Source organism: Acipenser ruthenus, chromosome 5, assembly GCF_902713425.1.
Source record: "Acipenser ruthenus chromosome 5, fAciRut3.2 maternal haplotype, whole genome shotgun sequence".
Lineage (NCBI taxonomy): Eukaryota > Metazoa > Chordata > Actinopteri > Acipenseriformes > Acipenseridae > Acipenser > Acipenser ruthenus.
Genome location: NC_081193.1, coordinates 63,402,385 through 63,979,100, shown reverse-complemented (window position 1 = coordinate 63,979,100; position 576,716 = coordinate 63,402,385). Strand labels below are relative to the sequence as shown.

Below are 576,716 nucleotides of genomic sequence, written 5' to 3'. Positions count from 1 at the left end.
TCTGTGTGGGCCACTGCTCCTGCCTGGGACTGGGAACAAATCAGCCAGTCGTCCAGGTAATTCATCACCCTGATCCCTTGCAGTCGCAAGGGAGCTAGGATGGCATCCATGCACTTTGAAAACGTGCGGGGGGCTAAGAAGAAGCCGAATGGCAGCACAGAGAACTCGAAGACACTCTCCTCAACGGCAAAGCGGAGATATTTCCTGTGCACTGGACGGATAGGAATGTGAAAATACACATCCTTCAGGTCCACTGTTGTAAACCAGTCGCCAGACTGGAGGATGTGGCGATGTGTGACCATCTAGAACCTCCTCTACCTCAAGAACCTGTTGAGGTGTCTCAGGTCTAGGATGGGGCAAAGGCCGCCGTCCTTCTTTGGCACCAAGAAGTACCTCAAGTAGAACCCCTCTTTTTGAGAGGTGTGTTCTACGAGATGGATGGCTTGTTTTTGAAATAATGTTTCTACCTCTTGTTTGAGGGCCAAGACCTGGAGAGGGTCGTTCACGGTTGTGACCGCGATCCCTCGAAAGAGAGGAGGTCCCGAGTGGAATTGCAGTGTGTAGCCGTTGTGTATGGTGCTGAGCACCCAAGAGTCTGAGGTGCAATTGCGCCAGTAGTGCAGATGGTGTTGTGCGTACGGGTGGGTCTGAGGCTGCAAGCTTTCAGGGCCCCTGCTGGGGGCGGTGGATCTGTCTCTCTGTGCGCTGGCGCGCTAGGGTCCCACGTCCGGCGTTCCCCAGTGCTTTTTGCTGGCTCCTTGCCACAGAGGCCTGGAGGCAGTCCCTCAGGTCACCCCGTGGTGCTGTAGGGATCGGGATAGTCCGTGGTAACTGCCAGACGCCATCGCCTCCTCCTTCCCCGTGCCGAGGCATGGGAGGGGAGCATTGCTGCCACCTTTTGGGATGCCTCTTGCTCTCTGTGAGAGCGTTGCAGGATCTCCTCTACCGCTGGTCCAAAACTATGGCCAGGGGAGATAGGCGCATCCAATAAGGCGGACTTGTCTGCATCCAGGACCCTCACCTGAGAGAGCCACAGCTGCCTGTGCGCCACCACTAAGCCTGCCAGGCTTCTGCCCAGGACTTGCCTTTGGAACCCCGATATTTGCAATAAAGTGCCAGAGACTGCGTGTAGCTCTGAAGCTAGAAGCTCGGGAAGGGTAATAGAGTGCAGCATGCCATCCAGGTAGGCCGTCAAGAGGCCTCCTGTTTGCAAGGCGTGTCACCTGAGCTTCGGCCGCGTAAGCCTTTTTCAGGTGGGCTTCTGTGATCCTGCATTGGCCGTTAGGGCATATAGGGTCCTTGGATAGACCTCCTACTGGGGGGCTCGCACTAAGGCCGCTATGGTGGAGTCCACCGGGGGGAACTGTGCAAGCTTTATCGCCTCTGCCGAAGCACTGAGGCATCAAGGCTGTATAACACGAGACACCGAAAACAAAACCCAGGGGATTGAGTCTACTGGTGAAACGCCACAGGCGTCAAAGCGCCGAAACAGTGAGTCCTCTAGGCACCGAGGGTGTTGAAGCACCGAGGTACCGAGGCTATGGAGCACCAGGGGCCCGAGGGTCTCGAGGGTACTGAGACTACAAAGACCTCAAAGCGTCGAAGCGCTGAGGCGTACAGTCCTTGAGGCGCAGAGGGTGTTGACGCACCAAGGCTCCAAGTCTATGGAGCGCAGGGGCCCAAGGCCACCGAGGGCGCAATGTGCAGAGCTCAAAAAACCTTGAGGCGTCGAAGCACCAAGGGGTGGAGTCCTTGAGGAACCAAGGGCATCAAAGCGCTTTGTTACCGAGGCTCTGGGGCACCGTTTCACCAAAGGCAGCTCTGCACAGGCTTGAAAAACCTCGAGACAGCGAGGCGTGTAGCCCTCGAGGTGCCGAGGATGCCGAAGCACCGAGGTACCGAGGCTCTGGGGCAGCGTGGCACCAAGGGCGCTGCTGCACAGGGCTCGAAGACCTCGAGGCGTCGAAGCAGCGAGGCGTGTAGCCCTCGAGGTGCCGAGGATGCCGAAGCACCAAGGTACCGAGGCTCTTGGGCAGCGTGGCACCAAGGGCGCTGCTGCACGGGGCTTGAAGACCTCGAGGCGTCGAAGCGCCGAGGCGTCTAGCTCTCGAGTTGCCGAGGAAGCCGAAGCACCGAGGCGCCGAGGCTATCGAGGATCTGAGGCACCAAGGTCACAAGGGTACGAAGCACCGAGCACCAAATACCGAGGCCAAAGCATCAAGGTACTGGGCTGCGTGTCTGTCTGGGCTTGCAGTCACACAAACAGTGCGTAGCTTGCAACAGTGTGAAGCGTAGCCTGCAGACAGTTGCAGTGCAGTCACACAACCAGTGCTGCGCGAAGCTTTCAGTGGAGTGGAGCACCCAAAATGGCGTAAGGACTGCGTGGAGCCCTCAACCGGTGCAACACATAGCTTGCAGCGGGGTAGTGCAGTCACGAACCTGGAGAAAGGAGAAAGACAGAAGAAAGAAAAAGAAGACACACCTGTTCCCCTTTTTTTTACACACTGACACACCTTATGAGTGAGTGGTGATGCGTGTGGTCTGCTCAACAGTAAGTCCAAGGCCTAATGGAGGACGCGCACGGTTATTTATTTATTTATTTTTAAAACTGCAATGTAGTAGAAAGAGACACTCGACAGCAAGCTGGAGTGTTGTCCTTTTTTTTTTTTTACTGTAACAGTAAAAACAATAGTAATTGGTGGCCTGTAGAGGCACTAGGCTGCACACACCGAGTGGGCGTAAAGAGGTCGCCCAGAGCACTCGAGTCAACAGCAGCTGCACAGCGAGGCTGGACTCCCGTCTCTCCTTTTTTGTTTTCTTTTTTTTTCCAGTTGCAAAGAGCAGAGGAAAAAACACAAGGAACATGCAGCAAGCTGCAGAGGCTAGAAGCAGGCTACAATCGCCGAGCTATTTTTCCAGCAATTCATTGCAAGGGAAGTCACAAAAACTCGAAGAAGGAGCTCTAAAGAGTCAATCACAAAAAAAGGGTTAGAGTAATACTCACCACTCATGGAACGTAGGTTTATTGGAGTTCACACAAAAACGGTAACCTTTTCACTTGTTAATGCATGTCTATTTTTGTTTTTCGTTGGTCTACATTTTTTGAATGCAACTGTTCATTTTAACTATTTTTTACACAACAGTACTAACACACGTTTGGCCACCCATCATACTGTTGCATGAAACCGGACTGTAATAATCCAGCACCTCTGGACTTAAGCATTTGTAATTGTATATCAGCTGTTCCGCTGATATCCCATCACACCTTTCTTCTTAAAGGCATACAGCCTCTATACATGAACCCCCAATATCTCTCACAAGCACCTGGGTACATATTTTTACGATATCACAACAAAAGGAATACGCTTTTTTTTTGTTTGTGCCTGTCTATAGCTATTATGTACTATATATCACCGTACACTACAAAAATATGACAAAAAATTGACTGAATGATAATATCGGAAAAGTAGCCGGAGCAAATCTAGTATTAGGCGGTGGATTGCACCAATCGCCGGCTTATTTTGAAAACCTTAATTGGCTTAATTTGTCACGATTTTTTGCTTTGAAAATAATCAGTTATTTTTTTAGCAGTCTAACGTTTTAGCCTCTCGAAGTGCTTAACACAGAAAACTCGCCCCTTCAAGTCTCTGATTGGTTAAATGTTGTGTCAAGATGTAACACAGCTGTCATGTGGTTCCAATATATTTTTTTTTTCACCCAGCAATGTGCAAGTGATCTATTTTGCTAGAGGCGCAATCAATCCTTATTGTTAAAGGCACAGTAGCATCTGCAAGACGGGCGGATCAGGTTTTTTCAGCTGAGTAGCTGAAAAGGCCAATGGGCACAGACAAACAGCCAATTACAGGGCAGATACAGGATGCACACGCAGGCTACATTTACACAGATACAGACAGAGGTAACAAACAGCAGCAGGAAATATAGAACGGGGGATTACAATTACAAACAGCGGGAATGACACACACAGCACGTAAACACATACACAGCAGGAATTACAGTAGACGGATCACTACATTGCCCACGCCTTTTTGTCCCCAAAAAGTTTGCAGGGTGCAACGCCTGAGAGTCCAGCTTCTCAGTTGGAGTGACGCTGGTCCTGATGGGGTCACTGTGATCCGGTATATGTTTTCCCAATAGCCACTGTCGGTCAACAACAGCGGCGGTGGCACACAGTAGTCCTTGTATTCTGAAACAACCTCTTGCCACTTTAGCTCGGCTGGTCGCCCCGGGTCGCTGGAATATGTCGGTCCTGACGGTGGATCCCATATTGACCAGCATGGTACAGGGCACGCCTTCCACCCGAAAATAAATGTAAATGGCGGTGTGCCCCGATACTGGTTTTCCCCACGATGACTGGTGAGCTGGCAATCGGGTTGGGGTTGAAGACTTTGGCCAATGTTTCCCCTTTTACATTGGCCCATTCTCGTTTCCAACCAATGTTCGATGGGCTTCAGGTTGCAGCTCCTTTCGGGGACAGTAGAACCGGATGTGACCGGGCTGGCCACATTCCCAGCAGAGGCAGGTACCAGTGGTACCGCTTTCTTCGTGTTTGGACCCCCGGACTGTGGAATGCAGACAGGCGCTGCTCTCCTCTTGGGTCATGTCTTCCCATTCTTGGATGAGTTGATGGGCAGCCAGTAGTGATCGGGGTTTGGTGAGGTGCAGATACTTCTGGAGCTCACCCAGTCCCATGGCTTCGATGAACTGGGCTCAAGCCTTGCTTCTCTCTCAAGGTTGGTGGTCAATCGAGTCAGGCTTTCTCCGTCTGTAAGCACCATCTTCGGAATCAGGCTCTCAGTATCTCTAGTTCGCCTGTACTGCCAGACCAGCATTGCAGGGTGGCCACCAGGGTTGGGTAACTTGCCCTCTCTTCCTCAGCCAAGTTCAGCAGCAGCCATGTCCCACGCGCTCTGCTGCTGGTGGGCGCTGTCCTCCAATGCTGGCCAAGACTTATCTCTCCTTGCTCTGGGTATCCGGTGCGGCACTCAGAGGGACCCAGCCGGGCCCTGTGCACGCTGCCGGAGGTGACTGTTGTCTTTCAGCACTGGCCTAGACTCGTTTCTCCTCGTTGGTCCTGGCTTGTTCCTCCATCCAGACAAGCTCCCTCACAGTCCTCCTTGCCCTGGATCAGCTGCTCCAGCGCATCTCTCTTCTCTCCATCTCCTAACCACTGTTTGACACTCGGGGTTCCATCTCAAATCCTGCTCTGACACCAGTGTAGCGTTTCAGCAGGAGGCAGAAAACAGGAGAAGTCGCTTACTTTTCTTTCTCAGTGCTTTTATTTTTATTCACCAGAGTCCATAGCTCTGTCAGCTACTCAGGTTACACACACACACACCTTTTGCCGGGTCCAACCATACCTTTAGCTCTGCCCCTTATGCTGATGGGTACCGGAGCTTATACAAATCATATTGGTCCTCAACCGCACACTGGGACCAATGGGATCAGACAAACAACAGCCAATTATAGGGCAGATACAGGATGCACACGCAGGCTAGATTTACAGACACAGACAGAGGTAACAAACAGCGGCAGGAAATACAGAGAGGGGGATTACAATTACAAACAGCAGTAATGACAGACACACACACAGCACATAAACACACATACACAGCAGGAATTACAGTAGACGGATCGCTACATTATATATCTATCTATATATATATATATATATATATATATATATATATATATATATATATATATATATATATATATATATATATATATATATATATTGTAACGGCCCGGCACTCACACGGGTTCGTTGCCCCTTTAAAAGTACGACCCAGGACACAAGAAATTGAGTTTTTCAAGCGCTGACGCGCTAATTTTTAATAAACACACAAAAATTAAACAAAACGAAACAAAACACCTAGCTCCGTTTTGAGCACTAACTAAACGTTTCATGCAGGTCTCTGACTAGCTCGCAGGACGGCTAAGCCGTTTACCTGTCATAAAAACTAAAACCACACAGGTTTAACACAGCACTTACACTTTGACTGCTCGGAAGCAGAGCACCTCATCTGCCTCCTTCTACTCAGCAGCCCCGTACAGCCAAGCTGCACGTCTTATATACCCTGCACCTGACATTAATTTACAATACATATCAGGTGCGGTTGATAATTAAACAATAAACAAATTAACAAAATAATAAAACAATTAAACAAAATGTGCATACGCACATGTTTTCTTCAGGGAGGACACTAACCCCCTCCCTGATGTGTTACAATATATATATATATTATTTTATTTTATTTTTTTTGCCCCCTTCGGGGCATTGGGCCAGGGGAAATTTCCCCGTCCTCCCCGCCCTTTTGGCGGGCCTAACTATGGTAACAGTCATCAACCAGAAGCTGTAGTTTTACGACTCAAAATAGCATTGTAAGATTTCTACCAGGCAGGTTTACTAAAAGGTACAAGAAGTAATTCAATATTATATCAATATTTATTATATAATTCCGTGTTACTGTGTGCTTTTGGAGGATACTTTAAAGACATTGAAGGTTCTTGACAGCAAACAGTAAATTATTTAAAAAAAAACAGAAGGCCTAAATGGAGAGGAGGGTTTCTTAACAATGGGCTGCACACATTTGCTAAAATATGTGCATCTCTGAAACAATCGTGTCCATTAACATCTGGGTCACAAAACCTCTATCCTAAGAAATGATATTTCCAAGATAATATGAATTATAAACACTGATATGATTTGCCGAATTGTTCCGTTACTTCACTTCGCTGAAAACATCATGATTGAGTTTTTGATGTTATAAATGATCTTTTATGAACAGGTTATAAAAGGAATGCCTTCTTGAAACCAAATAAAATCATGTTGAGCTCTTCAGTGTCTTTTATGAATGTCAGTCTCTACATATAAAAATGTAATAGACTGAATTGTTTTTGGTGGGCAATTTTATAAATGCATTAAACTTTAAAATGAGAAGTGAAGTTAATGTATTCAGTATTCCTATAGCACTATAAAACAAAGTTTGTTTTTTCTAGTTTTATTAGAGTTACCACTATAAGGAAGAGGGAAGACAGATGCTAGTATAATCAAGTTTTTTTCACAGCCATATAGGTATGGCGTCCATATGGGCGCAGATTAGCCAGTTGATGAGAGTTTTGTTTGTATTCACTTTGTTAGTGATCCTCAGGGATATATCTCAAAATGAACACTTATGGTAATGCATGCAGATGTGGAAAAGATATACAGAATCACGTCTGGTTCCTGCTGTGGATCAATGTTTAAAAAATTGCTGAGGCATATCAATGCCTGTTTATATACTACATTTCTTGCAGGTAACCAGGTAGACACAACATCATGGGTTGCAGATTACATGCTGTATAGTTTGGAGTGAGTGAATCAATAATCTGCGTGACTGAACAAAAGGCACACCTGATTTCTCCATAGGAGGATCATCCAGACGATAGAAGCACAGGTTGATAAAGAGATAGTAGATGCAATGGGCTTTTAAGGTTATCATTCCCAGGTTGCATGGATCCAGTCCAGTAAAATGATTGAAAGAAAATTAATTTTTAATACAATGTAGCAGTGTCAGATCCCAGCCAGTCAATTTCATTTCAGAACTAGCTTACAAGTTTTACCTTATCATAAAAACTTTAAAACACAGGGAACATTATAGAAGATGGAAGACCCACGCAATGTTAAACTTCCTCCACATCCATATTATAGCACAGTAGGGTCAGTTAAACTTTCAGTTTGGTCATTTGAAAACAAAATACTAATAATGAATAATGTTTATTCAAACACATTTTCTTTATTGTTAATGGTAATTGCATTGTTGTGTTGTGAGCATTGTACTGTCATTGAATGTCTTGTATTTCAGGTAAGTCCTTTACATTACGATAACAATGTCACAATATCAGGCTTCAATGGGGGAGCTCACATTTAAATTGCTAACAGAATATTCATGTGCAGATCTTGTGTTAAATAATGTTCAATTATAATAAGGTGACATGTTTATTCTTGTGGTATAAGATCATCTTCCTTCTTAGAACAACATTGCCCACCCAAATTGTTTACAAGAACATGGGCTTAAACCATTAGACAGAGGGATAACTGTACATATTAACTTATAAACACAGTTTATATCATCCAATGCTACTACTTCATTGATAAATAAAAAACATACGTACTAGTAAAACAATAAATTAACAAATAAATACCTGTGAATTGCAAAACCAACTTTTTTAAACACGACCACCCACTCTTAATGTATTGCTTGTTCTCCAATTCCTTCTTGTGTTGCAGCAGGTCAGGAGAACAGCAGATAAGCAGCTCAAAGAGTGAACGTATATGTATCCAAGGGTAAGAACCCTATATGCTTGTTGAAAAGGTCATCACAGGAGGATACACCTGCTAATTCAAGCCTAACCCAGCTTGACAATGCCTCACCAGGTCTTGAACAGGCCCTTTAACAATGATTCCAAACCCAACAGCAGGCTGCACTTTAATTTTCAGAGCTTAAAGCCAATCGACTTTAGACAATATAAAAATAACACATTCTTTCTGTATTTCTTAATATTCCACAACTTGTTTGCCACCCAAGTACAATAACTTAAAAGAGGAGATGACATCCGTCACACATGTCTTTAGTTCATAGTCTAAAGATCTTTGGTATGCTTTCCATGATTATAAGTGATTAGTTTAATGCTAATTTAACAGTAATGTAGAATAAAGTAGCTTTCTACAGGACTCTTAAAAGCAAGTTTAAAAGCCATGTCCAGATAAAATGTTTCAATCCGGTTCTATTTTCCAAATGCATTAAATACTTTGGTTTATAAAAACACATACACCTTCAAACTAATGCTGTTTTTTGGTTTTGGATGAATTGTATACCTCTAAGCATTATGTGAAATATCAGATTTAAAATAGTTCAAATAAGCAAATAAAAACTACATTTAAATACTAGACTTAATTGTCCCCATTAGTGCAACTAGGCCCATGTAAATAACAGTTTTGGTTAGATAAGACTGAAGGCCAGCTGTTAAGCACTCTGCTTCTGGTCCTGGTGTGAAAACATTGGTTAGGATGTGGCAAAAGTCTCAAGTTATTTTTAAGTGCATGTAAGAATGTTTCTCAATAGATAGGGGTGGGGGCAGGGAGAGGGTGTTAGAACAAAAATACCCTTCACACTGTTGAAGGGATGTCTGGTGTGTATGGATGCTGGGAGGGCAGAGTCCCCATTGTGTGATTGTATACATGTAACCTGACCCCTTTACAAAAGCTGTTGTTCTCTGTGCTGGATAGCAAGTAGCTATGCTATAAGTGCTCCTATTAAGGAGTGGTTTGTGTACTAGGTAAAATATGTTCAACCCCAGAGCCACTTCAGGTGCACCAGTACAGTGTTTGTAAAGCACTTTATATTGTACATGCAAATTCCAATACGTTCCATTACCTTTTTGTGTCCGAAGACCTTGATAGTTTTGCATAATAGCCAACAGGTACAGATGGTCCACAGGAATACGTGGCAAAACAATGATAATGATGGAAAGGGGGTGTCGAATGTGTTTAAGGGGGTTTAAAAGGGCAATGGTTCCAATGAAAGGTGTTTGCATGTGTGTGTTTGTACACATTTTAACATAATATACTGTATATAGGATGGTGTGGAAAACATCTTGTGGGACTGTTTTTACGAGGAAATGTGTGCATCTTTTCAATGTAGACAAGCAGGAACACTATTTAACATAAATAACACCTTCGTGACTTTAAACTTAACAATCACATTCCTTTCCTAAGTATTTTGCAATGCCACAATTATATATACAAAAACTGTGCTCAAAATGGGAGGACCGTATGGGGGACCAAAATAACTTAGGGGTTCCAAATGGTGACAGATTACATTATACATATTTTACACTACATTATTTGGCCTTTGGCCTCACCTTTCGATAAATTAGCCCATAAATTAGCTCGTTAGATAAATGGAGAGGCTGACTGTAGGGAAGCTATTAGATGTGGGGTAGGATGGCTGCCCTCCCCCGTTCGATGAAGCTAAAAAAGTAGGTGGAGGCTGGATAGGAGGAGGTGCACAGTGGGGACTTAACGGATTGAGCTAAGATATAAATCCTTTTCGTGCCAATCACTGGACGTATTGTGTATACGTGAGTGAGACTTGTCTTCAGATTACAGTTGTGAAGTGCGCTTTTTTGTGTATGAATGTGTTGGAGAAGCAGGCCCTTGTGGGTGCTGTAATTTCTAGCTTTCGGGGACACAGACCATTTCTGAAGGATTTTAGTCACTGAATATGACATCCAGCCACAGAAATGCTGTGATTGCCTGTAGGGGTTCCTATTAAATCCTAGCCACAAGGAAAAGATAGTAAAATCTGGACAAGGTATTAAAATATTAAAAGTGCCTCTAAGTTACTACAAACTTGTGAAGAATGTAATCCAGGCCAGAAGGCAGTACAGAAAGTCCAGACATGTGTTTTGGGGGTTATGTTCGTAGTCCAAAACTTCTGACCATAAATAACCACATTCCACAGATGTTCTGTACCACATATGTGACAGTTAGGCATGTCTATTTAGCCTTCTAGTTAAACCCATGTTACACCAGATATCTTATAGGCACGTCTGCACACCTCTTCGCATTCTGCTTAACTCTATAACAGATGCTCAATCTAGTGTACAGCCCAGTAGGTGGTGCTAAAGAACTAATACTTAAAAGTAGAGTAGTCAATTAATCTGATATCATTAGAAGAGGCACTTTATTAATGCAGAAGTGCTGTACAATAGGAACTAAAGACATCAAAAAAATGAATGGTGGCAGAGAAATCGCTTTGGAAGAAAACTTGTTGTTGTGTCGCGCACATGCCACAGCAACGGTAATAAACACCTGCCACGAGTCCCTAGAAAAAGCAGTACAGCACGACAATAGTCATTTTCTCTTTATTAGTATTACTTCTTAAGGCATGAGCTGGTAATTCTTCACCTTGTATACTTTATAAAACTCTGAAGTCAGTGGTTCAGTTACATTTTTATCTCTCCTTATACTCAAAATACCAAAAATAACCACATTTGTAATCTGTTTTAGAGTGTGTTAAGAAAATACTGTTTTTTGATCAATAGGTTTGATTCATTCAAGTTTGACCTTTTTGCCATATATTGAATACCCCACAGACACAGCATCTCATTTTGGTATTACTTTTAATGCAATGGCCAAATCAATAACACTGTGCAACCTTATCAGGATTATTGTTCAGTACTTTCAAATCCATTGTGTTGCCTTTGCTGGTGGTGATGTGGTCTGTTTATGGTTCTGCAAAATTTTTCATGGTACTATACTGGTGTTTTAATGATATACCAAAATGAAAGAGAAGCACAACTGAATTAGAAAAAATTCAGAATAATGGTGCATCAAAAAAGGCGTACAGTCTTCAACATTACAAAAGTGCCAAGTGATCTGCCAGTTGTTCTTAACCCCTCTGTTCACTTAGGATCATGGAGGGAGTTTTAAGCTGTGAGATGTTGATATGGGAGCTGGCAAGGTTTTGATGTATGCTGTCAGAAGTTTTTTGCCTTTACAGCCTGCTGATCCTACTGACCGATTAACATCATTAATAGAAGCTTAAAAACAAACACCATTGAAGTCTGAAGAAAGGTTGCTTTATACAAGTTTAAAAGCATATCAAAGTGTAGTAAAAACATAGTAAAGTATGTGAAAGTGTGATTAATTACTGGTATGGTAATGTTTAGTGGCAGACTTTTATAAGGGCAAAAATAACATAAACTGGTGTTGAGTACAGTGTTGCATGTGTGAATGATTTTTCAATATAGAGAAAAAAAGTGCAGTTTTTGCTCTTCAATTCTTAATAAAGGTGTAAGAAAGGTAACAGCAAATATTTTTTTAATAAAGTGTCGTTATGAAGTTCAGATATGTGGAAGTAAACTGGGTGCAGATGTGCTGCTGTCTATCTTCCCCCAGTGGTGCAGGGAAGTGCTGTGAAGTGCTTTGAGACACAACTTTTGTCCTCTTCCTTTTGTGCATTATATTTTCTGACTGTCCTCTGCAAGGGATGAAGTCCCTGGGGATGGGGATATCGAGTATGTATGTGTCCACATTTACATTTTTCTGTAAAAGATCCACATATCATGATATTTGGTATTAACTCATATAGAAATACTAAAATAAACTTAAATTCAATGGCAATGTTTAGATAAGAAAAAGACTTCTAGTCGAAACATAGTCTTATATATATGGTAAGAAAGCAATTTTAAAAATGTAATTTACTGCCAAACATTCATCAGGTGTATAGAAAGAGTGTAGCAAGTCCAATGCTACATAATGTGGGTGGATAAACTCATCCACATGTCCTTTTTAGTAGGGTCAGTTGCCTGGCCAGGTTAAACTTCAATCCCCATAGTTCCTTGCAAACCTCCTCTGTTCATCTTCTTTCCCCATTGTCTCATTGAAATCTCCACTCCTCCAATCACACAGCTCCTAAGAAGGTAACACCTATTCAAAGGCTGGCTAGTTAGCACTGGAAAAAACACCCTTAGTCCGAGGAAAACCTTTACTAAACAGCAGTATTTTCAAACTTAATCTCAGTGTACTTCAGCTATTTAACTGGTGCCTCCTTTCTGATTTTTGCACTTTGTCTAAACTCTTTTGTTTGCTGTTGCTTGTTTAAGTTTAGTTGTAGATTCAAGGTCTGTTTAGTGTTTTGTTTTTCTGTGTGACAGTCTCCATTTTTCTAAGCCGCCTTCATTTTTTTTTTCTAACCATCTGTTACACCATTCAACCAATCACAACTGGACCAGCTCACCATTTTCAATGATCTCATTTTTTTTTCCTCAACCTTCTACATTCAACATCATTGCTTTGTTTACTGGACTCATTTTGGGACTTCATCATCCGGTCATTTGTCTTTGTCTTTCTTTTTGGGTGTATGTGTGTTGTGTTTGTGTTTGTGAGACCCTCCTGACACTAAAGTCATTTCTCTTTTGTGATGCTGTTTGGCCTTCTGTTTCTAACTGCATACTTAACTGTACCTTTATTTATTCACTTAACTGCTCTCTACGGTTATCTATTTTCTTTATAGTCATTATTGGAATTAATGTTTTCTACATTTCTTCTTTTTCTCTGTTCCTTTTCTGTTCTATACCCAGTTGTATTTTGTTTTGTTCATTTTTTCATTTGTTGATATTATTGTTCACAACAATAAACCAGTTTGTGAAATTGACACCTCGGACGTCCCTGCATTTGCTGTCTGTCACTCTTGCTGACTTGTTTGATAATATTAAATAGGCCAGTAATATCTCCTTAGAGAGGACAGTACAACAGCCTTTTGGTTGTGCAGAGTGACTGTAAGAGAGTCTGAAAGCATATGCAAAATAATTGGCGCAATAATATATCAAAGTTAATGATTTATTAGAACAAAATGCTGCTTGTAAAAAGATGAATATGCAGTATACTATACAACAAACGTTAATGTGTCCTGCATAATAGTGTCACATTTGTACATCTTATCTCATGAGAGGAAGTACTGTCTTCTCCCTCCTTGGTTTAAACTTGTACCCCACTGCTTAGGTTTGTTATCCCAGGGGAAAGGACATTCTGGATTCCATATGCCTACAGACATATGGGAGGGTGAGGAACAACACAAGTTGGGCGGGCAGACAGCCAATAGAAATTCTTTCAACTTTCAACTTGGACATAACATAAAACATTTTTTTTTTTTGTTTGTGTTTGGAATTGTCTTTATCAAGCCTTGATCAGGGGCTTGATAAAGGGGATATCTATATGAACTGGCATTGAATTGAATGGGTTAGATTCCCACGGCAGGTCCAATAAACTCTATCTTGCTCAAGCTTAACTTGTACTTGTCAATACAATGGTACCGTTAGCACAACTAACTATGACCTGCCATTGGTAGAACAGTAGTCCAATGGTACCAAAATGGTATGAGCCAATACTGCTTAGCCATTGTGGTCACACTAATCACTTTGTGTATGCTGCTGTTTTTGGCATTTTTTTAATACATTTAAATTACAAACAATTAAGATTTAAATGGTCTATATTGTCCAGGCTGCTCAAAATAATAAGTTAGACTTCAGGTAAAGACTGAGGTCTTCCTGCTCACCGGATGCTAGTTGAGGGATGTTGGGCAACAGTATTTAAATATTCAGCACTGCTACTGCTGAGGTGTGTTGGCTGTGCTCTGTGGAGTATATTTTATGGTTTTTTTTATTTATTTATTTATTTTATTTCAAATTACACTACACAAACCAAAACAGAGTGCCCCACAATTCTTCTGTGTGCCGGGATGCAATGTATATGAGCTGGGAACCACCCACACATAAAACTCCCACAATCCCCACTCACACTTCTTTTCACTGGCCTCTTATTACTTGCCAGCAATTAAAAAATGAAATATGTGCTGTCCTCTACAGTTTCTACTGCTGGGCTGAATGCAGCACCCTCTTTGTTTGTGCAATAACCACTAACCCAATAGACTAGTCGTTTTAGATCTCTCTGTCTTTATATAACATGATAGACAGTATGGGTAGCATTGCAGGAAAATTATTCTATCAAGGGGTTCTTTGAAAGAACCCTGAGAAGGTATTATTTTCTTGTATAGTGTTTTTGTTTTTTATAATACATTTTATACTATATAAAAAAGGAGAAAACTTTCATTGAGTTTTATAGACTGAACTGGAGGTAAAGTTAATTTTTGTGAATATTGTAAAAACATAATTCCAGTACATATTTAATTAATTTTATATGACAATAACCAATGTAACTATAAACCTTTTGACATTGTGGATACAGACAGGAAAAGTGATATTTCACTGTTCTGACATCAAAAGAGGAATTATTACAGTGGAGTATAACTTTGTGATGTTGAGGCAGTGAATTACTTTTTTACACTGGGTGGGTTGCATATAAGGCACTCTTTGCATGTATTATTGAAATAAACACTATTGTGCTAAATGTTTTTTGCAGTATTATGTTTTTGGATCGATCAATTTGCAATTGTTTTTCCCCCCTCAGAGCCTAAATGTTTCTGTTGACAAACAGATTTGGACTTTCAGCTGCAATATAGTCTATTTTAACGAGGTGGAAAAAACGCCACACCAATGTGTCTTGTTTATTGAGTCCAAAAAAACACAAAACAGAAGGTATAAAAAACAAAAAAGCTGATGAAAATGTTCCTCGTCTCTGGCTGTCATGACATGAAAGCTCTCATTCATTCCCTGCCTTACAGAAAATAAATGCTGGCTTCAATTGTTTTGAGCTCTGAGTTTAACAAGGGCATGACAACTGTTGGCCTCTTTACTTCAAGTGACCCCATGTCGGCTTTGGTTCTTCATCTTTGCATACCTTTTAACAAAACATTATTAGCAGTACTACACAGTGTTTATGCTTTTCATCACTGAATCAAGCATACATGTATTGCCTCATACTAGTGCACAGCTTGGCAAAGAATTCCCGCAAACGTATGTGTTGTAGCTATAGATTCAAACCCAAGCTGGTCTTAAACAGAACTCCAGCATCTTGAGCCCACTACCCCTCGGCACAGCCAAATGTTTCTGCAGCTGCCCTTTTGTCCCTCTTCTTAAATAAACAAAGGACAGATACAAATTAATGACCTAAATTTATAACAAACACACAGCCATCTGAAGGCAAATTGTCTCCTCAGAACAGATGTTAAATAACGTAGCTATGTGAACAATAACGGAGTGCATTAAAAGATGATAATTATATTGTTGCACTTCCAAACAGTGTGAACTCTGCACGGCTTTCTCTTGGCAGATTTATTTATAAATAACTCAAGACAGCAAAGGGGTTTAAAAAAATGCAGCTTCCCTTTCCTGTCTCTCTATAGACTTGTGTTCACTACAGGATGCTAGGTTCCTAAAATTAATAATGATCTGTTTTTTGTGAAGATTTAGTTTATGAATTTTTTTTTTTTAAATACAAGAAACTGATAACATTTAAACTTCTGTTTGTTTTTTTTGTTTTGTTTTTAAGTTATAAAGAGTTTAATTGTAAAAACAAAAAACAAAAAAAAAGTATTTGCAAATCTTTTATAAAGCAAATAATACATTAAAATGATTAAGTTAGTATTGTAATAAGCTTTTTTTCTTTCAGGAAATATGTTTTTGATATTTTTTTTACTGGTGTGAAAAGGTTTTAGCTATCAAGTTCATTGCATTGATTTATGTTATTTATTATTTTAATATTATAAACCTATATTGAATTTAAATTCCTGAAATGAGCATGCATTGGATTGTAACACGACGCGGGAAATTAAACTATAAGGTCTTTTTGTACCATTTTCTGTGTGGAAATACTTCCATGTTATAAAACTAGTAAGAAACAAGACTAGAACACATTTCAGTCGTTGAACTGAATGTCTGAGTTGCATTTTATAACAGTGCTAGTTGTATTTCACAAAAAAAAACAAACAAAAAAAAAACAGTTAACATAAAAAGGGGCTAACATAAAATTATTTTGATTTGTGTTTTATTATTTTTGTTTTATTAGTTTTCAAGGGTGTTTTGGTAATGTTTTGTTGTAAAATTCAAGCTGTTGGCCTCTGATGAAAATATAATGCGGGGTTCTGCTCTGGCAGTTGTAAGTACACCAAAACAAAGTTCGTCAACAGCTGAAAATGCTGAAAGGAATACAAATAGCAGACCTACATTTTTTTTGTAGAACGATTTCAATTTTTTTTTTTTAATTACAAAAAAACAATTATATATATATATATATATATATATATATATATATATATATATATATATAACGCTTGCTACAAGAATTACCATGCCACCATGATTAATGCACACTCACTTTAAAGTGGTCAGCTTTTAATGCATCTGTAAGGACAGGTTTGCAAACCAGTGATTCATTAGATAAAACTGATTTGTTTTCTGGAATACAATATGTATGCTGCGCGTTTGTTTTTTGTTTTGAAATCAACCCCCCCCTCCCGCATGTAATTTCTCTGGAAGAACATGAAGCGATTAAGCAGCATTTGTTCATCTATTACTGTATCTGATCATTCTGCATATTCACATTTAAAATAAAAAAATACAAGAAAATAACCAAATTATTTTCATCACAAGGACTTATCTTAAGACTCTAAAGATAACTGATCACTTAAAGGATCCAGTGACAGTTTTTAGGTAAAAGGTTTTTGTAATTCTGTGATCATTTGCCATATCATGTCTCATATTAAAAAGAAAGATTAAAACGCCTATTGATTTCTCCCCCTCATGAAGTGTCATTGCTCATGAAATCATTCAAGCCGCCCCCATAATAGCATGCTAAAATATTTAGAAGCTATTCAGAGCAGATATTATGGAATATGGCTAGGATGTAGATGTACTACAGTATATACAGTAGGATGCAACAGACTTTATTTAAATAAACATTTTAAAATGTTTCAAAATTATCTGCAATGTTTACCTCAATTGGGCTCCTTTCACAAGTTATGTTTTCATGAATAAAAAAAAAAAACAACTTAATATTCAATAAAGACAGTCTGAAGAGTTTTATTCATAGCAAATTATGTTTTATTCTAAAAACAGACGTTGGAAAAACATCAACTCTTCATGAGTTAAAACTTTGTGAATAGGGACCATTGTTTCAATAATAAGTTTGCTTATGAAAAGCAGGATGTGTTATGCATGCTACCAAGAAAAGTTAGCAGTTAAAATTAAACCAATTAAAACAGTAAGTGTTGGGAATACTACTTATAAAACTATAGTACCCCTCAACAGAAATAAAATAAAACCTGAAATAATGTTGGGAGACTTAACGACCGTCCTGATTACTTGTAATTCTGTTGTGTGTTCCAATGCACTTGACCAGAATGCTCTCTGCAGGAATGTTTCTTTTGTTTGTTATATATACTGTATTATATAAAAAATATTGTAATTGTAACATATAAATATAAAGAAATGCTACTTGTATGGGGTCAACTAAATGTGTTCCTCTCTTTGATTTTTTTTTTTTTTTTTTTTAATTAGTGTTTGGACAACGGTCTTGTATTTAGTAATAACTGAAGTCTGATTTACTTAATATAAACCCACAAGCTTGGCTATTAATCTACAAAGAAATACATATGGAACTGTAAAATGTGTAACTCACAATCAACAGCTTTGCAGCTGCCTTTATGGATCATAATAAGAACAACCTCTGGAACACACAACATGCCATCTGGCAATGCAAATAGTCAGAAGTTTGCACTGCTGTTGAAATATTTCAAATACAATACATGCAAAAAAAATAACTAATGACAAAAAAAAATTCTCTCAGGGTCATATAATTTATTGCAGTCAGCACATAATTTAAAAATTTCACCAACAGCACACCAAAAAAAGTACAAAACTAAACAGCATTATAATTTACTCCCCTCAAGAAAATAAAACATACTATGATTGTCAAAGCTAAACGTCAGTCTAATTCCAGAAAACAAATGAACAATGTCAAACACAAACTTACTCTTACAGGGAATACCAATTAAAAAAGAAAAAAAAAAATCTTAAAAAAAAAAAGTTTAAAAAATCTGTTTATTTCTTAGACACGATTGTCCTTATCTACAGATTTCTTCCTTCCTCCCCTAGCAGATTTGAACATGTTTATTTAAACTCTTCAAGTAACTAATGACTGGAGATGCTTAGAGGCCATTTTTCACAGTTCTGTTGTTTATATATATATATATATATATATATATATAAACAGTCCAGCAATACACAATTTTAGTTTTCCAATAATTACCTTCTGCACAAAAATAAGCTATGTTTACAGTAGTTTAAGGCGGTCATGTACATTTTAACATAAAAAAAAAGAACCACGGTCAAGATCTCCGTGATACTCCCATAGACCTTATTTGTGAGTGCAAGATAGCGAAAACAAACCAGTGCAAAACACTTTTGCAACACACATCAGGCTGCTGCAGCCTCTGCTGCTAGGATACATAGTGTATCAGCCCCCCACCTCAACCAGGGCTTACCAGTCCATTCAGCTTAAGCAAAGAGCTTTCTAACTTAGTCACGTTCTTTCAGGAAAAAACAGTCTTGTTTTGTCTATAGTTGTGCAGCACATTTTTAATTACACATCACTGGATACACTGTATAGCATGTTTATGCATGTTATGAAAGTATCCAGGGACATGGGCTGCAATCATGAACAAGTGATTCATAATTTAAATCAGTCAATGAAAGTACTTTCTTTTTTGCAATTTGGAGCACAACTAGAAGTTTAGCAGGGTACAACAACTAGATTGCCAGAAAAACTCTCCAAAACTAAGGTTAAAAACAACTTTACAAAGTCTGTTGCAAGTGCCAAACAAAAACATCAATAAAAAAAAAAACAGATGTGTCTGCTATCGATTCAATGGTCAAGCTGTCACTCTTGGTTGTTTCCGAGAAGGTTGAGAAACAAAAAAGCCAACTTTCCACCCATTCTTCTGACAGATACACAGACAGCACTTCTGATCCAACATAACAGTCCAGGATAGACATGCGTCTGTGTCAATCAGGAACCCCTGCGTATAAATTAGAGTTGAAAACACCTTCAGAAGGCTATTATGTTACGGTTAACATAATCTCTGCTTGTTTTTCATCTGACACAGGCCTAAAATTATATACTTTTACTGAAATGTAAAAAAAATAAAATAAAAAAAGAATCAGTGCATTCTTAACCCCAATGAACATTTCAATACAGCTTCTAATTTCATTACTAAGAAATAAAATAAAAACTAATAATATGTATTTAGGAATTAAATAAAGCAGATAATTAACAAAAAACCCACAAAAAGAAACAAAAAAAATATATATTAACTCATGCATTTTCTGCAGTTGTAATATTTACTTTTTTGAACAGGTTGAACAAAAAGTATTAGTGCAACCTGTCAAGTATTTGATCACTTACAGTAGACAAGAACAGCAATTCACATTTTAATATACAGTTTGTAGAACTATGGTATCCCGTCTCAAAAAGAAACATCTTAGCAACTGTAGAAATCTACACAGAGGACTGAAGTTTACTTTGATGATACTTGGATTGATGATATACTTTAAAAAATATGTGCCGAGCTACCCATTTGTGAGAAACCTACAGCTCATTTGAAAAGGGATACCATACATTAAATGAGTTACCTTTTGTCAACCATCAGTCAGGTTTCTCAGTAGCACAAGAAAAAAAAAATCACCCCCAACCCTCAATGCTTCCCTCCAGGGCTTAGCATGACAAATATTGTAGCATTCAATGCATTTTATTATTTAATTTTAAACTAAAGTAGTGCACGACCAAATATTGCTCACAGTACCCATTTAGTGTATTTTTTCTTGTTCGATATTTCATACCATGTAACTGTAGGGGGCTACATGTCTAACACAAAAAAGTGACAGCCAGGCATGCGATTACTATCATGCTGATGCCAAGTTCCTGACTTCCGTTACACCAAAAATGTCTACATTTCCTCACAAATTTATATATGGTGGGAGTTCAATTTTCACAAAAGAAATTTAAATACAAAAAGTAGTTGCAGTAAGAAAAAAATGAATATGCTTCCCTTCAAATCAGGAAAAAAATAAAAAATATATTCAGCTTAAGTAGTAACATTTTCATTTGCTACTAAAGTGCAGTTTAGCAGTAAAGGTTTGAAATGCAACTGAAGTACAAGAAACATGACTGATTCATGACCATGCTCCCTCCCACACCCCCTTCCAACATACCTCTGCCCAATTTATTTATAATTTATGTCTGTTTATGTTATTAAATCATTCATATTGTTTATTTCCAGAGTTCTTGAGAGCTATCCTCTATAGCCCAGTCCCTGACAGCAGGCAAGTTCAGTGCTTCACTTTTAACCGAAAATGAGTTCACCAGCTCGCAGTGAAACTTGCGGATATGTCGGTACAGGTCTCCCGACTGCGTGAACCTGCGTTCGCACCACTTGCAGGCATGTGGCTTTTCACGGGTGTGCACCACTGCGTGCCGGCTCAGGTTGTGAGAGTACTGGAAGCTTTTACCACACTGGGCACAGGTATAGGGCTTTTCACCCGAATGGGTCCGTTCGTGCCGCTTGAGGGTGTACATGCACGAGAAAGTCTTGCCACAGATGGAGCAGGTCGGCACGTTGACATCGCCGGCCGGCTTGGTGCGCACACCCTCCTGCTCACGGAAGTGCGTGCTGAGGTGGATCTGCAGGATGTGTGGGCTGGGGAAGACCTTGTTGCACAGGGGGCACATAAAAATCTGACTGTGGGGTGCGCTCAGCATGTTGGAGACATAGGGCAGCAGGCCGTTGTCTGTGCTGGTGGCCTCTGTTTGGGCCCGTTCACTTTCCGGGCTTAGCATCTCGTCGTCCTCACGGTCCAGCTCACTGGACAGGGAGGCCTCACGGATGGCAGAAAGGTGAGAGGCGGTGGTCTCGTAATGGAGTCGGCTGTGGTGGTGGTGATGGTGGCCCCTGCCATTGGTGCTTGGGAGTGCCTTCTTGGTGGCTGCCCCACCACTGTGTTCCATCTCGTAATTACCATTGCCAAAGTCCTCCTCGTCAGAAGCCCCTTCTTTCTCCACCTTTACCTGCACCAGGCTGTTCTGCAAACTGTCTGGGGCCACTGCAACTGTGCTACATAAGTAAGGGCTGTTTCCAGGGAGGCTCTCCCCACCACCCCCTGCCAGGCCTGACTTGACTGACAAGTCCAGCACACAGTCTGCATCTGCCGACACCCTCCTGGAGGTGACAGACCTTTGAGACAAAGACCCAGTTGAGCTGCAGGGACTGGTGGCGGTTTCTGTTTTTCCAGCTGCCGTCGTGTGTGTCTCTGCCTCCCTGCTGCTGCTGCTGCCACCAGTCTGAAGGGCACCCACAGAGTCAGAAGGCAACCTCATCCACATGTTCCCAGGCTCTGGGAGAAAGTCTCTCTTGTTGCTTTCGGAGTCATCATCCTCTGCATCGCTGGGTAGGAGCTCGCCCACTGGGTTCACGCTGCTGCCCTCCGAGTAGCTCTCCACTTTGTCAGAGCAGCTGGAGGCATCTTCTTCCCGCTTGGTACTGTCTGCCTCGGCTGTGGCTTTCTCTTTCAGTTTCTTTTTGCAGACCTTGACTATATCATACATGTGGAGGTAGCTGGCAGCAGCCAGCACGTCCTCAATGGGCAGGGCTTTGAACTGGAGTTTCCCCTTGTACATGAATTCAAGCAGGAGAGAGAAAGCTGGGGCTGTAACAATGTCACTGTTGAGATGAACAATGTCCTTTTTGTCCAGCTGGTCCTTGTAAAAGAGGTGGAAGTACACGCTGCACGAAGCCAGCACAGCACGGTGGGCTCGGAACTGGGCATCGCCGACCAGCACAGTGGAATCACAAAGAAAACCCTGATGTCTCTGCTCACTCAGACACTGTAGCAAATGTCTGCTGTGGTCTGGAAACTCCATGCTGTCTTCATAACCTGGACAAAAACAAAACAGCAGATGTTAGTGCCCTTTCAGCCCTTTATAACCCCCCCCCCCCCCATCAGAACAGTCTACATTTCCCAGGGGGAAAATATAAATAGGGGGTGTGTATGTATGTGTGTAGCCTCTGTCTAACATACGCTTTTGTGGCAACTGTTAAAGGGAACCGTTTATGACAAAATGTTTTCAATTTGAATCCTAATAAAAGTTATTTTTTGAATAAAAGTTTTTAAACAAAATGCTTATATTTCAGTTTGCTAACATTGATTTGGCATGGTTAAATAAACAAGCATACTTCAAGCATATTTATCAAAGATTGTTGGAAAATCAACACAATCCTCCACCTGTTAACTGTACAAACAAAACTATTGTTCCCATCGAAAAACCAAGGTAAACTGATTGTAAAACCTGTTGATGGTCATTATTTTGCATTTGTAATCTGTTCACGGTTTTGCTGAAGAACCACTCACAATTGCAATGCATTTCTTTCTGTACAGAAATATAGTAAAGGGTTTTTTTTTTTTTTTTTTTTTTTTTTTTTTAAAAGACTACTCATTCAGGCAACCCAGAAGATTTACAACACAATCACTTTAAGTGCCCATGTAGTCCACATCAATCCTAATCCTTAAGATGGCTAAAAATAAAGATTGCAGGACAGCTCACAAGGTAGCAGCGATCAAATTAGGAGGCTGAAAGGACAGAGAGGGACGAAGAAGGAAGCTTATAAACATCTGATCCAGCTGACCGTGGCCATATGGCAGCTGCTGCCCAGATAAAGAGATTAAGAATAGTGCGATTACAGCTGTCTGGCCAATTCAGGCAGCTCAAATCTGCAAGTCCTAAATTAGTCACTACCACACAAAAAATGCTTTCAAATAATTATTGTGCAAGTTTAGAATCTTTTATATAATACAATTGCAAGCACAGTGCTAGAAACGTTTATGTAAAAGTACTGTATTTTTTTTTTTTTTTAAAGATCTAATTTTCCGACTGTTTTAAGGTGGGTTTATTGCTAAATGAATAACAAAAATAAATGCAAACTAGTTATGCACTACTGAAGCTCAATTTTAAAAAGTAAAAAAGTATATAACTATCACAAGTATTTCTTTTTTCACAAGTATTTCTTTTTATCCCAAAAAATAATAATACTGTCAAAAAAGCAAAGAAAAAAGCAACACATTGTACCAGAGCAAAAGCGCATTTATTTGTCTTGCGCTGCACTAACTCATGTCGAATTTGTTAAAAACAAAAAATGTCACATTCAAAGCAAAAACTGGCTACTTTCAGCCTCCAGATTTCATCAGTCCGGAGACTTTGCTGTCTCATTACCAAATTCTTAATCTCCTTTTCAAAGAACCAGACTTAAAAGACAGATAGTAAAACGGACACACACCAAGCCACATTTTACACACACACACACAAGCATCCATCAAAGAACAAGCTCCATACCTGCTGTATGCATAAACTTGATTAAGTCCTGTGCTGTAAATCTTGCTGGCTCCAGCTATGTTGCTGAATTGGTGAGAAAACCAGACCAAGAGAGACAGTTGCAAAGTGGCGATGATGTTGGAAGGGAATGAGATACCTTCTCCTCACACAGACCTGCACACACTAACTCCCTGTCTGTGTGTTAGAATAAAAGGCTGGGGGGTGGCAGGCTGTCAGCTGCTCTGACATCATGTTCAGATGGAAATGCTACCTCCAGCTGTGCTCCTTTTAATGCCATATGCTACTCCTCTACACTTGCCACCAGACTAGTCTTTGGAAAAGTTTTTTTTTTTCTGTGTGCAATTATGTATTTCTAACATCTATTAAAAAACTATTTTCTTACTTGACACATTGGTTTGTAGAAAAGTAAATATGCAAGTGAAAACTGAGACTCTTGTCCTGCTGCTACTGCAGCAACCACCCTCTCAAGTTTTCCTTGCAGTAACCAAAAACAGTACACATTTGCAACTGACAGATCCACACAGCAGATATTGTTTTAATTATGGTTCAGCGCTCCTGTAACCCTTTTCTTTATCTTAATACTTTTTTTGTAACTATTTTAATACCCAACCAAAAAGCTACAATACAGAATATAAGAATCATAGTTATTTGTTTCAGGTTACATTTTTGTATTTTCCTTGTGAGTTTTCTTTTGTTTTTTAAAGTGTAAGCAATTCTAAATTAATAAAAACATTGTCCTCATATAGGGGTTCAATTGAACAGAAAAAGTGAATACAGTTTGTGTTAAACAGTGAAACAGCTGCAGCATACAGTTAATAACTTGCCACGAATTGCAGTAAAGGGGTTTTAAAGCACCCAAAATAATGTATAGCACCTAATCCTGAACGGTTTTAAGCAAACATATTTCACACATTCTTTCAACTATCTTTAAAACATAAAAATAGGCAATATTTATAAATGGCTCAATATACGTGGCTCAACACACATGTATCTTAAGTTCTGCTACTTAAACATATTTTTGATGGATTTCTCTTTGAACTTAATTCATTTATTTTCCATTTCATAAAAGTTGTACCGTTTAATTATTTGGCAACCTACTACAGCTTAAGCTCGTCTTGGGTCTACGCAGTTGCCAAAAAATGAAAGCATACTGCATCTACCCTGGAGGGGGAGAATACATAACACATGTAAAATAAAACTACTAATAAGCATCAACAAATTCCTAAAGGCTTTTCTATTTGAAATGAGTTGTACTTGCGTGTGCTAGAAACTAGCTTACCGAATACATGTAAATCGAGTACTACTAGTTAAAATAGTTTAAATACAACGTACTTCTACCATTTATAGTTTACATTGCACGTTCTACTAATACTGCAATAAAGCCTGTCGTCTTAGATAACAGTAACTAAATACTGATCATAAATAAACGCATAAGTAGCTAGGACATTGTGTTCAGTCTTTAAAAAAAAACAGTAAACAGAAGTTTGTCCACACCACCTTACTGTTTCCCAGAAAAACAACTAAGACGCAACAGTTAACTTCTCCAATCCAAACTTTGAAAGTCTACACGACTAGTGACTTCCCTTCTTCAGTAACCCCCCCCCCCCCCCCCCCATTCAAAAGAAGAAATACACCAGCAGCATTGTTAACTGGTTCTGCTGCTGCTAGTGCTAGACAGACAGTCTACAGTGCAACAAAAACCACAACAGAGACGCACTCACCTAGTCACAGTCACACTCGAACACAGAAGTAACCAACCGACCTGCCTGCAAGACTGCTGATGTTGCTGCCTCACGAGGGCCTGCTGTTGCTCCATAACCCAGTAACATACACCCTTGTAATAGTATTAAACTATTAAATAATAAAAAGGAACCACCAGTTTGGAAAGCAGCCTTTTACTTTTTTTCCCCCTCGTACAACCTGCTCCCCCTTTCCCCAAGACGACCCCGTTGACAAATTTACTTACAGATAAGGTCCAGTTTTTTCCTTCCTTCCCAGCTCCTTCAAATGCTCGTCAGCGGTGAAAAAATACAGAAAGACTTTCAGCAGCTCTCCATAACAGCCTGCAGAAGCAGAAAGAGAGCCAGCTAGCTCAACGACGGTAGCTGCGGCAGCCAGATGTTTCCGAGCTGTTGCTGTTCATCAACTCTCCAGCTTAACCCACTGCGAAGGGAAGCGCATGATTGGCAGCCCAGAAGCCAATCAAAGTCGCCGATAGAAAGACAATGGCAAATTGAAAGCGGTAGCTCAGGGGGAGAGGGTGGGATGTCTGTTCTTGGCATAGGTTGACACCAGGCAACAGTGAGAAGGCAGAAAAAAGGCCGAGCAAGCTGGTTCCTCCAACAGCCTGGGCGCAGAGAGAGCGAGCGCGCAGTGTTAGGTGGGTACTGTAGTCTACATTTTATATTCACCCAGGGCTGATGAGAACAGGTGCATTTCCTCCTCGCTGGTTTAAATAAAAAAAAAAAAAAACGCTTGGCAGTTTGCTGAGAATTGATTGTTGACTCACCTGGTTTGAGGAACAGTGGGGGCAGGGCAGGGCAGGGCATGGACATGGACGGAAAGGTTATATTTGTCGGCTTTCTTTTGTCAGTCGCTGCTGCTTCAGTCAGGTCTGGTGATGTGTCTTGCGAAACCTGTTTAACGAACCACAGACAAGAAGCAAGTGAATCATGTCTCAGCATTACTCAGATCATGTATGGAATTTACCATGTTTCTAGGCGCTTGCTACATTTGCTAATTTTCGATAGTGGTGCAGTTTATAATTTATGCTTTCATAAGGTGCAAGTCATTACCGTACGCTATTGTTATTTATTTATTTTTTTTTATTTTTTTTAGCTGTCCGGATATTTATTTGTATTAAAAAAAAAAGGTTTCCAATTTAATTAGCCTAGTTTCTGTATCTAAATAACATTATTTTATATAGCTTATTTGAAGTATTTTTACAGAAGCTACACCGGTACATTCTTTTCTTTTTTCACGTTTGTAGCCTAACTTTATATTTTAAACTTAATAAACTACATCGTTTAATTTCCATAGTATAATGTTCGCTTTCTTGTCATGTATCATTACAGTCATACTTCTGACATATCTTTGATATGCTAGAAACACTTGACAGCTGCTTTGCAATTCATGGGATATTGATGATGGACATGACAGTGCTTGTTTCAGCTTCCGTCTGTCGATGTTAGAGAAAGTGGTTCATGCTTTAACAAACATTTAATAGTTTTTACATTGACACCTGCATTCGTTAACTTTGTATTATCTACATTTTTGGGAATGGCAGTTTGCCCCCAACTCGTATTACCCCAGTTTAACAGTGTTTATAACAGCTTCAATGCTGGAGCTGAATCTGTTACTCAATCAGTTCGTTTAAATAGTGATACATAAAGTAGGCTACACACAAACTAGATCACAACAAGAAAGCATTAAAATGTATAATGAACAACAACAACTTTGGCTGACATCATAGCCTGACCTAGATTTATTTGTTTCAAAATGTTCCTGATTACCGCTCACATGTAAGAAGTGTTTATTTGTGTTGTCTGTTTATTAATTTTTTTTGTAACAGTACGTGTTTCCATTCACTACCATATTCTACAGCATAAATGCGCATAATTATTCCACCAACTACATCAATTAACAGTATGTCTTTATTTTCTAATGTTATTTTTGCTTGTAAAATGTGTGTTACCTGAACCCAGCTAATAGTTCATTTTGAATCTTAATGATCTGTTAAGGATTAATCAATTCACCTAAAAAATGCAGGGGGTTATAAAAGGCTGCAGCCAGCCTAGCAATTCAGGAGGGACTCTGGAGTTCAGTGGATGGATGCCAGACTTTGCAATAAAGGTACATTTTGTTAAAAACTTGCTGTTAGGTGACTTTTTTGTTTGGAATTTTTGTTTAATATTTTATTTTGTCATAAATAAAAGTGTGTGCCCTGTGCTTAAAACAAAAAATATTTTTGTTTGTGTATGTGTGTGTATATATATATATATATATATATATATATATATATATATATATATATATATTTAGATGTTTCAAATTTAATAAAATAGATCAACAGGTTAATAACAGTATATGAAAACATCTGTAAAAGAAAATGCCACTAAAAATAAATTAGTTTAACGTTTTGAATGAGATTTATGTTTTGACATTGATGCTTATTGATATTTATTCAATAAATAGTTTTGATAAAAATTATTAAGTTGCATTTCTTTTTTTTTCACAATAGCAATTTTAACAGGAGTGGCTGCCTGAGATTAGAGACTGCCACAGATCCAGATGCGTCACCCTAAATAATGGGGTTTAATAATCAGTTTCTTACCCTGTATTAGCAGAAGCAATATTGTCACTGGTTCCCTTCGTAATATATTCGTATTTGTAATATACTATTTCATAGACTCTAATCTATTAAATGAAAAGTTGCTGCTACTTCCTGGAAAAAAAACTACTAAAGAAAGTGCTGCTATTAAGCAGGGTCTCGCTACCTCTGCTAATCTGCAATGCAAGAGTAATTTGATGTTCTCCTATTCCCTCACTACTTTCATGGGGTTGACCAGATCCCCCTCAGCTAAAACAAACTATCATCCAGTGTGTTGCCGAATCAGAAGCAGGCTGCATCTTTTCTTTCTCAAACTCTAGGTGTGAGTTAGCTGGGGTATTCCACTGTTCCGGCTAGAGCTTCTGCAGTGTCATAACCTGCAAGGGCTAACAGAGGCATAGGAGATCGTCATTTTTATGGGATGGACCGTCCCCCAAAGACCCGCCCCCAGCCAATCACAGAGGTCCCAGCGACACACACCACAGTCAACCTCTGCGTCACTGCTATGGCAGGCGGGTCAAGATGGGGCTTCCAACTCCCCCTGCAGGATCATGAATGCACCTGATAGCCAGGACAGATCTCCCCTGTTACATGTCCTCCCCCAAAGAATGGCACCACTGGTCTGTTCGAAAATCCTACACCTCCATGCCTTCCCAAGAGAAAAAAAATTTGCATTTTGATAAGGCACAGGGCTGCAGTGCCAAGTACCACTGTGTGATCCTGGCATTGTTGTCCTTCTTACAGTGAAGCAATGCTAAAGTGGCATGATCTGTGATCAGGGTGAAGCGTGGCCCCAGGAGGAAGTACCGGAGTGCCTCGACTGCCCACTTTACTGCCAGGCACTCCTCCTTGATGGTACCATATTTTTTTCTTGCGGGGAAGAAGCTTCCTGCAGACATACAGGACCAGGTGTTCGCTTCCCCGCACCTCCTGACAGCATTGCCCTGAAACCTGTCTCTGATGCATCCATCTTCAGGGTGAACCTGCTACTGAAATCAGGACTGCACAGCACTGGCTTGCTACACGGTCTACACTTCAAATCGAGAAAGGCCCTCTGACAGGCTTTGTCCACCGGACCGTATTTGGGGCAGCCTTTCGGGTGTCCGTCACGGGAGCAGCGAGCGTGGAAAAATTCGGGATGAACTTCCGATAGTAGCCCGCTAATCCCAAGAAGGAGTGCACCTGGGTTTTAGTCGTAGGAATCGGCCAGTCAGCCAAGACTTTCACCATTGCAATCAGCGGTCTGATCTGGCCGTTCCCTACTCGATACCCTAAATACGTCGACTTACTCTTCCCAATTGCACACTTCTTTGGGTTAGCAGTGAGTCCAGCCTACCGCAAGGATTGCAGTACTGCTGCCACCTTACACTGATGACTAGCTCAATCCACACTGTGGAATCCTAAGGGCATGGTATTAAACTGGTATAACCTGAAAGGAGTCGAAACGCTGTCCTCTTTGTTAAATCCAGTATCGTGTTAAATAAAGTGAGCCGAGCCTAGACGCTCCAGCAACTCATCTACCCAGGGCATGGAATAAACATCAAACTTCGATTTTTCATTGACCCTGCTGAAGTCAATGAAAAACCGAGTCGACCCATCTGGCTTATCCACTAACACAATTGGACTGTTCCAGTCACTTTGGGACTCCTCTATTACCCCCAGCTTGAGCATTTTGTCAATCTCTACTTTTACTACCTGTCATTTGTGTTCAGGTATACGGTACGGCCTCTGGTGAACTTCCACCCCCGGTTCAGCTTCAATGTGATGGTGGGCTGGCTACTCGAGTTTGGCCCAGGACAGGAGAAAACACATCAGGAAACTCACCAGTGCTAGAGCCTAACATTTCTGTTTTGGTGTCAGATTTTCCTCAATCTGTACCGACCCTTTTTTCGCTAAAACAGAAAGATCAGGTCCCAGGTCTATGACGTCATCTTCTTGCGCCACTGACAATGCCTCCTGGTGCAACCAGGGCTTCAGGAAGTTTACATGATAAATGTGCTTTTCTCTGTGCCGCCCCAGGTGGCAGATCTCATTGTACATCATCCCTACCCGGCGTGTAACCTCGACTTTGACAGAAGTTTAGACTCAGAGCTGGGCCCCCCTATTGTATTGTGTCTCCTGTCTGTGTTGAGCCTGATGCAAATTGTCATGTGCCCACCGACCCACAGACTCAAGACATTTGTGCAGGTCCAACACATACCGGACCGTATTGGTCGAATTATCCTGCTGTTCCTCCCACATATCTCTGACCAGATCAAGCAGGGCTCGGGGTCTTCGCCTATACTGCAGCTCAAATGGAGAAAACCCCAATGGAAGCCTGGGGGAACTCCTTGATAGCAAAGAGAAAGGGAGGAATCAACTGGTCGCAGTGGCACATGTCACTTTCAATGAAAGCTTTTTAGTGTTTTATTAACAAATCCATCAGTCTGGGGATGGTAAACCGATGTCCTGATGGTCTTAATCCCCCAAAATTTACATCTTTCATGTACCAGCCGTGACATAAAATTGGTGCCTTGGTCGGTTAGCATTTCCCTGGGAATACCTACCCGGGAGAAAACCTTCACAAGCTCATTGGCGACAGACTTAGCAAAAACAGAGCGCAGTGGAATGACCTCTGGATAATACGTAGCATAATCCAGAATGACCAATAGGTGCGTGTATTCCACCGCACTCTTCTTTAGCGGTCCAACTATGTCTATCCTAATACACTCAAACAAAGCTCCCACCAGTGGCAACGGCACCAGTGGGGCCCATGAGACGATTCTAGGGCTGGCAAGTTGGCATTCCTGCAGCGTTAGCAAAAACACTGAATGTTCCCATCAAGCCCTAGCCAAAAGAACCGTGTCACGAGCCTCGCTCTAGTTTTGTCCCGGCCGAAATGACCAGACAGGTTAATAGCATGAGCCAGATGCAATAAATCATCCCTAAAGGGCTTCGGAATGAGCAACTGATAACGTACCCCAGTTTGGTGTCATTTATCAACCCAATACAGTAGATCTCGATCAATTTCAAAGTGCGGGTACATGGCGGCACATCTGGGCTCGACCACCCAACCATTAACCACAGCTGCTTGGTCAAAGAGCCTGGCCAGCGCAACTTCACATCCATGCTCGAGTTGAAAGTCACGGGAGCTCCCATGGCTTCCAACCCGGTTGGTCCTGAGCAGAGGCAGAAGTGCCAGGCTCTGCTGGCTCCTCCGCCTCCACCCCAGAACCTTCACCAACCGCCCCCACCTGAAACCGATCGGATTCCCTCCATTGCCAGCCCTCATTAGCGACCCAGCATTCCTATTTCATTTTTCGGGGCTTGAATCTATGGCAAAACCAAGCTGGGTCGCGGAAGGGGAAGATATTTTGAATTATTTCCTCCTTCTTAGCCAGTGGGGGAAGTGGGGCAGTTATAGTAGCTAACCAATATTTGAACTGGTCGCAGTCCTGCCCCAGAATGACAGGCACTGGCAAGCAAAGACACAACCCCACTTGTACTTGTGTCACCTGCTGGCCAATTTTTATTTATTTATTTTTTATTATTATTTTTTTTTTTATAAATTTAGTCGTTGCCAATTAGTTTTTTTTTTATTATTATTATTTTCTCCCCAATTTGAAATGCCCAATTATTTTTTAGGCTCAGCTCACCGCTACCACCCCTGCGCTGACTCGAGAGGGGCGAAGATGAACACATGCTGTCCTCCGAAGCGTGTGCCGTCAGCCGCCCGCTTCTTTACACACTGCGAACTCACCGTGCAGCCGCCTCAGAGCTACAGCGTCGGAGGACAACGCAGCTCTGGGCAGCTTACAGGCAAGCCCGGCCATACTACAGGGGTCGCTGGTGCACAGTGAGCCGAGGACACCCTGGCCGACCTAACCCTCCCTCCCCCGGGCGACGCTCGGCCAAATGAGTGCCGCCCCCTGGAAGCTCCCGTCCACGGTCGGCTGTGGAATAGCCTGGACTCAAACTCGCGACATCCAGGCTATAGAGCGCATCCTGCACTCTAGCGAGTGCTTTTACTGGATGCGCCACTCGGGAGCCCCCCTACTGGCCAATTTTTAAATGAACTGAGACCTTCAGATTGGTATGCATGTCCCCATGAATACATTTAATATTAACCCATCCCGTTACTTGCTTATGCCCTGGTGAGATTAAACCCTTCTTGTATTAGGGACTGACAACACCCTGAATCGAAGAGAGCCTAGGTTTGTGTACCATCCACTGTCACAGGAAGGAGAAAACCAGTCTGCTGGTGTGACTGAGGTAATTGAACATTCTTACCTAGACGGATGAGGTCACATTCCATGGCCTGGCAATACCAAGCGATGTGGCCCACCTCCTGGTATGTCCAACACTTCAACGGACCTGGTTCTCGCAGTGAAGCTTCCAGCGGAGCCATCAATGGGGCTGGACGGTAGGGTATCGCCATGGCTTCGAACACATCCAGGTAGGCATCTGGACGTCCTCCGTCATCATTTTGGTTGGCCTCTGCAACCGCCGACATCAAAGTTTGGTGCAGGAGTTCCATCATTGAGGCAAATTGGGTGGCATCCATGCTGCTCTTGATGTATCGCAATGCCATGTTTTGGCAAAGCCAGTGAATCCCACTTTGACACCATGTGTGAGAGGGTGTGTCGGTTATTCACTGAGGATACAGAAGTCAGACAGTGAGACGCTGCCTAGGTGCACAAAATTTATTTATTTACATCAATGGTATGTCTGAGTACCCTCAGGATTGTTACCACCAATGGTATCCTCCTGAGGTACTGAAGGTGATGAAATTATAATCCATAAATCAAAAGGAGAAAGCAAAACAGAAAACTAAACACTTAAAAAAAACTACAAAAGTAACTTCTGTTAAGCAGGGTCTCGCTACCTCTGCAAATCTGCGAGGCAAGAGAGTAATTTGATGTTCTCCTATTCCCTTACACTACTCACTACTTTCATACGGTTGCCCAGATCTCCCTGAGCTAAAACAAACTAACGTCCCAGTATGAGGACGTAATAAACTACATACAGCGTCTCTTGTTTTCAGCCGTCTCCGCTTGCTTGGTATGGTTCTTCTCCACCGCCTGTTGCCGAGTCAGAATCAGGCAGCATCTTTTCTTTCTCAAACTCTTGGCGTGAGTTAACTGGGGTAGTCCACTGTTCCAGCTAGAGCTTCGGCAGGGTCATAACCTGCAAGGGCTAACAGAGGCATAGGAGATTGTCATTTTTATGGGATGGACCGTCCTCCCAAGACCCGCCCCCAGCCAATCACAGAGGACCCACGTCCCGTCCTGAGTCAGCTGGGCATCGGAGATGCCTCATTTGTGATAAGATAAACATCTCCTCATATCTCTCTCTTACTAGTGAGGGTGTGAAAGAGTGTCTCCCTCTTTATGGAATGTGTAAAAATGTCTGTTCAGTTTGAAAATCTGTCTCCGACCAGAATGTTAGCCTTTTGTCTGTTACAAAGAGGAAATGCAGGCCTGTGGAATAAACACTTCTGGGGTGTCTTTGTGAAAAAATGTTTTTTTTTATGAGAAAGTCCTGTTTTTTTTTTTAGGATTTTTTTTAAATATATAAATAGTTTATCTATAAAATGTCCTGTTGGATTATATAATCATTGCTCAACGAGTACCGCCTTTTGGGAAGTTGGACGTGGAAAGCCCATAAAGTCATTACATTTGAGACTGTTCCACTGGGAATATCAGGTTGTCTTGGATTCAGAGCCCTCTATCAAAGCCATATCATCACCAAAACTGACTTTGAAACAAGGAGACTTACAATTGTTACAAGATATCACATTATTTTTACATACAATTACCCATTTATACAGTTGGGTTTTTACTGGAGCAATCTAGATAAAGTAACTTGCTTAAGGATACAGCAGCAGTGTCCCCACCGGGGATTGAACCCACGAACCTCCGTCAAGAGTTCAGAGCCCTAACCACTACTCCACAAAAAAGTAGATATCATAGATCACTGGCATACATATTCATACCCGAGAGCATATCTCAGAGGAAGCAGTTTAGAGAAAACCCCAAAGTGTACAGCTATTGCCAAAAGTTTTGCATCACCCTATAGAATTAACTAATTTAGCTTCACGAAGTCGAATGAAACCTGCTGAATAATGTTGCGCTAACATATTGTATTACATACCACTTTGTAGTTTTCCATATACTGAACGGAAAACTGACTATTTAAAAAATGACATTTCGAAATCTATCATGAAATACTGTACTATTATTATGGCTTCCGGTAGATTTTTGCGATATCATTTTGTAGTTTCTTTAATTACATGATCATATAGTTATTTTTGTTAAATTATGTCCCAATCCTAAAATTTTAGGTGATGCAAAACTTTTGGCCATAGTATATATGTTTGTATTATTTGCAAGACGTTTTGATGACTTGATTTTAGTTTGACACAATAGTGTTGTGGTGTATTAAGACTTTTTTAATCGAGTCATATATTCCAGCACATACACAGCAGCATTCATGTCAGCTGAAGCAGTTAACTGTCTGTCAGCGGCAATAACTGAGCTGACACAGAAGGTGGACTGGGGTGCAAATGCACCCCACACAAAAACGTGCTTTACTTATAATTTAAAGCAAAAGAATGACTAAAAACTGGTTTGTATTCAAACAGTTCTGTATTGAATAAACATGGTCCTGCTAAGCATTTAAAAAGTGTATTTGTTTATTTAAAAAAACATGCTTACACAAATATAAACTACAAAAATAAATATTATATTGTAGTTGCAAACTTAACATTTAAACTTAAATCTCTTCGGTATCCGTTGGCAGGGGCAGTTTTACTTCGCAACTCAACTAACTTTTGTATGCCGCAGTAGCCCTAAGATCTTCAATTCCCTCTCCAAAGCCCTCTGCTGGATTCTACTAAACATTCACTGTGTCCCTTTCCTGCGGCACTTACTGGAAGACTTTACTCTTATCTCTTCTCCCTCAGACCCCCCAGCAGAAGAACTCATGAAACTTAGGTCCCTCTTCTCCACAGCCACTGTACCCCTTTCAAAGGAGAAAAACATTGGTCCAGTCCACTCCCTTAAATTCCTCAGAATAACCTTGGGCTCCGTTGTGAAGCCCGCTCGTCTAGATTGCCGGCTCGTCTAGATTGCTGTTACCAATAATTTCATCTTTCAAGCCGCGAGGGCAGCTCTCAGCGAGTCAAGGGAAACCTTGTACTCTTTGCTAACTATGTACTTTCATCTGTGGCAGGATCCCTCTCTGGAGACCCCTTCTTTGCATCTCTTATTCTTTCTTTTTAGCATTCCTGTATTCTCGTGAGGCTCTGCCTCAGTCTAGCTGCGCTGACCTCCCTAAGCGTAGACGACCCTTGTAAGCCAGGGAGACTTCTCTTTGATCTATCCACTATCCATCTCTTCATTTCCACTTGAGGGAAGTAAAGCTTGCTTCCCAGCTTTGGAGGCCAGTCGGCTCGATCCCACCTCCAAGGGCGGCTCTCCGCAAGCCAAGGGGAAATCCTGTCCTCTTTCTAAAGTCACAAGCACATAATTCCTATTTCAAGTCCCAGGGGTTTACCTCATACAGCCTTTGCTCCTATTCCGTGAACCTTAAGTACAATCTGAGCATTCAGGTCCCTTCTCAGTCTGCTATGGGTTGGGGTTATCCTACCAGTCATAACTTCTACAGAAAAGTTCCATTGGTATTCCATTTCATAATACCATAGTAATACCCTGAATACCACAAGCAGACCAGAGCATTTCCTGCAATGGCAACTCAATGGATTGCAACAACATTGCACAATACCACACTGGTGCTAATATGGTAAAACAGTAATGGAGTTTATTGGCAATGTATATAGGCTCATAAGTGTCCTGTGTACAGTGCCATTACATATCATTTGGTATGAGTAATCTAACCACAGTCAGTAGGTTATAACTGCTTCATTATGAAAATGAAAGACATACTATCGGATACAACTGAAAAGTTTTATTCATGAACATCATATCCAACATTTGCATCGCAGAAACACTGTATTTAAATGGAAAATTAAACATAAAAGGCTTTATTTTTAAAATGAGCTAGTATACAGCACGACTACAAACAGTGAAAAAATATAATAAAATACACATTTCAAAAGAAACGGGTATGTACATATACCTGTGTACAGGTGTAAATGGGTATATGTGCACACATTACTATAAAGCCTAAATCATTGTTTCTAATACTACTTAAAAAGAAAAATATAACACTACTTCCGGTGTGACGGCTGCATTGTACTCTATGGAGAAGCGAACGCATCTGCCAGCTGAATGTGCCTGCATCCAGGAGCTGTGTTATAAACACAGACGCAGTTCCATTGAACACTATTGCGTAAACTGATGCATTCAAACCTGTAAAACCGATTTTTTTTCCTAAAAGTAATATAAAAAAGAATATATAACATATGTTTCATATTAGCCACATAAGTGTTATCCTACCTGTAATTTCAGTTTTCTGTATGCGTCTGAGTGCAGCTTGCCGTATTCCAATCAAAATGACTACTTTCAAGATTAAATATTTCCTTCTGATATATTTCCAATTGCATTTGTGGAACAAAATGAAGGATTGTTGTCTCCCAGGTACAGTTCACTGAAAAATAAGCAACTAGGCTTTCAGTGAGTTGGCATCTTGACAAATCCACAATCATAGAAAGACTTGAAAAAAAACAACAACACGTGTGCTAGGAGGAGGAGAAGGTGTGTCTTGTTTTGCTGCATTTACAAAATAATAGAATATCTTATGTTATATTAAAAAAAAGACATGCATTGTAGTGTGTGGGTCACATTGACCCGCGTGGCGGTTCTAGGTAGAACTGTTTATAACTTTATCATTTTTGCAATTCTGGTTAGCAAATGCCGTCAGGATATTTAGAAACAGTCAAAAACGGACACACACATATGATTTACAACAGAAGAGTAATTAACATTTTAAATGCAAAATGAGTCAAACTGACCCGCATGACAGTTTAGTTTACCAGATCTAAAAAAGAGCACTGGATTTATCCGACCCCTACCTCTATTGACAGATCCTTATAAGAACATCTGGCAAAGGGCACATTTTCTAAAGAGGTACATATGTAATTTTAGAGGTGACAAAAAGCTACTGCAGAATCTAGCAGCACCTTCCTTTATGGATGGGTATTACAGATCAGAAGAGAAGCTAATATTTAATAAAGACCATCTTGCTGCTATAAAACCACTGCCATGAAAAATACCTTCCCTAATGGGAAGGTATTTCAAAACCAGCACTGGCAAAATATATTTTATTTTGTTTACATTTTCCTAATATTTTTTAAATATGATATTATCTATTATCTTTTTTTATTATTCTCTATTGTTTTTTTCTGCTTATTTTTTTGCCTTAACATTACATTTTTCAACCACTTCTAAAAACCAGAATTTCTGAAATGAGGTGGCTGATTGTGAGAAAGTGAGGTGGGAAAGCATACTAGAGTAGCTGTGCACTAAAGTATATAAACAATAATACAGAGGTATATAATCTAGACTGCAGTAGATATGGATTAAGGTTACATTTTAAACTCTATATTAATATTGTACTGCTTGCGATGTATCGCCCCTCTTGTTAACATCACTAAATAAATAAATCATGAGAAAGAAGTTCAAGTTAGAGTGGGTTTACAAGTCTAAGGTGTTGCGCTAATTTCATCCAGGCTTTGTAGAAACATAACTTCAGAACGTCAACTCTTCAGGTCTGCATCATGCTTTTAATTACAGTATGAATTTAGTGGAAAAACATAAATAAAAAAATAATTAATTACGGTACAAAATAATCATTAAATTACAAATTAGATTAAATTTAACTGAATTTATTTTAAAATATAAATATGGTACTTTATTTGAAGATTATTTTATAAAAGCCTTAACAGATGATCCAAGATACTTCATGTCATTTGCACTGCTAAAAATTCTCTTGTGTTTAGATCATTAAAAAAAGATCACAGGGCTAAGAAACAACTTTTAGTGTGGACTAATAGCTGGAAAAGACTGTATTTTCACTTTGCTTGGTCTTCCTCTCAATTGTTAAATACAAAGGTTTAACAGTATGCAACCTAGAAAAACTGAAATATGGTCTCTTTAAAATAGAACCCTTTGGTTTCTTACTGAAAGAGCCTTCTTTCTTACATAAAGAGCCCTCTGTTGTTTGTCATATAAGATCGCCCAGTAGGCACAAACATTTGGTAATGCATGGTGCTTGGCTACTGGCTAAGGGGAGTCACTGAACAAACAATCCAATATTTGTGAAGATAACTAACAAGAATTCAATTTTTAAACAAAAAACGGATACAAATTGCAATGAAGTTGCAGTTTTTTTAGTACTCTTACAGATCCTACAATGTGCTTTCAGCATATGGAAGACATTGGATTATGAGAAGAAACCCAAGCAGAATGGCAACACAATAGATTTGAAACTAATATTTAAAAGCGGCCATTATTAATAAAGTACCTATTGCAATGGATTACCAGTATGTTTAGGTTCAAACTTTTGCTCACAAAGATAAACTTCTTGGAATTTACTGATTAGCTCATGTTAAGGGTTTCCTGAGTGACAGCAGGCAATCAAACTTATAATAAATACATTCATTTTGTTTAAACACAATGAAAAACATAATTACTGCAGTACCATTCTATCTACCAATAACCTCTTCTTCTAGCACTGGGTCCTGTTTTCCACTAGACTAAGGATAAAGCATGACTTATCATAGCTATGCCTGGTTAAAGTTCATGTTTTACCTTTGAGTGTGACGATGCTGAGCTGTTTTCAACAGTCCAATAAGCAACACATGTACAATGAAACCTGACAGAAACTTATGAAAATATGGAACATGTAAGTTTTCTGTGTTTTAATTTGCAACCGCATCACTGTCTTATAATGTTTTGCACACATCTCCACACAAAGGCATTTCATAGTTAGATTTGTGAATTGTGGAACATAGGGGTAGATGTACTAAAGAGTTGCGTCTGTCGCAATCATTGCAAACCACATGCAAACCAGTCGGAAGTGTAGCGTGAAATGTACTAAAGAAATGCAACGCTGTTTGCATCACTTTAAAGAATGCTTTGCAGCCGCAGTTCTTATTTGCGCTTTAGCCTTAAATGGATATGTAATTCTGGGCGTTCCTGCTGAAATTCACAAAAACAGGGTGGAGATCGTGAAAATGAGGGATAAAAAATATTGTAATGAGATGTACTAAAGCTGCGGGCAATTGCGACACTTACAATTACATCAATGTGTTAAGAACTTTTGAAAGCATGTTTTAAACAGTAGCAATTGTTGCTGGCATTTCCCAGTCCGCTTTTCCTCATGTGTTGCCAGTTATGCTCAGTGTATTTGAGACAAATACCCAAGTACATAATTTTCACTAAAGTCAGGGTGTACTTACAAGCCTTGAAAACAAATTTCTATGACATTTCTGGTTTTCCCAGCATGTTGAGAGCAATAGACTGCACATATGTGCCATCTGTATAGGACCATGATCTATTGTGTGTGTTAATTGTCTAGGCTGCTAAATAGACCAAGTTAAAAATAATAATAATTAAAATAAAATAAAAACCCTAAAATCATTTTGTTTCAATTTAAAATGATCTTTTATTCACATTGTACACCAATGTGTACAATGCAGCAGGATGATTTATTTTGTGTTACCAGTAGGCTAAAGTACAAAACAAGTGCGCTAGGTATGCATTTGATTGTAGTAATGTAATGTGTAACGTACCCAAAACACATTAGTGTTAATTCAGCGCAATGATTTATATTTAAAATACATCGAGAACTGTAAATGTATGTGTGTGCGATTTTATTGTATTGATTTTAAACTCGACCTTCTTATGTCAGACAAACATGTCCGGTTAGCGAGGGGCTACTGTATGAAAAGCTTTTTGGGGGTGAAGGTTGGGGCCCCACTTTAGAATCTGATGGGATTAAACTGCCTTTCATTTTTTTAGATATATATAACAGTATTAAAATAGGTAAAATGAATACGGAACAGAATGCATTGTACAGATGACGTTTACATTTAACAAAAACAACGTTATTTTAATTCTTGCACCCTTGCATGTGTAGACGTTATCCTTCGGGCACTCTCTGCTGCAGCAAACCACAACTCAACTGCCTCTATTTTATTTGAAAAAATGTCACACAACTCTCGCTAGAGATCTCGCTAAGATGACGCAAATAATATTTAAATTAGTATATTGCATCTCTCTTCATTAACATATTTTTTCTTAGTGCATGCGAATTGTCTTAACAAAAATGTAAATTGCGGTATGTTTTCGCTGTGACTGGCCCATCTTAGTACATCTGCCCCTCCTATTGTAATTGAAGTTCATATGGTAAGTCGTTTTGGTGCAAACACTTCAAGTACTGAGCTACTTGCATTCTTCAAAAACTTTTTTCTCTGCTCATTTTGTACCCTACTGAAATATATTGTTGGTTTACGTTCATTCTCATACCCTAATCTCTTTCCATTCTGTTCCCTTATACTTATCCAGCTGTCTCCAGATCTTATGATGGTAAGGTTCTTCTCTTCCCTATGTGCTGGTCTTCTCCAGCTGTGATGTGTTTCCTGCTGTCCATGTTATCTCAACCACAGCTGTGACAATCTTGGGTTCAGCTTCCATCTCCTTCAGCTGTTATCAAGTAACTATAATATTCTGTGACTTTCCTTTGAAACTGTTTCTATATCTCCCAGGGATGTAGGTTTCCTTCTGTGTGTGTCACCAGTTCTCTAAATGTTCTCCCCCAGCTGTCAGCAGGGGACAGTTTCACAAATCACTTCTAGCACTAGCTGGCTGTTAGCTAGCAAACCTTAGTTGAAAAAAGAATCAATAATGACTCCACAATGGATCTTTATCAATATGCTATGTCATGGCTTTAACTATATTATATACTAGCTGAAGTACCAGGCATTGCCCGGGGAAATTCAATATTTCAATATTTCATGCGTCACAAATTGGGGAACGCGGGTAGCCTTATGGTTTCCTATAAGTTGGCCGATCTTGGGTGTTGCACAATGCCCTCGACCTTCCCCTGGATGAAAGAGGAGGCCAAAGTTTGGTTGCACTGGCTCCTATGGGTCCGAATGCAGAAAGGAACACACAGACAGACAAACTTTCTTCTTTATATATTAAGATATTATGAAGTTTAAACATAATTTACTTTAACTTGATACTGACAATGTAATATACTGTAAACTACCCCTGAACAACAGTAGAACCTCCATCTAGCACAGGCTTCAGGCTTCAGGCTGGTCTAAATAGTGCTGTTGTTTAAATCATTAAAACAGGACCTTACTGGAATCTTACACAATTTCACAAGAGCTAACAAAATAATTCCAGTAAATCTTACCTAATGTGTATTAAAATCAATTAATAGGTCTCACTTGCTCTTAACACATAAACAAACACATTATGTTAAACATGTTTTAGATTTTATTGGAATTTTTTCAAAGCTACTCATTAAATAAATGTACCTTCTGACTTAAAGAGGTGGGAACACACAGAGATTCAAAACCTTACAACAAGCTTAAAAAAATAAAATACACGTTTACCTCCAACAGTACTGGTATGTAATTATTTAATTATACCTACAGCTATGGCCACAAGTTTAGCATCTCCCTATAGAATTAACTCATTTTGAGTCGTAGTTTAATGAAACCTGCTGAATAATATTATGCTAACATATTGAATTACATACTGCTTTGTTATATATATATATAGTAGATGCCGTGTGGAGTAGCGGTTAGGGCTCTGGACTCTTGACCGGTGGGTCGTGGGTTCAATCCCAGGTGGGGGACATTGCTGCTGTACCCTTGAGTAAGGTACTTTTCCTAGATTGCTCCAGTAAAAACTCAACTGTATAAATGGGTAATTGTATGTAAAAATAATGTGTACAAAAAAAAAAATGTCATTGTATGTAAAAATAATGTGATATCTTGTAACAATTGTAAGTCACCCTGGATAAGAGCGTCTGCTAAGAAATAAATAATAATAATAATAATAACAACCTCTCGGTTCCCAGCAAAAAGATGTTCTTAACCGAAAGTTGCCAATAAGTGAAAAGCCCCTGTTTTCAAGTGTATTTACATGGAATGATATATACTGTAGTTGTAGCACTTTTCTGTGTTTATATGACTTTGACACTAATACTAATAGCAATATTCTAACATGTTTTCTGGAAACTGTGTACACATGACTTTTTAAATTTGAAATTTTATGAAAACCAAATTTCTTGTGTGCATTTAATCGGATGATTATTTCCAAGGACTCCTTCAAATCTGCTCAACAAAGAACATGAAGAAGATCTCAGTCAGATGTGAAAAAATGCAATTTCAAAATGACTTCCTTTAAGTCCAATATCTGATCAAAATACAACGCACTTCCCATGTTATTTGATACTATTATGATGTACGAGTCTCTTTTAGGTGTAGCTGTATTACTGCTGGATTAACTATTTTACTGTAAGATGCCATGATTTAATAATCAAGTAACATGTTTTTATTTTTGGAAGAGAATTATTTATATAGCATCTGCTTCAATGGCAAACATTTCAAAAGTATGCATCAGTCAGATTTTTAAAGAATAATAGGCCTGTAGTGTGAGATCATGTAAGAAATGTTTAATCATATGATTCATACCAAAGAACACACAGCAATTGCTTGTTGCTTGCAAAGACTGCTGGGAGATATAGTTAATATGTCCTAGACGCATCAAATGCTGTTTCGCATAATTACTGTATAATCACATAAATAGATAGGCATATTAATTCATACTTGAGTATAAAGTTTCACTCTAGTTACTCCCTTGCTTTCAAAAATAAACCCATGCTCCTGTGTACCGGTATAATGGCCCCTATGGCTGAAAATAAATGCAAATGCAATGCTAAAATGTTGGTAAATTTGAATTTCTATACAACAACATGGTAAATTGTGATATGAACATTGAAAAAAGACATATTGAAGCCTTGTTGGTGGATTTCTAATACGTTTGTATTCCACTAAATAAATAAGTGTCTTTTAAAAGAGTGTTAATAAAGCAATTTACCTTAAATACACTGAATACAAATGTACCTTATGTATCATCTTTAAATAAACATGTCGCTGTATTCCTAGCTTGGACAAGGAGCCCAGCATCAGTTTGTTGGAGGTTTCCCACAGGGTATCTTTATGCCCCCTGGAACGCCTTTCATGTTGCAGAGCAGCTGCTGCTGAAAAACAAAAAGTAATTTCCATTGAAATATCTTAAACAGTTAATGTTATAGCCCTTTCTGATAATGTGTCGTACTTAACTGAATAAGCAATTATATAGTTAAAGCTAGCAGACTGTATACTTACTATAAATGCATTTATTTGTTTTGTGAATAAAGCTGTTTGATAACCTTGTGAGAGCCTTCGGTTACAGTGATTATCATTTGATATTACAGTTAATTTACCATTGGCTATGGACTGTGACTGTGCTTAGGTACAGTATTTGTATTTCAGCCCAATTTGTAAAAAAAAGAACAACATCATATTGCTAAATAAATAAATAAATGATTGGATATCTGGTGTATTTATGGAATTTGGATGACACATTTCTTGAATATCTTCTGCTGGGGGTATGCAATGTCCAGATCTTTGTTCCAACCATGTCCTTAATTATTAAATTGAACCAAGTCATTTCCTGACTAGACTGGTAATCCAAGACCGTAGCTGCTGCTCTCTGGTCTAAACCAATTCAGCATGTTTGCAACTGGGAGCTTTTCTTAGAATACAGCTGAAAGGATCACTGTTAACCAAAGCTACAGCAAATAATGCTTATGGAATTTGTTGAGCACATTTGCTTAATTTTAGAACTCATTTTCATTTTCTTACTACTGATTTATGAACTAGTTTCATGGGTGGCGTCTGCCATTAGCAGGGATTAGGCAGATGTTGATGCACCATTCCCTTTGATGGGATTAATCACACTCACAAGGTCTGATAATGCTGCCATGGCTTTCATTGCCAATTCAATTGCCCACTTTCTACTGAAATAGATCACTGGGAGAAAAAATGCCTATAAAGCCTTTTCATTTTAAAAATATAATGATGCTGATGTTTAACTTGATATTTCAATACTGATGTTTGAAAGTGAAATGTATATATTTGTAGTAAAATTTGATTAAATAGCCCTTCCACTGCTTACCGTAACATATTTTTCCTGTTATTACTTTTTATTTCTAATACATTTCTTTACTTGAAACAGTTTGAAACAATCCTGTTACAGTATTACAGAATGCCTTGCAGTGTTTATAAGAAACACATTATTTTATTTTTGTTGTATCCCATGTTATCCATATCCATATTAATTTCTTTTTCAGCATATTCCTGATGGTTTGGATGTTTTTTTAAAACACACGTCATAGGCAAATAACAAGTAATTACTTTTTAAAATCTTTATACCAGCAGAAACAGATTTTTTCTTCTAAATATTGCAGTGTATCCAGCTCACTCTCCCTCTTGCAGTAATGCTGGTGACATATTGTGGGAACAGAAAACCCACATTATTGCAGGAGGGAGCGGGATCTGGAAACAGAGCGATCCTTAGAAGATCATTTTTTCTCATGATGAACACTCCTGAGTAAATGTTAAGACAAGTTTTGCCTAGTTGATGTGTCATATCAGAGTTGACAATATGTTTAAAAAAATAACTGTGATACAGACAACACAGGACACAGCAAAGGTAAATTACAGTAATGTGTTTCTTTTACAGTTTGCAGGCTGTCCTGTAACACTATAAACCACTTAAACCCAGCTCTTAGAAAATACGACAGCCAAACCCTGTGGTCTAATAATGTGAGCTTAAACTCATCTGACCATCTTCAATGGTCAAATGGCTTTATTTTAGGATTACTACAATCCCCTATTCATATTAATCAAAAACAAGTGGATAACATCAATTTATAACTGTTAAAAAAAAAAGAAAACGCATAGTACAGCAAAAGCACTAACAGTAAATTGTGAGACGGTTATAAAAGTCAAGAGGTATAAGAATAATCTTCCTGAAAGAATTATTACCATTAAGAAATTCCAGAAGTTACATTTTAATGACACTAGTCAAAAGGATGAACAAACTCACTGAAGGGAACAAGTGCAGTATATTTGTTTACTAGGAAGTTGAGTCTGTCTCATTACCAAGAGTCTCGTGGGAGACAGGTGCAGCAGTATTTACAATCTGAGACAGTCAGACAATTAATACGGCACATAATAATTAACATTTAATTGAATATTGAATATGTAGCCATATGGAAGGCCCTTGATCTTAAATCATGTACAATTCAAAATATGTAACTAAAAGATATCACAAAATTCAGTCTTAAAATTATTTCTAGGTTGTGCAGCCCTCAGTACAGCTCATTAGTACATATATGTATATAGGTTCATTGCAAATGTTAATGCAGCAGTTAGGGTTGAACTCATCACCACAAAAGCAAGGAAATGTGGCTTTAGGGTTTTTAAACCTAACTCGCCATTCCCACCCCCACACAAGCAGCCAAAGGAATCAGACAACACCGTCATCAGATAAGACATAGAACATGCAATTCTTTCCAGATGACTCAAGAGACATCCATCATCATGATTCACCAGTGCTGTAGCAATGGATATACATATACAGTGCCTATAGAAAGTCTACAACCCCTTGAACTTTTTTCACATTTTGTTGTGTCAGTACCTCAGCGTTTCATGCATTTAAATGAGTATTTTTTCCCACTTATCTACACACCACACTCCATACTGTTAAGGGGAAAAAAGTCTTCACCACCCTAAGTTAATACTTGGTGGAAGCACCTTTGGCAGCAATTACAGCTGTAAGTCTGTTGGGATAGGTCACTACCAACTTTGCACACCTAGATTTGGCAATATTTGACCATCTTTACAAAACTGTTCAAGCTCTGTCAAGTTCCTTGGGGAGCGTTGATGAACAGCAATCTTCAAGTCATGCCACAAATTTTCGATTGGATTTAGGTCGGGGCTCTGACTTGGCCACTCAAGGACATTTACCTTTTTGTTCCTTAGCCACTCCAGTGTAGCTTTGGCTGTGTGCTTTGGGTCGTTGTCATGCTGAAAGGTGAACTTCCGTCCCAGTTTCAGTTTTCTTGCAGAGGGCAGCAGGTTTTCCTCAAGGACTTCACTGTACTTTACTCCATTCATTTTCCCTTCTATCCTGACAAGTGCCCCAGTCCCTGCCGATGAGAAACATCCCCATAACATGATGCTGCCACCACCATGCTTCACAGTAGGTTTTCTTTGGGTGATGCGCTGTGTTGGGTTTGCCCCAAACATAACACTTTGCATTTAGGCCAAAAAGTTCTATTTTAGTTTCGTCAGGCCACAAAACTTTTTGCCACATGGCTACAGAATCTCCTGAATGTTTTTTGCATACTTCAAACGGGATTCAAGGTGGGCTTTCTTGAGTAATGGCTTCCTTCTTGCCACCCTACCATACAGGCCAGGTTAGTGGAGTGCTTGGGATATTGTTGTCACGTGCACACTTTGACCAGTCTTGGCCATAAAAGCCTGTAGCTCTTGCAAAGTTGCCATTGGCCTCTTGGTAGCCTCTCTGATCAGTCTTCTTCTTGCTCGGTCATCCAGTTTGGAGGGACGGTCTGATCTAGGCAGGGTCTTGGTGGTGCCATACACCTTCCACTTCTTAATAATCGCCTTGACCGTGCTCCAAGGGATATTCTAGGCCTTTGATATTTTTTTATACCCATCCACTGATCTGTGCCTTTCAACAACTTTGTCCCGGAGTTCTTTTGAAAGCGCCTTGGTGCGCATGGTTGAGTCTTTGCTTTGAAATGCACTACCCAGCAGAGGGAACCTACAGGAACTGCTGAATTTATCCTGAAATCATGTGAATCACTACAATTTAACACAGGTGGAGGCCACTTAACTTGGTGTGTGATTTTGAAGGTGATTGGTTACACCTGAGCTAATTTAGGATTGCTATTACAAGGGGGGTGGACACTTATCCAACCAAGCTATTTCAGTTTTTATTTTTAATTAATTTTCTACAATGTTCTAGAATATTTTTTCACTTGGAAGTTGTGGGTTAGGATGTGTAGATAAATGAAAAAAACAAAACTATTTTAATGCATTTTAATTCCAGGTATAAGGCAACAAAAGGTGAGCATTTTGAAAGGGGGTGTAGACTTTCTATAGGCACTGTTCATGTACACTTCAACACATACACATCCACTTCAGACTTTCTATGCTTTTGTGGCAATGAGTTCAACCCTAACCGCTGCATTAATGTATTTTTTTGCAATTAATTCTTTTGCTTTTTGAGGAGACCGTTTTTATTTTCATTATAAACTACACCACTTATGTGGAGGTGTTCCATACCTGACTGCTGCATTTTACCAAATTTTAACATTAACGTGCAGAATAAAGGTGATGGCATAAAACAAATTGCTCTGCATTTTAAGTAGTGCTCTTATAATACAAACACATAATTAATCATCACAATTACTATTAATTTTATTTATAGGGCTATGGTTTGCAAGGAGCTTCACAGCTAGTCAATCACATTAAAGGGTACATAAGGCCCTTTATATTTTATTGTGTTACATGTTCCCATGTAATGCTAAGGTGTTTACGTAAGGTGTGTGTATTGGTTTTTTTGGGTTTTTTTTTTTACATTTTGACCACTTTTTAAAATTTTTAAATTGCATTCCCTGCCTCAAGATGGCTTCACATGTATCCGCATGGACCTCTCAGAACTACATTTCCCATCATGCTCCTGCTCACTGGTAAATCCATCTCAGTTATTTATGTGAGCAGGAGGATGATGGGAAATGTAGTTCTGAGAGGTCCATCCGGGTACATGTGAAGCCATCTTGAGGCAGGGAATGCAGTTTAAAAAAAGTGGTCAAAATGTAAAAAAAAATTAAAACAATACACACACCTTATGTACCCTTTAATAAAAGTGCCTCTGTGATTTTTCATGGCTGGTTATGGCCCTGATATATACTATATACATGGCCGTAACTAGCTATGAGGACATCAAGATCGTGTCCTTGGTTGTTTTTTTGCATCATCAATGCTGATGCTCATGTAAAAATTCTGGTAAAGTGCAAAAGACTCCTTAATTTTTTTCTGTTGGTTTGCCGTGTAACATAGATTTGGAGGTTGAATAGTAAATACCAAGCTATAGCTTGAAACTAGTAAGCTAAGTAAGTTTCACCTTGGTAGAATGTCAGCTCTCTCTCTCTCACTCTCTTTCTCTCTCTATATATATATATACTTTTAAAAAGGAAAACTGCTGTGTACCATAAGCAAAATCAAAAAGAAAAAGGGAATGTAAAAAAAATCCTTCTTCAGCTTGATTTTTTTTATCAGTATTCACATTTTTGTGTACCTACATTAACCTTTTCTTTTTAATTATGGCCTCCTCTTGTTTGTAACTTTTCTTATGCTCTTAATCTACGCCAGTGAGAGGCATGCGTAAAATAACAGGCACAAACTGAAGTTGTAAATCAGGAAAAAATGATAATACATCAAGAGTAAATGTGAAACTTTGATATTATAATGAGATTCGTATATTTGCATACAAAAGTAGTTTGAAACAGTCATAACTAAACTACTGCAGCAGGGATGAAACTAAGTTACAGGAGTGAAAATAACTTTAATACATCGCGGGTCTACAAAGTTACAAAAACCTATGTACAGTCAAGATATGAAAGAAAAATCAATGATACATAGAGCCCTAATTGTTTAAATGCACATTCACCTTGTATTACTGACTGACACGTTTGTTATGCATTCTGGGAGCTGCAGTTCAAACGGGAGTGTGTGTCTATGTGATTGCATTGTATACAGGCTCCACCAGAACTACAGATCCCAGTGGCCTGATGTCTCTTACACACAGTATTGCTGACCCAATCAGCAAACGGTTTGTGTAACAAGCACACTCCTTCAGGGGCGGGAGTTCTTGCTGAGAGGTTTTCAAAAAGTCCTGGATGCTAGCATGTTATCTTTTCATTATTAAAAACTCAGAAACTGTTTCATATTTTTTCACCAAACCTTCGAAAGACCCTACCTCAGCACAGACCACATGTACCTTACTCGGTTTGGTGCAGACATTCAGTACCGTGTAGCCGGTACATGAGAGCAAAAAACCCATGTAAGTATAAGGGAAAAAAAGGGAACTTTTACTAAAAAATATTCCGAGCTCAGAAACCACACAAGTTGGCGTCATGAAACTCTCCACGCTTTCACAACATTGCAAGTCAATAGAACATGCAAATCTGTGGGAAATTCCAACAAACCACTCCAAAGTTATTAAAGTGCAAAGTTAGGGGTTTAACACTGAGCACTCAACTCAACCGCGCCACTATAAAATATATATACCACCACTGATTGTCAATCATGCTATTCTGTGATTCAGAACTAATTTCAATTCTAGGACCTCAAGATTCACCTTGATTTTGTTGGTCAATTCTGGTACCTCAGAACAGTGCTTTGTTCTTATTACCTGTCTGTTCAACACTGGCACATCCCCAAGGCCCTCACTGTCAGCCCCTCCTCCCCTCCCATAAACTATGTGCTTGTTGAGTTGCATGGATTGAATTGGTTCTGTTATTCCAGAGTATGCAAGGTGTTTAAATTGTTGTGGAACAGCATCTGACCATTCCTAAATGAATACTGCCTCTAAATTAATCAGAGCATGTAGGGGGTGGACTCTGTTTTCCAGAACATCAGTAATTTGTGTAGTCTTGGATATAGTAGCACATGATATGGAAGCAAAATGGCACTGGTGTTGTACTGCAGTTCATTATAGTTTTATGCCATTGTGCTACTATCGGTACGTCAAAATAACAATGTTTTCATTGAGGTACAATGTATGGCTCATACCACTGTCATCGAACTTGTGCTACCATGGTATTATTGCATTGCAGGCTTGTGGAGTGAGGTCATTATCTGAGAAATTGAATTGTTAAAAAAATTGAATGGGTTTAATGGGTTAATTAATAAATAAATCCTGTATCATTTTTAGATGTAATTTATTTAAGAGATGGGTGCATCTAGTGTACGAGCAGAGTAATTCAAAAAGTGGTCTCCATGTACACTAGATATATACTCTAGTTATAGCTATTCAATGACAAGTGCTTTGTTTTTCCCTTGTTTAAAGTCGTGGATTTTAATAAAAAGTCAGTTGTTTTCAATCAATCATTCGGAGACTTGATGCTGTGCTGACTTTTATGCTGTCAGTGGGATCTATTGTGAAAATTCTTAATCAAACGTGTACAGTACAGTTCTGTGATCACATGATAACAAAATGCTGTATCCTAATGAAAGTAAATATTCCACTTTTCATATAATCTATTATATTCATTTATGTCTAGAGCATTGGATTATGAAAAAATCTCTTGGGAAGCAGCATCTGGTTCACAAGAGACTCAGGAGAGAAGAGAGCAGTTCATGGGAGTAGCTTATCATCCACACAAGAGCTAAGATTCACAACAAACAATCTACTTTTGGAATATACTGTAGGGATTCAAATTTCTATAACTTGTTATTCAGAATCAAGTTCTAACCTTTTACTAAACAAAGTAGTTGCAAGTAGCAAGAAATTAAATATCTGAAAGTATCAGAAAAAAAACATGTACATTTCTAAAGCAAATAATAAAACACAGTAGACTAATCACAAGCCTGCAAATTATAGTCTGAGTTCTTTTATTCTGTTCCTGTGCGTATTTTGTGTTTTATGTTGCATGTGATGTGTTATTGCTCGTGTGTATATATTGGTGCACGGGGTATACATTGGGCTATGTAGCACGAGTGATTTAAAATGTATATTTGTATTTAGGCACAGGGATTGCACAATCACTTCACGTGCAGATAAAATGTGTATTAGTATGTGGGCACGGGCATTGCACAATTTAGTTCACATGCAGACTGTGCCATGATTCAGCCGCACCAGTTCCCCGTGACCGAGGGAGAGCCGCACCAGTCCCCAGTGATAGAGGGAAGCTACCTGCTGCTCTCTCCTCCACCACCAAGGGAAGACTACCCGCTGCTCCCGCCTTCGCCACCAGAGGGAGACTACATGTTGCTCCCGCCTCCACCACCAGAGGAGCTGAAGCTACCTCCCAAGGGTCAACTCCTGCCCTGTCCTGCCAAGCCTGCATTGCCTAGGTCTGCCAAGCCTGCAACGCCTAAGGTGGCCGAGCTTGCAACACCCAGGGAGACCTGTTCGCAATCGCCCAGGGAGGTCAACTTGTAATCACCCAGGGCTTTGTTGTATCCAGCAGCAGCAGTTGCGCTGCCGGGAGTTCTGGGGCCGAAGCCCAGGGGAGGGGAGCCTTCAGCTGCAGAGAAGGGGGAGAGGAGACCACCTTCACCAGCAGCAGTTGCGCTGCCAGAAATTCTGGGGTCGGAGCCTGAGAAGGGAGCCGCCTGCTACAGAGAAGGGCGGAGAGGTGAGGAGACCACCTCCACCTGCAGGAGTACGCAGCACAGCTGCCACGGCTGGAGTGTGCTACCCCGCTGTCAGCCTTACAGCTGCCAGCATTGCCACTGGCAACAGGTTCACTGCCAGAACTGCCTTGGCTGGAGGAGCCAGCCTTGGCGCTGTCAGCATTGCCACTAGCAGCCTTTCCACTGACAGCGGTGCCACTGGAGGAGGACCTTGCCCCCCTGTCAGCATTTCCGCTGATGGGATTGCCCCGGCTGGAGGAGCCAGTCTCACCAAAGTCAGCATTGCCGCTGTCAGCCTTGACACTGACAGCATTGCCACTGGCAATATTGCTACCCATGGCCCCTTAATACCTCCGTTCCTGGCCCAGGAAGATACCCAAGACTTTGGGGATTTTAAGGGGGGAGGTGGCCTTTGAGGCAGGGTGCCCCGCACCTGTAATTATTTTGTGTTTTATGTTGTATGTGGTGTGTTATTGTTGGTGTGTATCTATTGGTGCACGGGGTATACACTGGGCTATGTAGCACGAGTGATTTAAAATGTATATTTGTATTTAGGCACAGGGATTGCGACTTCACGTGGAGATAAAATGTGTATTAGTATGTGAGCACGGGGAGTGCACAAATTAGTTCACGTGCTGGGATTCAAGTGAATGATTAATTAGTAATTGAGTCCCGGCCCAGCTGTATATATAGAGGCATGAATCACTCTCTCGGTTTTGGGTGTTGAAAGGTGGAACGAGACAGTAAGAACTAAAGAAACAAATAAAAACAATTGCTACTCATGCTGGATTTAAACCAGCATGATACTTGTTTGATTTATTATTATTATTATTTGTTTATTTAGCAGACACCTTTATCCAAAGCGAATTACAGAGGCTAGTGTGTGTGAACTATGCATCGGCTGCAGAGTCACTTACAACTACATCTCACCTGAAAGACGGAGCACAAGGAGGTTAAGTGACTTGCTCAGGGTCACACAATGATTTAGTGTTTGCTTTGTTTTGTGTTTTGTCTGCTTGTTCTGGCCCACGTGCCATTTTGTTTTGTAAAGTGTTTCTGTTCTGTTAAATCTTTTTATTTATTAATAAATCTTGCACATCATAGCCTTCATTACCACAGTCCTGAGTTACTTCTTCCTGATCTAACATCATCCCAAAGCTGTTCACCTGTTCACAGTGCGCTTTTATTTACTATCTGAAAAAATCGTGCTAGTAATGATTTGGAGTAAATAGCCTTGAGAATCTAATCCATAGTGACAAGCAGTTTTCAAGGACGAAGTTTGCATCATGGATAAAACTACCAATAGTTTATACTCTGCATAACCATGTGCATAATCCCTCTTAACCTCTTTGAACCACAATACAACTTGTATGTATCACATGGAAGAGAAATATGAAAAAAATAAACATATCCTAAAAAAAAAAGTATATATATATATATATATATATATATATATATATATATATATATTGCAATATTTAAAAATGCAAATATATTTAAAAAATTTATATTTTTTATATACATATAATGCAGATATATATTAACCGATATTTTACAATATGCTGAATATGTTAAAATAAATATATTTTGAGATACATTTTGAGATATATTGTGATGTGTTCCACGATATATTCCTGATTACATTTAGAAATGTTTTGATACATTTTTTTTAAATGTATATTCAACTGTGTTCTAGAATATATTCCAAAATACAATTACATGTTTTATATATTCTGATTTATATTGAATTATCTTGCATTATATTCCAGAATACATGTAAATGTATTCTGAGTTTTAGCACAAGGTTGTACACTTTTATTAAAAAAGAAACAAATAAAACAAAACAGCAAATCAAAATGTCCTGCCCTGTCAGGAGCCACACACACACACACACACACACACACACACACACACACACACACACACACACACACACACACACACATTTTTTATAGTCTCTAGACAAAAAAGTGTGCGGTAGAACAGATAAAACTTAAATTCCCAGAATGCCCCTTTACCTCAAGTTTCAAAGACAGCACAGAACTATAATCTGATTTGCTTGTCCGTGAGCAACAATGAATAAAGCGAATCAGCTGCTGCATAGATCTGCTGAGACTATCCATATAAAACACATCCATTTTTCCAAGTGCCTCTGAATTTTCAAATATAGCACTTTTGGTTTGCAACCAATATTATGACAACATGTTATGAATATTTGCACTAATATGAATGTTAGGTGAACGTTTTGTATTGCTACAATGATATACCTTTATTTGCACCCAGTGTAATATTACTACCAAGAAGCATATTTGAATTCTGCATATGTACATTATATGACAGCTGACATCTACTGTAGATTGATTTGAATTATACAACTGAAATATCGATATAGGAAACAGCATATTACATATTACAACAAAGTTTCCTTAGGTGATTGCGGATTTGCAATGAGTCCTTAGCTTTTAACACCTGTGTCTTATCCACACAAGAACGAAGAACAGGCGTACAAGGACACACAGATCCACTAGGAATGTGATTGAGATCATTGACATGGACTTTGCCTAAACGTATTTTGTAATGTTGTCAGACACCCCCTAAACTTTATGTACAATGTACACTTTAACCTTCACACTTTTGTATGCATATAAAATTTTCTTATAATACTGAGTTTATTACAAGAGTTTAGAGTACCAGTAAAATGCATGATTAGAGGAATTCACTAAACAAATTGTGTATTGGGTTAGGTAGTTCTATCGTAATTTTAAAAGCTTCATAAATATATAATGAAGTGTTACATACGTGGTATTGTGACAGAAATATAATGAAATCTGGTTGTAAATCTCCCTCCCGACCTTTGTTGTTCATGTCTGTTTAGTAACTGTCTGTGTTTTTGTTATATAGCACTAGATGGCTAAACACGAATCCGGAGCTGTTGCCAAGTGCCGCACAAAACCGGATCAACACTGCACTACAGTCACGATTAACATTGTTATCAGCACTTGTTCACAACTATAGCACGTAATATATTGTACATCACCACAAGCACTGAGAGCACTCACTTTGGACTTGTGATCGTGTGTGTGTCTAATTGTGTGTGTTAGTACTGTGCTTATTGTTTACATGACTGCAACCCTTTTAATTACTGTGCAATACACATTGTTGTGTATTGCCAGCTCATTATTATTTGCTGGCTGGTCATCAGACCATTGGATTAATAATCATTAAACAAACCATTTCACCCGTACTTTGTTTTCTGTTTGTTCTTGGGATTACTGCATCAGCACCACACCTGCTATACACCTGCTACTAATTACCACTTTGCCACAGGTATGTAACAGGGCGAGGAGCCCTGTATTGTTATTGTTTATTTATTTTGAGAACGGGGTCTCCCCCTCCGCCCCTGTGCAGATTGTTATTTTGTATTTGTTTTGTATTATGATTTATTAGTGTATTTATATGACGGCGAGGCGCGGTGTGTTTATTTGTATTTATTATTATCGTTATGTAAATGACGGTGAGAGCCGTGCGCCGTGTTTTGTTATTTTGTTTATTTTTAAACGTGTTCTGGCAGAGGTGAGATTGGTGCTCGTCCTCTGCCAGGAATAAATTAAAAACCTTGTGCAGAAGGTGGCCATCTCCCGAATTAATTAAGTGATTTAATTTGTTGCTAATCGGGAGATGGTCATCTGTATAAAAGCCTGCAGCTCGATGCACTCAGGGTGGGTGTATGAGGAGCGAGAGTGGAGAGAGCGAGGAGAGAGAAAACTAAACTTAAATTTTAAAATATACAGGAACAGTGACAGCGACTGCCCAGCCTGACCTGTATTTATCATTTTGTGTTCGAGATTTGTTTTGTTTGAACTTTTATTTTGCTCTGTGAGCACTGTCTTTTTTTTTTTTTTTTTTTTTTTTTTTTAATAATTTAGTCGTTGCCAATTAGTTTTTATTATTTTCTCCCCAATTTGAAATGCCCAATTATTTTTAGGCTCAGCTCACCGCTACCGCCCCTGCGCTGACTCGGGAGGGGCGAAGATGAACACACGCTGTCCTCCGAAGCGTGTGCGGTCAGCCGCCCTCTTCTTTACACTCTGCAGACTCACCGTGCAGCCGCCTCAGAGCTACAGCATCGGAGGACAACGCAGCTCTGGGCAGCTTACAGGCAAGCCCGCAGGCGCCCGGCCAGACTACAGGGGTCGCTGGTGCGCGGTGAGCTGAGGACACCCTGGCCGACCTAACCCTCCCTCCCCCCGGGCGATGCTCGGCCAATTGAGCGCCGCCCCCTGGGAGCTCCCGTCCACGGTTGGCTGTGGAATAGCCTGGACTCGAACTCGTGATGTCCAGGCTATAGAGCGCATCCTGCACTCTAGCGAGTGCTTTTACTGGATGCACCACTCGTGAGCACTGTGTTTTTGTGTTTAAACTTTTTATTTTATTTTTATTATTTAAATAAAATGGCACCACCGTGTCTTTTGTTTTCAACTGCAGTAGCTTGATGTCAGTTTGTTTTGGTTCCTGCTTCTGACCTGACGTCACCGCCCAGCCACCCTGTCACAATGTATAATAACTAACTACAAACGGATGTAACCCTGGTTCCCTGAAAGAGAAGACGACCAACAACAACACTTTTGGGATATGCCTGCCACAGGTCAAGTATTTACTGAGCATTTTATGTCAGAGCTGCCGATAGGCCCCTCCAGGGAGTGACGTCCTCGGTCCCACCTACCAAGGGATTAAGTAGTCACTCCGCGGAGATTACGTTCTCTTTTGCATTGAACCCGCGAATGAGAGTGATGCGACCTCGCAAGGTTTGTTGGTCGTCTTCTCTTTCAGGGAACCTTTCAATTCGAAGATAACCAACAACAATACTTTTGGGAAAGTATATCAAAGCCGTCGCAAGGGAGCATGAGCGGACAGCAGATGTGGGACGCCTCGCTGCCACTGAACTAATTTCTGTGGTGTGAGCGGGCAACCTCAAGGACCCTTGTGCCTAATGAAGGCATTGATGGATCTACCACATTGAGTCGGTAGAACCTGGTGAATGTATGCCCAGCTAGCAGCAGTATAGATGTCAGTCAATAAGGCACTTCTAAAGAGAGCCCATGATGTAGCCACTCCTCTAGTCGAATGCGTGGCCACTCTCCCAGGTGGGGGTAGGCCGGCAGTAGTATATACAGTCAAAACTGTGTCCACAATCCAGTGGGACAGCCACTGTTTCGAGAGGGCTTGACCCAGGGTCCTTTCACCATGACAGACGAAGAGCTGGTCAGACTGACGCAGCGCTCTCATCCTGTCCACATATCTTTTCAATGCCCGTACCGGGCAGAGGAAATTCAATCTCTGATTCTCCTCCGAAGCAAAAGGAGGGGGATGGAAAGCCTCTAGTTCCACTGATTGGTTCAAGTGGAAAGCCGTAACCACCTTACTGAGGAAAGCGGGGTTCATGCACAATGATACCCTGTTTCCATCATCCAAAACACGCATACAGGAGCTGTGCACTTTGCGGTGAGGTGATGGCTAGCAAAAAGGCTGTCTTCATTGAGAGATATTTCAACTTTATGGAATGTATAGGCGCAGACGGGGCCTTAGTGAGAGCCTCCAATACCACATCCAGACTCCACTCGGGGAGGACATCCTTTCTAGGAGGACATAGGCACCGAGCACCCTTTAGAAAATGGGTCACCAGAATATGAGCGCCAGGGGAAACTGTCAATTGAGACATGGCATGCAGATATAGCTGCCAGGTACACTTTCAGCATAGAGGGGGACCTGCCCTTTTCTAACAGATCTTGCAGAAACTGTAGGATAGTTGTATACGGCAGTAAATGGGGTCATGACCTCTGGTCATACAACAATTTTGAAAAGTTGTTGCTTGTTTTAAATCAACTCTCAAGACCCACCTGTTCTCTCTTGCTTTCCATGCTCTTTAAGCCTGATATCTGCTATTAGCTGCTGTGTTGTTGCTAATATTTCATGTATTATGCTACTATCATGTATTATGCATTTTTCACTGTATTTCATGTATTATGCTTTTTTTTTTAGCTGTATCATGTATTATGTATTGTTTTTTTTTACTGTATATCATGTATTATGCATTTCTCTGTATTTAAAGTATTATGGATTTTCTTGTTACTACATTTTGTAAAGCGCTTTGTGAAGGTGGTCCACTATGAAAGGTGCTATATAAAATAAAGATTGGTTCATTGATTGATTGATCATAAGAAAATAGGAAAGGGAGATTGTTTCTAACTAACCTGCTTGACTTTTTTGAGGATGCAACATTGACAATGGATAATTGCATAGCATACGACATGGTTTATTTAGATTTCCAGAAAGCTTTTGACAAAGTCCCACATAAAAGATTAATTCTCAAACTGAACGCAGTAGGGATTCAAGGAAATGCATGCACATGGATTAGGGAGTGGTTAACATGTAGAAAACAGAAAGTACTAATTAGAGGAGAAACCTCAAAATGGAGCGAGGTAACCCTTGGAGTACCACAGGGATCAGTATTAGGTCCTCTGCTATTCCTGATCTACATCGTTACAAAAAGGATATTGCTGCTCTAGAAAGAGTGCAAAGAAGAGCAACCAGAATTATCCCGGGTTTAAAAGGCATGTCGTATGCAGACAGGCTAAAAGAATTGAATCTATTCAGTCTTGAACAAAGAAGACTATGCGGCGATCTGATTCAAACACTTTTTTACACAGAGAATTGTGAGGGTCTGGGACCAACTCTCCAGTAATATTGTTGAAGCTGACACCCTGGGATCCTTCAAGAAGCTGCTTGATGAGATTCTGGGATCAATAAGCTACTAACAACCAAACGAGCAAGATGGGCTGAATGGCCTCCTCTCGTTTGTAAACTTTCTTATGTTCTTAAATTCCAACCAATATACATAGATGGCTTATGGTATTTTTTTTCTTTTTAACCAAAAAAGATTTCAAAATGCACATTAAAAGAGTTGTATATAGTAAACTGTGGCAAAATATCCCCCCGAATGAGTGTAAATTACTAATGGGGTTGAATTATTATTATTTTTTTAATTCGTGCTGTTCGATTTTTCTCCACACGTCAGATAATTGTAAATCAGCATTTTATATGTGAAGTGTTCTAAATAAATGTACATTCTGCTTGACAAAATGCACAATTTTAAATAAAGTTTACATATTATACACAACATAGATATTCCCAATATTTTTTATTTCCATTTGGCTGCTCCTCGCTGGAGGGAGAGCTGTCTCCCTCTACGCTAGTAGTTTCCATAACAGTGAATTATTCTTCCATTCATTTTTCTTAAACTCGTTAACATGCATTTTAATTAACGAGTTCCCCTTATCTAGTTGAGACAGGAAGTGATGTAGGTGACCTGTGACTATTAAGCTTTTTAACACGCAATGTGTTCATTAACGACCTCATCGACTCAATTTCAAAGCATTAACAGATTGATTTAATTAACACATTTCATTTGAAAATCACTTGCTGCTAAAGCTCTCGTTACTATAACACAAGTTCAATACAATAACACTGTTTTTTTTAATACTGCCCTATAAATCTTATATAGTTAATTAAGTATTATCAAAACGTAAATATAGCATAGTACAAGATAAGGTATATGTAAATATTGTAGACATTTGTGGTGAAAATTATTAAGTTTGTATCCTCATAACCATCAGGGTTTTAAATTCCATTGATTATTTGCCATCCTAATTCTCTCCCTACAATGGAGGTATGACTAATATTAGCCTCTGAGTTAGAGTGGTAATTGACTAACACAGCTGTTACCTAATTTAGACATCTGGACACAGTGCAGTGACCTATGCCAGAAATATCCCCTGTAGGCTTTTGAAATTTACCAGTGGCATAAATACCCTTTAACACGTACTGACAATATATGGCTTCCAGCTGTTTCTGATTTAAAATACACTGTTAACTTTTATATGCCTGAGACTCAAAATAGTGTACATCACACACTTCTGAAATCTAGAAAAATATAGTACAATGATGACATAACAATTCTAAAACAATAACTTTCCATTCTAGGTCACACAAGTCTTTTGCAGATGGTCTCCTTTCCCCACCCATGCAAATCAGCTCATTAATATTAAAGATTTCAAGGTAGAGAGAGACATTCATGAAAACAGAACCGGTGTAAGATCATTTTTACTACCAGTAGCAAAATTATACGTATAAGCGTCACAGTTTGCTACCGTATCAAAATCTGATACCTAGTCAAAATCTGCTACCTGTACCAACATTTCATCTGTAGCTATAAACGTTGTTGTTTTTTTTTGTTTTGTTTGGTCTAGTTAAAACAATCCAACAATTCATCTTTGTGGTTATACAGAGTAGTATTCACAAAAATGATATAGCTGAACTAAAGTTATGTAATATAATTAACATTACTTATTTTCAAACTAATATCAACAACATGCCAAATAATATCAGAACTCACACCTGGCAAATATCTGGTTTATTAATAATAATAATAATAATAATAATAATAATAATAATAATAATAATAATAATAATAATAATAATAATGCAACCTTTGCAAAACCATTTTACAAATTGTACCTGAGATTACTTATATTTTCTTATAGTTAGCGTAGGGGTGCATTTTTTTTTTTTTTTTTTAACTTTTTTCATTTAAAAAATATAAGCTCCCTCTGTAGTACACTTTACTGTTTGTTAACAACAGCTGTCTGTATTTAATATAAAATGAATTAGTTACATGAGTCTTGACTGCCTGTCTATATTCATATTAGCGCACATTTTTACTGGCAAAGTAGACATCCACGCTTTCCAAAGCCCCCCCCCCCCCCTCTATTAACTTTATCAATATCTTAAAATATTATGTTACTTAAAAGCCAATCCAAATAACTGCCCAAGTAAAGACAAGACTGAGATTAAGCATTTTGATCAAATATGGTATATAAAAAACTACTCTGTCTTTGATGAATAGAGCCTAATATACCAGTAAAATTTACCCTGGTTTGTCAAGGTTTGTTTACTGATCCAAAGGTAGGTGGTTGCCAATGAAATTGAACACAGGTTTCTGAAATAGAAAATGGCGCCTTGCTTCAAGGCACCATTAACCAATCTATCTTCCAGATACCCATCTGCTGAAGGCAAGAATGCTGTGGATCTCCAGACCAGTATTGAACAGCTTTCAGCTGTTAAATCATCAAGGTGTTAAATTTGTCCATGCATTGTGCTCTCAAAACTGGAATGCTTTGGGACAGGGGTTCACATAACTTTTGCCATTGGTTCGCACCAAAATTAGGGAAAAAACTGTGTAGAAAAAAAGAACCCTGTGCATTGTTCATTACGCTCTTATAAATTGGGGAAACAACGCTTCCATTGACTCTTAACACGAGAAAACCTTTTAATTAAAAGATCTTACATGTTTACTTTATATTTGCCATTTGCTCTTCAAATTGTTTTGTAATAATAAGACATTAATTTCCTAATTCTGAAATGCAAGTTGCATTTTTTTTTTTTTTTTTTTACTAAACTCCTGTGTGGCAAAAACTGGGTCACTTCTCAAGGTCCTTTTAAAAAAACTTTCACCAATTATTTGTATGTAAAGGATCCAGTATCAGTGAGCAACCATACATGATTGTACTGTACCATTTTAGTACTATTTTTTAACATAAGACATTGAGTAGGTTGAAAAACATATCGTAAATAAATTAACTGATGAGAAGGGACCACTACCTGAAAATGCTGATCTTGTTAATCTTGCGTCTTGATCTTGTTGATCAGCATGAGGGAGTCGTGCTGGCATAAAAATGCTTTTATGTTTCTTTGAACCCAGATCAATGTTATGCCTTTGCACCTAAAACCCAAAGCAGCTGTCTGCATTTTGTATTAATCAGTTTATGTGTATTGCGTTTCGGTGTATTAGTCAATCCTTGCTTATGGAGATTCCTGTATAAATGAACTCTCGCCTTCAAAAAAGTACCATACTTATAAGAAGAACACTTAGAAATGCAACCTGCTATGAATGGTTAACAAAGCAGACAAATGGAAAGGCAACTATCTTGCTATATTCTGATACTATTGGGAAAACACAATTCAAGTGACAATTTACTGTGACAGAACCATAGCTAGTAACAAATAGCATTTCAACAGTACAATCTTTAAAAGTGTCTTTAAATAAATGTAAACATATTTATATTAAATAAACACTTTGTCTTTAAAAAGGCTGCCAACCTTTAAACATGTAAACGTTGCTTTTGCGGTTTGAAAATCCATCAAATATAAAGTTATATAAAGTGACATTGGGCATCTGATAACTCTTCCCCAGTTTATTGCATTAGTTGAGTTGCATACTGATTGAAATTCTGGTCCATTATTAAATAACATAGCGTTGCTTCACTGCAATGATTCTCTGTATTTGTATTTTTATATGCTGTTTATTATATCCATAATAAATCTCTTAAGGAGCTATAGCCTCCCTACATAATTCAATCAGCTCCAGGAACGTGCCAAATACGCTGAGACTCGTGTGTGGAATATGGAGAGTTATCTTTTTGTAAACCTAAAGCATTTTTTCTTAATAAAATAGTTTTTGATGGTCATTTATGGTTGTTAGTTCGCTTTTGTAAGTTACCTGCATGTTCTCAGAAAGACAATATTAAACTGTTTGCATAAAAACTGTACTGGTTTATTTAAATCAAATATTATATATGGAGCATTGAGAATTACCTACAGTCAAGTGATACTAATTGTGAGTGTGGTCGAGTCCTGAATAGCAGGTTGATTCTCTGTACACCAGCAGCAGCAAATTAAAAAAAAATAAAAAGTCAGATTGTGTCCCGCCCCTGTGTGCATTTGTGTGTTATATGTTGCATGTAGTGTGTTAATGTTGGTGTATTGTAGTTGGTACACAGGATATAATGCGGGTAATGAGCACGAGTGCTTAAAATGTATAATTGTATTTAGGCACGGGGATTGCACTTCACTGCACGTGCATTTAAAGTATTTAATATGTGAGCACTGGGTTGCACAGAATTAGTTCACGTGCTGGGATTCAAGTGAATAATTAATTAGTAATTGAATCCCGGCACAACAGTATATATAGATGCACAAAGCACTCACTCGGGGTTGTGTGTTCGGTGAGTAGCGAACGGGAGAGAGAGGAGGAGAAAAATAAAGTGAAACAATAATAATAACAATTGCTATTGCGTGCTGGTAGGACCAGCATGATACTTGTTTGTTTATTCTTACTCATCGTGTTTGTTTGTATGTTAGTCCACTGTTTGTTAAAGTGTTAGTCCGTTTTGTTTATCTATTTATTTTGGCGTAAAGTGCCGTGTCCTGTGTTTTGTTCAAGCTTTATATTTTCTGTGTGTAATAAAACTCAGCGCCGCAGCATCTTGGTTTCATTCACCTTCCACTACTGTGTGTACTACTTTCTGGTCTGACGTCACTACTAAAGCCTGCTTGTCACACAGATGCACAGATTAAAGGTTATCTAAGCTAGATCTCTCAATACGCCAGGTCATGGCACACAAATGAGTTCTTTCTGGACAAAGATATGAGCCTGCTGGCAATTTTGAATACACAAAATGGGCATTAGGAGATCCAGTTCACTTGTAACATTTCTGTTTGACCAGATGTTGCTGCTGCCATGTTCTTTTACCCTTCAAAGCAAAGCAGCTGTTCCCTCATTCAGGGCCTGGCGACTGATGATTGGCTGATCCCTGACCTGTCCCAACAGTGGCCTGACAGAACCCAGGGAGATAGAAGTGAATGGCCATCAGCAGCTGGACTAATATGGACTGTAGGGGTGGGTTGGGGTTATTTTGGGTCTAAAATCAATGAATTATGTGTGGCCGTGAAATAAAGAACCACATGGGTTTTCAGGAGATGGAGCTGCATATATAGAAACTGTGAAAAGAAGGCCAGCAGTCATTAACATGAAAGTGTATGTATGTGTAGCGGGCTGCAGAAATGCTGAATAGAGTATGAGTATTTTTGTATTTTTGCTTATTGGTTTTGTTTGTTTCTAGGACAATTCCCCTCCCCGTCTGTGAATCTAGAAAGTAGCTGTATTAATTGGTTAAAAGCTGGCTTCTTGTTGAGCGGGTGATGGAAACAAATAGGTAGAATGAGAGGCAGCAGCAATAAATGTTAAGAACACCTAAGGCTGATTTGTTCTTGCAACATGTCAAGGTATTGTGAACAAAGATCTGGAAGTAGCTGACCAAAGAATCTAGTGAAGTACAGAAGGTTGTTAATAACTCAGTTCTGCTACTCAATTTGTTATTTAGCTGTAGTGTTAGTTTGCTCAGTGAATAAAACCCTAAGAAAAGTGATGTATGAAACAAACTGTTTCAAACTTTGAACAGAATTTTGGTTACTTTGTAATCCCTGTGAAGCTGGTGATAATTGCTTGCAATAATTCACTGTTAGAGAATATTGAAGTGCTATGCTTTCTAAACCTCCCTACCATATTGCGAGCTATTTCCTCTTCTTTGGCCTGAAACCCACCCAGTTGTAAAACAGGCACGACATTTGAATGCAGTGAAACCTCTTTGATTAAAAAAAAGAATCATCAAACACTTAAACTAAAATACCTAAAAGTGACCTAATGGTACATTTCCATCCACCACAGGAACAGAGTTCAAAACAATTTTAAGTTGGTCCTATTTGTTTCTATAGGCATCAGCCCGCTCTCCAATTCACTCTGATGAGAATCCAATTTGAAAGATTTATAAACAACCAAAAAAACAAACATGTTGACAGAACGGAAGCTATTCTTTTTTTCTCTCAGGCAAAAAACATATACATGGCAATTATAAAAACATACACACACACACATATACATATACATATATATATACACACACATATATACAGGGGTGAAATTCTCAACAAAAAAGTGCAGGTACTTATATGCACAGCCGGGTGTAAACATTTTAAAAATTGAGACAATTTGAGTGCCAAAAAAAGTAATTATTACTTCATAAGAATGATAATTACTCCATACCGCTGTTTTCACGTTGCACTGCTAAAGTCTTTTTTCGTTGATCAACGAATGAAAACTGACACAAAGCAAAATGGGTGGAGATTTGTGACTCATGCCAAAATGAAATCTAATCAGAATGAAAGCTCGGCCACTCAACATGCAGCGATTACTGATGTTAATAGTGGCCAATAGCAGCTAACAGAAACAGGAGCAGTATGAGGAAACAGAATGTAAGCAGCATGAACTGTGCTGAATGAAAGCACATTTGAGAAACGTTACACTAGTAGACTGTATGAGTGGATGGAATGCATCTGCATTGGATGAAAAGCATCCCAGTACCCAGTACTGGCGTCAAAATACAGAGAGATAGACAGACCTCTAAAAAACCTTTATTCAACAAATTAAATGTACATTACATATTTATGTATATTCCTTTATATAAATACAGTGAAACTTTTTTTAATAAAATGAAACAAAAATTATAATTTGAATCACAAAATTTAAAATTAATTAAACAACATTTAAATCTTTCTTTCCTACTGTAAGGGTAATTAAAAATAAATAGTTTTTTTTGTAAAAGTCACATTAAAAGAGTCCAGTAATTGTGCAATGAAAGCAAACAATAAATCAAGCCAACTGCATTCGGCAAATAAGTGGAATACAGTCTCCTGTCCACAGAATGCACAGGCTGTGCTAGCTGTGGGGTCGACATGATGGACATAACACCCTGCATAGGTGCCTGTCACAAAGACGGCCGGAGTGGGTGGTGTCAGACCAGATGCAGGAAATACACAGACAGAGATTTGGGGTTTTGGTTAAGCATTTAATAACAGAACAGAAAATAAAAGGTTGGAACAGACAAAAACACAGGACACGGCACTTGCGCCAAAATAAAATAGACAAACAAAACGGACTATACAGTGCACGGACAGACACACAAACAAACACGGTGAGTTTTAAATAAACAAGTATTGTGCTGGTCCTACCAGCACGTAATAGCAATTGATATTTTAAAGTTATTTCTCCTTCTCTCTCTCACCCGTTCTCCACTCACCGAACACCTAACCCCGATTGCAAGAAATGTGCGTCTATATATACTATTGTGCTGGGATTCAATTACTAATTAATTATTCACTTGAATCCCAGCACGTGAATTAATTCTGTGCAACCCCGTGCTCACATATTACATTTAACCAGCACGTGAAGTGATTTGTGCCCTCCTCGTGCCTACATACAAATCTACACTTTTTAAATATACGTGAAACACAGACCCGTTTATATCCCGTGTACCAATCTATACACCAACATTAACACACGCACGCAACATACATACACAGAACACACAAATGCACACAGGGGCGGGGCACTTTGCCACAGTGCCACATGAGTCTTTCGTTTGGGGAGGCTATTCCACACTTTTCCCCCTGCATTTATTGAACCCAACGATATACAGTAAGATATACACACCTTTATATATATATATATATATATATATATATTGTAACAAACTGGTGGGGTACCCTGCGGGTTACTCCTTTGCTGCTTCCACCGACTGGCACAGACACGTAGAACTTTCAGGCAAGTAACTTTTATTTACAATATTCAGACACCAACACTTTCATTTTATAACTTATTGCCCTGTACGGGTCACTAACTGACTTCACTTCTATTCTATTTCAGAATACCGTGTCCTGCAGGCCGAGGCCTGTACGAGTCCTCCCAAGAGGGCTGAGTCTACGGAAAGGGGTCACCGTAGGCTCTCCCAGCGGTAGTAGCTTTATATTCCAAGTAGTCAGACGGGCTCCCTCGACTGGCGTGTTTCTGCAACACGGGTAAGTATCCACAGACTCCCCCTTGCTGGAGTCTCTCTGCAACACAGGTAAGGACGGCGCCGACTCCCTCTGCTGGAGTCTCGCTGCAACACAGGTAAGAATAAAGAAGACACCCTCTGCTGGAGTGTGGAACGAGCCCCTCTGAAGAAGGGCTCCTGGAAGGCCACTCCTGTGACCCACCGCCAAAAGACATACCCAACAGTGTTAATGAATAATATCCAGACTGTGGGGAAAGGACCCCGGCAGCCAATGTTCTAGTAGATTCCAGAACACACACGAGTGTCCCAGAGTCCACGCCCAATGTCCACACACCTGTATATAATGTGGTTCCTGTACGTCTCACAATAAACTACGTCCTGCAAACCAAACTGTTGCCTCAGTCCACTTTTTTTTCAACCCGCTGCTTCTGCAGCGCGTGCATGCACAATTTCCCTTCGGGTCCCGGGTATTTTACACAGAAACAGACGGCAGCTGTGACGGTGCCCAACCGTCACGGAAACTGCGGAACTACTTCAAACTCAATACTGTGGAGCGGCGTTTATCTAAAAACGTTTCATAAAAATAAATTAAACTTGTCGAAACAAAAGACTACCTCACCAAGAGGAAAACGCTTACAGTTTACCAAAACAAAACTCTTATTCAAACCAAACAAAACGTTCACTTTACCTTACGATACTTTGTAACACACTCTTTACTTTCTGGGTACTTTTCAGCAGGACGATCCGGCGGTGCTCCCCACAATCACCTCCTGCTGTCCTGCCCTACTTCCTTATATACCCCAGGAACCCCACCCTATCCATTAGTGCTCAGGTTCCTGGGTTTGTTTTTTTTGTTTTGTTTTGTTTTTTGTTTTTTTTTTGAATGGCGTCGCCATTTCTTAAAGGCGACGCTACTCTTTCTTACAATATATATATATATATATATATATATATATATATATATATATATATATATATATATATATATATAGTACTGTGCAAAAGTTTTAGGCAGATGTGAAAAAATGCTGTAAAGTAAGAATGCTTTCAAAAATAGACATGTTAATAGTTTATATTTATCAATTAACAAAATGCAAAGTGAGTGAACAGAAGAAAAATCTACATCAAATCAATATTTGGTGTGACCACCCTTTGCCTTCAAAACAGCATCAATTCTTCTAGGTACACTTGCACACAGTTTTTGAAGGAACTCGGCAGGTAGGTTGGCCCAAACATCTTGGAGAACTAACCACAGTTCTTCTGTGGATTTAGGCAGCCTCAGTTGCTTCTCTCTCTTCATGTAATCCCAGACAGACTCGATGATGTTGAGATCAGGGCTCTGTGGGGGCCATACCATCACTTCCAGGACTCCTTGTTCTTCTTTACGCTGAAGATAGTTCTTAATGACTTTCGCTGTATGTTTGGGGTCGTTGTCATGCTGCAGAATAAATTTGGGGCCAATCAGATGCCTCCCTGATGGTATTGCATGATGGATAAGTATCTGCCTGTACTTCTCAGCATTGAGGAGACCATTAATTCTGACCAAATCCCCAACTCCATTTGCAGAAATGCAGCCCCAAACTTGCAAGGAACCTCCACCATGCTTCACTGTTGCCTGCAGACACTCATTCGTGTAGCACTCTCCAGCCCTTCGGCGAACAAACTGCCTTCTGCTACAGCCAAATATTTCAAATTTTGACTCATCAGTCCAGAGCACCTGCTGCCATTTTTCTGCACCCCAGTTCCTGTGTTTTCGTGCACAGTTGAGTCGCTTGGCCTTGTTTCTACGTCAGAGGTATGGCTTTTTGGCCGCAAGTCTTCCATGAAGGCCACTTCTGACCAGACTTCTCTGGACAGTAGATGGGTGTACCAGGGTCCCAGTGTTTTCTGCCAATTGTGAGCTGATGGCACTGCTGGACATCTTCCGATTGCGAAGGGAACTAAGCATGATGTGTCTTTCATCTGCTGCAGTAAGTTTCCTTGGCCGACCACTGCGTCTACGGTCCTCAACGTTGCCCGTTTCTTTGTGCTTCTTCAAAAGAGCTTGGACAGCACATCTGGAAACCCCTGTCTGCCTTGAAATTTCTGCCTGGGAGAGACCTTGCTGATGCAGTATAACTACCTTGTGTCTTGTTGCTGTGCTCAGTCTTGCCATGGTGTATGACTTTTGACAGTAAACTTTTGACAGTCTTCAGCAACCTCACCTTGTTAGCTGAGTTTGGCTGTTCCTCACCCAGTTTTATTCCTCCTACACAGCTGTTTCTGTTTCAGTTAATGATTGTGTTTCAACCTACATATTGAATTGATGATCATTAGCACCTGTTTGGTATAATTGTTTAATCATACACCTGACTACATGCCTACAAAATCCCTGACTTTGTGCAAGTGTACCTAGAAGAATTGATGCTGTTTTGAAGGCAAAGGGTGGTCACACCAAATATGGATTTGATGTAGATTTTTCTTCTGTTCACTCACTTTGCATTTAGTTAATTGATAAATATAATCTATTAACATGTCTATTTTTGAAAGCATTCTTACTTTACAGTTTTTTTTCAAACCTGCCTAAAACTTTTGCACAGTACTGTATATATATATATATATATATATATATATATATATATATATATATATATATATATATGCATTTATATATACTTGCATTATTTTTTTATTACTCTGTTACTAGTGAGTTTGAATATTAAGTTTCATTCATTGTGTTGAGTTTGAAAAATAGTCGGACTGACGGACACAAATAAAAGCTGTAAACCGGATTCATTCTCCTGCGTCTTTTTGATAACTTGTACTGTATAATAATGTATAGCACAAAACAGACCTCGAAACCACTCAGGGATGCTACATACTGTATATATTTGACATTGTTTTTTTTCCCAACATAAGGCGGCCAAATAAATGAAGTTTAACGTAGCACTAGCTTGTACTTTAAAACATGTTATCCCTATTTAAGAAAATTTGAAAAAACAGTAAGGATAACAAGCTGCACTGTTTTTTAAAACCTTTAAATCTGTTAACCTGTTATGCAGTCCTATACCTACACCAATTTCGAACACCATTTCCATCACTTCACTTCCAATTTAAATCAATTATTAATATTTATCAACTATTATCAACTATTAAGCTTCTAAACACGCACTTACTATCGTACTTATAATCAAGGGACATTCAACGTATTTCATAAGGTATATTTGCAAAAATAAAATAACTGCACTCTTACCGTAAATTTTCGAATATCTAAAAATGGACGTTAAACCTGCCAAGCATTGTCTCCTCGAATGGCATTGAAATGCAACTAAATCCTGCATTTTTGGACCTTGGTGATACTGTAACAGGACCGTCACAGCCTTGTTTACCTGTGAACCCGAAATCTGTCTTTGGTAAGCAAAACCATTCACATAGAGTACAGTAAGCAGGCAGATGCTGGTTTCTGCTTTCCTTGCAGACACTTTATCAGAAGTTCAAAAGACCCCACATTCACTGAAAATGGAGTGAAGGACTGGACAAAATCTAAAGAAGAAACTTCAGAAACATTCATAATCTGGCACCACAAACAGTGTTCTGAAAGGTGGCATTTGTTCAAACAGTCGAAGGAAGTATGTTCTGACTGTAGCGTCACAGTTATCAAATTCTCACAAAACGGTGGCATGTTAAAACACACAGTATGCTACAAAAATATTTTGCCACAAGTTCTGTAAAATCCGACTATAATAAATATAGAAATTGTGAAGAGGATGTTCCAGGCAAGGGAATGAGTGAAAAGAGGATTTTTGTCAGCTGCCTCCTGCAGCGGTATGGGGGCTCAGATCAGTGGGAAGAATGGACATTAAACAAGCCAAACATTGTCTCCTCGAATGACATTGAAATGCTAATTAAATCCTGTATCTGTACTACAGTAGGAAAATGAGAAATATGTTTGTTAGACCTGCTTTGTGCGCTTGTGGGGGGAAAAAATCTATCTTCTTCTCTCACAAATATTTTTTGTGTTGGTCAGAACAATTTCTTGTGAGGGTTTGGGCAGTTTATTCTGGGGAGGCTTTGTGGGGGGGGGGGGGGGGGGGGGGGGGTGCGGAATCTAGTCACACCAGTATATGCCACAACATGGAAGCCACCAAATTATTTATTACCAGGACCCAGCCTTCACATTATTCACCAAGCCATCCCAGTCATGCCTTCTGTGCTGTTGTCCCCCCAGATACACTCCCAGCACTTTAATTCCTGTCCTCTCCCATCGTAATGGCTGTGGAAGCGAGGGGACTGGTTCCATTCCAGTCACCAGACAGGAAAGTGCTGTACTGGTTCACCTTCGCAGAGGAAGCCCTCTGAAAAATGTTCAAGCTGTCAGAGATGAACTTTGGCTCAAAACCAAAAGATTCCAATGTTTTAAAAAGATACATGTGGTCCACCCAATCGAAAGCTTTTTCTTGATCTAAAGAAATAACCCCCAGATCAGGATTAAAAAGGTCACTGGTTGATAAAATGTCTCGGATCAAAAAAGTATTGTCAAAAATTGTCCTTCCTGGGATGCAATAAGACTGATCTCTGTGCATCACCATTCCAATGCATTCTCTCATTCTGTTAGGTAATATTTTTGATAAGATTTTATAATCAGAATAGAGAAGGGCAACAGGGCACCAATTCTTCAGTTCTTTTAAGTCTTTTTTCTTTGGTAACAGAGTCGCCACAGCTCTGCAGCAACTCAGGGGCAACTCCTCCTCTCTTAAACTTTCCTTAAAAACCTGTAACAGATCCCTTCCAATCACTGGCAACATTTCTTTATAAAACTCCCCTTGCAGCCCATCAATCCCAGGAGCCTTCCCTGTTGACAGCTGGCTCAGTCTCTGTCAGCTCTTGCAGTGTCAGAGGAGCTTCCATGGAGCATCTTTCTCCTAGGGACAGATCTTCAAGTAGGAGGGCAGTCTGCTCTTCATCACAAGGCTCTGCCATAAAAAGTTGACTATAGAAGGAGACAGCTTCTTTATTGATTTCCTCTGGCTGTATACTTCTTCCCCACTGGGCAGACATACACAGTACAACTATTTACTGGCCACTGCTCTGTGCTCCAAGTTAAAAAATAACTTTGTAGGGGCGTCCATGTCTCTAAGTTGAAGGAATCTTGATTGAATTAAAGTGCCCTGCACTCTCTCTTCCAGCAGACAGATCAGCGCCTCCTTCTTCTCCCTCAGACTCCAGCTCTCCAACTGTCTGATTTAATAATCTGGTTAAAATAATTGTATACTGCTAGCAAAATATTTATATTTGTACTTTGCCAATGTCCCACCACTGTTTCAAACTGTCAAACCTCCCCCTGCTGCTTCCAAGAAATCCATAAGACTTTAAATACATTTTATAAAAACAAGTCTTCCAATAATTTAATATTAAAATGCCAAAAGCACGATGAACAGGCAGCAGCGGGTAGACAGACAGTAAACAACACACAGTGGTGATCTGAGATCATGGTGGGAACAATGTCACTTTTTACAACCTGATGAAGATGTTTCTTTGAGCAGTATAACCTGTCTAGTCTTGCTTTTGATATCTGATAAACATTCGTTTTTATCCATGTATATTGTGTGAGGCTGGGGTTAAGATTCCTCCAGACATCAACCAGATCATTAAACTTTAAAATATTTAACAGTTCTTTGGAGGACTGGGGATGTGGCTCTCCATGATTCCTATCTATTGTGAAATCATCATTGCAGTTAAAATCACCCCCCACTAAAATCATATGGTTTTGACTACATTGAGCTACTACTTGATTTAGTTTATTAAAAACAACAACTTTTCTCTAGCTTCGTTTGGTGCATATACATTAATAAAGACATTATCTGAGCCCATAAAACGTGTTTCAATTTTTAAAAGCCGCCCTTTAACTTCTTCTTTGAACGATAAAATTGTTATGTCCAATCCTGGTGCAAATAATACTGCAACCCCAGCACTGACATTTGAGCCGTGACTAAAAACCCTGCCCCCTTTCCATTCACGCAACCACTCGCTCTCATTCACAGAGTCAGTGTGCGTCTCTTGCAAAAACAAAACATTCGCGCACTTTAAAAAAATACAATCAAAAAGCTGAGCTCTCTTATTAAAACTCCTACCACCATTTATATTAATTTTATATTTTTTTTTCTCCGATACAATTATTTTCTTCCTCATCGCTATTTTTGCAGAATGAATAAATAACTGATTATTTGAAAAGTATTCTGTCAATTCAATACCCCTAGCCCCTTTTGTTTCATTAAGAAAAGACACTGTTTATCAACACTGTATATTTTGTTCCTACCTTGTGGGCCTGTTAAAGCATCATCCATCATTACTGAGGATGTATGCAACAGCCCTCCTTCATCTTCTTCTGCTGATGTCAACAATTCCTCTTCAGAATCTTCTTTTCGTACCCGGCAGAGGATCTGCTAGGCTGAGGGCTATCTCATCGCCGGGGGCAACCCCATCATTGAGACCAACCCTCTCCTCCGACCGGCAGACACTTACAGGCCCAAGGAGAGGTCTGGTCCCACAGTGCTCCTCCGTCTCCAGAGTGGGCTGCCACGGCAATGCTGTGATCCCCAGCTCTGGAGCATGATCCCTTCGCTGCACTGGGTTGAGACCTAGAGCTGTTCTCCCCAGAGACCATCTCAGAGTCCCAGACCGACTCCTCTCCTTCAACCACTGCACCTGGATTCTTTACTTTTGACTTTTTTTTTCTAGAAACAGTTTTAAATTCTGAATTTTCACTATCAGCAGTAGATATGCTTGGCTCATTATTCATTACTCTTTTCAGGCGGGGGCGGCTCAGGTCTCACTCTCTACGACTGTACTGGCAACTCTGCTCCCAGTGCCATTTCCGAGGTTTCTGAGGCTCAAGTAGCCTCCTCATTCTCACCCCTTTCCTTGTTTTCTTTTTCTCTGGGCAATGTCTTCTACGATGCCCCTGCTTTCCGCATTGGAAACATATCATTGATTCAGTACTTGCAAATACGATATAGTTAGTGCCATCAATACTGAAATTCTAGGCCACTTCAATAGAAGTGCCGGGATCATCAAGAAGAATATAAACCTGCCACGTAAAAGACAAAACATGTTTCACATCAGAGTTTTTACACCAGAGTAAAATTGGTTTAATCAGAGGCATTAACTTCCCATACCTAATGAGTTCTGTAATTAACATCTTGCCTTTGAAAGAATAACTTTTGTAACAGGTGAAGCCAGCGGAAAAACACTTACAAATTTTTCTTTTATCGTCAGCCCTTCTTCAACAACTCGGTTCACTAATCGCTCACTATTTAAGAACACCACAATAGCTTTATTCATTTGTGAAGCCAATTTAATATTATTATAACCAACTTTTCCTCCAACTGTCAATAAACATTCCTCTACTGTTACTAAATTGTTGGGGACACTTTTAAAACCATGCCTGCGGGTCAACGACCTGCTCCCCCCAGAACTAGAGCTCATAGCAGCTCTATTCAATAAGCAATAAATACATAACTAAATAAATAAAAAGGACAATAAATAAGTAAATAGATAAATAAGATAGAACCCTAAAAGTTCTACTCGTACAACACTCTCTCCTTATTCCGTCCAAACCCTCTCACAAACCTACAGTCCTCCATGAGAGAGAGAGAGAGAGAGAGAGAGAGAGAGAGAGAGAGAGAGAGAGAGACACTCCTCTATTTATGTTTAAAAGTCACCATGATAGTGCAAGATTTTTTGTTCATTATTTGTGGATGGCAATTGTTTAGTTTAACCTTTTAATTTTGGCTCTGTGAGCTGTCTTTCTGTTTGTCCACCTTAGACACCCGGCTATCCTGTCACAGTGATCAATACGTATAAGATGAATTACACATGTGTAAAGGTATATTCCTTATAGTCAACAAATACATTATAATATAGTTATGAAACTAAAAAGTTTGAATATTGGCAAATCTCAAGATTAACTGGTAAATGTTGACATGATAAAACTGTACTTCAGATATTTACCGGTAAATCTCAAGAATAACCAAGTGCCTTTACCAATAAGCTTAGGTAAATCATAAGATTAGCCAGTAAATATATATATATATATATATATATATATATATATATATATATATATATATATATATATATATGCCTTGTAAATCACTTCATTGTCAGAATTCTAGATACAGTAATGTTACAAATGAATGAGAATTCTCTTTTGTACTATAATACAACATTCTGAGACTCACTCTCCTTCAGGCTATGATCCTTTCTTCTTCCTTTCTCCTTTGAAAATGGCGCCCTTTTCTGCTAGCAAGGAGTGCCTGCATGTTGAAAAAAATAAATTCTGGCAGCTTTTTATAAGAAGGATCTCATCTCATAACACCTGCTTTCCAGCAGTGCTACTAAGCACGAGATTTAGTGAATGCCATGTGCATACCATTCCCCTCATTTGTGCTATCTTTCCACAACATTTTAATACATCACAATGCATTAGGCATATTCAGCAGATGCTAATTAACCCAACACCTGATTTTTAAAGCGTGTGTTAATGCGTGCCTTATGCTTTAAGGTGCACCTTATCTAGATTGATGAATAAGGCATTCAGTAGTGTGCACCTTATCCTAGGAGAAGGAGCATAAGAGCCTTCAGTGAATGAGGTCCTATGGCGCACACATCTTTTAAGAGCTGGTCTGGATGCAAGAGAATGAATTCAAAGTGCCACTTCAATTAAAAAAGCTAGAAAAATGTAGACTAGTGTTTCTGCTGCTAAATAAAGCCTACCGAGACAACTTTTGCAGTTCCCAGGTATACCATTATTACTGATTTATGATACCTGGATTGGTTATTGAGTCTATTTGCTTTACTGAAGCCTGAGCCAGTGTGAACATTTGCCTTGTGGAAAGAAATCCCAGGAATGCCTAACCTATGCCAGCTGTTGGGGACAAGACACCTATGCCAATAGTGCCAGCTCTGCCCACTGTATCATCTGTTCCAGCTCTTCCATCTGTACTGTTTGTACCAATTCTCCCATTTCTGCATCTGTAGCATCTATAGAAAGCCTTCCAACAATGCCAGCTGTGTCAGTCATGCCAAGTATGCCAGATGTTCTATCTGTAAGCCCCAGGCTAAATCACTGTAGTTCTATGCTCATTATTTTTAGGCTGGTGAATTACATGCAAGCAATTTTCAGCCTGTCCTTCCACAATCGATGCATCAATATGAGATTACACTGATATAAGTGACACCGAGCAGGATGACTTAAGTAAGCAGGGAAGTCACTCAGCTTGTTCTATTTTTTATGTATGACTGCCAATGAAACCTCATGAACACAAACTGCCTGATAGTCAAAGGTAGTTTTTTTTTTTTCGTTATTACCAAACTGAAGAAGCGGTTAGACAAACTTTTATTTATTAACGCTGTTTTTTGGAGAGTGTGGTTTTGGAGTTATTGAAGTTGCTGCTGGCCCCTCCCCAGGTAACCTAATGTTAATTTTCTTTAATTCATCCCAATAGGACCAATTAAGGAAAATTGGTCCCATTGAGTCCCATTGGACCAGTTTCTTTTAGGGAAGAAGAACTATTGTGGCTCTATATACTGGACCAAAACCTGATGGAAACTCTAAGGAATGTGCTTCTTATATTTCTGTACAAACCCAAATATTCTATCTGTTATAGATTAGCAGAAGTCGGCAATCATTTTTCATGTAAGTTCTCTCATACACGTTTGCAAGATCTTTAAAAATAATGTTGTATAATAATTATGTTTTTTTTTACTTTTAATTCAGGTCTATAAGAAGCCCTTTTTGTAAATCACAGTGGATTATGTAAATAGAACAATGTTGTTGAATTGTAACAAAGCCTTCTATATTCCTCTGTATTGTTTTAGCAACAGGAAATAAGTAAGAGATCATTATTAAAACCTTCAATTATAGAACATCTGGAAAACAGATATTGATGGTAAACATTATTCAGAAACTCACTACCTGCAGAAAAACTGTGTGGTTGGACAAGTAATATAAACAAGAATTTGGCCTACTTTTCCAAAGTATCAAAGGGTTTGTTAACAAGACCAGTTTTTAGTTACATTTTTGCCATTTTTTTCATATTAAGTCATTTAAGCAATAAAACCCAATACTTTTTTTCTGGAATTACAAGAGATTATGGTCATGCTTTATAACCAGGCAACAATAAAGTGATAGCCGTGTGTTAGTTGAACGCTATGGGAGTTTATGCATCCAGAGCCAAGGGCCCTAACGAAAGTCAAGATCAACTACCATATGGTAGAGCCTTCATGGAGATGTAGATTAGAGGAGAAACCTCAAAATGGAGCGAGGTAACCAATGGTGTACCACAGGGATCAGTATTAGTTCCTCTGCTAGTCTTATTTCTACATTAATGATTTAGATTCTGGTATAGTAAGCAAACTTGTTAAATTTGCAGATGACACAAAAATAGTGGCAAACACTGTTGCAGCAGCAAAGGTCATTCAAAATGATCTAGACAGCATTCAGAACTGGGCAGACACATGGCAAATGACATTTAATAGAGAAAAGTGTAAAGTATTGCATGCAGGCAATAAAAATGTGCATTATAAATATCATATGGGAGATACTGAAATTGAAGAAGGAATCTATGAAAAAGAGTTTATGTTGACTCAGAAATGTCTTCATCTAGACAATGTGGGGAAGCTATAAAAAAGGCCAACAAGATGCTCGGATATATTGTGAAAAGTGTTGAATTTAAATCAAGGGAAGTAATGTTTACAATGCATTAGTAAGACCTCACCTAGAATATTGTGTTCAGTTCTGGTCACCTTGTTACAAAAAGGATATTGCTGCTCTAGAAAGAGTGCAAAGAAGAGCAACCAGAATTATCCCGGGTTTAAAAGGCATATGCAGACAGGCTAAAAGAATTGAATCTATTCAGTCTTGAACAAAGAAGACTACGCGGTGATCTGATTCAAGCATTCAAAATCCTAAAAGGTATAGACAATGTCAACCCAGGGGACTTTTTTGACCTGAAAAAAGAAACAAGGACACAAATGGAGATTAGATAAAGGGGCATTCAGAACAGAAAATAGGAGGCACTTTTTTACACAGATAATTGTGAGGGTCTGGAACCAACTCCCCAGTAATATTGTTGAAGCTGACACCCTTGGATCATTCAAGAAGCTGCTTGATGAGATTCTGGGATCAATAAGCTACTAACAGCCAAACAAGCAAGATGGGCTGAATGGCCTCCTCTCGTTTGTAAACTTTCTTATGTTCTCATGTTCTTCTTATGTTGTTATAAAACGATTTTTCTCATTGTTTTCTTTAAAACAACACTTTATTTTTTATTATTTTTTTTTTTTATTTAGTCGTTGACAATTATTTTGTATTATTTTCTCCCCGATTTGGAATGGCCAATTATTTTTAGGCTCAGCTCACCGCTACCACCCCTGTGCTGACTCGGGAGGGTGAAGACGAACACACTGTCCTCCGAAGCGTGTGCCGTCAGCCGACCGCTTTATTTCACACTGCGGACTCACCATGCAGCCACCCAAGAGCTACAGCATCGGAGGACATCACAGCTCTCAGGCAGCTTACAGGCAAGCCCGCTGGCGCCCGGTCAGACTACAGGGGTCGCTGGTGCACGGTGAGCCGAGGACACCCTGGCCGACCTAACCCTCCCTCCCCCTGGGCGGCGCTCTGCCAGTTGAGCACTGCCCCCTGGAAGCTCCCATCCTCGGTCGGCAAAGGAATAGCCTGGACTCGAACTCGCGACGTCCAGACTATAGGGCACATCCTGCACCCCACGTGGAGCGCCTTTACTGGATACGCCACTTGGGAGCCCTAAAACAACACTTTAAAAGCTAGATTTACAGTGCCTTGAACTTGTAATTATTCATCAGGTACCCTTCTGCTGAGAAACAAATTGGAAAATATTCCTGAAAACATTAATAAACAGTCAAATACATAATTAAAAAAATACAGGTAGCTTTTTACTGGTCAGAGTTGCTTATATGTGTAGTTTATCTGGACAGTGCCAGATATCTGAATGGAGCAATATTACTGAACTTTCCATGTCTCGGTTTGTTGTTGTTGAAAGATGCTGAACTCCAGTAGATTGGCTGATGCGACAGTGGCGGGTACATGACTGGTTGCTTTCGTACTTGCAAAGTATTGATTGGCTGGTTTTGATTGATAATAAAATACAATTGGACCAATTGTGGCTTTGTTTAGTATTTGTTGTCCTATAGATTTATTGGCAGTCGGAGGAAAAGTTGGTGAACTGAGTTTTCATTATGGCAAGTCAAAATGAAAACACCAGTACTACTGTCTGATAGAAGCCTGCATGAGCTAGAAAAGAAGCTGATTATCTGATGGTAATTAATAATTTTCTATATATTATCAATAAATACTAATGAGGTACAGTCATTTTCTTTTCTCTGTTACACAGTCATTTTTATGATAAGGTTGGGTAGAGGTTTAGGGTGGGGAACACAATTGTTTAATATGAAATATTAATTATGGTACTGGTACTCTTCAATATAAAGTGGTCAAACCCGCATGAAAGGTCTGTCATTTCTGGAAATTCCCAAAATGGGGGTATTATTGTGATTATTGGTTTTGATATTGATTTACAAAGCTTTAATTCATTGAGCTGAGTTATTTAAGAAATATTTGTGTAATTAAAATACAGTTTGATATCCATGAAAGTGTTCTGTTATTGTCTTCTTTCAAACAATCCAGAATATCAAAGTTTACTTTATTTTATGCGTATAAAGCATGAGTAAACATGACTAAACATACCCACGACTTCTTAGTAAACCTCTTTGTGAGTAATGCACTGGAGAATTCAGAAGAAACCTGAACACAGGTTCAAGATTCAAGCATGAAGGAATGTGTGTGTGTGTGTGTGTGTGTGTGTGTGTGTGTGTGTGTGTGTGTGTGTGTGTGTGTATGTACTGTAACGGGTCTTGGTTGGGGGAAATGAGTATTTGCCTAACACAGGCGATGTGTGAAATTACATTCTGGTATGTGGATTGGGCTGTGTAGATCATATGGTCTTTCATTACAGGAAACAGTAAGTAAATAGTAGACACTCAGCAAGGCAATTTGGTAGTATCATAAACGTTTACTAGTCTTAATATAGGTTTAGCTACAGAACACAGCTGCTGGTTAAGAGTCTGTAGTAAACATTCAGAGTCAGCCCTTAGCTTACTCAGGTGTGAGTGTGTACTGCAGTACAGGGAATGTGCTAGTCTAAGGCTGTGTCCTCATTCAAACACATCCCCTCTTTTTTCCATTCCCTCTACTTCCAGAAAAACTAAACATTGTTAAAGAGCAGTTTTATTGTTTTTCCTTGGTATGACCTGGAAAAGTGTGTTGACCTATTTGGAAAGTGTATTGACCAATTTGAAAAGCCGAGTTGCTGGAAGTTTCTCTTGCACTTTCACATTCTGGTTTGTAAGTTTGTTAACTTGTTAACTTTAGTTTGATCTCCCACTGAAGCATCTTTGTTTTATGAAAGTGGAGCCTCTGCAGTTTTACTGGTGGGGTTATTAATTAGTGTTATCATAAAAATCTAATTTACTCTCCAGTCTGTGTTATAGATCAGAGACAGGAATAACTGACAGAATCTGACAGAGGAATCAAGCAACACTATTGGTAACCATGGATATAGTAACTTAATCACAGACTGTAAGTGCAAGATAAATTAGAAATTAGGTTCCAGCAACTTTGACAAGGAGCTGGGCTTTTCAAAGCAGTGTCAACAAAATAATACAATAATAAAACACAGTAAAAACACAGCTAAGATGGTGGTTGAGCGCTACCTCCACTAGAAGGAGGGTCCCACTACCAGAGTATGTGCGCTACACACCCCTCGCTATACTGAGTGGGGATTGTTCCCTGATCCCCATAAACTAACCCTAATCTACAGCAATTACCAGTCCCAGTTCCACACACGGTGATTCTCTGGATACACAGATTAACAGGTTAGTCGACTTTTCAGTGGTCGGGAGCTCCTCAGGGCCCGCCCCCCAGCCAGTCAGGGATTCTTGATCAGCCAAACCCTGTTCAATCAGTTCACTGACGGCACATCTCCCTTGGCATCCAAGCTGTTCCTGCAGTGGATGCCTGTGACAAAGCTGCCCCTGCCACAGGCCTTAATTTCAACCGTGTCCTTAATTGTTAAATTAAACCCATTGACCAGGTCCCAAAGTACCTAATCACTTAATTAAACCTGTTAAACCTGTAGTGAAATGACACTTCCAGGAACGGAGTTTAGACCTCTCTTTTAGACGGTCCTTTGGAGTTGTACTGTACATAATTACAGCAATACCAAGCAAAAATACAATAAATAATAATAATAATAAGAGAAAAAATTAAATAAAAATCTTATTCCAGTGGTAGCTGAAGCCAAACCCAATCTAGGTCTCCAGATGTGAAATCAGCAACTTTCATCCTCCTGTGGGACCATGGTCCCCATAGAGAGTATACTGTACATATTTATAGAAATAATAAAAAGAGGCTGACATGTCTGTAAGTGAAAGTAGTCTATTCTTTCTTCCTGTTGTGCATTTGCATTTCTTCAGATTTAAATGGCTAGTGGTATTGCCAGTATTTCATTTCTCAAAGGCTTTAACTGTTTAAGGGTCAGGGCTAACTATGTAAAACTTCAACATGTTACATTTGCACATGCCATAATAAACCATTTGTGTACACAACAATTTTCAGCACCAGTCAGCTTACTGTCTGTTTTTGTGCACATACATTGTACGGCTGACCTGTTTTTTCAACCGTCTGGGTTCCACCTTTGTGCTGGTTGCAAGAGAAACATTCCAGCAGAGGATAAGTACGACAGGAGTAAGCAGAGGGAGCAGTTAAAGACCATAGCTCTTGTGCGTCTTGTGCTCATTTTGCTAAGAGGACATGGGAAAGCAGGCTGGCCCGCTGTTCCAGGAACCACTCTGCATCTCTGACACCGGTGCAGCATGACTCGCCCCATTCGTCCCTGTGACAGAAACAGAATGAATCTTGGTGGTAAATCTCCCTCCCGACATATGAGGGCGCAAAATAACGGGAACAGAGTACCCTGGACTGGTTGGCCTGTCAATTCATTCCCAGGGTTAAAATAGAGCTTCGGTGCATTAACTCATTGACCCGGAATGGAAATGATGTGACAGCCGCGGATTGGATGAGCGGCTGCAATCGTTTACCAAGGGGTCATGAGTGACGGTACAAATAGTGGTCGAAGCGACGTAATCTGTTCCTTCTGTTATGGTTAAGGAACGACCCGGAAGGACCAGTATTGTGAAAAGTACCCATGAGTGTTTTGTTTGTTTTGTCTTGTCTAAAAATACTGTTTGTTACTGTTTAGACGGCTAACACGATCCGGAGCCGCGTTGGTACCGGCGATCAAAGTCCGGTATATCCTGGTGTAAGCTCTCGCCTTGCTCCTCCGAGTACGCTCCCATGTTCTCCTTGAATTTATCAAGATGAGCATCAAGGAGCATCAAGGAGCATCATTGAGGGACATCCTATAGCCCATTGTGCCGTAGTTCTTCACCAGAGTCTCAACCAGCTCCACATAGTTTTTGGCCTTGTGATTGCCCAGGAAGCCCCGAACCACTGCGACAAAGCTGTTCCAAGCCGCTTTCTCCTTACTAGTGAGCTTCTTGGGGAATTCATTGCACTCCAGGATCTTCTTTATCTGTGGTCCGACGAAGACACCGGCTTTGACCTAGACGTCAAAAGCTCGGCATTGGACTTGGTGAGACCAAGATCTCTAATCAAGTCGTTGAGGTCTTTTTGGTTGGGGTAGTATGGGTTTCTCTCCTCAGCTCCACCTCTGAAATTGTCATCTGGATCTACAACGTCTTCCTCGCTCTCTGACTTGCTGCTCTCTTCTAAAGACGGCTGCTCTCTCTCCGGAGGAGTGGGTACGGGGAGCTCATGGCAGTGTGGCACCGGGGCGATGGATGAAGGAAGGTCCAGATACGTGATAGCAGCTGCATTCTTGCCAGTCCGACGTTTGGAAGGGTCCACCATGCAGAAGTAGCAGTTGCTTGAGTGGTCAGTGGGTTCCCGCCAAATTCTTGGGATAGCGAACTTCATGGCTCTCTTTTCCCCTCTGTACCATCCTACAAAAATACATTTATTTCACCCATGACTAATGTGTAAGAGATTCTCACAACATTTTTCATATATGATATATTTTTTCAATAACACTGAAAATTGTAAAACATTTTAAAATGAAAAACTTTTACAATTTTAAAAATTTTAACAAATTTTATAACATAAAATTCCGAGCAACAATTGTCCATCTTACCTTCCAGAGTTTTTTTGCAGTGCTCGCAGGTGAAATGAGGTGCCCAGGGTTTGTCTTGATCCCCGACAGGCATGCCGAAATATGCCTTGTAGGCCTCACACATCTTAGCAGATGCTTCCACGGAGTACTTTTTCGCTCTTGTCTTGATAAATTGGCCGCAGACATAGCAAAATGCGTCTGCCGGATGCTTGCAGCCTCTTGATACCATCTCAGAAAAATGCAGATATGTATCCACTTAGGCAGCTGGAACTAAACTGAACTGGTGGGCTTAAGGCCCCTGTATTTATACTACTATTTATATTACTGGAAAGTTCTAGAAAGTTCTAGAAGTTACTCCAAGTTTACTCAGCACTGAATCTATCTGGAATGTTCTGGAAAATAGGTAGATTTCAAAATATCACTGTCCTGGTCACAAAAGCAAAGTTTGTGGGGAATAATAGCCATTTTCTATACTTTTGAGGCATAAGCAATTAGGAAATAACACTTACTACCCAGGAACAAAAACAAAAAAAAAAATTGTTACATGGTGTTATTATTATTATTATTATTATTATTATTATTATTATTATTATTATTATTATTAATAATAATAATAATAATAATAATAATAATAATAATAATGTTTTGAGCATGTGCTAGACCTCTCAGATGTGCAAAACATCCACCAACTGCTGGTGTAGCCTCGAGGCACTGTGTCTGTAAAATATTCAGGATAGTGTTTGCAGTGCAATAACAAATGGGATGACTCAGAACAATAAGCCGAAAACAAGACTTTTTTTTATATATATTTGCATTTCTGTTAAAAAAGAAAGACCCTATAAAAACACACTCTGGATTTGGGTCAATTACTTTCATTGAAAGCCAATTAACCACTTGACTACAGCACTCAGTTATTCGATGATAGATTTATTTCATAATAGATATTTGCATTAAAGTGATGCACAGCTATGAAAATGCAAACACACTTAGTGTGATAATGTCTAATGTGATATCATAACATAATGCCTTCATTTGTAACCAATAGAATTGTGTAAACACATACAAATTACAACCCTCCCTGCCTGCATATGATTACAAATGCCAAGACCACATTGCTGTTGTCTCTGGGCCATGTTGGGGCTATCCAACGACAGGGCGTTGGCTTTAACTGTAGGGGGACACAAAATTCCTCCCTAATCTCATTCCCACAGATACCCACCAACAGTGCTTTGCTGTTAAATATAGTACAGTATACAGGGTGATTCATAGCATGCAAAATATTGTTATTTTTTGCATTATTCTACTTAAACATTGACATTGGCAACGATGTGCCATTTTGGTGAGATTAAAATCGTTTTAATGTTGCACAAATTATTGGTACAGTTAAGGTACAATTGGCATTTGTGCTCTTGCAGGGTTGTCATTTGGGGCTAGCGCTCCTCATTGTGCATCAGCGTACGACTAGTCCAGGCAGAGACCTCCAGGTTGGGCCCTTGCCTTGGAAATCATCTTGACCTTCAGGTCTTCTGGTTGCAGTGGTGAGGTGAGATGCGTATTTGTTGCTTGGAGTCACGCCAGGGTTCTGAAAACTGACAGACCTCAATTTCTTCAATTTGTGTTGAATCAGGAAAGGTATGCATTCCCTTTACTGCGTATACATTGATTTAAAACAAAACATTTCCTCAAAATATTAGTTTAATATTATTAGTTTGATAATTTTATTCATTGAACCATAGAAAAGACTTCATTTTTTAAATACCTGTAATTTTATCAAAACCTTTCACACACATTCATCAGGAAACTGCAGTTTTATAAGAGTATATCCCCCTTAGGTCCCCAAATCTGGTCATAAAATTGGCCATTAAATATTATTATTTTATTGTTATTATTTGTTTATTTAGCTGATGCCTTTATCCAAGGCGACTTACAGAGACTAGGGTGTGTTAACTATGCATCAGCTGCAGAGACAACGTCTCATCTGAAAGACGGAGCACAAGGAGGTTAAGTAACTTGCTCAGGGTCACACAATGAGTCAGTGGCTGTCAGGATTTGAACTGGGGACCTCCTGATTACAAGCCCCTTTTCTTTAACCAATGGACCACACAACCTATATAAAGTGAAAAGTAGTTTAAAATAAGGAAAACGGTATGGGGTATTGATGTTTTTTTTTTAAATAATTAATTGTCATGCTTACTAATTATTCCAGCTAAACATGCTTCTGAAAAGACTCCTCAGGGATGATAAAGCATGACAAAGCATGATGTGATTAGCATTGCTCTGTGCACTGAAGTCCATAGGTGAAGGATTGTGCACTGAAACCAGATTTAATTTTAATGTATGGGTTATAGATTATATATAAAACACACGTTTTCTATTTTTAAATATACAAATATATTAATGCTGCCTCATTATAAGGCAACCCTTAATACTGCAATCGGGGATGGAAGGCAGTATGGTCATGGCTCCCATTTGTCCCATAAAGCATTCCTCTGGTGTTTGCATTCTTGCTATAAGGAGAAACACAAATAGCCCAGTCTAACTTCTATCTACATTGTTTATTCTGTCTAAAATTGTTTATATTTCTAAAATAACTGTCTTGTTGTGCTGTCAATGCATATCTCTCTGAAGAAGGCCCCCCAGAACACACTTTTTGGGGATTTTACATTGCATACTGTACAGGTAGGTATCCAGACAGTTTTTCATAGGCTAGCTGTACAGGATCCAAGCCCACAACTTACCAAACTTATGTCTGTCCTGACAGTCATATTAGTCATAATATTTTACATTAATATTTTTTATTTAAATTGATGGAATAATAGTGAAAATAAAAATAGAACTGTTATTATATATTATAAAAAATGTCCAGGGCAAACATCTATCATATGAATTGTAAACACAGTGCCTTCCATATATAAAACCCCTTCACCTGGAGAAATATTATTAAGGCGCATATAGTTTGGGTTTTCTGAAATGAGGACATTTTCAGGGGTGCTAGAAAACAGCTGGAAGTTATGCATGACACGCACATATTAAAGTAACTGCTGCTTTATGAGTTTATGCCACTGGGGCGTTATATAAAAGATACTTAGGGGCATCCCTATCTTCAGTCGAGCTGCTGTGCCCAGATGTCTCTTGCAGGTAACAGCTGCATCAGCCAAAGGAGCAAGAAAATATATTTGTGTCCTAAGGACTTGCCAGTCCCAAATAGGACTTTCAGTGAAATCACTGGGTTTGCAGTCATACACTATGGGCATACTGCAATCAACGCTGTCATCAGATTGTGATCATGTGACACCCCGATACCATTGCTGATAGAGGGGAGGTTTATGAATATTTCTTGGCTTGTTTTGTAAATAATACACAGACGTTTTGAGACCATTACTGTTTGGACATTCACTTGTTTCATTACACCACTCACATCCTGTCACAGATCATTAATTATTTGAAACGATTTTCTAACTGAGCATGCCAGTAGTTTGTGATGCTAAGCAGCATTAGTGAACCTTTCTTGGATCAAGCAATGTCTTTTAAAATTATGTTTATAACCTTAGGAAAGTATTCTTATCAGAATACAATCCCCAGAATTATTTTTTACACCAAAACAGCACTTAAATACTTGTCTACATCTTCACACAAAGAGTCTTTTTCTAAAGGGCTTTTCACACTACACCACAAAAACCCGGGGTGAGTCGACATGGAGTGGCCCTGGGGTGACTCCCCCTGAGTTCAGCCCTGCATGCATTCACATTTGCCATGCTCTACAATTCTCTGGTTAAGATTCGCCCCGGGGTTGGACATGACCATTTCACACTGCATAATTTCAACCCGTGTCAAACACAGTGGCAGAAGTAAATATCCAACATGGCTCCCCACATGGCTTTCATTTTGTTTAAATTATTTTGCGAAGGAAGGCTCGTGTACAACAAGCAAGATGTAACCTTTTCAGGTTACTACTACAACAATCACAATCCCGGATGCTACTTTTAAGTTTATTTTTGTTCCAATCAGCTGCTGCTGGATATTTTCATTTGCCCAGACCGAGCAGCTCCCGGACCTCATCATCGCTCCATAACACTTTTGCCATTTTTTTTTTTTTATCTTCACGCGGATCTGTGAACCTTGCCCCTTGACATTAATTTTTGGCTACTGTCATGCGCATTTTCAACCTGATGTGAGCGTAACCCTGTTGCATTCACATTTAATTTTTCAACCCGAGGTGAGCACTTCGTCCTGGGTTGAAATTCTCAACCCTACTTTCTGTCAGGGGTGAGTTCACCCCTGTAAAACAGTTTTGTCTTAGGTTGAAACTGGCAATGCAGCGCTTCCACAAAAATCCACCACAATTCAGGTCTCTGTTAAACTTACTTCAAGTTGACAAATGATTATTTGCTCCAGCACATTGTATTGGTTATCAGTAGTAACAATTAAATTCACATTAAAGGTTTTCTGTAGTCTGCTAAAGTGATTAGGGCTGGCTAAGTATTATCCAATGCCTGGTGGCCTTGCTTAAAAATATTGTCCCAGAGTGTGCTGTTCATAATAATGAATTAGAAGATCTCTATATAAAAGACAAGCAGGGAATGTTTACCAATATTTTTGCGATAGACATACAGCAATCCTATGAACAACAAAGACTGACAAAATATAAACAAGCAAAGTTATGGTATCAGGCTCTTTAACAAAAGAAAGACAGTTTTCTGTGACACAAATCGCCTCTGTAACATTATAACTTCTACTTTAACACAACATTTATATGTCTGGGGCAGTCCTTAATTTGTGAATGAACTAATGCCTCCCCAATTTATGCATGTAAAAGGCATTATTTCTGTCATCCTTGTGCATATAGACTGCTCTCGTTATATTCACGAGACTGGGGACTTTCTAAACAGTTATTAAGCACAACAGTTCAGGAGCTAGCTTTTATTTTACCTGTAGGAATGGGCAGCTCAACACATTCAGGGGAGTGGGAGCTGTCACCCCACCGCTTATAAAATACTTGCCTTTTCCACTCATCTCCCGTGCCACAATATAACTTTTTTTACTGCCCTACACTTTGAATATAGTACAATTGTCCTCAGTCTTTCATACACAAGATAACACTTATGTAGTAATGTTTCTGATATTAGAGATTTGAGTCATAATAATTTCTAGCTGTGTTTTCATCAGCCAACCTTTTTTTTATTCCTCTGTTCGGCTAAAAAGCTAATTCTGGGTCAAGGTATTAGAAGCAGCTACAAACACAACCTGTGCTCCCTTGTCTGTGAACTAACCGCAGGGAGACTGCAGAAAGGCCAGAATGAATAGTCTGGAATGGCTTTTTAAGGAAGCCACTGCAGTTGAGACCGGAGCCTAAAAACATTCTTCTGCTTGAACACATCTCACCAGAAGTGTCCACTTGAAAACACAACCTGGATATTCCAGACCTGGCTCACTGAATTAAGAAAAATACTGTTTGTGGTAAAAACTTGGTCAGCCAGGGTGTCCTTGGCTCACCGCACACCAGTGACCCCTGTAGACTGGCCGGGCGCCTGCGGGCTTGCCTGTAAGCCGCCCAAAGCTGCGTTGTCCTCCAACGCTGTAGCTCTGGGTTGGCTGCATAATGGGCCTGCAGAGTGAAAAGAAGCAGTCGGCTGACAGCACACATTTGGGAGGACAGCGTGTGTTTGTCTTCGCCGCTCCCGAGTCAGCGCAGGGATGGTAGTGGTGAGCTGAGCCTAAAATACAATTGGCTATTTCAAATTGGGAGAAAAACGGGGTAAAATCAATTGGCGACTACTAAGGTTTTTTTAATTAAATACGCGCTCCAGCTCTTCGCAGTACCTGTGTTTGTGTGTCAACTTCCTGGTCTGGTGGCAGCAGTGGGATTACAGCGCCTCCACGTACCCAGGCCAGAACAGGTACTGTGGGTACACATTTTTTTGTGTTTTTTTTTTGAGTGAAGAACATGGAGAGGTATGAAGGCTGGCTGGCTGAGGGACCCCAGCACCACCCTGTGGCTGAGAATGGAGGGGAGACACCTACTGGGGGACAGCCACCTGGATATCCTCTTGGACTTCATCAGGCTGAAGCCAGAAGTTCATTTGAAGGGGATCAGCCGAGGATTTCAAGGGCTAATGGAAGCGATGGAACGGATGTCCCAGGTAGTAGACTTGGTCTATGAAGAGCGAAATGTGGAGCAGTGCCACTCGGCCCAGGCCGGTGTCCCAAAATGCTCCTTCTGCCTGTGCTATGGCCATGTGGAGAAAAGCTACCTGGAGGCCGATTGGGATCCAGATACGGACCTGGAGTGGGAGAAGCCAGAGCATCCAATGCCCAAGTGGGAGGAGCCCGAGTGTCCAATGGCCGAGAGGGGGGAGCTCACGTCTCCACAGCCCAAGAGGGGGAAGACCGAGCGTCCAGAACCCAAGAAAGGGAAACCCAAGCCTCCACTGCAGAGGGAGAGTACCTGCTGCTCCCGCCTCCACCGCCAGAGGAATACTACCCGCTGCTTCCGCCTTCACAACCAGAGGGCAACCGGTGATGCCGATCTCAGCAGCCTCTGTATGAGCTGCTGAGGGTAGCGTGGCAAAAGCCAGGGGCTCAACCATTGCCATCACGTCCTGAGGGTCCGTACCTGCTGTCACCTCCCGAGGGTCAGAATTTTCTGTTGCCGGAGCCCAAGAAGAGGGAGTCACTGGCTACAGAGAAGGGACGGAGGTGAGGAGATCACCTCCACCAGCAGCAGATTCACTGCAGGATTTTCTGTTGCCAGAGACCTAGAAGAAGGAGCTGTGGGCTACAGAGAAGAGGAGAGGGGGTGAGGAGGCCACATCCACCACAGCCCCGACCACCACACCTGTACCACAGCCCGGCGCCTGGGGGTTGGAGCCTTTGACCTGGGCTCCTAGACATCCGACCTACGTGTCTGGACCTTTGGTCGCTAATGCCTGATGACTGACTCGAGGAGGACTGATGCCTGACGACTGACTCGAGGAGGACTGATGCCTGATATCTGATATCTTACGACTGACTCGAGGAGGACTGGTGTCTGATATCTGATACCTTACAACTGACTCGAGGAGGACTGGTGCCTGATACCTGACGCCTGATGCCTGATGACTGACTCGAGGAGGACTGATGCCTGATATCTGATATCTTATGACTGACTTGAGGAGGACTGATGCCTGACGACTGACTCGAGGAGGACTGATGCCTGATATCTGATATCTTACGACTGACTCAAGGAGGACTGATGCCTGATATCTGATACCTTACAACTGACTCGAGGAGGACTGGCGCCTGATACCTGATGCCTGATACCTGAAGACTGACTTGAGAAGGACTGGTGCCTGATGCCTGACGCCTGATACCAGACGACTGACTCGAGGAGGACTGATGCCTGATATCTGATACCTGATGACTGATACTTGACGACTGACTCAAGGAGGACTGATGCTTGACGACACTCCAGGAGGACTGATGCCTGACACAGGAAGGAGTGATACCTGAGGATGTCCTAAAATGGACAACACAGGGGTGTGTTAACTCCAACCTCTCAATCTCATGTCTATCAAGCAGCGAATACGCACACACACTCTCTCCACTGTTACATATGGTGGCAGCGGATTCGCTACTTTTCACCAAGTTATGGTGGCACACACAGAGGAGATCGATATTCCTGGGGTTTTGACTGAAGATTCATCATTCATATACATTATAAAGTGTTTCTGATTTCAAGGTAACATTTTCTCCTCGGAATAAAACTGGCAAGAAACTAGTCAGAATAAAACTGTTCTTTCCTCCAAATGAATTGTTTTATACCATTACAACGTGCCTTTGTATGCTTCAAAATAGGGCTTTATAAAAACAAACATAAAAACCTGAACAAAAATAACCCTCTTCTTCCCATACACACGCACACACATTCTATTCCCACACATGGAATGGGCCTCAACAGCATTCTGCTTACAGAGTCTCAATTGGATTGTACTGCTGGCAGTGCCAATGTCATCTGCAGCAGAAGCTGTGGTGCTGTGTGCCTAACTGAGGTCCACTCAGCCACTTTGTTCTAACCAAGTAGGATTTACCTTGCCAGTCGGCCTGGAAAATTCCAGAACATTCAGCTAGGTAATGTCTGCTCCAGCCTGGGACTAAAGAGGCTTTAATAATGCTGTTCCCATTTCAATTGCATCTCGTTTCCAAGGGGGACAAGATAACAGCTGCACAAAAACACATTGGTTTCTGTTTATCAAAGCTTTTTACTCCAGTGAGAGATTTAAAGATGTAATGGCCCACAGATTTTTTATTTTCTTTACCTTATAAGCACATGCTGAAAGTATAAGCTCTGTGGGCCCTAATTGCAAAGACAACTGCATTTTTTTCCAGATAGAAATAAAATGATTTGAAAGCTGTAAAGTATGACAATTTAGAAACTATTCAGGACAACAGTTTAACTGCTCTTACTAGTTTTATACTATAATTATTGTTTTATTGTTCTCAGAAAATGTGCCTGTGCCATATACAAATATGACCTTTTAAATATTTCCTGCACAATATTATTACTTCTGAGCTATTGTACTGTTGAGCTTGCAGTATGACATTCATAACCTACTGCTGCTGTTGGTCCATAGTACTTGGAACTACCGGTACGTAGTTCACACAGTGTTAGAGTTGCAAAAAGGATGCAAGGAGGGAGGAAGGAACCTTTGGATTGGTTTATCTTGTCTGTTATCTGGGTGAAGTAAAGATGTTGAGTTATGGAAAGAAAACGTGGCTGGCAGAGTCTGGGGAAGGACCAGGTACTATACGTGGCATAAAATAAACCAGAAGACATCTTTCCAATGCTAACTGAAGTTTAGACAAGATGATGACGATCAGAAGAGCAGAAAACCCGAGACACAATAACTTGGTTTATATGCAAAACTATAAATAAGTCTCACCTTTTTGTCACGCTATTTTGGTAGTACCTATTGGGCAATTTGGGTTTCCATGTAGTTTTCTTTTAGAGAGAAATTCTCCTTAAAATTCAGATTATCTAATTAATATAAAATATGGGAGGATTTATTTAAATATTTCTCTCAGTGTTCCAATTTGGCCTTGCGTGACTACTGATATTGTGGAGCTTTCTTAAGCTGGGTTTACAAGAAGTTTTTAGGTTGTTTTAGACCTTTAGACAAACTTGTCTGGAGAATCCAAAGTGTCTAGACTGAATAGACTTCCTTATTCCATTGAAATCATGTGACATGATCAATATAGAGAAAGAGGAAGTAGGTTAGGTGAGTCTGGCAGCATTAGTATTGGAGCAACACATCCAAGAACCACTGAGAATGATTATAAACTTCATACAAGAGCAAGGGGAATGTAAACAAGCATTTAAAATTATATTTGAAGTTTAAGTAAAAAATATATTTGAAGTTTAAGTAAAAGTAAAAGCTTTAAAAACATATACTTGGATGAAATCCCCAAGAAGGCATTCTAAAAAATGGTATTGATATATTCATGTAATTGTTTTAAAAATAGCTTAAACACAAACTGAACAACCCAAGCACACATAGCATGAAAATGGGTTCTATTTGATCATTCATTAAAAAATAAAACAACACTGAAGGCTTAAAATGACGCTTCCATCAAACAATACTACAAAATACCTTTACATATTTTTAAGTCTAGGGCTAAATTCTTAAAGCTTTTTACTCAAATTTGACGACAGCAGGGTTTTTTTTTTTTCCGGAAAAGAAAAAGTTACTAAGCCAGAAATAAATTAATTTAGAGGCTTGTATAAAACTCCAATTATAATAACAGCATAGCCATATATTTGGGGTAAATTATAATCCCTAATTACATTTGCCTTTTTTGCTACTGCGGATTGTAATAATATATAGAAATAGTTAAGAAACATGTCCAACCTTCATTGGCACTACTGGCAAGCCAAAAAAATATTAAAATCAGAAAGCCTGTGCTATCCCACAGGGAATGTATTTGAGGTAAACAACAGTGAGGGCAGCCTGAGTGTGCTGCCATGTGTCTCATCAGTGGCCAAGCAGTGCATCCTGTGGACCCACGCAATGGGACTGGTGAAGATCCCCAATGGCTCAGGCGCAATATGTTTTCTTTAGCTAACCATGAGGTCTCCTGAGGTCTCCTTCATATACGTGGGACATCACTTGTGTCAATTGCAAAAGTTATAGCAACTTACCTTGTGGGTTTTTTAATTATTTATTTATTTTTTTTACTGTATTTCCACCATCTGTGTTGGGAACATGCATGGCCCCAGCCAGAGTGAGATTTCAATTTACTGTGAGTCTATCTTCACAGTAATGGAGACTACGAAGGAATTATATGAGGTCAAGTTTTTTCATGACATTTAATTTAACAAGCATTTAGTGGCTCTAGTTAATCATTTAAAATGAAATGTTTGTTATGCCCCAGTAGTTTAAAAACAAAGCAGTTCCATGTTGGCATTTCAGCTGCAACCACTGCTGAGGAAGTTACTTTTAAAAAGTAATCCTTTACCATTACAAGTTATTTGAACAAAACTGTAACTAGTTACAACAACTTATTACTTTGGCAGTTTTACAGAGATTTTTTTCTTTTACAGTTGGGTCAGGCTGCAGAAATATTCTCTGAACATCCAGCTATCGAACTCACTTGTTCCCTCCTATTGACACCATTTCTAGCAAGATGATTTCAACGTTATGCATTAAAGGTCATGAAAAGTAACCATGTAATCAGTTTACAGTAGTGCATTACATGTACTGTGTTACTCCCCAATATTGATTGCGACAAGTTGTCAATCTTGGCTAGGGACTCCACAGGGCACCCTAGCACTCTCATGAGCTGGGGAGAGAAAATCAGCTTGGGATGGTTTGTCTCGCAATGCCACAGTGATCCCTATTGGTCAGGCATTGATCTTGAGCTGATCGTCTGTCCTCCTGGGCCAGTATGTGGGTTGCAGCGGTAGGGTGACACTCAAAATGGTTATTCCAAATTGGCAAAGGAGGTAAAAAAAATAATGATTTCATTTTTAATAAAATATTACATTGTTTTTTCTGTTTATAGTTTTTTGTTACAAAAACAAATAGTATAACAATAACATTATGTTACTACATACAATAAAAATACAGTGAAATAAGGTTCTCGGAAAATCAGGTTTATAAATTTAAGGATGGTGGAATCAAGATTTCTGTTTAGATGATCAAAATAGACCCCAGAAAGAAAGAGAGTAAGACAGACAGAAAGACAGGCAGACAGAATGAGATAGAACTGAGCTGGTTGAGGTTAAAATGGACTATAAGGCTGTATAAAATGTTACAATGCATTTTTTTTTTTTCTAATAAAAGTTGCATGAGGTCCCTGGTCCACTGAATGTGTGACGGTGGGGCAGCCTGGTTCCCACAAAACAGTATCCGGAATCTAGCTAACAATGGGTCAGTTTCCATGGCAAAAGAAAAATAAGTCTCACATTTTTCTCACTCTATTTTGGTAGTACCTTTCGGCTAGTGCGTGTTTCCATGTAGTTTTCTTTTAACCAGAGAAATTCTCCTTCCAAATGTAAATAACCTAATTAATATTAAAATACAGAAGGGTATATTTAAATGTTTGAGTTCCAATTTGGTCTTGCGTGACGACTGATATCGTACAGCTTTCTTAAACTGGGTTTCGACTAAGATTTTAGTTTGTGTTGAAGCACAGCAAGTGCAGCCCGCTCATTTGTGTTGAAGCACAGCAAGTGCAGCCCGCTCATTTGGCCACCAACATTTTTTTATAACAATCTATGGGAAACAAAACAAAAACGAGATAGAAAAAAACAAACAAAAAAAAACATTCCATAACAAAGCGTTGTGTACTATCCTTCTATTATTTGCTGAATATTTTTTGACTACATATATATTTATTATAAACCATGTTAATAAACAATGTTAACAGGCAATACAGCAGCGTGTATTGCTCTGTTTAAATCCACGGTTGGTTCCCAAATAATAAACAGTCCCGTTCTTATTCATCCACACGTAACACAAAACACTCACAATATATTTCATAACACTGGTCCTTCCAGGTTATTCTGTAACCATAACTGAAGGAACAGATTACGTCGCTTCGTCCCCTATTTGTACCGTTACTCATGACCCACTGATAAATGATTGCAGCCACTCCTCCAATCCACGGCTGCCACGTCATTTACCTTCCGGGTTGATGAGTTAGTGCACCGAAGCCCCTCCCCCTTTGATGACCGACTCACTTTTAACCCTGGGAACGAAGTGTCAGGCCAAACAGTCTAGGGTACTCTGTTCCCGTTACTTAGCACCCTCAGGAGGGAGATTTACCACCAAAGATCATTCTATTTCTGTCACATGGTCGTATTGACAAACCAATCCTGAAGGCAGGTCGAGTCTACCACAAATACAAGGTCAAGAGAAACTGCTGGCCACTTGTCCGTGGCGTGGCTATGAATCCTGTTGAACATCCCTTCGGTGGTGGTAACCATCAGCACATTGGTAAACCCTCAACCATCAGGAGGGACGCACCAGCTGGTCATAAAGTCGGTCTCATTGCTGCACATTGTACCAGTAGACTGCGACTAGGTTCAAGAGATTTTATTTCAGCTCTAGTGCTGTCGGTAGCCCGCAGCAATAATAAAGGTATTGGCAACGAATTCCCAGCTATGCTAATTTAATACATTCTATGGTACAAACGTGACTTTTTTTGTCCTTGGCAGATACCCATGATAGATGCTACTTAAGGCTAGTGTACAATGTATTGCATCTTATAGCTAATGGACAGAAAAGTCTAAACTTCAAGCAATCAGCTATCTGATCACCAAACACAGAGATAACAAAAGTGTAAAAGGATTAAACAAATATCCGTGCTTTGCAAAGTGTTGCATTTTTTCTTTCTAGTAGCTGTATTTGTTTTATAACGTTGCTTATAAAACAACCAAACTATAAAGCACTATAATTTTATGAGTCAAATGGCAATAATTTGAAACGTTGAATAAATGGTGTCACATAAAAATAAAAATAAATACCCCTAGTACTGTATGTTTATTTTATCCTATTTGGTCAAAGATCCTTGCCATGGCTACCTCCAGCAGATCTCAGATAATAAAGGATTGCTTGGTGGTACGGCCTTTACTAGAGTAGAAAGTTGTGCAAGGTTACGTCACAAATGGGATTTTCACTGCTGAAATCTCGTAAGCATAAGTTAAAGGCAGCTTCTGGATATGTTTCTATGTAAAAAAAAGAGTTTTTAGTCAATTGTACAGCTTTTTTGTGTGAGAAGGCGATTTACCCACCCTTTAAAGTTGTACAATGTTTTAGACGCGTACCATAGAGCGTGGTATGTGCGTGGAATGTGCATGGTATGTGCGTGGTATGTGCTGCTACGTCACATAAATCGAAACCCGGCCAGTGTCACAAAGATTAAGGCAATAGCTTCTTAAATTATACATTATATATATATATATATATATATATATATATATATATATATATATATATATATATATATATATATACAGACATGCTCAAATTTGTTGGTACCCCTCCACAAAAAACGAAGAATGCACAATTTTCTCTGAAATAACTTGAAACTGACAAAAGTAATTGGCATCCACCATTGTTTATTCCATATTTAATAGAAATCAGACTTTGCTTTTGATTTTTTATTCAACATAATATTGTAAATAAGAAAACAAATGAAAATGGCATGGACAAAAATGATGGGACCGCTAACCTAATATTTTGTTGCACAACCTTTAGAGGCAATCACTGCAATCAAACGTTTTCTGTAGCTCTCAATGAGACTTCTGCACCTGTTAACAGGTAGTTTGGCCCACTCTTCCTGAGCAAACTGCTCCATCTGTCTCAGGTTTGATGGGTGCCTTCTCCAGACTGCAAGTTTCAGCTCTTTCCATAGATGTTTGATAGGATTCAGATCAGGACTCATAGAAGGCCACTTCAGAATAGTCCAATGTTTTGTTCTTATCCATTCTTGGGTGCTTTTAGCTGTGTGTTTTTGGTCATTATCCTGATGGAGGACCCATGACCTGCGACTGAGACAGAGCTTTCTGACACTGGGCAGTACGTTTTGCTCCAGAATGCCTTGATAGTCTTGAGATTTCATTGTGCCCTGCACAGATTCAAGGCAATCTGTGCCAGGCGCAGCAAAGCAGCCCCAAAACATAACCGAGCCTCCTCCATGTTTCACTGTAGGTATGGTGTTCTTTTCTTTGAAAGCTTCATTTTTTCGTCTGTGAACATAGAGCTGATGTGACTTGCCAAAAAGCTCCAGTTTTGACTCACCTGTCCAAAGGACATTCTCCCAGAAGGATTGTGGCTTGTCAATATGCATTTTAGCCCACTTTCGCTCAAAAAGCGACGGATGGTGCGATCAGAAACTGACGTACCTTCACCTTGGAGTTCAGCTTGTATCTCTTTGGCAGTTATCCTTGGTTCTTTTTCGACCATTCGCACTATCCTTCTGTTCAATCTGGGGTCGATTTTCCTCTTGCGGACGTGCCCAGGGAGGTTGGCTACAGTTCCATGGACCTTAAACTTCTTAATAATATTTGCAACTGTTGTCACAGGAACATCAAGCTGCTTGGAGATGGTCTTGTAGCCTTTACCTTTACCATGCTTGTCTATTATTTTCTTTCTGATCTCTTCAGACAACTCTCTCCTTTGCTTTCTCTGGTCCATGTTCAGTGTGGTGCACACAATGATACCAAACAGCACAGTGACTACTTTTCTCCATTTAAATAGGCTGAATGACTGATTACAAGATTGGAGACATGTGTGATACTAATTAAAGAAACTAATTAGTTTGAAATATCACTATAATCCAATTATTTATTATCTTTTCTAAGGGGTACCAACAAATGTGTCCAGGCCATTTTAGAATATCTTTGTAGAATAAGCAATAATTCATCTCTTTTCACAGCTTCTTTGCTTTATTCTATGACATACCAAAGGCATGCAAGTATACATGATAAAATAGCTTTTAATTTCATCACTTTTCAGGAGGAATGAAGCATTATTTCAATGAGCTGTAAGGGTACCAACAAATTTGAGCACGTCTGTATATATACACATACCCATAATGACTCTCAATGCCATCAGTGAAAAAAGTCACATTCATAAAAAATAAATGTGCTCTTTCTCTTATTGAAACTGTACAAACATTTTAGGTCATACATTAATTTTATTATCAGGGCTACATTAACAATATGTAAATCAAAATCATACACTATCTGTTTTATAAAGTAATAATAATATTTAATATTCCCATAAGGATTCAAACAAGATTTTTGGGTAATGCTAGAGCAGCTAACGATAGCAGTGTTTGGTGTTGCTAATTTACTGGTTTGAATGAGGTAAAAGTCTTTTTGCTGAGACTATTGGCCAATTCCTATCACACAATATATAATTACTGATATCAAGAACTTCCTTTAACATTCATGTAATTGCAATTAGTGTGCCTGATGAATGCATTGCTGCATGTGAAGTATGTTTAAATGTTGTTTTTTTTTTAACTACGTGGTAGAAGTCTGATTTACAATGTATGCAAACTAGATATAGCACAGTAGTCATATATTGGCAACAGAAAACATTTTAACAGTTCACATACGTCCAGTATATATTCCATTCTAGTTAGGGAAGCCTTTGGAAGACAAATATTTCTTAATATTAAGTACACAACATTTTTTTTTTATTTATTTGAGATACCTCTTTAAAGAACAATTGCATATTTCTATAAAAGAAACAACAACACAAAAACTAGCCTTTGAGACTACAAAGGACTCAAGAAAGTTCCTCTTACTGCTGGAAAAGTTTTTCCAATTTCACCAGAACCTGCCTTTATGGTCTCAAAATGAATTTGACCATATTCAGCTAATAGTGTGGGCAGCAGTGTGGAGTAGTGGTTAGGGCTCTGGACTCTTGACCGGAGGGTCGTGGGTTCGATCCCCAGTGGAGGACGCTGCTACTGTATCCTTGAGCGAGGTACTTTACCTAGATTCCTCCAGTAAAAACCCAACTGTATAAATGGGTAATTATATGTAAAAATAATGTGATATCTTGTAACAATTGTAAGTTGCCCTGGATAAGTGCGTCTGCTAAGAAATAAATAATAATCCTAAAATGTGTCACATTAAACAACCTTTGTTATATATCTTGTCTGTGGGACAGCACAGCCCATACAGGTTTATTGAAAATGAGTGCTCTGTAAGTACCAAAATGAATTACATAAATTCTATATTTTTCACTGCTGCATACATGTTGGAGAAATTTGTGGCAGCCACTTTCCATCCCTGGGACCTTTGCACTGAACCTGAGGTTGATTATATGAAATCTGCTTCAAGGGATTATAGCTAATGAAATAATTCTGTCAATATTAGTGGTTGTGCCCTTCTTGTGTGCAGTTTTGAAATAAACATCTCTATAGCAAAAATGAAATATGATGCCATATAAGGTAAAAAAACCCTTAAGATTTATGGAATGAGTATGTTAGCTATAAGGAAACAGGCGGCATTTAATTAAATCTGCGTTCACAAACTTATGAAACACACTGTATCATTTTAATATTGTATTTACTGTTGTTAGCTATGAATTGCTTCTTTTTTTTTTTTTTTTACTTTAAGCTCCAAAGCACCCATTTCTCATTTATAGCTCACATACAATTTTACAACTGATGGGGTTGAAGCACAAGGAAGTGATTCACCCAAGCAGGGGGTGTGTGGGTATTTGGATATCATTTTACGTTTTACGTTAATGAATACTAGATCAGGGTATGGATACCACATTTATATTCAAAAAAATAGCAAACTCCAGTATTTTGTATAAACTGTATAAACTACAGGAGTTTACAGCCTTATTATTAACAGTTTTTGCACAAACCCTGTAAGACAATAAAGATATTAAGCATCTTCACCAAGTTTGACTCTTAACAGCTGTTAAAATCAGCAGATCAAAATTACATTGAGATTTCTAATTATTTTGATTTATGAGGAGGAAGAGAAAATGTTTTCATATTCAAGAAAATGTTTTAACAATGAGCGGTATACAATTTCAATATGAATATGAAAAACCAGAGACACTAGAGAAATTCATCAACTCTAAAAAAAATAAAAATAATAATAATTATAACAAACCAAGTACATCCTGCTGTAGATATTGCTGTAATTCCATTTTTTTTTTGGCACTGATACATTTATAAGTCACCAAAAACCTTTATAGCCTGGGTGTACAGTGTACATTATTCTATCTGGTAGACTGTAATATTTGTACTTCCTAAATTATTTTCACCTTAGCAATGTACCTGGGGTCAAAGTCATTAGAAAAAGCAGCTGTGGTTCATTAATAACAGGAAATACTTTGATTTGTGAGGTGAAATGGCCAAGGAAGTACAAGTACTGTATAACAGACCTGAAAGCAATAAACTAAGAATCTTCTTAAAACTGTATACTGAAAAAAATGATAAATAATAATAAAAAACACATCACAGATCGTAATTTCAACATGGCCTTAAAATGTATGTTTTTTTAATGAATAGGGCACAAGCATTTATGAATATTATATTATTATCATCCTCAGATATGATCTGAAATAACTTAAGATGAAGTTGGTATCTATCACAGGCTTTATATAACCCACAACAGCCCGTCACCAAAATTGAGGTTTTAGCTCAGTGTCCAGTGTCTCTGTAATTAAATACACCTGTAAGAAAAAAATTGGCAAATGGGCACAGCTGCAGTATAGTTTCATTGATGAAACGAATGTACAGGGATGGGTACATTAACCTTGGCAGTTTATTATATCTCCTGTAAGGGCTTGGCTACCAAGTCTAATAAAACCAACCTGTCCCACTACAGCCCACCCGTCTGCCAGACTCTCGCGAGGGTTGTCTCAACAGAGGGGGGAGAGAAGAGATACACTGAGAAAAACCGACCGAGCTGAGCGAGCACGCAAGCGATAGACAGCAGAGGAGAGAGAGGGAGAGGAAAGCCGTCCGAGAAGTGGCTGGGTGTGACGTCACGAGTTTTCCTGAAAGTCAACAACAAGCTGCAGCAGCACAGCGGCGGTGCCAGGGGCTAGGAGGAGCTGCAGCCGCTTCCCTTTATTATTATTAGAAGCAGCAGCAGCAGCAGCATCACCACCGCCACCATTCGAGTTTTTTTTTTGTGTGTGGCTGGGGTTTGCGATATTATTATTCTCGCTTAGGAAAGACGCGAGCGTTACGGAGGCTGCCGAGGGGGGAACCCACTCGTCTCCCCATCACTGCCTGTGCAGGTAATAATACATACAAAACAATAGCACAATAATGATGCAGTACAAGATCATTTGTTATCAATTAATAAGCGTACTGTCTGTCCCGGTTATGCACCTTCTTCATGCAGCTGTCGTAGTTCCCTTGTTTGTGGCGCTGGCTGGGTTGCACAGTGTTGACAGCGGATGGGAGACTGGGTTGTCTGTGTAGATGCTGCGGAGAAGAGGTTGTGATAGACTGGGAGACGGGAGGAGGAGGTGGAGTTTTACGGCTCTGGCCTAGTGCTTCTCTGCATAGTCCTGCCTGGCTCTATTCCATAGTTTTTGCAATACCCTTTCTGCAGGTGAAAAAAAAAACAAAAAAAAAACGGGGTGTTGCCATAATGCCACATTGCGGGGAATAATTTATTTTTGTTGGGTAGCTCCCGTGGAGGTGGCTGGCGGTCTGCGTTTGTAGCCATAGTCTTTTGGGGGGGTTGTTCATGGCAGAGATGATGCAGTAATATTTTTGTTTTAGTACTGCTTGTGATGTTTGTATCTGTTCCAGCCATACAGCAAGGCAGCCTCATCCTTGGATTGCTGATCAGGATTAGGTATAATTATAACAGAGGCGCGTTTTCGTTCAGACCCAACCCCCCACCCCAGATATTTTTTATAATCAATATTAATTTATTATTGTAAGCTATTGACGTTAATTGGTAAATGTGTTAGAAAACAACCATTCTCACAATGTGTGCTTGGTCTGTGTTACACTGTATGACATTACTTTTTTGTATGACCTTTCCTTTTTCCTATTAAGTTAAACAGGTGTTCTCATAAATCATTTTGTGATAAAGCTGAAGTTTGTTTGACATTTTAACACACACAACATGCAGCAACATCCAAGGCAGGCCGTGTTTGAAGCAGTAAAACATTTTATTGCGACATTGTTTGCCATGTATTTTTTATTTCTGTGGTGCTGTGGTCATTACATATTTCTGCCCCTTGACACTTTTTTATGCCCAAGGTGTACTGGTATTAATCTTTATTTTTTTCTGAATATGTAACAAATGGCTAACTGCTAGCCAGACAGACCTGCATGTTTTGTTTATTTATGGTATTTCACCAGACACCTAGCCTATATACTATACAGTATGTTATTATGAACTTGCATCAGGCTAGATTTAGCAGTATATTGTATCTAGAAAATGGCTAGAAAAGTTTTCATTTTAGATTTCAATTTTAACAGTTCTTAATGAATGGTTCCATGCAGTTAGACACAGGCCAATAAATGCTAACAGAAATGCCCCTATCGACACATCCCTGAAGCCCTCCTGAGTAAATATAAGTGGTGCAATCAGCAACCTAATTTCTTAATCGATTATCTCAAAGCATTTATTAACAATAATCGATGCATCAACATTTTATTTATAGAAATCAAGAACAAAAACGCAATGTGCATAATAGTTAAAAGGCAAGGCATAACTTACATTCAAATGAGAATATGTTTGATAATAATAATAATCATCATCATCATAATAATAATGATAATAATAATAATAATTATAATAATAATAATAATTACTATTGTTATTATTAACATCTGAAGGACACCATGGGTCAATTGGAGCATACCAGTGATTTAGTCCACATCAAGTGGACTAAAATGCTGACTAGAAAATCCTGCAAATCTATACTAACTTATTTCTGATTCCAGCATACCAAACAGATGGTCCTGGAATTGGTTTAACTGATCGGAACAAGCGGAATAAGTTAGACCGATAATGAGGACTAACTTACAGCTTTGGCCAAAGGGTCATTCCATATGAAATCAATCAAAAACTGCCATTTTTCACTTGATCTTCTCTGATTTTGATAAACTTTTGCACGCATTGTCTTTGGAATAAATGGTTACACTGTAAATTTTAGGCCTGAGTGACATCCTGTTCATGAGATACAGCTCATCAAAGTTGACCCATTTTGGACCCCCACCCTCTCCTCTCCTCCTCCCCTGCCCTCCTCCCTTTCCATGGTCATAACTTCCTCCATAATTGACACAGAAAGGTAGTTTTGGTGTTGTTTTAAAGCTGTTGAATAGCGCTATCTTCTCATTCTGTGGAAGGTTCTGTGAGGTGTAAGATAAGCAAGTTGTGTGAATCTGAGACCTTTGACCTCACCCAGGTCAAATCGCGTAACCTTGGATTTTTGTCAGGAGGGCGAAGACGAACACATGCTGTCCTCCGAAGCGTGTGCCATCAGCCGACCGCTTTTTTTCACACTGTGGACTCACCATGCAGCCACCCAACAGCTACAGCGTCGGAGGACAACGCAGCTCTCGGGCAGCTTACAGGCAAGCCCGCAGGCGCCCGGCCATACTACAGGGGTTGCTGGTGCGCGGTGAGCCGAGGACATCCTGGCTGACCTAACCCTCCCCCCCCCCGGGCGACGCTCGGGCAATTGTGCGCCACCCTCTGGGGGCTCCCGTCAACGGTCGGCTGTGGAATAGCCTGGACCCGAACTCGCGACGTCCAGACTATAGTGCGCATCCTGCACTCCATGTGGAGTGCCTTTACTGGATGTGCCACTCAGGAACCCCCTTGTCAGTTTTTGATAGATTGTAGCCTAGACCCTTATCTGCATTTCCTGCAAGTTTTATTTTGTCCCTGCCATTGGTTAAGGCACAGCACAGAGTTGAATGCAGCGTGTCAGGTGACTCTTCTAAGTGAAGTGATTACACACCTATTACAATTAAACAAAAATATGTATTTGCAATCGAGTATACTCTCCTCTTGTGTTAAATTGAAGCTGCAGTGAACTGGTGCAGCTATAACAGCTATTAATATATTAATGAATTAACTAAGGTACCATATTTACACAATTGGCTAAAACAAACAAATACAGGTGAATTAAATATAAATGAATTCTGAATTGTGCACGTTTAACTTCTGTCAGCGCATGTTTGGTATTTTAAGCGATGCTTCTCCAGGAGCTGTAATTACCACTGTTCAAATCCAATGAATCACTGAGCCTGGAAAAGAAATGTATTGCTAGAAGTGGTGGAAATGTAGGTATTTCATTTTCAGGTCTCTGTCCTTATATTTCTGCATGCAACACAATTTACCACTCACCTATGCTTAAGTTGCCCTTTTCCTTTGTAGCCACTCTGTCAAGGCTTTTGATGCTTTGGCCATCTCCTTGTCTCTCAGGGTGTATATCCTTCCTGTTGCAGTTGTTGGCTCCACTGATGTCAGCACACCCCTCATGTCTGCAATAAATTGATTTGACGGCGTGGGAAACAAATGATCGTGCTGGTCCATTCGGGTGCAGGAAGTTAATTTCAACCCCCCATTTCTTCTGATCAGCAGACACCATCAGCCCGGGCCACCAGTGACTGTCATACTGAACAGTAACATATCCTTCCACATGGTCAAATGGTAGGGCATCCTCTTCGACTGTGATTGTTTCTTCTCTTTGTTTTGTTGACTGGGAAAACTATGGTACAAGGACTTTTGCTTTGGAAACTGGTTGAAAGAAGTGGATATGCCGTGTGCCAGGCACAGTTCTTACCTTGAGGAATTGTTGTTCCAGAAAACCTTGCTCAGCTTGCCATTGTGCTATCGTGAAGTATTCTACTTCTAGAGCACCAATGTTGTCTTTTGCAAACCTGTACAATTGGTGTGGAGTCTGGATCTGGTCATGGTGTGGACACTGCAAACTGGCTTTTGTTGCCATTCGTTTAATGGTTTCTCAGGGTCCTTTTCCATGAGTTGTTGCAAAGAAGTTCCACTGTGCTTCCATGCCAAAATCTTCCAAGTGCTGGCAAATGTTGAGAACATTTTTGCAGTTCTTGTACTGCACACCCGTCAGAAAAGTAATAGATTTTTCCCTGGCGCCTCCCAAATTTGTTCTCCAAGAACCTTAAAAGATGCTCTTGAATGAGATAAACAGCGACTGTGTCATGAGTCATGCATTCTGATATTGCAACATATGAGATGTGCTGAGAATTCCCATCTTTGTCTCTCCAATAGAAAACAAAAGAATGTGTGGTTTCCTGAGAGTTGTTCCAATGATGTGATTGTGCTTCATCTTGCATGATGAAAGTGAAGTTTTCTACAAAATCACCAACAACTAGGAATTCATTTTCTTGAAGGAGTTCATCCCTCAGCTGTTGATAATATGCAGTCTGCATCTTTGCGATGAAATCATGTCGACAAAGATGTTGGAGAAGACTTGTGAAAGTCTGTATGAACTGATCAACAGGTTCATTGATTGTCTGAAGGGTGGATCTGTCAGTTGTAGTCCACTTCTGATACTCCACTGCGTCCACCAGGCTATCTTGAAAGAGCATTTGTAGATGATTCTTGAAATCTTCAAGTGATGGACAATTTTCACATTTTCCTAAGTGGAAATCGACGTTAGGTGGGGAACACATGACATAAGATAAGCAATGGTGATAGTGATTCAAAGGCACTTTTGTACTGACACTCAGTAGTGGAAGCTTAGAACAAATGAACACCAGCTTTACATTCTGGTGTGTTGTGCAGACACACACAGCATGTGTACCGCTACTGCCTGCCAACACACACTCCTTTGGTTTCAGCTCTGCAAATTTGGAGAAGCCAATCTTATGTCAGGATGCTGTAATTTCAAGAAACAGTAGCCTGTTTTTGTTGGTGCTCCCTCCTTCCCGACTCTTTATTGTAAACAGAAACAAAATCTTTCTTTCCAGCCATGAGTCCAGTAACATCTTCCATCTTGTAGAACAATTTTACCATTTGAGCAATGTTGGTGTGCCCCCCCCCAATTTTTGGATTTGGATCCGATAGGCATCCCTTCTCTTCCTGTGAAGCCTGCAAAACTGCAAGAATTTTAGCTACAAACATTTAATGTCAAGAATGTTAAACATTTTAATGTCAAGAAAGTGTAATATATAAATGTTTTTTGGAAGAGGACCAGGTTTAAGGACACCTTAGATTAATTAATTTAATTCACCTGTGCTACACTTTAGTCAAATGTTAATAGGCCAAATTGCTTAATTAATTAACATGAATCTGTTACAGATGCACCAGTTCACTGCAGCTTCAATTTAACAGGTGAGTATATTTGATTACAACTAAATATTTTCGTTTAATTGTATTAGGTGTGTAATCACTTCACTTAGAAGATTCACCTGACACTGCATTCAACTCTGTGCTGTGCCTCAACCAACGGCAGGCACAAAATGAAACTTGCAGGAAATGTAGGTAAGGGTATAGGCTACAATCTATCAAACACTGACAAAAATCCAAGGTTACGCGATTTGACCTGGGTGAGGTCAAAGGTCACAGAATCACACAACTTTTTTTATCTTACACTTCACAGAACCTTCCATAGAATGCAAGGATAGCGCTAGTCGAGAGCTTTAAAACGACACCAAAACTACCTTTCTGTATTAATTATGGAGGAAGTTATGACCATGGAAAGGGAGAAGAGAGGAGAGGAGGAGTTGGGGGTCCAAAATGGGTCAACTTTGATGAGCTGTATCTCATGAACGGGATGTCACTCAGGCCTAAAATTTACACTGTAACCACTTCCCCCAAAGGCGGAAAAAAAGCGGACTGGGAAATGCCAACAACAATTGCGATTGTTTAAAACGTGCTTTCAAAAGTTCTGAACAAATTGATGCAGTTGTAAGTGTCGCAGTTGTCGGCAGTTTAGTACATCTCATTATAATAGAGAACCCTCATCTGCACTATCTCCACCCCCTTTTTGCGAATTTATGCAGGAACCCCCATAATTACATATTCATCTAAGGTTGAACCACAAAGAAAAACTACTGTCGCAAAGCATTCCCTAAAAAGTCGCTAACAGCATTGCACATGTTCAGTACATTTCACCTTTGACTTCGGGCTCGTTTGCGACAGGTGCAACACTTTAGTACATCTACCTCCAAGTGTCTAAGGCCCTGTCCACACAATGCCTTTAAACCGTATTAGTTGCATTTAAGCCGGCTTAATAGTGCTAAATATGGTTTGCGTCCACACTACGCAGCATTTAATACCGTACTCGAGAACCGGACTCGAGACCACCTCAGGAGGTAGTCTCGAGTCCGGTTCTAATTAGATCGCATCAGGTAGTGCGGCTTATCAGAAGTGTGGATGCTGTAATACCAAACTACATGTTTTTATGTATCCTCCAATATCCCAAAATGCTTTGTGGTATGTTTGGCGAAATACTAAGAGCAGGCGCCTGAAGGACTTGCTATCAGTGTACACTCCGCACTAGGTATTCATTTTTATGCTTCAAAAAATCTGCCAGGACATCTCTGTTAAACTAGTGGGGAAAATAACAAAAACACAATGTTAAATTAGGCGATTGCAAAAATGAAATGCAAGTTAAAAGTAGGATCGGAGATGAACAAATTACGTAATGTGTCAGCTCTGTTTGAAATAAAATTAAGAGGACCAGAATTAGGCTCAGGCAAGATATGAAGGTAAAAACAAGGATTGTTTTGTAATTAACAGCATTTTCTGAGTTTAATTATAAAACAGAATAAGCTCAATTTGTTTAAAGGGACTTCACCTGATTAAAAATAAAACCTGAAAACTTCAAGCCCTACTTGTGTGTGTGTGTGTGTGTTCGGATTTACTTTTTCCGCAATACTTGTTGCATTTCATTTATGCAATATGGACCTCTGTTAATATGGGGCATAACACATTATTTTAAAATAAAATACAGTGCATGGTGGGATACTATCGTATTAATTTCCACGGTTCGTGGCGATGCTGGGAATTGTAACTGAACTATTCTAATGGTGTGTGGACGCATTAAGCCTGACTAAACATGAAAGGTACTTCGGTGTGGACGCTTTGAGCTGGATTAATTGGAGCGGTTTCGAGTACGGTTCTCGAGATCGGTTATGTAGTGTGGACAGGGCCTAATACTGTCAGGTGCTGAAAATGCGATTTAGTAAACTCTTTTTATGACTTCTGTCCAGACAATTATTTTCTCGCACCAGTGTGTCTTGATATCTGGCTGTGACCACTCGCAACGCAGCAGCCAACTGTTCATCTTTAAGCCCTGATCTATGTTTTGATTTGTTTGAAGAGTTGCTTGCAAATCTAAGTGCTTCCAATTAAACTCAGGATTTGGCGAAAAAGTTCTGACAATTTGGGGAACTCGTTGACTGGAACATACTGGTAGAAATCTTGCTGTGGCACTTTGTTGAATTCATCCTTGAGATGCTGTTTACACTGAAAACCAGTCAGCTCCATTTGAAGATCTGGCGGGGCTATTGTCACATTAAAGATAAATAGGTTTGCAAATAACTGAAACATGTTTCGATGAGACTGGAAGTTGACAATCAAATTATTTTAAAAAGTGTGCTTGTTTTTCACTGCAGTGCTTGTAGTTGTCATCATCAAATTAATCTATGTAACTCTTGAATCTCTCGGCACAAATTGAAGTCAACAAAATTTCGAGGTTATAGATGAGCGTCTGAAGGACTTGTGGTGAAATAATTGACTTGGTTATCAGTCTCCTTCACAGTTTAATAATTCTCTGTCCAGGTGGGGCACCACCACTATATAAAGACTTTAATCAGTTGACAGCAAGTCACAATCCATCACAAGACTCATTCAAAAACATGTCATAAAACAGATATCTGTTGTGCCTATATTATTTTAAGTCGGATTTCAAGAACATTGTGTCACACACAGTTGTGCTTGTAATTTAGATATCTGAAAATTGCATGATTTCACCAGTCCTTAAAACGCTCATCTATAACCCATGAATGCTTGTTTCAGAACTTTGCAAGAATCCATTTTTAAAGATGGCAACAAAGATGAAATAAGAGGTCAACAGTACCTCTGTAGGCCTATGATAAACCACTTGCATATAAAGATTATACATATTTTAAGGTTTTAGTTTTATGGAAGTATTTGTTTATATATGTTTTATGGTTTCTCTTGGTTTAAACTCAAACTATTTGCTAATATTGTACAATATAACCCAAAACAACATTAATGTGTGTTGTTCATGTTTGTATATTTATTAAACTGTGAAGGAGACAGATTACCAAGTCAATTATTTAACGACAAGTCCTTCAAGTCCTCATCTGTAAGGCCACCAAAGGTCAGTTTCTTAATTCGTATCCCACAAGGGGTTTTAGCCCTTCAAAGATAGGGGCATTTTTGATACTTTTATCCTGAAGCATTTTTGTGGGGTCATTAAGTGAGACAGTAAAGTACATAGGTAGACAGTAGCAGAGCTGCACACAGAAAGTCGGCTAAATTATGAGCACACCTAAGAAATTTGAAAGTGATATCTCTCTTCTACCTTAGAAGGAACATGCACTTAAAAAAATCACCCAGGAATTTGACAATAGGACAATTTATCAATTTTAAGGCCCCCAGCAACCCAGAAATACTAAAGCAGGTACTTAATTTACAGAAGACCTACCTGGCTATCTGTACAGAAGCAGTCATAGGGCTACTGACATTCTAAAAATAATTTTTATTGGCCTGGTTTCATACCTGAGCTGTATCTTCCACTACACAAAATATAAGCAAAATCTAAATCTTTGGGTGGGAAGCTTTGGTTGAGTTGACACAGAATGACCCATTGGCTGTTTTAAGCATGCACCTTTTAACAAATTCGCCATCTGAAAACAGTTTGGCAGCACATGCAGTCTCTTTGCTAGCAATAAAACTGGCCTCCACAGTACTTCTCATTTTCAGAAAAAATGTTTTGTTGAGACTCCATAGCTTCTTTCATCTTTGTCATTGTCAGCAAATAATACTTTGCTTTGTGCAGTCTGTCATAATGCTGTTGTATGTTCTTGTCCTTCATAACTGCAACCGTTGTACTGCAAATCAGACATCTTGCCGTCAAATTCTATCCAACGATTTTGGAAACTTCTGTGCTCCGTCTACACCATTTCGCTTCCGTGACATCTCAAACTACTTTATGGCAACTGATTTTATACAAAGTAAAAGAAATACAGTTTAAACAAGCCTTTGCTTTGCTATCCTAATCAAAATGGTGTGCCGTTACATGTAGCAAACGCACCCTGTGCGCCATTTGGTTGGCTATTTTTACTACCTCTGTGAGCTGTAATTGGCTTAATGGGAATGTCACTCACACAGTGCAGACTGCACACGTTGAATATGCATGTTATATTAAAGAGGCGGTTGCTTTAAAGAAGAATTCCAAAACGGTACAGTACATCAAAGCAATTTTAGAAACTAATGGGCGGGCCTCCAAAAATTGGCCTGCGGGCCGTATTTTCGACACCCCTAGGCTAAAGATTAATCACACGGTAGACTGGGGCAGGGGTGGGACAGGCCTAAGGTGCAGAGGAAGTAAACATAACTGATTGGAACCATTTCAATGTTCCTTTATTGCAGAGGGGAGAAGGGGCATATCGATCATATATTCATTCTAATCCATGCCAGTTTTACACTTTGGGATTCATTTGATCACCCTAGATTTCATCCATTTTTAGGGTTAGTTGCAGGATGACCATGGATAGGTGGTTAATGAAATCCAGGGCTGTTCCTAAGTGCTGTAAAATGCTCCAATGCAATTCCAGCTGTGGCTTATCCCAGCAAGGTAAAGGATGATAAATCGACCCCTTTTATTATTAATATTATTATTATTATTATTATTATTATTTATTTCTTAACAGACGCCCTTATCCAGGTCGACTTACAATTGTTACAAGATATCACATTATTTTTACATACAATTACCCATTTATACAGTTGGGTTTTTACTGGAGCAATCTAGGTAAAGTACCTTGCTCAAGGGTACAGCAGCAGTGTCCCCCACCTGGGATTGAACCCACGACCCTCCGGTCAAGAGTCCAGAGCCCTAACCACTACTCCACACTGCTGCCCCAGCAACATTTCGTACGCCTGCATTAACTCTCCATATAATTTTTTTTTCTAACTATATACCACAATGTTTTGCGCGCAGTGAGACTGAAGTCTCCATTGAAAATCAGTGGAGGCGAGTATCTTGTTAAATAGAATATCTTCTGAAACGCCCTTCTAAATATTATTGGCTGAAGCAGTTTTGAGTGAGGCTGGATTTTCTTTGATTAAAATATTAGTGTGTGCTCCCATTGGCTTTACTGAGGTTGCAGTGTTTTTTTGCAGGTCCGTACAGCCTTTCGTATTAATGAATTAACAAATTAATTAATGAATTATTAGATCAATTAACAAATACGTTTATGAATTACTGTATGAATTGACACATTTATGGACGAATTGCTGGACAAATTGACCAATTCACGAATTGACAAACAAATTGACAAACAAATTGACAAATAAATTGACAAATTCACGAATTGTCAAACAAATTGACAAACTAACTGCCATATGACAGAGACCCATTTATTTTTTCTAATGCTAAAGAAAATTAACCAGACTGATTTCTGATCACTTTCAGTTGAGGTGGTAGATTGAAATGTGGCTTTAATAGCACACATATCATAGTAGAGTATGCAACTACTGTGTTTCCAATCTGAAAATGTGTGTTATACAGTGCCGTGAAAAAGTATTTGCCCCCTGCCTGATTTTCTGCATTTTTGCATATTTTTGATGCTGAATGTTATCAGATCTTCAACCAAAACCTAATATTAGATAAAAGGGACCCTGAGCGAACAAATAACACAAAAATGTAATACATATTTCATTTATTTATTAAAGAAAGTTATGCAACACCCAATGCCCCTGTGTGAAAAAGTAATCGCCCCTTTAAATAACTTGTTACGCCACCTTTAGCAGCAATAACTGCAACCAAACGCTTCCTGTAGTTATTGATTAGTCTCAATTTTGGCCCACTCCTCCATGCAAAACTGCTTCAACTCTGTGACATTTGTGGGTTTTCGAGCATGAACTGCTTGTTTCAGGTCCTGCCACAACATCTCAATGGGGTTTAGGTCTGGACTTTGATTAGGCCATTCCAAAACTTTACATTTCTTGGTTCTTCAACCATTCTGATGTAGACTTGCTTGTGTGTTTCGGATCATTGTCTTGCTGCATGACCCAGCTGTGCTTCAGCTTCAGCTCACAGACGGATGGCCTGACATTCTCCTGTAGAATTCTCTGATACAGAACAGAATTCATGGTTCCTTCAATGATGGCAAGGCGTCCAGGTCCTGATGCAGCAAAGCATCCCCAAACCATGACACTACCACCACCATGCTTGACCGTTGGTATGAGGTTCTTACTGTGGAATGCAGTGTTTGGTTTTCGCCAGACATAACAGGGCCCATGTCGGCCAAAAAGTTCCACTTTTGACTCATCTGTCCATAGAACATTGTTGTACTGAGGATCATCCAGGTGCTTTTTGGCAAACTTGAGACGAGCATTCAGGTTCTTCTTAGTGAGCAATGGTTTCCGCCTTGCTATTCTGCCATGAATCCCATTTTTGCTCAGTGTCTTTCTGATGGTGGAGTCATGAACACTGACCTTAGCCGAGGCGAGAGAGGCCTGCAGATCCCTGGATGTTGTTCTAGGGTTCTTTGTGACTTCCTGGACGATTTTACGCCTTGCTCTTGGAGAGATTTTGGCAGGATGGCCACCCCTGGGAAGATTCACTACTGTCCCAAACTTTCTCCATTTGGACAATATGGCTCTGACTGTGGTTTGGTGGAGCCCCAGAGCCTTAGAAATGGCTTTGTAACCCTTTCCAGACTGATAGGCATCAACAACTTTTTTCTGGAGGAATTTCTTTTGTTCGTGGCATGATGTGCCTCTATAACCTGTGTGCTGACAACTTCACCCTGATGGTAAGGGCCAAAGTTAGTCAGATTTATATTGGGCAGGCCCAAATCAGGCCTGGTTGTTAACCAAAGTACTCAAACAGCTGACCCTAATTATCCCTTTAATTGGGTTGAGTTAACTAGGGGGGGGAAATAACTTTTTCAAACCTGAAGATGGCATGTTTGATTACCTTGCACACCAAACAAATGAAAGAAGCACCAAACTTTGGTGTCATTTTTTCTCTCAGACTCACTCTATATACTACTACAACCCACAAAAAAAATCTGACCAAATACAATGTGAAAAATGTGCAAAAATGCAGAAAATCAGATGGGTCAAATACTTTATCATGGCACTGTATATGTCTTCCAAGTTCAAGGCTGCCCTAATTAACAAGATTTTATGTACAGCACATTCACTGCCCTTATAATCATAATATTGATGAATTGTGGCCAACTGTTCAAATTTAAGGGGTGCTACTCAAGGTTTTTATATTAATTTGATTTCTTCTTCTTCTTCTTCTTCTTCTTCTTCTTCTTCTTCTTCGTGTTTACCCTTCTTCAGTTGAAGTTTAATTTGGAATATGAAGATATTTATTTCATAGACACCTCAAAAGATGAAAAGTTGCTGCTGCTTCCTGGTACCTAATCACAATGTGTTCTTCAAAAATACTACAATCGTCTAGCTTCAATCAGACCATGTGAACTACTGTATAAGATACAGTAGTTTTAAGTATAACATTGTATTTGAAACTAAAACTAAAGTAATGTAAATAAAAAAAAATAAAAGTATTCCACTACCCCTCCCATATATACACTGTACAGTTACCATTTGAAATAGGAAAATAAAGGACAGTTTGATTTTTACAGACTACTGATTACTGCTAGCTTATTTTATGATATTTGTATCTTTATTTGTTCTTCAGGCACCCAAACTCATTCATATTACACTAGGTGTGTTGGAAATATGTTTGCAGACTCTTGCAGCCTATTTATCGTGCAGTCAGTCTCTCTTTGTATGTATGTCTGTGGATGGATATAGGGAAAGTGTTCCTAATGTGTCTGGTGCTTAGTGACAGTACATACAGAATATGTGCAAGTGGTTAGTTGACAGGATAACAGAACTGGTTTTCCTTCCTTAGAAGGGATATATTTAGCTTTACAACAGAATGTGCCCTCTTAGGGGTGCGGATGAGAAAGGGAGCTAGTGAAAGTGTCTATTTTAAAAAACCTTGAATGTGTCCTCTCATCCTACTGAGCTGGTGCTTGGACCTGGGACGAAAAATGTCAGGCTGATTACTGTGCTTGAATCAAGAAATAAGAAATAAGGCAGAACCGATCAGTCTTTTTTACTGAGCAAGTTCAGTTTTAATTTCTAACCTTGGGCCGGACCAAATCAAAGTTAGCATAGCAAACGAGGATACGAAAGCATTCGCGGTAACAAAACACAAGAAAAATTCAAAGAGAAATCTTGTGGAACCAAAACAAGCCCTTTTACGCCCTTCAAAAAGCAGCTATCACTTGTTGACTACAAGTGGGTTGAGAAGGGGGAGTGGTTTGCAATCGCCCAACCAAATTTACTCAATTCCACCTATAAATCACATCGCAAGACTTTCGCAGGACCGGATTTTATAGTCAACTTCGAACTTGTCGAAAGCTATCGCGTATTAAGCAAATAGTACTAAAAATAACACTAAACATCCTGATATTTGCAAAAAAAAAAAAAAAACAGGACATGCCTCAAGACGCTCCACTGACCTCATATATCGAACACTTGCACACAACACACACGGAATAATTTAAAATTAATAATTTATAGTATCAAATATTAGTATATGTATTATTCCTATTATTATCATAATATATGTTGTGTTTGTTGCAGCCTTAAACAAAACACGCACAAGACTTATTTAGCCTACTGTGACAGGGCGAGGAGCCCTGTACATAAAAGGGGGCAGGGCAAAGCCCTGCTGTTAAAGTATTGTTTTTATTTTATGGTATTTAAAAGAAATGTATTGTTTATTTATTTTAGAATGGGGTACCCCTCCGCCTCTGTGCAGTTTATTATTTTGTGTTTGTATTATGATTTATTTATTTGTATATAATGACGGCGAAAGCCATGTGCTTTGTTATTGTTTTGTTTCTGGCAGAGGTGAGATTAGGCAGCTCATCCTCTGCCAGTGTATAATTAAGATGGTGGCCATCTCCCGAATTAATTAATTTGTTGCTAATCGGGAGATGGTCACCTGCATAAAAGCCTTCAGCTCTCTGCACTCGGGGTGTGGGTGTCGGAGGAGCGAGCGAGAGAGGAGGGTAAAAATCAAAGATAAAAATAAGTAGGACCAATGAAGGCTACTGCCCAGCCTGATTGTATTATTTTGTGACTTGTTTTTGTTTATCTTTTTTTATTTTGCTCTGTGAGCAGTTTTTTTTTTTGTTAAAACCTTTTATTTTATTTTTGTATTTGAAAATAAAACAGTGCCGCAGCGCCTTTACACCTGCAGTACCTGTCTGTGTGTCTCTCTGGACTGATGTCACCACTCAGCTATCCCTGTCACATCTACTTTTTTTTTTTGTTTGTTTGCCACAGTTCGAGTTAAATGTATAATAAAACAATACATATTATTTTTTTAATACATACAAACAATAAACTTTTCTACTCGCAGAGAGGTTTGCTTGAAGCGGTGTCTCTTTCAGTGATGGTGAAGCTTTTCCATTACATTGAACTTCGATCAAACGCAAGGCTAACAAATGTAAACAAACTAGAATACTAATAAAGAATGTATGAATGTTTTAACCGCTTTAAAGATATTAACTTTTAGTTTTAAACATTTTGGTTACTCATAAAGTATTTCAACATGTTGGCCTACACAGAAAAATTATGAAGCCCAAATTCTTGGCATGCAAGAACAAGCCCACCGTTCCAGTACAAGGGAGCACATTTTGGCTATACCGTGTCAGCATGCCAAGCGGTCCCCTTGAAACATATAAATCCGTGTAGATAACAAAATTACGTAATACCTATAAAGGTAGCCTAGTCATCTCAGAAGCATCAAGATGAAGTTTTTAAATTTGCTTTGGGTTTTCGACAGAAGAAATAATAATAATAATAATAATAATAATAATAATAATAATAATAATAATAAAATACAACTACCCGTCTCTGCCTGTTTAAAAAAAAAAAAAATTCTAAAAAATTTGCAATCAACTTTTTCACCGCACTGGATAGCATTTAATTCGACTTCTTATTGTATATAATATGTACCGGTACTGATCCTGGCGACAGTGTTACGTTGGTTTTTGGATGTTCTATTCACCTCCAAGTTTTTTTTTTTTTTTTATAGAATTTAAAAAGCATTTTAATTTTATAATACTCGCACAGAGTTTCTTTGTTAGCCATGATTTGTTTATTTATTTATTAATCTTCATTCTTGTGCAGTTACTATACAGCCTTGTGCACAACAGGGCTCTGGCCAGCACCGTGCCAGTCGGGTATGAGGATGCTGGCATTGCAAAGTGCTGACACAAGCCAGGGCACGGTATGGATTTTTACAAAAATCATGAAAAGAATGTGGCACGCTTTCATAACGGTGACTGAACAATGCAGCACGATGCTGCAGACGTCGTGGAAACGAGGTAATTGCCAAGTGTGTGAGTGTGCGTGTGTGTGTGTGTGTGTGTGTGTGTGTGTGCGTGTGTTTTTTCTTTCAAACTCACGTCCGGATTTTTTAATAATTTACACACTAAAAATAAAAGCAGATCATTGTTGTTATTATTATTATTATTATTATTAAACTTATTTTTGTATTATTTTTAGTAGTAGTTGTATGTAATGGCATTCATTCACTGATATTCAAACTAAACAGTAGTACAACACAGATTTTTATTTAATTTTTTTTATGCCTTGACTGTCTTCGCCTGCCTTTTCGCATGTTACCGCCTTGTTTCCGCCCCTTCAAAATGTCACAAATACCAGCTGGGGATTGGTCAACAGCCGTTTTCATGTTGCTTTTGGCAGTCCCTCCTACTCCTGCGAAACTTCTCTCTGCCCATTTTGCGGATTGGAAATGGCTAGTTTTGGTTTCATGATGAAGAAAATGCGATATGTTAACTAGCGATATTATGGCATAAACACTCTATTGCAAGAGCGATCGGGGTTTGATTTGGTCCGGCCCCTTGTAAGATTTACACTGTCTTCCCTCCTAGTTGCCTTTCTTACACTATGGATCCACTGTTGGCAAGTTGGTCATGTAACACGTTTACCATGGTGGGGGCAATTTGCCTGTGATTTGCCCATAGGGAAAAATACATGTCTTAATGTTTTTGAAATTATAGTTCTCGTGAAAGATGAGGGGCAATGTCATTGAATAGGATGTTCTAGAAATGTACCTTGGTTCTGATCTGAACATATATTTCTGCTTTTTAGTCTTGTGTTTATCAGAGACTGCCTGTTCTGTGAATGTTGTTGTCCACTGGGTTAGGTTCAGACTTGTGCTCTTATCTAGATTCAAACCTGAGCATTCACATTTAAGTCTTGTGCCCCCAAGCCCTCTTAACTGCATCGAAGACAGTCCAATGAGTATACTTGTCTGGCCGTATTTAGTCTGCTACATACTGTATTTAACCCACAACCCATGTTAGCCAAAATCAATTTAGCTGTTATACAGGATTATTCTAAAAAAAAACAAAAAAACAACATAGTCTATAGTTATGATCCGTACTATCCAGTTAATAGTAATCTGTGCTGTGATTTTGCCTTGGAACCCCTTTAGAAATTAGATGAAGATCTCAAGGGTTCTCTCATGGTTACATAAATAAATTGAGATCAAATCATTTTTCTTCGCAGTGCTACCATAAGTTTGCTGTGTCAGTGTTACACAACAGAAATGAAATATGTCAAGCTGGAATTCAATTTTCAGTTGCTTTTCACAGCGTTGGAGCTTCATCACTATTTACACACAAGGAGGTATAGTGTAGTTTGCCATTCATTGGCACTGTTGGTTTGGTTTAGAATTTTACACAGCGCTCTCATTAAATAATTGCATTTACTTTAGCAATAGCTCAACACTTTGAAATGCATTTTAAACATAGAAGCCCTATACTGAAGGTGGTCTAATAATCTTTTCCTGTTTGTATTTAGCTTTAAAATGTTTGTTGTTTTTTTTATCATGAGATTATTTTAGTTGCAAATATTTCTAAGTGAACTAGACTATACATGAGCTTAGGGAAGTCACTATCACTGACAGTAAGTTAGGGGTAGGAGGTGTTTTTATTGCATCTGTAAGCAATAACAATATTGTTTTTAGTTTCAGTGTTATGATAATAAATACTGTAGTAGTTTAAATACTGTAGTAGTTTAAAACAATTTATATTTTAAGTGCACAGTTCGAAACCTATGTAACTACTATGTAACAAACTGAGTTACTAAGATATAAAACAGCAAAGATGTACATTTTTGTCCATGTGAAAAGATAATAAAAAATAGTAATTGCACAAACCTCAAAGTAATTTTTTTTTTTTTTATTGTATTTCAAGGTTGTTACCTTACTGATGTTGAAGAAAGCTCTGTATGTTTTAATCAATAAAAGTTCAATCTAGAAAGAAAATGATTTGCATCCTGAGGATACCAAAAACCTGACAGCATTGTTAATAAGAAGTGCGGTAGCAGAAGACTCGCAGTCACACAGTGTCAGGAAGATTTCAAGTGGGTTGGAAGCTTGTGTTCTGACACTAAAACTACCTAAACAAACTGGTCAGTCAGCAAGACCTTCTTTTTCATGGTCAGTATTTGGCCAGACTATGAAACTGCGACTATTTTAGGTTTTTGTTAAACATTATGGAAGCAGGCATGGGTTTCAATTAGTTTTAAAGTATGCGGCACTTCCACAGTAGTAGGGGGTACCCATCTTATTGAGACGGGTAGTGCTGAGGGGGAGTGTGCGGGAGGGAGGTTTCCCAGTTGGAAGTTTTTGAAAAAAGGGATAAAATTTTTTGCATGGTTTAAGCATGTGCTAGACTAGTAGTGGTCTGTGTGTACTGTCTGACAAAGTACTCCATTAGTGCAATGAAGGAACTTTATTTCAGCACTGCTAACAACAAGGCAAGATTAACAAGAAGAAAAATTGACTTTGAGCATCAAGGCTCCTGCAGTACAACAAGACTGGCTGAAAATGTGTATAGAATTGGTGACCGCACCTTAATTGTGTATGGGGGAAATAGCATGCTGCAGCTCCCGTGCTCAGTGTTAGTGAAGTTCTGATCCGACAGCATGTAACACGGACAGCTCTTATGATTACATGTTACCATTTATTTTTCAGTAAAAACCAGATGAAATTGCACCAAGTTCCTTTTACTGTTTATGATGTTAAATACACCACAGCAAGCACATTTCAATACATTTTAGATATTCAATGGCACAATCTGAGAGCTAGATTGAGTGAATATGCAGTGCATTTGATTTTTAATTCCCTAAATGTTTAGTTTTTTTTCCCAGCAATACACTTCCAAATTACAGTCCCAATTATTTCTATGCGTTCTGCTTTCATCTTAAAATGGTCAGTCTGAGAAATAAACTTAGTTTTCCCTGCAACAGCTGACCCTGCTTTAGTCCAAAACTCAGCTACATACTGTTTTTCATTATGGTAGCATCTTAAATTACCGACATGCATGCTTCTTTGGCTGAATAGATATTATCAGCTCATTATCTAATAGTTGTGGCTGCTAAGAAGATGCAACAGACGAAATAAATCTGTTCGTGTTGACTCAAAACTTTATTTAGGCACTCTACGACTTGACTGTCAAAAGATAACTTTGGCTTATTGGAGTTCACAAAGAAATCTCTTTTCAGCTTGATACGGTAACCTTTTCACTTCATTTTTTGTTTAATTATTTAGTTTTTTGCTGCATTACAGCCCTTCATTAAAATTATTGTCTTTGTTTTCACGGCATTTTGTTAATGGCACGTGTCCAACACACAAATCTTAAGTGTATATTTATTTTTGTTTTTTGCTGTTGTCCCACTGCTGGACATCTTCCGATTGCGAAGGGAAGTAAGCATGTTGTGTCTTTCATCTGCTGCAGTAAGTTTCCTTGGCCGACCACTGCGTCTACGGTCCTCAATGTTGCCCGTTTCTTTGTGTTTCTTCAAAAGAGCTTGGACAGCACATCTGGAAACCCCTGTCTGCCTTGAAATTTCTGCCTGGGAGAGACCTTGCTGATGCAGTATAACTACCTTGTGTCTTGTTGCTGTGCTCAGTCTTGCCATGGTGTATGACTTTTGACAGTAAACTGTCTTCAGCAACCTCACCTTGTTAACTGAGTTTGGCTGTTCCTCACCCAGTTTTATTCCTCCTACACAGCTGTTTCTGTTTCAGTTAATGATTGTGTTTCAACCTACATATTGAATTGATGATCATTAGCACCTGTTTGGTATAATTGTTTAATCATACACCTGACTATATGCCTACAAAATCCCTGACTTTTTGCAAGTGTACCTAGAAGAATTGATGCTGTTTTGAAGGCAAAGGGTGGTCACACCAAATATGGATTTGATTTAGATTTTTCTTCTGTTCACTCACTTTGCATTTAGTTAATTGATAAATATAATCTATTAACATGTCTATTTTTGAAAACATTCTTACTTTACAGCATTTTTTTAAACCTGCCTAAAACTTTTGCACAGTACTGTGTGTATATATATATATATATATAAAATAAACCATATTTTGTTTTATTTTATTGTTTTACTGTTTTATTGTTTTCAGCTGAGCCAGGCGGGACACTGAGGATGCCAGAAGCAGCACCGACACGCACGTGTGTGGCGCTGTGTGTGTAGCTTCCACTACATTGCCTTACTCTAAGCAGACAGCTTTGCATACACACGCAGCCTAATTTATTATTAACATAAGTATAGCTAATGTAATGTATTGTATTTTCTTAATATAGCCTAATCATCTATTTTTATGCACAAAATTCTGGTGAAAATCAGTAAAAAAAAATAAGTTTTTGTAAAACTCTGGGAATTTTTCTGTAAAGATCAGTATAAAGTGAAAACAAAGGTCTCTATTTATACTGTACCATACAAATGATTTGTGACCACATGAAAATAAATATTGTATAGTGCAGATCCTTACATAGAGACAATGATGTCCCTGCCTCATGATCTGTGTGAATATTTTCTTAACTACCCTAGGCAGTTATTAGCAGTTGTTTGGATAGCATATTAGTGGTACTGTAGATTGTTTTTGGTTTTCATGCAGATTTATACAATGATAAATTCAATCTGTTTTGTTTTGGTTTAGGTCTGACTCTTTGCTGTACCTATTCAACAGTAAAAAAATGTGAAATTTAGTGTAGTTATATAGGTAAACATATAGGGCAATTATTATGGCTGTTCAGTTGGACACTGTACTAATGCTATGGAAAGACATTTTAAAATTAGATATCATTTGGATATGTTGCTTTCTACTTTTTCAAAGGTCTTCATGATGGGACCTCTCTAGTTGGTAAAACATATATGTGTTGAAACAGCCAGAAATAAAAGGTGACATTCTGTACTTTTGCCTCATATTCATCTTTTAATCGTATTTTCATATTGCTTGAGTGTACAGCAATAATAGCAATTTTGACTTCACTGTCCCAATTCTTATGGAGGGCACTGTATTTGAAGCAGATAAAGTTGATCTAAATGCAGCTCAAGCTGATAATAATTTAAACTTCCCTCAGCACATACAGTACGCTGACGTGACAGCCCCTCACGTGGTTAGCATGCGAGGATTTTGAACAGTGGTGTAGTCCTAAATCTTAAAGTACTGGAACACCAATTAAAATATAGATTATACAAATTCACATTTTATTTGTACATTGAACTCGAGGTAACATTTAATAGGTAATGCATGCGACTTTAGGCTACTCCCTCAGATTGGCTTATTTTGAAGTCATCTAGCGGGTAAGTCTTGTCTTTCGTGGTTTGGTTATATTTTGGCTATTTTAATTTTATCATGCATGTTTGTTTTTTTGTTTGTTTGTTTTTTTTATCCTTGCGATTCATGAGGTCTTCACCAGTGCAGAGTTACAATCACCACGATGGATGCCCTGTATAGTATATCATGTCCCCCCCCCCCCCCCCCGTCTTCTCTGGAGTTCTACATTAATTAAAATTATGAATCGCACAAACGCTCAGTTATTTTTTTATTCGTCACTAATTTAAGAACTGTATCGGTACAATTAGAATTGTTTTTTAATTTATTTAAAGACTATCTGCCGACAGTTCTGGACAATTTAATTTTACACTACATTCATTTTTTTTTTCTGCCTATAGAAAAAAGTAGCGGAACTACGTCTCGGCGCGTTCAGGCTCAACTACACCACTGGTTGTAAAATCTTTACAGCCAAGATGCTCTATTACTTATCCTCATTTGAAAGTGCATTGCATAGTAACTCTGGTGCAATTTACTTAAGTTAAACGACCCTTTCAAGAAAGCATGCAGGTTAAAAATGCGAGTATAAACTATAGGGCAGGGTTCTTCAATTGACGGCCTGCGGGCCAAATCTGGCGCGTGGGAACCTTCCATCTGGCCCGTCATGCTAGTTGCAGATACTTACGGCTGAAAGGTTGCTGCTCTCTACAGGCATTTGTGTCCCCTAACAAGCGATATCTATTGGCAACATGCCATAATACAGGAACAAGTGATCACTGCACTTTATCTGGTAATAACCATTCTCCTTCCTTGTTTACAACACTCTGTATGTAAGCTGCCCTCAATCAATAAAATTTAGTTTAGTCACACAATCGGTATGCACATTCATTCCCATTCGCATCAGTACACTCCATAACCTAACAGTGAATTTTTTTTTTACAGTTTACTATAATTATTTAATTCTCCAAATAATTACTCCTGTCCTGTAACTTATATGTTTCCTTAAGGTTCCTCTATTGACTTACTGGGCTAAACACCGTTGGTTTTGTTACCTGGAGAACCACAATTAAGCCTTTTATTTTAAGATGCAAGTTGCCCTTGGGTGGTATGGAGAAAGGATCAGAGACAGTTTTCACTTGTTATTGGTGGAATTTTCAAAGTATTTTGTCATCGAAGTTATACCGGCTTTTAAACCAATATGGCAGTAGCGGCTCCTGACTTTAATAAGTGGGGAGGCTAAATATATATTGATGCACAACAGAAACGCAACACTAGGGTCTAATGGATTTAATCAAATATTTTAAACATAGATATCAAACAAAATCACAGAAAATGTAAACAAAAATACAGATCAAAGAATCATGCTAAGATTTCAGTATGAAACGTGCCACGCTGTCAAAATGAAAACATTACCAAGTTAGTATCGGGTGTGACCTCCCTCAGTATTAACACAACCCTGGCAGTGTTAACGCATAGACCTGATAAGCCTCTGGATAGACTGCTGTTCTGCCACTCTTCCGGTGCAGCTGCAGCCAGCTGGCGAAGGTTGGCTGGTCGCGGTTGTCTCCTGTGGATGGCACTGGTGTTTTGGTCCCACAGATGTTCTATTGGACTCGGGTCAGGACAAAAAGCTGTCCACGGCAAGACCTCGACATTGTTTTCCTTAAGTCGAGCAATTGTAATCCTAGCATTGTGCGGTCTTGCATTGTCCAGCTGGAAAAACGACACTTCCAGATTGGCTTGCAGGAACGGAAAAACTGTTGCCTCAAGGACTTCGTCAATGTATCGCTGAGCAGTAAGGTTGCCCTCAGCCTGCACCAAAAGCGTTCTTTTGTTAAAGGAGATTCCACCCCACTGGTTGGCTTGAACAACGTAACAGTCAGCCTAATGGTCCTGGGCCAGTGTGGTGACCCTCTGCCTTCCAGGACATGGCCTGTCCCTCACAGAGCCGGTTTCCTGTTTTCTCTGGACTAGTCTGCTGATTGTTGAAGCAGAACATCCATTCTCCTTGCAACTTCTCTCACAGACAGGCCGCCTTCAATCAGGCCGATTAGCAACCAGGCGATCTTCATTACACAAGCAACAAACTAATTTTTACAACTAGTTTATAATAACTATATAATATATTTTTTTTTTCTTAAACTTGGCACAGGCCTTGCTCATCGCCATTACAAAACTGCACAATAAGTGTGTAAATGAGTTAATTGTTTCATTCATTTTGTTCATTTAAATTGGCATTTACTGTTTTTTTTTTTTTTTTTTTTAAAAAGAGGGTTGCTTATAACTTTGCTGTTTGTCATCTTGGTGTGTAAGAATTACAAAAAAAAAAAATTCACATTCTTTCTCTGATACTTCCTTCCAGGCTGAGTCACTTCTGGAGAGTGGGAAGGGCCGCAGAGATCAAGAAAAAAAAAGAGAGGGAGGAGAGAGCCTGAGAAGCAGAGCTGGTTGTCCGCAGAGGAGCATTTCTCTGAGCTCGGGGCTCAGAGGGGAGCCAAAATGAGCGATGTTACCATTGTTAAGGAAGGCTGGGTGCAGAAAAGGGGTAAGTCCTGAAACAGATGTTACCTGGCTGCTGTCTATTACTGTATATGTGTGTGTGTGTCTAGCTCTCTACCCTTTTGTTGCAGTGTAAGTAAACTTAGTGGATGTATTTTATAGTATACAAAGATCATTCTTCTTTTACAATGTAAGACGTACAAGGAGGAGTGCTGTAGGATTGTGTGGTGCAGTTTAACCCTGAACCCTTGTTTACTTATACCATTATAACAATATGTGAATCAATCTTAAACATTAATAGTATTATTTGTATATGTGTAGCAGAAAGTTTGTATTCTATTTTTTTTCTTTTTTTTTTTATAGATGTAGTGGCAGTTCCAGAAAATTCATATCCATAGCCATATAATGATGTCCTATGACATTCCTTCTTTTAAGCTAATTTCCCTCCTTTTTATTAGTAGCTGGGTGTGTTGGCTATCTTTGCAGAAACTTGGCAAAACAAAGCAGGATATGCATTTTGCAGTAATGCACTCAAGGTTTCTGAGATTTACACTTTAAAACAATTGGGGCTGAGCCATGCAGACCTTGAAGGCACCGAGATTTATTAAGCTTCGTACTGTAGCGTCTGTGTGTGTTGGTGTTGTGTGTGATGACTGGTGTCCTTTTAAAACCAGAGCATGTGAGCTAGAGTAAGCAGCGATGATGGTAAAATGAATAGCCTGGATTGGAACTGGGATATCCTGACGAATGCTGCAATCTCATTACTTTCTCAGTAAATTGTGAAAGTGTTCGTCTGTTTTAGTTGTGAAGAACATTTATAGTTTTTGAGATGAATATATCTGAAGGTTTGAAGGTAGGTTAGCAGGCTACATTGATAGCCCAAAATGTTTAATAGTAAATATTCACAACTCAACATCAATGTGGATTCATTTGGGAACAGCAAGGTAGGGCTTTATTATAGACTACATACCTAGATCTATATACCTGTTTTTGATGAATGCATCAACATGTACCTGCTGGTATTGGCTCTGTTTGGAAATTGGATTTGTTTTAGATTAGATTTCACAGGCCCAAGCATCCGTTCCTAGTCATCTACCTTTGCACATTGGAACTACAGTATTATACAGAACGTAACAATATTGGGAATGAGCAGAGGCTTTTTAGCCCATCCAGCCCCTTACTAGCACATCATTTGCCCCAGCAAAGTTTATATTTTTTTGATGTCCCATTGATTTAGCTCTTACCTGTTAGGTTACATGTACTGGACACCAGTATTGTAATTGTACTGGTGATTCCCATGCCTGGAATGAAATACCTCGGTGATGCTTTCAGAGTGGGGAAGTAGTACTGCAAGCCTGTTTGAAAATGGAAAGATTGAATGGCAAGCCCACTCTGACCTACCCTACAATACAGCTGTTTGAGATGTTCCTTATATTCCATTTCTACACCAAGATATGGTTTGATAGTCAGTCTCTCTCTCTCTCTCTCTCTCTCTCTCTCTCTCTCTCTCTCTCTCTCTCTCTCTCTCTCACATTCTTTCCCTGTAACATGACATGCTCTTTGTAGTTATTAGGGTGAATAAGGTGACAATACATGATACTGTGATTTGTTTAAAATGTAGTCCCTGTCTCTTATAATAAAGCTGACTAGTAACTGCTGATAATTAAATTCCAAATGATGAGGGTTCCCTTGTCTAATGATATATCTGGTGAAACGGATATTCTATCTTTCCTCAAAGGATGGTAAACCTGATACCAACCCCCTACCTACAGTACATTTAGGGTTGGGTTGATCAAATAACTGTTTTGTTTTGTAACCCAAAGCATGTAGTCTGTGGAACCACCAATGGTTTGGGACAAGGTCTTTGACATTAAATGTAAGATATTCAAAATGTATATCTCCTTCCCCCGCCCCTGCCATTTTCTATTTTCTGCAGGTTCTTGTAGAGCTGTTTGAGTTTCTTGGCGTGGTTTGCAACAAACTGTATCCAGTGTGTGGTTTTAAAAATAGAGATCCATGATTTAGGATGGAGAATAAGGATGATAATATAGTTTCCTGTTTACTTCAGCCTGAAATGTGCTCCTCTAAATGAGAACCATTCTGTTGGAAGTACAGAGTGGTTTTGCTAATAAAGCAAAAAGTAGGGCGGGCGGGCGGGGCTGCATATATTTCCTTAGATAAATTGTTTGTTCGCATCCTCTCCAAAAGAGCTTCTATCCATTTTTAGTCAAGGAAAAAAACAAGGAAGGCATTGGAGGAAACAAGGTTAACACTTTGCCTTTTAAAAAATAAATGAATCTGCGTTTGGTTTACACACCATGTACAGTACATGTTTACCAACCATACACTTAGATCATGCCCCTGGGAATGTTTTTTTTGTTCACAGAGACTCATTACCTGTTACCAGTAAGGGGTTTCTTTAACAGGATTGAGGCTCATTGAGGTCAGCACTAAAAAGACTTACTTAGTGTTTTCAGAGGTCATTCTCTTGCGATGTGCTACTGTACTACACTTCTAGTTCTTAGACTATTTTCTGTTGTAATAGAGCACAAGTTTCTAAAAAAATGTGTACTTTTGATACTTAGGATTGATTGGATACATTGTACAACTAAGTGGCTTCTCTCTACCATGTGTGTCTCTGCTCCAGTTGGTGAAGTCGACTTCAGTCAAAGATGCTTCCAGTCTGTCTGCTCCATATAGCACTCCTAAATTGGTGACTTTGTATGCTTTAAAATAGCTATTTTGCTTGTTAATCAAGCAAATTGACGTTTCTATGCCCATCAACTCAAACATTCAGGTGATCATTATAAACCTTTATTTGAGCAAGCAGTTTAAAGGCAGGCTGGGAGTATCTAGCTTATGTAGTTTTCTCCCAGACAGAACACTTGCAAAATATAATTCTCCCAAAGTAAGCTTTGGAATGTACTTGTCCCCTTTTTTGTTTTTGTTGATGTGCATGCAGAGGTGAAAGTAACTTTAATTTCTTATAGGTGTAGTATTAGAAAGTGGTACAGTGTCACAATGTGGTACGCATACCAAAAATTGACCAGTGTAATGTCAGAAAGTGGTACACTGTCAGATTTTGGTACAGATGCAGTAAATTGCGGTCCGATAGGTGTTTTCCTACTGTCAACAGAGGTACATTTACCATTAACATTATATTTTTTGCAAACTTAAACTGACACATTTTTAAAAAGAAAAAAACAATTCACAATGAATAAGACAAAATGAGAATGTACAAGACCCAATGTATTGCATATGATAAATATTTGCATACTATTTTCTTAATGGTGGAAAAATATGATAAATTAAATTAAACAAGATGTAAAACAGCATAACGTACCAGATTTGAATGGGCGATTCCCTGCTTTCTAGCAGAAGTTGTTTAGGCATGCGCAAGCAAGCGCATTGCGCTGCGTGCCACTTTTTACAGCGTACCTGAAAATAACACTACACCTGTAGTGTTATTGTTGAGTCGTCATTGTCTGGACCAAGTTTGTTTGTGTTCACAATGCAGTTTGCAAGTGCATTCGGTTCGTTTATATGTAGGGCCACGGAAAATTCACTGTACTTTTTCAAGAAATTCACGAATGACAATAAAAAAAATATATACATTTCACATATTTAAAAAAAAAAAAAAGTTTCTATTGTAAGTTGCCAACTATTTAATAGCGCATCAAAGAAAATGTGATTAAAATTTGATTAAATGTTAAAATGAAACATTTTAATATTTAATCTTAGTTACTGAGTCAGCATTTACATTGTAAATTTTAAAACAATCTTTTAAAATGTAACAAACAAGGGTCATTTAAATGTGTTGGCTGAAAAAAGTAACAAGCAGACAAAACTGATTAATAATGACAAATTCGGCAATATTGTCGAGTTTTGTGAACGTTTAAAATTAGGCTATGTTCATACAGTAATTAAACGGACTGTGTTGTACAGCGTTATGCTGACTTTGAAAAACAAAATGTTAAAAACAGGGTTAAGTGATTATAATGTCCTGCAAGGTATCTTGAAAGATGGCGGCTATGGAAATACTCGTACAGTCAGAAGTAGATGGCTGAGATGCAGATGGGTGATCTTCTTCTGACTTGCTATCAGTGTACATTCTGCACCTGGTATTCATTTTTATGCTTAAAAAAAATCTGTCAGGACATCCCTGTTAAACTAGTGGGGAAAATGACAAAAGCACAACGTTAAATTAGGTGACTGCAAAAATGAAATGAAGTTAAAAATAGGATTGGGATGAAAAATTCACTTAATTTGTCAGCTCTGTTCGAAATAAAATTAAAGGGACGAGAATTAGGCTCAGGCAAGATCTGAAGGTAAAAGCAAAGATTGTTTTGTAATTAACAGTTTTTCCAAGTTTAATTCTGAATCAGCTAAATTTGTTTAAAGGGACGTTACCCGAATAAAAATAAAACCCGAAAACTTCAAGCCCTACTTGTGTGTGTGTGTGTGTTCGCATTTACTTTTTCCAAAATACTCTTTATTTCTTAGCAATATGGACCTCTGTTAATGGTGCATTACACATTATTTTAAAATAAAATACAGTGCATGATGGGATACTATCGTATTAATATCCACTGTTCATTGCACTGCTAGGAACTGTAACCAAACTGTTTTAATAGTAATAGTGTGTGGACGCATTACGCCCAACTAAACATGAAATGGTACTTCAGTGTGGATGGTTTGAGCTGGGTTAATTAAAACGTTTTTTGAGTACGGTTCTCGAGATCGGTTATGTAGTGTGGCCAGGGCCTAAAAGTAAATCTCCTTAATGTTGCTGCGTAAACCAAATATGAGGCTTATTGTTGCCACCTACAGGACTGGAGTGTACCTTAATCAATGTTATATTGCAGACCAGTTTTTTTTTTTTTTTTTTAAAGAAGCAAGTATTGTATGGTCATTTTGCAGCAGTGTAATAGATTACAGTGAAATATTCATGTCAGCGTCCCTTTCCCATTCTGTGTGTCCCGTGAACGCAAGACAAAATATTTTTCAGACTAATGGATTTATTTGCCGTCTAGGATGCAAAATGTATCGATATGTTTGCGTGTTTTTTTTTTTTTTTAACCCAACCAATTCTTTCTTTTTAAGCATATTGTATTGCATATTGTATTCATATTCTGTCATACAGTACTTTGGGAATCCCAATCTGAACACTTTTAATACCTGCATTATCTCAATGTACTTTGAGGTAATGCAGGCATTAAAGGAAAGGCTTTTACTTATACAGTCGGCACCGCTTTATCGAAAAATATCCCGGATAGGCGGCTGTCCCAATCAAACGAGAGGCATTTGAGATCACCTTAGTCACACTTTTTTGTTTCTAAATGAAAATAAAAATAATGAAATCATATCACATTATGATGAAATGTTAAATACATACTTTAAAATACAAGTACTTTTTTTTTTTTTTATTTCTAAACAAAATGAATCGCTGTTTTTTATTTCTACATGAAATGAAATCACATCTTATCACAAGGCATAGCACCTGCGATGTTGACACACCAACTTTCTTTGCAACAGCAGCCTAAGAAACCACAGGAGACTTCTGGTTTCCACAATTTACGCAAGTGGCAGCGTAATCACATACTCCCTGCACTGCGCTACGCGAACCTGTGTTGCTCTGAAAAGCGATCTCCGTTCATCATTTGCAAATACTGTATCCCAATTAAACATCATAAGTAGCATTGGGAAGAACTGTCTCCCAGAGTTGTATCCCATTTAAGCAGAAATCCCAATTATCAGTGTCCCAATTAGGCAGCGCTGACTGTAGCATTACTCTCAGCTGTCAAACTATTTATTAAATTATTTCAAAACCCAATATGAGTTACAGGGTCTTCTATTCCATTCGGACTGTTCTTCTAATCAGCGTGATTGTGAAACAGAAAGAGGTACAAACAGATCAAGTTACTTGCCCCGGAACTCTCATTTATGTGTTCTTTGCTGCAGTGCAAGTCATATTTCTGTGGGACACTATTGTGTATTCATCTAGATGAAATGGGATATAGAGGAAGTACTGTTGGAGATAACATGTAGTACTGATTGCACTGGCTGATAAATAAGTATGTTTGTTTTTCTTGCCTGGTATACTGATCATTTCCATGTGGAAAATTGGAAATGCTGTTCTGAGAAAAAAATCAAAAAAACTTAAACTGAGTCCCCTGGGCCATGTGTTGTTTTCTCCTTTCTGACAAGTAGTGCATTATTAGTCATACTGCAGTATGATCTCTGCATTCTGATGGTCAAAACATCAGGGGTTGTTTACTACTAAGCCTACACACTCACTCTCTCTCTCTCACACACACTTCTCTCTCTCTCTCTCTCTCTCTCTCTCTCTCTCTCTCTCATGCACAGACAGAACACCAGTGCGTGGTGTTTTCAGTTATTGTATTTGACTCGTTCCCCTTTTGAAACCAGTGCAAAATAACAAGACATTCATATGAAAATAGTACTGCTTTTTTGCATTAGCAGCAGAGCCACCAGGAGTCTTTTTAATTGTGATATTGCTGATATGTATCCTATCCACTGGGTAGTCTGTTCTGGTGAAGTGGAACCACTGAGGGTTGATATTGTCAAAGGCAGGCAAAGGGAAAACTGCTAGCCTGGGCTAAAGGGTCAAATTGAGACTCTTGTGAATCTTGCAAGCTTTCCAGAATAAGGTATTGAAATAATTAGACCAAATCAGTACATTATTATAAGAAAGAGAAACTTGAACTTTAAACAGGTGCTTCTCAGACATCTCCGGTAAAACTGAAAGGACAGTTTTGATACTGTAGCTTCATAATGCAGGAAACATACAGTAGTACTTTACTGTTAAGAAATGGAACAATGTATGTAGAATTAATAATTCTTACCATCCCATGAAAAGTCTATTTCATGTAACTCTTGAATGGAACAACTTTTTAAACAGTTTTGTGTCACAAATACTATTACAGGAAAGGTCCTTCTGAGAACTTGTCTTTTTCATATAATGTTTTTTGTATAGCAAGAAGAAATTAAAAACCAAAATATTATCTTACCAGGAGATCTAAGGGTTATTATGAATAAACGAAATAATCCTGTACTCGGATTTCTTTTTCTAGACACAATTGATGTGATCTTACATGTATGAATGGCTCCATTGATTACCCTGAGAAGACTACTCATTTGAATAGTTTCCTCTGTGTTTTTTCAAAGGAACGGCCTGGGGTTATTGAGAGCAAACAAGGAACTGATGAGCGAACATCCTCTTAACCCTCGATTTAAACCCTCCTCTTGGACACATTAAATATAGAGAAAGAAACAAGTGAATAATTAAATAGGGTAGTCACGTTGGTTAGAATTTAAAAGAAAAAAAGTGTGACATGAGTCCTGACAATTTTAGACATTGGGCTAGTTTTACAGGGCCTGATTATCGCTAATTGTGAATTACCATACCCAGTGTAACATCTGGTTGTCCAAGATAATACTAACTGGGTCTGTGAAACCAACCATTAGTATCTAACAAAGCTTGAAAATATTTTAACTTGTAGCATAAAGCCTTTCATTCTACAAGGCCGAGACAATGCGTCTGGCACATGTTACTTGCTTCAAATACAGATCTGTCAACTCTCCCTTAATTTGCTGGGACTATTCTTTTTTTTTGGTCACTTCTCCCAGGAAAGATTTTCTCCCATATTTTGCTAAAAACTCAAATGTTAAACAAAACCTTCTGCAAAAGTCATTTTCTCGCTAACATTTCAGGTACTGAAATAGATACTAGGTCTGTGGTTACTGCAATCCCTGTTTGTCAGGGAAGGTTTAGGACCCAGAGGAGCCCTGTGGCAGGCATGCATTCAGTGCGCGAGGAAAGCTTGCGTACTTGACCATCTACGGTGGCTTTGCGTGTGATGTCTTCCTCGTCTGGCTAATAAACTAAAATATTGATGCAAGCATATTCTCACATAATCTTTAGCAACGATGGAAAAAAGCATACTTTCTCTGAACTATCCAAGACTGATTTTACCGTGGGACATGGGGGCAAGAATAATGTAGTACAGCACAAATAGATCACAAAAATACCATAAAGGCAGTGATGCTCAGAAAACAGTGCTTTCGTTATCAAAGGAAAAACAGAGGTCAGCAAAGTTAATCAACTGTTACTGCCAGTGCTATTATTGATCCGCCACATATGTCCTGTGCAGTGAATAATGTTGCTATAACATGTTGTTGAGTATTTTGACTTTTTTATTATATATATATATATATATATATATATATATATATATATATATATATATATAGTCCCAATATATATGTATATTTTTTTTCTCGTTAAGTAGGCACAATAGCTTATCCTTTGATGACAAGATCAATGTACAGTGCCAAACTCAGCCTTTAGGTTTCTTGTGTAAGTAAATCAAGCTGTGTAAGTAAGCAGATAGAAGTCTTGCAGGTTCGCAAAGGGCTTGACTGTCTCTATATGAAGTTTGGTGCAGTTTAATGATGTAATGCCGTAGTTGCAAAGCTAAGAAGGGACGCATAGCACAAAATCGAACGTGGCTCATGGCAGCTACACAAAGATCACCGATGGAGGCTGCAAAGAGGTTAATATTACTACCGGTTCCCTATTTATTGTGCTGTGCATCTATTGATTTTTACATTTATTTAGTATATGGAAATATTTGTATCCTGATATCTTACTGCTGTGCCCTGGAATCATTGCTGTAGACCACATGTTCTGTGTAGAGTAAACTGCAACACAGTGGTTAGATAGTAGGAAGGAACCTGATTTTGCCTGACAGTATTTGCAAAATGAAAGCCAGATTAAACTAAAGATTACCCCTATTTTAAAATATTTTAATGAGTCTTTGCAGAGAGTTTGTTTATTTATGTCTAACTTTAGAAGTGCAAAATTATGTGATGGCCAGCCTATTAGTTTGAGGTTTATACACTTAAGAGGCACTTTGTAGATATAAGTGAATACTGTTAATTTCTGTTGTGAATGAGTGCTACCACTTCTTGTGCCTTCGGTCTATCTGCTTTCAGCACTGCTTCAGCATCACTAGCAGTGTGACTCCTACCAGCTACTGTAAATCTTTAATTGATGGATATTAGTCCATCTCGAAATTAGACAAACACATTTGTGAACCACCAACACAATTTGGAAGCCTCTGAGGGATTATTTTACCTGGAAATGACTGTAAACCTTGCCCACACACAAGAAATATTGCATTACTGATTGTAATTGATGCTTAGTAAGAAGATTGGTGTTAGAGGCCCTCTTCTAAACTTACAATTTTTGGATCCTTTCTGGTGCCTTAAGCTTTTTAAATAATTTATATCAAGGTTGAGTTTATCTTTTTCTGTTTAGAACCAAAAAGAAAAATTGGAAATACTTCAAAAGAAAAGGGATGTGCTTAAATTTAAGATGTAGATATATATTTTCCTTGCTGGACAATCCTTGGAGAACCAATTAAAATATAACCTGTACTTTAGAAAAATGGGGAATTAATGGATCAAAATATACTAAATATTTTTAACATTGCATTCCCAAAGTTGTAATATATGGTAAGGCCCTGTGAAAGTCACAGAATTTTTCTTTAAAATTCACGGCATTGTCACATTTTTTTTTTTTTTAAACAGCAAATATACAGATAAAGGCACTGACATCAAAGTTAACATTAAAGTTACTCAAGCACTTTACAATAGCTTGTGAAATGGTGTTGTAAATAACAGCCTGTAGGTAAAGTGTATCTGCAAGGACAGCTTTCAGTTCTAGTACGCCAGGTTTACCATTTAGGTCGTGCAAAACAAATAAAATGTGTAACCCATACTGATCTTGTGCATCAGTCGACTTGTCAGTGTGACCACTGACAAGCAACCAGACTTTTACCAATACCATAATCTCCTACTTGTGATACTCGACAACTTTAGGTAAGTTTTCACGTCTCAGCTGGGCTGATGAAGGAATCGCTCCACCATTTGCCACACTCTGTGTGAAGAATTTCCGTAACTTTTGGTTGTCCTATTTTTCGAAAGGGATATTTGCGCAAACAAACACCTCTAGGTCAAAATTTAATAAGTGGACTTTTGGAACATGGAAGTCACCATTTTTTGTATCTTTGCAAGTAAAGCAGTTGCAGTACTACTCTGGATTTCTGCCTTTTTCTTTTTGGTGAATCTAAATGTCTGTCAACATACGAGTTTCGGTAGTGATCTACAGTAACGTTGCAGGACATACAGAAGAGTTTACCTCCATCGCTGTGTAAAACTCCTGCTGGATACTGCTTTACGTGATCTGCTGCAGACACATTTTTAGCCTTTTTAGAGACATCCGTTTTCTTGTTTACAGTGTGTAGTATTATAATTTCCCGCTTAGTTTGCATATAGTGACATTACAATCATTGCACAGCACTGTGTGCATGGCAAATATTACACACAGGCACATAGCAGAGCTGTACAGTTTCATTAATGTGATTTTTTTTTTATATGAAATACAAATAATTATGAAATTATTTTTATTTCTTAAGAATATTGTTAAAAAAAAAATGTATTCGGTATTCGGCTAATTTCACGATTTCCACGCAGCCCGTGAAATCGCAATTTTCACAGGGCCTTATATATGGTCAACAGACCAGAAAGTAGTATTAATTTCATTAAATAACAGCCTCATATTTACATTTAGAAGTGGTACAGTAAACAGATGGTAGTTTGCATTTAACAGTGCTAAATAGTTCATCTTCTGAAGTCAATCTACAAGTTAATAACAAATGAAAAAAGCAGTGGCTCCTGTGACGCATTCAGTTGTGTCTCTAGTTTCCTTGTCAAGTCCAAGTAGTATAGCTAGCAAGCAGCTAAAGTAGCACATAATTAATGAGTATAAAAGGGCTTCCTTGCGTAAGATCACAGGGGTTTGGTTACAGTGATTGATGCGCTTTCAATATACCTCAGTGTTGCCTGAACTAATAAGTCTTAAAAATACGGGTCTGTGATCACACCAGGCGGTTTGCTTGTGATAGTAATTTGTGCAACTATTGCATGCATTAAATTGCAAAATGATTAAAACCCAATTTCAATCCTACTGTAGCATCTTGATTTTTGTCAATCTGGGCACCGTTTATTATTGACTTCTTAATATCATCTGTGTTTCTTTAGTGGTAGCAGGCACCTCCACACTGCAGTATATGTTTTGGTACTTTCCCCCAGCCCAAAATAGTATTAATATCATTAAAAGATAACAACCTCCTATTTGCATGAGGTCGACCAAGTCAACCATTAACATAAGTGAGCCAGCAAGGTGCTTCTTGCAATGTTTGGTCTAAAATTGAGTTTGGCTGAAACAACCTATTTGGAACCTTGCAAAGTTGCTGCTCAGGAGGAGAGAGATGATTAAAGCTATATTTTATTTCAGAAATGTGTAGAAAAGTACTGCAGAATATTTCAAGTATTTTTTTTTTTTTTCATTACTACAAACCTCCAGGAAAAATGGTTTTAAATTGCTGCTCTGTGGAAATCAACTTGCACTGTGCTTCGTATACTGTAGGTGGTAGCACAAGGCCTGTAAGGTATTCAGGTGTGATTTTTTATTATGTTTTTAGAATATAAATAAGTGAACAAATAACAGAAATAAAATATGAAAGCATTCATTTTTTGATTGTGTCCGACTAGGCTGTCTGCTTTGTCTCTTGTATAAATTGTCTCTTTGGCATTATACATTTACTACTGTACTTTTATTTTATATTGTGGCTGTGACACATGGCAAATATTCTAATTAAAAATGAATTGCTTGATCAACTTCTAATGTTTCCAAGGAGTTGCCAGCAAAGTTATTTATTTATTTGCAAAGTGACTTCCTGGTCTACATTCACAGGGCCACTACTGTAACCCACAGTGTTAAATCTGAAAGTATCTGTTAAAAACAACAGTGAGAAGTTCTGTATAACATGCCCAGGGAAGTGAAAGCACGGTTTTGTAGCAAAACCCTTGGTGTGTTTTCTGTCTGTTTATTTTCACAAAAAAGGAAGACAATACAGTACTGTACAGTAGTTATTAGGTATTAAACATCTGTGGTCCTCTGAACTTGAGAAGTGAATAGCTGAGCTTTTCAGTTTCCAGTGTTGCATGAGTTTTGTTCTGAATCCTGAGTTGATCTGTATCACTGCACTGTTTAGCTGGACTCACTCATTCAGCATTTAGTTCAAGACTGATGGCTGTGATAAGGATCATCTGGTACATGAATAATTAATAAAACATATCAATTTGATCAATAGTGGAACAAAGTTATATTAAATTAAATGATAAACCAGATTACATTGCTATCTATGCATATGCAGTGGCTTTGCTGACAAACGCATTGCAGGCTGATCTTGAAAAGTAGTGGCTTTGGAAAGCTACATGTATATCAAGCTTTTTTGTTTTCAGTAAATAATAAGTGTTAACAGAAACTCTCTGGACTGTGGACATAGGTCTGCCCCACAGAGCCAGTAAGTTTGGATTCCTTTTAAGAGCAGTAGAGACCTTGTCCGTGAGTTTAATGAGATTACTAGCTCAAGACTGTTCAAGCAGCTGAAACATTTGTAATTTTCCTACTACTTGCTGTTTGTAACAGTGGAGCTTACAGGCTACCAGAGTGTGTGTGAAGAGAAAGACACACAAGAACATTGCTTCACTGGAGCAGGGTGCACATTTGTCTTTAAAATAAATAATGTCTTCTGTCCACCAGCAGCAACAATTATTGAAGAGTGTCTGCTTATTCAGAAGGTAGATTGGTGCCATGTAACAACTGCCAAGAGAATGGATGAAGATAGTGGTCCTTTTGATACCTTTAGAGCAGTGGTTCCCAAACCGGTCCTGAGGACCCCCTGTGTCTGCTGGTTTTCATTCCAACTGAGCTCTCAATTACTTAACTATGATCATTTGCTTAATTAGATCTTTTTAATTGTTTTCAGCTTTTAAACAGTTGCAGCGTTCAAGTTACTTATAAAATGTTATAAGTAACTTGAACTCTGCAACTGTTTAAGAGCTGAAAACAATTAAAAAGGTCTAATTAAACAAATGATCAGTTAAAGGGTCTAGTTAAGTAATTGAGAGCTCAGTTGGAATGAAAACCAACACACACAGGACCGGGGTTGGGAACCACTGCTTTAGACAAAAGGTGACAAACTTTTAGGATTACTCAGGTCTGCTATTAACTAAGTTAATTCTTGTGAATTTAAACGCCAACATATAAGTCCACATACACAAACACACTGGAAGTGTATTGATCCTCTACCGCAGGGGTATCCAGCCCTGGTCCTGGAGGGCGGTGTCCCTCCTGGTTTTTGTTCCAACTGTACCCTAAATTACTTAATTGGACCAATGAAGTGCTTATTAGAAGCTTACTTGCTCCAATTAATGAATTTAGTGTACAGAGAACAAAAACCAGGAGGGACACCGGCCCTCCAGGACCAGGGTTGGAGACCCCTGCTCTACCAGGATCATACAGTTGAGATGGATTTCATCACAGTAAGTGCTGGAACCTATCTTCTGTGGGGGCAATGTTGGTCCACACTGATGTCATAACAGGGGTTTCACAGGTTATGTTTATCGTGAACAGAAAGACGAGGCAGGTTCAAAATAATTAATTTACCCTTAACAAAGACAGAAGTCTTTGGAGGGGACTGAGTTAGAGTATTAAATTCACAAGGTCAGTGCTGTAGCTGCTGTTTTGTAAATGGACACCAAGGTTTTCAACAGCTGCTAAACCTGTGGGCATGTTCTTACATTTCTTGCAATGAGTCTTCAGACTGCTGGACTGCTGTCTACATTAGAGGATACCCATCACAATGAGCTACTGTATAATGAGCACCTTTGTTTGTGGCTGCTCAGTAAAAGTTGATTGGCAAACAGTAGCTTACCATGAAGTGCAATAAGCAAAACTGAAGCAAATTGGTGGATTAGCTTGTCTGTAGACTTCAGTATTTGGAGACCTACTGTAGTCCTAAACAACAATTACAGTATAGCCTACAGTGGATTACGCTATTCTTTTTTCTGCAACAATAAACCATTGCATTACCAACATATTCCCCTTGTTGGACACGCCAAAGTAGTAAGGACCAGATATTAAAATATTTTGAGAATTCTTGCAACTTTTATGCAACTCTGCTTGTATTGCGAATGTCTTGCATATATTCGCTAGTCTGTGAAAGGAGAAAAAGCTAATATAGCAAGGCTGCGGAAATTAATACATATATAAATCTAAATGGGAAATGAATCACAAGTCAAACTACATGCAACTGACGTATTTGCGTACAAGGTGAGACAGTGGCTCAAAGTGATCAGAAGCATAGAGAGGGCAACTTTACTGAAAATGAGATTAAAATAATAGATGACAACGTCTTAGAAAATGAAGACAAATTGTTTGGAAAGGAAAAACACAAGGGTGAGAAGTAAGATTTGGCACTAAACAATGCAAACGTATTACAAACTATACCAGTGGTTCTCAAACAACACTTGCTGGTGGCCTGTGACAGAGATTGAATGATTCTTGATGTTAGATCTCCCTCCTGAACAGAGTTACCCTTGACTAAATGGCATGACAATTTATTCCTTGGGTTATGTGGAAGTCGGCCATCTAGAAAAGGGGTGGAGCTACAGTACCCAAACTCAATGACCCGGACGGGAAACGGCGTGGCATCTGCGGAATGAAGGAGCGGACGCGCTTGTTAACCTAGGGGTCATAGGGGAGGGTATATAACGGGTCGTAGTGTAAGTGATCTGTTCCTTGGTAAATGGTTAGATACAACCTACAAGGAGCTTGTGTTACATTGCTGAAAAACGTGAGTTTTGTCTTGTGTCTGTTAGTATTTATTGAAACTGTCTGTCTGTCTTAAACTAACTACCAGTAACACGATCCGGAGCTGTAGCGCAAGCCAGCATCAACCCGGGCATCAACCCGGGCATCACTTTCACCCCTGCGTTCACGGAGAACTGTATTACACCACTAACAATTATTCAATGTCACTGAAAACTGTGTTTGTATTTTGTGTTTAGCGTTAGTGTAGGTAAACTGGACTTTTTGGTTACGGGTCAAACCCGGGGATTATAAATACCGGGTGATACACAACGCTGTATCACTCCAACATTATTATTTACAGGTGTTTGCCATAAGGCCCTGGACATTGTAAAACCATTCAATAAACACCCTTGCACCTGGAAATCATTGTCTGTCTGTTTTTGTATTCGCGCTGCACTGCACTCACCTGTATTCACTCACCACTCTGTCACATGGCCGCCACTCACCACTCTGTCACATGGCCGCACTGCATGTTTTTTTCTAAAAATACTAAGTATATTGCATGAAAAATAAAGAAAATATAGACATTGCACTTATACATTTTTTAATTTAATAAAACTAAAGTGTTTCTCATTTAAAAAATACATCTCACACATCTCTGAACTACAGTTTTTTTTTAAACATTGCATATTTCATAATTCCAGCGCAGTATTTTCTTTCTTTTTTCTTGTTCAGTCAGCATTCAAAAATCAAAATTTCAGAAAGCCATCTTGACTAATTACAAACATTCAGACACTCAGTCGCCCTTTAAATTAGTACTTTAGCTTGTTTGTGAATTAGTTAAGTGAAGTCAAATATATGCAATATATTTCTCCCCAACATTGTGATTGGCAGAAAACATATTTTTTGAACTTCGCGCTTGTAGGTGGACTTGCATAACTCACAACTCCTCCTCCAGAATTTTCACTCACAGGCACAATTGTTTTCTCAAGGCAGAATTGAAGAGAAAAAATCCCTGCAACTGCCATTGCGAAACTTGCATCTCTTTTGAATATCTGGCCCTACGTGCTTGTTGAAATTAACACTGGTCATGTGACTGCAATGCCCCTCAAAATGTATGCCTATTCACGACCATTATGATCGAACACAGATGCCTGGAAGTCCAGAAGTGCTGTATTAACAGCAGCAGAATACGGTAACCACAGGTTCATGCAACAGTTGTGATGGCGACCAAATGTGTGTGAGTAAGCTACGTTAGCTTAAAATGAAACGTTGCTATCAGCATGTGGCGAGTGGTTGCACAAGAATGACGTCAACAACAGGAGATGCAGAATAATACCCCGCGTGGGTGCCTTTTATTATTACAGGCAAACAAAAATACAGAAAAGAACCAGTGATGGTTAAGCTCAGGCTTAAAATAAAAATAATAAACAAACAAGTCCCAAACACTTTCACACGATCCAAAATAAATAATCTTTCACACAGCTGGTGCAACAGGGTCAGGCAGCACGGCACAGGGGTCCTCAGTCGGCAGCTTCTCTACAGAGCATGTATCTCTGCGCTGCTCCTTCAAGTCACCCCTTGTAGTCTGCAACGATGTAAGCACAAAGCTGGTCGCAAAAACACAGGCAACACTCGAGCGCCAGCTCGCCAAAACTGCTCCCCTATATACTGCCATGCTCCTCCTCACAATCAGAACTGCACCCAAATCTAGCCAATCATTGTACACTGTACCAAAATCTAGCTAATCAGTACACACTGCAGTACTGACCACGAGGAGTACATCTGACAGTACAACAGCTTCAAGTCCTACCTGCCCTCGTGCGCAGCGTCCTCACAGGTCGGGAGGGAGATTTACAGCTCAGATTTATTCTCTCCCTGTCACAGTTGCATTAAAAGAATGAAAAACAAAAACACACACGCCATTAAGAAAATAATTATAATGAAGGGGTGAAACCGAACAAAAGATCAATTAAGCAAAAACAAAGAAAGTGAAAAGGTTACCATATCAAGCTGAAAAAAGTTCTCTTTGTGAACTCCAATAAACCAGTGTTGTCTTTCGCACTCAAATTGTAGGGTGCTTAATTAAACTTTTGAGTTAACACGAACAGATTTTATCATTTGTTGCCTCTTTAGCAGCGCATCTATCCTAAGAAGCAGGCACTGTAATTTATTAGGTTACTATAATAAAAAACAGTAAATGTCTTTCTCATACTGACCATTAAGAACGTTTGACAGCAGAACGCAAATACTTGGGACTGTAATTAAGAAGTGTATTCCCAAAAACAACAAATAACATTTAGCGAATTAAAAATGAAATGTACTGCAGCTTACTTGATTGCAGTAGAAAACTTGGCTTTCATATTGTGATAATGAAAAAGAATAGTTTGGTAATATCTAAAATATATGAATATATGGGATATGTGAGCAAGAACATTAATAAAAGAACAGATAAAAAATAATGAATCATCTTACCATCTTTCCTGTTTGTTTGTTTGTTTATTTATTTATTTATTACTATTCTTAGAATTTTGTAGTGAGTCTGTCACTGGAAGAGACTCTGTGGAGCTGTTTGCCTTACTGTTCAACTCTGTCAATTTGGACATACTTAATGTGTACTACTTTATAAAAAGAGTGTTCATTTTACAGTATACTCCAGGGTTCACGTAATTGACATGTCAAAAACCTCGTTCAGAAGCAGCACTGCTTAACGGCAGTGTAAGAGACAACAACAATAGTTGATGAATGTTTAAGTAGGAATCTGGATTGCTGGTTATCGCAATATTTATCAAATCATACACTGAAGAAGCTGCCAGACATTTTCCTGCTTGCTTTAAACGCAACCATTCCCTCAAAACAGAGTCTGTATCAACTGACACAGTGGCTTCATATTTCTGAATCATGTCACTGAGCACCTGGTTGCCAAAAGTGTGGATGTCTTGCTTGTCCTTTAGCCAGGTTGAAGGATCAACATATACTTTGTCCCTGTCAGCATCTGCATGTGCAGCTGTTTCTTTCCTATACTTGCCATCACTTTCAAGTAAAACTGTAAATTGTAAATTGTCCAACAGCTCCCATTAGCTCATATGATCAGTGTTTCATGTTGTAATGTGAGAGGTGTATATTGTAAAATGCTGCTAATGTCAAGCATGTGTGCCAAAAAAACACTGAAAATACACTGAACTAATTTCTTGCAAATCCCTGTCATCAGTTTTGGAAACTTGGACCTGAATGGCTGGTAAAAGCCTCCAAATTTTCAGCAGTGTTTCATGCCTCCATGCAGACCATCTGATATTGTGAAACTTTCCCAGCTTTACAAAAGAAGCACCTTTTTCTTCACATAGGTTTTTTGATGTTGCAATTTTTTTGTTTTGCCTGGCCTTTTTGCAGCTCAGCACCCTAACAACACAGTGATTGAATATCTAGCAGTACGGAAATGAATGAACAGCTGATTTTGAGCAGTTTTCTAGTGTATGTGCAGTGCACATAATATGAACAAGGGAATCCCCTATGACAACCATGCTGCGTAGTTTCGGTACAACTCCGTTGTAAATGCCAACATTTACTTGGGCCCCATCGGTGCACACCGAGACCATTTTTTTCCTTCATACAGCCCCTAATCCTGAAACATGCAAAAAAAATGCTCTGTTTTAGTTATGTCTTCTGAACCATCAATAAGTAGACCCCAATCGATGGATTTCAGTTTTTCTTGCAATGCAGAATTAATCACGTCTGCAATGGTATTAATAATCCGTGCACCCCCTGTACACTGTGATAAGCACTTCCAACGTTTACACCCAGCCGCTTTAAAAGTACAATATCTTCTTCATAGTTGTGAATAGGACGTACATGTTTGGCTTCATGAAATGCAAGTAAAAAAATATTCTTAAGAGATATGTACTGTTCTTCATTTGCTTTTTGTTGCCATCGGTGGACGACTTGATTTTTCCTCAGGACTGAGATTTGCAGCAACATAGCTTCAACAACTTTTACATGTTCAGCACTCTTTTCATGTTTTTCAAACACTGGATGACTGAAGTTGTTTGCACCTGTGTAGTAAACGCTTGTTTTATTTGGGTAATAATTCACAACATTTACTATTATTGGCAACGATTCTGTACATTAAGATGTTGGCATCGAAGTCAGACTGTTATTATAAAGGATACATACCTACAGTAAGTGAAGACGACCCTGCTACCAAAAAATTGACAATTTGTGGTGGTACGCTTTCGCGCATCTCATAAGCAACATGGAAGTACGCATATTTTTTTTCAGCACGCATGCATACCAGTTATGTGAAACCCTGAGTATGCGCTTTAGTGTGTCGTCACATCCGCTGCTAGGTGGTTCTAAACAAGCAGGCGAGTCAATGGCAAAAGGCATTAGTGCATTTTAAAACCTCTGTAAATTAAATTGTAAGAGGTCATTTTTAATAGAAGTCAAAAAAGAGTAAACAGCACGGTCTAGTGCTGTGCTGCAGACTGCAACCACCATTCAGAAACGTTCTGAGAAAGAGAAAACTGCAATTTCGTTGGTCGATTTTATGTATTGCTGGTCCCTAAATGGCAAGACCTACCGGTTTGTAGGAAACTGTCCAAATAATAGGCTACTAATAAAAAATAAACACCACAATTTGTGTGTAGACATGTAATTTTATCATGTTAATTGTTATTATTATTTTACTGTATACTGCAGAAAACAACGAAACACAACTGTTAAAATGTCAACTAGTCCACGTATTTTTCATTAATATTATCAACTACTAGTATTTTTGTTTAAAATACATTTTAAATCATTTATATACACTTTACAAATAAATTAATAAAATCCAAGCGTGAATGTAGCGAGAAACTTGCCTCGACATCGTAGGTTTGAAACTTTTTTGGTTTTCAAGACACCAAGTGTACCATAGTACATGAATGATTGTTAATCCCCTGATTTGAAAGCATTTTCTCCACTTTTAATTCATATTTTAAAAGTCTATGCAGAAAACAATGAGAGCGCCATATTGTTTAGAACCGCATAGCAACAATATCCAAGGAAGTAAGCGTGTGTGACGAAAGCACTAGAGCCGTACACTGTATAATTTTGCCATTGCAATCCAATTCTGAATAAAGATTTTGCACATAATCGTTAGTCTGTTTAATTGTTATCACTGTATCAAACAATTTTGATTTAAAACAGAAACACTGTATTACATTTTTTAAAACGGGGGGCGGGGTGATTTGAATAAAAAAAATCTGATTTCATTGGGCCCTACTGTCGGTGTTCTTATCTGCGTACTGTACTGATTTATTAAAGAGTAAAAAAACACAGCAATTATTATCGGTAAAAAAAAAAAAAAAAAAAAAAAATTACAGGTACTGGTAAAAATTGGAATCTCTGTAAAAGGTTAAGAATATTGTCCAAATCCCTAAATGGTTGATTTATTAAATCAGGAAGTGTTGTACAGTACGCCAGAGAGCTTTGATTCCATCAGAAGATAGAAGTTGGAGTGTTAACTGCTTTTAATTTTAGAATCTGACACATTGGCTTTAGGTTCTCATTTGTCAGCTTCTGCTTAGTTAGTGCTTTTAGCATTCTGACAGAATTTTGAATTGTACTGTGCCACTCAAATTGACCCCTTCTTTCTTGTACTTGAGACCTCCGAGATTACTGAGTACATCAGAACATTGTGAATGTGAAATATGTTTTTCTAGATATAGAGCAGTAACTTGGCAATAACAATGGTTCAGGAATTGCTTTTACAAAGGTGTGTTCATAACACAGAAAACAATCGGAGGATAATTACTGCAAATATTGGGTTATTGTTTCATGTGGGTGGAGGGCGCAAGAGTTCAGTGTGAACAATCAAGCTTAAAAATTACAGTGGGGTTTAATGATTCTTAACAGTTTATTTTTTTAATTTTGTGTATTTTTAAAGTGGAAATTAAACAATGCGTCTTTGGTATTATACTTTAAATAAAAACTGCTGAAAGAGGATGTTTACACTTGCTCCAACTCTTGGTGGGAAGTGATCAAGCACCATCCTGGGCTTTGTGGGCAGCACATGTATTTCTGTTGTGTACCATTCTACTAAGTTGTCAAAACGGTGTCTCCTGGATCAAACTAGCTGGGAAGAGTGGCCGCAAAACAAAAGTGTCCAATAAAATAATGCTTCTTTGTTTAAACAAAACAGCAGTTTGTTCATGTAAAAAAACGATTCGGTAGGAGGTTTGGGAGTGACTATCCTATCAGGCTAGATATCATTTGTGATTTTTTTTTTTTAATTAATTTAAATAAGATACTGAAATTTGTTTTCTGTAGGGCCTAAGAATGAAAAGAGTAGTGTAATTCGGAGGGAATGTCTGTGGATTAGAATGTGTAGAATTAGTTAGTATACACTATTTCTTATTTTCAATAAGATACTGGAATACTTATGTAGGGCCTATGAATGTGAACAGTATATAATCACTGTTTATTAATTCAAACTCCCTCCAATGAGCTAGCTGCAATGAAATCATATGTCTACAGCAAATGTGCAAAGATGCAGCAGTTAATCGAATGTACAGTATAGCGTATTTTGAAATATCATCCTAAATTATTGACTGCTTAGGATATTTCATCCAATCAGAGAAGTTTTACCTTCTGTATTCCATGATACATCATGGAAGAACCAGTGTTCATGACATTAACCATGCCACTTTCAGTTTTTATCACACTATCTCCCAAACAGCATGGTTGACGTCACCTGTTTAAAAAAAAAAAAAAAAAAAAATACCCAAGGCACTTCTTGGAATTCTATTTAACAACAAAGTCAATTCAAAATGGTGGCAATCTGCCACCTACAGGACCTCAGTCATGGAACAGTATTCTCTTCATCAACCTCTTACCTAAAAGGACTACATAAAGATTGGTAATGATTACAAAAACAAACATAGCTGGATTTTTTACTTTAATAATACAGGAGTATGTAATAGAGTTATATAATGCTAATTAAACCCTAAATCTGTTAAAATTGGTAAATCCATCTCAGTTACATATGTGAGCAGGAGGATGATGGGAAATGTAGTTCTGAGAGGTCCATGCGGGTACATGGGAAGCCATCTTGAGGCAGGGAATGCAATTTAAAAGTTTAAAGTGGTCAAAATGTAAAGAGAAATAATTAAAACAATACACACACCTTACGTAAACCGTTGTAGCAACACGTGGGAACACCTAATACAATAAAATAAAAAGGTCCTTATGTACCCTTTAAGACATAGAGATATTAGCTTCATATTTGGTACTTGTCTGAGAAACTTTATCTGAGAAACGATTTGAAGCTGCGCTTTCATATTTGCCAGGTTATAATAAACCTCATGCTAAATGTGTCGGTGACCTTGACATTGACCTCTAGCCAAATATGTCTGCCATGTTGAGGTCGTGTCACTTTCTATGTTTCTGCAAAAAGGCATCACACTTTGAGTTGTTAAACTCCTTGCCATACTAATGATACAGAAACACTGCTGTTTATGTGCCATTAACCAGTTGCCACTTTGTTTTAATATCTTGCAACTGTATGTGGTTATTGTGTCGTTTGATAAATAAAATATGGCTTCACAGCAAAATCATTTGAATGGCTTTATGCTGTACACTCTTAATGTAATATTTACTATATCCACATTCAGTCTTGCTCTTTACCAGAGTAGATACTGAAACAGTAAAATTCACACTTTGTAATAAAGGACTGGGCTATGTGAACAGCACCTACCTGCAGAGAGAGGCCCAGCCACAGAGTATGCCTTAGCAGAAGTACCGGTAAATCACATGAACCATTACAGCTTACTCCACCAAATGCACTCAGAAAAGGAGCGAATAATGAACCTAATGGTTCCTGTTAATAAAAAGAGTTACTTATTGAAGCATTGTCAAATAGTACATATGTCAATTTGTTTGGTATTATGTAAGCATTATTAGTAGCCAGTGGCACATTGATGTAAAGTATAATAGTGTAATCATTTAGTAAATTACATGTATTCAATTGTTAAAATGTACGGAAATGCCCATTCCAAGTATGTACCTAGATCATGACATTATATTTGTGTTCAGTAGGCCAGACTAGATCCTACTATATTGCCTAGGACAGTGGGATTTCCCAAAACTTTTTTTGTCAAGCTGCCAAAAAGCATAGTTAAAGTTCCCCTTCACCTGTTTCATTAAAAGAATAAAAAAAAATGTAGGAAGTGTATTTTGCCACTAACCCACAATAAGGTAACAACATTTTTGACACAATCACAGATCACTGGGTTTCACTTCTGCAAGGGGTTAGTGCTTTGTTTGTACAGCACGGGTCCACTAACGGTATGTTTTACAATGTTGGTTAATTTAGATTTTAAAAAGGGGGTAAACATGTTGACGAATTAGCCCTTGTGTTTTTACTACACCATGACAAGGCACTTGTACTTACAGAAACATTAAGGCAATCATAAAACAGCAACAGGGATTGTAAACACTACGTGGTGACAGTGTACCCAGCTCCTCCAGCGCTACTGACTTCATTGTTAACCAGGCTCCTCAACCCAACAAAACAGGGACATAGTACAGCAGGTAAACCTGGATAAATGAGTTTGTCTGTTTTGCTTTGAGAAGTGATAAACATTGTAAAATCTGTGTTGTGCAGGTGTAAAAGCTGCAACTGCAACGAGGCTTGGTGTGCGAGCAACTGGCCGCCGCAGCTACTGATAATATCACTATGTGGACGAAATCTTTAATATGTGTTCCTCAAATAAGTTGACGAAATTGATAATTGGGCAGATAATAATGCGAGCATTCCAAAAAACATACAGCAGAAAGGGTACAGCAATTCGATCGAGGGTTATATTCATGAAGGTAAATTAGCAAGCGTATTTGTGATCGGAAAGTGAATAAGCTACTAGCCTATACTAGATTCGTAAAATATGTTTAGATCTTGCAGTTTTAGTTAGAGAACGTTTACTTTAATTAATATTGATGTTGATATTAAGCCTCTGTATTGTTTCACGTTTATTGGTTTTGTATAAGCATGTGTTAATTGTTTTCTAAATACAGTTAAGAGGCAGGAGAATGATTGTAGCGTTAGGGCTAAGGCGTTCCGGTCAATGAAAAATAATTAGTCACCTTACCGGGTTCAGGTAACACCATATCTGAAAACCTAGGCTTGGTTTGTTTCTCCAAGCTTAGTTCTGTTCAGTTATTAATCTTCAGACAGCACCTGTAGAACTCCTTTTCCCTCTGGACACGTATCACTCTTCCTTAAATGCGCTTTACTTACTCTTATCTGCTCCCTATTTTACTGCATTTAATCTCTCACAAGTGTAATTTAATCTGTAGTATTTTGTATTTAATTATATCCTGATGTAACTATCACTGACACTGTTATCTGCTCCGTTATTGAATCGTATTTTGTCATATACTTGTACTTGCTAGAACCGAAGTGATTGTATTTTATCTTGCTCTTAATTGTATTAATACTTGTACTGCGATTCTTAAAATGTTTTGTTTACAACTGTAAGTCGCCCTGGATAAGGGTGTCTGCTAAGAAATAAATAATAATATTATTATTAATAATAATAATAATAATAATAATAATCCCATTATTAAGATTCTGTTCAGTTGTATACTAATCTGCTGTTCCATTAGCACATTCAATGTTTTGTGTGTAGAACAAGTGTAAGTATAATAATAAGTATTATACTTACACTTGTAAGTAAAGACATTTTAAAAACAAGAATCAAACGTCCCTCTTTCTGTTATTCCTGTACAGTTTATTTGGAGTTAATATAACGTTAAGGATCTCCTTTCTGACCAAGTATTGTGTAACTCGAGCATATTTTTTGTTAACTCGCGTTAATAAACGTTTTTGTAATTTTGTTCAGTTTTGCTTAATAAAGACTCTTTTAGTACACTCGGTGTGTCATACACGTTTTTTTAATACAAACTGGGCATTGCATCCCACAAGACACATTCCCTTTAGTATCCATGCATAATCTCAAGCTTCTGCATCTTACTTATCTATTGATAAGGATTGATTGGAAATGCTCAGTTGGCTCCCAGACAGTAAACTGAAATGTAATCAAATTTGTGACTATAATGAAGAATATGTACATTGACACAGAAATGAAAGTTGAGATTTCTCTTCAGAAAAAAAAAAAAAAAAAAAAAAAATATAGAGATTCGTAATCCGGTATGGAAAATAGATGTTTTATTTTTGTTATAATCCAGGTCTGATCACCAAATAATAAACTCTGGTTATACACAGCGATGCGTAAAACACGGAGAACAGTAACAGGGATTGCAGCCCTAAACAATAAACACGGTATCTCTACCACAATATAGAAACACAGTCACCAGTCCTGGGTGCGTGCTGTAGCGCTCGTGGTGGGTGATACAGTTTAAAGAGTGACAAATAGTGCAGTGCTGTTCCGGGTTCAGTGCTGGCTCGTAGTGACAGCTCTGGAACATGTTAGCTGTCTATAAACACACAAGTAACAATTATAGACAAGACAAACAAACAAACACTCATGATATGCTTAATACAGAGTGCAGGGGTCCTTCCGGGTCTATTTCGAAACCAAAAATGAAGGACAAGATTTACAATTCTCCAGCCCCTTTTGTGCGGTTATGCATGACCCCTTGGTAAACGATTGCAGCTGATTCTATTGCCTGCAGCTGCTACCTCGTTTACCTTCCAAGCCAATACATTCCCGCACTGGAGTCTCGTCTTTTTCCAGGCTGATTGACTTCCCGACCCAGGGAATGAACTGTCAGGACAACCTGTCCAAAGCCTTTCCCTTTCGCTACTTCGTACCCTCACAGGTCGAGAGGGAGATTTACAACCAGAACTCATTATATTTCCGTCACATACATGTACAGAATTTGGAGTTTTAACATCTAAAAAGGGCAATGTGCACTGGGTTATTTCTTAAATCAGAACCACCAAACGTAATGCAACAGTGCAACACCATAACTTCTCTCCACTGCAGTTGGAGACATCAGCGACCGGAAGCTAGCAGCTGCACTCCAAGCCTCGTTTTGAGTCTGGCGTGAATAAGGTGTATAGAGCAAGACCTTCCTTCCTTCCTCCTTGTGTGTGTGTTTTTATCTTGCATATATCTTACCTAAGCTCAGTCATTACCACTGTACAATACAGCACAGTGCTGTACATCCAGCTAAACAGAACTACTACTCCTATTATTATTATTATTATTATTATTATTATTATTATTATTATTATTATTATTATTATTATTATTATTTTTATGTTGTGGCAGAGTAGAGGGAGGAGGAAAATGTAGTCCAGGGGTTAGTACAAGACTACATCCCCCAGAATGCCATAGGGTTGGAGTTGAGCTAGAAGTGGAATCACCTGGTTCTAATTTAATAAGGGACACAAGCCTGTGGTTAAGCAAGCAGGTATAAAAACAGGTCACAAATGTTTGTTAGGCTGTCTGTGGAGGCCAAAGACTTGTGTGGAGACCTGTGTGGTCAAACATAAAGAGGTACTGTGTGTAACAAGTGGGATGTGTTACCGGTAAATTTGGACTACAGTTGGTTCAGAATGCGACTGCACATGTTCTTAGAACTTAAGAAGTTTGATCACATCACCCCAGTCTTTTCAGACTTCACTGGCTTCTTGTCAGTAAACACATTGATTTGTTGTTTTTGAATCTCAGGCAAAGTTAGCTGGATAAATTACCTTAGAAGTAATTAGGGCTGGGTATCAGCAGTGTCTTAACGATACGAGGCTCACTATACGGTACATATCACAATACGAGGCTCACGGTATGATGCGTATCGCGATACGAGGCGCATAATACGATTTGTATCACGATACAGTAAATTCAGCATGAAACATAAAAATCACAATTGTTTCATTTACTTGTGCAAGTGTTTGCAATAACACTGGTAAAGCGCTTTTGGTCAAATTAGCTTCACGGCCTGTTTTCTTTTGTTTCCTGTTTATTCTTTAAAATAAATTTATTTTAAAACAAAATTAAAAATTGGGCATCTCCTGTAGTCATTGTCAAAAAGAAAGATGGTAGTGAACGCTTCTGTGTAGACTACAGGAGACTTAATGAGGCAACCCAAACTGATGCCTTTCCTATAATGAACATGTGGGAGGTCCTCGACAGTCTACATGGGGCACACTACTTCAGCACTCTAGACTTAAGCTGTGGATATTGGCAGATAACTACGTCACCAGAAAGTCTGGAAGTGACAGCTTTCTAAACACAAGGACCTGTACCTGTTGAGAGTCATGCCGTTCGGGCTAAAGAACGCTCCAGCCACGTTCCAGACTTATGAACAAGGTACTTCGGGGACTGGTCCATTGCAATTGCTTTGCTTATCTTGATGACATTGTCATCTTCTCGTCAAGCTGGGAACAGCAACTGCAAGATCTAACGGAAGTCTTGCAGTGACTCAGGAATCGTGGACTAAGCTTCAAGCTGCACATTATCTCTGACAAAGGTGTAGGCCCTGACTCAAAAATGTTGGAGGCAATGAACCAGTATCCCAGACCAAACAAACCAGAACATGTTTGACAGTACTTGGGCATGTGTAACTGGTACAGAGGATTTATCGAGAGGCTAGCTCCGACATTGCTGAGCCACTGACAAGGCTGTAAAGAAGAATACCTCTTGGAAGTGGAGTACAGAAGCAGAAGCAGCCTTCCAGCATCTTAAAGAAGAGCTACAAAGTGCTGTGCATTTGAGCTATCTAAACTTCCATAAGCCTTTTGTCCTTCAAACTGATGTCAGTAGTCAGATGGAAGGGGAGAGAAAGTGCATCATTACGTATGCAAGCAAGACTGTCAATGCTACAGAGAGGTGTTACCATGCCACTGAAAGGGAGTGCCTAGCGGTGGTATGGGCTGTAAGGAAGTTTCCTCCTTTCCTTGATGGACTTCGTTTTACACTAGTCACTGATAACAGTGCACTGAAGTGGCTAGCAAGTATGAAAGATACTAGCAGCAAATTGGCACGATGGTCTTTACAGCTTCAGGAATTTGATTTTCAAGTGCAGCACTGTGCAGGAACTTCAAATCAAGCAGCAGATGCCTTGTCTCAGAACACTGTATTGGATGACAGCTCTGATTATAGTTCTCTGGATGACAAGATGCTGCCTGAATTGCAGCTCCCACCTGAAGAAGCCATAACAGCCCTTGTCTCTACCCTAGTGGAGGGGAACCCTCCACTCCTTTTAAGCCGAGATATTGTTCGAGAGGAGCAAAAGAAGGATGGGTATCTGTTGCCTATTATTGAGTACGTCAGTCATGGAACTCTTCTACCCTGCACAGTGCAAGCAGCAAGAATCAGAAGTAATTACTAAAATTATGCACCTGTAGACGATGTCCCCTATCAAATGGATGGGGATCATCACAGCACGGAATCAGATGAGGATTGGAAGATGGAAATTCCTTCTTCTCTCAAGCAGGAAGTGTTTAAGGTATTCCCTGACTGAGACAGCTGCACATTTGGGGTTCCACAAGACTTTAAATCATCTTCAGCAGTGGTACTTTTGGAGAGGCATGAGCCGAGAGGTTTCAAACTATGTCAGAAGCTGTGACATTTGCCAAAAGGTCAAGCCAGATAACCAGAAACCAGTAGGTGTAATGGTATCTCAGAAGCCTGTCGAACCCTGGTATAAGATAGCTCTTGACCTCGTGGGACCACTGCCACGGAGTACCTCCTTGTTGCTGTGGATCTAAGTGGGTGGAATTATTTCCCCTGCGTCGTGCCACATTCAAGGAATGGAAGGAAGTTTGCCTAAGATGGGAATAAAACCTCAGTATACTTTTCCTTACCATCCTCAGGCCATTTGGACAGAGTGAATGAACTGCACAATCAAGATTATTCTTCAGTCATATGTCCACCAAGAGCAGTCCAAATGGGATGAGGACTTCGCAAGGGTGAACCGACGATGCACAGCCCCAAAAGGAGAGGGGAGACCCTACAACCTGTGGAACCGGGCCAAACTGGACTATAGGGCCCTCACCACGGGTTTGTGAAGAATTGCAGCCTGAAATATCCTGTGCATTGGCGTGGCAGTACCACAAAGAGAAAAACATAAATAATAATCTGTCTGCAAGTGACACTACAAACTGTTCAGTTATTTGTGGATCACATATTTAGATTTTATGTTATCGATATTTAGTTTTCAAAATGTTATGTAATGTTTTGTGGACAGCCAAGGACACTATATGTAACTATTGTTAGAGTAACCGTACACAGCCACCTTAGCGGAGAGTTGTAACATAGTTTATTTACTATTATTGGGGTTAGGTCACGTCAGTATTAGGCACACCCTATTGTCCAGTCTTTGTTGAGGCTTGCTAGCAAGCCCCGCTATGAGATAACGTCTTGGAAGGATTTAGCAACATGAGAGAAGGAAGTCGCGCTTCTTTTGGACTGACGCACAACAGACAGCAGATTGCTGACACTGCCCATCTATTAAATACTTGCTGGTTGTCGCTGATTCGGGACTGAACACCATTCCACTGAGCCTAGGTAGGACGCACTGTCATTGAATACAATATTGCAGAGACTACTATAATAGGTAGGAGCCCGATTACCCCATTCTGTAATTCATTTCGCATACATAGAAGGAAGACCTGGCTTTCGGTTTTGTATGCGATGTAAAATCAGTAACCATAACTGATCCTGAAGATCTTTTGTGTTGAGCTAGTGAGCCCTTAACAAAAAGTGTGGTTACAATTCTTTGGTGTGTACATGTTTTTTTAAATTAATTAATTAATTAAATAATTAAATAATTAAATAATTAAATAATTAATGATTATTATTATTATTATTATTTTTTTTTTTTTTTTTACTGTAGTTCAGTCTTTGCAATTGTAAAACGTTATTTGCTTAATTATGGGTTATGGGTTCTTTGCGTGTAAAATACTGGTTAGTCTGTCAGCATACATCAGAATGTAATATAAAGAGTGTGTGTGTAGATGTGGTTTAAAAGTTTAAACGCTGACACCTGCATAGCATTTAAACACATCCCTAGTCCCGGGTACGTTATTTAGTTTAGCTCAGGGGGATCTGGGCACCCCAATAAACTACTGAGGAATAGGAGAACGTCATTAGAGCTCGTGCCTCACGGGTTAGCAGTGGTAGCGAGACCAGCAGCACTTTTCTTTTGTAGTTTTATTTCCAGCGTCTGTCACTGTGCTTAAGTGTGCTGCATCTTGTTTCAAAGACATACAGTACTATTCATCTGAAACATATTCCTTCTTTGTGTCACTGCAAACAGTATCTTTCCTATGACCAAATACGTTTCTTGGAAATACTGCATTGACAGACTCTGAAGTAACCTTTTCAAACATTTTCACAATCCCCAGGGTTTTTTTCTTTTTTTTTTTTTTGTGGATTGGTGAAGGCAAAAAAAAAAAAATCACCCATTATTTTTTTTGTGCACCATGTTCTAAAGGTACTCCATATAGTGGCAATTAAAATGCTTTTCATGTGCTGTTTGAGCTCATGTACAGTATTCATCATGAGCTAGGGAAAGTTCCACACATTTTTCAAAATGCCTTGGATTTCCTGGGTTGTTACTGGATGTTCTGATAGTTTTATGGACCTAGTTGAAATTTGCTTTTAGCATCCCTATCTGTAAAATATTTTCCTAAATGTTGTTATTTGTAGGCATTCGAAAAAACATTTGACATCCTTGGGGGTCATTATCACATCTTGATTTGGATTTTGAGTAGCCTAAATTTAAAACAATTGTATTATTTTCAAAAGCATTCATCTACATTGTTTTTGTCTTTTAAGTAAACATGTGCAAATCATGGAATCGTGAAAACATGAAACATCATGAAATCATGAAACATGTGCAAATCATGATTTTAAAAGCAGAGATTTACTCAACATAGTTATCAAGCTTTGAAAAGAACCCCAGTAGATTTACAGTATTAACTTTGTTAAAGATCACCTAGGTAAATAATCCTATAGTAAATAAACTGAATACCATTGTTAGAAAGGCGTTAATACGATGGTGTGATTATAGATCTTTTTTTTCCCTGTTAAAGTATATATTTTGTTAACTGAATGGCACCTCCGTCAGTATTTAATTTTTTTTAATATTGCTCAATTCGGAAAGTTTATTCAGATCATGTTATGTTGCAGATTCTCTGTGGCTTCTTTGTGTGAGGTTGGTTGGGGGAGGGGGTCATCTGTTTGATGATGGCACAAAGCAGATCCGCTACTGCCTCCACGGCTCCCAGTGGGGCGGCTGCTTGTGTGTTCAGGCAGTGGTCCTCACAATGGGGATTATTCCCTGGAAGTGAATAGAACACCATACTGATGCATTAAGCATGTTGTCACGAAGGATAGCAAAAGGAAGGTACTGCAGACAGTTTTGTTTTGTAAAAGCACTGTGGGTTTTGACCCCCACCCCCTTTAGACTGGAAAACAGTTTGATCTACAGGTTGGAGAAAGAAATAAGAGCTACTGTAGGAGGTCCTAGATTTGAAGGTCATCTCAGCCATTAACTTGTCCCTGAGAAATCTTAGAGCAAATCACAATTTTTATAACAAGGATAGGAGTAACATACACCTCCTGTAAGATGAAAAAGTATGTAAACTATTTTGGACTAGCTGAAAAAACAGCCCTCTTTGTTTATGTTATTGTTGTTGTGACTTGTATTCAGAAGGTTTGGTTCTACCTCGGCCTTCTGTGGGTGCCGTGGTTGTTATGATCTGCATTGGCAGAGGAGGGGGGAATCCTGCACCGCTACAAAAAACAAGCTAAATGTAAACTAGATAAAGGCATCAGAGCGGCCTGGGAATCTACCAGCTGTGGACTTCTTGTGCTGAGGCAGGATTCCTCAGGGAGCAGGGGTAACCCTTTATTAATGATGCTGAGCACTTCAGTCGCAGACTGCTATTCTAAAAGGCCTTCATTTTTACAAAGCACATGCGTCTGAGTGGGGGGTGGGGGGGGCACGGGGCACACAATGTGTACAGATGGCAGAGAGTGATTGAAAAATATAAATGATAAATGGCCGACAACACACAGCCAAAATAACTAGCTCACCTTTTTATTTTGTGGTTTACTTTTGTTTCTGTGAATGTACAGTTCTAGTAACATAAAAATATGAAAGTATCAAAGCCAACTTCAAATTGAAGGAAAGAAATAAAATAAAAGAATGGTTAATTTGATAAATACTATTTGAAAGGACTGTACAGTTGCAAACATTTTGTGTTTTATTTTTTGGCACACAACAAAGGCATTTACTTTTAATATTGTTTTAATCAAATGGCATGAACACTTAAAACCAGGCTAGTAACCAGTCAATAATTTTAACAGACGTCATATCACTAGAAGCTAAAAGAAATATGAAACATGAAAAGTTATGTGTTTCCCCCAATGAAATACAATTGCAAATTCAGCTGTTATCTAAAAGCAGTCACAACACTGGGAATTACTGCTTACAATTTTTATTTGTAAACCAAAAGCTGATAATTGCTCTTGTCAGGTCTTCTATCTTAATTTTTTTGAAAAGTATGTTGTTTTATGTCAAATTAGTAGTTCATCTGAGGTCACCACACTGTAAACCAGACACTTTCAGAGGGTGCAGTGAGCTTAAATGCAAAGTTGCTGTCTGATAGGCAGTTACTTATTTTCCTATTCCCAGCAACTACTGGGTTGATGCCAGGTACCTTGACGGAGTGATACAGCCAAACTTCATTTTCAGGCATGCAGGAAGAAAAACATATGTAATGGTTTCTATTTTAATACCTATTTTTATTGGGCCAGCTTGGGCCTTGTTTCTGTATGCCACAGGGACCGAGTTGAAAGCAAAATGAAACCAGTCCTGGTTGTTTCTATTGACACCTATCCAGGTCTGCATGTTAGTGACGCTCTAATTCCATTGTTATTTTAGTAAATATAATTTATAGGGAAACGTACTAGAGACAGGAGTCTGTTTTTAAATAGTGTTTATCTTATATATTGTAGTACTGAGGTTATAAATTATGTAACAAATTATCACATTTCAGAATATCACTTTCCAAATAAGAGCAGTTGTACAGTACAATAAAATCAATAGCAAAAGATCACGTTCAAATAACAGCAAAAAATAGAGAATACAGTAAATAATTATATGCAAGAGTGGGTTTGATTAAGAGCAGTTATGAGCACATAGTAAGTATGATGAATGGATGAGAATGATTTCAATAAGAGCAATTACAAAAAATGTGAATACAGATACCTATAATGGTAAAGTCAAATACAAGATACAGAAAGTAGTTATAATTAAGAGCAGTAGTAGAATACGGCAAGGCATATAGCAGTTCAATGCAAGTGCAAGCTAATGCAAATACTGGTACAGTTGGGTGCCATTTGTCCAGTATGGTCAAGAGTTGTGAGGTTTACAGATGCTGTTTGAACAGGTGTGTCTTGAGGAGGTGCTAGAAGGTGGTCAGGGACTGAGCAGTCCTGATATCCGTAGGTCATTCCCGTAGATCATTCCACCACTGAGGGGCAAGGGTGGAGAAGGAGCGGGCAGCTAATCTGCCGGTGGTGGTGGAGCAGAGAGTGTGAGAGGGGGTGTAGGGAGAAATGATAGTCTGGAGATAGGAGGGAGTAGAAACGTCAAGACAGTGATAGACGAGTACAAGAATTTTGAATTGGATGCGAGCAGCGATAGGGAGCCAGTGCAGAGAACGGGGCAGCGGTGTAGTGTGGGAGAAACGAGGAAGGGAAAAGACAAGGCGAGCAGCAGAGTTTTGGATGAGCTGGAGCGGACGGATGGCAGATGCAGGGAGGCCGGCCAGGATGGAGTTGCGGTAGTCAAGGCAGGACAGTACCAGAGTCTGAACTAGGAGCTGTGTGGAGTAGTCGGTGAGGAAGGGGCGAATTCTGTGTATGTTGCTGAGCAAAAAGCGACAGGAGTGTGCCAGAGTAGAGATGTGCTGAGAGTAAGAGAGGGAGGGGTTGAGGGTGACACCAAGGTTCTTGGTGGATAAGGAGGGAGACAGGATGGTGGATTCAAGAGGAGTAGAGATAGAGAGATCAGTGGGGGGGAGGAAGAGGGGAAAAAAAGGAAGTTTGACTTGGAGATGTTGAGTTTGATGATGCGATAAGCCATGGGAGGAGATGAGGGGACCCAGGGACTGGGTATAGAGAGAAAACAGGAGGGGTCCCAGGACTGAGCCTTGGGGACACCTGTCAAAAGAGAGCAAGAGGCAGAGAGTGCGCCAACGTGAGGACACTCGTTACGTGCGATCAGCGAGGTAGGAGGAGAACCAGGTAGAGAACTGGAGAGTCCAAGGCTGCAGTGAGGTCGAGGAGAATTAGGACAGAGGAGAGGGAGGCGGCACAGGCAGAGAGTAGAGTTAGTGACAGAGAGAAGAGCAGTTTCACTGGAATGTGCCGGGTGAAAACCAGATTGGAGGGGGTCGAGCAGAGAATGTGTTGACAGGAAAGCAGAGAGCTGGCGATGTACCACTCGTTCAAGGGTTTTAGAGAGGAACGGGAGAAGGGAGACAGGACAGTAGTTCTGGAGGGATGAGGGATCAAGGGAGGGTTTTTTTAAGATGGTGGTGATGCAGGCCTGTTTGAAGGCAGAGGGGAAACAGCCATAGAGCAAGAGGTGTTGAGAAGTGAGGAGATGAAAGGGAGTAGAGCAGGGGCAGCAGCCTGGAAGAGGTAAGTGAGGAGGGGGTCCATAGTACACATGGTGGGTTTATGGCTGTGGAGCAGGGAGCAGAGATTGGAGTCCGAGAGGGGCAAGAAGGAGGGTAGAATTGTAGGGGTTGCAGAGGGTGATGGGGAGTGAGTGAGCAGAGGACAGGGTGTGGGTGGGGAAGGAGGCGAGGTAGTGAATAATTTGCAGATGTCTGTGATTTTGGAGGAGAAGAAGGAGGCAAAGTCATCAGCCGAGATGGAGGAAGATGGAGGGGGGGGGGGGACTACAGAGAGAGGAGAAGGTAGAGAAAAGTTTACAGGGATTGTTAGTGGAAGACTGAATGAAGTCGAAGTAGGAGCATTTGGCAGAGGTGAGTGTAGAAGAAAAGGAAGCGAGGAGCGAGTGATAGAGATCCAAGGCAGCAGGGAGATTGGTTTTCTTCCATTTCTTTTCAGCAGTTCGGTATGAGCCGAGTGGAGCACAGAGGAGAGCCAGAGCAGGGGCGAGGCGAGGTGGGCAGGTAGAGGGGTGAGAGGGACGGAGGCAGGAGGTGAGGGACGAGAAAAGGGTGGAGGTAGCTGAGTCAACAGAGAGTTGGGAGAAGGAGTCGATTAGAGGGGAGGTGCGAGAGAGCAGCAGAGGAGAAGACAGAGGGGGAGAGGAAACTGAGGTTTAAATGGAAGATGACAGAGGGGGTCGGCAAGAAGTTGTCATAGGTTTTGAGACCTTAGTTATTGCTATTGTTATTATTATAACTAGTTCATAATGGTGAGGGGTCCTTGTGCACACACAAAAACAGAAGATGTTACATCTGCAAGTGCTACTAAGCAAGAAACAGAAGACCACAATTCAAAAGGTTTGAAGCGGTGCACTTGACTCTGAAAGAGCCTGCTTTCCTAGACAGGTGGGAGCCAACTACTCGAGATGCAGAAGGTTAAGATGCTCATATAAAGGCTGAGCATCTTTTATCCTGCAGACGCGTTTCTATCCTGCTTTTGTGTCTTAAGGATGTGCTTTTTTTATTACCAAAGGCAGCAAACTCCTCATTGTCTGTGAGAAGCATTTTGAACTATGTAAAGAAAGCACTTTTGACTGCCAGATTTAGGTTTCTTAATGAGCTTCAAAAATTGTACCTAAGGAAATCCCATATGGGATATTCTTTCAAAATACTGTTGGTTACTTGAGCCTCTGTCTATCTAGATTGCATTTGTGGACTAACTATAGAGAATATGCCTAGTTTCTGTACAGTGTCTTCTAGATAGGGATAATTTAATATGCTGTAAAGTTTATATTTTATAAATATCTGTTAGTTAGCAATCTGCTTATGGAGACATAATGTTTTTATAAAACACTACAGGTAACTCATTGCTAGTTCAGTTATTGTTGTTAAAAGACCATTTGAAGATACAAAACCCAATATGTACTGTAGGATTTATAAACACTTAATAAAATATGAAATAGTCAATAACTATGAAGTACTACAGTAGGTCATATTTCCACCTGGACCCATCGGCTAGTTTTTGGTAAGTTACTGACACTCTTGCAGTACTGAAGCAAATAGCTGTTTTATGGTGTACTGTACTGAAGGGCAAAACACTAGTGCCAGGAAGTCACAAAGAACCCTAGAACAACATCCAGGGAACTGAAGGCCTCTATCGCCTCGGCTAAGGTCAGTGTTCATTACTCCACCATTAGAAAGACACTGGGCAAAAATGGGATTCCTGGCAGAGTAGCAAGGCGGAAACCACTAAAAAGAACATGAATGCTCGTCTCAAGTTTGCCAAAAAGCGCCTAGATGATCCTCAAGAGTTCTGGAACAATGTTCTATGGACAGATGAGTCAAAAGTGGAACTTTTTGGCCGACATGGGCCCCGTTATGTCTGGTGAAAACCAAACATTGCATTCCACAGTAAGAACCTCATACCAACGGTCAAGCATGGTGGTGGTAGAGTCATGGTTTGGGGATGCTTTGCTGCAGGACCAGGACCTGGACGCCTTTTCATCATTGAAGGAACCATGAATTCTGCTCTGTATCAGAGAATTCTACAGGAGAATGTCAGGCCATCCGTCCGTGAGCTGAAGCTGAAGCGCAGCTGGGTCATGCAGCAAGACAATGATCTGAAACACACAAGCAAGTCTACATCAGAATGGTTGAAGAACAAGAAATTTAAAGTTTTGGAATGGCCTAGTCAAAGTCCAGACCTAAACCCCATTGAGATGTTGTGGCAGGACCTGAAACGAGCAGTTCATGCTCAAAAACCCACAAATGTCACTGAGTTGAAGCAGTTCTGCATGGAGGAGTGGGCCAGAATTCCTCCACGGCGCTGTGAGAGACTAATCAATAACAACAGGAAGTGTTTGGTTGCAGTTATTGCTGCTAAAGGTGGCATAACCAGTTATTGAGTCTAAGGGGGCGATTACTTTTTCACACGGGGGCATTGGGTGTTGCATAACTTTCTTTAATAAATAAATGAAATATGTATCAAATTTTTGTGTTATTTGTTCACTCAGGGTCCCTTTTGTCTTATATTAGGTTTTGGTTGAAGATCTGATAACATTCAGTGTCAAAAATATGCAAAAATGCAGAAAATCAGACATCTGTGTTTAAAGATGCATGATTTTGTTTTTGTAGTTACCCAAGAATGAGGAGATATTGGGGTTCCGGCTGACAGTTATTAAAAACTGCAGGAAAATCAAGTGCTTTGAAAGTCCTGGGACTACTGTATGATAAGGCAAGGCCATTGCTGATTTTGTGCAGAATTTTAATCACACTAGTGTCTGCACCAGACTGTATTTGGGTGATGTAAGACCATTGGTTTGTCCCATGTCCCATTAAATAAATATGTGATTAAACTGTGTTTTGGTTTTGGGGGGCAAGGAAGCTTGTGACTGCAGAGAGAACAGAATTGATTGCCTTTCGATGAAGTTGACAGCATAGAAAGCAAACTATGGAAGGCAGTTTTTAAATTATTATGCAGTTTTAACATACAGTAGTTTGAAAAGACCCCGCACCCCCCTCAGATAGCATTCACCATCAAAAATGACATTAATGCCTTTTCACTGCTTGTCTTGATAAATAAAATGTGTTATAAATGTGGCCTACATGTGTGGCTTTCCTTTGAGATGTGTCTTTAACCCTTTGCGGTCCATTTATTCAGTGCCTGTCAAACGCGTCAGGTCTAATTTATTTTCACACGAGCTGTTTATTTTACACTCGCTGTTTAAAAGTAATTTTATTCACAGTAAAACAGGTTTAAAAGGCACTGCATATCAAAAGGACACTCAGTACTGCATCTCCAGCCCTGCCCCACCCCTTGTTCGCTGTATTTATCATATTTCTTCATAGTCACGCATACTGATAAATCATCTCCTGATCACTTGGTTTATCACAAAACTCCTCAATAATGACATCCAAGTCATTATTTTATTACTGTAATATCTCAAAAAGCTTAGAAAATGTCCGATATTCTTTGAGTGCTGAATGCGGAAGCAGCTAACTTGTTTGTTTATGTCCATGTTATGTCTGTGGTGAAGGGACTATGCGTATTGCTCAGATCCTCCTCCATTTTTTTTTCCGGGTTCTCTTGGCCTCTCTTGGCCATTGAAAGCTTTTCTCGGCTTTTTCCGGAGAAAAAACGACTAGTGACCTGTGATTGATGCCTTTTTGATGATGTTGGACAGGGTCCGACATAGGACCACAAAGGGTTAATGATTTAAGGTTTAACAAATTGTGCGTTGGCATTTTTTTATTTTATTTTTTTGGCATGCTAACAGGAAGTAACAAAAACTCCTAAAACAGAACTAAATGTTGAATGAGGCTTATTAAACTAAGTGCCCTTTTTCTCAGTGACATCCCTGCATCTGAAGGAAGGATGTACTGTTGGCGGCAGTCTCCGGTTCCTAATGCATCTGAAAGTAGCCCAGACAGTTTGCTGACCCCAAGAGGACCTTTTAGTCTCTGGCTTGAATGACAACAGAGCCAGTTTGTTAATTGGCATTCAGATCGCAGACTGCAACCATGCACATCGCAAAGCCAAGCATTTCTTTACACAATGCCAGGGTCCGTTTGGCCAAAGCATGTCTTCGTAGTGTTGGTGATTTTTTTTTTTTTTTTTTTCTTTTCACATAAAAGACCACTAGCATTGTGTTGAGAGTAGAGTACCACTATTGGGATGCAAATGTGGAAATCAATGGTGCCACTAACCAGTTAAAACAAACATGTTCTTTTATAGAGCTTGTTCATTGTTTCATGTTTTCTGTTTAACTACTCTGTGTAAAGGAGGTAGTTTGTATAAAAAAATGAAGAGAAAATGAATGTCACTTTTAATTTTTTTCTGCAAATATGATTTTAAGATGTTTTGTATATTTGGTTAGTTTTCTTTCTTTCTATTTAGGCTGTGTTCACACTGGGTCCATTTAGAGGGTTTGGTGTGCCCTTTTGGTGTGAAGTGTGAACAACAAAGTCCGCCTGGGAATTTAATAGTTTGGAAAACAAACAGAGTATGGTTCGCTTGCTAAAGCTTAATGTGAACAACTGTTGGACTCAGTCCTTTTGCTCATAGGAAACCAACGATACAAGGTAACCTGACTCAAAGTAAACATTTTGCGAGTAGTTTAGCTTACTTCATGTTCTGAGGAAACAAGTAGAGGAAAAACAAATTGTCTCTCAGGACTAGATTAGGGTTACCAGACATCCCAGGAAAACCGTGATTGTCCCAGTTTTCATCTATCATTTTTTGTCTCAGTCGGTAACAGTAGAATTGTTAAATTATCCTTGTTTCGCGTTGTGAACACAAACAAACTCAGTCCTGAGTAAAAATGGAAAAGGACCAAAAATAAACCTGACTTCAGCTCGTATCCAAACGAACTCTGTCCCTTTTCCATTTTTTTTTCAGGACCGAGTCTGTTTGTGTTCACAATGCAATTTTCAGGTGAACTCGGTTTGTTTATATGGCGTGTGAACCGGATGTTTACAATATCCTGCAAGACACATTGAAAGATGGCAGATATTGATGTATTGCTCCGGTTTTTAATATATCATGTTTTAGATTATGACATATTGCCGTGGAAGAAAGCACTGGGGGAGCACTTTGCTAATTTAATTAATACATGTATTGAATGCCTACAGCAGGAGAATAATGCAGTTTATACAATTCTGCACAGTTCAGCTACTGTCAGCATTAAACCAAGTAATTTAAGAAAAGACTGAATACCGGTATATTTTACTGTTTATGTGAGTTTTCTGTAGTTCGGCTTGGATTTTGGTGTCTGACCAAATGTCTGTCAGCGCTTCAGTTTCTCTCACTGTCCAGATTTCTACAGTGAAAAACTGGGATTTTTTTTTTTTTCTTCAATTCACTGACGCCATAGCAACTCCTGAAGCCATTAAAATAACAGTATGTAATAACACAAAATAGTTTAAAAATTGAACATTGGGTGAATTTATTGCCGATTATAACAACTCATTGTTTTTTCTTTATGTTGTCATCTAGTCAACACATGTTAAATGTACAAAAAGTCAGATTTAAAAAATAGATCAGCTATTACCTTTTTAAACATATAGTATACACAATTAGAATGATTAACAAATAATCCATATAATTGTTTATTTTATTTTTGAATGGCGTTACCTGCTATTAACTTGTAGAGCATGCTGATGCAGTTTTATACTAATAAAATAAATACAATAGCAAAACAAACCCTATCGCCTTATCAAGGCTAAGTTTATATAATCAGATAGGCTTTATGCTTCCAAATGAAAGTGTCATGAATGGATGTTGTAATACAGTACTTGTTGACCCTATTATTTATTGACCTTAAGCTACTGTATACCCCCCCCCCCCCCTCCCCAATCACCAGCTGTTCTGATAAATTGCAACCTTGCAGGAGGTTCTGCAATATCAAGATCTGTTTCTAACCTAGATGTCAAAAACAAGGGCTATCTCTCAGTCAGGACATTTATAATCACATTTAGACATCTGTTTGTATTATGATACTGCAATATACTGTAGATTTAGAAGTCACAGTTTCTGATACTGTACTGTCTCTGCATTTGACTCGTGCCCAGCTACACTATAATGCTGAACCTGAATTTTGACAAACTACTAGTTTGCATTTCACATTTTTGCTGATAATTTATTTATTTTAACACTTTTCCTAAGTTACTAAAATTTGACTTGGCTGTCATGTAGGTCACACATTTGTAAGCTGGTTTAAGTGGACGCTACAGTACTGCTTGCCTGGGCTCTTTGCCTGGTATTATGTGGACCACAACCTACAGTATTTGCTGATTGTTGAAACAGATGAAAAAGGACTCCCAAACCATGATGGACCAGACCAGAATGAGGATTGTGACATCCCCCCTATATTTAATTTACAAAATGCTGTATACAATAGACACAATTTTTCAGTAACACAATATAATAAAATACATTTCTATTCAATATTTCAGTTGGCTATTTTCTTGTTAACATATATATATATATATATAACTAAAACTCTGGTGCTGTCAGTTTGGTCTACTGCCGAGGTTGCTGTGGCCATTGACTGTGTACAAGGTTTCTTTGACAACAGTAGAGAAGCTGGAAGCTTTAATCAGTTCATATATCAGGAAATGGGAGTTCCACGCTGCCTCAGCAGAGTGGGACTTTATGGTAAAGGAATACTGCAGCTACCAGTCTCCGCTCTAACCAAGGAGTTTAAGTGCGCCAAGGTCAGACTGGAAATGACATTAGTAGAGTCACGTGACAAATGCGTAAGGGAGACAGCACCTGTGTTGAAAACTGGAAGAAAGTGGGCAGCAAAGAAAGCTGTGGAGGATGCACAGGCTGCCCTTCGAATTGGTGATATCATGGGGCAAGTTCAGCATGGAAGAGGGGGTCTTGGTCTCAGTTCAGCTCCTCCTACATGGCACAAGGCAGCCCCAGCTCAAAGGAGGAAGCTGGTAGTCAACGAGGTGCAAAAGCAGGAGGAGAGGATGAGGTGTATAAAGGCCATTTCCCAGGCCAAGCAGGGAGAATGGATGAGATGGGAGAGTGTGGAACAACACAAGATTGGCTGGCAATACCTATGGTCAATGGAACAGAGCAGGATCAGTTTCCTCATCAGGTCAACATATGTTCTCCCATCACCACAGAACCTAAACCTCTGGGTAGGAGAGGATCCCTCATGTCCTTTGTGTTCATCACCTGCAACATTAAGGCACATTTTGACAGGATGTAAGGTGGCTTTTAGCCAAGGACGGTTTACTTGGCGCCATGACCAGGTGCTGCGATGTTTGGCCTTAGCATTGGAAGACAAGCGTAACATGACCAATAAGTTGCCACCTGTTCCATCAAAACATTACACACAAAAGACAACATTCCTCTGCCCAGGAGAGCAACCACCAAGAAAAGGTGTAAAAACCAATCCTCGCCCAGGACAACTGGAAGCTGCTAGAGACTGGAAAATGCTGGCAGATATTGGTCAACGGCTTATTTTTCCACCTGAGATTGCCACCACTAACCTTCGACCAGATATTGTCTTGTGGTCTGGATCAGCACGCCTTGTTCACCTGGTAGAGTTAACAGTGCCATGGGAGGATGCTGTAGATGAGGCGTATGAGACGAAGAAACTGCGGTATGCTCAACTAGCCACTGAAGCGGAACAGCGAGGATGGAGAGTCTGGGTTTACCCAGTGGAGGTGGGTTTTCGAGGATTTGTGGCACACTCTACAACCCGGTTTCTCAGAGACGTCTGATTCAGTGGACAAGAGTTGCGTCGCACAGTGAAGAACTTATCTGAAGCAACACAGAGGAGCAGCAACTGGCTGTGTTTGAGATGGAAAGATTCTGGTTGGGGATCTCAAGCACAATAGAAAGAAAGAAATGCTGATGTACGGGTAAGTAAGCTGGGCTGAGTTGAGTGGGGGACGGAGGGGGGTGATGCTGGGACGCCAAAATCACCGTCGAGCCCTCTTGAGGTGTCGTGGGCTAGTCGACGAAACACCCGAGGATGGAAGGTGCCCACTTGAAGACCCCACAGATTTACCCTACTTAGCTCAATCCAGACGGTTGTCATGCTGATGCGCTGGGGAGACCGCACTATGGTTGATCCCCGGAGCCAGCATCGCAGCCGTTGTGTGTGCTGATGCGCTTGGGAGGCAATAAGTTGATCCCTGGAGCCAGCATTACACTTCAGCCATCAACACCAGACAGAAGGATATCTACATCATCATATGGAAGGAAGCGCAAATAGATGGAGACACATAGGGATCACATTAGTTTACTGTAAAGCTACGTCTTAGTTGGTGCTTATCTTGGCGAGAGCCGAGTTCAAATCAGCATGGAGTTTTCTCGTGTAATGGAAATCTTTATTTCAGAAAAAGTTGAACTGCAGTGTACAAAAATGAAGGTTGATAAGAAGAAAAAATATAAAAAATTAAATAAAATAAAAATAAAATTGATGTACACAAAGGACCGGGAGTTCACTTTGTGTGTGGAAACCATGTTAGTTAGTCTTCGTCTTTCTCTTTTTTTTTTTTTTTTTTTTGTCATGTTAAGCCATGAAACAAACACAATATTTATTTCCTTAAGAGGACACAAGTCATCTTTCTGTGCCATTCAATTAGATGAATTTGTTAATGAGTCTCTTTACATCAGGTTCATCCATTCGGACTGCGTGTGTGTGTAGCAGAGCAAGGTTATTTAGGCGCTGTTGAGACATTAGAGATCTTAAATAGGTTTTGGGGTGTCGCAAGCCATTGAAAGATTGCTGTGCTGTATATGTTGTCATGGGCAGTGTATACAAAAACTTGATGAAGTTTACAGTTTCACAACTCCTTGGAGGTTGGGTTCTGTTATCAACAGGTTTCTTATGTCATCCGTTAACCTCACAGAGATTTTCCGATCACTGAAAATTTCAACCAGCATCGTTTAAATACGAAGCCAGTATGTCTGAATCAGCATACTCTCTAGCAGTTGTGTTGGCAAGCGTTTCATTGCACTATACAAAATTAACAATATTTTCCATCTTTTTCCCTTGCTGAAACCCCTCAGATGAAAATCTTTTTCTTACACATGTGAGGCAGCTCTAAATATAAGTATCAAAATAAATCATTGGGCGTTAAAAATGAATGGGGTTCAGACCTTTCCTTTAATCTCCGTGGGGGACGTCAATTTTTTGGCAAGTTTGGATCACCAATATCATGAATTGATTTTGAACATCGCACTACCTCTCAAAGAATTTCTCAAAGTCATCATTGCTGCTTTTCCGGGAAAGGATATTGGTCAGGAAGTTTATCCTCTTTCCCACATTAGCTAGAGATAATTGTGGACTTTGTACAGATGCATTAGTTTCCTCCTTTGGGCCCACTTTACTTCAGCCAGTAATTGCAATGTGAAAAAACAGGAAAATGTCTGCAAGTATTTAAAAAATCCACTGCTCTTCACTCTGTTGTTTTGAGTATAATTTTTTGAAGTGTCAGTCAAATTCAGTCAGTCTTTTGTAGTTTGTCAAAATGGATTTCACATCCACATTGTCCATCTTGTTGGGCACAATGGACGCAATCCCTCGAGAAGCCTTGTACTATCCATCTGTTTGCTTATGAAATGATTCAATCCATGACAATCTCTTGGGTGATTTGTTTTATCAGGTTCAAAACATCTCGACAAGCAGGTACACATTTTAAGCGCATCTTTAAATGATTCAGAGAGTGTGCCTGACCCTGGGATTCTTTAACGTGGGTCTGCAAACCAGATACACACCCTGACATGTTGGCAGCCCCATCATAGCATTGTCCATGGTAAGAAATATGTAACTTCAGTAACGCGTTGTTAAGTACTTAGAGAAACATCTCTGAATTTGTGCATTCGACTCCATAAAACCCTGCAAAATCTTCACAGCTCTCCAGTGCATTGTTCACATATCGTAGGCATAAGCTGAGTTGCTCATTTTGCAAAATATCTGCAGTTTCATCAACCACAATAGAAAAAAAATGTCACCTCCGTTACATCAGCAACAGTTGCTCTCAAGACATTGTGGGCCGTGATGCGCAGAATTTCATTTTGAACGTCATGCGCCAACCATTTGAATTTCTTTTCACTTTGAAGCCACTGCTTCAATGTAATTTTATCCTGAGTCCCAAGATTTAGTAGCTGAATTAAATTTGAATTCAAGTCACTATGGCCACGACATGGTAAACATTGTCAAGCTAGATAGGCAGTGCTTGTAAAAATAGCAAAAAGAGCATCACAGGCTTGTGTCATCTGTTTCATGTTGTGGTCGCAAATTTGAAAATTGACATTAACACCACTTTCCAATGGCTTAATTTTCTATGTAGCTTCCCTGTGGAACATTTCGAAATCGCTTAGTTGTCTGCCTTCAGTTATCAAAACCTACCGAGATGAAGCTTGTTCTTTCTTCATTGAAAATGTAAACATATTCTCCTTCTCTCAGAAAGAACAGAATTTACAGAGAGTTTTATTTTTCACTTCATCAAGGATGAGCCAGTTGTATGTTTTAATCCATTCCTCTCAAAAATGTATTTTTCCCACAGTAGCATCTTTTTTTTTTTTTTTTTTTTGAATGGGCAGGGCTTGAATTTCAGCGTGGGATTGCGGGAATCGCGCATTTTCCAAGTTGCTCCCGCATATCTGCATCTTTCAGTGCGGGAAAATCCCACGGAGGTATTTTAAGACACCAATTTAGAATGCCTGAAACGCTACAACAATCTCTGTGGAAGTGGGTGTCAGTGACGAAAGCACTATGAGCCGCATTCTGAGTAGTTCTGGTTAAAATAAATAAATAAATAAAAGTAGTTCTGGATATTTAAAGTGCTGCAAGACTTTATTCTCTCATACGCGATTCTTGGCCGCTATCTTTAAGGATTATAGAAACTCAGTACACTGCAGTAAGTAAACAGTTTTGAAAAAAAAAAGACTATATTAAAGCCCTGTTCACACTTGTATCGGTACAATACTAGTACAGTTTGTTTCGGTATAGAATATACCAGTACGAAACCACTTTCTGTCCTAACTCACTTTTCAATACCGGTACAGTACCGATACAGTTGCGATATACCTGTCCACATTCATATATGTTTAAATCGACAGTGTTGGGGTTCTGAACTCATTTCCATGACGACCGCTGTCACATGTGTTAGAAATGGATCAGCTGTTATGTAATACAGCATGTTTTGCCATCCTGTCCATGTACAGTATTTTGTTTTGGTGTTAAATCATTTTGAAGAGATGGGCAGAATATGAAAGACAAACAAAAAGGCTAAAACAATTAGCCATCTTTAAAAGCATGAGATTGCAAAGACAGTGGGCTTGCATCACTGCTTTGGGAATGCTTTTTTTTTTTTTTTTTTTTTTTTTTGCTTTTTGATATTCCCTCACAAGGGATTTTATTTTAGAGCGGCACTGCTCTGCAGTATGCTTTACCTCATAGTCATCATTAGGGTGACCACCTTTTCAAAATGCAAAAACGGGACACCTGCCATTTCTTATGCTAGGGTATATTTACATATGTTTTTTTTTTTTTACTTTCCCCCACCCCCCGAGGGCGGGCGGGGGTTTGGGGGGAGTAATGATTAGTTGTAGTGATTGTGATAGTAAAATTATTAGATATGGAACCAGCATAACAGATTTGTGAGCTAGTTTTTTCTTTAAGTCTGTATTTCAGATCTGTGTTTATTTGTAGCTTTTATTGTTGTCGTGGACTATTTCGCTGTCACTGCAGTTGCTGTTCTGTTTCCATGGCAGCATGCTGTATTTATTCATTTTTAAAAAGGGAAACTGGAAAGAACAGAAATGAAGTACTCTGACTGAAACACTTTACATCATGTTGATGCAGAGTCGTTACCGGCATGAGATGAGATGTTGGTGTGGTTCAGTTGTGCGTACCATGTGAAAGATTTCTGGGGGCGCGCCTGGATGTATACATACATTTCTTTTATTGTTTTAACTGGCGAGCGAGGGAGTGTAAGACATTGCAAAATAACGCGGCAGGGGCGGTGCTTTGATGCGCTATAAACAGATATGCTATGGTTTGACTGTGGCGCTAAGCTGTAAGACTGCATCGTGTCTACGAATTCGGGACAAATTCCGTCCCGGAGATATTAAGCCGCGGACCGGGACTTGATCCTTACATTTCGGGACTGTCCCACCCAATTAGGGACGGGTGGTCACCCTAGTCATCATCACTAATTTTTTGGAGATTATTTTTTCACTTTTTTGGCATTTTTGATGTAGCCATGATAAAGGTACTGCTCACCATAACATGTAAAGTATTTAAACTGCGCGCTTCAGAATATTGACTTAACTGTGTCGATACCGTGTCGGTTTGCCTGTCCACACTTAAGCTGTACAGTACAGGTCACATAAAAGCAGTAAAAACGCACTGATAGGCTGATTAAAACTTTGTAATTTGAATAGTAAACAAGAACGTTAACTGCTTTGGAGAATTTATTTTTTTGTTTATTTTCCTGCTTAAGTGCAAAGCACACAGGACAGTGAAGGAATAAAAAAGGACTATCTACAGAAGGAAGACGTGTAGTTTGCGTCGCTTGCATTGTGCAGTAGCTCATTTAAACAAACTTTTTTTCCACTCCGTACTTGTTTGTATGTATTGGTCCCTAAGAGGTGAATTTCGTGGTGACCCCCTCAATTTCACGATTTCCGTGAAATTGCGATTTAGGTAGACCCCTATCTATGAGGTTCTCCAAAAAGAAAAGTGTCACAATGTCATTAAATTTGTTATTGATTTTATACTTCATCCGTTATGCCTTTAAAGTCAACTGAAAAGTATCACTAACAAAAAACACTATTTCCTTATTAGTATGTATTCAAGACTTATTGTCTGTCATTTATTATATATTAAAGACTTGTCTGTTGTTTCAGCCGATCTGATTGAAATCAGTTGATTTAAATGGCACGTTATCAATCAAAATCCCATATTAATAGGCCAGTAGGTACCTACTAGTCTACTAACCCCTAAATCTACCCCCTACCCCTAAACCTAATGTCTACAACTAACCTAATCTCAACCCCTAAACCTAATGTCTACCCCTAAATCTTACTATTAAAGTAGTATTAATATTATTTCAACACCGCTTTTTAGCTCCCTCTAGCGGCTACTACATCTGACATCCATTAAAGCTCTTCATCCCAACCTCCTGTACCTTGGGAGGCTACTAGGTACCTACTGTCCCGTTCCTATGGGATGATTTTCCTTGATAACGTCCCATTCAATCAACTTCCAGACTTACTGGAAAGAATTTATATTTTGAAATTAAACAGTTGTTTCTATAATTACAGGCTCCGTGTCCATCCTGTTACGTGAACAATAAAATGGCATCATTACTTTCACTTTAATTTATTTTTTAATCTCTATAATATCAATGTTGTATTAACTGGAAATCACATATTCATGTGCCTGCAAGCAGTCAAGTAAGTTTCAAGTGTAGGACATAGACTAAGTTGAAGGATTAAAGTTTTAATCAACAGTGAATTTACTGCAAATTCATACCAGGCAAGGACTAATTTATGTGGTAAGTCAAATAATTAATCATTAGCTTTTATGTGTATTTAATGTCCATGTTCTAGCATCTTGTAACACAATGATCACTTTTAAACAAAATTAGGTGAGAAATAAATAGTACACATGTATATGAATGCATTTGAACATGTCCGTCCTGTTACGCGAGTATGAGGTTGTGTTATGAAAGAACCAGTATGTAGGAAGGCTGCTTTAAAGTTATCTTTTTAGTTACACAGTTTGAAACAGTGCATGTCAGAGTAAAAGAAAAAACACATTTTCAAATCATTAACACTACCTTGGTTTTCTTGCTACAATGTCCCCACAAAGGGGCTCTAGAGCAAATACAGAGCCATAAACTTGTGTTCTCTTTGTTTCCTTGTACACCCCTGAAGGGCTTTTGTAAACCTTTTGTGTGCATCCAAAAAAAGCTTTTCATTTTATATATATATATATATGTCAGAAATTAGGATACTATGTCAGAAATTAGCAGACTGAAGATTGAGTAATTTATAAACTGTCACAGAAACCCAAAATGGAATTGTTTTCCTGTAACTCACTGAAGAGGCCCATCTATTCTTTTTTATAATACATGGATACCCTTGTGATGCTAATGTATTGAAAGTGATGGTCTCGAGGAGTCAAATGGGTCAGAATTCAAGTATATTTTCCTCTAGAGGAGTTATCACTTTTTGACGTCACTATTGTGGTATTATGCCTTTTTCGTTCATTTTCAAAACGTAATAAGTCATTATATTGCTCAAACACAGGCAGAGACAGCATAGCAGCAGGGGCAGGGGAGCATGGCCCCTGTGTGTGTGCCTTTAAAAAAAAACACAGCAAGACGTTACAATATGTAACAGTTAAAATAAAAAAGAAATATCCCAGCAGTAAAGAATACGTTGTGTAGGCCTTACTTTACCCCAGTGAATTAACTACAAAACACAGAATGCCAAATATCAGTTCACGTTAAACGGTTTGTTTACTTTTTGCTATCTAAAACTTTTAAATAGAGGCTCAAGAGCTGCTGTGTTGATCCTGCGTTTTTATTTTAATTTTATATATACTATATTAATTTCACATATCACACGGAGCTCTTTTTCATTTGCCATTTTTTAAACTGTCGCGCAACTTCAGCTGAGGCGGTAAATAAGTGCAAGGTATTGTCATTTCTAGCGAATGCTAACATTTTATTTTTGTATCTGAATACATGTCAAAAAATATTTGTTAGAATATTCGGACATTTGTCCAAGCAGTAATTAAAACACTAATAAATGATCAAAGACAATTTGATAGTTGTTAACTAACAATTAAACAGGTCGCTGTGGGCCATGACCTATGCTGCTAAACTAATACATTTTTCGAAAAGGGTGGAATTGTTCTGTCTCTTATCTATTCGCCTCGGTCTGCTTCACTCAACAACAACAGCCACTCCCCTGTCACTGGTATTTAGTCCCAGTTAGTCCCGCACCACGACCAATCACCAGCAGCTCCTGTGGACCGTGCCCGTAGGCTGTTCAACCCGTCTGATTGTGTGATGTCCCATCTTGACTGATGTGAAACACAGCCCCTCCTAGTCTAAGTGTTCCTGCGCTTCACAGACCTCACATACGTTACCATATAATGTAAATAAATCGATGACGATTATAAACAACATGTCAAGAAAATTAAATTGAGTAGCGGTGGGATAGAGACCTGGGCTACAGAGGCAGCAGTTGTTGCTGCTGTGGACGTAATAAATAGACCAGTACATGTTTACATAAACTTTGTAGGTGAGGAAAGTTTTAAATATGAAGGAACAGAAACGCCAGTTCCACGTAACAGTGAACCTATTAATCTTTATATAAAAATAATCATTTTGAATTAATTACACGTAAAAGTAATGATGATGGATACATATCAAATATGTCGGCTGCGAATGATCAGACTCAATGTTAATAAACAAGTACATACACACAAAAAGAAAACAAATGCAGGACAGGGATGTAGGAGTAGCATCAAATAATATTATTAATGATGAGGTACCTAAAAATCAAGTATACAAAAACAAGAATCGCAAAAATAGGGTAAAAAAAGATCATTTGAAGTGGAGACAATATTTTATTTATCTGATAAAATATTAACAGCCTCACAGAAAACATTACTAGGGAAGGGACTGAGGTTTGTTCCAGCAAAAATATACATAAATAAGGATAAGTTAATAATAGAATTAAAAGAATAGGAATGTCAAATGAGGCTAGCGGAATACTTTTATGAGGAAACACACACAGATTCAGAACAGGTAAATGAATTTGGAATAAAAATCAAAAGCAAGTGGTATTGGACTCCTCCAGATGGACGAGATAAATGGTTAGATATGTACATAGAAGTAGCCTAGTTAGAAATGAAATAGTAACAGGCTTACAGTAGAGGTAAACTTAATTGAACTAAAAATGAAATGAAACTCTAAAAGAACTAATAGAGGATGATGATATCATTGTAAGACCAGCAGATAAAGGTGCTGGGGTGGTAGTAATGAACAAAGTTGATTATATGAAAGCAATAGGGACTGAATTGCAAAATATAAATACATACGAAAAAGTACAAACATAATAAAAGAAGTGAGAATTTTAGCAGATAGATTGTATAAAAATTGGTTTATATTAAAATCCCAGAGCAGGTTTGGTTAGCGGTAACCCAAAAATGCACAAAGCTAAACACCCAATGTGATTGTAAGCACAATTGATAACCCAACATACGTTATTGCAGAAATAGCTACCAGGCAGTTGCAGCCACATGTTGAAAGTTTACCTAGCTATGTTAAAGATACAACACATTTTCTGAATAGGATTAACAGATTAAAAAATAAACTTCCAGAGAATACTATTTTATTTTGCATGGATGTAAAATCTCTGTACCCCAGTGTTCCCAGGAATGAAACTTTAGAGGCATGTAAAGAGGCACAGGATAACATTAAAGATAAGAACATAATGCCTACAGAAGAGATATTAAATATAATCAAGATTTTAGAAAGATTTTAGGAAATAGTTATTTTACATTTGGAAATACATGTTTTCAAGCATGATGGCACAGCAATAGGCTCAAAGATAGGCATGCATTTTTCAAGCACTTTTATGGGTAAATGGGAGGATATGTTGTTGGGTGAAGTATACAAGGAACCTTTACAATACATAAGATACGTGGATGACATTTTCAGAATATGGACACATGGAGAGGAATCTGTTTTCCAGTTTCATGAATTAGCAAATAATATACATCCTAATATAAAATAATTCTTGGATACCTTGGTTAAACTTGATCAAGGATTTATTAAAACTGATCTTTACTCGAAACCTACTGATATGCATCAGTACCTACATATGTCAACTGCACATCCTATCCATACAAAAAAGAGCCATTTCTAAAGGACTGGGTATAAGGATAAAAAAAATATGTTCTGGTGAAAATGACTACAAAAAACAGACAGGAATTACAAATAAATCTTAAAAAAGTGGATATAAAGAACAGATTATTGAGAAAGAGAATTGAGAAAAGTTGACAAACTCAATAGAAATGAACTACTTGAGTATAATAAATGGAAAAAGAAGGTTAAAAGAGAACCATTAATAATTACATATTCTAAATTATTACCCAACATTTCAAAAATAGTTTGGAAGCATTTACGTATACTTCATAATTCAGAGAAAATTGAAAAAATATTTCTGAAAGCGCAGATTGTGGCTTTTAGAAGGGATGCAAATTTAGCTGACATTTTGGTACATAGTAGACTTAAACAGATTGTAGACATATTACAGGACATTAAACCCTGTAAGAGCACATGTAAGGTATGCAAATATATTTGTAAAGATAAAACTGAAATCACATATAGAGAAAAAAAAAGTACTCAATCTTAAAAAAAATCCCACTGGCAACCTTGTTTATGGTATATTTTGCCAAAAATGTAATAAAATTAAATATGTAGGAGAGAGAGGTACAACATTATACAAACGTATACAGAATCACCTGTCAAACATAAGAAATACAAAAGTAAATGAACCAGTGGTCCAGCACTTTACAAAGAACAAGCATAGCGTGAATGACCTAACATTCGTAGTTTTTGAAAAAATGTAATTAGACAATGTACAATATAGAAGACTAAAATAAAATAAATGGAGAAATAAACTCAGTACCATGATGCTTGAAGGTTTAAATAGAAAGTAACAGTAGATCGTTACAACTACAGTATGTGGTGAATGACATCACAATCACATTAGTAGATTTAAATAGAAATAAATGAGTGTAGTTGCCATGATGTCCAAAGCCTATAAGTATCTCCACTGTTTGTTTTCAAACACACTTTCCCTTGACAAAGGTATGTAAACATACCGAAACATTGGGAAGTTGGCTCTATATATACACATACATACAGTAGATGCTTGTTATTAGCAACCCTGATAAAGACAACTTTATTATTAACAACATTTTCCCAGGAACCAATCCCGTCCCATAGACTTTAATGTTAATGGAATTCTGATATTAGCAACTGCACGCCGCTTATTGACAACTTTATTACTAGTTGCCAGAGCACACTTGCATGATTTATGCATATACTTCATGTAGCTTTTATAACACATTGACTTCGCAACTGCGTATTTCTGGCGGACTGAGGCAGAATCGTGGCTTTGAAACGAAGCTGCACGCAAAATCGAGATGGATTTATAGTGGAAGGTGGTCCATTGTAAAAAAGGTGACAACGTTGGACAATTTCTTATTTTAAAAGTGTGTTCTTTAGAATTGATTGTAAGTACAGCACATATTTTTTATGTTTGCTTTACTCATTGTAAGGACAATTGTAGTACATTGTTATGTAGTACTATTATTTTATTTTATCTATTTTTTTACACACGCATGAAGTAAACAGTTCTGTGTTTGGGTAGTTCTTGTTTCTCGTAATTTTTTTTAACGCTGTAACATTTAAAACATGTATTTCAGTGCCATATTTGTATAACTACAGGATATATCGTTGTTCCATATAAATACACTTGAAAACATGGGGCTTTTCACTTATTGGCAACTTTCGCTTAATGACAACTTTTTGCTGGGAACCGAGGGGTTGTTAATAAGCGGCATATATATATATATATATATATATATATATATATATATATATATATATATATACACACACAGTATGTATGTATGTGTGTGTATATATATATATATATATATATATATATATATATATATATATATATACATACATATATATATATATATATATATATATATATATATATATATATATATATATATATATATATATAAAACATCGGAAAACTGCTGTGATTAGAACAGTGAGATTACTGATAGCGTATTTGTTTAAATAATTTCAAAAAATTAAATAAATTGGAGGAGGGCAACTAAACTATTTGATTTTGACACGATGAAGTGTTATAGTTTTGAACATGTGCAATACACACAAGCGTGAAGGTTGTTGCTTGTTTTAATTTATTTCACTGCATCAAATCAGATAAACTCACTGGATCCATGCGATGGTGGATATATCTTATTTATTTTAGCTGGCCCAAGCTGGACTGTGCTGTATATAAAAATCGCCATAATGAAACAAATTTCAGTTCTGCAGAAAAACAAAACAATGACTTGTGTGTCTCTAACTGCAGTTTTTTTAAACGTATTGCAGCGCAATTGTATGACCCATATGTTATTATGTTCGGTTTGGTATTTTTGCTGATTTATTTGTTATTGCAGGCTATTGTAATGTGCTGAGCAATTTTTCTAACCGAGGCAGCATAGGTTTTAATGTATAATCGTAAATTCTGAAGTAACGCATCTAACAACACTGAAGGCAGTAGCCGAAACGTTTGTTTACTTGAATTGCTTTCTTAGAAAGTTTGAAATCCAGATCTTAGGTTTACATGTAATTCACGTCACAACAGAACTTTTTTTTGGTATTGATGATACTGTACAATATGTGACTGGAACTGGGATATGGGTTATCAACAGAACACATTTAAAGATACCATTTTGTAAGGAAACCGAAAACAGATTTTTGATGTTAAAAACAGTGGATCCTTAAGTCAATGCATAATGGTTTGGGAAGGTACAGTACAGTATAGTATGCTTCACTGTTGAACCATCTTCTCAAGAGTATCTTGTTTTTTATATTTTTTTATTCACAGTTAAGTTTTAATAGCTTGGGCCATAACAAAACTACCCTGAATATTCCTAGGGTAAAGATGTACTTTATTTTATTATTTATACAATTTTATTATTAAATGTATTTATAGTAGCAGTTACTTGAGGAGACTTCTTACTAAGCAGGGTCACATCCTGTAAGGTGAAACTTGATAAGGACTGCCTGTCAGCTGAAACACTCAATTTCAGGTTTAACGTAGCAGATTAAAATTAGGCTTGTGTCCATTGCTTTGTTTTATTTTTCCACTAGCTGATCCTGAGCCCTGACGTGTTAAGTGGATTTTGAATCTCCCGTATGCAGTTAAATAAGTTAATCTTGTAATTGCCAGTGTCCCCAGGTGACCCTGGTTCCTGCAGTATAGAATGTCTTACTAATTAGTGAGAGTTAAAGAAATTTCCAATTATAACACTGAGAAGGATGTGTGTACTACAGCAGATGATGGTAGAAATAGCTTTCTTTGCAGCCTAGGTTTTTCTTCGATTTGACTGCTTGAATGATGACAGACAAATAACAGTGGTTTGTTTTTGGCCATTTTCATGCGTGAAATGAACACCATACTATATGTATTTTGTTTCTATAACCAGATTGTTAACTGCATTTCTTGTGGTTGTAAGAGATGATTATAATGAGAGATTATAAATCGGGTTCACATAACTTATATCATTAGGTTCTCACGTGAGTACCAGCGGAAATGTTTAGTACACACCAAAATTAGGGGTCATCATCCAAGTCGCTGTCTAGCTCCACCACCTCCTCCAGTTCCAACAATTGGGATATCAAGGGTCTGTGGTGCAAATTTGGAGCTAGATTATAGTGGCAGGGTCCCTCATATAGCGTGCAACATTAAATTCTGGCGCCAGTAGACATGTTTACTTTATTATTATTATTATTATTATTATTATTATTATTATTAATATTATTATTATTATTATTCTTCGTTAGCAACCATAGTTGATGATAGTTTCTCATTGGGTCTGGATTACTCAAATGACCCCCCCCCCACACTCATCCACATACACAGTTTGTGTCGTTGTGCGGGGGGCTTGATTAGGGTGGTATTTAATAATTTAGCACCAGTTGGCTCTCTGGTGCTAAACTTCCAAAACAGTTTAGCACCAATTTTCAAAACGATTTGCACCCCTGTCAAGGATACTGGGTTGTCCTATATCTTACACATATGAATATGCATCAGGGCAGAAAGCTGTGAGGCCGATATTAGTTTTAATGTTGACATGTGAAAACCCATGCTCACAATCAGCACTGCTTAATGGCCGTGTCAGAGACAACAACAATAGTTTATGAATGTTTAAGTAGGAGTCTGGATTGCTGGTTATTACAGTGTTTAACAAATCATGACACATTATCTGTTTATTTCAATAGCCTACCACCAAATTCCAGCCCTGGGGATTCAAAAGCAAAAAACAAAACTCTTCTTCATTTTATTAGTGCTGTTGAACACGTTATATTGACGGCACAACAGTGTTTATAGAAGGTTATAACTGAGGGAAACAAAATATAATTTTAAGTAAAATGCTTAAGTAAATGTTTTTTTTTTTTTTATTTAACGTTTTAACGTAATGGCTCTCAAACATCGACACCTCCTCTCATCCGCGCTCAGTTAGGGAAGAGAAGCATCAGCGAGCTTTCACAATGCCACTCCCCATAACTATTCTTCTCTGATTGTACAGCTAAATCGAGATCCCTGCTATCATTGGTTTTTCAAGTGTCCATTAAAATAAAACAATTGATTGTTATGAACTGGACTGATAGCGCTAGCAGGGTTCCAATTTTTTGTGAATAGCAACCCTCTGTCCTTAAGGTTTTTAAGTCTGTATAGTGAAAAAGTTCCATTCTGTCTAAATAATATTTTTCTGCAGTTCAGCGTTTGACACCCACCTCTAGTGTCATTTGCAGTGGATGGTAAATTAGGTTAATTTCTCCATCGTCATGATTTGACAACCGTCTGCAATCGTAAGTGGACCTAGGACCGAGTTCACCTTAGATTGATCTTGTTAAGTTAAAATCTATGCCACCTGGATAACCACGTTTGATAACGACATGGGGGTACTCTATCTTTGAATGGGATATTCTAAAAAAGGAACTCAAACAATACCCAGACATGTCAGATGGCACTACACTACAGGAGTACAGTCCTTCAGATGAGACATTAAACCAAGGCCCTGTCTTTTCTGTGGATATTACTGATGCCAGAAACTGCCATTTTAGGACCAATCCTAATTATCCTTTTAAAAGTAAAACGTTTTTGAATTGTGGATTTGTGCTTTTATTTTAGGACTTGACATTTGTCAATTTACTTTTCTTTATGCGGTAAAAGAAGGAGCCACATATTTGAAACAGAAAAGTTAAAAATGTAGCAAATAGCAGTTGCTCAGCCATTGTTTGTACCACATTCCCCTGTAGCGGTCTCCTGCTTATATTACTTCTTCCTTATATTACTTCTTCTATACTACTTCATACAACAGAATACAAACATAAGCAAAGCAGCAGTACGGCTAATTATAGCAATTGCAGCTGGTTTCAAAGAACTCTAATGGTTTCTGCCAAGCCGGCATGCTTGAGAGCAACAAATGAGGGCTATGCAAATGATTGCTGTTGTCAAACCACCTTGATGTTAAGGAGACCTGTTTACATTTCCTTTTCCCCCCTAAGGGATAAGCAGCCTAGTCGAAACAGATCTGCAGAGCTATTTGCTCTTGAAGAGGCTGCTGCTTTATTATTCATATTTTTATTTATTTATTTATTTATTTATTTATTTATTTATTAAGCTGTTGTGCATGAGGCAGCAAGTGCTTGCTAATCGCTCACAAATGCATAATTAGTGATAGTCTGGTGCACTAGAGAGGCTGTTCAGAACCCAAAGAATGTTGTGTTAACCGGCAGCTCAGAGGCAAAAGTGGAAAACAGTAGCAGCTAAAGCTGCTGATCAGGGGAAGAATTAACTAAGTTTTAACACCGGGGTCAGTGCCCCCTCTCTTTTGCTAACAATGTCATACTGGTTTGCTACTGTTAGTGTAAAGGCAGGAGGAACCAGACCTTTTTCAATTTCTAGGAATGGAAGATTCTTTAGATATTATATTTGACAGGGGTCCTGTGAAAATAAAAACGTACAGTAAATACTAAATTATCTTAGATGTGTTCCTGTTTTTAGTTTGTTTTTGTATTGGACTATAAAGCATTTTTGTTTTAATGCAGGATTTGCTAAAGTGTTAATTTTTTAGAACCTCAGTCTATTATAAAAGTTAGACCCTGGGAATTCTGCAAGTTAAATGCAGCTGTCCTGTCTTATTTTTAGTTTTCTTCATGACATTTATTCTGAATTGGTTTAAAATGCAGATGAGAAGGGTAACTGCAGTGACTCATCTGAGGATTATTTCACTGTAATCTATAGTATTTAAGAAAATACTTACTAACATATAATTCAGACTCATGAAACACACATTTTGAAATCATCTTTCTTAAAATGTAATATGTAAACATATGTGTAAGTGACAGAGATGGAGTCATAAACTCCCTAATTGCTTGCTACACATTTCTGATTTCCTGTCCTAATCTATGTTATCACAGCACGAGTATTTTTTCTTAGATTATACTAACAATGTTTGTTTATGGTATAACATATTATAATAGACAATGTAAAAGTGCCAATTTTTAGAGTGCACAACAGGAACACAAAGGTCCCATATGGCAGACAAAAGGTTAATTGTCAATTGTTAATACTAACAAAAAGCACATTTGCAACTTTATGGAATACTATTTTTGTCACATCCATTGTTGTTCGGTAATTGAAGTTTAATAGTGCATCTAAAAGATTAGTAAGTATATTAAAGTTTTATTAATTTCAACTCATTTACTGTAAATGCACATCCTAAGTTTTTATTTTATTTTAGATGTGTTGTGAAGTATGAAAATGCCAGGGCATGTCATGTGCATACAGTAGAGAAATGAGTGCTGCTGGCGGGAGAGGACCGAGTCTGAATGTAAAGTCTCACACATTATACCAATCCACCTCAACTATCGATTTGGCTCAGCTTTCCATTTTTTCAACATAGATTTGGGAGATGAAATGATTAATGTCTCCGCACAAGTCTTTAAAACATGTAATATATAATCAGGAATTTTTTAATGTGTTTCAATAAGAAAAGTTACAGATCTTATTTAAAAACCAAAAAAAAAAAAAAACTTACCTAATCACCCTAGTTTGTTCTCTAAATCTGTAATTGCTGAGAGTATCACTAAGGCTAGAAATCTATGTTTAATAGATGTTTCATTTTAAAACTTTTGTGGAAACAGCCGTTTATGATAAAGAGCTTTTTAGATATTTACTCAGATAATCAGTACGCAACTATATTGTACGATCTTGGGCTAGTACAGTATTTTTTACAAAGTTGCTGCCACCACAGTGTAATAGCCTCCTATCTCTGGGACAATTTCAGGTACTCCCTAGGATAGAGAGAAAGAACACTAAGTTATTGTTTGAATATTTTGTCTTAACACAGATGCATATATATTTTTATATTAATTTCAATTATCAATGTTGTCCATTTAGAAATTAACCATTTCACCGCTACCTCATGGACGTATCAATACTACAAATCCTTTACTTATCTATTTTAGTTAAAGTTTAAAAGCCATTCGATCTGATACGACAGTCGCCTTTGATTATGCCCCCAGGGATGCTTTGGTTTTTTTCCACAAAAGTCAAAACCTCCCATATCTAGGTTATTTATACAAGTTAGGCTGCAAAATGAGCATCACAAATTCATGTCCATACTGCTCTCCAAATGTGTTAAAGCCCTCTCTCATTACTGACCTACTGTAGCTGAGATTTGACAATGTTAATCTCACTGTAGTGATGTCTTAAAAACAATGCTAAATTGGCATCAATGAAGTGAAAATCTCAGATACTAGGATCCCTAGTGTAATATACAATGGTGCAGTTCAAGTAATTCAGTGGATAATTTATCACTTAACTGAATTAAGAGAGACAGGCAAATGCAAGAGGAAAGTACTTCCCTTAAGGCACACTTTTGGGTCTATTCAATTGATCTAAACACCGTCCGATCTACATAAAATAGGGCCCTTTGTGTACTAAGGTTATTAAAACCAAACATCTAACAGTATGTGTGAGAATTTGATTGTAAAAACATGTTAACCCAATTGAGAATCTGATTTTATAGTGATAAAGATCAGGGATGGGTCATTTTGGGCCATTCTACTACAGTTGTAATAGATACTGTAGGAACAATTCAGTAATTGATAATTTAATGTTTATCTGGGTTGATTAGTTCTCTTATTAATAATATTTAATTGACGTGTTACAAAGATCGAGGATTTACTATGAACACACATACACACGCTAGACACAAGGAATGTTTAATCAATAGTAGTATTTTATTAAGTACACAAATAATAAACAGAAATCACAAAAGTCAGAAAGTAAATCTCTTAGTCTGTAAGCACAAAACACAAGTCCAAAGCTCTCACTGCACTCATGCTGGCTAGCAGGCAATTGAAATATGACACCGCCTGTCTCCTCACACACAAAGCAGCCACTGCAGCAGCTCAAGCAAGCTGTGACGTAGCAAGTAAATTGCTCACACACACACACGCCCACATACAAGCACAGCCTCAACTGAAATGATGTAGGCAATCTTAGAATATATCACATTTAGCTTATTAATGGTATATAGATTAAGGATATGGCAAGGTTACTATTAAATACATTTTTCATACAACAATATGAGGTAGATTACTTATATTTACTTCATCAAGTTTCACTAAAAGTTATTTCACACGCAAAGTGTGCAAACTAAATAATTAACAGTTCAATTCTATGTGAATGTGTTACAATTAATTAATTTAGTTCCATGAAAGGAAAATGCAACTGAAATTATACTCAGTGGTTCCTTGAAGCTTAGACTTTTGATCTGCTGGCTTGGAAACTCAATATGTTGAAGTGTCCAGTACAAAAACTCTCCTCTCAGCAACAAAGTCTTCAATCCTACATTGGATCAAAGTCGGCAACAAAGCTTTCAATTCTGGATAAAATCAACAACAGCTGCAAAAAGTCTTCAGTCCTCGGTATAGGATCCACAACAGCGCCTGTCCGCTCTGTCCTCTTCGGTTAATCTTTTAGCTACGCAGGTAGCGGGGCACAGTTTCTTTTTGGATACTGTGGTTTTAGGTGTACAGCAGACCCAGCTTACAGCTTGCTTTCTCTCCTTTGGTCCATTTTAGGCAGAGTCCCAGAGTTGCAGCTTTGCTTAGCGGAGTGACAGCACCTTGTTTAGCATTCGATGTGGAGCACAAAATGTTTAGTTTTGCTTGGATACTTATAGTCTTTTCACTCTGCTGAGTAGCTACTTTCACTTGTATACTTCACCTTTTTAACTCACAGATCTTTGAGATTTGTCTTTTGTCTGCTTCCTTTCGTCCAACGGCTTGTTGCAGTTAGGACTTGGTGACATCTAGATTTTAAGTCTTCCTTGCACCAAACCGCGTGTGTTTGCAGTTTTTACGGTCTTTTCACTGTCCTTTCAGCCTCACCCATTACAAGTGCCCCCCTCCTAGCCCTGGTCATCTTCAATTCAGTATTCCTGCCAGGAACGAAGGGACCCTTTTCCTAAGACACAGCAGTTTGCTCTTTTCTTAAGACACAGCAGTTTCATTAATTAGTCCAGTTATACAATTAATACACGTTCAGGTATTAATATCATATTCATGGAATATGTCCCACAATACAGTGGAATAATAAACACTTTTAAGACATGCATGGAAGCTTAATGCATTTGAGTATGATGATGATGATGATGATGATGATGATGATGATGATGATGATGAAAAAATAAATAAATAGAGTATAGCTGAAACAAAGCCCTGGACTGTATAAGCCAACTTTTCCCACCTCTGGTTAAGCATCTGAGGATTCGTCTGTAGGTGTCTGGGCAGCTGTCACTTAATTAATCCAACTTATCAATGCGTGATCGTGGTGTCTGGGGACTTAAGATACATGAATGCACGTGTTGTCCAGTATACACTACACTGCCCATGACGCTCAAAAAAGTGAGATTAGATAAGAATTTTTTTTATTTCTAACATACTTTGGATGGAAAAATTACATAGTATTGTTAGTTAAAAATAGGGCCCTTTGTGTACCAAGGATATGAAAATGTACTTTTCATTTTTATTTTACTTTTACATTTTTGAAATGTAATTCTCCTATGCAAATAAGATAGAAATTGAATTTAGCATTATGGTCCTTCTGTACAGGCTGTCTTTAATGCAGGTTTGATAGTATTTTATGCTTTTGATAAACGTGTAAGCTACAGATACTAGAAACTATATCAAGTAGCTATACACCACTTTTGGAGACTAATGCCTTCATCAGAGTAACACTGAGTAAGGAATAGTGAAAATGCCAGTTACTGAGTTTCTTGTCTCAAAATGATTTTTTAAAGTTATGGATATGGTATATGGTGTCACTGCAGTTACTTTGCTTTATACCCCCAAGCTTGAATCCCCTTTGCCTTCCCAACTTCTCCTTAACATTTTGATTTTAAATCATTTGCTTTATGTTGGCTGGTGGCTGTGATTTTGACTACTCTAATTCTTTCATAGTAACCTGGATCCTGCAATGCGAGGTATGCTATTACTGACACTTGTGTATGGTGTCACAGTGACATTTATTTTCTATTGACCTGCCTTGAGTCTTTGAATCAGGGCAGTCAGGGGTTTTCAACCAGGGATACTTCTAAGAGTCAGAAATGCAAACATGAAAATAAAAGTAAAAGAAAATAATGATCTTGAATTGATTTTTTTTCATGGTATTATATATTCTCCAGAGTTGGGGTCCATTCCGTTTTTCAATTCCAATTCCAATTCAACCCAATTAAATCTGATCAATTCCAATTCCACCCATAAACACTCAGGTTATTGTATACGTTACAATGTACATGTGTACATCCAAGTAATATGAGGAAAAAAGACAATGTTCTCTACAGATGTATAATACTGTCCATGTGAAAAAGTCAGATCATCTCATTACCATACAAAATACAGCATCAACATAACAGTTTATCTTATGAATCTTATTTTTCATTCAGCATTTGTATTCAAACATGAACATTATCGTGGTTACACTGGATAATCATAAATTCTTCAGATTTCAGATCGCTTAGATTACACTGTTCTGGCCTGAATACTTGGCCTGGCACACTAAAAGGTCTCTCTACAGGTGCTGAAGAGGCAGGTATAATGAGGTATTTGCAGGCAAGTTGGGCTAAGATAGGAAAATTGTTCTGGTTTTCCTTCCAGTATGCTAGAGGATTGAATCAGTTGTGCTTGGTGGGGTTGGTGTGGAGTGGGTGGTCATGTATGAAAAAAGTTTTAAACGTTTCTTTGGTGGGGGTGATGTTCAGTCCCTTGCCATGGCATCTACTTTTGGAGACAGAGAGATTACCTTGTTGGTCAAAAGTTCCCTGATACTGTTCACCTCTTCACCCATGCACCAGTCCAGTTTGAAACGTGGGTCCAGAGTGGCAGCCATCTGGAAACACTCCATATCCTCAAACTTGGCAAGGCATTTCTCAAGGGAAGACTGCATTTTTACCACAAACTTGCTGTTGTAGGTTTCCCTGATATGTGCCACAGCGCATGACGTAAACCCCGAACACATGCAATGACATAACTGGCAGTGACTACCTGATATCCCTGGCACTTGTCAGTGACTGCCTCAAAGGGCTCCAGTATTTCACATAGTTCCCCTATGAGTTTCAGTTCATAAGGCGTTAACTTACACGTGGCATGAAGCTCAGACAGAACTTTTGCAGGGACTTACAGGATGGACCTCATCATCTTCAATTGGCTATTCCACCTAGTGGCATTTGCAATCTGCAGTTTGAAATGTCCTTCTAGAACCTTGGTGGCTTTGGTGGATTTGTGGCAAAATGATACGAGTTTGCTTGTATCAGGTGGCAAATAATCCAGCTCCTTACTTACATCGACCAAATCAACAACGTCAGTTGACACTTCCTGATCTGTGTCACTGTCCTGGACATCCGATGGTGGGAACATCGTGAATGCCTTCACCATGTTGGCAGCATTATCAGTTACTATGCCAGATATCTTGTTTAATATGTTATAGCATGTCATTGTCTCCTCATACATTCTGAAGATGTTTTCTGCAGTGCGTTTGCCCTTAAAACGCCGACAGGCCAACATGACACTTTGTAGTGCATAATCCTGAATGAAGTGGCCTGTGATCCCGAAAAATGACCTCATATCCCTGATCGACCACAGATCTATGGTTAGGCAGATGTCTTGGGCTTGCTGCATTTGACTCCTCAGGTGATCTTGGACTGTGGCAGTGCGCTGAGGAATAATTGTCTGGCTGATGTGTTTCCTACTGGGCATGGTGAAGCAAGATTCAGCCAAGCTGAGGATGTTGCGAAAGTCTTTCCTGTCTACAATAGACAGGGGCAGGAGATCATTAGCTATGAAATTAACAATGCTGTCAGTCAGCTTCACTTGGCGAGTGTTGGTGGCCTTCCACTTCATGGTTTGAGGGTCAGGCCTGAGGCTACCCACTGAGGTCTCCTCTGATTGGACAGCACTGATGGTGACCTCAAGCTCCTTCAGGACCTCAGGGTGCTTTCTCTGAAAATGCAAAATAGAAGACTTTTTTATTATATACTGAACATTCTTTATTAATGTAGTTAATTTGTCACAAACATGACTTATGAATTATGACATAATGTACTTACTTCAAGGTTTATTTTGAAGTTGGAGGTTGCTCTTCTTGAACTAGAGACAGATATACTGCAATGCTTACATGTAGCATGATGGTTTCCCACTGTACCATTTGCACTTGGCTTATCAAAGGGATCAAGGACTGAAGTCTTCCTAGACATTGTACCTATATCTTTATTTTGATGTAGTATTTTTCTAAGGGGCTGTCCAATCAGTGGTTATGTCAGTCCAAAGTTCATACACAGCGAACATGGTTCTCAAAACAGTCAAAGGTCATACACAATAAAACAATCAAAATAATCAAAAGCACAAAACAAACCCGTCTCCCAACAGCACCAAACTCATTCTACTCCCTTTCACTGAGAGGCTGTCAGCTGTTCTTTTATATTGGGCTGGTCATTACCCTTGATTTCATGCAGGTGTGCTGACACACACCTTGATTACCTGTACAGGATTCTGAGTGAAGAACCATGACCATGACCCAAGTTTTACCACATGATTTAACTCACATGTACTTGCAAGCAGTCATCACATTGGCAGATAATAAAGATATGGGCCAAAATGCCATGACTAAGGTTTATACTTATACAGTGTCATACTAATTGACTCACATGTCATGAAATGGCTATAAGTGATCCATTAATCTGAAGCTCATTTTCTTAGTGGCAACTCAAGCTGAAATCTGCATATGTCTTGACTGTCAATTCCAATTCCAATTCCAATTCAAGAATTGAATTGGAATTGACCGAAAAATTCCAGTTCCATTCGGAATTGACCCCAAACCTCATATTCTCTCTAAACCACTGTGCAAAAATATTTCATTTTTGTTTAGCAGCTCTAAGGTTTACGGAAGCCCTGAACCACTGCTTGAAAAAAAAAAAAAATGACTCCACGAAGTCCGTACTTTCCACCTGTACGCCTGCCTGATTTCGATTGAGTGGATTTCAGCATGCCTTATAATTGAATACTAATCAGTGAAATACACTCTCTCTGCATTTTTTAGACGTATAAATGCTCCGGTAAACATAAATAATAATCACAGTACTACATTTTAGTAACAGCAATAGCGGCTGGTTGAATTTGTTTTCGATGTTTGAAATGGTTACACTTCTTATTTGCAAAAGAAAAACAAAGGAAGAAAACATAAGTCTACAGAAAGTGCAAAGCAACAGAATGTTATACCGAATCCCTTTGGATAATTTTTATGTTGGCTTAACCCTTAGCGGTCCATTTATTCAGCGCGTCCAATTTATTTTCACACGCGCAGTTTATTTTAGACGCGCTGTTTAAAAGTATTTTTTTCACAGTAAAACAGGTTTAAAAGGCACTGCATATCAACAGGACACTCAGTACTGTATCTCCAGCCCCACCCCACCCCTCATTCGCTGTATTTTTCACATACCTTTACACAGTAGCCTACTGCATACCGATAAATCATCTCCTGATCACTCGTTTTATCACCAAACTCCTCAATGATGTGATCCAAGTCATTATTTTATTACTTATAACATCTAAAAAAAAGCTCTGCAAATGTCTGTGATACTCTTTGAGCGCTGGATGCAGAATCAGCTATCTTGTTTGTTTATGTCCGTGTTATCTCTGTGGTGCCGGGTCTATCTGTATTCATGAGATACACCCCTTTTTTATTTTATGTTTTTTTGGCTTCTCTCAGCTCCTATCGGTCTCACTCGGCCATTGAATGGTTTTCTCGGCTTTTTCTAGAGAAAAAATGACTAGAGACTTGTTTTTTACGTCTTTTTGATGATGTCGGACCAGGTCCGACATAGGACCGCAAAGGGTTAAATAAAAAAGTGTATCATTATTAGTTCTTCTAGTTTTATCTTGAGGTTAATGTTTTTGATATAGTAAAAATTTATTTGGCACACATAATTATGCCGAGATTGGCAGTAAATGGTAACATGATAAACATTTACAGTGTAGACTATTTTGGATTATTTATAAATTTGTTGAATATAAAGTGAATACAAGTGTTTCCAAAGAGATTCACAAATGCTGTCTTTTAATTCTATGCTTCCAAAGACTTGTAATTAAAAGTTAAGAATTAGGCCTACTGTTTGGTATTCTGCCCAAAACCAGCAGTTTTTTAGTCCCAAACTATTGCATCATAAATTATATATTTAATAAACGGGGGGGGGGGGGGGGGGAGAAATGTGTTAATCAGATTATTCTGTCTTTTTATTGCAACTGTGGTGCCATTCAGACAGAAGGGGTATAGTTTAAAAAAAAAAAAAGGTTGAAAACCTCTTTTCTATATGGAAGCCCATTTCCGCCTCCGACTTATAGTAGGTCGAAATAATGAGATAGTATGTCAACCTTATAATGGAAATTTAAAATGTATTTCATTTTTATTTTTTAATTTTTTTCGGGGCGGAAATGGGCTTCCATAGTTCTAAGTAATAGCCCAGCAAGTCTTTGTTATTGCTTGTATGGTCTACTTTTCAAGAGGAGGAAGCATTTCAAGTATTGAATGATGGTTGCTGACCTGCAGAGTACATAGTTCTTTTACTACTAGTTGAAATTAGGGCAGACTGGGCCACATAGCAAAATTGTTCTAAAGAAACTTTCATAGCCTTACTCTTTATGAAAATGTTAAACCTTGGTTAACGTGCCTGGCTGGGAAGTGGCAGTATACAGTACAACAGGCAAACTGGGAGGCAAGTTGTTTTAAAGTATTAGGACAGTATTAATCTGAATGTTTTATGGTACATTTTGTATGATGTTAGGATTCTAGGTGCAGTAAATGTTACAAATGTACATTTTGCTTTGGTACATTAACTAGGACAAACAAAGTCATTTTCAATGCCACATGCAGTAGTTGATTTTAAAGGATCTCTGAGCTTAAAATTGTGGCTCCTGAATCAGAGGTTAATGCGTGGTTACTAATTTCTGTACTCCCTCAACTTGCTTTACTATTACCATTGGTGGCTAGGGTTGTAATAATTCTGCTTTTAAACATGACATTTACAAGACTTTTGATTTCTATCATTTATGTATTTATGCATCCAATTTTAATTAGACATACCTGTAGAAATGTAATTTCTGCAGGAATAGTTTGGAGAACTCTTAGAAAACTTCACAATCTTTTTGTTTTGTTGATTATAAATCTATATCAGATTTGATTGTTTGGCTGAAGCTGTACCTGATGAACCTATACCATTATTATTCTTCACTAACACTGCTATTAATTATATGATTTAAATGTCTTGCAACAGTATTCAAGGCAATGTTTCTAAACTGGTTGTCAGCCAATCTGACACACTTTGGTAGATCTGAGAGTAAATGTTTGGTTGAATTCATATTCCAAGGATGATGTTTAACTAGGAACAGTTTCTAAAGTGACTATTCTATTGACTCCACTGCCGATTTATATCCCTAACTTTTAATGAAGACATAAGTGAACTCATTGAACAGTTTGCTGATGTGACTAATTTGTTTTCAATCATTTTGTAAAATAATCTTAACATAGGTTTTAATGCAGCTGAATGTGTTTTTTCCCTTTTGTAGCAGTACAGAAACAAATCTGACTTCTGACTTGGAATAATTAAAACACAGTATTTTCAAAAGCAGAGGAATGTATAATACTTTCAAAGACAATTTGGAGTTTTGATGGAAATATGTTCTGTTTCATTACTAGCATATTCACTAGTGGGCAGGCATGCAACAGAGAATCGGTGGATGCAGCTAGATGTTTCTTAAATCAGATTTTATCAGGAAATACTGTATATGTAAATTCATGTTATTAATTTGTTAAAGAAAAACAACAGTTGTAAAATCATGTACTAAACATGTAAGTGACAGTTAGCCCGGATTTTAGAAAGGATAAATGTTCACCTTATGGTGCGCTTGCTGAGCCCAAGTTTTTAAATTGGCTGCTCTCATCCACTTCATTACTGCAGTTCTTAATAGAGGGGCAGTTTGTAGAAGTGTGAAGTAGTAAATGGGATTGTGTGGAAGGAATGATTTGGTTACTAATTGTTGTACACATACAATAACTACTTAGAAAAAAACAAACAAAAAAGCACAGACCTGCTGTTTTAGTTTAAACTTAGTCTGCTGTTCCACCTTAAAATAATCAGAAACAGATTTAAAAAACAAACAAACAAAAAAAAAACATTGAGCATGCCTTTCAAATATAGTACAACCTTTTGTGTTAAGTGGTATGTATGTTGCATGCCATAAAAATGAGACATTGTTTTATGTTTGTTTATACATATATATTTGAATTATATATATATAAAAAAGGGAAATGTTATCTATTTTTGGTGGAGTGCAGAACAGAACCACTGAAACATACAGTACAGTAGTTTCATACTGAAATCTACTACAGCAGAATGGAGTCAACTGTGGACGGAAATGTTTAGAATAATAAAAGAAAATCTTTATCGCTTCTTGCAAATTGTTTAACATTTTCCAAAAACTAAAAAAAAGCACTATCTGGACAATGCAGGGTCATACAGTAGAACTGTGTCCTCCTTGGTGTTAATCAGATACCCACGGCATCTATCAACACCTCAGCATGGTACGTCAGCGCTCTCTGCTTCTGCTGTTGGGGGTGCTGTTTTTCAGATGACAAGTGAAACTGGGCTCCCGTCTGCTCTGCAGAAGTTAATGATCCCTGGCCACTTGTCAGAGAGTAGCTAGGGTATTGACCTTAATGTTCTGGTCCCATTTATTCTGTTCTCTATTACCAAAAGGGTATGCCCATTTTATCCTAAATAGTCAATCAAGATTTTATGAACCCGTAGAGCAGTTGTTAATTTATAAATCAAGCTTGAATGATTAAAAAGGGAATGTATGTATAGTTAGGACTGTAATAATATTAATTAGCCTTTGGATATGGGAGGGTTAAGCTTGCCCTGAAAAGGGATTTTAAAACAGATAAACAGCTTTAACCATAGTGTATTATACTGTATCCAATTTGATTTACATTACTGGCATATGTTAAAAATTAAATAAATAAATAAAAAGGGGGGAGAATGCTGATGTTCTAAGGAAGGTTTTTCTCCTTTAGAGGTAAAACTACACTGCCTGCTCCCAAACAAGTAATGCTTCCAATTAATGCATTTATGTCCTCTTGTGACCACAAGTACGTATGCATTTTGTATTGTACAGTACTGTACAGGGGAGTGCACTAGTACTTTATACTGTGTGGTTAAAATAGTTACAATATTATGTGAGATGGCACATCTTGTTTTGATGACTTTCTGAATGTATAGTATAAATTGATAGTGCATTGCCTCCAAGGTCATACTACCAGACTGAGCTGTTGCATTGAAGGCTGTATATTTTAAGATTTTAAAAAGAGCTGTCTATAATACTGTAGTCACAGACTTATTTTAAATCTGGTAACATATCTAGTACTGTAGTTCATTCCACAATGAGGTATAGTAATTCAAATGTTTTTGAATATTTACCATCTAGCTTGTTAAATAAGGGGTTAAATAAATTAAAAAATAAATTAAAAAAATGTGTGAAAGCAGCCAGTGCTAGTAGTAAAATGAGGGGGGTCTACAATTCCCACCCACAGCCAGCTCCTCAAGAGCCGGCCCCCTGCATGTTGCGGGCGCCTGTGGTGCTGCGAGCAGCGAGTGCCCTGTGCCAGACAGCGGTCTGTGTCTGGCCAGTTGTTTTAGTGACACAATAGAAGCTATCATACCCTTATAATTACCCCATAAGCCTCTAGACAAACCCCTTATTTTTAAATGCTGTGGCTTTGTTTAGGAAGGAGCTTTTTCAATGCATCTGCCACCATGTGCAGCTGTGCTGTTGCTTTAGCCTGTTTAATACTGCAGCGTTTCTTAATCAGATTCGACAGAAGGGAGTTGTGTTGTTTTTTTTTTGTTTTTTTTTAAACAAAATGGTTTAAGCAGCTGTATTGTGGGAGACAAACAAAGAGGTTATTATTGTGTCTGTGAGGAAAGGGGGCTGTAAGGGGAGGGGGGGAGGTGCAGGCAATTGGGCAGTGAGGCATTGCTGCTGTTGATGCCGATTGTTGACTTGCCATCTGCCAGCTATGGAAGAATAAAAAATTGACAGCTCCAGCAGGGTCTTCAAGAGGTTGTTTGGAGAAAAAGAGACGCATAAACATGTGCAGATGTCGAACAGCATAATGACTAGAACTTGAGACACTTCATGAAGCTGCTGCTGCTGCTGCTGCTTGGATTGTGGGTGGGGTAAGCAAGCAAGTAAGGAGGGAGGGAAGATTATACAGTCTACATGCTTCTCTTTTTTTAGTTCTGCATTTTATCCCACCCCCCACCCTCTATTATTTAGAGACCTGTTCCTCTCATCTGCCAGCCAAATCCAGATAAGACAACCTAAGCGTGTTGCAAGCTGTTTCATATGTAAACGCCTCTGCTGCTGGTCTGGGAAGCGACGGCAGCTGTAGTCTCCTCTCTCCAGGCTCAGCCTTCATAACCTCCCATTACCAATGCAGGAGTTGCCCAGGCCTTTTGTCCAACTCGTTACCTAAATCAGAGGTCCTTCTTTTGTTCACTGCTTGTGTCAGTAAAATCCAGGGCAAAACAAGGACAGTAGTTTTGTGTTTTTTTTTTTTTTTTTTCAGGATATGAATAAAAAAACACAACAGCAAAAAAGAAAAAAAAAAAAATTATTATTATTATTATTATTATTATTATTATTATTATTATTATTATTATTATTATTATTATTATTAATGTAATTATAGTTCAGACACAGCAGTACAATATGTGTGATATTTTAATGATAATGTTACTCTGTACAAATAATTTCTAAAAGTGTAAATCAAAATACCAGGTAGTTTAACTTAACATTTTGAACAATTTACGTGTATTAGATAATTAAAATGTATCCCTAAAAGTTATTTGCAGGAGTTACTGGCCAATCTTCCAAACCGCACTCTGAGATCACAGGATGCGGGGCTGCTGGTTATTCCTAGGGTCTCTTGTAGAGCTCCTAAATTATGGAATGCCCTGCCTTCGTCTGTCACAGAAGCTGGGACCGTTTCAGTTTGAGTCAAGACTAAAAACGCACTATTATAAAACCCATTATCTTAGTGGGTTTTATTGTAACTTGCTACTGCTATTTAAATCTGTTATTTAATGGTCTGATTGTGGCAGTTGTATATGTGACATGCTATACAAATGTGCTGTGGTTTATTTTTTTTCTGCTATGTACTGTACAGTGCTTTGCAATACTTTTGTATAAACAGTGCTATATAAATAGTGCTGGGACGAACACAGGATTTTCATGTTTGGATATTTGCTCATAATTTAAATATTTGTTTGGGTATTCGCTCGATTTTTAAAAAGTAACAAAAGCCATTATATTGCTCTGTTCGCAGGCAGAGACAGCATAGGAGCAGGGGCAGGGGGCATGGCCGTGGCCCCTGTGTGTGTGCCTTTATTTTACAGCAAGACCTTACAATATGTAACAGGTTAAAAAAATATGCCAGGACTAAAAGAATAAGTTGTGTAGAACTTACTTTTACCACAGTGAATTAACTACAAAACAAAACAAAGGATGCCAAATAACAGTTAAAGTTCAATGTTGTTTTGTTTATTGCCGAAATAAATAGTACATAATGTTGACGTCACATTTTTATTTTTTTTTCATTCCTTGCCATTGCCGTTTCTTCACAGTATACAATGGCCATAGACACATGAGGTTTACTTGTGCCTTTTTGTAGCTGAACAAGCAAACGAAACTCAAATTTAACTGAAATAAACACTTCAAATACAACAAACGTGGAAATGGTGTTGTAAAGTGAAGGGGAAAAAAACTCACCGTTTTGGTTTTTCTTTATTATATGTGTGTGTGTGTGTATGTATCAATAAAAACTTTTTTCCCCTTGTGGCAATGTGCCCCGCCCCTGTGTGCATATTATGTGTTGTATGTTGCGTGCGTGTGTTAATGTTGGTGTATAGATTGGTACACGGGATATAAACGGGTCTGTGTTTCACGTGTGATTTAAAAAGTGTTGATTTGTATTTAGGCACGAGGAGGGCACAAATCACTTCACGTGCTGGTTAAATGTAATATGTAAGCACGGGGTTGCACAGAATTAATTCACGTGCTGGGATTCAAGTGAATAATTAATTAGTAATTGAATCCCAGCACAACAGTATATATAGAGACACGTAGCATTCACTCGGGGTTGGGTGTTCGGTGAGTGGAGAACGGGATTGGAGACGGAGGTAAAAGTGAAAGAAAGAGTAAATAATAAGTGTTTTCACTCACCGTGTTTGTTCGTCTGTCTGTTTAAGTGTTTAGTACGTTTTGTTTGTCTATTTATTTTGGCGCAAGTGCCGTGTCCTGTGTTTTTGTGTTCCAACCTTTTATTTTCTGTTCTGTTTATTAAATGCTGAGCGAAAGCATTCGCTCAGCTTCACCAAACCCCACATCTCTGTCTGTTTATTTCCTGCTTCTGGTCTGACGCCACCCACTCCGGCCGTCTTTGTGACACCCCTTCACAGTGTGGAGTATGGTGTATAGATAAGTGGATTTTAATGCATGAAACTCTAAGGCACTGACACAGCAAAATGTGAAAAAAGTTCAAGGGGGTGTAGACTTTCTATAGGCACTGTAAGTTTACCAACTAAATCATCACGATTTTCTGTCAAATATTTACGATTTAAGATTGTCGGCTTAAGCAGAGTTTAACTGATGGACAGACAGTACTGTCGCACAAAGTCACCAATACATACCACTGCAATAAACAGTGGCTGTCCAGCAAAGCTCAGCGTTCTGACAAACATTAACACAGTCGTTCTGCACTTTCTTTTCATTAAAGCATGTGTAAAAGCCACATAAATGGATTGCTTGTCTCAGTTCACTTTCTTGTTTTAGTTTAATGTGCTGCTTATTTTTCATTATGTTCTTTTATTGTCAGTGTGAACATGTACCTCAATGCAGCAGTATTTGCAGCGCTATGCATCCTCTGCCTCATCTGACCCACTTCTGCTATTTTTGCTTTTTGTATACTCCGAAGCATTAGTTTTATTTTGAATATTCATGAACTGATTTACGTTTTCTCCCCATTCCTCATCCACAAAAAATATTATATTTTCATGTATGTCAATTTAGTTTTTGATCAAGCTAGTAGTTGCTATGCCCAGCAATTGCCACAATAATCAGACTTTGATTGACCAACATAATCAGGTGACAATGTGTTTGTGACGTGACAGAGAACCACGATCCTCTAAACGTCTTCTGTATACTGTATACTAGGATATAGTGTAGGGCTGCTTATTACAATGTCAGAGTCAAAATAAAACACTTTGATCAAAATAGTGTGTATTTCCTAGAAAATAGTACTGGGAAAATGTTGAATAATAGACAAAAATCAGGTATAAATTAGTAAAAACCGGCATCCAGTTTAAAAAAGAATTCTGTAATTTTTTGGTAAAATTTGGAATAAACTGGAAATGCGGAACACTAGTTATATGATATGATTAACTGATCAGAGTGAGAATTTTTTTTCTAAAATAAAAATGTTTGAGTGCGTAGATGATCTATAAATCATTAGAGTCTTGTAGCTGTTGAGGGTACCTTCAAAGCAGGTCTCTGTAGTCTGATGTTGTAGCCTACTTCTTATGGTAATGGGTTCACAGCACAATTAGCACTAATTACTACCAGTCCACATTTTTTTTGCTGGAAAAGTTTTTTAGAACGTGAGTAAGGGTGCAGGATACAGTACAAAGGGTGGGGATGAGCAGCACTGGCTAGACAATAGGTTGGGAGTCTTTCATTGTTTGGACCAAGAGTGCTTCATTATCAGCCCTCCAGCTTTAGTTGCAGTGAGAGGGGGACAAATGTGACGACAAAATTAAGTTAACCCTTTCCAATTCCCCCCTGCAACTAAAAGAAATCCTGACACCTCCAGAATTTAATACCCATTTCCAGCTAAGTAACTACGAAGTGCCATCATTCAGATTGAACATTGCACCTGTTCACTCTTGTACAATACGTGGGATGTTGATGAGCACACTTGTCCACTGCAGTCGCTGTTCCATGTTCGGTAATTAATTAGCGTATAGCTCTTGGGGATGCTTTAGCTCATTAAAAAAAACAATAATGTAAGATTTAATTGGTGTATATATATAATGAAAGATCTTGAACTGTTCCTGCACTTGTTAAGTCGGCGCAAAATAGACAGCAAGCAGGCTTTGGAGGACAATAGTTCCAAGCTGCAAACACACTACAATGTCACCCCTGCAGTAGCAGAGTTTCTGTTCAGCAGCAGTCTTTAAGACCTCCATCTGCTTCACTGTTGTCTCTTCCCAAAGGGTTGATCACTAGCACCCACTGTATCACAGAAATTTAAATAAGAAAATGTAAATCCCATCAACCATTTAGGAGTCCTTTAGAGACCAACTAAGACTTCTTGGGTGGGCCAGTAAAACTGTACTGGTCTGATTTGACACTTAGGGCTTGTGTTGGAAGATTACAGATTATAAATATTATCTAGGAGTACTTTTTAATTTGGAATAAAAGTGTAAAGTGTCATTAGTACTTTTCCAATGGGAAGAGAGATCACACATGGAAAATGAATCATACATTGAAAGCTTAAAACTTAAATTAAACAACAAGTTTCAAGTGCAGGTGCTATGCAAACACTGTAAACAATGGCTACAGTATTCCACGCTTAGAGCCACAGCTGACCTAAGTACATGAGAGCTGCCCACCCCCCCATCATTCTTAATTTTCTTTATCCTCTTCTGGCTTCCTTCTTTTGGTTACAAGTACGACATACAAGTCGGTCTGTAGTGTGATTTTGCTGCAGGGTATGCAGCAAAATACCAGCTCACCATTTTGCAATGATAGTCACATAGGATAAAAAACTTGGAAATATTCAATCTCCGCGACACCCTAGCGTGGTGTGAAGGGAACACTGTCCTACAGGGAGCAGAGGTGCCATCTTTTGAATGGGAAGTAAAACAGATGTTCGCTTTGCTTTGATCCTGCAGAGGAATATAGACCTTGGTGCTCCAGACAGATTTGAAATGTAACTATTTCAAATTTGAAAATAATAATAATAAAAGCCTTAGCAGCAATAAGAGAAGTCCTTTCCCAGCTTACAGCAGCAATAAGACTTTCACAAGTTTTATTGCTGCTGTAAGCTGGGAAAGGACTACTGCTTTTGCATACTCTATACCAGGGGTCTCCCAACCCTGGTCCTGGAGAGCTACTGGGTCTTCTGGTTTTCGTTTCAACCAAGCTCTCAGTTACTTAATTGCACCAATTATTGGCTTAATTAGTCAAGATTAACAGGTGCTCCAGATCTTTAGACATCTAGACAACCTGCAGCATTGGCGCTGTCCAGGACCAGGGTTCGAGATCCCTGCTCTATAGAGTAGTAGGTAGTACCATCATTTTTCTTTTTACTTAATGCCATTTTCACTATACCTTTCTTTTATTTTGTACTTAAAGATTACATTTCAAATGCATTTTCTTCAAGTCGCAGGAGCAGCCCTTTCCACTATGCTGGTGGCACAGAATGAATTATTTCCTTTGAAAGGCACAAGCACATCAGAAAGAGTAAAAAAGTTAATAAAGGCTGTCATGCTATACTTCTCCCAGTTGTTGTTGTTTTTTTTTAAATAGTTCAGCAGGATATCTTTACAGTTTGAATTCAAACTTCATGCTCCATGGCCATACCGAGAAGATTTCACTTTAGATACTGTACTGTATCCAAGTTTGTTGACAACTCCGCTGGCCTTAAATTCAAACATGTGACCTCCATCCAGATGTGCTAAGCCGTTTGGATGGTAGTGCGGTTTTGCTACTCATTGCCAAAATAGTGTTGAATCAGAGTTTATAGCTGCACACAGGGTTCTCCACTGGAGACTGAGCTTCTAATCCACACTGGAATGTTTAGGACGGATCAGTCTCCGACTTCTGTCGGCTTGTCCGTGTTTGTTTGGCTTTCCAGTCGCTGACAAAGCCCTGCACACTGGACAGAGATACTGGGCAGATTGATTGATTGATTGATTGATTGATTGATTGATTAAGTGATCTATTAGGATCATACCCCTTTTAAAGGTGGGGTGCAATGATTATTATTTTTTTTCAGAATTCACTTGTATAGTACTGTTGGTAGGTCAATAAAAGTATCTGTAGTTTTAATGTAGGTTTTAACGCTAAGTGTATAAAAAACAACTGTGAAGTTGACACCTCTATGAAAAGTCCAGCTCACTCGAAGCTGCGGCTAATTTATGCGTGAAGTCACACCAGGACAAGCTCGCCACGCCCCTTCCCCCCCCACCCCACCCCCACTGCTTTCCTGCATTACCGCTCGCCAAAACACAACGCACCCAAGGTAGAGATACCATGGTAAACAGGTGTGTAATGTAGGGTTGCTCCAACACAGCAGGGCCATTGGTATCTCTCCACGAGTTTCCTAAAGAGCCGGTATGATACCGGCAATGGTTGAAGTTCGTGAGGACCCACTTTACCGAAGACAGCTTTATTAATTTAATGATGTTCAAGATGGGATAAAAAAAATTACATTAAATAAGGATGCAGTACCATCCATTTATCCAAATGGTACCTGCAAGACAGCAGCATCATCATCTTGTAAAAAAAGGAAAATCACCAGGGCTCGAGCGGCTGCCAGGAAAAGAGAGGTGCAGAGGGTACGGGCATGATCCTATCATTTCATTATAATTATCTCTTACTGTTTGATGAAAATATGTATAAAGTGACTCAATTATATAGCCAACAACCTCCCAGGTACATTACTAATAAATAATGTGATAAAATGATCACGTTATGTCACATTCTCGTATGCATTCCTGAAGTCTCTCGATTTCGTTGGATGCGTAAGATCTTCTGCCTCCGGATTATTTAGATCGCCAATCTTAACATAAACTTCAGCTTTATTTATTTATTATTATTTTCCCCATCCGACCTGCGTAAATGTCTTAGGCTACTTTATGATGTTGATATAGGCTGTATCAGATTATAAGTTAAGAATAAAGTATTATTTACTGTTTATGTAAGAATTATTATATTGATTTGTTTGTTTTTACTGAAAACCTGAACAATAAACGCTTTTCTTTTTGCAATCTGCCTTCTTGTTGTTTTGTATACTTCCTATCAGTCACTGATGTTCTGCCCTGTTACAGTGCCTATAGTATTCACCACCCTTGGAAGTTTGTTGTGTTACAACCTGAAATCTTGATGCATTTTAATGGGATTTTTTCCCCTTTGATTTACACAACCTACTCAACACTTTGAAGAGGCAAGAGAATTTTTATTGTGAAACAACAGTTAATGAAAAAAAAAAAAAAAAAAACTGAAATGTCTTGGTTAGATAAGTATTCACCCCCCTGAGTCAATACTTGGTAGAACCACCTTTGGCAGCAATTATAGCTGTGAGTCTTTTGGGGTAAGTCTCTACCAGGTTTGCACATCTGGATCGTGCAGTATTCGCCCATTCTTCTTGGCAAAATTGTTCAAGCTCTATCAAGTTGGATGGGGATCGTTGGTGACAGCAGTCTTCAAGTCTTGCCACAGATTCTCAATCGGATTCAAGTCTGGGCTTTGACTGGGCCACTCTAGGACATTCACTTTCTTGTTTTTAAGCCACTCCAGTGTCGCTTTGGCTGTGTGCTTGGGGTCATTGTCCTGCTGAAAGGTGAATTTCTGTCCCAGTCTTAGGTCTTTTACAGATTGAAGCAGGTTTTCCTCAAGGATTTGCCTGTATTTAGCTCCATCCATTTTACCCTGACAAGCTTCCCAGTCCCTGCCGATGAAAAGCATCTCCATTGCATGATGCTGCCACCACCATGCTTCACAGTAGGGATGGTGTTACCTGGGTGATGTGCTGTGTTGGGTTTGCACCAGACATAACGCTTTGCATTTAGGCCAAATAGTTCAATTTTTGTTTCATCGGACCACAGAATCTTTTGCCACATCTTTTCAGAGTCTCCCACGTGCCTTTTTGCAAATTCCAAGCAGGATTTTACATGGGCTTTTTTCAGAAATGGCTTCCTTCTTGCCACTCTTCCATATAAGCCAGATTTGTGGAGTACCTGAGCTATTGTTGACACATGGATAGTTTCTTCCATCTCAGCCATGGAACGCTGTAGGTCTTTCAGAGTTGTCATTGGTCTTTTGCTGGCTTCTCTGACCAATGCCCTTCTTACCCGGCTGCTCATTTTGGGAGGACGGACTGCTCTAAGCAGATTCTGGGTGGTGCCGTATACCTTCCACCTTCCAATGGTCGACTTGACTGTGCTCCAAGGGATATTCAATGCCTTTGAAATATTTTTATACCCCTCCCCTGATCTGTGCCTTTCCACAACTTTATCCCGGAGTTGTTTTGAAAGCTCCTTGGTCTTCATGGTAGTATTTTTGCTTTGAATGCACTATCCAACTGTGGGACCTTACAGAGACTGGTGTATTTAATCTGAAATCATGTGAACCACTTTTATTGCACACAGATGGACTCCATTTAACTTATTGTTTGAATTCTGAAGGCAATTGGTTGCACCTAAGCTTATTTAGGAGTGTCATAGCAAAGGGGGTGAATACTTATCTAATGAAGACTTTTCAGGTTTTTATTTTTAATTGATTTGTTTTTTCACCCCCCATATTTTCACACATTGAAAGTGTTGAGTAGGTTGTGTAAAATAAAAGGAAAAAAAAAACCCATTTAAATGCATCAAGATTTCAGGTTGTAACACAACAAACTGTGAAAATGTCCCAGGGGGGTGAATACCTACTGTAGGCACTGTAAATACCTATGCGGGAGATAATTAGGTCCCTCACCTTTATTGAGTGTGGCGTAGTCGAAACATACAACTGATAATTTAACCTCTTGTTTGATTAATAACTCAATTCCAGTAATGCGCTACAGCAGGAATGCATAGATGCAACAATCAAGCAATATTCTTCAAAATAAATTCACCGTCTGAATAAGGAGGCTTGGCACAAGCTTTTCACTCAAAGCAGGCGTGAAAATACTAAAATTAAAAAGCCTGAAACTCTGACACAAAAAAACCTGTCAAAATAACATTACATATAATGGCTTTTATTACCTTTTGCAAATGAACGAATATCCGAACATGAATAAATATCCAAAAAGTCCACGTTCGTCCCAGCACAAGTGTTTTGATTGGCATCTTGCATCACAGTGTGTCTGCCATACTATCCTTTTTATTATGGTCTGTTGTTGATACATGGTAAGTTTCATTGCTCTGTGGCCCTGTGAACTTTTGAACCACCAATCCAGATATATTTCAAAATAAAGGTATATAATCTGCACTGTAGTTGCATTGTCCTTACACTTTTGTTATTATTTATTTCAGTGCATGTACTTAAAATAAAATGATCTGATTTTTAAGTACATATTGTTAATGTATGGAGTCCCATCCTCACAATCACACAGTTGTGTGCTTCAGTATATTAACAGTGTAACTATACTTCATGTACTATTACAAATGTACTATTGTGCATTCAAGCCATGATAGTTTTATAAAATTATGTAACTAATATCTCGCTAATTAGCCTTTTAATTTCAGACTTTTTGGGGGTCAACTCCGAAAACAGAATGTTCCAAAATGTATGCATGAATAAAAATTTTTTTTAAAAATTTGTGTTACAGTAGATATTTTGCCATCTAGATAAAAAACACAGAGTTTATATACACAGAGTTTATACCAGCACCAAGCAGCCTTTTTTGCTTCATTTAGTTTCCTTGTCAATCACTCATTTCTTAAGATCTTTGTAGGTTTCAATTTGAAACTGCATGGTAGAAGTTGTCCAGGGATCTGGTATAAGATCTTACGGTTGCCTATTGCTGTAATGTGGGCGTGTGTGTTTGGGAGGTGTTAGTCACCTATCACATAGTAGGAGAAAAAGATCATGTTAATACGTAATACAAACATGTCAATCCAGCGTACTACTTAATTTTAATGACAGGCGATTTACCAATCGATTCTGTAAACACTTACTGATGCATATCCAATAGGTGAATCATCAGGAGGCTACTTTCTTATGAAGTAACTATAATATATATATATATATATATATATATATATATATATATATATATATATATATATATATATATATATATACACACTACCGGTCAAAAGTTTTAGAACACCCCCATTTTTCCAGTTTTTATTGAAATTTAAGCAGTTCAAGTCCAGTGAATAACCTGAAATGGTACAAAGGTAAGCGGTAAACTGCCAGAGGTTAAAAAAAAAAGTTACCAAAAACTGAAAAATAATGTACATTTCAGAGTTATACAAAAAGGCCTTTTTCAGGGAACAAGTAATGGGTTAACAACTTACAGCTGTTCTGCAGCAATGGAAGTAAATTAAGCCTTGAAAGTTGATACTAACAATTCCTACAGGTGTCCCAACTTTTGTTGATTACTTACAAACCCGCTGTCTGTATAAAAGCAGTGTTGGAACAGACTGTCTTACTACACCCTCTTAAGCATTATTTGGACAGTATTGTACTGCAGGAAGTAGTATATTGCTCTCATAATGGCGAGAAAAAGGCAATTAACAAAGGAAGACAGACAGACCATTATAACCCTTAAAAGTGTAGGTCTTTCCTTTAGAGAAATTGCAAAGAAAGCCAAGGTGTCAGTGAGTACAGTTTCCTACACCATCAAAAGGCACTTGGAAACTGGAGGAAACTCTGACAGGAAGAGGTCTGGCAGACCCAAAGCCACAACAGAATCAGAAGACAAGTTTCTGAGAGTCAACAGCTTGCGTGATAGGCGGCTCACAGGACAACAGCTTCACGCACAGCTTAACACTGGTCGAAGTAAGCAAGTCTCAGTTTCAACTGTGAAGAGAAGACTTCGAGCTGCAGGTTTGACAGGTCGAGTGGCAGTAAGAAAGCCATTGCTAAGATGGCAAAATAAGAAAAAGAAGCTTGCCTGGGCCATGAAGCACCGCCAGTGGACTACTGAAGACTGGAAGAAGGTCTGATGGACCGATGAATCAAAATTTGAAATCTTCGGTTCATCACGCAGGGTTTTTGTACACCGTCGAGTAGGCGAAAGTATGGTTCCTCGGTGTGTGACACCAACTGTCAAACATGGAGGAGGAAGCGTGATGGTCTGGGGCTCTTTTGCTGGATCCAGAGTCGGCGACTTGCACAGAGTGAGTGGCATCCTGAACCAAAACTGCTACCACAGCATTTTGCAGCGCCATGCAATACCCTCTGGTATACGCCTAGTTGGTCAGGGGTTCATCCTACAGCAAGATAATGACCCAAAACATACCTCCAGGCTATGTCAGAACTACCTTAGAAGAAAAGAACACGACGGTAGGCTTCAAATCATGGAATGGCCAGCACAGTCTCCAGACTTAAACCCCATCGAGCTGGTTTGGGATGAACTGGACAGAAGGGTGAAAGCAAAGCAACCTACAAGTGCAACACATTTGTGGGAACTTCTGCAACAGTGTTGGGAAGAACTTTCCGAACAATATTTGATTTCCATTGTAGAAAGAATGCCACGAGTGTGTTCGGCTGTTATATCTGCAAAAGGTGGCTACTTTGAGTCAAAAATTTAGATTAAATTTTGTTAAACAAAACGATTCCATGATTTCTTTTTTATCTCCAATTGTTTATTTGTTCTATGCTTTAATTTCAGAGTACATTGAGACATTAAACTGCATAAAGCTTTACTTTCTTTTCCCTGCAGGTTCCCATTTAGGTTTAAAAACAGAAAATAAAGATAATGATTAAAAAAAATGACCACCTAATTTCTGGGTTGCATAAGGAATATTTTTATGGTAAGGGTCAAAATGTGTCATTGTGTTTGTAGTTTTAAGTATTTATTATAGTGCTTCGCATCTGTTATGCTAACGGTAATCACTAAGAGTTGAGAGCAGTGGGACAGGTTATGTGTATGTAATACCCTGATGTCCCCCTTGACCTGACATTATATTTTTTGTAACCCTGGTTCATAAGGATGTATGTGGAAGTCTTCCACTTCCAAATTCCTATTAGGATTAAGGTTGATAATCTACAATATAACTTTGCCTACATTCTCTTGCATCAGTTCTAAGATATTTGCAGTGAATGCAAACCATTTATTCTTTGATTAGTTTAAAACCAGCATGCTAGGTTTGTCCTGATGCTGGTGGATTGGGCTGTATATCTGGGAAACTGCAGATTTGAATTGGAATCAGTAGAACAGCTCCACCTAGTGAGCAATGGCAAGAAACATTTTTGTAGCATGCAATAGCAGTTCCAGCATTACTCATGCATTTTTTAAAGGGTTGATGCTCTTACTGTAGAATGTTCTGCTACAGGCAGTAAAATAACCAAACAGTACTGCTTGCAGGGATTTGTTCTTATGAGTGATGACTTGATTTAAATACAGTAAAAAAAGAGTGGATGAGTTTGAATTCCAGTAATACCGGAGACTCCTGTGGGCTTGCACTGATTTATATCAGATGTAAATAGATCCCATGGTGTAAAGCTGCAACATGCTTGTTTTTTTAAATATTTCTTTACATTACAACATTCAGTAATGTGCCAGTAGTTATCATTTAGATGTTGCAGTAGCATAAGAAATGCTTCTTTCCTTGTCCTGTCCTAGCGTGTTTTTTTTTTTTTTAACCCCTTTGTAACTATTGTGACCAAAAAGATGTTTCCCCTTTGTTCTTGACAAAGACAGTGCCTGTTTTGGCTTCTTTGAAGAGTTATCACAAATAATGAACCTTATCTGCCAGAAAAGGGTCAGTTTCAGCTTCAGCAAAGTACTGAATTTTCTTCTAAACAGAGTAGCAATGGCAACAGACTAACTATTTGCACTTTCTGTCTAAAATGTGTCTCTTAAAAAGTTTTTTTTTCTCAGAATAATAAAGATCACTGATGTATATTTAAATATCTTGCAGTATGTATGAGGGTTGATTTTAGAAAATGATCTCAAACAAGTTTTGGGATTTAATACACAAGTTCTATGCCTCAGACAATTTTTTTTTGTAATAGCCAACATTGTGGGCTGTGTATAGTAGCCTAAAACACATCTCAATTAATTATGTACCTGAAGATAAACAGGTCTGCCTTTCTTCCTCTGCTGTAGAGCACTGTGTTCATAGGCGGCTCAGCTGTTCAGACTGCTCTCTGCAGCGTTGATCACAGTGCCAATCAGAAAGGAAAGGGTTTCTTAATAATGCAATTATTTGATGATTTATTTATAGTATTACCAGTGTATAATACTAATAATCCCTTCAAAAGGGATCAATTCCAGATTGTTCATGACCTTTTTATCTAATGTTGGAGCCAGTGAAAAAACTGTCATTATTAACTGCCAGAAATTGATTTTTCTCATTGATTATTACTTCAATCATTTGACCTTTGTATGAGTTGTTATCTGGCTTTGTTAGCGGTCCTCTAGTTGCTGGGTGATACTGTTATGTTATGACATTTATATTAGATTCCTGGGGCCGTATTACAGAACAATTTCCTCTCTCGCTTTTATTTATCTTATCTTTCATGGCTAGGATAGGATTTTTCCTAACTTGGTATTATAAAAGCCTTTCCTAAGTCAGCAGTGTCTACAATTTCCTAAGTGTCTCATCCTATCCTAACATAGTTAGGAAATCCTATCTAACGCCAATCTTATCCGTAAACAACCGATCGAGTCTGAATAGAGCAGGTTACAGCTCGAGCTTCAGGTAAATTTCACCAGAATATACATGTTTTTAAGTTCCGGCGTCTAAACTCATTTCAGTTGTGGAAAAGAAACGCAGAGCTCTAAATTTTACTCGGGGAAGAATATAAGGCTTAATTGCAGAAAAATATACAATAAAATCTAGTTAACAACAATAAATAAATACCGGTATTTAAAAACTAATAATTAACCCTTTGCAGTCCATTTATTAAGTGCGCGTCAGGTCCAATTAATTTTCACACGCACAGTTAATTTTAGACGCGCTGTTTAAAAGTATTTTTTTTCACAGTCAAACGAGTTTAAAGGGCCCTGCATATCAACAAAGCACTCACTAGGCATCTCCAGCCCCGCTCCACCCTTTCGTTCGCTATAACTTTCACATATGCTAAGAAATAAATAATAATAATAATAATAATAGTCGTACATACCGATCAATCATCTCCTGATCACTCGTTTTATCACCAAACTCCTCAATAATGCAATCCAAGTCATTATTTTATTACTATAACATCTCAAAAAAGCTCTGCAAATGTCCGTGATAGTCTCTGTGCGCTGATGCAGTATCAGACAGCTTGTTTCCTTATGACCGCCCATATGGGATGCCAGGGGCAGGTATGACTAATAATGAGATACGCCTTTTTTGTTGTTTTTTTCTGCTTGTCTCGGCCCCTGTCGCTCCCACTCGGCCATTGAATGGTTTTCTCAGCTTTTTCCGGAGAAAAAACGACTAGAAACCCGTTTTATGCGTTTTTTTGATGATGTCGGACAGGGTCCGACAATGGACCGAATAGGAATAATTGCAATGTCGGACCAGGTCCGACAATGGACTGCAATGGGTTAAGCAATACTTTTTCAATTTCAGTCATAAACAGCATTGTATTTTAATTAGGAATGCCAACAGACAACAGTACCTCGCAGGCTAAAATAAAGATAAAAATAATAACAGTACTGTGATGTTTGTGCCTCCGGTGTGAAAGAAAGTGTGTAATATAACTGTGCACATTAAAGAGTCCAAACTTGTATTTACAAGTTACATTAGATATTTGAGCCGCTGGTTATAGTTCAATGGAACGTCTTGCTGTGTAATACAGTAGCACAACAGAATCAACACAGACTACTTCATATCTTACCAGTATACCTCAGTAAAGATTAAAATCTAAAGTAGCTTGTGAGCGTGTCTAACTCCATGCTGTCCTGTACATAATGAACCACCTTCTCTCACGGGATGTGGGGCTACATCTAGACGTTACACGTAGCTTGCTGTTAAAGGTACACATCCCAAAATATACTAATGGATCATTATGGTTCATTATAGAATATGCTGTATATAATAAGACCATAATAAGACCTAAATGCCCAGAAATATCTGTGGAATACAGAACTTAAAATCTAAAGCATAACAATGATAACTGTACATCATGTTATTTTTTTGTTCTTGCAAACTAACAATTTTCTTTTTGTAACCGACAGATAGGAAAGGTTCCACCAAGTCCTAAATGTTAGGAAAGAAAATTAGGAAATGACCAAGTTGACCTAATATATGCTATTTCATATCTTAAGTGAATGCTGATTCTGTAAAATTAGTTCTCCTGAGGCAGTTATAATACCTTGTGATATTTCTAGCTACTAGACACACAACTTGGTTAATAGGACAATTGTGAGCTCTGATGGGCTCAATAGCTTATTCCCATCATAAAATGTCTTGTAGCTTTGTAGTATTTTTGTATTTTTTTTTTTTTTTTTTATTATTTTTTAAAACAGAAAAAGCTGGGGAAACAGTGTTGGAGTTGTACTGCATATTGATTTTGCTAGGAGTAACGCTGTCAAAGTAAACTAATTTAAAAACATTCTTCTGTCTTTGTAATATTTACCAGTTTCTGTATTTCATTAATGCATTCTAGTCACACGCAATGACTCCTTATTTATCCGAGGATTTCACACATCCGTGGATCTATGTCGCCCCTATCACGCGGAAAAACGGAGTTCCACTAAGATCTGCCCCAAGGGTCACACTATTTCATCTCCTTGGCTATTCTTGGTAAACACAAAAATTTAAGAATCTTTACCTACATTCCTCCCACACCCATAAAGAGCTATCTATAGTTTATTTACTGTATTATATAGACAAGGGATTTTCCTCGATAAAAGTTGATCTTTGTTCTAAATGATGCTAGTTTTCCATATTAAATATTACATTTGTGTGTGTAAATCCAGGATTATTATTTAACAATTATTATTATTGTTGTTTTAAATACCACAGTTTTCTTCACCTTGCTTTCTTGTTCATTACATCTTGAAATTCCTCTGAGGGGATCCATGCGTGTTCTCATGAGAACAATCACGACAAGCATGTCACAGGAACCCACTTCCCCCGACAGAACATCTTCCTGATAATGAAACTAATACATATTAAGTGGATTGGACTAAACTGCCACTTGGTTTAAGAACATAAGTTGTCTGTGAACTTTAACCCTTTCTTTTGTGCAGCAGCACAAATAATCTCAAACAATATGTAACAAAATAAAAGCTCAGGTTTCCACTGACTATTTCAGATCACTTTTGCAACTGCATAATCTTATACTTGTACCTCTGCAAAAGTTTCAGTAAAAGTTGACGTTTTGCAGACTCAGGTGCAGAAACAGAATTTAAGGCTCTGTGTACGGACAGTGGAGTAGATGAAAGTCTGTTAAGTAGTTTTTTTTACACAGTACGGTTGACTTGATTCCACAAATTATGTTTGTGTTATAATATCATATTATAATATAATATATATAATATTTTAGTAAATGGTTTATCCATTTAATTTATTTGGTGATAGCGGTGCAGTGATTTGCATCCCTTACACCACAAACAACACTATGCCATGTGTTAGTAGATGATCCATATAATTTCCTTATCATTTTTTGAGCCTGTCCTAGTCTGGCAAGGTTGTGACGATGCCAATCCACTCAACTTGACAGATTTAGGGCCTAATAATGAACTCTCCATTGGCCCACAAAATTCGAGAATCTGCATTTATATTAAAGAGAGGACTCAGATGTTCAAAAGCCTTCACTGGCCAGCAAAGCCAGTCAGATTAACAAACTATATCCAGCCTTGAGTTCTAGCAAGCACCAAATACTTTCATACAGTGTATGGTTAAAAGATCTGTCATGACTAGTGGCATCCCGTTACATTGTTCTATGGTACACATTGGAAACAGTCGAGTGGCTTGTTGTGCACTGTTTCTTTACCACATCCAGGCATCCAGCACCTCTCATTTGAGCATGGAAATGAGCGCATGAGCAGTGTCTTGTCACGTCCGGAAGGGCTGGTGGTTTTGGAATGGGTATTGGAACACTGGTGCCATGTCTTCCCTGTGTGTCAGTCAGAAGCACCGCTTCCCATCTTTAAGCCATCTGTAAATCATAAAGGTCTCAGCCAAAGCATTAAATGAAATCCTTGTCGGGGCTAATTAACAAATGCTGTGTTTTATTCCAAACTTGATCATGCAAATGAATTGACTGATCAAAACAAATACAGCATTTAATCTGAAGTCTACTATATAGTGTAAATTTACACATACGTTTTAGGTTTTAAATTGCATGTAAATGAAAACAAAAGAGACATTCCTGTTCTGCTTGTTTTAATACAGTAGACATGACAATTTTTTCACCAGCTTTGTAATTGTCTGGTAAACAGTATGTTGCTGTAATTGAGAAACTAGGGCATCTATTTTAGACCACTATAGAGTTCAATAAGAGCAGATTAAAAGAGAACAGAACTGCGTAGTGAAGCTGTGCAGTTAACCAGAATACAATAGTTAAGCACCTGGCTGGTTTATTTGTGATTTTTCCCACTTCTGCCTCAGCATAAGAAAGTCAAGGTGAGCGAGCCGTAGAGCAAGTGCAAATACTCTTAACCCTTTACGGTCCTATGTCGGACCACGTTTCACATTACAATTTTCCTTTTCCAGTCCCATCATCAAAAAGACATCAAGCACAGGTCTCTTGTCGTTTTTCTCTGGAAAAAGCAGAGAAAACCTTTCAATGGCTGAGTGAGACCGATAGGAGCCGAGAGAAGTCGAAAAAAAAGGGGGCAGATCTGAGCAATACAGATAGCCCCGGCACCACAGAGATAAGACGGCCATAAACAAACAAGATTGCTACTTCCGCATCCAGCGCTCAAGGAATATCACAGACATTTGCAGAGCTTTTTGAGATGTTATACTAATAAATAATCACTTGGATCGCATTATTGAGGAGTTTGGTGATAAAACAAGTGATCAGGAGATGACTTATCAGTATGCACGACTATGAAGATGTATGTGAAAAATACAGTGAACAAGGGGTGGGGCGGGGCTGGAGATGCAGTACTGAGTGTCCTGTTGATATGCAGTGCCTTTTCAACATGTTTAGCTGTGGGAAAAAAAATACTTTTAAACAGCGTGTGTAAAAATAAATTGGACCTGACGCGCCTGAGGGGCGCTGAATAAATGGACTGCTAAGGGTCAAAGCAGCATAAATTCTTGAAATTGACAACGTCATCGTCAACTAGGCAGAACCAGACATGGACCTGTTCAACAGGATCTTCGGTGGATTAAGAGCTAACACCTGCAGAGTCTGTTGCTCTACTGCACACTCAACAACCCTGTGCCCAAAAGCTGCTTCTTATTCTTCAAGGCATTATCAAGCACATTCATCTTCACCTAGACGCAGAGTCGTTTTAATAAACCAGATTCACGCTTCCCCCATCATCATCAACCACTCAGGATAAATATGGAAGAGCTATAAAGTTTTCAGGAGCCAGACAGGTATGCAACAATTTCAATCAATCAATTACCCTAACTGACACCATCAAGGCAGGACGCGGGGCATGGTTAGCAAAAGCAGACATTCAGATGCTTTTAAAATCATGCCCATTCACCCATCCCTCCGTCACCTGTATGGCGTGCAAAAGAACGGACTGTACTATTTTGCCACGCAATTGACATTTGGCTGCCGTAGCAGCCCCAAAATATTTGACAGCCTGTCAGAAGCATTGTGCTGGATACTGCTCAATACCAACAGAGTACCGTTTCTGCTTCACTTGTTGGACGACTTCCTCCTCATCTCCCCTCCCTCTAACCCCCCAGAGCAAGCAATATCAGCCCTCTGCTCTCTCTTCAAAACAGTAGGAGTTCCTCTATCAGAAGAAAAATCTATCGGGCCAGTCACTACTATCGAATTCTTAGGAATAACTCTGGATTCAGTGAAGTTCGAGGCCTGTCTCCCACAAATCAAGTTAGAAAGAATACGACTCCTCATAAGCAACTTTCAAATGTTGCAGTTCATAACAAAAAGAAAACTCCTATTTCTTCTGGGTCATTTCAATTACGCCTTAAGAATCAACCCCCAGGGCAGGACATTCATTTCACGTCTGCTGGCCCTGGCATCCACCACCAGTAGCCTCAATGCGAACATATCTATTTCTATGGAAACACGGAAGGACATAAAAATGTGGACAACTCTACTGCAGCACTGGAATGGGCTATCTATGTTCTACAAGGATTGCATAGAGGCTGCAAATCTCGCTCTATTCACGGACACTTCTTATCTAAGCTATGGGGCAATCCTAGCCAATTAATGGTTTTTTGGCCAATGGCCCTCTGAAATAGCAATTCTACCACTGTAACAGAAATCCACTGCATTATTGGAATTGTACCCAATAGTTGCCGCTGCTTTCATCTGGGGCAGATCATGGTCTAGAAAATCAATTCTGTTCTATAGCGACAATACAGCCACAGTCCAAATAACCAATAAAGGCTGATCTTCAGTACCAGTCATTATGAAATTACTGCAAAGGCTAATTTGGCTATCTGTGTCAAACAATTTCTTAATTCAAGCCAGGCATGTGCCCGGTTCCTCTAATAACGCTGCTGATGCTCTCTCCTGTTTGCAGATCTCCAAATTCCACCAGATCATGCCAGCAGCATCGCCTCTCCCTCTGCAACCTCCTCCCTTACATCACCTCATCATTGAATAAATTAATCTCTTTCCAGTTGACTTATCTCTGCTCAGGGCTACATGACAGCAGCTCTGGCTCCAGCAACCAGCATGGAATTCATACAGCACCCAGCACTGAATCACCCCGGCACAGTTCAGCCACAACGGGATCCTGGCATTTGTCGTGCACTTGCCTCCAACTGTCACCCACTACCATTAGATCCTATCTGTCTGGGATTCAACACCATTACCAACTCCAGTGCATCCCAGCACCCACCCTCCTCTCACTGCCTGCAGTCAGTCTGACTCTCTGCGGAATCGCGCCAACTTCTCCTATCAGGATGCCGATCACGACGGACATCCTCCTTAAGATGGTTTCCGTCCACCGTCACGGATGCTTCAGTCCAGCAGACGACATCGTAATGGAAGCAATCTGTATAACTGCCGCCTTCGGGTTTCTAAGATGCGCGGAATTCACGGTCACATCCTCTTCTAGCTTCCCAGCTTCAGGAATCAAAGCGAGCGACCTCTCCTGCAATCAAGACCCGCACTTTCTGCTGTTTTTGAGGACATCAAAAACTAATCAACTTCGTTCTGGACAATGTATTCAGATTAACTCTCCCCTTTGCCCCAACAGTTGTCTGGCAAAACTCATCGCTCTCAAGAAACCCAGTCTCTCAGATCCGCTGTTCACTGACTGCTCAAGGAACATTGTCACTAGGAACTGTTTTTCATCTCATCTGTCCTCTCTCATAACTAAAGCAGGTCTGCCACAGCAATTCTTCACTCCTCACTCCTTCAGAATTGGAGCTGCAACTTCAGCTACGAGAGCAGGACTAAATCAACATATTATTAAAACTCTAGGTCGCTGGACTTCATCAGCAGTTGAGACGTACATTCAAATGTCAGCATCAGACATTGTCTCCGCCCAGCAATCCCTAGCTAGCTTGCCCGGAGTAGGGGTGCCCACTCCGCCGGGACTACCAGAGGTTTCCACTTTAAAAAAGTAAAAGAAAAAAGAAAGGTGTTTTTTCCTCTCCATTTCCATCTATACTGGACCTTTAGTTCCTCTACTCTCTCAGACTTTGTAATTATACTAACATCTGTTTCCTTAGAGCCCCCTCTAAGTGCCATTGCTGCGTAATCATATGGGCCTCTCTTTATCTTATTTTCTTCCTTCAAGGACTTGATCATAAGTATGTTCGGCCCCGTCGAGTCGGGGCTATTCTCCTCCCACCTGTGGGTTTGCATCCGCATCCACACCGCCGCCGCGGCTCTCCTGTGAGTAGGGGACTAACACTTTATGTTTTCCAGGTCTCAGAGGTTATCCGACCAGCCTTCAGTCACCAAGGCTCCCGATCACCAGACTGATACTTGCTTTCCTATCCTCTTTTCCCCCTTCAAGAAAATAGCACTCATCGAGCCTGCTATAAATCACTCTATAAAAATCACTCTCTATACATGTTTCACCGATACTCTGTTAATGTTGTTACGCAATACATAGTTAAAAAAAACAAAACATGATATTACACAACATAGTTGTCATAGCATCAGAAACCATATGACCAATGTTTAATTTTTCAAACACATCCTCCTGTAATTATATATATATATATATATATATATATATATATATATATATATATATATATATATATATATATATATATATATATATTTACATATATATATATAGTGATATTGCGGAATAAAAAAAAAATCCTGTACGCTCACAGACATACTTTTTATTGTTAATACTGCAAAAAGTACAAACGCAGTATAATCAAGTTTATGTTATATTAAGACACAACAAACCCTATACATACCAATCATTGTTAGTCTCCTAGGCAAACATCACACATAAAGTATTATTTAACCATTTTATTGCATTGATTGGCCTTTTTATTTTTCTAAGAACCCGATTAACAAATGTATTTCAAACATTCAATAGCTATAAATCAAGAAAAACAACAAATCCACAATCTGAGTCCCCTCTCTCGTATGCTCTACTCCCCTTTCTTCACCTGTTTCCTCTCACCAACCAATCCCTTACCGGAAACTATATCCTGTTTTCAAAAAGTGCATGCATCAGCCAATTATTATTATTATTATTATTATTATTATTATTATTTGTTTATTTAGCAGACGCCTTTATCCAAGGCGACTTACAGAAACTAGGGTGTGTGAACTATGCATCAGCTGCAGAGTCACTTACAATTACGTCTCACCCGAAAGACGGAGCACAAGGAGGTTAAGTGACTTGCTTAGGGTCACACAATGAGTCAGTGGCTGAGGTGGGATTTGAACCGGGCACCTCCTGGTTACAAGCCCTTTTCTTTAACCACTGGACCACACAGCCTCCTATTAAGAATTGAGAAACAGGACCGTCTTTTTTAAAGGGATACACACCTAAAACAAACTTAACCCTTAGCGGTTCATTTATTCAGCGCATCTCAGGCGCGTCAGGTCCAATTTATTTTCACACGCGCAGTTTATTTTAGACGCGCTGTTTAAAAGTATTTTTTCACAGTAAAACAGGTTTAAAAGGCACTGCATATCAACAGGACACTCAGTACTGCTTCTCCAGCCCCGCCCCACCCCTTGTTCGCTGTATTTTTCACATACCTCTTCATAGTAGTGCATACCGATAAATCATCTCCTGATCACTCGTTTTATCACCAAACTCCTCAATTATGCGATCCAAGTCATTATTTTATTACTATAACATCTAAAAAAAGCTCTGTAAATGTCTGTGATATTCTTTGAGTGCTAGATGCAGAAGCAGCTATCTTGTTTGTTTATGTCCGTGTTATCTATGTGGCTCTGGGGCTATCTGTATTCATGAGATACGCCCCTTTTTTTTCTTCTTTTTTTTTGTTTGTTTTTTTCCGGCTTCTCTCAGCTCCTATCGGTCTCACTTGGCCATTGAATGGTTTTCTCGGCTTTTTCCAGAGAAAAAACAACCAGAGACCTGTTTTTTTACATCTTTTTGATGATGTCGGACAGGGTCTGACATTGGACCGGAAAGGGAAAATTGTAATGTCGGACCAGGTCCGACATAGGCCCGCAAAGGGTTGACACATATACAGTACTGTGCAAAAGTTTTAGGCAGGTGTGAAAAAATGCTGTAAAGTAAGAATGCTTTCAAAAATAGACATGTTAATAGTTTATATTTATCAATTAACAAAATGCAAAGTGAGTGAACAGAAGAAAAATCTACATCAAATCAATATTTGGTGTGACCACCCTTTGCCTTCAAAACAGCATCAATTCTTCTAGGTACACTTGCACGCAGTTTTTGAAGGAACTCGGCAGGTAGGTTGGCCCAAACATCTTGGAGAACTAACCACAGTTCTTCTGTGGATTTAGGCAGCCTCAGTTGCTTCTCTCTCTTTATGTAATCCCAGACAGACTCGATGATGTTGAGATCAGGGCTCTGTGGGGGCCATATCATCACTTCCAGGACTCCTTGTTCTTCTTTACGCTGAAGATAGTTCTTAATGACTTTCGCTGTATGTTTGGGGTCGTTGTCATGCTGCAGAATAAATTTGGGGCCAATCAGATGCCTCCCTGATGGTATTGCATGATGGATAAGTATCTGCCTGTACTTTTCAGCATTGAGGAGACCATTAATTCTGACCAAATCCCCAACTCCATTTGCAGAAATGCAGCCCCAAACTTGCAAGGAACCTCCACCATGCTTCACTGTTGCCTGCAGACACTCATTCGTGTACCGCTCTCCAGCCCTTCGGCGAACAAACTGTCTTCTGCTACAGCCAAATATTTCAAATTTTGACTCATCAGTCCAGAGCACCTGCTGCCATTTTTCTGCACCCCAGTTCCTGTGTTTTCGTGCATAGTTGAGTCGCTTGGCCTTGTTTCCACATCGGAGGTATGGCTTTTTGGCCGCAAGTCTTCCATGAAGGCCACTTCTGACCAGACTTCTCCGGACAGTAGATGGGTGTACCAGGGTCCCACTGTTTTCTGCCAATTCTGAGCTGATGGCACTGCTGGACATCTTCCGATTGCGAAGGGAACTAAGCATGATGTGTCTTTCATCTGCTGCAGTAAGTTTCCTTGGCCCACCACTGCGTCTACGGTCCTCAACGTTGCCCGTTTCTTTGTGCTTCTTCAAAAGAGCTTGGACAGCACATCTGGAAACCCCTGTCTGCCTTGAAATTTCTGCCTGGGAGAGACCTTGCTGATGCAGTATAACTACCTTGTGTCTTGTTGCTGTGCTCAGTCTTGCCATGGTGTATGACTTTTGACAGTAAACTTTTGACAGTCTTCAGCAACCTCACCTTGTTAGCTGAGTTTGGCTGTTCCTCACCCAGTTTTATTCCTCCTACACAGCTGTTTCTGTTTCAGTTAATGATTGTGTTTCAACCTACATATTGAATTGATGATCATTAGCACCTGTTTGGTATAATTGTTTAATCATACACCTGACTATATGCCTACAAAATCCCTGACTTTGTGCAAGTGTACCTAGAAGAATTGATGCTGTTTTGAAGGCAAAGGGTGGTCACACCAAATATGGATTTGATTTAGATTTTTCTTCTGTTCACTCACTTTGCATTTAGTTAACTGATAAATATAATCTATTAACATGTCTATTTTTGAAAGCATTCTTACTTTACAGCATTTTTTCACACCTGCCTAAAACTTTTGCACAGTACTGTATATGTATATATATATATTTTTTCTTCTATTCAACGTGCTCACAAGGTACCAAATGCTATTTGCATGCTGCATTAAGCACTATTGGGATTATTTTGAGATATGTGCATGCGTCAGTGTGGTTAATTGCATTTTTTCCATGCGATTACTTATGCTGTTATTAATGTATATTTAAAATGTGAACTTTCGGTGTTATAAATGAGATGTACTTTTAAAACATTAAAACACATCACTGTACTTAACCACTTCAACAACAGATGTCAAAATGAAACCCCTTCCTAGGTACCAGATTTTGAAAATAATAATGTTTTCAAACCTGTAATTGCTATAAAATGTTAACATATGATGAATAAAACACAAATGACTTAAACTGTGTTTTTCATTAACTCTTTATGCTGCTGTGTACTACATACCCATATTCAATATAGAGATAAAAAACTTTTTTTTTTTTAACAATGAAAACAAAAACGCTGCTAACGATAATAATAATCAGTAAACTGTAATTATCAAATAAAAACAACATCAAAACGTGTGCCAGTATCGACTTGCTCTGTGCCATTTATTGAAATGTTCAATACAGCAGAACCCGAGATTGCCTTCGCAACCACTGCACATTTTTCTTTTGTCTTTTGTTTTAATTTTCATAGCAGACCCTGTACCTTTTTTACGGTGTCTGCTTCGCTTGTGTTGGAGGGATAGGATTCCTGCAATATATCTCAGCCTTCTAAACACCCACAGTTAGATTGGAATCGCTACATGACACGCAATTGGATAAAAATGTCACCTGACCCTCCCCCAACTTTCATTGCAGATTCCACAGTACTAGCACTGCTTTAGAGAATGAAACCTGAATCGCTAGACTGAGAAACCGATCATAGAATAGAATACGCAGGTACGGCATGGTACTGTAAGTGGGTTTTCATTTGACGTACGTGCATACGTCATGCTGTTGAAGTGGTTAATACTTGTAGCTGTGTCGTGCATTTATACGCAGAGAAGATTAAATTACTTCTGGATTGGCTAGTCTGCGCAATGAAGTATACTGAAATATTTCAGTTTTGAGGTGGCTGATGATGGCATGGAATAGTAAAACAATATAACAAGACCCTGTTTTTCTCCGTGGATATTGTGAAGCAAAGCACCACTAAGTTCATGATATTCTTTGATATTCATGATATTCTTTAAGCACTGGATGCGGAAGCAGCTATCTTGTTTGTTTATGTCCGTGTTATCTCTGTGGTGCCGGGGGCTATGTGTATTGCTCAGATCCGCCCAATTAAAGTTATTGCTTTTCTTATGTAAATATCTGTTAATGTCTATATGTATATATGTTTCACATATTGCATTTGTGTTATTATATTTTTCTGTGTTTTGGAAGACTTCGATATTTTCGATATCGAAATACATGCATGATATCGCTATACAATTTTCATATCGATACCCAGCCCTAATAATATATATATATATATCCAGAACTCTTCATCCAGAACTCTGCTACTCGCCTGGTGTTCTCTCTACCTCGCTTCGCCCACGCTACTCCACTACTCCGCTCGCTCCACTGGCTCCCGATCACCGCTCGCATCCAGTTCAAGACTCTTGTACTAGCCTACAGATGCCTTGATCAGACTGCACCCAGCTACCTCCAGACCCTCATCTCTCCCTACACCCCCACTCGACCTCTCCGCTCCGCCTGCACTAGAAGACTGGCTCTACCTCCGCTACGCTCCCCTGCCTGCCGAGCCCGCTCCTTCTCCACCCTTGCTCCGCAGTGGTGGAACGACCTTCCTACAGATGTCAGGACTGCCCAGTCCCTAACCACATTCCGGCGCCTCCTTAAGACTCACCTCTTCAAACAGCACCTGTAGAACTCCTCTGTTGTATCCTGGGACACTATCACCCTTCATTTAAATATGCTTTATTTTGCTCTTATCTGCCCCCTATTTTACTGCATTTAATCCTGTACCTCAGAATATTGTAATCTGCCAAGTGTTTAATCTGTAGTATTTTGTACTTAATCATATCCTGATGTAACTATCACTATTTAATCATATCCTGATGTAACTTTCACTATTATCTGCTGTATTATTGAATTGTGATTTGTCACACTTGAGAATTATTGTATTTCTTGTTCTTATTGTATGACTTATATTGTAACACTTGAATGTATTTGTATTTGCTTGCGATTGTAAGTCGCCCTGGATAAGGGCGTCTGCTAAGAAATAAATAATAATAATAATAATAATATATATATATATATATATATGTGTGTGTTTTACAATAGCGAGACTTTGTATTTGCCGGTTGTATTTTTTAACTACTGTACAGGACCCAAGTACCCTAGACACCCCTCACCCCCCCCCCCCCCCACACCCAATATAAAGTGCCATCTTACTTGTACTGCATCTTAACAAATGTGTATACATGGCAGATCAGTCAACAACATTTTTTTGGCAAATGGCAGCATACAGACATGGGCAACAATTGGAACCAAGCCTTCCCCAAAGCCAGCTCCTTCTGTCAATATGGCTAAGCCAGTAGCACTGGGATAGGTCTTCAGCTAACTGAAGGCGTTAGGCTTTTTTTTTTTTTGACCTGACCAGAGCAGTTGGTGCTAGAACACCTTTGTAAGACGGATGCAGAGCAGCATGTTCAATAGACACTGAATGAACCATGGTATAAGTAGAATATAATAGCTAAAATGTTTCCCAGTATATAACTGCTATACAGCAGTTCATATTGGTGCATTATGTATTGAATGTATAATCGTTAAACACTATATGCCACTTTTTCCATAAGACTTGTATTTGTAAAAAGTGTTCTGTAATAACAGCAGATAGTTTTGAGTCTGTGGTACCAGTTGTGTTTTGACACAGACAGCAACACCTCCAGCAGGGCTCGCCCTTAATACAAGCATGCAGCAGGACCAATGCTGTTATTTTTGTATTATTATTATTATTATTATTATTATTATTATTATTATTATTATTATTATTGTCGTCATTAAAGGGAGCTCTGTAAATTCCACTTCTGTTTAAAAATGTATTTTTAGCATTTGTATTTCAGCAGTGAGAGAATCAAGGGGTTAAGTGAGTTCTTGCCAAAAAAAAAAAAAAAAAGTTTTAATCCTCTTAGTACTGTACGAGTGCCTAAAGTGAGTTCTGGTACCTTCTGACATTTTTGAGGCAGACTCCCAACTACCATTGAAGACCTTGGCCTCCTCAAATTAACATGAGCAGGTGTTTTTCTCTGATGTGTTAATTAAGAAAAGCTGGTGTCATTATGCTTTAAGTGGCTGTTACAAATAGAACATGTCGGTTTATTTTCTGTTCCAAAAAGCGAGAAAGAAAGAAAGTAATGGAGGCATTGCCTTAGAATAATTTATTATTTAGCTTGTTTGGCCGTGGTTAGAATTTTTTCTTTTTTGCCTGTGGCTACATACATATATATATATATATATATATATATATATATATATATATATATATATATATATATATATATTTCTTTCTGTGGTTCTTAATTGACTGTAAATATGCTCTGCAGTTATTGACTCCAAAAATCCATGATGTACAGAGCTTTGTGAAGCCTTGACGTAAAATCTAAATATATTGAGTTTACCGGTATTTATTTATTTTAGACACACAGAGTATAATAGTTAGCCTAACTGGTGTCCAGTTATGGCATATAATTTCATTTTTAATATGTGGCATTTATCCTTATAGCAGCTATTTTATAAAGTACCAAATAACAAACTTTCCAATTATTGAATGGCAAGTTACCATTATCTGTAAGGATAGCAGAACCATAATTACAATTTACTCCTAGGGTTGATATGAACTTTCATTTACACTTGAGATTATTAGAATCTAGTTCATCATAACCTGCTCATTCATGAGTTTTTGAGTTTACTGCTAATAGTTGAGCTTCTAAGAATTCAGAGTGACATAATTATACTGCACATGATTCATGTGTACAGTATAGAGAATAAAGTACAAGCTACTGTACATAATCAGATAGTAAAAAACCACCAAGGAGCTCCGTGACATCACAAAGGATGAGGCCGCAGGCCGTGTCTTCTTGAGATGTCATGGAATTCCAAGGTGGCTTTTTACTATCTGATTTATGTACAGTAGCTTGTGTTTTATGTTGTCTAATACCAGCACACAAAGAAAAAAAGAAACACACTAATAAAATTAAACAAATCTTTTCTTTACTGAAAATCACAAACTACTTTTTATTTATTTATTTTTTTTTAATAATAATTAGGCACTGTCAGTTAGTTCTTTTGACTAACATCAGATTCATAAAATTTCACGCTGACTTTTGAGTTGTTAAAAATGCAGTTATGCCCAAAAATGCTCTGGAGGCTGTAACGTAGAGTTTTGTGAGAGTGGCCTTTGGGTGGCACTGCAACAGAGACTACCGGTCGCAGTTCACTGATTTCTGCCAAGTATGATGGGAGGATGGCGAGATAGTGTTGGTATTTTGCTGCTGTGCTACAAAGTTCTGCCTTTCAGACTGACACAACGGTAAATCGAGAGGACTTTTTTTTTTAACAAATAAGCTTTCTATTTGAAAATTGTCTATTTGAACTTTCAAAGCACTTTGAAACGGTCAGATAATTTTTAAAAGTTTAAAAATGTTCATTCCATTTACGTCAGATCGCGCCTGTCATCAGAAATATCAGCGCGATCTGTCGTCATAATAGGGATACAGGATAGTACTGTCGTCACAATAGGGATTACAGTATAGTACTCATCAGTAGTAGCCTTTAATTATAGAATTAAGAATAGGGTTTTATAGGGAAATATCAAATATACATTCATTTTGTGGACATTACTTACAATAAACTGTAGAACTTTATCCATGAAGATCACACTAAGGATTTTAATTTTAATGTTTGCTTGTACTGCTAATTCATGGAATACCATTTGGAAGAGTGTTTAAATTGTCAGCATTGAATAATGGCAAGGTCAAAGAAAAGAAATTTAGTACTGTACTGCTGAGTAGTTACCATAGTATTTTTTTGCATTCACTCTATCAAGAAAAACCTCGTGAATTTCAGCATACGTTGTTGTGTCGGCACCTATTGAAGTGGTATAATTTGAGAGGTAAATAATAAAAGTATGATTTGCCTGATGTTATGCTGGTGAGTTTTGTTTATTTAGCCATAAAGCTTCAGGTTTGATCGCTTTACCTCACTTTACATATTAGTTATTTAGCATGATGAACTGCTTTTTCAATAAAATGTACCAGTAATTAATCTTACTCCAGTGTTGACTCTGATGTCACCCTTGCCTTGAAGGATACACTATCCTATATAATATATATTTAGTGCATCTACAGATGTTTCGCTTAAAAGATCACTTAATAGGCAGCAACAGTTACACATTACGTTTTCATTGAATGGGATTTGCAGTTGTTTAGACCTCTATAATACATGGTTTCTATGTAAACCTCTGCAATAAAAATAAAATCCTAGAGACTGCAGAACTGTGGGCAGAATATTTGATATGTAATTTAAACAGGTTACAGTGATTAGGCACGACACACTGTTTCCGAAACATGAAATGAACAACGTGTTCAAAACAGTTAACCCATTCCTAGCATATACACCTTTCACCCTTATCAATAAGCCAGGTAGCAACCTTTAATGATTTGTTTTGACAACCTAATAATCCTCCTGCTGTAGATTTCTCCAGAAGGCAGGCTGTAAAGCCAGGTGTTTCTGTTTCCTGCAACTGCAATTGAGCAGCTGTTTAACAGCTGCTATTTCAAAAGGACTGCCTATTTTTGTTTTGTTTGTTATGGTCTGAAATGGTTAAATTCGACTGTTTAAATCTGTAGCCTCATGACTGAGCACTGTTGAGGGGGCCTTATTTGTAGATGATGTTTGTGCCTTTTAATATTGGGCTGCCAGAACAATGGCTTACAGTGTCTTAATATGCCACAGGCTCCATCCACCTCAATACTTCCTTACTTGGTTGATTTTTTACAGCAAGCTCTGCGTCCTCCAATAATTAGCGTTGTTGCTTCTTCAACATATTGGGCCAGTTTTTGAGCAAATGCGGTAAACACAAACGTAAGGGCAAAGTGTTTTACCTTTGCGCTGGATTGCACCATCCCCATCGTGTTTTTTTGCAATATAGAGCTTATTTAAGATTTGTGATGGGAACTGATTTAGAACGTGGCTTCACTAACGAGCTGCTGTGAAAAATAAAGATTTGTATGGAACTTTTTTTTTTTTTTTTTTTTAAAGTAATGTATTTTAAATTTGAAGATACAGATGTAGATGCACTTAAAAATATAAAATGATCTGGAATAAATGACTAAACATGGGTATAATATGGGCGAGTGTGAAATCGCGTAGCCGACCCGCATGACATGGAGCATGCCAGTGTGAAAGGGGCTTTAGTTGCAAAACAACGGTAAATGTATTATTATAATTCAAATAACTGTGCAACCTGATTTAGTATAGGTTTTTTTTTTAATACATCAAGTGTTAATAAATATTATTTTGTGCATTTTGACTCAGTTGGAATCTAATGTAATTAAATATAAAGTTTAAATGGTATAATGTAACATTAATGATTCTTAGGACAAACTCTCATTTGGCCATTACACCCCTCTTCATAAACTTTAGTGCTGATCTAAAGTAGTAAAGGTTTCTAAAAAAAACAAAAAAAAAGTTTTCTTAAATAATATAAAAGCCCATATTATACTCATGTTTTAGTAATTTATTCCAAATATTGTACTGTATCTGTGTCAGGTTTAAAACATATTCAGAAGAACAACAACAAAAGTGGTCACACTTTATTTTAAGGGCGTTTTTTTTTTTTTAGTTTATTAACTGTTAACAAACATTGTTAATTTTTACGTTAGGGTTAATAAAAACATGATTTAATTTGCTAAATATTACTACAGTAACAATTTGAACCGATTTCAAACGTATGATCGACTCGGTATTGATCATCCATAGGGCTCTGGTGTTTGATTGATCATCCATAGGGCTCTGGTGTTTGATTGATCATCAATAGGCCTCTGGTGTTAGCAGTTTTAGTTGGCCTATTATATATTATTAACTAACAGATAACAGAATATAAATAATATACGTTAACGTGTTTATTAGGTGTTTGTTAACAGTTAATAAACAAAACAAATGTCCCTTAAAATAGTGTTAGACTTTAAAAAAAAAAGTCTCCTACAAATCTTTATTTTTCACAGTAGCTGTAAAGTTAATGAAGCCATGTTCTGAATAAATCTTAAATAAGCTCTATATTGCAAAGGCTGGAAGTATAAAAATTATGTTTATGAATATAATGAAACCCTGCAGTCACATATGCCAACATTTTTCAATGAATGTAAATATTTTTAAATACTAGATTAACAAATGGTGCTATGGCAATAAAGCAGCTTTTTGTTCATCAAAATCACAGCAAAGGCAAACACTAGGGCTATTGTTTTCTTAAAGGAAATGTCAGTTGCTCTTGATTTGCTAGCAGCTTCTGTGCCAACGGATTTCTGCCAGCGCTCAGCTTGAAAATCAATCAATCTGTAAGGACAGCTTTCAGTACTGCTCTGGATTTCCGCTTTTCTCTTTTAGGTGAATCTAAATGCCTGTCAACATACGAGTTTTGGTTGTGATCTACAGTAACGTTGCAGGATGTACAGAAGAGCTTACCTCCATCACTGTGTAAAACTCCTGCTGGATACTGCTTTACGTGATCTGCTGCAGACACATTTTTAGCCTTTTTAGAGACATCCATTTTCTTGTTTACGGTGTGTAGTATTTTAATTATGAAATTATTTTTATTTCTTAAGAATATTGTAAAAATCGCGGTATTGGGCTAATTTCACGATTTCCGTGCAGCCCGTGAAATCGCAATTTTCACAGGGCCTTAGTAATGGTGGAATTGAATTGGAAAGTTCTCAAAATGTATACTGTCCTACTGTGTCTGAATGCAAAGAAAGCTATGTGACTGAACTTTAAGGAGTAACAGGCACTTGTCTTCAATAAAGCTAACAGCCTTAATTTGTTTGTTTTCTTTAGAAATCTGTTTCTTTATGCTTTGTATCTTCTCATGCATAAACAATTCCACTCTTTGGTCTGGCCAAAATGTATCTGTTTATTTTACTAATGTTGAAATTGCTAATTCCAATTCTGCTCCATCTTGTAAAAAGTGACTGTCCTTGTATAATGCTGAATGCAAACTTGTCCTTGTTTTTGTGGGCTGTGAATATTGTAGACAAGGGGCCAACACCACCAAGCATTTATTCCAGGAAAAAACAAAATGGTAATGTACAGAATGAGATAAAGTGGTGCAAATTTTGTGAATGTTTAGTGAATTTGGCCCATTGTTGTCTCTGTCGTTATAGAATTGCCTCCCGGCAATAAAACAACCTTCGTTTCAAATGACTGCTCGCCTTTGATTTATAGAAATACATATAAAGTGATTAAGCTTCAACAGCAGACAGAACATTCTGACCATTCTATTGCTACCTGTCATCAATTATGGAGATGTAATCTGCCATGGAGTAAAGGAATTGTCCTTACACAGACTCAGTATTTTACATAGTAAACTCAGTCAGGTTAACTCGAACAGTTAGAAGGTTAACACATTGTACATTTTATGTTATACAGGCATAAATTGGTTGTGAAATGTTGGCGTTTGCAAGTGACCATTCTTAACATTTTTTTTTTTTTTCTTCTGACAGCTGCAGATGTTTTTAAATTTAAATTAGTGTGAAGTAGAGACTTTTGGATAATGTGTCCTTTTCAGATAGTACCTAGTGTGCGAATGATGTGCTTTCAGCCAAATTGTTAACGGCAGGAAATTCTTTAAAAACAAGCTGCTGAACCGCAATGACTTATTACTGGTGAAAACATAGTGAAATAAAAAAAGAGAAATCTTACGCAATGTTGGAACAGTGCAAATCTTCTAAATGTTAATAGATACTCATAAGAATTAAGTGGTTTCCTTTGCATTACTTTTTTTTTTTCACAGATGAGTTTTCAATACCGTAACTTCACAGTTGCTGTTTTAAACTAACAAACATGTCCTCTACCTTTCACAGGAGAGTATATAAAAAACTGGAGACCAAGATACTTCCTTCTGAAAACTGACGGCTCTTTCATAGGCTACAAGGAAAAGCCCCAAGATGCAGACCTACCTTACCCGTTGAACAACTTTTCAGTGGCAAGTAAGTAGGCCTCTTATTAGAAATAATGTGTTTGACATTATTTTATTTTTCTTTGCAATGTAGATTTGAATAGATGAACAGTACAAACTGTGGATTTCTTTGCATATGCAACATAAGAACATAAGAACATAAGAAAGTTTACAAACGAGAGGGGGACATTCAGCCCATCTTGCTTGTTTGGTTGTTAGTAGCTAATTGATCCCAGAATCTCATCAAGCTTGAAGGATCCCAGGGTGTCAGCTTCAACAACAATACTGGGGAGTTGGTTCCAGACCCTCACAATTCTCTACGTACCATCATGCATATGGGTCACTTCATGACAAGGAGTTACGAATGTATGGTTTGTAAACTTGTGTACTAAAATAAAAAAAATAAATAAAAAAAAACACAAAAGGACTGCAGTTATACTGTAACTGCAAATCAATAAGTGGTACTTGTAGACCAAACAGTAGTGGTGCACTGTTTTTTTTAAGAAACATTCAACTTCCAAGTTAATTCTCCTTTATGTTTTAGGACAGTGTTTCTCAACGGGGTCGGTACTGCCCCCCAAGGGGCATTCTGAAGCCAAAGGGGGGCGTTTACATCCAAGAGGGCAGGAGGGGGGTGTTTTAGCTAAAAAAAAAACGGGGGCATTGTGTTTTCTTATTTAAAATTAAGGAAACTTTTATTTCAAAATGTTGATTAACTACTTACACACAATGTGCCAGTGATGTACTCACTGACTTGTGCACTAAAAGATTGTGTAGACATCAAGTCAGAAATGTTTGTTGCTACGCAGCAACATCACTGCCATTTGTGCTCTCCGGTTTGTCATGCAAATGTAATATGGTCCAATCAGAACGAAGCAGCCGTTCCATTTATGCCTGATGCCATGTTACGTTACACGGCTGAATTTCACAGTTTATTCTTATTGTTATCTAGTGATGTGCATTTGAGAAGATTTTTGGAATCGGTTTGAACCGGGTATTTCGATTCTGGTTCCAAAACTATTTAGAAAAAACATGTCCGTATGCCAATGTGTGAGCAGAAGTTCAGACAATAATCAATAATCTCCAATTTGCAGAGTAAAAGTTTTAGTACAACAGCGAAGGCCATTGTGTGCTTGTATATGAACGCTGTTGATTGCAAATTTCACAAAGCTTACAATTAAAAAAATCTTTAACCACATGGTACTTGCAAACAGGTCAGTATATGTTATGATCCCAAGCCGAAATACGACCCCATCCGCTTGGGGTTAAATTCCTTTTTTAGATAGCTAAAATCATGTCGTGTTCGGCTTGGGGTTGTTTTGCGAATGATCCAATCAAGGTACAGAAGATTCACTTTACCCAAAGCTTTTTCATCACTTCATGTAAAAGTAAATAAATATAATTAAAAAAAAAAATTTTAACCCCCCGTTTTTGCTGAAATAAATATTTTAAGCAGACCTTTTTTGTGAACATGTCAATTATAGTTACCAAATGTATTTGACAGAAATTAATGTTTTAATAATCAGTTTTACTAAAAACATAATAGTACACACTGCAGCCGGATCCCTGATATTTGTATCCAGTTCGTCGGTTCCAAAGCAGGAACCGGGTACCCAATTTCAAAGGAACCGGTTTGCATATCTCTATTGCTATCCACTGCATGGCGCAAGCAAAGAACATATGTTGGCAATATTTCATAATAGTAAGCATTTTATGTATGTATCTACATGTTGATTATACCAGTGACTGGGGTTTAATTATTTGTGTTTTATGAATTATTTCTCTGTAGTTCTTGGAACTAGTAGAATTAAATGTAATTATTAATTGATGTTAATTAAACAGCATTGTTAATCGTTAATAATTAACAATGCCACAGACTTCATTGGGTTCAACTACTGGGGTGCAGTCCTAACTGAATTTGATGCACCTCTATTAACATAGTAACCTGACTGTGTGTGTTGTGTTATTTTTTTCTTGAGAAGTACATTCAATTTATCAAAAAACACACTTCATTCTCCTGTTCATGCATTTCTGCTTTGAAATAGGATAGAACTAAAAAAACTAGCAATGCCTAAGTTGAGCAAAACTAGTCCTGGCAAGACAAATTATTCATATCCATATCCAGTACAAAGAAGGGTTATGTTTCCTGTTTTGTAATTTGCAAACCAAGGAAGGAGGAAGAACTTTCTTTTTGAGCAAAACTAATTTTTGTAATACAGAGGATGTGACCTATTGTTTACCAGACAGGTGCAGTGGAAATGATAGAGGTCAAATTTGCTTATGCATATAAGTATTCTGTATATGGAAATTTTGCTGTTTTTTGTGGATTCCTTAGCGTTTTTGGCCTTTGGTGTTTAAATAGGTGACATTCAAGACCCCAGCTCATTTGTTTGTATTTTATGTTAATAATAATGCTTAGCAATTAGCTCATTTAACTCACTTGCCTGTTTGTAAATGTAGATTGATCTTGGGCTGTGTACACACTGAGTTCGTTACAGGGGTTGGTTCCACACTCAGTACAGTTTGGCTCGTTTGGAGTGTAGTGTGAACTACATTGTTCTCTTGGCAACTGAACTGACTCCACCTGAAGTGGTGGTCTCAGTTCGTTTGGCAAATGAACTGAGTTTGGGTTGCTTGCTAAACATCAGTGTGAATAACAGGGGAGCTTGGTTTGTTTGGACACAGGAAACAAACCAAACACTTTGACCTTTGTAGCTTGATGAGGAAAAAGAGTGAAGTTGCACAGTTGTTTGTTTAGTTGGTAGCATTGCGTGTCTTGACTGGTATTCTGCAAAATTTAAAATGATGAAATTCAGTCAAATGATGTCAAGGGGATATGAACAGTAAAAGAAACAAGGACACTTAAAAATGTGGTCAGATACCACAATCCAGGCAGGACGTGACAAAGAGAATGCTCTCCCTCCTGTTTCTGTGCTTTCCTCCAGTGCTTGCTATAATAGCAATAAAAAGCAATATAAAAATGGACACAGGCTGACAAAGAACAGATACCAAGATGCATTGCAGACACTCTAAACACTCAGTCAACTAATCATTAAAAAAAGCTATTTAGACATCAGAGAAACCGTGATTATAATACACGCCAATGCAGTGAAACTTAATTCTTTGTTTAAATTATCCTCTATATGGTATTCATTGAATAAAACTTCCATTCAAAGGTAGATGTTTGCCAGTATGTGACATAAAGGGGTTTTAAAGTACGGTACACATTTTGAAGTAGATGGTCAGTAGTAATCTTGTGATTTTAAAATAAAACAAAACCTCATATATCAGTCACACCACAAGCTTTTGAAAATTGGATTTCTGTCAGCAAATATATTGGCAAGTGTTTTTTTGTTTAGTTTCTTCGTGCTGAGACAGCTAGAAGTACCATGAATCTAGTCGCCCACTTCTTTCTTGATAATCAAAGTCTGAGAGTCACTTACATTTCATCACACCTCCTTCACTCATTCCTTAAACTTAAAACTTTTGTGCTTGATAAATAATAATTAAAAAAAAAAAAAAAAAACATTTAACAGCTGATCCTTATTTTAGGGGAAGTAACAGATTCTGAGCTCATTAATTTCCCTTTGTAATTACTGCTTCAAGCTAAACTTGTCATCTGTGATCAGGAGTGGTGTAAACACAAAGCTGTAACAGCAACCTTTTCAGAGAAGTTTTTAGACATTGAAGTGTCATTGAAAAGCAGATTTAGGATACACAGTATGTGATTTAAAGTTTTGATTTTCAAGGTATATGAGCTCAATCGTGTTTTAATTAACCTTTCCAGCAATAACTGGCATTGTCCTGTGGTTTTTGTTTCAGTTGAATTGTCTGGCAATGGAACCATATTATTAGAAGTTGGCATTTGAAACTAGACCTTATACTACACTTTGTTTTAAAAAATGCAAGCACAAATAAGCAAGTCAGTTTTTATTTTTGTATTTATTTATTTATTTTTATTTATTCAGAAACTAATTAGACACGTGCAGGTTTCTTGAACCTTTTGCAAATAGCAAATAGCCACCTCCCTATAACGTGTTAAAATTGTAAGGGCTCACGTTGCGTTTTTCTGCAGAATGCCAGTTAATGAAAACAGAACGACCAAAGCCGAACACATTCATCATCAGGTGTCTACAGTGGACCACTGTCATAGAAAGGACTTTTCATGTCGACACTCCAGAGGAAAGGTAGGTCCTTAACTTAATAAAAAAGCAAACAGAAAATATACAGGTGTATACCCAGAACCTGAATCGGTAGTGCATTAGCTGCTGAATGTTCATTAGCTGCTGAATGTGCTGAGCTCTGGAAGTCACCTTTTCCAAACAACACATTTCTGTAAAAATAGAAAATAACATATGCTTCCTGACCATGGCTGTTGCTGTTCAAACTTTTAATTGCTTAAACTTACAGATAGATGTCGCAGGTAAGACAGCTGGATGTTAAGTGTATTGTTATATTTATGGTTACTATACCTACAAAGTGTTCTTCACAATTCTGACTTGTGTAGTTGTTTTACATTTTCATATGTACACACTATATATATATATATATATATATATATATATATATATATATATATATATATATATATATATATATATATATATGTAAAATTATTGTTATTATTTTCCCTGTTATAATAAAGGATACCAATTTAAACTGAATAAAACATCAATTTACAAGCCATCACAGATGTATTTTTAATTTCCAACTACTAAAACTATACAGTAGTTAGGGGGTGTAACCATAAACACTGGGCTGCCTGGGAAGCAGGGAGAGAGATAAGGGAAGGTGGAAAGACTCTTGGGAACTGAGAGTGATGGAGACCAGAGCCCGAGCTTAGCAGAAAGTGAAAAGTGCCTTGACTTAATATTGCCCCTACTATTTATTTGCTTACTGATTAGAAGTAAAAAATAGAAAGTCCTGTTTTCCTCAAGCAGTAAAACTTGGCCATCATTTTTGTTTTTGGCATGTCATGACAATGGGATGCCCCTTGAGGAAAATATATAAATACAAACTATTACAAGAATTTTAAAAGTTGTAATATATCTTAGTCATATTCTTAAGGGCTATGTATATAATGGCAAGCATGTAGAGAAGTTAAGTGCTAGAAGTTTTTATTACTAGTGAGCTTAAGAAATGCGTCCTTGTTCACTGTAGCCATGCATTTCAGGGAGGAGTGGACGGAGGCTATCCAGACAGTAGCAGACAGACTCCAAAGACAGGAAGAGGAGCGGATGAACTGCAGTCCCACCTCCCAGATAGACAACATAGGAGAGGAGGAGATGGACACTTCCACTAGCCACCAGAAACGGAAGGTAATACATATTGACTCTTACAGGGAGATTTCTGGAGTTTGGGTGGAGATGTAGGGAACTGAAGGCTTCTTAACAGACCAAAATTCAGATATTGTTTAAAGCTGAATGGTGGCATCTTCAAAAGCACAACCTGCTAAGGGATTGGTTGAATTGCCCCTGAAGTTTCCACTACTAATCTATCCTCACAACTTCCTGTAGCACCTTGACCATCTATCCTCACAACTTCCTGTAGCACCTTGACCATCTATCCTCACAACTTCCTGTAGCACCTTGACCATCTATCCTCACAACTTCCTGTAGCACCTTGACCATCTATCCTCACAACTTCCTGTAGCACCTTGACCATCTATCCTCACAACTTCCTGTAGCACCTTGACCATCTATCCTCACAACTTCCAGTAGCACCTTGACCACCTATCCTCACAACTTCCTGTAGCACCTTGACCACTCCAACTCGAGCTTCAGGAGTCAAAGATTGTATCCAGAATACTAAATCACGCAACTGTTTTATTCATACAATTTTGTTGGCCTAAAAAAAAAAGTTGTATTCATATATTTACTAGCTTTTGAGATCACAGTGTTCTCGGGTGTTTCAAAGTGACCTCTTACCTCTGCACTGCTTAAAAGAAAAAAAAAAAAAAAGTCATATGGAAATGACACACACAAAAAACACCACCTGTGCTTCTGTGTACTGTTTTTCCATATTGTTACTGTATTTGCAATGGCATTTGTAAATAGCAACGGTTTAAACTAACATTTGACTTAAGTTTTTAGATTTTCCTATTTTATGAAAAGTTCTTTGTAGTTTTGAAAGCTGCTTTATTAAAAGGGGGGGAAATAAATAAAATAAATAGAAAACATTATTGATTTACAGTATATATGTACAAGCTACATTTTCAAAGCTATTTTCAGAAAGGAAACACACACCCAGTAAAGTTACCAAGCCAGAAATAAACAACGTAGACTTTACATTTAGTGGTTTGTATGTAGTCACAGGTTGTTTATTTGTTTTATAATTGTAATTGGTGTTTTTTTCCTTTCAGAAAAAAATATTGCGCTAATGACGAAATTAAGTAAATAGCTAGCTCTGTGTGTTCAGAAATCCAAACTTAAAGCCATATCATCTTGGGGATAATGAGTAGCAAGGTTATACATAGATGTGGAGCAATTCTAGTATTTGAATAGTGTTTATTTATTTGTTTATTTTTTATACCACAACTCACATATTTCAAATTATTTTTCATAAAAATGAAAGTCCGTGCAACATACATATGCGTTGAGGCTGAATGCTGCTTCATGGCTTGTCAAAAAAAGTATTTAGTTGCTGAACATTTTTCTCATTGTCAGAAAGAAAAAGAATGTGATGAATGTGGTAGGTTATTTTTGGGTATCATGGTTAAGCTTGGTTACATTGTTAAACCAGGTGTGAGACTCCTTGGGCAGATGCTAAGCTGCGCAAAATACACCTCCTCTTTTTGCTAGTGTTGCTAGTTAAGTAGTCTTACTGTACAATGACAACGCAGAATACATTTCTCCTAAAAAAAATCTCTTGGGGTCAGAGGGAGTGTCAAGCCTCCTCCACCCTTGTTCATGAGAGTGGTTGCTGCTTTTTCTCTGAAACACTTTTTCTCTGAATAAATTCCTTTGTCTCCCCTTCTTTATTGATCATTACTGCAATTAACGAGGGTCTGTTGGATATAATTAGCAGACTGGTCTGCAGGTAGCTTGAGGCAGCTGCTTTGCTTTGCTTTGTACTGTTTAGGGAACAGAACAACAAACATTTAGACCTCTCGTGGTTTGAAAGAATATACACTGAAAATTAGTTCTGGCATTACAACAGCTGCAGTCCTGTAAAGTCAGGATGTGAAAAGCATTTCTGCAGGCAAAATAGTCCAGAATGAAATGTCAACACTTGAGAGCTTGTAATACTGCTGTATATTTTAGTGGTACACTGCAAAGGCCCATTTAAATATTAAACATTATTATACACAACATTTCCTGGGACACGTGCACATGAAGAATGTTATATAAGTGTAATTAATATAGTATAAAAAAATTAAGCTTATTATAGCAGATTTGTGTCTTGTCTACAGTGCATGTGCATTTTAGTGCTTTGAGGGTAATGTAGGCCTAGATGTAGAAAAGGCAATGGTTGTCCTTTGCATATGTTTAAAAAATATATTAGTGATTCAGTAAATAATCAATAGATTATTACTGTGCACTTCCATTTTTTTATTTATGTCAGTTTTGAAAGAAGCATGTGTTATAGTAAACATTAATTTTTATTTTAAAATGCCATATCTTGATTAAAGAAATTTGTTTCCAAGCCGTGGTTTCAGATAACCATCTCATAAGTCAACCTAAGAGTTTAGTTGCTAGGCACAGCTGTTGCTAAGGTAGTTTTTTTTATTATTATTTATTGCATTCTCATTTCTGATCTCTGAGTACACCATTACTGTATGTCAAACATTTTTACCTTTATCTTGAATTGCTCTTCTTGTTGTAATAAAATTTGGTACAAACATTCCATACATAGCATGTGTTTTGAGGGTGTCAGAGTAATGGTTTCCAGCTTTTGCAAGTCATTCATAGGTCATAAATTCAAAGAATTAAAATTTGCATGGGAAATCTCAAATAGTTTTTCTACAAACTGAATGTAGGTCATGGATTGTAATAAACTTTTTCCTAGTATTGACACTAGTTTATTTTTTGCTTTCATCAGACAATGAATGACTTTGACTACTTAAAACTACTGGGCAAAGGCACTTTCGGTAAAGTCATTCTTGTAAGGGAGAAGGCAAGTGGTAAATATTATGCAATGAAGATTCTGAAGAAAGAAGTAATTATTGCAAAGGTAGGTATTGATGGTTAAAACCCTCAATTTACCACATATTAAATGGTTTTAATATATTGTAAATCTCTAAGTAGGACAGCTAGAAACTGTAACGAGGAAGATTCTTTATAAAACAAAAAAAATGCAAACAATAACTACACTACCCTTTACAAGTATTGGCACAGATGAATAAATGTAGAACTGAATCATTTGTAGACCGTTTTACTCCACTCACAGTACACCTGCTTACTAAATATCTTGGTACCCCTGAATGTAACCCATTTTTTAGGAATGACGAACGACAAGGGATGGAGCGTTTGGTATCCCCTCTTTAATAATGTATTTTATGAAGCATCAAAATAGTATTTCTACAGGGTGACGGCCAAGATTCAGTGTGATTTATATGGTTTGCTTATTAAAATGTTCTAACTATTTTTGAAGAGGGGGTGTATCCTTTAAAGAGATTTTAGTATTGCCCATTTTAGTATCTAAAATGGGCAATACATTTAAATGTAATTGTCCGACACCCAATTCTAGATTTATTCATATGTCCCAATTCTTGTGGATGGTAGTGTACAAGTTTATTTTTATTTTTGCATTTGCTGCCATGACATTTTTACTTTTGCTGAAAGCAGCAACTAGTGTATCCGTTGATAGAAAACGGAACGAAATAATAGCATGATTCTGATTTGTTAACTTGATTATTTCCGAAAAAAAAGCAGTTTATCTTCAGCATTAAAAACTTAACTTGTGTTTTCAATGAATATGGTATGGTAACGATTAAGCAGTACAAACTAATGAATTGTGTCCTATTTCTCCATTAGGATGAAGTGGCTCATACACTTACAGAGAGCAGAGTACTAAAAAATACTAGGCACCCATTTTTAACTGTAAGTACCTTCCTACGAGAATTCTTTGAAATGTGTTAAGAAACCCCAAACAGTGCTGTTATAGATTGTATGTATATGGTAACCCAATATACTAATTAATTAGAATTTAGTGAATGGAAACTGCTATAAATTCACAGCCCAAACACTACTCTACATCTGTTTAAAAGTCACCACTGCTAAAATAATGACACTTCAACACATACCTGTTTTAGTAAAACAATTGTGAAGCATAGTTAAAGGTGCTGAAACACTTCTTTAGTTCTGGAAAGTAAACAAACAATTTCTATTAAATGAGTGCTAAAAAGAAAAGCCTTTTTTTTCAGAACCAGCTGCAATTAAAGTTGCTTTCCGGTGCATAATCACTTCCTGTCCTAAAATAACATTTTAAACTCCAGTTGTCTTTCTGCAGCAGTAACTTAAGACTTACTGTAAATTAAGTAATTAGGTACCAGGAACCAACATAGTTATACTATATATAGTAAAAATGTGTGTGTCGAGAGTGCCACCCATACTGGAAAAAGAGTCAGTTCTATAATATGGTGCATATTAAACACAGTACTAATATAATGTGTTTAATATTAATAATTCAATGCAGTCCTTTGTAGACTGAAATCTGTGCTAGAAAAAATGCATGGTAGGTTAAGAAGTGAACACTTTATATGCAATATGCAGACTACAGTTAGACTGAAGTAAATGGATTTAACTGCAAAAAGTAAGATGCACGTCCAAGCTACTGTACATGTCAAGAGAAAAAAAAAAGTGCAAATCCTTAGGATGTGCATTATTAATACAAAATAAATCTTTGTTTCCAGAAGAATACAAGTATAGTCATGTTCACACCCAGCAGTAAGTTGTACCAGTTTTGAAAACACAAAGTTCAGGACTTACGTCTTTCCCTGAGGCAGCCAGCTGGTCCCACTGTTTCATATTGCATGCAGATTGCGTTCTTGACCTATAAGTTAATGTGCTTTTTAACTCAAGGTTTACTGTTTGCATTTTCCTGTTGGATTTATGTTACCAGTTAGGAGTTATATTTGTTAAGATATGACAGAGATTTTCTTTGGCCAAAGAAGAAACAAAGGCGTGGCATACTTACACTTATTATCGTACATGTGTACATTTGGCTATATATTGTAGGTAAGTGTGCCGCACTTATATTTTTGTAGACCAGAGAACAACTTATTCAATTGTGACAGAGACAGGTACATTTTAGTTCGAGTAATTGAGAGTATCAGATTGTCACACTGTCAATTTACTTTTGGTAATTACAGCCATGGCAATGTAAATTTTATCTAGAGATTTTGTATTACTGTATAATTATGTAATCTAATATATATATTTGTTTTTCTTATTTCCTTTTTTAGTCTTTGAAGTATTCTTTCCAAACTAAGGATCGGTTGTGCTTCGTGATGGAGTATGTCAATGGAGGCGAGGTAAGTCATACCAGTGCTGTTACTTTGGTTAATTATCATTATATTTCAAGTGACAGAGGGGTTAAAAGTGAAGCCTTATATATTAAGCCTAATAAGAGAGAGATTTAAACAGTGAGATATTTGGGGAATGAATGTCAAGTGTCTGAAGTTTTCTAATGAAGGGTTCCAGATTTATTTTATGTAGCATCTAGCATTGGTACACTGGGCATTGAAGACATGCAAGAGAAAAGCATTTTATATATATATTAACATACACATATACATTATGGAACCAATATCGTTCTCTCTTATATGTAACAAAGTGTATTTTGAAAGTTTAAAAGCTAAACAGAATATATTTTTAAAAAATAACATGATAGGAAGGGCCTCATTCACTAAACAGCGGTAACGTGTTTTGCACACAGTAATCCCCTTTACTGCGTGCTTTGCACACCCGCTGTATTGACTAACCAGTGGCAGGTAACCTAGCGGGTAGAAAAAAGCGTGTGGAAAAAGTAGCGCGTTCGAGTCATTTAAATATAATGTTAATGTGTGGAAATGTATGCAAATTACCTCACAAAATACCGCAAAGAAGGTATTTGATATGCAAACCATGGAAGATGCGGAACAGCCTGGAACTTTCGCGGTCACGTGCTTCCCATACAGTCAGTATAGAAAGTGTTCTCATGCAGCCAAAAAAATGGCCAAGTCTTGTTGTATTTGTGCACTGCCACAACAACGGCATCAAAAAGCTTTTACATGATCACTTCAGAGGCAACAGAACCAGGGAGAAGGCAGCTTTGGCTGCAAACAATAAGACGAAGTCGGACGTCGGCTACCGGACCACTATGGCAGCTGGCCTCAGACTACACATACGTTTGCAACACCCACTTCATCTCTGGTATATAGTTGTATAATTCTTTTAAAATTATAAAGGGAGCATTTCCTTGAAATTTAAGGTTGGTTTCTCGGTATAGCAGAAGACAAAATTGTTTTGGTAAACGAATGTTTAGCCTACGTGTGAAGCAGAACTGCTCATTTGACATTACCTACTTGTACATTGTAACACGGCAGGGAGGGGGTTAAAGCCTCCCTGAGTAGAAAACATGTGCAGAATGCACATTTGTTTAGTTTAATTGTTTTGGTTTATCGTTGAATTTGATTTGTTAATTGTTTTATTATTAATTATCCCCTGCACCTGGTAGCTATTGTTAAATTAAAACCAGGTGCAGGGTATTTAAGAGAGGCAGCTAGTCTGCTCGAGGCTGCTGAGGAGAAGGAGGCAGAAAGGTGTGCTCTGCTTCCTGGCAGTCATGAGTTAAAGTAAGTGCTGTATAAAACCAGTGTGTTTTGTAAGGACGGGGAAACAGCGTAGCTGTCCCGTGTTAGGAAGGGTGTTCCTGTGTGTTAGTTAGTGCTCGTACAGAGCTAGGTGTTTATTTTGTGTGTTTTGTTTGATTTTTGTGTTTATTAAAAATAGCGCCCCAGCGCTTAAAATCCATTTCTGTCGTGTTGGGTCTATTTTTAAAGGGGCAACGAACCCGAGTGAGTTGCGCTTTATCACAACATGTACAACTCTGTAACAACCAACATCATTGCAGATCTAAATTATAGCATTGTAACAAGCTGGATTAATACATCGTTTTGATATTATATTTCATTACAGATTTTAGCCACGTGTTAATATGTGATAGTAATAATTTACTTACTAATAATTTACTAAATAATTTTATTGAATTTTATTGAAGTGTAAAATAAAATGTGTTTTTATTATAAAAAATATATTAAACTAATGGTAACTGTTTGTTTACTGTTTTGTGTGAGAACAAATTGTTTCTTTGTTGTATTTCACAGAAATACTAACGCGGTGGCTGGGATCAGCTGTCCAGCGTTTGACCGAGACGTGCGCGCTGGGTCAAGCTGCTTGCAGCTTTTCCCACAGTGTCTCTGTACCACATTAAGATCTGCTTGCAGAGTTAGTGTGAAGACTGTTAGGGCTCTAGCAGTAGGCTTTCCTTGGGTTTCGATCTGTGGTTAGCCAAAAAGCGTTATAGGTGGACATCCCTATCTCGCTCCCGTGGTAACTGTAGGTCCCAGACCTGCTCCCGTTCCCGCCGGTACTTTGTACATCGAACGAGGTTACCCTTCTGATTCGCTAGCAGTCGCTGGGCTCAGCTCTGCTTCGGGTCTGATTGCTTGCAGTCCTTCCCGCAGTGTTTCGCTGCCGCTCTGGACTCTGCTTGCAGTATCATTGCGAAGGCTATCATGGCTGACAGCACGCTTCCTCCAGTCTTAGGGCTGTGTTTTCTGTTAAGCCAGAAGCTATACGGGTGGGCATCCCCGCATATTGCTTCTTCGGTAACTGTAGGTCACTGATCTACTACTGTTCTTATTGAACGAGGTTACTGTAACGGTAGTGGACCGTGCTCTGCACCGTACCATACCGTATGCACCATTCTTATACCGCGCATCGTACCGTACACTGTACCGTGTGTACCGTACACCTTACCCATGGGTACTGTGCGCTATATACTGACATTGGACATTATAATATATCATTCACACTATACCATATCGTTTATTCCGTACTGTGTATACTGTGCATTGCCCACCATACTGTCCTGTACTGTGCATAATGTGCACAGCTGTGCACTGTACCATACTGTCGCACTGTACTGTGTGTACTGTATAATATATCATTAGCACTATACTGTACCATTTATACCGTGCCATGTATAGTGTGCATTGCCCACCACACTGTACTGCACTGTGCTTATTGTGCATAGTCTGTGCATTGTACCATACTGTTGCACTGTACTGTATGTACTGTGCTTGTGCACTATAGACATGTTCTGTGTGTACCGTACATTGTACTATAGTAAGCAGTGCAGGTGTTAAGCATTCGATACAAGACAGTACCAATTTTGATCTAATCAGCACTGGTTAGATCATTTACCACTGTTGTGGCACTGCTAGCTGCATAGCAGCATTGCTCCATACGTGTTCAACAGTCTCCTTGAGTACTAATAATATATGCTATACTATTAAAGCGATTACTGTTAAAGATCGTTTGCATTACGTGCTACTGTGGCTACATTATGCCGGGTTTTCATTCTTGTGACATATGCAAGAAGGGTCTCCATACAGAGGACAGGCATGGCAGATGCGCTGCCTGTCTGGTTCCGGAGCATGCTAAAGAGGCACTCGCCGACCGCAATTATTGTGCATCCTTCTCTGTGCGTACATTGGAAAAACGAGTGACACGCAGTTCTAAAGAGCTCTCTCTGTCCGTTCCACCTGGACAAGGCTCCCCTCCTCAGCTCAGAAGGAGAGAGCTGTATCCTCTCATGAGAGCTCTGTGCCTAGGGAAGACAGGAGACCATCACATAGAAGACCGGCTTCATGGTCTTCCTCATCTTCTCCTTCCCCTTCCCCTCCTCCGGGTTCTCCTCCTAAGAAAAGGAAAAGAAAGAGCCACCAGTCTCATAGATCGGAGAGCTCTGAACAGCTGGATAAGCTCTGGGAGGCGGTCTCCCAACAGGGAAACATGTTAGTGGAGCTGTTGCGTGACCGCACTGCTACACTTGCTCCCTCTGCACCATTACAGTCACAGGAGTACATGCAGAATGGCAGCAAGAGGATCTGCTGTCTATCGCTGCTTCTGAGGAGGCAGTTGATCAAGAGTTACCCTCTGATGAGGGTGACTCAGATGGCGCAACACCAGTAGCGCATGTGTCATTATCAGCTGAGCTTTTGCCACTGATAAAAAAAGGGCCTCGGATGTTTTAAATGTTCCATGGCCTGTAGGTGACAAACGGAAACACTCAGTTTTTGAGGATGATCCCGTCACCTCTCAGGTGTTTCCTGCTACCAAAGAGGCCACCTCTAGTATGTAGACCGGCGCCAAACTGGAGACCAAGGTTCCAGCAGACTCCGAGACCGACACAGCCAGCTCCTGCTAAAGCCAGAGGGGGTTTCTACAACCAACCCGTGGCTGTGCAAAGGGGGAACTTTAATAAATTCCGTCGTCAAGCGCAAAGGCAAAAGCCTCAGGCTAAGCTTCAGGCAAAGCAGCAGCCCTAGCAATTTTCTGCCACAGGCCCAGGGCCCCTTTTCAGGGAGTCACTTGGAGTACTGGCATCAATGCACTTCGGACACCTGGGTGTTCAATATTGTACAGACCGGTTATTCTCTGCAATTCAAAAATGGTCCTCCTCCATTTTGGGGCGTGACTACAACTTTAGTCATGGATCAGCGAGACGCATTGGTATTGTCTCTAGGAGGAGATAGCCCTGCTGCAGAAGCGGGCTATTTGCGCAGTTCATCCTCTTCACTTGGAAGGGTTTTTTTTACTCCAGGTACTTCCTGGTGCCCAAATGGGATGGTGGACTCAGACCAATCCTCAATCTCAGACAGGTCAACCCTTATCTGAGTTGACAGAGGTTCAAAATGTTAACCATGCAGCAGTTGTTGCAGTCAATAAGGCCAGGCGACTGGTTCACTCCAGTGGATTTAAAAGACGCTTACTTTCACATCCCAATACAATCAGGGCACAGGAAGTACCTCAGGTTCACTTTCCAAAGGGACAGCGTACGAGTTTCGGGTTTTACAATTCGGCCTCTCTTTCGCCCTCTGTGCATTTTCAAAGTGCATGGAAGCTATTCTGGCCCCATTGAGACTCCGGGGCATCAGAGTGCTAAATTTGTGCTCAATCTCCAGTGCAGACAAGGACTATGCAGAAAGCCAGGTCACACTTTCACAGACCACCTCCTATTTAGGAGTGTGTCTGGATTCCAGGACCATGTTGTCCACTCTGTCGGAAGGCAGAGTGCAGAGAGTAGCCGCTTGTCTGAAGCTTTTTGAGCTCAGCAAAAAGCTCACAATAGTGACGTTTCAGCGGCTCCTGGGCTTGATGGCAGCAGCTTCCCAGACCCTCCCCTTGGGTCTTCTGCACATGTGCCCTCTCCAAGGCTGGTTCAACAGCAGGGTTTTTCAGCCCACATTGAACCGTGGCCGTCTGCTGACAGTGTCTCAGCACTGCCTGTAGGCTCTATCCTGGTGGACACAGCCTGCTCACCTACGCTTAGGCATAGCGCTGGGCAATGTTACCACGAAAGAGGTTGACACCACAGTTGTTTCCAGCCTCGGCTGGTGTGCTGTGTGGAACGGCAGAGGAGCGCAATATTTATATTGAGACCCACGTGGCAGGGTCTCCATATAAATATTCTGGAACTGCAGGCAGTGTTTCTAGCCTTGCAGAATTTTTTACAGGAGGTGTCCAGATGGACAACGCTACTGTGGTTGCATACATGATCCACCAGGGCGGCCTCATGTTCCCCAGTGTCCACTGAGTTGCCCACAAGCTGTTGCTTTGGGCGCATCTCCCCCTCCTTTCACGGTGGGCAGAACATCTTCCCAGGGTGACGAATATGGCAGCGGACCTCCTTCCAAGGACAGTCCCCAATGCCTCAGAATGGAGGCTTCACCCAGAAGTGGCCTCATTTGGAAACGGTTCGGGAGAGCACAGGTGGACCTGTTTGCCTCTCAAGAATCGACCCATTGCCCCCTTTGGTTCTCAATAACGGGAGCCGAGGGCCCACTGGCAATAGATGCCTTGGCATACCAGTGGCCAAGGCAGCTTCTGTATGCTTTTCCTCCACTCGCCATGCTGCTGCTGTGCTTAGAAAAGATCAGGCAAGTCCAGGCCAAGGTGTTATTAATAGCCCCTTATTGGCCCAGGAGACACTGGTTTTCAAACCTGATACAGCTCCTGAGAGGCTAGCCGTGGAGTCTACTGAAACGCAGAGACCTGCTCAGTCTGGGATGGGGGACGTTGTGGCATCCCGACCCATCGATCCTGCATCTCTGGGTCTGGCCCCTGAGCTGCACCATTTGAGCCGTCTGGGGCTTTCTAATAGAGTCACTGACACTCTACAGAATGCCACAGCGCAATCCACACATTCCCAGTATGGGTACAAGTGGGTTGTTTTTCAAATGTGGTTATACTGCAATTTTTTACAGGACCTATTTGATGAGGGAAATCCCCCTCTACATTAAAGGTCTACTTGGCAGCCATTTCAGCTTGTCATGTTAAAATTAATTCAGTCTCCCCAGGAGCTCATTTCCTGGTGTGGCAATTTTTAAAGGGTGCGGCTGCGGCCACCTATGAAGGACATTGTCCCTCATTGGAGGCTTAATGTGGTGCTGGAAGCGCTTATGAAGCCTCCTTTGAGCCCTTGCATTCAGCGGAGCTGAAATATTAATCAATGAAAGCGGCTTTCTTGCTCGCTGTTACATCTGCTAAGTGGGTGAGTGAGATGCAAGCTTTTTCAGTTGCAAAAGCTTGCTTAATTTTTGCAAGAGCCAGGGCGAATATCACACTTCGCACTAATCCTGCTTTTTTGCCAAAAAACCCTCAGCATTCCACATGAACCAGACAGTGGAGCTTGAGGCTTTTCATCCGCCTCCTTTCCAGTCTGACAGAGAGCGGCAGCTCCATACGCTTTGCCCAGTGCAGACACTAGTGTATTATGTGGACCAAAAGTTGGAGGCAATCTGAACATTTTTTTTATCTGTTATGGGGCTAAGTCCCATGGGAAAGCTCTGTCTTAACAGAGGCTATCAAGATGGATCACAGATACGGTTCAGACTGCATATGATCGAGCCAACTTGCCCCCTCCAGAGAAGCTCATCACCCATTCTACCAGGGGCATGGCAACTTCGTGGGCTTTATTTCAGGGGGCAAGTGTCAGAGACATTTGCGATGCAGCGGTGTGGGCTATGCCTCACACTTTCACGCGGTTCTATCGGCTGAATGTCATGGATCCACAAAACCCTGGTTTTGGAACAAGAGTGTTAAGGACGGCCTCGAGCTCGACCCTTACAGCATAAAATTAGAGGTAATGATTACATTTCTATTTCAGGGAACCACGGTTATAACCTAACATTTTCTTACCTGTGCCCTTGACCAGGTGATCCATGATGTCGCCCCACTGATGGTCTGGCCAACCCCCAGGATCGTCACTCCACACAGTTGCTGGTAGCTTGTATGGGCATTTTTCAAGCCCAGCCAAGCACAATTTGGCCTCATACCTCTTTTTAGCCGTAACATGAAGGGTTTCACTATAATCATAGGCCATTTTTGTACAGGAAAATTGGGTTTCACCGAGTACAGAAACACGTGACGGTATGCTGCCTGCTTTTGTTTTTCCCCTCCAAGAATGGCGTCTACACATTGCTAGGCATTACGTCACCCCGTGACATGGACTCCGCATCTAGGATATTCACTTAAGGGCGTTAACTTTACTAAGTGCCTCGGCATGTGTAGAAGAGCTGCACAGGAGAGTGAGAAGAAGAGTCAGGGAGAGAGTATTTCGGACCAGGCAGATGTTACTAGGACTGTGTGAGGAGGAGGTCATAACTAGATGCAAATTGAGCACAGATCATACTTGCCTTATATGTAGGGCCCCAGAAAATCCACAGTATCACGGATTTCACAGAAATGAACTCTTCACCACCCCAGTTAATTTCATACTTTTATCAAGTCGAAGCAGTACTACATTAGCTGTACACGGTCCAGCGTCAATGCTGTGCATTTGGTTACTACTGAAGATTTGGGACAAGACCCCCGCCCTCCTCCTACAGAGAGCAAATATTTTGTCCTTGCTGTTTCTTTGAATTTAATGTTCTCGCTGATTCAGCACCAAAAAGCCTTTCATAATTCCCCACCACTTCTTCTGCTAATACATTTAGCTCCTGGTCTGTAAACTTTAGATTCCTCACTCTGTCCTTGGTCGCTGTCATTGTGACAAACTCAGAACTGTACTTATATTTTCTTTCGAGCGCCCTATATACTATAATATAATATTATATATATATACTATAACACAGTGTGTGTAAACCTAATCAATAATTCTGTGTTGTGACAACTTGCAAATTAATCATTTAGCTCGCTTTATTTGTGCATATAACTAGCTTCGTGAATAGAGCTACTGCTGGTTCATTTTTGCACGCGGGGTGGCTTTCCCCTTGTCATTTATCGCTGTTTTGTGAATGAGACCCAACGTGTTTAAAGCAGTAAAACACGTTGCTCTTGTTTTTTCTCCATCAAATTGCCTCAATGATACTACAGCTCCCTGCTTATTCTCTCTCAAAAATACATGAAAATCCAATCAAACACCGTTCAGACGTTTTACAAACAGATTTCCTTTTTAATGGACAATAAAGCCTTGTTTTTTCATCTTTTTTTCTTTTTCTTTGATCTGTTTTTAAAAATAGAAAACTGTTGATACAGAAGCAGTGTGGGATTGGGTCTTATCTGTGCACAGTCTCCTGGAGCTGTATCTTCTAGCTGTGTATTTTTCGTTAAAACACACATAGTTAAAATGTAAGGTGATGCTATATTTGTTTTAAAAATCAAACTATGCTTGTAAAAAGATTATTTAGTCTTAAACATTTTAGCTGATGAACTTTGTCTGAGGAGAAAACAGAAAAGTAAAGTAGCATGCAGAAAACAGTAGTTCTTCTTTGGTGTGAGTCGGTTTGTTATTTAACTGCATGCATTGGAAAACAGGCAAAAACAAGGTTTCATGCCATGGTCTCTGTATGTACCTCTTTTTAAAACAGGAAAATGTAAGGGTTGCAAAGGGCGAATGTTTTGGAGATTTGTACTAGATACAGTAATCCTTTGTCAAGGACCCGTTTGAAAAGATAATCAATCAATTATTCAGATTTACTAATCAGTAGAATGAATAATTCATAATTATAAACTAATTGAAACACCCCCTAATGATGTGCATGTGATATTGTAATGCTTACAATTAAGCTTTGACACAACTCTGGCTGAGTGCATTAGTGGTTTGAAATATGATATATTTTGATGCACTTAGTAGGTAGCAGAATAGGTCTAATCAGAAGCAACCTCTTTCCCATATAGCAGGCCCTGTATGCTGCTTATACAAAATGCTGTTCTCAAATTAGGCCATTGCATCAAGGACTGCACAGGCAGCAGGGTTTTATAAAGAAAGGTATTTTTAGTGCATCTGGTTGACTTTTGTCAAGTTAACTCTGTTCTTCTTCTGCTTGTCTGCTAGTGGGAACCCCGGAATTCGATTTAGTAATTTAATCAAACATCTGCTGGCAGAAGATAACTCGTTAAAGGGAGGGGTGTTGGGTTGCCATCCTCAAAGCAGCTCCAATCAGTAGTTTTACAGCAGTGCAGTCCCAGATTGGGCTGCTGTTGTTGTTGTGAATAAATATCCTTGCGGAAATGAAACACGGCTTTAAGGTTGTGGAAAGATAACTATACCAAAACGTATTATTTATCGAAGAAACCTCACATCTGGCTTAATATAGATCAAATGTTTATTGTCTAAGTATTAAAGTGTTTCCCACAAGAGGAAAATATCTAGTATGAATAGCAGTCTACAACTGTAAAGATTTTAATAAAAGCTGTTGATTTATTTTATTGCTCTTTTGAAGTAAAAACATAAAATCAAAATTGAATCAAGTTCTCTTTTAATCCAGGATAATATTTGTTCTTTGCTTGCTTCCTAGATAGCTGGTCTTGAATTTGGGATTTTGGACAGATGCCAAAACTGCTTGATTAAATTAAACGCTGTGATTGGCTGAGCATGATCACATGACTGTGTAGTACGAATTGTCTTACTGCATGGCTGGAACATCACAGACCAACTCACTTAACTGATCTATTAATATCACTACGCCTTAATAATAATAATAATAATAATAATAATAATAATAATAATAATAATAATAAACATTAGCCTAGACTTTAAATCTGTGCCGAGTGTTCAACTGAATAAAGTCCTAAGGCATTTTCATGCAACAGTTAGAAACGCTGAAGGAAATTAATACAACATCACAAGTTTTTTGGGTCAAAGAGTTTGCATAAATCGCTAGTGCTTCTGTGGATAGAAATGTCAACATAATATCTGAAACTGAATTTAAATTGTCCAACAGAAAATCTGACAAAGATACAGCCGACCGCTCCCTGATATCAGAAACAGATTGAAACAGAATTACAATCTCCACTGCTGTCTCTGATGATACAGCTGTTGGGCTTTTAAACAAGGTCTGGTTTGTTATATAATTCTATTTTGGTTACTGCGAATGGGTAGGACTGTGCAACCTGACACGGAAGTCATTTGTCATCAATGCAGATGAAAATGGCCTGGAGTTTGTGACCTTGTCGTTTTAATGAGCAAACGAAAAACCATAAAGATATCAATGAGGTCCACCTTGAAAGCACCCATGGTTACATGTTTATCCACAGTTTTAAAAAATAGTTACAAAATTGTCCTCCTTCACCCCCTTAAAAAAATTCCACAGTATAGATGAATTTGGTATAAGGCTGGGGTGATACCTAATTTTTCACCACCGATATATCGTTTTCCAAAAAAGCGTATGCATTGATTCATCGACCTTATGAAAGGGTAAAAGACATTGTTAGTAAAGGTTTAAAAACAAGTATACTGAGTACATTACAACAGTTTGTGCATTGTAACAAAAAAAAGGTTTAATCTTTTTCTTGGCCTATCTGTGTTGATTTGTGCCAGTTGAGGGTTAAAGCAAAACCCATTGATTTTAAAAAAGAAAAAATAAATTGTTTAAATCCAGTTGGTTTAACAACCAATCCAGAGAACAACATAAATAGTTTACAAAAAATAAACACTGTCCACAGCAGTTCAGTAAATTGTCCATGGCTTACATTTAGGGCTACTGATTTTCAGTTTTAAGTGATAAAACCCGATAAAACACCCCTGATACAAAAAAAAATGAAATTGATGGATAGCCCATAAACACCGGAAAACACCGGTAAAACTGTGGAAATGGTTAATCAGTGTTGACTTTACCTTTTTCCATTAAAAAATAAAACCTACTACAAAAATAATAATAAATACGTTTCCCAGTGCTGCTGGGCAATGTCCCGCCTTCCTGACTTGCATCTATCATTGATTTGTTCTGAATACTTTAAACCCACCCCAACTACTGAGTGACAGCACATTACTACATTTCTATTGGAGACTCTGCTTGCGAAATTTAAAACGAGATTACAATCAGGAATGGAGGCTTGTTAGCGGGATTTAAAGCTGTATTACAGTTAAGATACAGAGGATTTAAAACAGAATTGTGGCAAAATGTACAAAAATGCCTACACACAAAAACCCCAGAAGAATGTGTCCGTGACCATAGGGATTTCGTTGTGGAAAGAAGGTACAACTTAAGTGTGCAAGTACTGTTGAGTTACTACTATACATATTTTGACAGAAGTAACCGAAAACACTAATTTCATACAGCATATCAAAAATGACAACTTGCAAATGAATCATTTAGCTCGCTTTATTTGTGCATATAATTAGCTTAGTGAATACAGCTACTGCTGGTTCATTTTTGCACGCAGTGTGGCTTCCCTCTGCCACGCGATAATTCTGGTCATTTACCGCCATTTAGTGAATGAGGCCCAACGTGTTTAAAGCAGTAAAACACTTTGCACTTGTTTTTTCTCCATCAAATTGCCTCAAAGAAACTACAGCTCTCTGCCTATTCTCTCTCAAAAATACATTAAAATCCAATTAAACACTGTTCAGAAGTTTTACAAACAGATTTACTTTTTAATGGACAATAAAGCTTTGTTTTTTCATCTTTTTTCTTTTTCTTTGATCTGTTTCTAAAAATAGAAAACTGTTGATACAGAAGCAGTGTTGGATTGGGTCTTATCTGTGCACAGTCTCCTGGAGCTGTATCTTCTTGCTGTGTATTTTATGTTAAAACACACATAGTTAAAATGTAAGGTGATGCTGTATTTTTTTTTAAACTCAAACTATGCTTGTAACCGCAGATACACACTGCAAAGGGAAATGTAAATGTAAAAAAAATATTTAGTCTTAAACATTTTAGCTGATGAACTTTGTCTGAGGATAAAACAGAAAAGTAAAGTATGCAGAAAACAGTAGTTCTTCTTCGGTGTCAGTCGGTTTCATACATTATATCAAAAATGAAAGCCCCCCAAAAAACGATTTACATAAAACTCGAAAATAGCTAAAAATAAGCACCAAAAAATACAATTAATAAAAATCGAAAAACAGAAGCCCTGCTTATATTTTACTTGGACAAGGCATTTGGTAGCTTGGTGCAAGATTTGTAACCAGTTTTTGAAACGCCGCTCCCTCAACAATATCCACAGGCCTTACAATACAATAGAATCTGCTTTGCTCTGACACTATTGTTTTTTTTTTTGGTGGTACATGTTTATTTTGTATCAGTCAGATTTGTTTGGAGTTTTGTAGGGTCACATCTCATTAAATGGTCACGCAGATGAGTTGTGTTACCGGAGTATCCCAGACACTTTACTTTCTTGCCGTCTTCTATTTTAGAAAATAATTGCCAAACGTTGGAAGGCATTGTATCACGGTCGATATTTATTAACTTGCTCCGTTGCATGCCCTGAAGGACTCTCATGCAGATGCGATACCATCAGTAAAAACTCACAGGGGGGTGAGAAGGTGAGCTCAATCGCACGCAGATTCAGTGAGGCAGACCTGAAGCGAGCAGAGGCAAACTCAGCGCTGAAATCCAATAAATGATTGCCGATTCCAAAAAAAAACAAAAAAAAAAAAACGTGCCTTTGCTGAAAACCTTTCCACAGAAACGATGCACAGGCTTGACTATCAATAGTGTTCAAACGATACGATGGATCGATGCATCACCTCAGCCTTCATTTCTACACTGTTTAATGATGTAAGTGACGTGCATTTATGCTGGGTTCTGACACACAGTTTTAGAAAGACACAAAATAAAACATCAAGGCACATGACCGTGAGCCTGTTGAAAAGTTTTTTTGTTTTGTTATTTATTGTTTATTTATTTTCTAAGTTACCATTTGCAATACATTTTTTGTTTGTTGTATATAATAGCACTTACTGCAAAATATGCAGAATAAAAAGTGTTTATTAACAAAATGTTAATATAAAAAACATTTCAGAAGTTCAAAACTGTTTGGTCAATAAAAAGTATTTGTAAAAACATGTTTCGAAGTTAACTGTGCTTGTGTATGGGGTACGTTTGCATCCCATTCTGCATTCCGTGTGAACTCCATTTTTGCTGCCGACGAGGGGTTAGAGGAGCAAAGTGTATCTGACATTTTCTCAAGGAAGATGTCTAACTTGATGCATTTCTTGTGGGAAGGATGGTCATCGACAGAACAACTACTAAAAAATGTAATTTAAATGAAAATATGATATCAAAAAACCTAACTATACCACAATAATATAATTAGCAGCTCCCTTAAAGTATACATGTGTGTGCAAACAAAAACCTTTGCTAGTCCTTGAACAGCTAGGAATTAGTGAAATCTTTGTCCCTTTGCAAAATAAATGCATTCACAGCTGCTGATGGTGTTACAAAGCTCCACCAGTCTGCACCTCCAGCCCATGAAATCCAACAGCTCTTCTGCCACAGATTAGGTTGTATGCTACTGGTCCCTGCATGGCCATATTTAAATCCAAAATCCAACGGCAAGTCAATTAATTGGAAGCACCAGCAGTAATTTGTATGAAATGCTGGACCTGAACAAATGCCCAGGTATTTTACAGTGTGGCTCAGCATCTGACAAAAGGGGTGAAAAGAATGATAATTGCGAGAGTGCTGCTGAAACACTCTCTGCTGTAACTTGAGGTTAAACGGGTACCACACACAACGCCTTTAACAAGATTGGTATATTAATTAAAATGCTGATTTAACAGCTCGCTTTCGTTCCCCCTTGGAAACCTGGGTAAGAGAAGCCAGCTGCTGTCTAGGTTTGTAGCGTGTCCTTCGAGGGTTGACTATCTATCATCTCAATATAGCAATGGGAAGCGGTTTGTGTTTGTGTTAATTTCCCCCCCTAAATCAGTAATTATTGCAATCCTGTCCCTGCTGTTTACCCTGCAGCTGTTTTTCCATTTGTCGAGAGAGAGGGTGTTCTCCGAGGACCGCACACGCTTTTATGGGGCTGAGATCGTCTCTGCTCTCGACTATCTACACTCCGCCAAGATTGTGTACCGGGATCTCAAGGTAAAAATACCAGCAACAAAAAAAAGTAATCGGCTATCTGAAAGTTTTTTGGCTGTGTGTATGTCTGTTTGTTTTTAAAATGGTGATTATTCTTGTTTCACCACATGGGATAAGATGAATGTAATTAAAAGTTACACTGTTCAGAGGGAGGCAGATTTTGGAAAAAATCTAATTCTTGCAGCAGAAACAGAACCCCAGTGCTTTCACATTTGGCCTAATAACATCTTCTGTACTCTGCCAAAAAATGACTAATTGCAATTAAAAACTATAGCAATAGGTGCCTTTTTAAGCAAAGTGCTTAAGGTTCTTCACTGTTTTTAAAACATGTCCTAGTAGTTATTTTAAAGCAAGGTTTTTGTATCCTAATTGTTCTAAAAACAACACATTAGGGATGATTCACTGCTATGTGTGAAGTCACTGAACTCCTTTTGCTTTGGATCACTTGATCACATATATTTGCATACATTGCAGAGGAGAGGATTTTCTGATTTTTACTTACATTATCTAATTGTCAATGTATAAATTATTAAAATAGTGCTACCACTACTGTGCACAGGATTTCTTCAAAACAACTTCTGTGTACCAGCATTTTCTGAGACCCAAGAACAGAGAAGATGAAAATGCAGCCACAGCCTCTATAGTTTGCACTAACTGGTGCCATTACTTGTTAGCAGTTTAGGTCCTCAATGCCAACTAGCTCTTGTTCAGAATTACTTATTCCTGATTCATCATTTTATAAAAATAAAACAAGTGCTCTTTTTCCTTTGAATTCCAAGCAATGTACGGATACATGGATAACAGGCTTTTAGAGAATTATTTTTCAGATTGATGGTGAATAATACATTTCTAAAAGTGCTGGGGTAATTCTTGGGTTGGTTTAAACCCTGGCAGTGTCCCATAAATCTTAGAATACACCACAAAGTCTCAGGGAGATAATAGTTCCCTTTCAAGTACGAAATATAACTATTAGCAAATGGGTATGAACCTCTTTAAGACCTGAAACCTGAACAAATATATCAAAGCTGCTCACAGAGTCTCTGTGACACAGTCATACCCACCCCCGAGTGTATAAAAAGACTGCACGCACAGAACTCACAGAACATTTTTCTTTTCAAGAACTGACCTGACAAGAGGAGCCTATGCAGATAAGTACTTGTTACTTTTTCTGTAACAAATGTTCACATTTATTATGTTTTATACAAATGATATGTGATATTACAAATCATTTTTGTATTCGTTTTACTAGTTACACATATTAGTGCACTACAGCCTGTTTGTTAGCTCCCGCTGCGGCCTTGTGCCTCACGTGAAGCCGGCGGCTTGAGTCGCTCCTTCCCAGGGATCAAGCAACGTAAGTCAACTGACTTTGTGCTCTTCCCCCAGGCTGCAAAAGCTCCGGCTGGAGTTATTTAATTCTCTCTTTGGCTTCGGCCAATATTACAAGACGGTTTGTATAATTTAAGAAATTGTATTACTGTATTATGTATATTGTATGAGAGAATATTTTCTTTTCTCATTATATTTTTCTGTTTTCACAGAGACTACGCGCAGGCTTGTCTGCATTGCGTGCTGCGGCACACGTGTAGTTGTTATTTGTTTATTTAGCAGACGCCTTTATCCAAGACGACTTACAGAGTAGGGTGTGTGAACGATGCATCAACTCACCCGAAAGACAGAGCACAAGGAGGTTAAGTGACTTGCTCAGGGTAACACAATTAGTCAGTGGCTGAGCCGGGATTTGAACTGGGGACCTCCTGATTACAAGCCCTTTTCTTTAACCACTAGACCACACAGCTGCTGGGCTCAGCATTGCTGCGCAGGACCGCTGCTTCGGGAATCCCTTCCACAGCATCTTGATGCTGTTTTGGTGACAGCTTTGGCATCACCATTACGAGGGCTGTTAGTTTACTAACAAGCACACTTCCCTCAGTCTCGTGTGGGTACTAACTGAGTGGTTTTGCCAGTAGCTTGCACAGGTGGACATCCCTGTACATTGCTACCTGCAATAACTGCGAACCGAGTCGACCCGTACTGTACTCTACTGGGACAGAGGTTACCGCACCGGTACTGTGTCGCTATAAAACGTACCAGTATTGTATCGTACCGACCCGGTGCTACAGGCACCGAACTGGTACTGTACCATCCCGGTTCAGTACCGTACTGTACCTACCCAGTGCTACAGGCACCAAACTGGTACTGTACCATCCCGGTTCAGTACCGTACTGTACCTACCCGGTGCTACAGGCACCAAACTGGTACTGTACCATCCTGGTTCAGTACCGTACTGTACCTACCCAGGGCTACAGGCACCAAACCGGTACCGAACTGGCCCCATACCTTCCCGGTTCCGAACCGCTACCGACCGTTGTTTACATCCCCAGTCTGGTACCAGGCAGGTCTTGTTGACAGCCCGGTTGCTGTCTTTAGCAGCTGAGGCAGCAACTATAAAATCTTACTGTACATTGCTTGCTATTTGCATAATGCCTGGTTTTACCCCTGTGACACATGCAAGGACAAGCACGGCAGATGCTCTTCCTGCCTGGGGCCAGAGCATGCAAAGGAGGCACTGGTGAACCGCAGCTGGATGAGCTGCACCTGGTTAATATAAACCTGCTCTGTCTGTCTAAACTGAACGGGCAGGCGGTGGGTAGAAACCTGGCTGGGCTGGTAGCCGCACTCAGGCACCTTTGGCTTTCCCAGGCACACGTGCCTGATGGAGACAAAGCTCTGCTGTCAGATGCCCCTAGTACACCGGGGCATAATTTGTTCCACGGTGGACAAGACGCTGCAGCGCTTTCACCATGTGAGGGAATCCACAAAGGAGCTGGTGTGCTTGCTTCCAAAAAAGTGACCACCACCAGTGTGCAAACCAGCAGCAAACTGGCACCCTAGCAGCTTCAGGGATCGGCGCTGTCAGAGGTGGTATTCAGAACCGGCCCCTTTTTAGGGAGACATCTGGACTATTGGTGTCAGTGCACCACGGACATCTGGGTGCTTACTACCATTCAAACAGGCTACTCTCTGCAGTTCAAGCACGGTCCCCCGCCCTTTCGGGGCGTGACTGCAACATCAGTCATGGACCTGCAAGACGCCGCAGTGGTGTCTCAGGAGGTAGCTGCTGTACTTCAAAAGCGGGCTATTCGTATGGTACACCCCCTCCAGTTGGAAGAAAGGTTCTACTCCAGGTACTTCCTGGTGCCTCCATGGTGGCCTCAGACCAATCTTTGACCTCAGACAGGTCAACCTGTATCTGAGCCAAAGGAGGTTTAAACCTTTGCTGCCTAAGCGGAATGACCATATTTAGTCATAAATATGAACACTTTATATGTTTAAGCGCTTGTAGTTTTGGAACCTTTAAATCAGAGATTAAACCTCAATACACCTACAGAAAGGCATTAAGTAGATCTCTCCAGTGATGTAATTTATTTTGTTGTGAGATCTATTATATTTTTTTCATATGAGCTACACCTCCCAAAAAATTATCGAAAAATGTAAAATAGTAAAAAAAATATTTTTAAAAACTGCCAATTTTTAACCTCTTTCCAAGTTTAATATAAAAAAAACTTAGAGAATATGGTAGCTGTACAATTGTCCTAGGATTTCAAATCTGAAATCAGAATTCAAATGTCTTGTACAGTTACAGAGCTACACAAGGTTTTATGATGCATGGTATTTTACAAAAAATCAACCTCCAAAATGGCAAATGTAAAATAATAATAAATCATTTTAAAAACTGTGAATTTCAACCTCTTTCCAAGTTTTATATAAGAAAAAGGAATTAAAATATCTTGTACAGTTGCAGAGCTGCATAAGGTTCTACAATGCATAGCATTTTAGAAAAATCAACCTCCGAAATGGCAAATGCAGACCAGGCATAAGAGATTGGAAACATTACCCTGTTTGAGATACAATTATATTTATTTAAGTATAAAAATAAATTAACATCACACAAGATATTAAGTAAAAAATTGTTTGTTTTTTTTGTTTTTTTGTTTTTTTCATTTAAAAAACAAGCAAATTACAAATATTGGAAAAATAAACAGTCTTAGACAAATACTTTGATCTGAAGATTTTTATTTTCAAAACTAGAATAAATAAAATCAGACTGAAAACCTTTTATTGCAAAACATTTATATTTTATAACACAACAAATAACATTTTATAAATTGTATAACATGTTATACAAGATAGTGATCAGTAAACTATTTACAGTAAATCGTCTTTACAGAAAGATGAAACAGAGAAAACATGCAATAAGAAAACAGTGAGGCAATAAGAAAACAGCAAGGCAACGCGCAATAAGAAAACTAAGGCATTAAGAGCATGCAGTAACAGGAAACATAAGGAGAAGCTAACCACCAAAAAATAAGTAATTGATAAGAAGTGTGTCCAGAGGTCAGGTACATGCAATAAGTAGGAGGGAACAGGAACAGCTGTAAAGGGAAACTGGGGGAAAGTAAAACACTTGCGGAACAGGATACCAATGTGTACTGTTGTGTCATATACTTACCCTGCAGTTGAAGTGCTAGGCTGGGGCTACTCCAGATCATCCTCCTGCAGCAGCAGCTCTTCATCAAGGAGGTCCTCCATGGCATCCATGCCCTCGTGGTCCTCCACGAGGAGGATCTACATCTCCTCCTCAGTCAGGGCTCTCCTCCTCTTCAGTGACTGAATCAGATGCTGGAACTGATTCTTGTCTCCATCCAAATCCTGGTATACACACAAAAAACGTTCAAATAAATACCAATTAATAATAATTGTTATTATTATTATTTATTTTCTTAGCAGATGCCCTTATCCAGGACGACTTACAATTGTTACAAGATATCACATTATTTTTACATACAATTACCCATTTATACAGTTGGGTTTTTACTGGAGCAATCTAGGTAAAGTACCTTGCTCAAGGGTACAGCAGCAGTGTCCCCCACCTGGGATTGAACCCACGACCCTCCAGTCAAGAGTCCAGAGCCCTAACCACTACTCCACACTGCTGCCTATTATTATAATAATAATAATGACTACAGCTAAATAATGAATCTTAGTCATAAAACGTAGGAAAAGTAAACACATAATAAAATACATAGTTAGCTAATAAATATTTGATATCTAGTTAGGCATCACATGCGGTATTTGCCCCAGTCAATCTCCTGAGGAAAAACAAGTTTAAAAAAAAGAGGGGAAAAAATGAAAAATGTATGCTGTTACAGTAGTTACTCATCTCTACAGTCTTATAAAAGTTAGCCCTGCTCAGCAAGCACACACGACACAGCGAAAAAAAAAAACTTAAAAAGAAAAAAACGGCTAATTATTGAATGTACTTAACTACTGTTTATATGATGTGTTAATTAGCACTCTTGCAATTGTAGAACCGGTGCCCAGTCTCCAGCTCAGACAGACGCCACATGGAACTGGTCATCGGCCACCTTCAACGGTTGGGTATTGTGGTGAATCATGCAAACAGCCAGCTCACGCTTTCTCAGACAGCCTCCTATCTAGGAGTGTGCTTGGACTCCGAGTCCATGCTGTCCACTCTGTCGGACGGCAGAGTGCAGAGAATGGCCGCCTGTTTAGAGCTATTTCAGCTCAACAGAGCGCTCACGGTAGTGACGTTCCACAAACTTCTTCGCTTGATGGCAGCAGCTTCTCAGACCCTGTTTCAACAGCACTATTTTTCAGCCCTCAATGAACTGCGACCGCCTATTGACAGTGTCTCATCACTGTCTAAAGGTTCTTGGTGGAAACAGCCTGCCCACGTACGCCTCGGTGTAGTGCTGGGCAGTGTCACCAGAGGGGAGTTCGTTACCATGGACGCATCCAACCTGGCAGGGTCTCCACATCAATATTGTGGAGCTACAGGCAGTTTACCTGACCTTGCACCATTTTTTGCAGGAGGTTTGAAGGAGACATGTGCTTGTCCATATGAACAACACAACAGCAGTGGCCTATATAAACCACCAGGATGGCCTCAGGTCTCCCAGTCTCCGTCGCGTAGCCCGCAAGCTTTTGCTCTGGGTACACGAGAACCTCCTCTCACTGCGGGCAGTACACCTGCCTGTGGTGATAAACTGGGCAATGGACCTCCTCTCAAGGGGAGTTCCCAGCGCCTCAGAGTGGAGGCTTCACCCCAAAGGCTTTTTTGCAGGGCCTGTTTGATGAGGGGCAATCCCCCTCCACATTAAAGGTCTATCTGGCAGCCATTTCAGCTTGCCATGTCAAATTTGTCTCGGTCTCCCCAGGAGCTCACTTCCTGGCGGGGCAATTTTTAAAATGGAGCTCGCCGGCTTTGGCCACCTATGAAGGATGTTGTTCCTCATTGGAGGCTTAACGTGGTGCTTGAAGCACTCATGAAGCCTCCATTTGAGCCCATGTATTCAGCTGAGCTGAAATATGTATCACTTTCAATCACCTCTGCAAAGCGGGTGAGTGAGATGCAGGCATTCTCAATTGCGAAAGCCTGCTTAATTTCTGCAGAAGCCAGGACAAAGTTTAAGCTCCGTACCAATCCTGCTTTTTTGCCGAAAGCTATCTCGGCATTCTATGTCAACCAGTCTGTGGAATTGGAGGCTTTCCATCCCCCTCCTTTCCAGTCTGACAGAAAGCGGCAGCTCCATACGCTCTGTCCTGTGCAGGCACTAGCGTATTATGTTGACAGGCAGTTTGAACAGTTTTTTGTCGACTATAGGATGAAGTCCCATGGTCAAGCCCTGTCTGAACAAAGGCTGTCCAAGTGGATAGCAGACATGGTCAACTGGCCAACTTGCCCCCTCCAGAAAAGCTTACTGCCCATTCCACCAGGGGCATGGCAACTTCGTGAGCTTTATTCCAGGGTGCATCTGTAGCGGTGGGGCTACTTCCCATACCTTTACTAAGTTCCACAGACTAAATGTTGTGGATCCTCAAAACCCTGGCTTTGTAACACAGGCATAGGAGGGGAATTTCTCCCTCAATTTTTTAGCCCTAGCTACTTGTTACTGGGGTTTCGAATGGTAACGCACAAGTCAGCCCCGGCTTAGCCTTGTAGCATTCCGGGCATGTAGCAATCTTGCCCTTGCGACAGCTTGGGTATGCTGACACATTTAGGTAATGGTTCCATTTTTTTTATATATATATATATATATATATAAATTTAGTCATTGCCAATTATTTTTATTATTTTCTCCCAATTTAGAATGGCCAATTATTTTTTAAGCTCAGCTCACCGCTACCACCCCTGTGCTGACTCGGGAGGGTGAAGACGAACACACACTGTCCTCCAAAGCATGTGCCGTCAGTCGAATACTTTTTTCCACACTGCGGACTCACCATGCAGCCACCCAAGAGCTACAGCATCGGAGGACATCGCAGCTCTCAGGCAGCTAACAGGCACCACAGGTGTCCGGCCAGACTACAGGGGTCGCTGGTGCGCGGTGAGCCGAGGACACCCTGGCCGACCTAACCCTCCCTCCCCCCGGTGCGACGCTTGGCCAATTGTGCGCCGCCCCCTGGGAGCTCACGTCCACTGTCGGCTGTGGAATAGCCTGGACTCGAACTCGCGATGTCCAGACTATAGAGCGCATCCTGCCTCCATGTGGAGCGCCTTTACTGGATGCGCCACTCGGGAGCGTAATGGTTACATTTTGTACTTGAAAGGGAACGTTAGGGTATTATCATAATCCTGGTTCCCTGAAATAGAAATGTAACCATTAACTTTCAAGGTTGCTGCGTTCATGATTGCAGCAGGTTTGAAGGAAGAATGGCACGGAGATCTGTGCGTGCAGTCCTTTTATGCCCTCGGGGGCGGGCATGACTGCGTCACAGAACCTCTGTGAGCACCTTTGATATATTTGTTTAGGTTTCGGATCGTAAAGAGGTTAATACCCATTCGGTAATGGTTACATTTCTATTTCACTGAAAAATAAAAAATGGGGGCTGAATCCGAGAAGAAATTTAGCAAAAGTCTGCGTCATATCACTGTTTCCTTGTCAAGTGCTGGAATTAATTTAGTATTTTAAAATTCTATTGTTTTGAAAACAGAGTTCTACAGGAAGGGATAACAAAAGTCAAGTTTATTATAATACTTGTTTGTTTTTTCTTATTGCAGCTGGAAAATTTAATGCTAGATAAAGACGGCCACATCAAAATCACAGACTTTGGACTTTGCAAAGAAGGAATCACTGATACTGCTACCATGAAGACATTCTGTGGCACACCGGAATATCTGGCTCCAGAGGTATGGGCTTGGCGTTCATTAGACTGCACTTATTGAAACATTTAATATTCTCCACATGAAAAGAAGAATGGAAACACAGGAAAGAGAAATACATGTGTCAAATGTTAAAGGGAGGCAGTTTGGTTTTAGTGGTTAGAGCCATGGATTAAGAGCTATGGGCCCAATTCCCATCTTGGAGAAAAGTTTTTAAGTTTCTCAACCAATTCTTGATTGGCAGTCGCATCTGTGTGTAATTGCTATTAATCAAACATGTACAGCTTAGGTTTAAATAACACATGACCTAGCTTTTTTTTTAATTAAAACAACATCTTTTGAGTCTCGTTGCACTTACTCCTTATCTGAAAATAATGGTGCTGATTGAAAAACTATTTCTATCGCCATCCTGTTAAATAAAACTTCTCTATTTTCTATCTCATCAGTAGAGATTTTCTAAATCCAATTCGACATGTCCAATTCGATTTCTACCTTAACGCAGTAACCCACTTACCAATCAGGCGGTCTGAAGTCAACTTGTGACAATTGTCCAATGCAGAAGTAGAAAGTCCATTGCAGCACTCCCTATGGGTCCCCACCAAGTTCGGTTCACACAGGATTTAATCTCGCTGTCATTTTGGTTTAGTATTAGTATTATTCATGCACATTTGTACTTTGTTTAGTTTTTTTTTTTGGTTGCATTGGTTTCAGATGGGACTAACTGGCTACAGCCCCTGCCTATCTGTACCCACTCCTGGTTAACAGAGTTCATGTGGCGTGAAGGCAGACCTGCTTACATAAGTTGCCAAACTGGTCTTCAGTCTATCCAGAGTATAGCGAAGTTGGCTGACTCTGTATGTTATAGAGCCCCAATAAGCCATAAATGATAGAGAACTGTTTACAGTACACAGTTCTAGCTTGTGATTGGTTAGGCTAATAAAGGCTATATCCTAGGAACCAGTCAGCTTTTTTTAATGAAATGTTGCATATACTTTTGTTACAAGAGATTATTAATGTACTCTGTATGTAGGTCATTGCACATCTGTAGATACATTTTAGATGTATCTTGAACTGCTTGAGAAAACACAGACTCTTCCTTAAGGTGAGTGACCATATCTTACATTTGTACTTTTTGACTTCAATCACCAATTCATTTTTTTTTTTTTTTTTTTTTTTTTTTACTAAATTCTATATATTCTTTAATTCAAAACTGATTTTGATCTTAGATTCATCTTTAAATTTGGATGCCCTCTGGTAGTGTAAAAAGTTTATATAAAGGACGTGCAAGTATACATATTTTCATGGTCATAACAGCATATGAACCACGCCTTTTAAAGAAAGAAATTTAGAATTGCTACAGTATGTGCTCCTCTTGTCAAAAGAGTTCCTAGTGTTGCTCTGGAATGAACAGAGTTTGAAAGCATTCTATTTTTTTTATTTAATTTTTTTCAGCTCTGTCTTCTCTACCAAAATCATCTGATGGAACTATTAGGCAGTGTTTCAGTTTTGAAATGCAGAGTAAGAGCAGAAGGGGAAAAAAAAATGATTCCACTTGAAAAAGTACTGAACACAATTTGGCGAGCCTTTTTATTTTGCTCAGTCCTCAAATGTGCCAGGAGATAATTTGAGTGTTGGTTATTTTTCACAAGAGTATGTGATTGCGCAAAAAAGTACATGCTAAATAGAGACAGATGGTGACAGATGGGGGAGGTTGGAAAAAGGTGGCTGGGAAACCAGGAAAACTACACCACCGTACTGGTGTATAAATAACAGAACTCCCTCCTTGCCAAATTAGAAAAATGTAAAGCAGTCAGGATTATGAAAGTAAAATTCAGAAAGATTTTAATCTTTCCTGTTTCTTAACCAGAGGGTTTAAACAATGCAGATGAGAGTACGGCGGTATTGTTCTGTGTTCCCCAGCTGTGAGCAGCATGGCAGGCCAACTACAGTCACAAGATGTTTTTGTTTTTGCAACCCGGTCACTTTTGGCAGGATATTATTTTTTTTTACTTATATTGCCCCCCACCCCCTACCCCCCCTAATTTTTTTTTTGCTTTTCTCTGCAAGAGGGGAATAACTGTTCCAGCCAGAGTCGGGGCTGGTGTAGCCACAGGCTTTTTCACAGCAAAGTCTTGCCAATGCCCACTCTTCTGATCAGCAGGCCTGCTACATGGTTGGCAGTGAGAGAACTGTTCATCCCCTGAAGGGCATCTACCCTTTTCTTTTGTTGTAAATAAATAATTCAGAACTGGGAAATGTCTGTACTGGTAGTAGTAATTTGCATTTTTTTCAACCCTTTTGTCCAAAAGCATTATTTTAAAATTAAGATGAATGCAGCTGATTCCTGTGTTGGCAGGGTAATTAGTCTTGACTTAATAGGTCTTGTATTGAAGTGTAATGTTCACTGCACACAAATACACACACACACCGACATACACCTACATACATTCCCTATTTATGGTTACCTACCTGGCTCAATGGTTGCAGTGGATGCTATGTCCAGGATATGACTATTCATAGATGTATCTTTTATTAAATTGAGACTAATGGAATCGGTCATAATGTAATACCAACTGCTCCTGTAGGTTTATACAGGATAAAAAAGGGTTAATATGTATTCTCTGTCAGGATATGTTAAAATCCTTACACAAATGATTAATAAAGCACATGTATCCCCATAAGTCTCCTTCCTTGTTGACAAGGACACAGCAGTTGCATATGCTTGCCTATGCCAGGGACAGCAGCTCAATGGAAAGACTAATATCACCTTTAGCATCTTCTTACTAGTAACTGGAGGTGTGTCAACATCTAGTGTCCTGTAGGTCCAGCTTTTATCCAGGTTTAATACTGGGTGGTAAGATATAAACAAAACAACAAGAGGTGGTAGCAGGTGTAGAATTGTTCATTGATAGAGGGAAATATGTATAGTAAGGGTTTACCCTTTCGGTGGAAAACATCACACTTTCATGCTGTAGAGAAATGTTGAGAGGTTTGTACATTTTCTTTTTTAGCAGTTTTTGCCCCAGTTGTTTGATTCTGTTGTATGAGAATTCTGAATATTGTATCTTCTTTTTTGCTTCAGTAAAGATATCTTTAAAAAAGAGTTGTGTTTGTTTAACATACGGTTGTGGACTTTATCATCTTCTGTGTAAGAGCACATTACTATTTTTTTTTTTTTTGTTTTTTTTTTTTTGTTTTTTTTTTATAAATTTAGTCGTCGCCAATTATTTTACCCCGGTTTTCACCCCAGTTTAGCATGCCCAATTAGTATCTGTATCCCCGGCTCACCGCTCGCAACCCCCCCGCCGACTCGGGAAACGGAGGCTGGAACACGCGTCCTCCGAAACGTGCTCCTTCCAAGCCGTCATTTTTCGCACTGCAGATCCACAGCAAAGCCACCAGACCTATAGTGCCGGAGGACAACACAGATCTGGCGGCTCCGCTGCAGAGCCACAGGCGCCCTATCGGCCACAGGGGTCGCTGATGCGCGGTGAGCCGTGGATTCCCCTGCCGACCTAAGCCCTCCCTACCCGGGCAGCGCTCAGCCAATTGTGCGCCGCCCCCTAGGAACTCTCGGTCACGGTCAGCTGTGACATAGCCTGGACTCGAACCTGCGATCTCCAGGCTATAGGGCACATCCTGCGAGGAGCGCCTTTACTGGATGCGCCACTCGGGAGCCCCTGAGCACATTACTATGTTAACAGTTTATACTGGGGTATAGTACTCTCCCATCTGTAATTTTAGTTATTTAAAGAAAAAATATTAAGCTGTTTTTATTGTAGAGTAATTTGTATCATGTTTCAACTTGAAGTATACATCAGAAATGAAGCATGATTATTTGCAAAACTTTGAACATATGTTTGACTGGCATGTAGCCAATGAATGTTGTTATAAGGCAGACGGATGAAAAAGAAGATCCCTTTTATAAACCATGCAGTCACATCTAAACAATCAGTTCATAATGAGAGGCCTGCTTTTGCTTTCTCTGTCATGCAATAACAAGCAATCCTAATTGTACAAATGCTGCATTATTAATATACAAAAATCTTGCTGTTGAATAAAATAAAAAAAAAAACAGTGAAAATATACAGTAACTGTCATCAGTTTGGGAACTTTGCTGCCATTCATTCATTTGGGTATGTTTTGTGACACAATCTAGCACATTAAAAAGGATGTGCAGTTTTGACATATTGTACACTGCTTACTCAAACACCCCTTTGTTATGTAGTCTGTAGTCTTCAGCCTGCAGTAACAACGGAGATTGGGAATGAAATTGCTGTAAACTTCCCTCTAAAAGAAGACTGGCGTTCCCAGCAGTGTAAAGTTCCTTTACTCCAATCATGAGCAATGATGCATTGTTTTTACCAGGATCAATTTGTTGAGCATGGGTGAGTTGCAACAAATCAGTATAGGGATCAGAGTGAATTAATAGGCTTGAAAGGGACTTTTGTGACTTTTAGATCTCTGCCAGTTGCAGTTCTGAAGATTTTTATTTTTAGATTTCTTATTATATCACGGAGCCTATCTTGTCATGTTGTTTTTTACACCATGTAGAGCCGAGAGTAGGCACTGAGAATGGATTTACTATACGAATGCAATAGATACAATATAAGTTGTCTAATTCTTTTCAAGGTTTACCTCACTGTTGATGTAAGGTGGAATTAAATGTTAGTCCACTGAAACATTATGGCTAGTTGTCTGGGTTAAAGCTTGAACATTACTGATTTAATTTTATTAGGAATATAATTATTCAATTATTCAATTTTATTGGAATGGCTTCTCCCTTGTTGCAGGTGCTGGAAGATAATGACTATGGACGTGCGGTAGACTGGTGGGGCTTGGGCGTTGTCATGTATGAAATGATGTGTGGTCGACTGCCTTTCTACAACCAGGACCACGAGAAGCTCTTCGAACTTATTCTTATGGAGGACATCAAATTCCCCAGAACCCTTTCTTCTGATGCAAAATCCCTACTTTCAGGGCTCCTCATAAAAGATCCAAATAAAAGGTAAGTAAACTAGTGTTTCTGTGGTGTGCTCATAAAGAGGAGGGAGGCAAAACTTCTATTGGGTCACATTTTCAAAACCTGTGAAATGGATTTTGAGTACATTTAACTCATTTTTTTTTTCAATGCTTTTCTTTGATTTCATTTTAGTTTTAGAAATTGAGATTTATTCAGCGTAAGTGACCATGCTTTGAATAAAATATGTATTATTAAATAGTTAACTTATAATGTACTGAATAACTGTTAATAGCTGTACACTATTAAGTAGTTTGTGTGCCCTCTGCAAACTGTTCTAGTGATCTCAGTCCAGTTCTTGGTTGTCAAGACCAAGCAATGGACCCAAAATATTTTATTTGATAATTAGACACAAAAATAAACTTTCTTGCATACTAATTACAGTGGATAACGATATAAACGTTTTTTTTTTCCTTCTTAAAGACTTGGCGGTGGTCCAGACGATGCAAAAGAGATCATGCGGCACAGTTTTTTTGTTGGGCTAAACTGGCAAGATGTGTATGATAAAAAGGTAAGGTCACCAATTCACCTTACAGTATTTTTAAGGTTAAAAAGCAGGTTTTAGAAGGATTATGATCCATGGTAAGCATATCAGAAGACAAGTGAAGATCCAGTAAGTTGCAGTGATAACACAGTGAAGCCCTGGGTTCTAGTAGTAAGCTCTTCTGTCTTTTTATCTTTTGTAGCTTATACCTCCATTTAAGCCTCAGGTGTCCTCCGAGACAGACACAAGGTATTTTGATGAAGAATTTACAGCACAGACGATTACAATAACTCCTCCGGAAAAATGTAAGTCAACATTTTAATAGGTGATTTTATTGCATGTAAAGTTAAACATTGTAATTAGTTGTGTAGCTTTGAACTATTTCCTTTTAAAATCAATCACATATACTGTTATGAGATGATGTCACTAAGAACAAACACTGTGTTGGAGTTCTAGAAATCTGGAAATATTGAAATAAGAAATCCTGCTAAATTCAGAACAGGTACCTTAAACACTATTACACAGCATCATGGATTCCCTCTAACCTAGCATGCTGGTTTCCCTCCTCAGTCGATGAAGACGGAATGGACTGCATGGATAATGAGCGTCGGCCGCACTTCCCCCAGTTTTCCTACTCTGCCAGTGGAAGGGAATAGGAGTCCACTGCAACAGTGCTGCTTCACCTTCGTTCAAGGTTATCACTGGAAACTGGTCCTCCGCATTACCACCGGATCCTGTCACTACTTCAGTACTTGAGTTTTGAGTTTTTCAATTTGGTTTTCTTTTTGACAGGAAAAATCATCAGGCGTGCTTTTTGTTTGTTTTTTTTTTTTTTCTGGGTGGATACACGAGGAGCAGTGTCACTCTGAGGCCTCAAATGATGATACCTCCTACTGTCTGGACATTATTGGCAACTGCAAAGAGCATTTTTGTATGTTTTGTTTGGTTCTTTTTCTTTTCTGAAAGCCGTTGAAATTCCTGTTAGGGAATGAAAACACTGTCTTGCACATATACTGTCATTTATTTGCATTTCAGATTGTAAAAAAAAAAAAAAAGCAACAGCTAATTTGAAAAAAAGCCCTGAATTGGAAATAGTAAGAGGGGTACTTATCCTTTTGAAGGCTAAGAGAACCCATTCTGAGTTTTAAATTACATACACTGCCAATGGGAGTTTTTTTTTTTATTTGTACTATTGTATTCTTTTGGGCTGACTGTAGCAGGCACAGTATTTTTTCCTTTGGTGATGAATTTATCCTGCGCTTTTTGTTAGACATATCATTGCTAGATGAAGCAATAGTGTGTTATTGTTTTAATAGCTGACTGACAAAAAATGGCAACATACAAAAACAATTATAATTATGTCAGTTTAAAGTATATGGATTCTAACTACTGGTGATACTCCATTCTGTTAGCAAGAGTAGCTGGCAGCTCCACTTCAATCTAAGTGCAATCACACGATGTATAAAAACTTACAACCATAGTAAGCTGTGGGAAGAATCGGGAAAGGCACTGTTAAAAACTAAAAAAGATTTTCGAAAGATAAAAAGGGTCTTGAAATAGGATTTATTGTGTTTGCTTTTAGTTTATTTTGTTTTTTAAATGTATAATTACTATTATTTTTATTATTAACGTCCAGTTGTTTGTTCTGGGTCAAAAGGCACCTCTGGTGGCTGAAGAATGTAGAATGTTTTTTTTTTTTTGATTACCAAAATGTAGGGGGAACCCTACGGCCGATTACTTCAAAGTCTTCTCTTTACCGTTGTAGTATTTATTTTTAATATTGAGAAATATTGTATATGTTGTTTTGGCAGGCTTCTGCTATTTTTAGTTTTTTTACTGCAGGTTTTTCAAAATTGAGACTTGGCAGAAATGTTAAAACACTTGATTTGTTAAAACAGTAAAAGGGCTGTACAAGCTGGCAATCCTTCAAAAAAAGAAAAAAGCACTTTTGGTTGGCCTGGTTACGTTTATAAAACTGGGCTGGCCAATCTGAAGTTTATATGTAAATACTGTAGCATGACACTGATAAGGCTGGTTATTAAGACTGTTTAGTACCCACCATTCCTAATTTAAAGCTCTCAACTGCAGCGCTTTCTCTGCTGCAGGATTAGTCGGATTTGGCTTTTCTATTTTATGTGGGGCAGAGGTAGATGTATAGGTCCTTTTGAAGGCTTAGCATCCCAATGAAAATGTTTTATCAGGTGCAGTACCAGCTAGGCATTGGGGTTGTTGGAAGTAGAAGAAATGTCAAGCATAGTTACTGTTTATCCAATTATGGTTATTCCATAGGGGCTTGCATTTCAGGCCCTTCAAACCCTGCAGAATAACCACTTGCTTTCAGAGCTGAGACACTCGCTACTAAAATGACCAAAAAAAAAAAAAAAGTTGTCTATATATTATATTTGGGTAAGACAGCTGGGGTGATCTAGAAGTCACCAAGGCTACTACCTATAGCCAGTAGAGGCATAGGCAGGTGGTTTTAGCACAAGCAAAGGACATTTTAGTTCAAACCCCAGCTCAAAGTCATTGCCTCCTCCTGCCTCAGACCGCCAGAAGAAGGCAAGATGTCAAAGTGCGAGCAAGACCATTACCTCCAAGATACTGTACAGCATTTCAGGTGTTTTTTTTCGCCATTGCATTAGTTATAACAAAAGGGCAAATATATACTGAAACATGGTGAATTCATTGAAAAATAGAAGGGGTAGAAATGGGTGGAAAGAAATTTAGGTTCAGCAGTAATTTCAAAGTCTTTAGTTTACATACTGTACATTACAGGTTTCTTATATCTATTACATATGTCCTGTATTTCCCTTAAAACACATTAGTAAGTTATGTTGTAGCGTCTTTCTTTGAATTGTTTTTTGAAATGACACGTAGAAAACCTTTATAACCTGTTTGATTTTTCATATACACACCTATGAACAAGTTCATTAAACAATTAGGGTAAGAGAAAAAAAGAGCTAGACTTTATTTGCCCCACTTTTTTTCTAAGTTCATTTCCCCAAACTAGTAAACCACTCATTTAGCCTCTAAAAAACATTGTCTTTTGCATTTCTATTTTTGAAACAATCCCTTTTTTATTCGACTTTGAAAAAAGGATTGAACTTTGCACTGGAAACAAAGCTTACTAAATGTAGCCCAATATCATCATTGGCAAGTTGAAGATTTCGGAGGGTTGGGAGTCAATGCTAGGGAAAGTAAATCTTCATTTCCATGCTGTACATTGTCAAAGATTTAACCATGTACTTGCAGGAGAGCATTTTACAGTTTACCATTATTCATCCCAAATGTGGCACTTTCATTGATTTAGTTTTTTTGGGATTGGCAGGCCCAAGTCCTTGTTAATCACATTGTATGGCATCAGCAGCTGGGCAGGCAAGGGACATCTCATGAGGTTAAGGGGAAATCATTTTAACATGATGCTAGTACTATTTATTTAAATATATCTGTATGAACTTGCAATACACGGTACTGTTTTAGTTTTAGAGGCATCATGTGAAGACATTGATTGTTTTCTCTCTGTGTTAACTGCTGATTTGTTGTACAGCAAATTGTTCTGAAAACCCTAAAAATGTAAATTCACTAATTGGATCGAAACCGGTTTTCAGAAGCAAGAAAAACAAACATTTAAAAAAACTAAACAAAACTAGGAACTTGTATTAAAGCTTCTGTTTGCCACAATGATGTTCTATTTTAATTAATTGTGCACCATTCCATATTTTGGCCTTCTGTGAATTCTGATGTATCAGAATGCAAGTTTTGACAAGCCAGTTTGTTTACTACCCAATGGTAGTTTTAACTGTAAGACCACAAGCTTCAGTCTGGGAGTCAAATAGTCATGGTCTTGCTGCTAAATACATCAGTACGGTCCCATAAATGCTGTCTTCATCTTCAGAAAATACACATTTTATAGGGAAAACATACAGAGCTGGTATTTTCAACATGGGCTGATAAAGCTTCAACCTACCTAAATTTAAAAGTGGTGTACACACTTTGATAGCAAAAGAATTGAAGCCAAGTATATATTTTGCTTTTAGCTTAATATGTAGTACGCGGGATACCATTTTAAACAGGTAAACAGGGATATCCCACTTTAATTGATTAACCTAGATTTACATGATGGGATACTAAAAGCTAAGCAGTTTCTGAAAGAAACAGGGCTACGGCTGTGTTACCAGTTTTAAACAGTCATTGATAGATTTTTAATTGGCACCTCCAAAGTAAATAGCTGATATGGAGAAGCAGATAATTCCTGCAGTCTTAACCTGCTTTGAGAATATTTTAGATATCAGTGAACATGGACTGAAGTTTTATTGTATGGGAAAAGTATGGTTGATGAGTGAAGAAAATATTTTCATAAATGATAGGTCCCTGCTTCTAGGGTGTTTTTTGATACTCCTATTGAAGCAATGACATGGTGATCCACCGTTGTAGCATTTAGTTTTGGCAACATAAACACCAGGATTTTGTGATCGGCGTCAACATATTGTGTCACTTTGGAAGAACAGCGTGGGAAACAAAATTCTTTCCTTTAGGTGTGCCAAGAATTTTGGTGTTTTTTGGCAACAGAAGTAGCTCATTTTCCAAGGTTAAGATTTATTTTAAATTTACTTGTAGATTATTATTTGTTTATTTAGCAGACGCCTTTATCCAAGGCGACTTACAGAGACTAGGGTGTGTGAACTATGCATCAGCTGCAGAGTCACTTGCAACTACATCTCACCCAAAAGACAGAGCACAAGGAGGTTAAGTGACTTGCTCAGGGTCACACAATGAGTCAGTGGCTGAGGTGGGATTTGAACCGGGGACCTCCTGGTTACAAGCCCTTTTCTTTAACCACTGGACCACACAGCCTCCAGATGCAGCCTACTGTTATGTACTATGTAGCTTATGGAGGGAACAAATTAGCCAATAATAGTGCATATTTCTGTTAATTTGGGTTGCAGCTTTTGCTAGTTCAAAGAGGGTATGATTTATGCATGTTGCAGCATTCTTTCAGGTAAAAGTTTAAGAAACTACTGTAAGTCAAATAGAACAACGTATTACCTGATGGTTGAGAACAAACCTTTATTGTGGAAACATTTTTGAATACTGCTTTTTGTATAACCGGTTTGTAGTTTAAAATTACTTCCCATGTTCTGTTGGACACCAAGATTCATTATTTTAATTAAAGCTTAGTTTATGGATTTAGATGCTCAGTTTATGTTGGGCTTACACTAGGATTGCTTTTTTTTATTATTTATGGCACTGCTATCCCCATAGCAGCTTTTAAAAAACAACACAGTGGTACTTTTTAAAAAATGCAATAAGGATAGGTTGTTGTTTACAAAAGAGGCTACCCTTGTAGTAATGCTGACTTTTTGGAGTTAGGCAATATAACAGATAAGTCAAAATCAGTCTTTCCAAGTAGGTGTTGTGGGATCATATAGATTGTTATAACCTGTCACCATGGGTTGCCATATAACAATATAACAATATTGGAAGTAAGCTGACAAAGGGAAGATGGTTGAGTAAGTTGATAAAAATAATAATTTTGGCAAGGCTATGCAGACAGAGCTACAGCATATCACATTTAACCACTGGACCAAGGTGATTTTAAACTTTCCATATAAGCCACACAATGCTGACTGTGTGTGTGGTTACTGTATATGTTCTGAACTAACTTCTCTGCTATCCTGATCACAGAGGTTATTGTTCCCTGTAGTTAGTATGACCTATTTATCCACCCCTGTTGTGGGCATTTAACTAGTCCTTGATTTCAACAGGCCTGCTGAGATTTGAACTTTCAGGCTTGTTCAGTTGAAGGTGCTACAGAGAAGCCGGAGCATGCAGATCCATGGGGATAAGGGATATAAAGGGATAACCAATGCTTCTTTCAATGCAAAATGTTAGGTTGAGAGAATGCACCAAGGGGAAAAGAAAGCACAAGCCAATAGTGGCTCCATATTTTATTTATTTTTTGTAAATTATAATCCCTTTCCCCATACACCTGCCTAATGTTTTGGGACTCTGAAATCAAAGTTGTCTGAACAATCTCCAGCCTACTAAAACAAATGGTGGGTAATGGATTATAAGAGACCGTTTTAGATCTGTCTCTAGTAGGAGCACAACAGTATAAAATGTCTAGGAAGGTTGATAAATTACAGTTCCTGTGTGCAGCTGGCTGTGACAGGACACAAAGCCTGGGATAAGTAAAGACAGGAAAGAGTGCCAGCTCGTATGATGGTGTTTGTTGACCCACAATAGATTGCAAGGACTATTTAAAAAAAACAAAAACAAAAAAAAACTATATTGTGTGTGTTTTTATTTATTTATTAGGACTGTGAATAAGGCCCTTTAATAAGTTGAAAGTATTACTATAAATCAGTATTATTTATAGGGCTGGTTTAATTGACTTTTTTTTCAGCTGTGTTCTGGAAATTTGGAACAGAACAATAATAATTGTGTTTTTTGTGGTCCATTGTAGTGGTATTGTTAAGATTCTGTATTGCACAGTAGCATTATATGCCAGTGCAAACCTGATAACATACATTATGATAGCACTTAGGCTGAGGTTACCCAACTTGTGATCTTTTCCAGTGTGTATTTATGGAAAAAGAAAACGTGGAGAGTTTCTGATCTCAGCCAGTATATGATGTTATCAAGGTTTAGCTGTAATGTATAAATAACCTGGTGCTTATAAATGGCATAACTAGGCTTCCTTGCTGACTGAGGCTAAAATGCACATTTCCATTTTGAATACAGAAAAATCTGGCAGGCTTTCCACTTGTATCAACAGATTCCTTTTTTAACCCAACATTGCACCTACTGTATAAGTTTGAGATAAGCGTTTGTTAGCTGGCAGCTTAGGTTTTACTGAATTTAGCCCATTGTCTTCCAGAACACATTTCACAAGTGCATTGATTTGCCAGTGCTCTCACAAGTCGAACGATTAATATAGAGATTAAACTACCTGAAAACACTGTACACAGTAAACTGTCTTTGAAATGGCACATAATGCTGAACACTTCAAAAAGAAAACCTAATTCTAGGACATTGGGGCTGATGATAATATCAGCTTTTTAAAAGTGGATCCAGCTTGTAGCAGCCTTGCATGATTGACTGTGCTCTCTTGTACTGAAGCCATCTTTGGGAAGTAGTGGGTGGGGCGATGGAGTGGTAGGACATTCCTATTGTTTTGTTTAATATTGTGTAAAAAAAAAAAAAAAAAAAAAAAAATTATTACCGTACAGCATTTGCTTTTTTTTTCCACAAAATGAATTTTGGAGAACGATAAAATAAAACACAAAAATGATTCCTTTCTGCTAAAAGAATCCATTCTTCTTCTGTCTGACTATTTCCCACCTTGTTTGCCACTTACCATTCCAGATGGGGGGAGAAGGGAAAGGGGCCATGCACTTTTCATAACTTGGTCAAGTGACAATGTGGGGGTCTTTCCTTACTAACTGCAGGGTCTATATATAATATATATTTTACACCTCAATGTACACACTTTGCTGCTACTGTTTGTACTGTCTACAACAGATTTGTTCTTGTTATCGTGCTCCTGGTAGTGTATTATGAACGAGCATGAATTGTAAAGTATTTATTTAAAGAAAAAAGACAAACTTTTTCATTAATTTTACATCCATGTAGCTTTAGAGTTTGTGAATTTTTTTTGACCTTGCTAGCTCTGTCATTAGATCCATGTCATAGGGTTAAGGATTTTAAGCAGGAGGGACTAAAAACTGAAGGAAAACTGTATTACTGTCAGATATATATATATATATATATATATATATATATATATATATATATATATATAACTTTATTTCCTAAAGTATATGTCCCACAAGGATATGAAAATAATCTGCAAGAAACTGTTTTTGTACACTGTACATCCTTAGTATTTTTACACGTAAATGTATATGATGGGGATGCACATTATTTTCCTTCTTACAGACTGCTTAAATAAAGCACTATGTCAATCTGCTAATGCGCTGTGTGGTGTGATTACTTCTTACTCCCCTCTACTCCAATGGCATAGTAAAGCCCTTTTTAATGCATTTCTGTAATAACTTCTTCATTTAGGTAACACTTTAGTGTAGGATTCCATTATATAGTAAGTAGTTAACATTTTTAAGAAATGTCAAAGCAAAAAAAGGCAAACGTTTATTGTTATTGTCTCCGATGATCTCTAATCATAATCGTTAATGGTTAACATAATTAATAACAGTGTATTACCTACTTATAACAGGGAGCACAATTTAAGGGTAACCCCCTTTGTTTTTAAAAAATGCATCTTGTTTTTATTGTGCAGTACTTGAAAAGAGTATGATTGCTGCATGACAATTTTATTACAGATAACATGATATATTTGTCACTGCATTTTGTTTAAAGGAAGATGTATTTGTATCTAAGTAAAAAATCATGATTTGGATTTGTCTTTTTAAACTATGATAAAGACTATGGGGCAAATATTCAAAGATCTTGCGAATTTTCTCATCTTTCTCACAACTCGAATGTTTTGCGTAAAATCACAAGTGAGTGAAATCTAAATGAGTTGCAGAGAAACTGCAATTATCACAGCGCTGCGGAAATTAATAAATTAACATGAATTAACACAGGAAATCAACCGCAACTCTCTCAAGGTATGTAACCATCGCAACTTTTTGCAAAATTAAGACCCATTATTTGGGCTTGACGAGGCGTAGCCCCAGCGCCTCTTCAGCTATGATACTTAAAAATGTCATTAAAGGTTTTGCTCTCAAATGCATTTTCTTACAATTCTCAATTCAGATTTATCCATTCTGCAAGTTCTTGCGTGCGCTAAACAGAGACAGTCCACTGCCAGGGACATTTAATTACTTTACCATTTACGTGCCATAAAGATGACACTGGCTGCGAAAGAAGGACTGCAACTCTATTGTCGTTTTTTAAAATAAGCTTACTTGATTTGAAAAACGTCTTGAACGATACAAGCAAATTCCTACACTACTTGGTTTGACTGAATGAGTAGTACACAACAAGCTTCAATATGAAAGCTGAACATTAATTTCAATAAACAAGTTTTTAATGAAAACAAATATTGTCACTGAAGTGAAAACTGTCTTCTGTTATTTTTAAATATCACTGCTTCCGATTACACTACTGCTTAATAACAGGAACAACATTTTAGTTAGGGTTAGTGTTGAACTTAAACGCATTCATGCCTACCTGTACCCCTACCCCCCACGCAGGAACATTGCCTGCTAACTTCCCCTATTCAAAAAAATATAAAAACAATAATAACGGTCTGGTTCTCTCTTTCCTTTTTTAATGAATAGAATGTAATTAATAGAGAATAAAAACAAACCAAGCGAACAACTATCTAGCCTAAACAGAAATGTATTTATTTACAGTGCCTATAGAAAGTCTACACCCCCTTGAACTGTTTTCACATTTTGTTGTGTCAGTGCCTCAGAGTTTCATGTATTTAAATGAGGATTTTTTTCCACTTGAGTAAAGGCTTCCATCTTGCCACCCTACCATACAGGCCAGATTTGTGGAGTGCTTGGGATATTGTTGTCACATGCACACTTTGACCAGTCTTGGCCATAAAAGCCTGGAGCTCTTGCAAAGTTGCCATTGGCCTCTTGGTAGCCTCTCTGATCAGTCTCCTTCTTGCTCGGTCATCCAGTTTGAAGGGATGACCTGATCTAGGCAGGGTCTTGGTGGTGCCATACACCTTCCACTTCTTAATAATCATCTTGACCGTGCTCCAAGGGATATTCAAGGCCTTTGATATTTTTTTATACCCATCCCCTGATCTGTGCCTTTCAACAGCTTTGTCCCAGAGTTCTTTTGAAAGTGCCTTGGTGCTCATGGTTGAGTCTTTGCTTTGAAATGCACTACCCAGCAGAGGGAACCTACAGGAACTGCTGAATTTATCCTGAAATCATGTGAATCACTACAATTTAACACAGGTGGAGGCCACTTAACTTGGTGTGTGATTTTGAAGGCGATAGGTTACACCTGCGCTAATTTTGGATTGCTATTACAAGGGGTGGTGGACACTTATCCAACTAAGCTATTTCAGTTTTTATTTTTAATTTAATTTTCTACAGATTTCTAGAATATTTTTTTCACTTGGAAGTTGTGGGGTAGGATATGTAGGTAAATGAAAAATAAAACTATTTTAATGCATTTTAATTCCAGGCTGTAACAAAAGGTGACAATTTGGAAAGGGGTGTAGACTTTCTATAGGCACTGTATGTGTTTATTTATTTATGTATGCACGTATGTATTTACTTATTTATTTATTGCAATCTCCACAAACTGCAGGTTCTGTTGCATTCACAGCGTTGATAATGTTATAGCTAGATATTACTGCAGCGCGGACCATGGATCAAACCAATGTTTGTGTAGGGTACGTGTATCTTTTTTTTAAATTTTTTTTTTAAATCAATGTCGGCCTTCTGGAGTCATCTGAATGCCTTTCCACTTTTTATTTCATTTTAAACAGTTTAAATGCCAAACCATATCAAAACATGGAATAATGGTGCATATACACAGAGCAAAAAAAGTGGACAGGCAAAATATATAGGTGCCCACCCCTGACCAAAGAGGGGGCGGCACTGCCCGCTTTGGCCTACGGGTTATGTGCCTATATATATCTCATATATATATATATATATATATATATATATATATATATATATATATATATATATATATATATATATATATACACACACACACACAGCTCACACTTCTACAAGTCAGCTTTCTCTTCTCTTCAGCTCTTTCTCCCTTCGCTCTGTTCTCCTTCTCTCAGTCTGACCCCAGGATCCAGCTCTCAGCGGTGCCCGTTCCAGCCAATCCAGAACGGACACCTCACCCTGCTGGAAGGTTCCAGAATGACAGCTGTATGGAAATCCCCCAGCCTAGGTGCCTCAGCCTGGGGATCAGAACACTCTAGATGAAAGGGAGCGGGGCCCCAGCCTGACCGTGGGTAACCTCGCTGGATGAAAAAGTACAGGTTGAGTTCTCCTGATCACTCCCCCGACCCGCAGGGGGCGCTTTTCCAGGTTGTTAACAAGCAGTCAGTGTGCCGGCCCCACCCATCTCACCAGCCCGCCTTAGGACCCGCCTTTACAATATATATATATGTCCCGCATTTGCCTTTAATTTATTTTTCTGCACATACTACTGCTTTGCATTATGTAGAATATGTGATTATAAAATCTAACACTAGTACATACAATACACTTTCAAATAAACTTTTTTTTCCCCAACGCAGAATCTATTTTGAATCTCACTCAAAAGAGCAACTTTTTTTGCAAAAAGGACTTGTGGAAAAAAATCTCTACAACTTCTCTTGTGACACACGCAAGGTGTTTGAATATCTGGCCCCATGTCCTTTCATGCAATTAAACCACCATTTCCTACAAGATACTTTTGCAAATATTGTTGAGGTACATGGTATTGTCATGCCTTTTTATCATTTTAAATCTCATTCACATGTAGCTTGACAAGATATCTATGCTGCCAAATCAAATGTACAATTAAACATAGGACTGCTTAAACTTCAAATTAGATGCAAATACATTTGTTAAAAAGTTATTTAAAGTTATACTCTACACATTTCAGTGAGTTGACTCTTGAGCTGTCCAGAATTTGTGCTGAATCACTATATAAAAAGTGGTGCATGTGTGTCCTGTGCATATCACACTATTAAGGTAAGACATACTAGGTAATTTGAGATAAAAATTGCTGCTTTGAAGAATTCTTTCACAACATCTGGATGTGTGACATTGAACTAGTAAGTGAAAAATAAAGAACACTGGTATATACATGAGAGAGTTCAATTCAGGTTTAAAATCGTACTATAGTGGTAATCAGGCCAGTCAAAGTTAGAGATGTCAAAAGCAGTCAGTTTTGGATCGCACCCAAATTAGAGAGACACAGTTGGTGTTAGTAGCACCTCCCTCTTTGGGCTTCTCATTTCAGAAAAAAATCTCCTTTTTGTACCCATTTACAATTCATCCTTTTAATTCAACTAAATAATTTAGTTGAATTAATTCAATGCAATCTTGTTGTTAATAAACCTTTTTGTAAGCGATATCTGCTGATCTAATCAAGTCACAGTTCTTGACACAATGTTCAACTTTGAAAATGGTATTTTGAGCTTGGATGCTGGAAATAAACTATTCTGTATTGTATAAAATGGGTCATTTTGGTACACGGCTTGCATGGTCACGTCTGTATATAAATAACACTATAATCAAGCCAAACACATTTTTCCAAAGATCTCAGAAAGCAGACTTGTACATCATGTTTAGTGGTATGCAATTTCGAAGTCTTCACTTTGAATTCTGATCAGTAAGTTTACCCCATTTGTTTTGACGCTGCTGTGTGTGTAATAGGCTTCATTTACAGTTGTCAATTTCTAAAGCAATACATTATTATTATGTGCTGCAATAGGCACTCCTGTCTGTCCACCTGTGAACATACAGTATACATTTTACAAGTATATCAAGAGAACAGTTTATCCAATTGAAATGACATTCTTTAGCACAAGTTATTGATACTATCAGACTCTGGGGTAACAACTTTGTTTGTGATACTGATAGCTTTAATGTTGTGTTGACAGCTATCAAATGCCCAATTTGATGTCGTCACCACTGCAACTTACTGATCAGGAGGCATGAAAATAAAACAGGCAACCTCAGTTCTTCCTGTAAAAACACCTCTGAGCATCCACCAAACACTAAGCAATGTAGCCAATGTACTCAATACTGGAGGCAAGGGCTCAGCCTGGCTCCTATACTCCATGGAGGAGTGATTTCACTAGGTGAACCCAATGCATACCCATGTTCTATTGTCAATCCATTCCAATGCCACTAGAATTTGGACTGAACTGAATCAGTTAAATTCCTGAGCTACTGCTCATGAAAACGTTATCAAATTGTATACAAACAAAAATGGAAAAATGAAAGTTTTAAAAAGATCAATTTATTTATTTGTAAACATTTATTAGTACATGGCTAAATACAAAACCTTAGGCATGAATACATAGGTAGCTTTTGATAATTAAAAGGCTTAATAAATACAGTGCACTCACCCACCTTTTGATTAGAAATCTGGGATCATTATCTTACCTAAATGATCTTAAATACATTCCATTATGAAGGTGATATTTTCATTTTTTTCTGATGACAGTTTGATTCTATTAATTGGATTACACTAAGTTTACATCTCTCTTTATATTTAAATGTAATAAATTAATCAGCACACAAAAACAACTATTTATTTTCCCACCATATTCTTCCCAATTTGGCACTTTGAATGTTACCTCACTGCTCATGTATACTCAAGTGGACTGAAGCTGAATGTGTGACCTCCACTCCCACTGCTTAGCTTTTCACCTGTTTTCACAAGACGACCGTAACAGTACGTTGCCAAGATGAACTTTGGAGGCAAGGCGCCTGACCAGTCGGGACGTTCAGACCAACCCCACTCTGTCCCTAACCAACATAAGTGCAAACGCCTCAGCCACGTTGATCATTTTGGTAGTACTTGGAATTGAACATACAAGTTAAAAAAATCAAAAAGTATTCAACAAGTAGATTGCAATTCAAATTGTCTTCATGCTGAGAAGTGACAGATGTTTACCAATTAACTTGGTTCTACTTTATCTTAATTTATTAAACACAATTAAAAAAGCATTTTATACCATTATCTAAGTGGTTTTGTTTTTGGTTGTCATTTTGCACATGTTTACAAAAGAAATATGCATTTGCATAATTTAATAATTAAAACAAAATAAGTGTTGGAGTATACATAGAAGAATATAAATGTAACTTGAACAGAAATAATAAAAAAAACTTACAGACCATCTCAATTTCAGGAAACTGGTTGAATACCGAGTCATAGTACACATTTTTTATAAGCATTCCGGTATGGCAAATCTGCAAAAGTAATTATCATTTTTCTTCATCCAAATTACAAAAGGAAAAATGTGTTGTACTTTTTTGAAGCAAATAGGAAACTATGCATTTGAATCTGTGTAGATTATCACATGCATGCAGGTTAACCATATCAATAAAACACAGCAAGTAGAAATAGCATGGAAAATAATAAATGGGAGTGTGTCACAATGACAAATACATCATTTTCTCAAGTTCAGACTTCTGTTTTGAGAAAATAAGTTTGTTTCAATACACATTACAACCTCTGAGATGTTCATATAAACAGTCATTAAATATAGTTCATTAATTTGTATTAAAAAAAGGACACGTGCAAATTGTTGCATCAAAAATAAGTATATTGCCTCCCGAGTGGCGCATCCAGTAAAGGTGCTCCGTGTAGAGTGCAGGATGCCCCTAGTCTGGACGTCGCCGATTCGATAAACATAAAAGAAATAAGTATCTTTGTCCATTATTTGGTGCTATAATGATCAAAACATCTCTTGATACAGCTCTCATGTTTCATGATGGTCAGCTTCCAATTCTTGATAAACTAGGCAACTGAAAAACAACAAAAAACAACAGCTTGAGTAGAAATTCTTTTTTATTAGATGTACTTGTGGTTATCACCTAGTTCTTGTACCACTTCCCACTACGGTTGAGTTCTCAGAAGTCTATCAGTGGTGAAGGATGTATGCATGTTAACAACTGCTATTTTAAAAAAGTAGAACTTCCTTCACCCCTTTGTCTTATTTTCTTTCTAAGAAAAGACACTTTTCAGGTGAAAGTTAATGCCTTACTCAAGTGTCTGGCTTTATCTAAAATCAGGTTTATGTGACGCACACAGAGCAGTTAATAGCAGGAGCCTTGTTTTGGAACACACTCACAGTTATGCACCTCTCTCCCCCTTTCCATTTTCCAGGAACAAAGAAGCAGCTCTAAACCAAAGTCTTTTTACTGTAAGTTGTGATCGGCACAGGGGCAGGCAGTTGTTGACAAAACAGGATGCCTGGATGAGAGTTGATGTGAAATCTCTAATAGGCTGACAGACAGACAGGCTGTCTGCATCAAAACCCCTTTCACTTTGCTGAGCGGCCTAGTCTTTCATATTTTTGCACTTCTACAAATGTCTTTCTGTTCACTATCAGGCCAATCAACATGAAAATGAATACTATTCTACTCACTTCTGCAATGTAATGTATAACACATATATACACTACCGGTCAAAAGTTTTAGAACACCCCCATTTTTCCAGTTTTTATTGAAATTTAAGCAGTTCAAGTCCAGTGAATAACCTGAAATAGTACAAAGGTAAGCGGTAAATTACCAGAGGTTAAATAAAAAAGTTGAGACTCTGGTGAAGAACTACGGCACAGTGGGCTGTAGGATGTCCCTCAAAGTCCATATCCTTGATGCTCATCTTGATAAATTCAAGGAGAACATGGGAGCGTACTCGGAGGAGCAAGGCGAGCGCTTCCACCAGGATATACTGGACTTTGAACGCCGCTACCAAGGACAGTATAACGAGAACATGATGGGAGACTACATTTGGGGGCTGATTCGTGAAAGTGATTTACAGTATAATCGTAAATCTCGAAAAACTACTCACTTCTAAATCTTTTGTAGTCATTTTTGTATTACTTTAGTATAAATACATGTTAATTTGGATTCATATGTTGTTTTTTTCTGACTTTATGTGAACGAAAAGACACAAATTCGCCCGTTTTCTCATTGGAAATAGGTAAATTTCAAAATATCACTGTCCTGGTCACAAAAGCAAAGTTTGTGGGGAATAATAGCCATTTTCTATACTTTTGAGGCATAAGCAATTAGGAAATAACACTTACTACCCAGGAACAAAAATTGTGTTACATAGTATTACCATTATTAATAGTTACAAAAATGATACCTTCATTTAAGTCTGTGAAAATGGTACTGCACACTTTATTCCTCCTTATGGTTTATTTACACATTTTATTTATTTAAAAGTACTTAGAAACAGTACATAATTACAAAATATGAAGCATCTGTATTTCTTTCAATACATTTAAAGTACTTGCTTTACACACTGCTATCTATTCTCAATTATTTTTCAAATAATCTCCAAACAAATTATTTTGTACTATACAACCTGGGAATATGGAATTGAGCAGTATGGGTATGATGTTAAATGCATATTCCTTTTTTTGTCATTATTTAATTTATAATTTAAGAAAACACATTTCAATACCGTTATCAACTTTACCTGAGGTAGCCTGTTTTTCTGGTGGCATAATAGCCCATAAAGTGTACATTTTAATGATCGTATTGAAGTTATACTAATAATTGAGGGTGGAACAGAGAACAGTATACGGAGGGCACCGCACAATATATATATATATATATATATATATATATATATATATATATATATATATATATATACACACACACACACACACACTACCGGTCAAAAGTTTTAGAACACCCCCATTTTTCCAGTTATTGAAATTTAAGCAGTTCAAGTCCAGTGAATAACCTGCAATGGTACAAAGGTAAGCAGTAAACTGCCAGAGGTTAAAAGAACTGAAAAGTAATGTACATTTCAGAGTTATACAAAGAGGCCTTTTTCAGGGAACAAGTAATGGGTTAACAACTTACAGCTGTTCTGCAGCAATGGAAGTAAATTAAGCCTTGAAAGTTGATGCTAACAATTCCTACAGGTGTCCCAACTTTTGTTGATTACTTACAAACCCTCTGTCTGTATAAAAGCAGTGTTGGAACAGACTGTGTTACTACACCCTCTTAAGCATTATTTGGACAGTATTGTACTGCAGGAAGTAGTATATTGCTCTCATAATGGCGAGAAAAAGGCAATTAACAAAGGAAGACAGACAGACCATTATAACCCTTAAAAGTGTAGGTCTTTCCTTTAGAGAAATTGCAAAGAAACCCAAGGTGTCAGTGAGTACAGTTTCCTACACCATCAAAAGGCACATGGAAACTGGAGGAAACTCTGACAGGAAGAGGTCTGGCAGACCCAAAGCCACAACAGAATCAGAAGACAAGTTTCTGAGAGTCAACAGCTTGCGTGATAGGCGGCTCACAGGACAACAGCTTCAAGCACAGCTTAACACTGGTCGAAGTAAGCAAGTCTCAGTTTCAACTGTGAAGAGAAGACTTCGAGCTGCAGGTCTGACAGGTCGAGTGGCAGTAAGAAAGCCATTGCTAAGATGGCAAAATAAGAAAAAGAGGCTTGCCTGGGCCATGAAGCACCGCCAGTGGACTACTGAAGACTGGAAGAAGGTCTTATGGACCGATGAATCAAAATTTGAAATCTTCGGTTCATCACGCAGGGTTTTTGTACGCCGTCGAGTAGGCGAAAGGATGGTTCCTCGGTGTGTGACACTAACTGTCAAACATGGAGGAGGAAGCGTGATGGTCTGGGGCTCTTTTGCTGGATCCAGAGTCGGCGACTTGCACAGAGTGAGTGGCACCCTGAACCAAAACTGCTACCACAGCATTTGCAGCGTCATGCAATACCCTCTGGTATACGCCTAGTTGGTCAGGGGTTCATCCTACAGCAAGATAATGACCCAAAACATACCTCCAGGCTATGTCAGAACTACCTAAGAAGAAAAGAACAAGACGGTAGGCTTCAAATCATGGAATGGCCAGCACAGTCTCCAGACTTAAACCCCATCGAGCTGGTTTGGGATGAACTGGACAGAAGGGTGAAAGCAAAGCAACCTACAAGTGCAACACATTTGTGGGAACTTCTGCAACAGTGTTGGGAAGAACTTTCCGAACAATATTTGATTTCCATTTGATTTGTAGAAAGAATGCCACGAGTGTGTTCGGCTGTTATATCTGCAAAAGGTGGCTACTTTGATGAGTCAAAAATGTAGATTAAATTTTGTTAAACAAAACGATTCCATGATTCCTTTTTTATCTCCAATTGTTTATTTGTTCTATGCTTTCATTTCAGAGTACATTGAGACATTAAACTGCGTAAATTTCAATAAAAACTGGAAAAATGGTGTTCTAAAACTTTTGACCGGTAGTGTGTATGTGTGTGTATATAGATATATATTATATATATATATATATATATATATATAGTAAGAAAGCAGGGAGAGGGTCTGATTCCTCCCTGCATGTTTAATTATTTTGTTAATTGTTTTATTAGTGATTATCCCCTGCACCTTGTGATCACTGTAAATTGGAGCCAGGTGTAGGGTATTTAAAGGAAGCAGCCAGTCTGTCTGTTTGCTGTGTGGAAAGCCCGCTTGACAGTGTGCACAAGCGTATGAAAAGAAAAGGAAAGGTAGTGTAAACCTTTTTGGGAGCTGTATTAAACCTGTGTGGTTTGTTTTGTTTGAATGTTTTGTTTTGTGTTACTGGTAAACAGCTTAGCTGTCCTGTTTGATAGTTAGGTTCCTGTTCTGTGTTTTAGTTAAGTGCTCAAGAAAAGAGCTAGGTGTTTATTTTGTTTTGTTATTATTAAAATAGCGCAAAAGCGCTTAAAAAAAACCTCAATTTCTGTGTCCTGGGTCTATTTTTAAATATATATAGTGCCTTGCAAAAGTATTCAGACCCCTGACCAATTCTCTCATATTACTGAATTACAAATGGTACATTGAAATTTCGTTCTGTTTGATATTTTATTTTAAAACACTTAAAACTCAAAATCAATTATTGTAAGGTGACATTGGTTTTATGTTGGGAAATATTTTTAAGAAAAAAAAAAAACTGAAATATCTTGCTTGCATAAGTATTCAACCCCCACACATTAATATTTGGTAGAGCCACCTTTCGCTGCAATAACAGCTTTTAGTCTTTTGGGGTAAGTATGTACCAGCTTTGCACACAGTGTCGGTGTGATTTTGGCCCATTCTTTTTGGCAGATTTGCTCCAGGTTGTTCAGGTTGGTTGGACGACGCTTGTGGACCGTAATTTTCAAATAGTGCCACAGATTCTCAATGGTACTGAGATGAGGACTTTGATTAGGCCACTGTAAGACATTCACCTTTTTGTTCTTGAGCCACTCCAATGTTGCTTTGGCCTTGTGCTTGGGATCATTGTCCTGCTGAAAGGTGAATTTCCTCCCAAGCTTCAGTTTTTTAGCCGACTGAAGCAGGTTCTCTAGCAGTATTTCCCTGTATTTTGCTCCATCCATTCTTCCTTCAATTTTAACAAGATGCCCCTGCTGATGAGAAGCACCCCCACAGCATGATGCTGCCACCACCATACTTCACTGTAGGGATGGTGTGTCTTGAGGCATGGGCAGTGTTAGGTTTGCGCCACACATAGCGCTTTGAGTTTTGGCCAAAAAGCTCTATCTTGGTTTTATCTGACCACAAAACCTTTTCCCACATCGCAGCTGGGTCACTCTCATGCTTTCTGGCAAACTTCAGACGTGCTTTCAGATGGTACTTTTTGAGTAACGGCTTCTTTCTTGCCACCCTCCCATACAGGCCAGTGTTATGCAGAGCTCTTGATATGGTTGACTGGTGCACCATTACTCCACTCCCAGCCACTGAACTCTGTAGCGCCTTCAAAGTGATTGTTGGCCTCTCTGTGGCTTCTCTCACAAGTCTCCTTGTTTGAGCGCTGAGTTTTGAGGGAAGGCCTTTTCTTGGCAGTGCCTAGGTGGTGTGATGCAGCTTCCACTTCCTGATTATTGATCCAACTGTGCTCACTGGGATATCCAAACACTTGGGTATTATTTTGTACCCTTTCTCTAATCTATGCATTTGTATTACTTTATCTCTAACTTCTGTAGAATGCTCTTTGGTCTTCATTTTCCTTCAGATTCACAGCCTGACCAATGATCCTTCAACAGTGGGGTTTTTATCCAGAAAATGTGACAGCAACTTTAATGGTTCACAGGTGCAGGCCAATGGTAAGGTACTTGTGTCCTCGTTAGGGCAATTTCTTTCATCGGTATAAACTGGGAGCTTCCACAGCACAGGGGTTGAATACTTATGCAAGCAAGATATTTCAGTTTTTTATTTTTCTTAAAAATATTTCCCAACATAAAACCAATGTCACCTTACAATAATTGATTTTGAGTTTCAGTGTTTTAAAAGAAAATATCAAACAGAACGAAATTTCAATGTACCACTTGTAATTCAGTAATATGAGAGAATTGGTCAGGGTTCTGAATACTTTTGCAAGGCACTATATATATATATATATATATATATATATATATATATATATATATATATATATTAGAGCTGCCACTTGATTAAAATATTTGATTGGTTAATTTATGGGTATTAGTTGATTTAATTGGTATATTAATCGGTGCACATTTTAAAATAAAGGTAAGAGTCTTAAAGCGAGTCCTGCACAGAAAAACAAAACAAAAACACAACAGTACTAGACATTAATAGAAAAGTAGAACACAGACGTTATATTACATTATGTATACACTTACATTAATGTGTTGCAGCGTTTCGTTGTTTAGATCCTAAGAAACTGTCAGCATCCAACGCAAACTTTGTTTATATACAGTATATAAATGTATACGGTACTCACTGTATACTATCTCTGACGCAGACTTTTTTTTTTTTTTTTTTATGTGTCACAGCGGCGCATTGCAATTCTGAAATCCTGTGCTATTTTATTCCTAGTAACTCCCGTTTCAGCATTGAAAATATCTCTGTTTAAATATAAACAAATTGTTTAGAAAGATACTCAGTAGGCCTATTAGTGCACTACAGGTTTGCATTAGTGTCGGGTAATTTACAAGTGCATTGCGGGTTTACAATAAAACAAACGAAAAAAACAAAAATCTACAGGTTGTTTTCATTTGCTCAAAATAAAAGACTAAAACTGAAATGTATAACACATAAGTTAAATTGCACACAACTGTACTGGTAATTACATAATGCGTTGGAGCGTTTCATTGTTTACTTCCAAAGAATGTCGGCACCCATGTGGTGCAAGATTTTTTATATCCGTCACAGCAGCACTCTTACCAATTCTGAAATCGTGTGCTATTTTATTCCTATTAACACCCTTTCCAGCAGTGAAAAGAGTCATCTCTCTTTTTAAAAATATATTGTAAACACACTTGCTGTAGCCTTTTGCATTGGCGCTGTCCACATGAGTGACGTTGATGAAGCAGTCAGGGCGGATGTGTGACATTTTATAACGTGAAAAAAATATTTAAAAATTCTGCTCGATTAAATTGTGGAAAAATGTATCTCCGATCAATTCATTAGTTGATTAAAAGACCCGATTTTATATATATATATATATATATATATATATATATATATATATATATATATATATATATATGAGAATCATAAAACCATTCGTTTTACACGTTGTAGCTGTGTGCATTCTATGGCAGTTAAATACATATAAACCATCAACATTACAACAACAGTACTTGAAACGTAAAACAAGTTTCATATTTATTTTAACATACTGTGTAGAACTTTCAATACCAGGTGGTAGAATATGTTCTTTAAACACCATATGGTAAAATGTATTGTAAGTTTACATAATAGTTAATCAATAGTTAATCAATACCAAACAAAAATGATTTTTAGAGCACCTTTCATGCAAGCTCATAACAAAAGATTCTGGGCTTCCGGATTTTCTGCATTTAAAAAATAAATAAATAAATTCAGGACCATGAAACAGGTAAACATCGGTTAAACAACTCTCCTACCCATGTTCCACAATATAAACTAGTAAAAATGGGTATACATAAACAACTTGAACAGTAATGGAATATTAACTTTACTAACATCAATAAAACAAAACTTTATAGTGGCAGCTTGTGACACTAGTAAAAGACATTTACTCCCCTCAAACCATGCCAGGCCAAATGAAGGAATCATGAAAAATAAATACTGCACAGCACAGTCAACTCCGTTGAAATTAACTTTGTACATCCAACTTAAACATAAAAACTCCCCTTTCACCAACACAGTTTTAAAATGAATAAGGTCTGCTTTGATTGTAGTAAATGCAGACATATTTTTCCAAGCTTGCAGCAGACACTGAGGATCGTTGTGGACGTTGTAGAAAATGTAAGGGGTGTGTGTGTGTGTGTGTGTGTGTAGCAACAACAAACCAGATACGAAATGACGCGGGAAGCCTTTTCGCGCACATTCTTTCTCAGCAGGGGATGTTGGGAAATGGAGTTCAAAATGCCCAGCCAATTGAGAATTATATTGTGAAAACAAAAATGACATAAGACAACTGAGACATTGTTGTCGATTTGGTTACAAATCAATTTTCAAGAAGAACTTTCTCAGAAAAAATGGAGGTACACACCACAAATACTCAAACTGACACGGGAAGGGAAGGGATATACTCGCCACTTCCAAAATTCAAATTATGAAAGGTATCCGTGGCTTACTGGTAGCAGTCAATTAAAAAAAAAAAAAAGTATACTGCTATAACTGTATTTTGTTCAGTACAGAAAAGGCGATATGGAACTGCACTGGCTACAGCTATCTAGGATGTCTATCAAAGCCAGCACAAAAACTTGAGCATTCCCAAAGTCACTTGCGAGCCCTGTTATACTTTTGGACAAACCCAGACTGATGTTCAACTGGATGAGCAGAAGCGTAGGGATACAATACATCACAATGAGCAAGTAAGAAAAAATCGTGAGGTTCTTAAACGCTTGATTGATTCTGCTGTTTACCTTGGCAAGCAAGAACTGGCATTCAGAGGGCACGATGAAAGCACCAATTCCTCAAATAGAGGTAATTAGTGGAATTACTTTCTCTGATTTATGACTATGGCAGCATGTTAAGCAATCACTTGTCAATAGCCACAGTATTCTCGGCTGCCTCTGACAAGATTCCGAACGGTTTAATCACTTCGGTGCCTCAGGTTCTGCTAGATGCAGAAGTACAAGCAGGAAGCCAAGTATGTAGCTATAATGGTAGATTAAACAACCGGTGTTGGAAATGCAGCTCAGCTGTCTTGTGTTTTCAGGTATGTGACTAACAGTGGCCCGAAAGAACAGTTGTTCTGTGAAAATGTGTTACATTTACTAAAATAATAATAATAATAATAATAATAATAATAATAATAATAATAATAATAATAATAATAATAATAATAATAATACTTTTAAGAAGACCACATTCCCATTGGGATTATTTTTTTATTTTTTATTTTTTTTTATTCTATAGATTTTTTATTATTACATGTAGGACAGCCACTATAAGATCATTACCTTTATAAAAAAAATGTGCAGGGGTGATTCTACCGATAAATCAACTAATGCCCACAAATTAACCGATCAAAAATGTTAATTTCGGAATATTCTTTTAAAAACTATAAACAGAAGCATGTATGTCTTGTTGTCAACCAACACTTTGTTATTGTTAAACTTCACTAAATGTGGATCTCAGTACCTACCTCTGAAAAAAAACTGTAACAGTGTTGTTGCTTGAAATTCCTGTACTAGCTACATGTATCATTGAACTACCGACCGTAACATAACAATAGAAGTAGAGGGGGTGTGGAAGGGTGGTGGGCAATTCACTGAATTCACTGAAACCTGGCTGTCCCCTGATAACACTGTAACCCCTGCCGCCCTGTCCTCTCTCTACATCCTGTCCCATACCCCGCGTCTCACTGGACGGGGAGGTGGGACTGGTCTTCTCCTCTCTCCCTCCTTATTCTGTTCTGCCCCCTCCAACCTCTCCTCACTCTCTGTCAATACCTTTGAATTTCATGCTGTCCAACTAACCTCTTCCTGTCAACTCCTGCAAATTGTACTGTACCATCCACCTGGACCTCTCGCTCACTTTCTCGATGAAATCGACTATCTACTCTCCTCCCTCAACTCTCTGTCTACCCCAACTGTCCTGTTAGGTGATTTCAATATCCATCTCTCCAACCCCAGCCACTCTGCCAGCTTCCTCCCTCTCCTTCACTCCTTCAACTTCTGTCTCTCTCCATCCCCCCCTACCCACAAAGCTGGCCATCAACTGGACCTCACCTTCTCCAGGGCCTGCTGCCCCTCCACCCTCTCTGTCACCCCCCTGGACCTCTCTGATCACTATTTCATCTCTTTTTAATCTGTCTCTCCCCTCTCTCCCTGCTCCTCCTAACCCCACTGTCACCTCTCGCCATAACCTCCGCTGTCTCTCTCTCTCTCTCTGTCCTTGCCTCCACTGCTCTCTCTCACCTCCCTCCTTTCGACTCCTTTTCCCAACTTTCTGTAGAGTCTGCTATCTCCACCCTCTTCTCCTCCCTCACCTCCTCCCTCGACTCCCTCTGTCCCCTCACCTCCCAACCTGCTTGCCCCTCCCCTCCCCAACCGAACCCTGGCTCTGCTCTGTGCTCCACTCAGCAAGAACCACACTGCGATCTGCTGAAAAGAAATGGAAGAGAACCAAACACCCTGCTGCCCTAGACCTCTACCGCACTCTCTCCTCTGCTAAATGTTCTTATTTCCAATCTATAATCCAAGCCTCCACTAACAACCCACGTAAACTATTCTCTACCTTCTCCTCCCTCCTAAACCCCCCTCCTCCTCCCTACTCTGATGACTTTGCCTCTTTCAGATATCCGCAAACTTCCTCCCCCCCCACCCCCTCCCGCTCCAACCCCTACACCCACTGCATCCCCTACTAACTCACCCTCCTTCTCCACCTTCTCTCCCCTCTCATACTCTGACCTCTCCTCCCTGCTCCAGGGTCACAAACCCACCACGTGTGCCCTGGACCCCCTCCCCACTAACCTCTTTCAAACTGCTGCTCCTGCTCTACTTCCCTTCATCTCCTCCCTTCTCCTCACCTCTCTCCTTTCTGGTCTCTTTCCCTCTGCCTTCAAACAAGCCTTTATCACTCCCCTCCTCAAAAAAACCTACCCTCGACCCCACCTCCGTCCAGAGCTACCGTCCTGTCTCCCTCCTACCCTTCCTCTCCAAAACCCTTGAGCGGGCTGTATAACGCCAGCTCTCTGCTCGACCCTCTCCAATCTGGCTTCCGCCCTCCTGTCTGTCACCAACTCACTAAACTCTGCCCGAGCTGCTTCTCTCTCCTCTGTCCTAATTCTCCTCGACCTCTCTGCTGCCTTTGACACTGTCGATCACTCTATTCTACTATCCTCTCGCTGACCTGGGAATCTCTGGCACTGCTCTGGCCTGGTTCTCCTCCTACCTCTCCAACCGCACTTACCAGGTAACTTGGCGTGGAGCAACCTCCACACCTCACCCTCTCTCAACAGAAGTCCCCCAAGGGTCAGTCTTGGGTCATCTCCTGTTCTCTCTCTACACCCGCTCCCTGGGCCTCCTCATCGCATCCTATGGTTTCTCATACCATTTCTATGCTGATGATGCTCAGATTTTCCTCTCCTTCCCCACCTCTGACTCCACCATCTCCTCCCGTATCTCTACCTGCCTGTCTGCTATTTCCTCCTGGATGCACTCGCATCACCTCAAACTCAACCTCTCAAACTCAACCTCTCTAAATCTGACCTCCTTTTCTTTCCCTCCTCCTCCTCCTCCTCCCCCTCCTCTGATCTCTCTATCTCCATTCATCTGGAATCTACCACACTCTCTCCCTCCTCTTCAGCTAAGAACCTCGGAGTCACCCTGGACCCCTGCCTCTCTTATTCCCAGCACATCTCCACTCTGGCACGCACTTGCCAATTCTTCCTGAGCAACATACGAAGATTCCCACCATTCCTCACCAACTACGCCACTCAGTTCCTGGTCCAGGCCCTGGTACTCTCCCGCCTAGACTACTGCAACTTCCTCCTGGCTGGCCTCCCTGCGTCCGCCACCCGTCCGCTCCAGCTCATCCAGAACTCCGCTGCTCGCCTGGTGTTCTCTCTGCCTCGCTTCTCCTATGCAACTCCACTGCTCCGCTCACTCCACTGGCTCCCAATCACCGCTCGCATCCAGTTCAAAACTCTTGTACTCGCCTACAGATGCCTTTACCAGACTGCACCCAGCTACCACCAGACCCTCATCTCTCCCTACACTCCCACTCGACCTCTCCGCTCCCCCCTGTATTATGCTACCCAGCTCCTGGTCCAGGCCCTGGTACTCTCCCGCCTAGACTACTGCAACTCCCTCCTGGCTGGCCTCCCTGCGTCCGCCACCCGTCCGCTCCAGCTCATCCAGAACTCTGCTGCCCGCCTAGTGTTCTCTCTGCCTCGCTTCGCCCACGCTACTCCACTACTCCGCTCGCTCCACTGGCTCCCGATCACCGCTCGCATCCAGTTCAAGACTCTTGTGCTAGCCTACAGATGCCTTGACCAGTCTGCACCCAGCTACCTCCAGACCCTCATCTCTCCCTACACCCCCACTCGACCTCTCCGCTCCGCCTGCACTAGAAGACTAGCTCTACCACCGCTACGCTCCCCTGCCTCCAAAGCCCGCTCCTTCTCCACCCTTGCTCCGCAGTGGTGGAATGACCTTCCTACAGATGTCAGGACTGCCCAGTCCCTGACCACATTCCGGCACCTCCTTAAGACTCACCTCTTCAAAGAGCACCTGTAGAACTCCTCTGTTTGTATCCTGGGACACTATCACCCTTCATGTAAATGTGCTTTATTTTGCTCTTATCAGCCCCTATTTTACTGCATTTAATCCTGTACTTCAGAATACTGTAATCTGCCAAGTTTTTAACCTGTAGTACTTTGTATTTAATCACATCCTGATGTAACTATCACTATTACCTGCTGTATTATTGAATTGTGGTTTGTCAAACTTGTACTTTACTTTAACAAAAGTTATTGTATTTCTTGCTCTTATTGTATTACTTGTATTGTAACGCTTGAAATGGTTTTGCTTATGATTGTAAGTCGCCCTGGATAAGGGCGTCTGCTAAGAAATAAATAATAATAATAATAATAATAATTATTACTTGTACTGTGATTCTTGAAATGTATTTTTGTTTATGACTGTAAGTCGCCCTGGATAAGGGCGTCTGCTAAGAAAGAAATAATAATAATAATAATAATAATAATTCACTGATACAGAGACAAAACTTTAGTTGAAATGCCACTCCGTGTCTGCAGAGGGTGCTGTTGTCCATAAGCCGTGCTTGCCTGATTTTATTCTTCTTGCTTCTACCACTGGCATTCCTGCCTGGTGTTGGTCTCTGGGCTTCCCCTGTAATGGACACCCGACCACCGGCAGCGCTGTGTAGGGTTGGCCGTGATTGGGTCAGGAGGCTGAACTCTGACCATACAGGAAGTTCCGGGTCAGGCGGCCAACTTGGCCCAAGGTGGAACCATGTGGCCGTCGGGTCCCATCATTGCAATCAGCTGTGCCGTTCTCGTCGATTGGCTCACGAGAGGCAGCATGCTGATTGCAGGGGTGGGACTTGGCAGTATTTAAGCAGTATGGTTTTGCCATTCGGTCTCCCTCTCCTGAACTGAAAACACGCGTTGTGCTTTGTTGTTTTGTTTTTATCAAACTGCTGTAATTCACAGAAACTTGAAACTGGGAAACTTTGGTGGATTACCACAGTGAGGAAAACCCAGGACAAGCCATTGATCCGTGGAAGGGAGCCAAGAGGCGGTGAGAGGAAACCCACTGCAGTAGCACGGAGAAACACAGTGCTTCCTTTGTTGTTGTTTTTGTAACTGAGATGTTTTTGTTTACTCTTTTTATTTGAAACCTGAGTTTACCATTGCTGGTATTCCAGGTGGTTTTCTTGTTTATTTTCTGCAATACCGGACTGTTCTATTTTTTGTTTGTTAAAATAAAATCCTGCCCCGTTACCATTGATGGTACAGGGCTCCAAGGACTAAACGTCACTTCCGGCTCCTGTGTGCTGTCATTTCTGGTCCTTCCCTAAAGCTCCACCCACTACCCTCCCACACCCCCCTAGTTAACTCAACCAATTAAAGGGATAATTAGGGTCAGCTGTTTGAGTACTTTGGTTAACAACCAGGCCTGATTTGGGCCAGCCCTGCCCAGTATAAAGCTGACTAACTTTGGCCCTTACCATCAGAGTGAAGTTCTGGTTCTAGAGGCACATCATGCCACAAACAAAACAAATTCCTGAAGACCTCTGGGAAAAAAAGTTGTTGATGCCCATCAGTCTTGAAAGGGTTACCAAGCCATTTCTAAGGCTCTGGGGCTCCACCGAACCACAGTCAGAGCCATATTGTCCAAATGGAGAAAGTTTGGGACAGTAGTGAATCTTCCCAGGGGTGGCCGTCCTGCCAAAATCTCTCCAAGAGCAAGGCATAAAATCATCCAGGAAGTCACAAAGAACCCTACAACATCCAGGGATCTGCAGGCCTCTCTCGGCTAAGGTCAGTGGTCATGACTCCACCATCGGAAAGACACTGGGCAAAAATGGGATTCATGGCAGAGTAGCAAGGCGGAAACCATTGCTCACTAAGAAGAATATGAATGCTTGTCTCAAGTTTGCCAAAAAGCACCTGGATGATCCTCAAGAGTTCTGGAACAATGTTCTATGGACAGATGAATCAAAAGTGGAACTTTTTGGCCAACATGGGCCCCGTTATGTCTGGCAAAAACCAAACACTGCATTCCACAGTAAGAACCTCATACCAACGGTCCAGCATGGTGGTGGTAGTGTCATGGTTTGGGGATGCTTTGCTGCATCAGGACCTGGACGCCTTGCCATCATTGAAGGAACCATGAATTCTGCTCTGTATCAGAGAATTCTACAGGAGAATGTCAGGCCATCCGTCCGTGAGCTGAAGCTGAAGCGCAGCTGGGTCATGCAGCAAGACAATGATCCGAAACACACAAGCAAGTCTACATCAGAATGGCTGAAGAACCAAGAAATGTAAAGTTTTGGAATGGCCTAATCAAAGTCCAGACCTAAACCCCATTGAGATGTTGTGGCAGGACCTGAAATGAGCAGTTCATGCTCGAAAACCCACAAATGTCACTGAGTTGAAGCAGTTCTGCATAGAGGAGTGGGCCAAAATTCATCCACAGCGCTGTGAGAGACTAATCAATAAACTACAGGAAGCGTTTGGTTGCAGTTATTGCTGCTATAGGTGGCGTAACCAATTATTGAGTCTAAGGGGGCAAATTACTTTTTCACATGGGGGCATTGGGTGTTGAATAACTTTCTTTAATTAATACATGAAATATGTATCAAATTTTTGTGTTATTTGTTCACTCAGGGTCCCTTGGTTCACTCAGGGTCTTGGTTGAACATCTGATAACATTCAGTGTCAAAAATATGCAAAAATGCAGAAAATCAGACAGGGGGCAAATACTTTTTCACGGCACTGTACTGTATATATATATATATATATATATATATATATATATATATATATATGGCACTGTATATATATATATATATATATATATACATACATACATACATACGTACACACACACAGTTCCTATAGAAAGTCTACACCCCCTTGACCTTTTTTTCACATTTTGTTGTGTCAGTGCCTCAGAGTTTCATGCATTTAATGAGGATTTTTTTTCCACTGATTTACACAACCATATTCCACACTGTTAAGGGGAAAAAAGTTTTTATTGAGAAAAAATTATATATTAAAAATACAAAACTGAAAGATCATAATTGGATAAGTCTCCACTCCCCCTGAGTTAATACTTGGTGGAAGCACCTTTGGCAGCAATTACAGCTGTGAGTCTGTTGGGATAGGTCTCTACCAACTTCGCACACCTAGATTTGGCAACATTTGACCATTCTTATTTATAAAACTGTTCAAGTTCTGTCAAGTTCCTTGGGGAGCGTTGATGGACAGCAATCTTCAAGTCATGCCACAAATTTTCGATTGAATTTAGGTCGGGGCTCTGACTGGGCCACTCAAGGACATTTACCATTTTGTTCCTTAGCCACTCCAGTGTAGCTTTGGCTGTGTACTTTCGGTCGTTGTCATGCTGAAAGGTGAACTTCCATCCCAGTTTCAGCTTTCCTGCAGAGGGCAGCAGGTTTTCTTCAAGGACTTCTCTGTACTTTGCTCCATTCATTTTCCCTTCTATCCTGACAAGTGCCCCAGTCCCTGCCGATGAGAACCATCCCCATAACATGATGCTGCCACCACCATGCTTCACAGTAGGGATGGTGTTCTTTGGATGATGTGCTGTGTTGGGTTTGTGCCAAACATAACACTTTGCATTTAGGCCAAAAAGTTCCATTTTAGTTTCGTCAGACCACAAAACTTTTTGCCACATGGCTACAGAATCTCCATTTTGCATACTTCAAATGGGATTCAAGGTGGGCTTTCTTGAGTAATGGCTTCCTTCTTGCCACACTACCTTACAGGCCAGATTTGTGGAGTGCTTGGGATATTGTTGTCACATGCACTCTTTGACTAGTCTTGGCCGTAAAAGCCTGTAGCTCTTGCAAGTTGCCATTGGCCTCTTGGTAGCCTCTCTGATCAATCTCCTTCTTGCTTGGTCATCCAGATTGGAGGGACGGCCTGATCTTGGCAGGGTCTTGGTGGTGCCATACACCTTCCACTTCTTAATAATCGTCTTGACCGTGCTCCAAGGGATATTCAAGGCCTCTGATTTTTTTATACCGATCCCCTGATCTGTGCCTTTCAACAACTTTGTACCGGAGTACTTTTGAGTCTTTGCTTTGAAATGCACTACCCAGCAGAGGGAACTTACAGGAACTGCTGAATTTATCCTGAAAACATGTGAATCACTACCATTTAATACAGGTGGAGGCCACTTAACTTTGTGTGTGATTTTGAAGGAGATTGGTTACACCTGAAATAATTTAGGATTGCTATTACAAGGGGGGTGGACACTTATCCAACCAAGCTATTTCAGTTTTTATTTTTAAGTAATTGTCTACACATTTCTAGAATATTTTTTCACTTGGAAGTTGTGGGGTAGGATGTGTAGATAAATGAAAAAAAAAACTATTTTAATGCATTTTAATTCCAGGCTATAAGGCAACAAAAGGTGAACATTTTGAAAGGGGGTGTAGACTTTCTATAGGCACATATACACACACTGCATTAAAAAAATAGTAAAACAGTTAATGGCTAAGTTTGTATTATATTAAGTAGGCTTGCTACTATTCAATTTCTTTTTTTTTTTGACAATTCAACGATTAAAATCGACGTTTATTTTAGAAAGAATTTACTGTTTTTTTCAATCTTTATTTTTCAATTCAAGCACAGAATGATTGAAATCGACCTTTATGCTTTTTTTTTAAAAAACACGCAGACTTTTCATGCCATTGAGAAACGTCTCATTTAGTGAAACCCCTTTATCATATTCAACATACAACAAAACCATGGTTATCAGCATTGTAACTGAAATAACGTTTGGTCACAGTGGAGCAATACCTTGTAAAGATAAAGATCCTACACACATTAACAAAATGTCTCGTAGTACCGTAGAAAATTCAGCATATAAAAGTGTAAAAGTGTTTTACACAGACTTTTATAGCATAAATTTACGAGTAAAAATAATATGCACAGAACAAAACATTAGATAGCTGAACAGAACTAACTTGCAGTTATTATTCAGAGTCTGATCGCCCCCTCTCCTGCTTCAGCACAGCTGGAGTCACTCGAAGGCAAGGCAGACGGGCCCGCTTCGTCCTGCCGCGGAGATTTCAGCCGTCGGTCAGGGTATTGTGCACAATATTCATTAAATGTTTTTCTCTTGCACCCCATTTTCAAATCAAACTAGTAACTGTATACCTAAAGCAAAAGCTTACGTACACCTTAACCTGCTAATTTCAAACTAGGCACTTTGAATGACAGGGGCTGAGGCTGGCAAATGAAAGTGCACAGTTGGTGCAGGTCTTGATAGTTCACAGTCAGTTAAACAAATGAGAGCATTCTAGCACTGCTTTAGTTAATGAGATCTCTCAGAACAGGAGGAAATGAAGTTCAGCAGGGATGTAGTGTGTAGGGCTTCTTTTTTATATAAGAGATGTAATCTTTGGATGCGAGGACCACAAAATAAAACTGTTCAAACTGTAGGAAAGACATTTTTAAATCTTTGATGTTCATTGTGCATATCTGACAATTTTTTTAATCAAACGGAACAAAAAACTAAAAGCCAAGGCTCCATTACAGCACGATATCAGTGAGTTGTGTATCCTCAAGTAAGAAAATGCTAAATCTTATAGAAACAAAATTGGATTTTAATTGATATTCAGTGCATCTATTTTTAGGAATATGATAAGACTAGCTGAGGGCCACTTTCAATTAAATTCTTGGGAAATACTAAGAAACATTAAACAAGAGTCTGATTTATTAGGCACATCTGCTGTTATAACAGTTTTCCTATAACAGAGTGCCCTGAATGACAAAATAAGTCAACGCTCAATTAAGCCCTGGACATACTGTCCGATGCGATCAATGATTTTTCAGTCACATCGGGCAGTGTGTTATGCTTTGCTATGCGATTTTACAGGATCGTCCAATCAAATCGCAAAGATTGAACATGTTTAATATTTTGCGATGCGATTCCTTCTCGTCGGTTAGTGTGATATACCGAATCGCCAAGTCTCAAAGTCAGCAACCCATGAGTTCACCGCGTTTAATCATATGACTAGAGACAGACATGCATGTATTCTCTCTATTAAAAAATATATATATATATATATATATATATATATATACACACACTACTGGTCAAATGTTTTAGAACACCTCAATTTTTCCAGTTTTTATTGAAATTTACGCAGTTTAATGTCTCAATGTACTCTGAAATTAAAGCATAGAACAAATAAAACAATTGGAGATAAAAAAGAAATCATGGAATCGTTTTGTTTAACAAAATTTAATCTAAATTTTTGACTCATCAAAGTAGCCACCTTTTGCAGATATAACAGCCGAACACACTCGTGGCATTCTTTCTACAATGAAAATCAAATATTGTTCGGAAAGTTCTTCCCAACACTGTTGCAGAAGTTCCCACAAATGTGTTGCACTTGTAGGTTGCTTTGCTTTCACCCTTCTGTCCAGTTCATCCCAAACCAGCTCGATGGGGTTTAAGTCTGGAGACTGTGCTGGCCATGCCATGATTTGAAGCCTACCATCTTGTTCTTTTCTTCTAAGGTAGTTCTGACATAGCCTGGAGGTATGTTTTGGGTCATTATCTTGCTGTAGGATGAACCCCTGACCAACTAGGCGTATACCAGAGGGTATTGCATGGCGCTGCAAAATGCTGTGGTAGCAGTTTTGGTTCAGGGTGCCACTCACTCTGTGCAAGTCGCCGACTCTGGATCCAGCAAAAGAGCCCCAGACCATCACATTTCCTCCTCCATGTTTGACAGTTGGTGTCACACACCGAGGAACCATCCTTTCGCCTACTCGACGGCATACAAAAACCCTGCGTGATGAACCGAAGATTTCAAATTTTGATTCATCGGTCCATAAGACCTTCTTCCAGTCTTCAGTAGTCCACTGGCGGTGCTTCATGGCCCAGGCAAGCCTCTTTCTTATTTTGCCATCTTAGCAATGGCTTTCTTACTGCCACTCGACCTGTCAAACCTGCAGCTCGAAGTCTTCTCTTCACAGTTGAAACTGAGACTTGCTTACTTCGACCAGTGTTAAGCTGTGCGTGAAGCTGTTGTCCTGTGAGCCGCCTATCACGCAAGCTGTTGGCTCTCAGAAACTTGTCTTCTGATTCTGTTGTGGCTTTGGGTCTGCCAGACCTCTTCCTGTCAGAGTTTCCTCCAGTTTCCATGTGCCTTTTGATGGTGTAGGAAACTGTACTCACTGACACCTTGGCTTTATTTGCAATTTCTCTAAAGGAAAGACCTACACTTTTAAGGGTTATAATGGTCTGTCTGTCTTCCTTTGTTAATTGCCTTTTTCTCGCCATTATGAGAGCAATATACTACTTCCTGCAGTACAATACTGTCCAAATAATGCTTAAGAGGGTGTAGTAACACAGTCTGTTCCAACACTGCTTTTATACAGACACAGGGTTTGTAAGTAATCAACAAAAGTTGGGACACCTGTAGGAATTGTTAGCATCAACTTTCAAGGCTTAATTTACTTCCATTGCTGCAGAACAGCTGTAAGTTGTTTACCTATTACTTGTTCCCTGAAAAAGGCCTTTTTGTATAACTCTGAAATGTACATTACTTTTCAGTTCTTGGTAACCTAAACTTTTTTTTTTAACCTCTGGCAGTTTACCGCTTACCTTTGTACCATTTCAGGTTATTCACTGGACTTGAACTGCTTAAATTTCAATAAAAACTGGAAAAATGGGGGTGTTCTAAAACTTTTGACCAGTAGTGTATATATATATACACACACACACACACACACACACACACACACACAAGGTATTCCATTGGTTGGTATACAATGTCTGTGCCGATATCTTTTGAAAACAAGCCCTCAGCCCTGTAAGCATTGTACTTTTTAACTATTAGACCAGTGCTGCCCAAAAACGGTCCTGGCGAGCCCCTATCCAGTAAGTTTTGTAGGTCACCCTAAATCGATAATTTCTAAAGACTGGGAACACATGGAAGTTATTGATCAATTAAGCAAATAACTTGTTCAATTGAAGGAACTCTGGTCATTGGGCCAGTTTACACGCTGGGAAAATGTCATGACTTACTTGTTTACTGTCATGACTTATTTAAGGTGGTACGGTCTGGATTACAATTTTAGTTAGTTTTGGTTTATGTTTGAATACAAATGTAATACATTATACAAAAACCAAATACAACATGAAGTTTCAAAGCAGGAATTATTAAATTAAACAAACCAAAACTATCTAACATTATAATTCAGCCGGACCACCTTAAATAAGTCATAACAGTAGACAGATAAGTCATGACATTTTCCCAGCATGTAATCCAGGCCATTTAGGGCTGAAAAGGGTAGTTCATTTTTTTGTACCACATGATCTCTAAATGACTTCATTTAATAAATCACCTGCTTAATTGATCACAATGAAATTGTTCCAGGTGTTAAGAAATTGATGATCAAAGGTTACCTATAAAACCTGCTGGATAGGGGCTCTCCAGGACCGGGTTTGGACAGTGCTGTACTAGACAAAATATTTACAGAATACTTAAACTGCTGGTAACCATGATTCATTTATTAATAACGTTTTAATTAAATTACACCAAATCACGTTTTTTATTTACAATGAAGGGAAAACATAATACATGTTTTCATTACAAGCACTTGGGCAACACAGTATGTTCCCTAAATAAAACGTGATTTGGTATAATTTAATTAAAATGCTGTTAATAAATTAATCATGGCTGTAGCAGCAGTTTTCTGTAAATATTGTGTCTAATATTTAAAAAGTGCAATGCTTATGGGGTTGAGGGCTTGTTTTCAAAAGATGTCAACATGGACATTGTATACAAACCAATGGAATACCTTGTATATAAATTGTATCTAAGTACTGTCAGCCTTATGTTAGCCTATTGTCATTTATTTGCCCCATTGCCGCTGTACTTTATGCATCCAGCGCAGATCAAACATCAGAAAAAAATCACAAATTGCAATTTCAATCAGGCAGTGTGTTATGCCCTCTCGCAACGATTTTTTTGTGACGCGACCTCCTCCATTGAGATGCGATGCTCGCATCGGGCAGTGTGTTCGGGGCTTTACAGCTCCTCAAATAGTGTCCTGCATCGGGTCAGGTACGGGTCGGGTGGAATGTGAACTTCTACGCGTTTTGCTGTTCGGGTGTAGGTCAAAAAATGTTTTGAATTTGAATTTGGCGATTAGGGAGTCAGCTGACTAAACAGTGTTCTCGGTTTGTATTGCCGCTTGTTTGATACGTCGCAAGATCCTTTTATCACGTCTGCTTGGTGATATTAAAAATGCCTCTGGACGAGGTGAAACAAAATATAGCACAGGGTTTATATCATGCAGTGGATAATAGTTCAAGAGGTAAATCACAAGTGTGGAATTCTTTTGGAATCACAGTAGCGAATGAAAATAATGATATGTGATTGGATTCGTTGCTTGTAAAACCTGTCATGTTTTTTGTGTATGACAGCCACTGTACATCATCTCTGCAAAAGCACAGGTGTAGCTCCCTTTCAACTGGTGGAATGAAAGGAAGAGGCAGGTATTTTATAGTAAAGTAAGTAGAGATGGTTAATATGTTACAATGTTAAAATATATCTAGACCACTAGAGAAAGCTACCACGCTGTATAGCCTATTGTATAAACTCAATCTGTGGAGAATGGTAGAGATATCTATGTGTGAATGTCGGGTTGCAGGTCTTATTAAAGCGGGTCGGGTCCCGGGTAAAGAAGACGGTGCTGCAATGGGTTGCAAGTTCGGGTCGGGTCCTGTAGTAGCAGGTTATATACAAAACCACATTTATTACAGGGTTATTCGACATACTGTAAATGTAGGTCATTTACTCTCCAACAGTTTGTATGTATGTCGTAACAGCATGTTTTACCTCAGAACAATATACTGCATGATTGGATATTCTCTATGCTTTAATAAGCAGTGGTTCATTGCCATTGCCAAGTTAAAAAAAAAAATATTTCTGTAAAATGAATATGAAACTCCCAATCCAAAAACCTCCTGAAACAATTACAGTGCAGACCCTGTAGCTTGAATATAATGTACAGTACTGTAAATAGCAGATATACAGGGTTGGTTTGCACATTTCTTAATGAAAGGAGCTCAGAAGAACGTCACTGTACACAGCATGACAATTACCAGTTGGCTGTTCAGATAACTATGTTCTATCAGATAAGCAGGCAAACGGCCCGCTGTCACAGGAGGTATACCTGTATCCTGAGGTGCTGCATCTCCTCAGTCAGAGCGTGCTTCTCCTTCAGCAGCTGGTTCTGCTTGTTCAGCAATTCCACCACATGCTGAGCGCTCGACTGGCAATGCTGATCTAGCTGCCCTAGCCTGTAATGGAAGAAACAATTCCAGCAATTCATTTTACAGGTAGCAACTCCCCACTTTTTTGGTGGCATTCCCAAATCTCGCTTTTTTATTTTTTTTATAAATTGGATGTTCTGTCCTTAGCATCTCTGCATTACTCTCCCACACACATACACACACTTTTATACCTGGCCCTTCAATTTTATTTCTGAAGTGCTTCAAGAAATCTGGGCTCAGTGGAAAATGGGAGGTTTCTGGTTATATATGTAGGTTAGTATCTAAAGAATGCATGTGCTGTGTAATGATTAAAGCAGGATTAGTCTTCTCGCTACGTAAGCCAACACCTATAAACCCTGCTCTGATTCTGTAAAAGCTCATATCGACTCATCTGTTCAAATCTAATCAATTGTCTCTTTGCCAGTGGTGCTAGTTTTAAAGAGAAGAAAAGAGACCCATCTCACTATAACTATGATTGAGATATATATATATATATATATATATATATATATATATATTGAGCGAAATATAAATATTTAGTCTTAAGAAACCTATCATGCAAAACTAACAACCTTGTTTATGGTATATTTTGTCAAAATTGTAACAAAATATGTAGGAGAGACAGGTACAGCATTATATAACATAATACAGAATCATCTCTCAAGCATAAGAAATAAAAAAGTATATAAACCAATAATTACAAAAAAAAAACACGACAAAACATAAATATACTTTTGTAGTTGTAGAAGAAACAAAATTAGATAATGTACAATATAAAATGAAGGAAAAACAAATACCATGAAGCCTATGTAATAAATTACATCACAGGTACATTAATAGATTTAAATAGAAATAATGAGTGTAGTTACCATGGCATCCTACATACATTATTGTGGAAATAGCTGAAAAAGCAGCTGCAGCCACATGTTGAAAATGTATCTAGCTATGTTAAATATACAACACAATTTCTGAAAAGGATTCGATATAAAATCCCTGTACCCCAGTTTCCTAGGAACGAAACTTTAGAAGCATGTAAAGAAGCACTGTATAACAGAACAGATAAGATACCCACAGAAGAAATATTAAATATGGTCAAGATAGTTTTAGAAAATAGTTACAAGCAGCATGATGACACAGCGACAGATGACAAAAGGCCGAATTTGAGGATCACACCACAATATCTTCCAATGTTTCGAAAATATTCTTTTACTATCATTAGAGATAGGCTTATACTCAGAAACAAAGGTCATTCTTTCTTGTGTAGACAAATAATTCGTCTTTTTAGTTTCTACAAACTCACTCAGTTTTATTGTTCCAGGCCTATCAAAAGTGGTATCAACTGTATTTTTGTTGTAACACCAAGAAAACAATCTTGCATGTCTTTAGCGTTGGTTTTATAGCCAGACGTTTCACTACATATTCTTTTTAGACTTAAAAGTGGCCTTATGGTATATTTTCGATCAAATGTTTTGGGTGATAACTGTATGCAAGCAAAAATTGTATTCCTATCTGTTGGAAACCCTCCTCATTTATTGAAATTAACACATCTAGGAAATGTATCTTAGTCTGACTAAATTCCACAGTGAATTTAAAATTCTGGTTAGTCCCATTTATGTAATCTACAAATCAAATATTTGCATCATTTGGGGCAAATACTGCTCCCATGGCAAGGATTTGTAAATAATATTTGTCTTTAAATTAGAAGTAATTTGATCCTAGCATACATTTAGTTAGGAACTCCTTGGACATATCATTTTGCTTTGTTCAAAATAAAATGACAGTGCTTCTAAACCATCCTCGTGTGGTATGTTAGTGTACAGACTCCACAGCAAAAGAAAACAGAAATGCTTTAGATGGAAATGTATATTGGGAAACAAGCTTGATCACATCATGAGTATCTGATAAATAAGACTGCAAGTCTTTTGCAATATATTTAAAAGAAAACAAGTCAATAAATTCCCTGATTCTATAGGCCTTCCTGCAGGCCATACAGTATTATTATGTATGTTTGGTAACATATAAAAAACAGGTGTTATAGGAAATTCAACTTTAAAAAAATCATATTGATTCTGTGTGATCAAGTTACTTTTCCTAGCCTTATCCAAAATAACATCTCTCTTATTTAAATCTTAATATTGGATCTTTAGCCAGAGGCTAGTAAAAGTCTTTGCTATTTAATTGTCTTAAAGCTTGAGCTACATAATTGTCACTATTCTGGATAATTATGAAGCCTCCTTTGTCTGCAGATTTAATTATTGTTGTTATTATCATGAAGTTCCTTAATAGCTGTTCTCTCTAGTTGAGTATTCAGGGACAGAATGTTTTGTAACATTTTTTTCAATATCATGTTCCACTAGTTTACTAAAAATATTTAATGTTGGATTCAATACACCCACTGGGAAAAAAGGTAGATTTTTTTTCTTTATAAAAATTTCTACAGCAGTACATTTTTTAGTCAAAGTAATGTTTCAAATGTAGCTGTCTAAAAAAATGTAACAGTCCACTTTTAACTTGAATGGATTTATCTTATTAGTTGGAACAAAAGACAAACCTTAATTTAGTACTGACAATTGTGCTTTAGTAAGTTCTATCTTGAAAGATCAATTACCGCCTCCTCTGGCACCTGTGACCATTCTCGCTGTATGGCTGTATCTTACATCTCTTGAGGTGCCTTGTCTTCTTTGGTCCCCTCCGTGGCAATATAAATCTACCTAAAAAACGACTCCCTCTTGGTGCTGATGAGGATTCACTCAGAATTTATAGGACTTGAAAAGGTGTCAGTCTCTGAGAGAGGTGGCACTATAATTAACCAGCTGATGAGGAGAGGGTCATGGTGAATATATACTTTAAAGACAACGGAACCACGTGGCATTAATGAAACGCTGGATCTCAGTCTAGATTGCTACAAGATTCAATGATTAGCTATTACATGCCAACTTGAAGCTTTCATCTTTTTTTCTGGTTAAGAATGAGAGTGGATAATTTTGCTTACAAAACTTTCAGTATATATTTAAATATATTAACATGATTGAACAATTAAATAGATGTATACATTGTTTATATAATAGCCTATTCCAAAGCCGCTCTTTAGTTGAATAGCAATGGTTGCATAGTCACAGATTTATTTTTCCAGAAATGATATGCGATTTTGTATATTGTGATTATTAACGTGTTCATGTATATTGTTTAATAATTGCTCGTGGATTAGATTAATTGATACCTATTATATATACTCTAAAGCTGCTCTCCAAATAGCAATTGTACAGCTACACACGATGAAGACATGCTGAAACGCATTGTGTGTTTTTGATTTAGTTCTGGTTAAATTAAAATGTTTTTAAGCAAATAAAATGGAAGAAGATTTTGCTGCACAACAACAGTGGTCATGTCTGAGAATATAGAAGAGTTTTTTTTTTTTCTTTTTCTTCAGTGTCTGACCAGTACACACACACACACACACACACATATAAAATACATGGATGAAGGCTATATTTGCATCCTGAGCTATTCGAAAAGATATATACCCTGAATGATATATACTGTACATGATACTTTTTTTGGTATTAATACACGTTCCTTCATGTGTTATTAAAGAGTTAACTTGTAACAACCGTCTTTCCATAATGATTTTTTAATCATATTAACATCATACATTATAGTCCAACAAGAAAACATGTTTTCAGACTTTGCTAGGGCAGTAACGATAGACTTGACCAGTTTCTACAGGATGAGCCATTTAAAGTCACATACTAACAGCCCTTTAAACAGTTGTAATATTGTTAACTGACTTCATAATGATTCCCTAGCAGAAATAAATCATAATAAAAAAAAAAAACGAATTTCAGGGGAGTGGTAGTTTGCAAGTTTAAATGTTAACCAGGCTGATTGTCAAGCTGTAGTACATGGTACTAACATGGGCTGATGTATGTAAGTCTTGTAGTTTTCTACTTGACTCACGCTCAGAGCATGCAGGCTTTTAAGTTCAGTCACTGTGATGGCAGAGACTTTTACAACAGGGTTTAGGGAGAGAGAAGACAAGGGAAAAATCTGTATAAAAATGAAACACAGTAGGGAAAGAGGAAGGGAAGCCTCCCAGCTTAGGCTGCAGGGGTTGACAGATGCCTTGTACATACTGGCTCTACTACCAGGGCAGAGGCTGTGCCGTCTGTGAGCTGGGAATGTTTACACTGCTCCCCACAATTGCGAGATGGGCCATGCTGGACACAGGCTCTGGGAAGCACGGCAGGCTGGCAACATTTCTCGTGCCAGCCTGCGGGATCAGCTGGCTCGACTGCAGGCTCCTGCTGGCTGCACACTGTCATGTAAACACAGCTTGGTGCTGCCAGCTCGCTGCACTGGCCTGGGTCAGTCAGCAGCCTCGCCACAGGGAGGGTCCGAGAGCGAGGGCAGAGTGCACGATGAGACACAAGAATTTACAGTAAATAAAAAATGAATAGTAATATTTTAAAAAAAGCTTAAGCGCTAACTTTATGGTTTAATTACCCTTAAAAAAAAAAAATAGGAAAATATTGTTTCAAAGTTGTATGCTGTTTTAAACATTTCCCTGATGATAATGGACAGTTCATCTGTTTCTATAAAATTCTCTTTTTCAGATGACTCATTGAGCCCTTTTGACAAAGCTTTAAGGCTGGTTACATAAGCCAGTCTGGAACAGTTTCATGAATTTCAAACTGTATTTAAATTACTCACAAGTTAAAATGTATGCACAGAGCACATAATCATATTCATTGAAAGTGTGGTCTGAGGCACACTAATGCATCACTTAAGCTGTTGTGCACCATACAGTTTTACAAATAGTCACATATTTAAGAAGGCCCTTATAAGCCTTTAGTGAAAATATCAGCAATGTAAGTTTCCTGTATGGCTATTACTATAACAAAAACACAATTTAAAAAAAAATCCTATTTTTATTTAGCTGTAACTCTCATAACCTCATACTGCTGCAAGTTATAAATAGCACCATATTAAATACTATATTAAATAGCACCATATTAAATGCTAGTTAGCTCTCAGACTCATGTAGCGATAAGCAGGTTCCAAGAAGAGGAAGCTTATATCTTTACACCTCAAACTACCATTGGGCAATGTACACCAACTTCACTATCGTCCACTGTACAGTACCAGTATGTCTTCTGTTACAATGCAAGATGGCCAGACAAAAAAAATTACAACAATTGAGCATACATGTTAGACATTACAGATTCAAATAAAACATGATAAAGGACATTTTTTAAATGAATAAATATATCTAAATCAATACTTAATTTGTCCCTGTTACACTATGTCACACTGTACTTTCATAACATGAATTAGAATACATCAAAAGCCCATACGCAGGGTCATCAAATACAGAGAAGCGGTCCCATTAACGGCTCACTCAACAGCATACCCTAAATATACATTACATGGAATAACTTATATACTAAACACTTTGGAAAATCTCTTGAGGCTTTCATGTAACTACATTAAAAAATAAATAAATAAAACAAAGACAGCTGCCAATGTGTTGTTATTTTTCACCATGTCATCAACACAAACCTAAATCAGCAAGCCTTTATATGTAGGTAATTAGTCAAATAAGTTTGTAAGAAATACATGTCTTATTATGGAATTCAAGCTGGCTGCCAGGCAACCATGGTAAAAGGTTCCTAAATAATTCCCTAAATACCGTAAAACTTCAAATAATTGCCTGTCTCCAATATGCGCCGGGTCTGCTGGCAAATACTATAAATAAACACCAGGTCTCTGTCATTGTCTTTGAAGATGAGAAGGAGCTTGAGCGTAATGAACTGCTAATAAGTGACAGCGATGAAAATGACTCAGGATTATTATTAATAATAATAATAATAATAATAATAATAATAATAATAATAATAGAAGTAATTTAAGGCATGCCTACATGTAATGCATATTTGTTTAATGCCGTTATTACGTTATTAAAAGTTTTGATAATTTTAAGCGTGCTGAAAGTAGGCCAGATACAAACCTCTTGGTGTATTTTAACGTTTGAGATTAAACAATACATTATTTTTGATAATGATACTTATTGCTTTTATTGTTCATTTTTAAAAACATTTTAGAAGTTTGTATTATTATTATTATTTTGTAAGCGTAGCCTACACGCCTGTGTTCTGATATCTACAGGGCTGTGTTTTAGTGGATTTAACTGTTATTATTATTATTATTATTATTATTATTATTATTATTATTATTATTATTATTATTAATGGTAGACCTAATTCTGTTTTTAAATACAAATTCATACTTCTGCTTGTTTGTTTTGCATACCGTATCCTTGTTAACCAGTGCATATAAAAAGACTGTAATAATACTTTCACGTTATACTTGAAGGTGTACAATACAATGCAATTGTGTTATAAAAACAAAACTGTTACTTGGTTCCCACTGACACACAACCCTTTAACAAAGTTGCTGGAATGTTTAAATTGAGTTACGATGTTGCTACAAGGTTGTGTGTTAGCAGCTTTTCAATGACCGCATGAAGCATGTGAAGCTAGTGATCTAATATAAACGCTGGTCTCAAATAATCGCCAGTCTCCAATACGCGCCGGGTCTGCTGGCAAATATTGTAAATAAAACGCTGGAGGCGTTTAATTTAAGTTTAACGGTATATACTGTATGTTAAACCAAAAACAATGTTAATCCATAGAAGATTTGTATTCCTAGGACCTTCTCCTTTTTTTTCTCTACACATACTTGCCATTTTGGTAGTGGGTGGGTGTTCACGAAGCTTTCCATTTGTACAAGAACACTCTGTGATTATTATGTATTTTTTGAGAAGTACAAAACCTGCAGTAGATATCTCATCAAGAAAAGTAAATACCATAAACCATTAAATGTGCACTCTCTTACAGTCCGAGTCCGTCTGAATCCCGAGTCCCTGAAACAAACTCCAATCAGTTTTCATTAAACTAGTGGTAGTAGTGGGGGAACAGTTTACCTAACGGATGTTATCTGATATCCTTCAGAAAAAATGCACAAATTAAAAAAAAATAAAATAAATTGTTTTATTTTTTCTAGCTAGATTATTCTGTTTGCATGCCTTTTTCAACATGTCTGTCACTATCTTCTTTTCTTTTGGAATTGGAATACTGTTTGAATGTACCTGAAGTTTATAGAGAAGCTTCAAGTTCAAGTTTGTGGACGTTGTTCTTCACTTTGATAGAAGCCGTGATCTGGACTAGAGCCGGTGCGTCACTTCACAAAAGGCTCGGGGTGGGGGGGGGGGCAAAGTAGGTTTCTTGCAATTTAGTTTTTCAACTTCAGAATTCAGCACTACATGGCAATGCCTAGAAGTTGGAATAATGGCAGGATGCACCATTTCTCCACTGGCTTTTACCATGGCAATGGAAGTAATCATTAGGGCATCAAAATGGGTAGTAGGAGGAGAGTGCTTGGCTTCTGGAATGCGACTACCACCAATTCGAGCATACATGGATGACATGACAACCATGACTACAACAGTAGCCTGCACTAATCAGTTATTGGGCAAATTAACCAATAACATTGAATGAGTACGAATGCAATTCAAGCCCACTAAATCAAGAAGCATCTCTATAATTAAAGCTAAAGTAGTAGATAAAACGTTCTTCATTGATGGTGAGGCAATACCAACAGTGTCTAAGAAGCCAGTGAAGAGTCTTGGGAGATGGTACGACGGGGATCTAAAGGACACAGTTCGTGTGGGAGAAGTTAGACAACAAGCAGTGGAAGGATTGAAGAGCATAGACAGCAGCACTTTACCAGGCAAACTAAAACTCTGGTGCTTTCAGTCTGGTCTACTGCCGAGCTTGCTGTGGCCACTGACTGTGTACGAGGTTTCTTTGACAACAGTAGAGAAGCTGGAAGCTTTAATCAGTTCATACATCAGGAAATGGTTGGGAGTTCCACGCTGCCTCAGCAGAGTGGGACTTTATGGTAAAGGAATACTGCAGCTGCCAGTCTCCGCTCTAACCGAGGAGTTTAAGTGCGCCATGGTCAGACTGGAAATGACATTAGTAGAGTCACGTGACAAATGCGTAAGGGAGGCAGCACCTGTGTTGAAAACTGGAAGAAAGTGGGCGGCAAAGAAAGCTGTGGAGGATGCAAAGGCTGCCCTTCGAATTGGTGATATCATGGGGCAAGTTCAGCATGGAAGAGGGGGTCTTGGTCTCAGTTCAGCTCCTCCTACATGGCACAAGGCAGCCCCAGCTCAAAGGAGGAAGCTGGTAGTCAACAAGGTGCAAAATCAGGAGGAGAGGATGAGGTGTATAAAGGCCATTTCCCAGGCCAAGCAGGGGGAATGGGTGAGATGGGAAAGTGTGGAACAACGCAAGATTGGCTGGCAAGACCTATGGTCAATGGAACAGAGCAGGATCAGTTTCCTCATCAGGTCAACATATGATGTTCTCCCATCACCACAGAACCTAAACCTCTGGGTAGGAGAGGATCCCTCATGTCCTTTGTGTTCATCACCTGCAACATTAAGGCACATTTTGACAGGATGTAAGGTGGCTCTTAGCCAAGGACGGTTTACTTGGCGCCATGACCAAGTGCTGCGATGTTTGGCCTTAGCATTGGAAGACAAGCGTAACATGACCAATAAGTTGCCACCTGTTCCATCAAAACATTACACACAAAAGACAACATTCCTCCGCCCAGGAGAGCAACCACCAAGAAAAGGTGTTAAAACCAATCCTCGCCCAGGACAACTGGAAGCTGCTAGAGACTGGAAAATGCTGGCAGATGTTGGTCAACGGCTTATTTTTCCACCTGAGATTGCCACCACTAACCTTCAACCAGATATTGTCTTGTGGTCTGGATCAGCACGCCTTGTCCACCTGGTAGAGTTAACAGTGCCATGAGAGGATATGAGAGGAAGAAACTGCGGTAAGCTCAACTAGCCACTGAAGCGGAACAGCGAGGATGGAGAGTCCGGGTTTACCCAGTGGAGGAGGGTTGTCGAGGATTTGTGGCACACTCTACAACCCGGTTTCTTAGAGACGTTGGATTCAGTGGCCAAGAGTTGCGTCGCACAGTGAAGAACTTATATGAAGCAGCAGAGAGGAGCAGCAACTGGCTGTGGTTGAGACAGAAAGATTCTAGCTGGGGATCTCAAGCACAATAGAAAGAAACGTAAGTAAGCTGGGCCGAGTTGAGTGGGGGACGGAGGGGGGTGATGCTGGGATGCCAGAAATCACCGTCGAGCCCTCTTGAGGTGTCGTGGGCTAGACGACGAAACACAGAGGATGGAAGGTGCCCACTTAAAGACCCCAGAGATGTACCCTACTTAGCTCAATCCAGACGGTTGTCATGCTGATGCGCTGGGGAGACCGCACTGTGGTTGATCCTTGGAGCCAGCATCGCAGCCGTTGTGTGTGCTGATGTACTAGGGAGGCAATAAGTTGATCCCTGGAGCAAGCATTACACTTCAGCCATTAACACCAGACAGAAGGATATCTACACCATCATATGGAAGGAAACGCAAATGGAGACACATATGGATCACATTAGTTTACTGTAAAGCTACGTCTTAGTTGGTGCTTTTCTTGGCGAGAGCCGAGTTCAAATCAGCATGAAGTTTTAACATCTACTCTCGTGTAATGGAAATCGTGTGCTAACAAAACCTGAAGAATAACTACCAGTATAAATTAGTGGCAGTTACCAGTGCTATGTTTTTTATGCAGTTTATTCATATTGTTGCTTTACAGTGCTGGCAGGATGCAGCCTGCTTGTTTCTCTCCCGGTCGACTGTATAATTATTAAACGCGAACTCCACCACCGCAGGTACTTTTAGTGTACTCTCCATGTTGTTGCTGTTTTTTTTTTTTTTGTGCCTGTGACAAAACTCAAAAATCACTATTTTGCTCAGGATTATCTGTGATCAGTGATGAGAAATCTGTCTTTGCTTCCCGTCTACACATTTTGATTCCCTGGCTCCCTGCTGCTTGTGACGTTGTAATCACAGAATGGTGCTATACGCTAGAAAGGTGTTTTCTATTTCCTTAGCAACAGTCTTAACAACCATGGCAGGAACCTGTTTATGTGCAAAATGACAAGATGACTGCGTGTGTTAGAGAGGGGCTGCATGTATTGAATATGAAATAAGTTTGTTGTTGATTTTAACATAAAGACAATGACTCGAGTCAGATGGAAACTTTTTTGTTTGACTCGAGTCGAGTCACGTCTTTTGAGCAGGGAGTCAAGTCGATGCTTGCAGGGACTCGAGTCGAGTAATTTGATGGCAATGCCTTGACTTGAGTTACGAAAAATTGCGACTTCATTCCGAGTCCAGTCCAGTCATTGACTCGAGTCATCACACCTCATTCCTCATTACTTAAGAGCATCTGATTTATGGGGATCAGTCTAGACTGCCTAACATCCCATGGAGGGCATGTGGCTAAGGTCATTTCTTACTAAATTTGCCACTTATTTGCTCTTTCACAAATTTCTACCTGTCTTTTTTTCTGCAGGCCATTGCTGTTTGTTTTGGGATTGACAGTGCTTTGTTGTGTTCAGGAACTGGTGGTAGAGTTTGTTTTTAAAAAAGTGAGGTTACAGTTTTATCATCAACCTTACAATACACAGGCAATCTTATTATACACAGGTCTTGCGCCATCACTATGTATAATACAACTGTAAAACACTTAACTTTATAGGAACATTATTGTTCATTATGTATAATAATAATAATAATAATAATAATAATAATAATAATAATAATAATAATAATAATAATAATTCCAATTATGTTTTAGTTCTTATGATCAAGACTTTTCTATAATAAAAATAATGCACTGTCATTGAAAGTTACATTCAGACAGCAAAACAGAGAACCAGCTGAAATTAGTCCAATGCTATTTTTAACCGTGTGTAATGGAAGTCAACAGTAAATGACTTCCTGATAATACTGTATGTGCACCTACGTTGGCTTGGAACTCACTCATCCAGTCATTAGCTTGAGGCCTTGCACACACTTTGTGCCAGGCCCGGGGAAATTATTAAACAATCAATTTGACCTTAACATGCATTTACTGTGATGTGTGCTTTGACCCTAAAGCTGTCAAACTAGGGGAAGGGTTGTAAGACATAAAAATGAAGACATGGAAAGAGACACTGAGGCATATGAAAGTTTTACAAAGCTGGATTCCCAGTAAGGTTCTAATTAAATTATAGCAACGTCCAGCAGCTAAATCACCAAATCCAATATCTGCTCTACATTTACTGGCACACATCTTAATTAGGTTTTAATACAGCTTAGCTGATAGCTACCCCGGGCTAAGCCAATACAGCCCTATGCTTGCTTTCTTGCTTTCTTTCTGCAACTGTTGTTGTATTTGAGTGCTTGGCAAGGCCACTCCCCCTCTATTCTGCAGCAGCCTCCCTGCTGACCCTTGTCAAAGGACCCCATCTGCTGGCTCCCAAGTTAACTGGAGGAGACACACAAAACAAGGACAGGCCGACTAGTGTATAGAAAGTTGCTTTCAGTAGTGAGCCTCTAACTAAAAGGGCGGCTTAGTCCTGGTCAACCTGTTTTTGAGTTACGTAGATACCTTTAATCACAGTATTAACTTTACAGACACTTATAAAGAGACAACTGAAGAGCAATAGTAGGTGATTTATATGAACTGATTTTTTTTAGGTAAAGGTGAAATAAAAAGGAAGTACTAAAAGGAAGTTTTCACAGCATTTTGTTTTTAATTACCTGTAGCAGATATTAGTTTAATCTTCATTGAAAAGCTGGTGGTTTAGTAAACAAAAACTGTCAAACACATTCCGATATCAAAAGTAGGCTATATTTGTAAAGGTTATACAAGTTATACCTGTAAGAAATCAAGTCCACAAGCATTTTGGTCTATGTCTTGATAAGGTTATAACTTAACCTCAGAATGTATTACCAACTTCAAAGTTATGGATCTTATAATGTATCTAACAGTCTGTTTGTGCTTGACTGGCTCCATATACTTTAATTAACTTCGGAAGAAAAATAGGTTGGCAGTCAGCATTAAACACTTCCTGTGTCAAATAATCCTCATATAGGCAACAAAATATAAATTATTCCAATAAGCCTCCCTTTACCTGACATACATTCAATGGCTACCTCCATTTACCAATATTGTTTTTGTTTTAAATGCAGTACAATTTAATTATATATAATTAGGGGTTTTAATCAATTAATGATTAATCCCACCTGTGGGCTTTGATTGATTAAAAAATAATTGACCGATGCATCTCGTCTACCTGAGTGCTGTATCAGCATGCGGAAAAGAAATCTTGAAAAAGGTACTTACTGGAAGGTATACCTAATATTTCACAATATCTCACAATGAGGAGGAAAAGACATTTTCCTACATTTGCTCATCGGCGCTTTCCTTTCACGGCAGTACTACATTTATCGTATCATCTTAGTCACAAGTAAGTTGATTTTTCTTTTTATTCAATGTATTTCTTTCAAACGGTATCAGAAAATGTATATTGAAAAACTGTCAGGCTTAGTGATTTAACTACAGTATATATAGTTAGTGTTTGCTGAAGCTGGGCATTTTTTATATTATTTTTTTTACTTTTAAATGTTAATTTATTATAACAAGTCAAAAACGCAATTAATCAGTCGTTAAACATGCAAACAAGAGTGAATCAAATAAACAAATACATTGCAACATTCCAGACAATCAGATACACACCTCCCCCACTTTCTCTTTTAAAAGCACTACACGTTTAACCCATCCTCAGCACCATTGATTAAAAAGAAAAAGAAAACCCTCCATTTGTAGTTATCCCTCTCTCTCCTTCCAATGAAACCTTCAAATTAAAGAGAGCCATAAAACACCACAAACAGCAATTGAAATCTAAAGCCCCTTTATGGCACTCCTACCCGGGTCCCGACCTGGGTTCTGGCTACCTGGGTCACGATCCCGTGGTCATGTGAAACCACGTACCCAGGATGTGGAGCGACACGCTTTTACACAAGTGCTTGTAGTGGAGGAAGTAACAAACAGCCACATCTGCGTGAAGGTATCACTTCCGCAAGGAACTTGTGAGTCATTTATGTCTATTCACGGTTTGTTGTTAGAGACACGCTATGAGCCAGATTACTGCGGTGACGGTGTGGAGTGATATAGAAATTTGATCTAATCAACATTCGGGCCTACGATTCAATCCAGAGAAGCTTGGATGGAAGTGTCCGTTACAAGCATGTCGTCCAAACAATTTGCGAGCGCTTGGCTGCAGCTGGATTTCACAGGATGCCAGTCCAGTGCAGAGACAGATTAAAAACAGATGAAAGCGTGGTCATGTGAGCGTTTCCAGGGTATTGCGTACGAGCATACCTGCTTCTGTCACCCAGGTCGACCCTGCTTTAAACAGTGTGAAATCGCATAGCAGACATGCATGACACCGGGTCGCGACCCGGGCACAACATGCCAGTGTGAAAGGAGTTTAAAGTTAATGTTTTAAATGACTCACTTTGGCTAACTTCCAATTACATAATATATGTATATTAAGACATTAACTGGCATTAGAGTTGCCACCTTTTCCACAGACCAAACCCAGACATATTTCTCAGTCAGCCTTGGGTTAGCAAAACTGCAGTATACAGTACTGTAATATAGTTTAACACAGTACCACCAGATCTCGGTACAAATAACCATGCAGTATACAGTACTGTGCTCTTGTTATTTCTAACAATCGAACTTACAATCAAACTTGATAACAACTTCTGTTCAGTTTTCAAGTAGCCTAAAATTGTAGATGAATGCAGTTTTCATTATTGTGCATTTAAATGTCATAAACTGATGATTCTGTGATTTCATATAAATATTTCTGAATTTATTTGTGAAGAAATATTTATACAATTAAATGTAGATTAAATTTAAGCGGGTTGGTGATTCTCAGTCCTTACATAAAATATGCCTTTACCGTTAACAGAATACATTATGCTACATTATTTTACTGAACTTCAATATGAAATCACGGAACCATCAGAGAGATTCCTTCAACCCGGGTGGGTCAGTCCACAGGTAAGTACAGGACAAGCTCCCTCTGCTGGAGTAGTCCTGTAATGCTGGTAGGCTCAGTGCAGGCCCCCTCTGCTGGAGTAGCCTGGTATTCCAAGTAATCACAGAGGTGGCTCCCCCCCTGCTGGAGTATCTCTGCAACACAGGTAAGTATAGAACAGTCTCCTTCTGCTGGAGTGATTCTGCAACTCAGACAACCACCGGACAGGCTCCCTCTGCTGGAGTGATCCTGACGCACAGGTAAGTATAAACAGGCCCCCTCTTCTGAAGTGTTTCTGCAACACAGGTACGCACAGGACAAACACCCTCTGCTGGAGTATTTCTGTAACACAGGTAAGCATAGGCAAGTGTGGAACGGGCCCCCTCTGAAGAAGGGCTCCAGGAACACAACTCACGTGACCCCGAAAGCCAAGAGAAGTACACAACGGTGATAAAGTTGTATCCGGGCTGTGCGGAAGGGACCCCTGCAGCCAACGTCCCAGTTGTCACGGAAACAAAGGAGTGTCCCAGAGTTAAAGCACAGTATCCACACTTTCCACACAACCTGTATGTAATGTTATTCGTGTCTGTCCCACAATAAACAATGTCCTGGAAATAAAGTCTGTTGCTTCAGTTCCTTCTGTTACAGCTCGCTGCCCCTGCAGCACGTGAATGACCAATTCACCTCCGGGTCCCGTGTCAAACACAACACTCAAACAAACGGCAGTTGTGACAGCGCACAACCAACCACCACGGAAACTGCGGGACCGTGTTCAAACTAACTACCGAGAACACACGTTTTATCTACATACATTTCATAAAATAAATTTAACTTTACAAAAACAAAAGACTACCTCACCAAGAGGAAAAACGCACTCGGTATAAACTCAATAAAGAACTCTTGTTCAAATGAAAACGTTCACTTTATCTTACAATACTTTACGATACACACTTGACTTTGCAGGCTCTTTTCAGCAGGACAATCCGACGGTATTCCCCACAATCACCCCCCTACTGTCCTGAAAAGGTTTAAGCAACTAATGTATGTCATTAGTTGTTAGGGCTCTGGATTATTGACCAGAGGGTCGTGGGTTCAATCCCAGGTGGGGGACACTGCTGCTGTACCCTTGAGCAAGGTACTTTACTTAGATTGCTCCAGTAAAAACTCAACTGTATGAATGGGTAATTTTATGTAAAAAATAATGTAATTTTATGTAAAAAAGTATGTGATATCTTGTAACAATTGTGAGTCACCCTGGATATAAATAATAATAAATAATAAAGGAAGGTTGGTGTTTCTTATGCGTTTCACTTAAAACCAGATATTAGGGCATCCAGGCTTGTTAATTCCTGCCACTTGGACACAGATGCCAATTCCTGGACTGTACGGGTCAAACCAGACAGGTGGCAACCCTAGCTGGCATTATGAAACATTTGCAGTAGATCGTGTAAGTTACATACAATCTAAAAGCTAAATTCAAAATGTAATCATTAAAACACAGTTTGTGTTATAGTTGTATTACTGATTTATAATTGAGCTGCTGTATAGTGGCTTTAAGAGAGTGATGTGTTGTGCCTCTATTAATCCAGGTGCTTATTTTAATAATGTTGGTAGTAATACTGTCTTCCTCAAATTACTGTCAATTTGTTTTTAGATGCAGCTGCTTGTAACCAGCGGAAGTGGCAAATCCCCATCACATGGATGTGTCTTTACCAGGTGAGCCACTCAGGGACCTAACAATTATTTTTGAATTAAGAAAAACTTGTGACTTTGCCAAAATGTATAAGATAACAAGGTACAGCACACAAAACTTCCCAAGAAAAGCTGCATTTATATATACACTAAGGCAGCACACCTGAGGATGATATTCAGACAACAGAATTCAAACAAAATCAGTTTTGTCTAATCCACAGCACCACAACAATACACACAGAGTATTGTATTGTATACCTAACTGGCCAACATATTTCTGGTGGTGTCATTTGTAATATAATTTGGGCTTCTGTTTTTCTGTTTTTATTAAATTTCATTTTTCGGTGCTTATTTTGAGCTATTTACAAGTTTTATGTAAATCCGTTTTTTTTTTTTTTGGGCTTTCACTTTTTATAAACTGATAAACTGTATGTAATTATTGTTTTCAGTTACTTCGGTTGTCTTCGGTTACTAAATTCTTGGGCGTTTTTTTCTGTCACAATATGTATGAACTCGACAGTCCTTGCACACCTCAATTGTACCTTCTTTCCATTGCTGTCTTCCATAGTGAAATCCTTATGATCACAGTAATATTATTCTGGGGTTTCTGTGTGTTTAGGCATTTTTTTAAAAATATTTTGACATAATTTTGAATTCAGTTTTAAATTCCATGAGCTTGTAAATACTCCCTATGATGGAACTGTAATCTATCTTTAAATCTCGCGAGCAAGAACAATCCTCCGCTTCTAGTAACTGTAATCTCATTTTAAATCTTGTATGCATGTTACAATCCTTCAATAGAAATGTATGAATGTACTGCCACTCAGTAGTTGGGGTGGGTTTAAAGTATTCAGAAGTCAGGAAGGAGGGACATTGCCCAACTGCACTGATAACGTTTATTTAGTTTTTTTCGTGGGGAAAGGGGTAAAGTGAACAAATTGAGTAACTATTTACATTTTTTTTTGTATCGGGGGTGTTTTATCGGTTAAAACTGAAAATCAGAAGCCCTAAATATAATACACACAGCTGCAGGAGAAATCTGTAGTAGCCCAAAGTGTGTGTACTAGTAACCAGATGATGCCACCTGTTTATGCAAGACTACAGTACACAGTTTTACTTTAGGAGAAGCAGAGCATTTTATTGTGTTTGGCCTAAAGCAGTCTTCTGGGGATCGTGTCTACTAGTAGAAGCAATAACTAGTAAGCAGTTCATGTCTTTAGCTTGAAAAGTCATTAATTTAGTCAGTGTAACACTGTCAAGGGATTTACAGAAAAAAAGTGGCTAAAATGTTCTCAACAATGTGACGTGTTTACATATGTGACTGAAAAGCAGGCCTAAAATGTGATGAATTGCTATTTTAGTATTTATTTTTTTTAAATGGAACGATCGCCTGCACTCAGAATGGAAGAGCTACCGGAATATACAGGAATCTTTGATTTGTTGCAGATGTTTCTTCATATATATATATATATATATATATATATATACACATTATTGACTATTTTGACTTAATGTTATGGTGTGTAACGGGGTGACGGTCCGGCCTTACCCTCATCCACAATCACGTTATTCTCTCAAGAACACTGAGAATTTAGAATGCAGGAAACAGCAACTTGCTAGTGTTCACAGGTATAAATATTTATTTACGTAACGGATACTTCACTCAGATTGCAAATGACTAACAGGTTGTACATACAATGACTGACATTCGCAAGACAAGCTCACGACTGGCCACCTAATACTACTGCTCCCTCCAAAGGAAAGTCATGGCATTAAATAATAATTAATTAATTATTCAATAACCGGTTACACCTGGAATCATTTTATGCAAAAATAAACTATTATTTAACATTCATTCCATGTACAATAAACATTCATATATTTACAGTACACATGTTTCTTCTCAGTTATACGTATTTGTTTAACCAGCATGAATACCGTCTTTGTTTACAAACACTATTGTATTGTTTACACGTTATTATTATCATTGTCGTTCTTATTCTCTAGTCCTGAACTATCACCAGTAAAGGCTCAACATTAGCAATACGCCTTCTCTTGGAAGATTACCGAACATATGGCTATAACAAAACCATTGTCCCACATGTACAGCTACAGCAACGTCATTAAGGGAAGCACCTTAATCTAAATACAGCAATACACCATCATATATCAAATACACTTTGCTCAACAACATGCACGAGACATAATGAAATGACTGTAGAATAACATTAACAATAATAACCACAACAGGCACTGAAATATTACAGTGAAAATACAAATTGTTACACTTTCAAATTCTAAGCAAGTTACAAGATTACCAGTGTGTGATAGAGAGAAAGAGTCGATGTTGTAAATCACCCTCCCGATCGGAAAGGACGCTGTGTAAGGATGGTGGTATGCTGCCTCCTAGATGGACTGCCTTGACGGTAGGCGGAAACCGGAAGGTGACCATATTAGGGGGAGCGCGTAGTTGCACGTACCTGGAAGGACTCCATTGCAATCATCTGCGGAACGACCCTCTATTGGAGAAACCATGGCGATGGGTTGATTGCAGGGAGGGCTTTGTGGGTACAAAAGGGAAGCAACTACGTCAGTACGCCACCTTGCGCTGACGAACATAACAGACGGCCGGTAGTATTTGTTTTGATTTTGTGTTACGGTTTTGTGTTCTGTGTTTTGCAGAGGAGGATTGAGCACGATCACCAGAGCACTTCCCTGCACTTTCACCACGTCCAGTTCTCACCTTTGCGGCACGGAGAACGGCGGATCATCGAAATCCACTGGATTATTGTTTTGTTTTAAAAAGTATTATTTTTGGGTTTGCAAAGCCCGCCATATACCCCCCGATACCATCGTTGGTAGAGGGGCGCATCTTTTGTTTACTTTTCAATAAACACAGACTAATTTTGGGATATATATTGTTTGGACAGTCTTTTGTTTATACGACATCACTGCACTTGACGACATTTGGTGTCCAGAAGCGGGACAGGGATGGATCCAGCGGCATTGGCAGCGCTACTGGAGGTGCAGGAGCGGAGACACCAGGAATCACTGATGGCCATGATGGAGAGGATGCACAGCCTGTTCCTGGAGGCCAATCGGGGGAGGGAACCGGCGGCTGAACCAGCAGTACCCCTACCAATGGTGAGGGTAGTGAAGATGTCACTGGAGGATGATCCCGAGGCTTACTTGGTTGCATTTGAAAGGCAGGCAACAGCAGCACAGTGGCCTCGGGAGTGGTGGGCTACCCAGCTGGGCCCCAATTTGATCGGGGAGGCCCAGGCAACCTACCAAGCCTTAACTCAAGAGCAAGCCCTGGTTTATGACCAGGTGAAGCAGGCCATACTCCAGCGTCTCGATATCACGGAAGAGACGCACCGCCAGCGATTCTAGGAATACAAGCGACCCCCAGGACTGCGACCCTGCATGGTGGCACAACAGCTGGTAGACCATGTGACCCAGTGGCTCTTCCCTGGCACCAATGATGCTGAGAAAATCTCCAAATTAATTGCGATCGAACAATTCATGAATGTGCTGGGGCCGGACACCCAGAACTGAGTCACTCGACATCGCCCCACCACGCTGGAGGCGGCTGTCCGATTGGCTGAAGGATACGAGGACGCATCAGCATCCGCTCCTGTGGTCGTCACCCCCGCTCCTCCCTCCAATCAACCCTGAGCAACGGGCCAGGGGACCGGACTCCCCCAGCACTTCACCCCTTCCCCCCACAGAGCTACTCCTCACTGGCACCCCATGGGCGGCCTTCCTCCACAACAATGGATGGTAAGGTCAACCCCCAGCGGGGTGAGAACAGAGAACCCCTCCCCCCTGCCAAACCAGCAGCTGGACACACCAGCTCCGTGAGCGCCCTTTCACCCCACTTGTTACCGGTCCCATTATCGACCAACAGCACCAGGTAAGTCCAGGGGTAATGACTGGGAGGGTCCTTGCATTGTTGATGTACGGGTTGGTGATGTGAGCACCCACGCATTAGTGGACTCAGGATGTGGGCAGACTTTAATTGAAGAAGCTCTGTTGACAGGGGTACCTTGGTGTTGACGGGGGTACCTTGGTGGTCACGAGGGGTAGTGGTCATTTCCTGTATTCATGGGGATAACAAGGACTACCCCCTCACTAAATTAGATGTGACGATTGGATGTCATACCCGCCGCGTAATCGTGGCAGTGGCTGCAAAGTTGCCATATCCAGTTATTTTAGGTCGAGACTGGCCGTATTTTGAAACAATGATTAATAAAACGGTAAAGCCAGTCTCCGGTAAGACCATGGGAGCAGCAAGGGAAACTATTGGGAAAGTATTCCCGCTGCAAGCTGATTTGTTCCATTCCCGATTTTACCTGAAAAAAACAAAAAAAGAGCGAAGCGTCGAAAAATGGGAAGGAATGTCAATGAGACAAGGCTGGGGTTTGGTGGGGGAAACTTCAGAGTCTGTTAAATGTAAGGAAAAGGGGATTGGGACTCAGTGTGACCTGCGGGGGCGGATTACTGAGGCCCCCAGTGCTGAAGCTACTGAAGCTCCGCTCGATATCCCGAAGTTCTGGAACCGAGATGTGGACCTAGCCTAGGAACAAAAAACATCTGGGGGCAGGTTCTGTCTATCGAAGGGGTGTAGAGGATAACCGGCCGCTTACATATCCTCACCACATTATTGTCGTGCATTTGCTGTATAGGGTATCCCAAGCCACGAGCACAAGTCAGATTGTAACACAATTACTCATTCCTCAGTCTTTTCGACGTGAGATCATGCGGTTGGCTCACGATGTCCCATGTTCGGGCCATTTAGGTAGCGATAAGACTCGGGAAAGAATATTGGCTCGATTTTATTGGATGGGAGTCTATAGTGAGGTGGCGCGATATGTAGCGGAGTGTCCGGAATGCCAGCAAGCAGCGCCAGGATGGCTTCGCCCAGCCCTGCTGGTCCCACTGCCCCTGATTTCAGTTCCCTTTGAACGCATTGCTATGGACAGAGTGGGTCCATTGAGACAGTCTGACTCTGGGTATACGCACATTTTGGTAGTGGTGAACTACGCGACTAGATATTCAGAGGCAGTACCATTGAGATCCATTAGTGCTACAGCAGTTGCTCGAGAGTTAGTACAGATTATAGCGAGAGTAGGGATTCCAAAAGAAATCCTCACTGATCACGGAACGAACTGTCACAGTGTTTGAAAGAATTGTATAAATTGTTGCAAATTAAGTCCATTCAAACCTGTTTATCACCCGCAGACGGACGGTTTGGTGGAACATTTTAATCAGACTTTAAAACAGATGCTGAAGCGGTTTGTCAACCAAGAGCAGAAACATTGGGCTAAACTCCTCCCCTACCTGATGTTTGCAGTGAGAGAGGTGCCTCTGAGCTCGACCGGGTTCTATCCCTTTGAGCTGCTGTATGGGAGGCAACCACGGGGTATCCTTGATCTTGAGAAAGAAGATGGGAGGAGCAAACGAAAACTTCCAAAAACATGGTCAAATACATAATCCTGTTAAGAGACCGTCTGGCATTGGTTGGTCGTTTGGCACAAGCAAACCTAAAACTAGCTCAGCATCGCCAAGAGCAGCAGTACAACAAACAAGCACAAATTCAGACTTTTCGGCCAGGTGATAAAGTACTGTTGCTACTTCCTTCATCCGAGTCTAAGTTGTATGCTAAATGGCAGGGGCCATATGAGGTGATACGGGGAATTGGTACTGTGAATTATGAAATTAGACAACCCGATCGCCGATATAAGACAAAAATTTATCACATTAACTTGCTAAAACCCTGGAGTGAAAGGGAGACCCTGTTTATAGCTGGTGACAGTTTAGAAGAGGATTTTGGTCCCACTGTCAAACCATTAGCTACAACTAACATTCCGATGGGAAAACAGTTACTTCCGGATCAGAAACGTGAGCTCTACCAGTTGGTGGAAAGGTTTAGTGATGTTTTTTCTGATTTGCCCGGCAGAACTAATGTTATTTCTCATGCTATTATTACTCCGCCAGCTGTCAGAGTCCGAGAGAGACCGTACCGGATCCCGGAGAGTCGCAGGGGTCCCATTCGCAAGGAGGTGGAGAATATGCTCGGGCTTGGAGTCATTGAACCCTCCCAGAATGAGTGGTCCAGTCCTATCGTGATGGTGGGCAAGAAGGACGGCTCCACTCAGTTCTGTGTGGATTTCCAAAAGGTTAATGCCATCTCCAAGTTCGATGCATATCCAATGCCCCGAGTGGATGAGCTCCTCGACTGACTGGGTAAGGCGCAGTTAATTTCGACTTTGGATCTGACGAAGGGATACTGGCAGATTCCACTCACTCAGAGCTCGAAAGAGAAAACTGCTTTCTCTACCCCAGATGGCTTGTTCCATTTCTGGACCATGCCCTTCGGGTTGCATGGAGCTCCCGCCACCTTTCAGAGACTGATGGACCAGGTCTTAGCTCCTCATCATCAGTACGCAGCTGCATACATTGATGATGTAGTGATTTTTAACTCCACCTTGAAGGAGCATATTATTAGGCTTTCAGCAGTCCTACAGTCTCTAAGGGAAGCCGGGCTAACCGGCAAGGAGACCCAGTATCTTGGCTACATTATGGGTAATGGCCGGGTAAAGCCGATCGCCTCCAAAGTCCAGGCGCTGGTGGAGACGGCAATCCCCAAGAACCAAGTCACAGGTGAGATCACTACTGGGATTAGCCGGCTATTATCGCCGTCTTATCCCCGAGTATGCCACCATAGTCAACCCCCTGGTCGATCTCACCTGAAAGGCTGCTCCAAAATTAGTTAAATGGACAGGGCAGTGTCAGGAAGCATTTGATATGATTAAGAAGTGACTCTGTCAAGCTCCCGCTCTGATTTCACCAGATTTTAGCAGAGTTCATCCTTCAGACCGATGCCTCCCACATTGGTCTGGGGGTGGTCCTGTCCCAACATATTGATGGAGTCGAACACCCTATCATTTATTTGAGCAAAAAAATGGCTCCTAGGGAAATTAACTACTCCGTCATTGAGAAGGAGTGTTTAGCCATCAAATGGGCTACTCACGCTCTTCGCTATTACTTGTTGGGGCGTTCTTTCTCTCTTGTCATTATGCTCCTTTAACCCTTTGCGGTCCATTGTCGGACTGGGTCCGACATTGCAATTATTCCTCTCAGGTCCTTTGTCGGACTGGGTCCGACATCATTATAGCAACGCAAAAAACGGGTTTCTAGTCGTTTTTTCTCCGGAAAAAGCAGAGAAAACCATTCAATTGCCGAGTGGGAGCGACAGGAGCCGAAACAAGTCGGAAAAAAAAAAAAAAAAAAAGGCGCATCTCATGAATAGGCATACATGGTATCAGGTATCAGATAACGGGGCGGTCATAGTAAACAAGCTGGCTGAGTGCGTCAGCGCACAGAGACTATCATGGACATTTGCAGAGCTTTTTTCAGATGTTATAGTAATAAAATAATGAATTTGATCGCATTAATGAGGAGTTTGGTGATAAAACGAGTGATCCGGAGATGATTGATCGGTATGTATGACTATTATTTTTATTATTATTTATTTCTTACATAGATGAAAGCGATAGCGAACAAAAAGGTGTGGTGGGGCTGGAGAAGCCTAGTGAGTGCTTTGTTGATTTGCAGGGCCATTTAAACCCGTTTGACTGTGGAAAAAAATACATTTTAAACAGCGCGTCTAAAATTAACTGCGCGTGTGAAAATAAATTGGACCTGACGCGCCTGACGCGCACTTAATAAATGGACTGCAAAGGGTTAAGGTGGTTACACTCGATGAAGGACAATAACGCTTGGATAACTCGGTGGTATCTGGCGCTGCAACCCTTCCACTATACTGTGAAACATCATGCGGGTAAGAAGCATCAAAATGCAGATTTTTTTTCCAGGGAGGGGGGACCATTGGGGAATGTAGAGTTGGCCGAGTGTTCCTTCGGCATCACTCTGAGGGGTGAGACATGTGATAAAGAGAGAAAGAGTTTATGTTGTAAATCTCCCTCCCGATCGGAAAGGACGCTGTATAAGGATGGTAGTATGCTGCCTCCTAGATGGACTGCCTTGACGGTAGGCGGAAACCGAAAGGTGAGCATATTAGGGGGAGCGCGTAGTTGCACGTACACGGAAAGACTCTATTGCAATCAGCTGCGGAACGACCCTCTATTGGAGAAACCATGGCGATGGGTTGATTGCAGGGAGGGCTTTGTGGGTACAAAGAGGAAGCAGCTACGTCAGTACACCGCCTTGCGCTGACGAACGTAACAGACGGCCGGAGCCGGAAGTATTTGTTCTGATTTTGTGTTCTGTGTTTTGCAGAGGAGGATTGAGCACGATCACCAGAGCACTTCCCTGCTCTTTCACCACGTCCAGTTCTCACCCTTGCGGCACGGAGAACGGCGGATTATCGAAATCCATTGGATTATTGTTTTGTTTTAAAAAGTAATATTTTTGGGTTTGCAAAGCCTGCCGTGTACCCCCTGATACCATCGTTGGTAGAGGGGCGCATCTTTTGTTTACTTTTCAATAAACACTGACTTTTGTTTACACCACATCACTGCACCTGACGACACAGCGCCATTAATCAATAAAACAAACAAACTTTTTTTTTTTTTATACTTCAAATATTACAAATAGTTCCCTGTTGTAATATAAAATAATTAAATCGACTCTATACTTTTCATATGATTCTGACAATATCACTTGCCAAAAGTGACGACTGGACACGTGAAAAGTACATACTTTTAAATCCGGTACATACTGTAGCAGTATGTAAAATTCCCCGTTAACGACCCAACAGCAAAATGAAATCAAAATGTTATCCATGCACAGAACTGCTTAAAACATAAAAGGCAATGCTAGCAAAAGATTTAAAAATAACAACAGTTTCCAGAATTAAAACAGTATCCAAAGTCAGTCTTCAAAATTGCAGAATATAGTGCTCGATAAGGCCCTAATGTCACAGTTCACTTACAAATGAAAATGCCCAAAAGCAACAAAATGTTGCATCACAGTATCTAAAACTGTATAATGATTAACTTTTACATTACCGTGCCTTGTCTTGTTCCCTTTATTTTTGGAGGAAGCACTGTGTAACTACAATGCACAATAAAGACATAACAAAAAAACATGTGAGCTGTGACGGTTAAACAAGTCAATTGTAACATTGAAGAGATGGACTTTGTGTCAGAAAACTGGTGACGGAAATCGCGTGTGACGGGTAAGTGCATTAATTTGTTACATATATACATAAAATGGGGATTGATTTTATTCTTAATACAAGGATGGTAAAATGTGACTGACGTGTATCTGAGTGTCATACATCCCAGTGCTGACTACTGTAATATGCATGAAGGGATTTCCATTGAAGAAAAAATCTGACCTCGGAGCCCTCACTGTTCAGTGTGCCTCTACATGTGAATTTAAGTTTTAATGAAAGCATATTTCATTTTATTATTAGGTATACAAGGAAGCAGCAAGTTTTTTGTGTACTTGAAATAGCTTAAATAGAAATAGAATATTTAAATAAAAAGGAGGTAAGCAAATTGATTTTTAAATATAAGAATATGTTTTCTCTGCCTGTTCACCTGGTGTGATATCATTACCACCATACATTCCCCAATTGAATAAACGTGTGCTAAGGAAGGTCCTCAGCTAGCTTCAACACAATTGGTTCTCTAGATATACAGTATGAAAAAACTCTAACGAGTGACATAAATACAGACGTACCTTTGTACAGCCTCCACCACAACATCCCTTTGCAGGGATATGCATTCAAAGCAAGGGATAATAATACATGCCAGTGTGGTTAAAAAAGGAGGAATTTGAATTGATTTTGTTAACTAAATTGCATTCTTTCACTAAAAAATTGCAGTTCTTCACAACTAGGGCTATTGGGTTTTTTTGTATAAAAAAAGTAAGAAATGTAAATATTTGATAGTCCTTGTTGGCAGACTGATCAAACATGTACTCTGTGTGCTGCAAGAAGCTATCATTGTAATGCACTGAAACACAGAACACTAGCTTCTACTCCAACATGCAGATGAATGCAACAAGAGCATATTCCACTGCTGTTGTATCCCTGTCAGCTGATAACACTGTTTAGTGCTCTTTACCTTTACCTTTGTTTTATTATTTTAAAAATATACCTTCCATTTAAAGTACATTTAGAGCCTTATTTATAAAGCATTTACACTAGTGCTACGTTTGCACTTTTCTTTCTTCAAAGAACTAAATACACTGTGGTAGCCATGGACAGCTATTTACCTGTGTGATAAAGAGAGAAAGAAACTAAGCTGTAAATCGCCCTCCCGACCAGAAAGGGCACTGTGTAAGGATGGTAGTACACTTCCCCATAGACGGGTCGACTCGACAGTGGGCGGAAACAGGAAGTCGGCCATCTTGGAGGGAACGCGTAGCTGTACGTACTCAAAAAAATTCCCATGCTATCAGCTGCGGGCCAGGCAGCGATTGGTTATAAGGGGGTGCCGGGCTGATTGCAGGGAGGAATTGGGTAGTACAAAGGGGACACAGCTACCCGAGTATGGCCCCTTGTGCTGATAACGAAACTTATGGCCGGAGCTTTGTTTGTTTGTTTGTTACGTGATTGTTATTGTCTTGCAGAGGAGTAAGGCGCCAGGGGCTGCAGCAACAGAGCCAGCCGATACCACGACCTTGGATTCTGAAGAGCACACTTTCGTGCACTGGGACGTGGACAGTTTTTCTTTTGGTCTGCAAGCCAGCCGTGTACTGCCCCCCCACCCCCTCCCGATACCATCGTTGGTAGGGGCAGCTCTATTTGTTACTTAAGTAAAACGTTTTGGGAGTAAATACTGTCTGGACAATCACTTTGTTCCCCACATGACTCGCACCTGACCACAACCCATTAAATGACTGCCACAGTGCAAAAAAGGGTACAATCCTGTTTTTTCTGACCAGCTTTGAATCAGCGACACTTCACTAGTTCTAACAGCTGAGTGTAAAGGATATTGGGAAATGTATTAACTTTAGCGCCTCTGTACTGTATTTTAGTGCTGTTTTGGGACTACTGATCCCATTATGCATTTCGAGTTGCCATAGGCACAGTGTTTGAGTTGCCATAGTGCTCACGCATCAATGCCATTTCAATGAAGCAGCACAAAATACATGCATTTGCCTTGCAGAAAAAAGTGGAGGTGTTGAAAGCTTTGGATATATTGCACCACCGTACTAGAAAAAAAAATGTTGCTGCATATTTCAGCATTTCTGCTAACATGTTGTCACCCATACTGAAAAACAGGGGTACAGTAATACAGGCTTATGAACAGCAAACAGTGGATGCAAGTCATCAGTGTTTCCAATGTGCTCAATACCCTGATGTTGAGGAAGCCTTGCTTTTGTGGTTTTAAAATGCCTGCGATCAGAATGCAGATCTCAATTGCAGTTTATTTGCAATGTATACTTTAAAAGTGCAAGTAGAAGTAGATTTTAGTGTTACTGACAGTATGTATTTGGTTTAAACACCTGATAATATGAATACTTAAACATCAACATAACATGAAATACTGGAAACAAAGTGAATTATTAAAGGCCCTTAAACAGTAAAATGTAGTACTTGTACAATTTTCTGTCATCGTAGTTATTAGTGAATTTAACTAATGCTGCTAACTTGAGCTACAGGAATTTCAAATTTAAAAGAAACAACCGTACTGAATGACAATTTCTCGATGAATAAAAGTAGTTTTTACAGAAATAATTAATTGTATCAAAAATGTATAATGTATACTCTCAGAGCAGGTAGGTAATTATTACACTGAGATATTTTTTGGAAGAAGGGATAATTCTCATGACACAACTGCCTAAATCTGTGTTCATCTGAATAGTGTGTGTCAGTGAGTAAACACTAGAATTTCATTAAAACAGCAGTATTAATTCAATACTATTACTATCTGACTCTTTTACAGACTGCATACATTGATTTGCACCTGCGAGAATTAACACAAAAAATGCTTCATGAGAGGAATGTTTTAGTAATGAAAAAAAACAAAACAATATTAAGATTAAACAATATATTTGTGATATTAAGGGTTGTGGTGCTTAATAAAGATTACAATGTTATTATCTTTTCTCTCCAATGTACAATTAAATGGGGGATTATTCTGGAATGAATGTAAAATAATTCAAATAAATTAGCCACATAATTTATTGCCTAAAAGCTTTTAAATTTGTGTTCATGTTTTGGATGCAATATAAACATCTATCTACAAATCAAATTCTAAAAAAAGAAGAAAAAATAAGTACAGTCTTCACTTGATTTTTTACAGGTTAATTGTGTAAAGCAGCTGTCATCTAATTCAAAAGTGTTTGGATTTCATGAGATGTGAAAACAGGTTTAAGTTGTTTGAGTTCCTATGATCTTACAATCAGAAAACAAGTAACAAGCTATTGTATTGAGAAATACCAAGCAGACAGACCATTCATTGCATGGCATATACATCCAAAACAATTACCAAAAATACTTGAAATAAAAACAGAACAAAATATCTTAAACTAAATTAGGAAAAGTCGAAGATCCTAATGTCTTTTCTTAGTTATCTTTAACCATTATTCTGACTTATTCTAAATCTGTTAAGTAAACCTAAATGCAATGACTGCCTTTAATTTTCTTATAATTGCATAACATAAATCTTCTGCAGCATTGAGCTAATTAATATCAAAATGGAATTAAATTCAAGTTTAATAATAGAATTCAAATCAGTAACATCTTACCATTTTAAAGAGATCTCATGTTTTTTCCCTGTGATTCTCACACGTGAAAGATGCACACAGGTGCATTTGATTTTTAACAGTATTTTTTTTCATAGCAAGTAGTGAACACAAAATAGTTGAACACCTAAATTATTTTGCTGCCGCATTTCAGATCAAGAAGGAAGACACTGAAATCATAATAAGAACATTCCACATTTCTGCCATTTATTTCCTTAACAACTTAAACTCACATAAGCCTTGTGCTTTGGCTCCCTTTTTTCTAGTTATCAACAACTGCTCTTCCTAGGAGTGACGGGTTTTCAAACCGACCTCTTGAAGTAGAATGCAGTGACCAGGAAATGAAAGGATAGATGAATACATTTTCTTACCCAATAACTCTGAGAAAAAGACCATTCAAACATCTAATTAATCTTAGTGTGTGTATATTTTATGTAGTGAAACCTACCAAATGATGGTAAGAAAATACCAGAATTATTATTTTTTTTTAGCTCTGTACATTAAGAAATGTAAGAATTATCTGACTGCCTTTCCCAATAGACAATATATTGTATTGATCTAAACAGCTGAGAATTTCAATACTCCCCCGCTTTTCAAAACTCAGAAACCTGCTGCATCATAGACCTCTTTACAGAGCATTCTTATTGTGGTCAGTGATGTTAATAAAAGGTGCAATACATCTCTCAGGTCTAATGGATTTAATCAAATATTTTAAACATAGATATCAAACAAAATCACAGAAAATGTGAACAAAACTACACATCAATGAATCATGATAAGATTTCAGTATGAAACATGACACGCTGTCAAAATGAAAACATTACAAAGTTAGTATTGTGTATGACCTCACGAGCATTAACACAATCCTGGCAGCGTTGATGCATAGACCTGATCAGCCCCTGGATAGACTAGATAGATGTTCCTCCACTCTTCCTGTGTAGGTGCAGCCAGCTGGTGAAGTTTGGGTGGTCGCGGTTGTCTCCTGTGGATGGCACTTGTGTTTTGGTCCCACAGATTGTTCTATTGGACTCAGGTCAGGAAAAAAAGCTGGCCACGGCAAGACCTCGACATTGTTTTCCTGAAGTCATGCAATTGTAATCCTAGCATTGTGTGGTCTTGCATTGTCCTGCTGGAAAAATGACATTTCTGGATTGGCTTGCAGGAACGGAAAAACTGTTGCCTCAAGGACTTTGTCAATGTATCGCTGAGCAGTAAGGTTGCCCTCAATCTGCAACAAAGGCGTTCTTGTGTTAAAGGAGATTCCTCTCCACATCATCACACTTCCACCGCCCCACCGGTTGGCTTGAACAACGCAACAGTCAGCATAACGGTCCTGAGCCGATGTGGTGACCCTCTGCCTTCCAGGACGTGGCCTGCCCCTCACAGAATCGGTTTCCTGTTTTTTTTCTGGACTAGTCTGCTGATTGTTGAAGCAGAACATCTCATTCTCCCGGCAACTTCTCTCACAGACAGGCCGCCTTCAATCATGCCGATAGCAACCAGGCGATCTTCATTACTCAAGCGGGGCATGGTCCTATCTTTCGCTGTTCTTGCGTTAATTAAAATCATGTCTTTTCGAATGACTATTTATACAGATTCTTAATTAACTCATTTTGGAAATTTTAACAACAAAATACCAAACACTGAGCACCTGCCGTTTTTATGAAATCACTTGACTTGAGCTCAGTATTGTGTTATCCCAAGGAACAATACTACTCAAACAATCAATAAACATATTTGCTCACTATTTAAAATGTAAATAACATTATGTATGCGCCCAGTGAGCTACTGATGTAAAACTTAGACTGTTGTGCATCAGTATATATATATATATATATATATATATATATATATATATATATATATATATATATATATATATATATATATATACACACACTGTATATATAAATCTCCTCCAGTGGACAGCCACAGCAAAGGGGAAGACAGCAACCTGTTAAAATCAAGCTCATATCCACACAGAGTTCTCAATAAAAGCAATAATCTTTATTTCATGATCTTTACAACTTCACAGCAAGCATAGCTAACATGTTTCGACCCATAGGTCTTCTTCAGAGCATAGATCTGGGAGTTGTATTTTTCCCCTTCGCTGTGGTTTTCCACTGGAGGAGATTTTTAGATGCAGTTGTCCCAAGACAATGCACCCTGTGTTTGAAAAGTTTTCAAACACATTTGTAGTGCCGGCATTCACACTGTTATAGAATATATATATATATATATATATATATATATATATATATATATATATATATATATATATATACACATACATATAGTGGTACAGTGCCCCTGTTGTCAGGATGGCAGGACACTACACACCTCTATTTCCAGGATTCCGCGATATAGGAAGCGTACTCAATTTATAGTTCAGCGCGTTTTGCACACTTATTGTTCGCAGTCAGGTGAGTGGAAGCAACCAAAATAAACAAACAAAACACCTAGCTCTCCCCGAGCACTAACTAATACAAAATGATAAACTAACTAACATGAGGTAGGCTAAGCCTTTTACCTCATCCCAAATAAAAATACTTATTTTGTTTTTTACATATAGTTCTTTTTACAAACTTCTTTTTACCTTCTCTCTCCACTTTATCTGACTTTCCTCCTTCCTCATCTTCAGCACCTTCTCTCCTACCCAGAAACCCCTTTAAAAAATCAGCTGCCCTTTATACCTGTCTGTGGAAGCCTAATTGATTTCACCTGTTCTCAATTTGGACACTGGCGGCCATTCTGGCTCCAAATGTAACTTGAGGCCAGAATGCTTGCCAACCACCACTTCCCAAGGTCCTAATGCCTTTATATTCCGGTCACTCGCATACACTCCATCACAATAGATATCTATCTATACACACACACTGCATTTCCATTCACCGTGTCCAATAAAACACATTATTTGGATTATGTGTTTTCCTAATTGTTTAATTAAAACTGCAGGGGCCTACAACACTCAAGTTTAACAAAAAGCTAACTTTGCTTACCATTATACTTGTTTAAATACCCCAGGAGCTGTAGGGACACCTCCTGTTGAAACTAAATCCCTCTGTGAGCCAAAAATACCTTCAGCTACAGTAGGGGATTGGAATTTAATACTGAAAATGGAACTGAAGTTAAAAAAGGGGGACATTTGGTCAAAATGATAACTACATAAAACAATGTTAACATATTTTCTTCCTGAGAAAAAAAAGCCACCAAGAAGCGAGGCGTGTTTATTTTTGTCTAAGTAATTAAAGAGAAAAATGAATGTGATACAATTTCAGACAGAATCCTATCCGAGTTGTCTTTCCTCACTGTCAGAGCTGAATGCCAACTTATTTTTTTACAAATCCAAAGTTTTCCTGCATTTCTTTCTCCAAAAAAAAAAAAAAAAAAAAGCAAGCCAGATGAAGCAGTACCCGCCTGGGGCCAGTTGCCTTTCCAGCAGCGGTAAGGCTGTTACTGGGCTTGCAGTACCATTTGTTCCATTACACAATCTCCCGAAGCCTTTTTACAGAGAGCTAAAACAACTGTTTGTACCAAAACAACACATGGCTCTCAATTCCTACTCTCTGCTAATCCAGACGCTCTGACCATCTTTCTTTAAGTTGCCATATGGTTGGCAGAAGCCTTTAGATTTAGCAGCACATCTGCTTATAAATTACTTTTTCCTTAAAGGGTCACGTTATTTTATATATATTTTTTTTTAACATGTTAGTAGCCGAAGGGGATAAGAGAAATGCCATTGGATATGTATACAGAGAAATGCAGTTGAAACAACAAGTGAAAACAAAACAAGCCCAAATCAGCAGTTAATTAACACACGCATTCATCAATCATTGAATAATATATTCACTTACACATTTAGACAGCTTGCTGTTTTGTGTCATGTCATTTACAAATTGATTTATTTTTTTTAAAAAAACAATTTATCAAAAAAAAAAGGCAATACGGACAATACAAGGACCATGCGCTGATGTTTAAAATAATAAAAAAAAACGCCTCTTTTGGAGGGTGGGGGGGTAGGTATTGGGGAGAAGAAAAAGAAAAACAATTATTTGTTTAAATTGAGTAATTATTGGATATAACCTATTTTTTCCAGTAATCTTATAAAACTCTTTTATTAGTTACTTCTAAACCACACATGACCACACAGACACAGTAACTCTACTAAGTAGTATAATAAATATGGTTCTTATTGTACTATGTGGGTAAATTGAACAGATTTGGAAGTCTTTAATTTGACGGCTTCAGAAAGTGTTTAATAAAACCACAAATCTATTGAAAAGTCTTCTCATCATATTGTTTTTTTTTATTATTATTCTTTCTTTATAATAGGTTTTCATAACACTGTAAATGTATACTCAAATGTATGTTTATCCTCTGAAAATAAATGTCCTTATAAAAGTTTTCCACTGTAAAGATGCACAGAAATGTTGCAAGTTTTACATGCTTTCCCATGGTTACACTATGCATTTACCATTGTTTATTATGGTTTCCTATGCCTTTTAATATGCTTTACATTCCTTCTAGGCTTTACAATGCTTACCTGTGCTTTACCAGGCATTCACTATGCTTTATTAAACTTTGCTATGCTTTTACTGTGGTAACATTTTATGCTGGTGTCCCTGTTTCTGCAATAACACTACTAAAACATTTTAGTAAACAGTTATAGGTATCCACAGAACATGTGTATTATAAGTCATAAATAAAGAAAAGACCAAAGGCAAATCATTTTACCAAAGAAATAAAAATCATAAAAATGTAATGAACAATAAAGCTTATTTAATTTAAAAGAACGTTAGGCTGTTATCATAACCCTGGTTCCCTGAAATAGAAATGTAACCATTAACGAATGGGTTTTACCTCCCAAAGACCCGAAACCTGAATATAATATATCAAAGTTGCTCAGCCGAGCCTCTGTGACGCAGTCATGCCCACCCCCCGTGGGCAGAAAAGGACTGTACGCACAGAAGGAGTCATTTTCCTTCAAGCCTGCTCAAATCATGGACGCAGCGACCTTTAATGGTTACATTTCTCTTTCAGGGAACCAGGGTTATGATAATAACCTAACATTCCCTTTCAAGTACGAAATGTAACCATTACCGAATGGGTCAGTATACCCAAGCCGTCGCAAGGGCAAGATTGCTGCATGCCCGGAATGCTACAAGGCTAAGCTGAGGCTGCCTTGTGCGTTACCATTCAGAACCCCAGTAACAAGTAGCTAGGGCTAAAAATCTGGGGGGAGAAACTCACCTCTATGCCTGTGTTGTAAGGGTTGACTTGGAAGCTGCCCTTAACACTCTAGTTCCAAAGCCAGGGTTTTGAGGATCCACGACCTTCAGTTTGTAGGACCTAGTAAAGGTATGGGGTGTAGCCCACACCGCTGCATTGCATATTACCTTCACAGATGCACGCTGGAATAAAGCGCACAAAGTTGCCATGCTCCTGGTGGAATGGGCAGTGAGCTTCTCTGGAGGGGGCAAGTTGGCTCGCTCATAGGCAGTCCTGACTATCTGCTATCCATTTGGACAGCCTCTGTTTAAACAGGGCTTGACCATGGGAGTTCGCCCCATAGCAGACAAAAAACTGTTAAAACTGTCTCGTTCTGTCAACATAATACGCTAGTGCCCACACAGGACAGAGCATATGGAGCTGCCGCTTTCACTGAGACTGGAAAGGAGGTGGATGGAAAGCCTCCAATTCCACAGACTGGTTGACATGAAATGCTGAGATAGTTTTCGGCAAAAAAGCAGGATTGGTACAGAGCGTAAACTTTGTCCTGGCTTCTGCAAAAATTAAGTAGGTCTTCGCAATTGAGAATGCCTGCATCTCACTCACCTGCTTTGCAGAGGTAATTGCAAGCAAGAAAGCTGCTTTAAGCAATAAAAATCTCAGCTCAGCTGAATGCAAGGGCTCAAATGGAGGCTTCATAAGTGCTTGAAGCACCACGTTAAGCCTCCAGCGAGGAACAATGTCCTTCATAGGCAGCCGAAGCCACCAAGCTCCTTTTAAAAATTGCCCTGCCAGGAAGTGAGCTCCTGGGTAGACTGAGTCAATTTTAACATGACAAGCTGAAATAGCTGCCAGATAGACCTTTAATATAGAGGGGGACTTCATACTGTAACACAAAATAGGTTTAGTACTAGAACTACAAAGCTGACTGAATAGAAGTAGAAATACATTTTTAAAAAAATAAAAATGTTTTACAAGGCTAAACTAATTAGGTACATTTGTGTTTATTAAACACAAAATCAGTTTCGCTGCATTTTAACTATACCTTCTACTAAATTCTGCCTAATGTCTATTGTTGAACCTATTATACAGAGCCATTACTGTCATAAATGTTCATTGTGGGTATACATGAAGTATAGATCTATACGTTAGGCAATGATGCTTCATTTAGAAATTTTTAGATGTACAGTATTTCCAAAAGATTTACTGGAAGTTCGCTGAAGTCCACCTTATAAGATGTCACATGCACATCATTTTGTGTTAAAACTCCTGTAATACTTGGCTTTATTTCTGCAGCACAGAAATACATAAAGTTGCTACTGAGTGTTTCTCCTGCCCTGTAATGTAGTAGCAGTTCACAGCACAGATTGCACCACCATTTATAGTTCATCAGAAAGAAACGGTGGCTTCTTATTTGCATGTATATTAAACCTATTTGCACCTCCTCATTATCACATACACCTTACCCTTCTTATCCCCTTTTTGGGAGGGGGGGGGGGGAGGGTGTCTCACAAAACACAAATTTTACAACAAAACAAGCCTCTGGGGTTCTAAGTGTAGAACTCTGCGAAGCACATCTGATTCCTGTTAGCACACAGAACTTGGGCTGATTTTAAAGTAATCTACTGTCACCTATAGAAAAGCTACATCTCTAAGGACCATTTAAAAAATAAATAGCAATAATCAACATAATGCAGAGATTCTGAAAACATCTTCTGGTATATGGCAGCAGTGTGGAGTAGTGGTTAGGGCTCTGGACTCTTGACCGGAGGGTTGTGGGTTCAATCCCCAGTGGGGGACACTGCTGTTGTACCCTTGAGCAAGGTACTTTACCTAGATTGCTCCAGTAAAAAAAAAAAAACCCAACTGTATAAATGGGTAATATCTGTATAATGTGAAATAATGTATAATGTGATATCTTGTAGCAATTGTAAGTCGCCCTGGATAAGGGCGTCTGCTAAGAAATAAATAATAATAAAATAATACCAGTAATAAAAATACATATGATCAGATTATGCTAATGTCAAAAAATATATCTGTGCTGAATTTATTGTGCACTACATAAACTGCAATATCTCATGATTATTCCAAATTAAAATGGAATTCCTTGGTAGTCTGGATACCTACAGTATGGTTCTCAACAGTTTATCTTTATGTAGGGTCTACTTTTTCAGAAGGCAGTGGTTTTACCTGTAGGGACACAAGCTTCTGTCTACATTCAAAACCTACTTGCCCCCAAAATTATACATTGGAGGAAGGGGGAATTTGAAAAGGCGATTGCCTTTTTGGTGTTCATGTTATACCGATCATATTTGAACATAAACCTCAGTCTGTACAACCTTTTTATGAACAACAAAGCAAAATAAGACAGTAGGGCTCTACAGTATATTAAACAGAAACAAAATCTTACATATTGTTTTTATTGCTACTTATTGTACAGTATAATTATAAGAACAAAAGTACATCTTAGTAACAAATTGTAATTTATTTATATTTAATTTACTACTATAATAAAGTTAATTAGGGCTAAGCAATCTTTAAACATTATCAGCTCCTTGCCAGCTTAGGCTGTGAGTAATAAAACAGATTGTTAGTGTTATAAAATTTCCTGTGCAGTATTAAAATAGAATAAGTAGATGTACACAAATGGTATCAAGGCCACTTGTCCCCAGACAATTCTCTCCTGTTGCAATTCGCCTCCGGATAGTTGTTTGACAAAGATTTATATTGCTTTTTTTTGCGTTAGTGCAGTGAATATTTGTAGCAGAACAAAAATCTACTTTATAATTTGCCAGTACATAATATGCAGTTTTTTTCCACTCAGTTTCAATTTCAGTAGTTTTAAATACATATATAAAGGCATTTTTGTGTACTCATTACAGACTACAAAGAGATACGCTTGGAATTTTTAAATATGCACAAGGGTATATACCCAAAAAGTATTGCGACTGATCAGTATGTAATGCCCACTTAACCCACTCAGATCTCTTGTTAACACTAAAGACAGGATTCTACATTTTTTAAAAAAAAATGAGAACCGTTTAGGGGTACCACTGCACTTTAACTATTAAACTTTGCTTTCATTTGAAAAGGACAATTACCTATTCATAGATATTTAGTATGCAAGGGACTACGGAGGGACAAATTCTCCCCTAGTACTTCTGCATTATCTGTCCCAATATTTGTTTGAGGATAATTTGTAGATAGATTTTGAAACAACATATTGTTTTACTAGACATTTACTTGAAGCTATTCTGTTTTATGAGGATCATGCACTGATTACAATGCAATAAGTTGTATTATTTAGTATCTTGATGCATTGCAAATCACTGTAATTGGATATTATATTTGAAAACCAATGCAAAATAAAATACAAAAATTGAAATATATCTATAACTATAACTCGTCTACTTTTTCATTGAAAACGTTCCTTTTACGCAGAAGGTTTAAATGTTTAATCTGTTAAACACAGATTTACGGCTTTATCTGCAACCCAGACTAGATCATCCAGTGTGCCTTAATAGAATTAGGATCCAGTTATTGCCATAAATACTAATACCTATTCACTAGATGGCAACTATAGTACAAAAGAAGTGCTGCTCCTGAACTGAAGTACATTAACACAGAAACATATACAGGTGCACACCACTTACAACAGTCTCCAAGGGACAATGGAAATCAGTACTTTATAAACGAAGTACGTAGTAAACACAATTCAAAATGCTGTATGTACCTTAAATATAAACAGGAGTTTATTATTTATACAAAATATGCCCCTGTGGGCCGTACAATGTAATAAGTACCATTTTACGAATTTATATTTTCACTAAATGTAATTAAAATTGTATACATTATACGTCTAAACTGTACATTGGCTGTGCCAACAAAAACATAGAAGAATAAATGTAAACCGCAACTGTTTTTCCTGCCTGACGTCACAGATGCCGCTGTGACTGTCATTTACTGTCCCGGATGTACCTTATTTGCACAAAATATCTACCTGTAGAACAGGAAAACTGTACATATTAAACGGCACTGTATGTATTAACCTGTACGTATTAAACGCAAAAGACCTGCCTGTGGAACAGGAAAACTGTATGTATTAAATGGTATACACGTTATAAACGAGTCTGTTTTAACCAGAGTAATTCCCCGTTAAAACCCATGTTGTTTGGCAGGGACATGCCTCTTCAATACGTTGTAAATGGAACTCCGTTCTAACAGGATCCGTTATATGTGGAGTGCACCTGTATATATTAAAAATAATAATACTAAAACAATATTGTAAATGATTGCAAACATTATAAAAAGACAAGACAGTATATACAGTATATATAAAAAAGCTGCTGCAACTTGTATCCGTAACTTCTGAATAAATTTAAAGACATTTAGGGATCAGCTTCTACCCTGCCAGTCACAGCTGGATTTACTTGAGCACTTTACAGCACCAGGAAGAAGGGTAATCCCAGAATAACTAAGACAATTCACGTGTGTTGTAAAATGCTCCCCAAAAAATCCAGGTGTGGCTAATTCCAGTGAGGTACAAACTGATCAAACCTTTAGTCCAGTAAACAAATCTTTCGAAGATACTTTTTTTTTTTAAATGCCTGTCCATTAATATACCAGTGAAATGTTTGTATAATGGTCTTTTTGGTCTAATAGTCTGCCAAAACCCAAATAAAAAGGCTGAAAATTAATGTTCACAGATTGCTGACACTTGTAATGAAAAAGACGGCATTACAATTCTTGACACAATTTATTTTTTTTAATGTCTATTTTTTTGTAAATTTCACTCTATATTTACATCTAAAACCTTTTCCTTCTTTTTAGGAATCTACATCAGCACCACATTTTCAGGAGCAGTTTACCACATGAGCTACAGCAGTTGGTCAGCCTGCAGTCATTTCAACTACTGTTCATGCAGCTTTTGCAGAACACAAAGTTAACATCAGTACCCAACACAGACAAAATTGTCAGTCTTTGACTGAAAGGGGCACAAGCCTGAATGACAACACCAAGTCCTTTTGCCTCTCACATTTAATGAGCACTAAATGAATGGGTTCTTTCTGATCTTTCCTCTTTGAAGGGTGTCTTTCTAACTTTAACATGTTATTTATAATCTAACACGTTATCCGTAACCAGAGTATAGCGTATTCCATTTTTCTGTGTGTTTCTATGAATTGCTTGTTATAAACAAGGTGTGCAGTACACTAGGTTACAGTATTCCATATCATATACTACATTAAGCGATGTTATGCAAGACTGCTGAGTCTATATTTTATGTTATAAATAAAGCAGGGTTTGAAACAAAACACACGCATTTTAAATTACAATTGTCGGAAGGCTTGAGGCTTTGGAGTCAGTATTTATCAGTCTCCTGTCTCTGTCCTCTCTTGTTTCTCCTAAACTAGTACACTGTGGGCTCCTATTTATAGGACAAAGGTATGCAAAAACATTACAATATAGATATTAAAAAATATATTAATATGCACCAATAAGTTAATTTGTATTCAAACACGTTCAACACATACTGATAGAGTAGAGTTTGGAAGTTTGCTTGTTACTGATCAGAACAGTTAAGGATGTGTGAACATTCCCTTAATGACAGGTCTGAATCTGGCACTGGTGGGCAGCTGTTATGCCCTCTTGTGGTGCCATGTCTGCTTGTGTCACACAGCACCCTGTCTAGGGTTGTCACCTTTTCCACAGACCAAACCCGGACATATTTCTCAGACAGCCTAGGTCTAACAAATCTGTGCAGTAATAAAGTTCAACACAATACCACCAGATCTCGGTACAAATCAAGAATCATGCAGTATACACAGTGTGCTGTTGATATTTCTAGCAATTGAACTTGCAAGCCATAGTGGATACTGTAAAGTAATACATGCCTGTGCAATTCACTAGTTCTTTATCATGTAAATGTACTGTGTAACACCACAGAAACATCTCGTTAGTTCATACTTTATATGTATTTGGTCTTACTCTTAATCTCTCTATTTTATTTTATTTTTGTAAGCAACAGTTACAGTGTGTGTGTACTGTATTGGGTATTTGGTTTTAAACACACACTGTATCGGTATGGTTCAAAAAATATAATACAGTAGAAATCTAACATTTTATAGATGTACAGACAGTGTTCAGATCACTTATTATTATTTTTAAGAAGTAATACAATACCGCTCTGGAATTCATCATAAACTAGACAACACATTCAATTGATTTATTCCAGGTTAAACACTACTTAAACAAATTAATATATAAATGTAAGTGTCAAGCCACTCGTCCCAGAAAGAACAAAACTTTTTAACTTGGATTATTTACTTGGATTTTCAAGTTCAGGGTGAAGGATCCTCAGACCTAAAAATCCAGCGAGTTTTGAATCACACATCAGTTCAGTACTATTGGATTCTTAGCATCACGTGGATATGTTCGTGTTCGTTGTCCCCAGCATTATTCAAACTTCCAATAAGATAAGAGAATAAAAAAAATAACACAAAGTAGAATGTACAGATCAGTATTAAGCAGTACATTTCTAATAGTGGAAATCATTTAAGCAACTAATGCATGTCATACAAAATGTTAAAGGAAGGTTGGACACTAGGGCATCCGGGCTTCTGGGCTTGTTAATTCCTGCCACCTGGACACAGATGCCAATTCCCAGACTGTCCAGGTCAAACCCTTTCACCTTTTGGCTACTTACACACACACTGCAGTTGGCTTGACAGCCGTATTTACAAACGGCACTCGCTGCGGTTGTTTGTTGTACACACACACCTTTCATTACTGAAGTGAGTGACTCCCTGTTTAAACAAACCACTGAACCCGGGCCATCATTACATGCCGATCGTGAGGTTTTGTGTGACAACATGGAGGCTGTTTTTGTTTATGCTTTTGGAAGAAAGTACAGTACGTAATCGATCGAGAGCTCGTCAAGCACAGCTATGCTCTTTTCTGCAAAACCAGCGGAGACGCCGTTTCGATTTTTCTGCACTGCTAAATACAGTGGCAACGATCTGCAGTACCATGATGGTAGATCGAAACATTTGGGCGATCTTCCGACCAGAAGGCTGGTGGGAACGACTTGATTGGTTCCCAAATTAAAAATGTACGCATGTCTAAGGAGTCGTATATGCATGCGTCTGTCATTTACTGAGTCATTTCCTGGAGTGCCAAAACACACAGATGAGACGTTCGGTATCGGTGGAAAAACGAGTTGCGGTCGCACTGTGGTGTTTGGGGATATGAATTGTCCCATATTGTTTTATTCAAGTTGTAAAACCAAAAATACTTTTTTTTCGTACAACAAAATATCATACAACTGTACTTTGATTAAATAAAAAAAAGTATATTATATGTATGCACTATTTACCATTGTTATGAATTTACTATTCATCAATATTACAAAATCAACTTGGCTCATCAGGCACCTTCTGTTAATCATGAATACTAATACGATATGACAGTACTACACTATGGGGTAGATGTGCTAAGTCGGAAGTCTGTGGTGAAATGTACTAAACATGTGCAATGCTGTTAGCGACTTTTTAGGGAATGCTTTGCTGCAGCAGATTTCTTTGAGGTTCAACCTTAGATTAATATGTAGTTATGGGCGTTCCTGCATAAATTCGCAAACAGGGAGGAGATAGTGCAAATGAGGGTTCTCAAATATTATAATGAGATGTACTAAAGCTGCCGACAATTGCGACACTTACAATTGCATCAATTTGTTAAGAACTTTTGAAAGCACGTTTTAAACAGTCTCAATTGTTGCTGGCACTTCCCAGTCCGCTTTTTCTCGTGGATTGCCAGTTGTGCGCAATGCAGTACCTAATTTTCACTAAAGTCAGGGTGTACTTACAAGACTTGAAAAAACATTTCTATGACATTTCTGGTTTTCCAGGGTGTTGGGAGCATAGACTGCACACATGTGCCACTAACCCCTCCAGCTCATTCTGAGCATCTATATAGGACCATGATCTACTGTGTGTTAATTGTCTAGGCTACTAAGTATTATTTTAAAATTTCAATTAAAAATAATCTTTTATTCACTTTGTACACCAATGTGTACAATTCAGCAGCATGATTTATTTTGTGTTACCAATATGCTAAAGTAAAAAGAAACTGCGCTAGGTATTCATTTGATTTTACTACAGTACTGTATACTGAATAGGCCTACTGTACAGATTTATATATTTTTACATAATGTAGCCTTCCCAAAACACATTAGTGTTCTTACAGCGCAATGATTTATATTTAAAATACATCGAGAACTATAAATGTATGTGTGTGCGATTTTATTGTATTGTTTTTAAACCCGACACCTACATATATAACAGTATTAAAATAGGTAAAATGAATACGGAACAGAATGCATTGTATAGATGATGTTTACATTTAACAAAAACAACGTTATTTTGATTCTTGCACCCTTGCATGTATAGACGTTACCGTTCAGGCACCCTCTGCTGCAGCAAACCACAACTCAACTCCCGCTATTTATTTGAACAATGTCGCACGACTCTCGCAATGTATGATAGAGATCTCACTAAGAAGACGCAACAAATATTTATATTAGTATATTGCGGCTTTTTTTATTAACATATTTCCTCAATGTAGACTTTGTGAATTGTCGCAATGGAAATGCAAATTGCTATATGTGTGCGCCCATCTTAGTTCATCTACCCCTATGTGTTTACTGAAGATATATATTTTTTTAAGGTTTTATATTAAAAGATAGGTTACTTGAATAATTAGGTAGAAAATAGTTCCATTTCCTTCCAGCATTTGCTTTCAGCCTTTTATCGCATTTATGGGCTAAAGTTGTTTTACAATAAACAGGTTCCATGAGGTTTCAACAAGAACCCAGTATGTTAAAATGACATAATTTCACTCTAAAAGGTGAGTTCATTATTATGCTATTTTGTACACTTTAAAATCGCTTTTGCATGTGGGTGCTATAAGTTGAAAGGGCACAATATCACATGATTTCTCAAATCCAGAAAGCAAACAAGAGCAGACAGTTAATTTGAGCAATATAGAAACAGTATAAAAAGCACAATTTCAGTGCATTAGAACCCTGAACCATTCAGAATGATTTTAATCATAACAAGGTAAAAGAAAGATAAAAATGCATTTTTATTTGTACTTTAAATGCTGATAAACATAAATAATGACCCTAATACTTGCAGTATACTTATTTATTGGTTTACCTTTACATCTAAATACAAAATTCTGCTGCATTTCCAGTAAAATGTCTGGGTGTTTACTAGATAGTACTTTAAATTGCATTTTAATATTATAGTTTTGGGATGTATATTTTTTTCAGGCAGATTGTTTTTAAAAGTAGGTGTTAAACAATATGTAGTGTTAATTTTGGATAGTAAGATGTCTGTTTTTAACAGAATCTTTATAACAAGTTCAGAGAGACACACCGACCCACCCACACACTCCCACGAAACAAACGTGTATTACAAGCAAAGAAACATGGTGGGGGTCACTGAGAAAAAATTGAATTTGCTGTAGCTGGTTTTTTATTCTTTTTTTCAATGAAGGTTATATATGATTTATAGCTTGTTACTGAAAGAGTTTTTGAACAAATTTGATTAACTGGTGGAAAATGTAAAAAACACAGCATATCTTTATACAGTGTCTGCCATGTTAAGGATTTCTTACTAAACTACTTGAAGTGTTAGAAATGACCATTGTGTCCTCATATCTTAATTGTGAGTACTAACACTTTCTAGACTCTCATCACTCACTCAGCAAGATGTCAGTGTCAACCAGGTGCTTCAATTGCAACTGGACACTACCTAAGAAGAAAAAAAACCTTCCTCCTTTAAACTGTGTCTACTCTGAATCTTTTTCGTTTTCTTTCTGAACATATATGAAATGTAGACCACCACCTCGGCTCCACACATAATTAAAGTTTGTACAGAGAAGCATTTTTGTTTTTTGTTGTGTTTTATCAGGTATTGTCAGTAGAACATTAAAACCTTGTTTAAAATGTATGAACAATAAAATGTCTCCCTATTGACAGTGTACATGCCTGTTATCGCTTTCACAGACATTATACTCCACACATACAGTAGGCAGAGATTCCTGTTGATCCCTTTTGCTTATATCCAATGAATGCAATTCACTTAAACATACTGGAGAAAAGTGACAGAAACTCAACAGTGAATCTCATTAGCGTGGAGCAGTGGTGGGGGGCTTGTCCAACATAGTAAATCTCTCAATGAAGCACAGAAAATTTCAGAAATATTCTATATTCTATATTCTAATACCTGCATTTTCTGTACTTTCTAAGAGGAAACCTCATAGAATGCAATTTCTAACAGAGGAAGGATAATTGGGGTTTAATGCAAATACTAAGAGCCTTTGAATATCAGCAAAAATTCATCAAATATAATTGAGAGAGAGTATTTCTTTTTGTTCATTGCATTTTACCAACACATTGTACGTTAGGTATAAAGGTAAGAGTTTACAGAATTTTATTGTCTCATTATAATTCATTATTTCTCTCTCAGCCTACACATGATTCACAAAGAGTGTAACTCATTATGTAATACATCATGCACCAATGTATTTAAAAATGGTACAATGGGATTTTTGACTTTAAAACACAATAGTGCTTACTTACCTTTGTTTCATTCTCTCGTGCATTCGCCCATGCTGAATACACTGCGCTTCCATCTCATCACTGCGAGACTGCAGTTTCTCCAGAGTATCCCGGAGGTACACGTTCTCCTGCGAAAGCTGGCCAATTTCTGACCTAAATAGTACAAACTATTAGTGTTTTTTTGTGAATCAAAACATCTTAGTTGAAGAAATGGGCAGTTAAAGATTATGCATTAAACTGTTTACTTAAAGGCCTTGTTTACCTTGTTTGGCACAAGATTTCCCCTTTACTTGGATACATGCAGTTTGGACATTTAAATGTTAAACAAACTTGCAGTATACTATATCATATAATAGTATACTGCAGGGGCAGACTGGTAGTGCATAAACAGTGATGTCACACCTAAGAAGAGAGCATAGTGGTGTCACAGTGGTGACCTCTCGCCTCTAAAACAACCAAAAGTACCTTTACTAAGATAATTAAATATGCTTACTGAGTTTGAAGGGTTTGATGGAATTCATCTGTTTTCATTAACTTCTCTTGCATTTAATGTCACTCATTCTTTTTCTAAACATACTTCTTTGAATAGCCTATCCCTACCTTTCTCTGTGAAAAACTGTTAATCTGACATCAGAGAATTGAGCAATTACAGTCCTAGTTATTACAGAATGTTAAACTCTGCAATACAGAAAAAGAAAAGTTCACCATGTACACTATAATTAATAATTAAGGTGACCAGATTTTCAAAGCTCAAAACCAGGACACATTGGCCAGGTTTCCATGCAGCTTAGAAAGTCATCACTCTCTCCAAAGTCATTATTTATGTGCGGTAGCACTCACATACCACACACATTCCACGCGCTATAGGAAGTGCGCGTCTAAAATGCTGTACGGTGGGTAAATCGTCGTCTTACGCTAAAAAGCAGTACAATTGACCAAAAACTCAAACATGCCCAGAAGACATATATTATGCTTACAAGACTTCAGCCCTCATAATAATGTTTGTGACGTAACCTCGCACATCTTTCTACTATACGTAAAGGCGGTACCACCAAGCAATCCTTTATTATCTGAGAGCTGTTGGAAGTAGCCATGGCAAGGCTCTTTGACCAAATAGAAAAACATAAGCATACAGTATGAGGGGTCTAGATATCTCTTCATTCAGTATATATATATATATATATATTTTTATGTTTCAAATTATTGCCATTTCACTTTATAGTTTGGCTATTTTATAAGCAACATTATAAAAAATACTGAAGCAATTACAAATAAAAAAACAGCCATTTGCAATACACACACAATTAAATAAATAAATAATTAAATTAATTAATTAATTAATTTAATAAATAAATAAATAAACAAGGCCCTTTGCAAAGCAGAGATATTTGTGTTCATCTTTTTACATTTTTGTTATCATAGGTTTATAATAAATATATATGCAGTCAAAAATGTTTAGCAAATAATACAAAGCGCTTTCTTATGGGATGTTGTTTTTTATTATTATTATTTGTGTAATTCTACGTCTGGTTTATTTTGGTGCTTTTTTTATTTTTATTTTTATTTTGGTGACCAAATGAGGCAGACTGCACTGTCGGTGTTTTAAGACAACCTAAAAACCCAGTTTAAGAAAGCTGTACGATATCAGTAAGTTGCGCACGGACAATTTGGAACCCAGACACAAACATTTAAATATACTCTCCTGTATTTTAATATTAATTAGGTTATTTGCATTTGGAATGAGAACTTATCAGGCTAAAAGAAAACTACATGGAAACACACACAACCCAAAAGTACTACCACAGAAAGGTGGCTTATTTTTCTTTTTTCATTGTTAAATAATTGATAAGACTAATTTAAATATTGGCTATTATAATTGATATTTAAATAGCCCTCCTCTCATTCTTAGTATTATGCTTTTTTTTTTTTTTTTTAACCAGCTAATTTCAGTACACTCCCAGGTGTATAATTTGTAGCTAATTAGTTTAACTTGCCATATTGTGTTATATACATATTGCTACTTTTATAGTGAGTTTTTTTTTTTAAATAATAATAATTATTATTATTTATTATTATTATTATTATTATTATTATTATTATTATTATTATTTATTATTATTATTATTATTAATAATAATAATAATAATAATAATTCTGTAGCTCATTCTTGAAATACATTTCCAGGGGTCCTGAGTGGCTCATCCAGTTAAAACGCTGCCGCTGGGAGTGCAGGATGAGTCACACAGCTTACACGGCATCAGTTCATGTCCGGGCTGTGCAAAGAGGCCGGACTTTGCTGGGGCCCCCGAAGGGGGCGTCACATTCGCTCTGAGCCCACCTCTGCTCTGGATTGCTCGGCGTAAAAGGCGATTCTGGCTTTAGGCTTGTGAGAATGTGTGTGCAGTGTGGGGACTCCCTGCGGTGAGGAGAAAAAACATAATTGGACATTCCAAATTGAGGGCAAATAAATCAAAATAATAATGGTCACTCTAAATGTAAAAAAAAAAAAAAAAAAATCGGTTTTGGAATTTTTCTTTCTTACTTCTTTTACTCACAGCATCAGAATGGCTCTATTTATTGATGTTGTTGATGTGTTTTAACATGGTGGATTCGGATTTTGGATGCTTGCAACCTCTCGCTGCTCTGCCTAGTGTCTGGGTAAATCCCGCCAGAATTGAACAGCTATGAAATTACCGTATTACACATAATTGTAGATTCATATTGAATATAAACTAAATGAAAATGCATGGCACTGAGGAATAAGCACGTATGTGTTCTTGATTACTTTACTACCTTTTTTATTTTATTGTGTTTTCACTGCAGGTGCCATAAAGTTATATAGGAAGCGGTTGTTTACATTATTTTGACAAAAGGTATTTAGAGTGTGTTGCGCTACAGGAAGTAGCTGAAAAACCGGGACTTTAAGATTTTGTCTGTATATGGGACCTTTGATGGAAAACCGTGACTTTCCTGGCTAAACAGGGTCACTCTATTAATAATGTATGTGTGCATGTACTCACTCTACTGGTGAATTGAGGATAGTGTGGTGGATTGTGGGAAGAGGGTCAAGTCCATTAACCCTTTGCAGTCCATTTATTAAGTGCGTGTCAAGCACGTCAGGTCCAATTTATTTTCACACGCGCGGTTAATTTTAGACGCACTGTTTAAAAGTATTTTTTTTCCCCCACAGTCAAACGGGTTTAAAAGGCCCTGCATATCAACAAAGCACTCACTAGGCATCTCCAGCCCCGCCCCATCCTTTCATTCGCTATAGCTTTCACATATGCTAAGAAATAAATAATAATAGTTATTTGTTTATTTAGCAGACGCCTTTATCCAAGGCGACTTACAGAGACTAGGGGGTGTGAACTATGCATCAGCTGCAGAGTCACTTACAATTACGTCTCACCCGAAAGATGGAGCACAAGGAGGTTAAGTGACTTGCTCAGGGTCACACAGTGAGTCAGTGGCTGAGGTGGGATTTGAACCGGGGACCTGCTGGTTACAAGCCGTTTTCTTTAACCACTGGACCACACAGTCATACATACTGATCAATCATCTCCTGATCACTCGTTTTATCACCAAACGCCTCAATAATGTGATCCAAGTCATTATTTTATTACTATAACATCTCAAAAAAGCTCTGCAAATGTCTGTGATATTCTCTGAGCGCCGATTCAGCAGTAGCCAGCTTGTTTCCTTATGGCCGCCGTTATCTGATGCCAGGGGCAAGTATGACTATTCATGAGATACGCCCTTTTTTATTTTTTTCCGGCTTGTCTCGGCTCCTGTTGCTCCCAATAGGCCATTGAATGGTTTTCTCGGCTTTTTCCGGAGAAAAAAATGACTAAAAACCAATTTTTTGCGTCTTTTTGATGATGTCGGACAGGGTCCGACATTGGACCGGATAGGAATAATTGCAATGTCGGACCAGGTCCGACATAGGACCGCAAAGGGTTAAACCACAACAGTCCCTCTTTAGTTTGAAACTTAAGTTTGTTTAATCAGTTTGTTGTTGTTGGGTTTGTCTCGAGAGGACGTATTCAATCATGTATACTGCTATATATGAGCTTCATCATCAGCTTCTTCCCAGCTGCGCTTAAGTACAAATCTCAGTTTCGCTGCCTCTGGCAAGTAAATTAAAATCTTTGCACAACCAGATCCCAGTTAAACTAGTATTTTCTTGTTGTTTAACAGTTCTGTCAAGCCCTGATGATCAACAATATAACAATAAAATGCAGTGCAATGTTACTTGAATTTGTGCGAATACATTTTGTTTTCTGTTTTACCTAGTAGAGCATAAGTAAACAGTGCACAAATCTGGTTGCAGGGAAACATGATTTTGCTGGGACATTAGGCACAACGCATCAGAAATAAAATAGCCTCAAGATACAAACAGAAGTACATTTGTGATTTTAAATAACTTGAGATAGTTCGGTCTTATGAAATCTTTATAACACATACATGCATTTGCCACACTTTCAGTTGATCAAGGAGGGCACTACCTGGGCTAACTAAGCTTGCATGTTAGGAAGACATACTATAACTAGTGTAGTTTCCACATGCTCGCTTTAGTAGGCGAACTGCCTGTCCCTTGGCAGACCATACGCGGTAACATGGCTTCTTCAGTTTACAGTTTTTACACAAGGCTAATGGTGTGTGCTACTATATTATCTATATATATATATAGTAAAAGAATCGCCCTCACCGCGGTTCGTTGCCCCTTTAAAACACTGACCCAACACACACAAATGGATTTTTAAAAGCGCGGTTGCGCTATTTTTAATGAAAACACAAAAACAAAATAAACAAAACAAACACCTAGCTCTTCTTTGAGCACTAACTAAAACAAAACAGGAACCTAAACTAAAAACAGGACAGCTAAGCTGTTTACCTGTAACAAAAACAAAACAAACAGAACAGCACACACAGAAAAAGGATTCACTCTACCTTTCCCCTTTGAAATTACGGCTGTACCCACACACCAGCACAGTCGGGCGTCTACCATCTTCAGCAGCCGCCCTGAGCAGACTAACTGTCCCCTTATAAACCCTGCACCTGGCTCTAATTTTCAATAATAGCCAGGTGCAGGTAATGATTAACAATAAAACAATTAACAAAACAATCAAACAAAACCCAAAATGTGCCTCCGCACATGTTTTTCTGCAGGGAGGTTTTAACTCCCTCCCTGCTGTCTTACAATATATATATATTATATATATATATATATATATATATATATATATATATATATATATATATATATACACACACACTACCGGTCAAAAGTTTTAGAACACCCCCATTTTTCCAGTTTTTATTGAAATTTAAGCAGTTCAAGTCCAGTGAATAACCTGAAATGGTACAAAGGTAAGCGGTAAACTGCCAGAGGTTAAAAAAAAAAGTTACCAAAAACTGAAAAATAATGTACATTTCAGAGTTATACAAAAAGGCCTTTTTCAGGGAACAAGTAATGGGTTAACAACTTACAGCTGTTCTGCAGCAATGGAAGTAAATTAAGCCTTGAAAGTTGATGCTAACAATTCCTACAGGTGTCCCAACTTTTGTTGATTACTTACAAACCCTCTGTCTGTATAAAAGCAGTGTTGGAACAGACTGTGTTACTACACCCTCTTAAGCATTATTTGGACAGTATTGTACTGCAGGAAGTAGTATATTGCTCTCATAATGGTGAGAAAAAGGCAATTAACAAAGGAAGACAGACAGACCATTATAACCCTTAAAAGTGTAGGTCTTTCCTTTAGAGAAATTGCAAAGAAAGCCAAGGTGTCAGTGAGTACAGTTTCCTACACCATCAAAAGGCACTTGGAAACTGGAGGAAACTCTGACAGGAAGAGGTCTGGCAGACCCAAAGCCACAACAGAATCAGAAGACAAGTTTCTGAGAGTCAACAGCTTGCGTGATAGGCGGCTCACAGGACAACAGCTTCAAGCACAGCTTAACACTGGTCGAAGTAAGCAAGTCTCAGTTTCAACTGTGAAGAGAAGACTCCGAGCTGCAGGTTTGACAGGTCGAGTGGCAGTAAGAAAGCCATTGCTAAGATGGCAAAATAAGAAAAAGAGGCTTGCCTGGGCCATGAAGCACCGCCAGTGGACTACTGAAGACTGGAAGAAGGTCTTATGGACCGATGAATCAAAATTTGAAATCTTCGGTTCATCACGCAGCGTTTTTGTATGCCGTCGAGTAGGCGAAAGGATGGTTCCTCGGTGTTTGACACCAACTGTCAAACATGGAGGAGGAAGCGTGATGGTCTGGGGCTCTTTTGCTGGATCCAGAGTCGGCGACTTGCACAGAGTGAGTGGCACCCTGAACCAAAACTGCTACCACAGCATTTTGCAGCGCCATGCAATACCCTCTGGTATACGCCTAGTTGGTCAGGGGTTCATCCTACAGCAAGATAATGACCCAAAACATACCTCCAGGCTATGTCAGAAATACCTTAGAAGAAAAGAACAAGACGGTAGGCTTCAAATCATGGAATGGCCAGCACAGTCTCCAGACTTGAACCCCATCAAGCTGGTTTGGGATGAACTGGACAGAAGGGTGAAAGCAAAGCAACCTACAAGTGCAACACATCTGTGGGAACTTCTGCAACAGTGTTGGGAAGAACTTTCCGAACAATATTTGATTTCAATTGTAGAAAGAATGCCACAAGTGTGTTCGGCTGTTATATCTGCAAAAGGTGGCTACTTTGATGAGTCAAAAATTTCTATGCTTTAATTTCAGAGTACATTGAGACATTAAACTGCGTAAATTTCAATAAAAACTGGAAAAATTGAGGTGTTCTAAAACTTTTGACCGGTAGTGTATATATATATATATATATATATATATATATTACTGAATAGCAGTTAGGAAGTTGCTGAATTATCATTTCATTTTAAATTTAATAGGTAGATTTGTGTCTGTACTTCAGTAAAAATTGCATCTTACAATTTGTTTATGTTAATACATTTTAGTTAACCAACATTTAATGCCTTGTCATAAAAAAAATGTTTTAATTGGTTATATTACTAGACACACTTGCCATTTGAGAGTACAGCACAGAATAACAAGTGGAAATTAAACAGCATTTGTCTACTCTAATTATATTAGTTCAGTGTACAGTGTTTTGTGCATGCAACATTTGTATAAAATGTCCAGCTGTATCACATTTGGATGATAAAGACTGACTGCCATTTAGTTAATTAAAAAACAGCCATTTATGAGCCAATGCTATGAAAACCAACATTTCTATAAGTAGTCTTCTTGGATTTTTGACTTGTAAAATATCAGGGAGAGTCATAGGTAGGAATCCAGCTTTGGCCTCACTTATGTACATATACTTATATGCTGGGGTTTCCACTATTTCCCTGTCGCCACGGATATGTATTGTGCTGCAGAGAATGTTTATAATAATAACAATAATAATAATAATAATAATAATAAATAATATTTCTACTTGCCTGTTCTTCTCCGTCACATGTTCCAGCTTTGTACCCAGGATTCGGCACTCATCCTTCAGTTTTCCTATCAAAGTATTCTGGGAATTCAACAAGGCTTCCAGTTCGTTAACTATAAATAGGGAAAGGAAATATGAGATTAGAACGTTTCTATAGAATTTTACATGTTTCATGTTGTACACAACCCTCCTCTACGGGGGGTATGGTATTTGTTGCCCATTTTACCCAACACCCAATTTTGCTTACTGGTATCCCTGAATATACAATCGCCCTTGAAATATATTCAAAATATTTTAATGATCAAGCCAACATAAATATACTACCAACACTGGCATGGCATGTTTACAATGAATTCTGGCACCCACATGACACCAGGTCCTGACCGGGAAGGTTCCGACCCTGGTAGAGCAGGCTAGTGTGAAAGGGGCTTTACTTATCTTCTTTAATTCCGTTGCAAATCTCATGTTAAGAAATTATTATCACACTACACCAAAACAAGTAATGCAAGGGTCAATACAACTCGGTAAAAAAAAAATAGTCAACCAGGGAAAGGGAAGAAACTACATCATGAGATTAACCCACTGAGGCAGAGGCATCATTTACAAGGGGGTCCTGTCATACACAGACACAATCATACATAAAACAACACAATGAATATTTGTGTGACAGTAACAACAAATAAACACAGGAGCAGTAATATAGTGTTTTGTGTGTGTTTATTTTTCTTCAATGTGGACTAAAAGAAAAGCAATGGCAAGGAGGTTTCAACAAATCCCTAATACGCTTTTTAAAACCAGAAAATGAGAGGCTATCACATTCCATTCTTAAACCATGTGAAAAAGTGTTCCAGGATTTTGGGAGCCTATAAGAAAAAGCCAATTCTCCTGATCGTGTCCATATCCTTGGGACTACCAAACTACCAGAATCATGAGATTGCAAACTATAGCCAGTATTGGCCTTTTTGACCAAAGTACTAAGATAATTGGGAACCATTCCTTTAACAACTTTAAAAACGAAGCAATACCAGTGATAAGCCTTCCATTTGTCAATGAGAACCATACTAGTTTTTTATACATCTGGCAATGATGTGTCAAAAAAGGACACTCTAAAACAAAACGGCTGCATTAATTATATATTACATCCAATTTTTGCAAACTGATAGATAAAATCACCATAGTCCAAAACAGGCAGAATAGTAACAGTCACTAACTTTAATCTGCTAGCCTAAGAAAAAACACTTATTCCTAAAAAGGAAACCTAGTTTAGGTCCTAATTTTGAAAGCAGTTTATCAATGTGATAATTAAATGTAAGATGCTCATTGATCCTTATACCTAAATATTTATAGGAGGAAACTCTTAAGTTATTTACCATCCAAAGTAGTAATAGCCCAGGTCTGATTACTAATTTTCTTCCTGTTAGAACAAAAAAACATGGTTTGAGTCTTAGTAGCATTTAGCAGTAATCTATCTCGGAGTAGTTGTTTTTGCACAATATCAAATACACTCTGGAGAGCTCTCTGAACAGCCTGTATGGAATATCCATTTGTATATAGAATAGTGTCATCCGCATATAGATGTATGCTTGAATTTGTAGTACCCAAGTTACATCCCAAATCATTTATACACAAAGTAAATAGTATTGGTCCAATACTGAACCCTGAGGAACTCCTTTGCACAGAGATAAAAAAAAGGTTGAAATATTTCCATCAGCTCTTATTGCTTGTGTTCAATTTGTTAAGTGGTCCTTGAACCAATCCACAACCCTGTCAATAATTCCCAGGCCACCTGATTTTCTACAGAGAACAGCATGATCAACTGAATCAAAAGCCTAATCTAAATAAATCTAGTAATAAGGCACAAGTATATTTCCCATCATCCAAAGTGATTGATATGTCATTGATAACTTTAAGAACGGCAGTATGGGTACTATGTTTTGACCGAAATCCAGATTGATGTCCTACCAAGATCTTTAATTACTCACTTACTAACCTCTCAAATATTTTAGCAATAACTGGCAGGGCAGACATAGGTCTATATTTATTAAGATCTGAGTGTTCACCTCCCTTAAAAACTGGGACAACATATGTCAATTTCCATATTGATGGAATTGAATTGGTGATTAGAGAAAGATTAAATAGTTCAGTTAGTGGTTGAGCAATAATCCTAGCTGCTATCTTTAAGAAGTATGGCTCCAGACGATCTGGTCCAGCAGACTTTCTTTGATGAAGGTTAATTAGTAATTAAAAGTACCTCCTTAGTTTTTATAGTACAAAAATAACATTTAGCTGTAGTCTTATCCTCCTTTAGTTTGACTAAGTTAGAATCAATGTGTGACTGAGTACTGACACCAAGCAAATCCGTTGACAAATGTGTTACAAAGTTTTCAAATGCTTGACCAGCACTAATAAAATAATTCTAACGAGCCTCTTATTTCACTAGTGAACCAGGGACAATTATATATTTTTACTCTCAATTTTTTGAATGGAGCATGATTATTGATAACTGTACTAAATTCATTTAAAAAAATGCTCCCAAGCAATATCAACCTGTGGGAAACATGTCATTACTGTCCAATCAATATGGGACACCGCAGTTAAAAACCTGAATCTTCAAATTTTTTTATAGTGTCTTTTGAAGAGAATTTTCGGTTTAAGTTTAGGGATATGCACATCTCTAATACAATAAATTGTATTATGATCGCTAAATGCATTACAGAAATTGTAACGTTTCTGTAATAGCATTCTAAAATCTTACAGAGTAGTTATAAAAAATGTTTTGAATGCAATGCGCATTTAATTAATGGGGCGTTCTTATGATGTGAGACAATCATAGCGTGCTTCCTCAATTTTCGTTGTTAATATAACCAACGTTATTTTTAACTATATACAGTAAATACAGTCACAGATAAAAGTATTGGCACCATACACTCATTACAAGATCATTCTAGAAAACATGTTAAATGCAAGCATTTAGTGAACATTAGCCACTAATTAACATGGCAAAGACCAAAATACGCAATATACGATAGTTTAACAAACCATCTTTATAAAAATAAAAAATAAAAAACACTTAAGCAATTTAAAAAATGTGCTCATGACAAAAGTATTGGTACCTTTACATTAAGTCTGTAAAAATGTATTAGAACTAATTAAAAATTATATCCATTGATTGAAACCCATTAAAACACTAACTAAGCTGCATTATAAAGTCAATAGCCAAAAAAATAAATAAGATGAACATTTTGGCAACACATCAGATGATGGTCAAGACAAGAGTTGAATTCAGGTTTGAGAAAAGCACTTGTAGCAAACTACAATAAAGGAAATAGCTGCAGAACAGTATCAAAGAAATATGGAAAACCAAAATCCACAATCAGAGTAAGATTTAGAAGCATCAGGCATAAAAGTACATGAAATAACTCTACAAAGGACACACAACACAGAAGCATTCGTCAACAAAATTCTCTGGTCCAAAGAATTTTCCCCAACAATGGACCACAGTATGTGTGGAGAAAAAAGGGAAAGCCTTCAATGAAGAAAATCTTGTACCTACAGTTATGGAGGTGGTTCGATCATGATATGGGGGTGTTTTAGCAGTTCAAGAGACATTCATGTGATTGAAGACCGAATGAATGCAGCCATGTATCAAAACATTCTACAAAGTACAATGATACCATCTGCTCGTAGGCTGATTGGCAGACAGTTTATCTTCCAACACGACAATGACCCAAAGCATACGGCTAAGTCAACTCCTAAATTCTTGAAGTAAACGATGATAAAAGTTCTGGAATGGCCTTCACAATCACCAGATCTCAATCCAATAGAAATGCGTTGGACTCATCTGAAAAAAACTGTAGCCAAGCATTGTGTATCCAATCTGTCTGAACTGAAGAAAATATGCAAGACAGATTTCACCAAGATGTAACATACTGGTTAAGAATTATCATAAAATTCTGAATGCCGCAATAAAAGCAAAACGAAGACACACGAAACTAAAGCAAGGGTGCTTTTTTAATTATTATAATAAAGATTTTGTTAAACTACCAGAAATTGTGTGTTTTTGATCTTTGTCATATTGATTAGTGGCTAATGTTCACTAAATATTTGTATTTAACATGTTTTCTTGAATTATCTTATAGTAAGTGTAGGGTGCCAATACTTTTGTCTGCAACTGTACGAAGCAATCTTTTCTTCAATAAAAAGTCAAGGAATATCTTCAAAGATGTTAATAAAATGATTCTTCTGATTTTATATTATACACACACACACACACACACACACACACACACTCTGCTACTGACAGGTGATTTTAAACAATTTAGGGAACCAAAGGAATATTAAATATATTTAATATTGAAAGAAAAGAAAAAAAAGTGCTTACGTTTTGTTACGTTTTTTTAACACAGCATATGCATATTAATGAACTAACTACCACTACAGTATATCGGTATGATAAGCAAGAGTAAATGTACAGACTACAGGCAAGCCTATTACCCTTGGAGGGATATGATTAGTGAGCTACTGCTCTAGTGCATTAGTACACTGAGCCAATATGATGACAAAATAAAAGGGCTGTGAAAAAATGAATCCCAGTTAGCTTCAGCCCTTTGAACATGGCAAAGTGTGTGTTGGCCAAGTAAAAAAAAAAAAAAAAAAAGAATAAAAAACTGTGAACAAAAACAAACAGAAAAAAAAGTTATCATCTAGAGGCAATCCTGTCTTAACTATTAAAAACTTGGCTGCTTAAAAAAAAAATCTCATTAGTTTGTCAGAGTGGCCATTATATGCTTAGAGAAGGAAGTGCTCTGTGGTATTAAAGGGCTAATTCCTTAAGCCTGCTGTATTTCCCGCTGTGCTTCTGATGCCATTTCTCTTTAGACAACATGTGTGCCCACAAAACCCAGCCAAAAAGAAGCCCTTTGTTTTTCTCACTGTTCTGGCATCGGCTCACTTTAAGTTTCTCGAACACAGGTAAATAAACTCATAATCCAGATGGCGCAACAGATGTGAGAGCAGCATTCTGAAATCAACAGACACTAGGCAGCGCTTCCCATTTTCTCTTTTAAATGCTAACTAATATGTAATTCAGAATCTCCAGTGTAGTGAGCATCTGCTCCCTTTGGCCAGCCAAAGGTTACAGGTGTTCCTGATGTCATTTCTCAGTGAGGTGTGGGCCCCAGCTCTGAGAGCAAGGTGTCTTGGCATGGCTGCACTGTCGACCACCTACCACTCTTCTCATGCTGAGCCTCCATTTGCTGCATCTTCTGTATCAGCTCTTGCTCACGATGTTGGGCCTGGAAGGTCAAGGCCTTCACGTCGTCACTGCGGCAGCGGACAGCAGCCTCTTTCTCCAGCCTGAAAAATAATGCAAAAGAATTAAGAGCCTCATGCAAGAGAAGGCAGAGGTGCTGCAGCTGAACAGACAGGCACTGGCAGTGCCAAAAGTAGCAGATTCAGGCACCTTGTCAGACAGCATCCAGCTTACCAGGCAGTAAAAATGCACAGTCTGACATGACATTTGTCCCCTTACCTCTTCCTGTAGTGCACAAGACATACTGGCATGATTTGAACTGAATATGCTAAAAAAAAAAAAAAAAAAATGTTGAAATGGATGAATAATCAAGTAACTAATTTTTACAACTGCAAGAATGTGACATGCATGGGGTCTCTTAGTGGCTCACCTGGTAAAAGCACGGCCGCGTGGTGTGTAGGATGAGTCATGCAGTCAAGGGAGCACAGGTTCGCGTCCTGGCTGCAGGTTTTTGGTGGGAATTCTACAGGGAACGTTGCACTGGCACTGGTGCTCCCACGGGTTAAGGAGGCAAAACCGGCTAAAAGCGGACTATACCGGCCAGGCACCTAGTGAGTTGAGGCAGACAACTGCAGGCCTGGCCTTTGTCCTCCAGAGCCCAGTAGCTCACTGACAGTAGCTCTCCAGTTCCCTAGTGTAAAAGAGAAAGCTGGTTTGGTCGGGTGATCGGACGCCCACTGAACCTTTCGTTCTTCTGAGCTGTGTGGGAAATTGCTGCGGTGAGGGAAAACAAGTATTGGACATATGGGGAGATAATCAGGGGTAAAATAATTAGGCACTCTCAATTTTAAAAAATGTGATGTGCATGTATGATTAATGATTAATGACATTCTTTTATTATTTCTAAATTAAGGACTTTTGAGTGTTTTATAGTTATGGATGATATACACAAGTATCATCCATATATGGCAACATAGGACTGCACCCACTGCATTGATTGGGTAAGAAAATATTAAATATCTAAGCCAGATATAAATACTGACCTAGAATGAGTTGAGGTAGGTTCGGGTTGGGGTGGGGGTTTGCAATACTAGACGTAGAGCAGTCATTTGCTTTATTAAGGGAACATTCTTTGGTTCTGAAGCCATACCACTGAGTCGCCTAAGTGGGCACTATTCAAGTGGTTAACTATTTTATTGTGGATACCATAGCCTTTTCAACTCCTGCACTTGAAACACCATGCAGATTGCCATGAGCAGTGGCCAAAATGTCCAAATGCTACAGAATTGCTGAACTGGCAGAGTACATTTGGAAACTGGCTTTGTTAATACACATCTACCAATGCTTGTTTGTAACTGAGCTGATGATACCAGTTTCTGTTAGAGTAACTGTACCACCAGCCTTTTATATATTGTATTAACACTATTGAAATGCAAACTGGCTTTTGGTGTGTGAGAGAAAATGGGTATCTGCAATGTTAAAATGCAGCATATACTGTCATTCTTAGAATGTAGCATGCACCATGAGCAAAACATGCATGACTGAGTATAATGAGAACTTCTTTACTACGCTATCAATAACACCATTGTATACAATATAGAATACTATTACAAAAATATATTACATACCTTGTATATAGTGAGCAACCTGTATATAACTTGGAGAAGGTTTTCTATAAATATGTAAAAGGACATGTATGTAATATATTTTTGTAATAGATTTTGAGGCTACATGATATAAAAGCTCTCCATTGTTTTTCTTTCAGAACTTTGAGCTGGAGTTTTTGTCAAAAGATATATTCTCAGCAGTTGACCAACTAGTAGATTATATATAAAGTATGTCATTAAACTTAATAATATGCAAAGAAATGATGAACAAATAACAATATAATGCTTAGACATTCTCAAGACTTCAAGTAAAGTTTCCTACACAACACCTCACTAAATACAATGACAAGTTGTACTACTTGACATCTGTGTGTTATTGTCTGTGCAGAGGATGACTACCAAAATAAAATTGAACGTGCCGACCTAGTTCCTAAACTGTTGGCCATCCAAGCTACACTGATTTATCATCTGCCTCCATGACAATGAATCAACTGCATTCTTCAAGCCGAACCCCACTGTTTTGTTCCCATTCTGCAAAAAAGCAATTGCCACCCTACAGTGCGGTTTTGCTTTATGCATTATTTACCCTCCGTCACGCACTTATTTAGCTGTCGGTCCTATAGCTTTCAGAGTTCTTTTTTCTGCGATCTCTCTCCCCCTCCCTTTTTTCTTTAACTAAACTGGCTCTGGCTCCCTCCATCTGGTCCCCCTTCCTTCAGCAGCCCCGCACCTGTTCACACCTCCTCTCCTGTTGGATTCCACTGAACATTTCCTCCTCTGCCAGGGCCATTCTGGCACTCACAACCTTTCTGTCTTTCAATCCATCTGTCAGAAGTGAACTTTGTTTACCGCCAGCTTCTGCTTTCTTCAAGAAGCACAAGCCCCTCAAGGTCATTGTCAAATGAACTGTCGGCACCAATTTGAACCCCCACCCCCCCGCCCACCCTTTTCCACAACACTCCCAGCCCAATTTTTTTCACACATATGTATGCATTAATTAATACTTTTTGATTAACTATACCAATCCTACTGAAAATGGCGGAGTGAAATTTTTTAATAGTAAAAGAATGCTCCTTATTTTTAAAATGCAGCAGTTCTCTCACAATCACATTTACTTTCATTAAAAAAAAGAAAATGCATCCATAGTTTAGCCTTGCCCTGTGTACTTTGTCAGAAAGCAGGCCTTGCTGACAGTTAAATCACCCCTCTTTGAAACCTTTTTGCCAAAAATAATAGACATGCTCCTGCTACTACTCCTACGATAGTACTTGACATCTTCAAGGTCTGTTTTCTACTGTTTATTATAATGTCCTCTAAATGATACTGGACCAGTATCAGGAACCCAAACAGACATACAAAAAGAGGAGATTTGATTATATATTTTTTTCAAATGCTGTTTTTAGTATACTGATAACAATTAAAAAAACATCTATTCTGAATCTTCTTAAATAAGTAAGCGACTGGATTCTTGATCCTGAGGATTTATCTGCGCCGTCTTAGTCCCCCCTCAACCTAACCTACCAATTGATCTATCTGTCAACCAGATTTTTTTAAGGTAAATCTATATAATAAGCACAATATTATGTGTTTGGAAAGTCAGGATGCTTTATATTGCTATAAGAAGGCGATCAATAAGGAATACAATATTATCGTTTCTTTATTTGCATTAGTGCAGTATCGGAACAGATTAATAAGAATATTAGAAATATATAGTATGTACGCAGGCTTTTTGTAAAGTATATTCCAAATGCTGGGTTGAAAAAAAAAATCATATATACAATGTACTCCATTTCTAAGAATCACATCTGTCGAGGATGATTTGATTCTTATAAGTGGTTGATTCTTAAAAGCAGACTGATATGATTACCATGGTGAAGTGCAGCAGAATCAGTATGTTAGTTCTCTGCAGCTTTGTTCTCTGCAGTGTAATGGGTTGACCACTAGATGTCATGAGTTCCTGCATGTATGCACGGCTCCGGAAAATCCACAGTTGCTTGTTTCCTTAACGAATTAAGGATAATGGTCAATTGGTTAACTGCTTGTTAAAGTTAATGACACCTCAATAAAAAGGGCTTAGCCGATAGCTTTGTGATGGGGGTATAGAGGAGTAAGGAAGTGGAAGTGTGTGTGTGCATTGCGGAGCAGAAGAGAAAGAAATCAAAACCAAAGAGCGAGTAAGAGATCTGTTTGTTCCAGTACTATACTGTGCAAATAAGTAAAGTGGTCACAGTATATGTGTAGTTCCGGGGGGAACGTATGAACTGTTTTGATTTGTATTTGTTTAGTTGGTAAATGGCTTATCCGTCCTGATGTCAGACAGGGACCACACAAAGTGTTGTTTAGTTAACTGAGAGCTAGCTTTATTTTGTTTGTTTTGTTTTATTAGCGGTTGCTTCCCCACCGCAGTGTAAGAAAAACAAACCGTTTTAAACTGAAAATCAAGATTCCAGCCTGACCATTTACACTGCCCTCGGCCATGTCACATTACTATAAGCAAAAGCACCTCCGCGCATCAGCAGTTTAAATACAGTATACAAATGTCAATGGTGCTCAATCACTGAGGACAATACATCCAAATAATCAAAACAAGTCCTCGTGGGTAAGCAACTTGTTATATGATCACGATTTATTCAATACTGCAGAATCCTATTTTACTACAGTATACTTGAGAAGTGATCACCTCGTGAGGGTGCCTAGTTTAACTGCCGTGCCGTGTTACGTGTAATGGCCTTTGATTTAAAATGACATTACAGTACAGTATTTTACTGTCAGGACTACCACTGCATTTAAGCATCTGTGGCTTGCTTATTTTCAGTCGCGATGCAAATCTCAGTTTTTCCCTAAGCGGAGATGCAAAACTTTGCAATCCCCCCCTTCCCTCCCTCCACACCATAATCCTACTCCCTCTACATGCATATCACAGAATAACAGCGCTGTACTCAGCATGTACTCAATGAATGTGTATTCACTTTATTGAAACTAATTTTCACTAACAGAGAACACAAAAAACATACTTGCACAATGCAGTGGCGCACTCACTGTCTGATTACAAACAATGCAGTGTTTCCTGCATCATTGCACGATCCATGCTACGTAAGTGCCTAATCACGCGATATGTGATCAAATTCAAAAACAGCTTTTATTGGCTGTACACGTCATTGCACTTGATCAAGTACCGTATTACATGCAGTCAGTTTTCCAGAAAATTATTCTTATAAGCGGATTGCTTGATTCTTACAAGCAACATATTTTAGCATGGTTAGTATAGAAATGATTTTGTCCCAGTGGTTTTGATACAGTTAAAACATAAAGCTGTAGTTAATACATACCCCAAAGTTTGAAAGGAGGAATAACAAAAAGTGTACAAAAGAAGAAAAAGTGAAGACAGAAAAGTAAACAGTGCAGTAAAATATTTTTCAAGAATGTTGTGGATGATGTCATGATTATGTCAGTAGAATGTTCATTGCAAGAGGTTCCAAAGTTCCTAGTTTGAAGATGAACGTTACCTTTGTTTGTTCCATAACACTGACTGATCCCACAGATGGTGATGTCTTCAACAGTGTGATTATCATTGTTGAAATTTCAGGCTACTAGGAATGTAGTGGTGTTGATTTGAATGCTTCGTACATGCAGATAATACAGTATACTACAGTGGTGCTGTAACAATTTGTATAGTGGGGGTGCTGAAAGCCATTAAACACAATTGTAATCCCTGTGTATGATGTAAGCCATACATTTGGTTGTGCGTATATTAAAAATGTTAAAAAACAAAGCCAGCATCAACACCTGTTTATCTATTTAATTAAAAAAGTAGCGTATATATTGTTTTGCTCCACAAATGCTCCCAGAAATCGCCATGCATTTAAATGGAGTATGCAGTTATCCGATATGCAATTAAGTGGAGTTCAAAAATAAGTAATATAGTAATATTGGAAAATAAGTAATATAGATTTGCCTGCACTTAAAGTGCAGGCGAATCTACAAAGATGCATGTCGAATTCACAGAGAAGGGTGGTGAATACAGAAAAAAGTATGATGGAAATAAAAATGGGCAGCATCTTAAAAGGGTGGCAAATACAAAAAAGCATGTTGGAAATAAAAACATATGATGGAAATAAAAATGGGCAGCATTTCCGTCATATGTTTTTATTTCCAACATGCTTTTTTGTATTTGCCACCATTTTTTTCCAATTGTGTTATAACCCATTTTATTCAGCGTGTATATCACACACCCTGTCATGCCTTGTTTCTTACATAAAGTCTATTAGCAAATTTAGCATCCAGGCATATAAAGTAAAAAAGTGATTTACCTAAACAAACTTCAGACAGTTTCAAGCAATACTGTAGCTAGACCAATCAATCTAAACAACAGACATTTCTGGTACCCTAATGTTAAAGAATGCAGAAAATAAAAAGGCTACATAGAAGTTTTGTCACATTTCTTTAGTCTACACCGCTATTTTGTAATGAAGTTAAAAAAGGTGTGCATATTTTGTGAAGTACAGTACTTAAACAAAAAAACTCAGGGTTTTTAGCGGTGTTAACTTTTGAAAATTGTAGTTGAACATTTAATTAAGTTTTGGATTAACACCCACAGCAGTATGTTAGTCATTTTTTTTTTTTAATTTGGAATCAGCAAATAATTTTTCTTGTTTTCTCCCTGTCACAAAGACGGCCGGAGTGGGTGGCGTCAGACCAGAAACAGGAACACAAACGACAGAGACTTGGAGTTTGGTGGAGCTGAGCGAATGGTTTCACTCAGCATTTAATAAAACAGCACAGAAAATAAAAGGGTTTAACAGACAAAAACACGGGACACGGCACTACACGCCAAAATAAAAAGACAAACAAAACGGACTATACAGTAAACGGACAGACACACAAACAAACACGGTGAGTTTTAAATAAACAAGTATCGTGCTGGTCCTACCAGCATGTAATAGCAATTGATATTTAAATGTATTTCTCCTTCTCTCTCACCCGTTCTCCACTCACCGAACACCTAACCACAAGTGACTAAACGTGCATCTATTTATACTGTTGTGCTGGGATTCAATTACTAATTAATTACTCACTTGAATCCCAGCACGTGAATTCATTACGTGAAACCCCGTGTTCACATATTATATTTTAAATGCACGTGCGTGATGTGCAATCCCGTGCCTAAATACAAATATACACTTTTTAAATACACGTGAAACACAGACCCGTTTATATCCTGTGTACCAATGACTATACACCAACATTTACACACGCAACATACAACACATAACACACAATTGCACACAGGGGCGGGGCACATTGCCACATATACCCCCCCTTGTGCGCAGCACACATGGCCTCAACGGCCACCTCCCCCCTTAAAAACCCAGCAGTCCAGGACAAAGTCTCGGGCTGGGAAGGGAGGCTTCAGTGGGCCCATGGCTGGCCATGCTGTCAGCACCCCTGCCGGTAGTGGCACGGCTGACAGCCTGTTGGTCCCGTCCTGCAGCGAAAAAGCTGCGGGGGCAGGTGGTCCCCCGACCTCCCCCTTCTTTGTAGCCGGCAGCTCCCTCCTGTGGGGCTCCGGCCACAAGAACTCCTGCAGCGAAACTGCTGCTGGGGAAAGTGGTCTCCAGACCTCGTCCCCCTTCTTTGTAGCCGGTAGCTCCCTTTGGTGGGGCTCCGACCACAGTACTGCCGGCAGCGAAGAAGCTGCAGTGGGAGCAGGTCTCCGGACCTCCCCCACGATCTCCGGCAGCGAAACTGCTGCAGTGGGAGCAGGTCTCCTGACCTCCCCCACGATCTCCGGCAGCGAAACTGCTGCTGGGGTTGGTGGTCTCCAGACCTCCTCCCCCTTCTTCGTGGCCGGCAGCTCCCCTTTCTGGGGCTCCGGCCACCGTACTCCCTGCGGAGGTACGGGCAGCAGAGGCAGCTCCTGCTCCTCTGCTCCGGGCGGTGGCGGAGGCAGAGGCAGCTCCAGCTCCTCTGCTCCTGGCGGTGGTGGAGGCAGAGGCAGCTCCAGCTCCTCTGCTCCGGGCGGTGGTGGAGGCAGAGGTAGCTCCTGCTCCTCTGCTCCGGGCGGTGGCGGAGGCAGAGGCAGCTCCAGCTCCTCTGCTCCTGGCGGTGGTGGAGGCAGAGGCAGCTCCAGCTCCTCTGCTCCTGGCGGTGGTGGAGGCAGAGGCAGCTCCAGCTCCTCTGCTCCTGGCGGTGGTGGAGGCAGAGGCAGCTCCAGCTCCTCTGCTCCTGGCGGTGGTGGAGGCAGAGGCAGCTCCAGCTCCTCTGCTCCTGGCGGTGGTGGAACCAGCAGGTATTCACCCTCTGCTGGTGGAGGTGGGAGGGGCCAGCAGTCCTCCCACTGCGGTGGAGGTGGAACCAGCAGGTATTCACCCTCTGCTGGTGGAGGTGGGAGGGGCAAGCAGTCCTCCCACTGCGGTGGAGGTGGAACCAGCAGGCATTCACCCTCTGCTGGTGGAGGTGGGACCAGCAGGTATTCACCCTCTGCTGGCAGCTTGGGTCCTAGGGCTGTGGAAGCCCCGACTTCCCTCTCTTCGGGCTGTGGACGCACCGACTCCTCCCTTTTGGGCTGTGGACGCCCCGACTCCTCCCTGTTGGGCTGTGGACGCACCGACTCCTCACACTGCTAGGAATTGGTTGCCAGTTCAGTGTTTTAATTGTGCACCATCTTTCTTGGACTCTGGACAAGCTGTCATACTTTGCAAATGCTCACTGATTTTCTGGGTGAAGTAAAAATGGAGTACACAGAACTTAAATAGCATTACATATCGCAACGCATTTGAGATTTTCTGAGTGGCTCACCTCAACAGAAGTAACCTGTCATTCAAATACTGCCACCTTGTCAGTGAAGGAGAACAACATTATGTATTTGCTAAAATGAATAGTGACCATCTAATTTCTTTTAATCATGTTTGTTATAAACGTGTGCAAATATTATTTTTCAAAACTCTGGGTTTGACCCGTGATGGGGTACACCCTGTCCCTGTGTGCATATATATTATTTTATTGTATTATTTATATGTATGGTTTAGTGGATAAAAACACAATGTTTTGGTTATTATTGTTTGACAGTCTGGATGGGGTTAAAGTGCCCCATCCAGATAAAATGGATAAAATACAGCGGCGTGTATTGCTTATTTGTAATCCGCGGGTTGGCCCCTTCTTTAGAGCAAACAAAAGTGCAGTGTTGTTGATCCAGGTTTAATACTGGCCTTTGGCGACAGCTCCGGATTGTGTTAGCCATCCAAATAATTACAAACAGTATTATTAACGACAAACAAAACCAAACAAATCACTCACGTTTTACAACACAGGTTCTCCTTCTGGTAATTTAATATAACCATTCCCAAAGGAAGAGATCACATCACTACATCCCCTTTTTATAATGTCACCCATGACCCCTTGGTCAAAGAGCACATCCGCTCCTCCAATCCGCGGATGCCACGCCATTTCCCGTCCGGGTCATTGAGTTGTGTACTGTAGCTCTACCCCATTTCTAGATGGCCGACTTCCACCTAACCCTGGGAACAAACCGTCATGCCATTTAGTCCAGGGTACTCTGTTCCCTTTACACAGCGCCCTTGCAGGTCGGGAGGGAGATCTAACACCAAGAATCATTCGATTTCTGTCACAGGGAGTTTTAGCTGGAATGACACAGGTCCCGTTGAATCCATACTGCCGATGTGTTATTATAAAAACCCTAAATGCACACACCTGCAATTGATACAGAACTAGATTGTCATTCATGTCATGTACGAGCGTTGTTACAGCTCATACAGCAGAACACAGTAAAGCAGTGAAAGAGCATCACCTTTTATCACATGTTGTTTTTGTTAACACTTTAAAAGTAAGCACCTGCAGCTCTCTTATAAGGTAACGTCTGAAATATGCTATATAAAAAACATTGGGTTATTATCATAACCCTGGTTCCCTAAAATAGAAATGCATCCATTACATAATTCTGAGACTTACCAAAGCTGTCACGCAGTGACCGGCAACGTCATCACGCCAGTCTCCGTTCCTCCTGGAAGGCACTAGACTCCATGATGACAGTTGAACAGCGGCAGTCAATTTTTTTCTTCTTCAGCCTGCTGCGTGTAATGTATGCAGTGACCGAAGATTGTAATGGATACGTTTATATTTCAGGGAACCAGGGTTATGATAATAACCCACCATTCCCTTTCAAGTACGAAATGTATCCATTACTTAACAGGTAATTATACCCAAGCCGTCGCAAAGTGCATTACTTGCAGAATGACTTCAATCTGAGAGGGTCAGATGGTAAGCATGCCACAATATAGATTTTTTTTTTTTTACATATCAGGAATCAGTTTACTGTAGGTGCTTCCGGTAGCGACATAGAAGCCACCATTAGCACTCTGGTCCCAAAGCCAGGGTTTTGAGGATCCAGCATATTTAGCCTGTAAAACCTCATGAAAGTATGGGGCGTAGTCAATACTGCAGCATTGCAAATGTCAGTGACAGATGCACCCTGGAACAACGCCCAAGAGATAGACATGCCTCTTGTGGAGTGACCAGTGACCTTCACAGGAGGGGGCAAGTTGGCTTGTTTATAAGCAATCTTGACTGTCTCTGCAATCCAACCGGATAGCCTCTGCTTAGACAGGGCTTTACTGAGGTCCGTAGCAGATGAACAGCTGTTCAGATTGCCTCCAACTTTTTGTTCTGTCAATATAATACGCTAATGCCCTAACAGAGCAAAGCGCTATCTCTATCTGACTGGAAAGGAGGGGGATGGAAAGCCTCCAGCTCCACCGATCCAGCTCCACCGCCGGGTTCGTGTGGAGCGTGACCTTGGTCCTTCACCACAGAAAAGGCTTGCATCTCGCTCACATGCTTGGCAGATGCTTCAGCTGAATGCAGGGGCTCAAAGGGCGGCTTCATGAGTGCCTCAAGCACTACATTAAGCCACCACTGAGGAACCTTGTCCTTAAGCAGAGGTAGCAGCAAGCCCCTTTCAAACATTGCCCCGCCAGGGAGGGTGCTCCTGGGGATACCAAGTTGATTTTAACAAAGCAAGCAGAAATCACTGCCAAGTTCACCTTCATATCTTTCGTTGATTTCCCCGCATCAAAGAGGTCTTGCAAGAACTGCAGAATGACCGGCATGGGACATGTAGTGGGGTTGAAGTGTCGCGTCAGACATCAGGTCTGGAACACAGCCCACTTATACCCATACTGGGCTTGCGTAGAAGCGGCCCTGGCATTCTGAAATAACTCTCCCAGACTGCACTAGCTGGCTAAAATGCAGCCATTCAGGGGCCAGACCCAGAGCTGTAGGCTTGATGGGTCGGGGTGCCACAGGGTCCCTCGTGCCTGACTGAGCAGGTTGTGGCGGAGAGGCAGTCTCCATTCTGATCTGCAGGGAACCTTCCTTGATAGGAGGTCCACTGCCCCATTCATAACTCCCGGTAGATGAACTGCTCTGAGAGATAGAATGTTGTTGTGTGCCCAAAACAGTAGTTTGCTGGCTACTCGAAGGAGGCAGGGTGACCGCAAGCCATCTTGGTGATTTACATAAACCACCACTGAAGTGCTGTCCTTCTAGATCAATACATGCCTGCCTTGAACCTCCTGAGAAAAATGCTGCAAGGCCAGATACACTGCTTGCAGTTTAAGAACACTGATGTGGTCGCACACCCAGGGGGGTTGCCACGCGCCCTGCACTCCTCGTCCGTTCCACACCGCGCCCCAACCTGTGCCAGAAGCATCGGTGGTGATTATCTCCCTCCTGGTAACAGTACCCACAGCGACTCCCAGGCGCAGCTGGGTCAGTTGTTTCCACCAGAATAGGGTCGCCATGCAGTGACACGTTACTGTAAGTAAGCGATTGGGGCTCACTGCAGGCTGAAAAACCTTGCCATTGAACCACACTTGGAGGACACGCATTCGAAGGAGACCCAGAGGAAGTATCTGGAAAGCTGCTGCCATCAGGCCCAGGAGCTACTGGAAGGTGGACAAGTCTTAAGTCTCTTGCAGAGCTCTAGCTCTATGCAGGACGAGAACCTGTGAACTCTTTCATCTGGCAAAGTGGTGATCATATTGCTTGAGTTCAAGCGGATTCCCAGGTAGGTGACAACCTGGGACAACACTAGCTGGCTTTTTGGTATGTTTACCATAAGACCGAGCTTGCCTAAATACTCGATAACTAGATCCGTGTGAGCTGCTGCCTGTGTTGAAGAGTCGGCATAAATGAGCCAGTCGTCCAGATAATTTAACACTCTGATTCCCTTGAGTCTCTGAGGGGCCAGTATAGCATCCATTCTCTTTGAATAAGTGCAAGGAGCTAGTGAGAGGCCGAATGGCAGAACATGGAACTCATACACTTTTCCTTGGAAGGAGAAGCGCAGTTTCTGTTGGCCTGGTAGTACGGGGACATGGAAGTAGGCGTCTTTCAGGTCCACCGTGGTGAACCAGTCGCCTGTCCTGAGTTGCTGTGTGGACACCATCTTGAACTTTCTGCGCCTCAGAAACAGATTGAGCTGTCTGAGGTTGAAAATGGGTCGGAGACCACCATTCCGTTTGGACACCAGGAAGTACCGAGAGTAAAAACCGGACTCCAGTTCGAAGGGGTCTACCTCTTGGAAGGGGGGAGGGCCCTGTTTAAACTGGAGCTGGTAGCCGACCTGAATCGAGCTGAGCACCCAGATGTTGTTGGTGCATGATCGCCAATGTGCCAGGTGGTCCTGAGAGAAGGAGCCCTGGGCCTGTGGCAGCAAACCCTCAGGGCTGCTGAGCCACGGTAGGTTTCACGTGCACCCTCTGAGCCTACAAAGGGTGGCGATACTGGCAGTGATATCCCCTGTTGGACATCAGGGCGCCTCGATGCGCTGGGGCAGCCGGATGCCCCATAGGGTGCTGCTGGGGTCTGGGGTGCCACTGTGACACGGGTCGTCATTGAGGCGCAGGTCTGCGGACTTGTGGCGCTTTCTTAAGCAGGAGGCGAGCCAGCTCCCGGGTGGACTCTCTGACCTGCTGCAACCTCTTCAAGAGCTCGTCCACTGCCGGGCCAAAAGTATGGCCTGGAGTGACAGGAGTGTCAAGGAGGGAAGCCTTGCATCCGTCTGGAATCTGTGCCTGGGAGAACCACAACTGCCTTTGAGTGGTGATCAGTGCCGCGAGGTCTCTGCCCAGTGCCTGTCCACAAATAAAGTAAGAAAATGGAAGTTGAAGCTAGGTACTAATTCTTCAACAAAACACAATAGACATAGGGACTGTATTTGTATTGATGCAAAATGTGGAAAGTAAAACAACCAAACAATGGGGAATTTATTAAGAGACCTTGACTTTGACCTACTCAATATGGCTCCCATTTTTTCATTATTAAAATGACTCCAAAATGGCTGAATTAGTCCCTTTAATGATAATCCTCCTGATAGCTGTGTGGTCCAGTGGTTTAAAAAAAAGGGTTTGTAACCAGGTGGTCCCCGGTTCAAATCCCGGATCAATCACTGACTGTGTGACCTTGAACAAGTCACTTAACCGCCTTGTCCTCCGTCTTTTGGGTGAGATGTTGTTGTAAGTGACTCTGCAGCTGATGCATAGTTCACACACCCTAGTCCCTGTAAGTCACCTTGGATAAAAGTGTATGCTAATTAAACACATAATAAAAGAGTACTGATCAGATTTAGTAAAGGATCTGATTAAAGGTGGATGAATGGTGGCAAACAATGGGTTTCCACAAGGTTCTAACATCTAACAGAATTCTAGTGCAATAGTGTGTCAGAGAAGTAGGAGCCTTTAGGCACCGACACATATGAGGCACTGATGCTCAATTGGAGTTGTAGTTCTTATTCTTTGAACCATTCACAAACCATGTTGACACTGAATAGCATTACTTATATGACGTATATCAACAATATATACATTACAGTATAGAACACCCTCTCCCCACCAAATAGAAACAGCAGATTAAGTTAAAAAATCCTTGCCCATTCCTAGTATTAGAAGCATTTAAAAAAACTGTTAATAAATACTTAATACCCTGGCACTTCCCTAACTTCCCTGCAAGGTATGGATATGGATTTCAGTACTCAAAGGCTTAGGCTCTAAGTTTTGTAATTAACATTTGCAGACGTATGCAAGCCACATCAAAATTGCTTCTTCAGATTAAAAGTTAAGAAAAATAAAGTTTTAGAGTTACTTTATAAATAATGTGGAACAAGAGAGAGAAAAAAGAGTGAGAAGACATTGCAAGGTCTTATCTCAGGCCAATGGGCACACCACTGTAAACATCATGGTACTCTGTGGTTACCCAGCAGACTCCCTCTCTGTGGTCAGCCTTCCCAGCTGCCCTATCCGTTACTGTCTGATTAGTTCTGCTAAGCAGCCCCTCCCCTGCCAGCTTTCAGTGCCATCTGTTCTAGACAAGATGGCTGCTGCCCAGCAATCTGAGGCTGCCCTCCTACCTGGCACCCGGCAACCATCCTTACCCCAAAGTGCTAACACAGGTTCTCGCTGCTAGCAGAGTCAGGATTTCATTACTGCTACTTTGACAAGAGCAGGGTTGTTTGTAATTTCTCTTTTATCCCAGTTCTGATTGTACAACCACCTCCCACTGACTCTGTTTGCTGCAGTTTTGTTGCTCACAGATTTTACTCTCCACATTAATCTCCCTCTGGCATATTACTGCAGCTGTTCAATATTTTATTAATTTTTAAATTCTCACCCTTTAGCAAAATAAAAAAACACACATTCTGTTTTATTGTAATGTTTTGTTTTTTTGCTTTAAAAAATAGCTTACCCGTTCCCTCTTTGAATATTGTAACTGCAACGCTCAGTGGGGAGGAAGCAGTCAAACCGTTAAGAAAGATCATAGCCATGCTAGTGTAGTTGCAAGTGCTGTTTTTCGAAAAACAGAATTTACAAAATCGCAATGTATTATTTTGCTCAATGAGATTGACTTGCAGTTTTTTTATACTAATTAAAAAATAGAAATTGCACATGTATGTATGTATGTATGTATGTAATATATCCTCAGATTCTGATACTCCCAACAACTTGTGCTAAAGAATGTCTTTACAAAGTTTCCTAACAATTGGATTAGTGGTTCTCTGGATATATATAAGATGCAAGTGTGACAAACAGATGGAGGGGTGGACATGCATCTCCAGATTTCCCCAGATTCGGATACACTCAATAACTTAACTTAAATTTCCTTACAAGGCTTTATCACAATTGGATATGCGGTTCTATAAATATATGCAGCGAGTGTGACATGCATACATAGCTACAGTAACTACAGATGGGCAGACAGGTAGACTGTAAAATCTAAAAAACTTGCTTTGAAAACCATTTCCATATGTTTTAATTGTATTTAAAGAAAAAAAAATACTTTAGGCATTGGATTACTTTAAGTTGATTCTGCCTTACATTAAGTGCAATATATTTGCAAAAGTATTTTTAAATCTATATTTCCATCTAATTAATTACTAGCCAATAGCGATAGCTTACCAATCGTGTCTGGACGCTGCAGTAAAAGAAAATACCTTTCCTTAAAACAAAATGTGTTTCCTATCCACCTTCCTTCTCCAAGAGGTTAAAGGAAGGGACCCTTTGAGTGCTGAAGCACAATACTGCTCTTGTATACTGTGAAATCAATTGCTTTATTGATCAGTCTCTAGATGAAATTGGTTGACTTTATCCAGGGTAGAATCAATTTTCAGGTATTCATTTCTTAATCAACTTTACTAGGAACAAACCATGCTAATAAGGGGGTCAATACATCTCTCCCAAGGGACATCATCAGTGTGAATAACATAGTTAAAAGGGCAGCTTTAAATATATATATCCACGGCTGTTTACTGATCCCTGTGTGTTATTTTTGGGTAAGATGTTATCATTGCCTTTTCCAGGTTCCATTTAAAGGGTTGTTGTTTTCAACATTTCAGAAAGAAAACTGCCAGTCGCCACATTGAAAAACACAGCTAATTTACTTCCAAAGCATGTGAACACAGTGGTAGGATTATTCTAGATCCTTCATTGCCCAATGCACAGCGGGCAACTAATCCAACAGATATTGGTTCCATGCAAGTGGACCAGGGAGGAAAAGACAAACAACCAACATGTCCTAAAGACAGAATCAGAATAAGTTTGATGTAGCTATCGCTACCTGAGCGAACAGTTATTTATTGATATAGTGTCCTTCTGTTTGACTGAAATAACTATTGTAGTCCACTGAAAGTAGGGCTGTAATGAAGGGTACATTTTGACCTTCGAAGGTTCGGACACGAAGGAAGGTTCGAACTTTGGATAGTACCAATTTGCTTAATTAACTGGTGACGTCACCATAGCTACTAGTTTCTATTTGATTGAAAATCCTATTATTTTATAGGTAATCCATATAAATGGAATAAAACAAACATTCACATGTAGTTTAAAAATATGTTATATAGAACAGTAATCATGTTTTTATAATTTAAATCAATATGTAATTGATGCTGCTTGCGATATATTCACTAAGCTTGCATTGCAGCAGCACCTTTTTGCGGCCAATAAAAAAACTGCAGCTGACTTAGGCAAAACAAAGTCAGTATTCCAAGCAGGTTATCAGTCACATTTTACTACTACAGTACTCTCCGGCTAATAGAACACCCCTCGGGAAGCAAACACAGAGCCAAAGTGTTCTCCAAAGTGTTCTCCAAGACTTTGTTAGCCACCAGATACAATATGAATCAATACATAAATACATATGTATTACTTGTCATGACGCACGTGCATCAGCATATGAAATGAACTGAATAAGTAAAAGCAAAACAGTGTATGTTAAACTATAATAATAAAGTGTGACGGGGTACACACCGCCCCTGTGCATACTTTATGTTTTGTGCTATTCTGTATTTGTAGTATTATTATTTAAATGTACTGTTTTGTGTTTATTTAGAAAAACACTGTTTTATTGTTATTATTGTTTTACAGCCTTGATACGGTTAACATGTCCCATCCAGATAAAATCGTGAGAATGCATGTTCAACAGTGATTACTGACAAACTGGCTGTTGACCATGCATATGAGAAAACCCTGTGCCCGAATGTGGTCGAGGGATAAACTAGATAATTAATAGCCAGTCAATCCCTCAGCCACAATCTAAAAACAGCTTTGGCTGAACAGGGTTAATGTGTTCAGAAGTGGAATGGGAGTTGTTAGTAGGAGAGAAAGATAACGAGAATAACAATTGCTACCTGTGCTGGTTTTACACCACCACGATACTTGTTTGTTCCGTGTCTGTTTTGTTTGTCTGTTTTGGCCATTGTTTATTTTGAGTGTTTTTTGTTAAAACCTTTTGTTTATTTATTATTAAATATGCACACCAGCGCATTCATACCCCAGTGCTGTCTGTGTCCCTTAACAACCAAAAGAGCAAGATGGGCCAAATGGCCTCCTCTCGTTTGTAAACTTTCTTATGTTCTTATGTAGTCTCCTTCCTGGTCTGACGTCACCAACAAGCCATCTTCTCACATAAAGTAACAGACAAACTAAGCTATAGGTACCCCCCCAGTACTCTGGCATACCATACCCTGCTCCAATGCACGACAGCGGCATAAGAGTTTCTACATATAATGATTTGGTAGTGGTGATTTATAGTAATGTGTGATTTATAGTATTCACAGATTGTCAAACGATTTATGTTAACAGAGAAAAAAACAAACAAACAAAAATAACACACAGTGCCTGCATGCCACCTGACGAACCTTCGAAGGTTTAGAACTACCTTTGAATTCCTGGCTAGTGAACGAACCTTCGAACACAGCCCTAACTGAAAGAGTTAACTTTCTGAGAGCAGGGCTCAAGCAACCCTGTGAAGTGTTTAATCAGTAACCAGTGGTTTTTAGAACAGGTGTCCTTAATTAGTGTTGTCCATTGAAAACAATGGGAGAGTAGTGTCTGGTTGTTGTATAATATACAGTACACCCTCGCTATAATTAACCTGTTGGGGTCCAAGCCTTTTTGTTCATTATATCGAGGGGGTCATTATAGCGAAAATACAATCAAAATGAACGATAAACTGGTGAAGTTAATGAGATGAGATTGTGAATAAAAGCAGAATGACATGTACCTGTTCGTCTCATGTATGCAGTATTCTGCCTTGGCTTGATCATATTCACTAAAAAATTAAAATGCAGTACAAAAGCAAAAAAACGCGCTTTTATTCCAAATCAACCCGACATGAAAAGTTTGACATGAAAAGTTCATTAGATCCTCAAGTCTTTATTTTTGTTGTTTTGTTGAAGAAGGATTTTACATGGGCTGACAAAACTTGCTTTCCTGTGTCAAATGGCTGGATTTTCTCCATGTCCCAGGCTACAGTACATTGTTATGCCTTCTGGTGAAAAATATTTTTCGGGTCATTAAAAGGTTTGGATTCACGTCCAAGGAAAAGGGTCTACACATGCAAACACCCCTCCCCCCCAAAAAAAAGAGTGAGATCTGAAGGCACGAATAACGTTAGGTTACTTACCGTAACCCTGGTTCCCTGAAAGAGAAGACGACCACCAACATTACTTTTGAGATATGCCTGCCATAGGTCAGGTATTCACTGAGCATTTTATGTCAGAGCTGCTGATAGGCCCCTCCGTGGGGTTACGTCCTCTGTTCCGCCTATCACAGGGATTAAACAGTCAACCCGCGGAGAACATTTTCTCTTTTGCATCAAACCTGTGAGGGCGAACTATGCGACCGTGCTGGTTGGTGTTCGTCTTCTCTTTCAGGGAACCAGGGTTACGGTAAGTAACATAACGTTCCTTTTCAATTCGAAGATGACCACCAGCATTACTTTTGGGAAAGTATACCAAAGCAGTTGCGAGGGCGAAGGAATAGCAGCAGATAGCCCAAAGGTTAGCGGTGTGAGTGTGCAACCTCAAGGACCCTCGTGCCTAATGAAGGCAAGGAAGGATCTACCACATCAAGGTGGTAGAACCTGGAGAAAGTATGCAGCATAGCCCAGCTAGCTGCAGTACAAATATCAGACAGCGAAGCCCCTCTCACTGACCCGCTTTGCAGAGGTGATAGCCAAGAGGAAGATACTACAACTCTGTGGAGTGTATGGGCTCAAACTGGGCCTTCTTGAGAGCCTCCAGTACTATTATTATTATTATTTATTTCTTAGCAGACACCCTTATCCAGGGTGACTTACAATTGTTAAAAGATATCACATTATTTTTTCAATACAAATTAACCATTTATACATTTGGATTTTTACTGGAGCAATCTAGGTAAAGTACCTTGCTCAAGGGTACAGCAGCAGTGTCCCCCACCTGGGATTGAACCCACGACTCTCCGGTCAAGAGTCCAGAGCCCTAACCACTACTCCACACTGCTGCACATTACAATATCAAGGCTCCATTCGGGGAGAACATCCCTCCGTGGAGGGCGTAATCGCTGAACACCCTTGAGGAAATGGGTTGCCAAGAAATGTGCACTCAGACATACAGAATCAACAGGGGCATGGCATCCAGAAATGGCCACCACATACACCTTCAAAGTAGAAGGTGACCTACTGGCATCCAGCAGTTCTTGCAGAAACTGCAAGATAACTGCTATAGGGCAAGATTATTATTATTATTATTTGTTTATTTAGCAGACGCCTTTATCCAAGGCGACTTACAGAGACTAGGGTGTGTGAACTATGCATCAGCCGCAGAGTCACTTACAATTACGTCTCACCTGAAAGACGGAGCACAAGGAGGTTAAGTGACTTGCTCAGGGTCACACAATGAGTCAGTGGCTGAGGTGGGATTTGAACCGGGGACCTCCTGATTACAAGCCCTTTTCTTTAACCACTGGAACACACAGCCTCCGTGTGAATACGGGCAGAAACCAGCGTCTTGTTCTCTCCCGTACTAGAATACAGGAGGGGAGCATTGAGGCTACCTGCCGAGACGCCTTGTGTTCTCGGTGAGAGCACTGCAGCAATTCCTCAACCGCTGGTCCAAAGGTATAGTCAGAGGAGGTAGGGGCGCTGACTGCAGTAGCTGCTTCTGAAAGAAGGAGCCACCTTCCCATGAGGCAGCGATCAAAATCGCATCATGGTCCTCCTCAGCCATGCTGACATCCCATTCTGTAACATCTGGGGTGACCACCGGTGCAGACGGGGTCAGCTCTGGGGCCATTATTGGCTGAGCTGGGGCCAGAGACAACACACACACTCTTAATAAAATACTGCACAGGCTGTCACTCACACACGACAGACAGTCGTAGTACAGACGGCCTGCAACGCAAGCAAGGCAGGACATGAAAGAAAGGAGCCAAAAAGAAGGTCGAAGTTAGAGCCGCTGATTCCACGAAAGCAGCAAGCCAGCTCTCAGCACGAATTCAAGGGAAGTGCAGTTGACTCAGAAGAGCTCTTTCAAAAACACACTCAGTTTAGTAATACAGAAGTCTACCTTACCGTAGGCGAGAGGCAAAAGAGAAAATGGTCTCTGCGGGTTGACTGTTTAATACCTCGGTAGGCAGGACCGAGGACGTCACCCCATGGAGGGGCCTATTGGCAGCTCTGATATAAAATGCTCAGTGAATACCTGACATGTGGCAGGCATATCCCAACAGTAATGTTGGTGGTCATCTTTGAATTGAAAGAACTGTATTAACATTTAGACATCTGTCCATGGTGTTGCACCATGTTCCACAGAGCGACGAAGTAAAAGAAAAATAAATAACATCAAATTGCCCCATATCCTTTGATTACTAATTTAAATCAGCCGGGAGGAAACACTTTTTATCATTTCATATATGCTGCATCATGAGCAAACAGAGACTAATTCAGACATGCAATTTTATTAGATTATGTCTTATATCAGTATGACTTCAATGACATGCTGTGCAATTCAGAAAAACACAGTATTTAAATCCTTCAGAATCCTTCAGAATCATGTTCAGTGTTACATTACATTATAATTCTCTGCTGTCCGATTAAGCCGTCTTTGCACAATAGCAAAAAAGCAAAACGTTCAGTTTGTTTACTTTGTTCAAAGCTTAAGCTGAAGTAACACAAGCTTCCTTCCAGCCCTTTGAAACCTTCTTGCCACTAAGTGTGAATTCAAAGAGCCATGCTACTGATACTACTTATAGGTGTAGCTCTGCTTTTGCAGTGGCAAAACAGAAATACAAGTGTGGTTACTTTCACACAGTGCTAGAACAAGCATGGTATTTTCATGTTCGGGTGTTCGTTCAAGATTCAGACAAGTATTCAAATATGAGTTAATTTGCAAAAAGTTATCAAATCCATTATATGTAACACTGTATTAAAGCCGAAAACTATTCAGAAAGTAAGAATGGCCTTACTTCACCCTTGTGAATTGACTACAAAACAAAGGATGCCATACTTCAGCAGTTACAGTTAAAAAAAATCTTGTGTGTATTTCAGGTAATTTGTTTTAATAATCCTTGCATTAATAAATAAAGTGACCATAGACACATTTTCATAACTTATTAACGTAACTCTAACTTGAATAAACACTTCAAATAAAAACAAATGTGGAAAAGGGGGTGTTGTGCAGTGAAAGAAAAAAACACTATTTATTATTTTTATTGCAATACTCGACCTATGGTTGAAATGGAAACTCCAGTCCCACTTGCAGCCAATTCACTTTGAATATCTTTGGCAGTCAATTGTTATTAACCTTCCTCACAATTCTTCTACTTGTTCTTGGTGAAAGAACCTTCTTGTACTTCTTGATAATAGAAACAATAGTTGAAATTGGGATACTCAAATGCTTGGACATCTTCTTGTATCCTTCTCCAGCTTTATGACAATAAATACTTTTCCGCCTAAGGTCTTCAGATAGCTCTTTACTTTTTTCCATATTGACTTATTGGTAATGACAACAACCATCCTATGACTAACCCTTTTATACACTCTAATAATGTTCACATACAATCCAGCATTTTCTAGACCTTTTTAGAATTAGGTTCTGCATTATCATTTTAAAATTGCTAGCACCTTGTAGACAATACTATCATAGCATCAAAGGGTATAATACTTTTGAATGAGCATTTTTGGAGTTTTGCAAAAACATTGCTGAAATAAATAATTGTAGACATCTATTTCTTGTAACTTTTTTTCCTCATCCACAAAAACAAACCTTTGCTACAAAAGACTTTTCCTATAATTATTTGTTTTCGAGAATTTTCTAGAAATTATAAATTTCCATTGGAGTATGTAAACTTTTGACTACAACTGTATAGCTAGATAGATAAATAGCTATCTGAAGACCTTAGGTGGAAAATGATTTATTGTCATAAAGCTGGAGAAGGATACAAGAAGATTTCCAAGCACCTGAGAATCCCAATTTCAACTATTGTTTCTATTATCAAAAAGTACATGGTATTGTCACAACGCTCCCTCGGTCTGGAAGAAAGAAGGTTCTTTTACCAAGAACAAGTAGAAGAATTGTGAGGAAGGTTAATAACAATCTGAGATTGACTACCAAAGATATTCAAAGTGAATTGGCTGCAAGTGGGACTGAGGTTTCCATTTCAGCCATAGGTCGAGTATTGCATGGTGAAGGTCTCAATGGTTGCAGGCCAAGGAAAAAGCCACTCTTAGGAAAACGTCACAAGGACAATCACTTGAAGTTTGCAAAACACCTTTTGAATGACGGATAGGAGTTCTGGTCAAAGGTCTTGTGAAGTGATGAATAAAAAAAATCGAGCTATTTGGTCACGCTGATAGTTGTTACGTTTGGAGAAAGTATGGTGAGGCGTACAAAGAAAAGAACACCATACCTACTGTCAAGCATGGAGATGGTAATATCCTTGCATGGGGCTGTTTTTCCTCTAATAGCACAGGTAATTTATTTATAATGCATGGTAAATGGATTCCATAGCATACCAAAAGATATTGGCCAATCATCTGAAACCCTCCACTACAAAACTTGGTTTAAAACGCAACTGGACGTTCCAACACGACAACGATCCAAAGCACACATCAAAATCTACTTCAAATGGTTAAAGAAGAATAAAATCAAGGTTCTGGAATGGCCTAGTAAAAGTCCCGATCTAAATCCGATTGAGAATCTTTGGTATGAGTTGAAGAAGGCTGTGCACTAGAGAAGTCCTCGGAAATTGAATGAACTGGAACAATTTTGCGTTGAATAACGGTCAGAAATCATGCCAAAAAATCAAGAATCATGCCAAAAGCTCATTGACAAATATCCTAATAATTTAAAAGAGATTAATATTGCTAAAGGTGCCTCAACTAGCTATTAATTTCATTTCCCTTGTCAGGGTAGGAATACTTTTGAATTAGCATTTTTGGAGTTTTGCAAAAAATTGCTTAAATAAATAAATTGTAGACATCTATTTCTTGTAACTTTTTACCTCATCCACAAAAGCAAAAGTTCTGCTACAAAAGATTTTTCCTAAAATTCTTTGTTTTCAAGAAATTTCTAGAAATTATACATTTTCATTGGGTTACGTAAACCTTTGATTAGAACTGTATTTTTTAAATGTATTAGTCACTGATAAAACTACCAGCATACCCTACATCTAAATAATAACAGATCATTTTGAAACAATCAGAATTTGTTTCATGTAGCTATCAGCGCCTAAACTAAGCTAACTAAATATGATTTGAAAATGTAAAATGTGATTTTCTGATGTTTACCCAAAGAATTTTTGTATAAGGCATCAGCAATGATCATGCATTCCTATAATTTGATCTTCCCGAGGTGAAACAAGATTCACTCTGCAAAAAAAGATACACAGAGCATCTTGAAAGAGGCTCTATGAAAGAAATCATTGATTAACTTTTGTTTTGGTCCTTAAATTAGCCCGGATTATGAATTTCAAAATGGGACTTTAACATATTTGGATACATGCCCATACACAAAATACTTAAAGTTAGTGTTGTTTGTGTTGTCAGTCCTAAGTACAAATGAGAAAAAACCCTGTTTCTTAAACATTTTTAAAGTGGTGCATAGACTACAACAGGTACTGTAGTTACTGTATAAGTAAATATTTACAGTATAAGTAAATATGCATACATTTTTTCAGCTATTTATTAACTAGATTTACTCAACCTAAGTTACCAAGCTGTAATAACCCTGATAGTATTGACTGTTCTTAGAATACTGTGGTTTAGTATTGGCATATATTTTAATCTTAACAGCTCCTTTAATAAAATGAGTCTTTTTAAAGTCAAACATGTCATGCAGAACACACATAAGCTGCAGTGAATCTCTAATAAAGAAAACTGGGGGGTCACCATGAAGCAGCAGCCGCACATGTAGCGATTTACTAAGAAGAATATCATTAACGGCTGTTTGGGGGCCTGTTGCAAGCACCAGCGGAATGAAATTGGTGTTGCAGCATGTAATAGGATTAGGGGTACCTGGTGAGGTGCAGTTGGTGCTCAGATCTGCCCAGCAGCTCTGTCAGTCTCAGGAACTCATCCTTGGCGCGGGCAGAGTCCTGCTGGGCACGTTCCAGACGCTGCTTGGTTTCGCTCAGCTCCAGGTGCAGCTTCTCCATTTCCTGCAGGAACAAAAAATAAGCCGGTAAAGCCAGTCAAAGTCTGAATTGTTTCAAAAAAACAAAAAACAAAAACGGGAACAAATTTAAAATAAGGTTTGGATGATCTTTTAAGTCCTTTTATTAACGCTTTCTTGGTTAATAATGTTTCTATTAGTCTTTCTTTTGCCAGAGCATAATATTATTATTATTTGCATATATTAAACAATCAAACTAATAGGTATGTTTTGGGCCTGCAGGTTAGGAGGTAATTAATTAGGTATTTTGGCTGTCCATAAACCTCATTGGACTTAAGAGGTAAAAGAAAAAAAAAAATCTTGTTACTCACACAGTTTACGTACCACTGTTTCCAAAAGCATGAAAGTAGCAACAGACATTAGAATAATACAACAGGTTTTAAAAGTTGCATAAAAAAAGGCTGGCAAAATACTAATCATTTCCAGTATCCACAGAAATCAGAAGATATATATTTTGGCATCAAAAAATATTCAGAGCTTCAGTTCCCCTAAGTTTTATTCAGTACACTACAGTGCAGTGTTTAAATACTTGAAGTGGAAAGCAGTATCTTCAAGGCAACGGTGCCGGAGCCTTTCTAAAAGTGTGTGTGTGGGGTGGGGGGGCGACAGACACCTTGGCCCCACTACTTTTAGAAAGGCTCCGGTAATTCGTAATTTGCAGGACGGATTACATTTTAGGCCAGCCTATTAAAAAAAAAAATAAATAAATAAAAATGTAACAGGTGTTGATATATCAACGTAAGATGGAATTGGCTACTTGATGCATTTTGTAATACAGAATGATCAAAAATGCTAGAGACCAAGTTTGTACTTGCATAAAGTTCAGTGGCGGCTTTTACAACAGAAAACATAAGCCATACCTTTGTCTCGTTGCCAAACCTTTTTTTCTCCTATACAACAGATAACATTACTATCATGTAAAATCTACCAATTTCATTTTTTTAAAAATTATAATTTGAATGCAGTATTTCTACAGATACATTAATGTAATTTAACAACTATGTCAAATATTGAAGCAGGTTATACATTAATAGTCTACTGGTTATTTAAAGTTTACTACAACTACAACAACAACAACAACAACAACGACTAGTTCCTCCGGGAGATGGACAGCGGCACACACTTCTTCTACGTGTTGGAGAAAAAGAAGGGGGACTGCAAGAACATCACCTGCCTCCTGGCGGACGACGGCTCCCTTCTGACGGATCCGGAGAGCGTGAACGAGAGGGCCAGGGCCTTCTACTCTGCCCTCTTCTCTCCGGATCCCGTCGACTCCAACGCGTGCAGGGTTCTGTGGGACGGGCTTCCCACGGTCGGCGAGGGCGTGCGGGACGAATTCAAGGGCCAGCTGACCCTGGCCGAGCTCTCCGACGCCCTCAGTCAGATGCCCTACAACAAATCGCCGGGCATCGACAGGCTGACCGTGGAGTTCTACAAGAAGTTTTGGGACTTGCTGGGGCCCGCCTTTGCGTGGCAATAAAGATGCCCCTTTTCGGGCGGTGATCACGCTGCTGCCCAAGAAAGGGGATCTCCGCTGCCTGAAGAACTGGCGCCCGGTCTCGGTGCTGTGCACAGACTACAAAATCGTGGCCAAGGCCGCCTCCCTGAGGCTCAAGTCCGTGCTGGCACCCTCCACTTCCCCGCCCTTGTCTCCCGCTGAGACACCACTTGGCGGGAGCCCCTCCGACCTCCGGAGGGCGAGAGTCCCCAGTGGGAGGCCCTGTACTCCCCGCTGGTCTCCAGAGGAGCCAGGGACTTGGGATGGAGGGTCCTGCACGGCGCGCTCGCGTCAGGAGAGATCCTGCGTCACTTTACCGACTTGGACGTCGCATGACCCTTCTGCGGTCGGTCCGAGTCGGTAGCTCACATTTATTTTTTGTGCGCCAGGCTGCAGCCGTTTTTCCGGCTGCTTAGGAATCTGTTGCTGCAGTTCTGGCTGCATTTTTCCCCAACCCTCCTCATTTTCGGGCACCCTGTCCGTGGCTCCAACAAGAAGAGACCTCCTCGTGAATCTGCTCCTGGCTCTTGCTAAACTGGCAATTTACAAGACCAGGAAGCGTAAGATGATTGGGGAGGGTCTCTTTGACTGTGGAGCCATGTTCAGGGCCCTCGTCCGATCAAGGGTTCGGTTAGAGCACGCCCATGCGGCGTCCGCTGGCGACATGGCCTCTTGTAACAATCTTGTAACAATTGTAAGTCGCCCTGGATAAGGGTGTCTGCTAAGAAAATAAATAATAATAATAAATAATAATAATTAGCTTGTTAGCGGAATGTTGGGTAGTGAGTGGTATCCCACAAACATTGTTTGATTTACTTCAAAATAAATGTAATGTTTATTTTATAAAACAAACAAAAAATAAAATGACCATGTACAGCATTTACATTGATAAAGAATATATTAATAAAGAATATTAAACAGCTGTTTACAAAGTATGTTTAAACTTTATAGCCTACCTAAAAGCTAGCTATTTTTTGAAGTTCTACAGTTATTTACTGCTTCGGACACAAATTACATGAAACAGTAACACATGTTCAACATATTTCAACAGTCCTTTATGGTGTTACAAGATGACGAATGTAGAAACATTCGCTATCACACCCAAAGTGGGCTTCTCTGCGCTCATTCTTTGCTGTAAACATGTCCATAGTTTTTCCAGTATTCACATGTTAACTCTGTCTTTGTGTAGCTTATCAAAGCCACTGTGTTTAAAGCTGTCTGAGTTTTTGCTTTGCTGTGCAGAGTGGCTCCTACAGAAATAATTTAATCGGTTGCCTTGTTTTATTTTATTCTTTGGTGGCAGTGAAATTAAGATTTTTGCTGCCTCATACACAATAAAGCGTTCATTTTTCCATTCTTTAATTATCAAAGTTCTCTATATATTTTCCGCCTGTCTGTCTGTCTGCCACTGAATTGGGCGACAAACCTGTCTGCCAAAAATGAAATAATGCTGATCACAGTAGCTGTTTACAACTCTGCTCTGAACAACTTCCCCGCGGCAGTCTCAACAAATCAAGAAAAGTAATCTGAAACTTAAATATCAATTATAAAGAAATAATGTAGATTCTCTAACATTTACAAATCAAACATAACATTAACTGTAATTACATTACTGCTTGGGCAACACACATTGAAATGGAAACTCTTTTTCTAGACCGGTTTTAAATAAGAACTTTTATAACAACAACATTTGTTTTTATTACTTTACTTACAAGGTGGACAAAAAAAAAAATCTTCAATGTACTGTTTTTCACGTAAGCATTTAAATATTTCGGTACATTGGTAGTATTGGTAGTCCATTTTGAATGGACAACGCTATTTAATAAATATTATATTTAATCATAAAATATCTTGAAATACCTATTTTTAGACCGTCAAATGTTGTGAAATAAGTAATATTTTACCGAGGAAAAAATACAGCCCTACTTATAATACACACAAGTATATTTCAGAAATATAAGCAATGGGTACAGAAATGCAGTCTCTCAAAACGTAGAGAATGTTTTTTTTTTGTTAACAGGCTCGTTGCTCTGCTACTGAACCACAGTGAATTCGCTTACACAACAACGACTTAAAAGTGGGGGGCCAAGGCCCCTCTGGCCCCCTCAGCTCCAGCGCCCCTGCTTCAAGGAGTAATTGGTAGTATACCATATGTTTGCATGTTTTATACAGGAAAATGTCAGGTTCCAAAAATGACATGAATTATTACTATGCAAGATTTACAGGAATACACTTGTTATATCAATGTATTTTAATGTTACAATAGTAACCTTTTGTAATTATAACAGTTTATTTTACTATCACAAAAAATTGTGCAAATCTAAACAGTTGCATTACTTTATTCATTGTTTTAATTATTTGTCCCTGATATCAGCAAAACATTTAAGGATTTAAAGTTCATAGATTTACGGTCTAACTAAACTGTAGAAGAACTGGTATTGAAACTTACAGTAAACATGTTTTTGTTTTGTTCCATTGTATATAAATTGTTTATTTTGCAGCAACACATATACCCATACAGCCTAATATCACAGAATGATTTGTATTTGATTTTTAGTTTTTACCCAATAAAGCATTGCAGTCTGTTTCAGCGATTGTTTAGATGTATACATCTAAATATCTTGCCACTGATAATCGACGCACCCGAACCAAAATCAAAACATCAGAAAAACGAGATGGGTTAAATTTTTATTTTTCATGTTGGCTCTGTTTTGCTTTGGATCAACTGAATGCGACATGTATCTTAATAATATGCAGCTTCAATTTTTGCCATTTTTTCAGGGTGAGTTGTTATGACTATATGCAACAAGACAGGTGTGACAAATGTACAGTATGTAAAGTCAAAACAAAAAGACATTTGCTTATATCCCCATATTCTGTCTGTAGCTAATGGTAAATAATGAGTAACCAAGGTCCATCTCAATTGAACAAGCGTTTGTCTACATACAGGTACTAAATGTAATTGTTACAGTACCTACCGAAAAACAAGCAAACATACATTTTCATTTACTAAACTTTCCCTCTAAATAACTGTGGGTAAATAATTTCAGAACAAAGTTTAGTCTCTGAATATACAAATGTGAAAGCATTATATTTTTAATGTGGCTTACACACACTAATGTGGGGACATTTTACTCTGGTAGTAACTCGAAACTACCCCAGGAGATGGATTAGGCCAGTGGTCAGTCACACTAAAAAATGCATTAAGCCCTGGTCACACCTAGAACGATAACAATTTTTAAAAATAGTTTCAGTTCATATGAATGGAGGTGGTCACAACACAACGATAACGATCATTGTAAACGATAATGATAGCTATAGCGATTTTTTCCTGCTACAACGATAATGATAAATGTTCCTGGCCAACCAGGGCTGTGACATCATCACCTACCTGGTGTTATTTTCTATATTTTTTTTTAAACATGATACAGTAAATACAGGCATTGCAATGATTTACTACAGAGAAGACTTCCCTGCACTGTTCCACTGCAGAACATCACGTCGGAAAACTGGTTCTAGTATACATCAAGGAATCTTTTTTTTTTTTTTTTTTAATTGTGTTATAAATTATGTTATAAATAGCCATTAATGTATAATTATAGCAAAAGCACAATGTATGATTCTATATGCTCCATAAAGACATGTCAGTCTGCTTACTGTAGTTGCTTTTTTTATTGCTTTTAATAATAATAATAATAATAATAATAATAATAATAATAATAATTAGTATAAATATATACATAATTTATGGAGTATCGTCTATTGTCATATTAAGTAAGGTGTAATCAACAATACAAACCATGTTCTTATTTTATGTTTTACTTTAATGGGAAGTGGTTGTACCCAAGGCGACCGTGCATACTTCCTTGAGGCAATACCCACGGCGTAATTTTCAGCACTTGACTATACCAACGAGCGTGTGGAATTCCCCTAACTCCTCCCTGCTCTGTAGTATTCTGTGTACCCACACTTATCTTCTCTGTCTCCTACGCCTTATGTTGATCTAATACAAGTATTTCTTAATGTTCCTCATCACTGCCCCTCAACTCACTGGAAATAAAAGTGGGCGCGTACTAAAATGTTGATTGGCATTTGCTGTACAATATATCGGAGCCCTTTTTCGTTCTGGTCTGACCGCTCCAGAAACGATTTATGGTTATCGTTATCGTTCCAGGTGTGACCAGGGCTTTAAGGTAAGTATGAACAGGTTGCACACTCAACAGTGTTCTAAAGTGCCAGTTTGAAAACTGTTTAGATTAGTTACTGCATTTTTACAGGAAACTCTGCATTCCCAGTTATAAGGGTTTCAACCAATTTAGTGATAAACTTATACTACCAAAAAGCATCTCATTTATACCTGTTCTCGGAGTTGAAGATCCCTTGTGGTTTTAGTTCTGAATTCTCGGAGCTCTTTCTCTGCCTCATCCCTCTTCAGTTGAGATTGGTTTAACTGATACCGCAGCTCTCCACACACCTAGATGAAATCAAATACATCTTAAGCCTCGGACACACATGAACGGTAATACCACTTTGCCTGGTGGACACACATCAATGTTTTTGAAGCGGCGATAAAAATAAAAAAAGGAAAGACAGCCCACCACCTTGCAGCACTGTACAACAACTCAGAAAATATATATCAATCTTTTATTGCTTGAACCCAGAGTGAACGACCATGTCCATCTCCAGAAATTTTTATCAGGATCTAACGTTATAAGTTCCCATATCAGAACCCCACTCAAATATTTGCCTTTTATTTACCTAAGGATATGTATGTAAAATATGATATTTACTTTGGGATACAATGTGGAAGCCTTTTTCTACAAAGAAACAGCTATTATATATCCAGCACTGCACTTAACAAGACTGGACTGTGGTGCTGTATCTGTAGTTATACATTGTATAAGAGCTGCTATTAAGGAAAAAAGGGATCACATTCTTCGCAATTGTATACACAGTAATCAGTCGGCTGGCAACTGGTTAATTACATGACGTGTATATCTGACAAATGATACAGGATGTCAAGTAACTGGATTAATGCAGGCTGTAAGCGGTTAGTATTTATTTTAGATCATTCAATAGACCCATAACCAACGTCTGTATAATGTGTAGCTGGGTGGATGGGGTTAATTCCCCATCCCTATATAAAGCTTGTGGGAATGTGGCTGGAGCCTTAATAAGGTAATTGCTTAATGGGTAATTAAGGCTCCAGCCACAGAATATAAAAGACCCACTCCGGGCTTAGAGCGGGGGAGGGCTCATGAGAGGAGGAGAGTTGGGAGGAGAGTTAACAATAGTAAGAGTGAATGCTACCAAGCTAGCAAACAAAGCTACTCATTTTTATATATATAACAAATTATTTGTTAGTGTTTGTTTTACTTTGGCCAGAGTGCCCTTTTCTTTGTGTGTTTTTGTTAAAAATGTTTATTTTTTGTTATTTAATAAATACTGCTTCGGCAGTTTCAGCCCTGTATCATTTGTGCTGCTTCCTGAACCTGACATCACCACCCACACGCACCACTCTAGCCATCCATGACACCCCCGTATACTCAATTATTTGAATGTATTACTGGTAGAAGCGTATTACAGCCATTACCATCAAAATATGACCAATAATTGTAAGAAAAGTCCATGCAAAGTTTCATCAAATTTAGATGGTTCTTAGACCAGAACCCATATAGAAGTACTGAAAGGTCACCACGACAAAGATCGTCAAGAACAATGCCCATACCAAGTGTTATAATTGTGCAGTATGTGCAGTATGTTTCATGCATTTACTTTTAAAACACAGGGTGCAGCATAGAGTTTGAGTATAGTAAATCACTGTTAAAAAAGAACAACTTTTCAGTATTTTTCTGTTAACATAATATAGTAGACAAATGGTTTGAATTTCAGCTTAGCTTTTGCAGCACATGGGTGTTCTGCTTAAATTCTGTTTTAAAAATGACATACAAGCACTTTTACCATTTCTGGTTTCTGATATAATGTTTCAATTTGTATGAAACACAGCATGAAAGCAACCAACTGCCAATTATAACAAAATATACAGTAATCTGCTGCCACCGTGTGTAAATGTATGGCATCACAATGCATCTGTTTTCATTGATCTTCAGCAAGGTTAAATAATTATGGAGCTGGTTGGCACAATGTATTGCAATAGGAAAGACAGGGAAAGCCAAGGTTAACTAAACTGTCAGGCTGGAGTGTCCAGTTCCAGTCCTGAAGTGCCACACAAGGTTTAATTTGTTACAATTAAACACTTAACTACTTTAAAGCCTAAGCGGAGCTTTCACTAGTTCAATTAAATAATTCAGAACATGGCTGATACAAAAAGCTGACCAATCCCTGCTGTAGAGGATTGGTTAAGAGTAAAGCTACAATGACAAGTAAACATGTTTACCTTGCTGATATCCAAGTCCTGAGAAGTGAGCTGCCTTTGAGCTTCCTCCAGCTGACTGGCTACTGAATTATTTTCTCTGGTTAACCTCTCGAGTTGTCCTTCAAGACTGGCCACCTTTACGGATAGTGACATCACCTGCATGAGAAAAAAACAGGTGTGTAATTATTGCTGCAGAATTACAGTGCCACCTACTGTCCTAAATGTGCCATGCCACTGTAGCTGTATATTGACTGATTTGTTTTGAATACTACAATTTGATGAATAAGAATTATTATGAAAAATGTCACTGCTACTGTATACTTTATTTATTAACTCCAGCAGAGGGCAGAAAAACTAGTTATCTAATACCTCCTATGGGTAGTGTTCACAAGGAACTTTTGAATGAAAAAAAAAACATGAGCTGTAGGTAACTGTGCTTTTACTGCCCTCTCTTGGAGTTAATAGAGTATAGCAATATAACTTTCCATAATTATTTTCCTCAAATTAAAAGATAATATGGGTACAAAACTTTTAACTCACAAGATGATCTTTATTGTATTCACAAAAGCACACACTTTAAATAACTCATGATGACAACTTAATTTAATTCTCCCACAAGCCACTAGCACTAAGGGCCACTTACCTGGCTACAATGGTCTGGGAAAAACAAATAGGTACTAAGACAGAATACTGTCAAGCTCCTAAATTGGGAATACAATTTTAGACTGTGCATTTCCAGTGTTATTTTTTGTCTTGCCGGTGTTTTGTTTTAATTCCATTGCAGTGATAATTGCTAGGGTCTGTCTTTCATAATTACCCCCACATACAATTGTATACAATGCATAAATAAGATAGAGTAAAGAATATAGTACATTGTTCTATACAATGCTGTAAAATAAAATGCTCCATGTTGAGCATAGGCCTCAGAGCCGGACGGGCCACTCAGGTTATGGCCCGACCACTTTTAAGCAGGTACATGGAAAACTAATTCAACACGCAAGCTGGTTAGTTTTGGGCTTGGTTTCAATGTCAATTTTATATTTTGATGAAAATAAATACGTAATGGATGTAACGGTTATGATTTTCCCAAACCAAAACCGACATTGATGAGACGTAAAACCGAGGTCCTATTGTAAGTGACAGCAGCAGCAGTTGTTGATGCATAGTTCACCCCCTGCTAAATGACTAAATAATAATAATAATAATAATAATAATAATAATAATAATAATAATAATAATAATAAAAATAATTGCATAGCATTCCAAACCGAACGATACCAATAAAAGACTAAACCAAACAGAAACCGAAATTGTTTTGAAGAAGCATTGGCAGTTTCAGCACTAAGCCACCTGGCAATTTTCGGGAGCTCATCGTGGTTCATATTAAAATACCTTAATATGTTTACTATAGTAACATATATCAAAAGTTATGACAACACCTACCTGATTGATTCTGACAGTCCTCCGTACGTTTTGTTGATGAAGCATGCTGGTGCTAGTACTGGCACTGCAGGCATACGCAAACACTCAGCCTACATATCCTAACTTAACCCTTTTGTTAACAAATGTATCCTAAGAAGGGAAAAGTTCAATCTGGAAGTTTTTTAGTTAAACAAACAAAAAAAAAAGTTGTCTGTCGTAGCTGTTCAATCATTCTATGTAGACCTAATTTAAAAAAATAAATAAATAAGATGCTAAACTGACTAAAAACAGCCAAATGCAAAAGTACTGAAACAAAATGAAGGTATTGAAATTAGTTTAGTTTGATTACTTTGTTGCTGCATTCTTTCGGCATATTGATTGAATTCAAGTCTACTAGAGTCATATGTACTGTGTGTGTGTATATAATATATATATATATATATATATATATATATATATATATATATACACACACACACACACACACACACACAGTGCCTTGCAAAAGTATTCAGACCCCTGACCAATTCTCTCATATTACTGAATTACAAATGGTACATTGAAATTTAGTTCTGTTTGATATTTTATTTTAAAACACTGAAACTCAAAATCAATTATTGTAAGGTGACATTGGTTTTATGTTGGGAAACATTTTTAAGAAAAATAAAAAACTGAAATATCTTGCTTGCATAAGTATTCAACCCCTGTGCTGTGGAAGCTCCCAGTTTATACCGATGAAAGAAATTGCCCTAATGAGGACACAATTACCTTACCATTGGCCTCCACCTGTGAACCATTAAAGTTGCTGTCACATTTTCTGGATAAAAAGCCCACTGTGGGGCTCCCGAGTGGCACATCCAGTAAAAGCACTCGCTAGAGTGCAGGATGCGCTCTATAGCCTGGACGTCGCGAGTTCAAGTCCAGGCTATTCCACACCCGACCGTGGACGAGAGCTCCCAGGGGGCGGCACTCAATTGGCCGAGCATCGCCCGGGGGGCGGGAGGGTTTCAGGGTGTCCTCGGCTCATTGTGCACCAGCGACCCCTGTAGTCTGGCTGGGCGCCTGCGGGGCTTGCCTATAAGCTGCCCAGAGCTGCGTTGTCCTCTGACGCTGTAGCTCTGAGGCGGCTGCACGGTGAGTCTGCAGAGTGTAAAAAAGCGGGCGGCTGACGGCACACGCTTCGGAGGACAGCGTGTGTTCATCTTCGCCCCTCCCGAGTCAGCGCAGGGGTGGTAGCAGTGAGCTGAGCCTAAAAATAATTGGGCATTTCAAATTGGGGAGAAAATAATAAAAACTAATTGGCAACGACTAAATTAAAAAACAAACAAAAAAAAAAAAACCCACTGTTGAAGGATCATTGGTCAGGCTGTGAATCTGAAGGAAAATGAAGACCAAAGAGCATTCTACAGAAGTTAGAGATAAAGTAATACAAATGCATAGATTAGGGAAAGGGTACGAAATAATATCCAAGTGTTTGGATATCCCAGTGAGCACAGTTGGATCAATAATCAGGAAGTGGAAGCTGCATCACACCACCCAGGCACTGCCAAGAAAAGGCTGTCCCTCAAAACTCAGCGCTCAAACAAGGAGACTTGTGAGAGAAGCCACAGTGGGGCCAACAATCACTTTAAAGGAGCTACAGAGTTCAGTGGCTGGGAGTGGAGTAATGGTGCACCAGTCAACCATATCAAGAGCTCTGCATAACACTGGCCTGTATGGGAGGGTGGCAAGAAAGAAGCCGTTAATCAGAAAGTACCATCTGAAAGCACGTCTGGAGTTTGCCAGAAAGCATGAGAGTGACCCAGCTGCGATGTGGGAAAAGGTTCTGTGGTCAGATGAGACCAAGATAGAGCTTTTTGGCCAAAACTCAAAGCACTATGTGTGGCACAAACCTAACACTGCCCATGCCTCAAGACACACCATCCCTACAGTGAAGTATGGTGGTGGCAGCATCATGCTGTGGGGATGCTTCTCATCAGCAGGGACTGGGCATCTTGTTAAAATTGAAGGAAGAATGGATGGAGCAAAATACAGGGAAATACTGCAAGAGAACTTGCTTCAGTCCGCTAAAAAACTGAAGCTTGGGAGGAAATTAACCTTTCAGCAGGACAATGATCCCAAGCACAAGGCCAAAGCAACATTGGAGTGGCTCAAGAACAAAAAGGTGAATGTCTTACAGTGGCCCAGTCAAAGTCCTGATCTCAATCCCATTGAGAATCTGTGGCACTATTTGAATATTGCGGTCCACAAGCGCCGTCCAACCAACCTGAACAACCTGGAGCAAATCTGCCAAGAAGAATGGGCCAAAATCACTCCAACCCTGTGTGCAAAGCTGGTACATACTTACCCCAAAAGACTTAAAGCTGTTATTGCAGGGAAAGGTGGCTCTACCAAATATTAATGTGTGGGGGTTGAATACTTATGCAAGCAAGATATTTCAGTTTTTTATTTTTCTTAAAAATATTTCCCAACATAAAACCAATGTCACCTTACAATAATTGATTTGAGTTTCAGTGTTTTAAAATAAATTATCAAACAGAACGAAATTTCAATGTACCATTTGTAATTCAGGAATATGAGAGAATTGGTCAGGGGTCTGAATACTTTTGCAAGGCACTGTATATATATATATACACACACACACAAGATTACAGCCCTGATTACAGAAACAAGAATTTCCTTCTTAAGTAGTTACTAAATATGGTAAATAGTAATCCAGGTAGGCAAACTCTTTATGTTTCTCCAAATAGTTGTATTTGCAAATCTCCCCTTTAACATGCTGTAAGCTGACAGATACCACTTAAAATGGAAAGGAACCTGTTAATTGCATGATGAAATGTCCTGCCTATTCCATCAAATTCTGAGTTTTTCGGTACAAATCAATGATCATGAGAAAGTGTCTTCTGACAATCTGAATTAGATAACTACGCATTTTACAAAGGCTAATTTCTTTGCTGAAGTTGGTTGGAGTTTTTTTTTTTGAGTCAGCAATATAGGCTGAGACATGGATCAAGCTGTAATAAGATTAAATCGTATTCCTTTTCTGATCAAATGGAATGCTGTTACTTCTTTACATATGAAAGGAATACTATTAAATCTTCCTTAATATAAGTATAAGCATTAGCCATGTAGAATGTGCAGAGAAGCTTTCAGATTGCCAGGAGACGCTTTTTCATTATCATTGATTGGTACTGAAAAACTGCAGAGACAAGGCAGGAAATGTCATCATATAATTAATACATTTTTAACAGGTTCCTTTCTGTTTTAAGTGATACCTGTCAGCTTAAAACTTGTTTAAAAGGACATTTAGAAATAAAACTATTTGGAGAAACTTAAAGGGTTCGGCCCCACCCCCAGCCCCCCAGTAATTTGAGCCCTGACATCTGCCTCTTTTGCTGATGGAAAAACATATGCATGCAGATATACAAGGATGAAGAGAATAATTCCAACACAAAATAATGGTACCTGTATGAGTCGTTAATGTTAGACTACAGTAGTCTAACCTCTTCGGGCAGGGGGAGTGATGATTCAGATGAGGACAGCTGCCAGTTTGTTTTAGCAACAGTCAGTGGATAAACCCACACGCAATTCTCTGTGATTTGTTGCAAATATGAATGCTGACAGTAATGTTTACAGTATACAGTACTGTGCAAAAGTTTTAGGCAGGTGTAAAAAAATGCTGTAAAGTAAGAATGCTTTCAAAAATAGACATGCTAATAGATTATATTTATCAATTAACTAAATGCAAAGTGAGTGAACAGAAGAAAAATCTAAATCAAATCCATATTTGGTGTGACCACCCTTTGCCTTCAAAACAGCATCAATTCTTCTAGGTACACTTGCACAAAGTCAGGGATTTTGTAGGCATATAGTCAGGTGTATGATTAAACAATTATACCAAACAGGTGCTATCAATTCAATATGTAGGTTGAAACACAATCATTAACTGAAACAGAAACAGCTTACTGTCAAAAGTCATACACCATGGCAAGACTGAGCACAGCAACAAGACACAAGGTAGTTATACTGCATCAGCAAGGTCTCTCCCAGGCAGAAATTTCAAGGCAGACAGGGGTTTCCAGATGTGCTGTCCAAGCTCTTTTGAAGAAGCACAAAGAAACGGGCAACGTTGAGGACCGTAGACGCAGTGGTCGGCCAAGGAAACTTATTGCAGCAGATGAAAGACACATCATGCTTGGTTCCCTTCGCAATCGGAAGATGTCCAGCAGTGCCATCAGCTCAGAATTGGCAGAAAACAGTGGGACCCTGGTACACCCATCTACTGTCCGGAGAAGTCTGGTCAGAAGTGGCCTTCATGGAAGACTTGCGGCCAAAAAGCCATACCTCCGACGTGGAAACAAGGCCAAGCGACTCAACTGTGCACGAAAACACAGGAACTGGGGTGCAGAAAAATGGCAGCAGGTGCTCTGGACTGATGAGTCAAAATTTGAAATATTTGGCTGTAGCAGAAGGCAGTTTGTTCGCCGAAGGGCTGGAGAGCGCTACACGAATGAGTGTCTGCAGGTAACAGTGAGGCATGGTGGAGGTTCCTTGCAAGTTTGGGGCTGCATTTCTGCAAATGGAGTTGGGGATTTGGTCAGAATTAATGGTCTCCTCAATGCTGAAAAGTACAGGCAGATACTTATCCATCATGCAATACCATCAGGGAGGCATCTGATTGGCCCCAAATTTATTCTGCAGCATGACAACGACCCCAAACATACAGCGAAAGTCATTAAGAACTATCTTCAGCGTAAAGAAGAACAAGGAGTCCTGGAAGTGATGGTATGGCCCCCACAGAGCCCTGATCTCAACATCATCGAGTCTGTCTGGGATTACATGAAGAGAGAGAAGCAACTGAGGCTGCCTAAATCCACAGAAGAACTGTGGTTAGTTCTCCAAGATGTTTGGGCCAACCTACCTGCCGAGTTCCTTCAAAAACTGTATCCAAGTGTACCTACAAGAATTGATGCTGTTTTGAAGGCAAAGGGTGGTCACACCAAATATTGATTTGATGTAGATTTTTCTTCTGTTCACTCACTTTGCATTTTGTTAATTGATAATATTAAACTATTAACATGTCTATTTTTGAAAGCATTCTTACTTTACAGCATTTTTTCACACCTGCCTAAAACTTTGCACAGTACTGTATATATATATATATATATATATATATATATATATATATATATATATATATATATATATATAAATCATTAGGGAAAGTATGATTTAAGTAGGTTTATTGTATCTATATTTTCTTCAATTTAAGTTAAGTTTTCTTAACATGGAAAACAAACTAGAAGGGCAAATCCTTTACAAAGGACTTCTCCCGGGCCCTAAAATTCCTGGCTGCGGCCTTGTGTGTTTTAAACTTCATTTCAGGTTTACCAGAAACTAAATGGATGTCAAAAACACCTGCATGGGTCGATAAAAAAAACAAACTCTGGAAATGAGTTTAGTTTTTTCCTCTACATTTTGTGTGACTATCACAAAATGATTAGTTAATACTGTTGACCTTTCATTAAAAGCCTTATATTACTCCCCTGGAAAACTGTATTGCGTCGTTTCGTGCCCCTCTCTCACTGTAACTGTCAACCAGTGCTTCCACATAGCAGGGAACATTTCCAAGAGAGTGGAAATTGAATACCCGAAGGGAGAAAACATTTAAAATATGGGAAAAGAGAAAATTACATTGTCTCAGTTCCTATCTCATCAGGGTAGATTTGTATACGCATTTGATGACCATTTTTCATATCCTTAATTCCTGGTTTGGCCATACTCATCACCATTAAAGCTACATTGCGCGCTTATGTGTTATCTAGATAGCAGAAGACTCAACTACAGTTCAGCCATGTGGTTAAAGTTGCCAATTATAAATTAAAACATCCAATCAACAGGGGGAGAAAGGGATATTCCTGCTATTCGCTAGGGGGGGAACCATACATGTTGAGTGGAATCACTACTGTCAGAGCACTTCGCTATGCTACAAATATGAAGCATGGAAATAAGTCACTTACTGATTTTTTTGTATTTGTATTTTGTATTTTTTGATATCAACAACAGCCAAGCTACACAAAACACGTCTTGATATGGAACCTATGCATGTCGATTCCTTCAGACATCCCACCGATCAATCCACCAGAATACCAAAAGGAGGACTGCGCACCTAAGTGGAAAGAAGTACAGCAAGCTGTGAAAAAAGGCAAGGGCGTCATCATCTCCTGGGCCTAATGTAGTTCCGTACAGAGTGTACAAGAGTGCCCCTGGTGTTCTACGAATCCTGTGGAAATATATGAAAGTAGCATGGGAAAAACAGCTTGTACCAAGAGCATGGCGCTGAGCAGGCGGGGTCTTTATACCCAAAGAAAGATTCAACGAGTATCAGTCAGTTTCAACCTATTTCCCTTTTAAACGTGGAAGTCAATATTTTCTTCAGCATTGTTGCTCAGAGATTGTCAGCTTACCTATTGAATAACTGCTTCATTGACACTTCAGTACAGAAAGCCGGTATTCCAGGTTTCCCAGGATGCTTAGAGCACGTCAGTGTGATCTGGCAGCAAATTCAAACAGCTAAAAAGGACAGGAAGGCGCTCCATGTGACATTCCTGGATTTAGCTAATGCGTACGGTTCAGTACTACATGAACTTTTCAGTGTACCGCGAGGACAATAAAAAACTTAGTGAAAGCCTACTTCGGAGATTTGCAATTTTGTTTTTCACCACTACATGGCAATGTCTAGAAACTGGAATAATGGCAGGATGCACAAATTTCTCCACTAAGTCAAGGAGCTTCTCTATAATTAAAGGTAAAGTAGTGGATAAGAGGTTCTACATTAACGGTGAGGCAATGCCAACAGTGTCTGAGAAGCCTGTAAAAAGTCTTGGGAGATGGTATGATGGGGACCTAAAGGACACAGTTCATGTGGGAGAAGTGAGACAACAAGCAGTGCAAGAGTTGAAGAGCATAGACAGCAGCACTTTACCAGGCAAACTTAAACTCTGGTGCTTTCAGTTTGGTCTACTGCCAAGACTTCTATGGCCACTCACAGTAGAGAAGCTGGAAGCGTTAATCAGTTCATATGTCAGGAAATGGTTAGCAGTTCCACGCTGCCTCAGCAGAGTGGGACAGTATGGTAAAGCGATACTGCAGCTGCCAGTCTCAGCTCTAACCAAGGAGTTTAAGTGTGCCATGGTTAGATTGGAAATTACATTGGTAGTCACACAACGAATGTGGGTGATGGAGGCAGCACCTGTGTTGAAAACTGGAAGAAAGTGGGCGGCAAAGGAAGCTGTGGAAGATGGCTGCCCTTCGTATCAATGACATCATGGGTCAAGTACAGCATGGAAAAGGAGGCCTTGGTCTCAGTTCAGCTCCTCCTTGAAGCTGGTAGTCAACGAGGTGAAAAAGTAGAAGGAGAGGATAAGGTGTGTAAAGGCAACATATGATGTTCTCACATCACCACAGAACCTTCATCTATGAGTAGGAGAGGATCCGTGGTGTCCTTTGTGTTCATCGCCAGCTACATTAAGACACATTTTGACAGGATGTAAGGTGGGTCTTAGCCAAGGAGCAATATGACACACGAAGAAAAACATTCCTCCATCCAGGGGAGCAACCACCAAGAAAATGTATTAAAACCAAAACTCGTCTTGGACAACTGGAAGCTGCTAGACTGGAAAATGTTGGCAGATGTTGGACAACAGCTTATTTTCCCACCTTAGATTGCCACCACTAACCTTCGACCTGATATTGTCTTGTGGTCTTGATCAGCACAACTTGTTCACCTAGTAGAGTTAACAGTGCCATGGGAGGATGCTGTAGATGAGGCGTATGAGAGTAAGAAACTGCGGTATGCTCAACTAGCCTCTGAAGCGGAACAGCGAGGATGGAGATTCCGGGTTTACCCAGTGGAAGTGGGTTGTTGAGGATTTGTGACACACTCTACAACCCGGTTTCTCAGAGACGTCGGATTCAATGGCCAAGAGTTGCGTCGCACAGTGAAGAACTTATCTGAAGCAGCAGAGAGAAGCAGCAACTGGCTGTGGTTGAGACAGAAAGATTCTGGCTGGGGATCTCAAGCACAATAGAAAGAAATGCTGATGTACAGGTAAGAAAGCTGGGCTGAGTTGAGTGGGGGAGAGAGCGGGTTATGCTAGGACACCAGAATCACTGTCGAGCCCTCTTAAGGTGTAGTGAGCTAGTTTACGAAACACCAAGGATGGAAATTGCCCACGAAGACCCCAGAGAAGTACCCTACTCAGCTCAGTACAGTTGTCATACTGATGTGCTAGGGAGGCCGCATGGTGGTTGATTTCTGGAGCCAGCATTGCAGCCGTTGTGTGTGCTGATGTGCCAGGGAGGCAATAAGCTGATCCCTGCAGCCAGCATTAAACGTCAGCCATCAACACCAGGCAGAAGGATATCTGCATCATCAGAGGGAAGGAAACACAGATGGATCATATTAGTTTACATTAAAATAAGCTATTTCTTAGTTGGTGCTTATGAGTCCAATCTCACAAGTTTTAACCACCCAGCTGCCCATTTATTTTGGCAATTTCCATGTTAAAAATGTTTTTTTTTTTTTTTTGTACAGATTTTTCATTCTTTGCCCTCAAATAAGCAATTTGGACAGTTTTCAAAACAGTATTTCAATAGAACTTAAATAACAACAATGTGTTTACAGTTGTAGCATTATAATATAGATTACAACATAACATCATTTTTTTTTCCCCCAACGGCAACATTATATAAGTATAAATAACATCATTTTTTTACAATGGCAGCATTATATTATTATTATTATTATTATTATTATTATTATTATTTATTTCTTAGCAGACGCCCTTATCCAGGGCGACTTACAATCGCAAGCAAATACAAATACATTCAAGTGTTACAATATAAGTCATACAATAAGAACAAGAAATACAATAATTCTCAAGTGTGACAAACCACAATTCGATAATACAGCAGATAATAGTGAAAGTTACATCAGGATATGATTAAGTAGTGATAGTTACATCAGGATATGATTAAGTACAAAATACTACAGATTAAACACTTGGGAGATTACAATATTCTGAGGTACAGGATTAAATGCAGTAAAATAGGGGGCAGATAAGAGCAAAATAAAGCATATTTAAATGAAGGGTGATAGTGTCCCAGGATACAACAGAGGAGTTCTACAGGTGCTGTTTGAAGAGGTGAGTCTTAAGGAGGCGCCGGAATGTGGTCAGGGACTGGGCAGTCCTGACATCTGTAGGAAGGTCGTTCCACCACTGCGGAGCAAGGGTGGAGAAGGAGCGGGCTCGGGAGGCAGGGGAGCGTAGCGGAGGTAGAGCCAGTCTTCTAGTGCAGGCGGAGCGGAGAGGTCGAGTGGGGGTGTAGGGAGAGATGAGGGTCTGGAGGTAGCTGGGTGCAGTCTGATCAAGGCATCTGTAGGCTAGTACAAGAGTCTTGAACTGGATGCGAGCGGTGATCGGGAGCCAGTGGAGCGAGCGGAGTAGTGGAGTAGCGTGGGCGAAGCGAGGTAGAGAGAACACCAGGCGAGCAGCAGAGTTCTGGATGAGCTGGAGCGGACGGGTGGCGGACGCAGGGAGGCCAGCCAGGAGGGAGTTGCAGTAGTATTATAATACTTGTGCAGGCATATCACTTTTTATAAATATTTTTGTGTGATAGATTTCAAAGCAGGCGCACTTCAAACCCTCATCAATGCTAACGTTTTCATCTAGCACATATACGTCAGAAAAAATGCTGAAAGACTCATGACTGCATGTTTAACCAGGGTGAGTGAACAAAACACGAAGAATGTCTGCCTGATTAACTAGGGTTCTTTGTAAGAGATAATGACGTGTCAGACCTGCCAACCATGAAAAATGTTTGAGTACCACCCTTGACGTGGACATAATACTAGGTAGGTCCGGGGGCAACAGACAGGCAAAGCGATTGATGAAGAACATGAGAGAGCGGGAGCTGACTGACTGCCTTTTGTGGATGTCTGCCACAGCTCATCTCCAAAAGGAAATTTCTGGATCATGTAGTCAGCAGCTGATGAGAAGAACTGCCTCGCATCCTTGTAAATCTGCCTTAGGTGTAGGCTCGTCTGGCTTTTGATGAAGCATTTCGTTTCATGACCCACTCCAAGTTCCTCATTGGAAACCTGGTTTTCCCTTTTGTTGTGGTTTGTGGGCTTCAAACCTCTTCCCACATTTTTTCATTCTGACAACAACTTGTTCTGGCTTGCAGAAGCACAGCAATATTTGTTGCAGTTGTTTCTCCAAAGTTGACAGCAGTGGACGCAGGGTTCTTCCTTCTGCAAAGCTTGGTTTCCTGTGTCAAAAATTAGTATAGCCCTCTTCAAAAATAGTGCATATACCTTGGACACTGGGTCTGACAGAAACTTGTGCACCTTCTCAGCCTGCAAAGTGGACTTGGCTGGAGCTGGCTTGGAAGCGGTCTTTGTAGCCTTTGCTGGTTTTGAAGAATTGACCTGTCCAGCAAAGAATGAAGTCAGAGGATCCCACTGCTCCAGGTGGCGGTTCACACACTGACCTAGAGAGGGTCACCTGGTGGAGCACAGCTTCAGAATCTTCAGGACATCAGCGTCACACATCTTCTGCACCTCACGCAGTGTTGCCTTCCTCTTGCTACTTTTTTCCCCAAGTAGTAGAAGATGGTGATTAGATGGTCTTCGATGCTGACTGACGGCTCCCTTGAGGCTCTCTCTGCAGCAGTGTGAATAAGGTGGCAAGCACAGCCAACCAAGTAAATGTGTGGGTGTTGACCTTTAATGAAGGCTGCCACTCCCTTTCCCAGGCCTTGCATCACAGCAGCATTGTCAGCTGTAAAGCTGACACAGTTAGCCCAGGGTGTCCCCCTCCTCCTCAGCTCATTATCCACCAGACTGAAGATCGCTCGGCCAGTGGACTCTCTACTTTCGACTCTCTTCAGCAGTAAAACAACAATTCTGTTGACACTGGCATCAAAGAATCTCACTACAATGGAGTACATCTTGATGTCATCAAAATCAGTACTACCATCTGTAGCAATACTAAAGGGGGATGTCTTCACTGTATCCATAATGCACTGTTCATCATGAGATGCCAATGTCTTCACAATATTGGAGGTTTAACTGTGTGCAAAACCATACTGCTTGCTGATGTTGCTGTCGGGGAACATCTTTTTGAACAAGAGTCCAGCGTGGTCTGCTACAGCTAATGGCAGGTTGTGCTGCACTAGGAAAGATGTGAACAGTGTCTCTGCCCGGATGGTCCTAAGGTCATGTGCTGGCAGGAACATTGTATTAATCTTAGGGACAGACGCTACAACACTTGCCAACTTCTTGTGTTTGGCCCCTTCTGCATGGCGTCTGCAGTCTGAAAAAAATGACAATTGTTTAACATAGATTATTTTATTTAAGAAACATTTTATACATTGTGTGTATGTAAACATTTGCATATATGTGACAGATAGCTCTGCTGATATCAACATCCAGTAATTAAACATACTTCACACTTTTGCTGAACAATGAATATACTTTACTCTTGTCATCAGAAGTATTAAATTACAAATCTACCATACAGCTACATTTTAAATTAAACTTTCATAAGATATTACATTGTTGTGGTGTTATGCTACTACATGGACACTAGAGGTCACTATTATTAATAATAGGCTGAAAAGGAACAACTGCATTGAGGTCATGGAGCAGTTACTGTTGACTTGACTACTAAGTTCAATAAAGTGATTCAATACTGTATACACCATTTCCTTCTTTTCACTTACGACTACACAACAATTGTTCGTGAAAAAATGCTTGTTTCATGTAAGGTTTGTGTTGTGTCTACAAACTTAAATAATAATATTCAGCTTCATCCGCTTGAGGGCGCTAGTAGAAAAGGAGATATGAAAATGTAACGAGTGTTGTAAAGATATAGTGCTAAGATGGCAGGAGAATAAAACATCTGTCTGCTTTTTCGTACTCCTGGCTCTGTCTAATTCTTACTTGCTCGGTCACTACAAATTGGCGACGAGGATGGCTACGGCTGCTGTTCCGCTACCTGTTTTATTTCTTCCATGTGTTGGGGAGCCTGCAATACCGTTCTCGACATGGATGAAGATGTTTGATAACTACCTACTTGTTATCAATGCTATGGGGGATGACTGGCCTGAGACAAGAAAACGTGCAGTCCTGCTTCACTGCTTGGGGACAGAAGGACAGCGGATCTTTTATACGTTGCCAGATACAGGTACGACGTATGATGACGCTGTTGCCACATTAAAAACCTACTTTAACCCTGTTGTGGTCGAACGACATAAATTCCGACAAAGGGCCCAGAGGCCTCAGGAAAGCATAGTACAATACATTGCTGCATTACGTGAACTTCTTGTTACTTGTGACTTTGCTGATAAGGCTGACGAAATGCTTCGGGATCAGATTGTTGAGAAGTCATCATGTACACGAATTCGCGAACAACTTTTGTTGGAACAAAACCTCACGTTACACAAAACCATACAACTAGCATGCCAGATTGAGTCCGCCTTAGAGCATGCTCAGTCAATCGTACCGGGGCGTCAGCAACCAGTGCAAATTATAAAGGCAAAACCTTACAAATATAAACATCGGGACAAGCAGTTCCATCATACACCAAATACAAGCACTGACTCTGCTTTAAAGCAAACTCAGCAATCTCGTGCTTGTTTCCGCTGTGGCTCTGCAAATCACCTGGCAAATGTTCCGGGGTGCCCTGCTCTGAAAGCTAAATGTAAGAACTGTGGTAAAACGGGACATCTTGCTCGAGTGTGCCATTCTGCCCAGAAACTCCCAGTGCATGAAGTGGAAGCTCCAGAGCTTACAGTTCTGTGCTTACATGACACCGCGCAAAGAAAAAATAAAATAGTGTGCACTATTACTATTCAAACGTCGGATGCAATCGCATACCCTATTGACCTTGTTGTTGACACTGGCGCTTCTGTATCAGTCCTGCCTGAAAGCCTTTACCTGCGTTACTTCAGTGACTCTCCCCTGACACCACCTACAGTGAAACTTGTCACCTACACAAAAACTAACTTACCGGTGCTCGGTTGTCTTTCCGCACAAGTACTGCACGATGATGTACCTGCTCCAGCAACTTTCTATATCGTCAAGCTAGGCACTCCCTTACTAGGCATGGACTTGGTAACTGCTTTACACTTACAAATTTCAGGGAATACAGTTCAGTCTTCCAAATCTACTTTGCCTGCACCTGTGTTACAGTTGTCTGCTTCCAGTTCCAGCAACCCTAAGACGGTGGGATGCGCGAAGGGCTTTGTGCACCGTGTTAAGATCCGTACTACCGTGACTCCTGTGCAACAAAAGTTATGCCGACTGCCGCTATCTGTCAGAAGCGCAGTCTCGGCTGAAATACAACGATTGGTTGATGATGACATCATAGAGAGTATTGATGCATCTACCTGGGTTTCACATATTGTGGTTACTCAAAAGAAATTTGGGGACATTCGGTTGTGTGTGGACTTACGTGAACCTAACAAGGCCATTATCATTGACAGCTACCCGCTTCCACACATTGAAGAACTGTTTTCTGAACTCCGAGGTGCCACTATCTTTTCTACTATTGATTTACAGAGTGCTTACCATCATGTTCTTTTGCATGAAGAGAGCTGTGACTTAACTGCGTTTATTACGCGTGAAGGACTGTTCAGGTACTGCCGTGTGCCCTACGGGTTAGCATCGGCTCCAGCTGCCTTTCAGAAAATGATGTCATTAATCCTGCAAGGACTTCCTGGAGTGCAAAATTACTTGGATGATATCATAATATACGGGGAATCGTCACTTGATCACGACCGTAACCTGCAGGCTGTTTTACAACGACTGAAAGAGTCAGGATTACAACTCAATGCTGAGAAATGTACTTTTCACCAGGACAGTCTCCGCTTTCTCGGTCATGTGATCACTGCAAACTGACTATTGCCCGACACTGAACATGTCGCTGCTATCCTTAATGCACCTGCCCCAACTGATGCATCTATACTACGTTCTTTTCTGGGACTTACCTCGTGGTACTCAAAATTCTTGCCGAATTATGCCACTGTGGTTGAAGCTATGCGTGCTTGTCTCAGAAAGGAGATGGAATTCGTATGGACTAATGATGCACAGCGCAGCTTTGAGCAAATTAAACACCTGATTGTGTACAGTTCCGCACTTGCTATTTTCGACTCTGCTTTGCAAACGTTAGTTTCTACCGATGCTTCCGACTACGGCTTGGGCGCAGTCTTAACTCAGATACACACGGATGGAACTGAACGTACAGTAGCGTTTGCTTCACGCACGCTTTCTGCTGCTGAACGCAAATACTCAACAGCTGAGAAAGAGGCGCTTGCTTGTGTTTGGGCAGTGGAAAAATGGAGAACGTACTTGTGGGGCAGCCGCTTTACTCTTCGCATGGATCATCAAGCTCTGACTACATTGCTCGCCACTAAAGGCACAGGACGCGCAGGAATGCGCATTGCCAGATGGTCGGCACGGTTGCTCTGCTTCAGCTATGACGTCATGTACTGTCCAGGTTCTCAGAATGCAACTGCTGACTGCCTCTCCAGACTACCTTTACCTGCTGCTCCTGATTCGGAACCGGACATAGAACCTGAATTCGTTGCTTTACTTTCCACTGTGCATAGTTCGCTCTCAGTCTCTGATTTTGCTTCGGCTTGTACAGCTTGCCCTGAACTGAGTGCTTTACGTAACCAGATTGTTAATTGAAATATTTAATATTAGTACAATCACTATAATAACATCTAAAATGGGAAATAAATTGTATGTCTTACCTGAAGCTCCTTGATGACTAATGTCAAAATCTTCTTACACCGTTCAAAAAGAATGGTGCTCTAGCTTGGACAGACACAGGCAGGCCACTTCTCGGTGTAGCTTTGATGAAAATTCTGTAGACTGTGTACACGCTTTTTCTTCTGTGGTGTAGCACCACCACTTCTTTCTTCATCCGCCATTCTCACTTCAAGGAAAATGCAGCAGGTGTGTTCATGTTTATGTTTAAAAATCAAATGAAACGTTGGAGTGAGTAAACCAAGAAATGTTCAACCAGAGTTTTTTTTGTTTGTTTGTTTATATTGAGCGCGTGACATTTATACTTCCTGCCTATGCGTGCGTGTTTAGAAAACGAAATAAATTATGATCAACATGCACACACAGTATTATGATTTACTATTATATATACATATAGATAGCCATGTGAGGGCTTATTTTGATAAAGTGCATCAAAAAGTAAGAGAAAGGAGGTTGAATTAAGTAGCTCCACAAATGTAAAATTAAGGTTAAACAGGCATTGATTTTCAATTGTTCTTCTACTGTATGTGTGTAATTGGATGCCTACCCAGATTCACGTAAAAATATTTGATTACTCGCTTTATTTGCGCAGTGCGATCGCTTTGCCATTACTCAAAAGCACACCTTGAACTTTGTAATAGTATAAAGCTATTTATAAATTTATCCCCTCATTTCAAACCAAGCACTAATCATGTATACTTTAACATTTGTTTGTTTGTTTGTTTGTTTATAAAAAAGGGTGCATTTACAAAGTTGGAATCAGCTTCAAATTTCAGTATAGACTGAGTATAGTTTAGAAACACATTAAACAAATGCACCTTAATTTCTGCGATAATATTGAATATTTGTATTCCAGTTAAAAATAAAAATTAACTCACAGATGCCGCTAATTCTTCTTTTTCCTTCATCATTTCCTCTCGTGCCGTCTCCTTGGCTTTGGTAATCTTCTCTTGTTCAGTAGCCAATTCCATTTGAAGTCGACCTTTTTGCCTCAGTATCTCTTTCTTCAACTGCTCACACTGGATCAAAGCCTAGAACAGAAAATTGTAATTCAGTCCGAATTAGGGGTACTAATCAGTTTATTTTCATGCACAGTATATCACTTGTCCCCTTTCTTTGTTATGAAACTCTTCATATGAAGAAATTATTATGAAGACTTCTCATCAAAACTTTTTACGAAGTATGAAACCATTAATGTTTACTGCACAACATTTTGTAATTAAACTTTATAGGAGTAAATTATACACTAACCGACCACTGGTCCTACATAAGTTGTGCGAGTTATGTGCAACTATTCAGCAACAAGCATGGGAACGTAAAATGACCTCTGTGACTTCACAAAAGGACATGACAGTTATTATTATTATTATTATTATTTATTTCTTAGCAGACGCCCTTATCCAGGGCGACTTACAATCGCAAGCAAATACAAATACATTCAAGTGTTACAATATAAGTCATACAATAAGAACAAGAAATACAATAATTCTCAAGTGTGACAAACCACAATTCAATAATACAGCAGATAATAGTGAAAGTTACATCAGGATATGATTAAGTAGTGATAGTTACATCAGGATATGATTAAGTACAAAATACTACAGATTAAACACTTGGGAGATTACAATATTCTGAGGTACAGGATTAAATGCAGTAAAATAGGGGGCAGATAAGAGCAAAATAAAGCATATTTAAATGAAGGGTGATAGTGTCCCAGGATACAACAGAGGAGTTCTACAGGTGCTGTTTGAAGTTGATTTGTTCAACCAGCTCATCCCTCAACGCAGTAGCTGCATGGACTAACATGTCCATCAAGATAATATCCTGGGTATTCGTGGAATGGCAATGCTTGTAGAAAACCAATTCCAGAATGCAAAACCCCAAAATGAGCCTGCAGATGTGGGCAAAGTAGTGTGACCATTAACAGATGCACCACAGTGGCACAATTCACAGAAACCTTCAACATTGGACAAGAAACACTTGCTTCCAGATGAACAATACATCAGTTATTAATTGTTGGCTTCTGTAGCAGTCAATTTTTGGGCTAGCCAGTGTAGAAAATGGCTGCATACCAACTGTAAAAACAACATCTCAAAGGTGTGTGGTCTGTGTCATTGATATAGCCAGAGGTTAAAACATAGTACTGCCATGAAAGGGTTAATTTATCTTGTACGATACCCACCATCAAACTAGACCTATAGAAACATGAGATATAGCTGTGTATTGAGTATGGGGCCAAAATCTCAAAGCATTAGGGGCCCTTATCATAAAAGTACTTGCCGACTGCCATAATAAAAAAAATTAGTTTAAAACTAACGAAAGTCGTCTATATTGCTATTCATGAAATGATCTGAGCAAATAGCAACTGTTGCAAAGCACTTTATGAATGAATATACAGTATTTCAACAACGAAAATCTGACTCTTTTGATGACATCAGCATTATTAATGTTCCCTGGGTGGCGTCAGTAGGTGCTGCAAAAAGAAAACCAGAATCCACTGACAGTAGCCTACTACCGAAACCCGAGTCTGCAGCTGCCAGTCACGGGCAGTTTGCAAAACCTGATTCCGATGCCCCTATCACGTCTGCCAAAAATTCAGGACATGTCATAATTTAGAAAAAAAAGTATTTTTTAAATAAATACTTTGTATTTCCATACGTACACATAAGATTACCATTCTTAACTGCAGAAAAAAGCACTGTAGGAGGACGTTTGAATGATACTGTAATTCTAGTAATAATAATAATAATAATAATAATAATAATAATAGTAAACCTCGCTTAAAGCATGGAATCAATCAGGGACGAGTTTATGTTTATGAATCAGTGAAAGTTTCATTCCGTATTGCACTGTACGCAAAATGGATCGTTTTGCGGTGCACGAAAAAAAAAGACTCCCTTTCGAACACTGATCGAGCCTCGCAGGTTAAAGAAATAAAAAGAAAAGGACCGCTGTCAGCCGCGGATCACGGCAAAGAAATGAATATTAAAATAACTGTCTCTTCTCAGTCTCTCACTTGCTCTCCACTTCACAGCGCTGTTTCAAAATGATTATGCCAGAGAATATGTTCTTGTGTGAGTATATATTTATGTTAAACATATGCCTTCACATAAAGCTACATATTATTATTATTTTTTTTTTTCAAAATTGGCAGTGTTAATCACGGGTATGTCATGTTACAGCATTTTGCTGTCACTTATGAATAGCAGGTTGACGTCAGGACTGATGAAAACCTTATGCTAATGAGTTTATCATTAACCTCGCTCAATTCGTTAAAAACACGCCTTCATAGACAAAAATCTTTGGGGCTTAACGACACATCTGAATTACCTGAATTATGAATAGCAACTGTCATTAAATAGGCGGCTATGGATGAAATCCAATGCACTCCTGTTTTCTCATTTCGACAGACGTTAACCCTTTATGAATAGACCCCCAGGTCTTAATCAACTGAAGTGAATGGTACCGTTACATTTTCTTCTAAGGAGTTTCCATAACACTAAAAATATGAAGTCTCCATCAGAAATAGTTTATGAGATATTAACAAATTAAATAGCTACGATTTACTCAATCCTGTATAATGCAGTAAACAAACATACAGTGGTAGTCATGGCCAGCTATAAAAATAGCAATGCATGTCGCGTTATGCTTCACAATAAAATTGACGTCAATGCGATATGCAATTTAGTTAACCTGTCCTGTATCTTCTGCACGATAGAGGTCATTATCGACTAGAAACTGGTCTGTCACAGACTACTACTGAAATACAATGATTCACCAGCAGGTGTCACACAGTGAGGATCAGGCCACTATAGAAGGCCATTTTCTAAAATGAAATACTACAAATTTAATTTAATTAAATCCAACGGATAACAGTACAGTAAATGTGAACCAATGCAAAGAAAATTCAATGTTTAATTTTCCAAATCCTGATCTTAATCAAAAACATACAAATAACCGAATATTTCAAACTGTTATGTTTAATATACTGTAGCTTTAATCCGATCGGTAAAAGAATAAATTATATACACACACATATATTATATATATATATATATATATATACACACACATACATACACATATATATATATATGTTAACTTGTGGTTCGGGGGGTGGAGTTAGGCCCCTCTGCATCCTATCATCAATTAAATTTACCTTATTTAGCTATCAGTCACCCCTATGTAGTTGTCTTGTTTTTTCATTTCATGTATCACTACAGACCCACGTCTAAACAGACTATTTGGAATACAGAAGAAAACTCACCCGCAGCAATTTTCTTTCTAGAATCAGGACATCTCCGATGGTGTCCCCTCTATCCAAATCCAGCAGATGAAATAGCTAAAGAAATCCACCCTGTACCCTGTCTTATCCTACCAAGATAGCGACTCTTCGACTCCGCACAACGCTGACCTTTCACATCAGCCACTGTGATGGTACAGTACTCGATCATGCTGCTACTGTATCCAATATTCTGACCCCTACAGAAATCTTCCTTCCTTTCCAGTGCGTCTTTTTAAAGATTGACACATTTACAGAATCTTGAAAGCTCTGTTCGTAAAGGCAGTGGCCTGGTCACGTGCCCCCCCAAGATTTCTTACAGGGAAAAAAAAAAAGTGCTGAAAAGATTTTTTTTTTTTGGTGGCCTCAATACACTTCAACCAGTACCGCTTTCAATTAGTATACACATGAACCGCCAATCACAATTGACTAATGACATGCTTGTTGTCTGCCAAAGCGCGCTTTTCAAATTTCTGTTTGTGATTGGGCGATTTACTGTCATTCGTGAGAAGTTCAACCTTGAACTCTTCTGATTGGACAATGCACACAGCTTTACACTTTACAGTCCAAACAGACGCGCAGCATGACACTGAGTGAGAGACGTGAAGTATAAGAAAAAAATAATTTAAAAAAATTAGCTATTTGTTTTGGTCGCCCTAATTTGTCTAAACGGCAGAAAACTGTTGATGAACCGCCTGAAGACAACAAGCTAGCAGCTACCACCGGCAGTCCTGCGCCAGTCAAACGGTAATTAAATTAGTCAGGATTTGTGAGATTAAATAAAGTGGTTTGCTTTGCTTTGAACACAAAATGTTAGTTATCAAAAATCAACAACCATAAGTACGAATGAAATTATATATAGTTATTTTATTTATTATCATAATGTGAAATTGAAATCTGATGCACATGTTAAAAGTTCAAATCCTTTGCTTTGTATTTCCTTTTTTGTTTTTAATCGGAAGTGTTCTAAAATGATTTTTTTAACTATTTTGCACAACAATGTATTTGGTTATTTCTGTTAAAAAAAAAAAAGTTCTTTATTTTTCGAAAATAAAACATCAATGCACGAATAAGAAATCAGGTTGCCAATTGCACCACTGTGATTACTCACCTTAAAAAAAGTTACCATTTCCATCCCCTCCTGGAAAAAAATCCTGGCTACGGCACTGCTGCCAGGGCTTATTATTTAAAAATAAAAATATATATTTTTATGTTTTTTGTAAAGACCCTTCACCGTTATATTTGTTCTCGTGTGAGACTTTCACTTTTTCAGTTAGCGAAAATATGTGCTAAAAACTGAGTGAATTTTATGTAGCCCTGTTAAAATGGCAAAACAGCTACATTTGGAGCTTTTTTCTACAACAAAAAAGCTAAACCACCAATGCCAGAGACATCAACAGAAACCGAACCTGAAATTCAGAATGTTATTAACAGCATGAGAGTGTGACAAGACTTCCATTTCAAACGCTCAGGTTAGTGCAGGTGCAGCTGTCTGTCGATAAGAGACCCTTGCCTGTAAAGTGTTGTTTGCAGCGCGTAGAACTGTTTATGACGAAAGATCTGGTAATGTTAGAAAGCTAGCTTAATGTTTACATAAAAATAGTTAAAAGCGGGCATCGGGTTTGAGCACGGTTTTGCTTCGTTAGTTCATTTTTTTGGGGGGGGGGGGGGCTGTGCCCCCTGTGCCCCTCCTGTTTTTTGCCACTGCGTTACAAGTTACAGTAGCGCAGATTATCTGTGGGTCCAAATCGCCAGTGCCATCCACAGGAGACAACAACGACCAGCCAACCTTTGCCAGCAGGCTGTAGCTGCACAGGAAGAGTGGCAGAACATCCCACATCCCAGAGGCTACTCAGGTCTATGCGTCAACGCTGCCAGGATTGTGTTAATGCTCAGAAAGGTCATGCCCGATACTAACTTTATAATGTTTTCATTTTGACATAATGAAAAGTTATCATGATTCTTTGGTTTGTATTTTTGTTCACTTTTTCTCTGATTTTGCTTGATATCTATGTTTAAAATATTTGATTAATTTGACCTGAGTGATGCATTTCTTTTGTACATCAGTATAGATTTCTATTGCATTGGAATCAAAGGGGGTGGGATTGTTTGCTAAAACTGTATTTTTAGGTTTTTATGTATTTATTTATTATTATTATTATTATTATTATTATTATTATATGTAGGCTAAGATACATTTTACAGTGAACCCTTAAAGGCATTTCCGTCAAAATGCCTCTTTGCCATGAATAGTATCAAGCACTATCTGTTTATGTTTTATTAAAATTAGGTTTTAAAAAGTTTACAAACTGACTTTCTGACAGATAAGGATCTATTGCAGCGTACCAAATGTAGTCCACTTGATGCACCCAACAGAGGGATTTGGTGAGTTTGATCCACTTGCTTAGACTAAAGTTAGCACCATTGCTAACCACGATTGCAGTGAACCAAAAGTTGATTAGATCTTTGGGATCATCAGTTAAACTAGATCAAATTTAGTATTGATCAAATTTAGTATTGATTGCAGCTCACTAAACCAGACCCTGCAGTCACAAAAAGTTAGTCCTGTGAAGTTAGAGACTATGCTAGTCTGCTTGTTCTGATCTGTCCCCTTTTTCTCAACATTTGCTTGCAAATCTGTTTAATATGGGTTATACACATGAAAACTGTTCTTTACGTTCCTCACGTCTGTATCACATTACCCAGGAATAATGTATATATTAAATAACCTCTAATACAACCTTGCAGCCCTTATATAAGTTACCAGGGCAGCCGAGAGCCGTCATGGGCCCCGGGGAAGGATTACCATGTGCCCCACCCTCCATTATGATGTGTGTGTATTGCGATTACTTGATGATCAAACAAAATGGCAGCTTGAGTGATAAAGACAATAGATGGAATCATACAGTTAAACCCCGACAGATTGTAATATATATACAGGGTTTTTTTACAATTTATATCGTCTTGCAGTGTGTTTATAATGCTGTAGACTACTAGCCTACTGTTTTGAAATGAAATTACGACTAGATTATGCATACATATTTAAAGGTTCTGTAGCAGTAGTCACAGTCGACATTGGTTTTGTTTGTATTTTCTTTGCTGATCTGTCTTCAGTCTGTATTCATACCATAGGCACACAAAGACGTGTTGCTGTTATACACTATTCACAGAGACAAAAGCATGAAAAAAAAAATCTGATAAGAATATTTTCGAGCACTGCATAACCCTTAACCTGTGAAAGCATGTTGATGAATAATAACAAATGTGCTTGGTTTGCTTTACACATGCTGTTTTAAGTGGTACTGCTGTAACTAGGATACCTATTTAGTAAAAACATGCCCTTTGTGACCAAATGAGTTGGTTCAATTCAACCCAAATAATGTTCAAATTATACACATCGCTCACCCTTCTTTCCAGGGTCCAAGCTTCACTACAGTACAGAACGGAAAAATAACATTAAAGCGGACAGAGCAACTTAAACAACAAATCCACATCCAAATAAAAACTGTAAAATGCATTCACAGAGCAAGATTGAGGCATATACTGGCAAGTTATAAACACACATCCAATGTTTCTTAAATATTTAATTTCAAATATATGAATAGTATTTTGACAGTTCCTGCACTGCCGCGTACCTTAGACTACCACAGAAACACATCAGTTCAGTTCACAGTACTATAGAGTCTGTCGTGTAGTGTAGTTTTGTTTTAATGTGGTGGTGGGCGCTCTGTTCCTCCTCTCGAACACCCACACCGATGTCCGACCATTAGCAACAAATTAATCACTTAATTAATTTGGGAGATGGCCACCTTCTACACGAGGTTTTTAAATTGTGGGTGGGGCTTCCTATCTATGCTGCCAAACAAAACCTACGGCTCTTCGTCGTCACATATAAAAAAACAATAACACGGCTATGCCGTCACATTTATAAATACATATAAATAATAATAATAATAATAATCCAAAACATATATACAAGCAGGGCTTTGCCCTGCCCCTTTTTAATAATGTGCACGGCTCTCTCCTGCTGCCCTGCTACACTTGTTTTTTAAAATTTTGAAATGTTTGTTATTGATTGACCAGAATAATTACTTTTTTTGGCCTTCTCTGGGGCCTCCTCAGTGGGCCTGCAAGTCACCATAGTAATATTACTCTGCTTATCATACCTTCTCGTACATGCTTTACAGTGCTTTCGCACTGTGCTTTGTTATATATATTTTTTTCTTAAACTAGAACTTTTATTTTTCATCCTTGTGTTTTTCTTGGTAGACTGAGGGAGTTTATTTTAACTCTCATTTCGGTGTGCCGGTGCACCAAACGTTACTTGCATATTACTCAGGCATCGTAAAAGTTTAAAAGTACAGACCCGGTGCTTTCCAATGACGTATTCAGTGTTGGCAAGCGGTACTCCTAGATGGAGCTACGATTGCCTGAAGGTAAGCCTCTCATCATGTGACAGAGTTCACAGCTTAGGTTTTGTTTTGAGTCATTTTAGCAGCTAGAGGGAAAGGGGCAGAATCATTGTAAATCTTAGATTCTCAGCTTTCCAACAATAACCGCAAAAGCAGTTCAGAGAGAGATAGGGCAGCAGATGAGAGAGAGAGAGATCCATTGTGCCAGACAGGAACTACATTACAGCGTGGCACAGAAAGTAATGGACATGGCCTGAGCATGTAAAATTGTATATAGTTCTCTTCAGTGTTCCATATTCTGTTTTGTTAAAAAAAAAAAAAGTTGTGATTATGCATGGTTGGTAAAAGTGCCAATAAAACGGTTGTTTTTCACCCAATTTGCTTCTTTCTTTTCGTTTCATATTGAAGTTCAATGAGGCAGTGTTTTTTTTAGCCATCTATGATTACTATATATATATATATATATATATATATATATATATATATATATATATATATATATATCAGTGACCAAACATATGTTTTTTGGAAAAGCATTTATTTATTTATTTTTTATATACTGTATATTCTCATCTCTACCACATATAGTATGCCTGATCCTGTTGCAACTTACATGAAAGGAAATATTGTGGCCTTTCATTTGGTATGTTACATGCATGCAGCACAAACTACCCAGTAGTTAAACATACATAAATGAATACAGTGAAAAACAGGTGGAAATAGGGCTGAGTGTGTTAAAGATTAAATATTGTCCCTGTTTTTTACCTTTATAATACTGTTAAGCTATAACAATAAACCATGTTGAGTATAGATATTAAGAACAGAACAAATGGTGAATTTTCACTAAAATGTATCTTTCATGTCTTAGTATATTTTATTCTCAGGATTTCCCATGAACATTCTGCATATTATAAATTTCAGTTTGGAAGGGATTTTTTTTTTTGCATATTAAATTTAAAGAATTTAAAAGAAAACGCAACATACTACAAATACTGTAAATACAAATACCAAACAGCCTTAAAACAAGGAGGCTAGTATAAATCATTACATGTACGATATGTAATGTACACTACTTTACAGCATGTTTTGTGTAGATCTATGAGATAATGTAAATAATCAATTGTAAACCAGCCGGCACTCACGGTCGTTCGTTGCCCCCAAACAAAGCAAAACACAAAATAAACACCTAGCTCCTTGTTAGAGCACCGACTATACAGGCAGGTCCCTGACTAGCTTGCAGGACGTCTAAGCCGTTTACCTGCCAAACAAAATAAGCAAAAACTAAACCACACAGGTTTAACATACCACCAAAAGGTTTCACACTACCTTTCTTTGTTCGCCTGCACGCACTCCAAGCAGGCTCTTCACACAGCAGGTCCTGTACAGACTGACTGCACCTCTTAAATACCCTGCACCTGGTTCTAATTTATAATTACTACCAGGTGCAGGGGATAATTAACAATAAAACAATTAACCCAAATGTGCATAACCCCCCTCCCTGCTGTGTTACACAATATAAAAGTGTTAGGGGGCCGGGGGCCGGGTAATGTGGTCTAATTAAGCGATAGTGCCCGTCGATGATGGCTCTACCATGTGATAGTTGACCACGACAGGAGTTATGCATCCCAAGCCGAACACCCTGCAGCTCTCCTGGACCAGAGCTGACCACTCCTGATTTAATTGAACACTTTAACTTGCTAAATAAATCAACAGCTTGCATTCTTTAGAAACTCATGATTAAGGGTTAATTATAAAACCTGCTGAATTGTGGCTCTCCAGGACCAGGGTTGGCCACCCCTGTACTAGATGAATGTGAGAAAACCTCTGACTCATACCTGTGTTTTTTCCAGATTGGCTTCTTCTGCCATCTCCACAGCCTGTTTGACCTGTTGATAGGCGCTGGATTCTCTTTGTTGCATTTCACCCTGATTGCTCCTCTGGGAGGATAAAACAGCCATCAGTTCATCTCTTTCTCTAGATTAAATAACAAAGTGGATAATGTTAAGAGCTAAGGTGTGGAGGTCCTGTATAATTCATGTTTTACCGGTAACAGCTTCAAATTGATTGTGAAGTGTTACAAAAAACAATGAACCTTGTAGTGACTGATAAGGATACCAGTAACATAAATAAGAAAATTATAAATCATTAACGTGTAATAAGAAATGCTTTAAATACATTTCATAAAATCTTATCCTGGTTTACGTTGTGTATAATGGTTATTTTGTTGCTGGCTTTTGTTTTTCACACTTTTTTTTTTCACTTTGAGTCACACCTTGAAGCTTAATGAGTGTATTTGTACTATTCATGTCCCTTATTATTTGCAAGTAACAGACCCCACCTTACCACACAGTTTCCTACAGTGATGTACAGCATGAAATTGACTGTAGCAAGAAATAAAGGCGTCATCTGAATCAAAGTGAAATAAAACTAAACTAAAAGGACAGCTGTGGGGATATTATTATGGTAATAAGAGGTGCTGAAAACGATATGGTTATGAGGCTGTGTGGTGCAGTGGTTAAAGATAAGGGCTTGTAGCCAGGAGGTCCCTGGTTCAAATCCTGGCTCAGCCACTGACTCACTGTATGACCTTGTGCAAGTCAATTAACCTCCTTGTGCTCTGTCTTTCAAGTGAGACATTGTTGTAAGTGACTCTGCAGCTGATGCATAGTTCACACACCCTAGTCTCTGTAAGTTGCCTTGGATAAAGGCATCTGCTAAATAAACAATAATACGTTTAATTAACTTCTTATTTCTTCAGAATTTTCTGTACTGTGGTAAAGAAGCACCAGATGTCCAGTGTTCCTGCTTTTTATTAGCCTAGTAGCCTATATTGTGATGAAATGTTTACATGACCTATCAGATACAGTAAAACAGTGTGTAAGTGTTATGTATATTCTTCCTATGTGTTTTGTCAATGATAATATTTAAAATAAATATATTTTTATTTTCACTTTTGTTTGTTTGTAAAACACTTTGAGATGTTGCTTTTAAAAGGCACTATATAAATAAAGTTTATTATTATTATTATTATTATTATTATTATTATTATTATTATTATTATTATTATTATTATTATTATTATTATTATTAAATCCAGGGGTAGTCACCCCCCTCCCCTCTTTTAGCCAACCTCTCTGACTCTACCATGTCTCTACCCCTCTGCCATGAAAAACTGATTATCCCAGGATAACCAGGGATAAGTGCTTGATACAATCCTGGAGGTACAATATATGGAAATCTGCTCGCCAAATCAGAATGTCAGATTACATAAGATTATATTACTGTGTTGTTATCCTAAATCCAATTATATTATTTGCGTATAATTAGCTTAATGAGTTTAATTGGGTAACAATGACTCTTGAGGGGTTCTGTCATTGCCATAGTTAATTTACAGCTGGGTGTCCTGATGACTTATTCCAAACAGGCCCAGACACCTTTCATATGCCACTGACATGACCTTTATGGTCAAGTTGCTGTTTGCTCTAGGCTCTAAACAAGACAACACTGCACCAAATGTGCTTCAATTTAGCCCTTGAAAAGTAATTATAAGACACTTTGTATGAGCTCAGATTAACACAATCAAACCTGTTTACAACTATGGCTATAGGGCCATGCCATGAAAACATCATACTTATGGCCATAAAGGGACTGCCTAAAAGTGGCATTTATGTACAACCTTTTATCCAATGATTTCTTGCATACCCTAAGAGGTTCTATCTTGTTATTCTACCATCAATAGCTTTGAATTGAACATGCATACACTACAGCTACTTTGTTTTGGACAAAACCTTGTATGGTGGCTATAGAAGTACAAAAATGCAGAGTCAGTAGTTCATAAACAGCTTATTTTATACTACAAATTGGACTTACTTCCCCAAAGGCCTTGCTACAGATAAGACACCTTTAGATATATCAATGTAGTAATTAGCTTCAGAAGTCATTTAAATTACTTTTTTACATTTCAATTATTATTTTATGGTGTTCACAATCATTGTGAGTGCTTCTCCTAGGTGCTGGTCTGAAGAACCTTCCTCGTTCCATTCTATGTGTTATTTTCATAATCATCCAGGTTAAACTTTATTTTTTGTCTTGGAGTCCTTAAGGTCAGCTTCAGCCTCTGTCTCAGCTCAGCCTGAGCCTGGATATAAGGGCTTCTAGCATCAGCCTTGTAGGCCTGGCCTTGATCCAACACCGGGGTCTACAGTAATAGGAGATGACTTTCTTATGATGAACTCACATTGTTAATCTTTCTATTGCTTGCATATGTACATCTGCATGGGTCTGTGCCAAAACAGCTTCATGTTGGGCACACTTCAAACACAAGCCACCGACACGGTTCCCACTGGACATGGCTGCCACTGACTCCTGATGCCTTAGTCTTCCTTTCATTTCTTCACAGTCCTTCTGTGAAACTGCTAAATCTTTTCTAAAGGCAAAAACAAATTTAAAAAAAAACATTCATTTTTGAAAAAAGAAAAAAAAAAGAAAAAAAAAAAAAAAAAAATATATATATATATATATATATATATATATATATATATATATATATAATATAAATATATATATTGTATATATCACTTATAAAATAAATGGTGCACTTGAGTCTATGTGGTCCATGAGTAAATCTTGAGGTGATGCCTGAAAATTCACAACATTTTACAGCTTCTACCCATCTCCTAACAACCAAAATGTTAAAGCACTACTCTACAACATCTTAGCTGGTCAGGATCCAATTATTCCAGATATCATGAAATATGAATCGTGCCAGAATGAATCAGTCACTGCCAAAACATAACCAAACGCAGATATTTACAATTACATTGACTGACCAAGCGAAAACATTGGAGAATGTATGTAAAAAAATAATAAAAAAATAGTCTGCAATGCATGAAAATGTATGTGGTCATGTACCATGTAATGTGAATCACTAGACTTGCATGAGAGTTCGTGCAATTTTTCAGCAACAATGAGAAAGCAAAGAGAATTGACTTCTCAGGATCTCAGTGACTTCACAAGGCACCTGGCAGTGGGTGCCTGTGCAACTGGGTTGTTCCTCAATACAGAGGCTGAATTGTTACCAATGTGTCAAGGAAGACATTCTCCTGGGTCGTCTTGGACTGGCAAAGTTTGCAAATAAACACCACCCAAAATGGGTCATGACAGACAAGCATCAGTGGCCCTAATCATGTAAATTGAGATTGTATGAGCATTATAATGTTAACATAAGTTTCGATACTTCGATACGTGCTAGAGAACACCTAGCAGTATACAATAAAAGCATTACCTTTGCTGTGTCCTGTGTTGTCCAAACCACAGCAATATATTTTTCAACATCTGTTTTGATGTTTTTTTAGCAGTTGGAAATACATTGATATGCTTTTTCTTGAGTAACTACCAGGAGAAAGGGGATTTCTCTTATGATAAATTGAGTGTATCCAGTTCAAGCTCCCTCTTGCAACGATACTGGAACTCTAACTGAAATTAATAGCTTTTGTTGGAACAGAAAAATAATACTGTTGCAGGATGAAGTATGATCCAGAAAGACTATGACGCTCATTAGACAAATGTTCTCTCTCCTAGCGAAAGCTCTTAAGTAAAAGTTGAGAAATGCATTTCCATCTTGTTTATAACCCATGTCAATATCAAAACAAGTGGAACTATGTTGAAAAAAATATTGCTGCAAAATATGACATTATTACGACGTTAAATGCCAATATAACTGGACTTGTGCTCTGTGGCTGCTAGGTTACCTGCAACCAGCCTAATGCCGACAGAGATACCAGAGAGAGAGTCAATGGGGATGCGTTAGTGTAATAATTACATTCATTTGGCCTGATACCTTTTCTCCCACACAAGGATTTAGCTCAATACAAAACAGAAACATAATAGTTTAAGGGCAGGTGAGGCAGGAGAAGGGTTGTATGAATGACATTGAGCAGGTAGGACAGTACTCTTTGACTAAACTCAACTACACCAATCTTATACTAAAACAATACAAACTGGTGGCTGTGTCTATCATGTGTCATGTGAACAAAATATATAATTAAATTTGGACATGTTTTGATATGAACTCTTTATGTCTAAAGCATCAGGGGTGTTTATATGAATATTTCAATGAAATTATTTTCAAGGAAATCATGTTGCAAAGTGCACTTGCAGCTCTGAGCCTGGTAATGTTTATTTTTTATGACAAGGAGAGTGTTTTTTTTTAAACCCACCTCAATGACATCACCTGCGCTTCTAATGTTTCTGTTTTTGCTTGATAGAGTAGTTTTAACTTCTCCTGAGAGTCAATGGAAAAATTAAATAGAGTTACAGATGCATAACAACAAGTACAGTGTTCATTGTAATTGCATTGATTTTTCAGAAATGCTAGACACAGCACCAAGATAAGCCTAACCGTTTCTGCTAGGATTCTGCATGTGCGTTATTCAATGTTATATTAATGCAAATGTATAAAAATAGATATTTATTGTATATAATGTATTTGTTCAGGGACAAATATTTGAATATTCAGTAGCAAAATTACCATATTCGCATTCATTAATATAACAGAATTAATAGAGGACTGCATCAAAAATATATCATGCAAAGAAATCCAATTTATAATCTGTCTGAAATAAATAACACACAATGTACTAAATAAATACAGTAATTTTAGTTTATCACCATAAACAATACATTTCAGTTTATTAACAAGGAAGTGAAACGTCTAGAGGTGGTGTGTACAGTGGCAGCCAAAGCCAGCTATAAAAATGGTCAATGCGATATGCAGTTTAGTTAACCAGCCCTGCAACTTCTGCACAAGTGTTATCTGAATACAAACTGGTTTGTTACAGATTACTACTGAAATACAGCATTTCACCAGCAATTGATTCGGCTAAAATGTTGCCTAATAGTAAAAAGTATGTGCTGCTAAAATGGGTATGCGCACCAACAGCAAGCAGAGCAAATAAATAAATGTCCCGCTTCTCATCTGATGTTTCATTTTTTGTGTGTATTTACATAACCTACAGTAGTTACCTACACGTTCATCATTTATTTTCACTTACCGTGCAGCTGTGTGCACGTTTAAGACATGGGTGAATGGGTTTGTTGTCAACAACGCATTTCCCAAGGGTGACAAAAGTCGACAATGTACAGTAACAATTGAAATACAGGACAGCTAGCGAGTACAGTAATTAATTATATGTTATATATTATTCTGTTTATCTAGTTTAACTATTGTATGAAATTCGCTTTGCTGGTTACGCAGAACTAGCATTGCGTTCCCCCAAATTGTACTGCATTGTTCCAAGAATTAGTTTTATAAGAGTACTGAATCAGATGGCACAAAATCTGTGTTGGCACAAAAAGGCTGTGTGGTCCAGTGGTTAAAGAAACAGGATTGTGACCAGGAGGTTCCCGGTTCAAATCCCACCTCAGCCACTGACTCACTGTGTGACCCTGAGCAAGTCACTTAACCTCCTTGTGCTCCGTCTTTCGGGTGAGATGTAGTTGTAAGTGACTCTGCAGCTGATGCATAGTTCACACACCCTAGTCTCTGTAAGTCACCTTGGATAAAGGCGTCAGCTAAATAAATAAATAAATTGCTTCAGGAAACATGGAAAACATTTGCATGTATTTTGCAAACATTTTTAATACAATAGTAAATGTATCAACGAAAAGTATGCAGAACGGAAAGTAATAACTACCGTGTTAATTTCATTTTCACTTGATCTGTTTTGTGTTTTTATACTGTTTTGATGTCTAAAAAGTGCATTTAATTTATAATCCCGAAAGTTCACATTTATTAGTTTATTTAGCAGATGCCTTTATCCAAGGCGACTTACAGAGACTAGGGTGTGTGAACTATGCATCAGCTGCAGAGTCACTTACAATTACGTCTCATCCGAAAGACGGAGCACAAGGAGGTTAAGTGACTTGCTCAGGGTCACACAATGAGTCAGTGGCTGAGGTGGGATTTGAACCGGGAACCTCCTGGTTACAAGCCTTTTTCTTTAACCACTGGACCACACAGCCTCCTGAAACCATTGAAACCATGGCGATGAATACATTAGTATGCGCATGCCTCAAAGTTTGAGCATGACACAGGAAATTAATTTACAGAAATAACTGCTCGATGTGACAAGTTACTTGATGCTCACATGGAAATAAGGAACCATATTTACTAGGATGTCAAAAACATACAGAATGACCTGATTTCATACATTTCCTTTACTGTGCTGGAATAGATAAATGTGGATCTTCTTCCATTCATTCTGTGTCAACCACTCCAAAGCATGCCCCCTGCTGTGTGAATTGACTCAGATTCAATTGCTTTAGCTACTGTACATGCAAGCTCCAACTAGATTTTTTTCTGAATTCATTTTCTAACACTTTTCCTTAAAATCAAAATGGTGAATCTGAAATACTGACGTGTTTTGAAATATCAAAAGAAACAACTACGTAAATGTCACAAAACTGCAGCGGATCCCTGACATTCCAAGTATAAAGTAAACAAAACTTAAAAGCTGTTTATTTTCTTTAGCTACAGTGATATTAACCTTTTCATGCATGGCTACCTCATATGGGGACGGATACACAAAACTCTTTTAGTCTTCATATGAGGACATATGGGAAGACGCAAATGCATGATGCCATTTTCCCCAGGTACTGTCCAAATGTCCAAAATTACTTTTTTTCTGCTATTTTCAATATTTAATGCATGAAAGGGTTAGGTCAGATACAGTGCCAGGGAAGGAAATGAAAGTACAAAGAATTCCATATTCCATTTTTTTTTTTTTCTACATTTAACTACTCATGTGAGATGCAATCTTACTGAGAACACCCTCGGGATGAACAATTCACGTAACTGTCAGCTCTGTTTGAAATAAAATTAAGGGGGCCAGAATTAGGCTCAGGCAAGATATGAATTTGTAATTAACAGCTTTTTCTGAGTTTAATTATGAAACACAATCAGCTCACCTGATTAAAAATAAAACCTGAAAACTTCAAGCCCTACTTGTGAGTTTGCATTTACTTTTTCCAAAATACTTGTTTTATTTATTTTTAGCAATATGGACCTCTATTAATATGGAGCATAACACATTATTTTAAAATAAAATACAGTGCATGGTGGGATACTATCATATTCATTTCCACTGTTCATTGCGCTGCTAGAAACTGTAACCAAACTATTTTAATAGTGTGTGGACGGACGCATTAAGCCCAACTAAACATGAAAACTTCAGTGTGGACGCTTTGAGCTGGATTAATTATTACGGGTCTTGAGACTGGTTATGTAGTGTGGACAGGGCCTAAATCCACGGCGTTCCCTGCTGTTTTGCTTAATACATGTCCTGCTTTCTTTTGCCACCTGGTGGCAGGACTAATGAAGTGCAGATATTTCAATGATAGTTGGAAAAAACAGGATTGCAAAGCTGTGACATTTTTTGAGTTATCGCACTGCAACACTGTAATACTAAAGTACAATAAAAAATTAAAATAAACAAATAAATATGTAAAAATACATAAAAAGTGTGGAATCTCTTAAAACAATGGTTTAGGAGGTAATCAGGCGATAGGTGTTGGTTCACTGGTTCACTTTGGCTGCACACGTTTAGTATGTGGAATTGTATTACTCCAGTGATTAAGAAGAAAAAGATGCTGAGATGAGAATGACAGGTAATTAACTGCAGTACAAACCAGTTCCATTTGCCATTTCAGAGCCTCTGTCGGATTGTTGCATGCTAGAGGCTGCCTAGGAGCGGTTGGGGGCTGCTGCTGCTGCTGCCTGTGAGAGTGCTGTCTGCTATCCGGAGCTCTGGGGACAGTTCTTCCAGTCAGACAGGATTCTAGGGCATTTGTCTGGAACAGAATGCACCATTGTTCTAATTAATCAGAATCTCTCAATTTTCTGAAACATAGATAAATTGCAGTGTTCTGTTCTACTGTAGAAAAATATGGTAACATTCCTCCGGTGAAATTCAGAAATACTAGCTTTTGTAACTGAAACAAGGTTAAAAAAAATAAAAATAAAATCTGCTGATGAACAAAAAACAACTGGGGATGAAAAAATCAGTTCACCAGCACGGAAAACATTTTTTTTTATTTTATAAGTTAATGTCGTGTGAAGGGTGTCTTATTGTATAAGAGATGTAATCTCGCACAGCTTGGCCGAGAGGACTGGCTGCACAAACTGAGTGAGATGATGTCTCTTATACAATAAGAGACACCCTTCACACAACGTATCAAATTATTATAAATCACACACATAAGTTCTAGACGTATACAGTTTCTTCAGATCTGTTCTTGAAATCAGCTTTTATGATTTACATCACTTAAACCACAAGCTGCATGTTTAACTTGTAGATTTAGGTGTTTTTCTCTAGTAGGCTAATGTCCTAGCTTTTAGTGTTGGAAAACGACTATTACTTTGCTCTGTAGATGATTCGGATTTGATTTGGAAAAGTTATTGTCCAGTTTATCCAAATTAAAACCAAGTTAATAAGTTAATAACAGGTTTTTCCATTTTGCTATACTGTATTTTTATTTAGAGCGTTTTATTTTCAAAATACCGATAATTCTATGCACAGGATGGCATCTATACACAAGATAAGAGGTATAGGAATGTTTGGAAATGCTACTCTGTGATTGGCTGATTTCTCATATGTGATTTATAATATTGCACAGATTGGTTTATTCTTACCGAGGTATCCAGGATAGTATAGTCTTTCAAAGTGTCCTCAACACTTTTCGACTTCAATTCTTCTTGCAATTTGTCATTTTCAAGAATCACTACCCTGATGCGGTGTTTCATCCCAGAGAGCTCATCCTATGGAATAAGATTCAATGATAATCCTTATAAAAAAGTTTGAAAAACACAAACTGAGCTGGGACAATGAAGGTGAGCAGGCAACAATAACACAATTAGGTAATACAATATATGATGAAAAGTACAAGTACAAAACAGATGGCAAGTGTCATTATTCTATCAATTTCTAAAAATAGACCCCCTTTTCACAATATTGATTTAAACTCAGGACACTTGGATGAACATGAACTTCTCACATATATATATATATATATATATATATATATATATATATATATATATATATATATTGTAATGCAGCCTCTCTGTCGTCAGCTTGTTTGCCCTTTAAAACACAGACCCAGACACAGAACTGCACAATGAAGCACTTTCATGCACTTTTATTACAAAACAAAATACACAAACAAAACAAAAACCTAGCTCAAACATAGAGCCTACCTTCACTTTAACAGGTCCCTGACTAACACACAGGAAGGTTAAGTCGTTTACCTGTCAACACACACTTTAACAAAACAGTTTACCTTTACTTTCAAAACAGCCAAACACTTCTCATACCAGCTCCCTGGTGATCTCTCTCTATATAGATATATAAATATAATAAGGGATCATAGCTTTCACCTGGATTCACCTTGTCAGTCTATTTCATGGAAGAGCAGGTGTTCCTAATGTTTTGTACACTCAGTGTGTATATATATATATATATATACACACACACACTGTTTTTGTTTTGTTTTGTTTGTGCCGGTAAACAGCTTCGCTGTATTGGAGAAGGTTCCAGTTTGTGTTTTAGTTAGTGCTCGTAAGAGCTAGATGTTTGTTTTCGTTTTTTATTTTATTTTTGTTTTGCCCTCTTTTGAGTGTTTTGGTCTTTCATTGTATGGTGTTAGCATCATTCTGTTGCTCCATTATAGATCATATTGATTATATAATTATTGAGATTATAGTTTTTTTTTCTAAATATGGCTCTGAACTTGTGCTAAATATCTTGCCATCACTGACCAGCCTTCAAATTATGTTCAACTATGTCAACCCCACCTATTAACTATATATATATAGGCTGGCTCAAGCTGATAATAAACCCAATATTGGAACTACAGAACCCAGAATCACTCAGAATGATTTCAAACAACATAATAAGGGAAATGAAAAACAGAAATGAAAATTACATTACTTACTGTAAAAAGTGTTACTGCAATTATTTTGAAAAATATATTGCAGGGCTATGTACACTAAAGCAGGAAACTAGGGAAAGCAATGTGTTGCTCTGTAACACTTTAACAAAGCATACAAGTGTGATCCTTACCAAGTGAAATATCAACATTTTCAGATGCTTTTTTTCATCTTATTTTAGAATTTGATTTTATATATTCTATGCTTGTCTCTTTAAAATAAAATGTAGACTGAAGACTAATAGTTCAACTTTTTCTATATCACAAACATGGTGTGCGATGTTTTCCTGGTAGCAATACAATGGACATACATATTAGTCCCCAAACTCCCCTTTTGTTTCCAGACAAACAGCTCCTGCAGAACAAACCTTGCAAAACATGACCTCCGCCTCCAGATGCTGAATGTATTCAGACTGGCTGTTAATAATAGGGATGAGATCTTGAACAGCTGGCAAATCAGCATCTCTTTTTTCTGAAGGCCTCTGAAGAATTAAGTAGAACAGAATTACCAATAGTACATGTAGTAGCATTAATATATATTAGGGGTTTTAACCTTAACATTTTCTATTGATCGATTAATCATCCGACCTATTACAATTAATCACACCTGTTTGAAATTGTACAGATCACTTGCTGTGCTACGACACACAACATCCACTTAAACTTGTGCAAGGTTACATACTGGCAAATAAAAGAAAACATTGTATTTACATTTAGGCATACGAGGAGATGACAACAGTACTGGCAAATTCTAGCAGCAAAATACATTGGTTCACTGACAGCAGAAGGCTACAGTATTTGAAAAAGTTGACTGTGTCAGAGAGGTTCTACCCGATTCATACGATGAAAGTGATGTGAAGACAATTCCAAGCAATGCAACGTATTAACATAATGATATTTACTGCAGATGTTTCATAATGCCAGCTAATGTTTAATATACTGTGACAGGACAGCGTCACCGGCACAGCTGTTGTTTACCATGAAGAGAGACTCAGAAACAGAAGGTACAATGAAGCATTAAAACTCACGTTTAATAATAATAATAATAATAATAATAATAATAATAATAATAATAATAATACACAAAAGACAGGAACAAAACAAACGGCACAAGGGACAAAACAAAAGGGTAAACAAAACCCTTACAGTCCTACTGGACGAGATACGGACCTAAATATAAACACAAGATGAGACAGCACGCAACATGAAAACCCCCACCTCTCATCAACATGAAATCCAACACTAACTAACCAACACCCGTGATAACCATATTTGGAGCCTTAATTAATCATTGTTTGAAAGAAATACTTTGAATACATTTTTTTAAACATTCTTGTGACTAAGATGATACGATACTTGTAGTACTACAGTGAAAGGGAAGCACCGATGAGCAAATGCTGCAAGTTGCAGTCTTTTTTTTCTTCATTATGAGATATCATGAAATACTAGCAATACCTTTCAGCTGCCCTTTTGCAAAGGTCTTTAGAAGTAACCTCCACCATTTTTCTTTTTCATGCACCATTTTATGATACTGCACTCAGGAAGACAAGATTAATCGATAAATATGTATTTAATCGATCAATGCCCACAGGTGTGATTAATTGATTAATCATTAACCAATTTAAACCTCTAATATATTTTATTCGCCACAGGAGGCTATCCTCCTAAAACGTATACCACAAACGATCAATCACTATTCTGTTTATACCACAAGTATATATTTTTAATAAAATGAAATAAAATGTGTATTTTTTATATTAAATCAATTAATTCAGGGATTATTTTATCTGCCAGATATTTATTTTAATTTGAACAGACTATATTTCGATGCGGACGAATTTCGAACCCTATTTATGGCCTCTTTGCAACCGTCTTTTTAGCTAGAACCATGAGCTCAGTCTGTCAATTTGCAGTCTCTCTATTTTTACCTACCGTTACTGGTGTTAATGAAGGGGCTAAAGGCTCTTTAGAGTCAGAAGCAGGTAGATCGGTAATTGGCATTTATTGACTAAACTCGTTCTCAAGGAAATTAGGGTTCAAATAAAAACAACAACAGAAATCTGAAGTTATTTCAGACAATTTAAAGTTGTTATAAAACATGCATGTATTGGTGGCAGTATTGTTTGAACTGCCTAAGCGCAGCTCCATCGTGAATTACAGCAGTACACCAATGTAAGCAAAGACACATTCAAAACTAGTCCCGATACCCATGTTATTCACTTATGTTATTCCATTGAAGTGGAATAACAAAAATGTACCCCACGCTAGTTATTTTAAAGTTTATGATTTAAGAATATGCAGTATATGTCAACAAGATTTCTAGCAGGGCCGTTTCTATCCTTTCGGGGGGCGGGGGATAGACTAAAGAGGGACCCGTTAGCAGCAACATCATCTTTTATTAACAAAAAGCAGTGAAAACAAAGTCTGGAACACAATTGGAACACCACAATGCATGATAGTTGGCCACCAGATGGCATTGAAGGTCAGGAACTGCAACACTATACAAACACTGAACTGAAGACAAGGCAGAACAAAAAAGCTATTAAAAGCTTACTAGTTAAAAGCTTAAAAGTATAAAATATATCAAAATCCCACTTAATAATGACATTAAATTCACATTGAAATGGCCCTTAAATCAGGCAGGTGCAAATTGCAAACAAACAATAATAGTTAAATAACTAAAAATATATATATATATTCTTTTTGCTTGGGGGCCCCCTAACGACCGGGGGCCCTAAGCGGCTGTTTATGTCGCTTATGCCTAGAAACGGCACTGATTTCTAGCCACATTATTTGAAAGGTTTATGTAGCAATCTTACTATCACAATTTCTCCTTTATATTTTGGGGGTTATTTTCAAAGCTTTTTACTCCAAAGAGTAAATTAATTTTTTTTTTTCAAAAGAAGACAAACACCTGTTAAAGTTACACAACTATTACAAACCTATTTATTTTAAGACAGTAAGTTTAGGTTGTTTATGTCTAATTTGTTAACTGTTTTTTTTACCTTTTGAAAAAAAAATGCAATTTACAACTTGGGGTAAAAAGCTTTGGATGTAAATGACTCCATAGTTTAATAATTAGATTCGATTTAGAGCTTTTTCATTTTGTAATTTGAAATGATTTTATTTGCTACAGACTGCACTCTACCTTGGGTGAGATTTTTCTTCTACTTGTAGGCGTAACGGGTGCAGATTCCCGTTCTTGTTGACGTATCAATGATCGTAGCTGATTGACTGTAATATGAATAAACAATTACAGGAGTCAAAGCACTCAAAGCACACAAGCTGTACAAATGAATTTTATTCTGCTGCATGTTTCAAAAGGAGCTGATGAATTTTCATTAATTGCTTATAACTGTTATCATTAGAAAAAAAAAAAATGCCTGCAACAGATGTAAGTTACTGATTGGATTTTGAGATCGCCAAGTCTGAATCCTACCTGCATGGCTGTGTTGTAGTTCTTTCCAGGTCATTTTCAAGTCCCCCTCTCTCCACCCCCCTGTAACCCGAGGGCTGCTGTGAGCCATTCCAGCCCTCTTCTTTGGAGAAAGAGCAGCTTCAGCAGAGGGCTGCTCTTCTAACACACTCCTCAGCTGTGTCATGCTTCTGCTGGCTCTGTCTGTGGGACAAAATGCATGAAAAGCAATGCTTCTACTTACAGAATCAAAATCACTATAACTTAGTGACCAGGGCAAATTGTGAGATGATATAAATTTTGTAGTATTGAGTATTTTTTTAATGTATTGCTTTTTGAAAAAACAAAAAAAGATTGCTAATTGTATTGACTAATAATTCAGATCTGATGTAATAAAGCAAACACCCAGTGAAAATATCATAAACCCTGGAATGACTGTAACAATCATAATAAGTCAAGGGAAAGGTAAAACAAATAAAATAAAGGCAAAATTTGATTTTTTGACCGGACCTGGGGTTTGTCAACTTAAATGGGATGGGTCAGAGATATCTATAAAGCTCTCTAAATCTGAAAACCAAAATAAATAAATAAATAAATAAATAAATAAATCTTGCATGGATTTCCTAGCACCAACAGTCCATATTTGCAATGCAATTGTTATTTCTATTGGAAAAGCAATTCCAATTGATCTGCTCCATTGGAAAGCAGGGTCCATGCACCCAGATTGCTGTCACAGTAACTTATTTCTGCACTTAGTTTTCCGAAGCAGATTAAATTCTTTGGAAATACCGCAAATGAAAATAGGCAAAGCCATAAAATATAATGACATTTTTTTTAATATCTGAAAAACAAATTAAAACATACTACAGTACTGTCCAATGGTACCACAGTATTTTATATTTAGGGATTTCTGATTCATGTATTCCTTGCAACCCTGTCATGCACACAGAGCCAGACTTTATTACTTTGATGAAAACAGGATTTACATGAATACATTAAATAAATGTGGTGGTAACAGCTGTAGAGTTCATATTAAAGATGCAGCACTCAGTTTTTAAAGCTAAAAATGGTATTCCTCACATAATGATGGATTATACTGTATGTGATCGATAAACGTTCTGGTTGCAGCTCTTTGTCCTTATTTTAACAGCAGCTGTTTGAATGGTCAAATAAACAATATAGCATATTGAGTAATAGTCTAGTCTAAAACTACGTGTCGGTGTTTTAGAACGTTTATCTTGTGAATGCACTAAAAGCACCTTAGGGTTATTACTATAACATTACTATAACATTACAGGCAATTTAACGTACAGAGATAGGTAAATGTGCAGTCACCGGATACATTATTGTGTAACTTACTGTAACATTTTTTTTCCACCACAAACGTCATAATATTTAGATTTCAACTTTTTTTTCGATGTCAGTATGCGCTGATTTAGGGAATCCTGTGTAAGCAAGTTACTGACATGGAGTTGCCGATGTCTACCTACAGTACCTGTCAACTTTGGCTACCGTGCTGCTGAATGTTGTGCTTCAAAAAAAGAAGAAAAAATAAAAAATAAACTCACCTCTCAGACCCTTCTTATATTCTTCCAAAGACTCATCAATCTCAGTCTGTGAATCCCAGGAAGGATTCATTAATAACATACGTTTTTGAAGTTGACTTAGAAAGACTGTCAGTACAGTATGTATCTCAAAATAGCCCTTTAACTGCAGCGCCCACAAGCTGAACCAATCACTTTTCTGTTTATGGGGATTGTAGTCTTTTCTTGACTAAACCTTTGTTCTTGTGCATTGAAGTGGGCCACCAAAAAAACTACAAATACCAGAACTGCAACTGGTTACAAAAATCTGTTGTCAGGAAGCAGACCAACAGGTTGGTTTGTCGTTTGGTATTGGGTTTATCAACCACATCCCCCTGTAAACGATTTATATTCCCTTGTTCATACGTCAGTACAAAAGTCAATCAAACTGAATACACGCCAACGAATTTTCTGTGCAGAAATCATGATTCATTGGTTGATATCAAAGCCAATCACAGATATTCATCATCCTTTTTGTGTCGGTTTTGTACACTGATTCCTCTGTATAGTTGCCAATCACTCTCAAACCACTCCTACCCGGGTCGTGTTGGAAGGGGTGACGCATGAGCACAAAGCTGTAGTCTCGATCTGCTGCGCTGCTATGTGTGAAGAATAACGTTATTGCTGAGCAACCGGGACACACCGAAGAACAACGAACACACAGCGTTGGGTTGGGCAGTATTGTACTCTCTCACACGTCAACCTTGGATATATACAATCGCACAGAAAAGGGTAAGTGACAAATACGATGTATATGCATCTTCTGTTAATATATATATATATATATATATATATATATATATATATATATATATATATATATATATATATATATATAACTGTGGTATGTATGACAGTTTGTGAATCATTAATAACAGAATGGTTTCTTAAAAATGTATGTTTTTGAAATAAGCATGTCATGCAAGTAGCTAGGCATGTCTGTCTGCATCTCTCATATATCTCATTCCCAACGCAGTTGCGATACAGACTGTCTAAAACAGACTTGCAACCACCGATTTGAAAATACAGGGGCAATTAGGAAAACAAAAATATGTCTGGGTATTGTTTGTTTCTGAACTTTGTTGCAACGATTGTAAGAAGTATTATATTTACATTGTATCCGTTCTCCCCGACGCGCGTTGGCATCTCATCACATGTAGCATCATTCATGAATGATATCATCTGCTGGAGTCTATTCTGTGTTGAGATGGTAGTTAAACTGCAGTGTCACACAGCTTCGAAGCTGTTCAGTTAATATAAGCTATTTTTTTTATTTTTCGTTGTTGATCACTAAACAGATTCAATTTTAGAAGGCAATTTTAGTAGATTTCCTGCGATAGACGATTGGCATGTATTGTGTACCTTAGCAAGCAAGGGTATGAAATATAACCGATTACAAAATGTGTGTAGTTATGAAACCGGCAATCCTGGTGGCAGATAGTTGTGTATAATTGCAATTGGTCTGCGTTGTATACTTTTCACCTTACGAGTTTTCCTTGGTTATGTTCCGTTTAGGTTCGGACATGACGTGTCAAAAATGGAAGAATGTCCAACTAAATAATGCTGCCCTGCATTTGATATGTGTGCCTTATAAAAACAATGCATTTGATATGTGTGCCTTATAAAAACACTGCATTTGATATGTGTGCCTTATAAACCACTGCATTTCCTTTACTTGGTAAAATAACAGCGCCACCACTACCTTTTCAAAATAAATAAAAATATCATAGCATTTGTGTAGTTGAAAACATATTTTATTAGTACATGCTATATGTAGGTTCACTAGCAAAAACTGAACCTCTTCCACAATAATCTGCTTCATGGTTTGATGGATGTTCAAGAAGAAATACCATTTTGTGATCTCACCCGAGTATGAGTTGAGTCGGATACTGTTTTGTTCTCTTAGAAAGGAGGACAGGATTCCTTCAAATCCCATTCCCTTGTTATTCAGACACATCTCACTGTGGTCAGACTTTGCAAGCCTTCTTATGGATGAGCCTTGCAGCAATTTAATATATCAAATTAATATTGCAGCCTCAAGGGTCTGAAAAAAAACTTTATGGAAAGTTGTGATGTACAAACTACACAACTATAAGACTACATGTCTTTTAGATGCAGCTTATTGGGATGGTTTTATAATTTGTTTTAGACTGTGAGGAATGTAACATGCAGGGTAAAGCTCCTCAAATTAACCTGTGTAAAACCAATGGATGCCCCCCCCCGTTTAAAACCAATGGATGCCCCCCCCCCCCCCCCCCCAGTACCCCTATAGCAATGAATACAGTGAAAAATACATGGCTCCTTACTTTCCGAAATATGGTAATTGAGAGTCTACAAAGGTACATCTGTGAGTTACAGGAATCTCCATGAATGTCCTGAACCAAAATCTAGAGAAAATTCAGAAATTCACCACAGACAGATCTCACTTGTTATTTTTGCCGTTGGCATCCATACAAAAGATTTGGATGTCGTATTGACTTCTAGAAGCAATACTGACAGCAACTGCTACTGATTTTTAATGACGTAGAACGCCCTAAGACACCACATCACAAGATGTAAAAGGATGCGTGCTACCATGCATAACAGTTTCCCCAAGGTCTGAAGCTCAATGGGTCTTTTTATTCATGGATGTGGCTATACAGCCTTGAGAGTCACAGAGCTAGTGTAGTTTAAATCCTGAATCTCCTGCCTTACCTTCTGGTTCTCGTCTATAACAGCTAGCTTTCATTAACCTACTGTATAAAGCAGTAATAAAACACATTCCTCTGCATTTTATGCACTAAATACTTTTTAAAACTGTTTTCTAATTGATTTCACATGTGCTTGAAATGCCAAGGAGAAGGGACATTACAGAGGTGTAGAAGTGTCCACAATATACAGTTACCAGCAGGTCATCATTTTGAACAACTGATCTTTTAATTTGTATAAGGACGTGTAAAATAAATGTCAGAATAATTGTGGGTGGGTAAGATCTGAGCTCAAACTTTGACCTCTTCTACAAAGCATTCTTCCTTAGTTTTTCACAGGAAGTGTTTCCTGTTGTGCTGTGCTCATAGTCTGGAAAGCAGAAGTGATTTCAGTTTACTGTATATGCTAACTGTTTAAAGAGCTTTCCCTGTTAAACGTACAGTGTCCTAGTTAACTTACCGCCAGTTACTATATACCAAATGAGACAACATATTGTTTCTTTTAAAAGCATCTGAAGAAACTGCAGAGTCCATGATTTCTAAAATTGATGCAAGTAGCTATTTTGAAAGAAATGGATACTGTTTGTTGTACAAACCACACTTGTTTGGAGAGAATATGTGTGCATGATGAAAGTATCAATTACATCTACATGTCACTTGTGAAGTTAAAAAATTGATAAAGTTTATATTTATATTTATTTATATATTTATATTTCCCTAAATAGATACTTTACATTTCTTAATATTTAATTTCTAAAACTTCCGTAACATTATATGCATGTTGTATGATTCGCTAGTGCTCTTTCTGCCTAGGTCATCACTTCTCCATGCTTATTGTAGGCTGAGTGTGGGGATACATGTTAGCATTGTGTACTGTAACCCATAGGTGGATCATTGTGTACTGAAGTCTGTGCAGTACTGGTGTGTATTCAGAAGATTTTTGGATGGAATAGTTAGTAAGCATCTTGTTAAACCTTTTATAATAGACTTGCAATACACTTACTGTAAGTTGACCCTTTTATATTTGCCCTCAGATTTTTTTTATATTTATAATCGCTCCTCCTAACATAAAAAAATTGCCAACATCACTAATAGTTTTTCAGTTTAAGCTTCCAGTATCACATTTATTTGCAGATGTTGGTCCAGTTCTTTCACCAGAGGCATATTGTGGGTGCCTGACTTCTTGCAGACATCTGTGTTCATAATTGCTCTAGGTCTTCTATACAGCAAAGCTGATCATATACTAATATACAGTAGTTCTTACAGCACAAATGCATTGCACACAATGATTTTGTAGTCCAGACCAGAGTAAACCAATCCACAAGAACACAGTAGATCCTTGTACAGTATACTGTATGATGGGTTCTGTATTTGATGAAACAAAGAACAGTAAAAAAAAGAACATGAACTGCAATTCTGACATCTATAATCATGACGGGGGATTAAAGTAAGCAGGGATTTTGTCTTCTTCAATGGGAAACCAGTCAAATAAAATGAGCTTGCCTGATGTAAAAAAAAAAAAAAGGGATTGAAATGCAGGTAAATCATAGCCATTGTTATATTTTACTGTGCACTTACATTTGACACAAACATTTGAACTTCTTGTAACCCCTAGAGCTGTGCCAGTGTTTTATTTTACCCTTTCCATGTCTTTCCTGCTATTGATTTTTAGATTTATATTCTATTGTGCTGGACTGGGCAACACAAGCTGCTATTCATGTAATAAAAAAATGGATGTACAGTAAACCCTCTGTCCGCAGGGACCCACTCAAAATTAGATGAGGCTTCTCATTGGACTGCCCAGGTGAATGGAAATTAAATTGGTACATAATGACATTTGCCATTATCAACTATGATAGGCACATGCACTGACTCTGCATTCCCAATAGCAGTCCTGTGCAGCCAAAGAAAATGAGAATACAATGGTAGACTGTAGACAGACACCTTCAGTGTTCAGTAGAAAATGATAGAAAAGGATGCTATTTTCACTGGTCCCCCATCATTCTGTTGAAGACCTTTTTGTTCTTCGCTTTTTTAAGGTTCTTTAGGACATACAAATATTTCAATACCATGCTATAGATACACGGCTCTATCCGTGTACTGCACATGGTTTGATTGCAGCTAGACCACTGTGGTGTGTTTGTAACTACAGCACATGTAGTTATAAGGTACCATGAAGCAGCAGGTGTGTTTCTTCTATAACACTGTCTTTGAGATATCTGCAAATCTTACATTTACTGTAAGTGTAAAATACAAGAACCAACAGAACTTTGGCAGAATTAAAAGGAGGGCCAGTGATAATGTTATCGGTGTAATAGAAAATTGAAGTTACCATTTATTAGCTCTCTTAGTGGAGCTGGGATCTCTCTCTTAACATGAAAGAATGTCCCGGAAGCCAACAGAGGGTAAGATAATGATTTTTTGAAGCCTTAAGCTTTAAATACAGGTTATAAAACATTTGAGTGGCATTTTTTTATATACCTGTTTAATGGCCAAAGTTTTAGATTCACTGTGCTTAATATCTTATTTCCGTCCTTGCACAGGGAAATCAGCTCAGCATAGATTATACTGGTTAGTATCTGTGTCATGATAACTATAGATTTCTGTCGGATTGCAACGGTGAGTTGTTGATCCTTTGTGATCAGGAATTGCTGTACAGTTCTGTGGGCTCTGCTTTTAAACAGTGTTCAATGGGTAGTCAGCACAAGGATTAGAAGAAGGATTTAGTTTGACTTTTATTTTAAAACTGTGATTCATTTTGAATCTGTGTTTGAATAACATCCCTGTTCATTGTGGAGTCAAGATGGGTTTAACGAGTGAGTGCTTCAAAGACTGACAATGTGTTTTTATTTGTTCCTGTATTGCAGCGCCTTCACACTATTACCAGAGTAATTTCAAGAAGTTAAAGGGGTAGTTTATATTATCTATATTTTCCTTAATTTCTTTTTTAATATCCCATTTATGTGTGTTTTGTATGGTTGCTTATATCATTATTTGTCATGCTTCCGAAGGCAGATTTCCTGATGGGGGAGAAGCATAGCAGCAGTGTACTGAAGCCCATACTGTACTGTAGGTGAAGCATTCTGCACCAAAACCTGTGCAACACTGGTGTTCTTCCCCCACCTCACTTCATTAAATCAGCCTATAGGAGTCTTTATAGAACAAATTGCTGGAATGCTGAGCTAGTAAGCACGGCGAGTGATGATATCAGCAGAAATAACTGCAGTATAGACAATTATTATAAAGCACATGCAATCGAATGTTAAACAGTTGAGAAATGAAATATTAGAAATGTAGATGAAACTGTATATATTATCCCTGTATGTTTACCATGGTATGTGAACTGGTTGTAAGTTGTATTGCTTTTTGGAAATACTGTTCGTCAGTCACAAGGCAAATGTTCCAGCTACTCTGTTGCCAGACAAATCTGTGATGGTGAAGACAGATAGCAAAAATCTGCTATGAAATGTAATTGTAAACTCATTTTGTTTTTAGCTCACAAAATGCAGACTATACCCCCAAAACAGGTGGCCACTATAAAAATAAAACACTAATTTAGAGTATGCCTGTAGTAAGTGTTAACAATGCCTGGCTACACAGGAGGCCTCCAGTACAGTATAAGGAACTTGGAATTTACTGTCAAGAGAGATAGAGCCATATTTATTAAGATTGCTTCATACTGGAAATGGTTGATGAGAAGGATTTAAATGGATGTATTTGACAAGAAAGATTGGTGGAAGAAAAGTATTAATCCTTAGTAAGCAGTTTATGGATGAAGAGGGTAAAAATCCTAAACAGATAATGTATCTGTGTGACAGAAAAACAATGATTCTTGGTGGTAAATCTTCCTCCCGACCTGTGAGGGCGCTAAGTAGTGGGAACAGAGTACCGTGGACTGCTTGGCCTGACACTTCGTTCCTAGGGTTAAAAATAATTTGTCATTTAGAAAAGGGGCTGAGCTTCGGTACATTAACTCATCGACCCGGAAGGGAAATGATGTGGCAGCAGCGGATTGGAGGAGTGGCTGCAATCGTTTACCAAGGGGTCATGAGTGAAGGTATAAGTAGGGGACGAAGCGATGCAATCTGTTCCTTTGTTTTGGTTAGAGAACAACCTGGAAGGACCTGTGTTTTGTGTGTTTATTTTGTTTATTGTCGTGTCGGAATAATAGGTTTGTGATTATTTAGACGGTTAAACACGATCCAGGAGCTGTCGCTAAAAGCCAGCACAAACCTGAACAACACTGCACTTTGTTTGAACTAAAGTACTGTATTTTCACCACGAGCACTAGAGCACACACTGTGGACGGGTGTTTGTGTTTGCGTATGTGTTACGTGTGGGCGAATTAAAACGGGACTGTTATTATTTCTGGGCAAACCCGCGGATTACAGATAAGCAAATCACACCGCTGTATTGCTTCTCGTTGACCATGTGCCTGGTGTAGCTGGTAGAAATCATTATGTTCAGCAGGATGTTCCAGAAACATCTGGCTAGACTGCTCGAGGTTATAAAGAAGATATGTGAAACCAAGCAAGTGTGCTCTGTTGTTCATAGGCTGGAATGCTTAATACATGTCCTTTCCCCACTGATGTAACAAAAATTAATACTGGTTCATGGCCTAAAGTCCAAAACCTTACAGAAGTCAGGTTGTGCATGGCATCTTAATATAGGCAGTATGTGGGCAATTATGCCACCATTATACAGCCACTCCATGATCTGAGAAGGGGCGCAAATGCCAACATGCCATTCAGAACTCAAACAGAGACTGATAACTCCTATTTAGTATTGTTTGTTTTAAACAGCAAAGTTGAGGTAAGTTATGTACAGTAGAGTACAGTAATACCTGTGGGGGAACTATGGCAATTGTGTTGAAACCACCTAAAATAATTTCACGTATAAATGAACTAATAAAGAAGGCTAGTGAATTAGCCACCTGTATTGTCATAAAAAGAATAGAGATGAGACAATGAGATTCCCTCGTTTAAATTAATAAACTAAATAATACAAGTGAGTGCTTTAAAAAAATGAATGAATTAGTACTAAGAGTAAACTATTTTTATTAGTACAAATTCGACAAGAAAATAAATCAACATTTAAAATGTAAAAAAAAAAAACATTTCATCTGATCAGCCTCTGCCACATGGAGCAAAAGTACAGTATGCAGTGTCCTTCTGGGATCCTCGTGCTGAAAGTTGGTGTATTGTGGCAAAGTGGTTGCTGCTTATGTACAGGTGCAGAGGTGATGCAGTGCAGGAACAGACAGAGATTTGTAATCCGGTATGGAAAAATATACGTTTTATTGTCTTTATAATCCAGGTCTGGTGACCAAATAATAAACTCCAGTTATACGCAGCGATGCGTAAAACACTGAGAACAGTAACAGGGATTGCAGCCCTAAACAATAAACACAGTATCTCTCCCACAATATACAACCACGGTCACCAGTCCTGGGTGCGTGCTGTAGTGCTCGTGGTGGGTGATACAGTTTAAAGAGTGACAAATAGTGCAGTGCTGTTCCGGGTTCAGTGCTGGCTCGTAGCGACAGCTCTGGAACATGTTAGCCGTCTATAAAAACACAAGTAACAATTATAGACAAGACAAACAAACAAACACTCACGATACTCTTAATACACAGTGCACGGGTCCTTCCGGGTCTATTTCGAAACCAAAAAAATGAAGGAAAAGATTTACAATTCTCCGGCCCCTTTTAGGCGATTATGCATGACCCCTTGGTAAACGATTTCAGCTGACTCTATTGCCTGCAGCTGCTACCTAGTTTACCTTCCAGGTTAATACATTCCCGCACCAGAGTCTCGTCTTTTTCCAGGCTGACTGACTTTCCGACCCAGGGAATGAACTGTCAGGACAACCTGTCCAAAGCCATTCCCTTTCGCTACTTAGTCCCTCACAGGTCGAGAGGGAGATTTACAACCAGAACTCATATTTCCGTCATATGTATGCATTTGAGCGGATTAAACGCCTGTATAATCGTAGGCCTCTGAGGTTATCCTTTGCTGTGGGAAAAGTCTAGTGTATTACACTGCATTGAATGAGTTTTGTGTTCTTATTTTCTCAAAATAGTTTGTTTGGTCTGTTCAATTTATTTAAACAGTGGTGGACTTTTTATGTATGTACGAAAGTTATTAAAGTCATGCATGTGAGTCTCTCCTGTGCATTTACTTCTGTAAAATATGTAAAGAGCCAGAGAGGGTCCTGCTGAGTGGATGGTGGTACCGGCATCGATTTGAATTTACCCCTTTGCCTCTTGTAATAAACTTTACTGTAAACCCCGGTTTATAGCTATATCATCATAATAAAAAAAAAACATAAATAGCATAGCGTGCTGCTACTGTGTATTGAAACATACTTATGACAGTACATGAATAAAATATGAACCAGTGCATACCCAGGGGTCATTTTGTATACTGGCATTACATAATTTTTACTTTGCCAGGCTTGTTCTGAAGATAAAAAATGCTGGTGACTTTATTAAACATGCCAAATATCTATGAGTGCAGGAACAGTAATAAACGGTGATTAGAAAATGTACCCTGAGAGAATTAGAGATACCCATTAAATTGAGACGGTATAAGGTATTTATTGAGTAACTCTTCATTTTTGATACTTTAGTTAGTCTACACAATACGTGGAAGCCCTGCATTAATAGCACAACATTTAATTACAAGGAGATTATGACTTTCACTTACTGTGTTATATATCACTTTCAGTACGTGGTTGTGCTGAATAGGCAGATCTCTTCCCACTATCGCCATCACTATCTCTAGGTAATAAATACTGCATAACACAGTGTATAACACATGTTCATACATATATGGTCCCACAAGCTGGCTGTGGTACTGTACTCTGTGATCAAATCTGGTACTGTACCTTAGGATAATTTAGACATTTTGAAATGGTATAGATTGATGTCACAGAAGCCCCAAATGAAGGGTAACAGATGGAAAGTAAGTTTAGCACCAAATTTCCATTATAAAATTGCTTGTTCTCCATCACTCTTGAATTAGGTTAATTTCCAAATATCTGGAAAACCATATTCTAAACAATCCGTGGGTTAAAAGTATAAACAAACAAATCTTCACCTTAATCACGGATACATAAGCGATTTTTTTTACTTGAAACTGCTCTCTTAATATTGTCTTGTCTTATTTGAATTTGTGCATCACAGAGGCATTCCCATTAAGAAAGAATAAAACACAACTCTCATATAGTATATGCTGTTACACCTACAATAATACTGGAGCAACTGTAGGAGCAGAAACTATTCTTGGTTTGTACTAATAGCAGCTGTGTATTCAGGGGTTTGCTGTAGCATAGGGTGAATGACTCACGCTGGCAGTAAGGTTTCTTTTTTCCTGCAGTAATCGGGGTAATAGTAATAGAAGATCAAATAACTGTGCACAGATGCTTGTCAGCGGGGGTGGAGGGTGGATGTCTTTCAATTTCAAGAGCTTTCAGGCAGGGAATTCCTCTTTCCAGACTTGGTTTATAAAAATATATGGTTCAGACTGGGAGGACCAGAAACTGTGTGACAACAGTATGGAATATAAAGAGCTGTTAATGGTTTAACCAGAGCTGCAACTGGGCTTTGAAGAGATGAGCATGCCTAAGTCTCTGTCTGCATAGACACAGGACATTCCTAGACCAGACTATCCCCATATTAAAGTATTTATTTCTTCTAAAATAATTTAGAACTGAGCAGGAGTATGGATGCATGAAACTCTGCTGTACTTCGTACTAGGTCAAGTTTGCTAATATGTACAGGTTTATACACGACTCCTGCTCATTTGTATTCTTCAACCAAAATCTCTTTATTTCTTTAAAAACATGGTTGTAAAAGAATAAGAATACAATGAAGAATACAAATGAGCAGGAGTCAAGTATTTTCTTTCCTTTTGAAGCAAAATCACGAGAATGCGACCATGAAAGTCCCTACGGAAACTTCTGAACTTTTGTATTGCTGTAGAGACTCCCTTCACTCCCTTCACTGCATGTAATTACCTTATACTGGTCAGCACCTCTTCAATATTAAGCATTGTAGTGCACAAATTACTCTCGTTATTATATATATATATATATATATATATATATATATATATATATATATATATATATATATATATATATATATATATATATCTAGATATCTAGATATAGATCTTTATCTCTGACTTACTAATGCGCTGATGCGCTGGGGAGGTCGCACTTTGGTTGATCCCCGGAGCCAGCATCGCAGCTGTTGTGTGTGCTGATGCGCCAGGGAGGCAAAATAAGCTGATCCCTGGAGCCAGCATTACACTTCAGCCATTAACACCAGACAGAAGGATATCTACATCATCATATGGAAGGAAACGTAAATGGATGGAGACACATATGGATCACATTAGTTTACTGTAAAGCTACGTCTTAGTTGGTGCTTATCTTGGTGAGAGCCGAGTTCAAATCAGCATGAAGTTTTAACATCTACTCTCGTGTAATGGAAATCATGAAGATCTGGATACGTCCAGTGACTGCTGTGAATAGTGCAGCTGGCAACAAGGGAAAGACCTTGTGACAGCCTGGAGAGACAGCTGACAGGAGGAAAGAGACCCCATTGGGGCTGGTAAGGGTTAGCTACCCTTGTCGGCAGTATCCAGCTCTGTGTTTACAGGATGCAGGAGACACCCGCCCAAGGCTTCTAAGAAATTAAAGAGAAAAATACCCCTAGAGTCTGCGAGAGCGGGGGCGGAAGATGACTCAACGTTGGACAACACGGTTAACGACTTAGGAACGGAAACGGATATAAGTATGGAGAGTACTTCACAAAAGACTAGTTCAAGATCTGCAGTTAACAAGGACATGGAACTCCAGGTTTGTGTCTGCGGCTGTCACCATGATATCATGGGGCAAGTTCAGCATGGAAGAGGGGGTCTTGGTTTCAGTTCAACTCCTCCTACATGGCACAAGGCAGCCCCAGCTCAAAGGAGGAAGCTGGTAGTCAACGAGGTGCAAAACCAGGAGGAGAGGATGAGGTGTATAAAGGCCATTTCCCAGGCCAAGCAGGGAGAATGGATGAGATGGGAGAGTGTGGAACAACGCAAGATTGGCTGGCAAGACCTATGGTCAATGGAACAGAGCAGGATCAGTTTCCTCATCAGGTCAACATATGATGTTCTCCCATCACCACAGAACCTAAACCTCTGGGTAGGAGAGGATCCCTCATGTCCTTTGTGTTCATCACCTGCAACATTAAGGCACATTTTGACAGGATGTAAGGTGGCTCTTAGCCAAGGATGGTTTACTTGGCGGCATGACCAGGTGCTGCGATGTTTGGCCTTAGCATTGGAAGACAAGCGTAACATGACCAATAAGTTGTCACCTGTTCCATCAAAACATTACACACAAAAGACAACATTCCTCCGCCCAGGAGAGCAACCACCAAGAAAAGGTGTTAAAACCAATCCTCGCCCAGGACAACTGGAAGCTGCTAGAGACTGGAAAATGCTGTCAGATGTTGGTCAACGGCTTATTTTTCCACCTGAGATTGCCACCACTAACCTTCGACCAGATATTGTCTTGTGGTCTGGATCAGCACGCCTTGTTCACCTGGTAGAGTTAACAGTGCCATGGGAGGATGCTGTAGATGAGGCGTATGAGAGGAAGAAACTGCGGTATGCTCAACTAGCCACTGAAGCGGAACAGCGAGGATGGAGAGTTCGGGTTTACCCAGTGGAAGTGGGTTGTCGAGGATTTGTGGCACACTCTACAACCCGGTTTCTCAGAGACGTCGGATTCAGTGGCCAAGAGTTGCGTCGCACAGTGAAGAACTTATCTGAAGCAGCAGAGAGGAGCAGCAACTGGCTGTGGTTGAGACGGAAAGATTCTGGCTGGGGACAGGTAAGTAAGCTGGGCTGAGTTGAGTGGGGGACGGAGGGGGGTGATGCTGGGACGCCAGAATCACCGTCGAGCCCTCTTGAGGTGTCGTGGGCTAGTCGACGAAACACTGAGGATGGAAGGTGCCCACTTGAAAACCCCAGAGATGAACCCTACTTAGCTCAATCCAGACGGTTGTCATGCTGATGCGCTGGGGAGGCCGCACTTTGGTTGATCCCCGGAGCCAGCATCGCAGCCGTTGTGTGTGCTGATGCGCCAGGGAGGCAAAATAAGCTGATCCCTGGAGCCAGCATTACACTTCAGCCATTAACACCAGACAGAAGGATATCTACATCATCATATGGAAGGAAACGTAAATGGATGGAGACACATATGGATCACATTAGTTTACTGTAAAGCTACGTCTTAGTTGGTGCTTATCTTGGCGAGAGCCGAGTTCAAATCAGCATGAAGTTTTAACATCTACTCTCGTGTAATGGAAATCAACATTATCTGAACCATTATCCTGTAATATCGTAGTAACTCATTTAAGAAACAATACAAATGATAACAATTTCTGTATTGCGATATAACAGTGTAACCGGTAAATCGCTGCAACCCTAGCACATTGTTACAGTCATATAAAACAGAACCAAAAGAAACAGCTACTGTTTGCTTTTTCTATGCAGTTTTCCTTTATTTACAGGTGTTTACCATATTTTACTATCTTTCTGAAGACACATTTTTAATAGGTTTAACAAATTATAGGATTCTTATGAATGGGTCAGTATAATCAAATAGCTTATGTAACTTGCAGTACTTGTATGTTACATCACTTGCAATAGACCCTGGTGGTTTTGCAGCTGGGTACATAACTTCTCTTTAGATTTGTCTTTTATGGAAGTCACATTTTTTTTTTGTTTCCACCAATAGTTCATTCAGATCCTTACTATTCATGAGTCCTGCGCACAATGCACCCACAGAGAGCATTCAACAATAAAGTCAGTGTGAACATAGCCTAGGCTGCTCCCTTTCCGCAGTACATTGATGAAATCATTCTTTTAGCCATTTTGGTGGGTTAAGCTTTTGTTCGACATAAGCATAGATTTGTTTTTATTAAATAAAGGTGTATTATTTCTATTGCCAAAGCCATTTATGAAAAAAAAAATGCTATGTTCTCCTGTACATTTAATGTTTTACCGTCATGCCTGTTTGTTCTCATTTATTATTTCACATCTTCACATGTTATAATTCAATTGATCTATAGCAGTGGCTCCCAACCTTTTTCAATGTAGGGACCACATTGGTGTTTGGATTTTTCCATTTGTCACACATTTTTTCACATCCGCATTTTGAAATTCATTTGTATCTGTATATGTATAAGTACATGTAGAAAGTAAAGTATTTATAGAACGTACCTAACTTAATGAGATTCCTGGGCTTGAATCTTTGCTACCAGGTCAGGAAGGATTCTTGTCATTTTACGCATTGAAAGCTGCTGATGGCAAAGTTCCTGTTTCTTTTTTGTTTACATTGTGAATGCTTTGTAGGTAAATGGTGTCTCAATTTTACAGGTTTACAAAAATGGTTTTTTGTTTGACAAAACCTCCTGACAAATAATGCTCTGGGGTTCGGGTCATCCATGGATCCAGTAAATGTAAATGCCAGTTCTGGTCCCCTGCCGTTTTTGCATTGGTAATTTTATTGTGTTGGAAAAATTATCGATAATCATATTATGGTCTGTTACCCAATATGATACACTTGTGAGTAACAGTAACTCTGCATTTGAAACGGTAAGCCGCACTGAACTGTCTGCATGAGGTATAAGACGTGATCTGTGCTCACTGCGTAGTGGGAAGTTGTTGTAACATGTGCATGTTTGAAGCCATTGGCGATGGGAGCTGCAGAAAACCCCAAACCAGTTGAAAAGATTTTAGAATTAAAAAAAAAAAAGAAATCAGTCCTGTGTGGGAGTCTTTTGAGACAATACTACGCAAAGGGAATACCACTAATCTCTTCACCCATCTAAAGATCACGATCCAGATTCATAGTCACGTGTTTCTGCGAGACCACAATATGACTGCGGCAGAGGAAAATCTAAATCTAAGCAGAGAAATTCAAACATTAACTTATGGAGCATAAATAAAAATGCAGCGAGGATCACCCAAAACACAGTGAAATTACAAATGCCATTGCTTCTTTTCTGTGCAAGGATATGCAGCCATAAGTTGATACATGTAAATTGCATGTAATTATTGATTTTAAACCATATGCTTGCTTTTAACTTTACGTTATGGTTTAATTTTGAACCTAAATTTTGTACAGGCAAAGCAGGACTGGTTTTCTAACATAAAAACACATTTATTGGTACTTGTAAAATAAAAATGTGTAGCTCATTGTAAATTACTATAGAAAAGTGGACCTTTTGCCTATTTGTCATTTTGACAGTTTAACGTACATTAAATTTGATTGCTATCCTCATGGAAAAAAAAAACAACCCAAAAAACCTTATGGCAAACGTTCATTAGCCTAAACTTACTTTTTCTGTTTCTTTATTTTAAACTACAGCCATGAGTACTACAAATACAGTATTTTTTTTTTTTATAAATTACATTACAACAGTCTAAACTTGTTTTCAGTCTTCTAGTTGTGTATCTCAATTAGATAATTATCATAAATTGAATCGTTCCACTGCAATGTAATCGACTCTGCTCAAACAGATGATATTTTTAAATCACAGTTTAGATTTGTATAATGAGTAGATTTTGAAAAGCTGTCAAACACATTTGTATTATTTTTGTGCACTGATGATAGCAGCAGGGGCTGCTGAAACGTTTGCATTTTAGCACTTTTGAGCACGTTATTCACTTTTTTTTGCATATGTGAGTGTGAATAAGATTAAATATATTTCTGCTTTGGACTTTTTTGATCTTCGTGTCATTTTGTGATACACAGTGTGCAAGCATTAGTCTAGTTTTATTTCTTCTAAACTCAGTGACTTGTAGAAGCAGTTTTCATGTTGCTCAAGTATATATATAGCCAAGAAACTTTATATATTTTATTTATTCAACCGGTTAATCATGATTATCGTGATAATTTACAGCTGTTAATCGACAACTGAAAATGTCATTATCGTCCATCCCTACGCAAGGGTACATCAAACAGGATTTTCAGTGCTGAAGTCTCGTGAGCATAAGGTATGGCTTTCGTACATGTTTCCTTGCAAAAAAAATGTTTAAGCCATACCATGGTTTGGCCGCACACTTCTAGCGAGAGGAATGTGCCTGGCATGTTTGTGCTACGCCTTTTGGATTTTTTAAACTGCATGGAAACTCCGCCAATGACAGTGCAAAGTGTGCAAAAAAATGAACAGGGAAAAAAAAGCTTTTAATGTTTCATGTGCTCTTAGTTACAGTACATGCACCCACATTTATTCTTACCAGCCTTAAACAGTCATAAAATATTATAAAAGCTCAGTATAGGCTACTACTGTATTGAATGTTTCATATGTGTTCTTTTGTTAAAAGAAAAAATGTTTATTAAGAAACGAAAGTTCCAATTGGCAGAAAAAATAAAATAATAATAATATTTTGCATGTCTACTTTGTTTGTAAAAAGTAAGAAATAAGAGGTGGTGCTTAAGTGATTGTACAGTCAAGCCAATGAAGATATTGGAATTGTAGTGCAGTAGTAGCAATCATCTAGAAATACTGCTTCCAGTTTCTTATAAAACATTCAGCTGTTGTGCGGTTAGGACATTTTTAAAACTTCACTATCCTGAATTTGGTTTGTCCTTTTCTCATCATAACTAACACAGTGAGACTCAGTAAGAGTAGCCTACTAACTAATTTACAGACATGACTTTTGCTGTACAAAGATATGTGATATTCTCATTAGTGGATAAAGAGGTTCGATGCATTCCCACCTCAAGCTGTAACCTGAATCCTGCACTACCATGTTCATTTGTGTATAACCAAAATATTTTTGCAAATGCGCCATCTTTACTGAATTATTTATTTTTGGCACTGGGCCAAAATACATATAGCAAAACTATAAAATGTATTTTAACGCTAAGATGTATGTTACATTTATGTCTACAGTTGACACACAAGTAATCTTCCAAATGAAAAATATAAACAACTTGTTGAACCTATATAGGCTGTCCTGCTGCCGTTGCTTGTCTGCTGATAAATTGAGACATTGAAACATTCTGTGTTGCTGACAGTTTCAAACCATTATCGACATGCAGTAATCAATTCAAATTAAATTGAAATAAACTGACAATATTGCATTTAGAGCTATGAAAAAAAGACGATAAACATTGTATTACTGTAACTTTTTTAGGCAGAATTATAATAATCATAATAACGCTGTCTGATGTTTAAATGTAAACCATTTTTCACCAACCACTGAATATAGAAGCCTTAATACAAGTTATGCTGCTAAGCGTGTATATATTTAATTAGCTTTTCTTCTGTTCTTTTTTTTCTATTTATCTTGATGTGTCTGGGAAATACGGTTATGTTTTAGCTGTGAGAATCCACCTACGTACTATTAAAGCTATTTTTATTTTTATGTGCGAGCCAAAAGGAATATACTCTTGAAAGAAAGTGAACGAGAGAGAGAGACTTGGGTACAGTGCTACACCAGGATACCGCGTGGTGTCTCATTTTGTACAGACTTCACCAATTAGGAGCCAGTAAGGGACACGTAAACGACTTTTGCATACCACGGTATATCGTGAACTCGATTAACTGTGGTATGAAAAATGGTCATGGTGTCAAAACCGTAGAAATGTATACCACGGTATACCGTGACATCTCAAGAAGTGATAAGCCTGCCACGTGTGATCAAATGCCATTAACTGAAAGCATCTGTGGCTCAGACAACAGATGGGTCTGAAAAGCAGGGGGCATAAAGTCATGACCAAGTGATCCAATAAGCTGACACATGTAGTCTGTTGAGACTGTTACAGTACATCTCACTATATGTTAAGAAGTGGAACGGAAGGAATATACATAATATAGGATTTGTAACACTACAAGTCCATTACAGTAGCTATTCACACATTGCTTTCTAATTGAGCCAGTGTGACAACAATAAACTGTAATTAATGTCAAGGCTGCAGACAATGCTCATAAAATTACAGTTACTATTTATCTGACATGACTTATACAGAAAAGCCCTTTCAACTGAAACGTCTAGTTTTGCAGAGGTCCTTTCATTTAAGTATTTGTCATTTTTGGTTTTGTTTTATTTCTGATTTTCTATTGTCCTCAGTAGATCAAGTAAATAAACTAAAGTGGCAAAAATCTGTAGAACTAGTGGCATGTAAAATTTAAACCATTAAAACAGGGGGGATGAAAGCTTTTAAGTTTACATTTTATCAGACAGGATAAACCATTTTGACTTCTATCACCATGGCAATAGTTCTGTTGTAGCTGCAATCCTTTACCGTATGAAAGAGGGATTGCATATATTGTAAAGGTACAACACAGTATTACATTATGTGCAGTTCACACCCTATTCTCTAAAGTTCAAGTTATTACATTTTAAAGGCTTACACTTTTATTAACATTCCTCAAATCACAGCTTAGTTCATAAATAATTTACCGCCTCACATTGCAAGTGATCCAGTTATTGCCTGTTTTCCCCTGGTTTGAATGTTTGTCAAAAAAAGGATTCCTCACAATGTTCTGGCTTTTGACAGTGACCCTTGTATAACTTTAATTTCTTTCCATTAGGGAGCAGCTGTGACTGGTAACAGCCGAGGCCTTTTTTTCCTGCAAAAACCTTCAGTCTATTTTCAATCCAGCTGCCTGTGTCACTTCCTGTCTCATCTGGGTTTAATCCTGATTGGAATTGTAACTTGCAGGCTGAATCTAGCCAAGGTTTTCAAGAAGGCCAAACACATGTGATGTTGCTGCTCCTGTGAAGAAAGACTATAAATAACTATATATAATTATATTTTCTGTTTTTTCTTTTGTTGTTTGTTCCTGCAGGATGACGTAGAGTTTGAAGCTGGACTCAGAAGCTGAGCAGAAAATGAGCTTAACGTCCTGGTTTCTGGTGAGCAGTGGAGGCACCCGTCACCGGCTGCCAAGGGAGATGATTTTTGTTGGCCGGGATGACTGCGAATTGATGTTGCAGGTAACTCCATTGGCTCTGCTTAAACTCCCCACTGTTGACAGCTGTATGTAAAGTAACATGGAAATTAATGTGCTTGCATTATTCATTGAAAAGTGGAGGAGCAGTATGTGGTGTTTCCCTGTAACTTCCCAGTGTGGTGTGGCTTAACACATTAGAGTGAATTTAGCTAACAAAATAATTCCATAAATCTTATCTTTTGTGTACTTTCATTTTCTGTAGGTATCTGTGTTTTACATGTAATTTATTTAAAAAAATAATATCTGCTACACTGGTAAAAATAAATCTGTTTGTAAGCGTTACTTTCACATAGTCTTGCCCTTCTTTGGTCATTTCACTGGGAGAGAGAAATTGTCCCTACCCCATTCAACGCTTCCTTTCCTGTAAGTTGTCAACCAGCTGCTTTGGCCCTGCTGACACTTTTGGGATGGAATAACCCAGGAAGTGAAACAGTAACAGACTAGCAAGGAAACATTTCTTTAACCTTGTATAGTACCAGATATTCACTATCTAAGAACTTTGCGCTATATTGATCAAATAGCATAGTCCAAGTCCATTGCTGGGTGATAATGGACCTGACATTACATGAAAGTGCAGTTGTCTAGTATAACTATTAAAAGAAACTTCAATTTGAAAGGACAAGTTTGGTATGTGCAATGCGCACCTCTTCCAAACTGAGTGTAGGAATTGACAGGTTGCAGCTGTTTTTCTTATTAAATTATTTATTTTTGTTAACCTGTCCCCATCTTCTCAAACACCGTTGCTTCGTGCTGCGGCACCATTTGTTGAGAAAAGTGGATGTGGAGCAGCTGCAGGTTCACCCACAGCGATATCTCTATCAGGGAAACTCCTCCTCCATGCTCTCGGGTTCTCCTGTTTCAGAGCTTGACCCTTGGCTCTCAGAAACAGAGGGTCAAAACAAACCAGACTAAACAGACCCTGCAACTTATTCCAAATTGAAGTATAAAATAGAATCAAAGAACTTCCAAATTCTTCACAGACCAGTGATGATATTTCTAGAGCTAATAAGATGTAAAAGAATATATTTTAAAACCTTAGTTAGCAGGCCTTAAAATGGCATAAACCTGAAACAAACAATGTAGCAAATCCGTCTGACTCAAATTCATGTCGATTTAAAGAATTTATATTCTTTTAGCCCAGAATGTATTAGCATTACCAACTTTATCAGAGTTCTCCATTTCTTGTACCCGTTTTGTTTTTTACTTTAATACATATTGTGATGCTGGTTCCTGGTAGCTAAAGTCTCCCAGTAACCTGTAGCATACGAACCACGAGGCAGCAGTTTAAACTGTTATTAAAGTGTTTTATTTGAACAATTACATAAGTGATGGAAGGTGGTATTGAAATACATTAAATATGGAATCCTTCTCTCATTATTTGTACAACCCTCAATCACTGTTTAACATCTGAAGCTGTCAAGTATCAAGAGTAAAGGAAGAAGACCAAGTTCCACGATTCAGAATCCTATGTCATGTTTTCTGCAAATGCTTGACTGATTTGCTACACCCAGATTCATGCTTTTGGCTCCAGGTTACAGAGCATTGATTGGTCCGTCACTGCTGTAAAGAGTTACATGATTGTTCAGTGTCTTTTTTTTAAATATTTTTTATTACATACTGTAAGAAGTACTGTAGTGCATCTGGATATTGATTTTAATTGTTTCGAAAGTATGAGAGAAAAAATAAAATAAATACATCTGTAGTTTAAAGATTTAAAATAACAATAACTGCACTGTTTACCTGCATCGGATTGACATTTATTCCAGTATAGAAGTAACCCTATAATAATGAAATAATATTATCATTATAATTATTCAAACATAATTTGATCTAGTTCTAACAATACAGTATTTTCTGTTTCATGGTCACAGTACGATAGGGATATACAATAATAACACGTTTTTTTAATTTATAATGTCTTTTGTCTCATGGAAGTCCCTAAAGCAAATCGTGGGGGGAGGAGGATGTAGACGTGGCATGAGGCAGTATGGTCTGAGACACAATCAACCATGAATAATTACTACTCAGAGGTCCCAATTGTACCACAGAGCTTCAGAAAACTTAAGAATCCCTTTTGAACGAGGGGAAGACTGAAACATGATAGAGACATGTGAGTTTACAGGAATGAAATGACTATTAAGGTACAAGGATGGGCTGAAATATGTGCTGTTAAATGATCCATTAGTACTTAATTATTCAGATTGTGTTATTAAAAAAAAAAAATTGTACCAGTCCTCTTTTTAAATGATTCAACTTGAAAACAGTCAGCTCTAGTTGTGTGTAGGTGCATAAGGTAGAAAGGTTTTTACTGTGAGTCTCGTTGGGTAGGAACAACTTATTATTATTATTATTATTATTATTATTATTATTATTATTATTATTATTATTATTATTATTATTATTATTATTATTATTATTGTTTTTTTTCTTCATCATGGCTTTGAAAGTAGTCTATAATGTAATTCATTCAGAGTACTTGATGAAGTTACCCCAGCACCCACCCACACAGGAGCGGTGTCCAGTTACACTCACATTGTTATAGTTCAGGAAGTAAAACAAAAAATGTTAAGGCGATTTGTCTTTTTACAAAATTGTTTGTTAAACTGATCAAAGTTTACAGGACAATCCAATTTGGTGAGTATTTTTTTAGGACCATAAAAAAATGGGTTTTATATAGCACATCTCACTTGGGTTTCCCAATAAAGTACAAAGTCTTAATGTTATGGTACACACATCTTTTTTTCTTCTTTATTTATACAAGTTTTGGCAATTTAACAATAAGAAACAAACACTAAAAGCCACAAACTGAATGTTTTTTTTTTAAAAGAAGGAAGAACAAAAAGCCATAGCAATAGAATCCACAAAAGCACAATTCCATAAAGATCAAAGGACAACCAATCATTCAACTCACCCAGGCATCCCCACTGCTGGAAATATTAAAGGAGACCAAATTCATAAATCATATAGGGCTTCTGTTTTTCTGTATTTATTCATTTGAGCGGAGCGTTTGCTTTTTATATACTGTAGAAAGGTCCTACTTTCACCTGAAAAGGAGACCTTTTTGTTTTTGTTTAGTTAAAACAACCAATAAAAGGTATCCCATCTCCTTCTCTGTCTGTCTCTGGATTACTACGGATACCATTTAATCTATATACTGTCAATCATCCTTTACAAGACAAAGGAACTTCGAGTGAACTGTCAATCATGAACTGTGGGCTACTGTGGCCAGAGAGAAACCAACCAGTGTTTAAGAACGTTGCGTGACTTTAAACACCACCCATGAATTCAATGATCCAATCAAGACGGGTTGAGGTTTAATTCAAAAGACTGGAACAAGGTCTGAAGTTATGCTGGAAAACGAGGCAGAAGTGGGTCTAAAAGTGGTTCTGGAAATGTGGTTCTAAAAGTTCTGAAGTTTGTTTTGAAATCTGCTCTGAAGTAGGAATATAATTGGATACAAAAATGGCTGAAATCATGTCCTGAGAAGGCTGAAATCAGCTCTGAAGAGGGCCCTGCTCTCTGCCCCGCAAGAGACTGTACCAAGACACAGGACACAACAAAGATCCAAAAACAGGTCTTTGTTTTTATTTTGCTGCTTGAAATCAACCACGAGAGCCACCAGCTGTGCATCTGGAATGTCCTTAGCCATACGAAGGAATTGCAACAAGAACATTTTTACAAACTACATAACTTTTCTGATCAACGGAATCCATTCCAGTTGTAAATCTTCGGGCAAGTCAAAGATAATGTTGCAAGTTCTTTGAAAAGAACTGTTATCTTGCTGCAAGCCGACGCAATACAATGCCTACAACAAGCAATGTACCATCTTTTTTTCCTTCGGTAGAGAGAGAGATGGGACTAAACATTTGACAAGTACGTTTCTTTCAGTTTGAGTAGAAAATTCAAATTTGTGTATAAAAACAGGACAGATTGGTATGAAAATATTGTTTTTTGTAATTTTTGTTTATTTCAGGTATTTACAAATACCCAACGACAAGATATTCCACTAGCTCTATATTTCATATATCCTATTGTATTTATTTTATTTTTTTGGAATACTGCTTGCATTATTCTGAATATGCTGTTTACGTAAGATAGCAAAAACATGCTACTTCAATTTAGTAAAGCCTCAAGGGGAAAAAATCATCATATACTGAACAAAATAATTTAAAATTGAAGAAGACTGATACAGATGCAGTGGTACACATTCTGAAGCAATCATCAGCATTTGTGTTGTGGTTATGAAGCTCTGTGTTGCGGGAAACGCTTGTTAACTTGTGCTCTGAACAAAGGGCTTATTGGCACCACAGCACACTTCCTGTCCATTTATTTTCAGCTTCATTGAAGATTCAGAGGACGTTTGTACTTTGTGTTCAGTAGAGCCTTATGTATATATGCAGATGATTCACAATGTGTGCAATATCGCTGTTTTGCATTGTTTTCAATTCTGCTTAAATGCTGACATTATTGAAAAAGACCCCAGTGCCCAAACGGTGCATCACAGTGTCTCCGTCACAGACATTTATCTTTTGCATATCATCCTCCAGATTCTCTCCAGTTCCAATGATCCTACAGTGTTGTCCAAATTATGAATCACCCTGTATATATGTATGTTGACACTCCATTCATTTCAGTAATATTCCTAAGAGTAGTAGGCAATACAATTTTGACTATGTATTTTAAAAACATCAATATTCTTTGTCCAAAGTCCATGTCCAGTTCTGAATCCAGTTATGCATTTTTTGGATCAAGTTGAAGAGGTGGTATTGTACTGAGTAGTTGAAAGTGAGTGGCAAAGGATAAGACTGAATAACAAGCCATCTAGAAGCTGTATTACATACAAAATAAGTTGTACGTAATTTTAATAGATACAGTAAATGGGTGTCAATACTTATGATCAAGACTTTTCATTGCTAAACATATTTAATGTGTGTATTAATATAGTACAGTCCTCTCTTATACTGGCAGGTATCAAACTGGATATCAAGGGTGCCACTATAAAAGGTTTGTAGAGGAAAGTGTTTCCAATTTAAAGTATAAAGATAACCTCTTACCTCCAATCTGATCAATACCAGGTTCTTTTTTTAAATGTATGAATAAGGGAAAGCTTTGGGATTAATGTGTATTGATTAGCTTTGCTCATAGCGGAAAATGGAGCTTTAGAAAATCATTTGTTGCCTTGGTTTGTTTGTGTCTGCTACCACAGATAATGTTTCCCCTGGGTCTCTGAATCGGGGAAGAATCACTGCATGAAGAAAGAGCATGTAGCTTGCATGTGTTTTATCTGTTTCAGAGGTAACATAGGAAAGATGACCTTGATGCAGCAAGACTATATCTTACTTCAAAAATACACATTGTCCTGAGGTTTGAAAATATTAGCTGGGAATAAATACCTAACCCCTGTACTGGGGTGGTGTCAAACAATTAGAGTGCAGTATTAGCGAAGTTGGCACTGCACTATATTTATAGAAACTGAGGCAGATTCTTCAGGGGTTAAATTTAGCATGAGTGAGGAAGGCATGCAGTAGACTTCCTGGGAAAAATGCCAGTGTTAGGCAGGAAGAACTGCAATCTGCATGATGACTGCCATTGTGGGGAGCCGTATCCTGCTCTCTTACCAGCAGCTGTGCCAAACTGGACAACACCAAAAACTCCCTCAGTAAATACTTAACAGTAGAGGGTATAATTAGCAGATGTCTGTACTGTGCAAGTTCTATTTCCCTTTTGTGTTGTATAGTATATTACACTGTTTTTGGATTATGATGGGACTATTTTTTTTTTTTTAGCATTTGATGTATTTTGGTAATCCCCAGGTGCTGTAAAATCAAAACACAGGACTCCTTGATAATATATAGTTGTTATGCAAAAAGCCTGCATTGATGCATTGACTGTTTTTTTGTGGGGTTTTTTTTGGACTGTTTTAAACCGTGTAAGATTTATGATTAGGAAATTGGCAGTTCTGAAGCCACATGGAGTGTGCAAGACTGACTGCTTGTACATTAGCAGTAACGTCTGTGGTAATCTAATGCATATCTTCAGGTCTAAATTACTGTTGACAGTTCTAAACTTGACCTTGAAAACAGAGGAATGAGTGCAGTTTTTAATGTTAACATATTTTTACACTACAAGGTTGGGTTATGACTATTTGGCAGACTGTTGGCATTGACTTCATACCTTGTAGTCCTACAAGAGCAGTAATCAATTTTAGAGAGAGAACACCAGACTGTCGCTGAAATAAAATAATACATTTCATGTATAGTGTTCCTTAAACTACAGTAACATTATGTAGCCCCTAGACAAATCATGTGCCAGATTTGACAGTTAACAGCTACATGTTTAAGTGTGCAGTCAATTAAATGTGAATTATTTTAAGGATATTTTGAACAATCGCAAACTACCAATTTTCAGCTTACTGGTATTTTAATACATTCTTCTCTTGTTGCATCAGAGTCAATTATTTTGTGATCTAATGATGGTTATCGATATGCTGTAGTTGTCCTGTCAGTCGGGTTACTGTTCTCTTATTCTGTTTCTACACAGAGCTAGGAGGTTGAGTGAACATCAGGCAACTGTGCAGACTCTGACATGTAAGAATCCACTAGCTAATGGAAGAAAATCTAAGTAAAACATGTTGATAATATGTGATGCTGCATTATGCAGTGCTGTTTATACCACAAGCATGGGATACATTTTTGTTCTATCACTCAAGTGGATAATATGCTTACTGGGACTAATTTTTGTATGTGTCTGTTTATATTCCAATCCAGTGGTGTACTGCAGACATTCAGGACGGAGCTGCTCTTCGGTAGTTCAAACAATACTGCCACCGATACATGTTTAATACAACTTTAAAATGTCTGAAATAATTTCAGAGTTCCTTAAGTTTCCTTAAAGACAATGAAGACAAAAATACAGTAAAGAAAACAGCCTGCCTGTATCCCTTCATTAACACCGGTAACTGTGGGAAACAACACAGAGGCTGCAAATTGACAGACTGAGGTCAAGGTTCTATCTAAAAAGAAGAGTTGCGAAGAGGCCTGTGACAGGATGGCTGGTAACACACAGGCAGGTACTACGAGTGCTCTGGTGTGCCATTTTTATTGCAACAAAAATAAATCAACAGGATTTACAAAAACGCAGTTCACCAAGCCAAAATAAAAGGTTTAAACAAAAACAAAAGTCACAAACACAAAATCTCCTGACCCCTACAAACAATGTGCTAGTCTAAAAATACATACACACGTTTAAATTAACATAAACAATACATTTGATATCATAACAATACATTCACCCATGCCAAACAAACACAACACATTTAATTTACATGCATTTTAATTATGTGCAGGGCTTTTCTTCTGCCCTGCCACAAGGCCATAAATGGGGTTCAGAATGAGTCTGCATCAAAGCATAGTCTGACAATAAAAATAAAGATCTGACAGCTAAAATAATCCCTGAGTTAATTGATTTAAAATATAAAATGTATTTAAAAGTCAAACTATTAAGAAATTAGTGTTAATATAAACACTACAATTGCAATTTGACCTTGATGATTTGTGGTGATAGTCCTTTTATTATTATTATTTCTTAGCAGTCGCCCCTTTTCCAGGGCGACTTAAAATTGTTACACGATATCCCATTATTTTTACATACAATTACGCATTTATACAGTTGGGTTTTTACTGGAGCAATCTAGGTAAAGTACCTTGCTCAAGGGTACAGCAGCAGTGTCACCCACCTGGGATTGAACCCATGACCCTCTGATCAAGAGTCCAGAGCCCTAACCACTACTCCACACTGCTGCCCCTAGACCTTCCACTTGCAAAGTTTCACTGCTGTACGGTTCAACAGCTTATAGTGGCCAACTCTCTTTATAATCACCCAGTAAGCAAGTTATGCTTTATCCGAACACCAGAGACTAAAAAGATAAAAGCCTGATATTCGTGGTGACCTCAGACCAAAACAATTCATCTGCAGTATTCTACAGCATATTGTAGTAATGTTGCAGTTTATGTAAATAATGTTGTTAATAATATATGTGTTACAGAGGTCTTTGGAGATTATCCCAACGTAAGAGGGTGATGAGTAAATTCTATATAAATTATTGCTTACCTGGGTAGAACTAAGGCAGGCAATCCTGATTAGACCAAGTGGGTGGAAGCACTTCATTAGTAATGTGTTCCTAGAAGACAGGTAGAAAGCATGTTTCTGGATTTCAATACAAGCAAATGGGAATGACGCAGATTTTGCAATAATCGAAGCTTTCTGCTAAGAACTGCATATATTCTTTTTTGTTGCCAACCAGTGCTTAGATTTTGCAAAGAGACTAGACTAGCTGTTTCCAAAAAGACTTATGTAAAAGGCAGACATGTCACTGATAGGCTCTTCAGTAATAACCTGGTTCTGATGGTTGACAAAAAACAGCTCCATTGCCAAGGAAACTGGAAGCTGTACATCATTAAGAGGAGAAACTCTTCAAAATGTCTGTCCTAAAACATCCTAAATAGAAATGTTGAGATGACAAATGCAGTACCACTGATTCTGTTTACAGACATGCAAAGTAGTTTTAAAGTGTGCAGCGTTCTTACTCACTCGGGAGTACTGCAATGTGATACTTTGTATTGTGATACTTTGTAACAACTGTAAGTCGTCCTGGATAAGGGCATCTGCTAAGAAATAAATAATATTAATGATGAACTAAATAGAACCTATGAAGGAGTAGAGCATGATTCTTTGTTATGAACTTTAATCGGGATGTTGTCTCCAACCAAACAAAAATCAGGTTTCTGTTCGATAAGGTTACAGTGGGTGTCTGACTGCTGCCTCTACAGAGAAATATCTACCACAGGAACTAAAACCCCATGATTAAGACTACGAATGTCAATGCTGCTTACATTGTCACTGTCAATGGTATTCCTTCAGGCGTGTATTTTGCAGCACACAAACACTGACAGAACGTTCACATATAAATGAAGTACTCGGTTATGGACAGTGAGTATTGATGTTTTTAACAATGTTTGCATGTTTTCATAGTGCTGGGACGAACACAGGATTTTCATATTTGAATATTCAAGTATAATTTAAATATTTGTTTGGGTATTCGTTCTTTTTCAAAAAGTAATAAAAGCTATTATATTGGTCAGAACGCAGGTCTGGTAAAGGCACACTTATTTTACAGCAAGACGTTACACTATGTAATAGGTTAAAGTAGAAAAAATATCCCAGGAGTAAAGAATGCGTTGTGTAGGCCTTACTTTACCCCAGTGAATTAACTACAAAACAAAGGATGCCAAATAGCAGTTCAAGTTAAACGTTATTTTGTTTATTCCCGAAATAAATAGTACATAAAGTTGAGACCGCATTTTACTTATTTTGTATCTTTTTTCATTCCTTGCCATTGTCATTTCTTCACAGTAAACAGTGGCCATATACACGTTTTCATAAAGTAATAACATGAGGTTTACTTGTCCCCTTTTTTTTTTTTTTTTTTTTTTTTTGATCAAATGTTTTTTTATTGGGAAGTACAATAAACACAGTAGAGAGTAGAGAGCTCCAGGTAAATAATATCCGAGTGTAAGGGTCCATTGGCGCCGAGGAAGGGAGTGGGGAGGCCGCCAGTGCAGCGCTATCAACGTTTTTGCTGCGGTAAGGCCAAATTTGTTTCTGCTGGGATGTCAGATGAAGGGATGACTCATCGTTTAGTATTAACAATAAAAAAGAGTAAGGAATTTCTTTCTCTAGAACGATGGACAAGGATGAAGACACCTGCTTCCAGAATTTAGCTATCACCAATGTCCCGCCTTCCTGACTTGTATCTACAATTGATTAGTTCTGAATACTTTAAACCCGCCCCAACTACTGAGTGACAGCACATTCCTACATTTCTATTGGAGACTCCACTTACGAGATTTAAATCAAGATTACAGTCAGGATGGAGGCTTGTTAGCAGGATTTAAAACTGTATTACAGTTAAGACACAGAGAATTTAAAACAGAATTGTGGCGAAATATACAAAAATGCAAGTACTGTCGAGTTACTATACATATTTTGACACACACACACAAAAAAAACAAAAAAAAAAACGCTCAAGCATTTTGGAAAGTAACCGAAAACAGTAATTTCATACAGTATATCAAAAACGAAAGCCCCTGAAAAAAACGTTTTACCTAAAACTCGAAAATAGCTAAAAATAAGAACCGAAAAATACAATTAATAAAACCCGAAAAGCAGAAGCCCTTGATATAATCAGTCCTGGAGAATGATTTATGTCGCAGTAAAAAGTATGCTCCCTGCACCCATAATCGTGATCTGTAAACTGCGGCATAACAGAATTAATGCGCCTTTAGTTTTGTTTTCAGCTGAAGTGGAAGCGACCAGGTGAACACATTTATTCGATAATCTAGGTACATCTTATTGTTTAAGTTGGGATTCCTGTATCAAGTAATGTGTATAATTATTTCTGTCTCAAGAATTGGTGCTGCTCTTCCTTCTGTAAAATCTCAGTTTATTTCTTCCATCAGCACTGTTTTTTGGTTCATAGATACACACCATTATAAATGTCTGCAGTTGGCTTCTTAACAGTAAGTGCCAAAGGCACGGTACCAGTATATTGAAGCATGACTTACTTACATAAACAAAGCACTGCACAGTTTGATGTAAAATAAATAAATTACCACAGAATTGACATACAATACAAGAAACTACAGTAAACTCAAGTGTATGTCAATTCATCTCTAGTTTTAGCTGACCAAGTGACCTACAGAACAGGAAGTGATTGGGACCTTTTTGTTGTCTATCTGCTTCTATATTATTCCATGAAGCTGTTGAAATCTCTATAGTTAAAATGTCTCTATCACCTGATTTCTGAAAAACAGAAAGGAAGATGAAAATAATAATAATAATAATAATAATAATAATAATAATAATAATAATGCGAACACCCACATGTCAGTTAGATTGAGCAATAGAAAGTATGGCATTTATCACACTATTATTATCAGTCTGAGTTTCATGCAAGCGTCTGCTTTCTTTAAACACAGCCGAAGACTACCTCAAGCCTTCCAAACATATATTTATTATGAGGTTGGCAGCACCTGAGGCTGTGGGCAGAATTACGTTTGTACCACCTCTTGGCACTATGGGTGCATATTTAATCCTCTAATGACTACGTGTCAACTCGGTAGCAACTGGATTTTATTGTACTTTTAACAATCATGTTTTATAGATGGATAATTGAATACATACTGACTCAACATTCTACATCAGTTAAATACTGATCAATCCTTTTCTCTTCCAAACCAATTGGAATTTTGCAACGCAGGAAATTTCGTAATTTTGCTGTTCCATTTTTTTTTTTTTTTATTATGCTTTACCATACTTATCCGTGATTACAAGTCTTATCCTTGCTTTACCATCACTGTTACTATGCTTTTTACCATGATACACCACATATTAAATTAATTTTGTTGGCCGCACCATATGCTTATTGAGATTCACATCTTTATTTCAACTCGCTGCTAATGTTCCCCATGCTTCTGTCTATAGCTAGCCCTGCAAATAAGTTACAGCTTAGTAAATCTGTTTCCTCATTGAAATATTAGGGACATGCCCACTCTACAGTCTGGATGGTGATAAAGCATGGCTGTTAGTCCAGTACATTCTTGAAAATGAAATACAAATCTCAAAAACTCTTCTGAATAAAATATTAATATATACTGAACTTTTATTATTCCAGTAAAATGCAGCGTTTAACAGGCCTGTAATTGTAAAGTCTGTACTGAATGATTGTAAGATTTCACACCTGAATGTATTAAAACATAAATATAGTTTTGATAGTTCTACAGTTTACATCTATCTATCCTCTACTGAGGATGCTTGTCCCTGGCAACAGGACTATAGTGGAGGCGCCAGTACTGCTTACTCAAGTGTGAGCAACTACAGTATGTATGGATGTGATCTTAACTCAATCTTCAGATGAAAAGTATATTTTCTTCTTGATTCATTAAGTTGGATCTGGCCCAAAATTCAGAATTCGAATATTCTCATTTGTAATGGTACCTGTGCTGTTGGGATGTTTTCTGCAATGATCCAGCTCAAACCATGTTACCTACAGCACAGGAAGTGGGTAAGTACCTGGAAGTTGGCTTATGATTTCTACATAGCCCTAGTTTAAAAAAAATAAATAAATAAAAGCCAAGGGCCGATAAGAACAGTGGGTCAGTGATGATGTAACTGAAGCTAATAGGTGTTAAATTGTTTTGTAATGTTTGGTTATTATCATTCCTTTAATTACAGGCATGAGAGGCTCAGCAATAATAAAAAATGTAGGGTCATTGCATATTTTTACTTTATGTATTTTGACCTTAGTGTAATCGTAATTGGCAAAGATTAAGATAGAAGGATACTGTAAGTATGTATGAGCCCTCTTATCAGAAAAATGTGTACAGAAATAGTCTAAAAACTATTGGTCGAAGTGAGATGGAGTTCCAGTATATCTCCTTGAGCCTATAAAATCTATGGAGGCCACAATAGGGAAATGGGGCAAATGGTAAATATATTTTGTTTTCACAAGACATGCAGTTCCTGAATTTGCCTTAAGCATGTGTTAATCATTTTCCTTAATTCAAGTTAGGATATGTTTCATTCATACATCAGCAATCCTAATATCCTTTGAAATGTGATTTACTTTTTACCTTCTTAGGGTTTCAAGGGTGTATCCTCTTTTTTTCTGCTGCTCATACTGAAATCCTTCTCCATGATTTTGCCTCTTCCTGTCTAGACTGTTATAACAATGTTTTCATTGGTCCAACCCTGCATAAAAACCACAAACTGTAACCTGTTTACATGTGACAGTGTGGAAGGCAATCAACACGAACAACAAAATGCTGTTTAAGTGCTTGACAGCACACTTTTGTTTACAGCAAATAAAGTTTAAACAAAACCTTTAACAAATAAACAAAACTCTATACCTGCAGCAGCCCTTGGTCACTGGTGCTACACCCTTCTACTCTCCCTTACTAATGAGCTATGTCTTTTTAGATTTCACCAATAATTGCCTGTACAATCCCAGGCCTCCGCTTCGCACATTCTTGTAGGAAAGCTAAGGCCCTGGACAGGCCATTAACCCTTTTTGCTGTTTATATACATAGGGTCCCTCTGCCCTTGGCCAAGACAGGCCAAGAACTTCACCCCAGTTTTTGACAAGCTTCACTGGCTGCCTGTTGGTATTGTAGTCATGTAAATAATCTACTGCTTACTTATTGACCTGTCCATAATCTGCTCCGAGTTACATCTCAATTTGCGGCACCTTACTAATATCACATTTTCTGTCTAAAACTAGAATTTCCATTTGGGAAATTCACTTTCTTTTCCACCATTTTACCTGGCTATGTTGACATTATGTACATGTTTTTGAAGCTGAACAGTACCAATTTACCTTGGTATATGTAACGGATAAACAACGATTTGTTGAATCTGTAAAAATAATTTGCTGTTTCGTGTGCTATTAAGCACAAGAAACTGCATTATTTTCTTACCATTTTTTTTCAATACTTTCAGTTGTTTATTCCACTTAAAACATTTCTTCCTAATTGATATTTGTTCAGTAATGAGATTCAATTGGATTTGGTTTTTGCTCTTGTTACGCTTAGTTAAAACAGTTAAAATGTGTGTCTCTAACGTTGTTGGACTGTTGTCATGAGTTCCTCTGAGTTTGAGTTTGGAATCCCACTTACACAGACAAATGTCAGCTGTATGTGAAAATAGTAGCGAGGACTATGTTTTAGATGTAGAACATGAAAGTGGCAATAGAAAAATAAAAATGCAAAAAACAAAGGAATGTGAACCGGGAACAGAGAGTAAAGTTAATGATGAAGACCGAAATATCATTGCCAGCGTTCGCTTTTCAAGAAGTAATCAGGTAAAATGTAAGTGGACTAAGCTTGTTTGAGCAATGGTTACACGAAAGAAATGCGAAAGCTATATGCAATGTGAAATACTAAACTGAAATCACAAGCCCTTTTCTAAGTGTTATTTTTGAAATGTGTAATACTATAATTAACTAATTGTTGAAATGATTGCTGCATAATAAAAATTATATTAGCTTTATTGGTTATATTTGGTTAATTAGTTATATTGGTTTTGTTGACGATTCAACATTTTTCTGTGGATTCGTAGCACAAACAGAATTTGTTAATCAACAATATACAGTGCCTTGCAAAAGTATTCAGACCCCTGACCAATTCTCTCATATTACTGAATTACAAATGGTACACTGAAATTTCGTTTTGTTTGATATTTTATTTTAAAACACTGAAACTCAAAATCAATTATTGTAAGGTAACATTGGTTTTATGTTGGGAAATATTTGTAAGAAAAATAAAAAACTGAAATATCTTGCTTGCATAAGTATTCAACCCCTGTGCTGTGGAAGCTCCCAGTTTACACCGATGAAAGAAATTGCTCTAACGAGGACACAATTACCTTACCATTGGCCTCCACCTGTGAACCATTAAAGTTGCTGTCACATTTTCTGGATAAAAACCCCACTTTTGAAGGATCGTTGGTCAGGCTGTGAATCTGAAGGAAAATGAAGACCAAAGAGCATTCTACAGAAGTTAGAGATAAGTAATACAAATGCATAGATTAGAGAAAGGGTATAAAATAATATCCAAGTGTTTGGATATCCCAGTGAGCACAGTTGGATCAATAATCAGGAAGTGGAAGCTGCATCACACCACCCAGGCACTGCCAAGAAAAGGCCGTCCCTCAAAACTCAGCGCTCAAACAAGGAGACTTGTGAGAGAAGCCACAGAGGTGCCAACAATCACTTTGAAGGAGCTACAGAGTTCAGTGGCTGGGAGTGGAGTAATGGTGCACCAGTCAACCATATCAAGAGCTCTGCATAACACTGGCCTGTATGGGAGGGTGGCAAGAAAGAAGCCGTTACTCAGAAAGTACCATCTGAAAGCACGTCTGGAGTTTGCCAGAAAGCATGAGAGTGACCCAGCTGCGATGTGGGAAAAGGTTCTGTGGTCAGATGAGACCAAGATAGAGCTTTTTGGCCAAAATTCAAAGCACTATGTGTGGCACAAACCTAACACTGCCCATGCCTCAAGACACACCATCCCTACAGTGAAGTATGGTAGTGGCAGCATCATGCTGTGGGGATGATTCTCATCAGCAGGTACTGGGCATCTTGTTAAAATTGAAGGAAGAATGGATGGAGCAAAATACAGGGAAATACTGCTAGAGAACTTGCTTCAGTCCGCTAAAAAACTGGAGCTTGGGAGGAAATTCACCTTTCAGCAGGACAATGATCCCAAGCACAAGGCCAAAGCAACATTGGAGTGGCTCAAGAACAAAAAGGTGAATGTCCTACAGTGGCCCAGTCAAAGTCCTGATCTCAATCCCATTGAGAATCTGTGGCACTATTTGAAAATTGCGGTCCACAAGCGCTGTCCAACCAACCTGAACAACCTGGAGCAAATCTGCCAAGAAGAATGGGCCAAAATCACTCCGACCCTGTGTGCAAAGCTGGTACATACTTACTCCAAAAGTCTTAAAGCTGTTATTGCAGCGAAAGGTGGCTCTACCAAATATTAATGTGTGGGGGTTGAATACTTATGCAAGCAAGATATTTCAGTTTTTTTATTTTTCTTAAAAATATTTCCCAACATAAAACCAATGTCACCTTACAATAATTGATTTTGAGTTTCAGTGTTTTAAAATAAAATATCAAACAGAACGAAATTTCAATGTACCATTTGTAATTCAGTAATATGAGAGAATTGGTCAGGGGTCTGAATACTTTTGCAAGGCACTGTATCTTTCCCACACTCCCCCTCTCTTCAAGCCACACAGCCACTTTTAGTTAGACAATTTGTAGAATTAAGCAATCAAAGGGTGTCGTCACAGAAATGTTTTAAGTTTATCTGTTTTGTAGTAAAAAAATAAGATGATTCATTTCTTAGCCTGTAAATGCCAGTATAGGGATAATTCTTGAAAATGTTTGGGCACATGTCTCCAGTTTGGATTGGAGGGTTGTTCAGAAAAGAGTATTTTTTACCAAGTTTTTTTTAATACTCAGTTAATGCTTTCCATGGATCTTGATTTCAGTCAATCGGTTTTGGGCCAGATCCAAAACAAGACTTAATGTAGTCTGATATCCAATTTTGAGCATTCAGGTGCCCATTTACCAAATACAGAATAAGCACTTTGTGATCTTTCTTCCCCAGAGACTTTTGTATTTCATAAAGATATGCTATGCTGCCTGATTTATTTAATTTTTTTTTTTTTTTTTTTCAGTCCCGAAGTGTGGATAAACAACACGCTGTCATCAACTATGATTCTGCAACAGACGAACACAAAGTAAAGGACCTAGGGAGCCTAAATGGGGTAAGTGATAGGGGTGAGCAGATTTTATGTCTCTCCCCTTAGAGTTTCTGTTTGCTAACTCGAAGTTGCCACATTGCAGACGGAGCAGAAGTTACAGTTGCTCACCCTGTCGTGGCCATTTCTAAAACCCTTTTATTTTTAGAAGCAGTCCCTGTGGTGGAAAAAAGAAATTCTTAGCAGGAGCAGCATTAAAGAATAATACACAATGCACAGTTTAGGGTATTAATGTGTGGAGCTTTAATGAAAATGTAATTATAGTGTTTCAGTTCATAAGGTTCTTACTAACAGAAATAAAAGATGACTGGGCAATAATCCTCTTGTTCATTTCAAGTCCTAATGTAAAGCCTAAATTTAATGGGGATTTCTGATCATCAGTAACGGTACAGACAGTGACAGAGTAGCACTTCCAAATCCAAGTCTACAGTGAGTATCAAAGGCAGCCTATTTACTAAGCATGCATTCATGATCTGTATGCTAAAAATGCAAGCTAGATCTTTACTTGAATCCCAACACAACTGTACATAATATTTTTGCGCACTACAACCACATTATTTTAAATATACAATTGAAATGTGGACGTTACTATGCTTAAATTGTATAGATTTAGTGCCATATTTTTCAGTTATGGTGCAGAGTTCATAAGAACAATTTGTTGAGACAATTAGTTATTCCCAAATGTGACATTCCCAATAAAGAAACATCCAGGAATAATTACAATACAAAACTGTACAGTTATTGTGATAGTGTAATATACTTTTCTGTGTGGTACTGTGAATACTGTGTGGTACTGCTATACACCTGTTACCACTTACCACTTTGCCACAGGGGGTCACAAGGACAGGACTGACCATAACTATGTCAGCCTCCCTTATTATTATTATTATTATTATTATTATTATTATTATTATTATTATTATTATTATTACGGTATCACCATTAATGTGGTTTAACATTGGTTCTATGGGAAAAACCTCCATGGATAACTCGGTGATTTTTGGTTTTCAGCTTGTCCTGTTATAACAAACACACTACACAAAATATATCTATTTTTCATTAAGGAGGTGCAATTCAACCCAGCTATCAGCTTATAACAATTCCACATTACAACACTAGTTGATAGAGAGTTAGGGGGATGTCAGGAAGCATAGGTTTCACAGTACATGCTTTGTATAGGAAAAATACAATTAGAAACCCATCAGGCAGTGTCAACAGGTGGAGAGCCACCTCAGCCAGGTTGGTACTGAACCAACATGACAAGTCTGGCAAGTGTTTAAATGGTTATGGTGGGATACATGACCAATCAATGATTGTATCCTCAAGGAAGCTGTGTGGTCCAGTGGTTAAAGAAAAGGGCTTGTAACCAGGAGGCCCCTGGTTCAAATCCCACCTCAGCCACTGACTCATTGTGTGACCCTGAGCAAGTCACTTAACCTCCTTGTGCTCCGTCTTTCGGGTGAGACGTAATTGTAAGTGACTCTGCAGCTGATGCATAGTTCACACACCCTAGTCTCTGTAAGTTGCCTTGGATAAAGGCGTCTGCTAAATAAATAAATAATAATAAAATTCCTTCCGGGAAGTTGTTGTCCAGCATTGGCTCCTAAAGCAAAAAGTCTGGAGCCCTGGGTCGGCAGTGGTGTAGCATGTCACGGCTAAACCTTTCTGATTAGCTTTGAAATGCAGATTATTGATTTTGACTTTTTTTTTTTTTTTCCCTAGACATTTGTGAACGATGTCCGGATACAAGAACAGATGTACATTACCTTGAAGATGGATGATAAATTGAGATTTGGATATGATATCCTTTTGGAACTTGTCAAGGGCATGTCCCAGTAATCATGATGTGATGCTTTTCAGTTTTGCTAAATGAGCAGATGTGCAAGGTACCCCGGGATCCTATCAGTCAGCCTTTTCACTGTTCCCTTTCACTTCAAATAAGAAAATATAATGTGTTAAAAAAAACACAGTTTTAAACCTTTTAAAAACAACACTGACTGTTTGTTTGTTTTTGTACTATTTATTTATTTAATTTGTTCATACGTACAGTAAGAATAATATAAAGCCCATGAGCAAACAAATCCTTAAAAACAGGGAACATGTTGGACGTGTGAGGAATCAAGACAAGCAAGCAAACACACTTTATCCATCTAACTTTGGAAGTTTAAGACCTTCCACCTAGAACAAGGGGCAGAGGGAAAAACAGGTCGCAAAATGTATTTTCAAACATCGTATAAGTCAGTGGCACAGTGGAATTTTAGGCTTTGTGCTTTTTTGAAAATACACTCGCATTACAGCTTGAAATTCATAATTGGCTGTATTTTGCAAACAACGCCTTATTTTCAAAAGGTGCAAAACACCAAAATACACTCGCTAATTAAGACATGTCTTAAACTGTGACCTCTGACAGGGCTGCTGAGCTGTAATCTACAATGGAGAATATCGAAGCGCTTCCAATTCTTCGACTGCAGCACCAGAGGGAAGGGATGAGGAAAAAACAACCCTACACTAAACCCAGAATATTACTGCCTCGTCAGACATTTCTAGATCTAACTACAAAACAAGTTATGCGTAGGTACAGATTGGATTTAGGCACTATAACAGAGCTGTGTGATCTGCTTTAGTTTGATTTAGAATCACAAACAGCCTGCAGTCACGTTATACCTGCACCTGTAAAGGTTACATTAATTTTCATGCAACAGGTGCCATCCAGACAACAGTTAGGCACAGATCAGGCATCTGTCAGTCTTCTATGTCAAAGATACTGACTGATGTCACAGATGCGCTTTTCCGTAGGGAAAGGGTATATACTATTTCCAATTGGGGATGTGGAACAAAATAGAACCGAACACAAATATTATCAGTTATCAGGCTTCTCAAATGTATTAGGTGTAATAGATTGCACCCATGTTGCAATATCCCCAGATACAAGGAATGAAAACATCATCATTCTTTAACTTCATGTTTTATGTGATGCTCAATGTATTATCACAGATGTAGTTGCTAAGTACCCTGGCTCATGCCACGACTCATTTATTGTGGAGAACAGTGCCTTGTTCAGAAAATTATAGTGATAGTGGGTGACAGGGAGGCAGTTGAAATCAGCCGGGGCAGGGATGTCCTCCTGTCTGCTTTTCCTTAACACAACCCACATACAAATCTGTTCACAGTAGTCCGTGGGAAGCTCCGTGTCCCAGAGGAAGCTCTGAAGGTAAGGTTCACTACTGCTGAGGTGCTGAGCTTAATCAATTCCTGGAGATATGATCAGATGGCACTCTGTGGTAATCGTTCACAACCCCTGACGTGTTACCTGTTGTATTGTGTTGTTGCTTGCTAGCATGAGAAGTTTACAAGCCAATTGCAGCTGACCCAGAAGACCTCAGAAGGGGAAGGATCTAAGGCAGCCAGAACTAAAGCAGCTGAAGCCAAAGCTGCCGAGGCTGGAGGTGAAGGGTTACTCAAATGTGCAGAGGCACAGAAACTGGATGACAAGATGTCAGGTAGGGAGCCCGCAAACAGTGAAAAACCATGAGTGGGGGATGTTTTAACATTTTTGCTGACCAACCACAGAATTTCTGCTGACCAGAGAAAATTTGAGAAGGTTTTGTACAGGATATCAGGAAAGTAGCTGTCACATCCCAAATGCTTACAAATAAGTGTAAAACCAAAAGTATATTGAAAGAGGATTTCCAAAAATGTGCTTTATACATTTTATAAGGGGTACACTTACTGTGATAACCCTCCCCAGATCAGGAAACTTCTGCATCTTTATTTAAAACTGGCTTTTCTATAACTGACATCTCAGAAAGGCAGTGAATGGGTTTTCAATGATTTTATTTATTTATTTTTAAATAAATATACTTACTAAATTTTGGGACCCTCATTTGTTCACTGGGGAAATTCTTGATGTCCCTTCTAGGATTGCCACCTTTGAAGTGGAAAACCTGGACAAACAGTGAGACTTAATCCTAATTTTATTGATCCAGGATCTAAATCCCTCCCAAGGACTCCTCGCATCCAGTTGCATTGATTAGCTTTGTTTAAATCTGTAATTAGGAAGTGTACAATGAGAAAAAAAAATAGGGAATTAAAAATGAAATGTACTGCAGCTTACTTGCGTGATTTGTAAAAAAAGTGGGTTAATTTGGATGCCAGCAGCCTGGGTCTGCTGATCTGTTGTAATGTAATACTGTGGTGACATTTCAGTACTCGGATCCTTATTATATGCAATAATAATACATTGCCTTGCTGCACTGTGGTGATCTGGGAGAACTGAAAACAATACAGGGTTTCCAAAGCAATTTGATCTTTGTTTAGCCATTTCCTTTTTTAAGTAAAAAGATATGCTGTACTAAATTAGGGATCACAATATAAATTACATTATAAATTACATTGCACACAAGCAAAAATGTCAGGTTTGAGATTCATTATCTAATGGCCACCCTTCAAAATAAATTAGTCCAATGTCAACAAAAAGTTTGAGGTCCAGCTTACTTCAATGATATTTACTAACAAAAAGGTCAACTTAGCTGCAATAAACCCTGGGTAGCTGGGAATTTTTTTGTTTTGTTTTCTTTTGTTGAGTACTCATTGATCTAAGTTTATGCATTTTCAGTCCGTTTGTTGAATTCCTACTGGGAGGGATGGAGTGCTTTAGAAAAATCCCACTGAGATTTGGATTGTGAAATACTTTTTGAGTTTTGGGAAAACATATATTTTAGTCATTGTTAGCCTTTTAAGAAAGTTTGAAACGTTAATATGTTCAACTGAAATGTGTTAGTATACTCATTTTCTCTGCTTTGGTTTAGCTAGTTGCATAACTTTAATTTAAGGGCAATTGAAAATATATTTCCTACACCAGTGATTGTTGTAATTATTATTATTATTATTAATTTCATAACAGACAGCCTTATCCAGGGCGACTTTTACAGTTGTTACAAAGTATCACATTACAGATGATAGTAGTTATAAAAATATAATAAAATCAGTAGTAAGTAAGAGAATTCAAATGAGAGAAAATAAAAAATACAGTAAATAATTACGTGTAAGAGCGATTACGTCTAAGAGCAGTTAAACGTAAAAATATTTGGTTATAAGAGTAAATTCCATTAAGAGCAAGTAGTAAGTAGGATAAGAACGATTTCAAATAAGAGCAATTCCAAAAAATGTGAATACTGTTACCATTAAGAGTAAAATCAAGTACAAGATACAGAAAACATAATTATGATTGAGAGCAGTAGTATAATATAGCAAAGTGTGGAGCAGTTAAGTGCAAGTACAAGATGATGCAGCTACTGATACAGTTGGGTACCATATAGTTCAGTATAGTCTAGTTGTGAGGTTTACAGATGCTGTCTGAACAGGTGTGTCTTGAGGAGGCGCCGAAAGGTGGTCAGGGACTGAGCAGTCCTGATATCCATGCGTAGGTCATTCCACCACTGAGGGGCGAGGGTGGAGAAGGAGCGGGCTCTGGAGGCGGGGGAGCGGAGAGGTTGTAGGGAGAAATAATAATCTGTAGGAGGGGGCAGAAAGGTCGAGACAGCGATTGGCAAGTGCAATAGTTTTGAATTGGATGCAAGCGGCGATAGGGAGCCAGTGGAGTAGCGTGGGAGAAACGAGCAAGGGAAAAGATAAGGCGAGCAGCAGATACAGAGTTTAAGAAAAGGAGGTCTAATTTGGAGAGGTTGAGTTTAAGATGATGCGAGTGTGGGGGTCCCGAGTGGCGCATCTGGTAAAGGCACTCCTAGTCGAGTGCAGGATGCACCCTATAGCCTGGAGGTCGCCGGTTTGAGTCCAGGCTATTCTATTGCTGACTGTAGACGGGAGCTCCCAGGGGGCAGCGCACAATTGGCCGAGCGCCACCCGGGGTTGCCACCAGCAACCCCTGTAGTCTAGCCGGGCGCCTGCGGGCTTGCCTGTAAGCTGCCCAGAGCTGCGTTATCCTCCGACACTATAGCTCCGAGGCGACTGCACAGTGAGTCTGCAGTGTGAAAAAAGCGGTCGGCTGACGGCAAACGCTTCGGAAGACAGCATGTGTTCGTCTTCACTGCTCCCGAGTCAGCGTGGGGGTGGTAGCGGTGAGCTGAGCCTAAAAATAATTGGATATGCCAAATTGGGAGAAAATAATAAAAATATTTGGTGATTACTAAATTTTAAAAAAGTGCATCCAGGAGGAGATGGTGAGCAGGCACTGAGTTCTGGTGCGCATGGTTAGCGTTGGTGCATATATAATTTCCTATTTAATGCCAGTGATGACAGGACAGTCCTGTCGTTTTAACTTCTACTCAAGTATTGGCTCATTAATTTTCTTTTTTTATATCTTAAATGAGATACAGTATTTCCTAGATGGCAGGGTATGATATTTTAAATTATTTTAGATTTATCTGACACAGAACACATTTAAACAGCAGATATTTAAAACGCAGACATTGGCATTGCAAATTTTTAGCAGCTCATCATAACCCATAGTGACGACTTCATAATAAATCCACTCATCGATAATGTCTTCTGACACCTCGTGAAGTAAGCTATTCTATAACCCAGGTTTTATATGCGATTTATTGACTCTAATAAAAACAATACAAAATGTATTCTACTGTAAGGAAGAGTGTTTATCTCCTTTTTTTTCAAAGGGTCAAATTTCTGTGACACAAGGTTTATATCCCAATATTTAATAAAACCGTAATAGTGAATCTGCCTAACTTATTCACCAATCATGACATAAAGAATTCATGCTTAAGAAAACCTATTAAGATGGCTGATGAGCTGTAACCATTGCAGACAACTACTGAATATGAAATCCATTTTCACTGTGTGATGTTTCTTTCACTGCATTTCAGTGCAGTGCACAGCGAACCCTTTATTGTGTTTGAATACACTTCGATCACATATGCTCATAGCTTAAGGGCTATTGCCCTTACAGCTTGTAGCAAGAAATAGTACTGAACCGCATTGTGTATACAATTCTTTAGACAGTTGTTAGTTTTCTTAGCTATTTCCAGGGCTTAAAAAATAATGTTAATTTACAAAGAACAGCCTTTTGCATTGGTTATGTTCTCAGATAGAGACCTGAATAATGCAGAATTAAGTACCGAATTGGATAGTAAAATATCCCATTCATGGGGGGCTAGATGTTAGAGTGGGATGGTTTGCATTCAGCTTAGATAACAATAGAAAATAGTTTGGTGCTCTCAGCTTAGCCCTCAGCAGACATTATTCCACAACACAAAAACACTGCACAATTCTGCACAAATATGGAGAGAGTATGGCAGGAAACCCCTGTGGTGCCAGCTAACTCTGTACCAGACTGTAGACAGCGCCATTGTCCTGGTCAGTTTGAAGACAAAGGCATACTCACAAAATAAAAGGTGGAATTGACAGCTTGGAGTGTGCAGTTAAACTAGTCACTATTTAGACAAGATTAATGCCAGGCTGCCAGTAACTGGCAAGAGGGAAGACTGTACATTATGTTTGTACACCAATTCTGCCAATTACTGTTTTTCACATTTTATATAATAAAAAAAAAAAAAAAACGCATGCTTGCAAACTGTCTATTGACACATTAAATTAAGCACCTCTTTAGATAAGTTTTATCAATCCAAAATTCCTGTCGTGTTTCTTAGCAAAATATTTCTGTTCTCTATACAGGACTGTTAAATTATGACCCACCGTTAGCTATTTAATCTGTATTTTTCAATGCATATGTACTCTGCCTTCATTGGTGTTTCTTTTCTAAATGAAAAACAGCTGGTTAATTCCTTAGCAAGGGGCAGAGGTATAGTTAGCACAGACTCTTGCCTGGATCTGCTCGTCATGCCTGTGTCTGACGTGGAATCTAAAGGGAGTTCTAAAGGGAGGGTGCTGGAGAGACTTTCTAGAAGCAAACTGAATGTAAAATGCCATAAGCCTGAGTTTGTGTAAAAAAGTATATAGATTAAATGGTGTGTTTTTTTTCTTTTAGATAAATAGCTAAATATTGTTTGTAATAAGACTGCATGCAGTTCACTAAGTTGGGCCTGCTATGAAGTGTCTGTTTTAAAAATAAGTCCTTTATGTAGGTCACCAGGACTGACTGATTCTCACAGTACTTTTAGGATATTCAAATACTGCTTGTTTTTACATTGTTAAAAGCTCAAGGGAAATGTGAACTTTTGCCTGCAAATGCAACATTATTTTCAAACGGTATCAAATGGATTGTTAAATATCTGAATCCATAATTTAGGTTTTATCCAAGTTGTTCTTTTTTGAATTTCAGCGGACATGGCTGCACTGCACCGGGGAACTCCTTTGTATGGGCAGCCATCTTGGTGGGGTGACGATGATGCTGATGATGAAAACTCCTTCAATCAGGAAACCAAAGCTGGGGGAAAGAAGCTGGAGGGTGGTGCATCAGGTAGAGATGCCCATGTTTGGTTCAATATTAACAGGCCAAACAGGCCATAATTCATACATGTTGTTGTGACAGGGATGGCTAACTGGTGATGTCAGGCCAGCAGCAGGAACAAAAACAAAGAGGCAGTACTGCAGTACCTGCGCTGGCCTGAGTCCAGGAGGCGCTGGTGACCCCATACTGGACACCACGTGTGACAGGGATGACGAGTGGTGACGTCAGGCCAGTTGCAGGAAACAAAAACACAAACCAGTACTGCAGGCAAAACACGCTGCGTGTCGTTTATTTTCAAACAAAAATATAAATAGAATATTTAAACAAAAACACTTTGCTCACCGAGCGAAATAAAAGATTTAAACAAAATAATCATGAACACAAAACAAAACAATACAGGTCAGGCTGGGCAATTGCTGTCACTGTTCCTTTATATTTAACCCTTTGCGGTCTATTTATTCAGCGCGTCTCAGGCACATCAGGTCCAATTTATTTTCACACACGCAGTTTATTTTAGACACGCTGTTTAAAAGTATTTTTTTCACAGTAAAACAGGTTTAAAAGGCACTGCATATCAACAGGACACTCAGTACTGCATCTTCACATACCTCTACATAGTAGTGCATACCGATAAATTATCTCCTGATCACTCGTTTTTATCACCAAACTTCTCAATAATGCGATCCAAGTCATTATTTTATTACTATAACATCTAAAAAAGCTCTGCAAATGTCGGTGATATTCTTTGAGCGCTGGATGCAGAAGCAGCTATCTTGTTTGTTTATGTCTGTGTTATATAAAAAAATACATACATAAATAAATACATTTTTAAATGATTTTATTTACAGTTAGGGATAATAATAGCATCAGTAATAAAACAAATTTAAATTAGATGGATGTAGTAATTGTATAAATTTAATATGCGATTAAAACTGAGATTAACCAAGTATTTTTTTTTAATCACGAGATTAATCGCTTGACAGCTCTGATTTTATGTGTGTGTGTATATGTATGTGTGTGTGTGTGTGTGTGTGTGTGTGTATATATATATATATATATATATATATATATATATGTTTTATATCAGGACACCTCAGGATACATATATACAAAGAAACCAACTTACTCTCTTCCCCAGTCATTGAAAGTAATAAAATAAAAGGATCACCGTCTGTAAATTAAAGAGTTCTATCAAATTGACCTATGCAGTGTCGATTTAGTGAGATTATGGATAACTGGAAAGCTCTGAACCTTCCCACTTAGCTCTGTCATGGACTCTCTAAATCCATGTGAAGATTAATCTGCTGATGATGCTCACCAGAATAGGATATAGCCGGATGTTTGTAAAACTGTTCTACGCTGTAGGTTCCATTTAGAACATCCTACATATTTGCTCCATAAGAACAGACTTGAATAGGACGTAGATTTCTCAAAAAGAATGCTTTCTGGCACTAGTTAACCAATAAAGGCTATCTCTTTACCTAACCTTTTTTATATGCTTAATTATTAATAATATATTTTTTCATATTCTTTGGGATATGTTGTAGCTTTTTATTAATTAACCACATTTCTACATTGATATCTAACGCTTCAAGATATTGGCTTCATAATTGTTAAACATGTATTTTGTGATTCACTAGGCCAAGTACAATTGTGGGTATAATACAATAAAAATGAACTCTTTCATGGCAGTTTTTTTGCAATTCTGCTATTGAGGTAATGTGACGTTTTGAAGTTACTGCTGCATAGAGACAGAGTTATTGTCTTTATGCTTGTTACACAGCTGTATTCTTTTATTTTCTTACTGAACTTCAGTTACCAGTGTTGTCCATTAGATTAACCTGATCACTGCTGCATACATTAACCTACAGAAGTTAGTACATAGTTGTATTCTCTGATTCTCTCATTAAAGTTTTCATTACAGATGGTGTCCAGTAGAAATTTCATTTTCAGTGCCACATTGGTTTTAATCTCTGTGCATACACTAAAAGTGATGCTGATCTTTTTCACTTCTTCATATTACTCCTGATATGACATACCCCTTAGGTAATGCTTCCGAGGATATTTTAGTTCACAAGAACTCCCATTTCTAGTTTTATATAAATGTTGAGTTGATAAGGGGCCGCTTCGAGCTCGCTTGCCCCAAGCTGTCCAGTACTAAGTCGTCATGCAGCTCCCGGTGGCGTTCATGACTGGAGTCGCTGTGATGGAAGGTGTTATGTCTCTTCTGGTTGGCTAGACTGACCTATGGATGACTTCCACTTAGGCATGCTGTCATCCACCAGGTCTACAGAGAGTCGTGTGGTCCCCATTGGTGTTTAAGATATGCCCACTTCAGCTATTTGCATTGCATCAGCTAGAATGGAGCGCAGGGCCCACATGTGGTCAAGATCTAGGAAGCTAAGAGGAGCAGGAGGGCTTCTTTCTGTCATTACTCCCGTTCTAAACAGAAAGAGGATAGGTTGGACTGGAAAACCACTGCGATGAGCTCTCAATCCCCTGAACATGCTGATTTTCAAATGTCTCTCATGGTTTCAGACCACATGGGTTCAGGGTTTTGAGCTAGATTGGATGAGGACTCTGGCTTTCCGAAGAACCCCTGCCGCACTAAATAACTTAAGGGGACGTGGGAGGGCCTGCCTCGGAATAGCCTGTGCCGAGGGGCATTAATGCTCTGTGGAAGGTCAGCCACCGAAGCTTGCAAGTGCTGTTCCATCCACTATTAAGTTATTGGATCTTATCAGAGACGGTAAGCACTCTAAATGCCCAAGTAAGCAGTGTGGCAAGGTATGTAACTGGCCTTGCCTGCTTCTTCTTCGTCGTGTCTCCAGTCCAACCTTCTATATGGTCTTCTCCCAGTATTCTGCACAGGCCACCGCTTCTGGTGTTGGTATTGCCAAATCTTGTGGAGTGCATTTTGGTGCTGCAGGGCATCTCAGGAGATGATCCATGGTTTGCTTCTCCTGACATAAACAAAGGTCAGTTATGTAGAGGCCCCATGATTTGATGAGAAACTTGCATCTGCCGAAACCCACTCGCAATATGTTCAGGCTCTGCCGCGTGTGCCATTTGTAATTGAGGCTAGATGCCAACTCCTCACTGGGGGTAATTCCTCGCCGGCTCCATTCAACAGCTTTGTAATTCAATCTACCTCCTCCTCATAGCCACCCGGCCGGGAGCCCTGGGGGTTAGGGTTCCTCTGTCATGGACATTGCAGGACAGATCCCTAGAGCGGACAGGGATCCCCTCACAGCACGTCGTCCATGCCCACAGAGACAGCACCGTGTTCCATTTTGCTTCTGAGACTTTGTGTTCCCTCGGGGACGAGGGGCTAAGGGGGGGAGCTGTGTAGCGACCCGGTTAGTGCAGGTCGGCAGGGCTTTTGTTTTGCCTCGTTTGTCTTGTTTTGTCTGGTCCTGTGCCTTCACGTTATCTGTATTGTTCTGTGGAGGGACCATACCACTATTAGCACTGGTTTCGATAGTGTGTGTGTGAGCCGGTTGGCTGTTTTAGGGATAAATGGGGGGGGGGGGGGGGTCTTCGCTCTTTGTGAGGTGTGACAAGGAGACTGCCTGTAATATATATATATATATATATATTGAAGGCCTCCCCAAGATTCTTCCACAAAAACCTGTCTGCTGCGTCACTGATCCACGTTGCTCCGGTGTGTTTCCTAATTTAATCTTGCCATCTTCCTGGAGGTCGTCTTGGTCGCTTTATATCTCTTGGGATCCAGTCTTTGGTCCAGCGATAGTCTGTTCTTCTTGCTATATGTCCGGCCCACTGCCATTTACGTTTTTTCGCTCTTATAATAACATTGCATACTTTTGTTTGCACTCTTATCCATTCCTTCCTTTTCCTGTCTCTTCTTGTATTCCCAGCATGCATTTTACCATACTCTGTTGAGTCATTTTTGAGTCATTTTTGAATTGAGGGTCCAGGTTTCGCATCCGTAAGTTAGCACTGGCAGCACGCATTGGTTGAAGACTTTCCTCTTGAGGCATAAGAGTAGTTTCCCTTTCAGAACCATGCTTAATCTTCCAAAGGCACTCCAGCCCATTTTAGCTCTTCTGTTGATTTCGTACATTTGGTTCTCCGTTGCCGATACTAATTGTCCTAAGTATACGTAGTTATTGACTTCTTCAAGCTTGATCGCATTGACTTCAATTGCCTGTGAAGTGGTATATTTATTGAACATGACTTGTCTTCTTCAGGTTCATTTTCAAACCTGCTTTGATGCTAGCCTCATGTAGTTCTTGTATTCTTGTTTGTAATTCTTCTGGGCATGTTGTAAATATGAGGATGTCATTAGCAAATCATAGGTGATTCAAGTAGGCTCCATTTTCCCAATCCAGTGTTTTGAAAATGTCTTCTATGGTGGCCGTGAAGAGCTTTGGGGAAATTGTATCTCCTTGACAAACTCCTTTTTTAATCTTGATTTTGTCTTACTGTGGATGTTGCATTATTGTATATGGTGCTGATCAGGTCTCTGTTTTCTCAATTCCTTGTTTTTTCAGAGAGCTTAATACAGATCTTGTGTAAACACAGTTGAAGGCTTTTTCATAGTCAATGAATCCCAAGCAAAGCGGTAGTTCGTACTCGTTGCTGGTTTGAATCACTTACCATACACCTTGAAGATGATATATTGTGCTAAATCCACTCCTGAATCCTGCTTGCTCATTTGATTGTGCCGAGTCAAATTTATCTTGAAGTTTTGTAGATTATAGGAAGTAAGCTAATAGGTCTGTAGTTCTTGAGGTCTTTTTTATCTCCTTTCTTATGTAAAATTATCACTGATGCGTTGTTACAGTCCTTTGGCACTTTATTTTGCTTAATACGATCTGTAAAAATGTGCGACCAGTATTTTTGTCAGTTCTTCACCTCCTTCTTTCGCGATGTCAATCGTTTTGCCATCTTCTCCGGGTGCCTTTCCTGTCTTCATATGTTTGATAGCATGTTTCACTTCTTTCGTTTGAACGTCTGGAACTTCTTCCTCGGGTTGCGTTTTTTCCATCTTGTCTTCATCTGCTATATCCTTTTGTGTAAAAGTCTTCGACTCGCTTCAAAATCAATTCGCAGTTTTTGATGACATTCCCGTCTTCTTGTTTGATTTGCTAAAATTTGTTTTTTCCCCCCCTGAAGATCTTCATGCTTCGGTTGTTGTTTTTAATAGTTTTCTCTACCAACCTACAGTTGAACGACCGTATAGCCTCAGTAATGCGCTTTCTTACTGTATTGCAGAGCTCAATGTATTCAATCTGTGACTTAAGAGCTGCTGTTTGTTTAATTTCCCTTATTTTCATGAGGTTTTTTGTCTTCTGCGTGATCTTCTGGTCGCATTTTGTACTCTCTGTTCCAGCGATGTTTTTTGCTGTTTCTGCAATAATGGCGTCACTTCCTTATAGATTTTGTTTACTTCGATTGCTTCATCTTTTTGCAGATCTTGAAGAGCGCTGAATCAGTTCCAGATGAAACACCAGGCTTTGCTTCTGGAGCATGTTGATTTATATGTTGATTGTGTTGGATTTCGTCATCACGAGTTTCACTCTTTCCAGTGTGTTTGGGTGTATTTTGCATCTTACAAGTCTGTGGTCACTTCCTGTGTTTTAAAATTGTTTACTACTGAGACATCCTTGTACAGTGTGCTTTTTGTTGGTAAGTATGTAGTCAATGTCATTCTTCACTCCGTTGGGTCGTCTCCATGTCCATTTCCTGATGGGTTTCTTCTGGAAGAAGGCGATCATGATGAATAAGTTCTTGTTCTTTGTAAATTCAACCAGTCTGTCGCCCCTCTTGTTCCTGTTGCCATGTCCAAATTTGCCGACCGAATTCTCGTCTTCTTGCTGGGCTCATTAAGAGAAACTCCTTTATCATATTCTGCATGCAATAAAACCATTGTTACCAACATTCTAATTGAAATAACATTTGGTCACAGCGAAGCTATACCTTGTAAGGCTAGTTCCTACACAAATTAAAAAATTGTTTCAAATAAACCGTAGAAAATGCAGCATATAAAATGTATTACATGTACACAGACTTTTATAGCATACATTTACAAAAAAAAAAATATGCACAGAATAAAACATTAGATACAGTGCCTTGCGAAAGTATTCGGCCCCCTTGAACTTTGCGACCTTTTGCCACATTTCAGGCTTCAAACATAAAGATATGAAACTGTAATTTTTTGTGAAGAATCAACAACAAGTGGGACACAATCATGAAGTGGAACGAAATTTATTGGATATTTCAAACTTTTTTAACAAATAAAAAACTGAAAAATTGGGCGTGCAAAATTATTCAGCCCCCTTAAGTTAATACTTTGTAGCGCCACCTTTTGCTGCGATTACAGCTGTAAGTCGCTTGGGGTATGTCTCTATCAGTTTTGCACATCAAGAGACTGAAATTTTTGCCCATTCCTCCTTGCAAAACAGCTCGAGCTCAGTGAGGTTGGATGGAGAGCATTTGTGAACAGCAGTTTTCAGTTCTTTCCACAGATTCTCGATTGGATTCAGGTCTGGACTTTGACTTGGCCATTCTAACACCTGGATATGTTTGTGAACCATTCCATTGTAGATTTTGCTTTATGTTTTGGATCATTGTCTTGTTGGAAGACAAATCTCCGTCCCAGTCTCAGGTCTTTTGCAGACTCCATCAGGTTTTCTTCCAGAATGGTCCTGTATTTGGCTCCATCCATCTTCCCATCAATTTTAACCATCTTCCCTGTCCCTGCTGAAGAAAAGCAGGCCCAAACCATGATGCTGCCACCACCATGTTTGACAGTGGGGATGGTGTGTTCAGGGTGATGAGCTGTGTTGCTTTTACGCCAAACATAACGTTTTGCATTGTTGCCAAAAAGTTCGATTTTGGTTTCATCTGACCAGAGCACCTTCTTCAACATGTTTGGTGTGTCTCCCAGGTGGCTTGTGGCAAACTGTAAACGACACTTTTTATGGCTATCTTTAAGAAATGGCTTTCTTCTTGCCACTCTTCCATAAAGGCCAGATTTGTGCAGTATACGACTGATTGTTGTCCTATGGACAGAGTCTCCCACCTCAGCTGTAGATCTCTGCAGTTCATCCAGAGTGATCATGGGCCTCTTGGCTGCATCTCTGATCAGTCTTCTCCTTGTATGAGCTGAAAGTTTAGAGGGACGGCCAGGTCTTGGTAGATTTGCAGTGGTCTGATACTCATTCCATTTCAATATTATCGCTTGCACAGTGCTCCTTGGGATGTTTAAAGCTTGGGAAATCTTTTTGTATCCAAATCCGGCTTTAAACTTCTCCACAACAGTATCTCGGACCTGCCTGGTGTGTTCCTTGTTCTTCATGATGCTCTCTGCGCTTTAAACGGACCTCTGAGACTATCACAGTGCAGGTGCATTTATACGGAGACTTGATTACACACAGGTGGATTCTATTTATCATCATTAGTCATTTAGGTCAACATTGGATCATTCAGAGATCCTCACTAAACTTCTGGAGAGAGTTTGCTGCACTGAAAGTAAAGGGGCTGAATAATTTTGCACGCCCAATTTTTCAGTTTTTTATTTGTTTTGCAAGGAGGAATGGGCAAAAATTTCAGTCTCTTGATGTGCAAAACTGATAGAGACATACCCCAAGCGACTTACAGCTGTAATCGCAGCAAAAGGTGGCGCTACAAAGTATTAACTTAAGGGGGCTGAATAATTTTGCACGCCCAATTTTTCAGTTTTTTATTTGTTAAAAAAGTTTGAAATATCCAATAAATTTCGTTCCACTTCATGATTGTGTCCCACTTGTTGTTGATTCTTCACAAAAAATTACAGTTTCATATCTTTATGTTTGAAGCCTGAAATGTGGCAAAAGGTCGCAAAGTTCAAGGGGGCCGAATACTTTCGCAAGGCACTGTAGTTGAACAGAACTAACTGCACTTATTATTCTGAGCTCCGCCCCTCTCCTGCTTCAGCACTCAGAGTCACTGGAGGCAAGGCAGACGGGCCCGCTTCGTCCTGCCGCGGAGATTTCAGCCGTCGGCAGGGTATTGTGCACAGTATTCATTAAGTGTGTTCCTCTTGCGCCCCATTTTCAAATCAAACTAGTAACTGTCATCATATATTTTTATAATTGCAAAAGCTTACCCACACCTTAACCCGCTAATTTCAAAGTAGGCACTTTGAATGACAGGTGCTGTATGTAGCTGGCAAATGAAAGTGCACACAGTCAGTCATGACGAATGACAGTCGTTTCAATGAATGAGAGCATTCTAGAGCTGCTTCAGCCAACGGGATCTGTCAGAACAGGATGAAACGACAGACAGTGAAACTACACTAGCCTATTAAGGGACCACTGAGTTGACTGACAGTGACCCCTAGCCATTCAGAGTTGAACAGAGACGGGACAGACAGCAAGTATAAAAACTACACCAGACTGGAGATGATTTCTAAATTATTATTTTTGGTAAGAAAAACAAAAAAAGAGAATGGATTTACAGACATTTATCCTATACATATTTATTTCAGTCTAACTCATATTTTTGGGGAATTCGACGTTTAACAAGCTTTACTATTTAAAATCGAAAAGTAGCAAGCCTAGTCATAGCGCACCCCCACTGCTCCCTGCCGGTGGCCTATGTAATCTTAAGAGCAATGCAAATTACTCAACACACACAAATAATGAGCTGCAATCATGATAATGAGGGTCGCAATGAGCACCACCTGTGCATCAGGCTATTTTGCGGCCATGCTCACAGCCCATAGGTGAGGTGACCTAGGAGTACAAAGAGAGAGTGAGAGTTGTATGAGATTTGTGGAAGGGAAGCAAAGTCCTCTTGGCACACGTAAAAGAAAAGTTTTCTGAGGAACTGAGAGTCCTACCGGCTAAGGTCTCTCAGCATGAAATTATTTGGAAAAGCCTCAGCCAACATTAGTTATGCTACCAAGATGCCATATTGTCCTCTATAGTGAAGAAAGCCAATGCTGTCTGTGTTACGAGGAGGACAGTCAACCAGGTGATGAAAAGGTCAAATTCACCTATTAGGTCTAGGATGACCTGCAGAGTGAGATGATAACGCCTTACCACCGCATCTTCCATCATCTCAAACAAAGTGACCCTGGGTTTGAATATGCAGGGTCTTCTCCGTCTTGCCCTCGGAAGGTTTTCCTGCCTGTCCTCAACAAGAGTCAAGTGTCACCACATCAGGAAGTGTACCACAGCAGCCATGCTGAGGCCAATGACAGATCTCCAAAGGTGTGTAGTTTTATACAGTTCTTAATTACTCGCTTCTACAATGGTTTGAACCTTGTAAGGTGCAAAGTTTCTGGAGGGTCAGCAATTGCCCAATTGTAAAGCAAAATCCTTACATCTCAGTATAATGTTTGTGGCCGCTTAGTATTCCAGATCCCCACCCAATTCCATGCTATTTTATTCATTTGAATGTCATTTAAATGGATTAATCATGGCAAAGTGCTAATTTGATAGCGGGTGCAGAACGCCAGGTGAAAACCAATCTTTGCATGAGGCACATTTTTAGTGGCTGCTGAAGTCCCACTTTACAGTCACTAAACATGGTTTATGAGTGCAAAATGCAGATTTTGGCCACAATATGGGCGATTTGCAGCTGCAAATCACTTTGCATGTATCCTTACATCAGCCCCATAATGTCTAAATTGAGGAGTAAATTACTCAATGACCCAAAACCTTCTCTGGAGTGTTTTATCCAGTCATACATCCAGAAAATTCTTCTAGGATAAAATACACCATTTTTGGGCTTAGCTGCTCCACTATTAGAAGTAGGATTGACTGAATTGTTTTTTTCATTCCTGATTGATGTACTGGCAAAGAATCTATAAAAAAAATGCTGTGGTCTTGAAGCAGAGAGATGCATCTAGCCAGACATCGTATAAATAAAACAAATGCAAAGCAGTAACTTCTAGCAGTATTTGTTTATTAAATGTGGGCAAGGGCTTTAGCTAACCCTGTTCCAACCACACAGAATTACGCTCAAAAGTGCTGTTTTTTCTGTGCTTTGAGGGCAGTGTCCTTGTAATCTGTACTACGGAGCATATCGGATTGTCAGGGAATTGCTCACTTGAGAAGATAGGGGCTTGAAAATAGATCAGATGGTGCATTTTTATTAGGCTGCAGCATTAAATCACTTTCAAAATCAAATCACCTTTTTTTGATGACTGCAGTATTGTGCACCATCATACAACAGCTAGATACACATTACTGCAGAGTGTGTCAAATAGAAAACAGCTAATCTCTTAAATGGTGGTAAAGGCAGTTCTTTTCTAACTGCCAGCGCTGAATAGCATTCTGGAGAACCATGTGATTTCAATATGAACCAACTCTTCACTGTGTTATACTACATCATAGAAAGATTTTAGGCTTTAGGTTAGGCTCCTACCAGTACCCTCAGGCTTGAGCTCATTTCTTAAAATAGGTGCTACTCACGAAATGTGAAAGATGGAAGGCAGGAATAAATCAGTAATTTAAAAAAATTGTGAGCAGAATGGCAAAATGGGGAGTAGTAAACGAGAATATGTGGTGTATCGAAAGTTAGCATTTAGGATCTCAACAGTTCTATCTGTAATACTAGTACAATGTTATTCATCTTGGATGCATCTTAAATGCAGCCTAGTTAACGCAGCAAATCTAAATAAAGTGAAATGATGTACTTAAAACATCCCTGCATACCTACTTGATGGAAACTTCATACTTGAGCGTCTGTTGTATGAAAGTAGGCTGGTGAGGGTAAATATCCTTGGGAAGTTGATGGCCAAAATAAGGAAGAAGGATTTACAAATCATTCCATTTGTGCAACCCAAGTACAAAGCTCTCTATTGTGGGGCTAGAAACTCACCAGGTCAGGGCTGTATAACTTAAAAATACAAAGAAACTACAAAGAAAAAAAAAGTTGTATAGGGTTACGTTACTTGTTGCAGCAGTGACAAAACACGACTACAAACTAGTTACAGAATATTGTGCATTTAACATAGTGTACTGTGGCTTGCCATATTTTTAATGTACTGTACCATACCTCGATGCAGCGCTCCAGATAAGGTTTTGGGTCTGGGAGTAATGTGCGTCTAATTTTAACACTGAGATTTCCATTACACGAGAGTAGATGTTAAAACTTCATGCTAATTTGAACTCGGCTCTCGCCAAGATAAGCACCAACTAAGACGTAGCTTTACAGTAAACTAATGTGATCCATCTGTGTCTCCATCCATTTGCGCTTCCTTCCGTATGATGATGTAGATATCCTTCTGTCTGGTGTTGATGGCTGAAGTGTAATGCTGGCTCCAGGGATCAGCTTATTGCCTCCATAGCGCATCAGCACACACAACGGCTGCAATGCTGACTCCGGGGATCAACCACAGTGCGGTCTCCCCAGCGCATCAGCATGACAACCGTCTGGATTGAGCTAAGTAGGGTACATCTCTGGGGTCTTCAAGTGGGCACCTTCCATCCTCTGTGTTTCGTCGACTAGCCCACGACACCTCAAGAGGGCTCGACGGTGATTCTGGCGTCCCAGCATGACCCCCCTCCGTCCCCCACTCAACTCAGCCCAGCTTACTTACCCGTACATCAGCGTTTCTTTCTTTCTATTGTGCTTGAGATCCCCAGCCAGAATCTTTCCGTCTCAACCACAGCCAGTTGCTGCTCCTCTCTGCTGCTTCAGATAAGTTCTTGACGCAACTCTTGGCCACTGAATCCGACGTCTCTGAGAAACCGGGTTGTAGAGTGTGCCACAAAACCTCGACAACCCACCTCCACTGGGTAAACCCAGACTCTCCATCCTCGCTGTTCTGCTTCAGTGGCTAGTTGAGCGTACCACAGTTTCTTCCTCTCCTACACCTCATCTACAGCATCCTCCCATGGCACTGTTAACTCTACCAAGTGAACAAGGCGTGTTGATCCAGACCACAAGACAATATCTGGTCGTCAAAGAAACCTCGTACTCAGTCAGTGGCCACAGCAACCTCGGCAGTAGACCAAACTGAAAGCACCAGAGTTTTAGTTTGCCTGTTAAAGCGCTGCTGTCTATGCTCGTTAACACTGCTCGTTGTCTAACTTCTCCCACACGAACTGTGTCCTTTAGATCCCCGTCGTACCATCTCCCAAGACTCTTCACTGGCTTCTCAGACACTGTTGGTATTGCCTCACCATTAATGAAGAATGTTTTATCTACTACTTTACCTTTAATTATAGAGATGCTCCTTGATTTAGTGGGTTTGAATTGCATTTGTGCCCATTCAATATTATTGGTTAATTTGCCCAATAACCGATTAGTGCAGGCTACTGTTGTAGTCATGGTTGTCATGCCATCCATGTATGCTCGAATTGGTGGTAGTCGCATTCCAGAAGCCAAGCGCTCTCCTCCCACTACCCATTTTGATGCCCTAATGATTACTTCCATTGCCATGGTAAAAGCCAGTGGAAAAATGGTGCATCCTGCCATTATTCCAACTTCTAGGCATTGCCATGTAGTGCTGAATTGTGAAGTTGAAAAACTAAATTGCAAATCTCCAAAGTAGGCTTTCACTATATTTGTTATTGTCATCGGTACACTGAAAAAATCAAATGCTGCCCAAAGAAGTTCATGTGGCACTGAACCATATGCATTAGCCAAATCCAGGAATGTCACATGGAGCTCCTTCCTCTCCTTTTTAGCTGATTGAAATTGTTGCCAGATCACATTGATGTGTTCTAAGCATCCTGGGAAACCTGGAATGCCCGCTTTTTGTATTGAAGTGTCAATGAAGCAGTTCTTTAATAGGAAAGTTGACAATCTCTGAGCAACAATGCTGAAGAAAAGCTTGCCTTCTACGTTTAATAGGGAAATAGGGCGAAACTGACTGATGCTTGTAGAATCTTTTTCTTTAGGTATAAAGACTCCACCTGCTCGGCACCATGCTCTTGTTACAACCTGTTTTTCCCATGCCACTTTCATCAATTTCCACAGGATTCGTAGAACTCCTGAAGCACTCTTGTACACTCTGTATGGAACTCCATTAGGCCCTGGAGAAGATGAAGCCCTTGCTTTTTTCACTGCTCGCTCTACTTCTTTCCACTTAGGTGCACAGTCCTCCATTTGGTATTCTGGTGGATTGATAGGTGAGATGTCTGAAGGAACTGACATAGGCTCCTGCCTTTTTTAATCTGTATGTGTTTCCTCCAAATATCTCTCCAGCTCAAACTTAGATGCTTTTAGTGTGCCATTCTTCTCACTGGTGAATAACTTCTTTACAAATTTGAATGGGTCTTTATAAAAGTTAGCTCTCGCATGCTCCTTCTTTTTGTAGCGTTTCCGTAGGCGCTCAGCTCTGCGCAATGTTGCAAGCTTGTCTTTTATGACCCTTTGTAAGAGATTGAGTCCCTCCTCCTGACTTTTGTTCTGCTCTTCTCCATTGCTTCCTCAGCTGTCTCCTTTCTTTAACTAAGCGTTCAATCTCCTGCTGCTGCCTAATCTTTCCAGGAATAGTTTGTACTTTTTCCTTCCTTTTTTCAACTCCAAACCTCTCGCTTCCAGATGCATAGGTGATGTCCCCAAATTTATCCAGCTTCTTTTCAACTGTTCCACTTAACCTTTCAACGCAAAGCAGAGATCTGTGTTTACTGTGTCCCATGCAGTTTTCTCACAAACTCTTGGCCATTTAACTCCAGGCTTGTGCCCGTTGAGGTTCTTTTCTCTCTTATGTTGGTTTGTCTGACCGGGTTCACAAGGATCATTAGGTTCGTCACCAACTGTGTCCATGCAAGTCCTCCTCACGTCTATGACAGGGGTGCTGATATCCTGCGAACTGTGGTTTGCTTCCTGTCGCTGGATTTCATTCGACTGACTTGACTGACTTCGTAAGAAATACTGATCAATGCAAAGCCCTTGTCCCTTCTCCCTCAAGCATTTCATTCTCCCTTGATGAATCTTCAAACCCCTGACCGTTGTTGCCTTGCTCCAGCCGCAGACACAGACCTGGAGTCCCATGTCTTTGCTAACTGCAGATCTTGAACTAGTCTTTTGTGAAGTACTCTCCATACTCATATCCGTTTCCGTTCCTAAGTCGTTAACCGTGTTGTCCAACGTTGAGTCATCTTCCGCCCCCGCTCTCGCAGACTCTAGGGGTATTTTTCTCTTTAATTTCTTAGAAGCCTTGGGCGGGTGTCTCCAGCATCCTGTAAACACAGAGCTGGATACTGCCGACAAGGGTAGCTAACCCTTGCCAGCCCCAGTGGGGTCTCTTTCCTCCTGTCAGCTGTCTCTCCAGGCTGTCATGAGGTCTTTCCCTTGTTGCCAGAGAGTAAAACGTATTTTCAGAGGGTAAAATGGAACATTACCTTGAAGTCATGAGTAATCTCGATAAATACTCTACAATTTTTAATGGTAATGGGGTACGCATTAGAAAACAGCCTTCCTCCATTTTAACTGCAATGTTATTTTGAACTACTGTACAACCACACGTGTGTTCAACAATGTTGTTTATTGGCACAGTACATTTTTTTCGAGGTATCACACTGACTGCAAATTAATTACATTACTTATATTTTAACATTAAATTTTTTAACTCAGTGAACATGTTAGCTTCAGTATAGTGGTTGTCTCTGATGATGGTTCCAGTTGGATTGGTAGCTGGACTGGAGTGTTTATGCTTCAACCTGTATAGCTTGCTAGCAACTTTTTCTTATTCTTACTGTGATTGGCTGCAAAGACAACAGGGCAAGCAGGAGATTGGATGATGTTTGTTGGGTTGGTTTTTCTTGTGTATGCTTTCCTAGTAACTGAAGACATTGCATTCTGGGAGATGTAGTTGTTAGTGGAAGTTTTAGGGGAGGCAGACAAGCTGTGCACCAAAATTTTACTATGCATATTTTTATGCATTTAAATTAAAATATTTAGTGTGGATTTCAAATTTTAATGCGTAAAAACGGCAGGTGCTCAGCTTATCTGGACCGATGCCTCTATGTATAATGCTTACCTATGCTTTTGTCATGCTTTTACTATGCTTGTTTGCTTATAAAAGTGTTTAACTAACATACACAATAACCAACATACACAATAACCCAAACTATGAATGGAGATAGAGATCCTTCCTTTTATAGTGGGCCTGCAATGATAATCTGGGTCAAACTGTTAACACTGCTGTTGAAAGGAATTAAAAGGGACATCTCCATAGGTTAGATCTTGCATCTGGGTAGATACATCTATGTCTGTAGTTACGGCATACATTAATTGCCTTGAAAAATCTAATTATGTTTATATTTGGATAACACTGGTTAGTGTACTTGGCTGGGTTGGGGAAATGGGTGATTTTTAACTTCAGTGCAAGCACACAGTAGAATAAAAAAAACACTTCTATTTTAATACACAGGAAAACATGAGGTAGTTTTAATTGCCATTACCCTAAACACCTTAAATTCTGCCAGTTGTGTATGAGAATTCATGAGGAGGGGTTACTTTTTTTGTTTTTGTTGAACATCACTGAAGAGGAAATGTGTGTCAATTTACAGTCACAGGAAGCTTTGGAGGAACAATCCTGTGTTCCTCTTTTCTGTCCTGCTGAGCTGCTGTTAAGGGTTGAAGAATTCGTTTTAAGAGGACAATGCAATCTATTGGGACTTTTTAATGAAGATGGGAATACATATATAGAGACACTGGAATTAAAACTAAGTGGGACTGCTGTTTAATTTTAATTTAATTTAATTTTGTTTAACTAATTTGTGAATTCCCCTCTGTCCTGTTGAATACTTCTGTCTGATTTTATAATGGTTTTAAACATGTATATATGCTTAGATTAGTACTCAAATATATAATGTTGTGTGTACATATCTTTTACATTATATTTTCAGTAAAGGGACAATAACAGATCTATAATAGATTTATTAATAGCTAAAGTAATTCACAGAGGACTAGTTTCATTTGTTAAAAAAAAAAGAAAAATGTTGAACTGTTTCTACGCTCACTTACTCTTTTTTTTTTTATAGCCTCAACCTGGAATACATGAAATGTAAACTGTTACTAGTTCACACAATGTAATCTAAACCGATTGATCAGAATATATTAAGAATAATGTTACAAATATGTTTTATTCTGTAATGAATTATGCTGTTGTAATTGATTCAAAAATGACTTGGAATTCAGTTTTTATTTTATTTGAACTGAGTTCAGGGCTGTTAATATGTTTTTCTTCAGGAATTTAGTTTAAAAAACTATGCTTGCTACACATATCAGCAACATTGTACATTTTCAATGAGCTTAATTGTAACACGTTTGAACTTTGTGTTTGATACAGGAGAAAACAAAGAACCCAGGAAAGCAGAAGAGCAGGGAGGGAACGAGGAAGCACTTATTTCGCTGTGCAGGGAGCCCAGCTACTTTGAGATCCCCACAAAGGAGTTCCAGCAAGCGGCCCCAATGGCGGAGAGCACAATTCACGAAATCCCCACAAAAGACACTGAAGGGGCCCATGCAGCCGCTGCAGGGCACGCTTCCTTCACCATCGAATTTGACGACAACACCCCTGGAAAAGTGACTATCAAAGACCACATGACCAAGTTTAACCCAGATCAGCGCCCACGATCAAAGAAGTCACCCCCTCAGGGCGGAAAAGAGTTGTCGACGCTGCAAGCCACCATGATAGCCGCTGAAAGCAAAGTTTCTGACTGGCTGGCACAAAATAACCCCCCAATGGCCAGGAGAGAGTCCACTGAAGACGATTCGAAGAGCATAAAGAGTGATGTCCCCATCCATCTAAAGAGATTAAAAGGTAAAACTGTTTTTTCTTAATTTAATTATCATTATTATTGTTGCCATTTATTATTCTGGTTCTAAAAGTACATAGCAAACAAAATAATCTAATATCTATTAACATTCATTTATAGATCTCACATTTTCCTATATGAAAGAGGCACACATTTTGTTAAATGTATGTTTGATTTGTAATGGTATTTTTTCGTAGCATTTATAAACAATAAAATTGACTACATATCTTGCAGTTTCTTCTGTGCTGTACTTCGATGAATGAATGCATCCGACTCGTGTGAGTTGCTTTTGGGAGTTTGAGTCTTTTGTAGGAAAAACCATTTTGAATGTATAACTCTTCCTAAGCACATTTTTGAAAATTATTTCTCCAGAAAATAAATACAAAAAAGGCAAACATGAATTTAAATCTTTCCCATTTATTCTAATTAAAATAACTCTCTCGGGTCCCTGAGTGGCTCATCTGGTAAAAGCACAGCCACGTGGTGTGCAGGGTGAGTCAAACAGTCAGGAGAGCGCAGGTTCACGTCCTGGCTGTGCAGAGTCTGCGCTGGGGATTACGAAGGGTGTGTCACACAGGCTCTTGCGTTTCTATGGGTTAGGAGGCAAAACGGTCATGTTTTCCTCATCGTGCTACAGCAGAACCTACTACTACCAAGCACCTAGTGAGTTGAGGCATAGATCCGCAGGGTTGCCCTTTGTCCTCCTTAGGCCAGTAGTTTCCTGACATCTGCTCTCGGTTTTCCTAGGAGAAAAAGAGGAAATTGGCTTGGTTTTGGTGTGGCAGATATTTATAACTTAATATTGATTATCTAGGGCAAATCAAGTTAAACACATATAAATATTTACATTAATTATCTTACATTATTTACATTAATATTATCTAACTTTTACCACTTAATGTAAATAAATTAAATTTAAAATACCAAGATTAACTTAATTCAGTATATCCTTTTTTAGGTTCATTTATATAGCTAAGTTGAATGTTTTAAATAATATTCCCCATTGGCTTAATATGTTATTTATAACTGCTTAATTAACATAACAAAATTAAATCGGACAAATCCGTTTAAAACTAGAATTACTTTTGCTTATTTAATTGTTGCAAAATTTGGTAGGTTAAAAGTATGAGCACAGGATTTCTAAATAGGTCATTTTCAAATTAGTTAGCAGTATGTTCAGAATTATTAACCGTACATTTTATCAGAATCTAAATCTATTAAAAACATTCAGAAATGCATTAATATATTCTGAGATTCAGAATTCAAGATATGTTCAAACAATGGATTTATTTACTATTTCATCATACACAATTTAAATAAGTATAATTCTATAATTTCTATGCAGCATGGACATTCAATAAACTTGCAAATATTGAACAAATAATAGAGAAGATGTCGACCCCTTGATTTTCAAACGTTGCAAAGACTGAGGTTTGTTTCCAAAGGTTGTTTTACTTTGCCTTGTGATTTCCTCAAAGAAATACATTTCCTGGCTGTGTCGTCTAGAAGCTTGTAGTCGTGTGTCGCAGGATGAAGGCAGGCGTGAAGAGAGCGATTCTTTCGGAGCACACTCTTTAAAGTCTCAGAAAATAGACATTTTGGGTAATTATCCTTGATTCATAGCTCCTCACATTTTCTTTAGAAAAAGACTTGTCACAAACTTCCAAGAGGGAAAGTTTTGAATCTTCATAACTCTTGCAGATTTACTCATATTTCAAATTCATTTTCTTGAAGCCATTCCACACAGTTTCATTTTCAACATTAATCTGCAAGCTCAACCCTGACCATGCTATCAATGTCCTTGAGTTCTGATCGCTTTAGTATAATCAGATTTCGATCATTTATGGGGTTTTATAAATTGTAGACTTTTTTTTTCCTTCACAAAACTTCTTTTTCAAAAACAGAAGGTGTTGTAAAATATTCATTATTTTGAAACAGCCATATACAATTTATATAATTCCATGGTGCATTTAGAATTTTAATTAAAAAAGCTTATATATATATATATATATATATATATATATATATATATATATATATATATATATATATATATATATATATATATAAAACAAATGCAATACATTTTTGTAGAAAAGAAAGAATACATTCAAAATCTTCATGTTGAATACTTTCTTCACAATCATGAGGTAAATTCCATCTTGCAATATAACTACTTATTTACAGGCTTCTTCCTGTTATATCGTTTTTAAACTATTAGGCTTTGCTCATATCTTGTAAGACTTGAAGATATTAAGGCCTCCATTAGTTAATATGAACACACTTAAAAATTGCATATTGCGACTGATTTTATTTGTTGCTTAATTTGGTAAGCTACAGTTGACACCGCTACAGGTGATTTCATGTCTGTCTAACCAGGTGAAAGCAAAGGTTTCTTGCAAGTGCTGTTTAAAGTGTGTTACATATTCAAAAGGTAGACATTGTACTAATCAAATTTACATCCCCTCCTTTACCATGTACAATACATATATAGGTAAGGCCATTTTTCTACCAGTCATTGTTTTAAAGGGATGTCATTTTAGAAAAAGCTTTTGAAATAATTCTAATGCCAATTAGAACTAAAGGTAGTTTTCTAAAACAACCTTTTTCCAATCTCTGTTCAAACCATATTCTGTAACCAACAGATCCATCTAAGATAATATCCAAATCATACACCGGTTTACGTTTAGAGGTTTGCATACAATTGACTTTTCACACAGACAATCAAGACAAAGATTTCCTTAACATAGTTAGTCATTACAAATAACTGCCCTGCAAATTATATTCAATAGCACTTAGTATTACAACTATAACCTCAGCTAATTCAGCATATTGGTTAGTTTTAACCTTTACTTACTGTGTTTTACAAAAGTTATTTGCCACATCTAAACAAGTGAAATACTTTGCTCCTTTTAATTGTTTTATTAGACGTTGATCTAGATACTTTTGGCCACCTGGGAACTAGAATTCTGATGATCATGGTTCTTATAGCTGCATTACTTTCTCGAATAATTTCTTTAGGAGAGTTAAGTAATCATTGTACCGATTCATAACATGCTAACATATTGCTTTACATATGCCTATTTCATATTCAGAGTACAGGGTTAGAAACTCCCGCTCGCCCAGGGCAAATTAAATCTGATGAGGACTAGTTGATGTCTGTGTCTCAGTAGTTCTCTGGGCGAGTACTTAAAACAAATGTACACATATACTCTCACGTTTACAGTCTTGCGTTAAAAAAATACAGGAAAAGTCCATTTTCTACCAGGGTGTAGCAGTGGTGAATAAGCATTCATAATGCTTACAAAACACTCACTCGGAACTGAAACCTCCCTTCAGCTCCCCTGCAATGCCAACCCCACTTAGGGCCGGACCAAATCAAAGTTAACACTTGGCGAGCAAGGATGCGAAAGCATTCGCGGTAACAAAACACAAGAAAAATTCCAAGCGAAATTTCGTGGAACCAAAACAAGCCCTTTTCGCCCTTCAAAAAGCAGCTATCGCTTGTGGACTACAAGTGGGTTGAGAAGGGGGAGTGGTTTGCTATCGCCTGACCAAATCTACTCAATTCCAGCAACTTCGAACTTGTCGAAAGCTATCGCGTATTAATCAAATAGTAAAAAAAAACCACTAAACATCCTGATATTTGCAGAAAAAAAACAGTACATGCCTCAAGACGCTCCACTAACCTCATAAATCGAACACTTGCACACAACACTGAATAATTTAAAATTAATAATTTAATAATATGTATTATTCCTATTATTCTCATAATATATGTTGCATTTGTTGCACCATTAAACGAAACATGCACAAGACTTATTTAGCCTACTTTTTTTTTTTTGCCACCACAAAAAAAAAATTGACACCTAGCTAAGAATTTCATCCCGAGGACTACAGTGAAACTTTAGTGAAGATTGTATGTGTACGTGAGTACATTTTAATTATTGTAGGTAGTAATTCATAGTTATTTAATCACTCACAGGCTGTAACATCCAACGCCACAAACCAGCCAGCATTTTTGTAACTAGCAATGTAATGAACAATAAAATACAAATTGTATTTGTGTCATCGGTGTCAATTTCAGGCAGAGCTTCATGGTCGGCAAGGTGATCTGTATGAACGTTTATAAAGTGTTGTGACAGGGTGACTGATGGTCTGACGTCAGGCAGAAGCAGGAAGGGAAAATAAACTGACACCAGGGAGTACTGCAGGTAAAAGAAAGAATCGTCTGGCTGCCGTTTTTATTAATGACAAAAATAAATAAAATATTTAAACAAAAACACTTGCGCTCACAGAGCAAAATAAACAAACAAAACCCATCACGAACACAAAATAAAACACAGGTCAGGCTGAGCTATAGCCTTCACTGATCCTGTTATCTTTTTAAACTCCTTTTTAAACTCCCCGTTCTCTCCACTCTCGCTCTCTCCACTCCTAACACCCACCTAGAGCTGGAGAGCTGCAGGCTTTTTATATTCAGGTGACCATCTCCTGATTGCAACAAAATTAATCACTTAATTCGGGAGATGGCCACCTTCTGCACGAGTTTAATTATTCCTGGTAGAGGACGAGCACCAATCTCGCCTCTGCCAGAACACGTTTTAAAAATAAACAAACACTCGGCTACGCCGTCCTAAATACATAAATAATAAATCCTGCGGCGCTGTTGTCATCTAAAATACAATACAAAATTATAATAAACAAATACAAAATAACACAGGGGCGGAGGGGTACCCCGTTCTAAAAATAAATAAACAAAACAATGTACAGGGCACCTCGCCCTGTTACAAGTGTTTTTTAGGAAAATACAATTTAAGCCTAATATTTTTAGGACACCAACTGTTGTTGATTCTAACTCGGGAACTTCGCATAAGGTAAGTTTAAATCAGGACTAGCCAGTTTTTGGACTTGTACCACAATTGTGTTAGTTTCTAACCCTGTAGTAGGAATCTTAGTGACATGCAAATCGGTTTCTTTCGTCATACGCGTCTTTCACAGCCTATCTGTATTATTCAGTATATTGCATTCAATACTTTTCAGAAAATTGGAAATAGGTTAATTTCTACTTTACTTTAAATTGTACTTGTTATTCTTTCAGGGAATATAATCATTTTTAGTTTATTGACTATTTTGTTAGTTTTAATATAAATCAATTACTTACAATATTACATGGTCGTTTTTAAGTTTTGACTTTACTAATCTATAGTTGCATTAATGCATGCTACATTAGTCTAGCCTTGCCATCATTTCAATTTCTTTTCACTTCCGATTACAGATAATGTAGGATTATGCATTAACGCCCATTTTAAGCCGTTTTAAACAACCATTGGTTGCTCACCAAATGACTGAGATCGCCAAAGTCTCCAGCAACAAATCAGGGATGGTTTTGTGTACTTTCAAAACAAAAGTAAAGTTAGATAGAAAAAAAAAAAATCACTTTCTGTCTATCGGGAGATTTGAAAATCACAAGTACAAGTTTACCAGAAATCATACTAAATCGTCCAAAATGTTTATGAACCCAAAAATAAATGAACAAAACATTAACTGTAGTGAAATATTCATAAACATCACAGATGACTCTCCTATCAAAATGCATTTCACTAATGTCCCAGGCAAATAGAAATACCTTTTATTATCTTAGGTTGCGGTTTTGATTACTGTATAAGCCATGGTTTTAAAGTGCAGAATAACCAATAACGCTTGGAGTCCGGTAACTCTGTTATATACTGCTTTATTATTAATATACAGCTATATTTTCTATTCATGACCAACCATTATTTAGTCCAATGTAATTTTCATTGAAAAGAAGGAAATGGTTGATGAAGTGTGAGGCGATCATTTTAAATGGACTTTGTAGTTAAATGGAATTCTGAGAGGTGCCTTGGGTATGGTTTTTGTAAAGCAGCTTACATCAGCCGGTTTCTTTGTGATTCGTTGTGGCATACAGTAGCTGAAATGTGCTCTCCAATTGACTTAAAGATCCTCAATATTCTTGCTGCTTGTATTCAAATATACATGTATGTCTCTGCATTTAATAAATAAAAGCTTATTCATGTGATGCAGTTTGACTCATCAAGTGTATAGTAGGGCTGAATCCAATTCTTGAAGCATAGAATGTATTTTAGAATCCTATGTGTGTGTAACGAAGATAGATGGAACAGCTGAAGGAAAAATAGCTATTTTCTGTCACCGTCATGTCTACGAGTCACAGATAATTATAATTTATAATTAATTGTGCCCAGCATGTACTTGTCAGAAATATGAATACAAATGTTAGATGCTTAAATGAACAATTACGATTCTTTTTTGTCCAGACAAGGATAGGCTTCAGTAATGCAACCCCCCACTGGAAAATGTGTCTTTTTGTTAAGCGTGCAGCTGCATTTTTAATTTGTAGGATTATAAACTAGCAGTTTCAAATCCTTATCTCTGTTCTGGCAGTGACAAGAAAACCGCAGATGGAAGGTAGGTTTTCCCTTTTATATGTGTAATTGTCATAGGCTGTTTTTGCGTCAGTCCACAAATGCTTAGTGAAACTGTGATGTGTACCAAATGCCATTCACCATTTTACCTTTTTGGAGTCTGTTTCCTACCATACCACTTGATTTTGTGTGTACATGGATTTCATTACTTCATTTTCTTCATACAGATGCATTATGTGGACCAGTAGCCACCACAATGATAATTTTCAACAACATTATGATTTCAAAGACTACTTCCCCAAACCATTTTTTGTTGCAGTGGTTTTAATGTGAAAGGTTATATACTTTCTTACTTGTAAGATGTTGCTTTTTACCCCAAAACATTTTGAAGGTTTTCAGATCCCTGAAAATTGGTATTTGGCTTCAGGGTAACTTTTAGAGGTCATTCTTTGTGTGTGACTCAGTGTTTGCTTTGCTCCAAACTGCAGTGCATTTGTCATACTCAACCAAAAACAAACTGGCATTTGTGCCTTAGGGGAACTAGCATTAGTGTTTTATTTTAATATCTACTTTATGCAACCTTGCAGGTTTTTTTTAAGGTAACCATGACTATTGTATTGTATTCTGTATATTTGTGTACAAGGGTATATTGACATTGTTAGTAAGCTAAATTAGATTAATTGAGTTTCAGTCTATTGATATATAGTATTCCTATGCAAAACCCAGTTTTCTAAAACTGCTTGCTTATGTGGGGAATGAGTAAAAACTTAAAATTAGTCAGGATTATATGTTTATATCAAAACTTTATAGAACGCAATGAACCATGGTTTTAGGAGGGTTGCCATGGCAAATATGGTTTTAGGAGGGTTGCCATGGCAAATATGGTTATCTGCTTCTAGACATTTGGTAAAAGGAAATGCACATTTCCGGCACCTGTTCTAAGAACAGCGAGGTTGACACTAGTGCAAAAGTCTAAATTAAAAAATAATGATGATTCATACGGGCTAGCTGTGTTGCTGACTGGCTATTTAAAGACACCATTGTTAGCAACGAGAAGCGCATCCCACTGACATTGTTGTCTGTGGCTAAGACCTTTATCTGTTGGTTTGCTATTTCTTTCACTGTGATTTACAGCGACTGTCACTGTGCTGCACTTCCAGCTCAAGGCATCCTGACTGCTGCCATTTGTGAAACTCACCCAACCCACAAGTCTCCTATTTTCATTCCCCTCATTGCATACAAGCTTAGCTTTGACAAGCAAGAGATAAGGTATTCATTAACTACTGTTTTTTGTTTTTTTTCATCACAGGGAGCAAACACGAAGATGGAACACAGAGTGACTCAGAGAATGGAGCCAGCCACAGGCACACCAGTAAAAGGGCAGCGCTAGAGGAGCATGTGAGGGTCTACCAAGGTCCCAAGGGACTCACGGCCGCTTCTGCTGAGGGCAAGGGTATAGAAGGTACTCTCATCAGCAGGACAGCCTTTATGGTTGAGTTTTTCGATGAAGACAACCCGCGCAAGCATCGCTCTTATTCTTTTACTCAGAACGGCGCTGCGGCAATGGCAGCCTTGGCTGGGGAAGGCCCTTGTCCCCCCCCTTCTCCCAGTGTGAACGGGCTTGTCCCTATGGACTGTAAAGGAGTTCCTTCACCGCTGGCAACCCCACCGTCAAGCAAACCGCATCGGAAGCAGAAATCGGGGGATCCATCCCTGGTACGGAGCTCAGCAAGTGTTGGACAACAAACCAGTCCAAACGAAGAGCCAGAAAAGCCACCCAAAGCTACGGGATCAGTGGAAAAGGAAAATGAAGATGACCAAAGCGATAAGGGAACCTATACCATTGAACTAGAAAATCGCAATCCTGAGGAGGAAGAGGCGCGAAGGATGATCGATAAGGTAGGAATGAGAAGTACAAAATATATATTTTGTGTTTTAGTTTTTTTAACTGTTTGTCCATGTAAGCGCACACTGTAGAAGATTAGAATAGGGGATGTGGGTTAAGGTTTTGTTTTGTTTTGTTTTGTTTTTTTAATTACGATTTAAGAAAATGTTTGACTAATACTTTTTTAAATATTAAATACAATTTTTCTGTCAATAGACCAAGCTATAAGTATTTTATTATGAATTTTATTTTTAAACTATAAAATAGTTAACGCATGGGAAACAAAGCCTGCTTGTTTGTGGTAACTTTTCCAGGCAATTCCATCAGTCAATAATAGTGATGTGCAGTTCGATTCTTTTTACTGACTCTATTCGTTTGATTCAGTTCAGTTTGGTGAATCGGTTCAAAAGATTTGTTCATTTGATTCACTGACGCAAAACAATTATGTCTTAGCTGAATCCCTGGGTTATTTGAACTGAAAAATGTCCGGAAAGGATCATTGATTGTCTGGGTAGTTGTGTTTACACATGAAATTGAATTTTAGTTTCATGAAATTTAACAAAAATGAAAAAGTAGAAGCTACGGTGTAAATTAAATTAAGAATACTCGATTTCTTACTTACCTTTTTATACACGATTGTACAGAGCAGATCGAACAAATAAATGTAGCAATGATATGTGTTATTTATTCTGCCAGTTCATGTGTCTGTCACGGGAGCTAGCGAGAATTCCAGGGGTTCGATACAGTTTTTAACTACTTTTTATTAATATCTTCTATGTGTGTTTGCATACTAACTTTTTTTTAGGTTTGTCCACTTTCCACTTTCAAAGTCTGGTTGATCAGAACGGTGTCATATTTATCCCATTTACTGGGATTTTTAGTTTGGATTCACAGGCCCCCTGGCATAAAAAGCTCATTCAAGAAATTAGATGTTGCAAAAGCACAATGCTGTTATTGATTACCCTGATTTGCACCCATTGTTAAAATTCATTTCCAGTCACTGGAATGGAGACTAGTAGCAATCAGAATATCAATACACTGCATATCAGATTATTCTTAACTATGCACCTCGTACTTTTCTTTCATTCCAAGCAGCCGTACAGTGTAGACGTCCCTTACTTAATGCATGTTTATTTAAACCTTTATTGGATTCAATTGCGTGCTTCCAATCACAATATCCACTAACAGGAAAGGCAAGGTCAGCATTTTCTGTTAAAGATCCACATTTTCTACATGGAAAACAAAAAACTGAATCTGACTTAATGGAGTTCTCTAACCATCCCCTATTGTTATACCAAGCCAGGTGAAATTATCTTTTTTTGTCTCCAAAACTGCACGATGGAAACTTCTTAAGGTCTGGTTGAGCTGGGTTTTCCATACCTAAATCATCCGGGGCTGTTGCTGCTGCCAGGGCCTGCAAGTTGTTTGAGCTGGTTGAAGGATTATCATCAGAGCTGTTAACTTCCTCGCTGTTTGTCTGCGATACAGATTTATGACCAGCATCAGACTTGTTTTTATTTATCCACCTTCTAATATCCATAACTCTAGATGGTAGAGGTTAAATTTACAAATATTTACTTTGTTTTCTGTGAAATGTTCTCTTTTCGCTCCACCTAAGACCCGCCCCCTGCTCTACTTTTTCCGTGTGCATGTTGTATGGCGATTACGTAAAAACATACGGATCTGGAAGGGGGTAACTCAGAGGCAGACGCTCTGGGCTTTGTTTGTAGATAACATTCAATAAATACAGACTTGACTCAAACTGGGTGGGCACTAGCTTGACTTTGGCCGGGCATTGCCCCCCCAATGCCCCCCTATGGCGCCGGCCCTGGCTCCAACATAGTCTGCAACATGTACTAAATTATAGAGCATTTGGAGCAAACATGGCAAATTTGGGATTAAGTTTCATAACTTTCTCAACAATAAACCCACCTAGTTGCCCGGTTACAATGAATCAGAGACAAGAACAGCAAACAGCAAGGCAACCCTGACTATGAAATTAGCAGCGCTCAGCACACACCACGCGCACTTCAAAATACATGAACATATCTGGCAAATAGTAGACATGTACATTTTAAATAAATACAACTTGGGTTTTTCAGTTAACTAGATGACACGTATGAGTTAATGCAGCTCATGTCCCCAGCTGCTATAATGCTAAGAAATAAATAATAATATGAAGTACAATATTACACATTTGCGCTAAATCTGGGAAAAACAAATCATTTGACATGGTGATTTGAGGTAAGTTTATTGGTACTCATATGTATAATAATTATAACAAAAGTGTTATTTATGTATGTGGGCTCTGTGTAGACTTGAGTTGGAAATTTCAGAATGATCGGTAGATTCAAGAGTAATTTCTGAATCATTTCATGAGTTCTTTGGCAGGTAACTCGACCCACGTAGTGTGTTTGATACGATGATTCAAATGAATCGATTCAAACGGAATGCTGAAACCCGATTCCTATGATTCACCGTAATGAGTCGTTCAAAAAGAACGAATCATTCACAAACTGCACATCACTAATCAAGTAATGTGCCTGTTACCCGAGACTACCCATCTGTGATGCAGTTGCAAATATGCAACATGTGTGCACGCTCCCTTCTTGTATTAAATCTACAAATTTGTTAGAGAGTCTCACTGTAGTTAATTACCAGCACATCTATCAGGGCTCGAAATGAACGCCGACTATGCAGCAATTGCTGTGCTCTTCTCAATTGCCATAATGCCCATCAATATCTGTCTATTCACGGCAATTGTGGCTGCAGTGCCCTTTCTGCTACAGCAACTAGAGATGTCTGTACACACAAAATTAGGAAGTGTTTGGATCCAAACAATAGCATGATTACGTCATTTGCACGGTTAAAACAAACAAGGAACACAACCCTTTCAAGCACATGGATTTCTGCCGTGCATAATAATACCATGTCAGAAAAGAGTTGAAAAACTGTAGTTAAAATTGCACCTGTTTGTAACATTAGTGGTTAAAACAAAACAATTTTGTATTACTCATTCTTACAGTATCTATAGCTTTAAGCATTAATTTATGTATAAAGTCTTGCTTGATCTTGTGTTTTTATCATTAGCCATGACGGACATTTTTTTTTTTTTACCACGTTAGTTGGCATAGTAGGCTGATTAACTAGCTCATGCCTTTCACCTTAAGAGTCCTGGGTTCAAATCAGGCCCGGCCCCTTGTGTACATTAGTCCATTTCATAAAACCTTCATACAATTTGGTAGAATTAAGAGTTTGCTTTAAGAAGCCCATTTAATGTATTTATGATGTTTACTTTATGGGTTTTATTTCTGTCAAATTTCAACAATTTTGTAGCATTAATTTTAAAAAATACATGTAGAAGCTGAGCCTCAGGGCTAGTTTATCTCTACTCCCAATGCTCTCTGTTTCAATATTAATATTAATATTTCAATACTGCAACTGATATGCCCAGTAGCTAAATGACGCACGATGTGGATTTTTCTGCCTGCTGAGGTTTAGGGCTCATGACAGCTTCTCTTGCTTTTAGCATAGTATTAATAGAAATGTGTACAGCAAAATTGCAGTTATTTGTTAATACAATACATCATTCAAAAGGATTAGGGTCATGTCCGTCTCCTAGAAAAATTCACTTGGGGGTTTTTCAGACATGCTGAGTTCAGAAATGATAGCCAATATTTATTTTTTTTATTTCCCCTTCGACCTGTGACCTTGCAAAGGTCAACCTAAAGTGAGAAAGTGACCATCATGTGTAGCACCTCGTTCTACTCGTATTGAATAGGGCTTTTCAATACCCCCCTTGAAATTTGCTTTTTGCTATTTGTACCAAGTTTAGGCCGTAATAACTTGCATGGGGGGACTCCAAAGAATCACCCAAATATATGTTTGGATAGATGTTAATGTGATCTACAAGCATCAAAATATGCCGGTATCTGGGGATTTTGGATTTTTGGCAGATTTGAAGTTGCATTTGTCATGCATTCAGGCATCGCTTATGGCCATATTGGTGAGGTTAAAGTACCACACAGCTCTATCCAAACTGGCTATTTCTTCAATTGTGAATTCTCTGAGAATTGATCTGAAGGAAAAAGTAACAATGTGGGCTTCCAAGGGCAGTAGCTTGGAGCTGATGGGTTATGAACTTGTTGTTATGATGAGAACATTTGAAACTACCAAAAGCTTACTTAGTTGTATTTTAAAAACCAAAAAGGGAGAGTAAAGGGTTTTTTTTTTTTTGTTTTTTTTTTATATAAGCTGTGGTGCCTACCTAGGGGGATAATTGATTGACTGACCAACCAACCATTTGTGAAAAAGCCATTTGCTGCATTTAGTTTTTAAAACCCAACGAAGTAAGGTTTTGGTAATTTTAAAATGTAACAAAGAAGTCCCAAGTCCCATGCAAGTTCATAACCCCTCAGCTCCAAGCTAGTGTCAGTGGAAGCACATACTGTTACTTTTTCCTCTAGGTCAATCCTCGGAGAATGCAAAGTTGAAGAAATAGTCAGTTTGGATAGAACTTGCACTTTAGTCTCACCAAAGTAGTCATAAGCCATGCTTGAATGCATGACAAATGCAACTTCAAAAATCCAAAATGCTTGTAGATCTCATTAACATCTATTCAAAATTCAGATTTCAAGGGGGTTTAATGACCAGTGGTGGGACTTGAAAAACTTTTGGTTTCACAGAATTTGGAAGACTGGTACCTAACGGTCTTGCAGCAATGCTTACATTTTAGGACCCACATCCCCTACAGGGTAAAGGGTTAGGCTGTAGTTCGAATAAAACTCATCAGTTACCCCTCGTCTGGCAATTTGCCAAAAGTGAGTAGGGTGCTCCTAGTAATTTTTTTCTGAAAAGCCCTATTCAATACGAGTAGAACGAGGTGCTACACATTATGGTAGCATCTAAATTGCACCCAGGGTGATTTTTCTGGTCATTGTCCCTTTCTCACTTTAGGTTGACCTTTGCAAGGTCACAGGTCGAAGGGGACATTTTTTAAGAAAGAATGGCTATCATTTCTGAACTCAGCATGTCAGAAAACCCACAGGTGAATTTTTCTAGGAAAATCGGAGACGGACGGGCAACGAAATGTCCCTTTTCTGGTTGAGTTGGCGTGGAATGAGCCATTAACATTTCACAGTATCACTGAAGATTAGGTACAGCATAAATCGTGTCTTTCCAATACAGCTTTTAAGATGTCTCCAAGGTGACACTGTACAGACCTACCAGCTTCATACATTTTAATGCTGGTCTGAAAACTTCTGACAAACATACCATTTTTCTTTAAATGATATAAAGCCCATACTTTATATCTGTGTGAAATAATGTATTCCAGATCATGTATTTTTTAAGAGACTTTTTTTCAATTCTGAAAGACGCCACACATCTAATGTTTACATGCATATTCAAATGTAAAGCACTGTGGAATAACTGACTTGCAGTAATTATGAAGCATGATACAGTGGGTTCCATGGTTCCAGTCCTCAGTACTGCAGTAGGTGTACTATCTAATACTGCAGTGCACCGCGGATCACTGGTCAGTTGCCAGGGAGACTCCTTTTTTTTTTTTTTTTTTCCCAACTACATTCTTGAAAAATCCCCAGAAGAATCTCCCTGGTAGCGCGTTTTTTCTTTAGCTGTACACCAGATGGTGTTTCAAATTATGTATGTGGCACTGTATCACATTTTAAAGCTAACTGAAGCTAACTCTGATCCAAAATTTATTGATGGGAGAAAGAAATGGTGATAGTTACATAAAACCTAAATGTAACACTAGAGCAAAAGGTTTAGTCTTTCTTTGGCTAGAAAACAGAATTTATATTATCAGGACCAAGATTTAGACAGTTATTCCCTCTATCACGTTCTTATAGTATAATAATGCTGCGTGGGTAAACTAAGGATCATTAAACGGCGACAACAGCTGGAATCCTTGTATTTTCGCAAGAAGGATTAAACAAAATTAATATTATAATAATAATAATATACTGTATGCATGGGAGCTGCAACTAGGGGTGCTGGGGGTGCGGCAGCACCCTCTGGCTTTGCATGGCTTCCATCATATACAGGGGTTACAGTTTTGTTGAGTGGCTTTCAGCACTCTCACTTTGAAAATTGTTCCAGTGCCACTGACTCTGTTTTCTACAACGCCTATAGTGAGGTCAGTGCTATGTTGTAGCATATAACAATACATAAGCATTACAGTAAAGATTACAGTAAAGATCATTATTTGATGTTTATTATCACTTGGGTTTGCATTAAATAGCTAACTAAATAGACTAAATAGCTAAACTTGTGCAACATCAGAAAAAAAACGTGATATACACGTAATCAGAATGGTTAAACACATAAGATAGTGTTTTGTTTTGTTTTTTTAATGGAGCTAATACAATCTATTAAATTACTGTGCTATTTACTTGCTGAGCACAGTAATACAATAGTGATACAATAGCAAAAACGATTTTTAACAATTTTACTGTTTCCAACTGGGACAAAAAAATGAAGGCTGAAAACTGTGACAATCCCAGTTTTCCCAGGGTCTGGTAACCCTAATGCATTCCTGGAGACATTTAAGGGGTCATGTATCAAGATCGACCTACACAGCGCCAAATTGGTGGAGTGTAAAGTAGCGCTTATGGCACAAATTTTGCCCCATCCTGAACATATTAACTAGCCAAAAATGAATGAGGCATGGCGTAAGCGTGATGCATACTGGGCAATTTTAAGGCCGGTGTAAACTCGGTGCTATGGCCTTAATGCCGTCGCAAACGCTTGGTGCATGACCCTTTTAGTTTTTTGCTCTACTTGTTTCCTCAGAATATTAAGTGCAAAAGGACCGAGTCCAGCAGTTGTTCACATTGAGGTTTAGCAAGCGGACTCCTGTTCATTTGCCAAACGGACCGAGACCACCTCTTAGGTGGACTCCATATGGTTCGTTTCCAAAGCGAACGTTGTTGTTCACACATCACACCAAGCATACAGAGTGCGGACCAAACCCTCTAAATGGACCCAGTGTGAACACAGCCTATTGATAATTACAGATAATGCACAATGTATAGAAATGCATTGCCTATTGTGTGGATCTGTTTTTAAAACAGTTGGGATGAAAGGTTGTTGATCACACATTTAGTAGAACCTTGGTGTATTTCGGGGACTCCTCCCCTGAGTCATCCCGCTAAAATACCTGTCAGTCAACCTTTAATTACCTGTCAGTCACCCTATTTAAACCATAGCCAGCTTCCTAATTCTCATCTTGCTTTTCAGTTTGTGGTTATCACGCAGCCTTACAGACCCAATCTTAAAACAAAACCTTTGATTTCAATCGGTATAAAATGACTACTCACCCGAGGTAGCTTTCGTTTTCATCTGACTCAGATGAAGAAAAAAAAAAAAAAAAATATATATATATATATATATATATATATATATATATATATATATATATATATATTACTGCCGTATGACATCACTTCAATCAAAGAAGTGCCTTTTTTTCACAACCAGAAAAATCGCTTCTACCACACTTTAGCTCCATTTGCATACATTAACTACAACAGTTGGAAACTGTAAGCGATACAGTACATTTTAAACTATTTTGAGATTTTACAGAAACGCGAACTTAAAAGAAATAACAACACCAAAAAAAAACAATAATAGAAGCACTGTCGTTAAAATATTATATTGCATGAAGGTTATCATTTTTCATTAAGTAAACAAACAAGAATAATCGAACTAAAAGCCTTGGTTCAACATACTGCCTGGACAAGGCACTAAAACAATGTGAAGCATTTTGAAAAATATATACCACACGATTACTCAGTCTCTATCATCTGCATATAAAGAAAAATAAAAAGATAATACAATTCTTCTTGACAGACATAACTGCCCAGATGGAGTGAAATGTCTTCAAAAGTATACCACACAGTTTAAAAAAGTATGAAAAATATGTAGACTAAAGATGGAGTAATCACGTTATACTGGCATCCACATTTACAGTATTTAGCTTCTTAAAACAACACAGAACATATAAGAACACTACAGCTGTATTCAAACTGGTTGGCCTCCTTACTTGGGGTGGGGGTTCTTTCGATACAATGCTACAGATAGGACTGGATAGATACACAAGGTCTTTGCTAATACAACGGAATGTGAATGTATTACTTTTTATGAACACACTACATTTTGTGCTGATGAAGTTGCATTTACAAATAGTCAAGTGAGAACAAAGAAGTTTGGATGTCAGAAAACAACAGGAAATAACATGTACAAAAAGTTCAGGTCAAATGTCAATAGTGTATGTTCAATCATTTTAATAGTTATATCAACTATGTAGGCCTAACCATCTTCCAAGTTGCCTCTTACAGAATTTCTGAGCAAAGTAAAATAAAAACAAAATTCAATAACAAGTAGTATTTTTCTTTTGAATTGAATGTTTGGCGTAAATGGTAAATTAACATAGTTATCCTTACATTGCATAAATGACCCAAATAAAACAGACGATAACATATGCCGGTATTGTTTTTATTTTGTTTTATTGGAAACGGAGTAATCAAGAAAAATTGCCAAATATTTTCCATAATAAATATTTGCCATAAAAAGTTAACTATTTAAATGTATTTTTAAATAAGATTTAATACGAGCAGGAACCCTTCATTTACATTTTATATCCCAGTTTACGGGACGTGCAATTTGTTAATAAGTGTAATTGATGAATAAAAGAAAATATGAAACCGCATCGTTGTTGGCCTTTCTAAATTGAAGAATGTTTACTGCAGTGGCCCAATACCCTACGTAATCCAGCATTTAAATAAAAAAGCAGTATTCGTTGTTTAAAACCAAATTGCATAACCCTGGTAATATTTATACATTTACAAAACTATTCAATAAAATTCAAAACAGAAATTATTTCGGACAGAACATTAAGCTTAGAGCATAGGATTTGACCATTTTTTGATAAAGCTAAAAAATAACATTTGAAAATTGGGGTAATACAGTCATATAATTTAGACTCATCTGTCTGGATACATATTCAAAGCTAAGAACTCATCAGTAGTATCACAGTCAGTTATCATTCCAACCAAATGAAGTGTTTTGTGAATGACAATTGGGTAACACTTTAGTTTAGGGATCCGATATATGTGAGTATAAGCAATCTATTAACATGTCATTAATTATGCTAATAACAATTATAGAATATGAATAGAAATAATACAACTCTTATTACACACTTTTGAATGGTTTTTTGTGCTATTGTTTATAATTGCTAATAACAGATCTGTCTTTTCAGGTCTGTTAGTCTTTCTATGCCTGTGTGTCTGTATGTCTGTCTGTCTGTCTGTCTGTCTGTCTTTATATGTGTGTCTCACCAATTGTATGGGGCTGCTTTGTTTTTGCATTACAGTTATTATACACTTTTGCCATTGTTTTGTATTTGCTATTGTTTATAAATGATACCTAAACTAAAGTGTTACCAACAGTTGTGTATGACCTGCAGCAGCAGCTGTAGATATTCTGTATGTGTATTGTTTGAAACTGATGCAACTCAGTACTTCAGTGACACCTATTGGCATAAAAACCTGACATAATGCACAACCCTACTAGAAGACATGGAATTTACCAATACTTATATTTAACTAACTAACTGCATGCAATATGCAAACAAAAAACATTGGGGTAATGGTCATTAAGATAGTGTATCTTAGCAGTACTTAGAAGTTAAAATACAAATGTGTTTAGGTGGCAACAGATCACCAAATTAATTACAACATTTGTTTAAACAAGTACAAAAAAACGAGTCGCATGTATTGTTTAAGTGGAAACTGGTGTGCTTTTAACTGTTTCAAGGATACCCACTATCATTCCCCTTGTGAAGTCACTGAGGTCCTTCTGCTTTCCAGTAATTGTTGCGGAAATCTGAAACTGCTTTTTTTAGGACATGTCACGTGACCACATACATGTTCAAACATTGCAGTCTAGGGCATTTTGTAATTTTACTTTTTGGGCCAGTCAGTATAATTATACTGAGATTGAATGTGAAGTTGTGCTCTGATTTGAAAACAAAGTTGTCATTTAAGAAAGCAAGCCTGGATAAACAAAAATGTTCTATATATTTCTGTATAATTTATTATTTTTTGTTTATGTGTTCTGATTTTTAGGTGTTTGGCATAGAAGAGAGTCAGGACCATTCTAGGCCAGTTGTACCTGAACAACAAAAGGGAACCATCAAAGACTGGGCCTCTTCAAGAACGGTGGAGATGAGAAAAAGTCCGTTTGGAACTGCTGCGTTCATTGACTCAGAGGTAAGGTTAATTAAAAGCTTCTAAGGTACAATTATAATTTGAATAAAGGCACATTTTTCACATTATTAATTGCCTTGTATTGTTGTACAAAGATCACAACACACTTCCCATTGCTCTTTACCTGCTTTTGAATGTGTATTAATAAAATAATTAAGACTAAACCTATTCTGTGTTATCATGGGTAGTGAAGAAAATATATCCTGGAAATCTGCATGATTTATTTTTATTGTCTTTATTTTTGTGTGTTCTCGATCATTCCCTATTATTTTTGCTTCAATCTTTTTTGACCATGCTTACTAACAATTCCAGCAAAAAGCTATTAGTTAATAAACACACCCCTTGTGGTTATTTTTCAAACCTGAATTAAAAAATGTGTAAATGGTAAACAACAAACAATTCTTATTCAGAATGCTTGGTATTTTGCAATAGAAACACAGTTGTAGACATGGAAACCTAGTGATTGTCCATGAGTGGCTCATAGACCAGGTCTTTATTTAATCCAGCCCCTCTACATACCAGAATTCTGTGTATTCCGGCATGATTTTTGGGTCCTGACCAAATCCCTGATGAAATGAATGGTGTGATACCCTCTACAACCCGGAACCTGTCTATTCTGGAAACCAGCATGATTTTTAAGTCTGTAAATCATTTCAGACATTTGGAAAATAAATGATACCTGTTTTAAAAGTAACCCATTGAAAACCTGACTGCCAGTAGAAAGCACCTGAAAGCACCAGCATGCAGGTACTACAGTACAAGCAAGTGAACATCTTTCTGTGAGAATGGTTTGGTTTAAACAGGCTCGGCCTAATAACAGGTAAAGATTTTGCTGAGGCATTGTTATGTTTATTATACTCTGTATAATAAACACAACGCGCTGGAGAGCAGCATTCAGCACTTATCCAAACAGCTGTTCCTTCAGTCATTCAACACCATTGACCCTCTCTACAAGCTGCACGAAGAGCTCAATCTGAATTATACAATAGTCATTTTTGTAGCTCTAAACCAGGAATAACTTTGTTATACATCCTTTTTAGTGTTGTTTTTTTTTCAAAAGTAAATAGACATCCATGTTATGACATGATATTGATACAAATGTAATGTCAATAAATTTACTTTGTGCAACAGTTTTTCAGTCAATGGAGCTTTGACATGACTTGAGTACAGAATTATAGACACTGTAATGGTCTTGCAATCATGTTTGAAACAGAAATCAGTGATTCATAGACCTAAGAGTCTAGCACTTCCAACTCAGCTAATTGGTTTCCAGATGCAATCTTTTTTTTGTCATCTTTGGAGATTAGTTCAGTCTGCAGCAGTAGTTGTTCCCAGGGACGTTGTTATCTGGATGACTCAAGGCATTATGAATGTTGAAGGTTTTGCCCACAGGTTACACAGGGAATCCGACACTGATAAGGAATCTGAAAGCAAGATCTGACTGTTTTATCTAGATAAACTAGTGGTGAATGGACAGTGCTGATACTATTTGTGCTTTGATCTTCAACCCTGAAGGAAGACCAAAATATTTAAGGGAGTAATTCAGTCCCTAGCTTTTTCTTACCAGTCTGATTGTAATCAGACCATTTTTAAAAAGTACGATATAAGAGAACACAGCTGTTTTGCTGTATCTGTATCGCAGATGAAATTTAGTAGATGAATTTAGTAGTAGAAATAATGGCATTGTTAAAAAAAAATAGGGGATAGAAGAGGTTGGTATTTTGGTTGTTTTTTTTATTATTGTATTTTTGCCAACTACCAGGAACAGTATGCCCTGTTAAACGATTGCCTCAAAGTTTTACACCACCATCCTGACCTCAGCACCCATTGCCATTCAGTGTGATGGTTTTGGTATGTGGACTAATGTCTACTGAGGTAATGGCTGAGCCCACAAAATAAGTGTCACTCAGAGATGAAAGGCATAATGCTTAAATATTGAATTTGGATCATTATCTAGCTGTGAGTCTGTTGGGATAGGTCTCTACCAACTTTGCACACCTAGATTTGGCAACATTTGACCATTCTTCTTTACAAAACTGTTCAAGCTCTGTCAGGTTCCTTGGGGAGCGTTGATGGACAGCAATCTTCAAGTCATGCCACAAATTTTCAATTGGATTTAGGTCGGGGTTCTGACTGGGCCACTCAAGGACATTTACCTTTTTGTTCCTTAGCCACTCCAGTGTAGCTTTGGCTGTGTGCTGTGGGTCATTATCATGCTGAAAGGTGAACTTCCGTCCCAGTTTCAGCTTTCTTACAGAGGGCAGCAGGTTTTCCTCAAGTACTTATTTGTACTTTGCTCCATTCATTTCCCTTCTATCCTGACAAGTGCCCCAGTCCCTGCCAATGAGAAACATCCCCATAACGTGATGCTGCCACCACCATGCTTCACAGTAGGAATGGTGTTCTTTGGGTGATGCGCTGTGTTGGGTTTGCACCAAACATAACGCTTTATATTTAGGTCAAAAAGTAACATTTTAGTTTCGTCAGACCACAAAACATTTTGCCACATGGCTACAGAATCTCCTGAGTGTGAGTGTTTTTTTGCATACTTCAAATGGGATTCAAGGTTGGCTTTCTTGAGTAATGGCTTCCTTCTTGCCACCCTACCATACAGGCCAGATTTGTGGAGTGCTTGGGATATTGTTGTCCTATGCACACTTTAACCAGTCTTGGCCATAAAAGCCTGTAGCTCTTGCAAAGTTGCCATTGGCCTCTTGGTAGCCTCCGTGATCAGTCTACTTCTTGCTCGGTCATCCAGTTTGGAGGGACGGCCTGATCTAGGCAGGATCTTGGTGGTGCCATACACCTTCCACTTCTTAATAATCATCTTGACCGTCTTGACCAAAGGGATATTCAAGGCCTTTTTAAATGTTTTATTATATCCATCCCCTGATCTGTGCCATTCAACAACTTTGTCCCGGAGTTCTTTTGAAAGCGCCTTGGTGCTCATGGTTGAGTCTTTGCTTTGAACCTACAGGAACTGCTGAATTTATCCTGAAATCATAGGAATCACTACAATTTAACACAGGTGGAGGCCACTTAACTTGGTGTGTGATTTTGAAGGCGATTGGTTACACCTGAGCTAATTTAGGATTGCTATTACAATGGGGGTGGACACATATCCAACCAAGCTATTTCAGTTTTTATTTTTAATTAGTTTTCTACAAATTTCTAGAATATTTTTTTCACTTGGAAGTTGTGGGGTAGGATGTGCAGATAAATGAAAAAAAAACTATTTTAATTCTAGGCTATAAGGCAACAAAAGGTGAACATTTTGAAAGCGGGTGTAGACTTTCTATAGGCAATGCCATTTCATTTATATATATATATATATATATATATATATATATTGTAACACAGCAGGGAGGGGGTTAAAGCCTCCATGAGTGGAAAACATGTGTGGAATGCACATTTGTTTAGTTTAATTGTTTTGGTTTATTGTTTCATTGATTTGTTAATTGTTTTATTATTAATTATCCCCTGCACCTGGTAGCTATTGTTAAATTAAAACCAGGTGCAGGGTATTTAAGAGAGGCAGCTAGTCTGCTCAAGGCTGCTGAGGAGAAGGAGGCAGAAAGGTGTGCTCTGCTTCCTGGCAGTCATGAGCGAAAAAGTAAGTGCTGTATAAAACCAGTGTGTTTTGTAAGGACGGGGAAACAGCGTAGCTGTCCCGTGTTAGCCAGGGTGTTCCTGTGTGTTAGTTAGTGCTCGTACAGAGCTAGGTGTTTATTTTGTGTGTTTTGTTTGATTTTTGTGTTGATTAAAAATAGCGCACCAGCGCTTAAAATCCATTTCTGTGTGCCGGGTCTATTTTTAAAGGGGCAACGAACCCAAGCGAGGGTGAACGTTTTACAATATATATATATATATATATATATATATATATATATACACACTGTGTGTGTGTGTGTGTGTGTGTGTGTGTATATATATATATATATATATATATATATATATATATATATATATATATATATATATATATATATATATATATATATATATATGAAATGGCATTGGAACCTAATTTCTGTGTAGCAGTGTCTTAACACTTTCAAGGATGTCCGTGAGCACAAGTCTTACACATTCCTAGTACACCCACCATTGCCTGCATCCTTTTGGTCTTGTTGTCTCAACAGACACAGCAGTTCAGAGACTTTTTTTCCGTTATCAGGAGTCACAGGCATTCTCGATTTCTACAATAGTTTTGGCATTTAAAGAGATAAAGTCATTAATCTTATCTCCCCCTTTTGTCTGCCTTGGAGAGCTGCTAGTTCTGAATTTACAGCTATGGCCATAGTTTACTGTACTGTCTTTACTTTTCTTTCTACCTAGATGAAGAAGGGCTTTTGTCTGAAATCAATTATTTTTTAATCATTTAAACCTTGTGTACACGCAAAAAAAATCTTTAATTTTGTTTCATTTTTGTACACTGCAGTTATACCTCATTTCAAAGCTACAGTGCCTTGCGAAAGTATTCGACCCCCTTGAACTTTGCGACCTTTTGCCACATTTCAGGCTTCAAACATAAAGATATGAAACTGTAATTTTTTGTGAAGAATCAACAACAAGTGGGACACAATCATGAAGTGGAACGAAATTTATTGGATATTTCAAACTTTTTTAACAAATAAAAAACTGAAAAATTGAGCGTGCAAAATTATTCAGCCCCCTTAAGTTAATACTTTGTAGCGCCACCTTTTGCTGCGATTACAGCTGTAAGTCGCTTGGGGTATGTCTCTATCAGTTTTGCACATCGAGAGACTGAAATTTTTGCCCATTCCTCCTTGCAAAACAGCTCGAGCTCAGTGAGGTTGGATGGAGAGCATTTGTGAACAGCAGTTTTCAGTTCTTTCCACAGATTCTCGATTGGATTCAGGTCTGGACTTTGACTTGGCCATTCTAACACCTGGATATGTTTATTTGTGAACCATTCCATTGTAGATTTTGCTTTATGTTTTGGATCATTGTCTTGTTGGAAGACAAATCTCCGTCCCAGTCTCAGGTCTTTTGCAGACTCCATCAGGTTTTCTTCCAGAATGGTCCTGTATTTGGCTCCATCCATCTTCCCTGTCCCTGCTGAAGAAAAGCAGGCCCAAACCATGATGCTGCCACCACCATGTTTGACAGTGGGGGTGGTGTGTTCAGGGTGATGAGCTGTGTTGCTTTTACGCCAAACATAACGTTTTGCATTGTTGCCAAAAAGTTCGATTTTGGTTTCATCTGACCAGAGCACCTTCTTCCACATGTTTGGTGTGTCTCCCAGGTGGCTTGTGGCAAACTGTAAACGACACTTTTTATGGATATCTTTAAGAAATGGCTTTCTTCTTGCCACTCTTCCATAAAGGCCAGATTTGTGCAGTATACGACTGATTGTTGTCCTATGGACAGAGTCTCCCACCTCAGCTGTAGATCTCTGCAGTTCATCCAGAGTGATCATGGGCCTCTTGGCTGCATCTCTGATCAGTCTTCTCCTTGTATGAGCTGAAAGTTTAGAGGGACGGCCAGGTCTTGGTAGATTTGCAGTGGTCTGATACTCCTTCCATTTCAATATTATCGCTTGCACAGTGCTCCTTGGGATGTTTAAAGCTTGGGAAATCTTTTTGTATCCAAATCCGGCTTTAAACTTCTCCACAACAGTATCTCGGACCTGCCTGGTGTGTTCCTTGTTCTTCATGATGCTCTCTGCGCTTTAAACGGACCTCTGAGACTATCACAGTGCAGGTGCATTTATACGGAGACTTGATTACACACAGGTGGATTCTATTTATCATCATTAGTCATTTAGGTCAACATTGGATCATTCAGAGATCCTCACTGAACTTCTGGAGAGAGTTTGCTGCACTGAAAGTAAAGGGGCTGAATAATTTTGCACGCCCAATTTTTCAGTTTTTTATTTGTTAAAAACGTTTGAAATATCCAATGAATTTCGTTCCACTTCATGATTGTGTCCCACTTGTTGTTGATTCTTCACAAAAAATTACAGTTTCATATCTTTATGTTTGAAGCCTGAAATGTGGCAAAAGGTCGCAAAGTTCAAGGGGGCCGAATACTTTCGCAAGGCACTGTATATAACTGCAACTGTCAACAGAAGACAGAAAAGAGTAAACGAGGCACAGATGTATAAAATAGAAGAAAACAAAGGTTAAAAAAAACTACAATATGGGTTGTTAATGTATTTAAATACTGGCTTAAAGAAAAGAATATGGACATTCATTTTAAGGAACCTCATCTGCATTCTGGGGGAATTTTATGCCAGTGCAAGAATTTCAACTAGTAACCAGTATAATTCAGTCTGGACTAAATTAAAAAAAATTTAACGGTGAGTTTAAGTTTATTTATTTATATAGTGCCTTTCATACTGCAGTATCTCAAATCACTTTACAAGTCAATAAAAACAAAAGTTACAATAAAAGGTATTAAAACAATTTAAAAAAATGAACATGAAAAGTTATAGTAAAATAATCAAAACAACATAAAGAACATAAACATTAGTAGAAAAATAAAGAGAGGAAGAAAAATTGGTACACAATGCTAGTCTAAAGTGGAAGGTTTTAATTTGGGTCTGGTTTGATCTTCAGCTTAAACTGGCACAACGTAGGCGTGAGTGTCCACCAACTGACAAAAATCTTTTGAGATCCGAAAAGGATGAAAACAGACTTGAATATGCGTGATTCACATATAAACAAGGACAAAAAACATTAAAATGGCTTATCTTGAGGTTGTCCAGTGGAGCTGCCTCCTTCCTCAGTTTCATTTGAAACCATCCAAATCATCAGCTTGTGCTCAGCCCTCTACTTTTGACTTTCAATGCAGAACGTTACAATAAATGGAAATGTGCAGTTTGTTTTTAACATGTGAAACTTAAAATGAATTCTTGAATACCAATGAAAGTCCTTTGGGACTATATAAGTGTGTTAATTTTTTTTTTCTTCACCCAAATGACAATTAAACTTTGAAATATCTGTTTTATAAGCGGTACAAACCATGAAATATATGCACGCCTAGGTGGTTCTCAAATGATCCCTTATTTCAGCCTATGACCTTGTGCCTCACAACATACGTAAGATATGCCTCACAGCTCACCCTGTCATGGATTATTGCTTACTTAACACATTTCCTTTTTTTATCATACTGTCTCTACTTACATATCATTGTAAAATAGCGTTTCTGCATGGTTTCTCTCTATCTTTCTTCCTTATTTTTTTTTTTACAAATACAAAAAGCTTAATAGCACAGAAGTATAGCATTCATTTTGTGTAAAAGCTGTTCACCAGAGGAGGGTGCCATTGCTTCTAAAATGTTGAGCTGAAGAAACCTATTTTGTCAAACTGCAGAGAGGAATTTTGTATAGAATATGCATACAAACTGGAATCAATTACCCATCATGCTCCCTTCCATTATGAGGATAATCAAGGTATAATAAATGATAAAATAAACATTTTAATACAAACAATGGTGACATAATCAACCTAGCAGTTTCCAAGAAGATGGAACAATCAGTACTTACATTACATGTTTGATCTGTGTTTAATGTTTAAAATTATGATTGAGCATTACAATTCTTTGGAAATGTAAATACTTCTTATGTTAATCTCTTGTAAAAAAGTGGTGGTCTCCTTTATTGCCTTTTAATGTGTTTTTTGTTCTTGTTTAATAACTTTGAGCACATTTGTAGTAACAGTAGTGTGAAAAATAGTAGTTAGTTCAGCGAACAAGCTGTTTGGCAGCTTCTGAGTTAATATGTTAATGTAGGTAGGGCTATGAAATATTGATCTGTTGATGCTTTTCTCTCCAGACTCTTCCCGAAGGCCCTGTTTCAGTTGGCAGTCCTCGGTGGGTGTCTCAGTGGGCAAGCTTAGCTGCCAATCACTCAGGGCATGAACCTGATGAATTGAGATCAGAATCACCATATTTTGGTGCTCAAGAGAAAGGTACGTACAATAATCCTTTTACATCAAATGAATTTAAAATAAACAGTATGACACTGTGACTTCGCCTTTGTCTATGCTTTTGTATTTCGCACTATTCATTCTTGTTATCATGTACCTAAAAGCTTAGATTATTTTAGCTTTTCTTTTTAATAGCTGATAAATACCAAGACAGTTGTAGGTGAGAGTGAGGAAAAGACCTAACATTTTCAATGACACATAGAAGAACACTAAAGAACGTTGCTACCATTGTGCAGCACCTTCTTCCTCTATTGCGATTCTTACTATCATCAATATCCTCAGAAGTGCAGTACAGAACCATTTTCTTCTTAATCTCCATCACTTCAAAATAGAGCAGGTCCATTGTACTGAATTACATATGAAATGTTGCAAGATTCCACTGTACCAAAGACGTCAAAACGTTTTCTTATAATGTAGCTAGGCTCTTTTTTTTTTTTTTTTTTAATTATTTGCTGCTATTTTTAGCAGTGTAAGGGTTGCACTTGGTGGCTACAGATAAATATATTAATTTGGTGCTGTGCTTTTGTACTTCAGAAGCAGATGTCAGTGAGTCAGGAATCTCTGTGCAAAGCATAACCTCTGCCACCTCCACATCCAGCCATGGTGAACGAAAGAGAAGGACTCTTCCTCAGCTCCCGACAGAGGACAAAGTTACAGCAAAGGCAGTAAAAGGTACAACATCCTTGGGCCTGAGATCCGAGATCGGAGAGAAACAGGACACAGAACCCCAGGAGAAAGAGACATCAAGCCGCCTGTCCCACAAAGGAAGAGAGGCAGATAGGACCAGCAGGACTGCCCACAAGGCCCCCAGTGAAAGCCAGATTGTCTTTCCACCTTCTCAACAGAAGGAGAAGTCCGACAGTGCCAAGGGAACATCGGTAGTCAAGCAAGCCCGGGTTAAAATTCAACAGCAGGAACAAAAGAGCAGCCAGTCCCAGCGGGCCTCATCCAAACTGGCTCCTGGCACCAAGCCCCCTGTGAGTGCTGAGAAAAGCAGAGAGGTGTCCTCAAAGCATGGGAATTCAGTTCAGAAAACAGGCGCCGACACGGATCACAACGAGGAAGACAGGAGGAGGAGGTCAGATAGCCCAAGGAGCCAGGTTTCTAAAGTAAGTGAGAGTGAAAAGGAATCTGGTAAGCCTTTAGTTAGACAAGGCAGCTTCACCATTGAGAAACCCAGCACTAATGTCCCCTTGGAGCTCATCCCCAGAATCAATAAACAGATGGCGTCTCCCCTCACTCAGGGACGAGAGAGGAGTGACTCTGTAGGCACCGATTCCAGCATGGACACCACAGTGCTTCTAAAGGACACAGAGGCTGTGATGGCTTTCCTTGAGGCCAAACTGAAAGAGGAAAACAAGTTAGATGACGGGACAGACACACCCAGTTACCACTTGGACAATTCCATCTCTCCAGAGTCAGACGTGGACACGGCTAGCACCATCAGTCTGGTGACGGGGGACACGGAGCGCAAGTCTGCCCAGAAGCGGCGGACACTGAGCAGCCTCTATAAGGAGAAGAGCACCGTCAAATCCCCTTCTCTGGACCATTCCAAGAATGCTGCCAGTGCTCGGGAGAGGCTGGAGAAGAGAACCAAAAGCCGGACCACGGACAGCCGAACTGAAGCACGTAGGTCCGTTCAAGCCAGTGCCCGTGCCAGACAACCATCCCTGGACCTGACAGATGATGACCAAACCTTCAGTTTACCTCACTTCACGATCTTGGACATACTGTCTTCTGATCAAGAGACTTACTCCGGCCGTTCACATGGCAGAGCCCAGTTCACATCCACAGATGAGCTCTTGCATTCTAAACTGGAAGCCAGCAAGACTGCCAAAACCAAGACGCTGCAGGCCTCCTCCACAGGTCCTTGCAAGCCGGCCACTTTACCCAGACCAAGACCTACCCGTGCATCTCTCTTGCGTAAGGCACGCCTTGGGGAAACCTCAGATAATGAATTAACGGACGCTGATAAAGTATCAGTGGCCTCAGAGGTGTCAACCACCAGCTCGACATCCAAGCCTCCCTCAGGACGGAAGACCCCTTCTAGGATAGACATGTTGGCCCAGCCAAGGAGAATCAGGCTGGGCTCACTTTCTGCACGGAGCGACTCAGAAGCCACTGTCAATCGCAGCAGTGCCAGCTCTCGCACACCCGACTCAGCCTTCAGAAGTGGCCTGAGGCCATCTTCTGCCACAGATGGCAAGATCGTTCCCAGGATGAGAGCTAACAGTGTCTCCAAACTGCCCGACATCAAGTCCAAAATCTCTTTCTCCACTCACAGCTCTCCTTCGGGTAAGATTTTATTTTTTTTAGATAACGACCTTGCAATTTTGTTGGCCCTTAATTTTTGAAAATATTTCCTTGAAAGCATTTTGACAACATTTCTGTCTACAGTACATTTAGTTGAAATGTCTGTCCATTAGAAAGTGCATTCGTAGACGTTACACTTTTTGATAAAACTTCATAGCCAGTGTGCTTATGTAAAATTAAGTTATTTATTTATTTATTTATTTATTTATTTATTTATTTTCTTTACTACATAGCATGACCAACAAGTATTTGTTACACTCCTGCTGGTTGGTGGTCCTTGGGGTTGGGGAATCTGTTGCCTTTTTTACCCCACTCAGACTGCTTACTAAATATATCAGTATCCCTGAGTAGATAATTGTCAGCTCTGTTAATAAATTCACATGATTTTAATGCGCAAGATATCTCACAGGAGCATTGGAACCTAAAATGGTATCTATTTTCTAGGAGTAACGAACAGCTGGGCCTGGGACCTTTCAATTCCTCCATTTAGAGCCCTATTTAACTTAATGCAGTGCAGTGCACTCCAAATCTATTTACTACCATTGCAGAATATGTGGCATAATTAATTTTTGTTTTACCAATAAAACTGGTTTCTACAATGATAACTGCTGAGACTGGCACAACATTCAACGTTATACCTGTCTTGTCAGTTGCTATTGCAAAAACTCGAGGTAACATTTAAAAAAAATAACCCACCTAATAAATAGCGTTTGACATGCCACCCACTGTACGGTTAATGATTATTACTGTACCGTGTTCCTTTTGGGAAATATTACAATGATTCAGATGTAGATTACAATGATTAAGATACTTCAGATACCTCTTAAGAGTTTCAGGCAAAGCTACTGGAGAGGGCTGTTTTCTAGGTGTTTTCCAAGCTAATGACTTTGAAAAGGTATTTTTCCCCTTCAATGAAAATGTCCACTTCATAATAAGGTTGCTTGTTAAAAAGGCTGCTTGTTCTGTACAGTGAAATCCCAGCCTACTCCAGATACTGAGGCTGCTGTAGAAGATCTAATGGGTACAGTACCGAATCAAATGGCTCCGTCTATTGACACTGTGTGGTTATTCTGTTTTGGTGTTTTGTGTGTTCCATAACCTCATTTGAAGCTGTTCAGTGATGACTTGTCTCTTCCAAACTATTGATTTGACTGAAAACAAAAATGCAAATGTTACAAGTTGCAGTCTTTTTTTTTTTCTTCATTCTGAGATATTGGGTATACCTTTCAGTAAGTACCCTCCACTGTTTTTCACAGTGTATTCTGAAAAATAGGTTTATTCGATTAATGATGAATCAATTTAAATATACATATATTTAGATTCCTTAACATTTCCTGCATAATGCTTCATTCAGGCTTAGCAGTAGAAGTTTGGTATTAATTAATAAAGACATAGCTATGCAACAAACCATTAAATGACTTTACAGTTGGCAAGCATATATTTGCTAACAGCTCAGCTGGTACTGTAGGCAGTCTGTAGATGGCAGATTTGAAGAGTAAGTATGAAAAACAGTGTGTGCGTCCCCATGTGCTGCTACAACTGTTTATTTAATGTTTTCTTTTCATTGTAAACATCATGAAACTTTTTACACTTAACTTTAAAGTCTGTTTTTAAAGATCTTTTCAAAATGTCCGCACTGGGGTTTGAGATCTATGCTCTAAATCACTGCAGAAAGAGCAAAAAAAAAAAAAAAAAAGCAATCATTATTGCTGTGTTACCTGTTTGACAATGTGGGCAATAATACTTACACTATCAGCACACTAGATCAGACATTTATAAAAGAGCTTTCAAATAGACTTTTAAAGTTATGTGGAAAAAGTTGTCAGGATGTTAACAATGAAAAGGAAAATGTACGTTATTTAAACAGTTGTAGCAAAATGTGGAGAAGTGTAACGCTATATTTTTCAGAACCCCTCAACTTTACTGTTTTTAAAGCAGCCTCACAAATATTGAATGGAAATTTGCCTTGTCATCACTGTATAAGCAACCACAAGCTCACATTATTGGGGCCCTAGTAGCCATGGTTAACAGAGTGTGTGTGTTTTTATTTTTTTTACATTTCTGGGATTTTTTAAGTTGTTTTGTGTTGCACAGTGGGGTCATACAATAGGAAAGATTTGTTTTTTTGCTTTTTCTCACCGATGTGCCATGTATTTACACACAACATGATACATATAACACAATTGGACCACCATCATCAAGTAAAACTTCAATATTTAACTAAATTGAATGTTTGCACTAAAATATATATTTTTGTGATTGGATCTCCTTGCTACTGCCTACATATTTTCTTTAAAACCACTACAGATCTACATACTGTTCACTCTTGAGAAACACCAAAATGTTTTAACAGTATCTGAAAGGTTAATTTCGTATCAGCTTAAGCTTAAAGCTGTATCATATACATTTCCCTAATGTTTATTTAGCAACCTATTTAAGAACATTCTGTATTATGTGTATTTATAAAATTCTACTTATTTCACATGCTTATTAACTAATCCAGGAAAAATAACTTCTGAAAAGACTCCTCAGTGTGAGGTGGGGAAGCATATTGTGTTGCACTGTGCACTGAAGTCCAAAGGTGAAGCATTGTGCACTGTAGCCCAGGCAACACTGATAGGCTTCCCCTTTTCAGAAGCAAAGGTTGGTCATGGCAAATAACAGTGAAAGCATAAACAACAGTGGAGAATCATACAAAAACACATTTAATAAAGGGATATTGTATAGGATTTTTTGAGAAATGTAAATGATATCCTTTAAGTTGTTTAGGTTAAAATCATTTATAGTATAATCATTTTTTTTTTTTTTTTTTAACAACAAAAATAATTCAGCGAATGCAAGGTGGAGGCGCTTACCCCCAGATTATGCCTCTACGTCAGAAGACGAGTTTGGGTCTAATCGCAACTCACCCAAACACGGCCGCCTGCGACCTGGCACAACCTTGAGAAGCACCAGGCTGCAGACCACAGCCTCTCCAGGCCCAGGAGGTGTGGTCCTGAAGCACCGGATGAGAGAGCAGGAGGAGTACATTCGCGACTGGACTGCACACAGCGAGGAGATTGCCAGGTATTCATCTTTTCTCACAAACCTTTTCATAAAACAAGGTTTTCCTTGTAAATGAGTTGTTATTTACAATTGAATCACCAATTACAATTGATTTTATGATCAGTAAAGACAAATGTCTTGCCTCTTGGCAGCATTCCTCTTTTTGACAATGGTCTCTTTGCTTGTGTATTTCATTTTAGTGGAGATATGCAGACTTTAAATACAACACAATGGTGTTGCTGTTACATCTTGGCAGCTAATAACCTCTGTGTTACAGTAACTCCAATGCTCTCACTGCAGCGTGACCTGCAGCAAAGGGAGTGATTAGGTGTCAGGATGCAGAAGTGTAAACTTTGAATATGTAGTGTTGCATTTGAATACATTTATATATACTGAAAAATGTATGCAAATAACTCGCGTTTTAGAAAAGATTGTGGTTGTGAATGTCTAGCTCCCATCTTCAAGGCCTTTTTATTTAGATGAATGGCCAGTCATGCATTGAATCTACAATCTTGAAGGTTCCATACTAACACAAGTAAAAACTAGAAATCTCCCTTAGCAACAGTAATATGACAGTGATAGCTCACAAAATCATTCCATGTGTTGTGCGCGTTCAATTTCAAATGTGCAGTTTTGAAAGAAACACATGTTATGACAAACATTTATTTTCTGATACTACATCCGTTTAGCTCTGTTTGCAAGACATGCTTTCAGCCAGTCCTGCCTTCCCTTGGTCAGGTCATCTGGAGAGTGAAATTGTTCCCACACACCCCTTCACTGCCCTTTTCCCTCATTAATCAGCCAGCTACTTCGGCCATTGACTGACATGCTATTCAGTCAGTAACATGCTTTGACCCTGAAGACACTGCTGTTGAAATTACCTAGGGAAGTAGAAAAAGTAAAATAACAAGCTTCCTGAAAAGAAGGAAAACAAACTGCAAACTATTGTACTACCAGATATAATGTAATAAAACAAAATCACGTTTCAGTTATGTTTCAGTAAGCTCCACAATTTTATTTCAAAATGCTAAACAAAAAAAGAAATGTTGTGTAACATATAAACATGTAAACATGTAACCTGTTCAATGAACACTGCAATACTGAAGCTGTGTACTGCCTGATTTACACTTTTTTTAGTGATTCCCTGATTATTGGTATGTCTTTTTGCCAAATATGTAGGACAGCTCTGATCTAGAGAAACAATGAAGGCATGAAAGCTTCAATATTCCCCTTTTAAGTAAAACATATATTGTAAAAATACTCAGCTACTATATATATGTATATAAATGTAAAAAAAAACAAAGTAGTTGATATTATTTGAAAGAAGTATAAAAAAAAGCAATGATATGCTGTTGTCACCAGATGGCGCTAAGATAACTATAACTTCACAGAAATCCTGTATTACCTCCTGTATAGAGGTCTTATCATGCAGGTCTATCCTCTGTAATTAATCACGTAGACAGTAATTCTTAGCAGGACGCCCATTCCTTATCCCCTAAAACATGCCCAAGTTATATGGCTTTAAATAGGATGCTGTACCAGGCCGGCATGACAGACAGCAAGAGCAGGCATCAGCTTTAGGAGAAGTTAGTTGAAGATTTTTCCAGGGACTGAAAATTATACTACCCCCATTAAACTTGTATTAAATTGAAATTGGTATTGGTCCAAATTCTGTGTTCTTAAAAAAAGGAAAGAAACATTTTTATTTTCATCAGAGCAATGTGTATGTTTAACAAACCTGCAAAGTAGGTGAAATAGGTTTGCAAGAAACTTTATTAATAATTATCTTAATTAAATTGGCATTAAATGCACAGTGCATTAGATACTAAGCACAAATGCAATGATATCTGGTACTACACTAGGTTAAATAAATCTCAATTGCAAGCCATACTTGTATACTGTCTTGCACTCCGTGGATCACCTGGAGAGTGATAGTGTCTCCAACTTTTCACTGGCTTCTTTCCTGTCAATAACCAGTCAGCAGCTTCTCCAGTTGACAAATATGCTTTCAGCCTGTAACATGCTTTGACCCAGAAAACACTGCTGAGGTGAAATGACCCAAGAAGTGCAAGTGTACTTGTGTGCTGTAACATGTATTTCTTTCAAAACTGCACATTTGAGACCTATGTAGCTAATGGAAGTGCAAAACGGCTGCGATATATGGAATTATTTAGTTAGCTACAATTACTTTAAGCATGCAGTTAAAATTACAGTACCAAAATGTATTTTTTTAGGCCAACTTACTGGCCAGTTGTTGTACCCCACTGTTCCTAACCCTGTTTGATGTGTAATAGGTTATTTCCCTGTGTGCGTAGGATTAGCCAAGACCTGGCCAAAGACCTGGCGACCCTCGCGCGAGAGATCCATGACGTGGCAGGAGAGATCGACTCGGAGAGCTCGCCCAGCACAGTCCCCAGTACCACAGTAAGCACTGCAGCCACCACCCCCGGCTCTGTCATTGACACCAGAGAAGAGGTAGGGCAGCCTCACGGAGGAATGCAGAAGGTCCTTTCTTTTCTTTATTCTTTGTTTTGCTTTGCGTCTTGGTTTGCTTTTTGTTTCTTGTAGTTTATTTGCCTTCTGTATTTAAAACATTTCTGTCTCATTTGATCTTGTATTGAGTTAAAGATACAATTCAACTGAAAACTGAATTGGTGGAAATGGATTTGTCCAAGAAACTGCTGTCTGTAAATGCACTTCACCCAATTTGATCTAATTGACTACAAATCACCTAAAATTGTATTTTGAATAATGACTTTCAACTAAATTGGAAATGCTTTAAAGTGTTGAACTAATCTTTTATTTTCTGATGTAGTACTTTTGCCCCCAAGCGTTTCTTTATTTTTGATTACTCACCAATAGCATTTATTTTCCTGGATACACACGTGTAAATGTTTACTGAGATAGATGTAGTGAAAGTATGGTAAACAATAGTCACAGATACAGTAAGGGGGTTGTTTACTACTGCCTGTTGCACTATTGACTACTTCAACTTCCACAAACTTTATAATCTAAGATCCTATACTGTACTATGCTCTTCTTACCCATTTGTTTTCTCTGAAGTAACTAACTGCTGTGCATCTTCACTTTGACACAAGCTGTAACTGATGTAAATCTTGATACCTTGCCATCACACTTAAAATAAACTAAACAAACCACTAATAGCTGAAAAATGTAAACTATATATATATATATATATATATATATATATATATATATATATATATATATATATATATATATATATATAATGAGGTTATTCTGGAATGAAATACATTGTATATCTAATTGAATGTGACGATTTAGTTTGGGAAGATCAAGTTAAAGCTTACAGTAATTTGATCTTTTCTTTTAAGCATCATGTGGCTATTGCAGTAATAAAGTAAAATAAAACACACATATATAACTAGACTTGTGTGTTAAAAAGGGCCAATGAAGTTTGAGATAAACACTAATAGTGTTTAAATACAAGAAATATACCACTTAAGCCCATCTTCATTTACCTACCGTAGTAGTTTCTTACTAGTTTTGTGATATTATTTTACTGATACAGCAGCATTTTACAGCTTTGATCTCCTCTTTCTAGTTGGTGGATCGAGTATTTGATGAAAGCCTTAACTTCAGAAAGATTTCCCCGGCTTTGCAAAACAAGGCTCCAGAGATCAATGGACGACCTGTGGAGCTTCGTCCCCGCACAACAGAGGCCCCTGACCCCCAGGCAGCCATTCGGAGAAGAACGTGGAGCCGGGATGAAGTGAGAAATTTGCAACACGCTTTTTAAAAGGATTAGAATAGACAACAAGGAGCGCTATTGCATATACAGTACAGTGTGTTTCATCTGCATTAAAAAATACATCTACAGAGGGTTTCTATTAATGCTGACTTTGATAGAAATATTTATGAGTTAAACAAACATTACTTTTTTATAAACCTATTATTTTATGTTCTCCTTTGGGTTGAGTGGTCGATCTGACGAAATTGTGTTCTGATAAGGACATTAAAACATGGATATACGTAAGACTTCTGATTTTCGGTTTTAATCGATAAAAAACGAAAAAACACCCCTGATACAGGAAAGAAACTACAACTTAAGTGTGCAAATACTGTAGAGTTACTACTATACATATTTTGACAGAAAAAAACACCCAAGCATTTTGGAAAGTAACCAAAAATAATAATTTCATGCAGTATATAAAAAGCGAAAGCCTAAAAAAAAAAGATTTATATAAAACTCGAAAATAGCTAAAAAATAAGCACCGAAAAATGAAATTAGTAAAAACTGAAAAACAAAAGTCCTAGATATAAAATAGACTAGTGTGTTCATTTCTGTCATTATCAGAAAACTTCAATATTCCAACATCAACCATCCACCCATACAGGTTTGCATGTGTTTCTTTTTTAATATGCATTCAAAATGTCAGAGGGAAACCAAGGGATCATTTTATGATTTATAAAATACCATAAATGTAAATTGGTATCAAAATATATATTACATATATATATTTACATATTTGTATGCAGATATATATTAAGATGTTTTTTTTTTTTTAATATGCAGGCTGTGTTGGACAGTTTATTGCTTACTTCTGTGTCTCAGCTGTCATCTAAAATAAGACAGGCAGTGGACAAGACTGCTGGCAAAATCAGGTACTGTTTTCCTTTGTTTATTAAAACAACTTTCTAGTTTTAAGCAGTGTCAGATTGAGTTAACCAAGCAACTGGTTCCCAAACTCCTGTTAATTCAGATTTCTTTAAAATGTAATAAATGTGGCATATTTCAAACACAACCTTTTAGTACCTGTGGAAGGGTGTGGGTATTCCCTGACGTGGGAGACACTTGGAAACACCGCACAGGTGGCCAGTTTTATTTATTTATTTATTTATTTATTTATTAATTTATTTTCAAGTGATTTATTTTAGCCCGCAGAGGGCGCTGTTGTCCATGGCTTGAATACCAGCGATAGTAGACAGGTCCACAGAAAAAAGTCCCACAGGTAAACAGACACGTTGTCGCATTCAAAGGTGCTCTGAAATAATAATAACAAAAGGCGAAATCAAAAAGAGAAAATAAAACACAGTAATCAAAAACTACAAAGAAAAGGTGCTGCACTTGGCAGCGTTACCCCGACCGTTGCTACCCGCACGGCCCGGGTCCCCGTCCTACACTTCACCGTTCCCTCAGCCTGCTTTCTATACACTTATGGGGTCTGCCCAAGATTTCCCTGCTATCAATATTTTTATTTTCTTCTCTCTGGGTTTCTTTTGTTTTTTTCTTTTTCCGGCCATTCTCGGTCATGGAGCAGAGCTTCTGCTAGCTTGTTGTTTCGTCTTACAGGGGCAGAACTGAGGGAACAACAGAACGTTATTTTATAGGGCCAGCAATCCCCGCAAGGCCCGCCTCTCAACCACTCAGAGAGAGGGAAAGCCCACACACCCTCTCTCCCACCTCTCTGTGTCACTGCCATAACTGACAGCCGGATATTGCAAGGCTGCTGCCCTCTTCCTGCAGCACTATGAACACACCAGAAGAGTCAGCACAGATCTCCCCCTGTTACAGTACCATAAAGTTATATATAACAATCCGTTATAGTGCGGAATCAGTTATAACACGGTATGGTTGTAGCTCCCATTTCCCCCATACAATTTGACTCACAAATGTTGGGTTTTATTGTTGTTTTACATTACCATATTTAAACCCATTTAAGTTGCAACTGGGACATACAGTACTTTTAAAGCTCCTGTGCTTGCACTGTATTTTTTTTTCTAAAAGTAAAAACAAACTGTCCGTTAATGTTACAAAACAAGCACGGAACAATACAAGTGTGTATAAACGTCCTTGGATTCTGTGTTATTTATTTACAGTTTAAAACATTTATTATAAAAAATACACAATTTAAATAAGAGTGGTGTAAACTTTAAACTAGTTTCTATTGTACTGTATATATTGTAATGACCCAGGATTTATACCGTTGCACGACTGGTCTACAGACCCTGTGCGCGCGGATGTGTGTGTGTGTGTGTGTCTTTTTCAGGTAATGCTATAAAAAATTTAAAAAGTCACATATATTAATGTTTTAAGTGCATGGTACATATTTAAATACTAAATAGTAATACCGTACATTTAGTCCCTTCTGATCTGTATACTTGTGTAACCTTTTATCAAAATAATAATAAAATAAAAATCTCTGTTTAATACAGTTATTAATATTAAATGCGCATCATGCTGCGGGATTCTTTGCGACATATAGTGGCCATATTCCGCTGTTTGTTGTTGTTAACGTGGCTGTTATGTTCAGTTTTAAAACTAATGCAGTGGTACAGCATCGCTATTACGTTATGGACTGTCGCAATAGCTACCGTATATTGAGCCAGCTGGGTTTTTGACGACAGTCGCAAAAGAGAAATGTGCATCTGTTTGGTTGTAACAATAAAGTGCCATTCATCCAAGCAAAGCATTGGGTGGAATTTCTTTACCAAGCAGGAGAAAACGGAAATATTTAATTCAAAGGAGGAAGCACACTTACTTAATGTGCTCCACATTATTGTATTTTTATTTTATTTATTTGCTTATATATTTTAATACATTTTTAAACAGGCAACCTGTTTTATCTTTTTGGTAAGAAACTATATCTGCGTAATAACTGTAGATAAAGCATTCCATAATGGAAGTCACATGGTTATTACTAATGGATAACAGAGTTATCACTGACATAAATCAACAGGATGTTATGTTATTTTCATTCCGATTTAGTTCCTGAGAAGAATCGTCGCCGCAGTTATTATTATTATTGAGGTGTACTTGGCGTTCGCTGTGTTATTGTTTTCTGTAAAACATTGCTATCCTGTCAGTTAAGAAAAGGCTTAATGCAAAAGCTTGTTTTAACATTGTCTTTATTACTGAGGCCAGAGACCCGTGCTTACAACTGCATTGCCATATTTTTTTACATTTTCTTTAAATTCTCAAATTTAATAAATCCTGGGTAGTAAAGATATATATATATATATATATATATATATATATATATATATATATATATATATATAATATAAAGATGCAGTCCATCTTCAAGCTGTAAATCAATAATCGTTGCCAAACGGTTGCAAGCTTCTCCAATTAAAAACCTCATGTAAATGAATGTATCTTGACAGCATCAAAAAACAGGGGGCATCACATGCTCTTTAATCACTTAATAAAGGGTTTTAATGAAGCATATTAGGCAACCACAAATAACATTTGTTTTCCTATTACTAATTCAGTGCTTGCTGCAGTCTAACAGTCAGCACCAAAATGCTGTATCCGTCTCGTTTGAAAAGATTAGGTCTCCTGACTGTTAATTCTCACAACTGCCTGGTTTCAATAAGCGGTACTCTTAACACATGCTGAGGCACCTAGTGAAGTTAGCACCCTTAAGTGAATATGGTTTGCATATCAAATACCTTCTTTGCGGTATTTTGTGAGGTATTTTGCATACATTTCCAGCCATTAACATTATTTGTTATATTTAAAAGACTCGAATGCGGTACTTTTTCCACACGCTAGGTTGCCTGCCACTGGTTAGTGAATATAGCAGGTGTGCAAAGCACCCAGTAAAGGGGCTTACTGCGTGCAGAACACGTTACCGCTGTTTAGTGAATGAGGCCCAAAGCATCTTAACGCAGACTTGATATAGAATAACAAAGCCTAATTTTGATGTACAATAATTGCAATAAGAACAACTAACAATGATTACAAACATCAGGACCTACATAATATACCATAGCATACCACCCTGAATTTAAAGATACTGTAATATATATGTGTGTGTGTGTGTGTGTGTGTGTGTGTATGTATATTCTTATTGCAATTACTGTACATCAAAATTATGTTGTTGTTTTTTTTTTTTTATTTAAATTTTTTTTAGTCTGTGTTAAGATGCTTTGAGTTTTCTGCTCTTTAGATCTAATTGCTTGCCTTAGACATATGCAATGTAGGCTAGATTAGCCAGTGTTTTCATATTAGTAAGCACCAGTATCATCTAGTACACACCGAAATTGAAGTAAAACATTTCACTAAATGGCTTCAATAAAGACAATTTGGCTGATCTAACCTATGTTACATACAGTATATCTATGGAAGGCAATTAGAACGAAAGAGTAGAAACTGCACTGGTATTCTCAGCACCTTAACACAAACTTATCAAAAAACAACATAAAAAACATTCATTTCATTAATTCCAATTAGAATCATCATAAAAATGTAAAGTGACAGTAAAAAGGAGGTTTAACTTTGTGTATGCTTAACTTTGTGCGAATGAAAAGTCAGGAGACCTAATCTTTTCAAACGAGACGGATACAGCATTTTGGTGCTGACTGTTAGACTGCAGCAAGCACTGAATTACTAATAGGAAGACGACATCTGCAAATGTTATTTGTGGTTGCCTAATATGCTTCATTAAAACCCTTAATTAAGTGATTAAAGAGCATGTGATGCCCCCTGTTTTTTGATGCTGTCAAGATACATTCATTTACATGAGGTTTTTAATTGGAGAAGCTTGTAACCGTTTGGCAACGTTTATTAATTTACAGCTAGAAGAGGGACTGCGTCTTTGTTTTTCCCCAGTCTCCCTCACCATTTTGCATTCAATCCCAATTCTCTACCTTCCGGTTCTTGATTGGTTTGTCCCAGCAGCAGCATAAACTGCTGTTCCCTGTCTTAAGCTTGTGCTGATATCAGAATAATAAATCTCTGGTTGCAATTTGTAATGGAATATAGGACCGCATGCTGATAGGAGAAACTGAAGATAGTAAAACACTCCATTTAAAACATTTACTGTACCACATCCAAGTAATATGGGCTATAAAAGAAGAAGAAAAAAGATTGTTATCGATGTCATTGATGTTGGTATGCAGGGTTCTTTCTTTTTTAAATTTATTATCATGTTTAATGTATAAATATACAGGGAGGTGGACAAAAAACGAAATACTTTTGATCTGCGCATTCACTCAAAATGTTTATTTGAAGATGGTGTGATGATCTGTTCAGTAATACCAAGATATTAAAGATGAAAGTTAGATCCCCAGCCTTTCTTCATTCCTACAATAAATGGGTGCTGCTATACTTGTGAGGCTGCAGGCTCATTCAAATTACCATTTGAAGAGTACCAAGATATGCAGTATTATAAGTCATGTCATGTATAACTTTGCACATGGTGTAGCTCTCATTTAAATGACTTATAATTTGTTTTAAGTGTTCAGTGGCTGCCTCTAATCAAGTTCACTCATAGTCCTGCCATAGCAAAGAGTCTTTTTTCATTTATTCACCTGTCCTTATTCTTTACATACTGTGAAGTCATAATTCATCACAAGTAAATTCACCCTTTACCCTTGGTTCAGACATTTTCTGCTTACACAACATTAAACGCTTGTGACTTCAAACTTTAAGTAACATCAGCTGAAAGTTACTGTAGAGAGTGGCATAGTTGCACATAAGAGCAAAAATGGCAAAACAGAAATCTACTCACTGACCTCCTTGACAGATTGTCGGGTAGTCATGCATTTATCACATTGATGCCTAAGGATCAAACTGACAGTTCCTCTTTTACTGCCAAACAACATTTCAGTTTCGTTCATTTATTTATTTCTTTATTTATTTTGCTTTCCTTTTAGAATACTATTCAAGGACAAGGACAGGAATTGGGAAGAAATTGAAAACAAATTGCGAGCTGAAAGTGACATGCCGCTTCTGAAAACATCAAACAAGGTAAGAGAACAAACAAATCCCACCTTGTACTGTAGATAAAGTAGCCATTTCTACATCACCCCCAGATACATGGGATTCTCAAAAGTGACATGTCTCCCTGCTGTGTTATTGTAAAACATTTTTAAACTGTCACTTTATTGTTGCTGAACAAACAGACTACTTCTCAGATGTGCTTAACAAGTATAATTCTAGAGGTGCTGAGTATGGTAATAGGATACTATGTCTATATATTGTATGTTTGAACCAGGATACTAGGATGAGGAGTACCAAATGTTAAACATGCATAGCAAATATACTGCTGGGCTTGTGGTTTAGAAAATAAATGCAGTGGCTTAAATATGCCAAAAGTATTGCGCTTCCATTTAGCGATTTTGCTAATACATAGTCTATTTAGAGCAGGGGTCTCCAACCCTGGTCCTGGAGAGCCCCTATCCAGCAGGTTTTATAGGTGTCTTTACATCATCAATAGCTAAAGATCTGGAACACCTGTTAATCTTGACTAATTAAGCCAATAATTGGTTCAAATAAGTAACTGAGAGATTGGTTGAAATGAAAACTAGCAGCCACAGTAGCTCCCCAGGACCAGGGTTGGAGACCCCTGATTTAGAGGTTAAACTGGACAGTTCATGGAGTTTCTCCTTTAAAAGTAGTTGTTCGTACTTCTCCACGTCTACAACGACTAGCTTGTGGAACAGGTTGTTCAATAAAGTAATACCACTGCAAATCACATGTGCTGTTTTAATTGTGACATTTTAAACCACACCCTAATAGAGTTCTTGACCTGACGGCACACAAAGCAAAGAAGAGGATGAAGTTATCTGTTATGGCATTTTATATTGAAATACACAAGCTACCATACAACCTAAACTAAATATTGCATATGAGATTTCTTTGGAATCTCAGAATAACAATAAAAGCTGATATTGGTTAGCAAGATGTGTATATATATATATATCTATCTATCTATCTATCTATCTATCTATCTATCTATCTATCTATCTATCTATCTATCTGTGTGTATATATATATATATATATATATATATATATATATATATATATATATATATATATATATATATATATTGTTTTAAGTTTTGTTTTATAAGTTAAAACCTAAAACAAAAAACAACTATATATATATATATATGAGTAACACAAAAGGAAACAACCTTTAAAAACAAAAAAGAGTTGGAAGAATTATTACAAATAAAATAAACTGAGTAATGCACTTAATTTGATGAATTATCAAATTAAAGCTGAAAGTATTGCTTCTGTAATCACCACATTTGCCATCATGTTTTGCCACAGTTTTTAATTGAAAGATAATGTGTAAATGGGTGAGATTCATCATTTTAAGGTTATATGTGCACTGTGGGCTTCCCTTGCCTGCAGTGGGTTCTGTGGAAAACATCCCCATAGTGCATTGCGCCACGGGGTTACCGGTCACTTGCCACAGAAACACTTTTTTTTTGTCATGCCTCAGCTACATTTAAGAAAAATCCTCTGAACCACCAGATGGCGCACTTTTCTTTAAAACTTAAAAAAATATTCAGGGTAGACAGACACCAGATGCTGTTTCAAATCATGTGGCACTTTATCATATATATATTAATGGGAGAAAGAAATGGTGACAGTTACATAATGTAACATAAAAGCAACATAAGGTTTAGTGTTACTTTGACAGATTTTTTATTATCATGACCAAGATTTAGACACTTAGTTTCCCTGTCAGGTAAACTAAGGTACAATAAATGGCGACAACAAATGGAATGTTTGTATTTTTGAAAGACGGTTTGATTAAACAAGTGTCATATTTATTACATGAATACTTTACTGTACACTATGTTACATTGTTATAATGCCTGTCATGAGGTCAGTGCTAAGTTGTAGCACATAAAAACGCGTATTGTATTATTATTTTATTATTACAGTAAAGAAATTTAGTTTTATGTTATTAGTGGGGCTTGCGAAGCAAGAGTCCCCACTTTAAATCTTCGACATACTACTTCTTCTTCTTCTTATTCTTTGGCACGCTACTCCTCTTACACCGTTTAAGCTAGAAACGCCATTCAAACTTTAAAACGTGTAGACCGGTCTGGAATAGTGTGCTTGTATACAACTTTTTGATATATTTTATACTTTTTAAACTATTAAGCTTTTTGTCCTTTTTTTGTCCATCTTCATTCACTTTAATGGGACTTTTTATAACATTCTAAAGATCCCCATTGTTTAAAAACTCCCAGACTTCCAACATTCTATTTACTGTAAACGATGTAACTTTTGACATAAATCAACTACTTTGACCACTTTCCCAATAAAGCAAGCCCCACAACTTTACTTGTAAAGTTTCCATCTAGTTATTATTACCACTTAGGTTTGCCTTTAAATAGTTAAGCTCATGCAAAATGTGAGGCTGTGGGGGGTTGTTGTTAAATAGTCTAAACAGTTTTCCAAGTTAAAATGTAATGCTGTGGTTTCATCCAGCTCTGTATTTGTACACAACAATCTGCCTAACTATGCTTGTAGAATACGCAGGCCTGGTGGCAGAGTGTGCACTACGAGATGACACCAAGTTGTTTTGGGGGGGCACATTATGGAAAAGGTCACAATAAGACTCCGCCTCTCGCAGGTAAATCCATCTCAGTTACATATGTGAGCAGGAGGATGATGGGAAATGTAGTTCTGAGAGGTCCATGCAGGTACATGGGAAGCCACCTTGAGGCAGTGAATGCAATTTAAAAGTTTAAAGTGGTCAAAATGTAAACAAAATAAATAAAACAATACACACACCTTACGTAAACAGTTGTAGTAACACATGGGAACATGTAATAAAATAAAAAGGTCCTTATGTACCCTTTATTGGCAAATACGTATGTTTGATTGTACATGGATCACTTGCATGACCATTCAGACATTTAAAAAGCTTCTACAAGCATGGGGTATATAAGAAATGCAGAAACAAGTACATCTACTGTATTTAGTACAGTATTTTAAAAATGTGTTGTTTGACGAGACTACTAAAGGAAAAAAATCAAATCATATTAAAAAAACTTTTAGTCCCATTCATAGAATATGTGGGGGAAAAAAAGCAAACACTGTACAACATTTCAATTAAAATAGCATTTAATACTGGCAGCTTTAGATTTTGTTTGCTTTAGTAGTCTCATTGTCGATCAACAAATTAACTATTTAAAACCCAGGATGGAATAGCAGCCATAAAATGTGACCCATCCCCAATAGAATGACAATCGCTGCACAAGGCAGAGCATATTGATTTGTTAAACAAGAACAGAGTGAAGAGGAAATTGCATAGAGACTGTATGGGGGAATAGGTCTGAAATAAACAGAGGCCTTCTTGTTTACTAATGCACTGTAAATGTCACCATAAAATAAAATAAATTAATAATCAGAAGTTTTCCCCTTCTCTACTGCAACTCCCTAAAATATAGTATAACAGCTTGAAAATAATGTATAACCTCCAGATAATGCAAGTCACAGCAGCTTGACTGTGGCAAGAAGTTTCAGTAGGGAGATCTAGTGTCTGTAAATCTAAAGCTGCCATGGAACATGCTAATTGAAGTCAAAATGCTAATAATGTAGTAAATGTAGATATTAAATAATGCCACTTCAGTGTGTAATTTGAACATGGTTACTGAAGCTTTAAAAAGAACAAGTTTATTGCAAGTTATTTTAAATGTGTTAAGAGTAATTGAAAACTCTGAAAACCCTAGTTAAGCATCCATGTGAGGGGAGCTTGTAGTAAACTTATTTTTAGATTTAAACAGAAACAAGTCTAAATGGATTTTATTAATCAGTTTTAACCTAACAAAGTTAGTAAAATGTAAATGATTATATTAAAATAACACCACCATTCAAATTAAAAAATGTACGTGGGCTGCATTTTTTTGTTAACATGGTAACTCGCTGACTTGGTTGTATAGTAAGTGTCTCCAAGTACTGCTGCAGTGCACTAAGTCTGTACTGCATTAAAACGTGTATTAAAAGGGTAATATTTTGTTTACAACATATCAAAATGTGATCATTCAATCCTTATCTTAAATGAATTTGTTTCTTAATAAGTGCAACACTATAAATGCTATATTATTTTTATTAATATTTATGTGGAGGTTACAAAGGCACAGTAGCACAAATTAGCTGCAGAGGCAGAACAACAGAATCCGCTGCTGAGACAGGCCAGTCAAACATGAAAGCGCATCACTTATTCCCAATCCTATAACTCCGAAACCACACCTGATATGTTAGTAATTCAAAGAGGTACAGTGTGTCTTACTGACACATAGCACAACACAATCAACTTTTTGAGCGATAGCTAAGTGGTTAAGGCTTTGAAATACCACCTCATAAAATTAATTGTTTTTTTTCAATGTTCCAATTTGGCAGATTTTCTTCCTATCGGGTCTGTAGAAAGGGTAATAGGTATTGAATGTATTTCAAAGCATTTTGTACATGTAATGTGGTCTGGACCCTGTGGCCAGGTCGAAATAGGGAGACCGCAACAGACATGGCGCCACTGCTGTCACACAATTGAATTGTTATACTTGACGAATGTAAAGTAGGTAAACAATACCATCAAAACAACGATATTTTGTGAGATTGATATTGTATTTTAAGAAATTATTATACTATTAATTACGAGTTCCGTTGTCTTTTAAGATTTGTAGTGACTGTATAGCTCTGTTAAACATATAACCACACAAACATACATAAATATTTTAGGGCAGACGTGTAGCAGACAAAAAGTTATTGATTACTGGGATAATCTTACATCAATTTCAAGACTGCTGAATTGATGACACACACACACTGTCCTTCTCATAGGAGATGAACCCGATCATGCTCTGTTCACCCACGCTACATGTGGGAGTTTGGAAATCCCTGACACTGAGGTTCTGTGACTTTTTACGTTTCTTCTGTATAGCTCTTAAGGTCACATGAGTAACTGTACTTGGAACAGAAAACCTGGTTCTGATGCCAAGGGAAGCACAGGTCCCCACACTGCCACACTTGGCCTTTTACCTTTCTATTTACAATTCCACTTGTCAGCACTCTCAGTCTCAAAGCCAGATGAATCAGCAGTACATGCCAAGAACAACTTGTTCATGGTTAGTTTGAGGCCCACAGTTTTAAACAAGCAGAAAGATTGCTGTTGCTATCTTGAGGAAAGAGATGAAGGGAATCCTTGTTTTGTCTTCCACCCTTCCCGTATGTAAACTATCCAGCTTCAGCACAGCAGGGACCCCAGTGGAAGTGAGGTGTGGCTTCTCGGCTTGTGACTTGAATACAGATCCTTTTTTGCAATGGTTATTTATATCAAAACAAATTATATTAGTTTGGTGCCACAGACAAGGGACAGCTAAATTATGCCATGTCAGCATTCCAGATACCAGCGTTCTGCCTTTGTTTGAGCAGGGAATGCATCTGCAGACAGAGATGTCTAGTTACAATCAGGGGACAACATGGTATACACTGACTGGACAGCAATTCCAAGGAATATGTATGGGATTATCTTGAGGCATTTCTTGAAAGTAGTTTGGTTTTTGGTTTAGCTGGAATAATACATTCAAGTTGTTGTTTTTAATTCGCAGTAATTTTGTCAAGATAATAAGCAAGCTACAGATTGATGCCTTACTCTAAGGAACAGCAGAAGATGTTATACTGCTGTTAAATCTACCTTCTATCAGCAGTACTTGTCTCCCCAGTCAGGAGGAGATGAATTGCTGATCTTGACAATTTGTATTTAAAATGATTGACAAACTTGCTGCCACACCAAACACACTCTAAATGTGGATCACTAGTTGTTGTTACTGTGTGTGTTGTATTTAAGTTGTGAACTACAACAATATAAAAAAAACATTTAAACATAAAAACACAGGGGGCTCCCGAGTGGCACATCCGGTAAAGGCGCTCCGCTGACCGTGGACAGAAGCTCCCAGGGGGCGGCACACAATTGGTCGAGCGCCGCCCGGGGGGAGGGTTAGGTCGGCCAGGGTGTCTTCAACTCACCACGCACCAGCGACCCCTGTATTCTGGCCGGGTGCCTGCAGGCTTGCCTGTAAGCTGCCCAGAGCTGCGTTGTCCTCCGACGATGTAGCTCTGAGGTGGCTTCATGGTGGGTGCAGTGTGAAAAGAAGCGGTCGGCTGACGGCACACGCTTCAGAGGACAGCGTGTGATCGTCTTCGCCCCTCCCGAGTCAGTGCGGGGGTGGTAGCGGTGAGCTGAACCTAAAAATAACTGGCTATTCTAAATTGGGAGAAAATGATAAACAATTGGTGACTACTAAATTAAAAAAAAAAATACAAAAAAAAACAACATCTTTTTGTTTTGGAATTCAGCCCAGTTTTAGATGAAGGAATATTACTTTATTCTCAATGCAGTGTGCATTAAATTATTTGAGTTCAGAGAGATGTACTGGAGATTAAAAACATGAAAGTAAATATTGTAAAACATATTTTTATAATCTTCAGATTCAAAGTTACTATCACCCCAGGAATTCTAGGTTTATACAAATTTTTTGGGGAAAGCCCCCCTCTGATGCCATGTTTCATGCCCATAGTAGTTAGTATTATGCAGGGCTCCAGACTGCGACCAAAAAATATTTTTTGGGGTAAGTCACCGTTGGCGCCTGCAACACAAAAATACTGCCTCTCACTCTTTTAAAAGGACAAGCGAGAGCACCAACAAGCATCAATCTCCCATGTGTCCACTGTAATGTGTGAGAAGGCCTGTTAGATTGAAAATGAAATAACTGAAATTGCAGAAAAAACAGAACACACACATTTATTTCCTTATTCTACATGGTGTCAGTATCAGTGAGTATTAGGCAGATTTATTGAGAAAGCATATGGGAAAAAATAAACTTGGAACATGTTATGTTTTGTACACGTGTCATTCAAAATGTGCCACAAATACTGTAAGAAATGATAAAAAAAGGGGGAGATTTAAAAATTCGCCATACCATGCTGAAAGAAATTGTGCCGCCTCCCATAACCAATGTAAACTTTGCTGGTACACGTAGTAAAGAGCTTTATTTCAAGTCATGTTGAAAAGAAAAATAGCCATTTTTTTTCTCTCCAGTTTGTCTGCTGCATCTAGCACTAGTACTGCAGAATCTGCACCAACTGTAGATATAGACTCTGTAAGTCTTGCGAGTCGAGAGTTTGCTTAAGGTGATTTACCGGTAATTGCGCAGCAGCCTCCCTGTTCAGACAAGGTACCACCCCCGACAGAATAACTTGCACGGCAGCTTAAGACTTTGTGGCTTCAAGAATTGGCTGGTTATGTTACAATGGTGAAAAACAGAAAATATATTGTGAGTTTTGTATAAAGGCAGGACCCGCTATTGCAGGGAAAACTCATTTTATTTCTGGAACAGACCATTTTAAAAAAAGAGACTGTGAAAAAGCACTGTGAAAGCTGAAACCATAAAAATGCTAGGGACTGCGTTACTGCAAAGTGTACGCCACCCGATGGCCAGAGCAATGGTACATGCTACTGAAATCAATGCAGAAAAAAATCACAGGGAATTAAAAATGAAATTCAGTGCTGCTTATATGATTGCAGTAGAAAAATTGCCATTCAATAAACTCACAGATTGTTCTAATGAAAAAGAATGGTTTGGATGTATCCAAAAGATATGACAATGTTACAGCGTGTGCTGAATTTGTTGCTGTCATTGCTGAAGAAAGGGGTTCATATTGCAAATTACATTTCTGTTTTAACTGACTGTGGAACAGATGTAGCTGGGAGAGATAATGTAATTGTGCACTGCAGGTATGTTTCTGCAGGTGTGGCAGTGAATCATCTGATAGGCTTAGCTGAACTAGATCATTGTCATGCTCAAGGAATCTCAAACACAACCAAGAATTTGCTTGGAAAGGTTGATAAAGAATGTTCAGATTGATGGCGAGAAAAATTAAGTGCTTTTGGAGCAGATGGTGCCAGTGTTTATATGGGACCTACAGGAGGGGTAGAAGCTCTCTTGAGAAGCGAGATTGGACAGCATAGTCTGTCATTTCATTACTTATCACATAGGCTTGAATTGACAATGTAAAGTGCTCAAAGATCACTTCCAATGATTAAGAAAGTATGTGACCTTCTGCAGTTGGTGTGGAAAACCTACCACTTCAGTCCAAAAAGCATGAGTTGAAAGCCATTGGGGCTGAGTTAGGACACCTTCAGCTGTAAAGACACAGTGCTGGCTGCCACACATTTATCGGGCGTTGTCTGTTTTTTTGCAGTCAAATGATGAGAATGTTGCTACTGGACAGACAGTTTACTGCTGTGCATCACCACATGGAGCATCTTGCTTCCACTTCCACAGACACAGAGATTAGAGGAAGAGCAAAACATGTTGGATAGGAAATGGAAAAACTTGCTTTTGTAGGGTTTTGTCACTTTTTTACATGATCTCTTTTCAGAGGTGTCAAAATTTAGCCTTACATGCCAGAAGAATAGTTTAATCCTTCCCCTGGCTGTTGCAGCAATTGAGAACTGTGTTTTGACAATTAAAAGTTTGAATGAAAAGCCATTTAAAAAATGGCAAACTAGAGACATTTTTGCAACATGTGGATTCCCAACCCCAGGCAGGTGCACAGCAGCAGGGTCAGTTCAGGTTTGACAACATAATTAAGCTTTCCTCAGAGGGAGGGGTTTCAGGAGGACCCAGAGTGAAACAGTGCTTTTTAATGTTCTGCCATGGTGCATGGCCTGATAATCTTGTTAACTTTTGGAGATGAGCAGTTAGAAGTCTTACTGAATTGGTATAGTGACCTTTTAGAAAAGAATGGATGCAGTGTTGATGCAGTTCAAGCAAAATGGAGAATGCTTAAAACATTGGTCAAATGTCAGTTTATGGATAAATCCTACATTACTTTACTAGAGGTCATGTTAACAAAAGAACCCTTTTGCACAGATTAAAAAAAATCTTATACATTTAGTGGAAATCATGCTTGTGCTGCCGATATCAGCTGCCCAATGCAAGCGTGAATTTTCTACACAAAACAGAATTAAATCCAAGCTACGGAACTCCCTTAATGTGAGTTCCGATCTTGTGAGAATCATTGCAGAGGGCCCTTCACTTGAACTTTTTGACCCAGAGCCTTGTGTTAAGCGCTGGCTTTACACGAGTAAAAGGAGACGAAGACCAAAGTACACTTCCTGGCCAAGTGATACAGACATTTTAACTGTTGGTGACACTGGCTCAGACTGATAAATAAGAAAGATTACATAGTTGAGTATAGTTCACAGGCTTAAGGCTAAATTCCAGCTAATTTGTTAAGAAACATTATCAAAAGGAAGGCAGAAGGCAAAAGGAAGGCAGAGCAAGTCAGAGTCAGGCAGCATAGAGGATGAACGAGGCAGCACATGAGGCAAAGTGAGTTCTGTTTTTGTATCGTTTTGTTTTCTTGTATTTTGAAGGAGTTGAATTTGGAGGCAGCTAACATGCTATTAAACTGGCACCCAACAACTGGATCTGGCGCCCAGAAATGTTGGTCTAGCAGCCATATGTTGGTCTAGGAGCCATTGGCTCCTTGGATAAAAAGTTTGTCTGGAGCCCTGTTATGAAAGGGTGTCACATAACTACAAGTCAGTATCTGTATCCATTAGGCAACAGAACCAAATAAAAAATAGAGTCCTATTTATAACCGGCCTGTATATTACCAAAGTATCTAACAATGACATGCATTCTGTGATCTTGACATGTGTTTTTTTTTTTTTCGCCTTTTCTGCAGGAGATTTCATCAATCTTGCTGGAGCTGAAAAGAGTAGAAAAACAACTACAGGGTAAGACCACAATGCTCAAGAGGGTATAGGGTTGCATTTGAGTAGCTCCTTAGGGTCCTGATCCACTGAGCTGCAAGTGATACTGGTTGTGTCATTCTTTATTCATGTCTATAGTCCGGTTTTGTATTCTAAAGCTCGCCGAGTGTGAAATTGTACTAGCTCAGCAGAATGAGGACAGACAAAGATTCAGTCTTAAAGACCTGGCTTGATGCAGTCAGCAGTTGTCAAAGAGCATTCTGAGCTGCTTGCTTCTCATGGTTTAAGGTAAAAAGTCAGGCTTCATTTGGATTAAAAAAAAACAGGTTTCAAGACATGCACACACAAGTGAAATTGCAGAAGCTTGACATTTTAAAGGCTTGTCGCAAGACAACAGACCCTTTTCTTCTCTCACTTGTTTACCAGCAGTCGTTTTATAAGTGGTCATCTCTGCCTCATTTGCAGCTGCATCTCCAATGACTCTCATCACGTGGCCTTGGTTGACCTGTGATAGCTGTCAGAGGTCTCACCTCATAGGAGAGTGAATCCTTTCAGGCTAAAAGGCGAGGTCCTGGGCTGCACCTAATCATTCCATTAAATAAAACCATTCAAACGCTTAATCATGCTGTCACCTTGCTTCTAAATATACTCTATTGTCGGGTTACCGTATTTCAGATCCTCAAAAAGAGGACACTACCCAGGAGGGTTGCTGACAGTCATGACCAATTTTTATTTAATCTTTCATTGTGCAAAATGAACATAGAAAAGCTCAATTTAAACTAAACTGTAAAGTTTATTTGTACTTTGAACATCTGAAAATGATAATTAGTTTGGTACAGGTGTAGGAGTGATGCAGTGCAGTGTTCAAAACAAAGGGTTTACAGCACTAAATAATAAACACAGTCCCGTTTCAAACACGATACACAAACACGGTCACCAGTCCTGGGTGTGTGCTGCAGTGCTTGTGGTGCTTTACAATTATTTATTTGTGACACAGGTGGAGTGCTGTCCGGGTTCGTGCTGTAGTGCTCGTGGTGTGATTACAGTTATTTACTGTGACACAGGTGGAGTGCTGTCAGGGTTCGTGCTGGCATCTGGCTACAGCTCTGGACGTGTTAGCCGTCTACTAATAACAATAACAACAATTAGTGACAAAACAAACAAACACTCCTGATACACTTTTCAATCCTCAGGTCCTTCCGGGTTCTTTCTCATTAACCAAAACGAAGGAACAGATTACGTCGCTTCGTCCCCTTTATGTACCGTCATACATGACCCCTTGGTAAACGATTGTAGCCGCTCCTCCAATCCGCGGCTGCCACATCGTTTCCCTTCCGGGTCGATGACTTGGTGTACCGTAGCCCCTCCCCCTAGATGGCCGACTTCCACCTAACCCTGGGAATTAATTGTCTGGCCATTCGGTCCAGGGCACTCTGTTCCCTTTACACAGCACCCTCACAGGTCGGGAGGGAGATTTATCACCAAGAATCATCCTGTCTCTGTCACACTGATCTACTTGACACTCTTGTTTCACGTGACTGACCTCTGACAGGAAACTGATCGTTCATTCATTCATTCGCAACTAAGTGCAGCTGGTTACAGTATCAGTTCACAATGAGAAGTAAAAAATTAGTTCTCATTCAATTCACTTAAAGCTCAGGCTATTCAGGATAACAAGCTTGTAAGCAGAACTTTTTTTTGCATGCGAAACAATCAACAATGCTTTATTTCTGTGTGAAACTGTAAGTTGTTTATTTTTGTTGACGGAGTGAATTTTTGCTATTTAAGCTGTTAAATTAGACCGTACAAACGAATAACTAAAAGTATACAGTAGTCAACAGCTTGTAGTTGGATTGTTTTTGTAAAAATAACGCTGTAGTTATTTTATTTATTCTTATTTCAATCGAACTATACGTGTTGTACCGAGTTTGTACAGTACTGTATACTGTAATTGATATATTCACTGCTGTTCTTTCAACTGTTTTCATAAGGACATTTAACTAAAAAAGAAACTTGTAAATACTGTAATACTGTAAATGTGTGAGTTCTGTTACTTATACATGTTAATGCCATGGCTCATGTGGACCAGTGGTTAACTCGACACCTCGGATAAGTCAACACTAAATGGCATTCCTGCGGGATGTCGAGTTAACCGAGGTGGACAAACAGAATTCATATTATCATGCCCAAGATATAGACACTTATTTTCCCAGTTTCTTTTTTTCTTGAGTCGGTAGTAATGCTGTGCATGTAAGCTAAGGATCATTAAATACAGTAACAGGAATTATTTATATTTTTGCAAGAAGGCTTGATTAAACAAAATCAATATTTATTATATTTATACTATACTGTTACATTGCTACAATGCCTATCATGAGGTCAGCAGGCCTGATTAGCTTTGACTAAGGTCAACTCCATCTCAAAATTATGTTTTAGAATGTGGTTAATTTCAGGTAGACTAAATGGAGCCATAAAATAGTACTTTAGGAGAAAAATCTGTACTTTTTAAATTCCCTTTAATATGAATGTGTAACAGAGCTTAACATATTGAGATGTTAAATAAAACTAAAAACTTGAGTATCTTTTATCTTTATTGGAGGCTTTCCAACTTCTTAATATAGGCCTTGTCTTTCATGTACTGTATTTACAGTCCTCCATCACCTTTGGAATTGGAGGTTGCGATATCAATTGAATTCCAGGGCCAATTCCTGAACATTTCTATCAGTACAGATTTATAGCCTCGATCTCTGAAATACTGTTCTGTCTACTCTATTACACTAATAAAGGCATTTAGCTGAAATGTTTGTCTTCTGCCAGTTTTACATCTGTATTTAACGTGTTTGAAGTTATGAATATATGTCTACAGTCCACGCAAATTAACATCCTCTTTTTTTTTTTTGTCCTAAAGTTATCAATGTGATGGTTGACCCTGATGGCACTCTGGATGCTCTAAGCAGCCTGGGATTGACCAGTCCTGTCCTGCCAAAGCAGAGCTCAAGCCCCAGCTCACGAGGCGCCCGGGCAGCAGCCCCACCTCCGGGGGCACCAGAACTGCGTACAGCCCGGCTGGGGCTTATTTCTGCCTCGTCAGAGTTAGACAGCGTTGAGTCTAACCGTGACTTCAGCCTCCACTACAACAGATTTAACCCCAGCGGGGAGGAGGGAGACTCTGTGGTCCACGAGTAACTTGATTCTTGACCCTGGACATGGGCAGAATAAATTGTTTAGGGGAAGATGCGTGGAATATTTATGCTCAACAAAAATCCTTTACTTGCCATTTTACATTTATTTACCCCTTTTCTCTTTATTATTGATGAAGGAGCACTTCAGTCACCTGTTTCATTTAAATACAGGGTACCCTTTGTACAAAGCGTGTATGTCAATTGACAAGGAAAAGAAAACATTTCCAGACTCCTTGAATATGTTATACTTGGTTGTCTAGTAATGTAAAACAAAAGTATACAAAATCAGTTCTGTGAACACTAAAGATATATAATAATGTGTTTCTTCCCCTTTGTTGTATAGTGATGCTAACATTGAAAATCCCATTAAAGTGACTTTACTCAATCCGTAAATCAATTTCCAAATCTTCTCTACAAATCTTCACACAATTCTGGTTAATGTTGGCATCAATGTGGGCATCTCTTTTAGTTTAAGCAGCTTCAAAAGGGCTATTTTTAACCTACCATTTTAGCTATGGGGGGCTTCATTAAACATGGACTTTAATCTAAGAAGTATATGGTATCCACCCCCATCCTTTGCCTCAGCTTGTTATGTTCTCCATGGGGAACTCCCCTCACCTGGTGACAATGGTAACTGAAAAGATTGGAACATTTTCTTCATCTGATCCAGGTGTTCTTTCTAAAAGGTGCCTGCTGCTTTGTCATTAACTTGCTGTTTTAGTCCCGGTATGTAGAACTGTTCAGCTGCAGGAGCAAAGCATTACACTAACTTGTCTGGACCAAGCTACCTAATTCAGATACATAGCAGATATTTGATTCTGGACTAATGTATATCCAGAGATTTAGTGGCCATATGCTTGTAGTCACCAAAGATGGCTGCTAACAACAGTAAATTGAGTCAAAAGGCCACCAGTGCAACCTTCTAGTAAATTGAACAGATAATGTTTAAGTCAGTTTGCAGGATAATAAAAATGCAGGATGTGTAACATTACCTTTCTGTGTCACTGAGAATAATAGAACACAACATTCTAATATTACAAAGTCAATGGTTTCCTCCCTAACTGGACTAACCATGTTTATTTACTTTTAATAACTAGTCCAACCTTACTTTGCAATGGAGCTGAGTCCACTGAGCATTAGTGTAATGCGTCCTGTGTAGGAAACTGTTTTTCTGTCTTGTGTAAGACAAATGGACATGTATGTATGTTCCTTAAAAGTGCTTTATGCAGTTTGTGGAAAAACAAAGTTACCTATGTAGTTTTACTCTGCTGTAGAAATTAATATATTTTGTTAAACAGTAAGGTGATTGAACAGATTAACTGTGTTTCCATTATGGTGACTGCCATTACAAAGAAAATGTTTGTGGGTACCTTGTAAGACTGTGCTAGTTTCTGTCATATCAGTTTTTCATTTTTATTAACTGGAAAAAAGCAGAAATAGCTTTTCTGAGATGCAAGTCTGAATCTGTTATATCCTCTTGTCATTAGTGTTATCAGTTCTGCATTAGACAATTGTCTGGCAGTCCTACTTATGTTTGCACTGAGAATACAAAAGTATCTTGACAGCGAGACCTGTGATTTTTAATAGATGCAGTACAAAGAAATCAGTTTGATTTGCTGAAGAGTTCTTGTTTACTTGCTAAATAGTGTAGGAACTGGGTAATGTTGTCCTAAATGGGATTTGAACTTGGAATATCACTGGGGTGTGACACATTGTTCTTATCCTGCAGATTTGTATTGCATTTGCTTTATGGAAGATGGTAAAATGTTAATCAAAGTTTGTTTTGATCAATGTAAAATACAACAAAAATACATGTGGAACTCAATATTGGGTTCTGCATTAGCCAGTGACCAGTGGTTCCACAATAAAAGATATCGCCAAAGTTTTACTTGCAAGACCCATTTTGTTAATGTTAATTATTGTGTAAAATAAAAGAATATGCGACACTTAGGAGCCCTATGCCACCTCCTTTGTATAAACATGTTGTTTGTTATCTTAGTACATATGATGATTTAGCCATTTTATAAATCTTTCTCCTATCCATGGCTGTCTCCATTTTGAAGATCTTGCTGCTTTCTGTAGACTTCATTAGGCATTCAGAACCTTTTTTTATGTCTTTATGTCTTTATTTGTATAACCCAGTTTATTAGAAATTGCATTATACATACATACATACACACACACACACACACACACACACACACAGTTGTAGTCAAAAGTTTACATAACCCAATGGAAATTTATAACTTCTCGAAATTTCTCGAAAACACATAATCATAGGAAATCTTTTGGAGCAAAAGTTTTGCTTCTATGGTTGAGGAAAAACAGTTACAAGAAATAGATGTCTACAATGATGTCTTTCAGCAATTTTTTGGCAAAACTCCAAAAATGCTAATTCAAAAGTATTCATACCCTGACAACGAAAATAATAACCTCTTTTAAACTATTCGGATATTTGTCAATGAGCTTTAGGCAAGGTTCTTTAGTGATTTTTTTCTTCAACGCAAAATTGTTCCAGTTCATTCAAATTCCGAGGACTTATCTTTTAGCCTTCTTCAACTCATACCAAAGATTCTCAGTCAGATTTAGATCGGGACTTTGACTAGGCATTCCAGAACCTTGATTTTATTCTTCTTTAACCATTTTAGATGTATGTATGTATTTTGATGTGTGTTTTGGATCGTTGTTGTGTTGGAATGTCCAGTTGCGCTTTAAACCAAGTTTTGTAGTGGAGGGTTTCAGATGGTCGGCCAATATCTTTTGGTATGCTATGGAATCCATTTTACCATGTATTGGAACTAAATTTCCTCTGCCATTTAGAGGAAAAACAGCCCCATAGAAGGATATTAACACCTTCATGCTGGACAGTAGGTATGGTGTTCTTTTCTTTGTACGCCTCACCAGACTTTCTACAAACTTAACAACTATCAGCATGACCAAATAGCTCGATTTGTGTCATCACTCCACAAAACCTTTGACCAGAACTCATATCCATCATTCAAATGACGTTTTGCAAATTTTAAGCGATTGTCCTTGTGATGTTTTCCTAAGAGTGGCTTTTTCCTTGGCCTGCGATCATTGAGACCTTCACCATGCAATACTCGACCTGTGTTTGAAATGGAAACCCCAGTCCCACTTGCAGCCAATTCACTTGGAATATCTTTGGCACTCAATCTCGGATTGTTATTAATCTTCCTCACAATTCTTCTACTTTTTCTTGGTGAAAGAACCTTCTTTGTTCCAAACCGAGGGTGCGTTGTGACAGTACTGTGAGTCTTGTACTTCTTGATAACAAAAAATAGTTGAAATTGGGATACAAATGTTTGGACATTTTGTTGTATCCTTCTCCAGCTTTATGACAATAAATAATTTTCTGCCTAAGGTCTTCGGATAGCTCTTTACTTTTTCCCATATTGACTTCTTGGTAATGACAGCAATCATCTATGCCTAACTCTTTTATACTCTAAGAATGTTCACCTACAATCCAGCATTTTCTTGACTTCTCTAGAATTAGGTTCTGCATTATCATATTGAAATTTATAGCACCTTGTAGACAATACTATCATAGCAATAAAGGGTATGATACTTTTGAATTAGCATTTTTGGAGTTTTGTAAACAAAAAAAATGCTGAATAAATAATCTTAGACATCTGTTTCTTGTAACTTTTTTTCCTCCTCCACACAAACAAAACTTTTACTACAAAAGATTTTTCCTAAAATTCCTGGTTTTCTTGAAATTTCTAGGAATTATAAATTTCCATTGTGGTATATAAACTTTTGACTACAACTGTGTGTGTGTGTGTGTGTGTGTATATATATACACGTTAATTTGAGGTACCAGGTACCAGAAAAATGCTGTTTTCTTTCTGTTTGGTATACAATTGTATGATGTCACAAAGTGCCCAGTATTCAAACAGTTTCAAAGGTTTAATGAATCATACAGAAATGGGCTAAATATCTTTAATTTGCACATCTTTCAGCTAATACAGTAATGCAGTTATCTTTGGCATTCCTGAATAAAAGTTAAGCCCATTTGTGGCTGTCATTTAAAAAAAAAAATTAAAAAAAATACAAAAACCAAAACAACTAGACCTGCATAATGTTGCCCATCTAACAGGAATGTAACACTATTCGGAAATGTTGACATTACATGGCATACTGCAAAATGACTGAAAATTCAAGTGCTTGGTACATTTCTTTGTTCAAAAGTTTACACATTTGTTTTGTTTGGTATGAATACCATTATCTTTTATTTATTTATGTTATATTTCATGTGTTATGTTTTGTTATTTGCATCTACAACTTTTCAATAAAATTGTTTCTGGATCTAACCTGCTTAATAATTCAGATGGGGTATTTTTTTCTTGTGATGTTTTTTTTAAAATTTGGCCATGTTTTACAAAGATGTATTAAACTGATAATTAACCTTCTCCAACAGAAAGGATCCTGAAATTATCATGTGAGGAGTCATGGAAAGGACTTCAAAGCCCATTATTTTAATTGCCCTTGGTAATCGGGAGATTCTTAGAGTGAAGCAGTGAAAATCTGTTGTGTTATTATCGAGCCCACTGCTTAAAGTTTATGAACTGTGCTACATTTAAAAGTAATATCTGTTCTAAAACACACCAAACAAACTAATTCTCAAACTAATGCAAAATAATTACTATGCTCAGAACTTTGCATTTAAATTGATTGGGCATCACAAAGCCAAAAGAGGGGTGCAGGTGAGTTTAGGGTTATGTAAAAGAGACAGGACCTCACGTTAATCAGTGCAATGTTAGCTTGCAGTTTCATACAACTTGTTTTTGGATGTTAATAAACAAGTAAAACCAGTCCCTTTATCTTCTTTGCATCTTCAGTATCTTTTCTTTCCTTCTATGTAATATATATGTTAGGACCCCAAGCCGAAATACAACCCCATCAGTTTGCGGTTAATTTACATTTTCAGAAACTCTAAATCTTTTCGTGTTCGGCTTGGTGTTGTCTTGCGAATGACCCCATTGCAATGCGGAAAATTCACTTTACCCAAAGCCAATCTGATGACGATCTGCTTTTGTACTTTTTAAATGTAAATGATTAAATAAATTGGATAGTTTGATAAAAATAGGTCTACAATGTATTTATTAGGTTACCGCATTAACATATTTATTTTATTTCTTTCCAAATAGTTTGACACAATTAGTGTTACCCTGGAGAATATTTCCAACTAGTCTCGATTTTACATGAAGGGAAACCTAAATAAGCATGGTCTATGGGTAGAATTGTACAAGAGTGTGTCTGTGTCTGTGTCTGTGTCTGTGTCTGTGCTCTCTATCTCTCTCTCTCTCTGTCTCTCGTTTTACTTAACATTTGTAATTGAGTGTTTAAAGTTGCGGGTGAACATACGAAATACAATAAAGTATGTTCCTTTTTTTAAGTAAGTTAGCTTTCATTTCTCTTCAAACAGGATAATCTTCTGTTTCATACAATATACAGTCACCTCCAAAATTATTGGCACCCTTGATAAAGATGAGCAAAAAAGGCTGTATAAAATAAACAACCGAGGTAATGAGCTATATTTTATGCTCAAATATATGGGAAAAACCATATTCTTTTATTCTAATACAATTGCTCAGAAAGTTTTTTATTAACAAGTAATACATTTTTTTCTCAATAAGATAAGTGTCAGAATTATTGGCACCCCTAAAGATTCTTATAAATAAAATCTAACAAAATTAAATCTGCATTAACATTCTACTTCTTTACGTTCATCTCAGTCTTAAGGAACTGTATTGTGGCCTTCCATGGCTTCCTGTTTCACTGAGGTATAAAAATGAGGTAACACGCATATGAAATCCATTTATCATCCATCACCATTGGTAAAGACAAAGAACTAACAAATGAAGAGAGACAAATGGTTGTTGACCTTCATAAAACAGGCAATGGGTACACAACAATAGCTAAAAAACTAAATATACCACTTACCACTATTAGGGCAATAATTAAGAAGTTCAAAACCACTGGAACAGTGGTAAACTTGCCTGGTAGAGGATGCAAGTGTATCTTGCCCCACGCACAGTGAGGCAGATGGTTCGGGAGGCAAAGGGAAATCCAAGGGCCAGAGTTGGAGAATTACAGAGCTTGGTTGCATCTTGGGGTCACCAAGTCTCTAAATCTACAATTAGACGCCACCTCCATGCCAATAGGCTATATGGAAGGGTTGCCAGAAAAAAGTCTTTACTGAGAGCAACCAACAAACGTAAGCGCCTGGAGTTTGCTAAACGGCATTGGCACTTCGATTGGAACCGGGTGCTATGGTCAGATGAGATGAAAATAGAGCTCTTTGGCCACGCACACCAGCAGTGATTTTGGCATCGAAAGAAGGATGTGTGTGCAGAAAAGAACTTCATACCTACTCTAAAATATGGTGGTGTATCTTTGATGTTATGGGGCCCTTGTTAAGGTCAACGGCATCATAAACTCTACCCAGTACCAGGACATTTTAGCCAAAAACCTGGTTGCCTCTGCCAGGAGGCTGAAACTTGGTGCAAGTGGATCTTCCAGCAAGACAATGACCCCAAGCACACATCAAAATCCACAAAATCAACATTTTGCAATGGCCATCTCAGTCTCCGGACTTGAACCTCATTGAAAACCTGTGGTTTCAATTGAAGAGGGCAGTCCATAAGTGCAGACCGAAGGATATCAAGGATCTGGAAAGATTCTGTATGGAGGAATGGTCTAAGATCCCTCCCAATGTGTAGTGTGCAAGGTATATGTATATATATATGTATATGTATATGTATATATATATATATATATATATATATATATATATATATATATATATATATATATATATATATATATATATATATGTTTGGACTAGTTTAAGTTGTAATCATATAATAAAAAATGCTGGCAGATGTTGGTCAACAGCTTATTTTTCCACCTGAGATTGCCAGCACTAACCTTCAACCAGACATTGTCTTGTGGTCTGGATCAGCACGCCTTGTTCATCTGGTAGAGTTAACAGTGCCATGGGAGGATGCTGTGGATGAGGCATATGAACGGAAGAAACTTCGGTATGCACAACTAGCCGCTGGAGCGGAACAGTGAGGATGGAGAGTCCGGGTTTACCCAGTGGAGGTGGGTTGTTGAGGATTTGTGGCACACTCTACAACCCGGTTTCTCAGATATGTCGGGTTCAGTGATCAAGAGTTGCGTCGCACATAAAGAACTTATCTGAAGCAGCAGAAAGGAGCAGCAACTGGCTGTGGTTGAGACAGAAAGATTCTGGCTGGGGATCTCAATCACAATAGAAAGAAAGCAGCGCTGATGTACGGGTAAGTAAGCTGGTCTGAGTTGAGTGGGGGACAGAGGGGGGCGATTCTGGGAGCCCTCACCATCGAGCCCTCTTGAGGTGTCATGGGCTAGTTGCCGAAACACAGAGGATGGAAGGTGCCCACTTGAAGACCCCAGAGATGTACTCTAACTTAGCTCAATCCAGGCAGTTGTCATGCTGATGCGCTGGGGAGACCGCACCGTGGTTGATCCCCGGAGCCAGCATCGCAGCCATTGTGTGTGTTGATGCGCTGTGAGGCAAAATAAGCTGATCCCTGGAGCCAGCATTACACTTCAGCCATCAACACCAGACAGAAGGATATCTACATCATCAGATGGAAAGAAACACAAATGGATGGAGATGCAGATGGTATCACATTACTGCGTAAACTACGTCTTAGTTGGTGCTTATCTTGGCGAGTTCAAATCAGCAAGTTTTAACATCTACTAATGTAATGGAAATCGTAATCATACCTTATTTGAATTCAAAATCATGTAGGACCAACCTATATTGACCTCTATCAGACTGGACACTGCTTCTAATAAATACAAAGGAACAGTTTTATTGGAAATAAAGGTGCAACAACTAAACTAAAGTAATACAGAAAGGACAAATTAACTAAATTAAGTATACAGAAAGGAAAATATAAACAACACCACCCCACTCCCGATAGCTGATTAGCGATCCAGAGCAATCTATGGCAGATTCCTTTAAATGTTACAACCACATTCTTGACAGTTACTTAAGATGAAGGTTAGTCTTAACAGGGGTATCGTTAGTAACACAAATATTTACTTTCGTTAATATTTGATAATCAAGCATTGTTAAATCGGTCTCATGTAGACATTTTTGGTTCAGAAGGCAATTCTCAGTCTTGCGAGATAAACTTTAGACGCTCTTCGCGTCCAGACAACCTTACATTATGACAGCTTATTTGGATTCTAGCTTTAAACGAAGAATGATAATTGCCTTGTAAAACCCATATAAATTTGTATAAATCACATACAACAATCAGTTACTATAGCATCCATTAACTCAAAACATGAATTGAAAGCAATAATACTTTCTTACATTCTACCTCAAACAAAACGTTAATTTTATTTTAAGGTCTGCTTATTCTCGAGTTCATAAAAGGATAAAAGCACAATGTGTTGAATACTTAACAGACTTTTGCTGCCTCTTCCAGCTGGTCCGTATCTCATCAAAACAGGCGCTCAAAGCCTCTCCTGCAGGCAAGGAAAGTTCAAATTCCGGGGTCTGTCTTCCTTGCATTGAGTCTCCACACCAGGGGATGAAAGAAATGTTTTCGAGATCGCAGGTTTGAATCCAGACTATGTCAATGCCGACCGTGACCGGGGGTTCCCAGGGGGCGGCGCACAATTGGCTGAGCACCGCCTGCGTAGGGAGGGCTTAGGTCGGCAGGGCAATCCATAGTTCACCGCACACCAGCGATCCCTGTGGCTGATAGGGCGCCTGTCGGTCTGCAGTGGAGCCATTCAGATTTGTGTTGTCCTCAGGCACTATACGTCTGATGGCTTCGCTGTGGATCTGCAGTGCGAAAAATGATGGCTTGACAGGAACACGTTTTGGAGGACGAGTGTTTCAGCCTCCATTTCCCAAGTCGCCGGGGGGTTGCAGCGGTAAACCAGGATCAATAATAACACAATTAGCGATTCCAAATTGGGGAGAAAACTGGGGTAAAAATCATTGGAAACGACTAAACGTGTTCCTGTTTACAGGTAAGAACTCAACTTTACTATGATGATGAATATGATCATTTTCGTTATGGTAATTGTTTATTTATTAGTTTAAAAATGTTTAAACTAATAAATATTATTAATAAATTCCAGATTAAAACAGTGGGCTGGTTGTCTACCTTTACTTGTAATCCCTTGTAATCCCTTTGTTTTTCATTTTTTTCATCTGTTAAATCCTTTATATTTGAAAATGGTCTCATATTAGAAAAGTGTTAAGGAATAGATTTTTTTCCCATTAGCAACACAGGTACCTCAGCAGTGTGTCTTTTATAACAAAAAAAATGCAAGTTGCCCTCTTTTAATAGACCCAGTTTTTTGTGACATTTTCAACTGCAGTTTAACAGTAGCCTATAATAGAATCACATTGTAACTACAGACTAACACTAGACTGAAATAATCATTGTAACTGCAGTTTAACAGGACTGTAATAATCATTGTAACTGCAGTTTAACAGGATTGAAATAATCATTGTAACTGCAGTTTAACAGGACTGTAATAATCATTGTAACTGCAGTTTAACAGGACTGTAATAATCATTGTAACTGCAGTTTAACAGGACTGTAATAATCATTGTAACTGCAGTTTAACAGGACTGTAATAATCATTGTAACTGCAGTTTTACACTAGACTGAAATAATCATTGTAACTGCAGTTTAACCCCACAATGTTGTACAATTCCATTGGGACTGCAGTCTAACCCCCATTGCAGTACAGTCCAATTCCTGCAGTTTAACAATAAACTGCAGGATCAATAATACACATTGTAACTGCAGTTTAACACCACACTGCAGTAAAATCACACTGTAATTGCAGTTTAACATTACATGTAATAGAATCACTTAAGAAAAATTCTAACTTTAGTGAAGAATGAGCAATATATTAACACTAGAATGACCAAGGCAGTCATTTTGACCATTTTTGCAATTGAACTTTAAATTGCTGTGCATGTGTTTAAGATAAGCTGTGCTTTCCTGACTTTTCCTAAATATATGTACTAATTACCCTGACAAAAAAAGAATTGCGTAGCTGCAAAAATTAGCGAAGTAAAATACTGTCATACCTATTCCGACTAGGAGCGGTCAAATTGACCGATACATATAAAACATATTATTATTTGTATTTATCAGTCAGGACTTTCTGCCATGTACTGAAGTTTGATTATATCAGTCTGCATTCCTCAAGTGAGCAGTCTGTTGACATTTCTATTGTTTCAATGAGTCTCTAATAGCCCATCAATCAACCTTGACAGCTCACGGCCCCAGGCTGTCTGTCTGCACTCTGGTTACTATAAATCACACTTGCTAGTCACTCGTTTTTCTAAGAAATTCATTGTTACCTGCGGGAAAGTGGTTTGCAGTGTGCAGGTGTAGAGGTGATGTGATTACGAAACAGAAGACAACAAAGTTGACGATCCAAACAGATGTTTGTTTTTTGTAATCCCGGTCTGGCGACCGTAAAGAATAATCCCAGGCAATACACAGCACTTGCGCTGTTCCAAAACAATGGGCTACAGTCCCGAAATAATAAACACACATTATCACAAGTCCAGAGTTAGTGCTAACGTGTAAGTGGTGAAATGCAATTTATTTGTGTAGAGTTGTGTAGTGTTGTCTGGGTTGGTACTGACCGTAAGCGACAGCTCCCAGTACGTGCTAGCCGTCTAATAAACAAACAAGTATAATTAGACATGACAAAACAAACACTCATGGTCAGGGCCGGATTAACCCATCACTGGGCCCTAGGCCAGCATATATAATACATACATCGGCATGTGTGCCATGTTCACCAGCTGTTATGACCCTGAAATCAGTGTTGGGCTGAGCAAAAGAGAAATGAATATTGTTTTTGATCTGCCCCTCTATAAATATCCACAGAGAAATTAGCAGCCCAACATTATTTAACCCTGTAACAGGTCGAGGTGCCCTGTACATTGTTTTGTTTATTTTATTTTAGGACGGGGTCCCCCTCCGCCCCTGTGTTATTTTGTATTTGTTTATTATGATTTAGTTGGGTTGGGTTATTGTTTTTGTTATTTATGTATTTAGGACGGCGTAGCCGATTGTTTTGTTTAGCGTGGATGGGTAGCCCCATCCACAACACAAATAATAAACCCGTGCAGATTGTGGCCGAGAGGTAATAGGATGATTACTAATTAGTTAAACCCCTCGGCCATGATATAAAAAGCCTGCAGCTCTCGGCAGTCGGGGTGGGTGTTAGAGAGGAGAGAGCGAGCAGAGAGACGGAGATTGAAAAGAAAACCTAAGGATCAGTGAAGGCTATAGCCCAGCCTGATCGCGTTGTTTGTGTTCATGATTTTGTTTTGTTTAACCTTTTTATTTTCGCTCTGTGAGCAAAGTGTTTTTTGTTTAAATATTTATTTTATTTTTGTTAGTTGCTAAATAAAAACAGCATAGCCTTTACCTGCAGTGTTTTTCCGTCCCTGCTTCTGTCGTGACGTCACCGCTCAGTCACCCTGTCACAAACCCCTTAAATACAAAGCCAATCATTTGGTTTGGAGCAGATCAAAGTCAAATTAGAAACAGCAAATAAGAAACCAACTTCAGCCTCGTCTTGATGATTCCATGCCGTCACAGCTGCATTTCTTCAAAGACCGCTGGATGTGAATGCTTGATGTTTCTGAAAAGTATTTACATGTAATACAATTGTAACAGGGCGAGGAGCCCTGTACATGTATTTGTTTATTTTTAGAAAGGGGTACCTCTCCGCCCCTGTGGAATTTATTATTATTATTATTATTATTATTATTATTATTATTATTGTTGTTATTGTTGTTATTGTTATGATTTATTTATTTATAAATGTGACGGCGGAGCCGTATATTTGGTATTGTTTTGCAGCGTGGATGGGAAGCCCTGTCCACATTAAAAACCTTGTGGTAATGTGTGGCTGTTGGCTAGTGCGTTGTTAAACTAGCCGGCAGTCACACGTAATTTAAAACTCTTGCAGATTGTGGCCGAGGGGTAATATAATAATTACTAGCTAGTTAAACCCCTCCGCCACGATATATAAACCTGCAGCGCTCTCAGTTCAGGGTGGGTATTCGGAGGAGCGGGAGCGGTGTGTAAAATAAAAAAAAGAGTAAGTACAATCAGTGCGATCAGTGAAGGCTACTGCCCAGCCTGATCACTGTATTTTGTGTTTGTTATTTTGTTTTATTTAAAAACTTATTTTGCTCTGTGAGCAAGTGCTTTTGTTTGAATAGTGTATTTATTTTTGTTGTTTAAAAATAAAATGGTGCAAGCGCCATTGCCCCGTACCTGCAGTGTCTATTGTTTTCTTCCTGCATTCTGGCCTGACGTCACCACATCGGCTACTCTGTCACAAAAATGAAAATGTGTTTTAAATGAAAAAAAGTGTTTCATGTATTGAGCAACATAAGAGGCTGAACATACTGTGTATCTAGAAAATCATTGGTGTTAAATGTGCTATTTTATCTTGCCACACAATTATGTCTTGTTTACAATATTTGTTGCAAGCTGCAGCTGAACTCAATGGCAGTGCTTGAGAACACAGCGGGGCTCGGCCACAGAAATATCATGCGTGCACATCCAGCGATATTTTAAAATCTACATCTGCATGGAATAATGTGGGGATACAGAATTATAAGGGGTAATGTTACAGAAATCTGCATAACACACATGCGTTAATCTGGCCCTGCTCACGGTACAATTATAGCCTTTTCAGACTTGCACACCCGAGCCAAGCCGAGCCCTCACGGTACGGCTAGTTTCACACTTGTCATTTTGTCAAGTCAAGCCGAGCCGAAACCGTGAAACTCTGACCTTGCAAGATATCTGGTACTGGCTCGGTGCTGAGCAAGGCTGGAGGCGGGGTTTACTCGTACTGTACGAAACAATAAAGTCTACCAAAAGATTTCACAGGAATTGCAAAATACGGGACTAAACCACAGCGCAAAACAGTGTTGTGAAAAAATAAAAAGTTAATCTAACTTTAATAATATGAAATTGAATTATTTGGTTTGTATTTGCATTCAGAAACATGTGAAAAACAAATAAACAAGAAGTTGTTTTATTTTTTCACAACACTGTTTCACGCTGCGCAGTGCTTAATTTGTGTCGGTGCACAGCCCCGGAACCTCTGGGCATGCAGAGTCACATTCCCGCTACCTCTAGTTAATCTCATAAAATGCTTTCTTTTTAAAATCTCGACACAGTTGTATCAAGTTTGCAACTTATTGCGTGCACGCTAATGAGAGACAGTCCGCTGTCACGTTTGTAGCCTACTTTAAATGACTTTACGATTTCAGCTTGAGTGCCTTTAAGTAAGATGACACTGGCTGCAACTCTATTGTCATTTTTTATGCACAAATAAGCTTACTTGATTTGAAAAACGTCATGAACGATACAAGCAACTTCTTACACTACTTGGTTTGATTAAATGAGTAGTACACAACAAAATATGAAAGCTGAACATTAATTTCAACAAAGAACAAAGTGACGGCTTTGGTACACTTACCTGTACAGTAATGTTTACATTTCGTACTTGAAAGGGAACATTAGGTTATTATCATAACCCTGGTTCCCTGAAATAGAAATGTAACCATTAACCTTCAAGGTCGCTGCATCTATGATTGCAGCAGGCTTGAAGGAAAAATGACATTGTGGTCATATCAAGTTCACCGACATTTCTGAGGTTTGTGCATTATTTGAATAAATCCTAGAAAGGCAAGCCGACACAGAGCAGATTATCTGATTCTAATCTGTTGCACTCAGGAAAGTGTTTCTGCAGCTGTTAATGTCCAGCTCCCTGTCAAGGCAATGCATTTCTTGAGAGGGAGCTGGACATTAACTTTTCTGCTGTGTAGTCTTTCAACTCTCTCATCAATATTGTAATGACTGGCAATGGCATGTGTTGTCTTGTTTGGTGTTATGTGTATTGAAGGAGAACGGGGCATGCTGTTTGTGTGTGTGTGCGTTAGTAGGGTTTGTGTACGTGTGCGTATGGTGTGTGTGTGTGTGTGTATGGGGGGCTATAAGTGTGGGGGGGGGAGGGGGATGGGAAACCTCGAGGAGGAGAATGTGCACACACATGTCATCACACCAGTCTCCGCCCCTCCTGGAAGAGACTAGGTTCCGTGAAGACGGTTGAACAGCGCCATTTTCTTTTCAGCTTGATTGGACAAGCTGCAGAGAGACTCATCGTTTTCAAATGAATTCATCTAAAGGTACGTTTTTTAAAACGTATATAATTCGATTGTATGTTTCCTTGTGGCACCCCAGAATCCTGCGGCTTGCCTGCACCTCGCCTGCACCTCACCCCCGCGAATCATTTCACTCTCCTCTCTCTGTGTCACGTTTAACTCTGGCTGGACTAATACAAGACTATCTAGGCTCAGATAGTCTTGTATTAGTGCTACCATGGCTGCGGTACCTTGTCTGGGCTCAGGCTAGTGTGTGCAATTGTGTGTGTATATAGTATATATTTATTTTATTGTACAGTGTCTGTAATTAGTGTATTATATTTATAGTGGTAGAAACTGCCTGTGTGTCGCTTTCTCTGCAGTATTTCTTTTCCAGGTGCACTACGTGAGTTGCTGTTTTTTTCAGCTAGCAGCATTTCCTGGAACCAGATTGTGTTTGCTGACTCACGTTCCTGTACAAACACTCTGGTGCTCAGCTGGCCGACTACAGCGACCGATCCGTTGGCAGGAGCCTTCCGATCGTGCCGCAGCAGTGGGCAGCTTTTTAGCTCCACGCTGTGAAGGTCTTTTAGCTCCAGCTATCAAGTGGGCACACGCAGGCTCTGCTTCGGTACTCCTGTTGTTGTTGCCAGTGGTCTGTGCTGTTGCTTTTAGCTCCGCCTGCTACCACGACGGTTGCTGACCCGAGTGCCACACCGCCCCAGGCTTGTACTGCACTGACCCTGTGCACTGCACTGAGCCGCGGCTGCTCCAGCCCGTGCATTGTTCACCGGTACCGCCCATGCACCGCACCAGGTCGCTGCAGCCTCGGTACCGAGCTGCGGTCGTACCAGCACTGACCGGTACCGCATCAGCCTGTGCATTGTTCACCGGTACTGCCCATGCACCGGCCCATGCATTGTTTATCGGTATCACACCGGCCCGTCCATTACACTGGTACCGAGACGTGCACCGCACTGGTCTGTGCATCACCCTGTGCACAGCACTTAGTAGCAGTAGATCCAGGTCCAGTGCATTGCACTATGTCCTGAGACAGTACCCTGTTGGTCTGCCTGTCATTGCAGCTGTACTATCAGCCTGCACTGATAGCTGTAGGTACCCTATTAAAAATAAAAATACTCTACAGCGGCTTGTGTTGTTGAGACAAATGTGTTTTTTGTTACAGGTACTGTATACTGTTCCAGCTCTATTACAGTAAGTACTGTATACAGGAGCTGCAGCTCCCGCCCTGTTACACAGCAGCGTTGTTGCTTTAGCAGACTCGTCCAGCCTCGACTGGGGCCTGGTCTAGAATGGCAGGGGGCGTAGGGGAGGTATAACCCCCATTGCACAATAATGCCGCATTGCTGCTTGAGCAGACGCCCCCTTGAGGGCAGTAACAGTACTGTACATTACTGTACCAACTCCGGTACAGTCCTGGTACCTACCTGCTACCGACCAAGGTTTTACAATCCCCAATCTGGTACGAAGCAGGCCTTGTTGACAGTCCAGTTGCTGTCTTTAGCAGGCTGAGGCAGCAACTGTACATTCTTACGGTACATTGCTTGCTATTTGCATAACTGGGTTTATCCCTGTGACAGATGCAAGGCCAGCCTGCCTGTGGACAAGCAGATGCTCTTCCTGCCTGAGGCAGCAGCGCGCACAGGAGGCACTGGTAAACTGCATTTTCTGCGAGTTTTGTGTGCATTCTCCAAGTGTACGTTGGAGAAACTTTTCTCCTGCAGCTCTACAGAGCACTTTGTGTCCCTCACCTGTACAGTGCTCTTCCTTATCACCCTCTCATAGACGAGGTGGCTGCATCCTCACCCTATGGCACTGTGCCAAGGGAGAGCCACCCACCCGGGAATAGAGAAGCTTTGGGCAGCAGCTTCCCACAGGCTAACGTACCTGATGGGGACAACGTTTGCTCCGTTCTGTCTGGTTCCGGCCCGCTACCGACCGGTGTTTACATCCCAGTCTGGTACCAAGCAGGCCTTATTGACAGTCCTGTTACTTTAGCAGCTGAGGCAGCAACCGTACATTCTTACTGCACATTGCTTGTTATTGCATAAGGCCTGGGTTTGTATCCCTGTGCCAGCAGCCTCAGGGACCAGCACAGCCAGCTGCGCTTGCGGCCAGACTGCTGCCCGGCGCAGAGGAAGAGCCTCAGACCAAACCAAAAGGTGTGCAGTGGCCCTAGGGGTTTGCTGCCACAGGTCCAGGGCCCCTTCTCAGGGAGCCATCTGGAGTATTGGCATCAGTGCACCACAGATATCCGGGTGCTTACTACCATTCAGACCGGCTACTCACTGCAGTTCAAGCACAGTCCCCCTCCCATTCGGGGTGTGACTGCATCAGTCACAGACCCACAGGACTCCGCTGTGGTGGCTAGGTAGCAGTTCTACTGCAAAAATGGGCTATGCATATGGTACAGCCCCGGAGGACGGGATCTACTCCATGCTCAAGCGGGATGGTAGCCTTAGACCAATCCTCGACCTCAGACAGGTCAACCTATTCTGAGCCAAAGGAGGTTCAAAATGTTGATGATGCAACAGCTGTTGGTGATTGGTTCACCATGGAGGACCTCAAAGATGCCTATTTCCGTATCCCCATAAAAACCAGCGCATGTACTTGCAGTTTGTCTTTCAGGGTCTTGCCATTTGGCCTCTCATAACTCCCCATGCCTTTTCGAAGCACATGGAAGCTATATTGGCCCCACTGAGACTCAAAGGTATGGATGACTGATTCATTGTGCCCAGTCTCCAGCTCAGGCATACGCTCACACGTAACAGTTCATTGGCCACCTTCTATGGTTGGGGCTTACGGTGAATCATGCAAGAGCCTGACACCTTCTCAGACAGCCTCCTATCTAGGAGTGTGCTTGGACTCCGGGTCCAGGCTGTCCACTCTGTTGGACGGCAGGGTGCAGAGAATAACTGCCTGTTTAGAGCTATTCACCTCAACAGAGCACTCATTGTATAACTTATGAGCTTGAGGGCCACAGCTTCTCAGACCCTACCTTTGGGTCTCCTGCGCATGTGCCCTGTGCAAGCCTGATTCAATAGCAAGGCTTTTTCAGCCCGCATTGAACCGCGACTGCCCATTGACAGTGTTCATCACTGTCTAAGGGCACTCTCTTGGTGCAAACAGCCTGCCCATCTGTGCCTTGACGTAGCATTGGGCAGTGTCACCAAAAGGGAGGCCGTCACCATGAATGCATCAGACCTGGCTGTAGAATGGCACTCCTCATAATGGTTTGGAACTAGCCTTTTATTTTATGTTTTTTTTTTTTTTTTTTTACAGGAGGTTCAAGGAAGACACGTGCTTGTCCGGATGGACAACACTACCGTGGTGGGTTATATAAACCACTAGGGTGGCCTCAGGTCCCCCAGTCTCCATCGAGTAGCCCGCAAGCTGCTGCTCTGGCCACTCAATCACCTCCAATCCCTACGAGCAGTACACTTGCCCACTGGGCGGTGGACTTCCTCTCAAGGGGAGTTCCCAATGCCTCAGAATGGAGCCTTCACCTGGAGGTGGTGAACCTCATTTGGCATTGTCCCCGCTAATTCTCCATAACAGGAGCCGGGGACCCACTAGTGATAGATGCCTTGCTATACCTGTGGCCGAGGCAGCTGTTGTATGCCTTCCCACCTCTCGCCATGCTCCCGCTGTGTCTGGAGAAAATCAGACAGGACCAAGCTCCTTACTGGCCCAGGACACTGTGGTTTTCAGCTCTGATGTAGCCCCTGAGTGGCCAGCCGTAGATCCTGCCCGAACGTCTCAACCTGCTCAGTTGGACGCGGGGGATAGGCATCCCAACCCATCGATCCTGCGGCTCTGGGTCTGGCCCCTGAACAGCAACATTTGAGCTGTCTGGGGTTTTCCAACAGGGTTATTGACACCCAGCAGAATGCCAGAGCAGCATCCACGTGTTCCCAGTATGGGTACAAGTGGGGCATTTTTCAGACGTGGTGCTTGCCTAAGGGCTTGACCCCATGACCTGTCCCATGGCAGTTATACTGCAATTTTTGCAGGACCTGTTTGATGAGGAGAAATCCACCTCTACATTAAGGGTCTATTTGGCAGCTATTTCATCTTGCCATGTTAAAATTGACTCGGTCTCCCAGGAGCTCACTTCTTGGCAGGGCAATTTTTGAAAGGGGCACGGAGGCTGCGCCCTCCCCTTAGGGACAATGTTCCTCAGTGGTGGCTGAACGTAGTGCTTAATGCACTCGTGAAACCGCCCTTTGAGCCCCTGCATTCAGCTGAGCTGAAGCATCTGTCTTTTAGGACAGCATTTTTGCTTGCCATCACCTCCATCAAGCGTGTGAGCAGATGCAAGCCTTTTCTGTGGCGAAAGCTTGTCTGTTTTTCACGGAGTCTAGGACCAAGGTCACACTCCGCACAAACCCAGCTTTCTTGCCCAAATGTATTTTGACCTTCCGCGTCAACCAATCGGTGGAGCTGGAGGCTTTCCATCCCCCTCCTTTCCAGTCAGATAGGGAGTGTAAGCTCCATGCGCTTTGCCCTGTTCGGTCATTAGCATATAATGTTGACAGAACAAAAAGTTGGAGGCAATCTGAACAGCAGTTCATCTGCTATGAAGCTAAGGCCCACGGTAAAGCCCTGTCTAAGCAGAGGCTGTCCGTTGGATTGCAGAGACAGTCAAGATGATTGCTTATAAACAAGCCAACTTGCCCCCTCCTGTGAAGGTCACTGATCACTCCACAACCTCTTGGGCATTGTTCCAGGGTGCATCTGTCACTGGCATTTGCAATGCTGCAGTATGGGCCACGCCCCATACTTTCACAATGTTTTACAGACTAAATGTGCTGGATCCTCAAAACCCTGGCTTTGGCACCAGAGTGCTAACGATGGCTTCTATGTCGATGCCAGAAGCACCTGCAGAGAACTGATTCCTGCTGTGTACTAAAAATAATACATAAATAAATAAATAAATAAATAAATAAATAAATAATCTATATTGTGGCAGCCTTACCGTCTGACCCTCTCAGATTTAAGTCGTTCTGCAAGTAATGCACTTTGCAACGTCTTGGGTATAATTACCCATTATGTAATGGATACATTTTATACTTGAAAGGGGACAATCATAACCCTGGTTCCCTGAAATATAAATGTATCCATTACTATCTTCGGTCGCTGCTTACATTACATGCAGCAGGCTGAAGAAGAAATAAATGGCCTGCTGCTGTTCAACCGTCTTCACGGAACCTAGTCTCTTCCAGGAGGGGCAGAGACTGGCGTGATGACTTTGCCGGTCACTGCGTGACAGATTTGGTAAGTCTCAGAATTTTAACCCATTATGTAATGGATACATTTCTATTTCAGTAACCTAACGGTATCTACTTTAGATGCATATGCAGGGGTTGATTAAAAAAATGTCAAAAGCCATAACACTGGTATTAGGATATAGGGCCACCATGGGCAGCCAAATCATAAGTTTGCCAACCAAGCACCTGCGATTTGTCTGTCAGATTTACTGTGTTGTCCATTGTGACAGACTTACAACTGGTAGATGCATCCTTAACTTCAATACTTAATCATACATTCTAAAGTAAAACTTTACAACATCTTTTCGTACATAAAGGAATTATATATGAAGACAATACACTGATTGCAACTGAAGGGATAGTTCAAACAAATTATAAATGCACTTTAATCCATACAGAGCTCTCTCTTTATTGAAATTGTCAAAACTTTCTGTGGCGCGAAACCTGCAGCTGATTTGCCAAGAACTGGTCTGCATTTTTCCATTAGGGAAGGAAATCACTGCACGAAACTTAAGTTTATTTTTAAATTCAGAAAAGATAAAGTAATCCGCAATAGAAGAAGCCATTGAGCTGTAGCAAAGAAGCAGAAACATGTCATCCAGAATACATTAAGCCACTTATGCAAATTACGCATTGCTTGAGTAATCAGGGAGGTAGGATGTGTGAGATTGCACTGGAATGTTGTGACAAAGAGGGTGGTGATGGGAGCAATTGTGCAGTTACTGCCCAGGGTAATTAAGAAGATGAGTTATTACAGCTGCAAGCAGCTAACACTGAAGGAAAGTTCTGCTGCCAAATGGAAAATGGCTGTCTATTGTCCATATTCTGTTAAATCTCATACTTATGCCATGTCAATCAGATATGTAAATAAATAGACCAGTTCCAAGTGCTGATCAAGGCCAAGCCAAGTCTGAGTCTAAAGCATTGCTCTATTATAATTATATATGAAATTCAGTTTGTTAAATTGTACAACACTCAATGACATAAAATAAATTGTACAAGGTTTAAATGTCATGGTTTTATTGTCAAAATCAAAGAAAGTAGTTGTATCAATAGTCCATTTAAATGATACTTCTTCTGCTGACACTGTATTGCGATGTAACTTGGTTGTACAGTTTCAAATACGGTTTGTTGAAGCTGTAAGCATACAATAGAGGAAGCAGAAACAAGCTTGTTAGTGGGACAGAGGCGGACAAAGAGAGCCCAGACTTAGGATAGAAGGCAAGCCGATGGCCCAGACTTAGAGGTGGGCTTGGAGGGGCCCGGACTTGAAGTTAGGATAGGAAGAGATCCCCGACCGATGAGCCGCCGTTACGTAGGACCGGGCTTTGTCAAAGGTTGAAGCCTCGAGGATCTGAAAAAACATAAAAGGACTCTGACTCGGCAGAGGCGCCTCTCGGGGCAAAGGAAAGTCTGATGAATCAGGACCTGAAAGGAGATATAGAAAAGGGTTCCCTAACTGATCTGGTTCTGCCCTCAGACGAGGTGAGGCACAGGCCTCCGAAGCCGGGAGCAGAGAGGCATCCCGCAGGGAACCTGCAACAAAGAGAGATGGGTTAGTCTGGGACTCGGCACTGACAGCGTAAAGCGGGCCACATCCCGAGGGAAATAGAACAGAGCCTCAGGTGACGAGGTAAGATTAGTGCATATGCTGCGACAGGATAGTGTGGCCGGGGGTCCCCACTGACTCACAGCGGTGAGAACCCCCCAGAGCGAGGACGAGGTCTCTGAAGCAGATTTGAGGTCGGGGAAGACTCACTTACCTCCCAAAGAATGAACCCCCGGCTCCCCGCAGAAACCCCACCGTGAGACAAACAACAGGAGACGCACCAGTGCATAACATAAAAGAAACAGCTGGAAAATAATGGAAAGTGACAAACAAGACAAACTGGAGAGGTTAAAATAGTGTTAGTGTAGTCCGTTCTGCCACCCAGTGTAGAAGGGAAAACCTCAGGTGGCCCCGGCAGTCTGGTAGCCCCCACTCCGGTCATGCTAACTAGCTATTGATATGTCGGTATGGGATGAACGGATGTATAAATTGATTGCTGCAGAGGACCGGCGCCCCATGTTTTTTGATTAGACGGAGATTGATACTGGTTTTGTAAGTAGCTGCTCCGATCCGAACTGAATATAAGATTGGGGAGAAAGTCGGTTTTGGAGACGAGAGTGGTGATACCATCCTATGTGTTAGTTAATATGGGATCGATCAGCAGTTTGCTACTATCATGTCTGCTTGGAATGGAAAAGGTGAACTCACATTCAGAGATTTGGGTTTCACAACTCCAGTCATTCTCCTAATAGTGGAACTCCTTAACTCATAAATCAAGACAGATATCCAATCTCGTACCACTTCTCTCACCATGTATTAATATTTGTAGTATTTGAAAGGATGAGCTGACATATGACTAGATTGCAGAGGAATTCAAGCGAAATGGCTGCCACTATCCGAGTATTGGAGGCAAGCTGGAGCGTTGAAAGCTCTGGAGGAGGGCAGTTGCAGATTTAAAATGGTAAACTAAAGCAACTGTTCCATGCTGCAACAGTAAGCAGATCTGAAGAGGGAGCCGAGATCTGCTGTAGTGAAGAGTGATTAAGAGTAGAGAGTGGGATCTGCTGAACAGTGCAGAGATCTGAGGAAGTAAACGGTGGAGTACTGTCAGTAGTGTGCAAAAGCCCAGCTGTAGAGAGCAGAGATCTGCTGAAGCAGTTATCTGTACTGGTGAATGGTGTACTGCCATCGGTAGTGATATTGGTCTTTGAGTGTTAAGGCGGTTTAGATTGAGCCGAAGATGGGGCTGCCTTTGGGCAGAGATAAAGAATGCATAGATCTGAGGCCGCTGTAGAACCTGAGAGGATGAAGAATGTGTTGCTCTGAGGCTGCTGCAAAACCTATTGATTTGATCAGGAGCAGTCTATGGGTATATTGTCCAGTGCTGGGTAGGAGGGCGCCCAGACTGAAACTTTGATAACCATAGGAATATGGTTTCTGTATCTGACATGTATCTCGCATCAAATGAAATCTTAACTTCTGACGTAATTTGGTCCTGATTTGAAAATACATGTCTTCCACAGTGAAAGAGGACCCGCTAAAATATATAGAACTTAAGGTGTTATACTGCCATCTAAACACCTGAATGTTATTGTTTAAACTGTTTCCAGTTGGTGGAAGCAGATATCTTCTATAATTTGCTTTCGAATGTTTGGAGAGAGTGTGGTGATTAATGGTGCAGGCTGATTAATGGATGCCATTGCTGATAGTAAATTGTACTCGGGCTATGCTTGATGATTCTTTGCACTGTGAGACAGACTGTTGGGATAGACAGCAAGATGGGGAAAACTGCCAATAAATGATTTTTTTTCCTGATAGAAATTAAGGATCTGAAGTTGCTGAGTGTAAGTTATTGCAAATGTGCGATGATACATTATGAAAACATCTTTAGTTCAGTAGCAGTGAAAACTGGAAGTGTACAGGATGGGAAAGTCCGGTACAAACAGCAGTGTGAAGCCTGTTTCCAAAAATAAACTTGACAAAACAACAACACAGCCACTTTTAATACTTGCAAGCAGTCCTAAATTAGAACTGTACTTGAAATGGTCCCTTTCAGAAAAAAATAATTAAAATGAGCTGGAAAATGGCTTTGAGAATCTAGCCCTTAAATGTTGCAAAAGTATTGGAAGTAGAAGCCATATGAGGTCGCTGGACTTGATTGCTGACTATAGGTGCCTTAAATAAAGAGTTAATAATGATAGACATTAATTAAGCAGCCCCAAAGGCCGCCCCCTGAATCTCGCAGAAATGCTAACATTTAATGGAAGCCTAACTGTTTAAAAGGACAGAAATAACATAAAAAAGGAAAATTAAATGTTATTCATCAGAGGAATTCTGTGGGGGAATGACCAATAGTCTTTTAACACATTCATTTTTTCAAAAAAAGAATACAAATAAATACAAATTCATTTTAATATCAGGATCTACTATATATTATAACAAATTCAGCATGTTTAAGATGAACTTGAACAATGCATTCATCATTACTCCTTTGCCTACCTTTCTGCACCAATGGTGTGAAAATGTAATGACCGATTGACTTAACATCCTTTTACAGCACCTCCTGGTGTCTATACTACATGGTGTCAATGGTGATCGGGGCAAACTGTGGCTCAACCAGATAGGGGGTACAGGCCTTAATAAAGTAGCCAGGCAGTGTATATCAATGTGACGGTGCGGTGGGTGTGGGGTTGGAACAGACGTCACAGAGTCACTTATACAGGTGCAAATACTCTACCAACAATGGTAGAGGGCGAACTTTATTAAAGGGGAACACAGTCCAAAGCAACACAAATATAAATCATAGGTCCCAATAGAGCAAGTCCTTCTCAGCTCTTTGGGTGCACTTTTGGGGTGCTGAAAAGTGTAGGTGCTCAGGTGCTGAATTGTCCAGTTCAGTTGTGTGGGGCGTGTGATGTCCAAGGTGAAAGTGCTGGCAGTAGTGTGGCAGCTCCTTGGCGTCAGGGATCACTCTGACCCCGGTCCTGACAATAAACAAATCAAACACACAAACAAACACACACACACACACACACACACACACACACACACACACACACACACACACACACACACACACACACACACACACACACACACACACACACACAGCTCAGCAACCCAGGTTCAGTATTACCTCAAAGGCCCTGCACTTACAAAATAACAGCCCTTATATACTAGGAGACTCCACCCCATGATCAGCGCAACTCGGCACACCTGCCACTTGTCTAATGCAGCACAGCTGATCACAGTAATCTTGTCCCCTAATATGGTCATTCTGCCCTGCTCCAAGATGGCCAACTTCCTTTTCCACCTGTCTCTGTACAGACATGCAAGTACCTCTGCTTAGCACCCTCTTGGGTCGGGAGGGAGATTTGCAGCTCAGATCCTCACGCTCCCTGTCACAAACATGTACTATTGTTTATTCTTTCAAAAACAGTTTTTATTTGCTTTATTTAAGGACCCATCTGGGATAAAATAAGCATATGGCACATTTATCATGTTTCAAAATATATTTAGCTGTTCCTGAGTTGCTGTTAAAAAAAAGTTAATCAAGTTTTGATTTTAAGAGGCTGTGGCAAGGTTCCAGGAAGGGAACACAGTATAAAATGAGAACAAATCACACAAAAAGGGAAGACATTTAGATACAAAAGCAGCAGGGCTTATCAATTAGCTAACTTAAACTGAACAAAGGTTTGCAGAACAAATCTACTGGAATTTAGGATTGACCGCTGTGAAATTAAGAGTGTCAAAGGGGTTAGAGACCCAGAACGACTAGGAACTACAATTCCCAACAACGGGGCAAACATACCGTGCATGACGGGTAACAGCGGTAGCTTTAAAAAGCTGCGGGAATCAGCTAGAGAGGAGAGGGAGAACAGGTGCACACACGAGCCGTGGGACGGGAGAGTACCTAACCCAGACGAAAGTGGGCAGCGGCATTGGGAGCGAAATTGGGAAATTAACCAGTGGTAACTCAGAGGAATACAATTGTAGCACTCGTTTCTAAAACGGTACAGCGTAGTGGGACATTCCATTGAAGCAACCCTGCGGACTACCATTGTCACCAGTCGGAGACAACCATTGTTTCTACAGCGGGACTGTGCACGGTGGTTTTACATTGGAAACAACACAGCGGACTACAGGCTTCCCTGCATCGGAGCAACGCAGAGAACACTGACCGCTGTAGAGTGAGTACGCTGTGTTGTACTGTTGATATGCTGGGAGCTATGGAAGTACGGGACTTGTGTGTATGTAAACAGAGTGCTTAAAGACTGTATCAAAAGCCCACGAACTGGGCAAGTGATTAACCCAAGAGAACTGTGTTCGGCTGGAAGAGTTGAACGGTGTACAAATTACGCAGGGACACAGAAAGGGTGATTTAAATGAAAACAACTTTATTGTATGTCCGGGGAACAGTGGAACCTGCAACAAAAGAGAGGCGAGAGTTAGAGAACGCTCATTGCTCACTGTTTTTCACCTGTATTAATTCTATTCTACACAGCAGTGTTATACTTACCTTTACGAAAGGTTGGCCGGGTGTTGGGGCCGCACTATACCGCAAACAGGCTTCCGGGGCCGTCGGGATTACAAACCTGTGAGTAGGACGGGGACTATCACAACTCCACAGCGCCATCTGGTGGATGTCCGCGACAACCTGGAAAAGAGAAAGAAGCCACAATACCAAGCCACCACCAAAGAAACTTGGATACAGCAAGCCATTTCTTACCTGAGGGTCTCGTTCCACAAAAAGTCCTGGACTGTGTTTATTTGAGTTGTGTTATTATTTGTCTTGATAATTGGGACTTCTGTGTGTTCATTTGTAGAATATAAGAGGAAAAGGAAAATCATTAAAACCGAAATCTCCTTGGACCTGGGTCTCTGTCACGTTCTTCTGCACCAAAACAGGCACTTCGTACACATCTCATACTTACGTGGACTACACCAGTTCACACCGCCCATAACCTCAAACATTCAATCATAAATTGTGAGTTTCAAGTGGACAAATGAATGTGAACCACTCTGAATGATTGTAAACATCATTAAAATATACTTTAAGTGGGCAAACAACAACTAAGAAAAAGATGTTTGAAGCTACGGTACTTTTTAAAGACAAATTTTCCAACCATTTTTTAGATGGTGTAATCTATAGAGATGACACAGCAAATCAAGTACATATAAACTCCACTAGAATAGCTGTTATTCCTATTTCTATAGTGCTCTATAGAAAATCCATTAGATAATAACCAGAAAAAAACAGTATGCAGACACTATTCATAAGCATTCCAATGAGAAGTGTAACAAAAAGAGCAACGTGCATTTGAACAGAAAGTTAAGTAGAGAAAGTATCAGCAAAAGTGTGTGGGTTGAAATGATTGATACAGCAATTTAAAATGATCACTACGGGCAGTGTGCTTTGTACAGTATTGTAAGCTGTAGTAAGTCTCTTGAACAAAATAGGCACACACACACACACGCATATAATAAACTAATTACACCATTCATTTGTATATCAAGCAAGAAACCCTAAAGTCTATTGAATCATTTATGCAATTTGTTTTGTTTTCAGAATAACAACACACCTGGTTTCCCTGGCATTTATACCACTATAGCCTATGGAATGCATATTGTTTTGCCTAGTGCTATCAGTGTTATGGATAAATACTATATTGTCTAGGCTGATCTAGACTAGACCCTTATACATAATGGATGGCAAGATTAAAACATCAGGAAATGAGAGGTATGTTTTCACCATTGTGGCATGTTTTACAAGGGACTCATTATTTAATTGCAGGTACCAAGATAGTCATTTTTTCATTTTCATTCAGGATATACACTGCATGGCCATATTATTAGGACCTACCTGATTGGATTTCACATTGTCCTAGTGTAGGGCATGTTCTCCTGGTATACCCTCTTTCCCTTGATACAAGGCAGGCTGAACGAATGCCTTCGTTTACTTTCCACCAAACAATGCTGCACTTGTATCCTTATGACGATGGCTACTTTCAAGGCAATAATGCTCCCACCCACCATTGCAGAATTGTGCACAAATAGTTTGAGGAGCATGACAGAGACTTCAGGCATCTTCCATGGCTTCCACAATCCCAGCATCTCAATCCAACTGAGCATGTTTGGGATGAACACACCAGAAGTGTGGAATATTAATGAAAAGAAAGCATTAAATCCCTCAAGACACCTTCCAGCATCTGGAGGAGTCTGTTGTCATGTCAAGGCTGTGATCAGGGCGAATGATGGCCCAACCAAGTATTATGTAAAGGTCCCAATAAAATCGCCAAGCAGTGTATGTGGATTTTACCTTTTGAAAGACAGAAGAAACTGTTTTATCAGATTTTTATGGAAACCTGCTTTAATATTATTGTATGTTGTCAAATTATGGACATTGCGGGAATTTGATGGTCAAGGGCAAGTCAGATTTGACTGTAAACTCACTGTTCCACTGATGCTTGCCACTGGAGATTATTAGCAAAAATCTGAAAATAGAAAGGGTTTGCTGCCCTGTTATTAGAACAAACTTTTTTAGGTCAGTATTTTCACTGACAGTCTACTTTTCTTGGACTATATAGGTATGGACCCAAATGTGTCTCATTTGTTAACCCTTAGAAAAGTTTACCATGTTAAATTAGCACAGTAATTTTTCCATTTGCCACTTTACAATTGGCCATGCTTGAGCTCTTCCTCACATTACTCACATTGGTTTGTTGGCAAATTCCACCTATAGCAAAGATTTTGTCCAATCAAACTTACCAGCATTTGCTACCTCTTTTAACATTGTCATAGAAAACACTAGTAAAAAAACTAACCTTTGAAAGAAAATGCAATGACTTAAGAATAACAGGTCAAATTCTGACTTTGCCTATATATGTTCCAGAGAAACCAGGCAAAAAAATATTAAAGCTTTTCTGAAAATAGAAAATACCATAAATGATTATATAGGCTACTGAGTTTCTGTTTATTGCCACTTGCTTGATAAATGCTATAATGACTTATGAGTAGTTTGAGTTTATTATATGCATTTAATAGTGTGTGGTTTTAATCTGTGTATACACATCTACTGATATAAAAAAAAAAAAAAAAAAAAAATCAGACGTGTCAAAAACTACGCTGACCCAATATAACAGTGATACTGTAAGTTGCTATTTTTACCTTGGCACACAAGGGGACATAGCATTGTATTTACAGTAGTATCGAAAAGGTTAAATAGTGCATTATCTGTACTTGTATCTATTTTCTACTGGAAATCTTCAGAAGATAAGAAATTCTATAGAAAGTCTATCAACCATGATATATTATGAAGGGCTCTCTGTTGGGATCAAGTGGGCTTTTTAATATTACAAGAGAAACATATTATTTCATGAGCATAGGCAGGGACTCAGTCCTCTAATGCATGACACTGATCACTGCACGCTGTAAATGTATACATTACTGTACTGTAGCATGCCGGACACGGTATAGTCATTATGTTGTCTGCTGTCTT

At 38.8% G+C, this 576,716-nt stretch overlaps 4 protein-coding genes across 15 annotated transcripts; 2 read left to right on the top strand and 2 right to left on the bottom strand.

The window, feature by feature from the left end:
• Positions 1-17,990: 17,990 nt before the first annotated feature.
• LOC117410826 (zinc finger and BTB domain-containing protein 18-like) lies at positions 17,991-26,302 on the bottom strand. Of its 2 annotated transcripts, none has more exons than XM_059024371.1 (2): positions 25,872-26,302; positions 17,991-22,452 (listed from the first exon to the last, which is right to left on the bottom strand). In XM_059024371.1, the coding sequence occupies exon 2, from the start codon at positions 22,436-22,438 to the stop codon at positions 20,792-20,794; it is 1,647 nt and encodes a 548-aa protein (XP_058880354.1). In that variant the 5' UTR covers positions 22,439-22,452; positions 25,872-26,302; the 3' UTR covers positions 17,991-20,791. The 2 variants fall into 2 exon arrangements, with proteins under 2 accessions (XP_058880354.1, XP_033873572.3); XM_034017681.3 differs by lacking the exon at positions 25,872-26,302 and adding an exon at positions 23,906-25,465.
• A 74,304-nt stretch (positions 26,303-100,606) lies between these two features.
• LOC117403056 (RAC-gamma serine/threonine-protein kinase) lies at positions 100,607-273,657 on the top strand. Its single transcript, XM_034004929.3, has 14 exons — positions 100,607-101,010; positions 123,995-124,177; positions 227,373-227,498; positions 231,543-231,654; positions 232,641-232,785; positions 235,508-235,639; positions 236,443-236,508; positions 237,873-237,941; positions 251,871-251,993; positions 260,077-260,205; positions 264,972-265,186; positions 265,622-265,709; positions 265,885-265,987; positions 266,253-273,657. Exons 2-14 carry the CDS (start codon positions 124,132-124,134, stop codon positions 266,336-266,338), a joined length of 1,440 nt encoding a protein of 479 aa, XP_033860820.1. The 5' UTR covers positions 100,607-101,010; positions 123,995-124,131; the 3' UTR covers positions 266,339-273,657.
• Positions 273,658-278,641: 4,984 nt separating this feature from the next.
• On the bottom strand, positions 278,642-433,612 carry LOC117402634 (serologically defined colon cancer antigen 8-like). 3 transcript variants are annotated; one of them, XM_034003971.3, is made up of 18 exons: positions 433,278-433,612; positions 431,734-431,913; positions 431,443-431,528; positions 428,663-428,776; positions 427,000-427,125; positions 425,997-426,158; positions 422,528-422,592; positions 420,547-420,735; positions 418,145-418,283; positions 408,494-408,646; positions 391,376-391,510; positions 389,336-389,452; positions 383,324-383,466; positions 359,349-359,476; positions 354,126-354,234; positions 346,681-346,812; positions 302,273-302,399; positions 278,642-280,171 (listed from the first exon to the last, which is right to left on the bottom strand). In XM_034003971.3, the coding sequence occupies exons 1-18, from the start codon at positions 433,354-433,356 to the stop codon at positions 280,142-280,144; spliced, it is 2,214 nt and encodes a 737-aa protein (XP_033859862.3). In that variant the 5' UTR covers positions 433,357-433,612; the 3' UTR covers positions 278,642-280,141. The 3 variants fall into 3 exon arrangements, with proteins under 3 accessions (XP_033859862.3, XP_033859863.3, XP_033859864.2); XM_034003972.3 differs by lacking the exon at positions 302,273-302,399; XM_034003973.3 differs by lacking the exons at positions 422,528-422,592; positions 427,000-427,125; positions 428,663-428,776; ... (1 more) ...; positions 431,734-431,913; positions 433,278-433,612 and having other exon boundaries at positions 425,997-426,125.
• Positions 433,613-433,789: 177 nt separating this feature from the next.
• On the top strand, positions 433,790-552,471 carry LOC117402941 (centrosomal protein of 170 kDa-like). Of its 9 annotated transcripts, none has more exons than XM_059024368.1 (20): positions 433,790-434,024; positions 451,851-451,998; positions 468,318-468,407; positions 470,124-470,205; positions 471,557-471,612; positions 471,739-471,901; positions 476,656-476,793; positions 493,052-493,525; positions 501,255-501,844; positions 511,982-512,125; positions 519,921-520,056; positions 520,609-522,369; positions 523,358-523,408; positions 525,219-525,453; positions 527,748-527,856; positions 529,019-529,186; positions 529,991-530,079; positions 535,078-535,171; positions 544,927-544,978; positions 547,863-552,471. In XM_059024368.1, the coding sequence occupies exons 2-20, from the start codon at positions 451,894-451,896 to the stop codon at positions 548,138-548,140; spliced, it is 4,815 nt and encodes a 1,604-aa protein (XP_058880351.1). In that variant the 5' UTR covers positions 433,790-434,024; positions 451,851-451,893; the 3' UTR covers positions 548,141-552,471. The 9 variants fall into 9 exon arrangements, with proteins under 9 accessions (XP_058880351.1, XP_058880345.1, XP_058880349.1 ...); XM_059024362.1 differs by having other exon boundaries at positions 527,748-527,937; XM_059024366.1 differs by having other exon boundaries at positions 527,727-527,856.
• The last annotated feature ends 24,245 nt before the right edge of the window (positions 552,472-576,716 follow it).

What these genes read in the sequence shown, in the direction of transcription:
- LOC117403056 (XM_034004929.3), top strand. Translation starts at nt 124,132, where the DNA reads ATGAGCGATGTTACCATTGTTAAGGAAGGCTGGGTGCAGAAAAGGG. An exon ending in AGTATGTCAATGGAGGCGAG is followed by an intron (nt 237,942 to 251,870) that starts GTAAGTCATACC and finishes TTTACCCTGCAG; the next exon opens with CTGTTTTTCCATTTGTCGAG. An exon ending in CGGAATATCTGGCTCCAGAG is followed by an intron (nt 260,206 to 264,971) that starts GTATGGGCTTGG and finishes CCCTTGTTGCAG; the next exon opens with GTGCTGGAAGATAATGACTA.
- LOC117402634 (XM_034003971.3), bottom strand. Translation starts at nt 433,356, where the DNA reads ATGTTATTAATGAATCCTTCCTGGGATTCACAGACTGAGATTGATGAG. An exon ending in ACTACAACACAGCCATGCAG is followed by an intron (nt 431,529 to 431,733) that starts GTAGGATTCAGA and finishes TTCATATTACAG; the next exon opens with TCAATCAGCTACGATCATTG. An exon ending in GAAGAAAAATCTCACCCAAG is followed by an intron (nt 428,777 to 431,442) that starts GTAGAGTGCAGT and finishes TTAATTCTTCAG; the next exon opens with AGGCCTTCAGAAAAAAGAGA.
- LOC117402941 (XM_059024361.1), top strand. Translation starts at nt 451,894, where the DNA reads ATGAGCTTAACGTCCTGGTTTCTGGTGAGCAGTGGAGGCACCCGTCAC. An exon ending in ACCTAGGGAGCCTAAATGGG is followed by an intron (nt 468,408 to 470,123) that starts GTAAGTGATAGG and finishes TTTTTTCCCTAG; the next exon opens with ACATTTGTGAACGATGTCCG. An exon ending in TCCCAGAGGAAGCTCTGAAG is followed by an intron (nt 471,613 to 471,738) that starts GTAAGGTTCACT and finishes GTTGCTTGCTAG; the next exon opens with CATGAGAAGTTTACAAGCCA.